General features: G+C 43.9%; 11 protein-coding genes and 1 long non-coding RNA gene across 25 annotated transcripts in view; 4 read left to right on the top strand and 8 right to left on the bottom strand.

Annotated features, from left to right (window-relative positions):
* Positions 1 to 20,530, bottom strand: part of l1cama (L1 cell adhesion molecule, paralog a) — a 79,447-nt gene extending 58,917 nt beyond the window's left edge. For 3 of the 7 annotated variants that reach the window (XM_014135826.2, XM_014135830.2, XM_014135825.2), the window contains exon 1: positions 20,268 to 20,466. The gene's annotated coding sequence lies outside the window, so the exon portion shown is untranslated. Of the gene's footprint in view, positions 1 to 4,194; positions 4,262 to 20,267 lie in introns of all 7 variants that reach the window. The other 4 variants (XM_014135828.2, XM_014135831.2, XM_014135832.2 and 1 more) reach the window with 4 other exon arrangements.
* A 33,789-nt stretch (positions 20,531 to 54,319) lies between these two features.
* huwe1 (HECT, UBA and WWE domain containing E3 ubiquitin protein ligase 1) lies at positions 54,320 to 146,336 on the bottom strand. Its single transcript, XM_045693301.1, has 86 exons — positions 146,313 to 146,336; positions 129,142 to 129,191; positions 128,839 to 128,908; positions 128,526 to 128,624; positions 127,813 to 128,019; positions 127,198 to 127,350; positions 126,818 to 126,880; positions 126,585 to 126,662; positions 126,406 to 126,453; positions 125,978 to 126,146; positions 125,576 to 125,676; positions 125,032 to 125,182; positions 124,676 to 124,803; positions 123,846 to 123,986; positions 123,550 to 123,670; positions 121,004 to 121,111; positions 120,740 to 120,841; positions 116,327 to 116,407; positions 111,428 to 111,534; positions 107,828 to 108,005; positions 107,544 to 107,635; positions 106,798 to 107,000; positions 106,555 to 106,612; positions 106,053 to 106,229; positions 104,947 to 105,192; positions 103,314 to 103,447; positions 103,023 to 103,138; positions 102,521 to 102,709; positions 102,046 to 102,262; positions 101,380 to 101,502; positions 100,842 to 101,079; positions 99,205 to 99,433; positions 95,921 to 96,105; positions 95,484 to 95,540; positions 94,322 to 94,444; positions 94,099 to 94,194; positions 93,438 to 93,707; positions 93,072 to 93,224; positions 92,790 to 92,917; positions 92,453 to 92,534; positions 92,076 to 92,252; positions 91,687 to 91,837; positions 90,309 to 90,570; positions 89,830 to 90,010; positions 89,371 to 89,566; positions 88,914 to 89,081; positions 88,578 to 88,726; positions 82,903 to 82,969; positions 82,405 to 82,628; positions 81,747 to 81,958; positions 79,867 to 80,049; positions 78,873 to 79,039; positions 78,450 to 78,671; positions 77,827 to 77,928; positions 77,530 to 77,657; positions 77,120 to 77,279; positions 76,454 to 76,682; positions 75,940 to 76,118; positions 75,633 to 75,722; positions 75,258 to 75,464; positions 73,802 to 74,152; positions 71,383 to 71,593; positions 70,970 to 71,094; positions 70,484 to 70,707; positions 68,824 to 69,033; positions 68,457 to 68,641; positions 68,078 to 68,355; positions 67,858 to 68,036; positions 67,689 to 67,778; positions 66,811 to 67,519; positions 66,468 to 66,559; positions 66,032 to 66,188; positions 65,207 to 65,342; positions 62,757 to 62,959; positions 62,262 to 62,479; positions 61,287 to 61,389; positions 60,402 to 60,551; positions 59,899 to 60,144; positions 59,491 to 59,608; positions 59,093 to 59,233; positions 58,625 to 58,912; positions 58,219 to 58,324; positions 57,475 to 57,592; positions 56,959 to 57,140; positions 56,108 to 56,298; positions 54,320 to 55,211 (listed from the first exon to the last, which is right to left on the bottom strand). Exons 3-86 carry the CDS (start codon positions 128,881 to 128,883, stop codon positions 55,109 to 55,111), a joined length of 13,764 nt encoding a protein of 4,587 aa, XP_045549257.1. The 5' UTR covers positions 128,884 to 128,908; positions 129,142 to 129,191; positions 146,313 to 146,336; the 3' UTR covers positions 54,320 to 55,108.
* A 4,693-nt stretch (positions 146,337 to 151,029) lies between these two features.
* Positions 151,030 to 172,998, bottom strand: LOC106567021 (histone lysine demethylase PHF8). 2 transcript variants are annotated; one of them, XM_014135797.2, is made up of 21 exons: positions 172,669 to 172,998; positions 171,514 to 171,873; positions 170,515 to 170,600; positions 170,037 to 170,157; positions 169,460 to 169,620; positions 167,313 to 167,454; positions 166,846 to 167,032; positions 166,375 to 166,537; positions 161,043 to 161,130; positions 160,714 to 160,820; positions 160,506 to 160,597; positions 160,221 to 160,310; positions 159,475 to 159,750; positions 159,180 to 159,262; positions 158,897 to 159,072; positions 158,253 to 158,460; positions 157,536 to 157,879; positions 157,047 to 157,142; positions 156,732 to 156,841; positions 155,069 to 155,417; positions 151,030 to 151,522 (listed from the first exon to the last, which is right to left on the bottom strand). In XM_014135797.2, the coding sequence occupies exons 2-21, from the start codon at positions 171,609 to 171,611 to the stop codon at positions 151,434 to 151,436; spliced, it is 3,066 nt and encodes a 1,021-aa protein (XP_013991272.1). In that variant the 5' UTR covers positions 171,612 to 171,873; positions 172,669 to 172,998; the 3' UTR covers positions 151,030 to 151,433. The 2 variants fall into 2 exon arrangements, with proteins under 2 accessions (XP_013991272.1, XP_045549258.1); XM_045693302.1 differs by having other exon boundaries at positions 170,037 to 170,166.
* A 1,396-nt stretch (positions 172,999 to 174,394) lies between these two features.
* wnk3 (WNK lysine deficient protein kinase 3) lies at positions 174,395 to 255,694 on the bottom strand. 2 transcript variants are annotated; one of them, XM_014135796.2, is made up of 25 exons: positions 254,352 to 255,694; positions 237,099 to 238,381; positions 208,471 to 208,643; positions 208,112 to 208,332; positions 207,319 to 207,476; positions 206,858 to 206,946; positions 206,321 to 206,540; positions 205,467 to 205,785; positions 205,094 to 205,212; positions 204,672 to 204,872; positions 200,534 to 204,319; positions 200,047 to 200,090; positions 199,552 to 199,690; positions 199,288 to 199,404; positions 198,946 to 199,047; positions 194,429 to 194,477; positions 190,650 to 190,811; positions 187,964 to 190,257; positions 187,587 to 187,698; positions 180,121 to 180,209; positions 179,525 to 179,868; positions 178,972 to 179,198; positions 178,684 to 178,779; positions 178,429 to 178,604; positions 174,395 to 178,236 (listed from the first exon to the last, which is right to left on the bottom strand). In XM_014135796.2, exons 2-25 carry the CDS (start codon positions 237,849 to 237,851, stop codon positions 177,601 to 177,603), a joined length of 10,626 nt encoding a protein of 3,541 aa, XP_013991271.2. In that variant the 5' UTR covers positions 237,852 to 238,381; positions 254,352 to 255,694; the 3' UTR covers positions 174,395 to 177,600. The 2 variants fall into 2 exon arrangements, with proteins under 2 accessions (XP_013991271.2, XP_013991270.2); XM_014135795.2 differs by having other exon boundaries at positions 187,446 to 187,698.
* A 277-nt stretch (positions 255,695 to 255,971) lies between these two features.
* LOC106567024 (protein FAM3A) lies at positions 255,972 to 262,894 on the bottom strand. 2 transcript variants are annotated; one of them, XM_014135803.2, is made up of 10 exons: positions 262,548 to 262,894; positions 261,747 to 261,801; positions 261,511 to 261,618; positions 260,657 to 260,680; positions 260,346 to 260,469; positions 259,700 to 259,758; positions 259,502 to 259,552; positions 259,162 to 259,246; positions 258,552 to 258,678; positions 255,972 to 257,844 (listed from the first exon to the last, which is right to left on the bottom strand). In XM_014135803.2, exons 2-10 carry the CDS (start codon positions 261,757 to 261,759, stop codon positions 257,746 to 257,748), a joined length of 690 nt encoding a protein of 229 aa, XP_013991278.1. In that variant the 5' UTR covers positions 261,760 to 261,801; positions 262,548 to 262,894; the 3' UTR covers positions 255,972 to 257,745. The 2 variants fall into 2 exon arrangements, with proteins under 2 accessions (XP_013991278.1, XP_013991275.1); XM_014135800.2 differs by lacking the exon at positions 262,548 to 262,894 and adding an exon at positions 262,075 to 262,524.
* Positions 262,895 to 263,435: 541 nt separating this feature from the next.
* Positions 263,436 to 278,771, top strand: LOC106567023 (isocitrate dehydrogenase [NAD] subunit gamma, mitochondrial). 2 transcript variants are annotated; one of them, XM_014135798.2, is made up of 13 exons: positions 263,436 to 263,583; positions 269,595 to 269,639; positions 270,483 to 270,494; positions 270,655 to 270,752; positions 272,465 to 272,574; positions 274,291 to 274,351; positions 274,573 to 274,705; positions 274,850 to 274,983; positions 275,302 to 275,404; positions 275,638 to 275,784; positions 276,036 to 276,130; positions 276,270 to 276,330; positions 277,493 to 278,771. In XM_014135798.2, the coding sequence occupies exons 1-13, from the start codon at positions 263,503 to 263,505 to the stop codon at positions 277,592 to 277,594; spliced, it is 1,182 nt and encodes a 393-aa protein (XP_013991273.1). In that variant the 5' UTR covers positions 263,436 to 263,502; the 3' UTR covers positions 277,595 to 278,771. The 2 variants fall into 2 exon arrangements, with proteins under 2 accessions (XP_013991273.1, XP_013991274.1); XM_014135799.2 differs by lacking the exon at positions 270,483 to 270,494.
* A 633-nt stretch (positions 278,772 to 279,404) lies between these two features.
* On the top strand, positions 279,405 to 283,890 carry LOC106567025 (translocon-associated protein subunit delta). Its single transcript, XM_014135804.2, has 6 exons — positions 279,405 to 279,592; positions 281,454 to 281,572; positions 281,651 to 281,725; positions 281,870 to 281,959; positions 282,547 to 282,612; positions 283,074 to 283,890. Exons 1-6 carry the CDS (start codon positions 279,544 to 279,546, stop codon positions 283,176 to 283,178), a joined length of 504 nt encoding a protein of 167 aa, XP_013991279.1. The 5' UTR covers positions 279,405 to 279,543; the 3' UTR covers positions 283,179 to 283,890.
* A 23,807-nt stretch (positions 283,891 to 307,697) lies between these two features.
* LOC106567019 (vasopressin V2 receptor) lies at positions 307,698 to 363,227 on the bottom strand. Of its 3 annotated transcripts, none has more exons than XM_014135793.2 (8): positions 362,761 to 363,227; positions 361,966 to 362,003; positions 326,868 to 327,256; positions 325,849 to 326,094; positions 323,411 to 323,557; positions 320,751 to 321,528; positions 309,697 to 309,915; positions 307,698 to 308,600 (listed from the first exon to the last, which is right to left on the bottom strand). In XM_014135793.2, the coding sequence occupies exons 3-7, from the start codon at positions 327,252 to 327,254 to the stop codon at positions 309,716 to 309,718; spliced, it is 1,758 nt and encodes a 585-aa protein (XP_013991268.1). In that variant the 5' UTR covers positions 327,255 to 327,256; positions 361,966 to 362,003; positions 362,761 to 363,227; the 3' UTR covers positions 307,698 to 308,600; positions 309,697 to 309,715. The 3 variants fall into 3 exon arrangements, with proteins under 3 accessions (XP_013991268.1, XP_013991267.1, XP_013991269.1); XM_014135792.2 differs by having other exon boundaries at positions 361,966 to 362,006; XM_014135794.2 differs by lacking the exon at positions 361,966 to 362,003.
* Positions 363,228 to 431,282: 68,055 nt separating this feature from the next.
* Positions 431,283 to 456,829, bottom strand: LOC106567018 (SLIT-ROBO Rho GTPase-activating protein 3). Its single transcript, XM_014135790.2, has 22 exons — positions 456,601 to 456,829; positions 450,675 to 450,758; positions 450,076 to 450,247; positions 449,623 to 449,788; positions 448,673 to 448,735; positions 448,375 to 448,479; positions 448,061 to 448,189; positions 445,469 to 445,690; positions 445,220 to 445,321; positions 444,820 to 445,053; positions 444,563 to 444,647; positions 444,119 to 444,146; positions 443,908 to 444,007; positions 443,762 to 443,822; positions 443,567 to 443,644; positions 442,869 to 442,997; positions 442,608 to 442,713; positions 441,684 to 441,911; positions 441,538 to 441,575; positions 441,220 to 441,376; positions 432,340 to 432,388; positions 431,283 to 432,113 (listed from the first exon to the last, which is right to left on the bottom strand). Exons 2-22 carry the CDS (start codon positions 450,733 to 450,735, stop codon positions 431,949 to 431,951), a joined length of 2,478 nt encoding a protein of 825 aa, XP_013991265.1. The 5' UTR covers positions 450,736 to 450,758; positions 456,601 to 456,829; the 3' UTR covers positions 431,283 to 431,948.
* A 4,153-nt stretch (positions 456,830 to 460,982) lies between these two features.
* LOC106567016 (N-alpha-acetyltransferase 10) lies at positions 460,983 to 463,941 on the bottom strand. 2 transcript variants are annotated; one of them, XM_014135789.2, is made up of 8 exons: positions 463,721 to 463,941; positions 463,219 to 463,317; positions 463,019 to 463,077; positions 462,894 to 462,939; positions 462,605 to 462,720; positions 462,283 to 462,327; positions 461,986 to 462,070; positions 460,983 to 461,599 (listed from the first exon to the last, which is right to left on the bottom strand). In XM_014135789.2, the coding sequence occupies exons 1-8, from the start codon at positions 463,739 to 463,741 to the stop codon at positions 461,414 to 461,416; spliced, it is 657 nt and encodes a 218-aa protein (XP_013991264.1). In that variant the 5' UTR covers positions 463,742 to 463,941; the 3' UTR covers positions 460,983 to 461,413. The 2 variants fall into 2 exon arrangements, with proteins under 2 accessions (XP_013991264.1, XP_013991263.1); XM_014135788.2 differs by having other exon boundaries at positions 462,283 to 462,330.
* A 30,463-nt stretch (positions 463,942 to 494,404) lies between these two features.
* On the top strand, positions 494,405 to 495,631 carry LOC106567015 (uncharacterized). Its single transcript, XR_006758458.1, has 2 exons — positions 494,405 to 494,980; positions 495,217 to 495,631. It is a non-coding gene; the product is annotated as an uncharacterized lncRNA (long non-coding RNA).
* A 6,912-nt stretch (positions 495,632 to 502,543) lies between these two features.
* On the top strand, positions 502,544 to 515,591 carry zgc:158263 (ceramide kinase family protein). Its single transcript, XM_014135787.2, has 13 exons — positions 502,544 to 503,057; positions 504,268 to 504,366; positions 505,506 to 505,643; positions 505,992 to 506,120; positions 506,333 to 506,396; positions 506,630 to 506,775; positions 507,043 to 507,117; positions 507,793 to 507,945; positions 510,121 to 510,226; positions 511,096 to 511,199; positions 511,490 to 511,686; positions 511,894 to 512,180; positions 515,112 to 515,591. Exons 1-13 carry the CDS (start codon positions 502,931 to 502,933, stop codon positions 515,230 to 515,232), a joined length of 1,746 nt encoding a protein of 581 aa, XP_013991262.2. The 5' UTR covers positions 502,544 to 502,930; the 3' UTR covers positions 515,233 to 515,591.
* The last annotated feature ends 17,448 nt before the right edge of the window (positions 515,592 to 533,039 follow it).

Genomic DNA, 533,039 nt, shown 5'->3' on the forward strand with positions numbered 1-533,039 from the left:
GACGTTAGATCATGTGGTTTGAGTTATTGTCTGACAGCTGAAGTTGGTTTAAGGGGATTTGCCTGCCATTCAAATGCTTTTCAGAGAGAATAAAAGAGGAGGCAGGTAGTTTGCATGGTGGTGAACTGAACTAGCTAGGCTGCAGGGCTAGGATCAGGATGATGCTGTTAACTGGTTGGTAAGCATGGGAGTGTGTGTTGACTTAAAGGGCTGGTGGAGATCTGTAGCGCACCATCGTATGACTCATTCTGTTTGTTTTAGTGTGTGTGTGAGTATGTGTGCAACTGTCAGTGTTCATTTCTGCACTGTGTACCAATGCAAGGAATCAATACCGCCCTCCCCTTTTCTCACCCCGTCATCACCATGGCAACCCCTTGACTCAAGCCACAGCATGCAGCAATATTTCACCCTTCCCCCGATCCATCCCCCACTCCGAATCTCTCTCCGTTAACTCCCTCTCGTTCGTCTCGCTCTACTTCTTCTTTCTACCTTCATCTCTCATCGCCTCCATCTCCCTCACTCTTCTTCTCCATCTCAGTCTCCTCCCGCTCCTCTCTAATATCTGTCTTCATGTTATCTGGAGTTGAGAGATCTCCTTTTTCTCATGTCTGACATTTTCCCCATCTGCTGTACATCTCCTATTTGCTCTCTGTCGCTCTCTCAGCATAATTTCCCCTCTCACTCACTCCCGCCCTCACTGCAAAGCTCACTCACTCCTTGCTTCAACTCCTACAGCGAGCCACTCCCTCTCTCCTTCTCTACGCCGCTCCAGCCTTCCCACCATCTCTCTCTCTCTCTCTCTCTCTCCCTTCCTCCATCTCTTCTTGTCTGTAGAGCCCGTGGAACAGCATGTGGTATTCCACGGTACATTCCATCTTCATTAAGACCAGAGAACAGCTGATTCAGAGCTTTAATCACAGGTAACATCATATTAACCCCAACCATCCACCCCTATCAAGCTTCTCTCACACCATCCATCCAGGCAATTACAGACAATTCATTTCCACAGCACACAGCAAATTTGTGATCGGAATTTTAACAACCACATGGTTAAATGTAACACTTTCTTTGAAATTATACGTGACCATTTCAAATAGTGTTAAAGTAGAATTTTTCAAAGTGTTGATAAACTAACACCCCCGGAGTGTTGGGTCCCTAACACCGTGGGTGTTGCAAATTCCGACTTAAATGGACACTTTATTAGAGCTGATGCTGTAACACTTTCTCAGTGTTAGGGAATAACATATGTAGTGTTAGTATTTATTAGAGTATAACGTCTTATTTGCATATTTCCCAGGGTGCCTTTCGAGTGAATGTTTGAGTAACCCGTCCATGACTGTGTTTGTAAGTGACAGAGACGAGGGCTGCGTTTCAGACACACCCTCCTCCTCTTACCCTTGGGGGAATCCCCGTGGCCATCTTCGTCGTTGGTCCAAACGATTAGCCAAGCAAGGCAAGTTGGCAATGTGAGACCCTCAACCCTTGTTTTTGACAGAGTTTGCGAGTGTACAATTATGTCCACTCCTGTCAGCTACAACTTTAAACCAACATTAATATGGGGAAGTCAACATACAAGTGTAAGCACAAACTAATGTAAATCATTTCGAAATGGTGCTACTAATTAAGTTTTGTTTGGTTAGCTGTTGGAAAAAAAACTTTCCCTGACACACATTGTAATTTTCGATTTCCCTGATATAGTAGGATGGCTAGCATTCGATGTCTGCGGAGGCGTTGTCTTCTAGCCAAGATATGAAATCCAATCAGAATTGACCGTAGAGCATATAAGGCACACGCAACAGTTCCACGATGACTGAAAACACAACTGTGGTATGAACGAGTGACACATTTCCGGGCAAGAGCGGTACATTTCAAATGAAATCATTCTTCCCTCGCCCCCTTGCCCTGCAAGTGTACACTCGTCAGACGTCATGATACGTCATCAGAAGTGTCCACTTCATTTGAGGGCCGAGGGGAGAGGGTGTGCCTTTTAAGTGTTTGGACCGCAGCCGTGGTTGTTGCATTCATAAACGTTCGGTCCTGAAGCCTTCACCAACTGACTGCCGAAGTGAATGTGTTTGAATTAAAAGCAAAACCTTTATGACCGTGCATTGTACATTTCATGAGGCCTTTAGTTAGGACCTAGTCTTCCCCCAACATTGTGGTCTGAAAATCCTGGCCCGTGGGCCATTATCAGACCTGCAAGTCACAATATGCTGGCTTGTGAAGTAATATTTGCTATTGGAATCCAGCCATAACTTTTTATCACCCCACAATCTGCATCCAGAATGACTGCTTTGGTGAAGAACTCATCAAACAAGACTACCTAAACCATATCAACTGGAACAACCATTTCAGTAACGGGTACAATAATCAATCAATCAAATTTATTTATAAAGCCCTTTTTACATCAGCAGATGTCACAAAGTGCTATACAGAAACTCAGCCTAAAACCCCAAACAGCAAGCAATGCAGATGTAGAAGCACGGATTAGTTTACAATTGAATTGGTTTAGAATTTTTTATTTATCTTGGATCAAATAATCGATGTGCATGCAGAAACATAGATATTAAAACAAACTGTTCTAAAAATCAACCTGCAACAAAGCATGCTGGGAAATATAATAATGAGGACCCTCCCACGGAAATAAACTCAACACAGTTCAGTAACAACACCAGCAAGCGGTGCTGATTCCCCTGTGATTCAAATGACTCTTCATCTACTCACTGCAGGCGGCGTCAATTTCAATCCCACTGGTGTTGACCCCACTGGAATCAACACTCAACACTTTTCACCTCAACACCGAGGTGCTGAGGTTGCTTCGTAGGTGGCCTCATACATGCGTGCGGAAGTGTGTATATCTATGCATGCGCCCGTGTGTGTGTCAACACAACCTCAGCTTCAGCCTATAACTCCCATAATATCTGTTATCGTTCTCGTCATCAACCACAGTAAGTGATGAGCGCCGCAGCAAATTCAATCATTAACAGTAGAGACCGCTGAGGGGAGTCTATTTGAGGCGAAGCAGTCTTGTCCTTTCCACAGTGTTAGACCGAGTCCCAAGTGGCCCCCTATTCCCTTCATAGTGATAATCTCTGGTCAAAAGTAGTGAATAGGGGGCCATTTGGAACGCAGCCTTAGACTGGGCCCCCCAAAGACACTGTGTTATCTTCACACAGCAGCACTGCCTTGGTCCAGGGAGGGCGGCGGGCAAATCCCTGTCCGTGTGTGTTCAAATCCCCCCTCTGTTCACCTCCACCACAACATTAGCTACAGCTCACGTCACTGTTGTTGTGAGGATCAAGGACGTGACATTTCGCTTCACTCACACCTATTTCAATAAAGCCAGTCAGTAGAGCAGCGAGTGAAAGGCGGAAAACGGAATCAACAGACAAAACCTGTTCCACCATGTCCATCTGTCTGCAATTCTAGTTGTCCTGTGTGTGCGCTTGTGTGTGTGTCTTTTTTTACTTTAGACAGACAGTGAAGGGATCTAGAGAGTATCTTTAGCCTGTCCCATGTGTATACAGTGAATAAGCAGAGTAGGGATTTCAGGCTCACTCTTATCATTTTCAGTGTGCGGTGTGTGGCTGCCTGGGCTAGTCTCTCTATCCCTCCTACCCTCGTTGCCTCTCTCTCTCAGAATCACGCCGGACAGAGAGAGAGAGAGGACAGAGAGAGAGAGGACAAAGAGAGAGAGAGCGGACAGAGAGAGAGGACAGAGAGAGAGAGAGGACAGAGAGAGAGGACAGAGAGAGGACAAAGAGAGAGAGAGCGGACAGAGAGAGAGAGGACAGAGAGAGAAAGGACAGAGAGAGAGACGACAGAGAGAGAGGATAGAGAAAGAGACGACAGAGAGAGAGGACAGAGAGAGAGACGACAGAGAGAGGACAGAGAGAGAGGCGACAGAGAGAGAGGCGACAGAGAGAGAGAGAGAGAGAGAGGACATGGAGAGGACAGAGCGAAAGAGGACAGAGTGAGAGAGAGGACCAAGCGAGAGAGAGAGGACAGAGAGAGAGGCGACAGAGAGAGAGGACAGAGAGAGAGGCGACAGAGAGAGGACAGAGAGAGAGGCGACAGAGAGAGACAGAGAGAGAGCGAAAGAGGACAGAGTGAGAGAGAGGACCGAGCGAGAGAGAGAGAGGACAGAGCGAGAGAAGAAAAAGAGAAAGAACGAGAGAAAGAATCGATACTGACCTTTCGCTGAGGCTAGAAGACTAGTTGATGAGCCTGAGATGAGGAGTTCTGCCGACAAGGTCTGACACTGTTCATTCATACACACACACACACACACACACACACACACACACACACACACACACACACACACACACACACACACACACACACACACACACACACACACACAGGGTGAAAGGGCAGATGGGTAGAAAGCGTACACCACCATAAAAGCACTCTGTAATGGCTGCTAACTCAATTGAATATGTCCTGATTAGCTGTAATGTAGCTCTAACCATGTTAACCATGCTGGTTAGGAGGAGTAGAGTACAGGAGAAGGGGTCAGCAAGCACTGCCAGGAGACAGCTAACATGTGTCCAGTCATCACAATGTCAATAACAAGGGGCAGTGGAATAGGGACAGGATTTCTTCCTGATCACGACTAGGGCTAGTTATACCCAATCAGCCAGAGATATTTCCTGTTCAGGTTTATAGTCAAGAAAAAGCTAACAGAAAAACTGTCTCCAGGCATTACGACAATAAAAATTATTGACTACTTTTCCACCACGAAAGGAAAACTCCACCCAGTGGTCATCTTTTTGGTACTTGTTTCATTAGTCCATTGTTGATATAGTCCCAAAATGTATTGCATGTCAGAAATCAAGTTTTGCATCATCTGATGCTGCGTTTTGCATCATACAGGCCAGATGTCTGTATTTTGAAAGTTACATATCTTGAAAACTTGATTGCTGACATGGCAAAATAAACTGGGGCTATATCAACAATGGACTAATGAAACAAATACCAAAAGATCGTTTTTGGATGGAGTTTCCCTTGAAGTGCAGGTCGCCAGATTTTTCACCTAGTCAGCTTGGGATTTGAACTTGCGACCCTTTGGTTACTGGACCAACGCTCTTAACTGCTAGGCTACCTGCCGCTTGTTGTCTAGTGCACCACAGGCTGATAAAGACACCATTCACACTGTCCATAAAGAAAACACACGGTCACACTGTCTCTTAGCGAGGGAGGGAGGGAGGGAGGGAGGGAGGGAGGGAGGGAGGGAGGGAGGACAGACAGACAGACAGACAGACACATGCAAAGAAAAGGGAAATATTGATGTATCATTAGTTGAGTCACTACAGTATGTTGTCTTATCTCCTAGTGCTGTGCTGTGTTTCTGTTGCTCAGTAATTAGTGTCATAGTGTAATTGTGTATACAGCCAGAACGGAAGCAGGTGAGCTGGGTAGCATTAGGAGCTGTGTCTGTGTGTTTAGATGCCAGGTGTGTCTCAGCCTTCTGCTCTGCCTCTCTGTGCTCTGTGACATTTCCATCGCTGCAGGCATCTCTCTCCCTCGACTCCCACCTGTCTGCTTTGTGTTCTCTCTCCCCCTCTTCTTTTCTCTGCATATCCCACCACATCGACTCCCCATCTCTTCCCCCGCTCTCCCTCCCTCTCTGTATCCCACCAGCCACCACATTGTCTCCCCATCTCCAGCCCACGCACTTTCCACTCTCTCTCTCCTCTGTTTTGTCAGGCCCTGAGCGGATCACTTCCTAATAACCCAGTCCACACTGCTAAAAGGTTACTGGGTAATGGAGTTTCCGTTCTTTAGTTCCTCTCCTCCACCCTCCTCTCCCACTCCTTGCCCCACCCCAGCCATGGCTGAGTTAATTAACACAGTGACTCCTCTCCCCCTGTCTTCCCCTCCTCACCCCCACCGCCTGTAAACCCACCCCCAGCCCTGTAGTTAACACTCCTCCCCCTGTCTCCCCTCTCCATAACCCCGGCAGCCCTGTAGCCTGGGGGTCACCCGGTTACTTAACTCTGTAATTACCTCATTAGGCTCGTTAGTATTGGCTGGGGCCTCTGTCTATTCTCTCCTCCTCTGATGGCTTTGTCTACCCCTCCTCTCCCTCATCATCTCCCATCTGCTCCTGAATTTTAGTCTCATTGGCTTCCTCTCCCCTGCCCTCCTCCACTGTCCTCTCCTCTGAAATGAAAACGTTCCCAGACCCCCTACAGTTTCCCCAGTTCCCTGTATCCATGCCTTTCAATGTCTTCCTACAGTTCTTGTTCCCTCCATCTCCTCTCCATCTCCTCTCCTCCCTCTTCTTGCTTTCCTCTCCTCTGCCTTCTTCTCCTCTCCTCTCCTCTCCTCTCCTCTCCTCTCCTCTCCTCTCCTCTCCTCTCCTCTCCTCTCCTCTCCTCTCCTCTCCTCTCCTCTCCTCTCCTCTCACTGCATTCCCTCCAGTATACAGTTAACTTTTCACCTTGCTACAGTTCAGGAGTGAGTGAGTGGACTACAAATCTAGACTCTGTCGCTCCACTTAAGTGAGACGGCATCATCCAGGCATTACCCCAGCTCCTTGCTTCCTCGTAACGTTTGTCAAACAAGAGTTACTTCTTAGCCAAAAGTTTGCACACAAATATGAAGTCCAGTTATCGTTCCTTCCCGCTGCATGATGAAGTTTGATGTTGATATAAACAGACAGTTTAATAGGTGACTACACACACAGCAGTGGTGGCAAGGGTACGGGACACACACACCCACACACAGCTTCATAGGAGGATACACACTGCCTCATTATTTCAGCTTCAGCACTGTTTCTTACTTCTACACGCCCAATTGAACTCGCTCTCATCCTTCAGTCTGAAGGCTCTGCAATGCACACACACACACACACACACACACACACACACACACACACACACACACACACACCCCGCTGACCCCAGGTAGCAGTGCAGCCTGAGGTACTGTATGGTAGCTATCTGACCTCATTCACTCTGGCATTTACTGTACAGTAAATGAAGCAGGAGAAGACGAGAGAGAAGCAATATAAATTATCTCTGTTAGAGTGTATTACATAAATTCAAATGCAGTGCACTTGCCTGGCATGTTATAGACGTAATGCACAGTGCTCAATGTGCTCAGTTGGCATGCTATAATTAACTGGATAATGTATGTCTATATTGCGGTGAACATGGCATGTTGGAGTGTATTACATAAACTGCACTTGGGATGCTCTAGACCTAGGATGGAGTTACACACACACACACTTTTCCAGTGGTTGTAAAGGGAAGTGGAGGTAGGATAGGATAGTTGTTCATAGTTAAGGTGGGTGGTCCGACACGGCCCAGCGTACACCAGCAGCCACTCCCTATAGCATTAGAAATGAACCACCGTAGTACCACGCATGTCGAACTGTAATGGACGCAAAATATATTCAACTGTCTCTGTCTCCGTCTCCAGAATGACAGCTGAAGAGGCTGACTGACTAACTTCCTGCAAGCTTTCCATCTCCACCTCTACTCCACCCTCGCTCTCCATCTCCTCTCCTCTCTCTCTCTCAACTCAAAAGACAGTAGGACAAGCACCAGAATGCACGAGCAGCCTTTCAGTCACAAAACAAAGAAAAACTGTACGACCTGTTGTATCAACAGGAAACGTTTCAACGTCAAATAGAACAGGCATGACTGTTGTCATTCTCTCCCCCTCTGCTCCCCTCTCTTTCGTCTCGTCGTGCGCTACCCCCCCTGTGCGCTACCCCCCCGTGCAGTATTCGGGGGTGGGTGGGATAGATGTAAGAGCGTTTTATCAACATGGAATTTTTAACAGTACTGTCAAATAGAATAGATGCCGAGGTTGCCATTCTCTGTCTCGCTCTCTCTCTCTCTCGCTCTCTCTCTCTTTCATCATTATCTCATATATGTATATATATATCTCCGCCCCCCGTCCCCCTCTGTCTCCTCCTGGGTGGCTGGTATAATGGGACTGGCACAGTAGGTGAGATTAAATTAGCACCCGCGTATAGGGATTATGCACACTATACAACTGATCCCCTCCTCCGCCACCTAATCCAAGCCTAATGAATATATCATGGCTGACATGCACACAGACAGACACTTGGAAGGAACATATTATGGCTCTCACACACACACACTGACAGGAGCAAAGTGGCCCTCTTACCCTCCTCCTGTAGTCATAGGATACAGACAGAGACGCTAGGGTGTACTGTGTGTACTACAATCACAAGACTGGACGTTACGCGCTTATTTATGGAGTTACATTTTCTAATTCAATGAGAATGTGAGCTATATCCATTCCACTTGTTCCTACTTTTAGGTTCAATGGAATGTGAGACGAGAAAGTCTGGCAACGTGAGACTCCAGTAGGTTCAATAAAACAAGAGACGACAAGCTACTTAACTTCAATTGAAATTCATGATGATTCGACACCGTGGCATTCAATGATCCTTTGAACGAGAATCATTTGTGTCAGTCATTTGATAGGTCAGTCATTCAATGCCAAGCAGTCATGTTCCATAAATTACACTGTTCCAATCTCCCAGTGAGCTCCAGACAGCCAAGTCCCCTAACTTGTCTCCCAGAGCCTCAGCACAACCCACAGATCTGGGATCAGTTTTGTATTTTAGATTATAATGAATACGAGGGGGTACCTGATCCTAGAACAGCTCTGCCACTGAAACTTTTACAACCCACTACTGTACAATCAAACACATTCATTGATAAAGCCCTATTTTACATCAGCAAAAGCGTCAGCAAAATGCTTATACACTTCCCTTCTTCACATCACTTGAATCATCGACATGACAATAGGGACATCCTTCATCTCTGCCTGCCTGCCAGCAGCAGTAGTAATATATTCTGGTAGTCAGTATTATGCATAGTACAGTATACTTGTATAGAGTACAAGATGTGTTGGCGTCAGACAGACACAGTGGAGGATTGAGGAGTTGTGTAAATACCAATAGGACGGAAGTCATTTATTACGTACTGGCATGTAGTCATGAGACCCATACACTCACACACACACACACACACACACACTTCTAAAACTTCTTTACTTTGACAATGTGACACACACACACACACACACTCTCTCACATGCTTACACACGCATGCACAAACACAGACACACACTTCCTCTACAGTTAACAGACCTCTTCATCCACCCACAGTGCAGACTGTCCAGGACAGAGGGGCGATTCAGCCTAATTTTAGTCAGAGATGTGCCCATAAAGCCTCTTTGATTGGAGTGGCATGTGGTGAAAGGGATGGGAGGTTGAGGATAGGAAGAGGGGAATTCTTACGATGACTCATAGACAAAGACATAATTTTCTCGGAGTGACAGAGCAAGAGAGAGAGGGATGAAGGGTCAGGGTCTCAGAAAGACAGAGAGAAGGGCAGACGGGGGAAGACAGTTTCTCTTCACTTCTCCCCTCTTTTTATCTTTCTCGTCTCCACTTCTCTTCTTCCATCTCCTCTCTTATCTCTGTGGTTTTCTCTCTCCGTTACGCATTCTGTCTGTTTCTTGTTTTCCTCTTTTTGTTCTGAAACCATTTCCTTTTCTAAGGTTACAGGAACTCTATGTTTATGGGAGATTCCAATTATAATCTTGTTATGGGTTGGTTTGAGCTTGTGTGTGTATGTACAGTGCCTTCCGAAAGCCTTGTCTTTTTCCACAATTTGCTGTGTTTCAACATGAATTTAAAACGGATTAAATTGAGATTGTGTCACTGGCCTACACACACACACACACACACACACACAATAATGTCATAGTGGAATTATGCTTCATCTCTGTGCCTCACACATACAATGATCTGTAGGATCCCACAGTCAAGCAGTGAGCAGTGAAGCACAGAACTGAGGATAGATCAACAACATTGTAGTTACTCCACAATTCTAACCTAATTGACAGAGTGAAAAGAAGAAAGCCTGTACAGAATACAAATATTCAAACACATGCATCCTGTTTGCAATAAGGCACTAAAGTAAAACTTCAAAAAATGTGTTAAAGAAGTGAACTTTATGTCCTGAATACAGTGTTAAGTGTTGTGTTTGGGGCAAATCCAACACAACACATCACTGAGTACCACTCTTCATATTTTCAAGCATTTTGGTGGCTGCATCATGTTCTGGGTATGCTTGTCATCGGCAAGGACTGGGGAGTTTTTTAGATAAAAAATAAATGGAATAGAGCTAAGCACAGGCAAAATCCTAGAGGAAAATCTGGTTCAGTCTGCTTTCCAACAGACACTGGGTGTCACGTCCTGACCATAGAGAGCCCTTGGTTCTCTATGGTGTAGTGGGTCAGGGGGTGACTAGGGGGTGATCTAGTATGTTTATTTCTATGTTGGTGCTAATATGGTTCCCAATTAGAGGCAGCTGTTTATCGTTGCCTCTGATTGGGGATCATATTAAGGTAGTTATTTCCCCACCTGTGTTTTGTGGGATATTGATTGATTGTTAGTGTGTTTGGGCACTACGTCCTCACGGTCTTTGTAAGTTTTGTTATTTTGTTTTGTTAGTTTCACTTAAATAAATATGTGGAACTATACTCACGCCTTGGTCCGATCATTTTCAAGAACGTGACACTGGGAGATAAATTCTCCTTTCAGCAAGACAATAACCTAAAACACAAGTCCAAATATACACTGGGGATGCTTACCAAGATGACATTGAAATGTTCCCGAGTGGCCTAGTTACAGATTTGAATTAAATAGGATTGAAAATTTATGCAAAGACATGAAAATGTCTGTCTAGCAATGAGCAATAACCAACTTACCCTGATTAAGACAGCTTGTTTGTCGAAACGTTGGTTATTAGGTAAAATTATTGCATCTGAGCTCCTAGTGTGCAGCTCTCCATTCATTTTTCAAGTGTTCTACTCCGCTAGCCAGCACCTCTCCTAAACAGGTGTTCTACTCCGCTAGCCAGCACCTCTCATAAACAGGTGTTCTACTCCGCTAGCCAGCACCTCTCCTAAACAGGTGTTCTACTCCGCTAGCCAGCACCTCTCCTAAACAGGTGTTCTACTCCGCTAGCCAGCACCTCTCCTAAACAGGTGTTCTACTCCGCTAGCCAGCACCTCTCCTAAACAGGTGTTCTACTCCGCTAGCCAGCACCTCTCCTAAACAGGTGTTCTACTCCGCTAGCCAGCACCTCGCCTAAACAGGTGTTCTACTCCGCTAGCCAGCACCTCGCCTAAACAGGTGTTCTACTCCGCTAGCCAGCACCTCGCCTAAACAGGTGTTCTACTCCGCTAGCCAGCACCTCGCCTAAACAGGTGTTCTACTCCGCTAGCCAGCACCTCTCCTAAACAGGTGTTCTACTCCGCTAGCCAGCACCTCTCCTAAACAGGTGTTCTACTCCGCTAGCCAGCACCTCTCCTAAACAGGTGTTCTACTCCGCTAGCCAGCACCTCGCCTAAACAGGTGTTCTACTCCGCTAGCCAGCACCTCTCCTAAACAGGTGTTCTACTCCGCTAGCCAGCACCTCTCCTAAACAGGTGTTCTACTCCGCTAGCCAGCACCTCTCATAAACAGGTGTTCTACTCCGCTAGCCAGCACCTCGCCTAAACAGGTGTTCTACTCCGCTAGCCAGCACCTCGCCTAAACAGGTGTTCTACTCCGCTAGCCAGCACCTCTCCTAAACAGGTGTTCTACTCCGCTAGCCAGCACCTCGCCTAAACAGGTGTGCGTTTCTTTCGCCTCTAGATCAATAACCAACTCGACATGGCTTGAAGAATTTAAAAAAGAATGTGCAAATATTGTACAATCCAGTTGTGCAAAGCCCTTAGAGACTTACCCAGAAAGGTTCACAGCTGTAATCACTGCCAAAAGGTGATTCTAACAATGAGATGAGATGTTTCTGTATAACGTTTTCAATACATTTGCAAAATGTCTAAAAACATGTTTTGACTTTGTCATTATGGGGTATTGTGTGGAGATGGGTCAGGAAAACAATCAATGTAATCAATTTTGAATTCAGGCTGTAACACAACAAAACGTGGAATAAGTCGAGGGTATTGAATACTTTCTGAAGGTGCTGTATATGCAATTGTCAATTACAGAAGGAGACTCTGACTTCTAGTATGATCCTAGAAGGGTTGGATAGGAGCCATCTGTCTGGAGTTGGAACGGGTTCTGCAGAATAGGATAGAATCTCTCTGGGTCATGGTTTAGGTACCGTCCAACAGTCTCGTTTCTGTGGGAAGCGAGGAGGTTGTCTTCAACGTCAAAGTTGGGGAGCGGAGTGAGAATAACAGAATGCAGTAGGAAGAACAGAGCCAGACAGTCATCCGGCCCCTCATTTGCTCCATACGCTGTATTTAAAGAAGTGTGTGACTGTTCACTATGCTATTCAGCTGAAGCATCCAGTTGGGTGAATACATCTGGTTTGTGCTTTCTCTGTCTCCGTCTGGGTCTGTAGCTGAGAAGGACCTAACGATATCATTTGGTAGAATAAATACAGGATTCGTGCATTTCCCAGCTTTAATCGAACACGAGGCTCTCTCATTGACACCCACTGTGCTCTGTAAATGACTTGATTGTTTGAGGTAAGGCATACTAGGCATTCATTTCTCTTATGACTTCAATTTAGTAGTCATAACACTTGATGAGGTTCCTGTTGAATGATTAAACAGGTCCATTTCCTGTGTTTTTCAAGGGTTATTACCCTCTTTCACACACACACAAACACACACACACACACACACACGGACACATGCGAGCGAAAGGGGTGCCACTGACAGAGATTTAATAAAGTAATCCACTCAAATGAATTCCATAAAATCTCCATATTTGCCAGCAGTGTTAATCTTGAACCCCATCTCTAAAATCAGTTTTCCAGATGGCACCCTATTCCCAATTTAGTGCACTACTTTTGAGCAAGGTCCTACCCTATGGGCTCTGGTCAAAAGTAGTGCACTAAACAGGGAATAGGGTGCCATTTGGGACCTAGCCTATGGTTCAATTGTATAATTGGGTTCATTTTATTGGCCTTTGTGTCAGCATTTCTGTAATGTCTAATAATAATCTCAAGTAGACATTATTATGATTAAGGCCTGGAGTGGAAGGCTTTGGTTTGGTTGCTACCCGACTATGCATGAATCCAGACATGACATATGAAACCACACTTTGCGCAGAAACGAAGGGAGAAAGATATGGAAGGAGGGAGGTGAGAAAAGCCGGTAAAAAGGGGAATGGATTCCAAATTTGGCAGGTCTCCTCTAGATGTGTAAGGATAGAGAACAGGGTTGGTAAGTGATGACTGGCGTTTGGTGGTGGTGTTGTAGTAGAGGTAGAATTGGCAGTAGAGGTAGTAGTCTTGGCAGTAGAGGTAGTAGTGGCAGTAGAGGTAGTAGTGGTAGTAGTGGTAGTAGTGACAGTAGAGGTAGTAGTAATAGTAGTGGCAGTAGAGGTAGTAATAGTAGAGGCAGTAGTGGTAGTAGTAGTAGTGGCAGTAGTAGTGGTAATAGTAGTAGTGGCAGTAGCTGTAGTAGTGGCAGTAGTAATAGTAGTGGTAGTAATAGTAGTAGTAGTAGTAGCAGAGGTAGTAATAGTAGAGGCAGTAGTGGTAGTAGTAGAGGCAGTAGTGGTAGTATGGGGCAGTAGTGGTAGTAGTAGTAGAGGCAGTAGTGGTAGTAGTAGTAGAGGGGGTAGTGGTAGTAGTAGAGGTAGTAGTGGTAGTGGTAGCAGTAGAGGTAGTAGTAGAGGCAGTAGTGGTAGTAGTAGAGGCAGTAGTGGTAGTAGTGGTAGTGGTAGTAGTAGAGGCAGTAGTGGTAGTAGTAGAGGCAGTAGTGGTAGTAGTAGTGGTAGTAGTAGAGGCAGTAGTGGTAGTAGTAGAGGCAGTAGTGGTAGTAGTAGATAGTGGTAGTAGTAGAGGCAGTAGTGGTAGTGGTAGAGGTAGTAGTGGTAGTAGTAGAGGCAGTAGTGGTAGTAGTAGAGGTGGTAGTAGTAGAGACAGTAGTGGTAGTAGTGGTAGAGGTAGTAGTAGTGCTTCATAGAGTACTTGTCTAAACCCAGACCTACAATCTACGCTGTCTTGTTTCATCACTGGGAACTAAACTGATGTTGACAACAGCCCCAGATCTCTCCCCTTCTTAAAACCACCCATTATCTTTCAAATAACGCTAATCTTTCCTCTCTCTTTTTTGTCCATTATTATATATTCATGCATTATTATTTCCATTTCTCAATAAAGTATCTATAGTGTGCTATTCTATTTCATTATAAAATGCCCCACTTCTCTCTCTCTCTATAGATTCAGGCGTCCTTTTCCCTCCCTTCTCCTCTTCTCTCTCTCCCTCCCTTCCCCTTCCCTCCCTTCTCCTCTTCTCTCTCTCCCTCCCTTCCCCTTCCCTCCCTTCTCCTCTTCTCTCTCTCCCTCCCTTCCCCTTCCCTCCCTTCCCCTTCCCTCCCTTCTCCTCTTCTCTCTCTCCCTCCCTTCCCCTTCCCTCCCTTCTCCTCTTCTCTCTCTCCCTCCCTTCCCTCCCTTCTCCTCTTCTCTCTCTCCCTCCCTTCCCCTTCCTTCTCTTCTTCTCTCTCTCCCTCCCTTCCACCTTCCCTCCCTTCTCTTCTTCTCTCTCTCCCTCCCTTCCCCTTCCCTCCCTTCTCCTCTTCTCTCTCTCCCTCCCTTCCCCTTCCCTCCCTTCTCCTCTTCTCTCTCTCCCTCCCTTCCCCTTCCCTCCCTTCTCCTCTTCTCTCTCTCCCTCCCTTCCCCTTCCCTCCCTTCTCTTCTTCTCTCTCTCCCTCCCTTCCACCTTCCCTCCCTTCTCTTCTTCTCTCTCTCCCTCCCTTCCACCTTCCCTCCCTTCTCCTCTTCTCTCTCTCCCTCCCTTCCCCTTCCCTCCCTTCTCTTCTTCTCTCTCTCCTCCTTCTCCTCTTCTCTCTCCCTCCCTTCCCCTTCCCTCCCTTCTCCTCTTCTCTCCCTTCTCTTCTTCTCTCTCCCTCCCTTCCACCTTCCCTCCCTTCTCCTCTTCTCTCTCTCCCTCCCTTCCCCTTCCCTCCCTTCTCTTCTTCTCTCTCTCCCTCCCTTCTCCTCTTCTCTCTCTCCCTCCCTTCCCCTTCCCTCCCTTCTCCTCTTCTCTCTCTCCCTCCCTTCCCCTTCCCTCCCTTCTCCCTCCCTTCCCCTTCCCTCCCTTCTCCTCTTCTCTCTCTCTCTCCCTCCCTTCCCCTTCCCTCCCTTCTCCTCTTCTCTCTCTCCCTCCCTTCCCCTTCCCTCCCTTCTCCTCTTCTCTCTCTCCCTCCCTTCCCCTTCCCTCCCAGTAGGTTTCGTAATCATGTCCCCTGCCTTTCAATCACTCCTTTCCTGACCCTTCACTCCTTAAATCATAGTAACATATTCTAGACTCCACCCCGACACGTCTGCCTGATCCCCCACTTGACACACACCCTGTCAGTTAGTCTAGCTCCATCTGCAGAATCTAAATCAAACAGGCTTCCTTCATCACACAGACACACACACCACAGGGCAACCAGGGAGAAACCATCACGTCAACCATCAACCCTTACAGCAGCTGCTCTTTAGCTCAGCAGTGTGCTAAAACGACAAACACAGAGGACCAGACTCACTAAGAGTGAACCTGTCTGTGCATAGTTTACACCTGTAAGTCCCAGTGGGGAATACACTAAAAGACTAAGAAAAAAGCTGTACAATTAACAGAGAAGCTAAAATATGAAACAGAAATGACTTCGCCACAAATGGCCCACTTTTCTTCATGGGCCCTGGTCAAAAGTGTTGCACTAAATAGGAATAGGGTAGCATTTGGGATGCAGTCTTTATTTACACCTTACCTTGAGATCTCTTTTCATCTCTTAACCCGTGTTGTATCTTTAATGTTGTATTCCTTTGGAAAACAGCGGGTAAAGACTTTGAGCAGTGGCGACCCGTTATTCAAGGCAGGTGGAGCTGATGTGTCTAGTCGTGTATTTGGGGCAGCTCATGTGTGTAGTTGTGTATTTGGGGCAGCTCATGTGTGTAGTTGTGTATTTGGGGCAGCTGATGTGTGTAGTCGTGTATTTGGGGCAGCTCATGTGTGTAGTCGTGTATTTGGGGCAGCTCATGTGTGTAGTCGTGTATTTGGGGCAGCTCATGTGTGTAGTCGTGTATTTGGGGCAGCTGATGTGTGTAGCCGTGTATTTGGGGCAGCTCATGTGTGTAGCCGTGTATTTGGGGCAGCTGATGTGTGTAGTCGTGTATTTGGGGCAGCTGATGTGTGTAGTCGTGTATTTGGGGCAGCTCATGTGTGTAGTCGTGTATTCGGGGCAGCTGATATGTGTAGCCGTGTATTCGGGGCAGCTGATGTGTGTAGCCGTGTATTTGGGGCAGCTGATGTGTGTAGTCGTGTATTTGGGGCAGCTGATGTGTGTAGTCGTGTATTTGGGGCAGCTGATGTGTGTAGCCGTGTATTTGGGGCAGCTGATGTGTGTAGTCGTGTATTTGGGGCAGCTGATGTGTGTAGTCGTGTATTTGGGGCAGCTGATGTGTGTAGCCGTGTATTTGGGGCAGCTGATGTGTGTAGTCGTGTATTTGGGGCAGCTGATGTGTGTAGTCGTGTATTTGGGGCAGCTCATGTGTGTAGTCGTGTATTTGGGGCAGCTGATGTGTGTAGTCGTGTATTTGGGGCAGCTCATGTGTGTAGTCGTGTATTTGGGGCAGCTCATGTGTGTAGTCGTGTATTTGGGGCAGCTGATGTGTGTAGTCGTGTATTTGGGGCAGCTCATGTGTGTAGTCGTGTATTTGGGGCAGCTCATGTGTGTAGTCGTGTATTTGGGGCAGCTCATGTGTGTAGTCGTGTATTTGGGGCAGCTGATGTGTGTAGTCGTGTATTTGGGGCAGCTGATGTGTGTAGTCGTGTATTTGGGGCAGCTGATGTGTGTAGTCGTGTATTTGGGTCAGCTGATGTGTGTAGTCGTGTATTTGGGGCAGCTCATGTGTGTAGTCGTGTATTTGGGGCAGCTGATGTGTGTAGTCGTGTATTTGGGGCAGCTGATGTGTGTAGTCGTGTATTTGGGTGGCTGCAGTGACTGGCAGTAGGGCCTGAGGCAAAATAACAGGTGCCTTTGGAGCATCTAGCTAGCGCAAAACTGTAGAGCATTTAGCTAGCGTAAAAACACCAGTGTGGAGAATCTAAATTAGCTAGGATAACACTAACGCTGCACAACATTGCACTTCAATAGCTAGCATAAATAACACTGCTCTCCCCAGTGAGCTCTCCTGCTTGGCAGATTGCGAGCACACAGCCCACCTTCCCTAACACAATGACATCTCTCCGGTTTAACGAGAGAAGAGCATGGTTCAGTATCATGAATATGGCCAACACCACTGTCATTACAAAAAAACGGAATAGTGCACAGAAATACATGTAAACAAGGCAATAACGTGAACAAACGATGCTCCCCGGGACTCGCCTCTCTAGTTCTCTAACATATTCATCTATACGTCATTGTGCATATCATCTGTTTTTCTATCCCTCTCTCTATCCCTTTTTTTCCTATTTTTTCCTTGCTGCCATCTTTACAGCCAATCCTCCTTGTGACCTTGTCCCCTTTCTCTCTCCTCCTGTTGATCCCTCCTTCTCGCTCTCTTTTCTCTCTCTTGTCAGACAATCCCTCCCTCCCTCGCTTCATCCATCACCACCTCTCTCTTACCTCTCTCTTTCTCTCGCTCTCCCCCGTTCCTCCCTCCCCCTTACCTCTATGTCTCCCTGCCCTCTCTTAAATCACTCTATCCATCCATCCCTCTGTTAGAACAGCTCAATTAAATCCTGGCTGGCATCAGAGAGAAGGAGATTACATTCTGCTCCGGTATAGCTAGCCCAGGTTAATCATACACTGTACTATACAGCAGTCTGTGTGTGCGTGTGTGTGTGTGTGTGTGTGCGTGCGTGCGTGCGTGCGTGGTTGTTACAGCAGCTAGGTCTAGGAGTGCCAAACTGCCAGCAGTAGCAATACACTGACTATTGCATTAAACAGTTTGATAATACAACCAGTGGCTGCAGGAGCATGGAGTAGTCTCCTGGGCATTTAGCCTCAGAGCACACGCACACACACACACACACACACACACACACACACACACACACACACACACCTCCCTGCCTATATCTTGATCCATATTGTGTGCTGTCCCGATGGTAACAAGTCATTGTCAGCCGCCGAGCAGTGTCCCCAGTACTGTCCTCATCTCATCTGGGACGAGCTGGAGGTTACTGAGGCATGGCGCGAGGGAGGAGAGGGAGGAGGGTGGAGAGAGAGAGAGAGAGGGGAGAACGAAAGAGGGGGAAGAAGGGGAGAGAGAGAGGCGAGATGGAGGGGGAGAGAGGAGGAGAGGGGGAAGAGAGTGAAGGCAGAGAGAGGGAGTGTTTTCTCTCACACGACATGACAGCGCTCACACCCCAGGAGACTTAAGAAGACACAGCATTTAGTATAGACTGCCTGTTATGTGTTCTATGCCGTCTCATCTGCCTAATGGAGATGTGAGAGCTGGTTGCCATGTTTGGCACATCGCCAGATGTTTGCATCCGTTCACGGGCACACCTGTACAGTCTGTTGTATGGGGAGAGATGCCCGACTGCCACACCCATATTTTCCTTTTCAATGTCTCTCTCTCTCTCTCTCTCTCTCCTCTCTCCTTCCCCTCCCTCCCTCTCTGTCCCATCAGACAGTACTGTAGTTAGTTGAAGGTAGCAAAAGGGAAGGATACAGGAGCTCCCCAGAGGAGCTCCACCCCAGATAACATCCTCTTCCCAGAGAAAGAGAGCGAGGGAGAGGAGAGAGAGAGAGAGAGAGAGAGAGAGAGAGAGAGAGAGAGGAGAGAGAGAGAGAGTCTCTGCAGTAAGACAGCCAGGACAGGAGAGCCTGTATTCACAAAGTAGGAGTGCCGATTGATCAGGTCCTTCCTGTCAATATGATATTATTTATGGAAGTGAAAAACGGATCCTAGATCAGGAGAGCTACCCGCCACGGATTAGACCTCCATCCTCCCAACCACTAGCCCGGTCCCAGATCTATTTGTTCTGTGTAGCCAACTCTTATGGTCATTGTCATGCCATGAACTAGACTGGTCCCAGATGTGTTAGTGCTGTATAACTCCCATATGAACACACACAGATCTGGGACCAGCATGCTACCAGACGAGGGAAAATACCATTACAGCACAACGCAATCACAGCCATGCTTAACACCATCAAACCAGTGAGATATAGGAGAGGCTGGGGGAGGGGAGGACAACAGTGGGGGGGATAGTGGGAAAATATGGCCAAAGTAGCAAGGTAGAGAATGATCGAAGCCAAAAACAGCAGGGTTGACTGGAAAATTGCTAAAAATACTAATTCATTAGAATAAATGTGTAGAGGTATGCACTGTCAAAAGTGCAGGACACAAGTGAAAATAACTGCTAAAATGCCTCACATAGCAAATACTGAAACATAGAATTTTGAAGAAATCAAATGTTTACGTTACATATTTTTGAAAATTGCTAAGTGAGCAAAATAACCCACACTCATTTTCAATGTAAAATAATAAAAAACGTGCAATCACTTATTTTGAATTTGTATCGTTTCACACAATCATCCAAATGTAAAATAAAATCTAGATTTACGCAGATTATCGAAGCATCCGACGATAATATGATTTCCTCCAACGAGGCTCCACAGCAGCATTGCATTCCATTTTAATACCTGAGCCAGACCCTGTTGCATGCTACATGCTATCTGAGTGTTGTACCCAGCAAAAGGTACTAATGACATGCAATAATACTCTTTCCCTATAACATCCATTCAAACTATTCAACGAGATGTCTCCTTCTCTACACTTTCATTTTGTCAATTACACATCATAATTTTCCAATTCATTAAAAGTCAACTATAAAAGGAGATACTACAGTACAAAACCTACAACCACTTCTACTTCAGCATTGAGAGAAATTATGATAAGCACATTTGCCCATTTGAACAATAATCTCAACAGAAATCTTGAAATATTAATACTTTGATAGTTTTATCCAATGACATCACCACTAATATTGCCCTCCAGACACTACTAATATAGTCACAACAACACATGACATTACTCTTCCAGAAATCTGACTCAAATTCATCTCTCCACAGCCACCTCAGACAGGCTAGTAAGGCTACCATCTTGTAAAGCTGTGATTGTAATTGCAGATGTGACCAAGGTGTGATGAAGATATCATCCGGCCACCTCTCCTCCACCCAGCCAGTGTTCTAATTAACCCCTCTCTCATCTTGTATTGTTAACGGCTGTGTTCTTCTCTTACCTCCACAGGTTTAAACGATGGCCTCGGGGATGTTGATCCTTCTTTTCCTCTGGCAACTCCTTGTCCTCCCTTTTTTCTTCCTAGTTCTTCCTTTTCTTCTTCTCTATCAAATTGATTGTGCCCTCTCCTCTCTCTGTTCTGATGCTGCAGTGATTCAAAAACACACCCTCTCTCCCTCTCGCTCAGCCGCTCTCCCTGCCTCCCTCGCGCTCATTGGCTGCCTGCTAGAGGTGAGGTGACATCACCCTTCTTCTGCTCTGCCTCTCCCCTCATCCCTCCCTCTTCTTCTCCTGCCTCGCTCTATTCGCTCACTCTTGTTGGATTCTGACCATTCCTTTATTGTCTTCTTCCCCCCATCGTTCCCTCCCTTCCTCTTTCCATTCCCTCGGTGTACCCCTCCTCCTCCCTACATCCATCCTCTCCTCCCTTCTCTTCTCCGCTGCTGGCCTTATGCATGCAGTCTTTCCAGCTGGATTAGTCTTGCCAGGTTCCAGCAGCCTGCCAATCTGCTCTGCTGCCAGATAGCAGCTCTCTCTCCTTTTCCTATATGCAGCCATGCAGATCAGCTCTAGCAGGCATAACAATACACTTATTAGCATAGTGGTTATAGCCTATGGCCCTACCCACTCTGCTCTACATCTCATTCCCTGCTCACGTCTAAAATGGTATACTATTTCCTACAAAGTGCCCTACTTTTGGCCATAACCCATACGGAATAGGGTACCATTTGAGACGCATACTGTGTCTGTAGGATACGCTCCCTAATTGCAGACTGACACACCCATATGGCCCTGGTCAAAAGTAGTGCACTACATAGGGAATTGTGTGCCATTTTGGACGCATCCTGCATCTCTCTCTCTCTCTCTCTCTCTCTCTGTCTCGCTTCTTCACCATGCTCTGTCTAATAGGCCTATACAGGTGCTTTAAAGGGACAGCCAAATTACCCTTTATATTAATAACGTCTAATGGATTCTGGTTTCTGTCGCTACTAAAAAGGCATCTATTGCAAACTCCTGGTTCAGGAGAATCATTCTACAGCGTGTAGGAAGTCTAGCTCAGACAGATCAATATGGATAATGTCTCTCTTATCTCTGCTCATTTCACTGATAAACAGAATACTTCTCTTCTTCCTACTGGACGTATGGCTCTAGATGTAATCAGGAAAGACCCCTCTCTGTCTCTCTTCCTCACCATGCTCTGTCTAATAGCCCTATGCAGGTGCTTTAATGGGACAGCCAAATGACCCTCTTCTGTTGATAAAGCAATCAAAAGGAAACGTAGTCAGTGTCAGACAACGTTGTTGTGTTATGTAACGTAATTCTATGTGTGGAGAAAAATGTGTTGTCTGTGATCTGTGACTGGGAAGTGTGGCTGAGGGGTGGAGCTGGGAAATGCCATAATTTAAAAAAATGTTATCATCATTTATTTATTTATTACCTTTATTTAACTAGGCAAGTCAGTTAAGAACAAATTCTTATTTTCAATGACGGCCTAGGAGCAGAATGTTGATTGGAGGATAATAACTCTGAGAACTGCTGATTGGTGGATAATGAGGAAGTGGCTCAGGAAACCTATCTGTGTTGTGACATGATAACAGACAGGTAGAGGGGTGATAACAGTAATACAACCCCGGTGGAATATGGTACTCAATGTCTTAGGGTGGTCTGGAAGGACTGTACATAACTCATCCTCATTTTCACTGATCCTGAAAACTGTGAAGGGAGAGAGCGTGTTGGCTGTATTCTCTGATAAGGGTCTTTGTGACCAAAATCTAAGTTGATCTAAGTGGGCAAAGACGCATTTCTATAGTTTCTTTCTGCAGCCGTCAGGAGATACCAGTGATACAACACCAGGGGACTAAAGAGTCTGACTCTGATACTCGCTGTGATCTGGAGTCTGGGCTGATCAGGACTGGGCAGAACAAACTGGCTTTCACTGATCCTCGCACTTATCTTTTCTGATGGTCTTGTGAATTGTGTCTGCACCTGAACTTTCTCTGAAGCACTGTCTACTCCCCTCCTTCATTGGTCCTGAAAACTGTGAAGAGAGAGGTGAAGACAGAGAGCAAGAGAGAGAGAGACAGAAAGAGATAATGCCATCCGAGTGCAATATTCACGTAACCACACAGAGATTTGAGGATGCCGATATTGTCCAGTCCCATTGAGCTCCATGTTATTCCACTGTGGCACTGATGCCAGTCCAGTCTGAGTGCCAGGCTTCCCATCTGCCAATAGACCCAGTCCCATAGGAAGTGGCAGACAAAGGAGGAAGCAGACAACGGACACAGCGGCGGAGCATGGCAGAGGTGATTGATTACAGTGAGAACACAGATCATGTACGACAGAATCCCAGAGGTTACACAGCCATATTTAGAGATCTGAGGGGAGGCTGGGATTACGATAGCCTGGAGATACAGTAGGCCTGAGGCAAGACATGAGGATGGGACAAGGGCTAAGGCTGAAACCTTACAGAATAGAATTGTAGAATTATAGAATACAAATGTATTATACGTCAAAATGGTTTCTGTTTTTTATTTCTAAAACCCCGGCAGACAGCTAGCTGCAGAGCAGGGGTGGAATTAAGTTTGTGATAGATTAGGCACTAAGGATATTGAGGGAAATGACCTAGCACTATTTGCTGGCACAAATGTGAAACTTCCGTCAGCAGCGAGAGTTGAGATAAGAGTTTTTTTTTTTGTACAGTTCATTTACACAGACGTTTAATCTGAACATTCTCTGTTAAGACCCTGTTGTAAAAATACACAAATATTTAATAATGGACCGTTAGTAACGTTTAGAGAGGCAACCCAGCGATTCATTCAGAGTGGTTCAAGGAGAATCATTCTACAGCATGTAGGACGTCTAGCTCAGACAGATCAATATGGATAATGTCTCTCTTGTCTCTCTGCTCATTTCACTGATAAACAGAATACTTCTCTTCTTCCTACTGGACGTATGGCTCTAGATGTAATCAGGAAAGACCTTTGAGGTCCATTTCCAGCACAACTCAACCGATAGAGGAGTGAGAAAGCTAATCGAGAAAAACACCAATAGTAATACCTTTTCGTTATCAGATTTTTACTTTGCCTATTATCAAGCTGTGGCCTACTTTCACGGTTCTTATCTACACTGAACAAAAATATTGTAAAGTGTTGATCCCATGTTTCATGAGCTGAAATAAATGTTCCATACACACAAAAACGTATCTCTCAAATGTTGTGCACAAATTTGTTTACATCCCTGTTAGTGAGCATTTGTCCTTTACCAAGATAATTCATCATCCTGACATCCTGATCAAGTAGCTGATTAAACAGCATGATCATTACACATGTGCACCTTGTGCTGGGGAAAATAAAATGCCACTAAAATGTGCAGACTGACACAACACAATGCCACAGATGTCTCAAGTTTTGAGGGAACGTGCAATTGGCGTGCTGACTGCTGGAATGTCCACCAGAGCTGTTGCCAGAGAATTTAATGCTCAGTTCTCTACCATAAGCCACCTCCAACATCGTTTTAGAGAATTTGGCAGTACGTCCAACCAGCCTCACAACCGAAGACCCGCGTAACAATGCCAGCCCAGGACCTTCAAATCCGTTTTTTCACCTGCAGGATCGTCTGAGACCAGCCACTGCAACTGTGGATTTGCACAACCGAAGGATTCCTGCTCAAACTGTCAGAAACCGTCTCATCTGCACTCTCGTCATCCTCACCAGGGTCTTGACCTGACTGCAGTTCGGCGTCGTAACTGACTTCAGTAGGCAATACTCACCTTCAATGGCCACTGCCACGCTGGAGAAATGTGCTCTTCACGGATGAATGCCGGATTCAACTGTACCGGGCAGACAGTGTGTATGGCATCGTGGGGTCGAGCGGTTTGCTGATGTAAACGTTGTGAACAGAGTGCCCCATGGTGGCGGTGGCGTTATGGTATGGGCAGACAAGCTACGGACAATGAATACAATTGCATTTTATCAATGGCAATTTGAATGCACAGCAATACTGTGACGAGATCATGAGGCCCATTGTCGTGCCATTCATCCACAGCAATCACCTCATGTTTCAGCATGATAATGCACGGTCCCATGTCGCAAGAATCCATAGACAATTCCTGGAAGCTGAAAATGTCCCCCTGGATCGACGTGTACGATAGCATGTTCCAGTTCCCGCCAATATCCAGCAACTTCGCACAGCCATTGAAGTGGAATGGGAAAACATTCTACAGGCCACAATCAACAGCCTGATCAACTCTATGTGCAGGAGATATGTCGCTCTGCATGAGGCAAATGGTGGTCACACCAGATACTGACTGGTTTTCTGATCCACGCCCATACCTTTTTTTTTAAAGGTATCTGTGACCAACAGATACACATCTGTATTTCCAGTCATGTGAAATCCTTAGATTAGGGCCTAATGAATTTATTTCAATTGACTGATTTCCTTATATGAATTGTAACCCAGTAAAAAAATGTGAAATTGTTGCATGTTGTGTTTCTATTTGTGTTCAGTGTACATAGTGCCCGTTACTCCACCTGGCTGTCACACAATGCCTCTCATACTATTTTGGTGAGCTAATTGTCTTCTATTTTAATCCATATATCTGATTATCTTCACCTGACCTCATATACCCCTTCTTTCCTACTCTCTTTCTTACCCTCCGTCTCTCTTCCTCCTGTACAGTAAGGATGAGTCAGCTAGCAGAAGAAGGGAAATGTTGATGAAAGAAAGATGAGAAGGGAGGAACGTAGGGAGAGAAGGAAAGAGGGAGTGGGGAAGCAGTATGAATGAACAACTTTCAGTCGAGGGTTGCATGAAAAAGGGACGCGCTGTCAGCAGAAAAGAGAGAGAAAGAGAGCGAATTCCATCAGCTTAAAGAGCAAATGAGACCAACAAAGGTATTGACTAAAACAGAAAGGATACGTGGGCATTGAGAGACAGGAAGAGACAGTAAGAGATAGAGAGGAAGTTTGATCGACAAAGTGATTGAGAAAAGGAGTAGAGGGAGAGAGTATTATGGAAAGTGTGATGGAGGGAGAGTGTGTGTGTGTGTGTGTGTGTGTGTGTGTGTGTGTGTGTGTGTGTGTGTGTGTTTTTAGAGAGAGAGCAAGACAAGCCAAAATCGTAACTTTAGATGTTTGTACTTAACTCAATTCTAACTTGAGATGTTGGTGCTTAACTCATGACATCCGTCGATCATGCACTGAGATCAATCAGAGATTTGTATGAAAAGCAGTTCATCAAGTTAGGATTCCAGCCAGAGAAAATAGAAAGAGTGTAAGAGTGCCATGAGGGAGAAAAGGAGAGAGAGGCAGAGCGAGGGGGAAGAGAGAGAGTGTTATACTGCTTTCACATAGGATTTACAGTATTTTGCCTGCAATTTTTCTTTTTTTTATATATGACACCTTTACAAACAGGCTGGTGGTACTAGTGGTGTTCAGATGTGGGTGGGCGTCTATTTTAATACATCCATTGAAAATATACTCCATAAAAAATAAAAACATTGTTCATTCATTTAGGCAGGTCCTAAGAAACATTATAAGACTAATAAAATATATTTTCAAAAGAATAGAATAGCACATTTCGAGTTTAGTTAGGCCTATGTTAAGGTCTGTGCAGCCATGGCTGCGCCATCCAAATGAAATCAATAGTTTGTTATTGATTTAAACAGACGACACCTATCCATTATCAGTCAACACACATATATATTCTATTGGCTAGTAGGAATACAATGTAATATTACAGAATAAAATAAAACAAATATTTTCCCCACACAACTTTTTTTCCCCACATGGCAATGTGTTGAACAGCTGTCATTTTAAATAAAGTTATATTTTGAAACGGGCCCATGTTTTTTTATTTTTTAATCCACGTTTCATCTCTTTCCAACCCTCACTCTGCTTTGTTAGGAAACAGGCGTGGGGTCTTACCTTCATATTTCACAACCTCTGCAGGCATTTGGAGTTGCCTATCGGCGATTGAGCAAAATAAATAGCCTCACACTTGATTTAGGCTACATTACTGCATGCAAAAATGTTTCTGATCACAAATAGATGAGCTATAGCCTACAGACGGTGGGTGATACAGTGAAACAAAATCACATTGATTGATTAGGCAATTTCACAGGCTTTTTGTCAGGAGTAGGCCTAGGCTACTAAGTGAGTGCAAGTGAAGAGCAAAATAGCCTAATTCACTTGTTAAACTACATAACATTGCAAAATGTTCTAATGGCCTACATGAGCCAACTTGGTAAGATGATTATGGGCAGCACTGACCTCAATTTCCCAGCCTATTTGTAGCCTAACCAATATGGTATCCAAATGGAGATTTGGTGAAAACAAACATCTGATATATATTGATTTATCAAGACCCCATACTTGTTAGGGAGGTGACCGAGAACCCAATGGTCACTCTGACAGAGCTCCAAAGTTCTTCTGTGGAGATGGGAGAACCTTCCAGAAGGACAACCGTCTCTGCAGCACTCCACCAATCAGGCCTTTATGGTAGAGTGGCCAGACGGAAGCCACTCCTCAGTAAAAGGCACATGACAGCCCGCTTGGCGTTTACCAAAAGGCACCTAAAGACTCTCAGACCAGGAGAAACAAGATTCTCTGGTCTGATGAAATCAAGATTGAACTCTTTGGCCTGAATGCCAAGCTTCATGTCTGGAGGAAACCTGGCACCATCCCTACGGTGAAGCATGGTGGAGGCAGCATCGTGCTGTGGGAATGTTTTTCAGTGGCAGGGACTGGGAGACTAGTCAGGATCGAGGGAAAGATGAACGGAGCAAAGTACAGAGAGATCCTTGATGAAAATCTGCTCCAGAGCGCTCAGGACCTCAGACTGGAGCGAAGGTTCACCTTCTAACAGGACAACGACCCTAAGTACACAGCCAAGACAACGCAGGAGGGGCTTGGGGACAAGTCTCTGAATGTCCTTGAGTGGCCCAGCCAGAGCCTGGACTTCAACCCGATCTAACATCTCGAGAGACCTGAAAATAGCTGTGCAGCTATCCAACCTGACAGAGCTTTAGAGGATCCATAGAGAAGAATGGGAGAAACTCCCCAAATACATGTGTGCTAAGCTTGTAGCGACATACCCAAGAAGACTCAAGGCTGTAACTGTTGCCAAAGGTCCTTCAACAAAGTACTGAGTAAAGGGTCTAAATACTTATGTAAATGTGATCGTTTTATTTTTTTATACATTTGCAAGCATTTCTTAAAACCTGTTTTTGCTTTGTCATTATGGGGTATTGTTTGTAGATTGATGAGGGAAAAAACTATTTTAATCGATTTTAGAACAAGGCTGTAACGTAACAAAATGTGTTAAAGGTCAAGGGGTCTGAATAGTTTCCGAATGCAGTGCATGCGTCTAATAAATTGGTCTGCACCGCACCACTCCTAGTGATTCAGGGCTAATCTCTATCGCCATCCAGCTAATTACAAGTGACTGGCTAAACGAAAAGACAAAACCTTTTACCACTGAGATGTTAGAGTCCATTTCCCGGTGCTTGACATAAGAGCTCAGCCAAGATAGCATGAAGTAAAAAGACAGCACCGTTTTCCCACCCGAATCTCCTCATTGCCCCCAGCAAAATTAGCCTACATTTAGGCTATTGTTTATATATTTGTATTACACACTATGTTGAGGTAAAAATCGGAGTATAATGCTGTATGGATGTCAACCCCAATACATGTCCATGCCATAATTACCAATCAGCTGCATTACAGTTAAAAACTCCTTTCCCTACCACCGTCAATTTCTGTATGCTAGCTATGCAACCAGCTTAAAAAAGACTCAATCTGACATCTGCAGTGACCCTACAGCAATCACTGTAATCCGGCCTCTGTAGAACTCAGGACGTGAATTCTTCTTGCACTTCGTGGAGCAGAGCAGAGCTGTTGTGAAGGAAGTTGTGAAGGAAGTGAGTTTGTGTTTATACAGGACCTCCCGTCCCCACCTATCGTCAACCAATCATGTCAATGCAGAGCATTGTTACACAATTTGGGAGGCACACGGCTATCTGGGATGGTTGGGCATGGAGCTCCATTTGGCCTCTGCAAACCTCCGGAGGCTCCGTAATTGCGTCACACCCTCCATATGGAGCCTCCGGACAGCACTGATATCTCTACTCAAGGTATCATAAAGATGTATTTTATTTGGGAACTTGCTCTGATAGACTTTCATCAAAGTTCCCCATTTTTGTTGTCAAGGAAGTGAGTTTGTGTCTATACAGGATGTACCGCCCCAATTTAGCCCTCCGCATTGTTACAAAATTTGGGAGGCACACGGCGATGTGGTACAGAGCTTGATTTGGCCTTCGCAAGCCTCCGCAATTGCATCACATCCTCTGTATGGAGCCTCCGGATCGCATTACCAGATCAAGCATAAATTGCCTTTAACAATGCAGAGGGCTCTGCATAGACATGATTCGTTGTCCGGTGCAGACAAATGTATTGGATGCGTATGACAGCTCCCTGAAGCACCAGATGTATGAATGCTCTGACTTCTGCCGAAGCCACATCACAGTAAATTCTGTACAGCCACATCACAGTAAATTCTGTACAGCCACTGCAGACATCGGATTGACAATGCAGAGCCTTTTAAAGCCATTGATTGCCATGAGGAACAAAATATCTTTTGGCAGAAATAAAAGTTTAGGCTTTGATACCGCCAATACCTTCTAGATATAAAGAAAAGGCTGAAAAAGGTTGGCAGTATGATAAAGTTGGCGGATAAACTTCTTAGTATGAAAGGGATTAAAGAAAGAAAGAAGTCGAGAGAAATAGAGTGTTCGAGAGAGAAACTGAAAGAGACAGTGCTACAGATGTAACACTCTTTCGAGAGTCAGTCAGTTCCAAGAGAGGGTGTATGAACTTAGCTGAGCTGTTTTAGCTGTTGTGTTTCTGCTGCTGTGGCTCAGTGCTCTCTCCATTGATTGGGTTAAGGTCATTATGTGGCTGTAAGGTCGCCCAGCTGTCTCGACCCGGCGTTAATCACTCACTAATCGAAGGGAGATGACTGATTTAGTTCTCTCTTACGACCTGGAGTGCTACCCTGTCTGTCTGTCAGATATGATGTCTACATTCCAAATGGCACCCTAACCCCTACATAGTGCACTACTCTAGGATTAGTGCACAGGGCCAGATAAATAAATTATAGGCCCCCGGGGCTTAGTTTTAAAAAATATATTTAACTCTGAATTCCAGCAGCTAAATCATATAGCTATCTTTTGGTATACACACTGTCAATCAATTTCGCCAATGCCATGGTTGCCACTGCTAGACTGATAGCTGCCTTCAGCAGAGTAAACATGTTTGTTTGCTCGTTCTATCTTTGACTGACGTTAGCTAACGTAAGTTAGCTAACCTTACCAAATAAAGAGTGTCTCAATTTGGTAGCCATCTATTCCCGTCCTTGTCTGGAAAACACTCCGTAACTAAAAATAGAATTGTCGATATACAGTAGGTAACTCACTCTGTCGGTCCCATTCGGTTGATACCTTTACCAACAAAGGCATGTTGCCCTACATCCCTTCCAGAAAAAGTAGAAAACCACAACTCTGTCTTTCCAGGAGACGTGCAGTACCAGCAAATCTTCTGCAAGAGGACCAAACAGTTGGTGGTTAAGAAGCCCTACAGCACTTTCGACAGAGTCTTATACAGCTGGCCGTTCACCGCAGACAGGACAAGCCCATCGGCGTAAGCACAACGAGTCTCAGCTTCCCCAGCCCATCATTGCCAGTGTACTGAAGCCGGATTAAGGAATATGGCTGGGTTTACGCAGGCAGCCCAATTCAGACCCGATTGGTCTTTTGACCAATCAGATCAGTTCTGAAAAAGAGCTGATGTGATTAAGACGAATTAGTGGAAAAAAGATCAGAATTGGGTTGTCTGTATGAACACAGCTAGTTATTAGAATCCGGATGTGCTACATTATGGTTGGAGGGAAAACCTACAGGGCGGTAACTCTCCAGGTACAGGGTTGGAGAGCCCTGATGTAGAACCAGCATAAAATAAATGTGGATCTTTTCTATCAATCTTCTAAATGTTTCTGCCCTCATGGATTCACAATATGTATTTATAAAAGCTGTACATGGCTCTGTGGCATAAAAAAGATGCTAGACATTCAGATATCAAATAATGTTTATTTGTCAACATCTAAAATACAGGAGAATGTACACTATGTAATGCTAACTCAAGAGAACTGGGTATTCAACAATGTTATATGGTAAAAGTAACATTAAAAAATATATATATAGTATGAACAGCATAGTACAGTTCAGTGAATCCGAGTGTGTCTCAGGTGTAGAGACACACAAGTGCTGAGAACTGTAGTTACATACTGTTACACCAGATAATGAGAGTTATCCAAATATTTTAGCAGACATCTCGACTATTTCAAGTCTTATCCCATTGATTGAGACAAGTGGGTGTCCACCCCAAAGTTCTGCGTGTCATGATGACAGAGACCTGTCTCTATCAATGAGAGAGAAGACTTGAAAGACACAATGGTGGCACACCATCTTTATGGAGCAAAAAAAGTATTTATTTTAATAACGGAGCATTTTCTGACATTTTCTGAGACTCCAGTTTCCCCTGAATTGAAGACATCACTAAGGTTGGTCGAAAATTCTCTGTGCTACACCAACCATCCTGTAATTCCCAGTAATGGATACCAGAAAATCTTTAGTTAAATCACATTATCTGGTGTAACAATCTGTAGCTAAGAGAAATGGTGATCAGCAGATGGGAGAGGTGGTCATGATAAAATTGCAATTCCAAAAGAAACATACAGAAAGTTCAGGGAATACTTGTAAAGCTGTGGGAGGAGTGTTGTCATGATCAAAATGTCATTCAGCTCCCCATCTGCTTGAAATCCATTATAATGTCTAATCCCTCGAGGGAGATACAGTTCACAGGATACAGTTCTGCTACAATGACACATGCAGACAACGGAATTCTGTTTCTGTATCTAGAATCCACTCCAGGAAGAAGCCCAGGCACTAAATGTTATTGTCTGGGAGACAAAAAAAACATATATACTCTATTGTACAGTTTGAACAGTTGAACCGTGCCAGCATAACATCAACATTAGGGTAGACTAGTTGGACATGTGCACAGGTACAGAGACTACATTTACAACAATATTTAGCCAAATAGAAAGAAATATGGCATAACCCTCAACCTTTGCACAGCGACCAGACCGTACAAATGAGCCTAGGTACAGTGGGGGGGAAAAGTATTTGATCCCCTGCTGATTTTGTATGTTTGCCCACTTACAAAGAAATGATCAGTCTATAATTTGAACGGTAGGTTTAGTGAGAGACAGAATAACAACAACAACAAAATCCAGAAAACCGCATGTCAAAAATGTTATAAAATGATTTGCATTTTAATGAGGGAAATAAGTATTTGACCCCTCTGCAAAACATGACTTAGTACTTGGTGGCAAAACCCTTGTTGGCAATCAGAGGTCAGACGTTTCTTGCAGTTGGCCACCAGGTTTGCACACATCTCAGGAGGGATTTTGCCCCACTCCTCTTTGCAGATCTTCTCCAAGTCATTAAGGTTTCGAGGCTGACATTTGGCAACTCGAACCTTCAGCTCCCTCCACAGATTTTCTATTGGATTAAGGTCTGGAGACTGGCTAGGCCACTCCAGGACCTTAATGTGCTTCTTCTTGAGCTACTCCTTTGTTGCCTTGGCTGTGTGTTTTGGGTCATTGTCATGTTGGAATACCCATCCACAACCCATTTCAATGCCCTGGCTGAGGGAAGGAGGTTCTCACCCAAGATTTGACAGTACATGGCCCCGTCAAATGATGCGGTATAGTTGTCCTGTCCCCTTAGCAGGAAAACACCCCAATGCATAATGTTTCCACCTCCATGTTTGACGGTGGAGATGGTGTTCTTGGGGTCATAGGCAGCATTCCTCCTCCTCCAAACATGGCGAGTTGAGTTGATGCCAAAGAGCTCCATTTTGGTCTCATCTAACCACAACACTTTCACCAGTTGTCCTCTGAATCATTCAGATGTTCATTGGCAAACTTCTGACGGGCATGTATATGTATTCTTGAGCAGGGGGACCTTGCGGGCGCTGCAGGATTTCAGTCCTTCACGGCGTAGCGTGTTACCAATTGTTTTCTTGGTGACAATGGTCCCAGATGCCTTGAGATCATTGATAAGATCCTCCCGTGTAGTTCTGGGCTGATTCCTCACCTTTCTCATGATCATTGCAACCCCACGAGGTGAGATCTTGCATGGAGCCCCAGGCCGAGGGAGATTGACAGTTCTTTTGTGTTTGTTCCATTTGGGAATAATCGCACCAAATGTTGTCACCTTCTCACCAAGCTGCTTGGCGATGGTCTTGTAGCCCATTCCAGCCTTGTGTAGGTCTACAATCTTGTCCCTGACATCCTTGGAGAGCTCTTTGGTCTTGGCCATGGTGGAGAGTTTGGAATCTGATTGATTGATTGCTTCTGTGGACATGTGTCTTTTTTACAGGTAACAAGCTGCGGTTAGGAGCACTCCCTCTAAGAGTGTGCTCCTAATCTCAGCTCGTTACCTGTATAAAGACACCTGGGAGCCAGAAATCTTTCTGATTGAGAGGGGGTCAAATACTTATTTCCCTCATTAAAATGCAAATCAATTTATAACATTTTTGGCATGCGTTGTTCTGGATATTTTTGTTGTTATTCTGTCTCTCACTGTTCAAATAAACCTACCATTAAAATTATAGACTGATCATTTCTTCTTCAGTGGCCAAACGTACAAAATCAGCAGGGGATCAAATTATTTTTTCCCCCACTGTAGGTAGGCAGACAGCATCTATTTTTGGAGATTTACAATAGTAAATTGTTGTATTATTGTTTCTCCTCACTGTTCGGTAGTAAACTTACAGTGCATTCGGAAAGTATTCAGACCCCTCGACTTTTTCCCCACTTTGTTACGTTACAGCCTTATTCTAAAATTGATTAATAAAAATCCCTAACAATCTACACACCATAAAGCAAAAAAAAGGTTTTTAGAAATGTTTGCAAATTCATAAAAACATAAACAGGAATATCACATTTACATAAGTATTCAGACCCTTTACTCAGCACTTGTTCTTCATTAAACATTTTTAATAACCTATCCACCACCTTCCCTCTTCAAAGGACACTTTTATTTTTTTTACAGCTTTTCTGCTACACATACATACACATTTTAAATGCATGGTACTTTTATATACAGCAATCACATAACAATAAAACTTTACTAAACAAACTCCTTAATCCCACCCCTCAGCCACTCTCAGCCCATCCCACCTATCACCATAGACCACCCTCGTTTGGTTTCCATGTGTCATATATTTTTCAGTTGTGCTGTGATGTTTTACATAGATTTTGAACCTTTTCTAATCATAATAGTATCCACAGATTGTGAGCTAAAGATGAAAACCTTTCCTACAATTATTATATTATTTACTATGGCATTCCAAATCACCCAACACTGCTATTTGTAAGGTTCATTTGAAGTGAATGTTGTAATTGTTTAACCATTCGTGAACCTATGACCAGAAACAAGCTACATAGGGGCAATACCAGAATAAATGATCTAGTGATTCGGTCTCTTCACATCAAAATCTACAGAGCTGAGATTGTTGTATGCCCCATATATATAGCATTCTGATGGTGGCATGAATTTTGTATAATAATTGAAAAAGAAAAATTTGAAGTGTTGAATCAAGTGTAGTTTATTGTACCAGTTCATAAACCATGTGCCATCGAATCGGTACATCGAAAATCTCTTTTTATTTATTTTGCAACCTGTATGGTGCAGCAGACAACATTTTTGTCCTCAAACGATACTGGTATATTTTTCTACTTATGCCAATTCCTTTCAGCCAATTTGTATCTTTAATATATGGCAGACAAACAAATTCCCTACCTTCTCCCTTTTCCACTTACCTCCTCCATTTTTGTGCTAACACTGCAATCAGTTGGTTTTAAGTTTGGATTGAGCAGACATTCCCATATATTTTCAATAGCTGTATATGTGACATAACTCCACCGTTTCTAATCATAATATCATTAATAAATATATTACAATAAAAAATATACATAATTGTTTTATTTGTATTAAATCAGTATATTTTAGTTTAACCATAATAGTAATATTTGTTCTATCTTTTCTGGAGGATAAAGATAAGCCTTTCTTAATAATCTACTGGAGACCATTTTGGGTTTAAGTATAATTTATGTATGAGTGAAGCTTTTCGTGAGAGGTTTAAAGCTTTAATATTGAATAATTTTAGCCCCCCGAACTAATATTTATTATATAAATAGGCACGTTTAATTTTGTCTGGCTTAGCATTCCAAATAAAATGATATTTTTTTGCTCATATGATTTTAAAAAACGAGTCGTCTGGAGTAGGCAGCGCCATTAGTAAGTAAGTAAACTGTGATAGGACCAAAGAGTTAATCAATGTTTTTTTTACCATGAATAGACAAGTATTTACCTCTCTATCGTTGCAGAATCTTACCTATTTTTGCAAACTTTCTATTGAAATTGATTGTGGCAAGATCATTTATATTTTTGGAGATGTGAATACCAAGTATGTCTACTTCACCATCTGTCCATTTTAAACTACAAGGTAGTGTAAACACTGTCTTTTAACGATCCAATACATAATATGGTACACTTGTCATAATTCGTTTATAGTCAAGATGCTAGAAAAGTGATCAAGATCTTCAATGAGACTGTGCAGGGATCCAGATTGTGGACTTAAGAAAAAAAGTCATCAGCATACCTTGACATTTGTTTTTAACCCTGGACTTCTAACCCCTTTATGTTCTTGTTGGATCTAATTTTAATAGCTAGCATTTCAAATGGCCATAATAAATAGATATGGAGAAAAGGAACAGCCTTGTTTCACTCCTCTTAAAAGCTCAATACTTTCCCGAGAAGTAACAATTATTTACTATTTTACATCTGGGGCTGCTGTACATAAGAGATTCAATGAAATGAAAGTAATCCAGGCATTTATATATACATTCTAGTCGTACTTTATCAAAAGCCTTTTCAAAATCTGCTATGAAGACCAGGCCTGGTATCTGTGATGTTTCATAATGTTCAGTACTTTGTTGAAGCACCTTTTGCATCCTCAAGTCTTCTTGGGTATGACTTGGCACACCTGTATCTGGGGAGTTTCTCTCGTTCTTCTCTGCAGATCCTCTCAAGCTCTGTCAGGTTGGATGGGGAGCGTCACTGCACAGCTATTTTCAGGTTTCACCAGAGATGTTCGACCGGGTTCAAGTCTGGGCTCTTGCTGGGCCAATCGAGGACATTCAGAGACTTGTCCCCAAGCCACTCCTGCGTTGTCTTGACTGTGTGCTTGGGGTCGTTGTCCTGATGGAAGGTGAACCTTCACCCCAGTCTGAGGTACTGAGCGCTCTGGAGCAGGTTTTCATCAAGGATCTCTCTGTACTTTGCTCCATTCATCTTTCCCTCAATCCTGACTAGTCTCCCAGTCCCTGTCACTGAAAACCATCCCCAAAGCATGATGCTGCCACCACCATGCTACACCGTAGGGATGGTGTCAGATTTCCTCCAGATGTGACGCTTGGCATTCAGGCCAAAGAGTTCAATGTTGGTTTCATCAGACCAGAGAATCTTGTTTCTCATGGTCTGAAAGTCCTTTAAGTGCCTTTTGGCAAACTCAGCCCAACAATGCCCAACAAGTTCTAGTCTTTCACACTGGAAAAAATGGGTCTGCTTGTATATTTGATACTGAATCCACCTATAGGAACATTGCTGAAAGATGTCCAATGGCTCTATCGAACAAGGACAACCATATTTACACCCAAAAAAACGCAATGTGCGATCAGTATAACATTGAGCCTTCGAAATGCCACAAAGCAGGAATAGGTGTATTTTTTTATCTCCTGGGCAATTATGTGTGAAACACACCTCACTGTCCTAGAAATGCCTCAGACATTATGAAAACAAGCCCAGATCCCCCCAGGGTGAAATTCCCCTTTAACATGACAGGAGACATTAGCTGAATCATTTTTTAATTCCACAATGAACAAAATGAGATGCTACTCTGACAAACAGATCAATTTGGTCCTGAATTCAAACAAACAATAGCCCAGGCCAATGAAGCGACACAGATCGTACAATATTAGGAAGAAATATATTCAGTATTCACTACTGTTCAAAGGTTTGGGGTCACTTAGAAATGTCCTTGTTTTTGAAAGAAAAGCACATTTTTGTCCATTAAAATAACATCAAATTGATCAGAAATACAGTGTAGACATTGTTAATGTTGTAAATGACTATTGTAGCTGGAAACGGCAGGTTTGTAATGGAATATCTACATAGGCGTACAGAGGCCCATTATCAGCAACCATCGCTCCTGTGTTCCAATGGCTCGTTGTGTTAGTTAATCCAAGTTTATCATTTTAAAAAGGCTAATTGATCATTACAAAACCTTTTGCAATTATATTAGCACAGCTGACGTTGTTCTGATTAAAGAAGCAATAAAACTGCCCTTCTTAAGACTAGTTGAGTATCTGGAGCATCAGCATTTGTGGGTTCGATTACAGGCTCAAAATGGCCAGAAACAAAGAACTTTCTTCTGAAACTCATCAATCTATTCTTGTTCTGAGAAATGAAGGCTAATTAATGCGAGAAATTGCCAAGAAACTGAAGATCTCGGACAACGCTGTATACTACTCCCTTCACAGAACAGCGTAAACTGGCTCTAACCAGAACAGAAAGAGGAGTGGGAGGCCGCAGTGCACAACTGAGCAAGAGGACAAGCACATTAGAGTGTCTAGTTTGACAAACAGACGCCTCACCAGCCCTCAAATGGCACCTTCATTAAATAGTACCTGCAAAACAGTCTCAACGTCAACAGTGAAGAAGCGACTCCGGGATGCTGGCCTTCTAGGCAGAGTTCCCCTGTCCAGTGTCTGTTCTTTTGCCCATCTTAATCTTTTCTTTTTATTGGCCAGTCTGAGAAATGGCTTTTTCTTTGCAACTCTGCCTAGAAGGCCAGCATCCCGGAGCTTGGCACACCTGTATTTGGGGAGTTTCTCCTATTCTTCTCTGCAGATCCTCTCAAGCTTTGTCAGGTTGGAGGATGGGGAGCGTCGCTAGACAGCTATTTTCAGGTCTCAAGAGATGTTCGAAGTTTGGGCTCTGGCTGGGCCACTCAAGGACATTCAGAGACTTGTCCCGAAGCCACTCCTCCTTTGTCTTGGCTGTGTGCTTAGGTTCGTTGTCCTGTTGGAAGGTGAACCTTAGCCCCAGTCTGAGGTCCTGAGCACTCTGGAGCAGGTTTTCATCAAGGATTTCTCTGTACTTTGCTCCGTTCATCTTTGCCTCGATCCTGACTAGTCTCCCAGTCCCTGCCGCTGAAAAATATCCCCACAGCATGATGCCGCCCTCACCATGCTACACCGTAGGGATGGTGCCAGGTTTCCTCCAGAAACGCTTGGCATTCAGGCCAAAGATTTCAATGTTGGTTTCATCAGACAAGAGAATCTTGTTTCTCATGGTCTGAGTCCTTTAGGTGCCTTTTGGAAAACTCCTTGTGGCTGTCATGTGTCTTTTACTGAGGAGTAACTTCCGTCTGGCCACTCTACCATGAAGGCCTGATTGGTGGAGTGCTGTAGAGATGGTTGTCCATCTGGAAGTTTCGCCCATCTCCACAGAGGTGCACTGGAGTTCTGTCCGAGTGACCATCGGGTTCTTGGTCACCTCCCTGCTTCCTCTTGAGCCCCCCACAGGCCTGGGCCTAGGGGCTTCAGCCCCCGCATTAATCGGGCCCTGGTAGAGCACTATATTGATATGCAAAGCAGGGAGGTTTTGCATAGAATTTGTCATTGAACTTGGGGCCAATAGGGCAAACTTGGCTTCACAAAAGAGCCGGTTCACAACCCACTGGGCAAAAACTGGTTGAATCAATGTTGTTTCCACGTCATTTCAACAACAAAATTGAATGTGATGACGTTGAATCAATGTGAAAAACTCATTGGATTTGCAAAAAGTAATCAACGTAAAGCAATTTCCTTTTTTTAACCTAACTTTTAACCTAAATCCAATGACAGGGTGATATTTTGTTGTTGATTTCACATTGAATTCGCGTTGACAACTCAACCAAAACTAGACATTAAACTGATGTCTATGCCCAGTAGGAAGGCCTTTAAAAACACAGGAGTTAACTTTTTACAAATGATCTGATGACTAAGAAATTATCTAACCAGTGATTTAGGCAATTTCTTGTCAGAACATATTGGCTTCAAGGGTCTCACTTACTAAGGGTTTGCTGTTGCACCTTTGAACATCTTGCATCTGTTCTTTTGAGACATAAACAAAGTATCTAAAACATGAAACTGTCTTTATTCAGGCACATCTTTCAATATCTCATCTTTCTCTTAATCTATCTCTACTTTTATGTTGAATTCCCTCTGGGAAAATAACAGGTTGGAAAACATATCTTTCAAAGGTTTACCATAGCCATTCAACAACCTTTCATAGCTTTCTGAAGAGCACAGAGAGAATACCTCTAGGGTATAAATGTTCCAAATTCACTGCATAGCATGTGGAATAATGACGGTCCAAAAGTATGAGGGCTGAAATGTGGTGGTTGCCACCTCACTCACCTTCACTAGCTCCTTGGAGAGTGGATATTAGGCTCTCCGTGCCATCCAGTTCCCGGGCCAGGTCCCAGGCTGATGTGGTGTTGAGTCCCAGGATGTGTAGGTTGTCTTCCAGCTGGTCGGACCATCTGGCTCTAGGCCTTCCTTCCTCTTGGGCGTGGTAAGTTAGGGGATGCCTTGAGAGGATGAGGACAGGCTCCAGATGTGGGTTCAATCTGGCCAGGTGACCAAACAGTCAGAGTCAGGTAGCCACCTGACTTCTCTGAAATGCCACAGAGTGCTGGGCCAGGTAGGTGCCAGATGGAAGGAAGGGGAGAGACAGATAGAAAGAGGCTGGGTTGAGAGGGCTAGGTGAATGAGGGAGGGTTAGGTGGTCTAGGGGACTATGGGTACAGTAAAGAGGTGGACAGCAGGGATGATGTCACAGTGAGAAGGCATGGAGACTCAGGGTGCATCCCAAATGGCACCCTATTCCCAATATAGTGTACTACTTTGACCGTGGCCCATAGAGAATAGGGTGTCATTTGGGATGCACTCTCAAACCTGAAAGGTGAAAGACTATTCAGCTTCAGACACATCCTGACCTTTATAGTAGACAGAGTGTCACTACCCTTCTTTGTCAGAAAAGTATGGTCCAACTGTGTTAGCGTGTATTTGTGTGTGTGTGTGTGTACTGTAACCAAAGGTCATCTCATGAAGATCAGCTGAGCCCAGTGAGTCCAGCGATCAAGACATCTACATCTATCTCCTGAGAAGAAAACCCCCCAACAGCATCCCAGTTCATATTGAATCACCGGAGAAGGAATATTTCAAGAACTGAATGTGGAGAGAGACTGGCTCCATCCTGGGTTGTGTTCAGTAGGGCACACAGGATTATTTTATTTTCAAAAACAAACATTTCTTATTGGACATACTGTATATGGATTGCATTCTACCTGGCAGGCTGCTCCTACCAGGTGACGTGGAGAGGATCTGTGTCCACACCACATACTCTCACTACTGGTGTCCCCCAGGGCTTGGTCCTAGGCCCTCTCCTCTTCTTTCTATACACCAAGTCACTTGGCTCTGTCATATCCTCACATGGTCTCTCCTATCATTGCTATGTGGATGACACTCTACTTTTCGCCTTTCCCCTTCTGACACCCAGGTGGCGACACGCATCTCTGCGTGCCTGGCAGATATCACAACTTGGATGTCAGCCCACCACCTCAAGCTCAACAAGCCGGAGCTGCTCTTCCTCCCGGGGAAGGCCAGCCCTTGTCACGCCCTGATGGGTTTCACCTGTCTTTGTGATTGTCTCCACACACCTCCAGGTGTCACCTGTTTTCCTCATTAGTCCCCAGGTACTTATTCCTGTGTTCCCTGTGTTCCCTATGTTTTGTATATCTATGTTTAGGTTCTAGTTGTTCTATTTCTATGTTGTTTTTTGGGATGATCTCCAATTAGAGGCAGCTGGTCCTCGCTGTCTCTAATTGGAGATCATACTTAAGTAGGGTTTTTTTTCCACCTGTGTTTGTGGGTAGTTGTCTTCTGTTTAGTTTATGTACCTGACAGAACTGTACGCTTTCGTTTTCTCTTTGTTATTTTTTCTTTAGTGTTCTGAGTTAAAAATAAATATTCATCATGAGCAATCGACACGCTGCGCTTTGGTCCCCTCTCTACGACAGCCTCTCTACGACAGCCGTTACCCACCACCAAAAGACCAAGCAGCGTGATCAGGAATGGACCTGGGAAGAAATTCTGGACGGGAAAGGACCCAGGAGTCAGGTTGGGGAGTATTGCCGCCCGAGGGAGGAGATTGAGGCAGCAAAAGCAGAGCGGCGTTATTATGAGGCGCTATACCAACCATGAGGCAAGTGCGAGAGACAGCCCGGTGCGGGGGGGCACATGGGGAGATTGGCAGAGTCAGGTTGGAGACCTGAGCCAACTCCTCGTGCTTACCGTGGGGGGCGAGTGCGCCAGTGCGCAGCTACAGCCTGGTGCGCTCGGTGAAAGCTTCCCACAGTTGCTGTGCTAGAGTTGGCATTCATCCAGGAAGGATTGTGCCTGCTCAGCGTTCCTGGTCTCCGGTGCGTCTCTTCGGCCCAGGTTATCCTGCGCCAGCTCTACGCACGGTACCCCCAGTTCGCCAGCACAAACCTGTGCGACCTGTTACAACGCCCCGCGCTTGCCGGGCTACGGGGGTTATCCATCCAGGACGGGTTGTGCCAGCCATAAGCTTCAGACCTCCAGTGCGCCTCCATGGCCCAGTATACCCTGTGCATGCTCTGCGCACCCGGCCTCCAGTGGTGTTCCCTAGTCCAGAACTCTCAGCGACATTTCCCAGTCCGGAGCCTCCAGCGACGTTCCCTAGTCCGGTGAGACCTATTCCAGCTCCACGAAAGAAGCCTCCAGTGATGATCCATGGCGCAGAGCCTCCAGTGACGATCCATGGCGCGGAGCCTCCAGTGACGATCCATGGCGCGGAACCTGAAGCGACGCTCCCCGGCCCGGAACCTCCTGAGGCGCTCCCCGGCCCGGAACCTCCTGAGGCGTCGGCCCGCGGCCCGGAGTCTTCAGTGGCGGCCCGCGGCCCGGAGTCTTCAGCGGCCAGGCATCCACAATCACCCGACCTCAACCCAATTGAGATGAGTTGGACTGCAGAGTGAAGGAAAAGCAGCCAACAAGTACTCAGAATATGTGGGAACTCCTTCAAGACTGTTGGAAAAGCATTCCTCATGAAGCTGGTTGAGAGAATGCCAAGAGTGTGCAAAGCTGTCATCATATCAAAGGGTGGCTACTTTGAAGAATCTAAAATCTAAAATATATTTTGATATGTTTAACACTTTTTTAGTTAATACATGATTCCATATGTGTTATTTCATAATTGTGATGTCTTCACTATTATTCTACAATGTAGAAAATAGTAAAAACAAAAACCCTGGAATGAGTAGGTGTGTCCAACATTTTGACTGGTACAGTATATTTCGAAGCAATAAGGCACAAGGAGGTGTGGTATATGGCCAATATACCACGGCTAAGGGATGTTCTTAGGCACCAAGCATTGCGTGTTATATTGGCCATATATAACAAACCCCCGAGGTGCCTTATTGCTATTATAAACTGGTTACCAACGTAATTAGAGCAGTAAAATCGATGTTTTGTCATACCCGTGGTATACGGTCTGATATACCACGGCTGTCAGCCAAAAAATATATATATATATATTTTGAGGGGACAGCAAATTTACACTGTTTTATACAAGCTGTACACTCACTACTTTACATTGTAGCAAAGTGTCATTTCTTCAGTGTTGTCACATGAAAAGGTATACTCAAATATTGACAAAAATGTGAGGGGTGTACTCACTTTTGTGAGATACTATATATATATAAGGTATACTCAAATATTGACAAAAATGTGAGGGGTGTACTCACTTTTGTGAGATACTATATATATATATATTTTGGGTACTACTTTTGTGAGATACTTATAGTATCTCACAAAAGTGAGTACACCCCTCACATTTTTGTCAATATTTGAGTATACCTTTTCATGTGGCAACACTGAAGAAATGACACTTTGCTACAATGTAAAGTAGTGAGTGTACAGCTTGTATAAAACAGTGTAAATTTGCTGTCCCCTCAAAATAACTCAACACACAGCCATTAATGTCTAAACCGCTGGCAACAAAAGTGAGTACAGCCCTAAGTGAAAATGTCCAAATTGGGCCCAATTAGCCATTTTCCCTCCCCGGTGTCATGTGAGTCGTTAGTGTTACAAGGTCTCAGGTGTGAATGGGGAGCAGGTGTGTTAAATTTGGTGTCATCGCTCTCACACTCCCTCATACTGACTGGTCACTGGAAGTTCAACATGGCACCTCATGGCAAAGAACTCTCTGAGGATCTGAAAAAAAGAATTGTTGCTCTACATAAAGATGGCCTGGGCTATAAGAAGATTGCCAAGACCCTGAAACTGAGCTGCAGCACGGTGGCCAAGACCATACAGCGGTTTAACAGGACAGGTTCCACTCAGAACAGGCCTCGCCATGGTCGACCAAAGAAGTTGAGTGCACGTGCTCAGCGTCATATCCAGAGGTTGTCTTTTGGAAATAGACGTATGAGTGCTGCCAGCATTGCTGCAGAGGTTGAAGGGGTGGGGGTCAGCCTGTCAGTGCTCAGACCATACGCCGCACACTGCATCAAATTGGTCTGCATGGCTGTCGTCCCAGAAGGAAGCCTCTTCTAAAGATGATGCACAAGAAAGCCCGCAAACAGTTTGCTGAAGACAAGCAGACTAAGGACATGGATTACTGGAACCATGTCCTGTGGTCTGATGAGACCAAGATAAACTTATTTGGTTCAGATGGTGTCAAGCGTGTGTGGCGGCAACCAGGTGAGGAGTACAAAGACAAGTGTGTCTTGCCTACAGTCAAGCATGGTGGTGGGACTGTCATGGTTTGGGGCTGCATGAGTGCTGCCGGCACTGGGGAGCTACAGTTCATTGAGAGAACCATGAATACCAACGTACTATGACATACTGAAGCAGAGCATGATCCCCTCCCTTCGGAGACTGGGCCGCAGGGCAGTATTCCAACATGACAATGACCCCAAACACACCTCCAAGACGACCACTGCCTTGCTAAAGAAGCTGAGGGTAAAGGTGATGGACTGGCCAAGCATGTCTCCAGACCTAAACCCTATTGAGCATCTGTGGGGCATCCTCAAACGGAAGGTGGAGGAGTGCAAGGTCTCTAACATCCACCAGCTCCGTGATGTCATCATGGAGGAGTGGAAGAGGACTCCAGTGGCAACCTGTGAAGCTCTGGTGAACTCCATGCCCAAGAGGGTTAAGGCAGTGCTGGAAAATGATGGTGGCCACCCAAAATATTGACACTGGGCCCAATTTGGATATTTTCACTTAGGGGTGTACTCACTTTTGTTGCCAGCGGTTTAGACATTAATGGCTGTGTGTTGTGTTATTTTGAGGGGACAGCAAATTTACACTGTTATACAAGTTGTACACTCACTACTTCACATTGTAGCAAAATGTCATTTCTTCAGTGTTGTCACATGAAAATATATACTCAAATACTTACAAAAATGTGAGGGGTGTACTCACTTTTGTGAAATAGTGTGTGTGTGTGTGTATGTATATATATATACATATAAACCCTTAGATAAGGGCTTGTTTTCCCAGACCTAGATTAAGCCTTGTCTAAAAACTGCAATCAATGGAAAATCTGTCTGGGCCCCTAAATGTTGTATTAATAATTTCATGAGCTGTATTGTCTACTAATCTATAAAAAACTGTCAGAATAGTTTCTCAACTCAGAGCTCCACAGGGATGACGCCATTAACAAATAAGTCTGGAACGTAACCATGAAATCCAAGATCAAGACAATTAATTAGGCAAAAATATGATTAATTAAAGGAGAAAAAGTATACAACTGTCATGACTAGACTCAAGGGTAGTAAATAACGTCCATGTTAACTGGTCTCTGATGTACACAGATCAAATGTTTGAGATAATGACTGAATAATCTATGGTTTTCCTCCTCTAATACCCACGTACTTACTAAATAGTGTCTCGAGTGTCCCCTCCCTTGAGTAGACCCTGTTCCCTACACATGGTTCTAATGACAGGGGGGCCTGGGTAACCCCATAACCAATCAGGGCCCCCCATTAGACATATCAAAGGGACCCCCCTACAACAACAAAAAATATTGACATCAGTACGCCTAAGAGACGTTGGCACCACCAGAATACATGTGGAGTTCAGTCAGCGTGAATGAATAGAAGTCCCAGGCCAATCTGTACCACTCGGTGCCAAAGGAAATGGTTAATCACCGTCATCAATTCCCCAGCAGAAAAATACACTATAGCCCAATCTGCCATTAAGAAAAATATAGCCCAATCTGTCAATTAGGAACATTATACAAATTACAGTAATGAACTCACTCACTCACTCTGTGGCCCCCTTTCATTTAATTCTCAGCTTCCCTGCTTCCCCTGCTTTTATCATTTCTCTGTGAGAGGGCAGTAATATTGTGATTTATGTGGGAGGACAGCAGCAGAACTGTATTAGTCTGAGAGCTGAGAGCATTTTGGCTCAAAACACACAGTTGTCTCTTTATTAATGAGCTGCTCTATAGCAGTCATTTCCTCCCCCTTCATCTGTATTGTTCTAAAACCACCGAGAGAGAGAAGACAGTTGTAGGGGGCTTTACACTCTGTAGTAGCCTATTATTGAAAGAGATATTAAAATGCTTTCAGATTTGTCTATCTTCAGTAATTACTGGATACTGGGCTGTCAATACTTATAAGATAATAATATATTCCAATTCCTCAACCCTTGTTGAAACATGGAAGAACACAGAACACACAATTGTTCGGAATACACAGGATGACTGAGTGACTTGGTTAGAAACCAGGGGTGGGTCAACTCTATTTCAATTCCGGTCAATTCAGAAAGTAAACTACATTCCAATTTGAAAAGCATTTGAGGAATTTAACTGAAATTGACCACAACACTGCTAGAAACCAACCACACTGAAATTGTGAAATCCAATCCTTCCCTCAGTTCAACATCATGAGCTACAGTAGTTCAGGGGTTCCAAAACATTTTCACTCAGGTCAACCCCAATCCAATGATCACCACCTACTGGAAACATTAATATAGTGCAGCTCATGTCAATAGGCAGCCTCCTATTTACCCCAAATCTACGGAAGAGTATTAGGACCAAGTGAAGAGTAAAAATAACTAAAGAGTGATGGGTGGTGGTACTTGGATAATTTGGGATGGGGGGGGGAATAAAGAGAATAAAGTGCCAATATTTCTTGAATAATCTCCAAATGTTATTTCGAGAATAAAAGTAGGACAAAACAAACAAATGGCCATCAATCGAATTGTCTAATAACTCAACAGGCGTCACTGCACAGGCACACACACACGACATTTCTACCTGGGAACTTCAGACTATACGGAGGCATATATACTCTAACGGCCATGGTGAGTTATGAGCACAAACAAACCACTCTCTTGGCACTGTCACCAGACTCAGCCACTGACTGCGAAGAGATCTGGGGTTGAGTCCCTGCCAGTCTGCCCTCCGTATTTGCTACAACGTTCTGCCGCATAATTGCAACTATTAGCGACCTTATCCATGGTGCTTTACGAACAGTAGTATGTCCCCCTTATAGCAACTATCCTAACGACTGTAGTCTAGGTGAGCACACTCAATGAAACGAATCATATTGGAGACCGGAGGCTACGTCTGTGTATCTGTCCCATGTAAAGATGCTCTCTAAATTTGCTATAACACCGCTATTTTGCAGGGCATTATAAACCTATAGCGGCCCACTATATTGAGCAACCTAGGCCAGCCTTTCTTAAAGTATGGTTCGCGACGTGTCAGAGTAAATGTATAATTATTTCATTCATTTCTGGAATTGCACTCTGTTCCGCCGTGACTCTGCTCAGTTTGGCAGCTGCGCGAGCGGGTGGAAGATGCCGCTGTGCTTCACGGTTTACCGAAACTTATTTTCGGCAGTTTTCTCGATGATCACTCCACGACCCACACGCTGCAGTGCTGTCGTTCAGACACTGGATTGTCATCCCTACTTTTTATTTATTTCAGCTTTATTTAACCAGGTAGGCAAGTTGAGAACAAGATCTCATTTACAATTGCGACCTGGTCAAGATAAAGCAAAGCAGTTCGACACATACAACAACACAGAGTTACACATGGAGTAAAACAAACATACAGTGAATTACAGTAGAAAAATAAGTCTATATACAATGTGAGCAAATGAGGTGAGTTAAGGGAGGTAAAGGCAAAAAAGGCCATGGTGGCGAAGTAAATACAATATAGCAAGTAAAACACTGGAATGGTAGATTTGTAGTAGAAGAAAGTGCAAAGTAGAAATAGAATTAACGGGTGCAAAGGAGCAAAATAAATAAATACAGTAGGGGAAGAGGTAGTTGTTTGGGCTAAATTATAGATGGGCTATGTACAGGTGCAGTGATCTGTGAGCTGCTCTGACAGCTGGTGCTTAAAGCTAGTGAGGGAGATAAGTGTTTACAGTTTCAGAGATTTTTGTAGTTCGTTCCAGTCATTGGCAGCAGAGAACTGGAAGGAGAGGCGGCCAAATTAGGAATTGGCTTTGGGGGTGACCAGAGAGATATACCTGCTGGAGCGCGTGCTACAGGTGGGTGCTGCTATGGTGACCAGCGAGCTGAGATATGGCGGGGCTTTACCTAGCAGAGACTTGTAGATGACCTGGAGCCAGTGGGTTTGGCGACGAGTATGAAGCGAGGGCCAGCCAACGAGAGCGTACAGGTCGCAGTGGTGGGTAGTATATGGGGCTTTGGTGACAAAACAGATGGCACTGTGATAGACTGCATCCAGTCGGTAGGATGGTCAGTTTTACGAGGGTATGTTTGGCAGCATGAGTGAAGGATGCTTTGTTGCGAAATAGGAAGCCAATTCTAGATTTAACTTTGGATTGGAGATGTTTGATGTGAGTCTGGAAGGAGAGTTTACAGTCTAACCAGACACCTAGGTATTTGTAGTTGTCCACATATTCTAAGTCAGAACTGTCCAGAGTAGTGATGCTGGACGGGCGGGCAGGTGCAGGCAGCGATCGGTTGAAGAGCATGCATTTAGTTTTACTTGTATTTAAGAGCAATTGGAGGCCACGGAAGGAGAGTTGTATGGCATTGAAGCTCGTCTGGAGGTTAGTTAAAACAGTGTCCAAAGAAGGGCCAGAAGTATACAGAATGTTGTCGTCTGCGTAGAGGTGGATCAGAGACTACTTGCCATCGAACGGACTCAAGTTCTGACTGAGCTCAATTGTCACGAAACACAAATACAGCAATGAGTTTCTCTCCATTGGTTGAATAAACTTTGAGAAATAACGAGGAGTGCCCAAAATCGTTTTTGTGCAGGGAAGTGCTTAGTAGTGAGTCTCTCAAAATGAACAAATTAAAACGACAGGTCCTGACCAAACATCCACGGCATTATGGTAAACCTAGGGAGTTCTTTCAGAACAGGGCAGAATGCTTCAGGAAACAGTGCTTCGACAGTGGAAAAGTCAGTCAGCAAGGCATTTTATAAACAGGTGATGATAAGCAGAAATAAGGGAATACTCTCAGTAGGCGATGTGAGTTTCTCTTTCAAACAATCCCCTTGTACACAGCTAATAGCTAGCTAACGTCAGCCAAAGCAAGCTATCTAGCTACTAAAAGTACAGATGAAGATGGGGCGTGGGAACTGTTGCTGTTAAAATACAAGTAATCATTTTTATTCTGAACTGGGATACACTGATTGACGCAAGATGCTTTTTTTTTTTAGGCAAACACACTCACACAGTTATGGGTTGCTCATCTATAGCAGGAAGCGGTCTCCTGCCTGGCTGAGAAAGCAGTAAGGGGGGTCTGAGCAGGTGTAACAGGGTTGGTTATGTTTCCACTTGCCTCTAAAGAAAGGTGTATTTAATGTTCAAGCATTCTTATTGGTTGGTTTAATTCCGATGACAATAAGTCATGTTGTTATTGGCCCCGCTTGCAAATAGGGGGAGATCGCGAACGTCAGGTCTCCCCAGAATGAAAATGTGATGCAAAGGTTAGGTCAGGTTCTGAATACTGTTTTCTGTTTTACAATGGGTACAAGTTTGCTGTACATTGCTGATTTATACATGTGTGGGTATATGGTACCTGTTAGTGATTGAGGGGCTTTCTGGGATGTGCTTTGGTATATGATTGCTGTATATACGTGTTAGCTAGCATGCACCGATGTAAGGGTCACATAAGCCCCCTGCTAACACAGTTGTTTTCATGCTACAGATTTTACCATCGACAGCCATCAACATCATTAAGCCCTGCACAACTAACGTGCTGTTTCCTATTGAACAACAGATAGTAAATAATGCTCAACTGGGACCACAGGCTGGGGTGATTTATTTGAACAAAACACAATGCAAGGAGAGTACGATTAACATCTGTTACACTGGCAACCCTGAGGTAGCAAAATTACAATCTGATGCCGGTTCAAGACAACTGGGAACTAGGGAAAAAAGCTCTGAAAGAAAAAAATCGTTTTGAACTGTCATCCAACTCGGAATTCCAACTCAGGCCTCTTTCTAGAGCGCCGACTTTCCGACCTGAAGATCATTGAAGTCATGATGTTACCTAATATTTTTCTGAGTTCACAGTTGTCTTGAAAGCGCCATAAATCAGTCGAGTTAACTATCCCTTGCTATTACATATTGTAATGAAACAGGCAGGGAGCAGGTCTCGAACCCTCAACCTTCTAGCCCGAAGTCCAGCGCGCTATCGCCTGTGCCCCAAAAGCATGCTTGAGTGGCAGTGTCGATATTTGCGCTTATAAAGCCAGGGTCCTTACACTACTCCCTCCTTTCAAAGAGCGCGTCCTCGCGCTAGCTTGTGACTCAACGTCTTATAGGAACGCGTTCACTGGCCAAGCACACGCGCGTTCGTGGATGCAAGGTCCGATCACTTCTGACACAAATGCAATGAAACAAGCAGGGAGCAGGTCTCGAACCCTTAACCTTCTAGCCCGAAGTCCAGCGCGCTATTGACTGCATGTTCGAGCGGCAGAGTCGATTTCCGCGCTTATAAACCCAGGGTTGTTACAATATTTTGTCTGACAGACGCTTACATGGTCTGACAGACGCTTACATGACAACCAGAACATTGTATGATGTCAACATACATGGCGCCACACAAATAGCTTAGCATTAGCTTATCATAATCAGTTCAACATTCAAAAAAACATTTTACACACGTGTGCATTGTATCCATTACAATCTATGCAAAAATCTGAATGCATGATTTGTCACCAGTACTTGAAAACGTGAATAAAACAGTAAATACACTGCTCAAAAAAATAAAGGGAACACTTAAACAACACAATGTAACTCCAAGTCAATCACACTTCTGTGAAATCAAACTGTCCACTTAGGAAGCAACATGGATTGACAATAAATTTCACATGCTGTTGTGCAAATGGAATAGACAACAGGTGGAAATTATAGGCAATTAGCAAGACACCCCCAATAAAGGAGTGGTTCTGCAGGTGGGGACCACAGACCACTTCTCAGTTCCTATGCTTCCTGGCTGATGTTTTGGTCACTTTTGAATGCTGGCGGTGCTTTCATTCTAGTGGTAGCATGAGACGGAGTCTACAACCCACACAAGTGGCTCAGGTAGTGCAGCTCATCCAGGATGGCACATCAATGCGAGCTGTGGCAAGAAGGTTTGCTGTGTCTGTCAGCGTAGTGTCCAGAGCATGGAGGCGCTACCAGGAGACAGGCCAGTACATCAGGAGACGTGGACTATATTAATTTGGGACAGGTCAAACAGCATTAAACATTTATGGCAATTTAGCTAGCTTGCTGTTGCTAGCTAATTTGTCCTGGGATATAAACATTGGGTTGTTATTTTACCTGAAATGCGCAAGGTCCTCTACTCTGACAATGAATCCACAGATAAAAGGGTAAACCGAGTTTGTTTCTAGTAATCTCTCCTCCTTCAGGCTTCTTCTTCTTTGGACTTTATATGGAGCTTGGCAACCAATTTTAAGGTGCACTACCAACTGGACTGGAGTATGGACCTCAGTTCATCTTTCAATCACCCACGTGGGTATATGCTCCTGAAAACCAACGAGGAGATGGCACATTGGTGTATGCTCCTAAAAACCAATGAGGAGATGAGAGAGGCGGGACTTGCAGCAGGTCAAGCTCGTTGACGGGAGCGAGCACTGTGGGCGCAATGATTGAATAACATGTATGTGTACACTTATTGTGCAACGCTTGTGATGCAAGCGGTGTGGTCAGCATGTTTTAACCTCATAGTCATTGCATCACTTCAAATCCAAAGTACTGTAGTACAGAGCTAAAACAACAAATGGTCAATGTCCAAATACCTTTAACATGTATTCACTCAGGGATGTGAATACTCCCATCCTTGAAGACATCACTGGTAGATGGATAGTAAAACAAGATTCTACGCAAGGCTACCAACCTGTCAGATCAGTGATTGTTTCTTTATAGCCTATATAACCTATCATCATTGATCTAATAGGCCTATATTTACATTGCCTTCAGAAAGTATTCATACCCTTTGACTTATTTCACATTATGTTCTGTTACAGCCTGAATTCAAAATGGATTAAATAGATTTTTTACACACAATACATATTGACAAACATGAAAATGAAAAGCTTTAATATCTTGAGTCAATAAGTATTCAACCTCTTTATGACAAGCGTAAATAAGTTCAGCTCCCCCGTGTATATAATTGACTTTATTCTAAACAGACTTTATTCTCAATTTTGGTTGTTTATTCTCTAAATATTGCCACTTTAATAAGTACTATACATGAAAAACAAATAATCCAAGTACCACAACTATTTATTCTATTAACTTTGCCCTAATACTCTTCCAGACATACTGTATCTGTATTGTAAATAATAAGAATGTGAAGAAACAAGAAATAAACTACCACAAAACAGTAGACTCAGTACTGTGTGACAAAAAAAAGGCACATTCACTCATCTGCCATAGCGACAATAACATTTAGGCATAAGAAATGTACAGGTAACTGCCAGAATAAAGGAAACAACATAAACTGTCTTAATAGGGCAAAAAAAGAGGAGGAAGGGAAGCACTGATAAGGTACACAATAGTAGGTTTTGGTAGACAGAAGGTGCTCTTTGGTAAAAGGGGTAAATTGGTCATCAAAAAAAGGAGGGCCAAGGCACTCTTCATATAATTCATTAAAATGCATATATTTGTATGTGACGTTTAATGGAAACAAAGTTTAAAAAATCTGACGCATTTCGGCTGCATGGGCTGCTGACACCACCGCAAGACGTCAGAACAGGCCTTGGCATAGATTCTACAAGTGTCTTGAAAATGCTGTCTCAGGCGCCACTCCAGAATCTCCCATAAATTGGGTTGAGATCTGGTGGCTGAGACCCCCCCTTTAAATCCCCTATGCTCCTTTGAGATCCCTCTTTAAAAGTCACGGCGCTCTCTGCTTCGAGCAAAGTTAGCCAAAGTAATAGGCAACTGGACATTTTTAAGCATGCTGGGATGTTAATTGTTTAATTAACTCAGGAACCACACCTGTGTGGAAGTACCTGCTTTCAATATACTTTGTATCCCTTTACTCAAGTGTTTCCTTTAGTTTGGCAGTTACCTCTATAACCGCAATTGTTATCAACATGACACAAAATACATTCTGAAACTGGCAACACAGTGCAATGGAAAAGGTATGTTCCCTCATCTGCCAGCTCGATCCCAGTATGAAGAGACTAAATTATTTTCTACTTTAATTGGTGAAACTAAATCCCCAAGCGGCCACCACACCGTAGCCGATGCCTTGACTTAGTCTAAATCATATGTGGTCCAGTACCCTGTGTGTGTGTTTGTGTGTGGCCAGTACCCCAGTACTAAATTGTGGCTGGCCCAGGAGGATACCAGAACACGGTTGGTGGGTGACTGTAACTAATCTAAAACCCAGGCTTAGTGTGGGGATCAAATCACTGCATGATTGAGTGCCTAATTTCATTCACCATGCATGACAGAGCAAGCTTAGAGCACACAGGCAGACATGTGGACACACACAGGGCCGACTCCAACAAGCCAGCAGAGGATAATGGGCTGTATGGGGGGGGGTTGGGATTCCCTAGAAGCGTACAGAGTACTATGGTAAATTTGCCACGCTAGGCCAGGTAACGGGAGAGAGAGGAAGAAGAGAAATGTGACAACACAACAGTGCCTTGGTGTAGGAAGAGGATGGGGAGGATGGGAGAGGGAGGTGGGGTGAGAGGAATGCCAGGAATTAGCCCAATTCCAATGTTCCCCCTTCTCCCCAAAGTGTGCACTCATACACTCAAGGATTTAGGGGCGAGTGCATTCATTGGATTGGTAAAGACTGAGTATCTGCAATATGTCTCACACCAGTCCAACGCTTTCAATTCCTTGAAGGGGAGTGCTTGAGTGAACAAGTGCACACTTCAGAAAGATGGGGGTGGATGGTGTAATTAGGCTACTCAAGAGATAACTGCTTCAATTTAGCAGGCGGACCATCCGTCCCTATCCTGGCTTGATGTAGTTATTCCTGGCAGACTTGCCACCTGTAGCTAGGTTCACCTCCAGGTCCAGATGGCTAGCGTCTCATTCTGTCGGTCTAGTCTCACACGCCAGACACTTATGGGCTATGTGTTATTTGCCTGTGGACCAGGTTACATTCTGTCGGACCATCAGACCACATGACCAGTCTCTCTCCTCTTCAGTTGTCCTTCTGACCAAGGGCTGACGAGGAAGACGTCACAATCTCATCACTGAGTCGATGGGAAAATCATTAGGAACCAGCTCAAAACCACACTGGAGATTGCATTTGTGGTTGTCCCTGTCAACTCCAAAGGACCGCATGATGAATCCTAGAGTGATGCTGCCAATCAATACCTTTATGGGTGAATGAATTAGAACGATATAACAAAATGCCCCAATCAAAATTCCACTCACTGTCACCCGGTCTGTCAAAGTGAATGGGCTAGACTCTTGGTCCTGTCAGTTCTCTCAGCAGTGAGTGTGGCGCTGAGATGAGGCCCAGACTGCAGATCAGTAGTACTACAGGCATATAGTCACTGTCTGTGTGACATGACCAAGGGTAAAGACAACACAGCTGTGGCTGGAGGACTCTGTCATATCTAGTTGCACCAGCCCGTCTGAACAGGACAGAGCTAGCCTGGTCCCAGACCAGTTTGTGCTTTCTGGGCATCGTCACGGCGTGACAACGCCCAAAGGAGTTGGGAAGACGGCACAAACAGATCTGGAACCAGGCCAGGAAAGGGCTGATGTGAGATGGTGACAGCTCCGGATGAAGTCAGCCCACTGCTGTTCTTCCGCTGCCTGGTCTGTGCTGCTCCACTCTTTCCTTTCCACAGCCAACCTTCCTGCTCCACTAACACACAGCAAAGGCCAGACAGGACTGAGGAGCATGATAAAGATACAACACAAAATATGTTTTTCCTCTTATGCCAAAGAACCAGTTACAAAATGTGTAGATTGCGATTTTCTCTGCTTGTGGAGTGTTGACTTCCGTGGCCTTGTGAGGATGGATCCAACTGGTCCCACACTTCGACACATTCATGATCTTTGGAAAGGTTCACCATCACTGGTTCAATTTGATCTGCCAGGGAAATCTCAAAACACAACTCAAAGGATGGCCAATCTTCAGATAGAGATACTCCACATAATGAAACAATCGTCTCCAATGACACACTAATAGAAGAGTAACTACCTTTAAAATGATGGTATCATTTGTTTTAGATGAAGGCTGAGATTGTTTTACCAATTCTTATATGTAACCTAAGTTAAAAGAGACAAATGGGACTCAATTTTATGCATTTATTCATGTAGTTATTTCACTGATTCAAAGGCTCAAGGCTGGGTCAGCGATTTAATAGCCAAAAATACTCTAGATTTTGTGGTTAATTTCTTTATCATCTGCTTTCTTCACTTGTTCTCTTCATTTCTTTTTTTGGGACCATCCTTCCATAAAAATGCCACAACTTTGAAAAGTGCATTTCTTCAAAACTTCTTTTTCCCCCTCCTCCTTTCCCCATAAAAACATTCCCCCCATCTTCAAGGCTTATGAGGTCACAAATTCGCAAACAAGAAACAACCAACATTTTCCCCCAAAGGTTTTATAACCATCCTGTTCAGACACACAAACAACCTTCTCCTTTTTACACAGCCAGAGAAGAACAAAAAAGATTAAACATAAACTCCCAAACCTTTTGTACAGAGAAATCAAACTAAACAGAGAAAATGTATTTTATATTAGTCCATGTTTTTATCCTCTGAATTCACTCCCTCTCAGGTTTCTGCCATTTTAATGTGGGAGGGGAGGGAGATTCACACATACCAGGTACAGGTCTGTGTCTATTGACATGAGGCTCTGTGTGTAGTAGGTAATATCAGTCAGTCCATCATACCACGCTTCTGGTCGGTCTGTTTTTTTTTATATGGATTAGGAACCAGTTGTATGTCTAGAGGCCATTTTTCCAACAAGTCACCCAGTAATGTCAATGATGGTGCGTCTGTGTGTCATCAGTTTCAATCTTTCAGAGTAGGCAAGATAAATCGTGTGTATATGTTAAGAGTCTCAGTGTGGGTAGGTCTAAGCCAGTCCGAATCCCTCTGAGCATTCCTGAATGGCCAGCAGCAGCATGTGTCTCAATTTCTCGTAGCTCTCGTAGGCTGGGAGGTCCAGCTGGTTAAAGCTATATAGGAGAGAAGGAGAGGTTAGGAAGGAATCAACGTCAACCAACAATAGATTGGATATTTTCATTCAATACATGGGGTGAATCTCCAGTGTCTCACCTCAAAACATCAGGCGGAAGATAACGTAAGAGCACTTCCTTACTTCCCATTTTGAGGAGGACATGAAGCCTAGACTAAGGACTTTTTGATATTGTGTGTGCACTTGTGTTATTTACCAGGTATGAGCTGTGTGGGTGTACATTTCATTACCAGGTATGAGCTGTGTGGGTGTACATTTCTTTACCAGGCGTGAGCTGTGTGGGTGTACATTTCATTACCAGGTATGAGCTGTGTGGGTGTACATTTCTTTACCAGGCGTGAGCTGTGTGGGTGTACATTTCATTACCAGGCGTGAGCTGTGTGGGTGTACATTTCTTTACCAGGCGTGAGCTGTGTGGGTGTACATTTCATTACCAGGCGTGAGCTGTGTGGGTGTACATTTCATTACCAGGCGTGAGCTGTGTGGGTGTACATTTCATTACCAGGTGTGAGCTGTGTGGGTGTACATTTCATTACCAGGCGTGAGCTGTGTGGGTGTACATTTCATTACCAGGTATGAGCTGTGTGGGTGTACATTTCATTACCAGGTATGAGCTGTGTGGGTGTACATTTCATTACCAGGTATGAGCTGTGTGGGTGTACATTTCATTACCAGGTATGAGCTGTGTGGGTGTACATTTCATTACCAGGTATGAGCTGTGTGGGTGTACATTTCATTACCAGGTATGAGCTGTGTGGGTGTACATTTCATTACCAGGTATGAGCTGTGTGGGTGTACATTTCATTACCAGGTATGAGCTGTGTGGGTGTACATTTCATTACCAGGTATGAGCTGTGTGGGTGTACATTTCATTACCAGGTATGAGCTGACGGTAGGCGGTCGGTGGAGCGGTCGTCGCGGTGGATCTGGAACTTCTGTATTCCGTTCATGCCCTCCAGCGCTGCGAAGCCCTGCAGAGGAACCTTGGACGTGCCCGTCACGAACTGCAGGAACTTGGCTCTGTCCGCCTGGTCGAAGGAACGCAGGGCCCGCCAGAACCACTGGATCTGAGGTGAGAAACAGTCAGGGTCACACCTACACTACACAGACCAGTAGCACATAATCAATATTAATGCATAGTGTATAATACAACCAATAGACCCATCTGGTATGTGTGACATCATTGGTGCTGGGTTGTACTCACCAGGCACTAAACTACAGAAAACAGACTGCAAAAGGGAGGGACTACCTGGAACTTGTCCAATAAGATTGCGACCCGTGTCTGTATGCACTTGTATGGAGCTGGACTGGTACTCTGTGTGTGAGAGAGTGTCTGTCTCTACCTGTATGGAGCTGGACTGGTACTTGTGGTACTCGGTGTGTGAGAGAGTGTCTGTCTCTACCTGTATGGAGCTGGACTGGTACTTGTGGTACTCGGTGTGTGAGAGAGTGTCTCTACCTGTATGGAGCTGGACTGGTACTTGTGGTACTCGGTGTGTGAGAGAGAGTGTCTCTACCTGTATGGAGCTGGACTGGTACTCGGTGTGTGAGAGAGTGTCTCTACCTGTATGGAGCTGGACTGGTACTTGTGGTACTCGGTGTGTGAGAGAGAGTGTCTCTACCTGTATGGAGCTGGACTGGTACTCGGTGTGTGAGAGAGTGTCTCTACCTGTATGGAGCTGGACTGGTACTTGTGGTACTCGGTGTGTGAGAGAGAGTGTCTCTACCTGTATGGAGCTGGACTGGTACTTGTGGTACTCGGTGTTGGCCTTGAGGTCGTCTATATCTATAGTGGGCAGGCCAGATATGAGCAGCTCCAGCTCCTGCTCTGTGAAGATGGAGATCAGCCTCTTGGGGATGATCTCGTAGAAACCCTCCAGATAGGCTGACAGCTGCTTACGGATCGCACCTACAGGAGGAAGAGGAAGAGAGGGAGTGACTGTGTAGACTAACACAACTACCATTTCACACAGGTAGTACTTCACTACAAGACTTTCAGCTGTGCAACATTTGACAACGTATGCGCCTATTTTATAAGGCTAACTAATAAATGTATACCATGTATAAAATATGTATATTACTAATTTGGGTGCTTGACTGGATGTTCACAAATGTACTTTTAAATGCTGGGTATCTGTAAAGCACTTTGTGACGACTGCTGATGTAAAAAAAGGGCTTTCTAAAGTACATTAGATTGATAAATGTGTCAGGTGTCTATGTGTTGGTGTTGTCTCGGTTCTCACCAGTCATCTTCATCTGACAGACTAGGTGGACGTACTCCTTCTTGTTCTCCTCGGTGACAATGATGTTGCCTCCGTTAGGCTTCAGGTCCCGCACCTCACACACACCAAACTCCTGGACCTGGAGGGAGAGAGGGGGGGGAGGAAGAGAGGAGAAAGAGGAAGGGAAAGAGAGAGCGAGAGAGGATGGAGAGAGTTCAGCAGAGCCGCCACAGAATTAAATAGAATCTATGAGGGGTTCACTGGCGAGAGCGAAAAGATAAATATAACTTTTTACCGTCATTTTTAGTCATGGCTGGCATCTGTTAGTTATTAAAAATCTGACTTAATTATCTTGAGGCACTCAGTCGCATAATTAGCAGTTTTCTGAGTTGGGTTAAAGGGACAATTCCAGAAGTTCAACTTCACATTCATCATGTCCGGCACTACCCCGACCCAACGTATGTGAAAATTGGCCGTTTCTATGTTTTGTATTGAAAGGTTTTCCCAATGGCATCATCTGGTGTGCATCATGTGACTTCAACCAATTAGTTGGCAATGCCTACTCGTAATTGGTTGAAGTCACATGATGCACACCAGATGATGTCATTGGGAAAACCTTTCAATACAAAACATAGAAACGGCCAATTTTCACATACGTTGGGTCGGGGTAGTGCCGGACATGATGAATGTGAAGTTGAACTTTTTGGAAAATGTCCCTTTAGTATAAAAGAGACGAGAGCGTGCGCACACACACACACGACGTACCTCAGTGCTGAACGTCAGCTCATAGCCCAGAGTGGAGACATCATTCTCCAGCAGGTAGACAAGGCCCTGGAAGAATGGGTAGTCCTCACTCTCCATGTCTGTGTACCTGAGGACAACATAATACCGGCAGCTAAATCAACTACTGAAATACTCCACAAATTAACAAAACATCTCTTGCTACGTACAAGTACATCTCAATGATCTGAACACCGTTTCCCTTAGTGGGACCAAAAAAAAAAAAAAGTGGTATTGAATTGAACAATAGTTCACAGATGAAGGGTTATACTGAGTACATGTCATTGTGTCTGCAGCCGAGAGGTAAGGCGCAGTACCTGCCGTCCTTGCCCAGGAACCGCTTCTAGAAGCTGCTTGTGAAGTAGTGTGTGTGTGTCCACAGCCCCCCTACCTGACACTCTTGCCCAGGATGTGCTTGTAGAAGCTGCGTGTGAAGTAGCACTCCAGCAGTCGGTTGTCGTACACGGCCTTGGCCACCACGCGACCTACGAACTTGAAGTAGCTGAGGTGGTTTGGGTTGCAGTGGGACGAGGGGTTAATGGTGTAGGTGACCCTGTCGCCGGGCGAGGTGCGGAACAGGGCGTACATGGCGTTAAACATCTCCCTGGAGATGATCATGTACCACTCTCTCAGCAGACCTCCGGCATCCTGACCCTCCTCCCCTTCAAACACTATGTACCTGGGAGGTGGGGATGAGGGATGAAAGGAGAAAGAAGGGGGGGAAGGAAATGTAGGTCAGTACACTTGACTGTCATTCTGTCATGTGGAGAAACAGGCAGAGAACAGAGAGAGAGAAAGAGGGACATGAAAAAAATAGACACCACAAGAGACAGAGGAAATAAGAGTCCCCGTTCCTTACAGTCTGTTCTTCATGTCCTCGGGGCTCTTGCGGTGCAGCTCTCTGTAAGAGTCTTCAAACACGTGGTCCCTCCTGACGTGGACAGCCATGTCCTCCTTCCTCAGACCCTCGTCCAGACGCTCCAGCTCCTGACGGAAGTATCTGGAGGGAGGGAGTCAAATTAGTAAAGAAAGAACCTACAATGTTATCATGAGAGACACACGTTCCACCTAAAGGACCAGTGTTTGACCTGGAGCGATCAGGGTTGTGTTCATTAGGGCAAGCAACCATATTAAAAAGTTTTGCAACAGAAGACAAAATTAGAGCTTTTTTATTGGACAAGTGCAGGATGTCCCTCCCGGTTTCATTCTACTGTCTTCCAGTAGGTGCCTAATGAACACTAAAGAAGCCTTCCTTACTTTCGCTTGACGTCAAAGTCGAGGATACGGATGTAGTCGACCAGCACAGCGAAGGGTCCGTCGGCCAGGTGGGTGGTGGACTGACGCAGAATCTGGTTAAGCACGGTGCGGTGAGTCTCTGTAGAGGGAAGGAAGGAGGGAGGGAGACAAAGGGAGAGAGAAAGAAAGGAAACATGTCAGTCGCATTTTAGGTCTTGAATGATCCAGGCTGAATCTCAACATTATGTTCCTTGACTCCTCACGTCCCCTCTCCTCGTCTCCAAGGGGGAAGCTAGGAAATCACTGGAGGAAAATATCAGCTTTCCTTTGACGTTTTGAGAGTCCGGGAAGGAAAGCGGATGCAAGGGAAATACATGAGTCACCCCCTGCTATACCCTCCCATCGCTGCTCTCAAGTCCCAAAACTCACCGGCAAAGCGGAGGAACTTCTGTGTGTCGGGAGGCAGGTTGGAGGAAATGTGCATGGAGGAGGGTTCCCTGGAGAAGAAGGGGTCCAGAGAAGAGGGGGTCGCGGGGGTGAGGGGTGCGGGGGACAGGGGGGGAGGCTCATCTTTGATGTGGGACAATTGGCTCTCCCTGGTGTCCCTGACAGGGGGCTTGCTCTCCCTCTCTGTGGCGTGGACCAGGAAGAAGGCCTCCACCGCCGGCTGAAGAACTGAGGGAGAGAGAGAGGAGGGTGAGTAGACCCAAACTCATCCAATAACACTCATTTTCATTTTAAAAGTCTTATTTTTACAATTTTGTGGCCATTAACAAAACCCTGTTCCAATGTTTCATTGCTTGAGTGTACAATCAATACCACGACTTCTTATACTTTCAGCACATTGGTTCAGGGGGAGGGACATATAGCACCCAGTAAGGTGTAGTAAAACGTAGTGCCACAGTTTGAAGTTTACTACGGTTAAAACATACCCAGAACGGCATGCTGATCATGTGACTCCTCCAGTTCCTTCAGGCACTCCCCGAGCATGTCCCACAGCTCGTCTAACAGAAGCTGCTCGCTTAGCAGGGGGAGGTCTGGGAGACGCTCCTCTGTCTCGGATTGGCCGTTGCCTTCTTCATCTGCATGAGAGAAGGAAATACAAAGCACACGTTAGACGAACTGAACCATGTCAAATTATACCCATACCATGGTATTTACCTTATAGTTCGATTGGCTCTGGCTGCATTCCAGGTCCTATTTTTTAGCAGTTGTGTCGCACATCTCTGACGATGTATGGTTTATCATATGAACATGGGTCCTGAGACTTTAACATCTTCAGGTGTTATGAGATGTGATAATCTGTGCAGTGTGACTGCAACGAAGACGTCCTGGAACGCACCCACTGTGTGTTGTGGTTAATGGCCCAATGCAGCCATTTTATATCGACATTAAGTACCTTACTGTAATACATTTCCATTCAAATGGGCAAAAATTGCTTTTTAGCATAAAAACTTTCTCAAGCAACAACTTCGCTAGGACTGTCTGGGAATGGTCTGAGCGGGAGGGGAAAACTAGCTGTTATTGGCAGAAAGGTCAAGAACTTTTTGTCGTTTGCCAATGAACCAATTTACCGCATGGTGACATCACCATAGAAAGACGAAAGCACCGCCCATGCAAACCTGCCGATCAGAAGATCCGGTGTCGATTTTCAACCAGCAACTATCAGGAAATAACACTGATCAAATGTTTTCACACTTTTACAGTGTTCGTTTCTTCAGCTGTTGTACAATATGATACAAAACACAGGAAAAACTATTTTGACTACACTGAGTCTTTACGTGATTAGTGTTGCGGTAGTTTAACGGCAGTCTTACCCAGGGGTGCAAGGTCCTGCTCCAGAGGGGATGGCTGGTCTACATCCATGGGAGACTCATCCCTCTGGGCTGCCTGGGGCTCTGACACTGACCCTACCTCCGACTGGAGAAGGAATGGTAGGGGGAGGGTAGGATGACAAAAGTAGGTGCAAAGGGGGAATATTTGGGCAGATGGGAAGAGCGAAAGAGAGAGACAGAAATGTGATCAATATAAAAAGGCAGACAGTTTACTGGAAAAATTAGTGTACCATGCTGATTCATGATGACATTCTCATAAACCTGCAGACAGAGAGGGGGTGACTGGGAGGTGAGGTGACCGGGAGGGGGGCTAAAAGCATGAAGCCATGACAGCTAGCCAATACAAACCTCATCACATCATACAGTAGAGAAAGCAGGCAGCACCTCCATTCCAGAGCTGGGTTCAAACACTATTTGAAACCTTCCAAATAATTTCAGCATCTGCTCTAGACTGCCTGGTCATTCCAATACAGAATGCAGTGGATCATTGGCAGCACATATCTCCCATCGCAGTCTGTTTTCTGCTTTCATCATGTCAGCGGTATGGAGGTTGTCAGTGTGAGATTGAAATCAGCCTACCGTACCGCCCGCAAATGCACCGATGGTGTCAGTAGCAGTGTGTCGGTATCCGTGTTTGGAATAAGATCAATATGGGACTGTAATCGATAAATGTGAGCGTATGGTGAGTATGAATGTAAATCAGACCTTGGTTAAAACAGTATTTGCTTTCTTTTAAATACTTTAGCTACACTTGAATGAGCGTGTCTGATAGAATGGAACCAATGCTAAAAGTGCAAAAAAAAACCATCTGGTACTATTTGAACCCAGGTCTAATGAATAAGCATGTAGTCAGTATGCATCATTTAGTCAATAGTGTGGATCAATAGGCATGTAGTCATGTTTGCTCAGAAGCAGCAGTAGTCGGTCAGTGCGTGCGTTGCGGCCCATCATGCTAACCGTTGCAGCGCTCGCCGTGCCAGGGGCAGGGGGGGCAGCGGCGGGGGCATGGGAGGCAGCCACGGAGGATCCGGCGATAGAGGCGGAAGGCGGGGGTGCCTGCTGGAGGCGGCGTGCCCGCTGCCCCTCTCTCACCATCTGGATGATGGCATCAGCCTCGGCTTCAAGCTGACGTACCGCCGCCTGGATACTGCTGGCAGAGCCCAGACTGGTGGAGCCTGGACACACAGGAGAGACCAGTTACATAACACTGACCCAGAGCAGAGAAAATCTAGACTAGAGAAGCTGACATTCTTGATTAAATCAGGAAAATAACAACCTTGCCAGAGAAAGCTGTCAACCAGCCACATCTTTTGCTAGTTTTTTTACTTGCTCCTAATTTTTGAAAATGTTCAGTTCATTTCTAAAATGAACAGACTGATGACTCAGCCATTCCTATGAATGATTTTGCCGTGTGTATGTGGGAGCGTGTGTAGTAGTGTACGGTTGTCCTACCTAGTCGTCCGGTCTGCTTGGCCTTCTTGTTGGCGCGGCGCGTGTCCTCTCGGAGTTGGATGATGACCTGCAGGACCCGCAGGAAGAACTTCTGGGTGGACGTCTTCGAGGTCAGGGAGGACATGCAGGGTAGCTGCAGCTCCCGTCCACCCAGCGTCCGCTTCTGGGCTGCCACGATCACCACGCTTTCCGAGCCGTCGAACCTGCGCCCCCGCCAGCACGCGAGGACGGGCGACAAGGCGAAGTACAGTCATTATACAGAAATGGACCAGTGGTAGAGTACTAGGCAGGCAGGCAACAAGGCAAAAGTTGTGGCTTAAATGATCAGACAGACGGATTGACGAGTAAACGAAACCTTACAATTGCTGCCTTTGCACTTCTTAACCTTTTGAGCATCATGACCATGTAAAACTAAAGATATTCTTTCCGTTTCAAGCCTTGCTTTGTGGTTTTCCTATTTCTCAACACCTTGTGGGTCTCTATTCTCCCACCTGAAAGTGTGTGTCGTATTTAACTGAACCTGAATAGGTCAAGTTCACACTAGGAGAGAACCAGTGATGACTATCCATTAATATGACACTGTAATCTCCAGAGAGCCGTGTCTTTATGAGAGCTAAATGTCAACCTAATCACAAAGCCACCTTCTAAAAAGCTGCTCCAACAGGATACTGTCATTAATACTGTGCATTTAGCCTCAAGATACTGAAATCCTCTACAAGTAATCACTTCACAGTCTTCCTTGTCCTACTATGTAGCTACTTGAGTTAGACACTTAGCTTAATCTGTGTCTAGCAAACTGGGCCTAACTGAAAAGCCTACCTCTGGACTAAAATTTTAAGTGATTTTTAGTCTAGGAATTAGGACAATACCAGTATAGCAATATTTTTTCCAGGGCAAAAATTAAAACACAAAGCAGACCAAACTCTTAGATCATTTAAAAACCTTCTGTATGTAAAATATGGAATATGGAAAATAAATTAATGTGAATCTGGAAGACAATGTTTGTTTCAAACTTTCGAGGCTGTTTACCTTAAGAAGTTCTGTTCCCTTTACACGATACTAACGAGTGTCATGATACTGGTATTACCCCAGCCCTACTAGGAAGGGGCTTAATCTGGGTCCAGAATAACAGCTGGAACTATTTTCCTCCCCAGACACCTGTCTGTCTGTCCCTAAACCCCCTCTCTCTTCACCTGCTAGAGAGCTTTCCCCTAACCCCTAGCTATCCCAGAACTTCTCTCTTCACCTGCTAGAGAGCTTTCCCCTAACCCCTAGCTATCCCAGAACTTCTCTCTTCACCTGCTAGAGAGCTTACCCCTAACCCCTAGCTATCCCAGAACTTCTCTCTTCACCTGCTAGAGAGCTTAACCCTAACCCCTAGCTATCCCAGAACTTCTCTCTTCACCTGCTAGAGAGCTTACCCCTGACTATCCCAGAACTTCTCTCTTCACCTGCTAGAGAGCTTACCCCTGACTATACCAGAACTTCTCTCTTCACCTGCTAGAGAGCTTACCCCTGACTATACCAGAACTTCTCTCTTCACCTGCTAGAGAGCTTACCCCTGACTATACCAGAACTTCTCTCTTCACCTGCTAGAGAGCTTACCCCTGACTATCCCAGAACTTCTCTCTTCACCTGCTAGAGAGCTTACCCCTGACTATCCCAGAACTTCTCTCTTCACCTGCTAGAGAGCTTCCCTACCCCTGACTATACCAGAACTTCTCTCTTCACCTGCTAGAGAGCTTACCCCTGACCCTATCCCAGAACTTCTCTCTTCACCTGCTAGAGAGCTTACCCCTGACTAGCTACCCAGAACTTCTCTCTTCACCTGCTAGAGAGCTTACCCCTGACTAGCTATCCCAGAACTTCTCTCTTCACCTGCTAGAGAGCTTACCCCTGACTATCCCAGAACTTCTCTCTTCACCTGCTAGAGAGCTTCCTACCCCTAACTATCCCAGAACTTCTCTCTTCACCTGCTAGAGAGCTTACCCCTGACTATACCAGAACTTCTCTCTTCACCTGCTAGAGAGCTTACCCCTGACTATACCAGAACTTCTCTCTTCACCTGCTAGAGAGCTTACCCCTGACTATACCAGAACTTCTCTCTTCACCTGTTAGAGAGCTTACCCCTGACCCCTGACTATCCCAGAACTTCTCTCTTCACCTGCTAGAGAGCTTGCCCCTGACCCCTAGCTATCAGAGAATTTCTCTCTTCACCTGCTAGAGAGCTTGCCCCTAACCCCTGACCCCTAGCTATCAGAGAATTTCTCTCTTCACCTGCTAGAGAGCTTGCCCCTAACCCCTGACCCCTAGCTATCAGATAATTTCTCTCTTCACCTGCTAGAGAGCTTGCCCCTGACCCCTAGCTATCAGAGAATTTCTCTCTTCACCTGCTAGAGAGCTTGCCCCTAACCCCTGACCCCTAGCTATCAGAGAATTTCTCTCTTCACCTGCTAGAGAGCTTGCCGGCCTTCAACCTGGCAGAGAGGGAGGTGTCCTCAGCCGGGGCATCAGGTGACTGGGCGTCGGCCCGGGCTCTCCTCTGCTGCTCCAGGTTGTACTCACGCAGCTCAGCCAATAATGTGCCTAGAGAGAGGGGAAGACCACCAGTGGTCACCAACCGGTCGACGACAAAGCCTTGCGTTCCAATTTATTTATTTTTTCGTGCTGTTGACTGTAAGTGCACCTAATTCAGCAGCGCTGGGAAGGCAAAGTATTCCAATTTTGAACCATTTCCTCGACCCCCCCTCCCCCCAAAAAAGCTCATTATTATGCTCACTCAGCTGTGCCTCACAAGTAATACAACAAATGATCTATTACCAGTGGGCTCATATACCTACAATTTTGAAATATAAATTTCAAAATGATCTGGGAATAACAACGTTGGCAGGGAAACTCAAGCATAGCCAATATGCAGTGATAATGTATTGGGCCGATAGCCTACTGCACAAACCTCCTTGCTACAGTACTGTTTTTGATTGGTTAATGCTGCATAGGCATAAAACTAATCAAATTTGTTCACACTTTTACAGTGTTAGTTTCATCAGCTGTTATACAACATGATATAAAACAGATTTTTCACTCTACTGTGCATTTAAGTAAAATCTTAAAGTGACAATGAAACAAACGCACCCATTGGTAGTGTCAGCTATCTTTGAATAAAAACACCTTGAACGTGTATTGTGTAGTCTACTGACGCATCTGTTTGCAGTGTGTATCCCAGGTGTCTAGCCCATGAGGCTAGTAGACAGCACGGTGTGTGTGTGTGTTTGTACCAATCTGTTTGCAGAGTGTGTATCCCAGGTGTCTAGCCCCACTCAGCAGCAGACGGAGCACAGTGTCTCTGGTGGTTCCATCTCCTCTGGACAGCTGGAGCAGGATGTTGGCTGCATCCTCCAGACCCTCCTCTGAACACGAGTGACTGGTCAGCACCTGGGAAGGGGAAGTGTGTTATTTATTAGGTTCCAAACGGAAGAAAACGGACTGAAACCGGGAGGACCTTCCTATGCTCTGGTCAAAAGGAGTGCACTATAGGGGGAACACGGTGCCATTTCAGACGCTGCATTGAATTGACCTTTGTGCCCGGGCACCTGAAAGTGACTTGGTTTAAGTTTCCCTAACTGTTACACCAACACATGCATCTAGCCACGTAGAGAGCGATTAGCTTCCCCAGTTTGGGAACCAGTGTTTGTTTTAGTGGTCATTCAGTACCTCGACAGAGAGCTGTAGTTGTTTCTCAGTGAGTCCAGTGGAGGCCAGCTTGGTGTCACTTTCAACACAGAGAACGGTCGCTCTATGCTTCCCTGTCGGGACAAAACACACGCATCAATATTATCTTCCGCTATGGTGCGTTACCTTGTAGGGCGCACGTAGATAAACATGACCACACCCCTTAGTATTGCTCGATGGGTATTATTTGCTGTGTATTATGTGGAAGCAGCAGCGCTTGTAAGACTAAATTCCCATCTGGGACAATACAGTTGATGTTTTCTCATCCCACTCAAATAGAAAGTGATGTCAGTGTATTGCTTGTGAAGATGCGAGTTGTTCTCACCTGTGGCGCTGGCTCCCGTAGTGGTGGGTATAGACACTATAGCTGTAGAGGTCTGGCCTGTCCCTGAGGACGAGCCCTGCGCTGCAGCCACTACCGAGGCCCCCGACACCACCCCGACGCCTGAGACCACCCCTACAGTGGTCCCCTGAGCAGAGGCGGAGACAGAGCCTGGAGCGGCGACGGCTGCACCGGCAGTGGTCTGCGAAGTCGGGTGTCCGGCAGGGACTTCAGTAGCCTTATTATCGGGCAGGGCGATGGAGATGAGGGAGAGGAGACGCAGGAGCTTCTCGGTTAGCAGGGAGGAGCGTCGTATCACTGGGTGGGAGAGCATATTCATCAGCTGGCCCAGAGGAGAAGCCTCCAGGCTGAACTGAGCCCCGTCTGCCTCCCCTCCCGCCCCCAGGGGAAGAGTCTTCATGGAGGCCTTGCCTTTCCTCGACACATTCATGTTGTCCAGCTTCACCAGCAGGTCCCAGAAGTCGGTAGAGATGCCAAGGGACTGGGGGGTGATGGCCGCGCCACAGGCGCCCCCGCCCACGGAGTTCTGGGCTGAGGAGGGGGTGTTGGAGGAGGTCTGGGTGGATCTAGAGCCTCCTCCTGCTGTTCCGGTGACAATAGAGGCAGCAGCACACAGACGGGAGTCTAGTTCAGAGGTGGAGGAGGAGAGCAGGTCCTTACAGCGCTGCTGGGTGAAGTGACTGGGGAACACCTGGAGATAGGAGAGCCACACATTACATTGACAATTCACAATTTCCCTGACATTTTCAAACAAAAGCTCTGGTCAACTGGCAGTTATCCATCAAACACACCATTCATAAATCAGCAAAGTTTTTCGACCCGTGTTCACCACCCATCCAGAGTACGAAACAGTCTCCTACCTTGGCCAGTTGGATAAGAGTATCCAGTACGTGTCGACAGACCACAGGGGCGGCCTGGGGGTGGATGTGTACGGTCGACCCTCCACCCCCCTGCACAAGTCACCCCCGCCGCACCCCCCTGTACCCCTCCTCCCAGGGTCCCCCCGGGCCCTCCTGACGTCCCCCCCGCAGAGTGCCGGTCGGCATGCTTCCGTCCCGACGCCCGCTGGATCTGGAAAATGTTTGTACGGCATCCTAGCGCCGCGTCCATGGAAACGGACAGCCAAGAGAGCTGGGAGGAGCTACGAGACTCCACCCGGTTGAGAAGCTCCAGAGAGGAGGAAGAAGAGAGGGAGGCTGAAGCGGTTGCTGCGGTCGTAGACCCTTTACTCCTCCGTAACCTCCCTGACCAGCAGCAGTCCTCTTGCCTCTGGCGTCTTCCAGGCGGGTGGTCTCGACACAAACCTCACTCTCGCTGCTGCGCTGCAGGATGGAGAGGAGACTGCGGATGACCCAGCCACGCGTCTGGGAGTGGTAGCACAGGTTGCGGAGCACGCGGTGCAAACGGCTGGTGTTGAGTTTGGGTTCGTCTACGAAGAGGAGGACCAGGAGACAGGACAATGCCTCGTGGTCCAGGAGCAGACGACCACGCAGACGCAGCAGAGAGTCCACACTGGAACTGGACGGTCTGGGGAGAGGACAGAGGAAAGGTTAGATGGGAGCTTGTCATACACTTTAAAAAGACTCATCTCTTACAGACTATCCCCACACCAATCCTCGCCCTCTCACCTGCTCTGGTTGGTCCCTCCTCCCATTTGGAAGGTCCCGCCTCTCTGCACAGCAAGGCGGGTGTACTGTACCCCTCGGTTACCCCCCAGGCGGCTGGTAAACGCAGGCGACCTCAAAATGGCCGACAGGGCCGAGCTGGAACTATGGCCGAACAGCCTCTCGTGCATCAGCTGTCTCTGACGAGCCTGGTGATGTCAAATTGACAAAACATGCAATCATGAAATGACTCCATAATATCCCAGTATATTATGTAGCCGGAACAGAACTTGATCATTTTTCTAATTGTATTTTCTGAAGTTATTCTATGCAAGTTCACTTTTGTTACATGGTGCTAGTGTGTAGTAAAACGTTTGAATCTTACACTCACCTCCTGCTCCCGGCGCAGCGCGGCTGCCTCGGCGGCGATGTCCGGGGGCATGACGGCCAGCACGCTGTCCTCCATGTCTTCTAGGACGGAGCGTCGCAGCTCCGAAGGGAGGGTCTGGATGAAGGTGACGGGGTCCAGGGGAGTGTCGCCCTGCGTGGGCTGCTGGGACAGCTCTCTACGCTGCTGTTCAGCACGTTGTTGGGCCAGGACCTGGGGAGAGGAGACAGATGAGACAGTTCTTTAACTAATGATCCCAATTTAGAAAAAAACGTATTAAGGCTTTAAAGCATTCATTAAGTCTTCCTAAGGCCACAGAGGCTTCAACAGCTTGAGTATAATGGAAATGTTAGGTGTTAGACCAAGATCACTAAATCTTCCCCTCTCTACACTACTCATAAGCATGTACACTACATGGCTAAAAGTATGTGGACATCTCATTGTAAAACCATGGGCATTAATATGGAGTTGGTCCCCCCCCTTTGCTGCTATAACAGCCTCCACTCTTCTGGGAAGGCTTTCCACTAGATGTTGGAACATTGCTGCGGGGACTTGCTTCCATTCAGCCACAATAGCATTAGTGAGGTCGGGCACTGATGTTGGGAGATAAGGCCTGGCTTGCGGTCGGCGTTCCAATTCATCCCAAAGGTGTATGATGTGGTTGAGGTCAGGGCTCTGTGCAGGCCAGGCAAGTTCTTCCACACCGAACTTGACAAACCATTTCTGTATGGACCTTGCTTTGTGCATGGGGGCATTGTCACGCTGAAACAGGAAAGGGCCTTCCCCTAAACGGTTGCCACAAAGTTAGAAGCACAGAATCGTCTAGAATGTCATTATATGCTGTATCATTAAGATTTCCCTTCACTGGAACTAAGAGCCAGAACCATGAAAAACAGCCGCAGACTATTATTCCTCCTCCACCAAACTTTACAGTTGGCACTTTGCATTGGGGCAGGCAGTGGGTCTCCTGGCATACCCAAACCCAGATTAGTCCGTCGGACTGCCAGATGAAGCGTGATTCATCACTCCAGAGAACGTGTTTCCACTGCTCCAGAGTCCAATAGCGGGGAGCTTTACACCACTCCAGCCGTAGCTTGGCATTGCGCATGGTGATCTTAGTCTTATGTGCTCCCGACGAACAGTTATTGTGCTGACGTTGCTTCCAGAGGCAGTTTTGAACTTGGTAGGGAGTGTTGCAACTGAGGACAGACAATTTTACACGTTACGCGCTTCAGCACTCGGCGGTCCCATTCTGTGAGCTTGTGTGGCCTACCACTTCAGAGCTGAGCTGTTGTTGCTGGTAGACGTTTCCACTTCACAATAACAGCACTTACAGTTGACCGGGGCAGCTCTAGCAGGGCAGACAGACGAACTGACTTGTTGGATATGACGGTGCCACGTTGAAAGTCACTGAGCTCTTCAGTACAGGACATTCTACTGCCAATGTTTGTCTATGGAGATTCCATAGCTGTGTGCTCGATTTTATACACCTGTCAGCAACGGATGTGGCTGAAAGACAAATCCACAAATTTGAAGGGTGTCCACATACTTTTGACCATGGAGTGTATTTAAGCTCAATTTTAAGCCCCACATAGATAATTTACAAGACAAGTCATAATACATAAAAGGATGATTATAAGGGTGATGTATTTTCGTTCCTCACCTCCTCCTGTATGGCAGGTGGCAGGGCAGCCAGGAACTCAGGGCTGACCTCTGTGACCCCGGGTCCTCCTCCCAGTACGGGGACAGTGGTGGAGGGGAGGATGGCGGTGGCAGGGGGGCGTGCTGGGGGTCGGATACCCAGCTGGTTCTGGAGCACCTCACGACGGATGTCCTCTGGAAGAGCTGCCAGGAAGGATGGGTCTACACCCTCTGGTAGACTGATGCCTGGAGAGGGGGGGGGGGGGGTGAGTGTAGGGCTCTACATTGCATGACGTAACACAAGGGTGGCCAACTCTCCCTCTGGAGATCTACGGTGTATGCATGCTTTTGCTCTAACAATCGAGGTCCAATTAAGGTCCTGATGAGCAACAGGTGATTAGAAGAACCATGTGTTAGCATCTGGTTGGAAAAAATGTGCTTCTCCAGGAGGAATGCCCACCACTGAGGTAGAGGGGCCAGAGAAACCAGCCAATGAGACTCTTCTTACCTGCCAGTGGGTCCTCATCCTCATTGCTGGTGGATGGGAAGGGCTCTTCCTGGATGGCCTGGGATTGGCTGTCTGCGCTGTCACTCCGGGGCATGGTCTCTCCAGGGGAGGAGACAGAAGTGGAGCTACAGAGGGGCAAAACATGAGCGAGGGGGGCAAAGCATGAGCGAGGGAGACAGAGAGGGCTCATCTTCCCCTCAGAGTCCCTGCCTAGATCACATTAGATCTGAACAGATCACATTGGTATAAGTAATATGTTACAGTAGTAGCTCCCTCTGATAGGTTAGGTATAATTTTGTTCATGTTTGATATACACCTATCCAAATCTTTTACATCTAAAGAAGTGCCTATGGGGTAGGGGCTAGGGTTTGAATTTGGAACGTATCGTTAGTATTGCCCGCCAAGACCCTCACCCTGACTCCGCGTCAGTCTGCCTGGCCGTCAGTCCACCGTCTCCACTCCCTGACAGCTCCTGTGGCAGATGGACAGCCTGGGTGGGGTTGGGGACGGGCTCTTCCTGCGTGGCAGAGGCGGGGCTACTGGTATCCATGGGAGACCCTTCCAGTAGTGACAAGCCCACCGCTGCAGGCTCAGCGGTCTCCACGATGTCTGGACTCAGGGAGGCTTGGCGGAGGGGAGAAGATCGGGGAGAGGAGAAGAACGAGTGAAGGAGTGGGGAGGAAAATATGGGAGAAAAGGGGAGGAGAGAGAAGAAAAATTGTCAGTTAATACACTAAACAACTATGCATAGTCTGACGGCAACAACGTGGTTGCATGAACACATATGCTCCGTTGCAAAATCTACACTAGCACGACACTTTGAAGCAATGATTAGGGCTGTGGCAGTCATGACATTTTGTCAGCCGGTGATTGTCAAGCAAATAACTGCCCGTCTCACTGTAATTGACCATTAATTACCAAACCCATTTACCAATTCCTTGCTTCCACGCATAGCCTACAAGTCACAAATGCAGACCTTTGGAACATCTACATTTTATAAAGTCTAATAATTCCATGTAATATAGCCTACACCGTCACAATAAATCCATGATCTATTTTAGACGGGTCTAAAGAAGCATGATATGAAGAAAATGTAGTCTATTTCAGAAGAACAGAATAGCATACTCTGAGTTGTCCTTATTTTAGGTCCTGATCTGGATATGCCATATGGCTGTGGGCTACACTAGTTCACTTAGCAGACAAGATTTGCTTCGAATTCTGTAGCATTATTTTATAGTATGAAGAACACAACTGAATACAATAGAAAGTATATTTTCTCCAAACGATGAGGAAGTGTGCACATTCAGCAATTCTGTGTTGAGCTGTTAACAAAGAAACAGCTTCTCCTATATGCTTAATTTAGAGTTAATTATGCAACTTTGGTTGTGATACAAACGTTGGGCTATATGTTTTGATTTTTAATACATTGTAAGGCTTCATGATCCGACTAATGATTATTTTTTGAAGAAATGAAAGGCATGAGCTCTGCTTAGTTTTTGGCTAAGACTGCACACACTTCACCAGTCTCATTCACAATTTGACAAGCACTTGAGATAATGCCTCAAATTTCCCGGCGGCATCCCCTTTGTGCGGCCGTAATGCCCCCTAAAAAAAATCCATGCCTTTTGCGGCCAGTGGGCTGAATATAATAATTATAATTCCCTTCTCCCGGCTGCGTGCCCTGAAGCACTGCTCACTCACATGGCTCAATTATCATTAGCCAATGCCCCTCACATGATCCGGTCTTTCTCACAGGCTACAAGTGAAGACAGACATCGTGGACGCAACGGCGTGTGTCCTTATCCAATTCCGAGGTGCATATTGAAGATATTGAAAGAACTCTCCACATTTACTTTTCGTCAGCCAACAAGATGAATACGCCTAACAAACAGCAAAAGCACTAGCCTATGTCAATCTACTATCCCCCATCGTACAAAAGTTGACCTATTCTATTCTGTGAGAAATAAACGTACCAAAAAGTTATACGCTAATATTGTCACCCATCAGACTATTCTTGATTAACCTCTTGTCTTTACATATAAATAATATAAGTGTGAAATTTGAATGGACCATTATTATGCACCCGTCTTGAAACTGGCAGAGGTAAAAAATACATATGCACTTAAAGGGATGGAGGACGCTTTTCCCGTGGTTCATTTTCATGCCAGCCAGGTAGGCTATACTCCTGTTGTAAATATAAACAATGTGCTTAATATTAGGAAAGTTGTGAAATAAATATAGTATGGCTAGCCTGTAGAAAGCTGATGGGATCCTCTTTTTAAAAAGAGGCCATCACTCTTTTTTCTCACACAATTGCATAGCCTATAGAAATGTTGCACAACATGAGCTTGTGGGCTCTCATGAAGTGTTTGATTAGATTTTCCATTTCATTTGCATTGATGTCAGAGTGATTAGAGGGACAATAGAGTGCTGAGTACCAGGCAGTTAGCAAGTTTGGTAGGTTACTAATGACCATCAGCAGCATCAGATCTTGGAGAAGCCTAATTACTGTGACTAACTGGTCACTTGGAATTTGACTGCCGTCATAACTCGTGACCGCCGATGTGGCGGTAATACGGTCACCGCAACAACGCTAGCCATTATGGCTATATTCAAAAGGAGATCGCTTAGTCAACAGCATCACTGCAGATACAGATGTGTGCCCTTACTGCTCATCAGTCACTCTGTGAAAGAGGGTGCATTCGTTTTGCTACCCTGGTGCCCTGGGTGGATGAGACCAACGGAATGGTCTCAAATGTGCAAACTCCACCAACCGGTGCGCTGGGAAAGCTAAAACAAAACACAATTCTTACAGTTTCAAAGTTAGTCTACCTTCCCTGCCTCCATCCACCGCTCCTCCTCTCTCACCAATAGTGGGCACCGGGGACATTTCCATCTGTGACGCCTCCACTTCGCAGGTCGGCCTATCGGATGCCGCCGCAAGGGCTGGAAGACCGGCCCCTGCCAGGGCGGCCAGCGAATTGGCATGCGACTCGGCCAGGAGCAGGTCTGCGATTGGCTGGTGGACCTGCTGGCTGATGGCAGTCTCCAGGGAAACCAGGGCCTGTTCGTGGGGGGCGGGGGTTGTGGGGGTGACCTCTCCTGAGGGGGGAGCGGTGAGGAAACCATCTGAGACCCGAGGGGGGTCCAGACACAACACACCACTGCCCTGGGCCTCACCTTCTGAGCCAGGGGAGACACAGAACAGAGACAAGTTAGACAGAGTTCGGGAGTCCTAGGTTCACTTGACCTCCTTCTGATGGAACAACACACAGAACACGAGGGATGAGTCAAACTAACTCAATAGTGATATGTAGGTTCACCACTTCAGTTACACATAAAGTACAGAGACAGGTCCTACAGGTGTGCTAGAATTGGAATAGATTAAAAAAGGGAAACTGGCTGAGGGAACCAAGGAGAGGTTTGGGGAGCACCGAGTTAGAGGGGTACAATGATATGAATGAGCCAAAGCTGATTTTTTCCTGAGTGAGATTGGTGTGAGTTGGGCAGCACTGAGGAAGGCAGTAAGTTGTATAGTTATCTCCCGTACGGGGCGCACTATCCTGATCCCCAACAACAACACAACTTACTACCTCACCACAGCACAGCCACAGAAGGGTATGGGTTCCACATCCATATAACACACGCACAGAAGCACATTATGTTACATAGCAACATCACCGTGTAGCTCACTTGGTAGAGTAAGGCACTTGCAACACCAGTGTTGTGGGTTCGATTCCTACGGGGGGACCAGTATGAAAATGTATGCACTCACTACTGTAAGTATCTCTGGATAAGAGCGTCTGCTAAATTACTAAAATGGAAATGTAACTACAGTGTCAGTAACATTTTCTCCCCCCAAACTATTAGTTGCAGAGTAAATGTCCAAGCCAAGATGTCAGTCCCATGGTTTCCATGGTAATAGGGTCCTCTGGGTCGTCTTGGCGTTGCCGTGGGAAAGACAGTAGACTGTATAGTTATCTCCCAGATCTGGTGTGATCCTAAAACTATACAAACTACTACCTCACCCCACAGCACGCTACTCTGTGTTCGTCCGTCTGTCTGCTGGCTTCAAGAGGGTCCAGACAGAGGACACTTACTGGGCCAGAGTCCATTCAAACACGCACAGAAAAAAGACAGAAAATGTGAACAGAAAGTTATCTGGAAAGAAAGGATTCACTTTCGCAAAAGGGTTAAAAGTTAGCCTCAATCTGGTAAAAGCACTTGCACTCTTACAAAAAAATGATACTTAGTATAGTGTTGGCATTTAAAAACAAGGTGCCAGTACCAGCAGTGGCCTCTCCAGCCACACCGTTGACCGTCCCCAGTCCCGAGCCCTGTAGACTCTGCTCCCTGGCCTCCTCTCCTCCTGTCCTTCTGTCGTTCTGCTTGGCCTCCTCCTCCTCCGCCAGCTGGCGTCTTTTCTTCTCCCTCCTCTCCTCCAGCTCCTCGTCTCTCAGGGTCTCCAAGTGTTGCAGGATAGGAACCTTCACCACTGGGAAGGAGAGAGATGGGGTTAGAGGGATGGGCTGGGGTGTACAGTGTGTGTGTGCGTGCAGCTATAAGTCTTCATGAGTAACTGTATGAATCAGCAACTGTGAGAATCACAGAAAATCATATTTTCTCAGTAGTCAAACAGCAGACTAGTAAAAGACTGTCGTACCTGCTACACAGTCGTGCATGCTCTCAGCGTCCAGTACTTTACACTCATCAGTCCATCGGGTTAAGGCAGTGGGGATACTGGACAGAGTGCCTGGAAAGATACATATTTGAGATGAATTCAACATAATTCAATGAAAGCTTGGGCTCCCGGCACAGACTAAGCACCTAGGGACAGTTTCCAATAGATTCAGCCTAGTTCTGGACTCCTTCTCCAATGACAGTATTTCTTAGTCCAGAACTAGAGCTAAATTGGGTCTGGTAAAGCGGCCCATATAGTAGACTGGACTGGTGGACAGCGAGTGTCATACCTGCTTGTCCTCCGGTGCTGCTCTGCTCGTGGAAGAAGTCGTCGAGCAGCTCGTCGTCGGAGCGGGCGATGATGTGCACGTCCTCGTTGCCCACCAGGAGACGTGCGCGGCCGCGGGACTGCAGGGGCAGAGAGCTGGACAGCTGCAGGATGTCTGCTGCAGCACTGGGACCTAGCAGTCTGGAGGGGAGGAGAGAGAAGGCACATACACATTTAATACACAGCAGTTGATCGTCTTACAACACTGATACATATTCACACACTTAATCATATTCTCTTCTAACGCACCGACATGAACAAACACTTTCAGAACCTATGACCTTAGAAATGGATACATGAGTACAGCAACTATAATCAATACTTTGTTTTTGAGGTGCGATTGATTTAGCATTTGGGGGACTATTCCATTGGTTCCTTTGTACGTACAAAATCAAAAGCTGCTTAAAATGTTTGACAGAATCTGACCCATGACCTAGGAAAAGTCCCATTAATTAATTGTAGCATCTCCGTCTCACCTCTGCAGGATGAGTGGGGGGTTGGGCTGTCTGTTCCCGGGGTAGTGGACGTGTATCGTGTGGCCTGTGTTGGCGGTGAGCTGACGTAGCGTTCTCTGGCTACGACCCATGCCCTGCGCCAGGCGGTTGTTGGTGCCTGCCCCGCCCAGCGTTAGGGAGCCGTGGTCGGCGTGACGCACCATCAGGGGGTGAGAGCTGGGGATGTTGCCTGGGGAGGGAGGGATGTCAGCTGATGGGAACACGATAAACAGAGAGAACAGTTGCAGACATTAGGGGGACACGTAGTGACACAACCCCGTCATTCTACATACTGCTATATGGCTATTATAATATAGGCTATTGCTACATAGCTATTCGTAAGTCTATGTCTTTAGTGTTAGTTGTTCATTAGGATTTAAAAAAAGAGAAACTACTTTGAGAAATCAGGGCCCGTATTCATAAAGCGTCTTAGAGTAGGGGTGCCAATCCGGGATCAGTTCGGTCTTTTATATTATGAATATATGGACAGGGGGGAGCTGATCCTAAATCAGCACTCCTACCCTTGAGAAGCTTTATAAATATATGGGCCCAGTTCAATAACATAGAAGCTGCCTTCTAAATCTATCCATACATTCAAAACAAAGACTATGAAAAACAAAGTGGAATAAAAACACCAATATGACTCACCGGTGGTGGAGAACATGTTGTCAAACTCTATGATGAGGTCATCGTCGCGGTCAAACCTCTCGAAGCGGATGTGTGGCGCAGCGTTGATGTCTGGGAAATCTTCATCCAGCTCCATCTCCGAACCTTCATCGTCGTCATCCTCATCTCCTTCTTCATCATCCTGAGAAACAGAACATGGCCTATTCAGACTCTCTTTTCTTTCTTTACACTTTGTTATTTTCTCCATTACAAAACTCATTCTAAAGTAAGTAAATGGATACCATTCGAATGTGACCAAGCCGGTTCGAACCCAGGTCTCCTGTATAATAGCCTGCCAAGCCGGAGCCAATGCAAATCCTCACGACTCAGACAAGGTAACTGAACACACACAAAAAAAACACTCCTTCCAGAGTCTTCAAACTCTTCCTCACCTGATCCTCCTCCTCTTCCTCTTCTTCCTCCTCCTCTTCGTCCTGGCTGTCTTCTTCATCGTTGCTGCCACTGGAGTCTTCCTCCTGCGTGTGCTCCTCATCCTCAGGCTCCAGGATGTTCATAGAGTCTACGGTAGAAGACGGAGAGAGGACAGTGAGCGAGACCAAACCACCCAACACACTTGAACCCTTTTCACCCCAATAACCCCATTTAACTAAATAAAACTAATTAAATAGATATTTCATGTATTTTTGGAGAGGATGTTGTGAAAATAAAATATCAGAACCAGCACTTACCTTCTCGGTTGGCCTGTAGAGTAGAAGCCTGACTGATATTGGAGGGTGCCTCATCCATCAACACGTCCTCTTGTGATTCGTCCTCACCACTGCCACGTCCCACTGAGTTAGAGCAAACAACCAATCAGAAACAAGATGATGTATTGCATGTGCCCGCCCCTTTCTTCTACACCATCCCATTTCACTCTGATGAGTCCAGTGGTGTATTCAGACAGGTGAAACCTTAAAGTAACATTTGTTTTCAAGAGTTTATATTCTGTTAGCTCGTACCCAAAAATTGTTATTGACTCCTATACTCATGTGGCCAAAGCGTAAATCCGAGAAAAAAATACTAACAAAACCCAACTCAAACTTCTCTCAAATGATTGCCATTTCCCCCTAGAGGATGATGAGCTGGGCGATCAGTGGTCTATACACATTTATAAAAAATAAAATAAAAAGAATAAATCGGTCATATTTAATAGAAATCTGGAAAGACGTTTACTTTTAGAATGTTGCAGATAGAGATTTAATTGAGGTGAAATGAGACCTCACTTGTGTTCGAGAAAATGCTTTTCTAATTGAACGGTTTGTAACGTTTCACCCTTTTCAACAGTCTCCTGGATTCCAGACTCCCTGCTTACCGATAATAGAGCTGTTGACGGCACCGGTGTCTCTCTCCAACAGCTCGTCTATCAGATCCACCAGCTCGTTCTCCACCTGCATGGCCGTGGTGCTGAGCACCTCCGGCTGTCCAGCGATGACTGCCGTGTCTCCCTCCGTCTCGCCGTCCATCAGGTCACTGTCTGTTCCCTGGGCCCTGTGACTGCCCTCCACCAGAGTCCCCTCAGCCTCACCAGAGTCACCTGCAAAGAAAATGGATTCAGTGAGATGAACAGTAAGCCAAGAACAGTCTAAAATGTGAGTTTCCCATTTCCCCGTGGTTCTGGGGAGCATGTGGGTGTCTGTGTGTAGTAACATATTTGTTACTACATGTGTGTATGTCTACTATGTGTATGTGTTTATGAGTGCAACGTGTGTGTGTGCGCGCGCATCACCTGTGGTACCTTGTGTGTTGCTATTGGAGTCCCTGGTGGCTCCCACAGTGTCGTGCTCAGCCTTGTTCTTGCTGGATCCCCCCTTCCCTCCAAACAGGCTGCTGGGCTGGTTGACGATGCGGGACAGAGTCTCTAAGGGCTTCAGAGCTGCATTCACTGTGTTTGCCATGTTGGGACTGAGATAACAAGTCAATGGTGAGAAAAACATTTGTATTTATTTATTTTACCCCTTTTTTCTTCCCAATTTCGTGGTATCCAATTGGTAGTAGTTACAGTCTTGTCTCATCGCTGCAACTCCTGTACGGACTCAGGAGAGTCGAAGGTCGAGAGCCACGCATCCTCCGAAACACAACCCAACCAAGCCGCACTGCTTCTTGACACAATGCACATCCAACCCGGAATCCAGCCGCACCAATGTGTCAGAGGAAACACCGTACACCTGGTCAGCGTGCACTGCACCCGGCCCGCTCCTGGCCCGCCACAGGAGTCGCTAGTGTGCGATGAGACAAGGATATCCCTGCCGGCCAAACCCTCCCTAACCCGGACGACGCTGGGCCAATTGTGCGCCGCCCCATGGGCCTCCCGGACACAGCCAGCTGTGACTAAGCCTGGACTCAAACCCAGAATCTCTGGTGGCACAGCTAGCACTGCGATGCAGTGCCTTAGACCACTGCGCCACCTGGGAGGCCGAGAAAAACATTCTCAATGGAAGGAAGAGAAGGAGACATTCAGCGATTTGACCACAGGAGTTGAGAAAATATGAAATCTACGCAAATTTAAGCAATGCGACGCCACAATAACCAATTGAGGGGGAGAAGCTCTTAAGCCAGCTTTGGCACCGTGCAAGTCAAGCTACCAGTGAACGTGCTGTTTTGCATGCTGTTTGGAAGAATCACCCACAGGGGGAGATTTCCCTGATGCCTTACTATAAAGTAGTAAGCAATGTGAATCCTCTAAGAGGGTGAGTAAGGGGTTTGAGAGGATCAGTGGTGTGTGTGTGTACCTGGACAGGTCAAGGCTGTGCGGTACTCTAGCCAGGTCGTTGACCAGTCCTTTCTTGAGGAAGAGGCGTATGATGTTATTCATGCCATTGTGCTGCGTCTTGGCTGCTGACGTGCTGTAGAAGCTAGAGGTGGACGGACACGACTCCATGATGGTGCTGATGATGCACATCACCGCCTGGAGCCTGGGGGGAGAGAAAAATTGGGAGTTTTCAGTGAAGCCTAGACACACAGGGACAGATAAAAATGCATAACGAATGCACTATGAATCCGTCCATTAGTCAAATATATTACCAATTTCAACTTTTGACACACATCAAAATGACAAATAACGGATGGTAAATAATAAACTCAGCAAAAAAAGAAAAGTCCCCTTTTCAGGACCCTGTCTTTTAAGGATAATTTGTAAAAATCCAAATAACTTCACAGATCTTCATTGTAAAGGGTTTAAACACCGTTTCCCATGCTTGTTCAATGAACCATAAACAATTAATGAACATGCACCAGTGGAACGGTCGTTAAGACACTAACAGATTACAGACGGTAGGCAGTTAAGGTCACAGTTATGAAAACTTAGGACACTAAAGAGGCCTTTCTACTGACTCTGAAATACACTGAAAGATGCCCAGGGTCCCTGCTCATCTGTGTGAACATGCCTTAGGCATGCTGCAAGGAGGGATGAGGACTGCAGATGTGGCCAGGGCCTAAGACGCCTAAGACAGCACTACAAGGAGACATGACGGACAGATGATTGTCCTTGCAATGGCAGACCACGTGTAACACCACCTGCACAGGATCGGTACATCTGAACATCACACCTGCGGGTCAGGTACAGGATTGCAACAACAACTGACCGAGTTACACCAGGAACGCACAACCCCTACATCAGTGCTCAGACTGTCCGCAATAGGCTGAGAGAGGCTGGACTGAGGGCTTGTAGGCCTGTTGTAAGGCAGGTCCTCACCAGACATCACCGGCAACAACGGAACCTATGGGCACAAACCCACTGTCACTGGACCGGACAAGACTGGCAAAAAGTGCTTTTCACTGACGAGTCGGTGTTTTGTCTCACCAGGGGTGATGGTCGGATTCACGTTTATCGTCGAAGGAATGAGCATTACACCGAGGCCTGTACTCTGGAGAGGGATCGATTTGGAGGTGGAGGGTCCGTCATGGTCTGGGGTGGTGTGTCACAGCATCATCGGACTGAGCTTGTTGTCATTGCAGGTAATCTCAACACTGTGCGTTACAGGGAAGACATTCTCCTCCCTCATGTGGTACCCTTCCTGCAGGCTCATTCTGACATGACCCTCCAGCATGACAACGCCACCAGCCATACTGATCGTTCTGTGCGTGATTTCCTGCACGACAGGAATGTCAGTGTTCTGCCATGGCCAGCGAAGAGCCCGGATCTCAAGCCAATTGAGCACGTCTGGGACCTGTTGGATCGGAGGGTGAGGGCTAGGGCAATTCCCCCCAGAAATGTCCAGAAACTTATACGTGTCTTGGTGGAAGAGTGGGGTAACATCTCACAGCAAGAACTGGCAAATCTGGTGCAGTCCATGAGGAGATACACCGCAGTACTTAATGCAGCTGGTGGCCACACCAGATATTGACTGTTACTTGTGATTTTGACCCCCCCTTTGTTCAGGGACACCTTATTCCATTTCTGTTAGTCACATGTCTGTGGAACTTGTTCAGTTTATGTCTCAGTTGTTGAATCTTATGTTCATACAAATATTTATACATGCTGAAAATAAACGCAGTTGACAGTGAGAGGACGTTTCTTTTTTAGCAGTTTATGAGCCCCATGGAAAAACCATCGGCTTAATTGTTTTTAGACAATTATGAAATCTCTGCCCTGCCCAGCCCACTCTTTCACCTGGCGTGTTTCTCCGTGCCCTCTGCCATGGCCAGCGCCCGGCTGAGTGCGGCCTTCACCTCATTGACCAGGGCCACCTGTGCATCGGTGCCTGTGCCAGCAGCTGCCAGGCTGGCCAGGAAGAGGCGTGCCAGGGCAGGGGTGTCCTTGTCCTCAGAGCTCTGGGTGTGGGGCAACAGGTGGTCCAGCACGAAGGCTAATACACTGCAGTCCTGCAGGGGGAGAGAGACAGAGAGAGCAAGAAGGGAATCAGGACGACAAGTCTTATACTCAACATATTACAAACAGAGCGCAGTACAGTCGTGTAGCAGAGGAAGAGATGGACCCCTGGGTGAGGAGAGGACTGGCGCAATGTATTGTACATACCTCTACAGAAATTAAATACATATACATCTATACAGCACACAGAGAGAGGACTAGAGTCAGGTCAAATAGAAACAACGCAGGATATATTCCAAATCTTCTCTAATGAGGTTGGTGTAGTGGCTATGGCAATACAGGGAGGGGAAGAGAAAAACAGGAGTTTGTCAACATCGTGTTTAAACTCCTCAAATCCTTCGAGCCCTTGAGGCAATTTATGCCAAGTTTATTACAGTAGTAAAACTACATAAATTGTGAAAGCTGGACGTTTTGCCCAGTCCAGGTAGAACCCACCCACCTCCTTGATGAGCTCAGACTGTCCGGCCGTGTAGCAGTAGGATGCTATGAGGGTGGCGATGCCCACGTAGGACCTGACCAGCTCAGCCAGGAGACGTAAGATGGTGGAGGTGGGCATCAGGGGCTTGGAGGCCTTAGCCTTGGCCCCCTTACTCTCCTCTGAGCTGGCTCCCTTCTCCCCCTCCACCTCCTTCTTCTCCTCACGCATCTCCTCTGGAGTAGAGGCTGAGGTGGGGAGAGAGGGTGGGAGATGGGAGGGGAAATGGACGGGGGGAAGAGAGAGAAGAGAGTTAGGATCGTGAAGGGGCAGAGAGGTGTCTAGGAATTTTACAACACTGATGGGGCAATCGTGACAAATCTCGATTTTTGCTCATTCATTTGGTTTAAAAACACTATATTGTATATTAGCATCATACAAATTGACCAAACTAAGGAAAGAAGTGTATTGTAAAAGTACCAGTGGAGGCTGGAGGTGAGGAGGAGGGAGGTAGGGTCTCACCTTCTCCCTGGGGTGTTCCAGACTGAGAGGAGTCAGCTACCGCTCCATCTGCAGAAAACACCTGGGGCTGAGAGACAGGAGAGGGGGAGAAAATATAACCTACAATATATCTAGACCGATACAGCAGCTTTCAAAACATACATAATGTTTTAATTCAAGACACTCGCACTCCTGGGTCGGATTCAAGAAGATAAACGTTTTGAGAAAGAGGTTTCACCTGAACTTGTCCAACAAGAACACAGAGTCCTGCAGCGGACCGGACACCCACCCGTGATTGACCCCCCCCCAAAAAACAATCAGCTGGCGGGTGGAATGAAAACATTATTTCTCGCAGTTCAAAACAATTATACTGCGGGTCAGAAACGTTTTAAATCAAAAAGAATATAACAAGGAGCTTGTTGTGTTGAGTGGAGCAGGGAATTGTCCATTAGTAGGCCCATTTGTGTGGTGCTGAAACACTCCTAATTTGTCAGAGTGCAGAGCTTATGTTGTTATCTTCCACCACATGACAATACGTTGCCAAATTCATTTTCCCTGACTCCATAGCGAACGCGAAATGGCTTCCGTTCCTATTTCTGGGCGTGGGAGATGCACTTGATTCAGCAGCCCTAGTGCTGGGAAGGCCAAGTGTTTGCATTTTGAACCATTTCATGTGTCTGAAGGCAGAACTCATACCCGGCAGGCCCAGAGAGCAAATCAAGTGCGCCTACCGCTGGCCTATCAGAACGCTCAGATCACCGTGTCTGCACAGTTTCCAAGAACCATAGACTAAAAACAAGCCTCGAACACACAGCAAAGTTTATATTGAGAGATTTCAAAACTTTTAAAACCATGACTAGACTCAACAAATACAGCAAAGAGCTGTTGTTTTGATGTGTAGCCTAAGTTTGTGTTTACATTGTTATTCAGCACTGTCAACACTTTGTTCAACAGTTCTATAAGACATGAAATGCACGTTCGCTCCTTCCAGTCACACTACAACCACCACTGCAGCTGCAATCAATGAGTACAGCAAAGTGTTTCAATAAACTTGTGTTGTTATTATTAGCAGCTTGTGTCTTTTTTAATATCGAGGAATATTTCACTTGCTCTGGTCATAGGAGTAACAACATGAATTGGTGCATGAGGCTGAAATAATGCTGCGCGACTTAAGTTTCATTATTAACTGGAAGACTGTGTCCCCTTTTCTCAGCGGAGAGAAGGGGATGGTGAGTCTGGGGAGATGCAGCCTCACCACTGCTCCCTCCCTCCCCTCAGGCTGACCATCAGATGCAGGCAATCACTCCAGTAAAAAAATATTTAAATAAATAAATATATAAATATATACACATACACATACACACATACATATATATATATATACATATATATATATATATATATATATATATATATATATATATATATAAAATATATTCTAACTTAGCTGTGCCTCACTATTAACAATGTGATCATAAATATTTTATATAATTTCTAAATGGTCTGAGAAGAACAACGTTCAACTCAAGCATAGCCAATATGCAGTGATACTGTATTGGGCCTATAGCCTACTGTACAAACCTCCTTGCTACAGAACTGTTTTTATTTAGTTAATGTTGCATAGGCATATGTTTTTGAAATCATGTTTAAAAAAATTAATCTGAGCAGTAGATCTCGGCTTGCATTTTTGACTCAAAGTGATCTGGACTCAGAAAGTGATCTGGACTCAATCAGTTGTGATCACTGATTTAGACCATACACAGGCCATATAAAGTTTGACTAAACTGTCCAGTTAGTCAAAGTTTGAGTTTCCTACTAAATAAATGTAGGCCCCCCGAGTGGCGCAGCGGTCTAAGGCACTGCATCTCAGTGCTAAAAGAGTCACGAAAGATCCTGGTTCGATTCCAGGCTGTATCACAACCGGCCGTGATTGGGAGTCCCATAGGGCGGCACACAATTGGCCCAGCGTAAATAAGAATTTGTTCTAAACTGACTTGCCTAGTTAAATAAAAGAAATACAAATATTTTAGCCTATTCCGAGTCACATGCTGACCAGACCGGACACGTCGCGTGCGCCGCAAAATAAATGTAGAAACCCATGTTATTCAATTATTGCACCCACACTGCTCGCGCGCACGCCAAAGAGTGTCTGCGATGTCAAGGGCTAAAATAGAACTCCTTTCTATTTCTGACACAGATCGCACTGAAAGTACTGCCTCTCCCATCTCATTGGTTTATAGAAGCAGGTACCCACGTGCCATCTCATTGGTTATACCCACGTGGGTGATTGAAAGACGAACTGTTTTGCCGGTCGTCGTGGTAATACTATGAAAGTTTAGATGCCGATCACCATATAAGTTCAAAGATGAAAAGGCCTGGAAGGAGGAGAGATGACTAGAAACAATTCGGTTGGCCGTTTTATGTGTGGATTAATTGGCGGAGTAGAGGACCTTGTGCATTTCGGGTAAAATAACAACTCAATGTTTATATCCCAGGACAAATTAGCTAGCAACAGCAAGTGCAAGCTAACTACCTAAATTGCCATACATGTTTAATGCTTTTCGACCTGTCCCCAAATGAATGACATTGGTTCAGAGTTTGTTTTGATATTTTAACCCGCGTGTCGTGATCGCATTTGGTGAAGGGGGACAAAATACATTTATGCACGATAGCGCACACGCACAGCCGGTTTGGGTTCCTTGTCAGGGAACAATTTATTTAAGTTTAAATAAAACTATTTGATTACCTGAACAATATTGACTAATGGTATTGTATTAGGTGGGCTATAAGCTTTCATTAGGTAAGAAGACGGCTAATTAGAAGGCTCTTCAAAGCGATTTGCGTTGTCAATGTGCCGCATTGTATTGTGAAAATAAGACAGGCCTATCATTCTTAATTCATGGCAAGGTTTCCATTCATCCAGAATGTTAAAGACATGCAATAAAATGTATTCACGATGGGAATAGCATAATAGCCTAACTACTACTCTGGAGTCAAAAACAATTACCGTAATTTCCAGACTACTGAGCGCACCTGAATATAAGCCGCACCCACTGAATTTATTTTTTATTTTGAACATAAATAAGCCGCACGTCTATAAGCCGCAGGTGCCTACCGGTACATTGACACAAATGAACTTTACACAGGCTTTAACGAAACACGGCTTGTAACAAAAATAAAGGCTTTAATGAAACCCGGCTTGTAACAAAAAATAAAAAATTAGCAGTAAGCTCTAGTTGTCTTTATGCACTGAGTCAATTCCTCACGCTGCTGTTTCCAACGTCTTATCATCGACTCATTAAGACCAAGCTTCCGTGCAGCAGCTCTATTTCCTTTTCCAACAGGCAGATCAATCGCCTTCATCTTGAAAGCTGCATCATATGCATTTCTCCGTGTCTTTGCCATGATGAGGGTGACAAAATGACTACCGTAATCCTCGATCCTCGTTTGTTAAGTCAAACGACACTGCTGGTCCTGCTCACGTTGCCCTACCCTATGCTTTGACCTCTTTCTCCCCTCTCTCTCCAGATGAAATCTTGCGACTTGTGATGGCCGGACGCCCAACAACCTGCCCGCTTGACCCTATCCCCTCCTCTCTTCTCCAGACCATTTCCGGAGACCTTCTCCCCTACCTCACCTCGCTCATCAACTCATCCTTGACCGCTGGCTACGTCCCTCCCGTCTTCAAGAGAGCGAGAGTTGCACCCCTTCTCAAAAAACCTACACTCGATCCCTCCGATGTCAACAACTACAGACCAGTATCCCTTCTTTCTTTTCTCTCCAAAACTCTTGAGCGTGCCGTCCTTGGCCAGCTCTCTTGCTATCTCTCTCAGAATGACCTTCTTGATCCACATCAGTCAGGTTTCAAGACTGGCCATTCAACTGAGACCGCTCTTCTCTGTGTCACGGACGCTCTCCGCACTGCTAAAGCTAACTCTCTCTCCTCTGCTCTCATCCTTCTAGACCCATCTGCTGCCTTTGATACTGTGAACCATCAGATCCTCCTCTCCACCCGCTCCGAGTTGGGCATCTCCGGCGCGGCTCACTCTTGGATTGCGTCCTACCTGACAGGTCGCTCCTACCAGGTGGCGTGGCGAGAATCCGTCTCCGCACCACGTGCTCTCACCACTGGTGTCCCCCAGGGCTCAGTTCTAGGCCCTCTCCTATTCTCGCTATACACCAAGTACCTTGGCTCTGTCATATCCTCACATGGCCTCTCCTATCATTGCTACGCAGACGACACACAATTAATCTTCTCCTTTCCCCCTTCTGATAACCACGTGGCGAATCGCATCTCTGCATGTCTGGCAGACATATCAGTGTGGATGACGGATCACCACAAGCTGAACCTCGGCAAGACGGAGCTGCTCTTCCTCCCGGGGAAGGACTGCCCGTTCCATGATCTCGCCATCACGGTTGACAACTCCATTGTGTCCTCCTCCCAGAGTGCTAAGAGCCTTGGCGTGACCCTGGACAACACCCTGTCATTCTCAGCTAACATCAAGGCGGTGACCCGATCCTGTAGGTTCATGCTCTACAACAGTCGCAGAGTACGACCCTGCCTCACACAGGAAGCGGCGCAGGTCCTAATCCAGGCACTTGTCATCTCCCGTCTGGATTACTGCAACTCGCTGCTGGCGGGGCTCCCTGCCTGTGCCATTAAACCCTTATAACTCATCCAGAACGCCGCAGCCCGTCTGGTGTTCAACCTTCCCAAGTTCTCGCACGTCACCCCGCTCCTCCGCACACTCCACTGGCTTCCAGTGGAAGCTCGCATTTGCTACAAGACCATGGTGCTTGCCTACGGAGCTGTGAGGGGAACGGCACCTCCGTACCTTCAGGCTCTGATCAGTCCCTACACCCAAACAAGGGCACTGCGTTCATCCACCTCTGGCCTGCTCGCCTCCCTACCTCTGCGGAAGCACAGTTCCCGCTCAGCCCAGTCAAAACTGTTCGCTGCTCTGGCACCCCAATGGTGGAACAAGCTCCCTCACGATGCCAGGCCAGCAGAGTCAATCAGCACCTTCCGGAGACACCTGAAACCCCACCTCTAAGGAATACCTGGGATAGGATAAAGTAATCCTTCTAACCCCACCCCCCCCCCAAAAAGATATAGATGTACTATTGTAAAGTGGTTGTTCCACTGGATATCATAAGGTGAATGCACCAATTTGTAAGTCGCTCTGGATAAGAGCGTCTGCTAAATGACGTAAATGTAAGTTCGAGAGCGCTCGATTTAATCTAAACAGTAAACAAAAAAGTTGTTTGACCTTAACCCGTTCGGCAATTTCATTGGTCTAATAAAAGCTTCATGCCGCCAAAAAACTGATCACAGAATGTGTTTTTTGGGAGAAAAAAACATTTGAAAGTGAAAAACCCATATATTAGCCACGTCATTGTTTAAGCCGCGAGGTTCAAAGCGTGGGAAAAAAGTTGCGGCTTATAGTCCGGAAATTACGGTAGGTCTAAATAAATTACTTGGCAGGTCATGGATCAGCTCTCGGGAACAATTTTATGCAGGCGGGTCGGGGTGCGGAGAAAAATCTGTCCTGATATCAGACGGTGCGGCCAAAAACCTACCCATATCTTTTGTTTTCCCGATGCAAAACGTTTTTTTTTTGCTACCATGTGCCCTACTGAAACAGGACCATGGCCAGAATGACTCTTACAAACAGCCAGCCAGACATGACACTTACGTTGATATGGAAAGCGGACTGCGAGTCGAAGTCACTTCCCTGTCTGGTGAGTCTGTACTGCTGGTAAACGTCGTCGCCTACATCCTGGAGGATCTGACACAGGTCCTGCCCCCCGGGCACCGCCACCGCACGCTCCTCTGGACGCTCCGCTACAGGGGAGATTTCACACAGTAAGTTAGACTTCACACAGGTGTAGCTACAAGGCAACATTGACGTCAGAGCTTCGTTAACAGATATTCTGTTAAGATCATGTGGCTCCATGACTGAAGAGAAGACAGGATGCGAGGACTCGCAGGAAAGACTAATCGGGATAGAGTGTTTGTGTGAGGGTCTTACCCTCTTCAGGGGCATGGTATGCGGCCAGGGCATTTAGCATGTCATAGATGACCTCTTTGATGGTGTCAGGAATGGGGGGCAGCGGAGACATTTTAAGGGGGGTGGTCTTCACCAGCTGCACCGCGTTGGGCCCCTTGATACGCAGATTCTCAAACTCATCATCTGAGGCTGAGCAGAGGAAGGAAGGGAGAAACACTTCGAGCAACCATGTACACGTTTAATCAGTCACATTGTTACGTTACACTGTAAAATAGGGAACTAGCCGAGAGCTATAGGTGCAAGCGGATAGCTGAATGGCCACAGGTCAGTCCGCGATGTATACAGAAGTGGTTTAATAAAGATTTGGTCACCACACCACGCTGCTTTGCATGGTCCTTCCAGCTAGATAGACCCGTGGCCATTCAACTATCCACTCGTATAAAATATGTTTTTTTCCGATGAGAGTATTTTAACGTACCCGTACCAGCTCCGCGAGGTGCGGGCAGGGCGATGCGGACGCAGCTGTTGGCTGTGTCAGCGAAGCAGTCCGGGTTCCGGCAGGCGGCAGGGCCCAGAACACGCAGAATGTAGTTGATCTCTCTGGAGCCCAGGGAGCCTGATACCACACCTGATGTGGTGCTGCCCGCCCCGCTGGTCACTGCTGACCGTACCACCTAGAGAGGGTAGACAGGTGGCATTGTCACTCAGTGCAAAACCCTAATGGCTATATTGCACTACATTCTAACACTGACTGGGAGTGTCTCAACAGTCTAACATGGGTTCCAATCCATTTCCCTTTAGCTCCACTGCTCAGAAAATACAGGAAATAGTAAAAATAGATGTGCAATGTGTTGGCGCTTTCGCCTGTCCATTTCTAGGAGAGGACTGTTGAGATGCATGCTGGGTAGGTCTCAGCGAGGGCTTTAAAATCCAGTACCTTCTCCATGGTGTGTCGTAGCGTGGCGGGGTCCTCGATGATGTGTCTGAACAGCAGGGTGACGAGGGGCGTGAAGCCGTTGAACCCTGACCCCTGCGTCAGCCCCAGGATCATCCTGGTACTCTTCAGCTCAGCAAACATCATGGCGTAATGGTGGGTCCTCGTCAGGCGCAGGCATAGCCTGAAAGAGAAGACACTTTAGTTGTAGAGGGCTTTTTGTCACACTAACAAAATATTCCAGAAGTACATTTTAGTCATGTAGCAGACGCCCTTATCCAGACAGAGCGGCTCAGTCAGTGTATCCAACTGAGGTTAGGCAGGCAAAAACAAACACATAAGAGTCATTGCAAGTAAACCTTCCTACAAGATAGCCACTGTCAGCTAAACTGTCTAGAGCTTTTCATAACACTCAGACACTTTTAATTAAAAAAAAAAGATTCAAGAAGTAAACAAGAACCATATATAAGTAAAACAGGAACCTTAGTGTGGCGTGGAGGGTGTCTGGGTCCACAGGGACACTGATCATGGAGACACAGGCTCTGATGAGCACTGTGGTCATATCCTCCGTCAGGCCCTGCACCACGATGGCTCCTCCTGTCCCGGTGCGTTCCGATGTGGGGTCCAGGGGGGCTGTGGGAGGGGGGGCGGGGGGAGCAGAGGGACCGGAGGAGGACTCTTTTAGTTGGGGGGTAGCGTTGTCCTCTTTTGGAGCACTCATCTCCACAGCTACTGGGGCAGAGTCTGAAAGAATCAGAGAGGGGGATGTTACTATGGTACACAACTACAGAAACGGTATAACTGGTCTAATGGCATACATACAAACACACACTACTGTTCAAAAGTTTGGGGTCACTTGAAAGAACAACAATTTTTTTGTCCATTAAAAAACATCAAATTGATCAGAAACACAGTGTAGACATTGTTATAAATGACTATTGTATTGTAGGAAACAGCAGATTTTTTATGGATATCTACATAGGCGTACAGAGGCCATTATCAGCAACCATCACTCCTGTGTTCCAATGGCATGTTGTGTTAGCTAATCCAAGTTTATAATTTTAAAAGGCTAATTGATCATTAGAAAACCCTTTGACAATTATGTTAGCACAGCTGAAAACTGTTGTTCTGATTAAAGCAATAAAACTGGCCTTCTTTAGACTAGTTGAGTATCTGGAGCATCAGCATTTGTGGGTTCGATTACAGACTCAAAATGGCCAGAAACAAAGAACTTCCTTCTGAAACTCGTCAGTCTATTCTTGTTCTGAGAAATGAAGGCTATTCCATGTGAGAAATTGCCAAGAAACTGAAGATCTTGTACAACGCTGTGTACCACTCCTTTCGCAGAACAGCGCAAACTGTCTCTAACCAGAATAGAAAGAGTGGGAGGCCCCGGTGCACAACTGAGCAAGAGGACAAGTACATTAGAGTGTCTAGTTTGAGAAACAGACTTCTCACAAGTCCTCAACTGGCAGCTTCATTAAATAGTACCCGCGAAACACCAGTCTCAACGCCAACAGTGAAGAGGCGACTCCGGGATGCTGGCCTTCTAGACAGAGTTGTAAAGAAAAAGCCATATCTCAGACTGGCCAATAAACAGAGTGAGTGCAGTTTGTGGCTATAGCAATGGCTAACAAAAGGGAAAGAACACCTGCACACGTCACCTTTAGCTGAAAATGTGCTTTATTCTACCGTATCTGCTTATAACACACTGGGGTTGTTCATATCACTAAAACAGTGTCTCCCATCTAGAAGGCCATTACATGAGTGTCTGTGTCCCTCCTCCCTCTCATAAACCAGTTTGAGGCTATACTAGAACGATAGCTCCTCCCATGTAGTAGTAGATGGTCCAGTCATCACCTGGGTCTATCTGGGTCTCCTCTGCCTTGCCCCTGTCTCCCTCCTCTCTCTCAGAGTCCGTCATGCTGCCCGTCTTAGCCGGTTTAGGAGCGCGAGGCACTCTCTGGACCGTGAGGGTCACCGGACGACGGTTACCCGTCTCCTCATTCACCTGGAATAGAAACATTAGAAGAAATCTGAGAAAGGAGATGGTTTACCAGACCCAAATTAAACCCATTACTGAACTGAAAAGCACTTTCAATGAATACCCTCCTTTGAGCATGCTTTTAAAGACCAGGATTTCACAAAGTCTGATGATTTAAAAAAAAGATACGTTACACTGTCGTCTCAGTTATTTTGTTTGAGTTGGAGTGGCATGTAAAGAAGAGGCTATGAGGAAGAGTTCCTACCTGGACCATGGTGTTGAACTGTACGGTGTATCGCCTGCGTCCCGCGGTGAATCGGACGCTGCTTTCTCCGGCCCTCCAGGCTGAGTCTATAGTGCTGTTGTTAGAGGCAGAGTAGCTGCACCAGCGGCCGGACCGGTCATCAAACCAACGCCAGTTATTACCATTGGGCTGCAGATACTGGAGAGGGGAGGGAAGGAAGAGAGAGGGAAGGAAGAAGAGGGGAAATTATTTTATTGTCCATGGGAAACAAGAAAATGTGTATTTTCATTGACAGAAGGGTCAGGAAAAGACAAGATATGGCAACACGATGGTAATCATATGCATATTCTATAGTGTAGGTTCATCTTTATGTGGCACCCGGAACACATTATTCTTACCTTGTTCATTTGCGCTCTGCGTTTGGATGAAACAGCCATTTTCTCGTAGAAGTCAATGATCAGCAACACTGGAGTGATCCACCTATAGAGAGTCACAGACAACGTTCAGCCGTATTGAACATCGCAATTTGTCTGGGAGGAGCCAGGCTTATACATTTACTTCACCTAAAGTAATTCTCTCTAGTAAGGCATTGTAAAACGAAAGATTGTTTATGCTGTTATTTCTAGCAGGACAGTATTTTTGAAGGGCAATCCTGCAGGTGTGCCAGCTAGCTAATCTCGAGCGGTCCTCTCGTCAGTTTTCTGTGACAGAGCCAGGGGAGGGGGTGGTACTGACTTGGGTGTCTGGATGTCCTTCTGCTCCTTGGCAGCCTGCAGACAGGGCTGCACCACCTCCAGCAGCTTGATGAGCACGTTGAGGATCCCACTGTTCTCCACCACCCTGGCACACGACAGCTTCAACTCCTTAAGGAAAACAGGACAGCATGGATCAGCATACAGGGCCAGTGAGTGAGTGTGAGTGAAAGGAATTGCTGTGCTTCTCTTTCTCTGCCACTACCTCAAACAAATATTCTGAGCAGTAGGATGTTTTTCTGTGTGTCTGTCTGCTTGTCCGTACCTCAAAGAGCAGTGTGAGCAGCAGGATGCGTGTTGCCAGGTTGGAGGCTTGGGGCAGGGTTGCCATCTGTCTGGTCCACTCGGACACCGTTTTGGTGTCGCTGGTGGTCAGGGGTACTGCTGCCTTGATGAGCACGTCTGCTGCCTCCCACACCTACACATCAGAAACATGACATAGAGAGAGGCTGGTATATTGATACTAAGTGCATAATACCAAAGAAGTCTCTAAACACATTTGACTGCACCTATCCAGTGTATGTGAACACATTTATAAAAAAAATGTGCTCTGGCATATCACACCTAACTACACAGACACACACACACACACACACACACACACACACACACACACCCACATGTTACTCACCTGGTTGACGACCTGTCGTAAGATGAGGTCCCTGTACTCGGCGCCGCTCCTCTTGATGGCTGTCATGAGCAAGTCACAGAGGCGGTAGACTGTGTCTGGCAGCTCATCCAGCAGGTGGAAGCAGCCGGGGAGCATGGAGTCAGTGAAGGCGTGGAGCTCCGTAATGTCCAGGGGCTCGGCCTCCAGGAACCTCTCCAGGCAGCGAGCTTCCTCCTCCTCCGTACGCTCCCTGGCTCTCCTGTCGTCCTCCTCACGACGACGCGCCGCCTCCTGAGAGAGAGGGAAAGATGGAGGTGGGGAACGTGAGCGGATGTGGTGGTGGTCCAGAAACAACCCCTAGGCACAGAACAAATCTGAGAGCACTGTGTAGACAGAAGCAATGTGGCTATTATTCCACTGAGCCCATCAACTGAAAAGACGACAGTGCAAACATAGAAATAGAACTCTAGATCTGTGGCTACAACAATATTGCTTACATCTATCCAATACTTCCAGATGTACACATACCTAGGGTGTAGACTCTACAGCTTGTTTCTGGGCAGGGCCCTGGTTACTCATTTATGAGCCTTCATCTATTCACGTTTGAATTCATTCACCAGTGTGTTCCCTCTGTATGCCTGTGTGCGGGGGTATGTCTAAGTGTGCGTGTGTGGCGGCAAACCTCGGGCGAATCAGAGCGCTGCTCCATGCTGACCTCTTGCCCCAGAGACATGGCGATGGCTCTCATCATCTGGTCTTCTTCTGACATGGTCATGTCCTACAGACAGCGGGACATACAAGTACACTTAATATACACTATGGGAGGGGGGACTGTAATCTGTAATATGAGCGTCGCTCCCTCTGTGTGTGTGTGTGTGTGTGTGTGTGTGTGTGTGCGGTCGTACCCTGACGGCTCCGCTGAGTAGAGGAGGAGGGTGTGTGAGCAGGTACTCTGTGGCCTGCTCCATGGTGCTGGTGTTCACCAGGGCCTCCATGGCATGCTCTCTGGAGAAACCCATGTCCATCAGCTTGATAGAGGAGAGAACAAGCGTTACATAAGGTTAGAGGAGAGAGAGAAAGAGGGGCGAGGGCGAGAGAGGGAGCGAGGGCGAGAGAGGGAGCGAGGGTGAGAGAGGGAGCGAGAGGAGTCACAGGACAGGGTTAGAGCAGAGTTCCTTCTAGGACGTCTTTCCTAGCCACTGTGCTTCTGCCTCTGCATTGCTTGTTCTTGGGGTTTTAGGTAGGGTTTCTGTAGAGCACTTTGTGGCAACTGCTGATGTAAAAATTTTATAAAATACATTTGATTGATAGATGAAGGGAGGAAGAGAGGACAGAGGCACAGAGAGATCAGAGTGACCGGGGAGAATGAAAGAGAGCATATAACAGAGAGCACATAAAATAGATTGGGACAGAGAGAAAGAGAAAAGGAGCGGACAGTGGCAGTGTGATCAGAAATTCTCCCTTATTTTCTTTCATTGTTCCAGAGTGACATCCTTCCAGAATGACCTCCTATCCATCCTCCCTAACTGCTACATAACATGATATCCTACCCTCTACTGAGTTCTTATGCCTCAATGTTTTGAAATTCCATCCATTTGATTTAAAGCAGGGCTCTTCTCACATTTATCCTCCAAAATATGCCTCTGTCCTCACATCTCTCCCTCCCAAGTGGGGCAGCGGTCTAAGACACTGCATCTCAGTGCATAAGGCATCACTAGTCCCTGGTTTGATTCCAGGCTGTATTAAATCCGGCCATGATTGGGAATCCCATAGGGCGGAGCACACTTGGCCCAGCGTCGTCCGGGTTCAGCTGTCATTGTAAATAAGAATTTGTTCTTAAGAGACTTGCCTAGTTAAGTAAAATAAATGTAAAATCCCTCCTTAACCGTGACCCCAATTACAAGCACAAGAGAGCAGTATACATTCTATAAAATGTGCCCTCTCGCAAGTCCGCATCGAAAATAATGTGTAAGTTCAGCACAGTGTAGGAGAAAGCATGCACAGCTCAGGTCAAGTATAAATGGACTTTCAGATTCACACTGGCTGTGGAACCAGCTAGCTGTATACCTGCTGTAGCTGCTGCTGGTTGACGTTTGGCTGCCTCTCCCTGCCTCCTCCCTGACCCTGTCATAATAAGACAAAGTGGAGCAGGCCACGCCAGGGTGAGGGTTCAAGGGGACAATAGGTTGACATCAAAATAGTCCAATTTCATCTTATTACAGCATGACCACCTTATTAGTTAACCAGACAGTGAATGTGCAACTGAGGCTATCAAATTGAGGCTTTCAAATAGTATCTTGCAATGCAAGCAATTAAATCTACCAAAGCTGTCGAATGTCTAATGACAATCTGTCTGATAAAAGCAATCCGCCAAAAATACATTACAATGAAGAAACAGTCCCAAAGTAAATGGAATCCAAAAACGCAAACTGATCAACAGCCACACTCCCCTTGACACCCCCACAACTCCCCTTGGCACCCCCACTTCCCTCCTGTCCCCTTACCTGCTGTAGTGGAACCTGGTTAACCTGTGGTTCTCTCCTGGGAGTAGAGTTACTAGATTCCTCTGCTGCTTCACCTGGTGCAGGTGGTGCTGTACTGCCTCCGGTAGCCGGTCCTGACCCGGAACCTGCTGGCACCTCTGCTGCAGTCACTGCTGCTCCAGGGGCCCCTACAGCTCCACCTCCACCTATTTTAAATGATAGTGTCCTTGGATGTTAATCCTTAATGTGCAATAAACATTGTAAATTGTGTCAAATAATTCAGCTTTTGCTGCTATTAATGTCATAAAAACACCCCAAAATTTTTAGTGATAAGTAGGCATTGGTCTGAAACCAAAAAAAGAAACGAAATTCCAATGAGCACCACAACTTATTCACCCATACAAGGTTTTCCAGCACACAGTAGCTCTACAGTAGCAATTATATCTGCGGGGCAGGTGGGTTTAGGGTCATGAAACAATGTGTGGATGAAGGGTGAGTGGGTGGCAGGCAGGTTGAATAAATAAAATTGAATGTATCATTCTTACGCAATTTATATCTCTAGGATACATTGAGGTTTGTTTTTCATTATTTTTAAGGCGTCAGCATGCTTCCCAGCTGAAACAGTTCTTGAGAGTTTGTGCATATATTATGACGACATTCTGACGTTTGTGTTGGACTACGGTAAGGTTTTTTTGGGCTGTTCGGGCACACTATTTTCTTGAGGCCAGCCGAAGTTTGGAGCTGAAGTTGAAGACCCTTTGTCCGTGATTGGTCAACTGTAGGGATTCTTCAATAAAGTCTTTGTAGTCAATCAACGAGAACTAATTTTCATTAAATTGTTTTCAATGAGAAATACTGCACCAAGTATCTTAGATAAAAAGTGAGTGACTAAGATCACCGCGGGGAAAAAAACTAAATTAATGACAGCTTTCTTGAGTCATCTTAGATCAATTCTGACTATTTTGAGTAAGTGTATATTGGATTACGGTATCTCAAAATGGACAAAGGTTTACTTATTTTTCAAGCGGGTGATCTTTTAAGGGAGTATGCTAGCTCACTCGTTTGGTTTGCCTAGCCGCCAGCCGAACTGAAGCATGCTGACGCCTTTAGGCATTAGTGCGTAAGCCTAAACTTTAGGGCGTGAATTTAGGACTGTAGTCAAGATACATTATAAAACATTTAATCATGAGCCATTTCAAAATGATTTGGCTGCGCTACCCAGGGAGCTGATTTATCTAGAGGATGATTTAAATTACGCTAGAGAATGTTTTACTGATTTGCTCACTGAGGTAATGGACCATCATGCCCCAGTAAGAAAGAGTACAGTTGGGGCTCATCCATCTCCATGGATTGATGAACTGGGTGAGGCATTTTCTCAAAGAAATATGGCAAAAGTCTTAGCAGACAAATCTAAACTAGAAATTGATTAAAATAATTATAGAACACCATGTAATTAGGCAGGCAAATTAAATCGTAAGAAAAAAACATTTACAAAAATGCTTTTATTAATTGTAAAAATGATTCTAAAAAAGGTATGGAATACAGTTAAGGGCTTACTTGGTACATCTATTTCATCATGCCCATCAAGTGTGGAGGTTGACGGGAGAACATTAACAAAACCAGCTGATATTGCCAATCATTTCGCAGATCTTTTTTTTACTAAGAAAATGTATTTACTGAGCGATAATGTAAACACCCATTCTTCCAAACAAGCTATTGTCCAATGGATTGATGATCATAATATGAGCAAAAAAAACCTGCTCTTTTATTCTACAAACGGTGTCAGTGGAGGAGGTGTTAGACCTATTGAAGTCATTACCTGATGGTAAATCTACAGGTTATGATCGTATGGCAAATTTTTCGCTTCACTACGCTGCTCCCCAGAAACACATATTTAATTGGTCACTGGAAAAAGGGACATTTGCAAATGTATGTAAGCATGCTAAAGTGTGCCCAATAACGAAAGACCGCAAAGAACCCATGCATTACTCCTGCCAATAGTCAACCAATTAATCTACTTCCTTCACTCAGGAGGATTATTGCTTGGCTAGAGCTTCCCCGGTCAAGTGTAAGTGCTGTTATTGTGAAGAGGAAACACCTAGGCGCAACAATGGCTCAGCCACGAAATGGCAGGCCACACAAGCTCACAGAACTGCACCGCCGAGTGCTAAAGCGCATACAAATAGTCAGCCCAATAACCTTTAGAGCTTTATAAAATGGGTTTCCATGGCTGAGCAGCCAAAGTGCATAATAACAATTCACCATGCGCAATGCCGAGCGTCGGCTGGAGTGGTGTAATGCTCGTCGTCATTGGACTCTGGAGCTGTGGAAACGCGTTGTCTGGAGTGATGAATCACGCTTCACCATCTGGCAGTCCAACAGACTAATCTGGTGTGGCAGATGCCAGGAAAACACTACCTGCCCCAATGCATAGTGCCAACTGTAAAGTTTGGTGGACGAGGAATAATGGTCTGGGGATTTTTTTCATGGTTCGGGCTAGGGCCCTTAGTTCCAGTGAAGGGAAATCTTAAAGCAACAGCATACAATTCAATTCTAGACGATGCTGTGCTTGCAACTTTGTGGCAACAGTTTGAGGGAAGGCCCTTTCCGGTTTCAGCATGACAATGCCTCCGTGCACAAGGCGATGTCCATAGAGAAATGGGTTTGTTGAAATCGGTAGGGAAGAACTTGATTGGCCTGCACAGAGCCCTGACCTCAACCCCATCGAACACCTTTGGGATTAATTGGAACGTCCACTGCGGCCCAACACCTCACTAATGCTCTTGCGGTTGAATGGAAGCAAGTCCCCGCAGCAATGTTTCAACATCTAGAGGAAAGCCTTCCCAGAAGAGTGGAGGCTGTTATAGCAGCAAAGGGGGTACCAACTCCATATTAATGACCATGATTTTGGAATGAGATGTTCGACAAGCATGTGTCCACATACACTACACAACCAAAAGTATCTTGGTCATGTAGTCTAAATAAAAACTAGTAAATCAAATCTGAAAACTAACAAACTAAACAAAAAATAAAAAAAACATGAATAGAAATAACGACATCTAGAACTTAAGCTAGGTGGGGGCATGTTTTTTTATTATTGAAACCCAGATGCTAATGACCCTGTCAAATATCCGGTATGTGGTTCTCGCTAACGGCTGACCGAATCACGACGAGGAGTGTGTTGAGTACCTCCAGTCAAGTTGATTTGCAATATTTAATCGACAGAAGATTTGAATTGAACATTTGAGCGTCAACAAATCCCTAATAATGTTGCCTTACTGAAAATGAGAAAATTAAAAACGCACACTCACTTCCAGCTCCAGAGCTGGGGCCTACAGGCACCGTGGTGGCCCCTGGGCCCCCCTCCTCCTCTGGCCGGGCCGTGCCCTCCCTCTCCTTGGCCAGCCGCTCCTGGATGACTGGTTCACCACGAAGGATGTGACAGAGTATAGCCAACATGGACTCAGCCATGCGGCCCCCGTACACTTTGAGGGGTTTCCTGTTCCACAGGCTTCGGATGCAGTTGAATGCCGCCTGAACACAGTGAGAGAGTGGGTTAGTATTACATAGATTACCTCAAAACACACTTTTTTGGTTACTACATGATTCCATATATGTTATTTCATAGTTTGTCTTCACTATTATTCTACAATGTAGAAAATTATTTAAAAAATAAAGACAAACCGTTGAATGAGTAGGTGTGTGCATATATATATATATATATAACATACATACATGTATGTAGTGTTATACATACATGTATGTATGTATGTGTTATATGTATGTATTTGTATATATATATATATATATATATACACACACATACATATTATATATATATATATATATATACACATACACATGCATTTGTATGTATATATATACATACATATATATATATATACATACATACATTTGTGTACATATATATATATACATATATATATATATATATATATACATATATATATATACACATATATATATATATATATATATACATATACATATACATATACATATACATATATATATATATATATATATATATATATATATACATGCATACATACATATACACATACATACATATACACATACATGCATATACACATACATGCATATACATATACATACATACATACATACATACATATACATACATATATATATATATAACCTTGTTTTTGAAAGAAAAGCTAATTTTTTTGTGCATTAAAATATCAAATTTATCAGAAATACAGTGATTTTTAATTGAATATCTACATAGATGTACAGAGACCCATTATCAGCAACCATCACTCCTGTGTTCCAATGGCACACTGTATTAGTTAATTCAAGTTTAAAAACGGTTGTGCTGGTTAAAGAAGCAATACAACTGGCCTTCTTTAGACTAGTCAAGTATCTGGAGGATCAGCATTTGTGGGTTTGATTACAGGCTCAAAATGGCCAGAAACAAAGAACTTTCTTCTGAAACAAGTCAAACTCGACTATTCTTGTTCTGAGAAATGAAGGCTATTCCATGCGAGAAATTGCCAAGAAACTCAAGACCTCGTACAACGCTGTGTACTACTCCCTTCACAGAACAGCGCAAACTGGCTCTAACCAGAATGGAAAGAGTGGGAGGCCCCGGTGCACAACTGAGAAGAGGACAAGTACATTAGAGTGTCTAGTTTGAGAAACAGACGCCTCACAAGTCCTCAACTGGCAGCGTCATTAAATAGTACCCGCAAAACACCAGTCTCAGCGTCAACAGTGAAGAGGCGAGTCCGGGATGCTGGCCTTTATGTGTATGTAATTATTTGATTTAACCTTTATTTAACTACGCAAGTCACTTAACACATTTTTATTTACAATGACGGCCCATACAAAATGACCTTGAGCGTAAACATCGCAGATGCCAATCAAACAACCAAGAAACCACATAACACACACACACTACCTTCTGAGTGACGATGAGGAATCGCAGGGCGCTGAATTGGGGGGTGGTGGGGGTAACCCCAGGGACCTTGACGGGCAGGCTGTGGGGTGAGTCCAGCACGGTACTGGGATTCACCATCTTCTCCACCAGCATCAGCCAGGCATCCAGGAACTCCCCTGTCCCGTCTGGAAGCTCAGTGTGCTCCAAGCCCTCAGAGACAGGCACCTTACCACCCATAGTAAGAGCCCAGTTAAATGTCCTGAGGAGAGAGAGGGGAAGGAGAAATGTGTCAGTGCTGCTGGGCAGAGAAACATCATTATTGCCCATAGCTGTCCTGGTCAACTCACATGATCAGGTAAAACAAGGCCATACTCAATGATTGTATTGATAATGCTGACAAAAGTAGTGCCAAATGTCAATACGTATGTACAGTCAGGTAGTCAGCAACAGTAGTAGGGTTAGTTGTAGCTACAGGGCGTCGACAAATTCCATGTGAAGAAGTTCCAACAACGCAAGTCTGTCAGATATTAACAGAGCTAAGCAAGGGTGCTCCACTCACTCGAAGAGCGCGTCATGTCCTCCGGAGCAGAAGAACTTCTGCAGCATGAGGTGGTAGGGATACTTCCTCTCATCGAACAGCATGGGGGACGTGAAGCCCACCGAGCAGATGAAGAATGTCAGCCTGGAGAGACAAGTGATAGTGTTAAAATTGACACCGGGAGCATTAAATCAGCCAATCGATAGATGCAGATGGAATCGTCCTGACAAGTGTAAAGCCTTGTAACCAAACCAACCTCTTGCCCCTCCTACATGTTACATTTTTGTTACCTTTATTTAACTAGGCAAGTCAGTAAAGAACAAATTCTTATTTACAATGACGGCCTACCCCAGCCAAACCCTAACGACACTGGGACAATTGTGCACCGAGCTATGGGACTCCCAAGGACGGCCGGTTGTGATACAGCCTGGAATCGAACCAGGGTCTGTAGTGACGGCTCTAGCACTGAGATGCAGTGCCTTAGACCGCTGCGCCACTCGGGAGCCCCGAGTGATGATCTATGTACACAAGCGAACAACCCTCTGGGCTTATCAGAAGCAAGACAAAATTATTACCAAATCTTATCCACCCTCTGAGAACTATAGAAGAGGTTAGCTTGTATGGGCTGATGGGATGATTTTCTTGGAGATTGGGTGTGACAGGGTAGATCCTGACTGAGTAGCGTACCTGAAGCGAGGGGTGGGGGTGTAGGGTGGGGGCTGCCAGCTGAGGCCCTTGGTAAGCAGCTTGGTGAGGGAGGAGGCGGTGGCCCTGGCGGCGGGGGTGGGCGCAGTGCCAGTGCTGGTGGCGTGGTGAGAGCGGCGCTGGCGGACTGGAGAGCCCACACACAGCTTCACCAGCAAACCAAAGAGTTCAGCCAGAGCCCGGCCCAGGCGAGACGATGCTGGAGGTGAGAGGGGAGAGTTACACACCTGTAGGAAAAATACAGCTAGCGCTCGCAAATATAGAATCAGGAGTCAAAGCGGACGGGTCCCGACCTTCATCAGACAGTTAGACACACTTCTCACTAACGCAGAGATTCTGACCGTACATCTCTCTATTTGGTGGGGATACCATTCTACACTTCAACTATGCCTACTACCCGACTACAAATAAACAAAAATAACTGGAAAATAAAGAGAAAGAACTAGGATTTCCTCACCGGAGAGCAGTGGTTTGATCTGCTTGATGCGTGTGGCCATGGCGGGGGTCAGTTTAGACTTGGTCTTGGGGTCAGCGGTGCCGGCGGTCGGCTCGTCAGTCTCCATGGGGGCTAGCGTGTCCCCGTCCAACCCCATCCCTTCCAGGAGACCCGTGGCAGAGGGGTCCAAAGCAACAGTGTCAGACTCAGCTAGGGAGAGAGAGAGAGAGGGGAGAGGCCTAGTGGTTAGAGCTTGTGGTGGCTGGGCTGGAAGAGAAAGTTTGGCTAAAAGATGCTTCAATTCTTTCTTTGCACGTTGCTCAAACGATGCCCGACCAACATTCCGGAGTTGGCAGTTTTTTTCAGAATGTAAAAAAAAAAATAAAAAGAACTGCCTAAAGCACACTGCCAAACATTGCCCAACAAAATGTCCTTTTGCATTTTTCATGAATGAACATTCATAAATATTTGATAATAACATTTTCTTTTGGTTGTTTTTCCAGTAGGAGGTCGTCTTCATTACCAGCTCTCCTGGATCCTGAGGCGGTGGCTGTGGTTGTGGTGCTGCCAGATGGCTTGTCCTCTTTGGGAACAAGCTTCTGCATGTCAGCCTGGCCAAACTCACAGCCTGGGGGGAGACTGGAGGAGGAGAGGAGAGAAAGAGGTTACTGTGTGCTGCTGGCTGACTGCTGAGGAAGAGAAAGCCAGAGAGAGAGAAAATGGGAGAAACAGAGAGAAACCCAAGGCCAAAACAGATGGATAAAGCAAGAGGGATAAAAGAGCCAGGAGGAGAGAAAGCGTCAGCTTAGTGTACCTGTTGGGTGTGCAGAGGGACAGCAGCACAGTGCTCTCCCAGACCAGAGAGCAGTAGAGCTGGCTCAGCTTATTGAGAACACTCAGACCTAGCTGGGAGCCCCATTGGTTCACACTGATGGCCCTGATCTCACTCTGTACAACAAACAGGGGAAGAGATGGGACTGTTAATGCACCCACCACTATTAAAGCAACTCCATCCCAAAAATGACCTAAAAACCACAGACATGGTTATTTTGAAATCCACAGACAATAAAGATGCAATATGTGGACAGTTGGTTGGTTATATATGGCTGACATCTTCAAACCAATAGAATGAATATACACACACACACACACACACACACACATACAGGTGAAGTCAGAAGTTTACATACACCTTAGCCAAATGCATTTAAACAATTCCTTACATTTAATCCTAGTAAAGATTCCCAGTCTTAGGTCAGTTAGGATCACCACTTTATTTCCAGAATGTGAAATGTCAGAAAAATAGTAGAGAGAATTATTTATTTCAGCTTTAATTTCTTTCATCACATTCCCATTGGGTCAGAAGTTTACACTCAATTAGTATTTGGTAGCATAACCTTGTGAGGATGCTGGAGGAAACGGGTACAAAAGTATCTATATCCACAGTAAAACGAGTCCTATATCGACGTAACCTGAAAGGTCGCTCAGCAAGGAAGAATCCACTGCTCCAAAACTGCACATGGGGACAAAGATTGTACTTTTTGGAGAAATGTCCTCTGGTCTGATGAAACAAAAATAGCCATAATGACCATCGTTATGTTTGGAGGAAAAAGGGGGAAGCTTGCAAGCCGAAGAACACCATCCCAACCATGAAGCACGGGGGTGGCAGCATGATGTTGTGGGGGTGCTTTGCTGCAGGAGGGACTGGTGCACTTCACAAAATAGATGGCTCATGAGGAAAGGAAAATGATGTGGATATATTGAAGCAACATCTCAAGACATCAGTCAGAAGTTAAAGCTTGGTCGCAAATGGGTCTTCCAAATGACCCCAAGCATACTTCCAAAGTTGTGGCAAAATGGCTTAAGGACAACAAAGTCAAGGTATTGGAGTGGCAATCACAAAGCCCTGACCTCAATCCTATAGAAAATTTGTTAGCAGTACTGAAAAAGCGTGTAACAGCAAGGAGGCCTAGAAACCTGACTCAGTTACACCAGCTCTGTCAAGAGGAATGGGCAAAAATTCACCCAACTTACTGTGGGAAGCTTGTGGAAGGCTACCCGAAACGTTTGACCCAAGTCGAACAATTTAAAGGCAATGCTACCAAATACTAATTGAGTGTATGTAAATTTCTGACCCACTGGGAATGTAATGAAAGAAATAATAATATAATAAGAAATAATAATGTACATTCTTAAAATAAAGTGGTGATCCTAACTGACCTAAGACAGGGAATGTTTAGTAGGATTAAAATGTCAGAGGTTGTGAAAAACTGAGTTTAAATGTATTTGGCCAAGGTGTATGTAAACTTCCGACTTCAGCTGTATGTATGCATGCATGCACTTTTTTTGTTGTTTCAAAACATCAACACCTGATTAAAACTATTTGGGGGCTACTGGTGTGGTGTGACAATGAGAAAGCATTGCTGATTGGTTCCCAGGCTTCTTACCTGTCCAACCCTGCAGGTGTGCACAAACATCAGGATATAGGCGTGCGCAGCGGTGAGCGCGTGTAGCAGGGGCGTGGCGCGGGCTGACAGCGTGGCGTCAGTCACGTGACCGGCGGTGGCGAGCTCTCGGAGGAGCACCGAGCCACCGGGGACCTCGATGGGGCGGTGGAGCGGCTCGAGGGCCGACAGGATGCTGTCCAGCTGACACAGCCCTTCCTGGAGCACCTTGGGCTCATGGGACAGGGTCTGGGGACCACGGGACAACACACGGCGCTTCAGTATCAATACAGCACAGTCACAGGGATCAGAGACTGAAGTTGGTTACATTTAATAGGTCTCCCTGGAGTTTAGACACAATACACCAGCACCACACACAGGGGTCAGAGATTAAAGACCAGCACAGGTCTGGGATGCCCCAAGGAGCCTGGAGTGTGTTCACAATAAAGCAGTGTCAAAGGGAACCTAAGGAACATAGGACCTTAATCACAATGAAAGATCAATGTAACATGTAAGTTCATATTCTCTTCTCTTAAGTGTCTATAGTTGTTGAGCTCTGCTTGAGCTCAGTCATTGACCAATTTAATGAAATCATATCCCCACATCTCCCCATGCTCCCAGCCTCACCAGTATGGACTCCCAGACCCTGGCTACAGCCTGGCAGACCTCCTACCCAGTGCCAATTGTTTTTGGTAGAATTTGTATTTATTTTTTTATTTTAAATACTGCCATTTCCAGCATTATCCACTATGTTTACTAGAGGTAAAGAAAATCCTTAGAAATGTTATTTAATTGACACAAGCTGTCTGTAATCGATCAATCAATGTCTGGTTGTTAATTGTACAAAGCCTATTTGGCAGGGAATACTATTTGTAGATCAGTGATTCGACACCTCACTTTGCTCAAGCTGATCCTCTCCAACGGACTCAGAAGTACATTACGGGCAGTTTAATCATTGACGTATGTTGTAGCAAAAGTCGGGGTGTAGCCCTGACCGGGACTCAAACCCGGGTCCAGCAACTACAGGTTAAATTAAAAAAATGTAAAAGACAAAAACCAACTAAAACAACAACCCATGTCATGTCCCCATAACCCGTGTCAGGTCTCACCAGTATGGACTTGCAGACCCCGGCTACAGCCTGACAGGCAGCTGATGTGGGGAAGTCAATGGGAAGGTTGGGCAGACCCAGGATGGAGACCAGGGGCAGGAGACCCTTCTGGTTGACAAACTCCTGACAGTGGTCGTCGGTCGTGTTGTTACTCAGGATGGACTCCACAAACTTCATCTGAGATGGGAAACAAGGGAAGACTCATGGTATGGTGCAGTATATGAACATCTCAAAAAGTGCTTGATTAGACAATAGTAGAAAACAATAGAGTCTACACATACACACACACTGGTATATGCTCACAAAAGTGATTATTTTGTTTCAACCTTAGTACCAATGTGCAGAGTTATTTTGAACACTCACAAGGGAAATAATCTCATAATATTATTTGAGAGACTAGAATTGCGTCATTGACCAGTTTTGTTTAGTGGAAAGGGACTTGATTTAAGTGTGCTTTTTAATTGCAGGTGAAAGAATGGGAAAGAACTTCGACACCACGTACCACATTGAGAATGTAATCCATCAGAGGAATGGGTATCCTCTCTTCGGTGCCAACAACCCTATAGGAAAAACACCATCAGCATTCCAACTCCCCACCGCAAACACATGTAATAAAATGTGAAATGTAAAACATTTATGAATATAGAGGAAAAAAATTAAATATCAGAGGAGCAATAAATCCTGAATTGATCAGGAAAAATCACATCTCTGATTTAGTATGTCATACAGTTCAACTGGCACTGACTGTCTGTTGCTCTCTGGCTCCCCCTGCTGTTGGGTGAAGGTATGGAGCGCCTCCTCCTCCTCCTCGTCTTCGCTGGAGGCCTCCTCGGCGGCGTGGGAAGAGCGTGCCGGGGGCGCGGTCACGGTACCATCAGTCTTCTGGATAGAGGGCTTCTGACAGATGTACTCCGGGGCTCTGCCCAGGTTACAGATCTCCTCCAGTAACTGGGAGAAGAAGACAAGCATGTGTTCATTTACTATACCGTGTAGATCTCTAGGGCCTAATAATGAGTTGTTCCTGGTCAGATCACACTGATCCAGCTAAGTTTACTACGCAGTTAACATGGTCAATCTGAATGATCGGGGTCCTAGGTTTTTTCGTGACCTGAAACAGTTCAACTCTGGGCCCAAGTTAAAAGCTGCAACAAGAGTTAAGTTTTTCCTGATGAAGTCATATGGTGAGGTAAAACTAGTAGTCTAGACATGATCAATGGTAGGGTAGGGCATTTAAGAGTTTCTGTGTCCGAGTAACCACGAAAATCCTTTTGAGAACTTGAGTACCGTGAAATTGGGCTGAAGGCAAAAAAGTGAGCGGTATGCCAACAGTTGTTCCAATTACTGGTTGTTCTGGTCATGAACCCCTTTTCACTGCACTTGACATACAATAAAAATCATAGACTTTGAAAGTTTGTCAGTACTTAAGCTCAAATTGAGTACTCGCACCCATCCCTGATCAATGCTGCTGATCATTTCAGATTGTGAACCCACCTTGATGATGGCAGTAGTGGCGTCAGTCTTCAGAGTGGGTTGGTGTCTCATCAGTTCATCCACAGCACTGCCCAGGTTGGATGCCGTGTCTCCTGTAGAAACACACACATTAGAAGGCTTACATACAGACAGACAATCTCATCTGAATCAACAGTGTAATGTGTCACCACACAACTTGAACACACGCCTGTTTTTTCAACAGTGAATAGTGTTCTTCCTTTAAGTTCACAGAGTCCTCTCACCATACTAGATTCCTATAACACACCCACATCCCCTACACTCACCCAGAGGGTCAGAGCTGCGACGTCGTCTCATGGCAGGCAGGTAGTCAGGTGACAGAAGCACCTTGAAGAGGCGCTCAAAAGGCTGGCATTGGACGAAGGAGTGCAGGCCTCGCGCATTCAGGCACAGGGCACTGAACACGTTAGGGAGAGAACCAAGCACCTCCCGGGTGGCCGGGACCTGCAGAGAGAGAGACTGTGAGAGAGAGAAAAGGGAGAAAGAGAGAGAAAAAGGGGAGGGAGAGAGTGAGAGACAGAGTGGCGAGGGGTAGGGAACAACTAGGAGGAGAGGGACTGGGAAGGAGGGTAGGGGGAGGCGCAGGGAATCAAAACGTAAAGGCAATCAGGAGCGGAGGGGGAGAACAGGAGGAAAGAGTGAGGGAGGAAAGGAGGAGGTGAAACCAATGAGGGAGAATGACCGTTTCATGTAATGCTGTGTGGCAGAGAGGAGGAGATGAGGGAGAGAGGAATGAGTGAAGTTGGAGAGGGAGGGAGGACTATGTGAAGAAAGGTCTATCGCCTTATCCCTCTAGAATGAACGATATGCATCTTCTAGTGATCTATTGATAGGACAGGTGCCTGTCAGTCACAAAGCGAGCTTCGACAGGGAAACACTGCTGGTTTGTCAGTCTGCTGTCTGTCCCGCCTCTCAATACATGTGTTATTTTTGTGCGCTGTGGTTGAATTTCTTTTCACGGAGGAGGGAGAGCATGATGAGTCTCCTGAGTGAATTTACACGCACCATGTAATGCCTTCAGAAACTATTCATAGCCCTTGACTTATTGACTTATTCCACATTTTGTTGTTTTACAGCCTGAATTCCAAATGGATAAAAAAAAAAAAAAAATCCTCTCACCCATTTACACACAACACCACAAAAACAGGTTTAGAAATGTTTGCAAATCTATTGATGAAGATATGTCATTTACATTAAGTATTCACAACTCTGAGTCAACGCGTTAGAATCTCCTTTGGCAGTGATTACAGATGTGAGTCTTTATGGGTAAGTCTATAAGAGCTCCGCTTTGCGTCGTGCCTAAGAACAGCCCTTAGCCGTGGTATATTGGCTATATACCACACCCCCTTGTGCCTTATTAATTAATTAGGTTATCGTCCTGCTGAAAGGTGCATTTGTCTTCCAGTGACTGTTGGAAAGCAGGCGACCAGGTTTTCCTCTAGGTTTTTGCCTGTGCTTAGCTCTATTCTGTTTCTTTTTATATATATATAAAAAAAACTAGTCCTTGCCGATGACAAGCATACCCATAACATGATGCAGCCACCACTATGCTTGAAAACATATAAAGTGGTACTCAGTGACCTGTTGTTTGTGCCCCAAACATAACGCTTTGTATTCAGAACAAAGCACATTTCCCTGTCACATATTTTGCTGTGCTTTGACGCAAACAGGATGTATGTTTTGGAAAAAATGTATTCTGTACAGGCCTCCTACTTTTCATTGTTATTTAGGTTAGTATTGTGGAGTAACTACAATGTTGATCCATCCTCAATTCTCCCATAACAGCCATTAAACTAAATATTTTAAAGTGAACATTGGGCTCATTTCCTTCCACTTGAGCAACTGGAAGGACGTCTGTATCTTTGTAGTGACAGTGTAATTAATAACTGCACCATGCTCAAGGGGATATTCAATGTCTGCTTTAAAAAAAACAAAAATAGATCTGCCAATAAGTGTCCTTCTTTGTAAGGCATTGGAAAACCTTCCTGGTCTTTGTGGTTGAAATGTACTGCTCAACTGAGGGATCTTAAGGATCATTGTACATGTGGGGTACAGAGGCAGTCATTCAGAAAACATGTTCAACACTATTATTGCACACAGAGTGAGTCCATGCAAGTTATTACGTGACTTAGGCACACTTTTACTACAGAACTGATTTAGGCTTAACAAAGGGGTTGAATACTTGACAAGACATTAGCCTTTCATTTTTTATTAATATGCATTTCCTTTTTTTTAACAATTCCATTTCGACATTAAGGGGTATTGTGTGCAAGCCAGTATCACAAAATCTAAACGTAATCAATTTTAAATTCAGTCAAGGGGTGTGAATACTTTCTAAAAAAGGCACTAAGTGTTAACGAGGTGAAATCCACTTATGCCCAATTATTGTTTTGTTGCGCGTTCTTCCTCCCCCTGAAGATGTTGGCATTTTAAAAACATTCTCCTGCAATTCTATATTGTTTCTCGACAGGGAATCCATGTTAGTTGACATAACACAACTTTGAAAGAGTAGACTAGATATAGTTTGCCACAATACATTTAAAGGGTATAGTAGGCAAGTTTTTCTGACTAGATTACTAATCTACCGTCTTCCCTCAAGTCCCACCCAGTGTGATTGACAGATCTGAAACCCTACCAACTCTGACTCTCAAATACCCGTCCCCCTCCCCTGACAATCGCACCCACAACGACTGGTTGACAGTACAAACTGTTAAAGGGAAAGTTCACCCAAATTACAAAATGACATTGGTTTCCTTATTTTATTAGGCAAGTCAGTTAAGAACAAATTCTTATTTACAATGACGGCCTAGGAACAGTGGGTTAACTGCCTTGTTCAGGGGCAGAACGACATATTTTTACCTTGTCAGCTCGGGGATTCCATCTCGCAACCTTTTGGTTACTGGCCCAACGCTCTAACCACTAGGCTACCTGCCGCCCCTTACCTTAAGTGTCCACAGCAGCAGAGCCAATAAAATACATAATTTGAAGAACAAACAATTGTGGCAATTCATATCTTGCAGTAAAACTGTAAATATGATTTGAATCTCTTAAGACCAGTTTAATATTAAAAAAGGTGATCGTACTTAGACAATAGTCCTGATCATATAGGCCTATGCCTACAATACACTGAATTCATACATTTTCAGTCATTTTAATTGCAAAGTCACATCTTCCTACTCAATACCACAACTAATTTTACCAATCTGGGAGGTAAAGTCGTTAAGAGTATTCAATAATTTAGCTGTGTATTTTGGATGGAATCAAGACATTAGAATGTACCAAAGGCCACCAGAATAGAGCTCATTCATGAACCCTCCGGACCGGAATTCCCTGGCTGGCTACTCCATGTACTTACAGACAACACTGAAGACCAGCAAGTGTAGGCACACTGGCTGCACTGCTGTTTATGCATGACCCTGCTCTAAATAAAATGTGACATTTAAACATGTGTAGAAGAAGGGGGGGGTGGACAGGAGGGAGCAGTGACAGGAAGTGAGGGGGGGCGGGATCCGGTGAGCAATCAAAGAGGGAGGAGAAAGAGTGACCCCGCATTCAGACACTAGTGGCAAAAATACGCTCTCCGCAATTATCAACGCGAACCTGCATTGAAGACCATGGAGTGGACGTTCCAATTCCGTTTTTTTTCTGCACTGCTTTATTTTCTACACTCCTGTTGACATGTTCCGCTTTCGTCCAGCCAAGCAGAAAAATGTTGGAGGGACAGTGATCTGTTTAGATTGGTTTAAATTCTTCCAAATACAGGAGGGGGAGAAACATATTGACACCTTCACTTGCAGAAAGAGTATTTGCCACTAGTGTCTGAAAGCGGGGTGAGCCGAGAGGGGAGGGAGTGCTGTGCGACTCACGTCTTTGATGAGCAGGGCATGCAGCATGACATCAGTCAGACCGTTATCCTGCAGGGAGGAGAGCAGAGACGGCTCCTGGAACACAAACACTGTCACCACCTCCGTTGCTGTGGAGGAGAGAGAGGAGACGGAGGGAGAACATTTTTAAATCAGACCAAAAACTGAGACAATTTACACCATTCATTTTCACTTAACAGCAAAATGGCATATGATTTGATGGACTTTGGAGAATTGTCTCTAGTGAAATTAGTAAGCATACTATGCAATCTAATACATCTAAACCAAAGTAGAGGTCGACCAATTATGATTATTGGAGGACCAAAAAAGCAGATACCGATTATTCGGACGATTTAAAAAATAAAAATATGTGTGTAATAATGATAATTACAACAATACTGAATGAACACTTATTTTAACTTAAGACATCAAATCAATTTAGTTTCAAATAAATAATTAAACATGTTCAATTTGGTTTAAATAATTCAAAAACAAAGTGTTGGAGAAGAAAGTACAAGTGCAATATGTGCAATGTAAAAAAGCTAACGTTTAAGTTCCTTGCTCAGAACATGAGAACATATGAAAGCTGGTGGTTCCTTTTAACATGAGTCTTCAATATTCCCAGATAAGATGTTTTAGGTTGTTGGGGATAGGGGGCAGTATTTGCACGGCCGGATAAAAAACGTACCCGATTGAATCTGGTTACTACTCCTGCCCAGTAACTAGAATATGCATATAATATAGTAGATTTGGATAGAGAACACTCTAAAGTTTCTAAAACTGTTTGAATGGTGTCTGTGAGTATAACAGAACTCATATGGCAGTCAAAAACCTGAGACAAATCCTAACAGGAAGTGGAAATCTGATGTGTGGAATCACTTCAAGCCTTTGCCATTGAAACACACAGGGACTTATTAATCATTTAGCACTTCCTAAGGCTTCCACTAGATGTCAACAGTCTTTACAAAGTGGTTTGAGTCTTCTATGGTAGAAACTGACCCAAAGAGAGGCTTGGGAAGTTGGTCACAGGGGGAGGGTCATTACTACTATGACGCGGTCGCCCATGGGAACCCTTTTGTTCCGAAACGTTTAGTAAGACAATGCAATCGTCCGCCTTGAATATTATTGAAGCTCTGGTTGAAAAAGGCCCTAAAGATTTGTGTTATACAACGTTTGACATGTTTGAACGAACGTAAATATATATTTTTTGCACATTCGTGACGACAAGTCCTGCGCGCTTCAGTACATTATGAGTAGCCTTCGGAACACGCTAACAAGAAGGAACTATTGGGACATAAATTATTAACTTTTTCGAACAAAACTACATTTGTTGTGGAGCTGGGATTCCTGGAAGTGCCTTCTGATGAAGATAATCAAAGGTAAGGGAATATTTACAATAGTATATTTGATTTTAGATGGTTCCAAGATGGCGCTAACATGTATCGCCTAGCCTATTTTTCTGAGCATACCACGTCATTTATTGCAAAGTGTGATTTCCCAGTAAAGTTATTTTTAAATCTGGCAATGCATTTGCATTCATGAGATGTTAATCTATAATTCTTTGAATAACAATATTAAATTTTAACAATGTTTTCGAATAGTAATTTTGTAAATTGTAGCGCTGATTCACCGGAAGCATTTGAGGGAAAATATTTTCTGAACGTCATGCGCCGATGTAAAATGCTGTTTTTATATATAAATATGAACTTTATCAAACAAAAAATGCATGTATTGTGTAACATGATGTCCTAGGAGTGTCATCTGATGAAGATTGTCAAAGGTTAGTGCTGCATTTAGCTGTGTTTTGGGTATTTGTGATGCATCTAGTTGCTTTGAAAATGGCAGTGTGATTTCTTTTGGCAGGGTACTCTCCTAACATAATCTAATGTTTTGCTTTTGCTGTAAAGCCTTTTTGAAATTGGACAACGTGGTTCGATTCAGGAGAGGTGTATCTATAAAATGTTGTAAAATAGTCATATGTTTGAGAAATTGAAGTTATAGCATTTATGAGGTTTTGTATTTCGCGCGATGCGATTCCACTGGCTGTTGACTAGGGTGGCCCACGTTCCCAGACAGGTTAACCTCTTACATCTAGACGTTCCGCTAGCGGAACACCTGCTCCAATATCCAATGATAGGCGTGGCGCGAATTACAAATTCCTAAAAAATACAAAAACTTCAATTATTCAAACATATGACTATTTCACAGCATTTTAAAGACAAGACTCTCCTTTATCTAACCACACTGTCCGATTTCAAAAAGGCTTTACAGCGAAAGCAAAACATTAGATTATGTCAGCAGAGTACCAAGCCAGAAATAATCAGACACCCATTTTTCAAGCTAGCATATAATGTCACAAAAACCCAGAAGACAGCTAAATGCAGCACTAACCTTTGATGATCTTCATCAGATGACACACCTAGGACATTATATTATACAATACATGCATGTTTTGTTCAATCAAGTTCATATTTATATCAAAAACCAGCTTTTTACATTAGCATGTGACGTTCAGAACTAGCATACCCCCCGCAAACTTCCGGGGAATTTGCTAACAATTTACTAAATTACTCACGATAAACGTTCACAAAAAGCATAACAATTATTTTAAGAATTATAGATACAGAACTCCTCTATGCACTCGATATGTCCGATTTTAAAATAGCTTTTTGGTGAAAGCACATTTTGCAATATTCTAAGTACATAGCCCAGCCATCACGGGCTAGCTATTTAGACACCCGGCAAGTTTAGCACTCACCAATATCAGATTTACTATTATAAAAGTTTGATTACCTTTTGTTGTCTTCGTCAGAATGCACTCCCAGGACTGCTACTTCAATAACAAATGTTGGATTGGTCCAAAATAATCCATCGTTATATCCGAATAGCGGCGTTTTGTTCGTGCGTCCCAGACACTATCCGAAATGGTAAATCAGGGTCGTGCGCATGGCGCAATTCGTGACAAAAAAAATCGAAATATTCCATTACCGTACTTCGAAGCATGTCAACCGCTGTTTAAAATCCATTTTTATGCCATTTTTCTCGTAAAAAAGCGATAATATTCCGACCGGGAATGTCCATTTAGCTAAACAGAGGAAAGAAAACAAAGCTTTCGGTCGACGCGGGCACGAGCCTGAGTCTCACAGTACTGTAACCAGCCACTACCCAAACGCGCTACTTTTTTTCAGCCAGAGCCTGCAAAGCCACGATTCAGTGTTTTGCCGCCTTCTGAGAGCCTATGGCAGCCGTAGGAAGTGCCACGGGACAGCTAACATCCTCACTCTTCAATAAACAGAGACAAGAAGAACGACACCTTGTCAGACAGGCCACTTCCTGCATGAAATCTTGAGGTTTTTGCCTGCCATATGAGTTCTGTTATACTCACAGACACCATTCAAACAGTTTTAGAAACTTTCGGGTGTTTTCTATCCAAAGCCAATAATTATATGCATATTCTAGTTACTGGGCAGGAGTAGTAACCAGATTAAATCGGGTATGTTTTTATCCAGCCGTGAAAATACTGCCCCCTAGCCATAAATCAAATCAAATTTATTTTTATATAGCCCTTCGTACATCAGCTGATATTCTCAAAGTGCTGTACAGAAACCCAGCCTAAAACCCCAAACAGCAAGCAAAGCATGTGAAAGAAGCACGGTGGCTAGGAAAAACTCCCTAGGAAAAACTCCCTAGAAAGGCCAAAAACCTAGGAAGAAACCTAGAGAGGAACCAGGCTATGAGGGGTGGCCAGTCCTCTTCTGGCTGTGCAGGGTGGATATTATAACAGAACATGGTCAAGATGTTAAAATGTTCATAAATGACCAGCATGGTGAAATAATAATAATAATCATAGCAGGTTAAAGGAATGATATGATAATTTCTCTTATACGATTTGTATTTCATATACCTTTGACTATTGGATGTTGTTATAGGCACTTTATTGCCAGCCTAATATCGGGAGTTGATCGGCTTGAAGTCATAAACAGCGCTGTGCGTAAAGCATTTCTAAGAGCTGCTCGCAAAACGCAGTAAAGTGCTGTTTGAATGAATGCTGCTGCCTACCACCACTCAGTCAGACCGCTCTATCAAATCAGACTTAATAATAAACACACAGAAATACAAGCCTTGGGTCATTAATATGGTCAAATCCAGAAACAAAACGATTATTCTTTCAGTGAAATACGGAACCGTTCTGTATCTAACAGGTGGCAACCATAAGTCCAAATATTGCTGTTACATTGCACAACCTTCAATGTTATGTGATAATTATGTAAAATTCTGGCAAATTAATTACGGTCTTTGTTAGGAAGAAATGGTCTTCACACAGTTTGCAACGAGCCAGGCGGCCCAAACTGATGTTTATAGCCTGACTCTGCTTGCACAGAACGCAAGAGAAGTGACAATTTCCCTGGTTAATATTGCCTGCTAACATGAATTTATTTTAACTTTAAGAAAAGGCATTAATGTTTATGGTTAGGTAAATTTGGGTAGATTTGTGCAACGATTGCGCTTTTTTCACGAATGCGCTTTTGTTAAATTGTCACCCGTTTGGCAAAGTAGGCTGTGATTCGATGATAAATAAACAGGCACCAGATTGATTATATATGAAACGCAGGACAAGCTAGTTAAACTAGTAATATAAACCATGAGTAGTTAACTAGTGATTATGTTAAGATTGATTGTTTTTTATAAGATAAGTTTAATGCTAGCTAGCAACTTACCTTGGCTCCTTGCTGCACTTGCGTAACAGGTGGTCAGCCTGCCATGCAGTCTCCTCGTGGATTGTAATCGGCCATAATCAGCGTCCAAAAATGCCGATTGTTATGACAACTTGAAATCGGCCCTAATTAATCGGCCATCTAAACCGAATATCACTGAAGAATGTTGTGTGAACTGAGTACTCACCCAGTAAGAAGAGAGAAGGTCCATAGTACTCGGCATTACTGATGATGTGCTTGAGTGAGGTAGGCAAGGACCCGTCCATGACTGGGGAATAGAGGCCATACAGAGACAGGACGGTTAGTCAGGCGGTATTCATACATCATGGAATATATACAGTGCCTTCAGAAAGTGTTCACACCAGTTGACTTTTTCCACATTTTGCTGTGTTACAGCCTGAATTTAAAATGAGATTGTGTCATTGACCTACACACAATACCCAATGTCAATGTGGAATTTGGTTTTTAGAAATGATAACAAATTATTTAAAAATGAAAGCTGAAATGTCTCGAGTCAATCCCTTTGTTATGACAAGCCTAATTAAGCTCAAGCGTAAAAAAAATAATCACAAGTTGCATGGACTCATTCTGTGTTCAATAACATGTTTTTTTTTTTATTAACACCCCATCTCTGTACCCCACACACAAAATGATCTTTAAGGTCTCTTAATCGAATAGTGAACTTCAAGCACAAATTCAACCACAAAAACCAGGGAGGTTTTCCAATGCCTTCCAAAGAAGGGCACCGTTGATAGATATGCGAAAAACCAAAAAAAGCAGACACTGAAAATCCCTTTGAGTGTGGTGAAGTTATTAAATAAGGCTTCGGATGTTATATCAATACACGAGTCACGACAAAGATACAGGCATTCTTCCCAACTCGGTTGCTGAAGAGGAAGGAAACCGCTCATGGATTCCACCATGATGCCAATGGTGATTTAAAAAAAATAAATAATAATAAATAAATAAATAAAGTTTAATAGCTGTGATAGTTTTCTCCTAAGGAAGGCTCAACAACCCTGTAGTTACTCCACAATACTAACCTAAAAGATAGTAAATCGGAGGAAACCTGTACAGGAAAAAATATTCCAAAACACGCATCCTGTTCGCAACAAGGCACTGCAAAAAATGTGGCAAAGAAAGAAACTTTTTGTCCTGAAAACAAAGCATTATGTTTGGGGCAAATCAAACAGCACATCACTGAGTACCACTTTATATTTTCAAGCACGGTGGCTGAATCATGTTATGCTTGTCAACGGCAAGAACGAGGAAACTTTTTTGTTTCCTCATCCGTTTTGGGGTGCATCCATGGGCAAGGCCCACCCAATGGGGAGCTAGGCCCAGCCAATCAGAATGAGTTTCTCCCCACAAAGGGGCTTTATTACAGGGAGAAATACTCATTGCTCTGGTGGACATTCCTGCAGTCAGCATGCCAAATGCAGGCTCCTTCAAAACTTGAGGCATCTGTGGCATGGTGTTGTATGACAAAGGTGCACATTTTAGAGTGGCCTTTTATTGTCGAGCACAAGGTGCACCTGTGTACTAACACTGCTGTTGAATCAACTTGTTGATATGCCACACCTGTCAGGTGGATGGATTATATTCTCTAAGGAGTAACGCTCACTAACAGCGATGTAAACAAATTTGTACACAAAATTTCAGCAAAATCAGCTTTGAATGGAACATTTCAGTTCATGAAACCAAAACTTTACATGTTGCGTTTATATTCATTCAGTGTACATCACAACAACAAAAAAGAATAACAGTACATTCTACAACACATTATTACACCACTCTAATCTACAATAAAACATTTGTAATACCACAATATTATAATGTGTATGTGTCTCTTCACAGTCCATGTTGTTCCATAAGGTGTAGTTTCATCTGTTTTTACTGCTTGCATGAGTTACTTGATGTGGAATAGAGTTCTATGCAGTCCTGTGCGTTTCCCCAGAGTCTGTTCTGGAAACGATGAAGAGACCCCCTGGTGGCATGCCTTGTGGGGCATGTATGGTTGTCTGAGCTGTGTGCAAGTCGTTTCAACAGAGAGCTCAGTGCTTCAACACGTCAACACAGTAGTGACGCAGTCAATCTCTCCACTACTTTGAGCCAGGAGAGACTGACAAGCATGTTATTGATGTTAGCACTCAGTGTACAGTTAATGGCCAGCCGTCCTGCTCTGGGCCCACTGTAATTTACCCATGTCCCTCTCTGTGGCACTTGACCATAGGACTGGGCAGTCATCCAGATGCGAGAAACAGGGGCCAATAGGACCATTTTTGCTGATAGCGATGTCAAGAAAGCAGAGCTTTATTACAGACAGACCTCTCCTTATCTTAGCTACCTTTGCATCAATATGTTTTACAATCCAGGGTTACAGCAAGCAGTTTAGGGACCTCAATTTCCACAGTATTCATTACAAGATTTACTTGAGGTTAAGGGTTTAGTGAATGAAGTCTCAAATAAAATGCTTTTCATTTTTGAAATATTTCAGACTAGCTTATTACTTGCAACCCATTCTAAAACTGACTGCAGCTCTTTTTTTAAGCGTCACAGTGATTTCACTTGTTGTAGCTGATGCGTATAATGCTGAATCATTAACAAACATAGACAAAGGCTTTACTCAGCGCCAGGTCATTAGAAGATTGAAAAAGTAAGAGGCCTAGACAGCTGCCGTGGGGAATGCCTGACTACCTGGATTATGTTGGAATACTTCCATTAAAGAACAGCCACTGTTCTGCTAGACAGGCCATTCTCGATCCACGATATAGCAGAAGTCATAACATACATTTTTTTAGCAGCAGATTATGATCAATAATCTCAAATTTAACTGAACAAAACCGCTCCCAACCTAAATTTATTTCAGCCAATTATCCGTCATTTGTGTATGTGACGCACATGTTTAGTGCCCTTCCCTATAAGCATACTGAAAGTCTGTTAATTTGTTTACTGTGAAATAGCCTTGTATCTGGTCAAAGTACATTTTTTCCAAAAGTTTATTAAGAGTTGGCTGAGCTCTTAGAGACTTAACCCAAAAGATTCATAGCTGTAATCATTGCCAAAGGTTTTCAAAAATGTTTTGACTCAGGGGGGCGAATATTTATCTAATCAAAATAGTTTTATTTTTATAAACGTAATTATTTATTTCACTAAAATAAATACATTTTAATCCACTTTCTAAGAGCACTGCATACAGATATGGCCTTCATGGTTATGAATAGTCTTCCACTTCAATTTGTTGAAGCACCATTTCCTACTAATCAGCATTAGAATCCCTTAACCCTTAAGGGGGGCGGGTAGCCTAGCGTTTAAGAGCGTTGAGCCAGTAACCGGTCGCTGGTTCAAATCCCTGAGCTGAAAAATCTGTCAATGTGCCCTTGAGCATGGCACTGAACCCTAATTGCTCCTGTACATTGCTCTGGATAAGAGTGAATGGTAAAAGACTTACAATGATCATATAGTGCCAGTTACCCCAGATAGCTTAAAGTAGCTGGCCACAGTTCCAGAAATATGACCTATAATTGACTACAATATGAATGAAATACATTTCCTTCCAAAAAAAATATATTTAAGGGTGTTAAAGGGATTCTGTTCCCCTGCTAGGCCTGTCAGGAAACAGAATGGTGTGGGCGTATACCAGTCAACAGCTGATTTGCCAGCTCAGCCAATGGGATCCGCATACACTTGGATATTGAAATTAGCTACTAACTCCACTTGGGGCTAGAAGGCCATCTTGGTTTTACCCATGTGGCAGCTTAACCAAGTTAAATAGTGTGGATGGATTAAGGATTTGGAAAAGCATTATGAAACTACTAGAGTACTTTACTATAACAGCAATTAATGCAGACTGATTATTTCACAAACGTGAGTCGTTTGTCACTACTCCTGATATTTTCATTGTTTGTTAGCTTTTGTTGACTGATATAGTCTAGCTAACTAGATTTCTCGACATAGAACTTTAAGATACAAACCACAGGACTTGAAATAGAAGTGACTGGTGAGGTAGTTGTATAGGCTTTGTCCGCTTTGCTAACACCGGCTGCGGATTGATTAGCTTGCTAGGTAGATTCTGTGTAGTGTGCACTCCTGAGCCCATGGGAGATTCTCAACAGATTTTGCCCACTCCTCCGTCCTCGCCACGCCTACTTTTGAAAAAGGTCAAAGGTAAATCGAGGAGAGGAGGCAAGGTGGAAATACGGAAACAAATGCGCTTGTATGAAATGAGACTCCTTGTCCACGAGCGCGTCATCGGGCAAATGGATTTTACAGAAGAGGAAACCCAAAATGTTTAATGTTTTCACTTGTTGTGGCAGACATTTTATAGATAAAATGTTCTCTATTGAGTCTCAAGCAAGGGGGGAGGCCGATGACGTCACTGATTTCCATCAGACCAACTCCTTGAAGTTTGCCGTTGTCAAAAGAACACACTATTTTGCTCAAACCATTCTTTTTTTTTTACCCTTTAGTGTGTACTTCACTGTATTTATACTTGGGATATCGCTTTTCAAAAGTTCAATAATAGCTGCAGGACGTCTAAGTCTAGAGAACCTCCCTTGATCATGCATTTTATAGAGTGTGGTTATTACAGCTCACTCACCGTGGCGGATGCCATCAGAGAAGGCAGGGTCCTGGATGGCTTTCTTTAAAAAGTTTAACATTGACTTCAACAGAGCGGCCCTCTGGGGAATACACTGGACGCCTGCAAGGAGAAAAGCCATGGGAGACGGTCAACATGGGAGACGGTCAACATGGAGTGTGTGTATGCGCGTGTACGTACTTGAGTGTGCGTGCGATAGCCTAAGCTGAGAGAGCGTGTTTGTGCGAGTGTTGCATGCGTGTTCCTCTGCGTGTGTCTGTGTACCTGTACGGGGCGTGCTGGAAGTGCTGCTGAGTCCTCTGGGATCGGTCTCAGGTCTGGAGCCAGAGGAAGTTGAGGGACCAGGGCTGCTCTCCATCCTCTCTTCTGACACTGTTAGGAATACAGTGTTAGCAGCCACAACACAAAGCTAACAGCCATAACACCACAACACATAGCCAACTCTAGACCTATATTAGCAACCATAATGCAGACATGGAAAAAGTGGGTAAATTGAGGCCATTTAACATTTAATTTAGGGAGCTCATTAATATTTGTAGCAACCATAACACTACAACGCCTAGCTAGTTACCAGGTAGTAGCACTGTAGTTTTTACATTTTTGTAGGCTTTATGAATTGTCTTCAAATAGGGAAAAAATGTAGTGCAATGGTCTATAAGCCAAACACTTCATAAAAGGCATCTGGCAGAAGTATTCATCCTAACATTTTTTATTTACCCTTTACTTTTAACAGGGAAGACATTGAGACCTAGGTCTCTTTTACAAAATGTGCCCTGTATACACATACACTGCATTAAATAAAGGTTAAATAAAAAATATATTTAAATAAACTCAGTATTCAGACCTCTTCCCCTTATCCACATTGTTACGTTACAGCCTTATTCAAAAATGGATTAAATAAAACATCGATCTACACACAATACCCCATAATGACAAAGCAATTTGTGTGCACATTTCAAAAAAATAAATATAGAAAGTTTATTTATATAAGTATTCAGACCCTTTGCTATGAGACTCAAAATTGAGCTCAGGTGCATCCTGTTTCCATTGATCATCCTTGAGTTGTTTCTAGAACTTGGAGTCTACCTGTGGTAAATTCAATTGATTGGACATGATTTGGAAAGGCAAACACCCATCTATATAAAAAGGCCCCAGTTGACAGTGCATGTCAGAGAAAAAACCAAGCCATGAGGTCGAAGGAATTGTCTGTAGAGCTCCGAGACAGGAATGTGTCGAGGCACAGGGTACCAAAAAATGTATGCAGCATCAAATGGCCCCAAGAACACAGCGGCCTCCATCACTCTTAAATGGAAGATGTTTGGAACCACAAAGACTCTTCCTAGAGCTGGTCAGGGAGGTGACTAAGAACCCAATGGTCACTGACAGAGCTCCAAAGGTCCTCTGTGGAGATAGGAGAACCTTCCAGAAGGACAACCATCTCTGCAGCACTCCACCAATCAGGCCTTTATGGTAGAGTGGCCAGACGGAAGCCACTCCTCAAAAGACACGACAGCCCGCTTGGAGTTTGCCAAAAGGCAGAGAAAGGAGTATGACCATGAGAAACAAGTGTCACGTCTGGAGGAAACGGTGAAGAATGGTGGCGTCAGCATCATGCTGTGGGGATGTTTTTCAGCGTCAGGGACTGGGAGACTAGTCAGGATCGAGGGAAAGATGAACCGAGCAAAGTACAGAGAGATCCATGATGAAAACCTGCCACAAAGCACTCAGGACCTCAGACTGGGGCAGAGGTTCACCTCCCAACAGGACAACGACCCTAAGCACACAGTCAAGACAACACAGGAGTGGCTTGGGACAAGTCTCTGAATGTCCTTGAGTGGCCCAGCCAGAGCTTGGACTTGAAACCAATCGAACATCTCTGGAGAGACTTGAAAATAGCTGTTCAGCGATGCTCCCCATCCAACCTGACAGAGCTTGAGCGGATGGGAGAAACTCCCCAAAGAGGTGTGCCAACTTTGCAGCATCATACCCAAGAAGACTCGAGGCTGTAATCATTGCCAAAGGTGCCTCAATAAAGTACTGAGTAAAGGGTCTGAATAATTATGTAAATGTGATCTGTTTTTTTTTTGCAAACATTTCTAAAATCCTGTTTTTGCTTTGTCTTTAATGGGGTATTGTGTGTAGATTGATGGGGGGGAAAACAATTTAATCAATTTTAGAATAAGGCTGTAAGTAACAAAATGTAGAAAAAGTCAAGTGGTCTGAATACTTTCCGAATGCACTATATTGTGTTGTGTGACAAAATTGCACATTTTAGAGTGGCCTTTTATTGTCCCCAGCACAAGGTGCACCAGTGTAATGATCATGCTGTTTAATCAGTTTCTTGATATGCCACACCTGTCAGGTGGATGGATTATATTGGCAAAGGAGAAATGTTCCCTAACTGGGGATGTAAACAAATTTGTGCACAATTTGAGAGAAATAAGCTCTTTGTGAGTATGGAACATTAATGGGATCTTTTATTTCAGCTCACGAAACATGGGACCAACACTTTACATGTTGCGTTTATATTTTTGTTCAGTGTAGTCAATGTGAAACATTCTTACGAGAGTTAAAACATGTCATTTTATATAAAACTTATATGGCCGCGTTTTCACAAATGTTATTATATAATCGTCAAGCCCATTCAAAAGATAAGGGGACAGGACGTTGATGTAAAGCGGAAGCGGCAGTTACTTTCACAGGGTTTCATAGCCACGTCGATCCCTTAATATCGTCTGAACAAATCTAGGCCTATGCCCAAAAATACGGAACAGTTTATTGACAACAATAGAAGGAAAAAAAGAGCTTACTGCTTTCTGACTGGCCGTCCATGTCCGTGTCCATGTCCTCAGATTCTACGGTGGAGTTGGGTCTCTGGATCTTTGGCTTGATGACAAAAGGACACTCTTTCCTAGACAGGTCCACCTCATGCTGCAGAGAGAGAGAGAGAATGAGGGCGAGAAAGAGGGTGAGAGGGAAGGAGAAAGAGGGGGAGAGAGCGCAAGGGAGTGAATGAGTACAGGAGTTTGGCACACGTTTGTTTTCAGCAGTGACTTTGAGCCGAGTAGCCAGAATGCCCATCCTTAGTGTGTGTGTGCGACCCTACCTCCAGCCTGCTGATGAAGATGGTAAGGCCAGTATGTGACTGGAAGGCTGCCATGTCCAGATTGGTGATGAGGTCCACCACTCGGACCGCACGCGTCACAAACGTGATCTGGTCCTGCTCATCCCCCAGGAACTTGATCACCTAAGGAAGAAGTAGGCAGTAGATAAGACTGTGTGCATACAAACAGTACGGGCAGATTCCCAGACCCAGATTAAACCTATTCTGGTCTTAGAAAACAATTCAGCTCCTCTACTTCTGCACTAAAAGGCATGCTAAATGTGATCTTAATTGGGGTTCCTATGGGCACATAAGCAGGACGGATATATTTAGGGCTGCTCAGCCTTTTGCAGAGCGAGCCATTCAGAATGCAGGACCAGACATAGATTCTGTGCCGATCAACAGATCTTCAAAATGTTAGACACCTGCACAGAATGTGTGCCCATCAAACATACTTGGTGAAACCAGGCCAGCTCAGCAGAATGATATGTATAGTTTGCTTGGTGAGTAGATGCCAGACTATTTGCATTGCCCCCCCTCTTTTACGCTGCTGCTACTCTGTTATTATCTATGCATAGTCACATTAATAACTCTACCTACATGTGCATATTACTTTGACTAACCGGTGCCCCCGCACATTGACTCTGTACCAGTAGCCCCTGTATACAGCCTCGCTATTGTTATTTTACTGCTGCTGTTTAATTATTTCTTACTTTTTGGGGGGGGCATTTCTCTTAAAATTGCATTGTTGGTTAAGGGCTTGTAAGTAAGAATTTCACTGTAAGGTCTACACCTGTTGTATTCGGCGCATGTGACAAATATATATTTTTTACCTTGAGCAGGGCTTCCATCATCCCACAGGAGACCAGGGCCTCCCCCCCAGCGTCGTAACTAGCCAGGTGGTAGAGGAAGGAGAACAGCGCCGTGGCAAACTGGTGCGGGTACGGCTCCATCAGAGGGTCTGAGGAGGCAAACACAACAACAGGTCACAGAGGGGACTAGCTTCCATCTGAACAGCCAAGAGCAGGGTGAAACTCCCAAACACACATCGCCTAAATTGGCTAAGGATAGAATCCCACCCTACCTATGATCTTAATTCTACATCTCCTCTAGAACTGTATGGACATCTCCCATCAGAACGGTCTAGAAAAAATGAAAATAGACATTCCACAGCATGTCTGTGACTCACCGATCATGGCCTGTATGCAGTTGCGCACCAGTACAGGCAGGAAGCCGTGGTAGGAGGCCGTGCCAGTGCAGTCGATGATGTTGGACAGCTTGGGTGTCCTCTCAAGGTGCACAATGGACGTTAAGGTGCGTAAAGACGCTGCCTTTATGTCCTGTTGAGAGAGACCGGAGGACTCATGAAAAAGACTACTACATATACCACTCAGGGTTCCCACTCAAATCACATTTACTCTTTTATGACTGGGGAAACTCTTTAGGGACGTATACAACGCAGAGACAATAGTGATCGTATTATAATTTCATTCAAAAATAATTTGCCAAAAATGTACTACAACTATCAACATCATATTGTTAATTGTCAACATCACAATCTTGTATAAATTACATAAATACTAAATCAACAACATCAACCATTCATGGTAACGTCGTACACAAGCGACATGATTGCAGTCACAATATCGGGCTCCAACTTCACACCTACTATGGTATTGTGACAGTAGTACAGCAGACACGAGGAGAGAGAGAGACAAAAAGGTGCATCTTACCACAAGCTGTTTGTCTGTAATCTGTAGCACGTCCACCAGCTCCTCTATCAAGCCGTTGTAGAGAATACTGTTGGCAGACTCCTGGAGTGCATTGGAGTACACTGGGGAAAACGAGACCGCCATAACACAATTAAGTTAGCGAAGGTATTTCAAAAGAATCATTGACATGAAATGCATGATGAAAAGTATTGGCTTCATTGATCCGCAGCTACAACACAGACACCAGCAAACATCGGAAAACTGAGACACGAGTACTGACGGGCCAACTTGGCACTGAACAAGGTGGTGGAAACTGTTGAATTATATTGAGCCGGTAACTCAATATCGGGACTGCAGATGAGAATTGGCCATGTAGCTCCAATCTGGTACATTGTACATGATCCGGGTGAAATAAACACTTACCCAGGATAGAGATGGCGTGGAGCCGGGCCTGTACAGCTTGTAGTCTCTTCTTGTGGTTGGAGAAGCCGTGGGCCAGTCTGATGTGCGTGAACAGCAGGGTCTGCTTGTCTTTAGGGATGTTGTACATCACCGTCAGAGACTCCATGATCTCACTGGGACTCTCAGAGATCTGGAAACACCACAGGAAGGTTGGGTGAGCAGGACAAGATAGAAAATCAGAAATCCGAATTTTGGCGGGGTAATAGGTCAGTTTCAATTATATGAATGTACGATAAATGTCAGAAAAGCAGGAACTCATGATCAGGAAGAAACACATTCCTGGTGGACTTAGTCCCAAAACAATTAAAAGGGTACAATAGACTAGTCCTCGCAATCTTTGGTTAAATTCATTAAATGCTCTGAGAAAATAGACAACATTTGTCCCTTACCTTGTCGAGCTGTTCGATGTGAATGTAGTGTAGTGTGTTACTACTGGTCTGTTGCGGGGAGAGAAAGTTCACAAATGGTCAATCAATCCACTCATAATACATAGCCTAACAAGACCAGGGACATACATTAGTTGCACACTAATATTTGTTTTCTGGTAAGGAAAGGTGTCCGTCTTTACCTTCCTCTCCACTTTGACCTCGGGGCCAGGTTCAGCATAGAACTCAAAGTGCAGTGTGGTGGCACTGGGAGGGTACTTCTGCTCAGAGTGATGCCAAGAGAGAGGAGAGGGGTGAGGTTGGGGGTAGGGATCACAAGTCAAAGAAAAATGTAATCACTACAAAGCAAATTAGTCAATTGTGTGAAGACGGCAAGCTTTTATAGATTGTGACAATGACAAAGTATGACGCTCACCGTCATAGCCAGGTCCCTGCAGCACTCTGCCAGGCCGAAGCCATTCTCCTTTCCTCCCCAGCTCTACACAGGGAACGTCAAAAACATCAGAACAGCAACTCATACAACTTTATAGTCTAAATATCAAGGCAGGGCACATACATTGGGGACACTTTCTTCCATATTGTTGGTAGTTGGTTTTTAAATACAACATGGGCTATGGCTTGCAACAGTAAAACTGAAAGCGAACTAGAAAAGGCTAAGGCACTCCTTCAATCCAATTTAAAAAGCCTTAAAACACACATTATGGATGTCGTAGGTAGGCCATTGTCAGAGTACATCAGCCCGTTGGGCTAAAAGAGATCCTAATAAACATGTTTGTTTAATTCTGACACCCATACCTCAGCCAGATGTTGTAGGCGTGCCAGCAGAGGGGTCCTCTTGTCAGAGCCCAGTCTGGTGATGTAGTTGGAGCGTTTACTGAACACGTAGAGGAGGTTCAGCACAGACAGAACAACCTGCATGTCACACGATGCTAACAGGGTGGTCAAGTGCTGAGAGGAAAAGCGAGATCAAGAGCGAAAGAAAGAGCGAGAAAGAGAAAAGGGGGGGAGAGAAACAGAGGGTTAATAAAGTGAGAGAGTGATTGGCTCATTCCATCATGGTTTGTGACAGGTGCATCACCCAGAGGAGAATTTATTCACTTAACCTTTATTTACTTAGGATATATTATTGCAATTAGTCTCCTAGATCATTTTCCAAAGGCACCCAAAGCAACATCTAGAGTAGACCCTCTGGCAACAAACCTGCCAATCTCTAAACCAATAACAGTCAAACTCTTAGGCTGGGAGGCCTACTTTACCCATACAATGGGAGGGGAAACAGTGCGCAGTCAAGGGAGGTAGCCCTAAACTATCTGAACTTGTCAAATAAGAAGTTGTCTACAGTTTACATTCCAGTATGCCCTACTGAACATGACCCTGTCGCTGGTCGTGTTAACTGGAGAGTGGTCCTACCTCTATGGAGCTGTAGAGGTGCCTGGAGAAGCTGTACTCAATGAGCAGGGCTGTGAAGTTGAGCACGGCCAGCAGTAAGGCTTTGAGCTGCCCGTTGTCCGGCCGGTCACAGACCAGCAACCACGACATGTTCTCCACCGTCTGGCCCGCATCACACAGGATCCCATCGAAACGGTCCAGCAGGTCAACCCAGTGGTAAAGCTCACACTGAAGGGGTGGGAAGACGAGAGAGGCCGGTAAGGACTCTAGGGGTCACTTTAGATAGAGGCCACGTTCTGCTGATTGAGCGTTAAACACCAGGGCCACGTTCCGCAGACAAATGTTGTGGAACGCTGCTGATAGAATTGTTATGAATATAGCGGACATGATTCCTTATTTTACGTTAGAGGAAATGTTGTTCTACATCATATATTCACATCGGAAAATCACAATATTGTGCCCTGCTGAGCGCAGCCCAGGTGAATAAGGATATGTCCCCGGTGACCCCAAAATCTGGGTAATGTCAGTTAAATACAGAGATGGAAGGTTTCCCAGACCAGATTAAGCCTGCTCGAGGAATAAAAAAACATTTACATTTATACATTTACCTGATCAGGTAAGGTACTGCCTCTATGATAATGTGATCTAATACAAAGATAATGAACGTCACCCAGAGGACATTAAATAATTTACTAAGTGTCTCTCCCTCCCACAGGTATTTCCCTCCTGCTCACCTTGCCAATATTCCAGGTCTTGATGTGCTGCAGCTCCAGCAGTAGTTGCTCGTCGCTGCATCCCTTGAGCTTCTCTATGAGTGTCCTGCAGTCCGCAGGCTGTGAGAAAGGGAGAGAGAAGGTTGGTAGAGAGAGTGTGAGAGAGAGGGTGGGGATTAGAGAGTGGAATAGGGAGGGGGGGGATAGTGAAGATTGGAGGGTGGTGGGGGAGAGAGAGCGAAAAAGAAAGCGAGAAGGCTGTTCAGGACATGTACAGTGCGGGGTCAAAGAAGAACTACAGACAGTCAGAGCCAACATTATTACGCATACTCACAGCTTCTGTTGGGGTTTTCTTTAACTTGCTTCTGTCGACCTTCATTGTTGCTAGTTTCTATCTGATGCTCCTGTTGGGAACAGTAGGATAGATTAGCATGCAGTCTGTAAGGAAACAATGAATGTGTGTGTATGGAATCTGCTGTGTGACATGTAGCAAGCAGTTAGGCTACATCAAGTACAGTAACAGCAAAATGAGCAGGGACATAGTTTGCATGCTGGATTTTAGACAGAAACGGAACATGTGAAATACAATCAAATATATGCAATGTGTGTTCAAGAGAAATGTAAAAGTCACACTTACAGTAAGTAATTTGGCAATACCCACTTAACATCATGTTTCATTCACAACACCTGAAATGACAAAATAGTCATTAACATTACGTAAACATGGCATCATGGACTCAAAACAATTCTCTCCTTTGTCTGGGAGAGAATAGTTTCAAACACTTGTCAAAATGTGTTAGCTATGGTTAGACAATAAGAAATCATTCCGCCGATGAAAAAAGGTCTCTCGTCCAACACAATTCAAAAAAGAAAGAGACAGGAGGGCCTAGCTAGACAAAATCAATTTGCTCAGTGGTGCAGACTCCAATCGGGTAGCCTATACCCAATTAGGTAACAGTTCAAATACAGCTTTGACAAAGACAGCTAAATGTGGGTTAAAAAGTATAGGCCAAAAAGGTGAGGAGGTGACAGTTACCCAGGCAGATCCAATCAATACAATATTGAGGAAAATGGTACATGTCCACCAATACTTCACTGAGCAACATATCAAACAGGAGTCATTTTCAGACTCTCTAAGGGTGTTGGTCCCTTTCAGCAAATTTCTGTTCACTCAGTATGGTTCACTTAAAGTTTTTGTGCAGTGTGAACACTCCAAAAGGAACGCCGACCCCTCAAAAGAGCACCAGGAGCAAACCTAGACCATCTCGAGAGATGGTCATAGTTCGGTTCGCTTGAAGTCCAGGGTCCGGTTCCCTTTTTAGGGCAATGTGAAGACAAAGCTCCCCAGGTTCACTTGTCATTATTCCCAGACCACATACTAGACTACTGCAACACTATTTCCCTTGCCATATCCCCTCATATTTGTGCCACAAAAGAGAGAAGATGATGTGCAGGTTCGCAGAAAAAAAAAAAAAAACTTTTGGGATATTGATTAGCTATTGTCATGGATGCACAAAAGTTACAAAATGTGTAGAGTTCTTAGTTCAGATTTAATTGATATATGTGATCTATAGGCTAAGAGCTTCAGTTTATTCTAAAAATGCACTCTGGGTTGAGTTTGTTGGAAAAATATCTTGGTTCCTTTCGAAACTTAGCAATGTGAATGCAAAGGACTTGGACCACTAAATAGGTTAAGTGTACTGGCAAAAGAGTTGAGACCCATTCAAAGATACGGGCTGTAATTTAGTTCTTTTTTTTTTTATCTCAAGAGTTCACCTTGAGGACTGAGATCGGCTATTTTAAAGAGGCCTGTGTGAAAACGTTAGTGAACCGTACCAAACCGTTTAGGGTGTTATCAGAGCACAACAAACCCCAGACAATCAGAAAGACTATGGCTGTCTGTTACTCTGTGTGCAATTGACTGGATTTCAGGGGCCTTATTTTGACAACTTTACTGATAATGTAAAATGTATATGTAATAATGCTGATACACTCTTGTTCATCAAAAGAATGTATTAGCTATATTAACATACATTAGAATATAACTACATAGCTGAAAGATTCCAACACAGAACGAGTCAAAAATATGTTCCAGTTTAATGTACTGAACCTGTCAGGGAAAGTGTTTCAAAAGCATGAAAATGTTTCATTTGCTACCATTTCAATGCAATGTCCACCAAGGGTCAGACTCAACGTAACAAAATTAGCTAGCAATCTAGAATCTAGCTTAACGTCAGACAAACATGATTGCTATTCCAAACAAAATTGACGTTAGCAAATAAACATACAAAGTAAAACAGCATCAACCGAATGCTAGTGAGGCAACTGTTAGCTAGCTAACGTTACTGCGGTAAGGAAATAACGTTAACTACCTAGTGTATACTAACGTTAGCAATTTAGTTAGCTGACGTTTGTTGACTAGCGAAAAACCCGGGAGTTCCCTAGCTAACGCGGCTAATGAGAAGAACACAATTTCGCTGACAAGTTAGGTACTTAGATAAACTTTAGTCATACATATGCATTTCATACCCCATCGAAAAAAAACAAGTAAAATCGCGGTAAACCAAAATGTCCGGTTGGGAGGTTCGCTAGCAGCTAGTTAGCCACTTGGCCCAAGTACCTAATGTTAGCCAGCTAGCTGTCCGACAGGGATAACTGGCTAACGTTAGCTAGCTAGTTCAATCAATATTGCTTTTTATGATGTCAAAACAAAAGTCAATGATTAGAGGCAATATAAAACAACAATAGACGTATCTTACGAAGTGCGTGGTAAACGAGCAAACTATACGTTGGCTAGCCTGGTAAAGACAAGTAAGAGATTCAACCACCACTACCGCGAGTATTTTCCCCATTCCTCAAACGGTTGAACACGCTGTTGTCAAATCTAGTGCTCGGCTGCAGGCCTCACCAGAAGCCCTTACTCTCCTCCCCTGCATCCTTACCAATTCGCAAATGTACACATTCCTTAAACACAACACGCTAGCTGGCAACAGTCAGACCCGACCAGCCGCGAATTAATCCGTTTTATTCATAGATTAATGCGAGCATTATATTCTACCATACCTCCTCCAATATGCGTGAGGGTATAAAATGATGCTCGCACTTTACCGCACACGCGCTGGCTAGCCTCTTGGTTAGCTAACCGAAACGTATATCTCGCTGAATCATTCCCCCATACGGGCCTAACGTGACAGAGCGAGTTCGTGGTGTATTTCAGAGTTGGACAAATTTACGTAGCTACCTGTGATAGAATAGGGGCGTTCATTTCTCCCTCCCGCTGAAATATGTTCATATTTCTGTGTTAAACTCGGCTGTATTTTTATTAAATTGGATTGTCACTACAGAAACATTCAGGATTCGAATTCCTGTGTGTAACTCAGTATAAAAATATATTATGGGGTGGATATTATTTTTTTTTAACTGATCCATTTAGATTTTCCAGAGAAAGTTACTGTCATGCACCTTTTATCTAGCTCCTATCAGCAACTGTAAGATCTAAACAACCAAAATGTAAAATTATTATCTTTATCTAGATCCTCCCCCAATTTTTTTTACACAAGTCACCATTCATTCATCCCATCATACATCCACCCTATAACTACTGGTTCTAGGGTAATTAGCTTCTGAATAAGCTGAAGCTACAAAACATCAGCAAGTGAGCAAACATACTTTTGGCATTTTGACAGGAAATACCGTCTGTATGTATACATCTACAATTTAGTCACATTTATTAGATTAATGCAATTAACGTTTTTCACCCTCTTCTATTTACCTATGCAATTGCATCATTAGAACCCATCTGAGAAACCCTGCAGCAAAAAGGATAACCACATTATTTGACAGGAGGATTTCAGAAGACAAACGTTGGTCTCTAGAACAGTGTTCCACATAGACATCAGACAACATTGCTTTTCAATGTCTTTCTGACACCCAAATCAAAAGGATTTTAGTTACAATCCATAGTCAAATCAAACGTGTAAGAATAGGAATGCTCTCAACTGACACACTAATTCTTAGTGTTAAATAAATATTCTAATAATACAATTAACAATTGTCAGAAGAGTTTAATAATACTTGTAAATGGTAGTAGTTCACAATACTACAACTAGTTTGTAAATACCAGAAACTGCTTCGGTTCACTAGCTCCATTTCCTCCTCCTCAGCATAGTTTTGTGTGGTCTCCTAAAACAATCTGAAAGCATAAAAACAAGCACATCTAAAATGGAGGATTGGACAGCTGGGGTCCTGGACATTCCAAACCTATAGATGAACAAAAAACTACTAAGATTGAATGGTAGACCTATTGATTACATGAGGATGAATGGTATGAGAGAACGGTCATAAGTAGCAAATGGAATATTGGGCAGATTGTGAAATGGGATTAATAGAAGTCTAAAGTCTCATGAGGGAAAAAAAAACGGGGCATATTAATAAAACATGGACAATTCAAATGTTACTGAATAGTCCCACAATGTGAACAATACATAATGTTACTTCAAATCCAATGGGCTGATAATTAACTCCTCGTAATAAATTCGCGTGGGCTCGCTGTTCGGCTCATGAAACAAACGACCTCTCGCGCACAGTCAAAGGACCTGCCAATCAAAGTACCGGCAAGTCATGTCCAGAACTAGCAGCTGGTCTCTTTTCACATGGGTGTGGGTTTCTTGGTAAACTTTCATCCGCAATCTCGAGTAACTCAATGTAATTTTCAAAGCAAAGGGAATCTGCCTCTTGCAAATGCCTTTACCCCATACAGCAGAAAATTCAGGAAACATGTAGCTAGCTTTTCACAGAACGCAGGGTGTGTGTGTGTGTGCGCCGGTATGTGTTTCGCGCGTGCACAGCGCACCACAATGCTCTTCCAGTCCGTGGTTAAATTAAAAATGGCGGTTCACACAGCAGAATGTCCGTACTTTATCCTAAAACGACGCGCAATTCAGACCCCTGCTTAGCACTATCAAACACACATCAACACTATCACTAAACTCCTAATTTAAACAATTCATCATGCTTTTGCTCAATGTTAACGCAGATGTGCATAGAGTTGCTTACCGAGATGCGTGTAAATTTCATTTCTCCATCTTGCACTAGCGTCCAGCGAGCTGGGTGGATTTCAATCTCGCGATAACGGCGCTTCCTATGTTAGCCTTCTGGCGAGTCACTCCCCGTGCCCGTCAAATGAAGCTGCTGGAAAATATTATTTGGATATTTTTTTTTATGGACATTTCAATAGGCAAACATTGAATGGGATCAAGCAAGCAGTGACAGAAAAACCTCGTTTTCTTGGCTCTTCCTTCTTTCAATACAAACGCGACAAAATGATCTATAGATGTTCAGTGCATTCCACATAATACTATATGTCATAGCTGATGTAGTATATCAAACTATTGAATAATCTTGAATACCTCCTTGGAATAGAATACATACTTTAACAGTTCATTTATTACCCATCTTGACTCACACACATTGAGGCAGTCACAAAGCAGAACCTTTGAATGCAGAGCAGTTTAGGGATTAAGTGCCTTGCTCAAGGGCACAATGGCAGGGAAGTGTACCTTGGGAGCCTGATATGGGATCAGTTTTGCATTTTAGATAATGAATAAGATATAGACAGGGGGGACCTAAATAAGCAAGCTTTGTGAATATGAGCCCAGCTGCCCTCTGGTTGCTAGCTTGAGACCTGTCTTTAGAAACAATTTCTCAATAATTATGACATGAGTCAGAGAATCATATTGAAACATACAAGATTGAGATTATTCTTTAATTCAGCTTAATATGAAAATTCATTCAAGGCAAAGAATAAACACCTGACATTAAATTCAGTCCATGGAATACAAATGCTATTTAACTCAGGTTTCAAATGTGATTGAGATTTTTGTGATATTTTCCTACTGCTTGTGTAAATGTAAATATCACAATAATAATGAGCACAATATAGATACAAAATAAAACCCTGAGAGAAATTGTGTGACCCACACTATTGCAATATAAACATTGAGTAAATAGCAATGGCTAGTAAGAGATATACTTATAGTTATATAAAAGATGGTACAGGCCTATCCTCTGAAAGTCCTTGGTAAAAATGTTAGATAAGAAAGGAAACAAATGTACAGTGCATTCGGAAAGTATTCTGACCCCTTCCCTTTTTCCACATTTTGTTATGTTACAGCCTTATTCTAACATTGATTAAATGTTTCTCATCAATCTACACACAATACCTCATAATGACAAAGCGAAAACAGGTTTTTTGAAAATTTGCAATGTATTAAAAATAAATAACAGAAATACCTTATTTACATAAGTATTCAGACCCTTTGCCACGAGACTCGAAATTGAGCTCTGGTGCATCCTGTTTCCATTGAACATCCTTGAGATGTTTTTACAACACCGATATAATGGAGCCGGAGGGGATGGCTGCCATTTTTATGGGCTCCTAACCAACTGTGCTATTTTGTTTCTAAATTATTTTGTACATAATGTTGCTGTTACCATCGCTTATGACCGAAAAGAGCTTCTGAACAGCGATTACTCACCTCAAACTGGACAAAGATTTTTTCTTAAATGAGTCTAATGAAGGACACACTGCTTTCGAGTCCAGGCCCAAATCCCCGTCATTAGCATGAAGACAGAATTCATTGGCAGGTAGGTAAACCACCACTACCCTCCATACTATTGGCCAACGTGCAATCATTGGAAAATAAACTGGACGATCTACAATAGACTATCCTACCAACGGGACATTAAAAACTGTAATATCTTATGTTTCACCGAGTCGTTGCTGAATGATGACACATAATATAGAGCTGGCTGGGTTTTCCGTGCATCGGCAGGACAGAGCAGCTACGTCTGGTAAGACGAGGGTGTGTGTCTATTTGTCAATAACTGCTGGTGCGCGATGTCTAATATTAAAGAAGTCTCAAGGTATTGCCTGCCTGAGGTAGAATACCTCATGATAAGCTGTAGACCACACTATTTAACAAGAAAGTTCTCATCTATATTATTCATTTACATTTACATTTAAGTCATTTAGCAGACGCTCTTATCCAGAGCGACTTACAAATTGGTGCATTCACCTTATAATATCCAGTGGAACAACCACTTTACAATAGTGCATCTAAATCTTTTAAGGGGGGGTTAGAAGGATTACTTTATCATATCCGTCTATTTACCACCACAAACCGATGCTGGCACTAAGACCACATTCAACATCCTGTATAAGGCCATAAGCAAACAAGAAAATGCTCATCCAGAAGCGGAGCTCCTAGTGGCCGAGGACTTTAAGGCAGAGAAACGTAAATCCGTTTCAACTAATTTCTACCAGCATGTGCAATCAGAGGGGGGAAAAAAACCTCTAAACCACCTTTCCTCCACACACATCTTCCTACACTGGCTCTAACGCTCATCGGATGTGGCAGGGCTTGCAAACTATTACGGACTACAAAGGGAAACCCAACCGCGAGCTGCCCAGTGACGCGAGCCTACCAGACGAGCTAAATGCCTTTTATGTTCCCTTCGAGGCAAGCAACACTGAAGTATGCATGAGAGCACCAGCTGTTCCGGACAACTGTGTGATCACACTCTCCATAGCCGATGTGAGCAAGGCCTTTAAACAGGTCAATATTCACAAAGCCGCGGGGTCAGACAGATTACAAGGGTAGTGTACTCAAAGCATACACAGACCAACTGGCAAGTGTCTTCACTAACATTTTCAACCTCTCCCTGACTGAGTCTGTAAAACCTGTTTCAAACAGACCACCTTAGGTAACTTGCCTAAATGATTACCACCCCGTAGCACTCACGTCGGTAACCATGAAGTGCCTTGAAAGGCTGGTTATGGCTTACATCAAGACCATCATGCCTGAGCCCTAAACCCACTCCAATTTGCATACCGCCCCAACAGATCCACAGATAACCCAACGCAATCTCAAATCGCACTCCATACTGCCCTTTCCCAACCGGACAAAATTCACACCTATGTGAGAATGCTGTTCATTGACTACAGCTCAGCGTTCAACACCATAGTGCCCACAAAGCTCATCACTAAACTAAGGACCCTGGGATTAGGAAAAGGAGGGCCGAACAGGCCCCCATTAACATTGACAGGGCTGCAGTGGATCGAGTCGAGAGCTGTACACATCACCAAAGACCTATCATGGTCCAAACACACCAAGACAGTCATGAAGAGGGCACGACAACACCTTTTTCCCCTCAGGAGAAAATATTTGGCATATGGTCCCCAGATCCTCAAAGTTCTAAAGCTGCACCATCGAGAGCATCCTGACCGGTTGCATCACCACCTGCTATGGCAACTGCTCAGAATCTGACCGTAAGGTGCTACAGAGGGTAGTGTGTACGGCCCAGTACATCACTGGGGCCAAGCTTCCTGCCATCCAAAACCTATATACCAGGCGGTGTCAGAGGATAGGCCAAAAAAATTTGTCAAAGACTCCAATCAGGCCTCCCGAAGTGGCACAGTGGTCTAAGGCACTGCATCGCAGTGCTAGCTGTGCCACTAGAGATTCTGGGTTCGAGTCCAGGCTTTGTCGCAGCCGGCCGCGATCGGGAGGCCCATGGGCGGCGCACAATTGGCCCAGCGTCGTCCGGGTTAGGGAGGGTTTGGCCGGCAGGGATATCCTTGTCTCATCACGCACTAGCGACTCCTGTGGTGGGCCGGGTGCATGCACGCTGACACGGTCGCCAGGTGTACGGTGTTTCCTCCGACACATTGGTGCAGCTGGCTTCTGGGTTGGATGGGCATTGTGTCAAAAAGCAGTGCAGCTTGGTTGGGTTGTGTTTTAGAGGACGCATGGCTCTCGACCTTCGCCTCTCGAGTCCGTACTGGAGTTGCAGAGATGAGACAAGACTGTAACTTCTATTTTCCAGTCACAACTTGCAGACTTGTTTACGTGCTGCTGTGCGTTTTGTTGCTAACCTTACTTTGCTACCTGACAACTTTAGTTTTTACTTTTTAATTACGTTTATATTTTTAGTTTCTCCCCTCACTCAACTTTTTCACTCCGGACGCTTTATCTGGACATGGTTCATCAGGACCTCCGACAGCCGAAGCTAAGTAGTAACATTAACATGATGCCTTCTAATTGCAGTCGCTGTACTCATAATATACAGGTGAACGATCGCCTTACGGTGAGGATAGCTGTGCTGCAAGACCAGCTTCCGACACAATCGTTAGGCAAGGGTAATTTCAGTGTAGGAAAGGATGAAACAGCGTCTGTGCCACCAGTAAGTACAGATAGTAGTATAAATCCCCTCGCACAGTCCCCGCAGCCGGACAACTTTCTCATGGCTTCTGGAGGGAAATGCTGTAGGAATGCTCAACCGGTGTCGCTCATTCAGCCGACAGAAACTTTCAACCGGTTCTCCCCATTAAGCAGCGAGTCGGAGTCAGAGGCCGAGCCTTCTCTGGTCTCTACACCTCCCGTTACGGGGTCTGAGACGCCGAAGCCTCCCACCATTAGCTCTGACAAATTGAAAACCCTAGTCATTGGTGACTCCATTACCCGCAGTATTACACTTAAAACAAATCATCCAGCAATCATACACTGTTTACCAGGGGGCAGGGCTACCGATGTTAAGGCTAATCTGAAGATGGTGCTGGCTAAAGCTAAAACTGGCGAGTGTAGAGAGTATAGAGATATTGTTATCCACGTCGGCACCAACGATGTTAGGATGAAACAGTCAGAGAGATCACCAAGTGCAACATAGCTTCAGCGTGTAAATCAGCTAGTTTTTAGGGGTGCAACTGCATCTAGGTTATTGCGCAAGGTTTAATTGAGTTCCTCAGTCGGCATCGAGTAATTGTCTCTGGCCCCCTCCCAGTTAGGGGGAGTGATGAGCTCTACAGCATAGTCTCAACTCAATCGCTGGTTGAAAACTGTTTTCTGCTCAATCACTTTTTATAGCTACTGTTTACAGGCCTCCTGGGCCATATACAGCGTTCCTCACTGACTTCCCTGAATTCCTATCGGACCTTGTAGTCATAGCAGATATTCTAATTTTTGGTGACTTTAATATTCACATGGAAAAGTCCACAGACCCACTCCAAAAGGCTTTCGGAGCCATCATCAACTCAGTGGGTTTTGTCCAACATGTCTCCGGACCTACTCACTGCCACAGTCATACTCTGGACCTAGTTTTGTCCCATGGAATAAATGTTGTGGATCTTAATGTTTTTCCTCATAATCCTGGACTATCGGACCACCATTTTATTACATTTGCAATCGCAACAAATAATCTGCTCAGACCCCAACCAAGGAGCATCAAAAGTCGTGCTATAAATTCTCAGACAACCCAAAGATTCCTTGATGCCCTTCCAGACTCCCTCTGCCTACACAAGGACGTCAGAGGACAAAAATCAGTTAACCGCCTAACTAAGGAACTCAATTTAACCTTGCGCAATACCCTAGATGCAGTTGCACCCCTAAAAACATTTGTCATAAGAAACTAGCTCCCTGGTATACAGAAAATACCCGAGCTCTGAAGCAAGCTTCCAGAAAATTGGAACGGAAATGGCGCCACACCAAACTAGAAGTCTTCCGACTAGCTTGGAAAGACAGTACTGTGCAGTATCGAAGAGCCCTCACTGCTGCTCGATCATCCTATTTTTCCAACTTAATTGAGGAAAATAAGAACAATCCGAAATTTCTTTTTCATACTGTCGCAAAGCTGACTAAAAAGCAGCATTCTCCAAGAGAGGATGGCTTTCACTTCAGCAGTGATAAATTCATGAACTTCTTTGAGGAAAAGATCATGATCACTAGAAAGCAAATTATGGACTCCTCTTTAAATCTGCGTATTCCTCCAAAGCTCAGTTGTCCTGAGTCTGCACAACTCTGCCAGGACCTAGGATCAAGGGAGACACTCAAGTGTTTTAGTACTATATCTCTTGACACAATGATGAAAATAATCATGGCCTCTAAACCTTCAAGCTGCATACTGGACCCTATTCCAATTAAACTACTGAAAGAGCTGCTTACTGTGCTTGGCCCTCCTATGTTGAACATAATAAACAACTCTCTATCCATTGGATGTGTACCAAACTCACTAAAAGTGGCAGTAATAAAGCCTCTCTTGAAAAATCGGCCTATATCGAATCTTCCATTCTTCTCAATTTTAGAAAAAGCTGTTGCGCAGCAACTCACTGCCTTCCTAAAGACAAACAATGTATACGAAATGCTTCAGTCTGGTTTTAGACCCCATCATAGCACTGAGAGTGCACTCGTGAAGGTGGTAAATGACTTTTTAATGGCGTCAGACCGAGGCTCTGCATCTGTCCTCGTGCTGCTTTTGATACCATCGATCACCACATTCTTTTGGAGAGATTGGAAACCCAAATTGGTCTTCACGGACAAGTTCTGGCCTGGTTTAGATCTAATCTGTCGGAAAGATATCAGTTTGTCTTTGTGAATGGTTTCTCTGACAAATTAACTGTAAATTTCGGTGTTGCTCAAGGTTCCGTTTTAGGACCACTATTGTTTTCACTATATATTTTACCTCCTGGGGATATCATTCGAAAACATAATGTTAACTTTCACTGCTATGCAGATGACACACAGCTGTACATTTCAATGAAACATGGTGAAGCCCCAAAATTGCCCTCGCTAGAAGCCTGTGTTTCAGACATAAGGAAGTGAATGGCTGCAAACTTTCTACTTTTAAACTCGGACAACACAGATGCTTGTTCTAGGTCCCAAGAAACAAAGAGATCTTCTGTTGAATCTGACAATTAATCTTGATGGTTGTACAGTCGTCTCAAATAAAACTGTGAAGGACCTCGGCGTTACTCTGGATCCTGATCTCTCTTTTGACGAACATATCAAGACTGGTTCAAGGACATCTTTTTTCCATCTACATGACATTGCAAAAATCAGAAACTTTCTGTCCAAAAATGATGCAGAAAAATTAATCCATGGTTTTGTTACTTCTAGGTTAGACTACTGCAATGCTCTACTTTCCAGCTACCCGGATAAAGCACGAAATAAACTTCAGTTAGTGCTAAATACGGCTGCTAGAATCCTGACTAGAACCAAAAAATGTGATTATATTACTCCAGTGCTATCCTCCCTACACTGGCTTCCTGTTAAGGCAAGGGCTGATTTCAAGGTTTTACTGCTAACCTACAAAGCATTACATGGGCTTGCTCCTACCCATCTTTCTGATTTGGTCCTGCCATACATACCTACACAACGGTCACAAGACACAGGCCTCCTAATTGTCCCTAGAATTTCTAAGCAAACAGCTGGAGGCAGGGCTTTCTCCTATAGAGCTCCATTTTTATGGAATGGTCTGCCTACCCATGTGAGAGACGCAGACTCGGTTTCAACCTTTTAAGTCTTTACTTTAGACTCATCTCGTCAGTAGGTCCTATGATTGAATGTAGTCTGGCCCAGGAGTGTGAAGGTGAACGGAAAGGCACTGGAGCAACGAACCGCCCTTGCTGTCTCTGCCTGGCCGGTTCCCCTCTCTCCACTGGGATTCTCTGCCTCTAACCCTATTACAGGGGCTGAGTCACTGGCTTACTGGTGCTCTTCCATGCTGTCCCTAGGAGGGGTGCGTCACTTGAGTGGGTTGAGTGACTGACGTGGTCTTCCTGTCTGGGTTGGCTCCCCCCCTTGGGTTGTGCCGTGGCGGAGATCTTTGTGGGCTATACCTGGCCTTGTCTCAGGATGGTAAGTTGGTGGTTGAAGGTATCCCTCTAGTGGTGTGGGGGCTGTGCTTTGGCAAAGTGGGTGGGGTTATATCCTGCCTGTTTGGCCCTGCCGGGGGTATCATCGGACGGGGCCACAGTGTCTCCTGACCCCTCCTGTCTCAGCGTCCAGTATTTATGCTGCAGTACTTTGTGTCGGGGGGCTAGGGTCAGTCTGTTATATCTGGAGTATTTCTCCGGTCTTATCCAGTGTCCTGTGTGAATTTAAGTAAGCTCTCTCGAATTCTCTCTTTCACTCTCTCGGAGGACCTGAGCCCTAGGACTATGCCTCAGGACTACCTGGCATGATGACTCCTTGTTGTCCCCAGTCCACCTGGCCATTCTGCTGCTCCAGTTTCAACTGTTCTGCCTGTGGCTATGGAACCCTGACCTGTTCACTGTGATTACTATTATTTGACCATGCTGGTCATTTATGAACATTTGAACATCTTGGCCATGTTCTGTTATAATCTCCACCCGGCACAGTCAGAAGAGGACTGGCCACCCATCATAGCCTGGTTGCTCTCTAGGTTTCTTCCTAGGTTTTGGCCTTTCTAGGAAGTTTTTCCTAGCCACCGTGCTTCTACACCTGCATTGCTTGCTGTTTGGGTTTTTAGGCTGGGTTTTTGTACAGCACTTTGATATATCAGCTGATGTAAGAAGGGCTATATAAATACATTTCATTTGATTTAACTACTACCAATTGGATACCATGAAATTGGGGAGAAAAAGGGGTGAAAAAAATATAAAAAATAGACTCCAGTCACCCAAGTCATACTGTTCTCTCTGCTACCGCACAGCAAGCGGTACCGGAGAACCAAGTCTAGGTCTAAAAGGCTCCTTATAAAAGCTTCTACCCCCAAGCCGTAAGACTGCTGAACAATTAATAAATTAATCAAAATGGCCACCCGTATATTTACATTGTTTTTACACTGCTGATACTTGTTTATTATCTATGCATAGTCACTTTACCCCTACCTACATGTATAAATTACCTCAACTAACCTGTACCCTGCATATTGACTCAATACCGGTATCCTCTGTATATAGCCTCATTATTGCTATGTAATTCTTGTTTTTATTATTTTTTACTTTAGTTTATTTAGTAAAATTTTTCTTAACTGTATTTCTTGAACTGCATTGTTGGTTAAGGGCTTGTAAGGTCTACACCTGTTGTATTCGTCGCATGTGACAAATACAATTTGATTTGACAAGTTGGAGTCCACCTGTGGTAAATTCAATAGATTGGACATGATTTGTAAAGGCAGACACCTGTCTATATAAGGCCCCACAGTCGACAGTGCAAAAACCAAGCCATGAGGTTGAAGGAATTGTCCGTAGAGCTCAGAGACAGGATTGTGTCGAGGCACAGATCTGGGGAAGGGTTCCAAAACATTTCTGCAGCATTGAAGGTCCCCAAGAACACAGTGGCCTCCATCATTCGTAAATGGAAGAAGTTTGAAACAACCAAGACTCTTCCTAGAGCTGGCCGCCCAGCCAAACTGAGCAATCGGGGGAGAAGGGCCTTGGTCAGGGAGGTGACCAAGAATCCGATGGTCACTCTGACAGAGCTCCAGAGTTCCTCTGTGGAGATGGGAGAACCTTCCAGAAGGACAACCATCTCTGCAGCACTCCACCAATCAGGCCTTTAAGGTAGAGTTGCAAGCTGAAAGCCACTCCTCCGTGAAAGGCACATGACAGCCTACTTGGAGTTTGCCAAAAGGTATCAAATGACTCTCAGACCATGAGAAACAAGATTCTCTGGTCTGATGAAACCAAGATTGAACTCTTTGGCTGAATGCCAAGGGTCACGTCTGGAGGAAACCTGGCACCATCCCTAAGGTGAAGCATGGTGGTGGCAGCATCATGCTGTGGGAATGTTTTTCAGCGGCAGGGACTGGGAGACTAGTCAGGATTGAGGGAAAGATGAATGAGCAAAGTACAGAGAGAGATCCTTGATGAAAACCTGGTCCAGAGTGCTCAGGAACACAAACTGGGACCAAGGTTCACCTTCCAACAGGAAAATGACCCTAAGCACACAGCCATGACAACGCTGGAATGGGACAAACCTCTGAATATCCTGGAGTGGCCCAGTTAGAGCCCGGACTTGAACCCGATCGTTCATCTCTGGAGAGACCTGAAAATAGCTGTGAAGCGACGCTCCCCATCCTGACAGATCTTGAGGGGATCTGCAGAGAAAAATGGGAGAAACTCCCCAAATACAGTGGTGTGAAGCTTGTAGCGTCATCTCCAAGAAGACTCGAGGCTGTAATCGCTGCCAAAGGTGCTTCAACAAAGTACTGAGTTAAGGGTCTGAATACCTATGTAAATGTATTTTGGGTTTTGTTTATACATTTGATTTTTTTTAGAAAAAATACTTTTTGCTTTGTCATTATAGGGTATTGTGTGTAGACTGATGAGGGGAAAAAAATATTTAATCCATTTTAGAATAAGGCTGTAACGTAACAAAATGTGGAAAAAGTCAAGGGGTCTGAATAGTTTCCGAACGCACTGTATGTCCAAAATAGATGGGGGTGGGGTCTAAGCTAACATATGTAATTGTTTTAATACGGTGAAAACATGGATCATTTGTTTTTTTTGGACACATTTAACCCCCTATTTTTGTTAGCACACAACTACCACCATACTTCCATTCGTTTGTATGAGTTGGCTTCAGACGAGTCCCATGACACCTGTGGGGGTCAGAGAGCAAAATGGAGAACACCATCGTGAGTGTCTCATCTTTCCATAGAGTGGTCATATTAGTTTGTAACACTACTAACATTTTTGTGAGAAGAATCGTTTTCAGGATGTCTCATGGTCTGACAAAAACCTCTGTAGCTCGGCCACCTTCCACCACAGATGCGGCAGGCTGACATATCTCTAGCTTAACCTGATGGATTTTTATTGGGATTTTTTAAAATTGTTACTTAGATTGACGCATAGGTGCATCAATAGACTCTTATGGATTTTAATACAACGCAAAATGTTCCTTGTTATATCATTACGATAATAGCAGTCAGAACCATCTTGAGAACATACAAGTTGTGTTACCCCTGCTCATACGTTGCTGATGCATGCCAGATCATACATAAAATACCTATCCAGGTGTTGTATCAGCTAACCACATGTTACAGCAATCTGGTGCCTGACGGCACAATCGACGATGAGGCACGCAACCATTGGCTGATGCATGCAAAGTCTGAGCAGGGGAACACGACCCCAGTGTTGCGATGGTGTCAACAATGATGTGCATTTCACAATCTGTTCAGTTATGAAGCTGTAATGGTGTAATAAATCAGATGAGTTCAAAAACTATTTGTAATCTTTCAAATACTTTGAGCATTTGCTTTAGCCTGCCTGGAGTCCCAAGTTTGGTGGGTAGGGTTTGCACTATTTTGACTTTTTCTATTGGTTCCATTGCAACAGGCAAGCACAACAATTATTTCAAATAGTATTTGAACCCAGATCTGGTGTAAGAGGTCTACCACAGAGAGAATAGTAATAAAATGAACAATGTAACAGTACAGGCCCAATAAATTAAATAGTTGCACTATTTGGCCCTATACACACTCAAATTGTACAACTAATGTAGAACACAAGTTGTGGAATGTTTTTCTACACAATAATTATTATTACGGAAGCGATGTGTAGACACACTCTGCTGCAACCTTGGCGTTAAATGTGGTAAAGCCTATGGATGGGAGGAAGCACTGTGCTGCCCTGTTTAATGACCTATTGAAGGCTTTAGATTGTATTGAAGCCATTGGACGCAGTTTATCATAGCGCACTACGCTTTAATACGGGCAATGGGTTGAGTACAGATCACTGCATTCTGCATCTGAAAGTAGGCTGACACTTAAATGTCTTGTAGATCGATGCATTGCACTCTTTTTGTTTATAAAGCCCTCCTGTATAAACTTTGGCCGCACCTTACTTTATTGTTAACAAGATACCAGACCCGGTCTCCCGTTGATCTCCACTGAGTTAGGTAGATCTGCTTTTAGGATTTTTTTGCACCTTAAGTGTTGAATGATCTCCAATGCACTTTTAAAATTGGAGGAATTGGTGCGTCTAGGGCATTTCAGAAGGCTGGCTGTTAGAGGATCTTATTACTACAGAATGTGTATATTGATATCTATTGTGCTAAACAGGGCTCACCTGGAAAAGAGACCTTGGTCTCAGCATTAAATCCTTGTCAAAATAAAGGTTAACTAAATAAAACAATGGCTGTGTAAAGACAACAAGTTGTATCACAAGATTATCAGTTGTATCATCAAATGCATTTGTACATCAGTTGTGCAAGCTGAGTGTGTATGGGGCCTTTTTGGTACTGGTGAAAAACTGCTGAGCACACATGAAATTGTTACATTCCACCTAAGAACACTCATGACATCATCGCTCACCAAAAGGGAACTAACAAATGAGCCACACACAAGCACTAATGCGAAACAAGTGGGATTTTAAGAGGGGTTTTCAAAGACACTCATGGGCTGTCCACTGAAAGTTGACTAGCAACACGAAAATGGGTCCTGAAAGACACTCACCATGAGTGCCCACTGAATTCGCCCCATAAAAGGGAAACCAAAATAAAAACCCACACCACCTTATAATATGGAGTTAACCAAAGATAAAAGGCTTTGAATTCACAAACTTAAAGAGGAAGACAAACAGCAATTTTAACATCTCTCCTGCCAACTGGAGCGTTGGCTCTGCCAGCACAGATGAAACTAACAACTGATTTACAGGTGCAACACATCCTGATCAACAAGGATGATTCCAATAAGTGTGCGCCACACCCATACAGAACCAACCTATAAAAAAAGCCTTTAACACCTTCCCCCTTTCGTCAACAAGTATATTCCATGTACTTGTTGGAAAAGTTTGCTCACAACCAACAGAACTCTAATTTCACAACTTAAATGCTCCACTTTCTCCAATATAAACACAGTGTTCACTATCTCTCAACACTCCAATACAGTCATAAATCATCAACAAAACAGCCATTCCTTTAAAAAAAAAATCAAAACGTGCACCAGAACACAAAACTAAGACGGACTGCGCAAATTTTAAAGACAAATCAGAAAACAAGTTGTCCTTACCATGGACATGTCTGATTTCAAGGGGAAACTCCTGCAATGTCCGTAGTAACTTTCCTTGGGATTTTCTTCAGTGGAATAACCTCAGGGAAACAAGTCGCAGCACTCATGGTTAAGAAAAATTGGTTACCACTCTTTGTTTTGGGCAAAGAACCAAGAAACCTGCTGAAAGGTTAGTCAAAAACAGAGGTGCAAAGGTGAACTGGCACTGTTCGGTTTACCCATCACCTGGCAAACGTGACAGGATTTACAGTAAACCACAATATCCTGTTCCAGACCAGAAGAAGTTAACCAAGATATGGTCATACGTTTTGTTTACCCCAAGACGCTATCTCTTGTCGAAGCGTAACTAGAACGACAATTTGAGATACAATGGGCCAATCATCTTGCCCAGAAGTGGCGCTGGAACGCCACTTCCTCAGCAGAACACCATCTCTGTCAACGTAACCCACACAAACTTCATCAAACTCCTCCTCTGGATGCATCTCAGCAAAAATAATGAAGAGGGAAGCATCTTTCCTCTGTTCAGCAATCAGCTGCTTCCTAGACATTGAACTGTTGGGACCCTCTTCTTTCAGCGGTCCTACAAACTCACTCACATTTGGGGTTTTCAAAGGAGCGGTCAACCCAAGAGGTTCACCGAAATCATAACCACACAAACCCTTCATCGATCGAACTTGGTGGGATTGCTGTTATCCTCCAACACTACACTTGCTATGTCTAAGAATATTGCAGAGTATAATAGCACACGCTGAGAAAACTCTAGGGTACTTTTCTGATAACTGGAAGGAGTGCTCCCACAAGAAACGTCTCTCTCTTTTATATTTCTGTTTCAATTTAGGACACAGAGAATATGTCCTTTCTCTCAGCAGTATTGACAAACGGGTTGATATGAAGCAGTTTTCTGCTGATCCTTGTCTGGGGAAAAAGCAAAACCTCGTAGTTGGAGGTGACTTCTCTGGATTACTATTTGTAATTCTGTCTTTCATAATTTACGGAACTGTTGTCTGTATGCCTCTGGGAACAACGCTTAAGCTCGAAGGATAGCAGCTTTTAACAGTATCATAATCTGAATTTCACGGCCATTTTAGGGACGATGCAATCCTCTTAAACTGAGTCAAATATACATCCTACTCCTTTTCAGTGAAAGGCGGTACAGCCGGCGCTTCCGAACGAGCTCAAACTCTGTTTAGGGTGGCCCGACTTGATTCAGAGTACTTCCAAGATCTATCTCTCTTTGGCATGCTGCCAACTCCACTTTTAATCGATTGGCATGCTCGCATTCCTGTTCTTGTCTAGCTGCACGTTCTCATTCCATCTTTTTTAACTAAATGTCCTGCTCAAACTAATTGCTGTTGCTCAAATTTTTCCTTTCCTTCTACCTCTCACAGTTTCACATCTACATGGTATACTAGGACCCTTTTCACCATGTTCCCTCTCCAGGAGGATTTTGTCCTCCACCAAAGCAGTATCGATTAACTAACTACTGCTTTGGAATCGGCAGGTGCCACTTTGATGTCAATGTTTTGCAATGAGCAGATTCGCCTTTGTACATTTATCCAGTATCTCCAAAGTAGGGTTCCCCACAAATGTTCCCAATTCAGTCAAAAATATGTTTTACCCTTTGAGTGTTCATGCAACTTTCCACTGCTTCGGAATGATTTCACCGACTACAAAAAACCTGGGACAAGATCCCGGACGAGCCCCCCCCCTTTTGTTACGTTCCCACGAAAACAAACTCATGTCATATGTCACAAAAAGGGAACTATTAAATTAGCCACACGGAAAAGCACCAAAGCGAACCAGGTGGTGTTTTAGGAGAGGTTCTCAGACACTCATGGGGGGGGGTGTCCATTGACAGTTAACTAGCAACAAGAAACAGGATTCTGAAAGACGCCCACCACGAGTACACAATAAATTCCCCCCAGAAAAAGGCAAACCTAAATAAAAACCCACACCACCTTATAATACGAAGTTAAAAGTAAGCGGCGCTAACCAAAGGGGAGAACACAAGATAAAAGGCTTAACCTAAAAAGGACGACAAAAGTCAGCCAAACACTTCCAACATATCTCCTGCCAACTAGAGCATCGGCTCGGCAGCTCTTAAATATTACCTGTGCCAGCACAGGTGAAACTAACGACTAATTAACGAGGCAACAGGTGCCACACACCCTGACCAACAAGGATGAATCCAATTAGGGCGTGCCACACCCACAGAATCAACCTTGAAATCAAACGAGAAGAAACCCAAAACCTGCAACAAAATGAATAAGAAAAACAAAAGTATATTCTATCTCCTCCAGGCCAATGCTTTTCACGTCTAACATATACACTGACACAAAACTAAATATTATTAATACTAAATGATAAAACAGGAACTTCATTATTCCATTAATAACAATACATGACAAACTAAAAATTACATAATTATTACTGCATACAAATAAAACTTTGAATATTTCAAACATTTTTCCAAATTACATGTATTTTATACAAGGTATGTTAAGCAATAACAACAAAAAGACTTATCCTTTGAACTATATAAAAACAAAATTACAATGATGTACATATCAGAATCATTATCAAATCTCTCGCTTCCCAACTTCAATATCCTTACAGAACACTACAAATCTGTATGTCTATATGTGTAGCACATTCCTTAAATAAAACACATCATTCTACATCTGCGTCCCAAACAGCACCACATTTCCAAAATAGTATGCCACTTTTAACCAGAATGCATTGGGCCCTGTTCAAAAGTAGTGCACTACAGAATAGGGCGCCATTTGGGACACATTCTACAACTGCTGGCTCAAGTCTATACTACTAAAGACTTGAATACGAACCATAGTGGATTTGAAAATGATTAGGAACCAGATTCTTCATATCATGACAGTACTGTTTTGACTGGGTGGCTATATAAATTCCAAAATATACACATCTAAAAACACAGAACTTCATCCAGAAGTGAGTTAAATGTAGCTTGGGTACCAGTATGTGACATGCCACGACAAGGAGTGACACGATGGCACACAGACTGTCACCCAGGCTAAGTTAAATGAATACAATAAAAAACACAAAGTTAAATCTTTCTTGGGGTCATTAGCACACCGATCATTTCTTTTAAAATATCTACATCAATTCTGGTGAAGAGATCCCCTTTCTAAAAGGTTTGGTTGCTATCTACATGGGAAAAATAAACACCTGGGTGGTGAATAAAAGTAATAACCTAAGTTTGTAGAAATAAAAAAGTAAACTAGAGGAGTTGAAAGTGAGGTGAGAACATAGATGTGAACACAACTGTAAAGGAGTGAATGGGAGGCAAGCCTACTAGCACATAATACATATAAAAAGCTATCTAAAAGTAAGTCATCCAAAACAACATGAGTTCATCTCAAAATGATTAAATCGTTTCTAAAAATCCCATTTGGCTGAATTGTCTGGAAAGAAATGTATATTTTATTTACCGATTTAAAACCTTCACCCCTTTTGACTTCAAGCACACCCACTCACCCACAGAGAGACCCATGTCAAGTGAAGAATGGGTCATATCATGGGTTTCATAATAAAATCTAAGAATTGTTTTACTATAAATCAACTACAAATTATTTCAGACATTTTTCATTGTCAATTTGAGGAATACATGTCTCTTGCATGTAGGTTTAATGGGTTAAATGATTAGATCATATAGCAATTAATTGATCCATACATGTTCAATTGATCTGAGCGGTGCATGACCAACTAAATGCTTACATGCTCCTCAATATATACACTACCGTTCAAAAGTTTGGGGTCACTTAGAAATGTCCTTGTTTTTGAAAGAAAAGCACATTTTTTGTTCATTAAAATAACTTCAAATTGATCAGAAATACAGTGTAGACATTGTTAATATTGTAATTGACTATTGTAGCTGGAAACGGCAGATTTTTTATGGAATAGCTACATAGGCGTACAGAGGCCCATTATCAGTTAATCCAAGTTTACTGGTTTAAAAGGCTAATTGATCATTGGAAAACCCTTTTGCAATTATGTTAGCACAGCTGAAAACTGTTGTTCTGATTAAAGAAGCAAGAAAACTAGCCTTCTTTAGACTAGTTGAGTATCTGGAGCATCAGCATTTGTGGGTTCGATTACAGGCTCAGTTGAGGACTTGTGAGGTGTCGGTTTCTCAAACTAGACACTCTAATGTACTTGATCTCTTGCTCAGTTGTGCACCGGGGCCTCCCACTCCTCTTTCTATTCTGGTTAGAGCCAGTTTGCGCTGTTCTGTGAAGGGAGTAGTACACAGCGTTGTATGAGATCTAAAGTTTCTTGGCAATTTCTCGCATAGAATAGCCTTCATTTCTCAGAACAAGAATAGATGAGTTTCAAAAGAAAGTTATTTGTTTCTGGCCATATTGAGCCTGTAATCGAACCCACAAATGCTGATGCTTCTGATCTCAACTAGTCTAAAAAAGGACAGTTTTATTGCTTCTTTAATCAGGACAACATTTTTCAGCTGTGCTAACATAATTGCAAAAGGGTTTTCTAATGATCAATTAGCCCTTTAAACTTGGATTAGCTAACACAATGTACCATTGGAACACAGCAGTGATGGTTGCTGATAGTGGGCCTCTGTATGCCTATGTAGATATTCCATTTAAAAAAATCTGCCGTTTCCAGCTACAATAGTCATTTACAACATTAACAATGTCTACACTGTATTTCTGATCAATTTGATGTTATTTTAATGGACAAAAAATGCTTTTCTTTAAAATACAGGGACATTTCTAAGTGACCCCAAACTTTTGAACGGTAGTGTGTGTATATATATATATATATTCATATCAAAGTATGAATAATACCAAATGTGAAAGCAGAGTACCAAAGTAGAAGGCTGACTATTTCAGCGCTACAAAACAGCTATATAGATTCAATCAATTCTGAATTATTAAGAGGACTGGAAAGGGGTATAGAGTGAGAACATGAGTGGATGACAGGTGCAGGTGAAGATACCAGATGAAAAAAAATTGAATTATAGATTAAAAAATATAAACAGTCTCTCTTAAAGCAGTCATGTCTTTCAGGTCCTCTTTAATTTACATCCATCTGTCCTCCATCCGTCCATATCTCCCGAACCACCTCTCACAGGAGAAGCTTCCCATTGCGGTGTATTTTCAGAATCTTTCCTAGTCTCTGTTTTGCTGTTGCAAGTCCTTTCTTTGGACGTTTCCCTGAGATGGAGGTAGAAAGAAGGAATAAGTCAATGGGTAAGAAAACACTGTCACATTTGTGAATCCTGTTCATTAGACACCAAATGGAGGAAAACAGGCTGAAGCAGGGAAGGATTATCTGGACAGGTAATTTTCATTTTCCGCTCTGAAATGTTTTCTGTTGTGTGCCCTAATGAACACAACTCACAGGGGTTACAGCAACAACAGAAAAATCGATCTCAGATTGCTTTTCTGTGGGGCCAAGTTAACTTTCACTTTCATGCAGTAAAAAAAATAAAATAAAGTAATGACCATCATGCTTTTAGGGAAAGAGGATCATTTGTACATGTACTCTGCAAGTTTTACCAATTACAGTCCTTTTCAATTGGATAAAAACATTTATTATTAAAATAATGAACAAAAATGAATCCATATGAAAGAAATCAGTCACAGTGACGGAGAAAGAATTTTAACCCCTGAGCTCATGTCTATGTGCTGTGAAGTTACCCGTGTGTTTCTACAGCCATGACCGAAATTATTGGCACCCTTAATAAAGACTAAAGATGAGCAAAAAAAATAGGTAAGTGATGACTGTGGAATTTTGGATGATGGTAATTGGTCAGCCAAATGACCGCTGTCACTGTAATAACTGTTTGGGCGGGGGGTGCACATTTTCTCCTCTCCTCCGCATCTGACTGCATGTGCTGCCATAGAAATATAATTAATAGAATAGGCGTCCTCATTCTATGATGGCATAATGGGTTGACTGGCAGCCATAGATGTGGTAAAGGAGTCATTGGAACGCAGAAGTTCCATTTACCAGATTGGAGAACATTCAACAAATCTGATCTAACATAGTGGATATTTGCCAAAGCCTTCATGTTTTATGTACTGTAACAGGCCCACAATGTGCTTACTTCAGTCCAATTTGGATATATTTGCTACATAACATGTAGAAGTGACTACTAAATGCTAACTAACGTTTGTATAAGATGGTTAGCATAACTGTAATGTAGTTGATCGGTAACAATGACATGAACATGTGTTGGGGTTGACATCCATACAAAAAAAAAATACATTCCATTGCATGAGGCACATCAGTTAAACATCATTTGAATGAACATTCACATTACCATAGAAATTATTGCATCACAATACCAGGCAGCCATTGTGAGTGCACGAATTAGTTAACCAGTCAAATTGCCAGGGTTAGATGAAGCAAGCCTATTCTATGTCTGTGCTGCTGCTGCGCTGGATTGTCGTCATTCCGTCAGCTGTGCGTTAGACCCCCCAAAAAATGGTTCATTTATTTTCATGATGTCTGATGTCAACTATATTGTGTATGAAAAAAAGGGAAGATTACACTGAACAAAAATAAACGCAACAATCAACAATTTCAAAGATTTTACTCAGTTACAGTTCATATAAGGAAATCTGTTAATTGTAATAAATTCATTAGGCCCTAATCTATGGATTTCACATGACTGGGAATACAGATATGCATCTGTTGGTCACAGAGATCTTTTCAAAAAGTAGGGGTGTGGATCAGAAAACCAGTCAGTATCTGGTGTGACCACCATTTGCCTCAAGCAGCGCGACACATCTCCTTCGCATAAAGTTGATCAGGCTGTTGATTGTGGCCTGTGGAATGTAGTCCCACTGCTCGAAGTTGCTGGATATTGGCGGGAATTGGAACATGCTGTCGTACACGTCGAACCAGAGCATCCCAAACATGCTCAATGGGTGACATGTATGGTGAGTATGCAGGGCATGGAAGTACTGGGACATTTTCAGCTTCCAGGAATTGTGTTCAGATCTTTGCAAAATGGGACTGTGCATTATCAAGCTGAAACATGAGGTGATGGCGGTGGATGAATGGCATGACAATGGGCCTCAGGATCTCGTCATGATATCTCTGTTCTACCAATCATTGACAGAGCCCTCTGTTCATAACGTTGACATCAGCAAACCGCTCGCCCACACGATGCCATACACGCTGTTTGCCAACTGCCCAGTACAGTTGAAATCGGGATTAATCTGTGATGAGCACACTTCTCCAGCATGTCAGTGGCCATCGAAGGTGAGCATTTGCCCACAAAAGTCGGTTACAATGCCATACTGCAGTCAGGTCAAGATCCTGGTGAGGACGACGAGCACGCAGCCGAGCTTCCCTGAGACAGTTTCTGACAGTTTCTGACAATCTGCAAACCCGCAGTTTCATCAGCTGTCCAGGTGGCTGGCCTCAGACGATCCCGCACGTGAAGAAGCCAGATGTGGAGGTCCTGGGCTGGCGTGGTTACATGTGGTCTGAGGCTGTGAGACCAGTTGGACGTACTGCCAAATTCTCAAAAACGACGTTGGATGCGGCTTATGGCAGAGAAATTAACATTAAATTATCTGGAAACAGCTCTAGTGGACATTCCTGCAGTCAGCATGCCAATTGCACGCGCTCTCAAAACTTGAGACATCTGTGGCATTGTGTTGTGTGACAAAACTGCACATTTTAGAGTGGCCTTTATTGTCCACAGCACAAGGTGCACCTGTGTAATGATCATACTTCTTGATATGCCACACCTGTCTAGTAGATAGTGAACATTTCTCCTTTGCCAAGATAATCTAACAGGGATGTAAACAAACGTCTCCACAAAATGAGGAAAATTATATTTTTGTGTGTATGAAAAATGTCTTTACATGTTGTGTTTTTTGTTGTTGTGTATATTATTATACTTATACAATTGCTCAGAGAAAGAGATTTTAACAAGTAATATGTTCTCTCAAAAAGATAGAGGTCCAAATGATTGGCACCCTTATTTCCAATACTTCAGCACCATCCCCTTTGCGAGGAGAACGGTACTGAGCCTTTTTCTAAAATATTTTATGAGATTGGAGAACATATTTTACTTAACTAGGCAAGTCAGTTAAGAACAAATTCTTATTTTCAATGACGGCCTAGGAACAGTGGGTTAACTGCCTTGTTCAGGGGCAGAACGACAGATTTTTACCTTGTCAGCTCGGGGATTCAATCTTGCAACCTTTCGGTTACTAGTCCAATGCTCTAACCACTAGGCTACCTGCCGCCCCAATTGGGAGGGATCTTAGACCATTCATCTATACAGCAACTTTCCAGATCCTTGATATCCTTTGTCAGTGCTTATGGACTTCCCTCTTCAATTCAAACCACAGGTTTTCAATTGTGTTCAAGTCCAGAGACAGATGGCTATTGCAAAATGTTGATTTTGTGGTCAATTAACCATTTCTTTGTGGATTTTGATGTGTTCTTAGGGTAATTGTCTTGCTGGAAGATCCACTTGTGGCCAGGTTTCATCCTCCTGGCAGAGGCAACCAGGTTTTAGACTGAAATGTCTTGAGCTCATTGGCCACGCACACCAGTGGTTGGTTTGGCGTTGAAAGAAGGATGCGTATACAGAAAATAAGGTCAACGGCATCAAACTTTACCCAGTACCAGGACATTTTGCCCAAAACCTTGTTGCCTCTGCCAGGATGCAGCAAGTTGGCCAAAAGTGGATCTTCCAGCAAGACAATTACCCCAAGCACTTATGTACTTACCTCCACCAGCTCCAGCGCTGCCGGGACTAGCTAGCCCAGCGGGGGAGGCTGCCGAGGGGGAGTAAGTGCTGCTGTTCTGGGGGGAGAGGGAGGGTCGTCTGGAGGTGAGGAACACCCCAGGAGCCATAGCCGCACTCCCTCTGGGGCCCCCAGGGCCCGCCGTGTACTCATGGTCCAGTAGGCTGGCAGAGTAGCACTCCACCCTCTGCTCAGGGCTTAAGTCAGGGGTGGGAGGCTCCGGGGCTAGAGGGGGGGACGGAGGGGACGGCTCGGCCTGAGGAGGTGGCTGTGGTGGGGCAACGGGGCGGGGCTTTTTGGTGTACTTCCTCTTGGTGGGTTTCTGGATCTCCTGGATGAATAAACAATAGAAATATTAGACAGCAGTTGACATTCAATCATATTCCCTAGCTCCTCAGAGGGTAGCATCTCAACATTTGGCTCTCATTTGTCTGTTTTTGGTGATTGTCACATCTTAATTTTTTTATTTAACTAGGCAAGTCAGTTAAGAACAAATTCTTATTTACAATGACGGCCTACACCGGGCCAATTGTGCGTCGCCCTATGGGACTCTCAATCATGGCCGGTTGTGATACAGCCTGGAATCGAACCAGGGTCATTAGTGACGCCTCTAGCACTGAGATGTAGCGCCTTAGACCGCTGCGTCACTCAGGAGCCTTCAAAATGTATTTGAATGGGTGTAAGATTTAGTAAAGGGCACTACCGCTACCTGCCCTACCACTCTCAGAACATAAACTTGTCCCAAACTGTCCCCTAACATACACTATATACAAAAGTATGTGGACACCGCTTCAAATTTGTGGATTTGGTTATTTCAGCCACACCCGATGATGACAGTTGTATAAAATTGAGCACACCGCCATGCAATCTCCATAGACAAACATTGACAGTAGAATGGCCTTACTGAAGAGCTCAGTGACTTTAAACGTGGCACCGCTATAGGATGCCTCCTTTCCAACAAGTCAGTTTGTCAAATTTCTGCCCTGCTAGAGCTGCCGAAGGTCAACTGTAAGTGCTGTTATTGTGAAGTGGAAACGTCTAGGAGCAACAACTGCTCAGCTGCGAAGTGGTAAGCCACACAAGCTCACAGAACGGGACCGCCGAGTGCTGAAGCGCGTAAAAAAATTGTCTGTCCTCGGTTGCAACGTTCACTACAGAGTTCGAAACCTCCTCTGGAAGCAACGTCAGCACAACAAATGTTCGTCGGAGCTTCATGAAATGGGTTTCCATGGCCGAGCAGCTGCACGCAAGCCTAAGATCACCATGCCTAATGCCAAGCGTCGGCTGGAGTGGTGGAAACGCGTTCTTAGGAGTGATGGTTTGTCGCGATCTGGCCTGCACAGAGCCCTGACCTCAACCCCATCGAACACCTTTGGGATGAATTGGAACGCCGACTGCGAGCCAGGCCTCATCTCCCAACATCAGTGCCCGACCTCAATAATGCTCGTGGCTGAATGGAAGCAAGTCCTCGCAGCAAAGTTCCAACATCTAGTGGAAAGCCTTCCCAGAAGAGTGGGGGCTGTTATAGCAGCAAAGGGGGGGACCAACTCCATATTAATGCCCATCGTTTTGGAATGAGATGTTGGACGAGCAAGTGTCCACATACACTACATGACCAAAAGTATTTCCCCTCCTCTCATCTCACCTGTTGTGCCAGTTTGGCAGCAGCTGCAGCAAGGCCAGTCTCTACAGACGCCACTCTGGCCCCCTCCCTCACTGGGCGCTCCTGTTTTGGCAGAGTGGGGGTTACCCGGGCTGAGGGAACATGAAAATATGTTAGCGGAATTAATCAATGATTGGTAACACTTTATTTGGAGAGTCCGCCTACAGATGGTTACTACATGTTCAACAAGTATCAACAAATGTCCTTCGCTGTCGGTTTGGTCATGAAACATGTCCACTGTCTAACATTCAGTGACTAAGTTGACAACCCATTGAAAAGGGGTTGAGTAGTGAGTACCTTTGGGGCTCCAAGGAGTGTCGTCCCAGTTTTTCTTCCTCTTCATCTTGGCCTTGTTGGCATGGTCCTCCTCATCAGACTCTAGGGAGGGATAGACTGAAACACACACAGTTGTTTAGGAGGGTTGAGCAGGCAGGCAGGATAATGACGGTGACATCATTGGATCATTTCGTTTAGTATCCATCATAGTGCCTTGATTAGACCATGACTTAGTTCCCAGGTGAGCCAAACCCAATGTTCGTGCATTTGTTTTAGCTCACCTGGGGAACCAGTTTGGCGGAGGGTGCAAATTTGAGACCATTCCAAAAGTAATGCAGCCAGGGCGAGGGGAGTAGTCTGAGCAGTAGCCAGGCCGGGGGTATGTTCTTGTGCTCCTTCCTCCTATGACTCACCTGGTCAGAAGGAGTGCACTATACAGGGAATAGGCTGCCATTTGGGACGCACACAGCCTATGGGAGAATCTCAATTGAGATTCTTCCTCTGACTCACCATACTCGGCGTCTTTAAAACAGGTGCCCAGAGTTTCCTGCTCGTCTGGGCTGTCCTCGTCGCTAAGGTGACGGGCCGGCCGCTTGACAGGCCGCTTCCCAGGGCGTTGGAACGTTGTCTTCTCTTTGGAGGCTCCCCCCCCTCTGCTCTTATTGGCTCCTGTCACCCACACGGCCCGCCCTCCTTTCTCTTTGACCATGCCCAGGCCCTCAGAAAGCCCTCCGGAGACAGACCGAGGGGAGGAAGAGGAGGAAGAGGAGGAGGAGGAAGAGGATGGAGGGTTGGCCATGGAGAGCATGCCCTGGATGGCATCTCGTGTGCTGGGAGAGGCTGGGGCTTCCTCACTGGAGGGTGGAGAGGGAGGACAAGAGATGAGTGATCACCACACAAACAGCACTAAAATGTAGAGGACATATGTTGCAAAAATGTATATTACGCAAGTTAACCTGTTCTGTTTATGAAGGCAGTGAGTGAAACATTCATCCTCCCAACTTCATTGGCTCCCATTTTGGATACATTTTTCCATTGGCAATCTGATGCCAAGGCAGAACGCAAATACATTTTTCGAATGATTGACTTGAGTTCAAATGGATAAGACAATACGTGGTAGTCTGACTGCTCAGAATATCTGAACACAAGTTGCAGAGGGCTGGTATTGAGAATAAAACAATATGATTGAGGTTTCTGAAATGTCCAGAAGTGTCAGTCAGGCCCTACCTGAGTGCAGAGTCCAGCCCTGCCACCTGTTTGCTGGCTTTCAGCAGGTCCAGGATTCCCCCTGCTCCACCCTTTACGCCATGGACAGTCATGGTCTCCTCCTCATCTGTGGTGTAGTCCTCCTCAATGTCAAAGTCCACCTCTCCTGGTTCTCTGATGCGATGGGGGTCAGAGCATGGCTTGGCCCTCGGCAGCTTCCTTGGAAGACCTGAAGGAAACAGGGTCTTGTTCAGTAGGCAAAAAAAATGGAAGAATACTATTTGAAACTGTGTGAAATGGGGAGGAACTAATTGAAATGCTACATTTGTACGTTTTTCTTAGCAAAAGGTTGTTACAACATGTGCTCTGATGGAAAACGATACAGGCATACATACGAGTTTATAGTTTGTTCCTTGCTCCACCAACGGACCAAACCTGCCCCAGACACCAATGATATAACTGACTGGTAGATTAGGTCACTCTATCCCAAAGTACGCCTAAAAAGTGTTTTTATTGCTTTCTTATCAATTTAGCCTCAAGGCTCAGAAGGCTGAACCGAATGCCCCAACAAGATCAGAAAATGTTTTTTTATTGCTTAGTAATGCTATCACGAAAGAAGTGCTCTCGAAGTATATTTCCATTTGTACTATATCATGTAAACTTACCACTAAGTTTCTTCTTGCTGGACCCCGCAGCCTTGCGTCGTGGAGGAGGTGTCTCGTCAATCTGTAGCTCGTCCTCTGATTCAAAGTCTGACAGGGCAGACCCTCCCATAGCATGGTGCTGGAAGTGAGGTGCACGGCCGGCACTGTTACTGCCGCCCGAACGACCACCCTTCCTCCTGTGGTCGGAAAGAAAGAAACTTCTATGAACGTGTCGATGACACAATGTCAAATGCAAACGGAACGTGATAAGAGATAAAGAGGTCGCCTGACACCCCAGTCTTACCCCTGTATTTTGCCGTTGGTCAGCACCAGCTTCAGTTTGCTCTTGCTCATTTTCCCCTGGAACTCCTCCAAGGGTAGCTCAAACTGGAGATGAAGAGAAATCACAAGCACCCATTAGCATCACAAATCCATGCAAACAAACACTGTACTCAGGTTCAGAGCTGAATAAAACTTTCAACTTTCTTTGTCCCAGAGGGATTTTCCTTTTAGGTAAAAGGACTATTTAATTTACATTTCATTTATTAAATGTATTTGACAGGGACAAGGTACATCAATCACCAATTGAACAGACGTACCTTGTTCTTGTTTTTCTTGTTACCAGATTGGCATTTCTTCAGTGTGTGTTTGGTGTGGATCTCCAGGAGGTCCAGCTCTCCTGCCTCTTTCATTAAGCCCTTTTGGCCCTTCTTTTTGGGGCTGGGGGACACATCCTTGGGTTTGGGGCCTCTCTTCTTCCCCGGGGGGCGGCCAGGGCTCTGGGAGACGGCTAGAGGGGAGGCTTTGGGGAGGGGCGAGGGGAAGCCCTGTGTAGAGGTGAAAGGAGCCGCAGGACGGCCTTGCTGGAAGATGTCCTGGAGTGGCAGAGAGGACAGAGCACTCTCAGTAAGCCAGACTGAAATTAATTCATACGCACTCATATGCCTGATAGGGACTCACTATAGTGGTGACCTGAACTGTACTGGCTCAGATATTATGGTAGATGAACAACTAGGCCAGTCCAGTAGCTTGGATCAGTTTGCCTAAGTGTACTCTTTTGGGCTCCCGAGTGGTGCAGCGGTCTAAGGCACTGCATCTCAGTGCAAGAAGCGTCACTACAGTCCCTGGTTTGAATCCAGGCTGAATCACATCTGGCTGTGATTGGGAGTTCCATAGGGCGGCGCACAATTGGCCCAGCGTCGTCCATGTTTGGCCGAGGTAGGCCGTCGTCGTAAATAAGAATTTGTTCTTAACTGACTTGCCTAGTTAAATAAAAGGTTAAATAAATAAATATAATCAATTTTAAAAAATGAAATAGTGTCTCCACCTCCCCAGGCCAGCTTACCTCCACCAGTCGTATCTCCTTGGCCAGGTCCTTGACCAGCTGCTGAGTCTTAATGGTCTCTGGAATCTCCACCTCGTGGTCAGTCAGCGACTGGCGGGAGGACAAAAAAATAACGGCACCATAAGACACAAAGGACTATAGCGCCCATTACAACTAGCTTCCTGACATCTTGTGCCATTGTTCATAATGTTTACGACTGCCAATGAAGGATGTTATAACGTCTTCAGTGGCTGCTATAAAGGCTTGATGAATGCAGACATAAGGGGGCCTACAGTAAAGAGCTACCTCTTTGCGTGTCCAGGTACGGAAAGCGTTGTTGAGGGCCTTGGCTCCGTGGACCAGGTAGGTAGCAGGGTGTCTGCGGTTCTCTCTCAGACCTGCAATGTAGACCAACATAGAAGTTATCAAGGTTCTTGACAAACATTGCCCAAAGAAATGCAGTTCATTAGAGAGCAGAGGGGGAAAAAGCATGGTTTATCATGAAGCACCTCACCTCTGAATGTGTCAAGCAGGTGCTTGCCAACATACCAGCACACCGTCTCAAAGTTTGGGAAACTGAACAGGTCAGCTGTACTCAACCTCTTCTCTATTTCATACGCTCTGATGGGGAAAGAAGACAGAACACAGGGTGAATGGTTATAAACATTTGATAATTGGAATGTATAGTACAACGGTAATGGAAATGTATTGAGTGAGCCATTTTCAAAATGGCATTGTAGTTATGAACGGTAGAGAAAGGTTGCTATGATCAGTTCAGATAAACTGAGTACTGCAAGTGATGCGACTCACGTTTTAGTAGGAGGCAGGAGTGAAGGGACTTACCGGAGCTGCATGTCAATGTTGAGACTGTGTAGGAAATTCCCTCCGAAAGCCACGCAGTCCACAGGAGTCAGTACAGCATGGATCCATCCTGAGAGAGAGAGACACACAGGTACATTGAAAACCCTCAGGCATATACAGGTAAAAAAAAAAAAATCCTTCCTCATGATGCCATCTATTTTGTGAAGTGAACCAGTCCTTCCTGCAGCAAAGCACCCCCACAACATGCTTCACGGTTGGGATGATGTTCTTCGGCTTGCAAGCTTCCCCTTTTTCCTCCAAACATAACGATGGTCATTATGGCCAAACAGTTATATATTTTTTCAACAGACCAGAGAACATTTCTCCAAAAAGTACAATCTCTGTCCCCATGTGCAGTTGCAAACCGAAGTCAAGCTATATTATGGCGGTTTTGGAGCAGTGGCTTCTTCCTTGATGAGCGGCCTTTCAGGTTGTCGACATAGGACTCGTTTTACTGTGGATATAGATACTTTTGTACCCGTTTCCTCCAGCATCTTCACAAGGTCCTTTGCTGTTGTTCTGGAATTGATTTGCACTTTTCGCACCAAAGTACATTCATCTCTAGGAGACAGAACGCGTCTCCTTCCTGAGCGGTATGACAGCTGTGTGGTCCCATGGTGTTTAAACTTGCATACTATTGTTTGTACAGATGAACGTGGTACCTTCAGGCGTTTGGAAATTGCTCCCAAGGATGAACCAGACTTGTGGAGGTCTACCATTTTTTTTCTTAGGTCTTGCCTAATTTCTTTTGATTTTCCCATGTCAAGCAAAGACGCACCGAGTTTGAAGGTAGGCCTTGAAATACATCCACAGGTACACCTCCAATTGACTCAAATTATGTCAATTAGCCTACCAGAAGCTTCTAAAGCCATGACATCATTTTCTGGAATTTTCCAAGCTGTTTAAAGGCACAGTCAACTTAGTGTATGTAAACTTCTGACCCACTGGAATTGTGATACAGTGAATTATAAGTGAAATGATCTGTTTGTAAACAATTGATGGAAAAATTACTGGTGTCATGCAAAGTAGATGTCCTAACCGACTTGCCAAAACTATAGTTTGTTTAACAAGAAATTTGTGGAGTGGTTGAAAAACGAGTTTTAATGACTCCAACAACAAGTGTATGTAAATGACTCCAACAAGTGTATGTAAACTTCCGACTTCAACTGTACGCTACCAGTTAAAAGTTTGGACATACCTACTCATTCAAGGGTTTTTCTTTATTTTGACTATTTTCTACATTGTAGAATAATAGTGAAGACATCAAAACTATGAAATAACACATATGGAATCATGTAGTAACCAAAAAAACGGATAAACAAATCAAAATATATTTTATATTTCAGATTCTTCAAAGCAGCCACCCTTTCTTTGCCTTGATGACAGCTTTGCACACACTTGGCATTCTCTCAACCAGCTACATGAAGTACTCACCTGGATGCATTTCATTTTAACAGGTGTGCCTTGTTGAAAGTTAATTTGTGGAATTTCTTCCCTTCTTAATGCGTTTGAGCCAATCAGTTGTGTTGTGACAAGGTAAGGTTGGTATACAGAAGATAGCCCTATTTGGTAAAATACCAAGTCCATATTATGGCAAGAACAGCTCAAATAAGCAAAGAGAAATGACAGTCCATCATTACTTATTTATTAAAGGATATCAAAGTGAAACAGTTCTCTAAAGACACAGGAGACAATAATACAAGAAACAACACTTCTGTAGCTTGTCAACTATGTGTCTGTCTATCCCTGTTCTCTCCTCTCTGCACAGGCCATACAAACGCTTCACACCGCGTGGCCGTTGCCACTCTAACCTGGTGGTCCCAGCGCGCACGACCCACGTGGAGTTCCAGGTCTCCGGCAGCCTCTGGAACTGCCGGTCTGCAGCCAACAAGGCTGAGTTCATCTCAGCCTATGCTACCCTCCAGTCCTTAGACTTCCTGGCGCTGACGGAAACATGGATTACCACAGATAACACTGCTACTCCTACTGCTCTCTCTTCGTCTGCCCACGTGTTCTCGCATACCCCTAGAGCATCGAGCCAGCGGGTGGTGGCACTGGAATCCTCATCTCTCCCAAGTGGACATTCTCTCTTTCTCCCCTGACCCATCTGTCTATCTCCTCATTTGAATTCCATGCTGTCACAGTTACCAGCCCTTTCAAGCTTAACATCCTTATCATTTATCGCCCTCCAGGTTCCCTTGGAGAGTTCATCAATGAGCTTGACGCCTTGATAAGTTCCTTTCCTGAGGATGGCTCACCTCTCACAGTTCTGGGTGACTTTAACCTCCCCACGTCTACCTTTGACTCATTCCTCTCTGCCTCCTTCTTTCCACTCCTCTCCTCTTTTGACCTCACCCTCTCACCTTCCCCCCCTACTCACAAGGCAGGCAATACGCTTGACCTCATCTTTACTAGATGCTGTTCTTCCACTAATCTCATTGCAACTCCCCTCCAAATCTCCGACCACTACCTTGTATCCTTTTCCCTCTTGCTCTCATCCAACACTTCTCACTCCGCCCCTACTCGGATGGTATTGCGCCGTCCCAACCTTCGCTCTCTCTCTCCGCTACTCTCTCCTCTTCCATCCTATCATCTCTTCCCTCTGCTCAAACCTTCTCCAACCTATCTCCTGATTCTGCCTCCTCAACCCTCCTCTCCTCCCTTTCTGCATCCTTTGATTTTCTCTGTCCCCTATCCTCCAGGCCGGCTCGGTCCTCCCCTCCTGCTCCGTGGCTCGACGACTCACTACGAGCTCACAGAACAAGGCTCCGGGCAGCCGAGCGGAAATGGAGGAAAACTCGCCTCCCCTGCGGACCTGGCATCCTTTCACTCACTCCTCTCTACATTCTCCTCTTCTGTCTGTGCTGCTAAAGCCACTTTCTACCACTCTAAATTCCAAGCATCTGCCTCTAACCCTAGGAAGCTCTTTGCTACCTTCTCCTCCCTCCTGAATCCTCCTCCCCCTCCCCCCTCCTCCCTCTCTGCGGATGACTTCGTCAACCATTTTGAAAAGAAGGTTGACGATATCCGATCCTCGTTTGCTAAGTCAAACGACACCGCTGGTCCTGCTCACACTGCCCTACCCTGTGCTTTGACCTCTTTCTCCCCTCTCTCTCCAGATGAAATCTCGCGTCTTGTGACGGCCGGCCGCCCAACAACCTGCCCACTTGACCCTATCCCCTCCTCTCTTCTCCAGACCATTTCCGGAGACCTTCTCCCCTTCCTCACCTCGCTCATCAACTCATCCTTGACCGCTGGCTACGTCCCTTCCGTCTTCAAGAGAGCGAGAGTTGCACCCCTTCTGAAAAAACCTACACTCGATCCCTCCGATGTCAACAACTACAGACCAGTATCCCTTCTTTCTTTTCTCTCCAAAAACTCTTGAACGTGCCGTCCTTGGCCAGCTCTCCTGCTCTCTCTCTCAGAATGACCTTCTTGATCCTAATCAGTCAGGTTTCAAGACTGGGCATTCAACTGAGACTGCTCTTCTCTGTGTCACGGAGGCTCTCCGCACTGCTAAAGCTAACTCTCTCTCCTCTGCTCTCATCCTTCTAGACCTATCTGCTGCCTTTGATACTGTGAACCATCAGATCCTCCTCTCCACCCTCTCCGAGTTGGGCATCTCCGGCGCGGCCCACGCTTGGATTGCGTCCTACCTGACAGGTCGCTCCTACCAGGTGGCGTGGCGAGAATCTGTCTCCGCACCATGCGCTCTCACCACTGGTGTCCCCCAGGGCTCTGTTCTAGGCCCTCTCCTATTCTCGCTATACACCAAGTCACTTGGCTCTGTCATATCCTCACATGGTCTCTCCTATCATTGCTATGCAGACAACACACAATTAATCTTCTCCTTTCCCCCTTCTGATAACCAGGCGGCGAATCGCATCTCTGCATGTCTGTCAGACATATCAGTGTGGATGACGGATCACCAGCTCAAGCTGAACCTCGGCAAGACGGAGCTGCTCTTCCTCCCGGGGAAGGACTGCCCCTTCCATGATCTCGCCATCACGGTTGACAACTCCCTTGTGTCCTCCTCCCAGAGTGCTAAGAACCTTGGCGTGATCCTGGACAACACCCTGTCGTTCTCCACTAACATCAAGGCGGTGACCCGATCCTGTAGGTTCATGCTCTACAACATTCGCAGAGTACGACCCTGCCTCACACGGGAAGCGGCGCAGGTCCTAATCCAGGCACTTGTCATCTCCCGTCTGGATTACTGCAACTCGCTGTTGGCTGGGCTCCCTGCCTGTGCCATTAAACCCCTACAACTCATCCAGAACGCCGCAGCCCGTCTGGTGTTCAACCTTCCCAAGTTCTCTCACGTCACCCCGCTCCTCCGCTCTCTCCACTGGCTTCCAGTTGAAGCTCGCATCCGCTACAAGACCATGGTGATTGCCTACGGAGCTGTGAAGGGAACGGCACCTCCATACCTTCAGGCTCTGATCAGGCCCTACACCCAAACAAGGGCACTGCGTTCATCCACCACTGGCCTGCTGGCCCCCCTACCTCTGAGGAAGCACAGTTCCCGCTCAGCCCAGTCAAAACTGTTCGCTGCTCTGGCACCCCAATGGTGGAACAAGCTCCCTCACGACGCCAGGACAGCGGAGTCAATCACCACCTTCCGGAGACACCTGAAACCCCACCTCTTTAAGGAATACCTAGGATAGGATAAAGTAATCCTTCCAGCACACCTCCAGGCTGTGTAAGGGCTATTTGACCAAGGAGAGTGATGGAGTGCTGCATCAGATGACCTGGCCTCCATAACCACCCGACCTCAACCCAATTGAGATGGTTGGGGATGAGTTGGACCACAGAGTGAAGGAAAAGCAGCCAACAAGTGCAGCATATGTGGGAACTCCTTCAAGACTGTTGGAAAAGCATTACTCATGAAGCTGGTTGAGAGAATGCCAAGAGTGTGCAAAACTGTCATCAAGGCAAAGGGTGGCTACTTTGAAGAATCTCAAATATAAAATACATTTTGATTTGTTTAAATGTATTTTGGTTACTACATGACTCCATATGTGTTATTTCATAGTTTTGATGCCTTCACTATTATTCTACAATGTAGAAAATAATAAATATTACGAAAAACTCTTGAATGAGTAGGTGTGACAAACTTTTGACTGGTACTGTATGTAAACTGGCACATAATATATGGAGTTCTGACAAGCTCCACCAGGAATGCACTGTATGTAAAACACATCACCAGAAGCAATAACAGGCCTGTCACAGCACTAGTCCCTGTTTCAGAAGACAAACCATAACATCCGACCACACTTTGTTGAATACCTGGGTAAATGAAGAGGGTGAATACCTGTTGGGATGAAGAGCGTGTTCCCCTGTTTGACAGAGCACTTGTAGCACATGTCCACCTGGTCCCCGAAGAACATCTCGTTCTGATTGGACGAGGAGCTCCAGCGCTCAAACAAGGCAAGGTTGGCCGGCGTGGGGGAGATCAGGTAGAAGATCTTCTCACCCTGAGAGACACACGTAGACATGTATCTAACAGTGCTCATTAATCAACCTCTCCGTTTCCACATCAATGTGAAAGTGGAAGAGTTAAAAGGAGAGAATTTTCATCCGTCAGACAGACACAGCATTACAATGATGAACAAGGTAAAGTCAGGCATGGACATCATACATTCAAATGTTCTATCTCTCTTAAGTCTCCTAGTATATAACGCTCCAATTATGCATGTCAGCACAGCAGGAAGAATGTCTAGTTCCAACAGTCCCTTTACACAATCTGGCCCAAAAGATTTCCCAATAACTGCCCTCTTCTTACCCGTAGTACATGGTACCAGACAGAGGTACCTCCGAAGTCGATGTGGAAGTCTGTGTAGCTGTCCTTGACCCCCATGAGGCAGTACTTCTGGACGTTGGGCCGCTCAAACACGGACTCCTCAGGCCACAGGTTCTCCACCCACGATAGCTTCCTCACTATCTTCGGAGTCTCCACCAAATTTGACAGCCTGTGACAGAAAATTGACATTTTGTGTAATTAATTTTGTGTAATTAAACACCAAATTCAGTCCAAGAATTCTAGCATTTTATACAACTGCAACAGTACTTAAACAACTTTTATCTACAAAAAATATATATTATACAGAGCCATATCTTACTCTGTATGGCTCTGGCAAAATGTAACTTTTGTTCAACCAAATGATGTACTGGTGACAAGGAAGACCCCTAGAGAGCAATACCAACCAATGAGTGGACTGCATTGACACAAGAACAAGCAGTGTGGTGTACCTGGTCTCAGAGAACTCTAGGCTGATGACGTTGAGGACTCGGTCTCTGTTGGGGCTGTTGTAGTACTCCACAAAGTCCCCTAGGCGCATCTTCAGGTCAGCTTGGCGAGACACGTCAATCACATCAATCTCCCTGTCCGGACCTATAGACAACACGCAATCAACAAACAAAACACGTCTTGCCGCTCCCCACACAGAGTGCTTTATTCCTGCACCGTGATCATATACATCTCAACTTCACAGAGGTCTTGTTGTGCAAGATAAGACTGTAGTTTACTCTAGCTTATACAGTGGGGGAAAAAAGTATTTGATCCCCTGCTGATTTTGTACATTTGCCCACTTACAAAGAAATGATCAGTCTATAATTTTAATGGTAGGTTTATATGAACAGTGAGAGACAGAATAACAACAAAAACATCCTGAGAAACACATGTCAAAAATGTTATAAAATGATTTGCATTTTAATGAGGGAAATAAGTATTTAACCCCTCTGCAAAACATGACTTAGTACTTGGTGGCAAAACCCTTGTTGGCAATCACAGAGGTCAGATGTTTCTTGTAGTTGGCCACCAGGTTTGCACACATCTCAGGAGGGATTTTGTCCCACTCCTCTTTGCAGATCTTCTCCAAGTCATTAACGTTTCGAGGCTGACGTTTGGCAGCTCGAACCTTCAGCTCCCTCCACAGATTTTCTATGGGATTAAGGTCTAGAGACTGGCTAGGCCACTCCAGGACCTTAATGGGCTTCTTCTTGAGCCACTCCTTTGTTGCCTTGGCCGTGTGTTTTGGGTCATTGTCATGCTGGAATACCCATCCACGACCCATTTTCAATGCCCTGGCTGAGGGAAGGAGGTTCTCACCCAAGATTTGACGGTACATGGCCCCGTCCATCGTCCCTTTGATGTGGTGAAGTTGTCCTGTCCTCTTAGCAGAAAAACACCCCCAAAGCATAATGTTTCCACCTCCATGTTTGACGGTGGAGATGGTGTTCTTGGGGTCATAGGCAGCATTCCTCCTCCTCCAAACACGGCGAGTTGATGTCAAAGAGCTCCATTTTGGTCTCATCTGACCACAACACTTTCACCAGTTGTCCTCTGAGTCATTCAGATGTTCATTGGCAAACTTCCGATGGGCATGTATATGTATTCTTGAGCAGGGGGACCTTGCGGGCGCTGCAGGATTTCAGTCCTTCACGGCGTAGTGTGTTACCAATTGTTTTCTTGGTGACTATGGTCCCAGCTGCCTTGAGATCATTGACAAGATCCTCCGTGTAGTTCTGGGCTGATTCCTCACCGTTCTCATGATCATTGCAACTCCACGAGGTGAGATCTTGCATGGAGCCCCAGGCCGAGGGATATTGACAGTTCTTTTGTGTTTCTTCCATTTGCGAATAATCGCAACAAATGTTGTCACCTTCTCACCAAGCTGCTTGGCGATGATCTTGTAGCCCATTCCAGCCTTGTGTAAGTCTACAATCTTGTCCCTGACATCCTTGGAGAGCTCTTTGGTCTTGGCCATGGTGGAGAGTTTGGAATCTGATTGATTGATTGCTTCTGTGGACAGGTGTCTTTTTTACAGGTAACAAGCTGCGGTTAGGAGCACTCCCTTTAAGAGTGTGCTCCTAATCTCAGCTCGTTACCTGTATAAAAGACACCTGGGATCCAGAAATCTTTCTGATTTAGAGGGGGTGAAACGCTTATTTCCCTCATTAAAATGCAAATCAATTTATAACATTTCTGACATACGTTTTTCTGGATATTTTTGTTGTTATTCTGTCTCTCACTGTTGAAATAAACCTACCATTAAAATTATAGACTGATCCTTTCTTTGTCAGTGGGCAAACATACAAAATCAGCAGGGGATCAAATACTTTTCCCCCCCACTGTATCTCTTATGGTAATGGCATGTCAAGTTGAGACGTGACTAGTTAAAGAGCAGGTATGACAGAGCCTTGTACTGTATCTAGAGTCGCAGGTTTACATTGACATTTTAATCATTGAATTGAGCAGATGCCCTTATCCAGGGAGACTTACTTCGAGTCAGTGCATTCAACTAAGGTAGGTAAAGGTACCATAGAAGACAACTATTTAATGATGTGGGGAAAACAAGCAAATATTAAAATAACTGCATGTGAAACCAAAATTTTACCGATGTAGTGCTCTACGTCGTTGACTCCGAAGTTCCCCGGGGGTAGGTTCATCCCAAGGCCGTCCCTCCTGAGGACCATGACAGGAACACTGAATGAGCGCTCTTCCAGGAACTCCACTGTCAGCTGGGCCCCCGACGGCTTTAACAATACCTCATCAGCACTGCACATACACAGAGAGATTGGAAAATAGTGAGGGACACAGAGAAATAGAATAACAGTACACTCAATATGGCAGATATGGTATTATGATGCAAAATTCAACTTCTATGGTGAGAACCAGGTCAGAACTGTAAAGTTATAGAAAATTATTAAAGTACCACTCGAAATGATACATTATCTGACAATAAAAAAAAAATGCAGATTCAAAAGCCATATTGTCGATCACTCAGAGAGTTTTGAGACGCTCTACTGTATGGACGCAAGCAAAACACTACGCATGAAATCATTTACATTGTAGCTGTCGGGTTGGGTTCTTTCTCTGCGAGGCGGTCATTTTAGGTGAATGTTCATGCTAAATAAAAGAAAGTGTGGAAGAGAATGAACACGTATAGACATAATGTAATATGGGAGGTTTACCTTGGGAAGGTGCGGCTTCGTAGCTCCCTGACAAACTGTGGACTGCCCGTCTTTACCGGTCGACCAGAAGTGTCTCTTCCTCCAGCATCAGCCTGCTTGGTACCTCCACGCCGCTTCCTCACTGTGGAACATACAGGGGACAACAACAGACTTGCATTACAACCACGCTACTAATACTTGTGCTATTACAACCACACTACTACTGTACTATTACTACAAGGCCTTCATTACTACTACTAGTATTACTAAAGGCAGACCAGGTAACAAAACTGACAGAAGTGAGGAATTGGTATGTGTATTGGCATGTGTATTTCTATAGAGCTTGGTTTCCTAATCCTGTCCTAGAGTATCCCTAGCCATTCAGAATGTATTCAGAACTAGCACACCTGATGCTACAGATTCAAACAGGTCTGAAATATGGGTGAAATATAAAAAGACAGCCTGGAAAGCAAATTCAAAGAGACTGAGAGGCACTTACTGACAGAGGGCCCATGGGTGACCTGACAGTTGGGACAGTGGTACAGGTCAATCTCTGCTGCTTTGTCTTCCTCCACTCCAACACAACTAAACAAACAAACAAACAAACAAACAAAAATGTACTCATAGCCCACTGTATACAGTCAGCAATTATACTGAACAAAAATATAAACACAACATGCACCAATTTCATCGATTGTACTGAGTTACAGTTCATATGAGGAAATCAGGCAATTGAAACATTTATTAGGCCCTAATATATGGATTTCACATGACTGGGAATACTGATATGCATCTGTTGGTCAAAGATACCTTTAAAAAAAAAAATGGGCCTCTGGATCTCGTAATGGTACTTTTGTGCATTCAAATTGCCATCGATAAAATACAATTGTGTCTGTAGCTTATGCCTGCCCATACCATAACCCCACCGCCACCATGGGGCACTCTGTTCACAACGTTGACATCAGCAAACTGCTTGCCCCTACACAACGCCATACACGTGGTCTGCGGTTGTGAGGCCGGTTGGACATACTGCCAAATTCTCTAAAACAACGTTTGAGGTGGCTTATGGTTGATAAATGAACATTCAATTCTCTGACAAAAGGTCTGGTGGACATTCTTGCAGTCTGCATGCCAATTGCACGCTCCCTCATAATTTGAGACATCTGTAGCGTTGTGTGACAAAACTGCACATTTTAGAGTGGCCTTTTATTGTCCCCAGCACTAGGTTCACCTGTGTAATGATCATGCTGTTTAATCAGCTTCTTGATATGCCACACCTGTTAGGTGGATGGACTATCTTGGAGAAGGATAAATGCTCACTAACAGTGATGTAAACAAATTTGTGCACAAAATCTTTGAGAAATAAGCCTTTTGTGCATATGGTACATTTCTGGGATATTTTACTGCAACTCATGAAACATTGGACAAACACTTTACATGCTGTGTTTATATTTTTGTTCAGTGTAGTAACGCTCAATGAAACTGAAATATAACTTACCTTCCATGGAACCAGTCTTGACATATGTCACACTCGATCATAAAGCGTGTGACATCGTAGGGCAGGCGACACAGGCAGTACACTGGAACAGACGCCATACTGGGAGTGTAAACTGACTGACAGTTGGGCTTAAATCTACTCTGTGAATATGGCAGCACGACACTAGTTTGCAATTAGAATTAGTTTACGGTTGCATTGAGCTCTGAAAAAAGATATATAGTTCAAATGGCGTTTGTACTGAAGCAGCACAGGGCAGTGCCAGTAACAGGTTAACTGTGGTGTGTCACTTCACTTGGAATAGGTGCCTAGCCCACTGCTTTCTGTCACACATGATGCATTGTATTCGCCATGATTAGGCACCTGTTGAAATGGGAAAGAAGAGAGCACAAACATATCTGTCAAAAAGTCTGCAGGGATGTGGGTGTTAATTTGAGGATAAGAAAGATAAGCTCCTCTAAGTCGTTTTACTGACCGAAGGTTCTCTCTGTAAGTTGCTATACTTGGCTCGCTAGCAGTGGGTCTGAATAGTAAGTTAGCCCACGATTAGGCAATACAAAAGTTAGCTAGCTAATAATAACACTTCTAAACTGGCTAATACATGTATGGGGAGGGATATGCCTTGCAAAATGTCTGACAGCTCTCGCATATGAATTGGAATCCAGGCAAATAACTGGCTAATTATCTAGTACTAGGGGAGGGAAAGTAACATTAGCCAGTTAGCAGCTTAGCTAGCTAACTATAGTAGCTAGATTTGTAAACACTGCAGCCTGGCTAACAATGGCTTTTCGCAAGTACCTAGACTATGCTAACGTAACTAGCTAACAAACGAAAAGCGCAGGTAATTGAACGTTACCGATTCATAGCAAGCTGGTAATAATGTGTATTAGTTCAACGCTATCTTTTCGTTAGTTGCAATTCAAGACCACACATAGCCAGCTGTTTATTCGCTACAGTAACTTAGTTGTTAGCGCAACATGCTAGCCACCATTGGCTAAGCTTAGCAACTTAAGTTAGCTGGTAACGTTAGCTAAACAGCGGATAAGTCTAGATTTAGCTAATTATATTGCATTTTATATTACTTTATTGTGAAAATAGCATTGAATTACCTATAAGTAAGTTGTACGTTCAGAAAATCGGTCCGAAATAATTTCTTACCGGGATTTAAACTGTCCGATTGCTGCAGAGGCCACCGGCCAAGCATTTGAAATCGGTTGAAATCCTTACGAAAGGCTGAGGATCGATGAGGCCTTATTATGCAGCGCAAAGTATTCAAAAACAGCCCTTACTGCATTGTCTTTTTCCCCCACAAATGATATCCAGGTGTGTAGGTTAAGTCACAAAATGTATATTGCAGGGTTTGAAAAGATTAAAAGACCACTACATGAGCACTGTTACTATAAACAACTCAGAAATACAGACATTTGTGATGGATCAACGCCATTTCAAAGCACTCGCATAGACTGTCTGTAGTTGAAGGAACAATAAAGTTGCGCTACTAAAAACTACAGTAGCGGCACATCAATACTTCAAATGTAGGCCTACACACAAAATGAAACAATATTTACATTACAGTTGAGTAATTATTGTAATAACCAGCTATCGCACTGTAATAACTGCAATAACAACCTGGGTCTGTAATTATACTGAATAAAAATATGAGTGCAACAATTTCAAAGATTTTAGAGTTAACGGTTCATATAAGGAAATCAGTCAATTGAAATGAATTAATTAAGCCCTAATCTATGGATTTCACATGACTGGGAATACACATATGCATCTGTTGGTCACAGATACCTTTAAAAAAAAAGTAGGGGTGTAGATCAGAAAACCAGTCAGTATCTGGTGTGACCACCATTTGCCTCATGCAGCGCAACACATCTATTTCGCATAGAGTTGATCAGGCTGTTGATTGTAGCCTGTGGAATGTTTTCCCACTCCTCTTCAATGGTTGTGTGAAGTTGCTGGATATTGGCGGGAACTGGAACATGCTGTCGTACACGTCGATCCAGAGCATCCCAAACATGCTCAATGGGTGACATGTCTGGTGAGTATGCAGGGTATGGAAGAACTGGGACATTTTCAGCTTCCAGGAATTGTGTAAAGATCGTTGCGACATGGGGCAGTGCATTATCATGCTGAAACATGAGGTGATGGTGGCAGACTAATGGCAAGAAAATGGGCCTCAGGATCTCGTCACGCTATCTCTGTGCATTGCCATTGATAAAATGCAACTGTGTTTGTTATCCGTAGCTTATGCCTGCCCATACCATAACCTCACCACCACCATGGGGTACTGTTCACAACATTGACATCAGCAAACCGCTCGCCCACACAACGCCATACACGTGGTCTGCGGTTGTGAGGCCAGTTGGACGTATTGCCAAATTCTCAAAAAATACAGAGGCAGAGAAATGAACATTCAATTCTCTGGCAACAGCTCTGGTGCACATTCCTGCAGTCAGCATGCCAATTGCATGCTACTTCAAAACTTGAGACATCTGTGACATTGTGTTGTGTGACAAAACTGCACATTTTAGAGTGGCCTTTTGTCCCCAGCACAAGGTGCACCTGTGTAATGATCATGCTGTTTAATCAGCTTCTTGATATGCCAGCCCTTTCAGGTGGATGGATTTTCTTGGCAAATGAGAAATGCTCACTAACAGGGATGTAAACAAATTTGTGCACATTTCAGAGAAATATTTGTGTGTGTATGGAACATTTCTGGGATCTTTTATTTCAGCTCATGAAAGATGGGAGCAACACTTTACATGTTGCGTTTATATTTTTGTTCAGTGTATATCAGTTATTTCAACCATATGACAAGATTGGTGAAATTGAAGACAGGTGTGGATCCAACAGAATAAGCAATAGAACTCCCATGAACAGTTTGATGTTTAACACCATTTATTTTGATTAGTTACAAAAACATAAATAAAATCAACAATTGAATTAGTTACAATATTACAGAGGTTAAATCACCAGAAACATATGTTTTATTTCTAGGTTTTTGTATTTAAATGTCCTTCTAAATCATTGGTTCTCAGTCAGGTGTAATATCAGGACAAGTGTGTGTTAGATGAGCCCAATGGCCTAAAGGTAGTCTAGGCCTACCTCTTGACGGTGTTTCATTGTTTGTCCAGTGAATCAAGTTTCTGTAGAGATAAAAACAAGTTGATACAGTATATCTCTATGATTAGAACCATACTGACAAAACCTCTCACAATTGAAACATGATGTAGCTATTACTCTGTTTCAACACAAAGTCTGAGAGGAATAGAATATATCCTGGGGGGACTCCAACAGAGATAAGAAGCAATGTTTCTAGTGTCAGATAACCTCAGATATATTTTAAAATACTGATCAGAAGAACACGACTTTACATTTTGTACAACCCCATTTCAAAATACAAAAATAATATTTTTTTCCTTTAGATTACATTTTGGTAACACATCAGGGCGAGTTCCACATTTCCTTTTCATGAATATCATCAAAGCTGTGACATATGGTCAACATGTTAGTATTGACTTGACAGCACAGTAACTTCCTCCCCTCTACTAATAATATTAAACTATATTACTGTGAAAATGTGGGTTGTCTCATAAAAATAAAACATAAATACTGAAAACCATTATGTTAAACTATATATTCATATGCAATTGGTAAAGTGTTTAGTTTGTGAACAACTATAAGCACCAACTGTTTTAGCTCCCCAAAAAGAATTTGAATGTTTTGTTTTTCCTCCTTCCACTTTCAGTAGTTTTCAGCTCACTTTTAAGCAGTCTTTCACATATGCTCTCTTTGCTGTGGGAAAAACTCTCTATCATTATACATTTAAATAAAAACAGAAATACTGCATTAACTATAAAACTTATAGTACCAAGTAAGCTTTCAGAAAATGTATTTATCAATGGTCAAATTTGTATGTATAGCTAAATGCAATGATGATTGTACTGTATCTCATTTCCCATGTGCATCCCTGTATCTGTCACTCACTGGAGTAAGTTGAGAAATGGAAGTCAGTAAACCTTTTGCTGTGTTCATGCAGCACTTAACAGATCCTTCTAGTCGAATTTACAAAAGAGTAATTCACACGTAAAATAACTTGTTAAGGACAAAAATGTTCACTAATAATTAAATCCAGAAAAAGTACTCTGTCTTGACAAATAGCCCAGTGAGGCTCTCACAATGCTGTCTAACAACAATTTTTTTTAATTACACTTTTTTAATTGAACCTTTATTTAACTAGGCAAGTCAGTTAAGAACAAATTCTTATTTACAATGACACGCTGGGCCAATTGTGCGCCGCCTTATGGGACTCCCAATCACAGCCGGTTGTGATACAGCCTGGATTCGAACCAGGGTGTCTGTAGTGTCACCTCTAGCACGGAGATGCAGTGCCTTAGACCGCTGCGCCACTCGGGAGCCCTAAAGCCATGTCCCAAATGGTACCCTACTTTACAAGATTAGGGTGCCATTTGGGACGCACCGTATAACTATGGACTTTATGGGTCCGAGCGCCACTCACATAACTGACTTCTTTGACGTCTTGAGGAGGGACAGAACCAATACATGATGGGCTCTATAGGTAAACAATCTGGTACAGTAACAACTAATGTGAGAGTCTGCTTTTATGGAAGTAGTGGGGATTCGATTTGTGATGCAGTGCAGCAATATTACAAAGCTTTTGTCACACAAAAGAAAACAGTCACACACACACACAGTAAAGTATAAATTCTAAAAGGCAATATGAGGACAGCCCATATACAGTTGGTTTCCCCATTCCATAAAATGACTTGGCAGTTTGTTTTCTTATCAGTTTTCCTTGTATGACACCTTTGATATGCAGGGTAGCGATTGGTAGTGAGGAAATTCAACATTTCCCTAAAACAAATTGATTCTAGCTCAAATAAAACAGATTTATTTCTGATCAATAAATTACCTCAGTTTGTTGTTGTGCACAGCAGCAGACGTGAGAAATATAAGCACAAGTGCAAGCAGATTGCAGACAAGTCAAGGTACATTGTAGCCGTAAGGTCATGCAGTCTTAGTGTTTTGATGAGTGTTTATTCAATGAAAGCTCACTGAACATATTCATCAATTAAATCAAAATATCAGCATATATTGATCACAATTTCATCATGTTACTCAACATGTTATTTAAAATCTTCTTTAATCTACTGATTGACACTTTTTATCAATGTAAAAAATTATAATCCACAAAGTACATGCCTTGCCCGTGCACTACACTGTACAACAGTGTGCTTAGTGGCATTGTGGTAGTGATAATAGCCAGGTAGCACCACTATTACCATGCTCTGTGGTGTTACTGTAACATGCTGTTGTTGCACCTACTTTATATCTCATTGGTAGCCTGTTGAAACATTTGTGCTATACTGTAAGAGGTCAGTTAATGCGTAAATGTTTGGTTGGTTGTTAACGTGCTTCTACAAAATGATTTGGTTAAACGCCACCACAGACAAAATCAGGACATCACAGGATGATACAATTTAGATGACAGTTACTAATTGCACTTTTAAAATTCATAGTCCTTTTCGATATAAGTAAGCATTGACAAATAAAAACAACAAAAAATATATGTCAATGCATAATAATGTGAATGTTTTGTGTTCCTTCATGTCTCAGCTTGGGAGGAAGAGTTCTGGGTCAAACTTAGTTGGATTTTAAAAATAACATGGCTGTTACTTGGTGTCAAAACACACAAGGAATATGTACTGAGGAAATCAATGTCAACACAAACACGCACACACACACACACACACACAAATACACACAGTACCTAATTTTGTACATCTCAAACACACCAGTATCATGACCCCCCCCCACAGTTCCATATTGCCCTCTGTCTCTACATACTCTGTCTACATAGACTCAACCATCTCTCACATTCACTTCCCATCTCATCTTTACAAATATAATGGCGTCCATTTTGTCATTGTCAGACGTTACCTCTCATAACATAAACACTCTCAAACTTTCATGGTTTTTGCACATCCATCATCTCCATCTTTTTTTCTACTTCCCTCGTTCCATCCTAATCCAACTCACTCTTCCCCTCTCATTTTCTTTTTACTGCTGTCCCAGAGGAAGAGTGGAGGTTGGGGGCGTGGGGTGAAGTTTGGCACTGGATGGTCGAGCAGCAGCAGAGCAGGAGGAGGAGCAGGAGGAAGAGGAGGAGGAGCAGAAGCACAATGTCCCCCCGGGGCCACCGGGGGCAGATGCAGCAGGAGCAGCGCCAGTGTCTATGGGCTCCACTACCGCATTGTTGCTAGACCCAGGAATCAGACACTCAGGCTGAGCTAGGGCCAACTGAGACGACGGGGACACCTGGGAAGGCAACAGAGGTTTATTCTGATTCGGAGGTGGGGCTACTACACCTAAATGGGGCTGCTGGGGTATCTGTTGTTGCCCTGTCTGTGGCTCTACGGGAGACAGGGACTGAGACAGTAGTGGAGTCTGGATTAGGGGCTGTATCTGTAATGGGTGAGTAGGCTGGGCTTGCTGGAGATGTAAACTTTGCTGCAGCTGAGGGACTGGAGGCATGTGTGTTTGTTGTTGGGGTCCTGGTGGTCCCCCCACCCCGCTCCACTGGCTCAGGCTCCCCCCAGTGGTGTACTGAGCTGGGGTTGGAGCAGTGAGGCTGGAGGGGGCTGGAGAGGCCTGGGGGTTCAGTGGCGCCACAGGGAACCAACCAGGAGGAGCCACCTGGAAGGAAGACATCACTAATGTGACACACAATAACTACATCCAACGGTTTTTGGTAGCTTGCAGTCATACACTGAATTGTACAAAAATGTACAAGCGTGTACACAATACATTGGCAATGGAATACTGTACATGGGCAATAAATACACATGCACTGTATACGTATAGGTCACGTGAGGCCTGGTGCGTTACCTCTGTGGCCTGTGGCCACCCTCCCAACTCCTGCACCTGCTGAATCTGCTTGATCTGATTGAGCGAGGGCTTGGGAGTGGCGGGACCCACTGTCTCCTTCGTCCAATCATCAACCAGTCTGTGCAAGTCATCTGTGAACATGCTCTTTCTGGCACCCTGGGAGGGAGGACTGTGGTCTGAGAAGAGAGAAAGGGAAGATAATCAATCAAACACTACTTATTCAGAGGAAGAGTTAGGTTTCGGTGAAACCATTACCTCTTTTGGTAGTCAGTAGGGTGGTTTGTTCTGGGTTGCAGTATGGCGGCAGTTTTCTCTGTTCTCCCCCTGAGAAACTACTGGACTGTTGTATACCTTCAGCAGAGACAACAGAGTCAGATATCACATATATCACGTTCAGTGGGAGAGAGATGATCGAGAGAGAGGGAGGGAAAGATAAAACGGAGAGCGAGAAGACAGAAAGAGAGAAGACCGAGGGAGAGAGAGAGAAATACACAGATCAAGACTGAAAGACCGAGAGTAGACCCAGAAAGAGAGATTGGTTACCGGGGTGACCAGCGAGTCCATTGTTGTCCATGTGGGAGTGGGGTCTGGGCCGGAGCTTGGCTTTGGCCGGCCTGGGCCTGCGGGGGGAGAGGGCTGGGGACCCTGAGGGGAAGGGTGGGGTGCGGGGCAGGGTTTGCCGGTGGTCTTTGAGGGAGCGCAGCTGTCTGTACAGCTCCTGGAGCTCTCTGTTCTGCTGAGTGTGGAGGGACACCACCTCCTTGATGTGCCTGGGGAAGAGAGGTAAAATACAGGGGGAGGAATGGAGGAGGGAGACGTGAAGAGAATGGGGTTTGGGAGATCATTAATGGCAGAGCGACAGAGTTGAGGAGGAGGGAAGAGTGATATGTTGAGAATGTAGACAGGCAGGGATGGAATGGAGTGGGTGGGTGGGAGAAAGAGTACAAATTGGTCAGTCAATATAGAAGAAACATCAACATGTTGAATAATACTGAAAATAAACCCTGTCCCTTTTTTCTCCACCGTCTCCCAGATGGGTCATTGACTGCACAAAATGAATTCCCAATAAACAAGGTATTCTATTGTTTCATCTCACTTCTCTCTCAGCGTGTGCAGCTCCTTCCTCAGGTCTTCATCCTCCATCTCACTCTCCTCATCATCGCTACTGCCCAGGGGAGAATGACCATGCCCGTGACCATGTCCTCGGGGTGGGTGGCTCAGTGCTGGAGTCCTCTTCCCCTCCTCCCTCTCTCCCTCCTTCCCTCGGGTCCTCCTCCTCTCTCTCTCCAGGTCAGGAGACACAGGGGAGCTGTCCGTCAGTTCTTTCTGGGCCTCCGTCTGGGTCACAGAGAAGCGCCCCACTTTCCTGTGGCTGCTGCCCGTACCGCAGGCTGCCTCCTTGGGGGGAGAGGCCTCAGGGGGCTGGGGCACTGGGGTGACCTGGGGAAAATACAAAGTGGGAGTCATTAAGTTTGTGTGTGTTCCTCCTCCTCCTCCAGCACATTCTGATATTTAACCAGGAATTGATTATCAGGAAGTTCTAGGCACTTAATAGATCTGAAAGAATTGAATAGGCCTGGTAGTAGTAACATCGTGTCCTCTCGTACACTGTGAGGCTATTTTCCCATATTGCTTACAGCTACCTATCTAATCTTTTCAGAACTACACAAGTGTCTAGAGTCTGTTTCGTACCTGAAATCGTCCCTTGAGTGAGTGGAGAGGGTTGGAGGAAGCGCCCTCTCTCTCCTCTCTGACTGCCTGACTGCCACTAGAGTGACAGTCTGGTAAAAAGAGGGGGAATGAAAAACAACAGGGGGGGAGAGAGGAGGACATAGAGAGACAAGGACACGGAGACAGAGACACACATGGGTATAGATACAGACGTGAGGACAAGGTAGATAGACAAACGCACAGAAATAGGCACACACAGAGGGGTATACCGACAAGCACAGGGATAAGACGTGGACATAGACACCACAAACACAGAAAAACAGAGTTAAAGATCATTAAATCCCATGACATCACATTATCAGACAGCAACCCTGTGACTACACAAAAAAGTATTCTATTGTAGACAAGCTTACAGTTCATGGGAATATGTGTGTGACATTACATTGATTTAGAAAACTATAGCATTTTTATAATGTTTTGCTGTCCTTTTCTTACAGTGACAGGAATAAGCATAAAAACGTCATTGTGATAAAGATAACTTAAAAATAACATCTACAGTAAAAACATGCTTAAATAAGCATAACGTTATGGGGTGTGGGGAGGGTTGGTATATACTGTAGGTCAGTAATTAATATTCACATATCAAAGACATGAGATAGAAATGCATTTTAGGGAGGGGTCAGTTAGTTGAATGTATGCATCAGTATACTGTACCCCCCCACCACACACACACACACACACACAGTGTACCTGTACCATATCAGACCCCACACACTAACATCACATGTCAATCTGGATGAATGAATTGATCAACAATGTAGATTAAAAGTGATGTTGTCATTTGTGGTATATGATATCTGGAGGTTTTCTAAACAGAATGTGTGTATATGAATATGTTGCATCATTTGAGATATCAATGTAAAAATGTACAGCTTGGCATGAATGCTGCTGATGTTATGGTATTACACATTATGTATGATAGTACATCACCATATACAGTTGAAGTCGGAAGTTTACATACACCTTAGCCAAATACATTTAAACTCAGATTTTCACAATTCCTGACATTTAATCCTAGTAAAAATTCCCTGTGTTAGGTCAGTTAGGATCACCACTTTATTTTAAGAATGTGAAATGTCAGAATAATGGTAGAGAATGATTTAGTTCAGCTTTATTTCTTTAATCACATTCCCAGTGGGTCACAAGTTTCAATTAGTATTTGGTAGCATTGTCTTTAAATTGTTTAACTTGGGTCAAACGTTTCAGGTAGCCTTCCACAAGCTTCCCACAATAAGTTGGGTGAATTTTGGCCCATTCCTCCTGACAGAGCTGGTGTAACTGAGTCAGGTTTGTAGGCCTCCTTGCTCGCACACGCTTTTTCAGTTCTGCCCACACATTTTCTATAGGATTGAGGTCAGGGCTTTGTGATGGCCACTCCAATACACTGACTTTGTTGTCCTTAAGCCATTTTGCCACAACTTTGGAAGCATGCTTGGGGTCATTGTCCATTTGGAAGACTCATTTGCGACCAAGCTTTAACTTCCTGCCTGATGTCTTGAGTTGTTGCTTCAATATATCCACATAATTTCCCTTCCTCATGAGCCATCTATTTTGTGAAGTGCACCAGTCCCTCCTGTAGCAAAGCACCCCCGCAACATGATGCTGCCACCCCCGTGCTTCACGGTTGGGATGGTGTTCTTCGGTTTGCAAGCCTCCCCCTTTTTCCTCCAAACATAACAATGGTCATTATGGCCAAACAGTTCTATTTTTGTTTCATCAGACCAGAGGACATTTCTCCAATAAGTAGGATCTTTGTCCCCATGTGCAGTTGCAAACCGTAGTCTGGCTATTTTATGGCAGTTTTGGAGCAGTGGTTTCTTCCTTGCTGAGCGGCCTTTCAGGTTATGTCAATATAGGACTCGTTTTACTGTGGATATAGATACTTTTGTACCTGTTTCTTCCAGCATCTTCACAAGATCCTTTGCTGTTGTTCTGGGATTGATTTGCACTTTTCGCACTAAAGTACGTTCATCTCTAGGAGACAGAACGCGTCTCCTTCCTGAGCGGTATGACGACTATGTGGTCCCATGGTGTTTATACTTGAGTACTATTGTTTGTACAGATGACCGTGGTACCTTCAGGCGTTTGTAAATTTCTCCCAAGGATGAACCAGACTTGTGGAGGTCTACAATTGATTTCTTTTGATTTTCCCATGATGTCAAGCAAAGAGGCACTGAGTTTGAAGGTAGGCCTCGAAAAACATCCACAGAGACACCTCCGATTGACTCAAATTATGTCAATTAGCCTAACAGAAGCTTCTAAAGCCATGACATAATTTTCTGGAATTTTACAAGCTGTTTAAAGGCACAGTCAACTTAGTGTATGTAAACTTCTGACCCACTGGAATTGTGATACAGTGAATTGTACAGTTGAAGTCGGAAGTTTACATACACTTAGGTTGGAGTCATTCAAACTCGTTTTTCAACCACTCCACAAATTTCTTGTTAACAAACTATAGTTTTGGCAAGTTGGTTAGGACATCTACTTTGTGCATGACACAAGTAATTTTTCCAACAATTGTTTACAGACAGATTATTTCACTTATAATTTACAGTATCACAATTCCAGTGGGTCTGATTACATACACTAAGTTGACTACCTTTAAACAGCTTGTAAAATTCCAGAAAATGATGTCATGGCTTTAGAATATTTAGTTAGGCTAATTTACAAAATTTGAGTCAATTGGAGGTGTACCTGTAGATGTATTTCAAGGCCTACCTTAAAACTCAGTGCCTCTTGGGACCACGCAGCCGTCATACCGCTCAGGAAGGAGAAGCGTTCTGTCTCCTAGAGATGAATGTACTTTGGTGCGAAAAGTACAACTCAATCCCAGAACAAAAGTAAAGGACCTTGTGAAGATGCTGGAGGAAACAGGTACAAAAGTATCTATATCCATAGTAAAACAAGCCCTAAATCGACATAACCTGAAAGGCAGCTCAGCAAGGAAGAAGCCACTGCTCCAAAACCGCCATAAAAAAGCCAGACTACGGCTTGCATCTGCACATCGGGACAAATATCCTACTTTTTGGAGAAATGTCCTCTGGTCTGATGAAACAAAAATGGAACTGTTTGGCCATAATGACCATCGTTATGTTTGGAGGAAAAAGGGGGAGGCTTGCAAGCCGAAGAACACCATCCCAACCGTGAAGCACGGGGGTGGCAGCATCATGTTGTGGGGGTGCTTTGCTGCAGGAGGGACTGGTGCATTTCACAAAATAGACGGCATCACTAGGAAGGAAAATTCTGTGTATATACTGAAGCAAAATCTCAAGACATCAGTCAGGAAGTTAAAGCTTGGTCGCAAATGGGTCTTCCAAATGGAAAATGACCCCAAGCATACTTCCAAAGTTGTGGCAAAATGGCTTAAAGACAACAAAGTCAAATTATTGGAGTGGCCATCACAAAGCCCTGACCTCAATCCCATAGAAAATCTGTGGGCAGAACTGAAAAAGTGTGTGCGAGCAAGGAGGCTTACAAACCTGACTCAGTTACACCAGCTCTGTCAGGAGGAATGGGCCAAAATTCAACCAACTTATTGTGGGAAGCTTGTGGAAGGCTACCCGAAACGTTTGACCCAAGTTGAACAATTTTAAGGCAATGCTACCAAATACTAATTGACTGTATGTAAACTTCTGACCCACTGGGAATGTGATGAAAGAAATAAAAGGTGAAATAAATAATTCTCTCTACTAATATTCTGACATTTCACATTCTTAAAATAAAGTGGTGATCCTAACTGACCTAAGACAGGGAATTTTTACTAGGATTAAATGTCAGGAATTGTGATAAACTGAGTTTAAATTTATTTGGATAAGGTGTATGTAAACTTCAACTGTAAGTGAAATAATCTGTCTGTAAACAATTGTTGGAAAAATGACTTCTGTCATGCACTAAGTAGATGTCCTAACCGACTTGCCAAAACTATAGTTTGTTAACAAGAAATTTGTGGAGTGGTTTAAAAATGAGTTTTAATGACTCCAACCTAAGTGTATGTAAACTTCCGACTTCAACTGTATACACACATATGTAGAACAAGTGCACATACACTACATGTCCAAAAGTATGTGGACACCTGCTCGTCAAACATGTCATTCCAAACTCATGTGCATTCATATGGAGTTGGTCCCCCCCCTTTGCTGCTATTACAGCCTCCACTCTTCTGGGAAGGCTTTCCACTAGATGTTCGAACACTGCTGCGGGGACTTGCTTCCATTCAGCCACAAGAGCATTAGTGAGGTCGGGCACTGATGTTTGGTGATTAGGCCTTGCTCGCAGTCGTCGTTCCAATTGATCCCAATGGTGTTCGATGGGGTTGAGGTCAGGGTTCTGTGCAGGCCAGTCAAGTTCTTCCACACCGATCTTGAAAAAGCATTTCTGTATGGATCTCGCTTTGTCCACGGGGGCATTTTCATTCTGAAACAGGAAAGGGCCTTCCCCCAAACTGTTGCCACAAAGTTGGAAGCACAGAATCGTCTAGAATGTCATTATATACTGTAGCGTTAAGGTTTCCTTAAAGGCCTCCTGAGTGGCGCAGCGGTCTAAGGCACTGCATCACTAAAAATCCAGGTTCGATCCCGGGCTGTGTCACAACCGGCCGCGACCAGGAGACCGATTAGGCGAAGCACAATTGGCCCAGCATCGACTCCTTGTGACAGCCGGGCGCATGCAGTGTGTCAAGAAGCAGTGCGGCTTGGCGGGCTGGTGTTTCGGAGAACACATGGCTCTCGACCTTCGCCTCTCAAATCAAATCACTACATGGCCCCAAGTCCGTACAGGAGTTGCAGCGATGGGACAACACTGTAACTACCAATTGAATAACACGAAAATGGGGAGAAAAACAGGTAAAAAGTACCCAATTTTGTTTTTTAAATAAACAATAAAAATATTCCCTTAACTGGAACTATGGGGCCTTAATCCAAACCATGAAAAACATCCCCAGACCATTATTCCTCCTCCACCAAACTTTACAGTTGGCACTATGCATTCCGGCAGGTAGCGTTCTCCTGTTATCCGCCAAACTCAGATTCGTCTGTCGGATTGCCAGATGGTGAAGCGTGATTCATCACTCCAGAGAACGCATTTCCACTGGTCCAGAGTCTAATGGAGGCAAGCTTTACACCACTCCAGCCGAAGCTTGGCATGCGCATGGTGATTTTAGGCTGCTCGGGGCATGGAAACTAATTTCATGAAGATCCAGACAGTTCTTGTGCGGACGTTGCTTCCAGAGGAAATTTGGAACTCGGTAGTGACTGCTGCAACCGAGGACAGACAACTGTTACGCGCTACGCTCTTCAGCACTCGGCGGTCCCATTCTGTGAGCTTGTGTGGCTTACCACTTCACAGCTGAGTCGTTGTTGCTCCTAGACGTTTCCACTTCACAATAACAGCACTTACAGTTGACCGGGGCAGCTCCAGCAGGGCAGAAATTTGACAAACTGACTTGTTTGAAAGGTGGCATCCTATGACGGTGCCACATTGAAAGTCACTGAGCTCTTCAGTACGGGCCATTCTACTGCTAATGTTTGTCTATGGAGATTGCATGGCTGTGTGCTCAATTTTATACAACTGTCAGCATCGGGTGTGCCTGAAAAAGCCGAATCCACTCGTTTGGCCATGTAGTGTAAAATTAAAATAAACATAACTAAACTACAGTGAAACACACTAATACATACAAGAATAGCAGTCTGCTAAAACAATATAAGCTTATACTGTAAGCTTAACCTTACAAAAGCCTATGCAGGTAAGAAAGAAACAGTATATATATATATATATATATATATATATATATATATATATATATATATATATATATATACAGTACCAGTCAAAAGTGTGCAAAACTGTCATCAAGGCAAAGGGTGGCTACTTTGAAGAATCTAAAATGTAAAATATATTTTGATTTGTTTAACACTTTTTTGGTTACTACCTTATTCCATATGTGTTATTTCATCGTTTTGATGTCGTCACTATTATTCTACAGTGTAGAAAATAGTAAAAATAAAGTAAAACCCTGGAATGAGTAGGTGTGTCCAAACTTTTGACTGGTAGTGTAGTTACTTCTAAACCCTGTACTGTACAATGTGCACAATGTATAGTAAATTATGACTGTCATCATAATCTAGGATATCACATACAATACATAACATACTGACAAGCAAATGGCTCATGTAGAAAGTATTTTAAGGAATGTATTGCATCTAAATGTACTGCATACATATGCAGTGATTGCCATGGATTGCCATGACATGTGCCACGTGTGATTGTGAGCCCTGAAAGCATGGTATGTAAGTGAGCCCTGAAAGCATGGTAAGTACACGCCCCTACATATTTATTTGGACAGCAAACCTAAAACTTTTAATTTGCCTCTTTACTCCAGCATTTTGTATTTGAGATCAAATGTTTTATGAGGTGACTGTACAGAATGTCACCATGTGAGGGTATTTTCATACAAATAAAAAGGTGACATTCTGTACAGTTGCATCATATAAAACATTTGATCTCAAATGCTGGAGTATAGAGCCAAATTAAAAGTTTGAGCTTCACTGTCCAAATAAATACGTAGGGGAGTGTTTGGGTGTACATTATGTGTGTGTCCTTGAACTGTGGTGTATGTGCGAGTGTGTGGGGTGCTCTTAGCTACTCTGTGCCAGCAGGTGGGGTGGTTGGTGTGGTGAGGGCAGTGTTTGGTGTGTAGGCACTGACTGGGCAGTGGCCTACAGAGCAGACAGTGGGGTGGGGCTGTGGTGGGCATCCTAGCTCGGGGGCTGCAGATCCAGGTGCACCTCCGGAGTTACAGTAGTAAGCTCATCTGCACCACGGACATATCACCCTCCTGATGATGCCCGTCTCTTCCCTCCTTCCTTCCTACACTCTGTACCATTTTCCTCCTCATCCCCCCTTCTCTGGCTCCTCTTCTCTATGCTTCTTTCCACTATTCCAGCCTCATGCCAAGGGTGAGTTATCCCCCATGCAAACAAAAAAAGATTGCCAAAATAAATTTAGTAAAGCCATTCTCCAAAACAAATGAATCCAAACGAGTAGTGTATCATGTAGTGATATCATCGACATGACACTATACAACAAAGACAATAACATTACAATAGATACAATTACAGTTACTAATTACTTGTTAAAGAATAAACAATCAAATAATTGCTGTCAAAGATGATCAGAAATAACACAACTAGGTTACACTAAACATACTGTATCTACCCATTTGTATTTGAGATAAACACCCCCACCAACCAACATCCCATTCACCCTCTCTCGCTCTAAGATCACGCTACCTTGCTGGACTCTGGGCTTCTTGAACAAGCTTGCGGAGTGGCGCAGTTTGTACGCCCAGCTTTTGAATTTGCGAGTCCAGGATTTCTTGCTAACGGGATTTCTGATACTAGGACATGTCAGGTTTAGGCCAAAATATCCACCTCCTGCATTGTGCTGTGGCGGCGATCCAGGGCCCAGGGGGATGGGGTGCAGATTTGGGGGCCACGTAGTGACTTCTCCTGGGGTACTGGTGTCAGAGTGAGGGGGGGCAGCCTGGAGGGGTAGGGGGAGGGGATAGGTAACATAGCGACATGGTAAGAGTGGCTGCCAAAATCGGGGGTAGAGACACTCGGAGAGGAAAAACAAAAGAGATGCTGGAATATCATAAACTTACATAACAAGAACCGTAGCATTGAAAAAGACACTCATAAGAACAAGGCAATCGAAGTAGTGATCTTTACATAAGGTTTCAGGTAAAAGTCAATCAAACACTATTCAATGTTTCAATTCAACACCCAGATATGTGGACCTTACTTACAAAAACGGTGGGTTGTCCAGGGATAGGCGGGGGCCCGGCCGAGTCTCCGTGTGGGGAGGCAAGGAGGGAGGAGGCAAGGGAGGCGGAGGAGAGAGATGGGCCGGGCTGCTGCTCCACCGGGCTTGCTGGTGGAGCCTCCTCCCCCACTCCTCTCCCCCTTTCCAGGTCAGGAGAGGTGGAGGAGGAGCGGGAGGTGGTGGAGGAGGTGGTGGAGGAGGAGGAGTGAGGAGAGGTGTCTGAGGAGGACAACACGGGAGGAGGGAAGGAGGAGGGTTGGAGCGAGTGCGGCTCCGAGGATTCATCCCCTCCTGCCGATGTGGAGGCTGCTGACACTGCGGTGGCCCCTGCGGTAGAAGCCACAGCAGCTCCCCCCGTCACAGCTGCCCCACTACTATACTCCTGATACAACAAGTTCCTTAGCTTTTCATCCAGAGTCTTAATGCGGTTGTCTACAAACTCGATTTTGGGAGGGCCCTCGCTGTCCGACTCAGCCACAGAGGATGGTTGGACTGGGGATGGGGTCAGGGTGAGGGGCGGTAGGGGGGCATCGGAGGTTGTGTTAATGTTGAGGGGCAAAGGGGGCAGAGATACGTCTGAGGAGGGGTGTAGAGGGGCAGAGTGACTGCCTGTATCCTCCGTCACACTGTCCTCCTCTGTAGACCTCTCCCACTCTGACTGTTGTAATGACGGCTGCTTCTGGAGAGGAGGCTGCTGGGGCACCTGCTGCTGCTGAGGGTTAACCTCTTGTTGTTTTTGTTGTTGCTGCTGCTGCTGATGTTGCTGTACTAGTTGTTGTGTCGGTTCTAGAGGGAGTTGTTGAGCTTGCTGTTGTACCAGCGCCATGTTTAGTGGCTGTACTGATTGTTGTTGGACATACTGTTGGTTCACTGACAGCTGCTGTTGCTGTTGCTGTTGCTGCTGCTGCTGTTGCTGCTGTTGTTGCTGCTGCTGTTGTTGTTGCTGCTGCTGCTGCTGTTGTTGTTGTTGCTGCTGCTGCTGTTGCTGCTGCTGCTGTTGTTGTTGTTGCTGCTGTTGCTGCTGTTGCTGGAGCATTTGCTGTTGCTGCTGAATATGCAGTGCTTGTTGCAGAGCTAACTGTTGCTGATGCTGTGGCTGCAAGTCAATCGCTGCCTGTTGTTGTGAAATGACTGGTTGTTGTTGCTGTGGTGGTGGCAACTGGTGTAGCTGTTGCATGTGTAACTGTGCATTGTACTTTGCATTCTGCATTTGGACAGGCATTTGCAGAGTCTGTTGCTGTAGTGCCAGCGGCAACATCTCTGTCTGTGATTGCAGGGACATACACTGTTGTTGTAACGGCTCTGTGTGACTGAGCTGGGGCTGCAAATGTACCTCAGACTGCTGCTGTTGTTGTGGCTGTAGTTGTTGCAGCATCTGCAACTGTTGAATAGATTGTTGCAATGCGTGTTGCTGCTTCTGCTGCTGCAGTTGTATCTGCTCTTGGTACTCTTGCTGTTGTTGCTGTACCTGTTGGAGTTGCACAGTCTTCAGGTGTTGTTGTTGTTGTTCTAGGAGCGGTTGCTGCTGCTGTACCTGTTGCACTGTCTGGAGTTGCTGTTGTAACCGGACCTGAGGCTGAGCCTGGGCTGCCATGCACTGCATCTGAGGCAGAGTTTGTTGCTGCTGCTCCAGACCGGCACGGCTAACAGGAGGAGAGGCCACGGCTGCAGCCACAGCCACTGGAGGTTGGATTGAGCCAGTGGATGAGTGGTCCCCTCCAGACACACACTGTCCTAGGGTGACCACCTTTACTACATCACCCAGGCTTGGTCCTTGGCCCTGGCTCACCATAGAGCCCCCACTAGTAGCTGGGGAGGTCAGAGCTTCAGTTGGAGAGGGGGTGTTAGTGGGTGCGATGGTGGCAGAAGCAGCTACCATGGTAGGGACTGGGAGGTTGGCAGCGGTGGTTGGGATGGTGGATGTTGCTGTGGTGGCACTGGAAGTTTGGTTAATGGAAGCCTGCAGGTCTAGGCCTAGACCAGCCGAGGCAGCGGGGACTGGGTGTGGGACTGAGGCAACAACTGCACTAGCGAGACTAGAAGTCAGGGCAGAAACCCTACTGTCAGAGGCAGCAGAGGCAGTCGTGTCAGGAGCGGGGGCAGCAGGGGCTGGGGGGGCAGACATGGAGGCAGGGGCAGAAACGGTGGAGGCGGAGGTGGAGGCAGGGGGGGAGGAGGCGGTGGCAGGGACACACAGGGTGGACGTGGAGCGGGGAGGAGGAGAGGAGACCATTCCAGCGAAGGAGGAGTCCGATCTCTGGGATCCTCCGCCCCCCTCTAAAGTACGTCGACCAATCAGAGCACACAAGACCAGAGAGAGGAGGGACAGAGGTTTAGTTGGTGTTACTCAACAGACAGAGCCAAACACAGCTAAGCCGAGCCCAGCCGTACTACGCTGGCCTGGTTACGCTTCCACCATAGTTGTTGGAAAAGACAATGCAACAAGAAAATATTAAAACCAGCACATGGGAGAAGGGGTTGTAACATTTTCTGTACAGTGCATAGCCCACCTTTGGAGCAGGACACTAACTGCACAGGACAGTTCAGAAAATATTTCAACCCCTACTGTTTTCGGGGTGGGCTTGGTAGTGGGAAAAGGGTATTGCTGCCCTGTGTTAGAGTACTGCCCAGGTGTGTCTTTCATTAAGCAAATCATACTGTTACTGTACCTCTGTCAGTGTCTGTAGACTGGGGCACCCTGACCTCTCCGGTCGAGAGAGGTGGAGGGGTGGACGCTCCTCCCTGGCTGGACGTGGAGTCTCTGTGTCTGATGGTCTGGTTGATGAAGAACCTCCATCTGCGTACCGGAGACGACTGAGGCGCCCAGTCCACTGGAACATAAAATAATATATAAAAAGTCCCACTTTAAACTAACTATAACTTTCAAGGTTTCTTTAAACACTTTATAAAACCTATATAGATGTTTTGGAAATCATTCAGAATCATTAATAACGCTTTATCACAAGGAGCTGCACAACTGGCAGATAGAGAGAGAAATAATATAGAAAAGGTCCCACTTGAATGAACTATAACTTTACTTTCAAGGCTTAATGAAGCCTTCATAAACACTTTATAACCACATAGATCAGTGGTCACCAACCATTTCTGAGTCAAGATCACTTTAAATCAAAATGCAAGCCGAGATCTACTGCTGAGATTTTGTTTTAAACCTGACTTAAAAAATATAAGCCTATGCAACATTAACCAATCAAAAACAGTACTGTAGCAATGAGGTTTGTACAGTAGGCTATAGGCCCAATACATTATCACTGCATATTGGCTATGCTTGAGTTGCCCTGCCAATGTTGTTATTCCCAGATCATTTTAAAATTATACTTCAAAATTGTAGGTATATGAGCCCACTGGTAACAAACAGATCACTTGTTGTATTACTTGTGAGGCACAGCTGAGTGAGCATAATAAGCTTCTTTTTTTTACTGGAGTGATTGCCTGCATCTGATGGTCAGCCTGAGGAGAGGGAGGGAGCAGTGGTGGGGCTGCATCTCCCCAGACTCACCATCCCCTTCTCTCCGCTGAGAAAAGGGGACACAGTCTTCCAGTTAATAATGAAACTTAAGTCGCGCAGCATTATTTCAGCCTCATGCACCAATTCATGTTGTTACTCCTATGACCAGAGCAAGTGAAATATTCCTCGATATTAAAAAAGACACAAGCTGCTAATAATAACAACACAAGTTTATTGAAACACTTTGCTGTACTCATTGATTGCAGCTGCAGTGTTGGTTGTAGTGTGACTAGAAGGAGCGAACATGCATTTTATGGCTTATAAAACTGTTGAACAAAGTGTTGACAGTGCTGAATAACAACTTAAACATGAACTTACTCATAAAAACAGCAGCTCTTCTCTGTATTCATTGAGTCTCTCTCTAGTCATGCTTTTAAAAGTTTCGAAATCTCACATTATCAACTTTGCTGTGCATTCGAGCCTTCTTTTTACACTGTCGTGAGGAAACTGTGCAGACACGGTGATCTGAGCCATCTGATTGGTCAGTGGTAGGCCTATAGGTGCACTTGATTTGCTCTCTGGGCCTGCCGGGTAGGAGGAGTTCTACCTCAGACACATGAAATAGTTCAAAATGGGAACACTTCGCCTTCCTGATTCAGCGCTAGGGCTGCTGAATCAAGTGCACCTACAGCCAACAGCATGAAACAAATAAAAAAATAGGAACGCAAGGCGTAACGTTGTGTTTTTACAGAAATGTTTGGTGATCGACTAGCAATGGCTTGGAGATCGCCATCATGTTCGACCGGTTAGTGACCACGGACATCATTCATAATGCTTTAATCCTTTTGCCATCCTTTATAAAGGGGTAGCTCACTATTTTACAACAGGATGTTAGATGGTTCCTAACCCTGAAAGTAGTCTATGGGCCTGGAGAAATCATAATCCATGGTTTGTTTTCTTTAAACAGCCATTTCAAACTTCAGCTAACTTTAGCCACCACTAGCTAAAAATGTATGAAAGTGATAGGTGCATGTGACCAAACTCACCTGAAAACATATTTACTTAAAGATGATTTGGCAAAAAAGAAATAAAAACATGTTCACATGCCCCTATCACTACCATAGATGTATTTGCTAAATGTGGCTATACATAGCTGAAGTTTGTAATGGATGTTTAAAGAAAACCAAACCATGGATTACAATATCTCCTTGCCCATGGACTACTTTCCGGCTGAGGAACCATCTAACATCATGTTGTAAAATAGTGAGCTACTCCATTTGGCAAAGCACCAGATGTCATGACCATTTATAGTCCACTAGAAGACGGAGAGAGAGGGTATATAATTTCAATCGAACTGTGTAAAATGTTTGTTGCAATAAAATCAACTACGGAAATGTAAAAATAGACAATTATGCATTTATTTGATCTTATCTATCTATCTGACCTACATAGGGTCATATAGTATAGGAGGACTAGTGGGAAGGAGGGGGGTGAGTCCCAAATTGCACTCTATTCCCTATATAGTGCACTACTATTGACCAGGGCCCAAAGTGCATTCGGAAAGTATTCAGACCGCATCACTTTTTCCACATTTTGTTACGTTACAGCCTTATTCTGAAATTGATTAAACATTTTTTTCCCCCCTCATCAATCTACACACAACCACCTGATAATGAGAAAGCGAAAACAGGTTTTTAGAAATGTTTGCACATTTATAAAAAACAAAACAGAAATATCTTATTTACATAAGTATTCAGATCCTTTACTATGAGAGTCGAACTTGAGCTCAGGTGCATCCTGTTTCCATTGATCATCCTTGAGATGTTTCTACAACTTGATTGGAGTCCACCTGTGGTAAATTCAATTGATTGGACATGATTTGGAATGGCACACACCTGTCTATATAAAGGTCCCACAGTTGACTTTGCATGTCAGAGCAAAAGCCAAGCCATGAGGTCGAAGGAATTGTCCGTAGAGCTCTGAGAAAGGGTTGCGTCGAGGCACAGATCTGGGGAAGGGTACAAAAACATTTCCTGAGCATTGAAGGTCCCCAAGAACACAGTGGCCTCCATCATTCTTAAATGGAAGAAGTTTGGAACCACCAAGACTCATACTAGAACTGGCTGCCAGGCCAAACTGAGCAATCGGGGGAGAAGGTCCTTCGTCTGGGAGGTGAACAAGAACCTGATGGTCACTCTGACAGAGCTCCAGAGTTCCTCTGTGGAGACAGGAATACCTTCCAGAAGGACAACCATCTTCGTAGCACTACACCAATCAGGCCTTTATGGTAGAGTGGCCAGATGGAAGCCACCCCTCAGTAAAAGGCTCATGACAGACCGCTTAGAGTTTGCCAAAAGGCACTTAAAGGACTCTCAGACCAGGAGAAACAAGGTTGAAAGCAAGATTGAGCTCTTTGGCATAAATGTCAAGCGTCACATCTGGAGGAAACCAGGCACCGCTCATCACCTGGCCAATACCATCGCTACGGGGAAGCATGGTGGCGGCAGCATCACGCTGTGGGGATGTTTTTTAAGCACACACCCAAGGCAACACAGGAGTGGCTTCGGGACAAGTCTCTGAATGTCCTTGAGTGGCCCAGCCAAAGCACGTACTTGAACCAGATTGAACCTCTCTGGAGAGACCTGAAAATAGCTGTGCAGACAACCTGACAGAGCTTGAGTGTCATACCCAAGAAGACTTGAGGCTTTAATCACTGCCAAAAGGGCTTCAACAAAGTACTGAGGGAATGCTATGTAAATGCGATATTTCCGGTTTTTTTTTCATTAGCAAAAATGTCTAAACTTGTTTTTGCTTTGTTATTATGTGGTATTGTGTGTAGATTGAGGGGGAAAAAACGATTTAATCAATTTTAGAATAAGGCTGTAACATCACAAAATGTGGAAAATGTCAAGGGGTCTGAAAACTTTCCCAATAGTAGCTGCCATTTTGGACAAAGCCAGGGAGGAGGGAGGAGTAACTCACTTGCTGTGCCTGTTGGAGTGCTCACATGCAGCTGTTCCATAGATCCAGTCTGGACAGGCAACAGGAAAACACAGAACAGACGATGTTAACATACATACAGGCTGAATGACATTGTAATCAATCCAATTAGCTATGGTTGCTCCATTACATTAGCTATGGTAAGGGCCTCTGTATGTTCTCCATACACCATTACATTAGCTCTCTGAAGGTTCAGCGTTCACCATAACATAGGACATGGCTACTGACATATTGTTTCCATAACGGTAAGATAAGATTACCAGACAGACAGTACTTTACATGGACCTGTTTTCAAGGCACCATAATATGGAGATCAGGACATACTTTACCCCTGGCTGTACACTGTTCTGGGTTCAGTGTTTCAAACTGTATGTCTAAAGATTAAGAGTAGAACGGAGCCAAACAGACATTACATAAGTATATCGGAGCTGCGTCCCAAAAAGCATCCTATACGCTTTATATTGTACTACTTTTGACCATGTAGGGCAGGGGTTCTCAAACTTTTGGGGGCCCAGGACCTCTTTTGTGATAGCAAATTCTTCAGGGACCCCCTCATAATCATTAAAACATGTAATTAAATAAAAACCATACAATAAGTTTTACTATCACTTCGGCATGGCTGGACGAACCAAGTCTCAGGCCCAGGGAAGGAACATTTTAAAAGCCAGCCTCTTGGCATCGGAGAGAAAAATGTGCTGTTTTCAAGCTAATTTCCTGCAATTCTACACATTTTGTCATTGGGCAGAGGGATTTTTTGTTGTTGTTGCAGCTGTAGAGCTAATATAATGCCATGAGGCAGAAAGAAAACTTTGCAGTTTTAAATCTTAACCTCTACTATTACAGTGAAAAAATATCATGCTATTGTTTGAGGAGAGCGCACAACAACAAAAGGCTTTTATCACGGTGACAGGTTTGATACATTCACCTCTGAAGGTAAATAATGTACTTACATTCAGTAATCTTGCTCTGATTTGTCATCCTGAGGATCCCAGAGATAAAAGGTAGCATAGTTTTGTTTGATAAAATCCATTTTTATATTCAAATGTAGGAACTGCGTTCTACAGTTTGAACCCCTGCTGTCTCTGGCCCCACAACCACCCTGCCCGGCCATCTAGATGTGTGAAGGTTAGTGTCTTTTCTGTAGGGAAGCTAATTATCCATCATGTATGACATTCCTGGGAGTGTATAAACTTACATTTTTTATTACCATTGCATTTTTGTATGTTCTCTATAGTTATGTACTTAAAAATGTATCAATTGACCAATTCGACTCATTTGGAATAACTCCTGGCAGACTTGATACAAAATATAGTGTAGTAATGTAATGCTTCACTGAATCAGTCTGAAACTTTGCACACACCCAGCTTCAATCTGGTGGCCAAAATCTAAATTGCGCCTAAACTCCTATCTGATTATATGGCCTTTCTCTTGCATTTCAAAGATGATAAATCTGTTAGAAATATTAATTTTTAAAAAGTATGTAATTGATAGATAGATATATATACATACAGTTGAAGTCAGAAGTTTACATACACTTAGGTTGGAGTCATTAAAACTAATCTTTCAACCACTTCACAGATTTCTTGTTATCAAACTATAGTTTTGCAAGTCGGTTAGGACATCTACTTTGTGCATGACACAAGTAATTTTTCCAACAATTGTTTACAGACAGATTATTTCACTGTATCACAATTCCAGTGGGTCAGAAGTTTACATACACTAAGTTGACTGTGCCTTTAAACAGCTTGGAAAATTCTAGAAAATGATGTTATGGCTTTAGAAGCTTCTGATAGGCTAATTGACATCATTTGAGTCAATTGGAGGTGTACCTGTGGATGTATTTCAAGGCCTACCTTCAAACTCAGTGCCTCTTTGCTTGACATCATGGGAAAATCAAAAGAAATCAGCCAAGACCTGAGAAAAATAATTGTAGACCTCCACAAGTCTGGTTCATCCTTGGGAGCAATTTCCAAATGCCTGAAGGTACCATGTTCATCTGTACAAACAATAGTAGGCAAGTATAAACACCATGGGACCACATAGCCGTCATAGTGCTCAGGAAGGAGATGCATTCTGTCTCCTAGAGATGAACGTACTTTGGTGCGAAAAGTGCAAATCAATTCCAGAACAACAGCAAAGGACCTTGTGAAGATTCTGGAGGAAACAGGTACAAAAGTATCTATATCCACAGTAAAACGAGTTCTATATCGACATAACCTGAAAGGCCGCTCAGCAAGGAAGAAGCCACTGCTCCAAAACTGCCATAAAAAAGCCAGACTACGGTTTGCAACTGCACATGGAGACAAAGATAGTACTTATTGGAGAAATGTCCTCTGGTCTGATGAAAAAAAATAGAACTGCTTGGCCATAATGACCATCGTTATGTTTGGAGGAAAAAAAGGGAGGCTTGTAAGCTGAAGAACACCATCCCAACCGTGAAGCACGGGAATGGCAGCATCATGTTGTGGGGGTGCTTTGTTGCAGGAGGGATTGGTGCACTTCACAAAATAGATGGCATCATGAGGGAAGGAAAATGATGTGGATATATTGAAGCAACATCTCAAGACATCAGTCAGGAAGTTAAAGCTTGGTCGCAAATGAGTCTTCCAAATGGACAATGACCCCAAGCATGCTTCCAAAGTTGTGGCAAAATGGCTTAAGGACAACAAAGTCAAGGTATTGGAGTGACCATCACAAAGCCCTGACCTCAATCCCATAGAAAATCTGTGGGCAGAACTGAAAAAGCGTGTGCGAGCAAGGAGGCCTACAAACCTGACTCAGTTACACCAGCTCTGTCAGGAGGAATGGGCCAAAATTCACCAAACTTATTGTGGGAAGCTTGTGGAAGGCTACCTGAAACGTTTGACCCAGGTTTAGACAATTTAAAGGCAATGCTACCAAATACTAATTGAGTGTATATAAATTTCTGTCCCACTGGGAATGTGATGAAAGAAATAAAAGCTGAAAGAAATCATTCTCTCTACTATTATTCTGACATTTCACATTCTTAAAATAAAGTGGTGATCCTAACTGACCTAGGACAGGGAATTTTTACTAGGATTAAATGTCAGGAATTGTGAAAAACTGAGTTTAAATGTATTTAAACTCCCTCCTCCTTCCCACTAGTCCTCCTATACTATAAGTGTATGTAAACTTCCGAATTGAACTGTATGTATGTATGTATGTATGTATGTATGTATGTATGTATGTATGTATGTATGTATGTATGTATTATACACACGCACACTACATGGCCTAAAGTATGTGGACACCCTTTCAAATTAGTGGATATGGCCATTTCAGCCACACCCGTTGCTGACAGGTGTATAAAATCGAGCACACAGTCATGCAATCACCATAGACAAATATTAGCAGTAGAATGGCCCGTACATGGCACCGTCATAGGATGCCACCTATTCTAACAAGTCAGTTCGTCAAATGTCTGCACTGCTAGAGCTGCCCCAGTCAGCTGTAAGTGCTGTTATTGTGAAGTGGAAACGTCTAGGAGAAACAACGGCTCAGCCAAGAAGTGGTAGGCTTGTACTGGACCGCAGAGTGCTGAAGCGCGTAAAAAATCGTCTGTCCTTGGTTGCAACACTCACTACCAAATTCTAAACTGAATCTGGACGCAACGTCAGCACAAGAACTGTTCGTCGGGAGCTTCATGAAATGGGTTTCCATGGCCGATCACCATGCACATGCCAAGCGTCGGCTGGAGTGGTGTAAAGCTCGCCGCCATTGGACTCTGGAGCAGTGGAAACATGTTCTCTGGAGTAACGAATCACGCTTCACCATCTGGCAGTCCGACGGACAAATCTGGGTTTGGCGGATGCCAGGAGAACGCTACCTGCCTCAATGCATAGTGCCAACTGTAAAGTTTGATGGAGGAGGAATAATGGTCTGCACTGTTTTTCATGGTTTGGGCTAGGCCCCTTAGTTCCAGTGAAGGGAAATCTTAACGCTATAGAATATAATGACATTCTAGACGATTCTGTGCTTCCAACTTTGTGGCAAAAGTGCACAAAGCGAGATCCATACAGAAATGGTTTGTCGAGATCAGTGTGGATGAACTTGACTGGCCTGCAAAGAGCCCTGAGCTCAACCTCACTGAACACCTTTGGGATGAATTGGAACGCCAACTGCGAGCCAGTCCTAATCGCCCAACATCAGTGCCCGACCTCACTAATGCTCGTGGCTGAATGGAAGCAAGTCTCCGCAGCAATGTTCCAACATATAGTGGAAAGCCTTCCCAGAATAGTGGAGGCTGTTACAGCAGCAAAGGGAGGGACCAACGCCATCTTAATGCCCATGATTTTGGAATGAGATGTTCGACGAGCATGCTTTTGGTCATGTAGTGTATTTATCTGGACGTGGACCCCCTGCAGTACCTCCACAGCACCCACTTTGAGAACCCAGCAGACCCCACTCTGAGAACCCCTGATGTAGGCAATAGGTATTATGGTGCCATTTGGGACATAACCAATGTTTTCAAACCAGACCTGTTGATGTGCGAGGAGAATTTCCTGAGCTCTCTTGACAATGGACCTCAGCTCTTCCACAAATGTATCTTTCTCTGACTCAAGGACAAAATCCTCCTCCACCTACACAAGACATTACAGATACACAATATATATATTTTTAAAACCAAACTCAATGGACCAAACACAAGCTGCATGGCGAACTGGGTGTTAGTCCAAATGAGAATGCTTGCCGCAAAAACCATCATCCCATCCAATATAGAATAATCATATATTCATATCTAATATATCGAAACAGGTAGAAGTTTGCAGTGCAATAATCCCATGCAATTTCCATGTATAACTGCCTGTTGGTCTAGTCACCATGTAATCTGCGATGTCTTCAGGTGCGTCTCCCTCAGTGTCGAACTTAAAGGTGACCATCTTGTTGCTGTGGGTTTCCAGCTGACACTCCACCATGTTGTCCCCAGAGCCGGACACCTACGGAGTACAGGAAGATAAACCATGTTGTTCTGTTCAATGTCTTGGACATGATAACTTCTTGGACTTGACAACTTCTTGGACATGACAATTTATTGTAAACCTTTTACATCCTGAGAGGGATTCATATTATCAGGGATACTATACCTGGATCATACTCAGTTGAAATGCATGTGATCCTTTTTCTGCCCCCCGATAGGACAATCTCCTCTGAGACTTCACCCTCTCTAGTTTTCCATTGGCTAACAACATCTGTAGATCCCCATCCCCATTGGCTGGAACAGCACTGTGAGAGAGGTGTCAGACAAGCAAGAATCATGCACAACACGTGAACATTGATGGTCAAATAAATAGTACTCCATGTACAGTAGTGGGCATAGCCTTTTCTAACATGGAGGGCTTGACATTCAAAACAAAAAAACTAACGAACAATGACAACCGGTCCCTAGCCCTTCCCCTTGGTCCTAACCTTTGGATGTTTGCAGATCGGAAGGTTCTGGAAAGGTTTAAGTAGTGTAGTGGTATAGCTTCCACCATATCACTTCAAACTTATTGATCTGCAAACATTGACCTGATAGGGCCGGGGGCAAGAGCAAGGAAGTAAATTGGGGCCGACGTTGAGAGTAGTGATGTGACACATACCCTGAAGAGGAGTGTCTCTCTGTGCCAGACTGGTTTGGACTCTCCTGTAGAGCCACATAAATACAGACAGACCAACGCACATACAAATACATACCGACATACAGAAAACAGCAAAAACCCACAAAGAAAAAATACATACCAAACCATTAGTTGACTGATACAAATAAAATTGAACAACTGAAATAGGAAATTGAACAAAAATGGACCTATTTTAATGTAAGTTAAAGGAAAAAACACTGGATCTGGTTGATGTAGTACTGGTTAGTTTAAATCAGAACAAATACCATACTAACGTACTTAGCGTAACTGAGTAAAAGGCCATTTTCTTCAAAACGAAAAGAATGTGTTTTATTGTGATTCAAAAAGGGTGTGGCCCTTGGAATACTCTACTGTATACACCCTTCTAGAACCGGCTGGATATTGGATGAAGATAGTGGTAGTAGTGGAACAGTATACAGTAGTGGTAGAGTGGCGTGCACTTCTGTACCTGAGCAATGCCCAGTAGAGCAGGGTCACAGTCTTGGAGCGAGGTTGAGGTGGGGTGCAGCAGCGAGGGGGCGTTAGAGTCAAGGGGCTGGGCAGCGGCGGCAACAGCCTGGGGAGAGGTCGGGCCCGAGGGGACATCAGCCAGGCCAGACAGGGTTAGTTGGCTCTCTGGTGGGGTGGGCTGGGTCTCTGGGCCAGGGGTAGCAGGATGGAGGGGTGGCAGAAAGGCAGGGTGGGGGTGAGACGATGTATGAGAAGGACTGGGGGGCATCTGTGGAAGATGGAGGGAAGTAGCCTGGGGAGGATTCAGAGGGGGCTGTTGCTCGGTGGTGGAGTCCGCCAATGCGGCCTCAGCGAGCTGGGTCTGGGTGTGGGCATGCGCTTGGGCCAGTGTCTGGGTGTGTGCCTGAGCTTGCATGGCCATCTGGGTGTGTGTGTGGGTGGGTAGCGACTGTGTCAGCTGTGCTTGGTGCTGGGGGGATGGTGGCGGACCTCCTGCTCCTGCTACTACCTGACTGTACAAGGGTAGTGCTCTAGTCTGAGTCCCGAGCTGGGGCACGTTACTGGGGGATGCTGTCTGTGCTGGGTTAACAGTGGGCTGCTGGGGCAACAGATGTGGGGGTATCTGAGGAAGCTGATAAGCCAGTTGACTTGGGTCGGGAATTGAGACTTGCTGAGACTGCAGAGCCTGCTGAATTGAGGGTGGGGTTGTCTGAGCTTGAAGCTGCTCTGGGAGTTTCTGTTGTACGACTTGTGGAACCTGTTGCACCAGCTGTTGCTGTTGGTATTGCTCCATGGGAATGGGTTGAGGCAGCATAGATTTAGACTGGGCCTGAGGTATGTGTTGGTTTAACGGCTGCACCACAGCTGGGCATCCTGTTACTTGCAGTTGCTGCTGTTGTGGCTGTGGGACAGGCTGTACTTGTGGTTGTAGCTGTACCTGCTGGCCTTGGTTATACACTTGCCCAGTCTGTTGTTGTATGTGTTGAGGCAAAGCAGAGACCAAGGTGGTAGGGTCTATGACTGTGGAGGCAGGGGGTGCCATGACAGTTCCAACACCAACAGATCCAGGAGACAGCATCATCTGCTGGTACTGCACCATGGACTGCTGTTGCTCCAACAGTACCTGCTGCTGTTGCTGGGTAACTTGTTGTGTGATGTCCTGATGTTGTTGTTGCAGGACTGGCTGTATGGCTTGCTGTTGGGTGGGCTGAGGTGTAGTGACATACTGCGGTGCCAGTAGTACAGCTGGAGCATGGGGGCGGAGTTGAGGCTGCGCTAGACCTGGGTGCTGAACACTGGGCTGCACTGGAGACTCGTGCTGGGGTTGGGCTTGGATCTGGCTGTGCATGGGGGTTATTGAGACTGGAGGTTGGGGTTGGGCCAGAGCTGGACTCTGCCTCATAGGAGGCATCATCTGAGTCTCAACAACTGCTGGAATCGGATTCAAAGCTTGGGTTGGATGCAGAGGCTGGGGAGTCTGCTGGATGAGTGACTGCACTGGAGCCTGGGTCTGTATTTGAGCTGGGATCTGATGGATAGCCTGTACTAGAGGAGCCTGGGACTGGATAGGGATCGGAGGACTTGGTGCCTGGATCGGGGCCACCACGTGAGGTGGAATCTGGACCTCGATCATCTGGGGCTGGGCTTTGAGTGGAGGCTGGGCCTGGAGTACTGGGACTGGGAAATGGCCCTGGCTCTGAGGGTGAGCTTCATTCTGAGCTTGAATCTGGGCCAGGACTTGGGCATGGGCTTGCACTACAGCCGATGGAGCCTGGCTGGGAATCTGTGGCTGAATGGCTACAGGTTTGGCTCCCTGACCCTGGGCTTGGGCAGCCATCTGAGCTTGGACCTGCATGGCCTGTATAACCTCTGCTGCTGGTAGGGTTGGGGCTACAAGGGGGATCTGAGGCGGAGGTTCAACGACAGAGCTCTGATGGCCCTGCTGTTGTTGCTGGACAACATACGCTTGTTGTTGTTGCTCCAGTAATACAGCTTGTTGTTGTTGCTGCTGCTGTTGTTGTTGTTGTTGCTGTTGTATCAGAGCTACTTGCTGTTGTTCTGTCACTTGCTGCTGCGTTAGGCTAGTGTGACTAGCTGGAAACATAGCAGTGTTTTGCTGTTGTTGTTGTTGTTGCAACAAACACACGTCAATTTGTTGCTGTTGAATCAAAGCTTGCAACTGCTCACATTGTTGCTGAATCAAAGTGGTCTCTTGTTTCTCGCTTTGTTGTAACTGAATATTGGCGGTTTGCTGCTGCGGTTGCCCAGTCTCTTGCTGTTGTTGAATCTGTTGCTGCTGCTGTTGTAGCAAAGCCTGTTGGTGCAGTCTCTCTGCTTGTTGTTGATGTAGCAACGCCTGCTGTTGCCGTTGTTGTTCGATCTGTTGTTGTAACAAAGCTTGCTGCTGCTGTAGCTCCAGCTGCTGTTGCAGTTGTGCCTGTTGTTGCTGTTGCTCCAATTGCTGCTGCTGTAAAACTGCTCGTTGCTGCTGAAGCTGTTGCTGTTGTAGCAGAGCTTGCTGTTGTTCCAACTGTTGCTGTAGCACAGCTTGCTGTGAGTCGATTGGATGACTGACGACCGCATGTTGTTGTAGTTGGGTCGGTGGTTGCAGCACAGCTTGCTGTTGTTGATGCAGTGGTTGCTGCTGTTGTAGATCCATTTCTGGTTGTTGTTGGATCTGGCTCGCTTGGTGAGCCTCCAGTTGTTGTTGCTGCTGTAGGAGCGCTTGCTGCTGCTGTTGCTCGAACTGTTGTTGTTGTAACAGCGCTTGCTGTTGCTCCAGCTGTTGCTGCTGTAGTTGCGCCTGTTGTTGCTGTTGCTTTAAGGCTTGCTGTTGCTGCTGCTCTTGTTGCTGCTGCTGTAACATCGCTTGCTGCTGCTGTTGCTCAAATATTTGCTGTTGTAACAGCGCTTGCTGTTGCTCCAGTTGGTGCTGTTGTAGTCGTGCCTGTTGTTGCTTTTGTAGCAACGCCTGTTGCTGCTGTTGCTCAAGCTGCTGTTGTATGTACACTTGCTGTTGTTGTTCTAGTAACATCGCTTGTTGTTGTTGCTGATGTTCAATCTGGTGCTGCTGGTGTAGTAACAATGTTTGCTGCTGTTGCAGTTGTTGCTGCTGTTGTAGGTCGTTTAGCGGTGGTTGCACATAGGCTTGGGTTTGATCCACTTGCTGTAATGACAATGCCTGTTGTTGTTGCTGCTGTTGGTCCATTGATTGTTGTTGTGGTAGTAAGGCCTGCTGCTGAGGATGCTGTTGCATTTGCTGCTGCTGCTGAACCAAAGCTTGCTGCACATACACTTGCTGCTGAAGCTCAGTAGTTTGCTGCTGTTGGATTGCTATAGTCTGCTGCTGCTGCTCTATATGTTGCTGTATCAGTACCGCCTTCTGGGGAATTACATTGGCCTGTTGTTGTTGGTGTGGTTGTTGCTGCTGAAGCAGGGTGGTTTGTTGAGCCTCCATTTGCTGCTGCTGTGGCTCCATCAGTATCTGTTGTTGTTGACCAATGGTCTGCTGTTGGGTGATCATGAAAGGCTGTGCTTGCTGGGTTAAAGGCTGGGGTGTCATCTGGATGTCAGAGGCCTGCATGATGTTAGGAGTGACATTGGCCTGGGTCTGTTGTGGGAGAGGGACCATGGCCTCCATGCCACCAACCCCCACTAGTGCTGTTGGGTCTCCCACTGAAATGGGAGCTGGAAGAATGTTAAGCTGGGCTTGGGGCGAGACTGGGGGTGCGCAGGACTGGGAAGGGGCCATTGGTGCGATCTGTGATCCATCTGAATGGTATGACTGAGATGGTGTGAAGATAACCATCATGGGGTGACAGGGACATGGTCAGATGGAGTTATGGTGAGAGGGCAGGTAGGGGGAGATTGAGGTAAAGAGAGGAGGTAAGAGTAAGTATTGAATAAAGGGCAGGCATTAATTAAAGGATTGCACACATTCTTTAGAGGATATGAAAGCATTGTCATGATGAAGATTATTAACGTTTTTATTATCGTTAAAGCACATCTGATAAAATAGTTACGTGAATTGATTAAAAGCTATTCGGAATATATCAAGGTTCAAACTTGTTTTGTCCAGTAGAAAAGAGATGTTAGGGAGTTGTTAAGAGAGTCGAACGGGATCGAGAGTCACTCACCTGAGAATACTGCTGTGGTACACCTGGTGAAACTTGCGTTGCCATAGCAACGGGCTGAACGTAAGTCTGCTGACCAACAGGTGCCCCACCACTGCTTTGACCAATGCACATGGCGGAAATCCCACCACTCTGACCAATAGGCACGTTCGGAACTCCTCCGCTCTGACCAATCGGGAGCATTTCGTGGTGGGCCAAAATTACCTAAAAATAGATAACAGACAACACAATTGAGCATGATTGCAAGGTTGGAGATAAGATATCAATCTCTTTGTAAACTAGATTTTCCAAAACAGGAACAACCATAATATGATGTATGTTCCAAATGGCACCCTATTCTCTTCATAGTGCTCTACTTTTGGCCCTGGTCAAAAGTAGTCCACTACATAGGGAATAGGGTGTCCTTTGGGATGCCATATACTCACCGAGGCAGCAGCAGGGAGGCTGGGTTGAGAGAGCACGTATGACTCCCCTTGCTGTGGGTATGCCTGGCTCTGGCCACTGGTATAGGATTCACAGCTGGCTGAGCCAATGCTCTCACCTCCTGGAGTAAATACAAGGGCAAGAGTAAATAGGAGTCTAGACAAACGCTACTTTGGGGATAAGGAAAATAATATAATTATCATTATATCCTATTCTAGGGCTTTCTGCAACCAAATAATATGTTTATCTTAATATTCCACTTCGTTGCTGATATCTAACCCAGCACAGTCAGTAGGGAAACACAGTATACAGTCTTACACCGTAAACAAATCTCTACAAGCCTCTGATTGACGGCATATTGGTCTGCTGTTGTACCTTTGGGCAGGCTCAGAGGATTCCCACTGTGGATCTGCTGCTGTTGCCTCACATGCTGATCCACCTCTGGTAGCTCCTCAACCTCCCCCTGCCCTCCTCCACCTCCCCCTGTCAGCCCAGCCACCCCAGGCCCCAGGGAGGAGAGGTGAGAGCAGGTGGCGGAGGTGAGGGTGGAGTCCCGTCTCTCATCAAAGCCTTGCTGCTGTTGGAGCAGCTGCTGCTGGCGTCTCTCACGGGACTTCTTGATGAGCGTGACACGGTCGCGGATGGATTTACCCACCACCTTAGCATCACTCTCGTGGAAGAAGCCTGACTTCACCTGGATAGAGGAGGAGGGAGAGGGGGTGGTGGGTAGACAGAGAGAGGGTAGACAGAGGAGAGAGAGCGAGAGAGCGAGAGAGAGAGGGTAGGTGGAGAGAGAGAGCGATAGATAGGAGGCAGAGAGAAAAAGAGAGAGAAAAAGTTGAAAGCACGGCGAGGGAATGTAGGTTGGAGGCAACGACTAGCAAGGAAACCTTGATTAATGAGCAGTGGACTCTAATAGATCACACCTTTCCTATAGCCCTCCCACCTTCCCCGTAGTTCCTTCAACAGAGGTCCTAGTTATTCCTGCTCCGTCCTGCACTGCTCTCTCTTCTATCATTTTCACACTAATGTGCTGAGCCGAGCCAACCTTTACTGTACTGTTCTAGCCTGGGGCCATGCCAGAAAGGACAATCTAAAAAGAAAATATCAGAGCCTGCAGGATACAGTCTGGGTCTGCACCAAGGTGTGAATAAGGTATCAGTGTCTCACCATTTCTCTTTCTGCCTCCCTCTCCCTTCCTCCCTATCCGTTTCTCCTCCTAATCTCACCATCTCCGAAGCCACCTCCTCTGCGCTGTCGTTCTCCAGGTCGTAGCTGAACTCGATGGCCTCATTGTCTTTGTGTTTTCCCTTCAGCTTCTTTGGCTCCTCCACCCAGATCCTGAGGGCCAGGCAGTCCTGACAGCCCGTGTCTTCCTCCGCCAGCTCCACACGCACCCCTGTGTCCTCCCCGAAGAACGCATGGGTCAACAGGTCCCGGATGGACAGCCTGCAGACAGAGAGAACACATCAAGCTCGGAACCAATGCCCACTTCTTTCCCAAACAATGTGTGGCTTTTATTGGATAGGACAGTGAAGAACAGATGATAGGAAAGGTAGGAGAAGGGCGAGTCAGAAGGGCAGCGGGCTGGAGCTGAACCCATGCCTACTCTGGTATATGTGCCCAGGGTCAGCGGCACTAACCACTAGACTTTTTTTTTTACAAGCGCTCTGCTGTTTAGCAAGGTTTGCAAAAGGCATTGCAACTCCTCCCACTACTATGAGAGAGAGAGCGGGAAGGGGGTCGAGAGAGGTCAAACCACTTGCCTCTGACTCTTGTCCTGGCGGATGCAGCACCCGATGATCTCTTTGATCTCTGGGTCGTTGACTTTATCGAAGCTGGCTGGTTTTATACCCTGTAGACAGAGATGGGAGAGGGTGAGGTGACAGAACGGACAATGATATAGATTATGGACTACTCCGTCCTACACAGACAGTAATATACTTTAGATGGGACTCCTGTGCTACTTCAGAGAGTTAATCATGACGCAGTAATGAAGAAACCCTGACTACAGTTAATGTACTGTCACATATACAGTATATTTAATAATTTACTGAATCTGAGGGAGGTTGGCGAGAAAATCAAGGGCAAGTCGGGAAAACGACAGACCCGGCCAAAGAGCCAAAGGGATTTTTGTGAAGAACGTTAGACGGAAAGATAATGTAGGGGAAAGTGAACCTATGCCGCAAAAGGGACAAGCCCAAAGGGACGGCGGTCCCAGACTTACGCTGGTGACTTTGCGGTAGATCTGCGCAGCGTTCTGGCACTCTGAGTAGGGGTATTCTGAGGTGGCCATCTCCAACATGCACATCCCAAAGGCGTAGACGTCAACAGACTCATCATAATGTTCCTCGTACATCTCTGGAGCCATGAACTCAGGAGTACCTGGAAGACAGGGCACATTAGTCAATTGAAAAGGTAAAGCCGCACACCTTAAATAGCCAGATGAAGATATTTTGAGACAAAATGTCAGAAATTGGTGAAATAAGCATCAAGATTGCCATCATAGTCATGCTTGGACAGTGATGCTCAAAAGGTGCAACTTGTGTTTATTGAATATCATTTTGTCCTCTAACCTCCTCTGTCAGTAAAGGAGCATCATCAGACGCCCAGGAGTATACATTCTTTAAGGAAGAAGGTTACTCAGGAATCTATAGGGTCCACACTTACTGTAAACACAGACCACAGATCAGCTCTTAACATACACTTCCAGTGGCATTTAGTGCAACAGAGCTTGACCTTTGAGCAAGAATAACCACCGCAGAGACTGTACTCGGCTGATGATGCCTTCTTGGAGACTTGGGTCAGCTCATAAGATATTCACATTGTAGCAGAGTGACCACAGATTGTAAAAGCCATTCCCACAACACAGAGGTCCATTAGCTCAAGGGCCATTATCTCAAGTCTTACTCACAAGAGCTCTGACATACCTATATGACCCATTCAAATACCATTCCCACAACATGACATAAGAAAACGACTGATCGATGGCCACCGGGAAACTGACGGCCGCTAGTTACCTATGACACTTTTGGCGAAGGAGGTCCTCATGAGAGTGGCCAATCCCAGGTCTCCGATCTTGACGGAGCCGGTAGGGCCGGTGATGAAGATGTTGTCACACTTGAGGTCCCTGTGGATGATGGGAGGGGTCCGGGTGTGGAGGAACTGGAGGCCCTTCAGGATCTGACGACACCAGCTCCTCAGGACCTTGGGCTTCATCACCTTGAAACGCTTCAGGTACCTGCAGACAGGACAGGAGAGCACGGTTATAACTATACAGCAATGTGGCATGGTTTCTATGGAACAATCTCTTCGGTGTAACGCTATTTGCGAGCTGAGCAGGGGTGTGTGTGTCTGTGTGTGGGTGTCTTCTACCCACGTTTTGAGGGTTCCCGAGGTCATGAGTTCGGTGACCAGGACGATGCACTTCTTCCCTCGCAGCACTGACTCCCAGGAGTCATAGAAACGGACAATGTTAGGGTGCTGGAGGCCCTTCAGCATCTCTGCCTCCTCCTTAAAACGCTGCTGCTCCGCCTTGGTCAGCTTACGGTCCTGTAGACACACAGGAATACACACAACGCAGGTTAGACAGCCGAGAGAGAGTTCGGTTGTGAGATCAAGTTGCAAAGATCGATACCGGCACTATTGAATGCTCAAGCAGTTAGTTTTATTGGGCAACCCAAAAGGTCTTCATCAGGGAGAACATAGCCACGGCCTAAACAGCGTTCAGTGCTATTCTCCTACTTTTGTACAACAACAACAACAAAAATGAAGGATTTAGAGTGCTTAGGTCTGAATTCAAGAGGCATAGGTTCATACTTTCACCATACACTAAACTGGAAACCTATGACAAAACAACTTTCAGGAGACAATGCATATACTAAACCTGAGACTTATTATGGGGAGCAAGCTTTCAGGAAACAGTACTGTCAACAGAGCCAATACTGGAACATTATACCAATCAGGAAACAGTACTGTCAACAGAGCCAATACTGGAACATTATACCAATCAGGAAACAGTACTGTCAACAACAGAGCCAATACTGGAACATTATACCAATCAGGAAACAGTACTGTCAACAACAGAGCCAATACTGGAACACTATACCAATCAGGAAACAGTACTGTCAACAACAGAGCCAATACTGGAACACTATACCAATCAGGAAACAGTACTGTCAACAACAGAGCCAATACTGGAACATTATACCAATCAGAAAACAGTACTGTCAACAGAGCCAATACTGGAACATTATACCAATCAGGAAACAGTACTGTCAACAACAGAGCCAATACTGGAACACTATACCAATCAGGAAACAGTACTGTCAACAACAGAGCCAATACTGGAACACTAAACCAATCAGGAAACAGTACTGTCAACAGAGCCAATACTGGAACATTATACCAATCAGGAAACAGTACTGTCAACAACAGAGCCAATACTGGAACACTATACCAATCAGGAAACAGTACTGTCAACAACAGAGCCAATACTGGAACACTATACCAATCAGGAAACAGTACTGTCAACAACAGAGCCAATACTGGAACACTATACCAATCAGGAAACAGTACTGTCAACAACAGAGCCAATACTGGAACACTATACCAATCAGGAAACAGTACTGTCAACAACAGAGCCAATACTGGAACACTATACCAATCAGGAAACAGTACTGTCAACAACAGAGCCAATACCGGAACACTATACCAATCAGGAAACAGTACTGGCAACAACAGAGCCAATACTTGAGCCTCACAGCACAGTTGAAAAACAGAAATCAAAACTGGATGGTCTTTGGAGATAGATGGGAGGGGTTAAGGGGAGCTGAAGGATGGGACTAAAATGTAAAATATACCGTGTCCGTAAAATGTATATAGTATGTATTATTTAAAAATATATATAATTATAAAATAAATATATATGGGGGATTGGAAATGACGCAGGCAAGTACATTGATAGAATCCACAATCTATTTGCAATATTAAAGCTGATACACCCCCTAAAAAAATAAACAAATAGTGGAGCAATATAACCGATCAGTCAGCCCTCCTCACTACCAAGCAACCATATTTCATGTAATTAAACACCTACCACCACTAGATGGCGCAATCAGGATATAGTTTCATCTATATGAGTGGAGACAACACCCACCTCAGCCTATAAGACACTTCTGCGGCATCTGCCAGGCTGCCATTGGGCCTAGTATGGCAGATGCTGCAGAAATCCCTGGCTCCGGCAGAGTATCCCACTGGGAATAACACTCACACATGCATGCACACGCACACACAGACGTATGCTGGCGCACACACACACACACACACACACACACACACACACACACACACACACACACACACACACACACACACACACACACACACACACACACACACACACACACACACACAAACCAGGCTACTGACTGGGCCCTCTGGTTACTTACAGTAAGCAATAAAGGCCTGAAGGGGTGTGGTATATGGCCAATATACCACGGCTAAGGGCCGTTCTTATGCACAACGCAACTCTGAGTGTCTGGATACAGCCTTTATCCGTGGTATATTGGCCATATATAACAAACCCCCGAGGTGCCGTATTGCTATTATAAACTGGTGACCAACGTAATTAGAAGAGTAAAACCTGTGGTATACTTTCAGCCAACCAGCATTCAGAGCTCAAACCACCATTATAAAAGGCAAATAAGCAAATAATATACCACTATGAACCGCTGAGTGACTATACATTTATAGCTTAGTAATTTCCCAAATGGCAGCTGTCCTAACAATTGTCATCGTTAAAGGAACAAAGCAAGCATTGTGGTTTTTTCAGTGGTCGTTTTGACCTCTGTTGACCTTGCCACTTGTGGTCTCTTACGCATCATTCAACATCACGCTATAGTCTGAATAGGACAACAACCAAAGGTCATGACCTGAGGCGGGAGACAACAGACGTGACAATTGCAACAAGTGGTGACAAGGCAAGGCCATATTGCAAAACAAACAAAGAAACTACAAAACAAAGATGTACATGAAAACAACTATCATCTCCTCACTAGCACCTGTCAAGTACATGAAAACAACTATCATCTCCTCACTAGCACCTGTCAAGTACATGAAAACAACTATCATCTCCTCACTAGCACCTGTCAATACATGAAAACAACTATCATCTCCTCACTAGCACCTGTCAAGTACATGAAAACAACTATCATCTCCTCACTAGCACCTGTCAAGTACATGAAAACAACTATCATCTCCTCACTAGCACCTGTCAAGTACATGAAAACAACTATCATCTCCTCACTAGCACCTGTCAAGTACATGAAAACAACTATCATCTCCTCACTAGCACCTGTCAAGTACATGAAAACAACTATCATCTCCTCACTAGCACCTGTCAAGTACATGAAAACAACTATCATCTCCTCACTAGCACCTGTCAAGTACATGAAAACAACTATCATCTCCTCACTAGCACCTGTCAAGTACATGAAAACAACTATCATCGCACCGTCAAGTACATGAAAACAACTATCATCTCCTCACTAGCACCTGTCAAGTACATGAAAACAACTATCATCTCCTCACTAGCACCTGTCAAGTACATGAAAACAACTATCATCTCCTCACTAGCACCTGTCAAGTACATGAAAACAACTATCATCTCCTCACTAGCACCTGTCAAGTACATGAAAAGAAACATATTTAAATGGTTAAATGGTCAGTGGGATTCCTGCCATAGCAATAACACAAACACAACACACATCCCTAAAATAGCATTCATAATATGTTGCTTTCCATTTACCTCTTCCATTTACTTAAAGGCTATGTGTTCATGAATTACTGTCTGAAGGGAGAGGGGCTACTTCTGCAGACATTTCATTCTAAATCAGATTTACTTCTGATTTCCATGTAATGCAGTTTCCCTCATTAAATCCCTCCCTTCGTCTCGCCCTCTCGCTTGGTCTCTGCATCGTGAAGTCTAAGATCCATCTCTTCCAACTCAATGTCCTTTTCTGGAAGTGAAAGCCACCTCTCTCCTATTCGCCCCCTCCTCCTCCCTCTTGGCACTGTCATCCCTCTCTCTCCTGTATTCGCTAGCTTGAACTGAGCGTCAACAGCAAGACTGCTGCTTTATTGTCAGAGCTAAAAATAATACCCCGGACTTGGGACTGCCCCTTTGCCTCGACTCCCTGCTGTTTCACTGTCTGAATGGCTTGATGTGTCTGTCTGGGTCTCAGTGGCTGTCTGTGCAGTAGGCCTATGCCTTTCGGTTAGTCTGTGTCCCTGCATTGAACTGTTTAACAACGGTGTCTCTACATCTGTGTAGCTAACTCCCTAACAGTGTCTGATTTTGTGCGTTGGTTTCTGTTGATCACGGGCTAGTCTCACAGTCATCTGTCAGTGTGCATAATCAGAGCATCAGTTTGTGTCACTGCTTGTCGTCTGTGTGTCTCTTGTCTGGCCGTCTAACTCCATATTCTCTGTGCATCCTGCAGCTCTTCCCTGTGTATCTATTGTGTGGTTTCCAGTGTCTGGTCAGGTGATCTGGGGTAAGCAAAGGTCACTGGGGTCAATTATCATCATAATCAGTTCAGTCATGTCACGGTGGCAAAAGACAAACATACATGCACGCACGCACTCACGCACAAAGAAAAAACACACACATCTGCACTCTATAATATGAAAGGCAGGGGAATAGATGCATAGGGGCTGCATAAATAAAACATTAATTATGAAGACTGCTTAACATACAATACTATTAATGCTGACAACGCAAAGGAAATCTCATTGATATATACACTACTGTTCAAAAGTTTGGGGTCACTTAGAAATGTCCTTGTTTTTTGAAAGAAAAGCACATTTTTGTCACCTTAAAATAACATCAAATTGATCAGAAATACAGTATAGACATAGTTAATGTTGTAAATGACTATTGTAGCTGGAAACGGCTGATTTTTTATGGAATATCTACATAGGCGTACAGAGGCCCATTATCAGTAACCATCACTCCTGTGTTCCAATGGCACGTTGTGTTAGCTAATCCAAGTTGATCATTTTAAAAGGCTAATTGATCATTAGAAAACCCTTTTGCAATTATGTTAGCACAGCTGAAAAATGTTATCCTGATTAAAGAAGCAATAAAACTGGACTTCTTTAGACTAGTTGAGTATCCAGCTAATCGTTAGCTGTCTTATCGGCTGCTATCTGAATAGGTCTATCGGCCAATTTTCTTGGGCCACTATAACTATTTCTGCCAATTGGATTGGTCCCCTCTACCACACGGAACCCCACTAATCTACCGACGGAAACGCACGAGGTGCCTAAAAACAGACCATCTTCTGCCAACTTGCTACCCATGGCCCGGCTAGCTGTCTGAATCGCCGTGACCGCAACCGACCTCATTACTCACTGGACCCTTTTGATCACTTGGCTAAGCATGCCTCTCCTTAATGTCAATATGCCTTGTCCATTGCTGTTCTGGTTAGTGTTTATTGGCTTATTTCACTGTAGAGCCTCTAGCCCTGCTCATTATACCTTATCCAACCTCTCAGTTCCACCACCCACACATGCGATGACATCACCTGGTTTCAATGATGTTTCTAGAGACAATATCTCTCTCATCATCACTCAATGCCTAGGTTAACCTCCACTGTATTCACATCCTACCATACCTTTGTCTGTACATTATACCTTGAAGCTATTTTATCGCCCCCAGAAACCTGCTCCTTTTACTCTCTGTTCCGGACGTCCTAGATGACCAATTCTCATAGCTTTTAGCCGTACCCTTATCCTACTCCTCCTCTGTTCCTCTAGTGATGTAGAGGTGAATCCAGGCCCTGCAGTGCCTAGCTCCACTCCTATTCCCCAGGCGCTCTCTTTTGATGACTTCTGTAACCGTAATAGCCTTGGTTTCATGCATGTTAACATTAGAAGCCTCCTCCCTAAGTTTGTTTTATTCCCTGCTTTAGTACACTCTGCCAACCCAGATGTCCTAGCCGTGTCTGAATCCTGGCTTAGGAAGACCACCAAAAACTCTGAAATCTCCATCCCTAACTACAACATTTTCAGACAAGATAGAACGGCCAAAGGGGGCGGTGTTGCAATCTACTGCAGAGATAGCCTGCAGAGTTCTGTCCTACTATCCAGGTCTGTACCCAAACAATTTGAACTTCTACTTTTAAAAATCCACCTCTCTAAAAACAAGTCTCTCACCGTTGCCGCCTGCTATAGACCACCCTCTGCCCCCAGCTGTGCTCTGGACAGCATATGTGAACTGATTGCCCCCCATCTATCTTCAGAGCTCGTGCTGCTAGGTGACCTAAACTGGGACATGCTTAACACCCCAGCCACCCTACAATCTAAGCTTCATGCCCTCAATCTCACACAAATTATCAATGAACCTACTAGGTACCACCCCAAAGCCGTAAACACGAGCACCCTCATAGATATCATCCTAACCAACTTGCCCTCTAAATACACCTCTGCTGTTTTCAACCAAGATCGCAGTGATCACTGCCTCATTGCCTGCATCCGTAATGGATCAGCGGTCAAACTACCTCCACTGATCACTGTCAAACGCTCCCTGAAACACTTCAGCGAGCAGGCCTTTCAAATCGACCTGATTGACCACATCCATTCAGTAGAGGACGCCTGGTTATTTAAAAAAAATGCCTTCCTCACCATCTTAAGTAAGCATGCCCCATTCAAGAAATTTTGAACCAGGAACAGATATAGCCCTTGGTTCTCTCCAGACCTGACTGCCCTTAACCAACACAAAAACATCCTGTGGCGTTCTGCATTAGCATCGAACAGCCCCCGTGATATGCAACTTTTCAGGGAAGTTAGAAACCAATATACACAGGCAGTTAGAAAAGCAAAGGCTAACTTTTTCAAGCAGAAATTTACTTCCTGCAACACAAACTCAAAAAAGTTCTCGGACACTGTAAAGTCCTTGGAGAATAAGAGCACCTCCTCCCAGCTGCCCACTGCACTGAGGATAGGAAACTCTGTCACCACCGATAAATCCACTATAATTGAGAATTTCAATAAGCATTTTTCTACGGCTGGCCATGCTTTCCACCTGGCTACCCCTATCCCGGTCAACAGCACTGCACCCCCCACAGCAACTCGCCCAAGCCTTCCCCATTTCTCCTTCTCCCAAATCCAGTCAGCTGATGTTCTGAAAGAGCTGCAAAATCTAGACCCCTACAAATCAGCCGGGCTAGACAATCTGGACCCTTTCTTTCTAAAATGATCTGCCGAAATTGTTGCAACCCCTATTACTAGCCTGTTCAAGCTCTCTTTCGTGTCGTCTGAGATTCCAAAAGATTGGAAAGCAGCTGCGGTCATCCCCCTCTTCAAAGGGGGGGACACTCTTGACCCAAACTGCTACAGACCTATATCTATCCTACCCCGCCTTTCTAAAGTCTTCGAAAGCCAAGTCAACAAACAGATTACCGACCATTTTGAATCCCATCGCACCTTCTCCGCTATGCAATCTGGTTTCAGAGCTGGTCATGGGTGTACCTCAGCCACGCTCAAGGTTCTAAATGATATCTTAACCTCCATCGATAAGAAACAATACTGTGCAGCCGTATTCATTGACCTGGCCAAGGGTTTCGACTCTGTCAATCACCACATCCTCATCGGCAGCCTCAATAACCTTGGTTTCTCAAATGATTGCCTCGCCTGGTTCACCAACTACTTCTCTGATAGAGTTCAGTGTGTCAAATCGGAGGGCCTGTTGTCCGGGCCTCTGGCAGTCTCTATGGGGGTGCCACAGGGTTCAATTCTTGGGCCAACTCTTTTCTCTGTATACATCAATGATGTCGCTCTTGTTGCTGGTGAGTCTCTGATCCACCTCTACGCAGATGACACCATTCTGTATATTTCTGGCCCTTCTTTGGACACTGTGTTAACAACCCTCCAGACGAGCTTCAATGCCATACAACTCTCCTTCCATGGCCTCCAACTGCTCTTAAATACAATTAAAACTAAATGCATGCTCTTCAACCGATCGCTGCCTGCACCTGCCCGCCCGTCCAGCATCACTACTAGTAGTGATGCTGGACGGTTCTGACTTAGAATATGTGGACAACTACAAATACCTAGGTGTCTGGTTAGACTGTAAACTCTCCTTCCAGACTCACATCAAACATCTCCAATCCAAAGTTAAATCTAGAATTGGCTTCCTATTTCGCAACAAAGCATCCTTCACTCATGCTGCCAAACATACCCTCGTAAAACTGACCATCCTACCGATCCTCGACTTCGGCGACGTCATTTACAAAATAGCCTCCAATACCCTACTCAATAAATTGGATGCAGTCTATCACAGTGCCATCCGTTTTGTCACCAAAGCCCCATATACTACCCACCACTGCGACCTGTACGCTCTCGTTGGCTGGCCCTCGCTTCATACTCGTCGCCAAACCCACTGGCTCCAGGTCATCTACAAGACCCTGCTAGGTAAAGTCCCCCCTTATCTCAGCTCGCTGGTCACCATAGCAGCACCCACCTGTAGCACGTGCTCCAGCAGGTATATCTCTCTGGTCACCCCCAAAGCCAATTCCTCCTTCGGCCGCCTCTCCTTCCAGTTCTCTGCTGCCAATGACTGGAACGAACTACAAAAATCTCTAAAACTGGAGACACTTTTCTCCCTCACTAGCTTTAAGCACCAGCTGTCAGAGCAGCTCACAGATTACTGCACATGTACATAGCCCATCTATAATTTAGCCCAAACAACTACCTCTTCCCCTACTGTATTTATTTATTTATTTTGCTCCTTTGCACCCCATTATTTCTATTTCTACTTTTCACTTTCTTCCACTGAAAATCTACCATTCCAGTGTTTTACTTGCTATATTGTATTTACTTCGCCACCATGGCCTTTTTGCCTTTCCTCCCTTATCTCACCTCATTTGCTCACTTTGTATATAGACTTATTTTTCTACTATATTATTGACTGTAGGTTTGTTTTACTCCATGTGTAACTCTGTGTTGTTGTATGTGTCAAACTGCTTTGGTTTATGTTGGCCAGGTCGCAATTGTAAATGAGAACTTGTTCTCAACTTGCCTACCTGGTTAAATAAAGGTGAAATAAAATAAAATAAAAATAAAATCTGGAGCATCAGCAATTCTGGGTTCGATTACAGGCTCAAAATGGCAAAAAAAACAAAGTACTTTCTTCTGAAACTCGTCAGTCTATTCTTGTTCTGAGAAATGATGGCTATTCCATGCGAGAAATTGCTAAGAAACTGAAGATCTCGTACAACGCTGTGTACTACTCCCGTCACAGAACAGCACAAACTGGCTCTAACCAGAATAGAAAGAGGAGTGGGAGGCCCCGGTGCACAACTAAGCATGAGGACAAGTACATTAAAGTGTCTAGTTTGAGAAACAGACGCCTAACAAGTCCTCAACTGGCAGTTTCCTTAAATAAACTCAGCAACAAAAATAAACGTCCTCTCACTGTCAACTGTGTTTATTTTCAGCAAACTTAACCTGTTATGGCTAGGGGGCAGTATTTTCACGGCTGGATAAAAAACGTACCCGATTTAATCTGGTTACTACTCCTGCCCAGTAACTAGAATATGCATATAATTATTGGCTTTGGATAGAAAACACTCCAAAGTTTCTAAAACTGTTTGAATGGTGTCTGTGAGTATAACAGAACTCAAATGGCAGGTCAAAACCTGAGAGATTCCTTTACAGGAAGTGGCCTGTCTGACCATTTCTTGAACTTCTTTGCCATCTCTATCTTTTACAAAGGATCTCTGCTCTAACGTGACACTTCCTACGTCTTCCATGGGCGCTCAGAGCCCGGGAAAAACCTGAATGTCGTCATCCCAGCCCCAGGCTGAAACACATTATTGCCTTTCTCAAGTGGCCGATCAAGGGACTGTGGGCTTAGGCGCGTGCCCTGGCCGCCCCCGTCTTTGTGATTTTTCCTCTGTTTGCCGAAAAGGAGATACCCGGTCGGAATATTATCGCTTTTTTACGAGATAAATTGCATAAAAATAGATTTTAAACAGCGGTTGACATGCTTCGAAGTACGGTAATGGAATATTTAGACATTTTTGGTCACGAATTGCGCCATGCGCACGACCCTGATTTACCATTTCGGATAGTGTCTGGGACGCACGAACAAAACGCCACTATTCGGATAAACGATGGATTATTTTGGACCAAACCAACATTTGTTATTGAAGTAGCAGTCCTGGGAGTGCATTCTGACGAAGACAACAAAAGGTAATCAAACTTTTATAATAGTAAATCTGATTTTGGTGAAGGCTAAACTTGCCGGGTGTCTAAATAGCTAGCCATGATGGCCGGGCTATCTACTCAGAATATTGCAAAATGTGCTTTCACCAAAAAGCTATTTTAAAATTGGACATATCGAGTGCATAGAGGAGTTCTGTATCTATAATTCTTAAAATAATTGTTATGCTTTTTGTGAACGTTTATCGTGAGTAATTTAGTAAATTGTTAGCAAATTCCCCGGAAGCTAGTTCTGAACGTCACATGCTAATGTAAAAAGCTGGTTTTTGATATAAATATGAACTTGATTGAACAAAACATGCATGTATTGTATAACATAATGTCCTAGGTGTGCCATCTGATGAAGATCATCAAAGGTTAGTGCTGCATTTAGCTGTCTTCTGGGTTTTTGTGACATTATATGCTAGCTTGAAAAATGGGTGTCTGATTATTTCTGGCTTGGTACTCTGCTGACATAATCTAATGTTTTGCTTTCGCTGTAAAGCCTTTTTGAAATCGGACAGTGTGGTTAGATAAAGGAGAGTCTTGTCTTTAAAATGCTGTGAAATAGTCATATGTTTGAAAAATTGAAGTTTTTGTATTTTTGAGGAATTTGTAATTCGCGCCACGCCTATCATTGGATATTGGAGCAGGTGTTCCGCTAGCGGAACGTCTAGATGTAAGAGGTTAACATGTGTAAATATTTGTATGAACATAAGATTCAACAACTGAGACAAAATCTGAACAAGTTCCACAAACATGTGACTAACAGAAATTGAATAATGTGTCCCTGAACAAAGGGGGGGTCAAAATCAAAAGTAACAGTCAATGCAGCTGGTGGCCACACCAGATACTAAGTACTGCAGTGCATCTCCTCCTTATGGACTGCACCAGATTTGCCAATTCTTGCTGTGAGATGTTACCCCACTCTTCCCAAGTTTCCGGACATTTCTGGGGGGGAATGGCCCTAGCCCTCACCCTCCGATCCAACAGGTCCCAGACGTGCTCAATGGGATTGAGATCTGGGCTCTTCGCTGGCCATGGCAGAACACTGACATTCCTGTCGTGCAGGAAATCACGCACAGAACGATCAGTATGGCTGGTGGCACTGTCATGCTGGAGGGTCATGTCAGGATGAGCCTGCAGGAAGGGTACCACATGAGGGAGGAGAATGTCTTCCCTGTAACGCACAGTGTTGAGATTACCTGCAATGACAACAAGCTCAGTCCGATGATGCTGTGACACACCGCCCCAGACCATGACGGACCCTCCACCTCCCAAATCGATCCCGCTCCAGAGTACAGGCCTCGGTGTAACGCTCATTCCTTCGACGATAAACGCGAATCCGACCATCACCCCTGGTGAGACAAAACCGCGACTCGTCAGTGAAGAGCAATTTTTGCCAGTCCTGTCTGGTCCAGTGACGGTGGGTTTGAACGGTAGTGTATATGGTGTGTATATATATTATCATTGACAATAATGGTTTGATAACATTCCAAGATTTGAAAGATACATACACATTACCAGGCAACTCCTTTTTTCTGTATGTACAATTTAGGTCAGCTATGCTGGCATATGGAGTCCCTTGGGAAACCTAACCATCCAATTTATGGGATTTATATAAAAATTATCTGGGCTCCCGAAAAGACTGATCTCTATAATATATAAACAACTTTTGTAAAGCTCATATTCCGAGCTAGCTGTTAAAAAAGTATTGTCTACAGATCTAATTGAATCTGAACAACCCTTTAACTGCAACAGAATATGGAAAAATATTACCTTGGCGTACCGTAATCTGAATTTATTGTAATTTGTTCAGACTGTATTTAACACCAAGGGAATGTTTGACGATGAAATTGGCCCCAACTCCCAACTGTTCACTTTGTCCCCTAAATCAGGTAGGCGCATTCCTTCATATGATGTGCGAAACATGGTTTCCTGGTGGAGAGGGAAGATGTGGGCTGAGGTGGATGGGGACTAAGAGGGAGAATGGGTTGGGGTTATCTTTGTTTGCAAAACTAAACAAAAAGTAGGTCACAATCTCCTCAATATACCTGAGGTGATACAGTTTTTAAGCCCATCAATACGAGTTATATGTGAAACATAATTTTCTGTCAGGCAAGCAGGGATACCTGGGACGGCAGGTAGCCTAGTGGTTAGAGTGTTGGGCTAGTACCTGAATGGTTGCTAGATCAAATCCTCGAGCTGACAAGGTAAACATCTGTCGTTCTGCCCCTGAACAAGGCAGTAAACCCACTGTTCCTAGGCCGTCATTGTAAATATGAATTTGTTCTTAACTGACTTGCCTAGTTAAATAAAGGTAAAATGAAAATTGTAAGTGAATGTGGTCCCTCACTGGTAACGTAGCTGATTTGTTTCCCCTTTACCGACTAGGCAATGCTGTATGTTAGCCTAATGTTTTACCGTCTGTATGTCATGTGGGTGATTTTTGTTTTACTGTCTGACTGCTGTGCTTGACTGTGGCCTGAGTAACGGGCCAGGAACTGGGACTGGAGACGCAGTGCCACAGCACATTGCCAAAACACATTATCAAACAGGCTGTCTTAATGTCATTCTTTTTTTTTTGCCTTTTTATTTAACTAGGTAATTCAGTTAAGAACAAATACTTATTTACAATGACAGCCTACCCTGGCCAAACCCTCCCCTAGCCAAACCCTCCCCTAACCCGGACGACGCTTGGCCAATTGTGAGCCACGCTATGGGACTCTCGATCACGGCCGGTTGTGATACAGCCCGGGATCTAACCCGGGTCTGTGGTGAGGCTTCTAGCACTGCGATGCTGCGCCACTCAGGATCCCAAAGTGTTACAGGCTTGTCAAAGGAGACACCAGAAAAACAGACTACTAAACACTTTACCAATACGTATAACATTACCAAACACATTATCAAACAGAACATCTTTTGTTTACATACACATTTTATACATTTAGCCGCACTGCTTCTTGACACAATGCCCACTTAACCCGGAAGCCAGCCGCACCAGTGTGCCGGAGGAAACATCATACACCTGGCGACCGTGTCAGCGTGCACTGCACCCGGCCCACCACAGGAGTCGCTAGTGCGCGATGGGACAAGGACATCCCTGCCGGCCAAAACGTCCTCTAACCCGGACGACACTGTGCCAATTGTCCCCCGCCCCATGGGTCACCAGGTCGCGGCCGGTTGCGACAGAGCCTGGACTCGAACTCAGAATCTCTAGTGGCACAGCTAGCACTGCAATCCAGTGCCTTAAAGGCTGTCTACACTGACTTGCAAAATAAATGTAGAAAACTATGTTATTCAATTATTGCGCGCGCCAATAAGCATCGGCGTTGCCAAGGGCTAAAATAGAAATCAGTTCTATTTCTGACGCAGATCACGCTGCAAGTCCTGCCTCTCCCATAGTCTCATTGGTTTATAGAAGCAGGTACCCACGTGCCATCTCCTCATTGGTTATACCCACTTGGGTGACTGAAAGATGAACGAGGTCAGTGGCGGTAATTCACCTAATTTATGAAAGTTGCCGATCGCAATATAAAGTCAAGAGAAGAAAAAGCCTGGAAGGAAGAGAGATGACTAGAAATGATTCGGTTGACCGTTTTATGTGTGGATTAATTGGCGGAGTAGAGGACCTTGTGCATTTCAGGTAAAATAACACATTACCGAATACTTTTTATTGGATTTAATAGTCAACAATAGCCATGTCAGACATTCAATCTTATTGACAAATGTTATTGTTCACTGCATCTCAGGGACTCAATGCTACAATACACATTACCAAACACATTGCCACACTGAGAATACAGACCATTATTAGTACACGTACAAACGTTGTGTAATGTATTTATCTCTTGTTTTCCTCTGACAGCTACAGCCAGGGGGTGTTTTGGTTTAGGAGCTCAAAATAGCTGTGTTACAACAACCAGCTAAGTGGTGCAACTACATTCACAGTCTACCTCCCAAATGGCACCCTGTTATCTATATACTCCACTACTTCTGACCAGGGAATAGGGTGCCAATAGGTTGAAGTCATTGATCAACTGCAGAAGTACTGGACTATTTTCTTTCTTTCTGCTTGCATTTTGATGTGTGTATTTTCTGTAATTGATGTAATTCAGGGCTCATCTGTGAAAACGATCTTGGTCTCAGCATGACTGCCTGATAAAATAAATGTTAAATAAATAAAATATTGATGACCCCACTAACAGTAGATAATGGTGTATTTTGTTGTGTAGAAGCAGTAGGTGTTGTATAGATTATTACATGGATGCATTCCAAAATGGCACCCTATTCTCTAAATAGTACACAACTTTTGACCAGAGCCCTATGGGCACTGTGAGCACCCTAATGGGCACTATATAGGGAATAGGGTGCCATTTGAGACCCACACCATATGTAACAAGGATATTCACTCAGAGGGACTGCAGAGAGACACCCACAGCCTGCTGTACACAATAGGCCTCTTTCATAGCTTCTCAGTTCCCTCGCTCTTTCTCTCCATTTTGTTCCTCTGTTTCTCTGTCTTTGTTACTCTGTTGCTCCCTCCTTCATTTGTCTCGTGGTCAACTTGATCTTACAAGTTGGAGTCTGTCTATTTTCCTCCCCCTTTTTTAATTATGTCCTGTTTGTTTCAGGTTTTGTTTTTTACTCTTATTTGACCAGGTAAGTTGACTGAGAACACATTCTCATTTACAGCAACGACCTGGGGAATAGTTACAGGGTAGAGGAGGGGGGGGTGAACGAGCCAATTGGACGCTGGGGATGATTATGTGGTATGAGATAGAAAATGATGGTATGAGGTCCGGAGTGGAAATTTAGCCAGGACACCGGGGTTAACACTCCTACTCTTACGATAAGTGCTATTGGATCCTTAGTGACCACAGAGAGTCAGGACACCCTTTTAACGTCCCATCCGAAAGACGGAACCCTACACTGTGCAATGTCTCAAACGCGTGTTTGTCCTTCACCTACGGTATCACATCATGTACTCCCAGTTTGTTTACTTTGCTGGAGAAAGAAAGTGTGTAAATATTTTCATAGCCTAGTAGTTTTTGTAAACCACATAGTATCGATTTGTCTCATGTGTATCTAGTAGCTGGCCCCCGTACTGTGAAATGTGATTCTGGGTTCTGAGAATACATACACTACCTTTCAAAAGTTTGGGGTCACTTAGAAATGTCCTTGTTTTTGAAAGAAAAACAAAAAAAAAATTGTCCATTTTAAAATAACATAAAATTTATCAGAAATACAGTGTAGACATTGTTAATGTTGTAAATGACTATTGTAGCTGGAAATGGCTGATTTTTTAATTTATTTTTCTGGAATATCTACATAGACGTAAAGAGGCCCATTATCAGCAACCATCACTCCTGTGTTCCAATGGCACGTTGTGTTAGCTAATCCAAGTTGATCATTTTAAAAGGCTAATTGATCATTAGAAAACCCTTTAGCAATTATGTTAGCACAGCTGAAAACTGTTGTTCTGATTAAAGAAGCAATAAAACTGGACTTCTTTAGACTAGTTGAGTATATGGAGCATCAGCATTTGTGGGTTTGATTACAGGCTCAAATTGGCCAGAAACATAACTTTCTTCTGAAACTCGTCAGTCTATTCTTGTTCTGAGAAATGATGGCTATTCCATGCGAGCAATTGACAAGAAACTGAAGATCTCGTATAATGCTGTGTACTACTCCCTTCACAGAACAGCGCAAACTGGCTCTAACCAGAATAGAAAGAGGAGTGGGAGGCCCCGGTGCACAACTGAGCAAGAGGACAAGTACATTAGAGTGTCTAGTTTGAGAAACAAAGGTCTCACAAGTCCTCAACTGGCAGCTTCATTAAATAGTACCCGCAAAACATCAGTCTCAACGATAACAGTGAAGAGGCGACTCCGGGGTTGCAAAGAAAAAGCCATATCTCCGACTGGCCAATAAAAATAAAAGATCAAGATGGGCAAAAGAACACAAACACTGGACAGAGGAACTCTGCCTAGAAGGCCAGCATCGCCTCTTCACTGTTGACGTTGAGACTGGTGTTTTGCGGGTACTATTTAACAAAACACCACTGTACTTTGGTCACCTTCCACCGCAGATGCGGAAGGCCAACAGAGGCGGATGAGCTGAATTGCCCAAGCAAAAAATAAAATGATCACATACATTTCGTCATGTAGTGTGACAGTACACCCGCTCGTCAAACATCTCATTCCAAAATCATGGGCATTAATATGCTGCTATAACAGCCTCTTCTGGAAAGGCTTTCCACTAGGTGTTTGAACATTCCTGCGGAGAATTGCTTCCATTCAGCCACAAGAGCATTAGTGAGGTCGGGCACTGATGTTGGGCGATAAGGCCTGGCTCGCAGTCGGCGTTCCAATTCATCCCAAAGGTGTCCGATGGGGTTGAGGTCAGGGCTCTGTGCAGGCCAGTCAAGTTGCTTTGTGCACGGAGGCATTGTCATTATGAAACAGGAAAGGGCCTTCCCCAAACTGTTGCCACAAAGTTGGAAGCACAGAATCGTCTAGGATGTCATTGTATGCTGTAGTGTTAAGATTTCCCTTCACTGGAACTAAGAGGCCTAGCCCAAACCATGAAAAACATCCCCAGACCATTATTCCTCCTCCACCAAACTTTACAGTTGGCTCTATGCATTGGGGTAGGTAGCGTTCTCCTGGCATTTGGCAAACCCAGATTAGTCCTTTGGACTGCCAGATGGTGAAGCGTGGTGCGGCTGCTAGGCCATGTAAACCCGTTTCATGAAGCTCCAGGCGAACAGTTCTTGTGCTGACGTTGCTTCCAGCGGCAGTTTGGAACTCGGTAGTGAATGTTGCAACCGAGGACAGAGGATTTTTACGGGCTACGCACTTCAGCACACGGCAGGCCCGTTCTGTGAGCTTGTGTAGCCTACCACTTCGCGGCTGAGCCGCTGTTTCTCCTAGACATTTCCATTTTACAATAATGGCACTTACAGTTGATCGAGCCAGCTCTAACAAGGCAAACATTTGAAATAGCCAAATCCACTAATTTGAAGGGGTGTCCACATACTCTATATATACACACAAAAGTATCTCTAGCTTAAACTGATGAATTTTGATGGTGATTCTATTATTATGTTACTTATATTGATGCACGGGTGAGTCGATAGACTTAAGGACTAATGAGAAGGAGAGGCGATTCCCGTCTGAAGAGTTCATGATCAATACTTAATTAACATCTAAAATCACACTCTGGGGTTTCGTTTCCAATTAACCAGCACCAGAAGATATTACGAGAGGACGTTGGATGCATATCAAGTTGATGTTGAGTCTATATGCTAAGCAATGGTGATTCACGAAGGGTGTTAGGCCAAATATAGACATTTAGATATTGCTCTGGTGTTAGCTGTCTGTATAGAGAGAAAATTCTTTACCATAATGATCCTTATATGTGCTGTAACTTCTATGCTTGGAGACATGTATTTTGCCCTCAGAACAGCCTCAATTTGTCTTGGCATGGACTCCACAAGATGTCGAAAGTGTTCCACAGGGATGCTTGGCCTATGTTGACTCCAATGCTTCCCACAGTTGTGTCAAGTTGGCTGGATGTCCTCTGGGTGGTGAACCATTCTTGATGCACACGGGAAGCTGATGAGCGTGAAAACCCCAGCAACGTTGCAGTTCTTGACACAAACCAATGTGCCTGGCACCTACCTCCATACACCGTTCAAAGGCACTTAAATCTTTTGTCTTGCCCATTCACCCTTTGAATGGCACACACACAATCCATGTCTCAATTGTCTCAAGGCTTAAAAATCCTTCTTTAAATCTGTCTCCTCCCCTTCATCTACACTGATTGAAGTGGCTTTAACAAGTGACATCAATAATGGATCATAGCTTTCAGCTGGATTAACCTGGGTCAGTCTATGTCACGGAAAGAGTATGTGGTTCTTAATGTTTTGTACAGTCCGTCTATGGCTGTCCAAGGAACGCTAGTTAACAAAGAGTGTTCTGTACAGGCCAGGGAGAAGACTGTCATTTATGATGATGATCTATGTTGGTGACGTTTACATTTAACCAAAATAACCACAGATCAGTTATTGCAAGTAGACTCCTCCTTTGAAATAGCTGCTCTCAGCATAACCACTGCCAGAAAGAAAATAATAAGCGCAGGCGTGAGTGCAAGAAAAACAAATTGATTTATTATTCTTATTTTATTGTACACTGTCCGCAGTAACCTGAGGGGTATCTTACAAAGCAGTTTTCTGGAGTTAGCTAGGTAACTTTGATCAACTCGGAGTTCAACTCGGGATAACTGGTGGCTCACCTTTTAGCCAGGTACATTCCTATGGCAACGAATCCTTCACAACTAACCTGCTTTGGGGTCAGGCTAACTCACGGCTAACTCCACTTACCCTGAATGAAATGACTGAGGCACGAGTTGAGGAACAATGAAATCAGATTCCCTCCCACTTGCAAAGAACGCATCATCACCACTTTCATTTGAGGAAGACTGATTTAATATTTTATTAATCAAATGTTTTCTTTGTGTTAAAAAAAATTGTCATGTTATGTATCATGCACAGTCACACTTTTGATTGACTTAATACATTATTTTATCGATGGGAGTGAGAAAAATGGTGCTTGTGCATTGATAAGCACACCAGACGGCATTAACAATAAGTAACAAAATAAAGACGGCACTTCTAAAAGCCTGCTGAATTTGCCACTTACTCGCCCATGGATTGATGTTTCAGCATTGTCTCAATAAAGAGTTCCGCGTTTGACTAGCCATGTGCGACATGCGCGAGCAGTTACAAACCTGCTAGGGTTACTGGCAGTCGGACGAGCAATATCCACTGTTGTAGTACGGATGAAGCCTGAGCTGGAATGTGACCCAACGTGAAGCTGGTTAGCTTTAGAAAACCCTGACTAGATCTAGCTTGCTTCGTAGGATACCACTCTGTGTGAACTTGAAATGGTGACAACGCAGCTATGTAGTCACAACAAATCACCACCAACCACTAGTGATGGGGGATAAATATCGATAGAGATACATATCGCAATATTATTATATTGATACTTTGATCAATTTGTAATTTAAAAAGAAAATACACAGCACCAGTTAAAAGTTTGGACACACCTACTCATTCAAGGGTTTTCCTTTATTTTTACTATTTTCTACATTGTAGAATAATAGTGAAGAAATCAAAACTATGAAATAACGCATATGGAACCACGTAGTAACCAAAAAAAAGTGTTCAACAAATCAAAATATTTATATTTGAGATTATTCAAAGTAGCCACAGCTTTGCACACTCTTGGCATTCTCTCAACCAGCTTCGCCTGGAATGCTTTTCCGATTGTCATGAAGGAATTCCCACATGTGCTGAGCACTGGCCGGTTGGAATATTATTGAAGATTTATGATAAAAACATCCTAAAGATTGATTCTATATATCCTTTGACATGTTTCTACGAACTGTAATTGAACTTTTTAGACTTTTCGTCTGAACTTAGTGCTCGCGCATTTTGCATTTGGACTGAACGCGCGAACAAAAGGGAGGTATTTGGACATAAATATGGACTTTATTGAACAAAACAAACATTTATAGTGGAACTGGGATTCCTGTGAGTGCATTCTGATGAAGATCATCAAAGGTTAGTGAATATTTATAATGCTATTTCTGACTTTTGTTGACTCCACAACATGGCGGGTATCTGTATGGCTTGTTTTGGTGCCTGAGCGCTGTACTCAGATTATCGCATGGTGTGCTTTTGCCCGTAAAGCTTTTTTGAAATCTGACACAGCGGTTGCATTAAGGAGAAGTGTATCTTTAATTCTATGTAAAACACTTGTATCTTATATCAACGTTTATGATGAGTATTTCTGTAAATTGATGTGGCTCTCTGCAAAATCACTGGATTTTGGAGGCAAAGTGATTTTTGGATATAAATATGAACTTTATCGAACAAAACATACATGTATTGTGTAACATGAAGTCCTATGAGTGCCATCTGATGAAGATCATCAAAGGTTAGTGATTAATTTTATCTCTATTTCTGCTTTTTGTGACTCCTCTCTTTGGCTGGAAAATGGGTAACATTAGCACAAGGTATGCTTTCGCCGTAAAGCCTTTTTAAAATCGGACAGTGTGGTTGGATTAACAAGAAATGTATCTTTAAAATGGTGTATAATACTTGTATGTTTGAGGAATTTTAATTATGAGATTTCTTTTGTTTGAATTTGGCGCCCTGCACTTTCACTGGATGTTGTCAAATCGATCTCGCTAAAGGGATTTGATCTCTAAGAAGTTTTAAGAAGGAAATAAATTCCACAAATTAACAAGGCACACCTGTTAATTGAAATTAATTCCAGGTGACTACCTCATGAAGCTGGTTGAGAGAATGCAAAGAGTGTGCAAAGCAGTCATTTATTTGTATTTATTTATTTATCTAGACGAGTCAGTTAAGAACAAATTCTTATTTTAAAAATGACGGCCTACCCCGGCCAAACGCTCCCCTAACCCGGACAACACTGGGCCAATTGTGCGCCGCCCTATGGGACTCCCGATCCCAGCCCGGGATTGAACCAGGGTCTGCAGTGACGCCTCTAGCACTGAGATGCAGTGCCTTAGACCGTTGCGCCACTTGATAGCCGTTGTCATCAAGGCAAAGGGTGACTACGTTGAAGAATCTCAAATATATCATATTTTGATTTGTTTAAACACCTTTTTGGTTATGACATGATTCCATGTGTTATTTCATAGTTTTAATGTCTTCACTATTATTCTACAATGTAGAAAATTGTAAAAAAAAGAAGAAGAAAAACCTTTGAATGAGTAGGTGTCCAAACTTTTGACTGGTACTGTATATATATTTTTTCTTGCACTCACACCTGCTCCTTATAACACACGCTCTAAAATTGCAATCAAATCACTATACATAGAATCTTGAGAATGGCAATACATATTGTATTGGTACCTAAGTATCGCAATAATATCGAATTGTGAGGGCCCTGGCAATTCCCAGTCCTACCAACCATACGCCATAACAATCAATGATTCGTATAACATCATGCTTTGCTGTGAGCTCACAGTTCGATGAAAAGGGCCAAATGTCCATCAGGTCATGGTGGACCAGATATGGCCCCCGGGCCACAGTTTGACTATCACTAGCCTAGTTGAACACGTCTGGTCAATCTGGTCAGATCGATTCTAATCTGGACTAATAAATAATTGCAGGCTGGTCTAATCAATTCCATTTGTACTATTTTAGTCATGAATCAATAGTATGGCTTGTACTTTTGCTGGTACATTTCCTATCAACATAAATCTGAAATATACTGGTGTGTAAAAGTTCGACGGTTTTCCATCAGGCTTTAGACTGAGATGTAAAGTTGAAGACAAAGAGCCAGCCACTCCCTCACAACTGGCCTCTTCTTCTTGCAATACTGAAACACTATCAACCTATTCAACTACTGCTCCACTAACAACTATTCAGCAATTTATGTTTTTTTTGTCAAAGATGAACAGAATTGACTGTATGTCTCTTTAGTGTAAACTACCAATGGTATCTTAACCAGTCGACACAATGAAATGGTAGTGCTATGGGATTATCATGATTATGACCTTTGACTCCTACAGCGTAATCCAGTATAATCCAATCGAGGGGCTGAGCTGAGTGAAAACGCATGATACCACATGTAACTAACTGGGTCTCCATACCCTGTTTCTCCCCACTGGACTATAAGGGCCCTTTAAGATCTGCCTTTCCTAAACTTTTCTGTGCTACGAGATTATCATTGTGTGGTTGTTTGACCTTTGATCTTTGGCTTTAATCCAATAATAGAGGGTCTCCTCTTCCCTTCACAGGTTCTGAGCTGAGTAAACAAACACACACACGAAAATACCTGTATTAATTTGTAACTAATGAAGATTAAAGCACACAGAACCAAATCTTGCTTCGCTCAGGTTCCAAATGGAGCCTGAGCCTCAGATGTTTGTTTGACCCCTCCTCTGGAAGGAAACAAACAACTGTGTTTGAGGCGCTTTTGATATATAAGCATTAACCCTGTGTGAGTGTGTGTATGCGTTCATTAGTCAGTATGTTTGTGCGTGTGTGTGTGAGCATTAGTCCCTCTGTCTGTGTCTGGACAGGACATAAATACTAAGGAGAATCCCCAGGGGTCCAGGCTGCCTGCTGTTCTAAGAAGACACTTTAAATCACTCCGACATCCCTAACAATTGTCACATAGCAACCTTTTACTGCGGTAAAGCGGCCCTAAGCAACCTTTCACTGCTGTAAAGCGGACCTCAATGCGGTTCCATCCACTGACTGGTCGGAACCGGTCATTCCTGGACAGGTTACTTCTGCTACACTAGACTCTGTAGGCTAGACTAGCTCCATCCAGCCCTCCCTCTCCTGGCTGGCTGGCTCATTCCAAACGCACGCACGCACGCACGCACGCACGCACGCACGCACGCACGCACGCACACACGCAAAAGATACCAACCAACTGCACACAGACACTCTCTGACACAAATACATTCCCAAAACACACACAGGGTGGATTTGGGCTGAGCTGGATTGGGTTAGGCCGGACTGGGCTCAGTGGGCTGACAGGACTGGAGAGGGTTGGGGTGGGTTTGTGTGGGTTCCTGCCCCAGCCCAGACCGCCCCAGACCAGTTAGTTGTGCTGTCGGTGCAGGATTTTTGTTCCCGCCTGACAGGCACCCACTGTAATTAACTCCCTGGATCACTCTGTATACTCACTCTGACAGACAACGAGACAGACAAAGAGAGGGGGGGAGTGGCATACACACGCACACACACACAATTGCACGCACACAGACACACCGATGAACGATCTTAGCTAATGAATGTGGTAAATTAGAGCTGAAAGCTGAAATGTTAGCCTGGGGGATATATAGAGTTGCCCTTTTAGCAGAGAATTTGTGAGGTGAAGGGAAAGGAAGGAGGAGTGAAATGAGGGAGAGGAAAGAAGAGACGCTGTGACTGAGACAGTGTCCGCACTGTGAACTTCCCTCACCCATTCTCTCTTTCAAGGTGCATTAGCAGAGCTAATCCCTGTTTCTGGAGTGATTCTCTGTGTGGGTGTGAGGACAGGTACTCACTTAGAGTGTGTCTCACGTACAACATGCATAATGTGTGTGTGTTTGCTGCTGTGTATACATGTTATTGTGTCAACTACCTCACAATTATCATCCTCATCAACACCTGTCCTTTACGTAACAGAGTTAACAGGACCAGGGAGCAGCAGGGAGGAAATGCAGGCCATGAGATATAGTGACTGTATTATCTGTGCCAGTGGATCCATCTGTGTGTGTGTGACCAGACGACGATGTGTGTTTGTGCGTGTGTTAGGTTAGTATTAGCCACACGGCCACTCTCTGGGAGTGATGCCATGTTAATCCTCTTTTTGGCTCATCAGTCTCTAACTCCGTCATTCTACCTCTTATTATCCCTCTCTCTCCCATGCTTTCTCCTTCCATACCCTTCTCCATCCCTCCCTCCCACCCATGCTCTCCTTCCATCCCGCTCTCCCTCCCCCCCTCTCTCTCCCTCCCACCCATGGCCTCCTTCCATCCCGCTCTCCCTCTCTCTCAACAGTTTTCAGAAGTTGGAATAGGCCTACAGTGGGATAAAAAAACACTGCTTTCATTACTTGAGATAAGGGTCAAAGCAGAATACATACAATACTAGTGCAGGTTTCCTTCTCTGGTGGTACAATAAACATGACCAGAGGACTTGCTGCGGGGACGTGCTGCGTTCCAATTCATCCCAAAGGTGTCCGATGAGGTTGAGGTCAGGGCTCTGTGCAGGCCAGTCAAGTTCTTCCACACCGATCTCAACAAACCATTTCTGTATGGACCTTGCTTTGTGCACGGGGACATTGTCATGCTGAAACAGGAAAGGGCCTTCCCCAAACTCCATTGAACGCGTTTCCACTTCTCCAGAGTCCAATTGCAGCAAGCTTTACAACACTCCAACCAACACCTGGCATTGCGCATGATGATCTTAGGCTTGTGTGCAGATGCTCGGCAATGGAAACCTATTTCATGAAGCTCCCGACGAACAGTTCTTGTGCTGACGTTGCTTTCAGAGGCAGTTAGGAACTCAGTAGTGAGTGTTGCAACTGAGGACAGATGGTTTTTACCCGCTACGTGCTTCAGCACTCAGCAGTCCCATTTTGTGAGCTTGTGTAGCCTACCATTTCGTGGCTGAGCCGTTGTTGCTCCTAGACATTTCCACTTCACAATAACAGCACTTACAGTTGACTGGGGCAGCTCAAGCAGGGCAGAAATTTGACAAACTGACTTGTTGGAAAGGTGGCATCCTATGATGGTGACACGTTGAAAGTCGCTGAGCTCTTCAGTACGGGTCATTCTACTTCCAATGTTTGTCTATGGAGACTGCATGGCTGTGTGGCCGATTAATTAGGGCCGATTTCAAGTTGTCATAACAATCGGTAATCTGCTTTTTTGGATGTCGATTATTTACCGATTACATTGCAATCCATGAGAAAACTGCGTGGCAGCCACCAGTGCAGCGTCAAAAGGAGCCAAGGTAAGTTGCTAGCATTAAACTTAAAAAAATAAATCAATCAATCTTCACATAATCACTAGTTAACTACACATGGTTGATGATATTACTAGGTTAACTAGCTTGTCCTGCGTTGCATATAATCAATGCGGTGCCTGTTAATTTATCATCGAATCACAGCCTACTTCACCTTTGCCAAACAGGTGATGATTTAACATAAGCGCATTCGCGAAAAAAAGCACATTCGTTGCACAAATGTACCTAACCATAAACATCAATGCCTTTTTTGAAATCAATACACAGAAGTATATTTTTTTTAAACCTGCATATTTAGTTAAAATAAATGCATGTCAGCAGGCAATATCAACTGAGTCATGGTATATGCAACAGTTTGGGCCGCCTGGCTCGTTGCGAACTGTGTTTCTTCCTAACAAAGACCGTAATTAATTTGCCAGAATTTTACATAATTATGACATAACATTGAAGGTTGTGTAATGTAACAGCAATATTTAGACTTAGGGATGACACCCGTTCGAAAAAATACGGAATGGTTCCGTATTTCATTGAAAGAACAAACGTTTTGTTTTCTAAATGATAATTTGACCATATTAATGACCAAAGGCTTGTATTTCTGTGTGTTTATTATAATTAAGTCTATGATTTGATATTTGATAGAGCAGTCTGACTGAGCGGTGGTAGGCAGCAGCAGGCTCATAAGCATTCCTTCAAACAGCACTTTACTGCGTTTGCCAGCAGCTCTTAGCAATGCTTGAAGCACAGCGCTGTTTATGACTTCAAGCCTATCAACTCCCGGTATTAGGCTGGCAATACTAAAGTGCCTATAACAACATCCAATAGTCAAAGGTATATGAAATACAAATGGTATAGAGAGAAATAGTCGACACGTCATAATTCCTATAACTACAACCTAAAACTTCTTCACTGGTAATATTGAAGAACTGGGAATATTGAACCACCAGCTTTCATATGTTCTCATGTTCTGAGCAAGGAACTTAAACGGTAGCTTTTTTTACATGGCGCATATGGCACTTTTACTTTCTTCCAAAACACTGTTTTTGCATTATTTAAACCAAATTGAACGTTTCATTATTTATTTGAGACCAAATAGATTTTATGTATTATATTAAGTTAAAATAAAAGGGTTCATTGTTCATTCAGTATTGTTGTAATTGTCATTATTACATATATAAAAATTGGCTGATTAATCGGTATCGGGTTTTTTGGTCCTCCAATAATCGGTATCGGCGTTGAAAAATCATAAATCGGTCGACCTCTAGTCCACATACCATGTCATGTATATGTGTAGGCTATGCCATATGTATTAGCTAATATGCATATTCAGCTGTCATTTTTAAACCTCCATTCTAGCATACATGACACACACAAAAATATTTCTAACTACATGCTTTGATTTGTGTTCTATGCAAATAATATAATTGAACATTTCTTTAAGCCTGCAGCTAGTTACTTGAAATTAGACAATCATGCCAAAACATGATTCAAAATTGCAGGGGCACAACATTGATTATAGAAGTTGGTGGGACATAATATTATTCAAATATTTTTTTTATAAAAGGACCAGGCGTCCGCATGGTCCTAAAGCACATTTTGTATCACATTCCAATGACCCCCCCCCCCCATCCCCAGGGAAAGTTGCACCCCTGCAAAATTGAATTTGATGAGACACAGCTAATGAAATACTAGCTTTCTGTGCAGGCACGTTGACGTTTACAGTATTAGCTGGCTAGGCTAGTCAACTAACATTTGCTAGCTTTCAATAAATTGGCTAAATGGTCAACGAAGTTACCTCTTCATATGATCAAGACCATTCGTATTGCATGCTGCATAATTCAAGTTCACTCGAAAACAGATATTTATCTTTATTTCAGTCTTTGGGAGCTAATGTTAGTTCCTCTTAACACACAGACAGCAGATCAGAGGCTGTTTACATCTTAGAAGCAGACCATTGGCTGCCTTTATCACGAGGGGTATGTACGGGAGTTCCGATTGGTTCCAAGTTCAGCAGTTTGCAAATTTGTTTTGAGCTAGACAGTGTTGAAATATACTTTTTCTGAAGGTGAATTGAAGGTGCCAACATATTTTACAGCAGAATATTTCATTGTCAATTTTAAATCAGCTCCTAGCTCGACATCGATCGATCAACTTCACTGTCTTCGACGTCAGCCCACCACCTTATGGTAACATACCCAGCTAGCACATATAATATATGTGTATTTCGCCCACGGAGACGGGAGATCTTACTTGTGCCCAACCTTCCTACTGTGTCTCCCCTGCTCATCTATCTTCATGTTTACTTCAAAACTGTGAATGAAGCAACAAAAAAAAAAAAGATTTTAAAAAGCGATGCTCTAAAACAGGGGGACAGAGCTAAAAGGTGCAGGAGAACAATTGAGGTGGTTAGTCCTATAAGCAGTGCTCTAACACAGGGTTAGGGTCAATTCCATTTCAATTCAGGAAGTAAACAAAAAATGACAATTCCAGCCAATTTGCCTCATTGCCTTTTCAATGAAGAAAATGGAAATGGGATTGACCCCACCTACACCCTGGCTCTAAGACACTGTATCCCAAATGACACCCTATCCCCTATGGACCCTGGTCAAAAGTAGTGCCCTACACAGGGAGCCATTTGGGATACACCCTGGGATACATTTGGCAAGCAGACACAGAGATTGGACACGGCTGCTGTTTAGCATTAGCTACAAAAGATTAGCTCCAAAGCCAACACATGACTGACCAGGGTAAACTAGCCTTTTCACACAAAGACACCAAACAAGTCAGCTGCCCGAATCACACAGCTTCTCTTTTGTGTCTGAGAACAGTATATAGTGAGACAAGTTTATTTTCTTGTGTCTCCCGCCAGTTGAGCCCACGCCGTTTTTCGTCGTTGGTTGTTGCTCCCTGTTGCTTGACAGCGTCATTAAATCCCAAGCTGCTCCGCCGTGTAAAGGGTTCAGCCTTGCTCAGGTGAGAGTATAATCCCACTTTTAGCTTGTCACGCCTTCACCCCTTCAGTGCCAATAAACGACAGTTAACAGAGTCTGAGTCCCCTACGGCAATGTTCATTCTCAAGGCTACACTTCCTCTTTCCCTACATAGGCTTACTGGTACACATTCTTTCTATGTTCACCTTATCCTTCATCTCAATCTCAACCTCTTGGTGAGGTTTGTTCTCATTAGGGCCATTGTTCCTCTTTCCCTACCTGTACACACACACACCTACTGTCAGTAAGTTACCGTGACGACAACAACAGGATTTATTTTTACAGTGTAGGGCCCTGTTCAAAAGTAGTGCACTGTGTAGGGAATAGGGTGCCATTTTGGGATGTACCTACTCTACTTAACCATTCTTTATATGTTTCCTGGGTACAGTTGCCTCATTTTTTCTCCCATTGCTTCTGCCATTCAAACCGACCTGAGTGCAATCAAAAAGTTCATATTCTTTCTCTCTTGTATTTCCTTCCCCTCTTCGCACCCCTATCTTTGTCTATGTCTCCAGTGTGCTGCAGTGAGTCTCAAGCTTCATCCCAAATTGCACCCTATTCCCCATTTCATGCACCAGTTTTTACCAGGGCACATAGAGCTCTGCTCAAAAATAGGGCCCTAGTCAAAAGGAGTGGACTATGTAGGGGAAAGGGTGCCATTGGGGATGAACCGGTCTCCAATGTGCTGTAGTGAGTCAGTCTCACAGTCTGAATAGCAAACAGAACACAGGCTGAGATTTTCCCAGGGAGGAGAGAGAAGAGAAGCTCCAGGGAAGACTTCAAATGACTGTTGCATTATGTGAGTCAAGCAACTCTGTGTCAGTGTGTAACTCGATGCAAAACTAATAACTATATATTTTTCCAATAGCCCAGTGAAAACAACACAATATATTGTTACCATTATCATCCCCAGGATGTTTGGCAAGGTGGGGGGATATGTCCTCCCTTGGGAAGCTGGATCATTTTGTCTTTTTAAAACACCTGTAACAGCCATTTTCTGCAATCAAGAACCTATGATACAACTATAGAGATCCTATATATTATTATAATGGTTCTATATGTAATTCTATGGATAGAACTAGAGAATATGGCTTATAAATTGTTCTCACCTGTACTGTAGTTCGCACCAGGCTACTACATACAGTACCATGACCTGCATAGAGTAATGCACAGTATTCTCACCTGTAGTTCGCACCAGGCCACCTCCACCCAGGTCTCAGTGTCCAGGCCTTTGTAAACGGTCTTGAAGGCACCCCTCCCCAGCTCAATGTCAAACTTCAGAAACCTCCCCCCCGGCGAGGTTGCCACGGCCTTCATCTCTGCCTCCTCCTCCTGCTCCCTGTCTCTCTCCTTCCCCGTCTGGGGTGGGGCGGAAGAGGGGGTGTCCTTGGCCCCGGGGTCCTGGGTGGAGCTGAGGTTGGATGGGTCGTTGTTGGCCGTGTCATGTCCCAGGGCTGCAGAGGCGGTGGTAGCGGCCTGGGCGCCACCGAGGGTGATGACTGAGTCCAGGTGGGGGGCGGAGTGGGAGACCACTGGGGGATCCGCTACCACATCGTCCTCCTCACAGATCTCCACACTCTTCCTGAAGAAACGCTTCTCTCTCCTCAGCCTCGGCCCGTGACCCCCTGACCTTGAAGCCGCCGCAGTCGCAGCCGGGGACGAGGGTGTGGAGAGAGACATGGGTCTAACCGCCAGGGGCTCCACTTCCTTACTGTCCCTGGTTTCTCCGGGCCCTCCACCCCTTCCGCCGCCTCCTCCTGTCTCCCCTCCCTCTGCGGTTCTCCTCTCCTGGGTCTGGGAGGAGGGGAAGTCTGAGGGGGTGCTGTGTGTCCTCTCCCTCCTGCTGCCCTCCTGGTCCGTCTCCTCCTCCCGTGCGCCAACAGGTTTCTCCGAAGAGTCCTCCGTCCCTGTGGGTTCCCCAGGGTCCGTCGCCATGGGGATGCGCCGCTGCCTCCTCCCCGTCCTCTCCTCCGACCCTTTGGATCTCCTTCAGTCCCCGTCTCTCCTCTCTTTTTGTGGTCCTCTTCTTACCCACCTTCTAGGTTCTCTGGCTGCTGTTCTTCCAGTGTTGCTGGTGACTACGAGACTGGGCCCTGCCACTAGATTAGACTCCCTCCTCCTCTCTTTAGAGTCTTTACAGAGGTAATGGATAAGCAGCACAGTGCTTCTTTTCTCCACCCAACCGACACTAACTTTCGATCCTTACTTTCCTTCTCTCCATCTCCTAAAGTACATAGCCTTTCCCCTGCACCTTCTGAGGGTACCTCAATAAAGCTTCACCTCTGCCAACTTATATACACACACACACACACACACACACACACACACACACACACACACACACACACACAGGCCGAGGAAAGTCTTTCAAGTCTCTGGGAGAGAGGGAAGCTGGTGTCCCTTTCCTCCTTTTCTGGATAAATCCCTCCTTCAAAGTGTAAAAGGTGAATCTCCTCAGGTAAATTCTGTGAAGAAATCAAACAAATAAAAACGCATTAATATTCAGCAGGCTAGTATAGTGAGACGCGAATAACTTTCCACTGCAAAAGTCATATTCATGCATATTTAAAGCATTAATTTCCAAGAAGAACAACAGTTTGACTTTGACGTTTGAGAATGTTTTAGTTTGATGTTCTGGTCGGAGGGGGGGGGACAGAACAGTTTCAGAGGCACAGAGAGGGAGGGCCTGAGAGGATTCTGAAGAATCAAACATTGATTGGATTTTTTTTATTGGGACGCTATACTCATTTCCACAGTCAATACTGACTGTCAAAGGATGCTTGCTCACAGTGTCTAAAATCATACCAAATCTGATGTTCTTCATTAAAATGGGGAAATGTTCATACAATCCTCGGAGGAAATGGTTCCATCATTTTGAATGTAACCGATTCCTGATAGCACACTTTAAATACTGCCTGGCTAACACCAATTTATGGTGTTATTCCCAGGCATTTCCCCAGTGTCTATTCCACCTCAAGTGTTGATTGCCTTTTTTGCAAGGGACTGGAACAGGGCATTTCTTTGCAATGCATTTTTTTTATTCCTTCAGTTTGTGTTGTATCCAGCCAAACTCGATCTTTTAAATCACAGCCTTTTTGGCGCAGCCAGCCGAAACCGACATAAAGGTCCTCTCGGTTTCAACCATCATAAGCCTGCTGAAGAAATTCTCTAGTAATTGGATACTGGCTAATACTTAATGTTGGACGAAAGAGTCAAAGATGGCATTATTCCCAGTGTTTGTGGGTAAATGATGAAGACCGTGAGGTGATTAATTGAGCTAATTAGATGGCGTAAGCACAGGCCATGCCACAAGTTTCCCAAGTATGGTGAGACTTGAGATGATTATGGCCTACTCTTAGAAAAACAACAAATCAAAAAACCTTGATGACAGCCTAACCTTCGTTAAGGGCTAGAGTAGCATTGCTGATTCAACTAAGGAAAGTATTGCAGTTTCCTACGGCCCAGCACCCGCTATAAAGTGTTGCGCACGACTCCGTAAACTATTTCAACTAAGGAATCCTTCATTGAAGACTATCTTGCCCAGCTTTGCTTTGAGTTTATTAGCTTGTCGTCAATCAGAAGTTTATGAGTGTGTTGAAACTGTAGTTGTGTTTAGTGAAGACCATTAGTCAATACAGTGGTGCTAGAGCCTATTGTGGTGATAAAAAAATAATAATAATAATAATTAAAATGGATGAGGCGGTATTATGGACCACTTCTGCATGATTCATTAATGAGCAGAGGGGGATAAGCTGCATCGCAAATGGCACCCTATTCCCTATACACAACCCTGGTCAAATGAGCTCTGGTCAAATGCAGTGCACTATAAAGGGAATAGGGTGCTACTTCGGATGCAGCCCTAGTCAAATTGAACTGGAGTGAACGCCACAGATCGGCACAATGGGGGTAATATATGTAGAGTACACACATTCATCATAATCATTATCGTCAGCACAGCAACACTGCCCAGGCAGTTAGTAAGGCATGTCATTTGGTGCTTGCCAATATGCTTCATTCATTTATTCCATGACAGTCAGTAGGGCTGGCTAAGTGAATTTGAATCGCCCATCAATGGTGTCCACTTCCACCAGACAGACAGTGAGTGAAACGGGATCTCCACTACTAACACACAACCTTCTATAGAGGGGTAATAGATTACCACACACACACAGAAGGAGGATCTTAATTTGATCTCTTTTATTGCTGAGAATTTTCCTGCAAAGCAAGAAATACAGATTAACTTTGTGATATACATAAATTCACTTAAAACCCACACTAACACGCAGTTATAGTAACAGTATTGCACTTTTCATGAAGCCTACTTTTGGCCAGCTAATAGCCTAACCACCAATCAAGCAACATTATGTACTAAATGTTCAAATGCTGTTGTTGCAGGATTTTATTTTGCTGTGACAATATAGGTCGAATTAAGATTAGGGTTGCACATTTTGGGGAATATTCAGAGGTGGAAACTTTCCACGGGAATATATGGGAATTAACAGGAATATATGGGAATTAATGGAAATATATGCAAATTAATATTAATACCATTTAAATGTAGATGTTTTTTGCATTGGATATATTTACCATATCATATGGAGAAAGAAACATAAACCTTTTACCTTATCATAAGTAGACATAATTGCAAATTATTAAATCCTTCCAATAGAAATAAAAAAACATTTGTTACGAATTGAACTTTAATTAAATGAGGTGACTCTTCACATGGGATGATTTCACTGAACACCAAAAGAAAGGGAATATTGAATGATCCATTGCATCTCCTAAAAACGTTTTCAACAAACATCTGTAAAATGATAGTCTAGAAACTAAGGCTTTGGTCGTCTCCCTGGACCTCCTCAATGTCCACCTCTTGAACATAAGATTCTGAGGCCTCATCTTCATTGTCACTTTCCAACCTTGTTGAGGATGGCTCGTTGTCCGGCTCAAAAAAACTCAAATTTGCCCAGATGGCCACCAGTTTTTAAACCCTTGTATTGGTCAGCCTGTTGCGTGCTTTGGTGTGTGTGTTCCCAAACAAGGACCAGTTGCGCTCTGAGGCGGCTGATGTTGGTGGGATTTGGAGGATGATGGAGGCAACATGGGAAAGAGCCTCAGATCCGCAAAGTCCCTTCCACCAGGTGGCTGATGAGATATGTTGGCACGACTGCCATATCGCATCTCCATCCCAAAGCCCTTGCTTGGAAGTGTACTTCGCCAGACTGCCAAGAACCTTGCCATCATCCAGGCCAACGTGGCGAGACACTGTAGTGATGAGACTATAGGCCTTGTTGATCTCTGCACCAGACAGGATGCTCTTGCCAGCATACTTGGGGTCCAACATGTACGCCGCGGCGTGTATGGACTTCAGGCAGAAGTCTTCCCACTTTGTGATATATTTCAGAACTGCTTTTTCCTCTGCTTGGAGCAACAGTGAAGTGGGCAGGGCAGTATGGATTTCTTCTCTTACATCTGCAAGCAGAGTCTGAACATCAGACAGGATAGCATTCTCTCCCTCAATCCGTGCAATGCCTACTGCTATAGGTTTCAGGAGTTTCAGGCTCCTGACGGGTGTTGCTGGGCAGCTTCAATGTGATGCTCTTATTCAATGTGATGCTCTGGTCCCGTGTGGCTCAGTTGGTAGAGCATGGTTTTTGCAACGCCAGGGTTGTGGGTTCGATTCCCACGGGGGACCACTACGGAGAAAAAAATGTATGAAATGTATGCATTCACTACTGTAAGTCGCTCTGGATAAGAGTGTCTGCTAAATGACTAAAATGTAAATGTAAATGTTATTCTTCTCACTTTTCTTGGTGAGGTCGATTGCTGCCATAACTTGATGACCCTTCACATACCTAACCATTTCCTTGGCTCTCTTGTAGAGTGTATCCATTGTTTTCAGTGCCTTGGTGTCCTTGAGGAGCAGATTCAATGCATGAGCAGCACAGCCAATGGGTGTGATGTGAGGGTTGGACTCCTCCACTTTAGACCAAGCAGCCTTCATGTTTGCAGCATTGTCTGCCACCAGTGCAAATACCTTCTGTGGTCAAAGGTCATTGATGACTGCCTTCAGCTCATCTGCAATGTAGAGACCGGTGCGTCTGTTGTCCCTTGTGTCTGTGCTCTTGTAGAATACTGATTGAGATGTAGTTAATTATTCCTTGCCCACGAACATTCGACCACCCATCAGAGATGATTTCAATACAGTCTGCTTTCTCTATGATTTGCTTGACCTTCACTTGAACTCTGTTGAACTCTGCATCCAGCAAATGAGTAGATAAAGCATGTCTGGTTTGAGGGGTGAATGCTGGGCGAAGAACATTCAGAAATCACGTCCAATACACAGTGCCTATGATCACCAGAGGTGAACCAGTTGCATACACAGCTCGAGCAAGACATTCATCAGCATTTCTCTGACTACGTTGCTCCATTGATTCAAAAACACTTGAGCTTGACCATGAGCTGTTTCTATCGATAAGATGTCTGATTCATCATTTTCACCTTGCAAATGTATACAGCTTTTCCTTTTACATTAGCTGCAGTGAAATGTCTCCACACATCAGATAGTGCCCGTGTCATTTTCCTATAAAGATTAGGAAAAAAATGAGTAAAATAAAAATACAATTCCATGTACAGATAAATAGTTAAGCAGTTCTCATTAGTGTGCAAGATCTTGAGAATCAGCTGTACATGTGATGGAAGAATGCACTGTGCATGCAGAGGGTTGCAATTCCATTGAATTGGGGATAGTTTAACCAAAATATGCCACAAGACCTAGAATTGCCTTATGTGTATCCCACAAAAAAAGGTTCACTGTTATGAGCTAATTTTGTGGATGAATTTAAGAAAAATTCCCCAAATTCCGGAAATGTACCGGAAAGTTTCCGACTCTTTGCAACCCTAATTAAGATCCTACATCTGTACGCACACACACATACAGTACACACATATACAGTACACACACAGTACACACCCACAACCATTTGAACGCTGTAATAATTCCCTCTCTGTCTATGTGTGGGTGTGTGGTTCCCTTGCAGTAAAATCTCTGTCGCTCTCCGCCTGTCTCTAGGTGTCAGGTATTTTCCGACCCCGTCACAGCAGCCAATAACCTGTAAACTCTTCACGTGCCTGTCAACTTGTTTTTGTAGCTACTCTATTACACAGTAATAGCCTAATACATTTATTCAGTACTGTTCATAAAGAAAATTGTCAGGGCAAAAATCTAAACTTTTTACATGATAAAAGGGCAATGTGCTAAGTAAGCCAAGCTATTGATCACTCTTGAGCTCTAAAATGTAGCTGAAATATCCTCAAAGAGAACAATAGGCTTCCAGAATGTACACAATTTAAAACTGAATTGAGCCCAACTCTGACACTAAAGAACCGATCCACTGTTAAATGAAGTTATCAATAACTAAAGAAATGTTCAGGGAAGTGAGGAAGTGAAAAGGTTCAAGATAAATGTAGTAAATGAACGAGTCTGTCCAGGAGAGTGTGTAGGTGTACGTACATGTAGGGAGGTAAGCTCTTCAGGACTCCAGTTAGCCTACACTGATATTCATGTGCAACGGGACACACAGCTACAGATTGGTGCTAAAGACTCTTGTCAACCACCACCCCTGTATAGTGTTACCTAACAGCTAGTTCAGAACAGTCAGTTGTGATGACTTGTTCATTTGAATAGCCTACATATGGCATTGGGAGGCTGTCTATCTTGTTCAGAAAGAAAAGTATTTTAAAAAGGTATCTAAGTAGTCACGTCCACCAGTCAGCTCTCTCTGTAGATGCAATTTGCCAGGGGACGAGGTTACAAACTAAGTAAATAAAAACGTCATTGTAACGTTGTTATAACCCAACATTTAAAATGTCAACGTTTACTCTCCACGGGGGGACTAACAGAAGCTCATTACAACCAGATGTCTCCTTCATACCCTATCACAATTACTCAAAATCCAGTCAAGCATGTCCTCTCTGAGAATCAGAATCTCAGACCCACGATATCAATACCTGTCACTCAAATGACTGATACAATAGTACAAAGGTGGGAGGAGATACTAGACTAAGTGCTAGGGTCATCATGAAGGGAGGAGACCCTAGACTAAGTGCTAGGGACACCATGAAGGGAGGAGACCCTAGACTAACTGCTAGGGACACCATGAAGGGAGGAGACCCTAGACTAACTGCTAGGGACACCATGAAGGGAGGAGACCCTAGACTAAGTGCTAGGGACACCATGAAGGGAGGAGACCCTAGACTAAGTGCTAGGGACACCATGAAGGGAGGAGATACTAGACTAACTGCTAGGGACACCATGAAGGGAGGAGACACTAGATGAACTGCTAGGGACACCATGAAGGGAGGAGACCCTAGACTAACTGCTAGGGACACCATGAAGGGAGGAGACACTAGATGAACTGCTAGGGACACCATGAAGGGAGGAGACCCTAGACTAACTGCTAGGGACACCATGAAGGGAGGAGACCCTAGACTAACTGCTAGGGACACCATGAAGGGAGGAGACACTAGACTAACTGCTAGGGACACCGTGAAGGGAGGAGACCCTAGACTAAGTGCTAGGGACACCATGAAGGGAGGAGACCCTAGACTAACTGCTAGGGACACCATGAAGGGAGGAGACCCTAGACCAACTGCTAGGGACACCATGAAGGGAGGAGACCCTAGACTAACTGCTAGGGACACCGTGAAGGGAGGAGACCCTAGACTAACTGCTAGGGACACCATGAAGGGAGGAGACCCTAGACTAACTGCTAGGGACACCATGAAGGGAGGAGACCCTAGACTAACTGCTAGGGACACCATGAAGGGAGGAGACCCTAGACTAACTGCTAGGGACACAATGAAGGGAGGAGAAACAAGACTAACTGCTAGGGACACCATGAAGGGAGGAGACCCTAGACTAACTGCTAGGGACACCATGAAGGGAGGAGACCCTAGACCAACTGCTAGGGACACCATGAAGGGAGGAGACCCAAGACCAACTGCTAGGGACACCATGAAGGGAGGAGAAACAAGACTAACTGCTAGGGACACCATGAAGGCAGGAGAACGAGAAAGAATTCCAGTTCAGTTACATTCCAGAAGCAGACATAAAGACATGTACTAAGACCTACACAGTACCGTAATAAGCACTACTGCAAGGCAAGAACCTCCATCTGACTAAAGAATTTAACTCCAGTGTGCAGCATGAGGATTGAGACAAAGATGAAAGGTATAGGCCCTTTTTCTATATAGCGCACAAAAGCTATTATGGTTGTGGAAACATGCCATAGGACTACTCTGGGTCTAGTGGCTGTCTAGTCAAGTAAGTATCTACTAGCCTAATGGGAGCAAGACAGTAATATTCTTCCAAACCTCTCAACTGACGTGTTCCCCTCACATTACCGTTCTTACCTGAGCCGTATCGTCCTGGCTCTGATACTTCCTTTTCACATTGTCCTTATTACATTTACATGTATCAATTGACGTGACCACAAACTAGGGAAATGAACCACTGTGGTGAACACCAATGGGGATTCGGGGAAAGACATTTCTATAAGTCTGTGGGATAGACATACCAAGAGTCTTGCTGGCTGGAAAGGTAAGTCCAACATCTGATTGTGGTCTTCGTCTTTATCAATAGATATAAATACGACCATAAACTAGGAAACGGAACCAATGTGATTGTGGTGAACCCCAGACATATTATGCAAGTCTACGGGACTAGTTCTGTTTGTGCTCTCCTGCCAACTTCTATGGTCATTTGCAAGACAGCACAGAACTAGGACCAGGTTAGACAGACATGCCAAGAGACCACAGACAGCGAGGACAAACATATTATAGAAGTGAGTCTATGAATCAGACAGACATGGATAAATAGGTAAGGCCTCAGTGTGAAATGGGCGGCACAGGAGACAAAACAACAGAAAGGGAAGTTCTCCTTTAATCAACAGCTTATTTCCCAGTGAGGCAAGGAGTTCCTATGTAATGACTGCCACATCCACATACCGGACAGAGTTATCACAGTGCATCAAACACATTCACACAGCCCATCCCTCTCTCTCACACACACACACACACACAAATATGCACGTGCACACACAGATGTGTGTAACGTACACTCACGCACACACAAACATGTTCCCTTAAAAAAATATATAGAAAAAAAATAATAATGTCAAAAGGAATTTCCTGACACCAGGCAAATGACCGCCCATGTAGGCAGAAAAAGCACCCTATTCCCTATATAGTGCGCTACTTTTGACCAGAGCCCTGACAAAAACAAGCGTTTGGCATCCTATTCCCTATAAAGTGCAAAGGTTTTGACCAGGTCCCTGGTCAAAATTATTGCACTATATAGGGAATAGTGTGCCTAGGCATCTGGTCAAAAGTAGTGCACTATATAAGGAATAGGTGCCATTTGAGACGTAACTCCTGTGTTTTTGTGTGAAGGCACTTGTTCACAATCACATGTCGATACTGGTCTGAATCCCATCCATTCAGCCTTGCAGTAATGGAGTTACATCAACTAGGCTTACATGTAATGAGATGTGAACATTCAATACATGCTGTATTGTGGCTCCCTGTCCCTCCAGGCGCTTTACGGAGCATATCGGTATGTACACCTGCAGTCGGGCTAATAACAAGGCCTAATAGTTTTTTGAAATGCACAGCAAAAATCACCATGGCACATTCAGTTGGTTATTGCTTCCTTTCATTTAACCCACAACTCCTCTAAAGAAACTGGAACTCAAAGTTTGAACATTTTACAGGCCAATTCAAACATGGGAAACTAAATCACATGATTTAGACTACCACACTCTCAATCACATAGTTAGATATGGAGAATAGATTGAGGGTCCCTCCCGTAGTAACTAAACTGCAAACAAACACTGTGGTACATCGCTCCTGCCCTCTCTCCCTCTTTTCATCCCTCCCTCCCTCTTTCATCCCTCCCTCCCTGCCTCTTTTCATCCCTCCCTTATTGGGCATACACACATTAATCCCCTGGGACTGAACGGCCTCTGTAGATTTAGTCAGGCAGACAAAGGAGGAGCCAGGGGAATGGGGGGTGCATGCCACTGTGTGTGTGTGTGTGTGTGTGTGTGTGTGTGACGCGAAGTTCGCGAACGAGTAGTTCTTTTTGAACGACTCTTTTTACTGACTCGAGAGTCACGATTTGTTTTTTGAGTGACCAGTTAAATTTGAGTCGTTCGTTTTACCTGCTAGTCCTACAGCGGGATTAATTACAAGTACCTCCGACTCAGTGGCTTCAGAGACGTGCTACGACCAACAACCGTCTATCATATGATCACAGGAAAATAGATCATGCAATATGTCAATGAATTGATTATTGAAGGCTATGATGGACACAGCTTTATCGAACCAAAGCATACACAGACTCCGTTTAAAAAACTCCAACTCGAGAACAGATTGTTCGGCGGGGCTGCAGTTCGCAAACAATATCGTGCTTATCACCCCCACAGCAGTCAAGCAATGCATTCCGCCAAAAATCGTTCACAATCTAGTCCGGTTGCGTCCACAACTAGACCTTGTTTCAAATGTATCAAGAAAGAATCTTATTTGTATGCCCAGAAATCAACAGAATGTACATTGATTAAAAGCACACTTTTACAAGTCTCAGTCACAAATGACAGCTTCAATAAGTCCCCTATGGCGAATGACATGTGAACGAGAGGCTTATAGAATCATGACTCTTGAGTTTTCAGTTCAGCAGTAGGGGGTCCTGTGTGCTCTGCGCATTACCGATTAAAATGAATGAAATGCGTCGAAAGAGTTGTTCTTTTGACTGAACGAGTCAAAAAGATCTGAGTCAGCAAAAAGAGCCGAACTTCCCATTACTAGTGCGTGTGTGTGTCCGTGCATGTAATTGAGGGGGGGGCTGTGTGTGTGTGTGAGGCAGACAGATGTTTGGGGGGGGGGTAGTTGGGACATGAGTTTGATGAAAAGTGTGAATAACGGGGGACAGAGAGACAGAGAAAGAGAGAGGAGGAGAGAGAGAGAAACTGCAGACAGGAGGGGGGGGCTGGATGGTTTGAAGGGGTGGGAAAAATGTGTGTGTGTGAAAGAGAACAAGAGCGAGAGAAAGAGAGGGGGGGTGACACAGACAAAAAGGGGGTTGGAGGGGATTTTCCCTGATAAAATATGTACCAGTGTGTGTGAATGAATGCAGTGACTATAGCAACATTTCTGCTTGAACAAAAACAACCACAGTTTGCGCAGGGAGGAGTGGGACAGAGAAAAATACAATTACAAAGACAAATGAGAGAAAGACAGGAATGAGAGAGGTTGGAATGGGCGTAGAGAAAAATGAGTGGAGAGATTGGAAGCCATTAACGTAGAAATATTACCACAGGCTGAGTGACTTGACTGTGTGACTGGGAACATAAGGAGTAGAAGCTCTGCAAGTGTTGCCCTGAGATGATTTGCTCTGTCCAGGGCACAGCAGTCATAGAAATAGAATCACTGCACAAAATCAATGCCGGTCCACCCATCATGGCATCACTGACTTGAATGTAGATGCCGTTCTAGTGGTTGTATTTCTTTGCGTTTGGTGCCCAGATGCCACCGCCACGCTGCCCTATCACTCCTTGCTATTGGTTAGTTCAAACCCTTCTGGGGGCACGGCGGACAGACAGGGATGGATGGGGACACGGGGAGTGAGGAGTGGGGGAAACGGATGGAGGAACCCTCATAAGTTTGCTATTGATTCAAACCCTTCTGGGATGGAGGGGAGACATGCATGGGGCATGGATATGAATGGAGGGGGAAGACAGGGGACGAGGCACGAGTGAGGGCGGGAGGGGACACGGGTGATTATGGGGACGGGGGGGAGACAAGGACAGAGGAATTCTCATAAGCTCATTTAGGGCTCATGACATTTTGTCAGCCAGTGATTGTCAAGCAAATAACTGCCGGTCTCACTGTAAATGACCGTTAATTAGCATAAACACATTTAGAATAGCACATAGCCTACAAGCCACTGATGCAGACCTTTGGAACATCTACATTTTTAAAAGTCTAATAAATCCATGTAATATAGCCTACACCTTCACAATAAATCCATTATTTATTCTAAATTAACATGATAAAGAAAATGTAGTCCATTTCAGAAGAACAGAATAGCACACTCTTAAATTGTCCTAATGTTAGGCCCTGATCTGGCTATGCCATATGGCTGTGGGCTACACTAGTTCATTTAGCAGACAAGATTTGCTTTGAATTCCGTGGAATTATTTTATAGTATGAAAAATAAAATTGAACACAGCTGAATAAAATGGAAAGAATATTTTCTCCAAACGATTTGAAAGGAAGTGCGCACATGCAGCTATTCCGTGTTGAGCGGTTAACAAAGAAACAGGTCCTCTTATATGCTTAATTTAGAGTTATTTATGCCACTTTTGTAGTGATACAAATGTTGGATTATATGTTTTGATGTTTAATACATTAAGGCTGCATGAAGGGACTAATGATGATCTGAAAAAAGTCACAAGCTGCACACACTTCATCAGTCTCTCATTCACAATTTGACAAACACTTGATAATTTCCCGGCGGCATCCCCCTTGTGTGGCTGTAACGCCCCCTAAAAATCCATGCCTTATGCGGCCGTCGTGCCCTTGGGCTGAATATAATAGGCTAATTATAAATTTCCTTCTCCCGGCTGCCGTGTTGCGAAGCACCTCTCACTCACATGGCTCTCTCAGATGTAGCCAATGCCCGTCACATGATCGGGTCCTTCTCACAGGCATTTCAGCTAAGAAATAGGCTACAAGTGAATGAAGACAGACACATCGGGGATGCAACTGCCCGAATCCCTCTTAACGAATTCTGAGGCGCATATTTAAGATGTTAGAACTGTGCAATAAATAAATATCCCAAACATACAGTGGGGCAGTTGTGGGATGCGATAGATCCAAAAATAATACAAACACTCACATCAAAAAACTTTTTAAAAGCAATGAGGCTGATCGTTTAGCTTACATCTTTTTTAATAAACTATTAGGCTATTTTTTCACATTATAAGCCCAGCAATGTGCACATTGTAGGCTATAAGAGCGAATGTTCCAAAATGCAATGAATTAGTGGGAAAAGTGACAGCAAATGTGATTAAGCATGTAATGCATTATTATAAAGGTGCATTTTTATGGTGAAAATTATATTCCTCAAACTTCCCTTAACTGGCATACATAAGCGCTGCTTATATATGCCAGTTAGGCTCTACAAGTTATAAAGCAGATTAATGTGCTTAATTTTAAGAAGTTATTTGTCCACTTTAGTTGTGATACAAACCTTATCAAAACATATAGGCCTATGGGCTAGGATACATGAGGTGTACGACTATGATTTGAAAAAGTATGGGCTGTTTCTTGCATTAATGCACAAGCTGGGCATCATTCACAAGTGATAGGCTATTCTTAATTTAATGTCGTCTTCACATATACTAAATTATATATGTGTGTGATATTAGTTTTGATTTAGAATGCACCATTTTCATGCATCTGTCTCGGGAGAAAGGGGCATGGGGGGAAAAAAACACGTAATCTACAAAGTTAAATAGCGAATGGAGGACTATGCACTTAAATAGAAAATGGGGGACGCTTTTCCCATGATTCATTTTCCTGCCAACTAGGTAGGCTATACTCCTGTTGTAAAGCGAAGCAATGTGCTTAATATTAGGAAAGTTGTGAAATAAATATAGTATGGCTGGCCTATAGAAAGCTCACGCAATTGCATAGTCTATAGAAATGTTGCGCAACATGAGCACTCATTTGCATTCATGTCAGAGTGATTAGAGGGACAATAGAGTGCTGAGTACCAGGAAGTTAGCAAGTTTGGTAGGCTACTAATGACCATCAGCAGCATCAGAGCTTGGAGAAACCTAATTACCGTGGTCACGTGGAATTTGACTGTGGTCATAAATCGTGAGCGCCAGTATGGCGGTAATATGGCCACCGTAACAGCCCTAAGTTCGTTAAAGCATTGCTCATTATCTCCGGCTGATTAATCACGTGAGCACAGAACAAAAACTGACCGGCAGGGAGGTGTGCGTTTTGGAAAGAAACGTTTTAATACAAGAGCCGTTGTTACATTGCACTCTGACAGCAGGCAAAATAAGGCCAGAAACATTCTCTCAGCCTGACGAAGACCTTGGGGTGGAAACGTTGCACAATATAACTGCAGGAGCATTTCTACAGTATCAGGGTATCTTTCATTCATCTGAATTCACATTTCAATCTTTATTTTTTATTTATTTAACTAGGCAAGTCAGTTAAGAACAAATTCTTATTTACAACGACGGCCTACCCCGGCCAAATCCGGACGACGCTGGGCCAATTGTGCGTGGCCCTATGGGAAATCCCAATCACGGCCGGTTGTGATACAGCCTGGAATCGAACCAGGGTCTATAGTGACGCCTCTAGCACTGAGATGCAGTGCCTTAGACCGCTGCGCCACTCGGGAGCTAATCTAAGGAGGACCAATAGGAATATAGTACTTTGATGATGAGATGAAAGCATGTGTTCTATTGGTCAAATCCTAACTTGAAAGGCATGCAGGTAACTGGAACTGTCCTGATATCAATACATGATTAACGTAACAGCTTCATTAATTTCACTGGTTAGACATTGGCCCAGAGGTGGGATGGATACTGAGATGAACAGAGACACTGGTAAATAGCCCACCTGAGACAGTTAGGCTAACTTACAGTATATCAAAGCCCAAAACACTGATCTTCAGCTAACAGGTCTACACTTGAGCAACTTACCATGAAGAGAAACATTTTGTATTTGGATAGAAGCTGAATGAAAATGTGCACTTGTACACAAACGGCAGACTGTCCAACAACCACCACGGTATACACAAATCATCTTTCTTGAGAAGAGAGGATCAAATGGACATAAAACACCTTATCTGACTTTGAAAATATAAAATCATCAAAGTTAAACTTCCTTCCTCTCATAATAAATCGACATCACAGTATCCGACTCTTTGACATGTTGCTCCTGTCCTGCATCTACAGAGAGACTGGGAGTTGGAAATGTGTTTAAAAACTAAAAACTTAACTTTGATTCTTGTATCGAACACAATGATTGTTCTCTACCTATTAGGGAAACCCAGGGCTGAAAAACACAGCAACTACTTTTGTCAAATCCAGGTCAAGCATGTGAGACAGAGGGTAGTGAAGGTATCAAGCGCACAGTGGACCGTTCACTACCAGATCCCTCAGAGAGAGAAAGAGAGCAGAATAATAGATGGTTAGATAATTCTCTGACTCTTTAACTCCCTATCTCCTGTCCTCTCTCCCCTCTTCTCCTTCCCCACTGAACAGTCTATCTAATCCAGGTGAGAGGGCCATAATCAGCAGATGGCTACATGATGAGTCAGGATTACAACATGTTACTAAAGTGGCATAGGCCGACTACTGGAGTGGAGCTCTCACCACAATGGATGGATCAACGGGTTTTAGTGCATTACAACGCATCAAACTCTTATCTACTCAAGCTCCAATCACAATGGATGAATGAGCCCTTTTATTACTATGACTAGGCCCACTACACATGACTGGTGGCTTGCTATTCCTGGAGCTTGTTCCTATCCATGGATGAAAATCAGCCCTTTGTCTTATTACACATCATTACAACTGACCAAGGATAAGCTGATCATGTTTGAACTGAATTGTTTCAGACAAACAAAGAGTACTAAAGTGACTTAAAAGGACACAACTATTGGAGCGCTCTCCCATGCGTGGATGGATGAGCCTGATAGCGTACTGCAGATAGAAATAGAATGATTAGAATGGCCAAAGCCTCTCAGATCATAGCCATTTGATAGGGTACTTATTCTATTTCTATGCTACAGAGAGCATCACCTCTGAAGCAAACGGTTTCATAGGAGTTCATTTTGGTATTGTGACTTAAGAATATGGATGCTGTACTCATTATGGCTTTCAGTGGTTGTGTTCAGGTGTTTAACATGAGGTTGTCAGCATTTATATTAAGAAGGAATGGTCTGATAATGAATTGAGCACATCACTATTATAGACCATGGCAGCATCCAAAATGGCATCCCATTCCTAGTGGACTACATAGAGGGAATAGGGTACCATTTCAGACACAACCCATGTGCTACTACTCCCGGTGGGCTAATCCAATCCAACTCGTAACCTGTGCTTCGACTCCCGTTTATCAAAAAATGAAATACGAATTATATTTTCATTAAATGCATTATATGAAGGTCCACTACCCCAAGTGATTATTATTCATTTTCATCAACCCCCAAAAAGCTGTTTCCTCATCAAATAGTCTACCTAAAGTGAATAACCAAACATAGGTGTCAGGAAAGAATATTGCTCTTCGTTTAAAAAGCAAAAAAAGGACAATAATTTTGCATAGCCAATTTTGACTTACAAATGCACAAGTCATTTACAGCCAATAATGTATATAGACAGTCATTTCTATAGACCGTCTGTCGTATAGGGGCTGGTGTGGCAATCGTCAAGACAATAAACACACTGACTGATTATTGATTGATCATAACCTAGAAAGCAAATGGCAATGTCAGCGTTAGCAGCCGATAGCCGGACATTGTTTACAATAAACACAGCAAGTCCATCCTCAAACGGCCTCTTTCTTGCTTTTCACTGGCTGCTGCAACTGAATGTTTCGAAGCAGTAGCAAGGAAAAAGGCTATGGTCTAAAATAGGCTCCAGCGAGCGAGGGTTTGCTATAATTTATAATGATATCAAAGTTTGAAATCCCCCCCTCCCCAAAAACAACATAAATGGAAACGTTATAATGACAAAATATATTCGTTGTTTAAGCTAACGTATAAATCAATTGGCAAATAATAAATGTTATGCCATTATACTAGGCTATCCCCGCCCGCGCTACTAAAATCTGGCAGAACGTAAACAACGTACCGGTCGCCTTTGAAATAATTTATGAACATTGTAGCCTACCATGTGCCAGGGCCACTAATTTTTAACTCATTTTTGCTATCGTTCTTTTTTTTTTTAACATCCGTTATTAGACAGTGGCAACGATGATGATTATGAACATGGTATTTTGCCTGCTAATGCCTGCAATGCAGTGAAGAAAACGATATGACAACAATAACGTCTAATGTAACTGGCCCCTCTAACAGTACAACTGGCCCCAGCTTGCCCCCCCCAGTTGAAATGGTCTAGAACCACCACTGCCATGTGCTGAATGTAAAATAACAATTTGATCCGATATCACCGTCTGGAAGCATTTTAAACCCCAATCAGATATCACGGTTGTTTGTACAAATGACACATAGTAACAGCTAAAACTACCCCGGTGAATAGAAATATACATTATATTCCAAGCGGTCAAGCAGGGTTGGAAATGTGTTACATTGCAATAGAAATAATGTCGAAAGCAAACTGCACTTACCTAAATGTATCATCTCGTTGACGTCCGTTCGGATGTATTATAGACAAGCTAGCTAAAGCCCTATAATGTATATTCCTGTTATGTAGCTCTATAGCTAACCAAAATATTTCAAAAACGTTGCTCAAGCGACCTTTAAATTGCACTTCATTGCCATTAATTGTTTAAAAACAATATTCCCTCAAAATAGGCAAGATACGAGACGTTTTCAAATGATATCCTTTTAAAGCTTCCCCTTAGTGCTGCCTGTTGGTAAATCCAAACTTGAAAATCCACACTCGAGTCGTCGAGTCTCAGTCTATATGAGAGCAGGCGGTATGTCTACGTGCTGCCATGAAGATGCTTGCCTTTCCGTTGGTTTGATGACATTGTTCTCCGTCAGCCCTTCGTTGTGGCGAGATAATCATGTACAACCTATACGTGCATATACCTTCAGGACGTTCATTTATGTACGTAATAGACGAGATACGAGTCACACGGCCATCTGTGTACAAGGTGGAACTGCATACGCTTGCTGGCTTCTCCTTTCCTCACTAGAATCGGTGGAGGCACTTGCCACAGGCTCGTCCGATGCGCGCACGGCACCGCTACCCACCAGGGCCACAAGAGGGAGGCAAACGCAGCTCGAGTTCAACGGTGGCAGAAGTCCGCGAGTTGTTGTGATTCTGGATGGACAGATAGCTACCAACAAATGCAAGAAATTCCCTTGTGTTGAATCGCAAGTGACCCGTTTCAGCTAGTTTCATTTTGTTGTTGATAGCATGTCTTCTTTTCACTGATTTCACGTCAATGCTAATATGGCAACAACAAAAAAAAATCGCCAGCTATTCAACAAACTATAACGATTTATTTGAGAGACAAGTGCAAATTAATTTAAAACATTGGAGACGAAATATAGTTTACATAGCTCAGCCAACCGTCTTTTGTCCCATAGTCACGCACGCGTTGGTTTTGTTGCTAAACAACCAACCCATCTATTTAAAAGCTCAAGTGCAAAATGAACAAGTATTTTGACGCCCCCTGGTGTATTAATGAAATGTCCGCTGTCGCTGTGCAGTGTCACTGAAGCATGATGCGGCATTATACATGAACAATTTCCCACAGATCTAGGGCTGCTGCATGCATCAAGCGTCTGAGTGCTGATCGACTTAAAAAAAAAAATCATAATTCATAAGATTACATGGACAGGAGGGACCAGGGGCTGTACTGTATGTGTTATGTGTCTAAAGAGTATGAGTGCTGCTCTAGGATCAGTTTTGCCCTACCAGGGGAACCTGATCCTAGATCAGCACTCCTACTCGGCAACACTTGATACATACGGTCTGATCTTTAAAGTTCAGTTGACATGAGCTTATTCAATCTTTCACATTGTCATTACATCAACCCGTAAGGCATGACAGTAATTGCCAAATACATACTTTACATGCACTCATACTTCACAAAAGGATAGCCGATAAAATACACTCAAGGTAGTATTTTCATTTACTGACCCACACCTAACCTGGTCCCAGATCTGTATCTGCTCTTGCCGACTCCATTGCCAAGCCATGACAATCATTGACAAGGATTTGGCATGATAGCACAAACAGACTGGCACTCGGGCTAAACCACACAGCACACAGAGAATATTGAGATCTTTAATAACTTACAAAATAGTTTGTTACAAAAATGAATATTAAGAATTCTACAGTACGCTTGGTTTCATAGCACTTTGTCTATTTCTGGACCAAAACATTATGCTATGCTTGTTTTCAGTGTATTCTAAAAATGCAACAAATGATGTATATTTTACTATCAAATTCAAAGAGGAGGCAACTGAGATAATTATCAAACTTTTTCCACAGGGAAAGAGATTCTGTCTTTGAAAATGCAAATAAAGTTACACAAATAACAAAATAAAGACAAGGCCTGAGACACATGGATAGTGATGTTACCTAACAGTACAATTTCAAAAGATAATGTTTATCTTAGGCACTAATGTCGTCACTATTCCACCTCAAATACACAAAATTACGCAAAGACACTATACATTTGCCAAACAAACAATGATTGCTGCACAGCAAGTTATCTAGAAAAAGGTGGGAATTTTTAGCACTTTAGCCTGGTCCCAGATATGTTTGTGCTCCTAGCAACTCAATTGCACTTGCCCATTGTCAAGCCAAATGTTTGACATGACAATGAATGACAAGGGGTTGGCATTATAGCAGACAGCCACAACTCAATTGAAATTGTTAATTTTCTATATTAAACCTAGGGTACAAAATATGAATGCATTTTAATCTTAATTTAGCACAAAACAGATCTTAGAACAGCCAGCAATAACATATTGCTCATGAACTACTTACTATCTATTATACCTAAATTGTATTGAGGTCAATGTCCATTCAGATAGGCAGTGTTCTCTGGCCTCTTTATTTAAAAAAAAATAAATAAAAGACATTACCTGTTTCAGTTATTCATTTCTATCAAGCATAAAAAAAAAAATAAAAATAATTTAAAAAAAATTGGACCTTTTTCCACTTCTATGCATTTGGTCATCAAACATTTGGTCTCTGAAATATCCCTTTCCTCTATTTGTGGTCACCTGTTAATTCTTTCAGCAAAGTTATTAGGCCTCAAATGATTAAATAAATGCCAAGTTCAGATGTCAAGTGCAAACGGTTGCTTCAACTATCAGTCAAGCTAGCCTATTGAGCTCCAGCATTGTCAGTGAGATTCCAATCAATCAAGGGATGTCCTTTGCAGCATGTGTTACTTGACCAAAAACAAAAAAAGTATTGTAGGAGCCTGTAGAGCCATGATATTGTAACAGAGCCTTATTTGTCCAACTTAACTGTCGTTTTACATTACCAATACCATACTCCTAAGTTTCATCAGGGACAGACTGGCCATGGGGCAGTTGTGACAAACGCCAGATGGGATGGTCCATCTTAAGACCAGTCGGCCTGTTTTAAATTGTTGTTTTTGCACAAAATGATCATTGTTTGGATAATAACGGGGGCCTCAATGGAAGAAAAAAAAAAAGATTTCTGGTCCCAGTCCATCCCAAGTCTCACTAATCAGAATGAACGTGACGAAGCCTGGAAATCGAGGAAGTCAAACTGTCATAGTCCATGCTTCTGCTGCAACAGTTTCTCAAAATAGATACGTGCTGCTAACCATAGAAACATTGGGTCTCAAAAGGTGCTAGTCCTTAGAAACTGTCAGCATTCCAACACTCCAGCCGTCTCCCAAAATGTGCACTTGTCTTGCACACTCCCCATTATTAAAAGCATTGGATCGGTGTGGGGCCTAAGCATTGGCTGGAGGGGTCCCAACCATTGTTAAATCCATGATGATGAGTGTGCACTCATTAGGAGAGCGTGGAGGAAGGGATACATGTACCTTCAGAGAGTGTTTAATTCTCCAAGGGGGCACGGAGGGGGATACAGCCGTCCATTTCGAGAGACTCAGGCCAGCCTTCATACTTGTTACTGCTCTTACTGTTCTTCATACGCTAGGGGAGAGGGAGATAGAGAGTGCATGAACATTGGGCTTTACAGCAGGGGTTCTCAAAGTGGGTCCGTGCAAAGTATATAATTGAGAATTTTTTTGTTTTTAAACATAAATGCACTGTAATGTAGGCTTTAAAACTGCCAAGTTCCCTCTGCCTCGTGGCAAACTGTGTAGAATTGCAGGATATTAGCTTTAAAGCTTAACAACAAAAAAATCTCTGCCCGATGACAAAATGAGAAGAATTGCAGGAAATTAGCTTAAACTGCAAAATCTCTCCGATGCCTTGTAAATTCTCTTCCCCCGGGCCCAAGACTTGGTTCGTCCAGCCATGTACTGCAGACGTCATAGTAAAACTCCTTGTAATCGGTTTTTAAAATCGCAAACAAGTTATGTTCCGATTATGAATTCTGATGTTATGTTCTGATGAATTTGCAAACACAAAAGGGGTCCCCGAACCCACAAAGATTGAGAACCCCTGCTTTACACAGAACAAACACACTGACAGAGCCATAGATATATTACCTATGGACAGAGCTACAAGGAAGAGAACGGTGAGTGTACAGGTGCCTCATGTGTCAGAGGTCATGTCTCCTCATCTCACACGTACACATGTTCAAGCACACCCAATTATAAGTATTCAGGAAGTATGCAGGATCACCGTTTGAGTTGCGTACTGTATACATTTGGCTTAAGGTAAAGATAGTCTACCTGTTCGAAAGGACTCTTGTTCTCGATTCCCTTGGCTCCTACAAACACCCAGCTGTCTCTGAAGGTCAGCTCCTTCACAGCTGTGCTACCCAGCTCCTCAAACAGACGACGTGCCTCGTCATTCAACCTGACAGAGACACATTAGGTTACAGTCAAGTAGGCTATAATGTCCATAACATCCATTAAGAGACAGTTTCCTGGACAAATATTAAGCCTGGTCTTGGAAACTTTCAGTGGAGATTCTCCATTAAGTATGCTTTTTCGTCAGAGTAGTGTTAACCTGTGTCCCTTAGTGTTGTGTTTTTCGTGACAGGCAGAAATGCATTAAAAGTTGTCAGGAAGCAAATGTACATTTTTAGATGTAGTTGTACTGTAATGGTGTACTTCATTGTTAATCTGGTTTTGCTAAGCAACTCGCCCCTCCAGAATTCTGTGTGTGTGTCACAGGGCGTAATAACCACAGTTAAAAGCTTCGCATGTGACTGGAACTCACTTAGCAGTGCCAGTGGGGCAGAAACTACACTATAACAACTCTCTGGGGGGGGGCTTCCGTGTGTGTGTGTGGGGTGGGGGGGAAAGAGTGTGGAGAGAGAATATTCTGGACTCTTACTTTGTGGCAGGATCATCAAAGGAAGCTACAAACACAAGTGTTCCCTCATGTAGGGGCCGGAGATACTTCAACAGGTCAGTAACATCTGAGAATGTAGGACAGAGACGATGTCTTAAAGGGGAACGGTTAAACACCTGGATTTATCAGAACAACATGGGTTGGTTTCCTGCACACAGATTGATTCTAGTTCTGGATTTAACAGCATGTTCAATGGAGATTCTCTACTGATAGTGCTTCTTAGTCCAGGACTAGACTTAATCTCTGTCCGGGAAACCGGCCCCATTTGTACCCCTTATTTCACAGAATAGCACATTAATATTAGCTAGTTTAATCCTCTCACCTCCTGCCCACATATCAAAAGATTTAGTGTCTAAGAGCTCTCCCGATACCCCTGAAGAGCAGAAACATGAAGTAGTGGGGTAAGTAATTAGTACACACATAATTCAACAGTTAATCAAGCATCACTATTCGGAAATCAATTGGAAAATTTAACTTTATCAAGATTTGTAGGAGTATGAGTGAGATTCTAATTTCTTACCATTTACTAAAGCAATGTTTAGTCCTCTGCCAACATTGTTCTTGACACTGCTCACAAGGCTGACGGGGAGAAATAGGAGAGGTTGGGAGGCGAGAAGGGTACAAGAGCACAATTATTTTGTCTGGAGGGGTTAACATACTGTTCAGGGGTCGGTTTCCCCAAAAGTTTTGTAGCATCCTAAACCCACTGTAGGCAATAGACAAAAGATGAGAGATGAGCTTAGAGCTACTAAGCTTTCAGGAAACTCACCACGAACAGAATGAAAGGCAGAAAGAAGGGATGATGCTACAGACGAAACCACCAGATTGATGGACTAGCCTGGTCCCAGATCTGTTGTGTTGTCTTGCCAACTCATATGGTCATTGATCATAGGAGCTGGCAAGACTGCACAAAGATCTGGTACAAGGCTAGAAGGACAGCAAGACAGACAAATAAATAAAATGGCATTTATTATTATTATTAAATACTTGCATTCAGCTCTTCAGGCAAACTTTAAGGCCTGGTTTAAATGAGATTACGGCAGAAAGAGAGATGGGAGAAATAACAAAAACAAAGAGGAGGTAGAGAGAGAGAGATGGATGGAGAGAGAGAGATGGATGGAGAAAATTGGCGAGAGAGAGTGTGATTGATAGACAAAAATTCTCACATCTTATCCTCCAGGCAGATTTTGGGCCCAATGACGTTGGCGGCTCCAGAGACAAGACGGAAGGCCAGATGTTTCTGAGGACATGGAGCCGAGAGACCACACTTGTACCTGCGTGGTTTGGTCTCTGGAAGAGGGCAAGAGAGGAGACATGAATTAGCACAATAGAATGAAAGTGTACCCAGGCAGGGAATATGGTTCTCAACTAAGGGACATAAATTAGCACTGTCCCACTGATATTGAAAGGTTCCAAAATACAACGCTTCAAACTAAGTGATTGCCACTGTAAATAATGGTCTTAACTTGCCACATACCAGCTGTTGGCTCTTCGTTTGTCCCTGTAGAAAAGATAAACAACAGTCAATGAAACAATCAACACTGAATCATAGCTTGAATCAGCAATGTTGTCAATTCTTATAACTGTTGTCGTGGAAATATTGAGTCAAATATTTCTCAGATACCAGAGCTTGTGAATTCAAATAGACTTTATTACAAAAAGTAACAAAACCGAGCAATTCCTGTCCCAATTCTTGCGTGTTAACGCCCACATCTGCTCAGTTTACAAAAAAAAAATACAAAAAAAAAATACATTTATTGCATATATACTTTCCTAATAAGTGCTTTTCTAATAATACTTGATTAGTACAAACATATGTTCTTATTACAGATACATGACTTTTGGTGCCTATATTAATTAAGGTCCACATTTTCTGCTTACGTTCTGTTTTTACATGTCTAGTGATTAACTCCATGTTGACCCAGTCTGTAAACTCCCATGGTTTCTGCTTACATTCTGTTGTGATGTGTCCAATGGTTAACTCTTTGTTTATCCAGCTCTGTCCAGTCACCTGAGCTCAGCCTTTATTCTGCCTACACATGTCTATTAATTAACCCTATGTTTTCTGTCTCAATACTTCTGGCAGAACAGTCTAGATACTGGAGAAGAAAAAAAAAAAAATATATAAAAAAAAATAAAAATCAACCATAGTCATGAATTTTGACCTACACTGTTTGATCAAAGTTCAGTTTAGTTCAATATTATTTCAGCACACAGAACCAAATCTCACATGCACACGGGTCAGCTATGTTTCATCAAGACTGGGTTCAATCCAAAACATGTAGATTATACTACACACATACAGAGAACAGCAATGGGGTTGTCTCTTACCACTGAAGAAGTGTTTGACCAATGAGCTGCTGTCCCCTCCGAGTATGGAGCTGGCTAACACCCATGTGAGGCCCAGTAATAGCAGCACAGCCACAGCTCGCATTGGCCCTGGCACACAAACACAAACCATTACATTAGAGTGATCAACAACAATACATTACATTCATTAGATAGATGGGCACACACACTTTCTCACACATGACACAGACAGTTTTGGTAAGCATACCAGTTCTTACCTGCCAATCTCATTATTGATTTCTTTCAGAAGCAAGGGCAGACAGGCAAATAGTCCTAGGGATAGAAAAACAAACAATGAGACAGAGACGAGACTAATAGTAACGTCAGTAAGCATATGGGCTTTTCACCGGAGAACAATGATGTTTGAAATCTTAAAATTATACATTTTAATCAAATTAAAGTAATCTCTACCAATGAGATGGATTCTATCAGACATGGGTGGTGAAGAGAAGGTGCCCACTGCAAGGAGGGCAAAGTGGCAACACCCACCCACCCACCGTACAATATATATAAACTTTCAGTAAAATTAGTATATCGATTTCCTACCTATTTCCTATAATCGATTGTCCCAGCTGGTAAATCACCAGCTCGTCACCTGGGACTTTTATTTCTTCTAAGGAAACCACAATACTTTCCCCTCGTGAAAATGCACCATTGCTGGGAAGCCACACTTGGAAGCAAAAAAAAAAGTAAGCCAATGAAATATGATTTGGACGACTTAGTTGACCATCTGTAAGGTTTGATTCGTTCCAGTTTTGACAAGTACGCAGGATTTATGTTTATTTCATCAAGCTTGCGATTTTCCGGATACGTTTTGAGCCTTGTATTTTTCGGTGACGTCGGTCACGGGTATGCGCAACATGGGCTCGCTTATCACCCGCGCGTTAATTTTTCTACGCTACATAAAAACACGTTGACGATATGATGGGATATCATCACCCAAATGCATTACATAAACTAATACGAAGCGAGAATGGATTAGAAAAACTCAATAAAAATATGATTTGAAATAGACTTACCCCCTAGTCTAAACCGGTCTAAAAACGGACTTTAGAAGGGAACCATCTCTAACGTAAATTCTGGCAAAATTGGTCGACTTCGTTTTGCATGGCCCGGTGCCCCGGGTAGGCAGAGTTTGGCTAGTTAGATTATTCCGTCAGAGTTTCGAAACACAGAGATGCAATATCGCGAGACTTTCGGGAACGCTTGCTCGACCAAACAAGCTGAACAGGCCGGGTTGGGTTTTCAGAAGTCAATGCGAGAAGAAAAAATGAGTCCTTAATTTTCTCAAAATCGAAAGGCATAACCTCGATTCGAGGTAACGTCTTAAGGTATTACTCCAACCTCCTGAAAGTGACAGACTGACACGTTTTCATTTTTGTCAAAAACAACTTTACATCGAAGGGGTGCCTTTGAATTGAATGATTGCGCATGCGCAGTTCGGTGCCATACGACATTAGGCCCGATGACGTGTTTCTCCATATAGATGCGGTCTCCCCAACCGCCCTTTCACCCACGGGTTTCCATGGCAATTCCATTGTTTTGGTGAAGTTCATTGACCTTTTACCGCATCTATGAGTTTAGCTAGCCAACGTCGCTATGACATCGCCTACAAGCGTTATTTACATTTACATTTAAGTCATTTAGCAGACGCTCTTATCCGAACTGCGCATGAGCAATCATTCAATTCAAAGGCACCCCTTCGATGTAAAGTTGTTTTTGACAAAAATGAAAACGTGTCAGTCTGTCACTTTCAGGAGGTTGGAGTAATACCATGTTCAACTATTTAATTTGTATTGGAGAAGCATTTCCTGCCAATCTTCAGACTGAATTGTCTTTGATTCCATTGGTCCTTAAACGAAAACTCTACACACCCGGTGCATCGGGCCATGTAAAACGAACTCCCCTAATATTCTCTCTGCTGTGTGGGCACGAGCAAATGTGCGTGCACGCTGTCAGTCAGATTGCATCAAGATGGCCGCCTCCAGTGCAGTGCTTTCAATGTCCAAAATCATCAAACCCATTTGGGGTGGACGGTTGGCAACGACGGCAAAAGTAAGACCGTTTTTATGATTCACAGTTATGATGATAAAGGAACTACATAAAACTAGGTTTGAAAGAAATAGTGTTTCTAGACTAAAACACAAGGTCATATCTGGTTAGCGTGCTAGCTTCCTGGGGTGCAGTCAATACTCCAAACAGTTACAAAACTGTTGGGTTTTTTTTTCAACAGAATGTAGCGTTTCTATTGGACAGATTATTCAGGTAGGTCCCGCCCTCTTTGCCGTACCTGGACAATAAAACGAAAGTTAGGTATGTAACCAAGGTTATGTGAGCTATATGGATCACTTCATTATATTGTTATCACTTTGGTGGAGAGATACATCCGAGGTGAGGATTTACTCCCGTGAGGCTGGGGTCCGCCCCTATATATAGACCCCATGGCCGCAACACGTTCTCTACATCATTTTTTGAGGCACCTCTAGCACCGTAGAGGATTGGATTGATCCATATAGCTCACATAACTGTGGTTACATACATACAGATCGAGACGCAGGTGCTGTCAATGTGGAAGGGGGGTCCCGGCACAGTCCCTGGAAGGGGAGGCGACGCCCAGGACGGCTGAACCAACCGCAGAGGGAGGTGCCACATTTACCCGATAGTACCTAGCAAAGGCGCAAGAGGAAACCCAGCTGGCCGCAGCACAGATATCAGAGAGGGGCACTCCTCTCAGTAGAGCTCAGGACACAGCCGCACCTCATGTTGAATGTGCCACCACAGATCCCAGCACTGGCCTGCCAGCCAGGCGGTGTGCTGTCGTAATCGTGTCCACTATCCAGTGAGAGAGTCTCTGCTTTGATAGCCCAGCCCCCAGGACCCTCTCACCATAGCAGACAAAGAGCTGGTCTGTTTTTCTCACTGACCGTGTCCTCTCCACATAGGCAGCCAGTGCCCTCACAGGGCACAGCATGCCGGAGGGAGGCCCAGACTCCCCCGCCACTGCCAGGGGGTCGTAAGCAGACAGGGTAAAAGGGATGTTCACATGCCTGTCTGACAGAATCAGCTTTGCCAAAGCTACCAAGACCAGATCCAGATCCCAGCTTGCCATTGAGCAGGTCCTAGTTGGACGCAGGCGACGAACCCCCTTCATAAACCTGGAGACCAAGGGATGACACCCCACTGGCCTGTCCATCCACCCCACATGGCAGGCAGATATAGCGTGCCAAATACCCTCTCAGTGTAGAGGCTGCCAAGCCCTCATCCAAGCGAGACTGCAGGTATTGGAGGACATACTGCACCCTGCATGACTCGGGCACAACCTCAATACCAGTGCACCAAGAGCAGAACAACTGCCAGCGCAACTGGTATGCCGCGGTTGTAGCCAGTGCCCTTGCGCTCTGCATGGTGTTCATTACACCCTCCTGTAGTCCTAACATGGACCATTGGTGCCGTTCAGTGGCCAAGCCCACAGACTGAGGCAGTGCGGCCTCGGATGCCTCAGAGTTCCCCCGGCTTGAGACAGCAGGTCTGGTCTCATGGGAAGTTGCCAAGGTGTCCCAGACGACAGGGACAGGAGAAGGCTGAACCAGCGTCGTCTGGGCCGGTATGGGGCCACCAGAAGCAGACAATGCTCTGCCATCCTGGTCCTGTCCAGCACAGCCTGGATCAGGGGAAAAGGAGGGAATGCGAAAAGCTCCATCCCTGGCCAATCATAAGCCAGAGCATCCAAGCTCAAAGGCCCTGGTGGCGCCGACATGGAATACCACAGGGGGCAGTGTGCGTTGTCCAGGGAGGCAAACAGGTCCACTTGCACCATCCCGAACTTGTCCCACAGGTGCTGCACCACTTGGGGATGTAGGCTCCAGTCCCAAGGTGGCGGGCCCTCCCTCGAGAGCATATTTGCTGCCACATTCAGGATGCCAGGTATGTGCGCGTAGAGATGCTAGACGTCCCTGAGCCCAGAGAAGGAGCTCCCGTGCCATAAGATGGAGGCGGTGGGACCTCAGTCCACCCTGATGGTTGATGTAAGCCACCACTGTGGTGTTGTCCGTTTTCACCAGGACATGTCTTCCTTTCAGGTGTGGAAGGAAAGACTGCAGGGCCAGCAGTACAGCTTGGCGCTCTAGTGTGTTGATGTGCCTGCCACTCCAAGGGGGTAGCCAACAGCCGTTGGACAACCTGCCCTTGGTTCAACCCCCCCTAGCCAATCTGGGAGGTGTCTGTGCTGACCAGCTCTCGGCAGCACATCCGCAGCATCTCCACCCCACCCGAGAGAAAGGAGAGACAGCGCCACCTCAACAATACCCTGAGGCACTGTGCGGTCACCCGCAGCTGACGGTGGCGCTTCAGGTGCAGCCGGTGGGAGTTGAACCAAGGTTGAAGGGCCGGAGATGGAGCAGGCCCAGGGGAAGCAACAATGAGGCCGCCATCAGCAAGTCCAACGGGCGTTGGCAGGTTAGGGCGGATACCACCTGCACCTGACGAAAGGGGTCGAGGCAAGATGAGATCGGCCTGAACCCTTCTGGTGGGCAGGCGTGCTCTCATGAGGACTGAGTCCAGTTCCATGCCAATGAAGGCAACCCTCTGGGTGGGCGTCAGATGACTCTTCTTGTCGTTTACAGTAATGCCCAGCCCGCCGATGTGGGTCAGGGGCATGTCTTGGTCGGGGCACAAATCAGCCAATCCAGGTAATTGAGGATCAACAACCCTAGGGACGTGAGAGGTACCAGAACAGCATCCATGCACTTTGTGAAAGTGCGAAGTGTCAAGGAGAGGCCGAAGGAAAGAACCATGAATTTGTAAGCCCTCCCATCGAAAGCAAATTGTAGGTACTTTTAATGAGCTGGATGAACAGGAACATGGAAGTATGCCTCCCTCAGGTCCAGCGTCACAAACCACTGGTCCCTGGACACAGCCTGCAACATGCAGGCTGGGGACAGCATGTGGAACCTCAGTACCTTCAAGTACCCATTGAGGTTGCGGAGGTCCAGAATCAGTCTAAACCCTCCTTCTCTTTTTGGGACCACAAAATAAGTGGAGTAGAAACCACCTAGCTGTTCTGTCTTGATCTTGCAGATGGCACCCTTGTCCAGGAGCACCGGAATTGGAATCGGTACCACTTGAGCATTGTGGACAACATTTACATTACATTACATTTTAGTCATTTAGCAGACGCTCTTATCCAGAGCGACTTACAGTAGTGAATGCATACATTTCATAGAATTTCATACATTTATTTTTTTCTGTGCTGGCCCCCCGTGGGAATCGAACCCACAACCCTGGTGTTGCCATCACAATAATAAAGACATGAGCGGAAAAGTTTGGGGCGGAAATGGCTGGGATAAATCCCATAATGCTATGTGAATGAAGTCTTACATCCCTCCAGGGCATTAAAAACAATGATTATTGGATTACTTCTGACATGTTTATTTCCCTGACCATGGTTCATTGCTTGTTAACTATATTTTGGACTTCTACCCAAGTGCGCTACATAATGACTGAATCAAATGTTTCAAAAAATATTAATTTTTAAAACGTAATCTACAAGGGAATGGCATTTGTCATTATGCCATGTCTTAGTTTATCTTAGGTCAGGCTATTGTTCAATGATATTTCAGTCTAAGTCAGGGTTTCAAAAACTATGAATAATTTAACTGCACCATTAGGCTAGCTAAAATGGCCATAACCAACTGGGCAACCAACTGGACAACACCCATGGGGACTCCACACACTCCTCCCACTTTGCCCTTTGAGACTGGGAGAAGTGGCCAGGGAAGGGTGTGTCAGGGGTCCTGCCAGGGCCCACCTCTCCTCTGGCGCCCCGAGCTCCTGGGTCCCCTGTGCACATCCCTATGGCGGTGAGGTTGAGAGGTTGTAGCTCCACCGCACGCTGTGCCCCTCCCTGCTGTCGTCCCTCCAGCACGAGGCGATGGGGCAGGAGAGGGACCCCACCGTAGTTCAGGTGCAGGTGGGTGGCGACCGTCCGTCTGCCTTGGACCCGGGAACTGAGGAGGCGGCATGAACCGTCTCAGGGTCTCCCAGTCCCTACGAACCTTATCGGTCTGCTCCAGAATGTCATTAACCCTTGGGCCAAACGTCAGCCCTGGGGTGATGGGGAGAGTGGCAAATGTGTTCTGGAGAGCAGCTGGCAGACGGGATTAGGCCTGCCAGAGATAGCGCCGGGAGGTAACCACCTGCGCCATGGTCCATCCGTTGGAGTGGGCCACATCCCTCTGGAGCAGGGAAAGCAGGCGAGACAACTCCATCGCAGCACGGCCGCGTTGGAGGCCAAGAGAGCAGAGGGACCCATATGTGGCTTTCAAGTCCCAGCCTCAGTGGCGGGTTCCACCCTTTAATCTCCCAGTCCGGGAGGACCATGGCAGCTATCATGGTGTCCGTGGTCGGGTACTCCCAGAGGCCGAGTGACTCTGTGCCTGCAACACAACTCCGTGGTCCAGTCTCTGCTGTGAGTCGGAAGCGCCCCCAGGCAGAGGCCCAGCTCTCCTGCAAGGCCTCGATGAACTCAGCAGAGATGGGGACAGATGGAGAGTCATCACTGTCCTCCAGTTTGATGTGCAGTGGCAACCCGAGTGAGTAGGCCTCTCGAGCTGCTGGGGGGGCGATGAAGCCCCACTGCCGGCTTCTGATGGCCTGTCAGCCTGGTAGCCCCGCTCACGGTGGTGAACAGTGCCAGTATCGTCCCCCAGTAACAGCCTATCACTGGCCAACAGGGATCAGCTGTCGTCGGCATCGACGCTATCAACCTCCTGACACAGGGAATGCGCCCTCCGTTCAAGGTGGTCCCAGCGGTCCGACTCCTGCACCCGTCCAGGACTGGCAGTAGATTGGCTCTGCCTGCGGTGGCTCCTGCCACGCTTCCTGGGAGGGGTACTGGGCCCAGTAGAGGGACTAACAGCTCGCTGGCGCACCACTCCTGAGGGAGGGAGCTTGTCCGAGCCTGGCCGACCCACTCGCGAATGGCCTCCAATCGCGCCAGGCGCAGGCGTTCTGAGAGCACCACACAAACAGGCATCCAGTAGGGCGCTCCACCGCCCTCTTCGCGTGGCTCAAACCCAGGCAGTGCATACACGAGGTATACGGATCTCTTGTTTTTCGCCAACTGCAATATTACCTAGCTGGTTTAATATCCAAGCAGGAAACAAAAAACAGAATCATATGATGGAGTAACTCCATTTTAAAGAACTCCAAAGTTAATGTCTCAACGTAGTGGAAGCCCACCACGATACTCTTACATTCTGCAGGGGAAAGAACAAGAAAAAAAACCCTGCAGGGTAATTAAAGCGATTCACAACACACGGAACAAGCCAGTCCGCAAGTTGTGTAAAGTAAATACATTCTGTGGCAGCAAGAGCCACCAATATATTAATGGATGCACACGGAGTCATAGTATAACACTAACGAAACACAAGCACGACAAACCACGGGCGGAAGATATAGATCAACAGCACGCAGCGAGTGGCGCTTCCCAGATGAGGGGCTGGCTATGTGGCCAGCTGCTCCAGGCTGCAAACAGCCAGTGAGTATACTTCCAAGCAAGGTATAACACTTACTAGTGACTTACCAAGCGAACTTCAGAAAGTTTGTACCTTAAACCATACGGACGTCCGCCGAGAAAATGAAACGGAACGCGTGTCGCGGCCATGGGGTCTATATATAGGGGCGGACCCCAGCCATGACACAGGTGTACACGGGAATAAATCTGTAAATCCTCACCTCGGATGTATCCCTCCGCCGCGGAGTGATACCAATATATTGGAGTGATCCAATATAGTGAAACATTAAACGCTAGTTTTCGTTGCAAAACATTTGGAGTAATGATTACACCCCTGGTTAGCATCAGTAATGATTACACCCCTGCTGTCTCATCATTTTTGTTTCCAGAATTTGTTCTTAACTGACTTGCCTAGTTAAATAAAGGTAAAATAAATACAAATACATTTATACTGTACTGTTGAATGTGTATCACTACTAGAAAGCCTCACAGGTCCTTAATAACCACATAATCCACAAATTGAGTTAGCTAACGCCCTGTTTTGTTTCCTCAGGTTTTTGGAGCCCCAGTGAGCAGTCGCAGAGAGAAGTCAACAGTAGTGAGTGCCCATCTTGGAATCGGTATCAACTAGATTATCTGTGGTGTTATGAGTAGGCCTAAATCTTGTGAATGTTGTCTGGCCAAGTCTTTCCTCAACTCCACAATGTATATCACATCACTGGAGTTGAGCGGAGACCACTGTTGGCGTACTGAACCTCCGACTTCGAATCGCTGTCAGTCGATACTTGTAAAAATGTACATTCTTAAACTCTTACCGTGTACCTTTTCTTTGTTTGCTGAAATCCACACTTTTTAATAAAACCTTTGTCAAATACAACCAGTGATTGTTTCCTCGCATCGACTGACAGCGACTCAATGTAGTCACCGCAACTCAGCTAGGCCTCTTAACACTTGACATTTTAGCTACACGAGTTGCCTGGTACACTTAATTGTCAGAAATCATACGGGTTGCTGTCAACTATGTCTATTTGAAGCATCATACTAACAAGGTAGTGTAAGTTGTGTGATGTAGCTAGCCTACCCAGGTATTTTACTATGACCAGAACGAGCTTCACACTGCCACTCTGTCAGATGAAAACGTTTCTGAGGGACATTCAGACGGAACTCTAAATACTTCTGCTTGGTATTGATTATTGTTGTGTTGATTTGGTGTGACAAAGCTAGCTAGCTAACTCTGCTAACGAACCCAATTGTCAGCATCCAGCTGAGCCTGTGCAACCTGATCAAGCCCCTTTACAAATTTTTGGGACCACATTGGGGAGAGGGAATCAAGGATGAGCTACCAATCTAAGGGGGGAAGGGCAACTGTTGAATTTCAGGTGCTTTGCTAATCTCTCACTGTATTGTTCCGCTTTTCCGGCTGTGTTTCTACAACTAACAGGGACAAATCATTGTAAGTACCAGATTGCATCCCATCACATCATGTTACAGGCCTCCACATACTCATGTTACACATAACAAACAACACACCTTATTCACACAATTGCCACACAAACGTAGCATGGTAACTCTGGCAGAACAATACACAATGATGACAAATGTGTACATTTCAGCCCCCTCCTGCAAAGTATGGTGGCAGACACACTGTAACTCTCATACCTGGAGATGGTATTGGACCAGAACTTCTCAATCACGTCAGGGAGCTCTTCAGGTCAGTTAAGTGTGTTTTATAACAATCGATAACATGTTTATGAGCAGTTATTCACAGTTTATAAACGGCTTATAAACACAGCCACTAATATGTCCCTGGGAGCTCTGAACATCTGTTAAAAGGAACAAGCCACTCTAAAACTATCCTTTGGTATTTGTTGCATTAGTCCACTGTTGATACAGTTCCACAATGTTATTAAAATATTTAACATTCAAAACGCTCTTTCACTTGTCACATCATGATGATGGGTTTTGATCATCATGACGATGTGACAATTAGCATTTTGAAAGTTGTATATCATGAGTGTATTACCAAAATATAGTTTTTGAGTGGATTATTCCTTTAAGTTTATTATAACTGGTTATAACATTCATGGCTTATAAACACCTATACCAGTTCATTAATTAAACCATTTCTATTTAATATACACTACCGTTCAAAAGTTTGGGGTCACTTGACATTTCCTTGTTTTTGAAAGAAAATCACATTTTTTGTCCATTAAAATAACATCAAATTGACCAGAAATACAGTGTACACATTGTTAATGTTGTAAATGACTATTGTAGCTGGAAACGGCAGATTTTCTTTTTTAATGGAATATCTACATAGGCTTACAGAGGTCCATTATCAGCAACCATCACTCCTGTGTTCCAATGGCACGATGTGTTAGTTAATCCAAGTTTATCATTTTAAAGGCCTATTGATCCTTAGAAAATTGCAAAGGGGTTATGTTAGCACAGCTGAAAACTGTTCTTCTGATTAAAGAAGCAATTAAACTGGACTTCTTTAGACTAGTTGAGTATCTGGAGCATCAGCATTTGTGGGTTCGATTACAGGCTCAAAATGGCCAGAAACAAATAACTGTCTTATGAAACTTGTCAGTCTATTCTAGCTCTGAGAAATTAAGGCTATTCCATGTGAGAAATTGCCAAGAAACTGAAGATCTCGTACAACGCTGTGTACTACCCCCTTCACAGAACAGTGCAAACTGGCTCTAACCAGAATAGAAAGAGGAGTGGGAGGGCCCCGGTGCACAACTGAGCAAGAGGACAAATACATTAGAGTGTCTAGTTTGAGAAACTGACGCCTCACAAGTCCTCAACTGGCAGCTTTGTTAAATAGTACCCGCAAAACACCAGTCTCAACATCAACAGTGAAGAGGTGACTCAGGGATGTTGGCCTTCTAGGTAGATTTGCAAGGAAAAAGCCATATCTCAGACTGGCCAATAAAAATAAAAAAAGATTAAGATGGGCAAAAGAACAGACACTAGACAGAGGATCAATTAGCCTTTCAAAATGCTAAACTTGGATTAGCTAACACAACGTGCCATTGGAACACAGGAGTGATGGTTGCTGATAATGGGCCTCTGTATGCCTATGTAGATATTCCACATAAAATCTGCCGTTTCCAGCTACAATAGTCATTTGCAACATTAACAATGTCTACACTGTATTTCTGATCAATTTGATGTTATTTTATTTATTTTTTTAAATGGACAAGAAATGTGCTTTTCTTTCAAAAACAAGGACATTTCTAAGTGACCCCAAACTTTTGAACGGTAGTATATATTGGATTAAAGCAGTAGTGAGTGGCTACCAAGTTCCTAAAATGTTATTCACAGCTTATAAACACATCGACATATGTCTCATATATACGTAGTGGTACAACCAATGAGTTGAGGTAGAACGACTGAGTCTGTTGTGTTCTGTAGGTTCAGCTGTGTGCCTGTGGACTTTGAGGTAGTGAACGTCTGCTCAGCTACTGAGGATGACATCAACAACGCCATCACTGCCATCCGCCGTAATGGAGTGGCCCTCAAAGGTAGGAGAAACACTGTAATGCTCATAGCACCATGCTCTTGTACTCACATTGTAGGCAGGTTCCAGCTATAGAACCAATTATCCATAACTGCAAATGTGTCACTCACTGCAATGTATGATCAATTATCTGTATTCTATAGAATGCCTATAACCAGGGGCGAAAATCTGATATCAACTTTGGAGGGGACAATTACATTAAATTTTCTCAAGAGCAATTCCTGAGGGGGACACCAAAGGTAGTGCTGTAACACCTAGCCTACATTGTAATATGGTAAATGTATATTGAGGAACCAAAGAAATAAGGTGTTTGCCGTACTCCTAACTACCGGTACCCAAAACTACACAACTAATCACAACAGCAATACCATTGCCTTTAACAAATCTTAGTTCAGTCACCAGTTTAAGTTGAGAGTGGGGGTATCCATGGCATTTTCCAATTATGTTCCTATTTTACAAGTCAAAAAAATTGAGAACCTTTCATAATGTTGCCAAACAAAGACTCAACAAACTTACCTGAGACTCCCTGTCTCTGCCAGTCTGTCCCTGCATATCTAATCCCCAACTCTGCTGTCTGTGTGCCATCTGTTGCCTGCTCTGCCTAATGACATCATTGTGAAACATTTCCATTAGAATGTCATTTCTTTCTTATGAACATTTTATCAACCAGTCTTTGAGATATTAGGCTACTTGGGTTCTTACTATGCGTTTTGGTGTATTGAAAAATACTCTGATGTCCGTCTTTTATTTTTCTGCCATTTTTCTACCTGGCTGGCTGGCTACACACACAGTGTGTAGGTTATTTACAGTAGGAGATGGGCTTCTATCATCTTCAATCATTCTATTTGGGTTTCGATCTAAAAGGTAGCTAGCAAATGTGAAACGGATTAAAATGACGAGTTGACAGCTGTATGAGTTCACCATTTACACAACATGTGCTGCAACCTTTTGTAATTTTAATAGTTTGTTTCATATTGGCTGGCTTCCAACAATAGCAGAATTTGCAAAGCTAGCGAGCACCAATTCAGTTTCAGTGGTGTTTGCTATAATCTTTGCTACCCGGGTTAAATAAAGGTGAAATAAAATAAATAAATAAAAGTTCACTTGCGACAATTTAGCTTTTGCAACGAGACCATTAAATATATTTAAGACAATGGTAGAAGAGAGTGTAGTTCTGTTCAGTTTGGATTTCAGTTTATCGCTAACCTTATCACAGGGACTTTGAAGCACTAACTTACATCATCTGCATGCTGATTCCATCTTTGACGACCCCACATAAATGGAATAGGTACTAGCTAGCTTAATAGTTAATATTTGCGCGCTAGCTCTGCATATTCAGCTAGTGTGTGTGCGCGATTGACTGGATTAACCTCACGTCAGTTACGTGCATTGAGTGCCTTTCAGACAGTAGATACGACCTCTCTGTTACCTAGCAAGCTAAGGAACTGGCAGTGGATCAAACCATTGTGAGGCAAAGGGTGGGGGGGTTGCAATCTTTTGAAACTTAAAAACGCGCTATTAAGTGTCTATAATCAGCACAATTGCTTTCGTTGCGTATTATTAATATTATTTAAATTACATAGTTATCTTTCAGTGATATATTGGGGGGGGGGAAATCATATTTTTCCCAGGATGGGGGGGTCGTGTCCCCCCCGTCCCCCCCGGGATTTCCGCCCCTGCCTATAACACTCACAATGTTTATGCATTTGTTTGTTTGTAGGTAACATTGAAACCCTCCACACCCTGCCTGCTTCCCACAAGTCCAGAAACAACCTCCTCCGGTAAGTAAAGGTTTCTATCCAACGGTTTATTTAAAAAAGACAGAGGACATCTTCCTCGAGTGCTCCGTTTCTGCTCACGGTTTGCCGATCTCTAGCCCAAACGGTCGTCTGTTGCTCTGCGGCTCTCTCTGTCCAGCCCTGTCAGCTTACAATGTCTCCACCCGTCTCTCTGTCCAGCCCTGTCAGCTTACAATGTCTCCACCCGTCTCTCTGTCCCCCAGTACCACTTTGGACCTGTATGCCAACGTCATGCATTGTAAGTCCCTCCCTGGAGTCCAGACTCGTCACAACAACATTGACATCATGATCATCAGGGAGAACACTGAGGGAGAGTACAGCAGTCTGGAGCATGAGGTTACACACACGCACAGACACACACGCGAACGCGCACACGCTCACACACTTTCACTCCCCTCAACTTATCCCTTTTTTTCATTCACTCTCTTTGCTTTATATAACCTGTGTTAGCATCCCTCTCTCCTTCCCTTCCTCCTGTAGAGTGTATCAGGGGTGGTGGAGTGTCTCAAGATCATCACCCGGACTAACTCTCTAAGAATCGCTGAGTATGCCTTTAAATTGGCCCGGGAGAAAGGTCGCAAGAGGGTCACTGCCGTCCACAAGGCCAACATCATGTAAGTCAAGTCAGCCGAGGTGTAGATGTGTATTCCACCCGTTGTCTGTTATGACTCACACTCTGAGCGCTTTGGGGGCTGCGGTCCAATTGTGTCCCCTTCTCCCCAAAGTGTGCACTCGTTCACTCCCCCTCATAAATTGAAATGGGACAGAGTTGTGTAAGAAATATGGTGGTAACTGCACCTGCCCCCTAGCCCACGCGTACACTATTCCAATGCTTTGAAAAGCACGAGGTGGAGTGAACAAGTCAAGTGGACACTTCAAGAAGAAGGGTAGAGAGTCAGAATGCAACCAAGGGGTTCTTTTCCCCTTCACAGGAAGCTGGGAGATGGTCTGTTCCTGCAGTGCTGTAGAGAAGTGGCTGCTGGGTACCCTGACATTGCCTTTGACGCCATGATAGTCGACAACACCACCATGCAGGTATGAAAACCAATGTTATCTTTATTATACAGGCACACCAGAACGTTTTTACCTGGTCCCAGATCTGTTTGTGCTGTCCCGCCAACTCATATGGCCGTTGATATTGCCATGAGTTGGCACTTGGCAAGGCGGTTGAAACAGATCTGGGACCAGGCTAAGAAAGTTTATATCTCTTTTGTCCATATTACTCATGCTCATTTGTGTCATTTACCCATTCCCCTCTTATTCCCTAGCTGGTGTCCAAACCCCAGCAGTTTGATGTGATGGTGATGCCCAACCTGTATGGGAACGTGGTCAGCAACGTGTGTGCTGGCCTGGTGGGAGGGCCAGGGCTGGTGCCAGGGGCTAACTACGGCCGCGACTATGCTGTCTTCGAAACGGTCAGTCCACTGGGCACCTGTAATGTCTGCAACTCTGATAATGTAATACGATGCTCCTACAGTGGTTTATTGAGACGCACCTACAACAGACAACGTCTCGATCCCATCGGGATCTTACTCCAAATAGGGCTTAGCGTTTGTAAATTGAGGAGTGAATGCTGGACTTAAACAGTAGTCAGTTGACTTGGCCATGTATGTCAATGATCTCTCGATATGCTCGCTCTCTTGTCTTTTCTCTATGTGACTTTCAGGCCACCAGGAACACAGGGAAGAGTATTGCTGACAGGAACATTGCTAACCCCACTGCCATGCTACTGGCCAGCTGCATGATGCTGGACCACCTCAAGTAGGTTCACCTTGCATCGTCTAATGAAGGGGCTGTTTCTAAACCATGACGATGTGTATGTGTTATCTGAGCAGCAGTCAACTTGTTGAACAGAACAGATGACATGAAAGTCAACTCATTGTATTTCTTTGTGTCTCAGGCTCTTTGATTATGCCACTATGATCAGAAATGCAGTCCTGACAACCATGAACGAGACTCAGGTAAGTCAGGTTCTCTCACCTCACTGCACAATACACTCACCAGGGGTGTATTCACTAAGAACTCCCGAGTGGCGCAGTAGTCTAAGGCAATGCATCTCAGTGCAAGAGGCGTCACTATAGTCCCTGGTTCGAATCCAGGCTGTATCACATCCGGCGTGATTAGGAGTCCCATAGGGCGGCGCACAATTGGCCCAGCGTCGTCCGGGTTTGGCCGTCATTGTAAATAAGAAATTGTTCTTAACTGACTTGCCTAGTTAAAGGTTAAATGTAAAACCTTTTTTTTTTTAAGAACCCAACCGAACCAAATGAAAGCAAATGGAATGAAATGGGGAGGGACCTAACTGAATTTGTCATTGTAAAATGTTTTCCGTTTGGAGTAAACTGTGTTGCAAAATGTTTTGCAACTGTTTGCTACGATGTAATGAATACACCCCTGCTCAATACTCTCACCTCACTGCACCCATATCACGCTACTCAATACTCTCACCTGACTTAACACACGTCACTGCTCTGTATACACACACACACCTCACTGCCGACTGACCTCCTGAGGGTCTGGCCAGTTATCAATGGATAATTCAGCCGCGGCCTGGTCAGAGCGGATGGGCGGGGGGCCGGAACATAATTCTAATAATTTGTACATTGCAAATTGACCACAACAAAATAAAAATCACTCACTTGGCCTAGCGCAGGGTCGGCAACAGGCTGCCCATGGGCCAAACCTGTCCCGCAGGCAGCCTGTTGCCAACCCTGCTCGAAGCCAACTTGTCCATCCTGTAATCAAATGTATGCTGCTCTATAGAGCCTCTTCATCGTACAAAATGTTACCATTGTACCCACTGATTTATTATCAGTGTAGAATCCCTCTGAGCAGGGTGTGATTGATAGTAATTCTGGGGCCTGGGGAGAGCAACATTACAGAATATTCAGAAATAAATGTATTGTGTAGAGTAGATATGATTGTCGGTCACGGAGAATATGGAATGGTGTTCGGTCTATTTGCTCTATTTATATCTGTTTCATCTATATTGTTTCTTTGAGTAGAATGTGATTTGTGACTAGTTATCTTGCAGTTGCACACAGCTGAGAGGGATATAATGGCGACATTGACAATTGTCTCAAGTATCATTCTGCCTTTGTTAATAATATTCTTCTTCTGCAGTTGCACACAGCTGACATTGGGGGGCAGGGAACCACCTCTGAGGTGGTCCAGGCTATCATGAGGAACATCCAGAGCAAGGGGCCTCTCACCAGCGAGCTCTGAACACACACACGCACTTTGTGGATGTGTCTCGTATGTTTAAAACAGCTGTAATGTACTGTATGTGTGTGCTGAGTGAGTGGGGGTGTGTTTGTGCATGTTTGTTTCTATAGTGATACTCCTCTGTGTTGTTGACGTGTGGGAGCGGTTCAGTCCTGTCTTTACACACACACACACACCTCTTTCAGACTAGCAGAGTGTATTCATCAGTTGTCTTCTCCTTTGTATTCATGTCTGTGTCAATGATTAAGTTTAATTTCACACCATTCTGTCTTTCCATAACCATTCCCTGGCCGGTTCACTCACATTAACCTTTGTGCATAAACAAAGGAAGTAGTAGGCCCAAACTCTACATCAGTAATAGCATGCTGTAGTGAAGAAGTAAAAGCAAGGATCTATCTCTTAGGTTTAACCCCAGGACATGATAGCCACTCTCTGCTAGGTGTATCCTACAACCCAGCACATAATAGCTAGATTGCAACACATTCAGCTCTGCTTGAGACATTGGCTTTGTTTGATTGTATTTAAGCAACCATTCTTGGGTACATGGGTTCACTGTAGTCATTTGTGAGAGTTGAAACGGTTTTAGTATTTTCTCACAGTACAAATGACAAAGAAAGAGTGTAAACAGTTATGTTTCTCACAGTACTGCAATCTTGATAATAAATGTTTTGATGTTCTTCTCACACTCCAGCAGTGCTTAGCCTTGGGTCTCTGTCTTTCTGTTATCATCTTTATCAGATGCTGCTCATCTTTCCCAAAATCAAATCAAATCAAATGATTTACCATTGTCATTTCTGTGTCTTTAGATCAATTCACACTCTTTATTTGACAAGGTTTTTGTTTTACTGTTCTATTGAACTTTTATCTGTTACATATGTTCTATAACAACGGTGTCTTCATTTGAACAACTCAGAACTGTACACTGAAATGCCATTATTATATACTTTGTCAAACATACTGTTTTTCACTTGATCCTTTGAAAAAACTAAACCAGACTTGTGTATCTCTGTGTTGTACTCGAAAGCAACCAATGTGTTTGTACCTCAAATACCTATATACTGTCTCTTATTAACGTACAGTGGTTGAAATCTAGAGTGATCCCAAGGACATTTACCTGCTAAATGAAATTGTGTTTATTTTGGTTTCATGTACTATGTAAAAAGGTTATCTAAGCCTACTTTTGTTGTGTAATACTTTTTCAGGATCCAACACATTGCTTGGTAAATTTCAGTGCAATAGATGCTGCAACAAGGGAACGGTATTGGCATCCAGGCAAATTGAAGGGATATTTCCCAAATGGCACCCTATTCATTATATAGTGCACAATTAGTCAAAAAGTAGTGCACTATATAGAGTGCCATTCGGGACTTACTCAGGCAGTTATTTTGGAAATAGTAAACATACCTGTAGAGACAAAATATGAGTTATGAAAGGTAGGGTGCAAATACTGCTTGTCAGAAGTATGATTTAGGTTACGATTAGGAATGACTGAAATACGTAAAGGAGGGTTAGTCAAACAGGAATTGGATTTTATTTAATCCAACCTGGATGTGATAAACAACTCCCTTTCTCTTTAGAAATACGTTTAGGCTATGTTACCTGGAATTAAATAACCCAGAAATGCGTATCTGATATTGTTACATCCATGTTTGAATGGTACTTTTATATTGAATATACTTTTACCACCATGAAGTATGTTTTAGACTTATTTACTTAAGTGAAACACCGTAAAATATGTAGCTTATTCTAACGGGCCTATAAAATACACTTCCTACAGTCTCAGTGAGAGGTGACGTGTCAACACAGCCACGTTCCCATAGTGCATTGCGCTGATACGGTGCGTTACAGCGCAACGGTCTGAAAGCTGACGTAGACGTGTCTGCAACAACTGCTGAAATAACTAGCTGCGCAAGTCTTTGTCGTGTTAAAGACATTTTGAGAAATCAACCATGATGATCCGAATAGCCGCGTTTCTTGCTCTTGTCTGCTTGTGCACCGGTGAGTAATTTCAGAGAGATTGCAACAGTAACTAACTAGCGTCAAGGAAATCTACAGTGCATTTGGAAAGTATTCAGACCCCTTGACTTTTTCCAAATTGTTACATTACAACCTTATTCTAAAATGGATGAAAAGATTTCCCCCCCCACAATCTACACACAATACTCCACAATGACAGTTTTTAGAAATGTTTGCAAATGTATTAAAAAAAAACTAATATCACATTTACATAAGTATTCAGAACTTTGACTCAGTACTTTTTGGCAGCGGGGAGTTTCTCTCGTTCTTCTCTGCATATCCTCTCATGCTCTGTCAAGTTGGATGGGGAGCGTTGCTGCACAGCTATTTTAAAGTCTCCAGATATGTTCAATCGGGTTCCAGTCTGGGCTCTGGCTGAACCATTCAAGGACATTGAGGCTTGTCCCGAAGCCACTCTTGTGTTGTCTTGGCTGTGTGCTTAGGGTCGTTGTCCTGTTCGAAGGTGAACATTCGCCCCAGTCTGAGGTCCTGAGTGCTCTGGAGCAGGTTTTTGTCAACGATATCTGTACTTTTCTCCGTTCATCTTTCCCTCGATCCTGACTAGTCTCCCTGCTGCTGAAAAACAACCCCAAAGCATGATGGTGCCAGGTTTCCTCCAGATGTGACATTTGGCATTCAGGCCAACGAGTTACGTTTTGGCTTCATCAGACCAGAGAATCTTGTTTCTCGTGCCTTTTGGCAAATTCCAAGCTGGCTGTCATGTCCCTTTTTACTGAGTAGTGGCTTCCTTCTGGCCTCTCTACCATAAAGGCGTGGTTGGTGGAGTGCTGCAGAGATGGTTCTCCCATCTCCACAGAGGAACTCTGGAGCTCTGTCAGAGTAACCATCAGGTTCTTGGTCACCTTCCTGACCAAGGCCCTTCTCCCCCGATTGCTCAGTTTTGCCGGGCGGCCAGCTCTAGATAGTCTTGGTGGTTCCAAATTTCTTCCATTTAAGGATGATGGAGGCCACTGTGTTCTTGGGGACCTTCAATGCTGTAGAAATGTTTTGGTACCATTCCCCAAAGCTATGCCTCGACACAATCCTGTCTCAGAGCTCCACAGACAATTACTTTGACCGCATGGCTTGGTTTTTGCTCTGACATGCACTGTCAACTATGGGACCTTATATAGACAGGTGTGTGCCTTTCCAAATCATGTCCAATCAATTGAATTTACCACAGGTGGACTCCAATCAAGTTATGGAAACAGGATGATCAATGGAAACAGGATGCACCTGAGCTCATTTTCAAGTCTCATAACGAAGGGTCTGAATACTTATATACTTATTTCTGTTTTTATTTGTAATACATTTGCTAACATTTCTAAAAACCTGTTTTTACTTTGTCATTATGGGGTATTGTGTGTAGATTGATGAGGGAAAAAATGTATTTAATCAATTTTAGAATAAGCCTGTAACGTAACAAAATGTGGGAAAAGGCAAGTGGTCTGAGTACTTTCCAAATGCACTGTATTCGCTAGCTAGCTTACTGATAAGAGTATGCTAGTAAACTAGCTATTTATAAGTAATATCTTCATATTTTACCATGTTTGAAACTATAAATCTAGGAAAAAAATTCTAGCTACCGGTATGTATTTGGATAGCTGGATAAGAAGGTGAATGTTAGCTAACAAGGTTGGATAGCTAGGTGGCTAGCTACAGTAGCCATTCTATTCAACCCAATTTTGCAGATTTGATCAATCTGCACCACCAGATAGTTAGCTAGCCAAGTCAATTATTTTGTTATGCACTAGCTAGGCTCTCAGAGTAGAAATGAACAGTACCTTCACATTAAGGTAGCTAGCAAAGACTGCTTGATTTCATTTCTTCCCATGTTGTTTAGGTGAGAGCTGTTCAGACCCAGTGATCACCCCCTCTGCCTACACCACCTCTGATGCCGTCATCTCCTCTGAGTCTGTCTTTATCGTGGAGCTCAGCCTGGCCTGCGCCAATGGAGCCCAGGTACTGTAGTTAGACACGACAGACAGACACACCTCTCTTTTTCTCATCACGCTCTAAATGCGTATCTTTGTTCAACAGAGTGTGGCTCTGTATGCTGACGTCAATGGCAGACAGTTCCCCGTGACCAGAGGCCAGGATGTCGGCAAGTACCAGGTAAGAGATGGTATGATGTGTCTGATGTGGACATACACTATGGATGTCCAATATACCAAGAGTCACTTGAGCCTCTGTGCACATGCTGTGGGTTTATGACTTAGTTTGTCATGTCTTCGCTCTGTCTCTCTCTGTGTTTCTCAGGTGTCCTGGAGCATGCCCCACAAACAGGCCAGCTCCGGTACATACCAGGTCAAATTCTTCGATGAGGAGTCCTATAGCTCTTTGCGCAAGGTAGGTGCTTCATTCCTATTTGTCTAGCTATGAGTGTAACTGCGGACTTTTGTCACGTTCAAGACAACCCTGAAATTTCTGACTTGGAAACTCGTAGAAAGATGAGTTTCCTGCTTTTAAAGTATCAGAATCAATGAATACGAAGCTCTACGCAAAAAAAAAAGTGAGCAAATTCTTACCCAGAGGTTCCTAGTGGTCTTGAATGCGGCATCACTCACACTTGGCAAGATAATCAGCGATCTAGCTACCAGTCATTTTCAATGGAAGGAGGAGACAGCGGCTTAACAGTTGGTTACTAGACAGCAAGAGTTCCACATTTTCCCAAGTTTTGCACATTTCTTTGACGTGACCACCCGATAGCCAATCGTGAGAGCGCAGCTCGATGCTAGCAAGCTTTGACATTGGCTAAAAATAACTGGTTATGCATGCTGTTTGAAAGATACAACCACCAGGGGAGATCTCAATGTCTTGATTGTTGATTATCTCTGCAAGTGTAAGTCCAGAGTAAAATATTTGTGCATACTGTCAGATATGACCTATAGCCTTATGCAATTGTGTGTATTTATATTTGTTTGTTTGTTTTTTAGGCCCAGAGGAACAATGAGGATAGTGACTCCATCCAGCCTCTCTTCTCTGTCAACGTGGATCACAGGGTGAGTCAGCATAGACAGAATAACAAATGAATACTCGATGAAAGACAGTCATGTCTATAGTATACGCATTACGCATAGAAAATGGAGACGTCACAAACGGCAGAAGAGGAAACACTACTGGAGGCACCTTGCCGTTTTTGGAGACAGTGTTGTATTTGGTTGCAAAAGGCAGTGGGCTGCAAACTTACGGGAAATACGTGAATTGTTTTCACAGTTAGCTGAGATGTTTAGCTAGCTAGTAAATGTTAGTTACACAAAGCTCAGACACGTTTTTGCTAGTTCAAGTAGCACAGTTCTGTCAAACACATCAGTCTTCAGAAATGGTGTCTCCAGTTTACATTTATCAATTGTGTTGCACCTTCCATGTGTCTTCACACATGATGGAACACTCGCATTTAGTGTTTTCCATTCTCATCTGAGATTCCTTCCTAACTGGTGCTGCGTTGTCTTGTTGTTTCTAGGGTGCATGGAACGGCCCGTGGGTGGCTACTGAGGTTATGGCTGCTCTCATCGGTATCCTGGTCTACTACCTGGCCTTCAGCGCTAAAAGCACCATCCAGGCATAAAGGACTGCAAGTCCCACAGTTCTCTGCAACTGGAACTCTAAAAGACTGTTGAATTCTGGTGTGATTTTTCTACTAATCCAGAACAACAATTTGCCACCATCCATTTCGAGATGCGGAACTAGTTGTTTTATATTTTTTATTTAAAAAATTTTAAGCAGAAAAAGCTATTGCATTTTGTCAAGTTGTGGTAAAAATTGCACACCTCAATCAAACCCGATGTACCCCACTAACTGAATTGAGCATGGTCATTTTGTGTTCAAAAGCAAACCCAGGTCCTGAAAGTTAAAGGACTGTTTCTATATGCCAACACTGACTTCCTTTCACAGCCTCAGGCTTATTGTTTACCTACCGGTGGACTTGGCCTCTGAGAGACAAGAATATCTGTCCATCATTCTGTGGTCTTTCTTGTGAAGGACCTTCATTGGTACTGATACTACACAGTCTAAAATGACTGGTTCTGTATCTACAAGAGTCTCAGTAGGAGTGCTCTAGCAATACTGATCCTAGATCGGCACTCATACGCTGAGATACTGTGAATACGGACACTGGTGTTTTAAGAGTCTGATGCCACTGTGGACTTGGCAGTTGCTGACTGGCTGTGTCTTACCTACAGTACATGGAACTGTTGCACTGGCTGGCTGAAGAGGCCAAATATTCAAGTATTGGTGATTATTTGTGCTTGGTGGTCAAATGAATAAATGGTTTGCTTTTCTCTTACTGTGTCTCAATTATGCTGCACACATCTACATCTAGGGGCAAAACATTATCCAAGGCCACACTACAATGCACCAAACTAAAATGAGTTACTGCTAAGAGTATGAAGTAGAGCAGGGGTCCCCAACTACATTCACCTGCGGGACAATTTGTTTCTTGAGCAGATGGTCGAGGAGCCTGATCATAACTATATATCATTTTTAATCGCAAGAAGCCCAGAGTTTTCAAAAACCCACATTTCTAAATAAAAGTACTGTATACTAATATAGTATTTGAAAAAAATAAAATCCCACGGTCTGCCTGTTGAAGACCCCTGAAGTAGAGCATGACCTTAGTGGTGAGGATATTGAAGGATGTGTTGCCTGCTACATTACATAGGATACCTGTTAAACTGTATAGGCTTTTATCATAGCTGTGTCCCAAATGGCACTCTATAGGGCTCTGGTCAAATGTATTGCACTGCACTATATACAGGTATCTGCCAAAATAATGGAAACACTTGATTATATGAGAGATACAAATATATACTGAAAGCATGTGCTTTCACACGTGTGGTTCCTGAGTTAATTAATCAATTAACACCCCATCATTCTTAGGGTGTTGAATAAAAATGCTGGGCAGGCCATTAATTTCACTAACATGGCTGTGCCCCCATAGGATGACAATGCCCCCCATCCATAGGTCACTGAATGGTTTGATGAGCATGAAAACAATGTAAACCATGTCTGTCTCAGTCACCAGATCTCAACCCAATTGAACGCGTATGGGAGATTCTGGAGCGGAGCCTGAGAAAGCGTTTTCCATCAACAAAACACCAAAGGATGGAATTTCTTGTGGAAGAACGGTGTTGCATCCGTCCAATAGAGTTCCAGACACTTGTAGAATCTATGCCAAGGTGCATTGAAGCTGTTCTGGCTCGTGGTGCCCCAACGCCCTATTAAAGACACTTTATGTTGGTGTTTCCTTTATTTTGTCAGTTACCTGTAGGTAATAAGGTGTGCCATATATATAGTGTATATACCCCTTGACTCAACACCATCCCTTCAATGTATACCACAAATTCTGGAAAGAAATTCTCATGAATAGTTTTTCCTTAATGATGTCTTCTTTAGCAACCTATTCTTCTCCATACTCAGCATCTCCTCGCACCTTTGTGTGGTATTATGTGGTAAACATATCCATAAATTCCTGCATCATCTAGCCCTCCTATTGCTGTTAACAGGTTCACATGCATGCCTATAAGGAGGAAAACCCTGAAAACCCTGTCTGTGTCCCAAAAGGTATATTATGTCCTGCATAGTGCAATACCTGGTCAAACATAGTACACTAAGAAGAGAAAAGAGTGTTGTTTAGGACACAACCCCTTAATGGAACCAGTGATTATTTTAGTATTGCAGGGGAATGCTCAGGGGAATAACTGTCACACCGTGGTATGCCTTGATAGTGGAGGAGAGAGTATGCTCTACATTTCAAGACTGGCTGAGGAAGGAGTCTGATTTTAAGTGGCTGTTGCAATCTGGATCTCTCTTTCTCTCTCTCTCTCTCTCTCTCTACTGTCAAATCTGGCAGGCTGGTTTGTTCTCAACTGTCTTCTAAGAAAGTCATGTAGTTATTTTAGGTCAACTTTTAAGTGGAGGCTGCTGAGGGGAGGACGTCTCATATGGAGTCAGTGGGAATGGTACCATACACATCAAAGACGGTGGTTTCCATGTTGTTGATACCACTCAATTGATTCCATTCCAGCCATTATTATGAGTCGTCCTCCCCTCAGCAGCCTCCGCTGATTCACTGTAGAGTTGGTCTCATTAAAAGTAGATTTTCATCAGTTATTTGCAGTACTCCCAACTGGACAGCGTGTGGCAGCTGTGTGCTGCATGTCTGTCGTTCACTACCATCATAATTGAACAGTGTTGCTACACACACTCACCAGCTGAAACACCATCATCTCATAGGTTGGTCTGCGGATTACTTGTAGATGAAACCCACATTTTTTACTTTGTGTGTTATCTTTTATGCTACTCAACTTTTTCCTTCATTCATGACACATTGTGAATGATTCATATGCCTCTATGGCAGAGTCTGGTCTCTATACAGTAGCAGTGTCTAGTCTAGGCTTATCTATGGATTTAAAGGAAGCGTTTCTATATAAGTGATTTTTTTGCTGTGAACCAGACAGTGTGACAGTGAGTATTATATTGTATATATACTGTATATATGATTTATCGTATGGGATAGGCCTATTGTTGAAACCTCACTGGTTAATGAGAACACAGTAACTGTAACTCCCTCTGTCTATCCAAGCGAATTATGTAAACTCTGTACTTAGTCCAGGTAATACGATATACAGTACAATCTCCTGTATACCTAAACAATGTACAAAGTACACATGAGCTTTCTCATATCTATCTTTTCTTTAACTGCTTTAACAACACAATAGTTCAGAAACATCCCCTTCTGGAGTAATTCTGAAATAACACTGGGTGTGTGTGTGTGTGTGTGTGTGTGTTTGCGGGCATGCGCATGTGTGCATGTGTGTATGCCTCTGTGCACATGCATGTGTGTGAGACAGTATGCATTAGAGACACTCCCTTATCACCAAGCTTGTTCCTGTGCTATGGTGTGACTAGGAAGGGAAACGTCAAAGCCTTGGACTGATGCATACATACTGACATGGCTAACCCTTCCTTTCTGCCTCCCTGCTCTCTATTTAATGCCCCTCAGCTGCGTTGCTAGGACCTCTTGGACTAACACCATCAACCTATAGTCATTGTCCAGACTGGCACTTCTATTCTCTATTTAGTGCACTACTTTTGACCAGAGCCATATGGGCCCTGGTCAAAAGTAGTGCACTATATAGGGAATAGAAGTGCCTTATATTGTGAATAGGGTTACATTTGGGACTCACACCTTGGACTAATACCACCTATATGTGTCCTCCTCAGTCAGTTGACCTACCTACAGTACTGTATATCAAGAGGTCACTTTAACACGTGAGCAACCCAGTGGGAACAGTTGGTTGAAATAACGTCATTACTGGTTGAAATATGGTCAAAATGATGTCATTACAACCATGGGCGTCTGACTTTGTCTGAAAGTGGGGGTACTAAAGATTAGGAGGGCGGGGGGAGGTACTGGAGGACCTCGCCCAGAAAATGTTTGCGTTTATTAAGTCTACACTTTCTTAACAGGGGGAATCCATATTTATGAACAGAACACAACTATTTTGCTTATGCTTCGACGCAATAAATTATATTGAAAAAGTGTTTTAATGACTAGATTACTAATCTACTCCCTTCCCTGAAAATCCCACCAATAGTGATCGATTGACAGGCCAAACTATTAAGAATGTGGCCAGGATAACGCATGACAATGAGGAAATGAAATCGAAAATGGGAGGAATAATATAGTTTTACTCAATAAGGATTTGAATTTGAGTTTGGACTTGGTAGGTTAAGAAAAAGCATAGTTAAATTGCACATTAAGTTTTCATCTTCTTTTTGTCACAAATAATGCGATCACAATAATGTAGTACATTATATTTTAACAATTGTTTTTCTCAATATGGCAGTGTTCTCTGTTAGAGCATTGAACAAGAACTGTCAACTTGAAAATCCACACTGGAGTTTTGCATTTCAATTTGCTAATTATGTTCACATAAAAATTATATTGCTAACATATTATTAATTAATCAATGTCATTTTCAAATGAGCATTTTTTTGGGCAGCTATATGTACCCATAAATTAAGACCCGAATCTGCAATAGAAAGAATAAAATATAGCTCCAGTAATATGGCTCATATTTCAATGTTTGGGCTAGAGCAGGGATATCCAACTTTTTCATTTCATAAAGGCTACTTTATACTAAAAATTGTTTTTGGAAGCTACTCATATACAGCCTGCATATTTCAGAATCTTGTCTTTTTATGATGAAAGAAAAAAGGGTTTTACATTTGAACTAATCTTGTCATAAATTGTCATTCTGTCTAATTGTGACCTTTTGAACAACAACCACAGTAAGCTACATATTTGACAACAAATCATGAAGAAACTGAATTATCATGCAAAGTATGAGGGATAACAAAAGTGTGATCTCATCAAGTACATTAGTTGACATTCCGCTTTTCCTCTGACATTTACTTTTTGGGCGCCATTGTTTGAAGCGCTGTCGCCATGACCTTTTTTTAAAATTAAGCAGCATACACATTTGATGCAATAGCGTTATAAATTGTGAGATACAAATAGCCTGTGCTTTTTCTTTTGTAAAATAGTAGCATACAGATAAAACTTTGGCTATATTGTAACTGCGAAGTGGCCGTGGTGCACTTGCATATGAGTCTCAGCCAGGACTGTTACTTTTGTAACTTAATGAAAACATTTTAACAATGTGATTTAACTGATTGACGTTGGGAAAATAGGTGGCCAAAAAATACTGAAGGGTGTTAAATGCATGTAAACAGCTTGGGGTGTTACGTATATGCCGGGAGTCAGGTGCAGAAGGTGAGTTTAATAATGATAAATGCAGATAAACAAAACATGAGACGTGTACAGAACGTGAATAAAAACAATACTACCTTATGACTAATGGCTACTGAGGGCTAAATAAAGGGAGAGTAATCAAGGAAATAATGATGCCCAGGTGTGCGTAATGATAGGGAGCAGGCTTGTGGATTCATGGTTGCCAGGGCCGGTGGTTAGTTAAACAGTGAGGTCGAGCGCCGGAGCGACATGGGGAGAAAAACACTTCCACAGATGTAATAATGTAATATTAGGCCTACTGATTATTTCTAACTATCTTGCGAGATACTCATTGACAGCCCGCAAACTACTGGACATGCAGTTTTCTGCTAAGGGGCAACCTTTGGTAGGCTGATGGAGGTCTGCTCAGAATCGGAGTCTGCACTACATCAAAAATAAATCATGTTTTATTGTCACATACAACAGATAGTTGTAGTGAAATGTGTTGTTTTACAGGGTCCGCCGTAGTAGTATGGTGCCCTTGGAGTGAATTAGGTTTAAGTGCCTTGCTCAAGGGCACACCGACAGATTGTTCTCCTTGTCGGCTCGGGTATTTGAACCAGCAACTTTTCGAGTTACTGGTCCAACCCTCTTACCGCTAGGCTACCTGCAAATCTCTTGTGGACAGATTCTTGTGGACAGATAAAGAGGAAATGACAAACTTTCGCGACAGAATTGAACTTCTGCATAACCAAGATTACAGATAAGCCTAATCAGACATGCCCATGCGCGTCAAGGTTCTTACAGGCAAAGTGAAATGATACAATGCATTTGCTCGTGGTGCATGCAAATGATATGTAAACACCATTGGACCAACACCATCAGACATGGAACAACAGATACAAACGTAACAACAGCGCAACACAATAGATTTTGCAGGTGCCTTTTGATTTTACACACCAGTGGTGCAACTATTGCTCTCCAACTGCACTGAACCAAAAGTTGAGAGTGGTCGACAAAACCATTCATCTTGAGGTGACGGGGGTGCTAAATAGCCTACAATCTGTTAATTATTATATAATATTTCAAATGGAGATCTATTTTAATACAGATTAGCTCAAAACATTACTAATCATTGAAAATGACAACTTACCGAATGGATCATGACAATTTTCTAGTAAAAAAGCATACGTTTGCACCCTGTGAAAGTGGGGTTGCAGCTGCTCTGTTTGCTCCATTGCTCAGGCGCCTATGATTATAGCATGTTTACAAGCAGAACTGGTTTGAAATATGGTTGAAATTGTCGTTACAACCTGTTTTGCTCACTGGGAAAGGTTTAGAGTACATCATTTTTGTTTTTGTTTGTTTCTTTGTTATAGTAATGCAGTACTTTCGTGAGGCTAGATGTGTTGATCAATTGATCAATTGGAGTTCTTATTTTTCTTGTTGAAAATTATAGCCTACCTAAACAAATAACGTGTGCTTATAATTTCTTCACATGAGGGATGTCAGCATCCCTTCACTGCGCTGATAGTCGTTGACAATTCAAATCCCATCTCTCGTTCAGTTTTTGAGTGGGTTACTGTACTGTAGCTGGGGTCTGTGTGATGTCAGGCACGTCTATTCCTTTACGGCAATGAGAGGTAATGATAGAGAAACAGAGTGAGAAATAAATGGGAAAAAAACATACAGTACACTCTAGTCTAAAATCCTAGACACTGAGCCAGAGATGGACTAGCGAACAGACCCACGGAGTCAGAGGCTGGCATTTTCTTTTCAATCAGTGGACGGAAGATGTTGATACACGTTTCTTTTTTTCAGACTCATCTTTTATTCTGACTTGGGGATCAACATTGCTTCAGTGCACTTATAATGGTTGAAAAGGAAATGCCAGTTTGCTAGTCCATCTCTGGCTCAGTGTCTAGGATTTGGACTAGAGTGTGGGGTTAGGATTAAGAGTGTGTTAATGGGGTTGTAGTGTACTGTAGTGTACTGTAGCTGTGTGTCTGCTCCATCAGGCAGAGGAAAACTCATTTGTCAGAGGTGTAAAACAGGCTCTGCTCTGGGGGCCTTTGTGCTAACACACACACACACACACACACACACACACACACACACACACACACACACACACACACACACACACACACACACACACACACACACACACACACACACACACACACACACACACACACACACACACACACACACACACACACACACACACACACACACACACACACACACACCACCGGGCTGGGGCTCTGGGCTGCAGACACCAAAGGAGCTTAGCAGGACTCAGCAGAGTGGAAACTGGCATCACGCAAATGATTCTCACATGAAGTAGCTACCGAACCAGACCGGCTGTTTTCTACAGAGAGTCGGACAGACAGGCATGCAGGCAGGCAGGCAGACAGTAACCTTTGTCGAGGCCCTTCAGTTTGGAGGAGGGTTTTGGTTGCTGAAGAGCTAAACATAACAGTTTAACCTGAAAGATAAAATGTTTCTCTATGATATTTACTGCCTTAACACATACAGTATATTTGTTTTAACATGGACCATCTTCAGTTCCAGGCTAGTCTCATAGACAAGACATAACATAGTAAACAAAAATCCGGGACACTCAAATTAGTATGACATGTTATGTTTGGTGTGGTTACATATTACAGAAGATTAGTTAATGTCACGTCCTGGCCAGTATAAGGGTTAATTGTTATTGTAGTTTGGTCAGGACGTGGCAGAGGGTATTTGTTTTATGTGGTTCGGGGTGGTGTTTTGGTAAAAGGGTGTTTGATTTAGTATTTCCGGGTTTTTGGTTTATGGTCTATGTTTTTGTATTTCTATGTGTAGTCTAGTAAGTGTGTTTCTATGTAGAGTTAATTGGGGTGGACTTCCAATAGAAGGCAGCTGTGTGGTGTTGCCTTTGATTGGAAGTCCTATATTAGTTGGGTGTGTTTGTCTGTGTGTTTGTGGGAGATTGTTCTGTGTTTAGCCTTGTGCCTTGCCAGACTGTCTGTTTATTGGTCGTTCTCTTGTTTGTTATTTTTGTACGTTCATTTTGGAAGTTAATAAACGTCAAGATGAGCTTACACATACCTGCTGCGTTTTGGTCCTCCATTACCGACGAAAACCGTGACAGTTAATGTATAAACGAAAGTAGGAAGGTTGGTGGGTAGGCATATAACGTGAATGTCTAGCAACCCGAAGGATGCGCGTTCAAATCTCAACACAGACAACTTTAGAAAATTTGCAACTACTTACTACTTTTTAACTACTTTTCAACTACTTAGCATATTAGCTAATCCTTCCCCTAACCTGAACCCTTTAACCCAACTCCTAACCTTAGCCTTAATCATAACCCTAACCTTAACCTAAGCCTATAACCTCTAACCTAGCTAATGTTAGCCACCTAGGTAGCAATAGCCTTAGTGACCTAGCCACCTAGCTAATGTTAGCCACAACCAATTGGAATTCGTAACATAGGTGCTCTGCTACCGGGGCCGATTGGGTGGGCGTCAGGGGCCACAGGGCCAGGGAGACACTGCATACTGGATGAATAGAGGATTCACTGTTGTTGCTCATCATACATATTGAAAATTCTTAATATATTGTACGAATTTCAATTCGTAACATATCAATAGAATTGGAATTCATAACATATCATACGTAATGGACATCCACAAATGATTACATACCATACCAAATGTAACATATCACACTAATTTGAGTGTCCCTGATTTTCATTTACTATGTTACGTCTACCCCTGAGTCCAGGTTGTCATTTGAGACAGTTTGGAGGAGGGTTTTAGTTGCTAAACATAACAGTTTAATAAATCATAAATTATAATAGAAGAGTTAGAGTGTCAGACATGTCTTTGGATTTGATATACTACAGTGTCACCCCTAGCGGAATACCACACACTGATGTTGTATTGAGAATAATGGATGGTTCTTCTGCTGTAATGCCCAACATTGATCTATGGGAAGTGTTTTACAATATGTCTCTTACAGTATGGGCCCATCCCAAATGGCACCCTATTAGCCGGCTCTGGTCAAAAGTAGTGTACTTTATAGGGGATAGAGTGCCATTTGGGAAGAAACCTATGTCTTTACTGTGTCTTCCCCTTTGTCTTCTTTTGTTCTGTAAAATAAAAGTGGGGTGACATCAACCGGGGTTCCTCAATGTTTTACTTTTCTTCTCTCTCATCTCCTTTTTCCTTCCCGCTCTTTCCCTCTCTTTCTTTCTCAGCTTCCCTCTGTTGTTGTAGGCTATCATTGTAGGCTAGTAAAACGAAATGCATGCTCTTCAACCAATCGCTGCCCGCACCCGCCTGCCCGACAAGCATCACTACTCTGGACAGTTCTGACTTAGAATATGTGGACAACTATAAATACCTAGGTGTGTGGCTAGACTATAAACTCTCCTTCCAGACTCACATTAAGCATCTCCAATCCAAAGTTAAATCTAGAATCGGCTTCTTACTTCGCAACAAAGCCTCCTTCACTCATGCTGCCAAACATACTCTCGTAAAACTGACTATCCTACCGATCCTTGACTTCGACGATGTCATTTACAAAATAGCCTCCACCACTCTACTCAGCAAATTGGATGCAGTCTATCACAGTGCCATCCACTTTGTCATCAAAGCCCCATATACTACCCACCACTGCGACCTGTATGCTCTCGTTGGCTGGTCCTCGCTACATATTCGTCACCAAACCCACTGGCTCCAGGTCATCTATAAGTCTTTGCTAGGTAAAGCTCCACCTTATCCCAACTCACTGGTCACCATAGCAGCACCCACCCGTAGCACGCGCTCCAGCAGGTATATTTCACTGGTCATCCCCGAAGCCAACACCTCATTTGGCTGCCTTTCTTTCCAGTTCTCTGCTGCCAATGACTGGAATGAATTGCAAAAATCACTGAAGTTGCAGACTTATATTTCCCTCACTAACTTTAAGCGTCAGCTGTCAGAGCAGCTTACCGATAGCTGCAGGTTTACACAGCCCATCTGTAAATAGCTCATCCAACTACCTACCTCATCCCCATATTTGTTTATGTTTTTCTGCTCTTTTGCACACCAGTATTTCTACTTGCACATCCTCATCTGCACATATATCACTCCAGTTGTCACGTACTGACCAGTATAAGGGGTTATTGGTTATTGTAGTTTGGTCAGGACGTGGCAGGGGGTATTTGTTTTATGTGGTTCAGGGTTTATTGGGATATGTATTTATGTAAGAGGTGTGTTTGTTTTATGTGTTCCGGGGTTTTTGGGTAATGTTCTTGTTTTGTATTTCTATGGTTTTCTATGTTGTGTATTTCTTTGTTGGCCTGGTATGGCTCTCAATCAGGGACAGCTGTACATCGTTGTTTCTGATTGGGAGTCATACTTAGGTAGTCCTTTTTTCACCTGTGGTTTGTGGAAGTTGTTGTTGCATAGCTGTGTGTTTAGCCTGCAATACTGTTCGTTCGATCGTTTTCTTGTTTTGTTTGTTACGTGTTCAAATAAAGTCACTATGAGCACTCAACCCGCTGCGCCTTGGTCCACTACGTACGGCGACCGTTACAGAACTTCCCACCACCAACGGACCAAGCAGCGGGCCCAGGAGGAGGAAGGATCCTGGGCCAGGGAGAGAAGGGAGTGGAGGACATCTTGGACATGGGAGGAGGTAATGGCAGGGGACAAGACCCTGCCATGGAGACAGGTGAAGACAGCGAGGGAGGAACGGCGAAAGTGGAACGAAGACCGGGACTGTTATATTGGTACACGATTGGCATTTAAGCCTGAGAGGCAGCCCCAAGATTTTTTTTTGGGGGGGGCACACGGGTATTTTGGCTGTGCCAGGGTTAAGCCCCAAGCCAACTCCCCGTGCTTACCGGAGGCAGCATGTTACTGGTCAGGCCCCGTGCTATGCGCACGGCGTCGAGGCTGAGCATTCACAGGCCGGTGTGCGCAGTACCAGCCCCACGCACCAGGCCTCCAGTGCGTCAGCCCAGTCCAACTTGTCCTGTTCCTGCTCCTTGCACTAGCCTTGGAGCCTTGGGGTGCGTGTATCCAGTCTGGTACCTCCACTACCAGCCCCACGCATCAGGCTTTCAGTGCGCAGTCCCCGTCCAGAGCTTCCGACAACAGTACCCCGTCCAGAGCTTCCGACAATAGTGCCCCGTCCAGAGCTTCCGGCAACAGTGCCCCGTCCAGAGTGTCCGGCAATAGTGCCCCGTCCAGAGTGTCCGGCAATAGTGCCCCGTCCAGAGTGTCCGGCAATAGTGCCCCGTCCAGAGTGTCCGGCGACAGTGCCTCGTCCAGAGTGTCCGGCGACAGTGCCCCGTCCAGAGTGTCCGGCGACAGTGCCCCGTCCAGAGTGTCCGGCGACAGTGCCCCGTCCAGAGTGTCCGGCGACAGTGCCCCGTCTAGAGACGGCCCACAGTCCGGAACCGAGTGAGACGGCCCACAGTCCGTAACCGAGTGAGACGGCCGTTACACCAGTGTAAATTGCTAAATTGTAATTACTTCACCACCATTGGCCTATTTATTGCCTTACCTCCTCACTTCATTTGCACACACTGTATACAGATTTTTCTATTGTGTTATTGACTGTACGTTTCTTCATCCCATGTGTAACTCTGTGTTGTTGTTTTTGTTGCACTGCTTTGCTTTATCTTGGCCAGGTCGCAGTTGTAAATGAGAGCTTGTTCTCAACTGGCCTACCTGGTTAAATAAAGGTGAAATAAAAAAATATACATAAAAAAAAAAATTCTGTGTTTGGGTTTCCTTATAATCTTCTTTTCTACTGAAGTCAATTGCCTGATAAGTGCGAACCATCTAAGGGCAGACGTATTTCTCTTTTATATGAAAACATCCATCTATTCCCTCCCAGAAAATCATTATAGAGTTTCTCCCTCTCTCACGCGCAACGGTCAAAGCACCATGACACAGCCATTGTTCGTTTAGATACACATTTCAAAAGACCCAGAAGTACTAACATTCTATTTTTCAGTGTCTGTGAACTGCTATTGTAAAGTGCACGAGATATTTAGCTCAGAACTTTGTTGCCCATAAAACCTGTAAAAAAAAACTTCTAAAGAAAGAAAAGAGCGCTAATAAAAATATATCACTTGTTTTTCTCTCAGGACCACATGTCTGTTTTTACCATGTTGGACAAATCACAGGCTCTTCAATGAGCATGGAAAAGACAAGCCTAAAAACACTCCATAACCATGGCAACAACATGTGGGTGTTAAGTGATAAACTCTCACCCCGATTCTATTGGCCGCTTAACAAAATAACCTCAAGTGGTAATAAAAATAATACAAACACAAACTCCTTTCAAAAATATTCACAGATTAAAAAAAAAAAAAAAGGATTTTGATATCCAACATTATAAAAGAACGTGTGACTATATTTGGAGAATGTCTGAAGTTGCAAACAGTTGTAGTTATAGTCATAAATATAGGCGCTGCAAATGCCTGTGATGTGAGAAGATTTCCTGGAAAGAAACAAACTCCCCAAATAATGTTTGCAGCTGTTCTGACAGACAAGTCTCCAGATACACCTTGACAGTTGTGGAAAAAGTACCCAATTGTCATACTTGAGTAAAAGTACAGATACACTGTACCTTAACAGAAAATGACTCAAGCAAAAGTGAAAGTCACCCAGTAAAATACTACTTGAGTAAAAGTCTAAAATATTTGGTTCTTAATATACTTAAGTATCAAAACTAAATGTAGTTGCTAAAATATACTTAAGTATCAAAAGTAAAAGTATAAATCATTTCAATTCCTTATATTAAGGAAACCAGACCTAACCGTTTTCTTGTTTTTTTATGTATTTATGGATAGCCAGGGGCACACTCCAACACTCAGACATCATTTACAAACTAAGCATGTGTGTTTACTGAGTCCTCCAGGTCAGAGGCAGTAGGGATGACCAGGGATGTTCTCTGTTTAGTAAGTCCTCCAGGTCAGAGGCAGTAGGGATGACCAGGGATGTTCTCTGTTTAGTAAGTCCTCCAGGTCAGAGGCAGTAGGGATGACCAGGGATGTTCTCTGTTTAGTGAGTCCTCCAGGTCAGAGGCAGTAGGGATGACCAGGGATGTTCTCTGTTTAGTAAGTCCTCCAGGTCAGAGGCAGTAGGGATGACCAGGGATGTTCTCTGTTTAGTGAGTCCTCCAGGTCAAGGGCAGTAGGGATGACCAGGGATGTTCTCTTGATAAGTGCATGAATTGGACAATTTTCCTGTCCTGCTAAACATTGAAAATGTAACGAGTACTTTTGGGTCTCAGGGAAAATGTATGGAGTAAAAAGTATATTATTTTCTTTAGTAATATAGTGAAGTAAAAGTAAAAGTACTCAAAACTATAAATAGTAAAGTACAGATACCCCCCAAAAACGATTTTGACTTAATTACTTTACACCACTGCTCCTCGCTAAATAAAAAGTAATCAAGAGAAAGAAAGAAAGAAGCAAAACCTTTGTGTTTGATCAACATAATGGTTTGACCAGATTGTTTGTTTTTACTCTTTGTTACATCAAATGTGTTACAGTGTGAAAGTGTGTGTTACTCAACCGCAGCTTACTTAGCCTTCACACTGTGTGTGTGTGTGTGTGTGTGTGTGTGTGTGTGTGTGTGTGTGTGTGTGTGTGTGTGTGTGTGTGTGGTTGCTCAGGTCTGTGGGCTACACACTGAGGTTGAGTAACATACACAGGCTGAATCTGAAATAGTACCCATTTCCCTATACAGTGCACTACTTTTAAACTATGGTGCCATTTTGGACACAGCAACTGATTGCCCAGTGTTGTGAAGCCTAGCCTAATGTGTTGGAGAGAGGATTCTGGTCTGTCTTTTATAATCGGATTTATTGGCATAGTTTATGAGGGTTATTCCTTCAGCCTTTCATTCAGACTGCCGTCCTCAGAAGTCCTTGGCTGACCCTAATATAATTGATTTGAATGAGGATGAGGAAGTTCACCTAGTATGTCCCTGGTCAGGCCATTCATACAGTCATACTGTCACACAGCTGGTTGTTAATTTCTCTAATACCCTGTCACGCACGCACGCATGCACACACACACAGTCTTGTATAACTAACCTTATGGGGACACACAATTCAGTCCCATTTAAAATCAAATTTTCCCTAACCCCTAACCCTAAACCTAACCCTAGCTCCTAACCCTAGCTCTTAAAACTAACCCTAAACCTAATTATAAGCCTAACACTAATTCTAACCTTAACCCTAAACCCCCTAGAAATAGCATTTTACCTTGTGGGGACCAACAAAATGTTCAACATTTTTGTTAATTTACTATACTTGTGGGGACTTCTGGTCCCCACAAGTATAGTTAATCACGTCCACACACACACACACACACACACACACACACACACACACACACACACACACACACACACACACACACACACACACACACACACACACACACACACACACACACACACACACACACACACACACATTAATACACAGTCACAGTGAGGTGTCCTGGCAGACCTAGGGAGCCGACCCTGCAGTGCCTTCTCTGTAATGAATAAGTGACCTTGACTGGAGACATCAGACAGAGCAAGCTGAGCTCAGCATGAGTCCTCTGTATGGACCAGAACTACCTGGGTTCAAATACTATTTGAAATAATTTCCAATGCCTTCATCTTTGTTTGATTGAGCTTGTCTGGCTTAACGGGCCAACAGAATAGTCCCAAAACTGCAAACCATGTCCATCTGGCACTCTAGGCAGGCCAGAGCAGACGCTTAAAGTATTTAAAAAAATGTTATACTATTTGAACTCAGGCCTGTCCTATGGACACAGATGGAGCTCTGAGCTGAGCCGAGCTCCTGTCGGATTACAAATGACCACGGACCCTGCCCTGGCTATGCTCTATCAATGACCTCTGATAGTACTCAAGATTTATAACAGCCAGTGGTTTTATATTAACTAATGTTTGTGTGTGTCTAGAGAGAACCTTGGCTTGTCCCCCGGCTGGCAAGGAAGTCTGCTATGCATGCTAGATTACCCCAGCGAAGACAAGGAAACAGGCAGGGGAAATGTTTCTAGGACTGATATTGTAATTCTTGTGAGGAACTTGTTTTTCTACACAGGAGTTAGTGTTTTTATTTCCATCCTCTTGTGTATTCGTTGGTTGTGCCACAAGCGGATGCGTTCAGGAAAGTATAATCCACCTTGAAAACATATTTTGCTTGGCTCGTGAATCTGTTAAAAATCAAGAACAAAACTATCTGAACAGAAAAGCTCCCTGGTCCCTTAGAGCTCTCAACAACAACAATAACAATAAACAATGAACATACAACAAAAACAACAACAACAATCCACTTCCTTTTTGTCAATAGAAATGTGTTTGTTTGTTTGTAACTGCCAGAGGACGACACCCTTTACACACTACTGAGCCGAGCCGAGCCATAGTGTCATTCGTAGAGAATATACACTAGTTGTAACGGATGAAAAATATATAAAAGCCAGGCTAGAAAGAGTGCAGGATAGATAAACATCATCTCTGTTCTGGAAGAGATCCCACAGAACTGTAATACTCTTTTCAAACTGGCTTGCATGTTTTATTATAACGTCATCCCTTTACGGTTACAGCAACTATGGTGGATGAAGCGGAACCAGGCGGGAACACTACGGCTCGTGTGAAAAGGGTATAATGTTGAAACCTGAACACAAATCATACAGATGAAGCACTGATCCATCATGACCATCAGCCTACTGTAACTGACCTACTGGATTGATGCATAAAAACGTCTTGTTCATTTAGTTATACTATACCGTCTGGTCACACAATAAAGACATGTATTACACGTTTTCTTAAACACAGTTCACAAGCCACACTGGTCAAAGTCTCATTTCAAATTGGTAGACACCGATATGTGGATTTCATCTCGTTTTTTATACACACATAAAGTTACAACATGTACGTATGTAGCTATCATAGTGATAATGATCTTAAAAAAAAGTTTGTGACAGATTATTGTTGTCATAAGTCTGTCATGCAGTTGAAGGGCCGATGTAGTATATTATTATAAAATAAAATAAAGGACGAGAAAATATAACAAAAACAGACATACATACATCGCTACATACATGAACATTAGGTAGTAACAACGGGAACTTAAATATGTCAATTTCTCGTTTGTTCAGACATAGAATAAATTAGAGATATAAACACATGTGGAACATATAACATGACTTGATGTCTGACATAATATGAATCTGATCCCTGCTTTTTGTGGTTTGTCTTTCTGTCTAGAGGGAAGCCCCTCTACTACAGTAAATACTGTATTATATTGTCCTATGTGTGAGGCTCCTCAACTACAGTAAATAATGTATTATATTGTCCTATGTGTGAGGCCCCTCTACTACAGTAAATACTGTATTATATTGTCCTATGTGTGAGGTCCCTCTACTACAGTAAATGCTGTATTATATTGTATTGTAAGGCCTCTCTACTACCAGATCTGTATTATAAGGCCTCTCTACTACAGTAAATACTGTATTATCCTAGGATGGGGCCCTAGCCTGGTCCCAGATCTGTTTGTGTTGTATTGCCAACTTCTATGGTCAGTTGGTAAGATAGCAGATCTGGGACCAGGCTAGGGAGGCCCCTCTCTCTACTATTTATTATATTGCTGCTATAACCAGTGCTTGACTTGGGCAGAAGCTCACCGGAGCTGAGTACCGGCGCCTCAAATGTTCTACTGCTTGAGCTCCTGTTCCTCATAGAATATTAGCTCAAAAGTATTGTGGAGCTCCTGCACCTGAATATAAAGAGTACAGGCACCCAAAACGAGTATCGGAGCATGTTTCAGTTCAAGTCAAGCACTGGCTATAACAATACAGGCACTTTGTTTGGTTCTGAGTGATTTGGATCTAGCCTGGTCCCAGATCTGTCTGTGCTGCCTTGCCATGACAATAGGCAAAGCAGCAAAAACAGATCTGGGACCAGGCTAATTTGGATCCTGATATCAACTGAATGATAGTTTCACCTTAATAGACAATTGATGGCCTCATTCTATATTTCCAAAACACATCTTAGGCCAACTAAAGCATACTAAATTCAGTATCTAGTGAATATTATCTTATAAATCTCAACTGCATTGTTACTGTACGTTAGATCTGAACATGTGGCTATTCTTTGTTTCCTATGCAGATATTGTAGCATTAACATATTGGTAGATACACTACCTTTCAAATGTTTGGCGTCACTTAAAAATGTCTTGTTTTTTAAAGAAAAGCACATTTTTTGTCCATTAAAATAACATCAAATTGATCAGAAATACAGTGTAGATATTGTTAATGTTGTAAATGACTATTGTAGCTGATTTCTAATGGAATATCTACATAGGCGTACAGAGGCCCATTATCAGTAACCATCACTCCTGTGTTCCAATGGCACACTGTATTAGTTAATCCAAGTTGATCATTTTAAAAGGCTAATTGATCATTAGAAAACCCTTTTGCAATTACGTTAGCACAGCTGAAAACTGTTGTCCTGATTAAAGAAGCAATAAAACTGGCCTTGTTTAGACTAGTTGAGTATCTGGCGCATTTGTGGGTTCGATTACAGGCTCAAAATGACAAAAAAACAAAGTACATTAGTGTCTAGTTTGAGAAAAAGACGCCTCACAAGTCCTCAACTGGCAGCTACATTAAATAGTATCCACAAAACACCAGTCTCAATGTCAACAGTGAAGAGGTGAACACAGGAGGAGTGCTGATAATGTGCCTCTACGCCTATATAGGTATTCCATAAAGAAATCTGCAGTTTCCAGCTACAATAGTCATTTACAACATTAACAATGTCTAAACTGTATTTCTGATCAATTTGATGTTATTTTAATGAATTAAAAAAATGTGCTTTTCTTTCAAAAACAAGGACATTTGTAAGTGACCCCAATCTTTTGAACGGTAGTGTAGTCTTTTTGGTTCTTTATCACTTTACTCAAGTACATCTCTGTTGGAGCCTTTACAATTATAGGAAATACAGGTAATTGTCAAAATAAAGGAAACACTTGTGTAAATGAGGGATACAAAGTATGTTAAAAGCAGGTGGTTCCTAAGTTAATTAAGAAATTAACATCCCACCATGATATATAAAATGACCAGTTGCCCATTATTTGTGTGTGTGTGTGTGTGTGTGTGTGTGTGTGTGTGTGTGTGTGTGTGTGTGTGTGTGTGTGTGTGTGTGTCAGATCACCAGATCTCTATCCACCGTCAACAAAACACCAAATGATGGAAGGAAAGGTGTCAAACACTTGTAGAATCTATGCAAAGGCGGATTGAAGCTGTTTCCGGCGGATAGTGGTGGCCCAACAACCTATTAAGACACTTTATGTTGGTGTTTCCTTTATTTTGGCAGTTACCTGTATATCGGACATAGTATATATTCATCATAATCGCTTACACAATCTGTAAATAATAATGGTCGTACTGTACTGTGCCTCTGTAATACTTTCAATAAATATATTTAAAATCATTGATTTACATGGAATGGTAATTTCCTTCATTGTACAGTCTAAATTAAATTCCTCCTGGTTTTTCTACAATGTGCTGTTACTTGTGCATGGACTTGACACCATACAATATTCAGATGTGGTCATCACTGCATATTAGCAATGCGATATCTCTCTCGTGGGCAGTCTGTGAAGAGTCACGTTTCCATGTGTTTATGAGCTATACTCATAGCATGACATCCATACATGACGGTGGCTGTGGCGGTGGCGGTGGCGTTGCACTTCTAAGAGGTACTTCTAAGAAGTCTCTCTCTCTCTCTCTCTCTCTCTCTCTCTCTCTCTTCTCGCTATGTTGAACATGCTCCCGTGTGTCTAGTATTGTTTATCCAGATAATCTTTTTCATATTTCTCTCCAGATGTGAAATATACTGCTCAAAAAAATAAAGGGAACACTTAAACAACACAATGTAACTCCAAGTCAATCACACTTCTGTGAAATCAAACTGTCCACTTAGGAAGCAACACTGATTGACAATACATTTCACATGCTGTTGTGCAAATGGAATAGACAACAGATGGAAATTATAGGCAATAAGCAAGACACCCCCAATAAAGGAGTGGTTCTGCAGGTGGAGACCACAGACCACTTCTCAGTTCCTATGCTTCCTGGCTGATGTTTTGGTCACTTTTGAATGCTGGCGGTGCTTTCACTCTAGTGGTAGCATGAGACGGAGTCTACAACCCACACAAGTGGCTCAGGTAGTGCAGCTCATCCAGGATGGCACATCAATGCGAAATGTGGCAAGAAGGTTTGCTGTGTCTGTCAGCGTAGTGTCCAGAGCATGGAGGCGCTACCAGGAGACAGGTCAGTACATCAGGAGACGTGGAGGAGGCCGTAGGAGGGCAACAACCCAGCAGCAGGACCGCTACCTCCGCCTTTGTGCAAGGAGGAGCACTGCCAGAGCCCTGCAAAATGACCTCCAGCAGGCCACAAATGTGCATGTGTCTGCTCAAACGGTCAGAAACAGACTCCATGAGGGTGGTATGAGGGCCCGACGTCCACAGGTGGGGGTTGTGCTTACAGCCCAACACCGTGCAGGACGTTTGGCATTTGCCAAAGAACACCAAGATTGGCAAATTCGCCACTGGCGCCCTGTGCTCTTCACAGATGAAAGCAGGTTCACACTGAGCACGTGACAGACATGACAGAGTCTGGAGAAGCCGTGGAGAACGTTCTGCTGCCTGCAACATCCTCCAGCATGACCGGTTTGGCGGTGGGTCAGTCATGGTGTGGGGTGGCATTTCTTTGGGGGGCCGCACAGCCCTCCATATGCTCGCCAGAGGTAGCCTGACTGCCATTAGGTACCGAGATGAGATCCTCAGACCCCTTGTGAGACCATATGCTGGTGCGGTTGGCCCTGGGTTCCTCCTAATGCAAGACAATGCTAGACCTCATGTGGCTGGAGTGTGTCAGCAGTTCCTGCAAGAGGAAGGCATTGATGCTATGGACTGGCCCGCCCGTTCCCCAGACCTGAATCCAATTGAGCACATCTGGGACATCATGTCTCGCTCCATCCACCAACGCCACGTTGCACTACAGACTGTCCAGGAGTTGGCGGATGCTTTAGTCCAGGTCTGGGAGGAGATCCCTCAGGAGACCATCCGCCACCTCATCAGGAGCATGCCGAGGCGTTGTAGGGAGGTCATACAGGCACGTGGAGGCCACACACACTACTGAGCCTCATTTTGACTTGTTTTAAGGACATTACATCAAAGTTGGGTCAGCCTGTAGTGTGGTTTTCCACTTTAATTTTGAGTGTGACTCCATATCCAGACCTCCATGGGTTGATAAATTGGATTTCCATTGATTATTTTTGTGTGATTTTGTTGTCAGCACATTCAACTATGTAAAGAAAAAAGAATTTAATAAGATTATTTCTTTCATTCAGATCTAGGATGTGTTGTTTAAGTGTTCCCTTTATTTTTTTGAGCAGTGTATAATCACATAATTGCGTCCCAGCTTATTGTCGAAGCCTTGGTCTGCTAGATTCATTCACTCCCTCTTCTCTCTCTCTCTCTCTCTCTCTCTCTTCTTGCTGTGTTGAACATGCTCCCGTGTGTCTAGTGTTCTTTATCCAGATTTTTTTTCTTCAGATTTCTCTCCAGATGTGAAATATAATCACATAATTGCGTCCCAGCTTATTGTCGAAGCCTTGGTCTGTTAGATTCATTCACTCCCTCTTCTCTCTCTCGCTCTCTCTCTCTCTCTCTCTCTCTCTCTCTCTCTCTCTCTCTCTCTCTCTCTCTCTCTCTCTCTCTCTCTCTCTCGCTACAGTGAGGGAAAAAAGTATTTGATATACTGCTGATTTTGTACGTTTGCCCACTGACAAAGAAATGATCAGTCTATAATTTTAATGGTAGGTTTATTTGAACAGTGAGAGACAGAATAACAACCAAAAAAATCCAGAAAAACGCATGGCAAAAATGTTATAAATTCATTTGCATTTTAATGAGGGAAATAAGAATTTGACCCCCTCTCAATCAGAAAGATTTCTGGCTCTCAGGTGTCTTTTATACATGTAACGAGCTGAGATTAGGAGCACACTCTTAAAGGGAGTGCTCCTAATCTCAGCTTGTTACCTGTATAAAAGACACCTGTCCACAGAAGCAATCAATCAATCAGATTCCAAACTCTCCACCATGGCCAAGACCAAAGAGCTCTCCAAGGATGTCAGGGAAAAGATTGTAGACCTACACAAGGCTGGAATGGGCTACAAGACCATCACCAAGCAGCTTGGTGAGAAGGTGACAACAGTTGGTGCGATTATTCGCAAATGGAAGAAACACAAAAGAACTGTCAATCTCCCTCGGCCTGGGGCTCCATGCAAGATCTCACCTCGTGGAGTTGCAATGATCATGAGAACGGTGCGGAATCAGCCCAGAACTACACGGGAGGATCTTGTCAATGATCTCAAGGCAGCTGGGACCATAATCACTAAGAAAACAATTGGTAACACACTATGCCGTGAAGGACTGAAATCCTGCAGCGCCCGCAAGGTCCCCCTGCTCAAGAAAGCACATATACATGCCCGTCTGAAGTTTGCCAATGAACATCTGAATGATTCAGAGGACAACTGGGTGAAAGTGTTGTGGTCAGATGAGACCAAAATGGAGCTCTTTGGCATCAACTCAACTCGCCATGTTTGGAGGAGGAGGAATGCTGCCTATGACCCCAAGAACACCATCCCCACCGTCAAACATGGAGGTGGAAACATTATGCTTTGGGGGTGTTTTTCTGCTAAGGGGACAGGACAACTTCACCGCATCAAAGGGACGATGGACGGGGCCATGTACCGTCAAATCTTTGGTAAGAACCTCCTTCCCTCAGCCAGGGCATTGAAAATGGGTCGTGGATGGGTATTCCAGCATGACAATGAGCCAAAACACACGGCCAAGGCAACAAAGGAGTGGCTCAAGAAGAAGCACATAAGGTCCTGGAGTGGCCTAGCCAGTCTCCAGACCTTAATCCCATAGAAAATCTGTGGAGGGAGCTGAACGTTTGAGTTGCCAAACGTCAGCCTCGAAACCTTAATGACTTGGAGAAGATCTGTAAAGAGGAGTGGGGCAAAATCCCTCCTGAGATGTGTGCAAACCTGGTGGCCAACTACAAGAAACCTCTGACCTCTGTGATTGCCAACAAGGGTTTTGCCACCAAGTACTAAGTCATGTTTTGCAGAGGGGTCAAATACTTATTTCCCTCATTAAAATGCAAATCATTTTATAACATTTTTGACGTGCGTTTTTCTGGATTTTTTTGTTGTTATTCTGTCTCTCACTGTTCAAATAAACCTACCATTAAAATTATAGACTGATCATTTCTTTGTCAGTGGGCAAACGTACAAAATCAGCAGGGGATCAAATACTTTTTTCCCTCACTGTATGTTGAACATGCTCCAATGTGTCTAGTATTGTTTATCCAGAGTATTTTTTCAGATTTCTTCCCAGGTCTCCTCTTACTTGTTTGACTCTTTCTCTTTTCACAAGTCACCATCTTTCTTTCTTTCTTTGAAACCAGATATTCCTCTCCCGCTCTCCTGAGTGAAGATGAATTCCACCTCAGGCATGCATTTAGAATACATTTTGATTTGATTTCCTGTAGTTTATCCATAATATTAGCTTTCACTACTTCAACCGCCCCTCCTCCAAGGATTGCTCCCACGCTTGCTCCCACGCTGTCGTCCTCTGTTTATTCTGCTTCCAAAAATGGTCCTCTCCAGTTATTTCTTTCACTCTCACTCTCACTCACTCTCCCTCCCTCTCTGTCTCTCAATTCAATTTAAGGGCTTTATTGGCATGGGAATTGCTCACTCTCTCTCTCTCTCTCTCTCTCTCTCTCTCTCTCACTCCCTCTCCCTCTATTGGGATTCAGACAGTTACTCTAGATCTAAACAAAAGAGTAAAAGTCATCCACTGTTCCTCTACCTTCATATCACCTTTCCTCTCCTCTCTTCAGGCCTCTGATTGGAGTTGGGTTGCAGCCAATAATCAGCATAGGAACTCCCTACAAGAAGAGACAGAAGAGAGACAAGGACACACACACACAAACACGCACACGTGCAGACACACACACATATACACACACACGCACACACACGTACACTCAGCTAGTTAATCAATACAAGTGGTAGGTAGTACAGAGATCCAATGACTTGGTTCTGTGGAATGAGTCCCATTCACCCTCCCACAGCCCCACAGCATCTGTAGCCGCGTCCAAAATGGCACCCTCTTTCCTATGTAGTCCACTATATTTGACCAGGCCCCATAGAGCTTTGGTCAAAAGAAGTGCAATTTGTAGGTAATGCCATTTGGGGCCCAGATTGTTTCTCCATCTACATATTCAATCCACACACTCATGCATACAATGTAGGAGATTATAAAATCATGCATATGTAATTAGAACCATACAGCCAGTACAACGTGTATGTCTAAGATTAACAATGAATTGCACCAGTATCAACTTTTCTCTCTCTCTCTCTCTCTCTCTCTCTCTCTCTCTCTCTCTCTCTCTCTCCCCCCTCTCTCTCTCTCTCTCTCTCTCTCCCTCTCCCCCTCTCTCTCAATTTTATTTGATTTTTTTCAATTCAATTTGCTTTATTGGCATGACGTAACAATGTACATATTGCCAAAGCTTACTTTGGATATTTACAATATGAAAATAATAAGAATCAAAATTGTCAACGGGACAACAGTAACAACAATATCCAAGGGTCAAAATAACCATACATTGAACAATAACAATAAGCATACAGTAGAGGACATGTGCACGTTGATTGGTCTGTCAGACACTGTCCCTCAACATATGGCAGGCAGAAATGTAGTACACTGCCAACCCACAGCTCTCTGCGTCCTCTCCCAACAGGACGGGTAGCCTACTCTCATCAGAGAGGTCTTTGAAACCTTGAATAAGGGTTTCAAATTTGGGGAAATGACACTCTCTAATTGTTTTATATTTTTGACATTTTGTCAGGAAATGCAGCTCCGTCTCAGGTTCTGCTGTTGTGCAGTGGTTGCACAGCCTTTCCTCTACAGGGAGCCAGGTTTTCCTGTGTCTACCCTTCTCAATGGCAAGGCTGTGCTCACTGAGCCTGTACTCTCTCTCGCTCTCCCCCTCTTTCTCTCTCTCTCTCTCTCTCCCCTCCCTCTTCCCCTGTTTCTCTCTCTCTCTTTCTCTCCCTTGCTCTCCTTCTCTCTCTCCCTCTCTCTCTCCCTCTCCCCCGCTTTCTCTCTCTCTCCCTCTCCACCTTTTTTTCTCTCTCTCTCCCTCTCCCCCTTTCTCTCTCTCTCTCTCTCTCGCTCTCTCACTCTCTCTCTCTCACTCTCTCTTTCTCACTCTCTCTTTCTCACTCAGTCTGCTGTCTGGCTGCTTTGTTCTGTAGTTTGAGCCATAGCGTACTGTGAGCTTATGCACTGCTTTGTACATTAGGCATGTAGTCCAGTCAACAAACATTTAATGTACTGCCCATGTCCTCTTGCAGGAGGTGAAGTAATTTGTAGCCTTGAAGGGAATCACCTTCCGACAACTGCACTGTTCTCTTTATATAGAGACAGAGATGTAAAGACAACGTATAATACAGGATGTTTATACTCCATGGTCAGCTTATTCAAAGGAGCATTTGAATATCTTTCTCTGTTTTCGTTCCGTTTCTACAGTACCAACTGAACATCTGATCCTGCTGTTGATATATATATATTTATAGGTACAGTACCTATACAGGTGCTGTAAAGGTCTATATTCCATTACGTAGTGTCGATGTCTTCACTCACATTTGTCCCCCTCAGCTGACTCACGTTTCTCCTCTCGTTCAATAGCAACCTCCTCGGTGTGAGGGAGTAAAAGACAGAGGGGACAGACAGACAGACAGACAGACAGACAGACAGACAGACAGACAGACAGACAGACAGACAGACAGACAGACAGACAGACAGACAGACAGACAGACAGACAGACAGACAGACAGACAGACAGACAGACAGACAGACAGACAGACAGACAGACAGACAGAGACAGACAGACAGACAGGATGTTTCATAGGGGTCCTTCCTTCCTGGCCATAACACAGCTGTCCATGTTTCCATGTTGGGGGAAATGTGTTCGCTGCCTGAAGGTCAGTGCGAGCTGTCCTCTAGTCTTAGGTGCTGGCAGCAGTGGAGGTGGTGGTGTGTGTGTGAGACAGTACAACTTGTCCTTGGTGGAGTGTGTGTGCTCTAAAAAAAATTGAAGAATATTTTTTTTTAAACAAGTAATAAATCAAATCTCAAAAAGATAGGAATCAAAATGATTGAAACCCCTGTTTTTAACAATGCGATTGGAGAACACATTGGGAGGGATCTTAGACCATTCCTCCATACAGAATATTTCCAGATCCTTGATATGCTTAGTCTCCAGCGCGTATGGACTGCATCATCAAAGATCCACTAGCATATTTTACAGTAGGTGTGAGGTACTTTTCTGCGTATACTTCTGTTTTTCAACGCCAAACCCACCACAGGTGTGCGTGGCAGAAGAGCTCTTTTTTCATGTCATCTGACCACAGCACCGGTTCCAATCCAAGTGCCAATGCCATTTATCAAACTCCGGGAGTTTACATGTGTTGGATGGCATGAAAATAAAGCTCTTTGGTCACGCACACCAGTGGTGGGATTTGCGTCGAAAGAAAGATGCATATGTAGAAAAGTATCCTATACCTAATGTAAAAATATGGTGGTGGATCTTTGATGTTGTGGGGATATTTGGCTTCCACTGGTTCTGGGGCCCTTGTTAAGGTCAATGGCATCATGCACTTTATCAAGTACTAGGACATTTAAAAATCCTTAAAGAAATGGTTAATTGACCACCAAATCATCATTCTGCAATGGGCATCCCATCTTAGTCTCCGGACTTGAAAACCTGTGGTTTGAATTGAAGAGGGCAGTCCATATGCGCCACAGATGAAGGATATCAAGGATCTGGAAAGATTCTTTATGGAGGAATGGTCTAAGATCCCTCCCAATGTGTTCTCCAATCTCATCAACAACAACAAAAATGTAATGGCTCAGTGTCGTTATCCTCACAAGGGTCGGGGACTGGAGTATTGAAAACAGGGGTGCCAATAACTTTGATCCCTATCTTTATGAGATTCTTTAAATTACTTGTTTAACAAAATCTCCTTCTCTAAGCAATTGTATTACTATCAATTAATATAATTTTCAACAACAAAAATAGCATATAATATAGCTCAGTATTTGTATTATTTATTTCCTAATTATTTTGTTGCTCATCTTTATCAAAGGTGTCAACAAATATTGACCCAACTGTACGTACGTGTGAGTGTCTGAGTGTGTCAGTAGAGGCTGTCCTTGGTGGTGGAGGTGTGTGTGGTGGTGGAGTCGTCAGGTATGGAGCCCCTGCGCGGGGTTCTTGGTCTGCAGCGTAACAGGGCCTGTAGCTCCCTGGACACAGAGCTGCTGAAGAAGGTGTAGATCCAGGGGTTGGTACACGAGTTCAGACTGGCCAGCAGCATCAGGATGGTGAACGCTACGCCTGCAGAGAGAGAGAGGACACACATACGGTCAGGCAAAGACACACACACAGACGCGATCAGGCAAACGCACACGCAGCCATCAGTCAGCCTGCAGGGCAGTGAGGGACATTACATTGTCAGAGCCAGCAGCTCAGCAGCCGTAGGGTACAACCAGTAAATTACAGCAGAGCTGAATGATCGCAATAGAGTGTGAAGGTCAGAGATATAGATAGGTAAGGGGTCATATAGAATAGACGTTCCTCCTCTTTGCTCAGAGGTTGGGTGATTGTGGAGGCCAGGTCATCTGATGCAGCACTCCATCACTCTCCTTCTTGGTCAAATAGCCCTTACACAGTCAGGAGGTGTGTTTTGGGTCATTGTCTTGTTGAAAACAAAATGATAGTCCCACTAAGCGCAAACCATGCTGGTTAATTGTGCCTTGAATTCTAAATAAATCACTGACAGTGTCACCAGAAAAGCACCCCCACATACCTCCTCCTCCATGCTTCACGGTGGGAACCACACATGTGGAGATCATCCATTCACCTGCTCTGCATCTCACAAAGACACAGCGGTTGGAACCAAAAATCTCAAACTTGCTTTCCCCCGGTCTAATGTCCATTGCTCGTGTTTCTTTGCCCAAGCAAGTCTCTTCTTCTTATTGGTGTCCTTTAGTAGTGGTTTCTTTGTAGCAATTCGACCATGAAGGCCTGATTCACGCAGTCTCCTCTGAACAGTTGATGTTGAGATGTGTCTGTTACTTGAACTCTGTGAAACATTTATTTGGGCTGCAATCTGAGGTGCAGTTAACAATAATGAAGTTATCCTCTGCAGCAGAGGTAACTCTGGGTCTTCCTTTCCTGTGGCGGTCCTCATGAGAGCCAGTTTCATCATAGCGCTTCATGGTTTTTGCGACTGCACTTGAAGAAATGTTCAAAGTTCTTGAAATGTTCTGGATTGACTGACCTTCATGTCTTAAAGTAATAATGAACTGTCGTTTCTCTTTGCTTATTTGAGTTGTTCTTGCCATAATATGGACTTGATCTTTTACTAAATAGGGCTATATTCTGTATACCACACCAACCTTCTCACAACACAACTGATTTGCTCAAACGCATTAAGGAAAGACAGTCCACAAATGAACTTTTAACAAGGCACACCTGTTAATTTAAATGCATTCCAGGTGACTACATCATGAAGCTGGTTGAGAGAATCCCAAGAGTGTGCAAAGCTGCCATCAAGGCAAAGGGTGTGTCGTGTCATTGGGACACCATTAAACTGAAGACATGTTTATCAAATAACTCCCTGTAATTATTATTACGCGATTAAACTGATTAATCGTTTAACTGTAATTAACTAGGAGATCGGGGCAACAAGGAAAATATTCTGATTACAAAGTTATAATTTTCCTAATATAACTTTCCTATATTATAACATTATATATTATATTATAGTATAGGCCGATTATCTTCTGGTTTAAATGGTGTATTTTACCTCGCGTCCAGTCTCATTCCAAACGTCGTAAATTGTTGTATCTGCACGAATCCAGCCTTTATTAAAGTCATCCATACCTCAATTGTCTTAAAATCATTTATTTACTAAACTAAGTAATTCACAGAAAGCATACAAAACAGTAGGTATCGTTACAAAGCAATGGTAGAGGAATGTGCCCTAGTGGGCTAAACAGGCATGGCGGCCTGTTAAACAAAGGGTCATAAAGGGAAGCTGAGGAGGCACACAGAGTTCATTAATATTAACAATTGATATGCTAAACCTTTGCACATGAACACTCACTCATTCGGGAACAATTGCAATCAATATATATTTACGCTCAGTGTGTCGTCGGGATCCTTGTTGGAGAGTCGTTCTGTTGGAGAGTTCTCTCTGTCTCTCTCTCTCTCTCTCGGTTAGAATGGATCTTTCAAAGCGACATTCATTCATGTCGTTATAGAATGGATGTTTCGTTGGTCTTCGCGTTCAATGATATAATTTACTTAGCTGCAGACTAATAATTAATATCAAAGACTTGTTCTTATTCTGTCAGTCTCGATAGTCTAAAAGTTTAACCACGTGGTATAGGTAACTTTCAGTAGAGGAATTGGGTGGTCAAACCTTGGCTCTCTCTTCTGAGGTAAGCTGGTCTGATAGAAAGTAAATCAGGGTGGGGTTTTATACGTGAACATAGAACAGGCTTGTCACATGACGCCTGGTCCTGTCTGTGTCCATGGGGGCGTGCCGATGCTTTGAACAGAAATGCATTCTATCACATTAACATCAGTACATGGCATCTCAACGTATTCCAAATAGCTTTATCCTTATTAATACATTTTATACAACCATTTGGATGCAAGTCCCATAGCTGAGGCTATTATATAAACAGTTTTATGGTAATATGGCTATCTTGTCTCTTCTGAGTGTCACAAAATTGTACCAAGCGGACCAGTTCGTAGCTGGATTCTTCACCAATCTTTTATACCTTCTCCAGAACATAAATGTCGTTTGGTTCCCCAATTCTGTGAGTTGGAAGAATTACCTGTGTCTCTCTCTATGAAACCCCTCTGTGTCTCAACTGGGCCATGTGACAAGAGATTCTCCTCTAGAATTTTACCACCCCTTCACACAGGGCCTGGGTGGGGGGAGGTAGGTTGGGGGATGGTGCAAGGGGGAGGGGGTCAACTGTCCTCCCTGTACTCAAAGAGGGCAACGTCATGACAGGTGGATACTTTGAAGAATCTCAAATATAAAATATATTTTGATTTGTTAAACACTTTTTTGGTTACTACATGACTCCATATGTGTTATTTCATAGTTTTGATGTCTTCACAAATATTCTACAATGTAGAAAATAGTACAAATAAATAAAATCCCTGGAATTAGTAGGTGTGTCCAAACTTTTAACTGGTACCATGTGACCTCACGGGACTAGAATGCACTGCTTACCTCTTTCTCTTTCTCTCTCTTAGCTCTTAGCCTCTTATTCTGCTGGACCACTCAAGCTGGCCCTCTCAAGCTGGACCACTCTAGCTGGATCACCCTAGCTGGACTTTTCTCAAGGAGGGAGAAGAACCTCCATCTTCAGTAGGCCGACCACAGGGCCTGCATGGACCTTAGCCTTTAATGGCAAGAACTGGTGAACTGATCATTTAGGGAAAGTACCTTTTAGGGATTAGTACTTGTATTGAGCGCTGTCAATACAAGGAGCCTTTAAAGAGCTAGTGTAGCCTGAACGGTACACTTAAGCTATCCGCCTTCAAGGAAAGAAGGAGAAGACAATTAGAGCACAGCCTCTGCAACTCAAGCAAGGAGCTAACAGAGAAGAGCAACAAGCTTAAGGACACCAGCTCAGGACTAAAGGAGCAACCTGAAGGAGGAGCCACCCAACTCAAGCAGAATGGACACACCCTGAAGGATCGTCTTCCTTTGTTCTCGTCCATGCGGCCCGAACAATGAAGATGCCACAACAGACTTTGATCACAGACTGAGTATAACATCATTTCAGGTTCACGATCTTGAGGTCTTTACTTCTTGTTTAAAGAACTTGTCACGTCCTGAGCAGCAGAGGTTGTTGTTGTGTAGTTTTGGTCAGGACGTGGCAGAGTATGTCTGTGTATGTGTGTTCTGGGTGTTGTATTTCTATGTGGGTCTGTGTGGCTCCCGATCAGGGACAGCTGGTGATCGTTGTTCCTGATTGGGAGTCATATAATTAGGAGTATGTTTGTCACTTGGGTTTGTGGGTGGTTGTGCTAACACGGCTAGTCTTTTTGTATGTATAGCCTGTTGGCCTGTCTGAAGTCGTTCGTGTTTATTGGTTTTTCGTGTATTCTTTACATTAAAAGATGAGTATCCACATCCCGCTTGCATTTTGGTCTGACTCTGACTTCGAGATATCTTCAGATGAAGGAGAAGATTATGACAGAACTTTGTCTTGTTATTCTGGGAAAGAACTCTGATTGATTCTCACAGAATTCCTAGCTTCAGATTAATCAATTAATTACTATTATTCTAACTGTAGTTTTATGGAACCATAACTAAAATAACTGATAAATTTGGTCTTCTTAGAATACAATTTTTTTCCAATAACTGGACTGATGCCCCGTTTATAATTCAATAGTAATAAGTGTACACGCTACTTTATAATAGTGCTGTTAAAAAGGCCAGCTCTTATTTAGCTGTTTCATCACCCCTAATCTAGTAGTTAAATTGTATTTGCCCAACACCTTATTTTCACCAAAGTGGTACCTATAAATCACCGCACTTGTACAATCACAGTCCGGCGTTCCCCGTGTACCTCCTGCCATCAGATTGAGATTGCGCGGTCTGAAGAGAAGGAAGGACATATTGGACTGTTTTCTATGATTTCTGTTATTGCGTGCATCTAATTGTAAGTACATGTCATTGCTTCTTTAGTTGGCTGTTGCTAAGGCAGTCAAGTTATTTACCATATTTAGAAGATATTTTCCTTTACATCATGCTACTCTTTTAGCCAGCTAGCCAAGTAGGTCTTAGCCAGTCATGCCAGCTAATTTATACTCTGTGTACCACATGCCTCTTTTACGATATTATTTTCACGTTCATATTGTCAGCTTATGTGGGAGAGTTAAAAAGGTTAATCCATCAAACTTCAAATTATTAGAATAGTGCACAAGGCAGAACAGAACAACCAGGTTGGGGGTCAACAGGAATATTCCAAGTTCAGACAGAAGGGGGGGGGGGTCAGATCGCTATGATTGCAAGGAACTTTACCTTTGGTGTCTATTTTTAATTGTTGCGCTACTGGTGCTGCCTGTTGATGTTAGGTAGGCAGCTACAGTAGCTGAATGATGTTAACATCTTCGGGTTTTGTTTCATTAAATGTATTTTATTTCATCTGGTTGCTTGCGTCACCTACTAACACCCTGGTACTACCCGTAGCTCCCGTTCTCCTCAGTCCTACAAAGCACGAACGTGAAATAAATAAAACATCCCAAGGTTAATGCTGTAGATATTGTTATAAGGGAGTGTGAGACTATTGAAACATGTATCTTTGAGAGTTTTATTGTTGTTATTAATATAGTTTACAGAGTGCTAAAAAGTGTTGCTGTTGCTAGCTAGCATGTCTTTCTGTGATGCAGACGGTTAGCTAAGCTGCCGACTGGTGCTGGCATTGCATTATGGGAGATGTAGTTTTGGCTCTCTAAGGTCTGAATGGGATAGAGGCGATTTCACATTGTAGCTTGTTTGTGTTGCAGTGTTTTTGTACATGAGTTGTTGTATTTTGGTACTGTCAACACTGAAAGCACCTAGCAATGTATTGGGGATGTTAGATAGGATATGTGTTTTACCTTTCTTCATGCTCCTGTGTAGAACAACTTGTCAGATGGTGCATTGGAGACTGATGTGCTTCTGTCCTGTCTTTTCATAATACTATTGCAGGTATGGTTCTATTGTCTATGAATTAAGATGATACATTATTTGTACTAAGGACTGGTTATTATTTTATACTATACATTATGGCTTTATCTATGAATATGATTGTGTGAGTCCGAGAAAACACTGAGAGAGAAAGAACAACTTGTCAGATGGTGCGTTGGAGACTGATGTTTTCCTGTCCTGTCTTTTCACAATACTATTGCAGATCGACATAAAAGCCAAAAAGACAGCCGTGGTGTCGCTCTTCATTTCTTGGTTCTCCAGTGGCACAATTATAGCCGTGTTTATGGACAATTACAACCTTTATTTAGCCTCATGCTACCTTGCACCATATATTTAGTCTTATGTATGTAACCTAATTTAGCCTGTGCCTTCTTAGCCTTAGCCTGTGCCTCCTTGTTGTGGTCTCCTGCACATGCGCAGATCTTGGGTAGATTGCAGTCACATTTCAGTTACTTGCTATGTCATTCAATTGATGTATAGTTATCATATGGTTACCAATAATTGGGCTTTTGTCCTGTAAGTGTGTTACTGTAGCCTATGCATTTTGTTTTGCCCCTTACATTATATCTTGGCATAAGCAGTATAGAGATTGTGTATTTATGTGTATTCTAGATACTAGCACGAATACCACCACAGTCTACTGGGCCTGTATATTGTACGTAAGCCTATACTCGTGGTAATTCCTTTCTATTCTGTTCCATAGAAACACTTTTATACACTCTCACTTCCACTGTGAGCACTGTCAATCAAGGAGTATGGTGTGGTGAACCCTTATCTGTAATAAACCTGTTCTGAAGACTTGTTCTTGCTGGACAGACCTGTGGCGGCTGTACCGCATCCACTGGCAGATATAGCTCTCTAGTATATCTCTTAGTATTGTTCAAGTGCACAATATAGGGAATAGGGTGCCATTTGTGACGCAGGCATGGAGAGATCGAGGTCATGGTCCCCTTCCTCCTCTTCAGAGAGTAGTGACTATTTAACAGTACCAGTATTCAGTGTGGAAACAAACTGTTTATGGTTTTCCATTTTAGTTTCTCTCTGGCACTATTAGATGTGCTGTAAATTTCCTTCTGGAACAAAAATCTCTAAACTTTACCTATTTCCTTTGGCCACTTTCTACTTCTAACATGCCGTTTTTATGTAATAAGTAGGACACCAAGCACTGGCCTCCTCCCTCTTTACTATTGCCAGTTTAGGAAGATAAAAGGAGCTGGGGGTTGACTAGAGACTACACAGCTGATAGCAATCGGTGTGTGCATGATGACTTATGTGTGCGTGTTTGCGTGCGTTGGGTGCCTATTCATGTGTGTGTTTAACTCTGTGTGCGAGCTGTTGGCAGATGCTATTGTTGATGAAATGTCAACATCTGTCTGGGGTGTGAGCAACAGGAGATATAAACAGGCTATTTACTGACACTGAGGTGTGTGTGTGTGTGTGTGTGTGTGTGTGTGTGTGTGTGTGTGTGTGTGTGTGTGTGTGTGTGTGTGTGTGTGTGTGTGTGTGTGCATGCCAGTGTGTTCTGCTTCAGATGAGAGAAGAAAAAAGTAATCCACAGTGTTGAATTTGTAAGCAAACACCTGACATAGTGTTAGTTGAGTTGAGTTATGTTATGGTGACCTTAAATAAATTCTAGTTCTAGATCAGTTGTGGCTGGTGGCACTTGAAATCGGAGGAAGGGCTCATAGTAAAGGCTGCAATGGAATCAATGGAATGGTATCAAACGCATCTAACATATGGTTAACATGTGTTTGATACTATTTCATTTATACCATTCCAGACATTATTATGAGACATCCTCTCCTCACCAGCCTTCATTATTCTGGATATGCAGTGTTGGGGAAGCTACTCTGAAAAGATAGTTTACCAAGCTACCAGTTAGGGATGCACGATATATCGGTAAGCATATTGGAATCGGCCGATATTAGGTAAAAATGGCCCGATGTCTAGTTTAACGCCGATGTGCAAAACCGATGTCACAGCTGAAGTGCATACCTACATAACGTAGGTAGATGACGTAATGACGCCACGAAAAATACAGTGCTACACAGAACAAAAGCAGAAAAATACTTAGAGCACACTTCCAACAACTAAACCAGTTCAAGTCGAGCAGTCATTTGAAAGAGTAAGAAAATTTCAGCGAGACAACTCAAAGGCGACATCCATTAATGCCAAGATAATGGAATTCATTGCCCTTGACAATCAACCGTTCTCTGTCATGGATGATGGTGGCTTTCGCCGACTGGTCGAGCACCTCAAGCCCCGGTACACACTACCAAGTAGGCGTTATTTTTCAGATGTTGCCCTACCGGAGTTACATTTGTATTGTTGAAATGCACATCCCTGAGCTACTTGCTATGGGAGTCACTGCTATTAGCTTCACGATTGACTAACATTTGGACCAGCGATGCCAGCCCCATGAGCATGCTGAGTCTGACAGCACAGTGGGTCTACGAGGATTTTGTACTGAGGAAAGCCCTATTGCATGCTCAAGAATGTGCTGGTTGTCATACCGCTGCTGCCATTTCAATGGTATTTGAGAACGTGTTTGAAACTTGGAAACATGAACACACTCCTAGCTCCATTCGAACAACTGACTGGAGAAATAAGCTCATCAACAGTGTCTGCAGCAGACGTGATACCCTCTGTCATGGCATTGAAACGCCTGCTCAACAAAACTGCCCACCCAGAAGCGATTCGGTGGCATTCTCTCTGAGCCTCTTTACTGTGTCGCCACCATTCTCGATGCTAGGTACAAGGGCCGCTACTTCGATGCAGACAAGAAACAGGGTTTACGTGAAATGTTACAGACACAGCTGGACAAGATGGAAACGGACACAGTGACAGTGCGCACCGAGGAAGAGAGGCCACAGACAGACAGAGCTGAAACTTCACTGCTTGACATGTATGATGAAATCCTGGTTGAGACTGAACAAGTGAACAACGAAACAGCACAGCAAGTAAGTGAAAGAAATAGGTTTTGATTATGTTTTACTGGTAATAGGGACATACGTAAATGTCAACAAAAGAACTTTTTGGTCAGTGTGTGTGTGTGTGTGTGTGTTAACCATTTAAATATACTAGAATGCTTAAAAGGCTGTTAAAATTTTAAATATCGGTGATTGGTATCGGGTTTTTTTGAGCAATGAAAATATCGGTATTGGCCAAAAATTTTATATCGGTGCATCCCTACTACCAATTACTTCACACTGTAGCTTAACTTCTTTCACTCAAGCTACCCCTATGAAAAATATAGTTTACTGAACTAAAGTTACTTTGAAAAAGTACTTCGTGAAAAATTATCATATGTAAATCTGAAATGTCATAGACTGTAAATTGCAAGCACAGATCACTTTGGGGTCATATGATGTCAGAAGAACCTACCCCGGCCCTTGTCTCACAAACACCACTCTAGCCCAGCCTCCGTTAATCACACAGACTACTGGTTGGTATCAATGGATGTAGTAGAAATAGACAGATCCAATGGTACAACCCAGAAGTCTGTAGGTGTTTAACAAGGTGTTAGAAGTCCAAAACATGCCAGCATGAAAGTGGGACTGTAGGATTTCAACACAAAAACAATGTTTCAAGTGAGAATTAGGCAGGTCTGATAAAGAAAAAGAAAGAAAATTATAGCCTACTTTACCCATTTTTTTCTTTTTGCAAAAAAATGGTTTGTAGTTCCAGTAGTTAGCTACACCACTACATGGCTAAAAGTAATTAAAGTGCAATTCCATCACCTTTCAACCTCATTTTCATTAATCCAGCACAATACCAGTGTCTACATACGTGAAAACTGTGCATTTTTACATTTTGTAGAAAAAACTATAAAGTTAAAAAGTTCTACTCGATGACATCAATGATTTTCAAATACTATGAGAATTGAGGTGACGCGTGGAGCAAGAAAATACCCTCCTATTGGCCAGAAACTTGTTGAACGTTTTTCTTACTTTTAAGAAATGTGATGTCACAGAGAACCATTTTTTAGGAACTTTCTTCTTATCTTTTTAACTACGGCTCATATAACCGTGCTGTTTTTACATGTGTAGATACTGGTATGGTGCTGGAGATAGTGAATATGAGGTTGAGAAGTGGCGGAATCGACCTTTAACTTCACTAGGGTAGGGGGCACTATTTTCACCTCCGGATGAAAAGCGGGGCCAAAGTAAACTGCCTGCTAGGATATGCATATAATTGGTAGATTTGGATAGAAAACACTCCAAAGTTTCCAAAACTGTTAAAATAATGTCTGTGAGTATAATAGAACTGATATGGCAGGCGAAAATTTGTAAGTCGCTCTGGATAAGAGCGTCTGCTAAATGACTAAAATGTAAATGTAAAATGAAAACCTGAGAGAAATTCATCCAGGAAGTGGGATTTCTTTATGTTTGTAGTTTTCTATTGAATGCCATTACAGTATCCATTGACTTAGGACTCAAATTGCACTTCCTATGGCTTTCACTAGATGTCAGCAGTCTTTAGAAATAGTTTCAGGCTTGTATTCTGAAAAATGAAGGAGTAAGACCACTATGAATGAGTGGACACTGCAGTGTCCCAGAGGTTTTTCATGCGCACGACCAAAAGCACGCCTTTCTTGTTTTCCTTTTATATTGACGAAGCTATTGTCCGGTTGAAATGTTATTGATTATTATGACTAAAAACAACCTGAGGATTGATTATAAACATCGTTTGACATGTTTCTACGAACTTTACTGATACTTTTCTGATTTTTCGTCTGTCTGTTGTGACTGCCTTTGAGCCTGTGGATTACTGAACAAAACGCGCGAACAAAACGGAGGTTTTTGGATATAAAGAGGGACTTTATCGAACAAAACAAACATTTATTGAGTAAATGGGAGTCTTGTGAGTGCAACCATATGAAGGTCCTCAAAGGTAAGTGATTCATTTTATCACTATTTCTGACTTGTGCAACTCCTCTACTTGGCTGGTAACTGTTTGTAATGATTTGTCTGCTGGGCGCTGTTCTCAGATAATCGCATGGTATGCTTTCGCCGTAAAGCCTTTTTGAAATCTGACACCGTGGTTGGATTAACAAGAAGTGAATCTTTAAACCGATGTATAACACTTGTATGTTTTATTACTTTTTATAATGAGTGTTTCTGTTTTTGAATTTGGCACTCTGCAATTTCACTGGATGTTGGCCAGGTGGGACGGTAGCGTTCCACACCCCCTAGAGAGGTTTTAACTACTGAAAACACTACCTAGATTTGAATTCAGTTCAACTACCACTAAGCTACTGTAAAATGTAGTGAAATTACTAGTTGAACTACATGTAGTTCACTACTCCCCAACATTGTGGATATGAAGACAATAACATATTTTTAACCTCAGTGACCCAAATATTTGGACATACAGTGGAGCTCAGTATGCTTTGTGTGCTTAGTAAGTGTGTTTCTGTGTGCGTGCGTCTTCGATCTCTAACCTTGGTCCGGAGGGTTGGGGTCCCAGGCAGCCCACAGCTGAACGATGAAGAAGGGGGACCAGCAGACTGTGTAGACCAACACTATCACCAGAGTCATCCTCACCGTCTTAGACATGGCGTTAGAGATGGAGGGGGGCGTCAGGGCCCGGGGGGGTGGGGGAGGGTACTCCAGCGATGGGCGTGGAGAGGAGACACACCGGGGGGAGGATGGGAGCTCGAAGGATGTGTAGGACTCATGACAGTAGCATCCACCATTGTTAGGAGGCACTGAACCACCACCACAACCACCTGAGGTGACTGGGCCATGGGATCCATGTGAGCACGTGTCACATGATGGGGGAACTACAGCTGTACTGGAGACCCTTTGGTCACTGAGGCCGGGGTTGGAGGGGAGGGTTAGGTTATCTGGGGTGTTGAAGGGGCTTTGCTGTGTTGCTGCTGTGTGGTTGTTGTGACAGCTGCTGTATTGTGGAGAGGGGGACAGGTAGGGATAGCACTCTGAGGGCACAACAGCTGTAGTAGACTGGGGAGAGAGCGGTAAGAGAGGGTTACAGAAAGTGCTGGAGGGGTTGTTGTTCATAGTCTTTAGAAGCTGTTCCCCTCCTGCTCCTCTCCCCCCTCTGCATCCCCCCCTCCCCTGCTCCCTGGTCGCTCTGTCGTCGTCCTTTTTGACTCTGTGGAAGTGGAAGATGACATCGTTGTTCTTCTTGAGCTCTGCTGACACCATCCTCTCTGACTTCAGATAGATGTTGTTGTGAATCTCTCTGAAGATCCGGATCTGGAATGAGAAAGAAATAGATGAATGAGTGAATGATTGAATGGATTAATTAATGAATGTGTCTTAATGAGTCTGAATATGTCTGAAGTATGTAGCTAGATACTAAAAGAGTAAAATACATACAACTAATATAAACGTACAGCTAACTTCCAAAATAGAGGAAACACTTGAGTAAATGAGGGATACAAAGTATATTGAAAGCAGATGCTTCCACACAGATTCCTCAGTTAATTAAGCAGTTAACATCCCATCATGCTTAGGATCATGTATAAAAATGCCCAGTCGTCCATTATTTTGGCTACCATAGCTAGAATAAGAGATCTCAGTGACTTTGAAAGAAGGGTCTCAAAAGTGCATAGTGTTTAAAGGGTTTGTGTATGTGTCTGTCACCAGATCTCAACCCAATTGAACACTTATGGGAGATTCTGGAGCGGTGCCTGAGACAGCATTTTTCACCACCATCAACAAAACACCAAATGATGGGATTAATCTCAGAATGGTGTTGCATCCCTCCAATAGAGTTTCAGACACTTGTAGAATCTATGCTAAGGTGCATTGAAGCTGTTCTGGCGGGTTATGGTGGCCCAACGCCCTAAAGATACTTTATGTTGGTGTTTCCTTTATTTTGGCAGTTACCTGTAGATACTAATAGAACAAATGTACTTAGACATTAAAAGAGTGCACATAGAGAAGTATTTTGGAACCGATTTCTAAACCTAATCATCCCAACACAGACACCAAACACAGACCTTTCTAACTCAATTAAATGTCCTAGATTCTGTTTCCTGAAAAAGCACAAGACCCCAGCAGGTCATGAGAAACTGGGTCTTAGAACAATGTCTTGCCAAACCATGTTAGCAAGGAGGTCACTTGATCAGATCTGGGTTCAAACACGACTTTAAATAATTTAAAATACTTAAGCTGTTTTGACTGAGCTTGCCTAGCATAATGGAACCAATAGAATATTGCCAAAACACCAAACTCGCCCATCGGGGGAACTCCAGGCAGAATAAATCACACACTCTAAGTATTCGAAAGATTTTAAATAGTATTTAAACCCTGCTCTACACTTGTAATTAAACAAAAAATAATTCAATGTCCCTAATCTTTGGCTGGGATCTTGTTCAATTGACTGTTATTCTGGTTCCTCGCTGGGTCCCTCACAGTGGGTAGTGTTCTGACAGGCCAGCCACACAGCAGTAGGTCTACAGTGGGCGGTGTTAATTAGGCCAGGGAAACAGCAAATAGCCGGACCCTGGAAATATCTTTCCTTAAATAGAGCAGCTTGCTCTCTCTCTGAGTCTGACTGGACCAGAGGGAGGTAACCCAGAATGTCTCTATCCCCCACGGGACGCTACACAACACCAGCCAGTACAGCCACCCCATCTACCCCACCAGCTGTCCGGTCTGTCCTTGATCTGATAGAACTGACTCCCTGCAGCTTATTCAACAGTGCCTACCAAAAACCGCTCCATCAAAACACAGCAAATGTTATTCATGCAAAATCAATTTTTTAATTCTGTGTTTTGTATGTTCTCGGGGGTGGCAGGTAGCCAATAGCTTAGAGATATGGAGTGCATCCCAAACTTCACTCTGTTCCCTATATAGCGCACTACTTTTGACCAGAGCCTTAAGGATAATGAAATAGGAAGTGAACTGGTAAACGGAGGGCAGCTGGTCTCTGATCCCAGGCACCCTCCAAGGGCATTGCACCACGGTTAACGCTGTGCCTGTCAATGTGGAAAAAGGATACATTTATATTGTATTTTTGTTCTGTGGTCACACTGTGTTGTGTCCTTGTCGTCGTACCTGACAGACAGTGATCATTAAGCCTGGCAGTGTGTGTGCATGTGTGTGCGTCTGTTTCAGTAGTAGACAGTACCTGGCAGACAGTAATGATTAGTGCTGGCAGTAAGAACACTGCAAGGGTCATCCAGGTGATGTAGGCCTTGAGTCCCCACGGCTCAGCGAAGTGAGCCCAGCACTCAAACTCTCCTGGAGACACCTCTGACTGCGAGAAGATGAACAACTGGGGAGAGGGGATTGTTGGAGGAGGGAGAGTGTGGGGAGTGGAGGGAGGGGAGGAAGGAAGAGTGAGGGGTGAGGGAGTCAAAACCAAACCAAACATCAATTTCCTTCACAACTAACAGAACAGGAGACCACACTGTCCAGGAAACTTCCACTGATCTCATGATACGCCTAAAAATGGACCATCTTAAATGTGACTGCAGGCCCTGGGGTCAGGGCAGGAGTGTCCCATTGAGACTTAATTTCCTGAGCCAGCATGTCATCTAGCTGTCCCTGGTACACACCCCAGGTAGCCTATACTGATCAGCGGGGCCAGTGTCCCTACCTCTATATTGTTCTGAGGGCAGCTCTGCCTCAAGGGCAGAACATATGTAAATGGTTGTGTGAAAGTTCAAGTAAATGGTAAGTGGGCAGAGGCTGTCATGTTAGGGTTGTGTTTGAGGCTAGGGTTAGGGTTGAGCTCGGATGTGGACATGAAGCTAGGGATAGGGTTGTGGTTGAGGGTTAGGGTCAGTGGAGGCTCTTCAGTGGAGGAAGGGGAGGACCATCCTACTCAGTACATTTCTGAAAAATAAAAATGGTGAAACGTTTGAGATAAATCCATAGTAAATATACATCACGTCACCAGATCACTGTTTTGCAATGAAGGTCTACAGTAGCCTCAACAGCACCCTCTAGGGTGGCACCATGGTGTAGCTGGAGGACAGCTATTTTCTGTACTCCTCTGGATACACTGACTTTAATACAAAACCTAGGAGGCCTGTGGTTCTCACCTCCTTCCATAGACTTACACAGTAATTATGACAACTTTTCTTGCAGTATGAAATAACATCTTGTTCATCCAATCAAAGGCTCAAAGAATTAATCTAGTACTGAAGGCATAAGCTACAGCTAGCTAGCACTGCAGTCCATAAAATGTGGTGAGTAGTAGATTCAAAGAGAGAGAAAAACAATAGTTGAACAGTTTTGAACGAGAGAGAGGGAGGGAGAGCGCTAAGCAGGGTTGGTCCTGGTCTGTCCCTGGATGGGAGACCAGATGCTGCTGGAAGTGGTGTTGCAGTAGGAGGCACTCTCCTCTGATCTAAAATAATATCCCATTGCCCAGGGCAGTGATTGGGGACATTGCCCTGTGTAGGGTGCCGTCTTACAGATGGGACGTTGAATGGGTGTCCTGTCACTAAAGATCCCATGGCACTTATCATAAGAGTAGGGGTGTTAACCGCGGTGTCCTGGGCAAATTCCCAATCTGGCCCTCATACCATCATGGCCACCTAATCATCCCCGTCTTCCAATTGGCTCATTCATCCCCCCCTCTTTTCCCCTGTAATTATTTTCCAGGTCATTAATGTAAATGAGAATGTGTTTTGGTAATATAAATCTAGAAATAAAACGTGTCTTAAACAGAGAGGAATGCTATTTACGTTAGCTACGTTATAAATGTTCATTTGTAGGCTAGGTTGTAATGTCATAATGAGTATAGGGTAAATTTGAGTATCATGTAGTCGCCTAAATCCATCAATGTTACATTGAACTGGGTGAATGGAATAGGAATGACAGTCATCCTATATGCTGTAATAGAAATAAAGCCTCGCTAACCAAAATTAAAAATCGTCCTCCTTATTATTAAACAGCACGAAGCGACACTGGTTAGGGTTGAGCTGGGATGTGGACATGAAGCTAGGTTTAGGGTTAGGGTTGAGCTGAGATGTGGACATGAAGCTAGGTTTAGGGTTAGGGTTGAGCTGAGATGTGGACATGAAGCTAGGTTTAGGGTTGAGCTGAGATGTGGACATGAAGCTAGGTTTAGGGTTAGGGTTAAGGTGAGATGTGGACATGAAGCTAGGTTTAGGGTTAGGGTTAAGCTGAGATGTGGACATGAAGTTAGGGTTAGGGTTGAGCTGGGATGTGGACATGAAGCTAGGGTTAGGGTTGAGCTGAGATGTGGACATGAAGCTAGGTTTAGGGTTAGGGTTGAGCTGAGATGTGGACATGAATCTAGGGTTAGGGTTAGGGTTGAGCTGGGATGCGGACATGAAGCTAGAGTTAGGGTTGAGCTGGGATGTGGGTTTAGGGATAGGGTTTAGTTGAGATGTGGACATAAAACTAAGGTTAGGCTAACTGTCCCCTACAGTACCAACCTGTGGTAGGGAGAGCAGCAGGGCCAGGCAGTCGTGATGGAGTTAGAGTTAGAGGTTAAGGCTTAGGTTCAAGCTTAGGCTCGGTGTTCCTACCTGCCTGTGGTACGGGGAGCAGCAGGGCCAGGGGGTCAGAGGTCAGTGATAGTGCTCCTACCTGTGGTATAGAGAGAAGTAAGGCCAGGCCCCAGGCCATCATAATAGGGGTGTTCCAGCGGGACACGGACCCACCACGATAGGCCTGCAGTGGGCAGCAGATGGCATAGTGCCGGTCCACTGTCATGGCTACGATCATATAGGAGGACGCGAACATCCCTACGATCTGCAGGTACTTTACTGAGCGACACAGAAAATCCGGCCCCTGGAACCTTTCTGTGATGTCCCACATCAGCTGGGGAAAAACCTGAGGGGCCGACAGGAAATAAGAGAAAATTTAGCGTGGCTATGTTAGATACTAGCATACTACTTAGAATCCATGAATCAATGCATGCTAGTGTGGACATTGAAACAGAGTAGACTGACAGCCATAGCAATGGAATAATAATATTTATTTAAATGCTGACGCCATTTCCACTGCATTTTGAGAACTGCACCCACCATACAATATTAGGCGAATGTGTGTTAGTCATTTAGGACGGCCATATACAGATGTAGGATCTTAATTTGAGCCAGTTTGCTACAGCAGGAAAATAATCCATCAGCAACAGAAAACGTGAATTATAATGTGGATTATAATGGACATTTTGGTAGGGATTGCTACATTTTTCATTATGTCAAATCAAGCCTAAAATTTCAACGTGAAAATTACTAACTTCAGAAGCCTTTTAAAACTCAAATACACTAGAAGTTTGCAGGAAAATTTGCAGCAACATAATAAATGAAGATCATATATCTGTAACAATGATTTCGAGTTGTATGAATAGTTGACTAATTCATATTGTTAAACAGACTAGAAGGGACAGAATCATTACATTTGAGTCATTTAGCAGACGCTCTTATCCAGAGCAACTTGGTCATGTTAGCTTCACCACACTCTCCATGTCATTGTGATTTAAGTCACTCATAGGTTACTGATGTTGACTACTGTATACATGTGGTGCCTAGCAATCAAAACAGGGCTGGGGTTAATCCCAAGAGAACTGGAGTCGACTCTAATCTCTGAGGTGTCAGTCTCACCTGGAACAGCGCCACCACCAGGTCAGCCAGACACAGGTTGACCATGAACAGATGCATGGGAGCGTTGTGTTTCCTCCTGCGGAGCAGCACCCACAGTACGAAGCCATTCCCTAGGGTAGTGAGGGCCAGCACCAAGCCCAGGACCCCTATCTCCGCCCGGGCCAGACCCAGATTCCTCATCCTGGGCTGGGGTAAGGCATGGGGCGTGGTGGCTGAGGCGTTCTCGGGGATAATCCAGTAATAGGACCCTGTCCCTTCATGAGAACTGTTAAGGGATGTGAAGTTGGAGAAGAGGGAGGAAGTGAGGTTGGTTCTTCCTGTTGTCACGGATGCCAGAGAGGAGTGGCCTGATCCATTCCAACCCATTTCCCCGGAGATGGTTTCCATGCCTGCGTAAAACAAAAACCAAACAACAGAAACCTCATAAAACGAATAATGATAAAATCTCGCCCTGTGTTTGTTTTGGAGGGAGATAGGGCAAAGAGGGCACAGGGCCTGCGGAAATGACCTATAGTCCTATAGTCCAGCCTTGTTCTATACCGGATCATGCAAGTCACAAGCATCCTCTGTTTGTTTGCAATAAACATTGCGGCTAAGATTTGTTAATAAACTGATGGTTTGTTAGGTTTGGTTAATCCAATTTTTATTAAATGATCTTCAATTGCCTTCTAATTTGTTGGACAGACGAGTAGTCTTACTATCCCCCTTCCCTCCCTTCTTACGTCTTAGCACTCTCTGTCCAGACTTCTTGCCAATACTTCGACCATCTTTCTTTGATTTCTTCCAGGGTCTCTCTCTAGACAAACTGGAAGAACACTTTGTTTCATTGATTGGGATCTTCTTCCTGATATGTTTTGTCATGAGGATATAAATAGCTTTTACAGGCCTCATTATGAAACAAACGTGATAATAACAATCGTCCACGATGAAATCACGGAGGGGACGGTTGATTTATCTTAATTCGTTCGTACGCTAGTCACACGCCATATCTCAGACAGCACTGGGACGATTTTGACTAAAGTTAGGTGAATGATGCATCTTGCCATAAAGATCCGGCGTTTACTAAATGAAACGGATTGGCCCAAGGCGGGAGCTATACTAATTAACTGACATTTGTTAGTCACACGCGATATCTCAATTGGTCCAAGGGGGGTGCTGCATTATTCGTGCGGAGACTGTTGTCTTGCTTACCTTCTAGAGTGCTTTTCCTTACAGAAATAATCTCAAAGTGCTTAAAAAAGAAAAACAAACGGCAAATGCAACAACATGATGGTCTTATCATTAGATTGAATGTTTTCAGATTGAGATTATAATGATTGTTCAAACTTAAAATAAATGCTTCAATGTCAACTCTGTGTCTAAATGCAGTGCTCTGAATAGTGAATAGGGTGCCATTTGAGGTGCTGTCAGTATGTATGTAGTTCAGTAAAGCTGTGCTTTTATGTAACAGTTCTACAACCTGTCTGTTGGTCTGTCTAACTAATTCTCCTTCTTTCTGACGTAAGTCCTGTTTTCAATTTGTTTTCTTTCTCATACTTTCCCTGGCTCGATTTGACAGCTTCTCCCTCTATCCCACTCTCCCTGTATCCCTCTCTTTCTCTATCCCTCTCTCCCACCACATTTTAGTCCTTCACCTTTGCTCTTATCTCTCTCTCATCCCTTGTTTATACCATTCTTTCTCTCCCCTCCAATCACACTCTCTTGATCCCATTAAAATCCAGTTTATTTTCTCCCTATTATAAATAAATAGCACAAAAGTAAATAATAACATAATTGATATGAATGAAACTGATAATCAGGGAAATGAAGTCGTGGGATAGGGAGAAGCTTTGACCAAATAAATAGACAGAGGGAGAGAGGAGGAGGAGGAGAGGGGGAGAATAGGGTGAGGGGGTGGTGGGAGAGCGAGAGAGTGGTGAGAGGAAGGAGAGAGCGAGCGAAGGGGAAGCTGAGGGAACTGAAGAATTGAAGAGAGATGAAAGATAAGACAGGAGGAGGAGGAGAGGGTGAACAAAAGGAGAAGAAGAAGAAAGGACAGGAAATGAGGTCATAATGATACTATAATTACTATGGTGACAGCAGGTATGACCTGACGTTATCAGGGGAACGTTAATTAGATGGAATATTTGTAATATACTTGTTACAGTATTTATTTGACCTTTATTTAAAGGTGCAAGTTGTACAATTCTTCATTCAAATAGCAGGCGACTAACTTAAGAACAAAGTCATATTTACCCTGATGGCATTCCAAGGTACAGTACTCACTTTGAGAGTTAGAGGTCAGATTGTTCTGGAAATATATATTTGGAAACTGAATTAATGTAGCTCTGCTCGAATTATATTTTAATTTAGTGTGACTAACAAGAAATTACAAGGTTTGCACTCAGTCGTACCACAGCCACTTAATGTGCAATTTGCTGCCAGTAATAACGTTCACACAGCCTGGTATGTGTGATAATACAGCATGACTTATTCTTCTAAAGTGTTAGCAACTGTGCTGCTCTCTGCCAGAAGAATGTATCTATAGAGAAGACCTGGGTTCCCAAGAAACAAAGAGATCTTCTGTTAAATCTGACAATTAATCTTGATGGTTGTACAGTCGTCTCAAATAAAACTGTGAAGGACCTCGTCGTTACTCTGGACCCTGATCTCTCTTTTGAAGAACATATCAAGACTGTTTCAAGGGCAGCTTTTTTCCATCTACGTAACATTGCAAAAATCAGAAACTTTCTGTCCACAAATGATGCAGAAAAATTAATCCATGCTTTTGTTACTTCTAGGTTGGACTACTGCAATGCTCTACTTTCCGGCTACCCAGATAAAGCACTAAATAAACTTCAGTTAGTGCTAAATACGGCTGCTAGAATCCTGACTAAAAACAAAAAATTTGATCATATTACTCCAGTGTTAGCCTCCCTACACTGGCTTCCTGTTAAGGCAAGGGCTGATTTCAAGGTTTTACTACTAACCTACAAAGCATTACATGGGCTTGCTCCTACCTATCTTTCCGATTTGGTCCTGCCGTGTATATCTACACGTACGCTACGGTCACAAGACGCAGGCCTCCTAATTGTCCCTAGAATTTCTAAGCAAACAGCTGGAGGCAGGGCTTTCTCCCATAGAGCTCAATTTTTATGGAATAGTCTGCCTACCCATGTGAGAGATGCAGACTCGGTCTCAACCTTTAAGTCTTTACTGAAGACTCATCTCTTCAGTGGGTCCTATGATTGAGTGTAGTCTGGCCCAGGAGTGTGAAGGTGAACGGAAAGGCTCTGGAGCAACGAACCGCCCTTGCTGTCTCTGCCTGGCCGGATCCCCTCTCTCCACTGGGATTCTCTGCCTCTAACCCTATTACAGGGGCTGAGTCACTGGCTTATTGATGTCCTTCCATGCCGACCCTAGGAGGGGTTCGTCACTTGAGTGGGTTGAGTCACTGACGTGGTCTTCCTGTCTGGGTTGGCGCCCCCCCTTGGGTTGTGCCGTGGCGGAGATCTTTGTGGGCTATACTCGGCCTTGTCTCAGGATGGTAAGTTGGTGGTTGAAGATATCCCTCTAGTGGTGTGGGGGCTGTGCTTTGGTAAAGTGGGTGGGGTTATATCCTTCCTGTTTGGCCCTGTATCGTCGGATGGGGCCACAGTGTCTCCTGACCCCTCCTGTCTCAGCCTCCAGTATTTATGCTGCACTAGGACCATGCCTCAGGACTACCTGACATGATGACTCCTTGCTGTCCCCAGTTCACCTGGCCGTGCTGCTGCTCCAGTTTCAACTGTTCTGCCTGCGGCTATGGAACCCTGACCTGTTCACCGGACGTGCTACCTGTCCCAGACCTGCTGTTTTCAACTCTCTAGAGACAGCAGGAGCGGTAGAGATACTCTCAATGATTGGCTATGAAAAGCCAACTGACATTTACTCTTGAGGTGCTGACTTGTTACACCCTCGACAACTGTGAATATTATTATTTGACCATGCTGGTCATTTATGAACATTTGAACATCTTGGCCATGTGCTGTTATAATCTCCACCCGGCACAGCCAGAAGAGGACTGGCCACCCCTCATAGCCTGGTTCCTCTCTAGGTTTCTTCCTAGGTTTTGGCCTTTCTAGGGAGTTTTTCCTAGCCACCGTGCTTCTACACCTGCATTGCTTGCTGTTTGGGGTTTTAGGCTGGGTTTCTGTACAGCACTTTGAGATATCAGCTGATGTAAGAAGGGCTATATAAATACATTTGATTTGATTTGAATTACTATTAGAAATATATTTAAAAAATCTTTCAAATATGTTTGCTCTGTAGTGGCTAGAGTGCCAGATGGTGGGGGTTACAGTTTTGGGACTATTCTATTGATCAATTAAATCAGACAAGTTCAAACAAGCACAGAGAAAGTATTTGAAATGATTTCAAGTAGTATTTGAACCCAGTTCCGCTGTACAGGCTTTACAACCCAACACAGCTGCATCGCTCTAACCCTGGCCCATTGTCTGGGTCACTCAGCAGGCAGGTAGGGAGTGATTGAGAGACAAGAAGCAGAGCAGAACCAGAGTTTTTCTCTCTCTCTCTCTGAAGTGTGTGTGTGTGTGTGTGTGTGTGTGTGTGTGTGTGTGTGTGTGTGTGTGTGTGTGTGTGTGTGTGTGTGTGTGTGTGTCCACGGGGTTACCAACCAAACGTCAGGAATCCCAAACATTTCCAATGATGGCGATGAGTTCAATCATACTTTAAAAGAAAGCTGATCATTTGTGCCAGATTAATGCACTTGTTGAATGTCTGCTAGCTTACCTAACCATATCCTCGAGAGTGTAGTTTATCTTTACTGTTTTTCATAACTTCAATTGTGGGATATTGTCACTTTACGTTCATTAGTACAATTTGTAACATTACACATATGTTTTGATTTTGTTCAACGCACCAGTTCTGAGCGACTGGTTTGAAGAGCCTTTGAAGGCAAATACAAATGCACTCGCACAGAAAACTTGTTCACTTGACTGACTATGTAACTACTGCTGACTGAAACATGCTCAGTAAAGTTCGCCAAACTTTATATCTTTGTCTGTCGTAACTACCACACAAAGTATATTGAGACACGGTCGCAGCAGTGGAACTTGGAACTCGGAACTGTTTTTAATTAGATAAATAGATAGGTACTTTATTCATCGCTGAGGGGAATTCTTTCAAAATGATGTGTTCAAGGTTGTAGTCAGAGGCCTCTTCTTTCTCTCTCTCTCTTCTGACTTCTTTCTATTTTTAATCAGGGAATCTCTTGGCCTGCCTTTGAACCCCATTAGTCCCCGTTGTATCTTTAATCTAAAACCTAAGAGGCTTCTTTATACTTATGTTGCCCACTGGGTCTACCCTTCCCTACCTCCTCACCCCTCCCTCTCTCCCCCTGTAATTATAAGTGGCCTTGTGAGCACCCAGAATATTGTATAAAATGTTGCAAGTTCGCTAGCACAAGCTTCATGCCCGACCAAAGTTAATAGTTCATACATTGTTTCAAGTTCGTTGCAGACAGGCCATGTGTAGCCAATGGGATTTATAAGATATTAATTTTATCAGGATATTTTCTACCTGCAGGCTGCAATGTTTTTGTTTGTCGGATTTATGTTGGCTATTTTTACATAGTTGGCAATAGAAGTTACTTTTTAGGTTTGTAACTTTCACATGTCCCGCCCCCACATTCTGATATGACATTTTTGTCCCCCCCCAGTTTTATCATTGGAATGTGATTTTAAAAAAGGCGGCAACAGTGTGCTTTAGGACCATGCAGAGCAATCCGAGTGGTCGGTAGGCTGTTTGGAGTGTTTATCCGACTGGATTTAGGACTGGATTTATGACCGGGTGGACACCACAGAGCAGGCTGACAGGCTGTGTGAAGGCAAAGGTTCTGGAAGACTGGCTGGACCATGGGAGAGTTGAACATAGTGTGTATGTGTTGCGCTCTTTCACTGAGTTGTAAAAGGAAGCAGAACAGAAACTGGCTACTCTTTAGTTGATTGGTAAACTAGTGTTTATTCGCAGTGCTGAGCTAGTATTGTAAATGACATGTAATGTTAGCTAATGTTTCATCACTTCTCGACTGAGGTGAATGAATAGGTTACGCTAGTGAGTAGCTAACACAGCCAGGTAAGCTCCAGCCTCTAGTTGTCTGTCAGACAGCGATATGAGGCGGCTATTATTACTATCTTACAGCAGTTGTTTGTATGGGAATGTTTGTAGCCTTTGTTTTGTCCCATTTCAGAAGTAAATTGGCAAGCTTTCGCCAGTTGATGTACCGTTAGAGAGAGAGCTGGCCAAAAGTTGGCTTACATTAGCTATTATTTTTCCCTTAATCAAACTAGACCTGAATCCAACGATGAAACAATCGGCCAAACGATTGAAGATTGATATTCTGACGTTTTTTTCAGTGCAATGTGAGTTTTATTAGTCAGTATGTCAATGTCACGTTATTGATCTGTCAGTTTCCCTAGCTAATTCCCTACTTTTCACACTGACACAGTAAAAAACAGCTCTAACATTACAGGCTTCATTGTCATGGTGCACAGTAGAAGTTTGTGCGGACCGATTTCTTGCCCGCTCCCGCTGACGCAAACACAAGAACTGGTCCCAAACCCTGTTATTTCAGTCGAATGTGATGCAGCTCACTTGCCAGCCATGGTCCCTGCAATTTTGCGCCCTATAGGCAATATCAAATGGGCAGAAATAATTTAAGAAATAGGTTAAATTACCAGAGATTCTCACATGGCCCTTACATTGTATTACTGGGCTGTATCAGCCAATATGCTAGATGTAGTTAGAAGAGAGCAGAGTTGGAGAGACTTGCACTTTCTCTTGAGCTATTTTTATAGGCTACCTTTTAGGAGAGGGAAGATTTTTAGACAGAGAAATATGGGTGATCAATATCTTGGCCTATTTCTAGGCACTATAGCCTAATCATAGGCCTATTTAGGAAGTACATTTCCTTGGAAAGATAACTGCCCCGTGCTTCACGCCCAACTAGGAGAGGTAGGCTACTGAAATTGAAGCGGTGAATTCTGAGTGTGTGAATAATGCAAAAAAGATGTGCTTTTAATACAATAGTTAGGCTGACGCATACAAAGCAGAAAAAGGACAGTTTCCAAAGAATCTGTGGGACAGCAAAGATATTTTAATCCTGAAGTCGTCTGTCTGACCGCCCGCTCCTGCCTGCAGTGTGAAAAAATGACGACTGCGCCGCAATGATCTCTGTCAGGACCTACAGGTCCCGCAGGCATCCCACGGGAATGGTGCCCTATAGTGTAGTTAGTACACAACACTATACTCATCATGTTTTAGCAGGATCAGATGGTGACAGGGGTCCAGCAGGGTCAGACAGCCAGGGAAGACCAGTCTATGGAGCTCAAGTTAATTTTGCGGTATATTCAGTGAATGATACAAAGTTCCATCTTGAATTGATGGCTAGACCTACAGTAGCTATAGGACAGCAGCTTTAAGCATAAAGCTACAGTCTGGGATCTGGGAATAATGGTCATTTCAATTATTGAACCATTGATTCTATTCTTGGATGATATAATGTATAAATGTACACCAAGATAATTCTTTGTCATACCTCATTTTAGGAGGATCAGATAGATGGTGACAGGGATCTCAGCAGGGTCAGGCAGCCAGGGAAGACCAGTCTGTGACAGAGGTGAGTGTCACGTCCTGACCAGTCAAAAGGGGTTATTTATTGTAGTTTGGTCAGGGCGTGGCAGGGGGTGTTTGTTTTGTGTGTTTCGGGGTTTTTGGTTTATGTTCTAGGTTATCTATTTCTATGTGTTTATCTAGCTTTTCTATTTCTATGTTAGTTTTGTCGATGACCTCCAATTAGAGGCAGCTGGTTGTTGTTGTCTCTAATTGGAGGCCATATTTAGTTGTGTTTGTTTTCACTTGTGTTTGTGGGTGGTTGTTACCGGTATAGTCTGTGCACCTTACTGGACTGTTTTCGTCGTTTGTTTTGTTTAAGTGTTTTTCTTTAATAAATTAAAGAAGATGATCAATATACGCGCTGCATTTTGGTCCACTCCTTACAAAGGCCGGAGACAGAACCACCCACCAAAAGAGGACCAAGCAGCGGAAGAAGGAGCAGCAGGATAAATATTTGGAGTCGTGGACATGGGAGGAAATATTAGATGGAAAGGGACCTTGGAGGCAGGCTGGGGAGTACCGGCGACCGAAGGAGGAATTGGAGGCAGCAAAGTAAGAATGACGGAGGTATGAGGCATTATATCCGCCATTTCAGGAGGTGAGGAGGCAGCCCCCAAATTGTTTTTTTGGGGGGTGGGGGGGGCACACGGGGAGTTGGGGTAAGTCAGGCAATAGACCTGAGCCAACTCCTCGTGCTTATTATGGGGAGCGTTTGGTGTGGAGAGCACCGTGCTATGCAGAAGTGCGCACGGTCTCGCCCATCCGCACGCACAGTCCGGTGCGGTCGATACCAGCCCCCAGCAAGTGCCGTGCTAGAGTGGGCATCCAGCCAGGAAGGAGTATGCTTGCTCAGCATATCTGGCCACCAGTGTGTCTCCTAGGCCCAGGCTACCCTGCGCCTGCTCTACGCACGGCAGCCATCATTCCTCAGCACAGCCCAGTTCGCCCTGTGCCAGCACTCCGCCCGTGCAGGGCTACAGTGACAACTCAGCCAGGACGGGTTGCGCAGGCTGTGCGCTCCAGACCTCCAGTGCGTCTTCTAGACCCAGTGTATCCTGTTCCTGCTCCTCGCACTAGCCCTGTGGTGCGTGTTACTGTTCTGGCATCCCCAAAGCCAGCCCCACGCATCAGGCCTCTAGTGCGCTTGCCCAGTCCAGTACGTCCTGTTCCTGCTCCTCACACTAGCCCTGTGGTGCGGGTTACTAGTCTGGCGCCTCCTAAGCCAGCCCCACGCATCAGGCCTTCAGTGCGCAGTCCCAGTCCAGAGCTTCCGGCGACAGTTCCCCGTCCAGAGCTTCCGGCAACAATTCCCCGTCCAGAGCTTCCGGCGACAGTTCCCCGTCCAGAGCTTCCGGCGACAGTTCCCCGTCCAGAGCTTCCGGCGACAGTTTCCCGTCCAGTGCTTCCGGCGATGTCCTACAGTCCAGAACCGACAGAGACAGCCTACAGTCCGGAACCGACAGAGACGGCGCACAGTCCGGAGCCTGCAGAGACGGCGCACAGTCCGGAGCCTGCAGAGACGGCGCACAGTCCGGAGCCTGCAGAGACGGCGCACAGTCCGGAGCCTGCAGAGACGGCGCACAGTCCGGAGCCTGCAGAGACGGCGCACAGTCCGGAGCCTGCAGAGACGGCCCACAGTCCGGAGCCTGCAGAGACGGCCCACAGTCCGGAGCCTGCAGAGACGGCCCACAGTCCGGAGCCTGCAGAGACGGCCCACAGTCCGGAGCCTGCAGAGACGGCCCACAGTCCGGAGCCTGCAGAGACGGCCCACAGTCCGGAGCCTGCAGAGACGGCCCACAGTCCGGAGCCTGCAGAGACGGCCCACAGTCCGGAGCCTGCAGAGACGGCCCACAGTCCGGAGCCTGCAGAGACGGCCCACAGTCCGGAGCCTGCAGAGACGGCCCACAGTCCGGAGCCTGCAGAGACGGCCCACAGTCCGGAGCCTGCAGAGACGGCCCACAGCCCGAGGTCTCCAGCGACGCTCCTCAGCCGAGGTCTCCAGCGACGCTCCTCAGCCGGAGGTCTCCAGCGACGCTCCTCAGCCGGAGGTCTCCAGCGACGCTCCTCAGCCCGAGGTCTCCAGCGACGCTCCTCAGCCCGAGGTCTCCAGCGACGCTCCTCAGCCCGAGGTCTCCAGCGACGCTCCTCAGCCCGAGGTCTCCAGCGACGCTCCTCAGCCCGAGGTCTCCAGCGACGCTCCTCAGCCCGAGGTCTCCAGCGACGCTCCTCAGCCCGAGGTCTCCAGCGACGCTCCTCAGCCCGAGGTCTCCAGCGACGCTCCTCAGCCCGAGGTCTCCAGCGACGCACCTCAGCCCAGAGCCTTCAACAGTGGCCTACAGCCCTGAGCCTTCAGCGGGGGTGGGCAGGTTAGAATGGGGACTAAGGCCGGAGCCAGAGCCACCTCCGTAGTTGGAGGATTGGGGGGGTGTAGCACGGGAGCCGTCGTTGATGGTGGCCACCCTCCCTTCCCTCCCTTTAAGTTTGGGGTTATTTTTTTGTGGGTTTTTTGTTTTGAGGTGCATTCGGGGTCTGCACCTTTGGGGGGGGGGTACTGTCACGTCCTGACCAGTAAAAGGGGTTATTTGTTATTGTAGTTTGGTCAGGGCGTGGCAGGGGGGTGTTTGTTTTGTGTGTTTCGGGGGTTTTGGTTTATGTTCTAGGTTATCTATTTCTATGTTTTTATCTAGCTTTTCTATTTCTATGTTAGTTTTGTCAATGACCTCCAATTAGAGGCAGCTGGTTGCTGTTGTCTCTAATTGGAGGCCATATTTAGTTGTGTTTGTTTTCACTTGTGTTTGTGGGTGGTTGTTTCCGGTATAGTCTGTGCACCTTACTGGACTGTTTTCATCGTTTGTTTTGTTTAACCTGTCTGGGCTAGGGGGCAGTATTTTCATGGCCGGATAAAAAACGTACCCGATTTAAACTGGTTACTACTCTTGCCCAGAAACGAGAATATGCATATTATTAGTAAAAAAAAAAGAAAGCTGATCATTTGTGCCAGATTAATGCACTTGTTGAATGTCTGCTAGCTTACCTAACCATATCCTCGAGAGTATAGTTTATCTTTACTGTATTTAGATTTGGATAGAAAACACTCTAAAGTTTCTAAAACTGTTTGAAAGGTGTCTGTGAGTATAACAGAACTCGTATGGCAGGCAAAAACCTGAGAAGATTCCAAGTAGGAAGTGGCCTGTCTGCGATTTTGTAGTTCTCCTTTTGCTTGTCTATCGAAACTACAGTATCCGTGGGGTTATGTTGCACTTTCTAAGGCTTCCATTGGCTCTCTAAAACCGCCAGAAAGTGGATTGGGGCGTCTCCTGTCTCTGGGCAAAGTATAGTAACTCAGTTTGTCAGTGGTCTGCCTGAGGACAAAGGGAATGGAAATGCGCGTTCACGAGACCTTGCCATTTTTTTATTTTCCTCTTTGAATGAATACAGTATTGTCCGGTTGGAATATTATCGCTATTTTACTAGAAAAATACCATAAAAATTGATTTTAAACAGCATTTGACATGCTTCTAAGTACGGTAATGGAACATTTTGAATTTTTTGTCTCGAAATGCGCTCGCGCGTTACCCTTTGGATAGTGACCTGAACGCACGAGCAAAACGGGGGTATTTGCACATAACTATGGATTATTTGGAACAAAATCAACATTTGTTGTGGAAGTGGCAGTCCCGGGGAGTGCATTCTGATGAAGAACAGCAAAGGTAATCCAATTTTTCTAATAGTAATTCTGAGTTTAGGTTGCCCCGAACTTGGCGGGTGTCAAATTAGCTAGTCGTGATGGCTGAGCTATGTACTCAGAATATTGCAAAATGTGCTTTCGCCGAAAGCTATTTTAAAATCTGACATAGCGATTGCATAAAGGAGTTCTGTATCTATAATTCTTAAAATAATTGTTATGTATTTTGTCAACGTTTATCATGAGTAATTTAGTAAATTCACCGGACGTTTTCGGTGGGAATACAATTTCTGAACATCACACGCCAATGTAAAAAGCTGTTTTTTGATATAAATATGAACTTGATTGAACAAAACATGCAAGTATTGTATAACATAATGTCCTAGGAGTGTCATCTGATGAAGATCATCAAAGGTTAGTGCTGCATTTAGCTGTGTTTTGGGTTTTTGTGACATATATGCTTGCTTGAAAAATGGCTGTGTGGTTATTTGTGTCTATGTACTCTCCTAACATAATCTAACGTTTTGCTTTCGCTGTAAAGCCTTTTTGAAATCGAACAATGTGGTTAGATTAACGAGAGTCTTATCTTTCAAATGGTGTAAAATAGTCGTATGTTTGAAATATTGAAATTATTGCATTTCTGAGGTATTTGTATTTCGCGCCACGCGATTCCACTGGCTGTTGAATAGAGTGGGACGCTAACGTCCCACCTAGCCCATAGAGGTTAAGTGTTTTTCTTTAATAAATTAAAGAAGATGATCAATATACCCGCTGCATTTCGGTCCACTCCTTACGACGCCCGTGACAGTGAGGTGATTTTTTTGCAGATACAACACTTTATTCACTCTGTCCAGCAAACGTTGGACAAGCCAGATGCTATTTTAAGGCAGTCTGACAAACCTCCAAAGTTGATTTCCAAGCTGTATCAAGGGTTGATAGAGGATTTTACCGATTACATACATGTCAAACAAAAATGTCAGGAAGACCTGGGAGACTCTATTGATGATGATGAATGGATACAGATATGTTAGAATTCCCAGTCATGTTCATATCATCTCAGACATAAATGACTGCAGTTTAAGACCATCCATAGAACGTTCCAAATGTCAGTGTAACGGAATATCATGCACTCAGAAATGTAATTCCTCTGCTGGAGGTGTACAGTACAACACAAAAGGGGACATATTTGCAAATGTTGAGGTCTTGTGAAGGCTGGCTGAATTCTGGCAAAGAGTCAAAGTCAATCGATCAATAATATAATAATACTCTTAGCAAAAACATTTTTTTTTCATATATATTATGTAGAATCTATGAGAATAGAAAGGTTCAGAAATATATGGCACATAGAAATTAATACTGGATGGTATTCAGAGATAGACGGGAGGGGTTGAGTGGAGCTGAAGGATGGGACTAAAAAACAAACAAAGATAACTATTGTAAAATATACTGTAAAATTGAAATAGTGTGTATAAACTGGATGTAGAAGCCTGAGTGTTGTTGTCCGTTAGTTTACTCCAATTAGGGGAGGGATGGTAGGGTTAGGGGAAAATAATAAAGGAAAATATATCAAATATATATATATATATATATATATATTTACCCAAAAATAAATAGGGGATTGGAAATGATGCAGGCAATTTTATTGATGGAAGCAACAATTTATCTGCAATATTAAAGCTGATCTACCCCTACCAATTTTTTTTTTAATCTACTTCTAAAACCAAAGTTGCGCACCTGCATTTGTATCATTTTCATTTAGATTTGAATGTCATTTTGATTAACCACATGACAATGATTTTGAGATATGATGATGTTATTATAAATTAAATTAAGCTGTTTCACGACAAATGTGCATATGAATACCATAACTGCCATGCAGATCTGCAGAAATGGTAAGATAAATTGGCATTCCACATGAGAAAAGGTTGCCGACTCCTCGTGTAGACTATTACCGGCAACTTCAGGAGAGTAATGGCAGAATCTGCGAAAGCCAGCAGGAGCGGGAGGAGGAGAGTAGTTGGGTCAGATGAAGTTTTTTTTCTTCTGGTTATCTAGACCTCTGGTGCCTTCTTTGAGGCATTTGTCTAATTTCATCAAACCGTAAGCTCAATGCATATAGTTGATTTTATTAAAACACATAGGGTGTGTCTATATATGGAAAAATACTCATAAAAACATTTCAACCAATCGATTAGTCGAAAGAAAAGAAGACGTTTAATTTTTTTGGGTCGGGGACAGCCCTAATATAGTTACACATTTGGCAGGAGGTTAGGAAGTGTAGCTCAGTTTCCACCTCATTTTGTGGACAGTGGGCACATATCCTGTTTTGTCATGAGAGCTAGGTTTGCCTATGGCGACCTCTCTCAATTGCAAGGCTATGCTCAGTGAGTCTATACATAGTCAAGGATTTTCTTAATTTTAGGTCAGTCAAAGTGGTCAAATATTCTGCCCTGTGTACTTTCTGTTTACGGCCAGATTCTGTTGAGATAATTCCACTAGAGGGAATTGTAGCCATTTTTATGGGCTCTGGACCAATTGTGATATTTTGTGTTTTTTGCGCTGATCTTAACTTTTTTTTGTACATCATGTTTCCGCCATCATTTCCTATGACCGCAAAGAGATTCTATACATCAGAACAGTAATCACTAAACTCAATTTGGATGAGGATTTCTACTTCAATGAGTGGTGTGGCAGGTAACCTAGTTGTTAGAGCGTTGGACCAGTAACCGAAAGGTTGCTAGATCCAATCTCCGAGCTGACAACGTAAAAATCTGTTGTTCTGCTCCTGAACAAGGCAGTTAACCCACTGTCATTGTAAATAAGAATTTGATCTTAACTGACTTGCCTAGTTAAATAAAGGTTACATTTAAAAAACTAACTGTAATATACTATGTTTCTCTGAGTCGTGGCTGAACAAGAACATAGCACATTTGGGGGGGGGGTGCGGTCTATAATATTAAGGAAGTCTCGAGGTTCTTCTCACCTGAATTAGAATACCTCATATCTATATTTCATCTATACTCACCCAGAGGTGGCACTTCAAGTGGCCAGTGAATTTAATGCAGGAAAACTGAAATCCGTTTTATCTAATTTCTACCAGCATGTCACCTGTGCATCTACAGCCGAAAAAACTCGATATCACCTTTACTCCACACACAGAGGAGCTTACAAAGCTCTCCCTCGCACTCCATATGGCAAATCTGACCATAACTCTATCCTGATTTCTGCTTACAAGCAAACACTCAAACAGGAAGTACCAGTGACGAGCTCAGTATGGAAGTGGTCCGATGAAGCGGATACTAAGTGACAGTATTGTTTCACTAGCACAGACTGGAATATGTTCCGGGATTCATCTGAAGGCATTGAGGAGTTTACCACATCAGTCACCGGCTTCATTAATAAGTGCATCAACGACGTCGTCCCCACAATGACTGTACGCACATATCCCAACCAGAAGCCATGAATTACAGGCAACATCCACACTGAGCTAAAGGCTAGAGCTGCTGCTTTCAAGCAGCGGGACACTAATCTGAACGCTTATAAGAAATCGCGCTATGCCCTCAGACGAATCATCAAACAGGCAAAGCGTCAATACAGGACTAAGATTGAATCCTACTACTCCGGCTCTGACACTTGTCGGATTTGGCAGGGCTTGCAAACTATCACAGATTACAAAGAAAAACCCAGCCACGAGATGTCCGCTGACACGAGCCTACCGGACAAGCTAAATGCCTTCTATGCTCACTTTGAGGCTAGCAACACTGAATCATGCATGAGAGCACCAACTGTTCCGGACGAGTGTGTAATCACACTCTCCATAGCTGATGTAAGACCTTTAAACAGGTTAACATTCACAAGGCCAAATGGATTACCAGGATGCACATTCAGAGCATGCGCTTACCAGCTGGCAAGTGTCTTCACTGACATTTTCAACCTATCCTTGACCCAGTCTGTAATACCTACATGTTTCAAGCAGACTAACCTAGTCCCTGTGCACAAGAACGCCAAGGTAACCTGTCTAAATGTCTATCGTCCCGTAGCACTCACATCTGTAGCACAGGAGGTCGGTGGCACCTTAATTGGGGAGGACAGGCTCGTGGTAATGACTGGAGCGGAATTAGTGGAATGGTACCAAATACATCAAACACATGGTTTCCATTCACTCTGTTCCTGCCATTATAATGAGCCGTCCTGTAGCCATAAAATGCTTTGAAAGGCTGGTAATGGCCTACATCAACACCATCACCCAGACACCCTGGACCCACTCCAATTCGCATACCGCCCAACAGATCCACAGATGACGCAATCTCTACTGCACTCAACACTGCCCTTTCCCACCTGGACAAAATGAGCACATACTTGAGAATGCTGTTCATTAACTACAGCTCAGCGTTCAACACCATAGTGCCCTCCAAGCTCATCACTAAGCTAAGGACCCTGGGACTAAACACCTCCCTCTGCAACTGGATCCTGGTCTTCCTGACAGGCCGCCACCAGGTGGTGAAGGTAGGCAACAACACATCCGCCACACTGACCTTCAACACAGGGGCCTTTCAGGGGTGCATGCGCAGTCCCCTCCTGTACTCCATGTTTACCCACAACTGCGTGGCCCGCATGAATCCAACACCTTCATTACTTTTGCCGACTACACAACGGTGGTAGGCCTCATCACCAATGACGATGAGTCAGCCTATAGGGAGGAGGTCAGAGACCTGGCAATGTGCTGCCAGGACAAAAACCTCTCCCTCAACATCAGCAAGACAAAGGAGCTGATCGTGGACTACAGGAAATGGAGGGCCGAGCACGCCCCCATTCACATCGACAGGGCTCTCATGGAGTGGGTCAAGAGCTTTAAGTTCCTCTGTGTCCACATTACTAAGGACCTATCATGGTCCAAACACACGTGAAGAAGGCGTGAAAATAACTCTTCCCCCTCAGGAGGCTGAAAAGTTCTACAGCTTCACTATTAAGAGCATCTTGGCTGGCCGCATCACCGCCTGGCATGGCAACTGCTTTCCATCTGACCATAAGGCGCTACAGAGGGTAGTGTGTACGGCCCAGTACATCATTGTGGACCACTATACCAGGCGGTGTCAGAGGAAGTCCCTAAGAATTGTCAAAGAATCCAGCCACCCAACCCTTAGACTGTTCTCTCTGCTACCGCACAGCAAGCGGTACCGAAGTGTCAAGTCTGGGACCAAAAGGCTCTTGAACAGTTTCTACCCCCAAGCCATGACTGCTGACCAGTTAATCAATCGCTACCCTTTTTAGTTGCATTGACCCCATTTTTATTTGCACTGACTCTCTTGCACCGGCTCTATGCACACTCACTGGACTCTACCAACACACTCACACATATTACACTGACACACATGCATATTTATGCCACGCACACACACACACGCAGGCACACTTTCACACACGCTGCTGGTACTCTGTTTATTATCTATCCTGATTGTCTTGTCATTTTTACCCCTACCTGCATGCACATTACCTCAATTACTTCAACTACCTCGTACCCCTGCACATTGACTCGGTACTGATACTCCTTGTATACTGTTATACACTGAGTGGACACAACATTAATGCAGGAAAACATCCTAATCAGTCAGGTTTCAAGACTGGGCATTCAACTGAGACTGCTCTTCTCTGTGTCACGGAGGCTCTCCGCACTGCTAAAGCTAACTCTCTCTCCTCTGCTCTCATCCTTCTAGACCTATCTGCTGCCTTTGATACTGTGAACCATCAGATCCTCCTCTCCACCCTCTCCGAGTTGGGCATTTCCGGCGCGGCCCACGCTTGGATTGCGTCCTACCTGACAGGTCGCTCCTACCAGGTGGCGTGGCGAGAATCTGTCTCCGCACCATGCACTCTCACCACTGGTGTCCCCCAGGGCTCTGTTCTAGGCCCTCTCCTATTCTCGCTATACACCAAGTCACTTGGCTCTGTCATATCCTCACATGGTCTCTCCTATCATTGCTATGCAGACGACACACAATTAATCTTCTCCTTTCCCCCTTCTGATAACCAGGCGGCGAATCGCATCTCTGCATGTCTGTCAGACATATCAGTGTGGATGACGGATCACCACCTCAAGCTGAACCTCGGCAAGAAGGACTGCCCGTTCCATGATCTCGCCATCACGGTTGACAACTCCCTTGTGTCCTCCTCCCAGAGTGCTAAGAACCTTGGCGTGATCCTGGACAACACCCTGTCGTTCTCCACTAACATCAAGGCGGTGACCCGATCCTGTAGGTTCATGCTCTACAACATTCGCAGAGTACGACCCTGCCTCACACAGGAAGCGGCGCAGGTCCTAATCCAGGCACTTGTCATCTCCCGTCTGGATTACTGCAACTCGCTGTTGGCTGGGCTCCCTGCCTGTGCCATTAAACCCCTACAACTCATCCAAAACGCCGCAGCCTGTCTGGTGTTCAACCTTCCCAAGTTCTCTCACGTCACCCCGCTCCTCCGCTCTCTCCACTGGCTTCCAGTTGAAGCTCGCATCCGCTACAAGACCATGGTGATTGCCTACGGAGCTGTGAAGGGAACGGCACCTCCATACCTTCAGGCTCTGATCAGGCCCTACACCCAAACAAGGGCACTGCGTTCATCCACCTCTGGCCTGCTGGCCCCCCTACCTCTGAGGAAGCACAGTTCCCGCTCAGCCCAGTCAAAACTGTTCGCTGCTCTGGCACCCCAATGGTGGAACAAGCTCCCTCACGACGCCAGGACAGCGGAGTCAATCACCACCTTCCGGAGACACCTGAAACCCCACCTCTTTAAGGAATACCTAGGATAGGATAAAGTAATCCTTCTAACCCCCCCTTAAAAGATTTAGATGCACTATTGTAAAGTGGTTGTTCCACTGGATATCATAAGGTGAATGCACCAATTTGTAAGTCGCTCTGGATAAGAGCTTCTGCTAAATGACTTAAATGTAAAATGTAAACATTAGGAACTGGTCTTTCCATTACATAGACTAACCAGGTGAATCCAGGTGAAAATATGATCCCTTATTGATGTCACTTGTTAAATCCACTTTAATCCGTGTAGATGAAGGGAAGGAGAACTGTTAAAGAAGGATTTTTAAGCCTTGAGACAATTGAGACATGGTTTGTGTGCCATTTAAAGTGTGAATGGGCAAGACAAAAGATTCAATTGCCTTTGAGCGGGGAATGGTAGTAGGTGCCAGGCAGACCGGTTTGAGTGTGTCAAGAACTGCAATGCTGCTGGGTTTTTCATACTTAACCATTTCCTGTGTGTATAAAGAATGGTCCACCACCCAAAGGATATCCAGCCAACTTAAAACTACTGTGGGAAGCATTGGAGTCAACATGCATCCCTGTGGAATGCTTTCGACACCTTGTGGAATCCATTCCCTGACGAATTGAGGCTGTTCTGAGTGCAAGAAGGGGTACAAAGCAGTATTGGGAAGGTGTTCCTAATGTTTTGTACACTCAGTGTAGTCTCTTTATTGTACCTTTTTCCTTTTTTTCTTATTTTTTTTTACTCTGCATTGTTGGGAAAGGGCTTGTAAGTAAGCATTTCATGGTAAAGTCTACACCTGTTGTATTCGGCGCATTTGACAAATAAAATGTTATTTAATTTTGCTTTGATAGCATTCCAATTTGTTCTGTGTTTTGGTTGATTCTTTTCAGTGTGTCAAATAGTTATAATTTAGCTTTCTCAATATTTGGTTGGGTTTAATTGTGTTGCTGTCCTAGGGCTCTGTGGGGTCTGTTTGTGTTTGTGAACAGAGCCCCAGAGTCAGCTGGCTGTGGGGACTCTTCTCAAGGTTAATCTCTCTGGAGGTGAAGGCTTTGTGGTGGAATGTGTGGGCATCGCATGTGGTGGAATGTGTGGGTTTTGCGTTGTACACAAAGTATATTTTTGCAGAATTCTGCATGCAGTCTCAATTAGCTGTTTGTCCCTTGTCCCATTTTGTGAATTCTTGGTTGGCGAGTGGACCTCAGACCTCACAACCATAGAAGGCAATGGGTTCTATAAATGTTTGAAGTATTTTTAGCTAGATTCTCGTGTCAAGTTTTATGTTCCCTTAATGGCATAGAAGGCCCTTAGATCATTCACAGCCTTGTGGTAGTTACCTGTGGTGTTGATGTTTAGGCCGTGGTAGGTATAATTCTTTGTGTCCTCTAGGGCAATGAAGTCTAGATAGAATTTCTATTTGTTGTCCTGGCAACCATACCTTTTTTGGAACACCATTATTTGATATTTACTGTCAGGGCCCAGGTCTGACAGAATCTGTGTAGAAGATCTAGGTGCTGCTGTAGGCCATCCTTGGTTGGGGACAGAAGCAAACAGTAGACATTTGATTTCCGAGTTCTCTCTCTCTCTCTCTCTCTCGCAATCAGTGCTCACTGTGACCAATAAAACTGATTGAATTAGAGGTGTGAATGTTTAAATGTTTAAATTAAATTGGGATCATAAACATTTAGAAAGAAATCCCTAACTGAAAAACAGAGATTCTTGTGTTGTTCTTTTCTCCGCAAAATTCAAATCAATAACAAAACTACCACTAACTGTTATCACAAAACTACCACTAACTGTTACAGTGATGCTTGTACGAACTCGAACCCAGTCGCAGAGAAACACAGCAAGCAGAGGTAAAGGTAAATTCAGCTCTTTACTTAGTCTTGACAAAAACAAGGCAACAGCACAAGAGTGTACTAAGCAAAACACAAGACCAAAGCACAGATACAAGCAACTGAGGAACCTAAATAGCAAGGCAACCAGGTGAACAGAGAAGGTCATCAAAACCAGGTGAAACCAATAAGTAATAATTAGGGTAACCTGGAAACTAGAACACAAGGCAAGGGCACCCTCCAGCGGTAATCCAAGGGAACAACAATCAAATAAACATAACCTGTGACAGGACCCCCCCCCCAACGGCTTCTGACGTTCTACTAGGGGTAGCAGAGTGGCGACGAACTCCCGATTGAGTCCTGGATCCAGAATGTCCCAAGCAGGAACCAAGGATCGCTCCTCAGGACCGTAACCCTCCCAGTCCATGAGATACTGAGTCCCATGCCGGAACTGGCGACTAGAGAGGATGCGTCGCACAGTGTAGGCTGGCTGTCCCTCTATCATGCGAGGCGGAGGTGGAGGCCGAGTGGCCGGAACCAGAGGACTGAACACCACAGGCTTGAGTCTGGAGATGTGGAAGTTGGGATGAATCCTCATGGACCGGGGAAGACGAAGGCGATAGGCCACTGGATTGATGCGCCGTAGAACTTTGAATGGCCCAACATACCGGGGTGCCAACTTAGATTCCTCGCATAGGGGCAGATCCCTAGTAGACAACCAGACCATCTGGCCTGGACGCAGGAGAGGGTGAGAACGGCGATGACGGTTGGCTGGTCATTGAGCTCGAGCAGAGGACCTCAGGATCGCTGACCGAGCCCTCTTCCAGGTCCGGCGGCAATGAGAGATGAGACGTTCAGCGGATGGAACCGCCACTTCAATCTCCTGATCTGGAAACAGAGGAGGCTGGTACCCGTACAACACCTGGAATGGTGACAGGCCGGTGGAGGAACACTGGACAGTGTTGTGTGCATACTCCACCCAGGGAAGATGCTGTCTCCAAGTGGCGGGGTTGGCAGACACACAGCACTGTAAGGCGGTCTCCAGATCCTTGTTCACCCACTCTGTTTGGCCGTTGGACTGAGGGTGATAGCCCGAAGACAAACTGGCTGATGTCCCCAGAAGGGTACAGAACGCCCTCCAGAATCTGGAGGCAAACTGGGGCCCCCAGTCGGAAACGATGTCCAGAGGAAGTCCGTGAAGGCGGAAAACATGCTGAATGACTAGCTGAGCAGTCTCACGGGCAGATGGAAGCTTAGGCAGCGGAATGAAATGTGCCGTCTTGGAAAAGCGGTCCACAATGACCAGGATGACAGTGTGGCCCTCTGAGGATGGAAGACCCATGATGAAATCCATAGAGAGATGAGACCAGGGTCGAGAAGGTGTTGGCAGCGGATGAAGAAGCCCCAGAGGCTGCTGACGAGGAGTCTTGTTCCCGGGCGCATGTCGAACAGGCAGCCACGAAAGTCTGTGTCCACCTCTGCCAAGGGCCACCAAAACCTCCTCCTCAAAAACTCTAGCGTTTGCTGCCCTCCCGGATGAGGGGTGAGATGCGACGAGTGAGCCCACTGTACCTTGACCGTGCCCCAGGAGGAACAAAAAGTATGTTAGAAGGACAGCCGTCAGGAACTGCCTCCCTACCTTGAGCCTCCTTCACTACAGTCTCTATACCCCAGGACACCGGCACGAGGATGAGCAACTTGGGGATGATGGATCCAAGTGGCCGATCCTCACTGGAGCTGGGGAACTGGCGAGACAGGGCATCCGGCTTCACGTTCTTAGACCCCGGGTGGTAAGATAACATGAATCTGAACCGAGTGAAGAAAAGAGCCCAGCATGCCTGTCGGAGATTGAGGCGTTTATCCTCCTGGATGTAGGCCAGGTTCTTGTGGTCCGTCTAAACCGTAAAAGGATGTTCCGAACCCTCCAACCAGTGACGCCACTCCTCCAAAGCCAGTTTGACTGCAAGCAGCTCCCGATTGCCAACATCATAGTTCCTCTTCGCTGGAGTGAGACGTCTGGAGAAAAAGGCACAGGCGTGAAGCTTTTGGTCTTTAGCTGAGTGCTGAGACAGAACCGCACCCACGCCAACATCAGAGGCATCCACCTCTACCACGAAGGCAAGAGAAGGATCCTCATGAACTAGAATGGGTGCAGAAAAAATAACATTTCTGGTCCTGGAACGCCCTCTCAGCAGCAGAGGTCCCGCTTACATGCCCAGCCTTACATGCCCTTGGTGAGCGCTGTCAATGGCGCAGCCACAGAACTAAAGTCTCTCACAAATCTCCGGTAGAAGTTAGCAAAACCCCAAAAATGCTGGACTTGCTTGACAGTGCTGGGCCACGGCCAGTTGACCACCGCTTCTACCTTTTGGGAGTCCATCCGTACACAGCCTTGAGACACAATGTACCCCAGGAAGGAGATCTGAGGAACGTGAAACTCACACTTTTCACATACAAGTGGTGAGAGAGGAGTGTTTGAAGGACCTGGCAAACATGTTGGACTTGTTCAAGCATGGACCTGGAGAAGATGAGGATGTCATCCAGGTATACAAACACGAACTGGTGAAGGAAGTCGCGCAGCACGTCATTAACCAGGGCCTGGAAAATGGCTGGAGCATTAGTAAGTCCAATTTTTTTTTTATAAACAAGTACCTAACTGTTGCTAGCAGCAGCGTAGGCCCCCAACAACAGACATTAGATAGGAATCTTCACGCGAAAGAAGTGCCAATTACAGAAATGATTGCAGTTGATATACAGCCATTGTCACTGGTAAAGGATGTCGGCTTCAATGCCCTGATGGCATATCTAGAACCAGACTTCAAGATGCCATGTTGAAAAACTGTGATGGTCTGGTTTGTACAATGATTGCTCTGCAAATACAAAGCGCAAGCTCTCAATCACCCATTGGGGCGTTAACAACATATTGTGGGATGTCTATGAACACACATCACTGCAACAAGTCATCACACTGATGAGAAGTGGGACATGAAGTCCCATGTACTGACAATTGAGAACATGGAAGAGAGGGACACAGCAGAGAACCTAAAAATGGCATTAACTACCATCGTTGTTGAGTGGGTGGTAGACAGCAGTAAGGTAGGCTTGAGTAGATGCCATGGTAGCCTTGAGTAGATTCCTTCTGGTAGTCTGCAGTAGATAGAACTGTATTGCCACCTAGTGGTCATACACAGCCCCATAACTGCATTAAGAATTCACATGTCATTTTATTATTTCTTTCTTATTGTTTAAACATTTAAATGATAAAAAAATTTCTGTATATTAAACGTAAAGATTCATTTTTTTGTCACATCCCTAGACTGAATCAGCCTCCAGAGGAAGGTCTCATGATGGATCGACTACACTGGGCCGCGGTAGGAATGTGGTAATGATGTTAACTTTAATCTAGATGCTGAACCAGGAACAGCTCACATTCTGCTCTAGCCGGGGTCATGTTCATCAGGCACCAAACTGAAGAAAATGGAAGGCACTGTCTGGATTTGTCCAATAACAAACACCCATTTGTGGTGGTGGTGATTACTAACTTCAAGACGTGGTTATGATGAGGATGACTTTACGGCTGGTAATTGGTAATTACTTTAAATCAAAATGTATCAAATGTGTGTGTGAGGTCTCCCGGGCTTGTGCTGATAAAGCATCTTCAGTACTCTCCCTTTCTACTCTTCCTCCTCATCCTCCTCCAAAAAAGTCCTCAGTGCTCTCCTCCTTCTAAACCTCGTCCTCAGGCTAAGACAAAGCCGGTGGACGAAACTCCTTCCTAACACGTACTGTTTAGTCATCGCTGTTAGATCTAGTCAATCTGTAAAGTGACACATGTGAAATGGGGTCTCCTCCCAGGCTGATTAAGCATCTTCTGTCCTCTCCTCTCCTCTATTAGTACTGCTTAGTAATCACTGCTAGACATTATCCATTGAGCGAATATCAAGATGTCGCTTTACCGTAGTTTCCCTAAAAAAGTTTTCCCAAAAAATTGGTCCCTGGTTCTCGAGTTCTTCAGAGCACCCTGCGGACATTATAGGATTTCCACCATGTTCCGTGTTCCAGAACTTCCATTCTCATTTACATAATCGAAGGTGCATCCAAAACACACGATAAGCATGATTTGCACACATTCATACACTGATGAATAATGGGATGAAGTGCTACACTGCACGACACACACATGCACACACACACGCTCATTATTTACATCAGTCATTCTTTACATTTAATCTTTGATATATATAGTTATTAGAGTGGTGCGAGTCATACAACCCAATCTCTGCAAACCTCACTGCCAGAAAGCAAGCACTCCCATTCACAATCTTCTCGCAAAGTACAAATTGTTCTGTCATATTTTGCGAGATGCTCTGTGGCCCAGCCAAAGACTCCCTCAGCCTGTAAGTTCCACTCGGCCTTCTGTACCTTAAAGCTTTTACCCTGATTAAAACGAATGGACCAGATCCCTCCCTCCTGCTTTGCTTCTGCAGAGTTAAACGAGTGTGGAACCATCCATTTTCCTGTCCCACTTCACCCCTTCATAGACACCTCTCTGTTCCCCACTCCCCCTTTCTTTCTCTCTCTCTATTTCTTTCTCTCTCTTTCTCCCTGCTCACACGTTTTGGAGTGTCAATCTGTCATATCAGGCTCACTGGAACAAATGTGCTGTGAGACTTGGATCAAAATGCTGCCTGTTCACAAACACACATGCACGCACACACGCAGGTACACACGCATGGAAACACACACACGCACGGAAACGCACGCACGCACGGAAACACACACACTCACGGAAAAACACACACACACACACACACACACACACACACACACACTGGTTGGCAGAGCAAGCAGGCAGCAATGAGAGTCATAGAAGCAATCAGAGAGCAACTAACAGTTGAGCTACACATGGACTCTTGGAAATATTCTCTGCTAAACTTTCACACCTCTCTCTCTGTGTACCCTGCCTGACCATCTCTGTCTCCATCTCTCTCTCTCTTGTTTTTTGTCTGTCTCTGTCTGTCTGTTTCTCTCTCGCTCTCTCCCCCACACACACACACACACACACACACACACACACACACACACACACACTGTTCTCAAAAAGAAAAAAAAATTATCTTCTTGTGCAACCCTCCCTCTATGTTACACAAAACGCAGTAATGCATGAATGACTCAACCGTGTGGGTGAGCACTATGTCTTACGCCATATTGTACTGTGAACCAAGCAGCGTTGAAGTGGAGTGGTCGGCTGTATACTGCTCTGTTCAGCTCGCTCCGTATTGTCAAAGACTTTATTTATATACCAATCAATAACACATTATTCAGCCGAGGCAGGAAGATTCAGCTGCTGACACACTATGGGTGCCCTACACTTCTAGAGCCTTTGATCAGTATTCTGTTCTGGAACACATGGGAGCATAATTAACATTATAGATTGCAGTTGTCCTCTAGCTGCACACTTATACTTCAACTCTCCCACACAAACTAATCAGAACCCCGACTACTCACTTACATTTTGAGTTGTATTACCTTTTCTAACCTTGTCCGGCCGATTTAAAGTTAAAAGAACATTCCGTCCATATTTATCATTATCAATTTGCGGAGGGAGGCATGTCCCAAACATTCTCTATGTAGCCTATACTTTGAAAGTCAAAAGGCTTCTCTTGAACTTCTACACTCTTGGGGGGAAAAAGTACTCTCTGGAACCTTAAAGGTTTCTTCTGGTGTCCCCATAGGAGAACCCTTTGAAGAACCGTTTAGGGTTCCAGGTAGAACTCGTTTGGGTTCCTTCTTGAACCCTTTCCACAGAGGATTCAACATGGAACCCACTAGGGGCATCCTATGGGGACAGCCGAAGAACCCCTATGGAACCCTTTTTTTGATGAGTGTATGAAGTAGCCTGAGGTTCCCCTCTATCTCTGTGTAACCTGAACACTTTGTCCTACCTTGCCAAAACAACCTATTAAAATGTTAATGGTGCCGACCACACCTCATTGACCTGCATTGCAATGACACGCTACTTGACTTTGCAATGAGGGTTCTCGCCTTGAGCCATAGTCAATGAAGGTTGACACTGACAGACTTACAGACATCTCTCTATTTCTACAATACACCATCCAGGCCAGGGGGGCCGAACTCATCTGGCCTTGCAGACAGGGTTGTTGGGTTGGGTTCAAATCCATTTATATTTGAGTCAATTCAGGAAGTAAACTGAAATTCCAATTCCAAATTGTTGTCATAGAGAACCATTGGTGAGAATTGGAATTTCAGTTTACTTCCTGAATTAACGGAATTGAAATGGAATTAACTTCAACCGTGTTCTACTGTTCCTGCTTGCCGAAGAGAGGGTCCAAGTCCTAGTTGAAACCGATAAAGCCTTGTTCACAGCTATATTGACTGTTGTTTTTGTAATATATCATTAACCACTAGGGCTATTATACTGTCACACTGCACGTGCCGGGAAACTGACCCTCTTAAACTTGGTTAAGCTTCTCTAGTGTCCGTGAATTATTTACTCTGAAAATGTTGAACCTAACAAGGTCATGCAAGTTACTTGTTTCTGTTGATGTCAAAAACAACATAAAAAAATGTAAAGTAAATTATATGGGGAGATATTTGCCCAAGTAATATCACTGGCCTACATTAGCCTATGTTTGTTGAGACCTCTGCCTTATATCCATAACTGAACACATAACACAGAACATAGAACACATAAGCAGGGTTTGGAACTGGTTCAGGGAACAGAACCGAAAACCGGAAAATAAGTACATTTGGTAACACTTCCTTTTAATTACATGTGTAATTACACTAAAACAAGTATTGTAGTTAACGTAACGACTCATAGTTACTTCAGTGATAATGCCCTCGAAGCCGGTGTTTAGAGGATGTATTGGCATGGGTGTTGCTCATTGAGGGCCGGCAAACTGTGCCAATATATCCTCTAAACACTGGCTTGGAGGGCATGATCACTTTGCCAACACATTCAAATAATGTTTGACATATTTTTATTAAAAACTTTATTTTGATGTATTTACTCATACTATTCCATCCTTCCAGAAGATATAGTCCCGACACAAATCTAACGTTGCCAGAGACGTGACCCAGTCGTTCATTCTTTTTGTTCTGTATATATGGACGCGACACTGTCTTTTTTTTCTAAATGTTCCATTGCCATACTCGCTGGCAACATTCTTATATCTTGCTTGCTAGCTAGCCAACTACGGCAAACTTACAGTCCCGTCAAAAAGTGCAGCCAGAATAACAGCAAAGTAGCTGCATTTGCATTTGTTTAAGATGTTTTCTAGTGATATTTAATTGGATACATCCATAACAATGAGTTAATGAGGTGCGATTTCGCCTGGCATAGAAAATGTGCACACTCGTCAGGACACTGTTGTTCAGAGGAGCTAGCCAACAACACAGCTAACATAATCACTTCAAACTGAAGTTTCATTTGACCTTTTTTGAATTGGCATTTCTTTGTATATATCCATAAAAATGATGCTAGCTGATTCATGATTTTGACTGGCTGAGAAACGCTACCTGTCTGTCTCGTCCCGACTCCAGACATGGTCATTACTATGGGACAACTGGAGATTGAATTTTAATATTTAAACAATGTTGCAAATGTCAGAGAGACAGACAGCAAGGTTTATACAAATCTCCGCTGTTGAAGTCTAAAAGAATGTGAGATAATGTCTAGATGCTTTTTATAGTGGAGATCAAGTTTATAAATTGCCTGGCTGGGCTGATGAGACAGTGGATTGTGCAGTGAGATTGAACAGAGTAAATAGGCATTTTAACATAGATTTAGCCGGTGGTAACTTGTTGAATAGACACCGGCTGGAATGCGGTTTTAACCAATCAGCATTTAGGATTAGACCCACCCGTTGTATAAAATGTGATAACAACATGTAATTGGTAGTAATTACAGAAGTGTAACAATGAATGCTTGTTACCATGGTTGTTACAAATGGGTAGGCTGTGACAAAGGTTTGGATCCCATGTGGATGCACTGCGTGTCTGAGAGATCATCGCCTATGCTCAATAAACTCTAAATACTAAACCATGAATGTGCACTGTTCAAAATATATCTACAGTCAGCATTGTTGCTAGCACTTGCCCCCAAAATAAAGGGTTAACTTGGTTGAGCTGACGAAAACCGATCTAATACAAGTGTCATCCCAGATAAGGAATAAGACACTATTTCAAAGCACATGTAATGTTTGCCTAAGTACAATGTAATTACTAGTTGTTACACTTCATTTTAACTAGCTAAAACCTGCGTATCTCGAGGGGTACTTACTTGTAACTAATGTGTACCTTTACAGTACATTACCCATTTTGACAACCTGGCCCTCAATTTAAACCTTGTGGATGCGAGATCCAAGTGGGAGAATAAATATACTAGTACACCACAGAGTACATGTAATATCTGCATAAGTACAATGTTATTACTAGGTGTTATACAGGATTTGTCTATTTATAATGAAGTGTATATTGAGGGGTACCTACTTTAATTATAATGTACTGATAGCCAGTGGTGGAAAAAGTACCCAATTGTCATACTTGAGTAAAAAATTCAAGATACCTTAATAGAAAATTACTGAAGTAAACGTAGAAATAATTTCACATTCCTTATATTAAGCAAACCAGATGGCACAATACAAAAAACATTTTTATGGATAGCCTCCAACACTCAAACATAATTTACAAACAAAGCATCTGTTTAGTGATTCCGCCAGGTCAGAGGCAGTAGGGACGACCAGGGATGTTCTCTTGATAAGGGTGTGAATTGGACCATTTCCCTGTCGTGCTAAGCATTCAAAATGTAATGAGTACTTTTGGGAAAATGTATTAAGTAAAAATGACATTATTTTCTTTAGAACTGTAGTGGAGTAAAAGTAAAAGTAATAAAGTAAGGTACAAAAGACCCCACTTAATTAGTACTTTAAAGTATTTTTACTATCAAACTTTTGTATTATTTCAGCCAGTTGTTTTAAAATTGGTGCTCATGAGCCAAAAGGGATCCCGTTTTTTGTGTACTATGTCATCCCTTTTGTATGATATGTTACGTCCTGCAAAACAAACTTTTTTTGTTGTTTTTGTGTTCAATTCGTATGATATCGTTATGCTTAAGATCCTGGCGTCCATCTTTAAGTACTGGTACTTTAGTTTACACCCCTGTTGATATCACAGGGTTTGTGCAAGCTGAAATATGGTGTGTTTGGATGCTATGTTACCGCCCACTGATCCCTCTGCTTTTGTGCCACTGGACTGTGGATCGTCGTCGGAGGCTCCGGACTGCGGGCCGCCGCTGGAGGCTCCGGGCTGCGGGCCGCCGCTGGAGGCTCCGGGCTGCGGGCCGCCGCTGGAGGCTCCGGGCTGCGGGCCGCCGCTGGAGGCTCCGGGCTGCGGGCCGCCGCTGGAGGCTCCGGGCTGCGGGCCGCCGCTGGAGGCTCCGGGCTGCGGAACGCCGCTGGAGGCTCCGGGCTGCGGAACGCCGCTGGAGGTTCCGGACTGGGGAACGTCGCTGGAGGTTCCGGACTGGGGAACGTCGCTGAAGGTTCCGGACTGGGGAACGTCGCTGAAGGTTCCGGACTGGGGAACGTCGCTGAAGGTTCCGGACTGGGGGCCGTCTCTGGAGGTTCCGGAATGTGGGCCGTCTCTGGAGGTTCCGGAATGTGGGCCGTCTCAGGAGGTTCCGGACTGTGGGCCGTCGCTGGAGGTTCCGGACTGTGGGCCGTCGCTGGAGGTTCCGGACTGTGGGCCGTCGCTGGAGGTTCCGGACTGTGGGCCGTCGCTGGAGGTTCCGGACTGTGGGCCGTCGCTGGAGGTTCCGGACCGTGGGCCGTCGCTGCAGGCTCCATGCCGTGGATCATCACTGCAGGCTCCGCGCCATGGATCACCACTGGAGGCTTTGTGCCATGGATCATCCCTACAGGCTCCGGGCCATGGATCTTCCCTACAGGCTTCTTGCCATGGGTTATCACTGGAGGCTCCGGGCCATCGATTATCACTGGAGGCTTCGTGTCATGGATCATCACTGGAGGCTTCGTGCCATGGATCATCACTGGAGGCTTTGGACCATGGATCATCACTGGAGGCTTCTTACGTGGAGCCGGAACAGGTCTCACCGGACTGGGGAATGTTGCTGGAGGCTCTGGACTGGGAACTGTCGCCGGAAGCTCTGGACTGGGAACTGTCGCCGGAGGCCTGATGTGAGGGGCTGGCACAGGTGGTGCCAGACTGCATCCTAAACCAACTCAACAACTCTCCCATATCTATTTTCTCCTGGATTGGCTCTGGTTCCCTCCTCGGCTCCGTCGACTGCTCCATGTGCCCCCCCCAATTTTTTTTTGGGGGGGTTTCTGTGGCCTTCCTTCCTGACTTCGTAGCTGTCCCTCCTTCGCTGCTTCCGCCTGCTTCCCTGGCAGGCTCTTGTCTCCTGCCACTATTCCTTCCAAAGTCCAGGATATACTCCTCCTAATCTCCTCAAACGTCCACTGGTCCATACCACGCTGCTTGGTCATAATGTGTTGGGATCTTCTGTGATGATCGTCGTAAGGAGAAGACCAAGGTGCAGCGTGGTAAGTGTTCATATTTCTATTTTATTTTACTCAGAACACTAAATCAAAATAATGAAAAACGAACGTCACATTCTGCAGGCTTACTGAGCTGTACAAAAACAAGATCCCACGCTGAAGGAGGGAAAAGGGCTGCCTAAGTATGATTCCCAATCAGAGACAACGATAGACAGCTGCCTTTGATTGGAAACCATACTAGGCCAATCAAAGGAAAAAAACAACATAGAAATATAACACATAGAATGCCCACCCCACACCCTGACCTAACAAAATGGAGAAATAAAACATCTCTCTCAGGTCGGGGCGTGACAAAAGTAACATTCTGCAAAGAGCTTATAAAGGGCTCTGGAGTCTGATTCCCAGCCAAGGTCAAGCTTTTGTTTCAAATTCATGGAAGCTTATGAGTGCAATGGCAAAAAAGTTTCACAAACTGTTCACATCCCAAAAATTGTTTAAATTGTTAAATAATTTAACGGTGTCAGTTCAGGTTGGCCTTTGCGCTTCAGCAAACAAAGGAAAGGAGGGGTACTCAACAACAATGACAAAAATCATGATAATGGCTTACCAAGAAAAACTAATTTGAGGTAAAAAGGAGTTGGAGCACATAACAAAAAAAGGCAGAAATTTATGTATTTTTGCTCACTTTAATCCAGTACAGGATGCAAACAGGTGACTGACATTTCGATGTCAAGCTGACATCTTCCTCAGAGTGACCTGACCATTGCACTTACAGGCTCCTATTTATAGCCAAGTGGGCCATTGAGACACAACAATATAAAACAAAATTGTAATAATAATATTGTATGTTTCTAGGTAAAAGGCAATTTATAGCACAACGTTTGTTCTATGGCTACAAAGCACAGGGAGGAAGGTGCTTTGTAAACATAGAGCACGTCCAAATTTCACCAGGAGGAACACTGTGGATTCAAAGGGACTAAACAATGATTTTTCACTGTCTTCGTTTCTATAGTGTTGTTGCCATGAATTTTTGGTTCTCTGTGTCTCCGGATCCACAGACACCCATATTTCATTCGGAAAGTATTCAGACACCTTGACTTTTTCCAAATTTTGTTACAGCCTTATTCTAAAATGGATTAAATAAATACAAAATCTAATCAATCTATGCAGGATACCCCATAATGACAAAGTGAAAACAGATTTTTAGACATTTTTACAAATGTATAACAACGAAATAAATACCTTATTTACATAAGTATTCAGACCCTTTGCTATGAGACTCAAAATTGAGCTCAGGTGCATCCTGTTTCCATTGATCATCTTGAGATTTTTCTAGAACATGATTGGAGTTCACCTGTGGTAAATTCAATTGACTGGACATGATTTGGAAGGGTCTATATAAGGTCCCACAGTTGACAGTGCATGTCAGAGAAAAAACCATGCCATGAGGGCGAAGGTATTGTCTGTAGAGCTCCGAGACAGAATTGTGTCGAGGCACAGATCTGGGGAAGGGTACCAAAACATTTCTGCAGCGTTGAAGGTCCCCAAGAACACAGTGGCCTCCATCATTCTTAAATGGAAGAAGTTTGTAACCACCAAGACACTTCCTAGAGCTGGCCGCCTGGTCAAACTGAGCAATCGGGGGAGAAGGCCTTGGTCTTGGGGGGTGACCAAGATCTGATGGTCTGACAGAGCTCTAGAGTTCCTCTGTGGAGATGGGAGAACCTTCCAGAAGGACAGCAATCTCTGCAGCACTCCACCAATCAGGCCTTCATTGTAGAGTGGCCAGACGGAAACCACTCCTGTAAAAGGCACATGACAGCCCGAAGGGAGTTTGCCAAAAGGCACCTAAAGACTCTCAGACCATGAGAAACAAGATTATTTGGTTTGATGGAACCAAGATTGAACTCTTTGGACTGAATGCCAAGCGTTACGCCTGGAGGAAACCTGGCACCATCCCTATGGTGAAGCATGGTGGTGGCAGTATCATGCTGTGGGGGTGTTTTTCAGCGGCAGGGACTAGGAGACTTGTCAGGATTGAGGCAAAGATGAACGTAGCAAAGTAGAGAGAGATCCTTGATGAAAGCCTGTTTCAGAGCGATCAGGACCCCAGACTGGGGTGAAGGTTCACCTTCCAACAGGACAACGACCCTAAGCACACAGCCAAGATAACGCAGGAGTGACTTCGGGACAAGTCTCTGAATGACCTTGAGTGGCCTATCCAGTCAAACCCGATCGAACATCTCTGGAGAGACCTGAAAATAGCTGTGCAGCAACGCTCCCTATCCAACCTGACAGAGCTTGAGAGGATCTGCAGAGAAGAATGGGAGAAACTCCCCAAATACAGGTGCGCCAAGCTTTTAGCATCATACCCAAGAAGTCTCAAGGCTGTAATTAATGCCAAAGGTGCTTCAACTAAGTTCTGAGTAAAGGGTCTGAATACTTATATAAATGTGATATTTATTTTATATAAATTAGCAACCAAAAATACAAACTATTTTTGCTTTGTCCTTATTGTGTGTAGATTGATGAGAAAAAAAAACAATCGCATCAATTTTAGAATAAGGCTATAACCTAACAAAATGTGGAAAATGTCAAGGGGTCTGAATACTTTCCAAAGGCACTGTATGCACATAATGTGACATATTAAGCAATTTTCGGGGACCACCTTTTGTATACAAAAGTACCGGAGAATCTCTTTAATAATAAACAACCATTCATAAGGATGATCGTCAACATAAATACAATGCACGTGACCAATAGGGCCTGACCATTAGGGCTTGACCTATAGCCTATCATAATGACATCTATAAATTGGTTATAACACTTGACAGCAAAATGGAACCGGAGGACGTGAATTTGTTTTTTTTTTAAACAGGTGAATGTTTACTGGTTTTTCAGGAGGGAATGTGGAAGTCAGATGTGTGGAAGACATTTGGACTTAGTTGTGGAAATTACTGGAGCTCAAGAAAAGGAGGGTATAGGAGGAAGTGCTGAGTGAGTATTGTGTGCCAAACAACTGCTGTTGGATTACAATATTATACTTTTTTCTGACCATTTGGAACAGTGTAAACAAGACAAAATTAATTAGAAGTGTATCAGAGAGTCTGTTATAAGGAGAAAAAATATATATAAATCCTTTATTACAGCAAAGACTTAAAACAGTTACATGCATTCATGAATTGCGGTTTATTGTTTGTACGGAGCTACTTATCCAAAGCTTCGTTTGTTATTTCATTTTAAAACTTAAATGCTTGATTGCATTTCAAAGAATGAATGACTTGTATGCTGTGTGATGACATGAACAAATAAGTGATTGATTGATACAGTAGCCTAAATATTGAAATATAGGTAAATTACGGTATTAAGATTAAACCGGACGCACTCTTAGGACTGCAGCTCGATGGTGGTTATACAAGGCTACTACTGTAAGAAACCTACTAATGATTATGACATTACTTATTATAATGATGATCAAAGTAATAATTGTAATAATAACAATAAGAAGAAGGAGATCAAGAAAAATGAGGGTATAGGAGGGAGAGCTGCGTGCATATTGCGTGTGACAAACAGGTGCTGTTAGATTACAATATCATTTTTTTCTGCCCGTTTAGAACAGTGTAAACACTAAATAAATTATAAATAATATCAGTCAGTCTGTTCTAACGAAAAACAATTGTAAAGCCTTTATCACAGCATTGCAAAGATGAAAAAGAGACGAATTTGCGAAATGGCTTTATCCAACATTTTACGGTTGCGTGAGGCTTGGTGCTCACCGGATTCAGCAGGCTAAACACAAACACGACCATGCAACAGAGGCAGGATCTGTCTTATTTCTGTAGATTATATATGGATGATTTATAAATCCAGGCATGTTTAACAGTTAGGCTATTGATTATAGACCTAATTAAGTTGGGGTTTCCTCTCTACTCAATCTTCTTAGACAATTAAGGCAAGAGCTGTTTCCTCGTCTCCTCACTCCGCTGCCGCCTCCGCTGCATTGTTCTCAACACTAATATGCTGGTTAACTTCGCTATTATGCACATAGCAACATATAGGGAAAGGCACCAATTCAACGGTTCACTGACGATTATGTTTAAGAACTATAGACAGCGCTGGAGGTAGCACATTTGTTATAAAATAATATTATATTTATTAGTGTTGCACCATTATTCTTACATGATATAACCAATTACAATTTCAGTAGCACGTCTTAGGGTGATGGACTGTGCCATCCACATGGCTTCCGTAATGGATTAGTCCACAGACACAGGCACGAATCAGACATGTGACTTGAGCATGATACATTTTTTTTAAATAATTTGCAACTGCTCGACTAAAGAAATCTCGGTCGACAAACAGCCTATTGACCAAACAATCGACCAGTCGACTAAATGGAGTCGGCCTCAGTTTTTGATTTTGTCTGTGTACAATTGATACTTTATGAGTGTATATTTGAATAATGATCTGGGTTCATACAGCTATTAATTAGCATCAAAAGAGTTTTGGTCAGTGTGACAGAATGTAGGCTAGGCACGAACACACCAGAAGAGAAGAACAAACCAAGGTGAGTATAAATCTTCTCTCCCTGTCTCAGTCTCGGCTCTCACCTCTTTGTCAGTGCATAGTCAACCTCTTCATGCGTGTCCTGCTACAGCAGGGGAAGGAAGGAGAGAGAAATGGTTGTAGTCATAACCACAGCCTACAAAAACTTTATGAAAAGTACAGAAAGGTCCACACGCTAAATGCTCTTTATACCACCTTTAATGCAAACGTTTAAAACGTTCTTCATTAGTCAAATATTGTCATTAAAGGTGAAATACGGAGCATATAGCGTGCAGGCCTTTCTGGTCTTCTCAGGAAAGGAGAGAGACTCATTATTTTCCATAAAAATGTATTAGACTGATGATTGTCTGGTCTAAACGCAGTGGCAATTCCCAGGACCAGGAGCTCCCATAAGAATCCTTACATACACAGCTACTGACCTGGGATTGGTCAGTTATACAAAGATTTTTTTATTTATTTCACCTTTATTGAACTAACTGAGATAAGTGTGGCAAGAGTGTTGACATATAGGCTAGGTACATATAGCAGAATTTTGTTGACTTTCTGCATCTGAATGTCTATAGGCTAGCATGTTTATCACAAAGCTTTTAGTATAATCTTGTCTCATTTTGCCTGTCATCATGCTTCACACACGCTCACCGACTATTTATTGTTGTAAACTGCCATGCTCAGACAAACGCACAGCTACTGTAACATCTGAGGATTAAAAAAATATACATATGTTTACACCGGATCGGTGCTGTGAAATGTGTTGTTTTACTTGGTCATAACGTTACAAGGAAAAGTAAAAGATAGCTACAAACGCTCAAGTGAGTTAAAAGGTAAAGTACTGTACTCACTTTTGCTTGTGGTGCTCTTCAGTGATGTTTCACAAAGGTGTCAGAATCCTCACCGAAATTCACATCTTTGGTCCTTCAGTTCAACACTGAAGCCCATGCATTTCCATTGTGTCTGTGTTTGTGTCAGAATCAGAGGATCTGTTTGTCTGTTTACTCTAATGTAGATTAAGAGACCTCTGTTCGAACTGTCTGTCTCAAAGTCTGTGTGATCTAAATGTGTAGAGAGCTTGTTGAGTGTATGAGGCTGAAGTGAAATCAGTGTGAATATTGTATGTCTGTACTGTATTTGCCAGGTTGTGTGGTTGATGGTATGTCGGTGCTGTGTAGTTCACAAGAGTCTTAGAGAGTAATCCATTAGTTCACCATGCGTTTCCGGGCTCTCTCTCTTCTCTGCTATTTCTGAGTGCCTCTACTCACTGACAGGACTGAATTTGAGCTCCGTCTGCTCTTACCATCCCTCCTTCCCCCTCGCCCTCCCTCCCTCTCCTCCCCCTTCCCCTTCCTTTTGGCTCAAACTAGCCTGTCCTCTAGAACGGGAGGAGGAATTAACAGCCAGAGGGAAGGGGAGCCAATGTTATTATACATACCTATGAACTCTCAGAGAGAGCTAGAGAGAGATATATATATATACCGCATTGTAATAGGCTAGATTGACTGTACTGTATGTAGCCTATACTGTTGTTGTTATGGGATGGGGGAAGAGCGAGAGAGAGATAGACAGGAGAAACGTCCAACCATAGGAATAAATGTACTTTACTGTGTAAGGTGTTGTTACGTCGTTGTTATGTGATTACTGAGTCATTGGCATTTACTGTTGTTTTCACGCCATCTCATCCCTTAATTCCTCCTTTGTTAACAACATTGTTACTAGACATATAAAACCTGTGATCTCTTTATGGGGTTTCCTGGAGTGGCCTGTTGGTCATGAATACCACCGTCTATGACTAACTATTGGCTGAGTCAGCTTTGTCAACAACAGCATGTTCACAACCCACCTGGCTGAACACACATGGAGGTAGGTAGGTCATCATCGGGGCCTGTTTTGAATTATGTAAAGTTTTGTGACCCTTGTTAAATGCATTTTAAATACATTTGACTTTACTATACAAGAGAGAGTGAAAGTGAGTGTGTGTTTGAGTGTGATTGTGTGTTTTTTATAAACATACTTTGTTGCGTGCGTTTGTGTGTTTGTGTGTGCACACTGTCTCTGTTTTCATGTCACCGCCACCAGCAAACAAACAAACGAGGGTTTTACCAGGAGTGTTGTCTTTCTCCGTCTGACCATTCCAGAGCAGCAAGGCCCTGAGCCAAAAGATATGGTAAAGAGGTCCATGGAACGCAGACTGTGGGGGATAGAAGGACGCCGGAATCGGATTTGCGCACATTCAACATCTGATCTAACAAAGTGGTCATCGTCAAATCCGTTATGATTGATGTGTTGTAACAGGCCCATAATGTGGTTACTAAAGTCCGATTTTGGATAAATTTGGCTGTTTTCACTGCATAACATTTAGAAGTTGTTATTTTTCAGGTTAAGAAGAAGTGACTGCTAAATGCTAACGCCTGTTCATATAACTGGTTAGCATAGCTAGCATAGAGCAATCACTGGTAGTAGTCAGTCTTTTTAAACTGCAATGCAGTTTGTTGGGTGTCGATGACATGAACATGTATTGGGGTTGACATCCATGCAAGCGATTTTTACCTCATCACAGTATGAAATACACATATAAACACTAGCCTAAATGTAGGCAAATTTTTCATGGCATTACCATTGTTTGGGTCAAGCTTCGTTGACCTCTTCACCGCATCTGTAGAGACTCAGTGTCCCAGAGAGCTATGGAACTAGAACAGTGCCAGATTCTCCTCACATGCCACCTTCACCTTCAAACTATTCCATTGTTCTACCGATGGTTCTCATAACTTAATGCAATATGATTATCCTGTCTCCTTTGGACATTGGCTTTGTCCAAAATGGCACCCAATTCCCTATACAGTGTACTACTTTTGACCAAAGCCTTATGGGCCCTGGTCAAAAGTAGTGCACTAAATAGGAAATAGGGTGCCATTTGGGACGTAACCAATGTGTCACATTACTGCAGTGCAGCATCAATCGCTGATCCACTTCTGATCCATTCAAATTAAACAGCAGCGCGTGAGCAGCGTATGGGAGGCCGAACGAAGGCTTCCGGCCAAAGAACTTAATGAAATTACCTCAGGCAGCCCATAAAAAACAAAGCTATGAGTCTTTAGGTCAAGCACTGGCGTAAATCCCTGAGAGGGGAAGAGGCATCTTGTGATGATAGTTTACGCAGGAGGGAAACATTTGATTAAGCCTGGTCACTCAGACATGGAGGGTGCGAGTAGTCTGGTGTCTAAGAAAACAATAACCCTTTGACAGAAAACCATTGAGACACGATAATAACACTTTGACCCGTGAGACACACGTTTCATTCAACCACACTTGACTAGACAGTTAAGCACTGCATTGGAACACCGCCGCCATTCCAATGTTCCCTAGAAACAAATCAAATCAAATTTATTTTTATATAGCCCTTCGTACATCAGCTGATATTCTCAAAGTGCTGTACAGAAACCCAGCCTAAAACCCCAAACAGCAAGCAAAGCATGTGAAAGAAGCACGGTGACTAGGAAAAACTCCCTAGGAAAAACTCCCTAGAAAGGCCAAAAACCTAGGAAGAAACCTAGAGAGGAACCAGGCTATGAGGGGTGGCCAGTCCTCTTCTGGCTGTGCAGGGTGGATATTATAACAGAACATGGTCAAGATGTTAAAATGTTAAAATGTTCATAAATGACCAGTATGGTCAAATAATAATAATCATAGTAGTTGTCGAGGGTGCAACAAGCACGTCCGGTGAACAGGTCAGGGTTCCATAGCCGCAGGCAGAACAGTTGAAACTGGAGCAGCAGCACGGCCAGGTGGACTGGGGACAGCAAGGAGTCATCATACCAGGTAGTCCTGAGGCATGGTCCTAGGGCTCAGGTCCTCCGAGAGAAAGACAGAAAGAGGGAAAGAGAGAATTAGAGAGAGCATGTTTAAATACACACAGGACACCGGATAAGACAAGAGAAATACTCCAGATGTAACAGACTGACCCTAGCCCCCGACACATAAACTACTGCAGCATAAATACTGGAGGCTGAGACAGGAGGGATCAGAAGACACTGTGGCCCCATCCGATGATACCCCGGACAGGGCCAAACAGGCAGGATATAACCCCACCCACTTTGCCAAAGCACAGCCCCCACACCACTAGAGGGATGTCTCCAACCACCAACTTACCGTCCTAAGACAAGGCCGAGTATAGCCCACAACGATCTCCGCCATGGCACAACCCAAGGGGGGCGCCAACCCAGACAGGAAGACCACGTCAGTGACTCAACCCACTCAAGTGACGCACCCCTCCCATGGACGGCATGGAAGAACACCAGTAGGCCAGTGACTCAGCCCCTGTAAAAGGGTTAGAGGCAGAGAATCCCAGTGGAAAGAGGGGAACCGGCAAGGCAGAGACAGCAAGGGCGGTTCGTTGCTCCAGCCTTTCCGTTCACCTTCACACTCCTGGGCCAGACTATACTTAATCATAGGACCTACTGAAGAGATAAGTCTTCAGTAAAGACTTAAAGGTTGAGACTGAGTCTGCGTCTCTCACATTGGTAGGCAGACCATTCCATAAAAATGGAGCTCTATAGGAGAAAGCCCTACCTCCAGCCGTTTGCTTAGAAATTCTAGTGACAATTAGGAGGCCTGCGTCTTGTGACCGTAGCGTACGTGTAGGTATGTACGGCAGGACCAAATCGGAAAGATAGGTAGGAGCAAGCCCATGTAATGCTTTGTAGGTTAGCAGTAAAACCTTGAAATCAGCCCTTGCCTTAACAGGAAGCCAGTGTAGGGAGGCTAGCACTGGAGTAATATGATCACATTTTTTGGTTCTAGTCAGGATTCTAGCAGCCGTATTTAGCACTAACTGAAGTTTTTTTAGTGCTTTATCCGGGTAGCCGGAAAGTAGAGCATTGCAGTAGTCCAGCCTAGAAGTAACAAAAGCATGGATTAATTTTTCTGCGTCATTTTTGGACAGAACATTTCTGATTTTTGCAATGTTACGTAGATGGAAAAAAGCTGTCCTTGAAACAGTCTTGATATGTTCTTCAAAAGAGAGATCAGGGTCCAGAGTAACGCCGAGGTCCTTCACAGTTTTATTTGAGACGACTGTACAACCATCCAGATTAATTGTCAGATTCAACAGAAGATCTCTTTGTTTCTTGGGACCTAGAACAAGCATCTCTGTTTTGTCCGAGTTTAAAAGTAGAAAGTTTGCAGCCATCCACTTCTTTATGTCTGAAACACAGGCTTCTAGCGAGGGCAATTTTGGGGCTTCACCATGTTTCATTGAAATGTACAGCTGTGTGTCGTCCGCATAGCAGTGAAATTTAACATTATGTTTTCGAATAACATCCCCAAGAGGTAAAATATATAGTGAAAACAATAGTGGTCCTAAAACGGAACCTTGAGGAACACCGAAATTTACAATTGATTTGTCAGAGGACAAACCATTCACAGAGACAAACTGATATCTTTCCGACAGATAAGATCTAAACCAGGCCAGAACTTGTCCATGTAGACCAATTTGGGTTTCCAATCTCTCCAAAAGAATGTGGTGATCGATGGTGTCAAAAGCGGCACTAAGATCTAGGAGCACGAGGACAGATGCAGAGCCTCGGTCTGACGTCATTAAAAGGTAATTTACCACCTTCACAAGTGCAGTCTCAGTGCTATGATGGGGTCTAAAACCAGACTGAAGCGTTTCGTATACATTGTTTGTCTTCAGGAAGGCAGTGAGTTGCTGTGCAACAGCTTTTTCCAAAAAATTTGAGAGGAATGGAAGATTCGATATAGGCCGATAGTTTTTTATAATTTCTGGATCAAGATTCGGCTTTTTCAAGAGAGGCTTTATTACTGCCACTTTTAGTGAGCTTGGTACACATCCGGTGGATAGAGAACCATTTATTATGTTCAACATAGGAGGGCCAAGCACAGGAAGCAGCTCTTTCAGTAGTTTAGTTGGAATAGGGTCCAGTATGCAGCTTGAGGGTTTGGAGGCCATGATTATTTTCATTGCGTCAAGAGATATAGTACTAAAACACTTTAGTATCTCCCTTGATCCTAGGTCCTGGCAGAGTTGTGTAGACTCAGGACAATGGAGCTTTGGAGGAATACCCAGATTTAAAGAGGAGTCTGTAATTTGCTTTCTAATGATCATGATCTTTTCCTCAAAGAAGTTCATAAATTTATTACTGCTGAAGTGAAAGCCATCCTCCATTTGCGAAGGCTGCTTTTTAGTTAGCTTTGCGACAGTATCAAAAAGAAATTTCGGATTGTTCTTATTTTCCTCAATTAAGTTGGAAAAATAGGATGATCGAGCAGCAGTGAGGGCTCTTCGATACTGCACGGTACTGTCTTTCCAAGCTAGTCGGAAGACTTCCAGTTTGGTGTGGCGCCATTTCCGTTCCAATTTTCTGGAAGCTTGCTTCAGAGCTCGTGTATTTTCTGTATACCAGGGAGCTAGTTTCTTATGACAGATGTTTTTAGTTTTTAGGGGTGCAACTGCATCTAGGGTATTGCGCAAGGTTAAATTGAGTTCCTCGGTTAGGTGGTTAACTGATTTTTGTCCTCTGACGTCCTTGGGTAGGCAGAGGCAGTCTGGAAGGGCATCAAGGAATCTTTGGGTTGTCTGAGAATTTATAGCACGACTTTTAAAGCTCCTTGGTTGGGGTCTGAGCAGATTATTTGTTGCAATTGCAAACGTAATAAAATGGTGGTCCGATAGTCCAGGATTATGAGGAAAAACATTTAGATCCACAACATTTATTCCATGGGACAAAACTAGGTCCAGAGTATGACTGTGGCAGTGAGTAGGTCCAGAGACATGTTGGACAAAACCCACTGAGTCGATGATGGCTCCGAAAGCCTTTTGGAGTGGGTCTGTGGACTTTTCCATGTGAATGTTAAAGTCACCAAAAATTAGAATATTATCTGCTATGACTACAAGATCCGATAGGAATTCAGGGAACTCAGTGAGGAACACTGCATATGGCCCAGGAGGCCTGTAAACAGTAGCTATAAAAAGTGAGTGAGTAGGCTGCATAGATTTCATGACTAGAAGCTCAAAAGACGAAAACGTCATATTTTTTTTTTTTGTAAATTGAAATTTGCTATCGTAAATGTTAGCAACACCACCGCCTTTGCCGGATGCACGGGGAGTATGGTCAACCAGGGGGTATGGTGTAACCAGGGGGTGAGGCCTCATTTAACACAGTAAATTCATCAGGCTTAAGCCATGTTTCAGTCAGGCCAATCACATCAAGATTATTATCAGTGATTAGTTCATTGACTATAACTGCCTTGGAAGTGAGGGATCTAACATTAAGTAACCCAATTTTGAGATGTGAGGTATCACAATCTCTTTCAATAATGGCAGGAATGGAGGAGGTCTTTATACTAGTGAGATTGCTAAAGCGAACACCGCCATTTTTAATTTTGCCCAACCTAGATCGAGGCACAGACACGGTCTCAATGGGGAAAGCTGAGCTGACTACGCTGACTGTGCTAGTGGGAGACTCCACTAAGCTGGCAGGCTGGCTAACAGCCTGCTGCCTGGCCTGCACCCTATTTCATTGTGGAGCTAGAGGAGTTAGAGCCCTGTCTATGTTCGTAGATAAGATGAGAGCACCCCTCCAGCTAGGATGGAGTCCGTCACTCCTCAACAGGCCAGGCTTGGTCCTGTTTGTGGGTGTGTCCCAGAAAGAGGGCCAATTATCTACAAATTCTATCTTTTGGGAGGGGCAGAAAACAGTTTTCAACCAGCGATTGAGTTGTGAGACTCTGCTGTAGAGCTCATCACTCCCCCTAACTGGGAGGGGGGCCAGAGACAATTAATCGATGCCGACACATCTTTCTAGCTGATTTACACGCTGAAGCTATGTTGCGCTTGGTGACCTCTGACTGTTTCATCCTAACATCGTTGGTGCCGACGTGGATAACAATATCTCTATACTCTCTACACTCGCCAGTTTTAGCTTTAGCCAGCACCGTCTTTAGATTAGCCTTAACGTCGGTAGCCCTGCCCCCTGGTAAACAGTGTATGATCGCTGGATGATTAGTTTTAAGTCTAATACTGCGGGTAATGGAGTCGCCAATGACTAGGGTTTTCAATTTGTCAGAGCTAATGGTGGGAGCCGTCGGCGTCTCAGACCCCACAACGGGAGGAGTAGAGACCAGAGAAATCTCGGCCTCCGACTCCGACTCGCTTAATGGGGAGAACCGGTTGAAAGTTTCTGTCGGCTGAATAAGCGACACCGGTTGAGCATTCCTACAGCGTTTCCCTCCAGAAGCCATGAGAAAGATGTCCGGCTGCGGGGACCGTGCGAGGGGGTTTATACTAACGTTACTATCTGTACTTACTGGTGGCACAGACGCTGTTTCATCCTTTCCTACACTGAAATTACCCTTGCCTAACGATCGCATCTGAAGCTGGGCTTGCAGCACAGCTATCCTTGCCGTAAGGCGATCGTTCTCCTGTATATTATAAGTACAACGACTGCAATTAGAAGGCATCATGTTAATGTTACTTAGCTTCGGCTGTTTGAAGTCCTGACGAACCATGTCCAGATAAAACCTCCGGGGTGAAAAAGTTGAATGAAAAAAGTTGAGTGAGGGAAAAAGTAAAAATATACGGTAATGAAAAAGTAAAAAACCGTCAGGTAGCAAAGTAAGATCGGCAACAAAACGCACAGCAGCGTAAACAAGTCTGCAAGTTGTGACCGGAAACAGGAAACAGTAGTCTCTCCTATCAAATATATTGTCCATAATAGTAATAACACTTTGACAGAAAACGAGTGAGACACGTTTCATTTAACATTTAACCACGCTTGACTACACAGAGTCACACACATTGAACCACCGCCTCTATCACTCACTGTGCAACAGTCAGCAGTCAGATCTGTGTAGGCTATGCGCATGGAAAGTGAATGCGCATGTCTAACGAAGTTAGGAATGTACTATAAACTCCACAGCTAGCTTGAAATGTTGCGGATGGAGCCTGTCAGTTGTTACCTTTTTGGCGGCTCAACCCGTTGGAACGTTGTCAAGGAGGGCGGTCACGTTTATTACGAAGCAGAGGAACACTGGTTTTAGCCCAGTATGGGGCAGTCGAACAGTGGAGGAAGCTAAGCTGTTAGCAGCACACTGACCCACGTTACACATGTATGCGCTTAACAATTGTCACGCTCTGACCTATGAGAGCTGTTTTTTCTCTGGTTAGTTAGGTCAGGGTGTGATATGGGTGGGCAGTCTATGTTTTTTGTTTCTATGTTTCTATTTCTAGGTTGAGTTTTGGATGATCTCCAATTAGAGGCAGCTGGTTCGTGTTAGCTCTAATTGGAGATCATATTTCAGTTGGGGTTTGTCTATGGGGTTTTGTGGGTAGTTGTTTTCCGTTTTGTTAGTATACCTGACGGAACTGTTGGCTGTCGTTTTGTTGTTTTTTTGTTTTCATTAAAGTAAAGTATGAGCACTCTACACGCTGCGCCTTGGTCCCCTTTATACGACCCTTGTTACAACAATAAACACACCTGGAGACATCGCATCACTTTTGGAGACATGTTATTTTTTTTATCAGCTTTAAAAACATAGTTCTAAGATAATTGTCTCTTTCATGAGATACAGACAGTTGTTTTGCACCATCTCATTTTGTAACTTTTTTTTGTGTAAAAAATGTCTTTATTTCATATTCAATAGGCTTGTTTTTTATATATTTCCCTAGTTTTTGGGATCAAAAGAGTTGATTAACATCAATACAATACATTACATCACAAATGACTGAGAATTGATTTTAAGGAATTCACAAAACAAGAATATCCCATTGTTCACCCCTTCCACATTTCATTTCAATGGTTCTTCTCCCTTTTTAGTTTTGTTCGAACTTGCCTCCCGGTCGTTAGCTTCTATTACAGAATTAAGATAACATTCTATAATGACCGTATACCCTACGGGTAAAAGTTCCACCAAAGACATTCCTTTTACTCAAGAGTCTACGTTTAAACATTGTTAAGTGTCTGTTAGATCTTTCAGGCAGAGTTCTTTTAAAAATGTCTTTCAATTAAAAGCCACATAGATTATGCTTCAGGATGTTAAACTGGTGTGGCCTCATAAAACAAATATAGGGTGACATCTTATGTAGGGCTACGTTTCCCATCTTTTCTTTTTGCATTACCTGTAGATGGTGAGGAGTGACCGGTTGAGGAGTCGTGCTGGCCATCTCAGAAGGGGTGGGCGGCAGGGGGTGATCTCTCATTGTCCTTGTGTCTCCGGCTCCTTCTGGGTCCCCGTTGGAGGACCGTTCACATATATTAACCTCGCTCTCAGGAAGAAAAGAGTCAAATTGTCTTCTTCTTTTGCGCTCTCACTCTCCTCGCTCGATGACTGAATGGTCTCAGATTTCTTGTCTTCGGCCTTCTGCTGTTTGCGTTCCTGTTCTGCTGGTTCTTCACTGGAAGCTGCCTGTCTTAGAAGGAGTGGCCATTTTTATCACATAGGGTGCATTTTTGCTGGTGTTTTTACATTCTCTGGCTTTGTGGTCAAGGAGAGCCAGCACTTGATGGTTGTGCATTCTTTGGCTTGATGGTCAGCAAGGTTACAGATGAAGCAGCTACCTCTCTGGTGTTGAAAACCCTACCACTGTAGATACCCAAAGCGATTGCGTTCGGCACCTTTAACAGCTCTCCTGTACTTCCCCTCTTCACCTTCACCCTGTGCTTTCTCACATTGTACCAGGTCCCATACTTATCGACGGGCTTCACAGCTGGCTGTAGAACAGTGTGATATCTTTTGATGAAGGTTCTTCTCATCGATGTTCATTGAGGATTCCACCTGCCAGTGCTTCCACTTCTCATCCCGTGACTTGGTTGCATAGACTTCCAGGAAGTGGTGCAAAGACGTCTCTGCTTTGAAAACTAGTTCACGTTCCTTCCTATAAGGTAAGGCTATGAAACTATAGATGTCACTGGCATTAATCCAATGAGACTCAAACAAAAGGTTATCCCCAACATATTCTCCACTGGGGGCCTCGTCTTCCCCCACATATCTCAGCCGGGTCCAGTACTTGCCAAAACGTCCAGAGCTGGGAGCCATAATGTTAAGTCTTAGGTTGGCTGATCACTGTGGAAGATAAGGAGGGTGGACCACAGCTTACTGTCGCGTCCTGACATTGTGTGTTTACTAGTTGAGTTCAAGTGAATTAATTGCCAGGGCTGCACTTTAACAAAAGAGTGAATGAGTGTTTGCTAACTAACTGTCAACAACCTATAGCTGGCTAGCTAAGCATCAAACTGAAAGGTGTCTCTGTGATGCTCCATTTTCCAAGCATATAGCAGCTCTTGTTCCAGTTCTAGATCCACCACAACTTTTTACTTGAGTAGGGACCAACCAACATGGAACCCATAGAATTATAATTAACCAGTGGTGTAAAGTACTTAAGCAGAAATACTTAAATGGTTGTTTTGTGTATCTGTACTGTACTTTACTATTTATATTTTACTACTTTTACTCCACTACATTCCTAAAGAAAATAATGTACTTTTTACTCCATACATTTTCCCTGACACCCAAAAGTACTTGTTACATTTTGAATTTTTAGCAGGACAGTAAAATGGTCCAATTTACACACTTATCAGGAGAACATCCCTGGTCATCCATACTGCCTCTGATCTCGCGGACTTACTAAACACAAATGCTTTGTTTGTAAATGATGTCTGCGTGTTGAAGTATGCCCTTGGCTATCCATGAATGAAAAAAAACAATACAATTGTGCCATCTGGTTTGCTTAACCTGTTGGGGATAGGGGGCAGTATTTACACGGCCGGATAAAAAACGTACCCGATTTAATCTGGTTACTACTCCTGCCCAGTAACTAGAATATGCATATAATTATTGGCTTTGGATAGAAAACACCCTAAAGTTTCTAAAACTGTTTGAATGGTGTCTGTGAGTATAACAGAACTCATATGGCAGGCAAAAACCTGAGAAGATTCTGACCAGGAAGTGGCCTGTCTGACAAGTTGTTGTTCATCTTGGCTCTTTTTATTGAAGACTGAGGATCTTTGCTGTAACGTGACACTTCCTACGGCTCCCATAGGCTCTCAGAACCCGGGAAAAAGCTGAATGACGTAATTCAAGGCCCAGGCTGAAACACACTAGCGCATTTGGCAAGTGCTCTATCAGAGGGCCTTTAGACTGAGGCTCGTGCATGAGGGGATAGCATGCTTTTACTTTCTCTCTCGTTGAATGTAAACAGACTTTGCCGGTCAGAATATTATCGCTTTTTTACGAGAAAAGTGGCATAAAAATTGATTTTAAACAGCGGTTAACATGCTTCGAAGTACGGTAATGGAATATTTAGAATTTTTTGGTCAAGAAATGCGCCATGCTCGTAACCCTTATTTACCCTTTCGGATAGTGTCTTGAACGCACGAACAAAACGCCGCTATTTGGATATAACGATGGATTATTTGGGACCAAACCAACATTTGTTATTGAAGTAGAAGTCCTGGGAGTGCATTCTGACAAAGACAGCAAAGGTAATAAAATTTTTCTTATAGTAAATCTGACTTTGGTGAATGCTAAACTTGCTGGGTGTCTAAATAGCTAGCCCTGTGATGCCGGGCTATCTACTGAGAATATTGCAAAATGTGCTTTCACCGAAAAGCTATTTTAAAATCGGACATATTGAGTGCATAGAGGAGTTCTGTATCTATAATTCTTAAAATAATTGTTATGCTTTTTGTGAACGTTTATCGTGAGAAATTTAGTAAATTCACCGGCAGTGTTTGGTGGGAATGCTAGTCACATGCTAGTCACATGCTAATGTAAAAAGCTGGTTTTTGATATAAATATGAACTTGATTGAACAAAACATGCATGTATTGTATAACAATGTCCTAGGGTTGTCATCTGATGAAGATCATCAAAGGTTAGTGCTGCATTTAGCTGTGGTTTGGGTTTATGTGACATTATATGCTAGCTTGAAAAATGGGTGTCTGATTATTTCTGGCTGGGTACTCTGCTGACATAATCTAATGTTTTGCTTTCGTTGTAAAGCCTTTTTGAAATCGGACAGTGTGGTTAGATTAACGAGAGTCTTGTCTTTAAAATGGTGTAAAATAGTCATATGTTTGAAAAATTGAAGTTTTTGCATTTTTGAGGTATTTGAATAACGCGCCACGGGATTACACTGGCTGTTGCAAGCGCAAGCGTCCCACCCAGCCCATAGAGGTTAATAATATAAGGAATTTGAAATGATTTATGCATATGTATATTTGATCAATTACATTGACTTTTCATACTTAAATATATTTAAAACCAAATACTTTTAGACTTTTTCTCAAGTAGTATTTTACTGGGTGACTTTCACTTTTACTTGAGTCATTTTCTATGAAGGTATCTTTACTTTTACTCAAGTATGACAATTGGGTACTTTTTCCACCACTGAGAATTAGTAGAATGGATATCCCCATTCAGGTCAATTATGCCATGATGGGTGGACTGGTGGCCATTTTGAGTGTCCCCATAGTTTTTCTCCTTCTATTTCTATGGTGAAACCCAAGTGCAAACATCACAATGTTCTCAATCAGAACTCTGTGGTTTCTGGCTGGACATTCTCCCACATGTTGAGGCTCATTTCCAGCTCAGCATCGGAGTAGGGTATCGAGGCCAGAAATGAAATGACAGTGGTTTTCCTCTGAGATGGTTAGGCCGCATCCCAAATGGCACCCTATTCCCCAAGTGTGTGTTGGTGGACGATGTAGGGAATAGGGTGCCATTTGGGACATATCCTTTGTCTCTTATGCAAAACCTTTCAGCAGCTACTCTCACAGACCTCCTCCTCGTTCTAATGGCGGTGTTGAAAGCTCTGCAGTACACTCCGTTGCATAATGGTCAACGAATCAATCATGTGGTCAATCCTGGACTGATGGACGTTCCTTAGTTCATTCGTTCCCCGCCCTGGGGGATGTGGAATACATTGAGCCAGACCCAAAGCCAGTCTGTCAGTCTGCTTTTCTGCCTGATGTTCCAAGAAGTTAAGAACTCTTGGCCTTGAGTCCATCAACACACACACACAGAGTCGAGTTCCGTTTGAGTTCTCCAACCAATATGGCTGCCTGGCGAACGGAGCGTTGGTCCATAGAGATGATTACTGTTTTACGAGACACTTTATGTTCTCCACGCGGGCCGAGGGGCGAAAAGTTCATCCAAGCAGATGGGGCAAGAAGTGGGCCACAGGCCTTGAGGAGGGGAGGGATGCCAGGTAGCACACTAACACACACTAGTGATAAGTGGGTTGACACATAATCCGCAGTCTTCGCAGTCATATCGGGGCGGCGTGTTTGGGGTCATGAAATATTATGTGGATGAAGGGCGCGTGGGTGGGTGGTTGAATCATTTTTATTTAGAATGTTTTATTTCACCTTTATTTAACCAGGTAGGCTAGTTGAGAACAAGTTCTCATTTACAACTGCGACCTGGCCAAGATAAAGCAAATCAGTGTGACACAGACAACAACACAGAGTTACACATGGAGTAAACAATAAACAAGCCAATAACACAATAAACAAGTCAATGACACAGTAGAAAAAAAAGAAAGTCTATATACAGTGTGTACAAAAGGCATGAGGAGGGAAGGCAATAAATAGGCCATAGGAGCGAATAATTACAATTTAGCAGATTAACACTGGAGTGATAAATGAGCATATGATGATGTGCATAAAGAGGAAACAATACATAAAAACATCCATAAATGTAAAATTTTTGTGAAATTTATATCTGTTGGCTACATTGAGGTTTTTCTTTCATTCTTTTTAGGCTATCTGGCATTAGTGCGTAAGCCTATAAGGTTTAGGGCCTAACTGTACGCGTGCCAAATGCTTTTGGGAACGGGCAGAAAAAGTTAATGTCGATCCACTGGGGGAAAAAAAGCACAAAGTCAGAGTTGAATTCAATAAAAGAAAAGCTGCGAAATGGAGAATGGAAAATAATGACAAGGGGGGGGCCAGAAACGTAATGTTTGGGAAAGATTTGGTGAGGTGGTAAAAGAGGATGATAGCAGTGTTATGTATGATGATTATTATTTTCATTATTTTCCGTTCTCCATTTCGCAGCTTTACTTTTAGGTTTTACTGCTAACCTACAAAGCATTACATGGGCTTGCTCCTACCTATCTTTCCGATTTGGTCCTACATACCTACACGTACGCTACAGTCACAAGACACTGGAGGCAGGGTTTTCTGCTATAGAGCTCGATTTTTATGGAATGGTCTGCCTATCCATGTGAGAGACGCAGACTCGGCCTCGACCTTTAAGTCTTTATCCTGTTGAGGACAGACAGCGGAACGCCTCACCAATATCCAATGGTAGAGCGTGGCGCGAAATACAAAAAACCTTAAAAATGCTATAACTTCAATTTCTCAAACATATGACTATTTTACACCATTTGAAAGATAAGACTCTCGTTAATCCAAGCACATTGTCCGATTTCAAAAAGGCTTTACAGCGAAAGCAAAACATTAGATTATGTTAGGAGAGTACCCAGCCAAAAATAATCACACAGCCATTTTCAAAGCAAGCATATATGTCACAAAAACCCAAACCACAGCTAAATGCAGCACTAACCTTTGATGATCTTCATCAGATGACACTTAGGACATTATGTAATACAACACATGCATGTTTTGTTCAATCAAGTTCATATTTATATCAAAAAACTGCTTTTTACATTAGCATTCCCACCCAAAACTTCCGGTGAATATACTAAATTACTCATCATAAACGTTGACAAAATACATAACAATTATTTTAAGAATTATAGATACAGAAGTCCTTTATGCAATCGCTATGTCAGATTTTAAAATAGCTTTTCGGCGAAAGCACATTTTGCAATATTCTGAGTACATAGCTCAGCCATCACTGGCTAGCTATTCAGACACCCGCCAACTTCGGGGCTCACTAAACTCAGAATTACTATTAGAAAAATTGTATTACCTTTGCTGTTCTTCATCAGAATGCACTCCCAGGACTGCTACTTCAACAACAAATGTTGTTTTTGTTCCAAATAATCCATAGTTATGTGCAATTACCCCCGTTTTGTTCGTGCGTTCAGGTCACTATCCAAAGGGTAACGCGCGAGCGCATTTCGAGCCAAAAAAAATCAAAATGTTCCATTACCGTACTTAGAAGCATGTCAAACGCTGTTTAAAATCAATTTTTATGCTATTTTTCTCGTAAAATAGCGATAATATTCCAACCGGACAATGTTGTATTCATTCAAAGAGGAAAATAAAAAATGGCAAGGTCTCGTGAATGCGCATCTCCAATCTCTCTGTCACCAGGCAGTCCACTGACAAACTGTGCTCCAGTTATCTGCCCAGAGACAGGAGATGCGTCAATCCGGTTTATGAAGGCTTTAGAGAGCCAATGGAAGCCTTAGAAAGTGTCACGTAACAGCTCAGATACTGTAATTTCGATAGAGATGCAACAGAAGGACTACAAATTGTCAGACAGGCCACTTCCTGCTTGGAATCTTCTCACGTTTTTGCCTGCCATATGAGTTCTGTTTACTCACAGACACCATTCAAACAGTTTTAGAAACTTTCGAGTGTTTTCTATCCAAATCTACTAATTATATGCATATTCTAGTTTCTGGGCAAGAGTAGTAACCAGATTAAATCTGGTACGTTTTTTTCACCCGGCCGTGAAAATACTGCCCCCTATCCACAACAGGTTGTCTGCGCTCTCTAATTCTCTATTTTTTTCTCAATTTTTTTCTCTTTCTTTCTTTCTTTCTTTCTTTCTTTCTTTCTTTCTTTCTTTCTTTCTTTCTTTCTTTCTTTCTTTCTTTCTTTCTTTCTTTCTTTCTTTCTTTCTTTCTTTCTTTCAGAGGACCTGAGCCCTAGGACCATGCCTCAGGACTACCTGGTCTGATGACTCCTTGCTGTCGCCAGTCCCCCTGGTCGTGTTGCTGCTCCAGTTTCAACTGTTCTGCCTGCGGCTATGGAACCCTGACCTGTTCACTGGACGTGCTACCGTGTCCCAGACCTGCTGTTTTCAACTCTCTAGAGACAGCAGGAGCGGTAGAGATACTCTGAGTGATCGGCTATGAAAAGCCAACTGACATTCACTCCTGAGGTATTACACCAAGCCCTCTACAACCACTGTGATTATTATTATTTGACCCTGCTGGTCATCTATGAACATTTGAACATTTTGACCATGTTAAGTTATGATCTCCACCTGGCACAGCCAGAAGAGGACTGGCCACCCCTCATAGCCTGGTTCCTCTCTAGGTTTCTTCCTAGGTTCCGGCCTTTCTAGGGAGTTTTTCCTAGCCACCTTGCTTCTACACCTGCATTGCTTACCGTTTGGGGTTTTAGGCTGGGTTTCTTTACAGCACTTTGTGACATCAGCTAATGTAAGAAGTGCTTTATAAATAAATTCGATTGATTGATTGATTGATTGTGAGGCGCTATACGAATCGCTGTACAAATTCGACAGTCACAGGACGGGGACTTCAAATAGCCCTATGGCACGTCAAGGGAACTGTAGTTTACTGAACAGATGGGTTAATTTGAAAGTGAAATCTGGACACTGACTGTTGTTCTATAACCTCTCACATAGCCTTAATATTAACTCCTGCAGAATTAAGCATTTCTTGTAGTAAAATGATACACTAAATGTAAGTTCTGACTAGGGAACAGAAATAGGATTTCTTTCTTTCAACATCTGTAGAGGTGCTATCTTTATCAGCAAAATAAAAAGCTGATAGTATACTGCTCAAAAAAATAAAGGGAACACTTAAACAACACAATGTAACTCCAAGTCAATCACACTTCTGTGAAATCAAACTGTCCACTTAGGAAGCAACACTGATTGACAATACATTTCACATGCTGTTGTGCAAATGGAATAGACAACAGGTGGAAATTATAGGCAATAAGCAAGACACCCCCAATAAAGGAGTGGTTCTGCAGGTGGAAACCACAGACCACTTCTCAGTTCCTATGCTTCCTGGCTGATGTTTTGGTCACTTTTGAATGCTGGCGGTACTTTCACTCTAGTGGTAGCATGAGACGGAGTCTACAACCCACACAAGTGGCTCAGGTAGTGCAGCTCATCCAGGATGGCACATCAATGCGAGCTGTGGTAAGAAGGTTTGCTGTGTCTGTCAGCGTAGTGTCCAGAGCATGGAGACGCTACCAGGAGACAGGCCAGTACATCAGGAGACGTGGAGGAGGCCGTAGGAGGGCAACAACCCAGCAGGAGGACCGCTACCTCCGCCTTTGTGCAAGGAGGAGCAGGAGGAGCACTGCCAGAGCCCTGCAAAATGACCTCCAGCAGGCCACAAATGTGCATGTGTCTGCTCAAACGGTCAGAAACAGACTCCATGAGGGTGGTATGAGGGCCCGACGTCCACAGGTGTGGGTTGTGCTTACAGCCCAACACCGTACAGGTGGGTCAGTCATGGTGTGGGGTGGCATTTCTTTGGGGGGCCGCACAGCCCTCCATGTGCTCGCCAGAGGTAGCCTGACTGCCATTAGGTACCGAGATGAGATCCTCAGACCCCTTGTGAGACCATATGCTGGTGCGGTTGGCCCTGGGTTCCTCCTAATGCAAGACAATGCTAGACCTCATGTGGCTGGAGTGTGTCAGCAGTTCCTGCAAGAGGAAGGCATTGATGCTATGGACTGGCCCGCCCGTTCCCCAGAGACCTGAATCCAATTGAGCACATCTGGGACATCATGTCTCGCTCCATCCGCCAACGCCACGTTGCACCACAGACTGTCCAGGAGTTGGCGGATGCTTTAGTCCAGGTCTGGGAGGAGAACCCTCAGGAGACCATCCGCCACCTCATCAGGAGCATGCCCAGGCGTTGTAGGGAGGTCATACAGGCACGTGGAGGCCACACACACTACTGAGCCTCATTTTGACTTGTTTTAAGGACATTACATCAAAGTTGGATCAGCCTGTAGTGTGGTTTTCCACTTTAATTTTGAGTGTGACTCCAAATCCAGACCTCCATGGGTTGATAAATTGGATTTCCATTGATTATTTTTGTGTGATTTTGTTGTCAGCACATTCAACTATGTAAAGAAAAAAGTATTTAATAAGATTATTTATTTCATTCAGATCTAGGATGTGTTGTTTAACCTCTTGGGGCTAGGTGGGACGCTAGCGTGCCACCCGTGGTGCACTCCATCAACAGCAGGTGCATTTCAAGAGCGGCAAATTTGAATCCAAATAAATGTCAAAATTCAAATTTTTCAAAAATACAACTATTTTACACCATTTGAAAGATAAACATCTCCTTAATCTAACCACGTTTTACGATTTCAAAAAGGTTTTACGGCGAAAGCATAAATTTAGAGTATGTTAGGACAGTACATTTACAAGAGTTGTGTGTAATGTTTTGTCAAGTCAAAGACAGGGTCACCAAAACCATAAAACCAGCTAAAATGATGCACTAACCTTTTACAATCTCCATCAGATGACACTCCTAGGACATTATGTTAGACAATGCATGCATTTTTAGTTCTATCAAGTTCATATTTATATCCAAAAACAGCGTTTTACTATGGCATTGATGTTGAAGAAATCGTTTCCCTCCAATAACCGGCAGTCAAGTCAGCGTCACAAATTAAATAATTAAAATTAGAAAACATTGGTAAAATATTATATTGTCATTTAAAGAATTATAGATTTACATCTCTTGAACTCAATCAACTTGCCAGATTTAAAAATAACCTTACTGGGAAATCACACTTTGCAATAATCTGAGCACTGCGCCCAGAAAAATACGCGTTGCGATACAGACTAGACGTCATGTTGGGGAGATCTAAAATCGAAAATACTATGTAAATAATCCATTACCTTTGATTCTCTTCATCAGATGTCACTTCCAGGTATCACAGGTCCATAACGAATGTAGTTTTGTTCAAAAAAGCTCATCATTTATGTCCAAAAATCTCCGTCTCGTTAGCACATGATGTAAGCCAGCCGGACTTCTCGTCATGAACGAGGGGAAAAAATATATTTCCGTTCGTTCAAACATGTCAAACGTTGTATAGCATAAATCATTAGGGCCTTTTTAACCAGAACATGAATAATATTCAAGGTGGACGAATGCATACTATTTTATAACGTATTGGAACGAGGGTACCCAACATGAACTCGCGCGCCAGGTGTCTAATGGGACATCATCGTTCCATGGCTCTTGTTCGGTCAGATCTCCCTCCAGAAGACTCAAAACACTTTGTAAAGGCTGGTGACATCTAGTGAAAGCAATAGGAAGTGCCAAAATATTCCTCAGCCCCTGTGTTTTTCAATGGGATAGGTTTAAAGTCAATACAACACATCAGGTATCCACTTCCTGTCAGAAAATGTCTCAGGGTTTTGCCTGCCAAATGAGTTCTGTTATACTCACAGACACCATTCAAACAGTTTTAGAAACTTTAGAGTGTTTTCTATCCATATATAATAAGTATATGCATATTCTAGTTACTGGGTAGGATTAGTAACCAGATTAAATCGGGTACATTTTTTTTATCCAGACGTGCAAATGCTGCCCCCTAGACCCAACAGGTTAAGTGTTCCCTTTATTTTTTTGAGCAGTGTATATCAACCACATACAATATACATCCAAGCTGAACTGAAATATGATCAGAAACATGTCATTTCCACAGTTTTTTATTTCCTTACAAATGATGTCATTTGGAAATGGTTAGAATGGCGTTAGCTATTTACTTTTATTATTTTGAATTGATCAAAATGGGGGTATTTAGAATGCCATATAGGTACAGACCATTGAACTGAACAAGGCTGATGTCAGTAACTTCATTTGGACAAAAATGCAGATAGAACCTTATCATCCCAAGCTCTTGAAATAGCCTACCAAAAGGTTGGAAATTATAAGCAGAAACATATCTTAATTAGTAAAAGAAAATCGCATTTTCTATATTAGTGGGTTAGGGTCAGGTGCGGGCCTCAGATTTTTACTGTATCACATATAGTCTGGCGGTTGCGGATGGGTTATTAGCAATTGTGGGTGGGTACGGGTGAACGAACACCTGACACGCGCACCACTAACACACACACACAGAGGTAGGGAGTGAGATGTATGGAGAAAGGAACAGTACCTGGACCTGAAGGTAGGAGCTGGCAGCAGTATGGAACATCTGAGGAAGCGTTTATCTGTCACGTCTCGTAAATAGCAAAGACATGTGGAATTTGGACATATTGTGCTCGATGGATGTCCTGGGGCCGCGCCTCAATGGATGTTCTGGGGCCCACCTCGATGGATGTCCTGGGGCCTGGCTCGATGGATGTCCTGTGGCCTGCCTCGATTGTTGTATTGGGGCCCTGCCTGGGTGGATGTCCTGGTGCGCCACCTCAATGAATGTCCTGGGGCCCTGCCTGGGTGGATGTCCTTGGGGCCCGCCTCAATGGATGTCCTGGGGCCCGCCTGAGTGGATGTCCTGGGGCCCTGCCTGGCTGCACGTTTATTTTATTACCGTGCAACCGGGGGGGCCCAGGACTGAGTTTGGGAAACCCTGCCCTACTGTACTGCCCAGGGATACAGTGATTTATGGCAGAGTAGCAGATTTATGGCATGCGCCTGTCACAGAGAAATGCAAACGCCAGCTGGTTGGCAGAGCGCCGGGCCATCTCAATGCGCTTGTTGGCGTCCTCCTCCCACTGGAACATCCAACTCCTCCACTGTGTGACCACCGTTGTCCAGGGGAACATTTGGATCACTACCTTCAAATTAACTCTCATCTGACGGACCAGGGCTGTCCCCTTTGTGTGTCCTAAATTGTTTCCACGGAGGTGGATGACTATGATATATCACGGTCACACCTCGCCTTGGCGAGAGAGAATATTTCAGAACCCTTCCGCTGAGAACAGCTCATCCATATTTCACACTCCTGTAGTCATCTAGCCAGCTACATTGTATAACTGCGTAGTAAGCATTTGCGTCAGTATTTGTTTCCTTGCTCTCGCCAATGATCAGTAGGATTATGAGCTGGGATTTTATCAATCAACGCATGACATTGTGAGGGTTCAAAAGCTGTTGCTGTATTATAATATAATGTATGATAATGTTGCATAATCATCCTTCCGGTGTAAAAACCATGGAAATTAAAAACAAAAAAATATGTTTTAAGTGAGAATAGTCATTGGTCTGAAGCCAAAAAAGAAAGGAAAATCACGATCACCACAATACCTATTCCACCCGTGCTCCACCAAGGTTTTCCAGCACACAGCTTTGACCTAATTCATGCTCTTCAGAGGGGTAATGGACTATACATTGTCCTGTTGTCCTGTAAACGGTATGTACACTGAGTATACAAAACATTAACACCTGCTCTTTCCACGACATAGAGTGACCAGGTAAATACAGGTGAAAGCTATGATCCCTTATTGATGTCACTTGTTAAATCTACTTCAATCAGTGTAGATGAAGGGGCGTAGACAGTTTAAATAAGGATTTTGAGATATGAGATATGGACTGTGTATACGTGCAATTCAGAGGGTGAATGGACAAGACAAAAGATTTAAGTGCCTTTGAAAGGGGTATGGTAGTAGGTGCCAGGTGCACCAGTTTGAGTGTGTCAAGAACTGCAATGCTGCTGGGTTTCTCATGTATAATATGGCTGTATGTATTTTTAGATATAGGCCTATTGTAAATGTGTATTTATTGCAAAAGGAAATACAAGGACAAACATAACTTTAAGCTACACATTATTTTGACAGAGATAAAGAACTGTCCATTGATCAGGACAGCAATTGATAAAACAGGACCATGTTTGAAACAGAAGTGGTTCTGAGCTTTTGTCAATATTACACAGGTAAGCTAACAGTGACAGAAATCAGGAATGCAGACAGGCTCTATCTATCTGAGCTGCTGTGTCCAACATGTTGTTATGTTTGGCATCTACTGATATAACATTTTTCTATTACACGTTTTGCTAAGATAAAGGTTTAAGTAAATACAGGAATGCACCACATTACTACAATATGAAATAGATCAATCAAGCCTGATGGTCTTATAAGTATAAAATAAAAGCTTGCATTCATTTCATTTAAAAAAAGCATTAAAAGGTAGCGTAATGGGATAATGTCTTACTGTGGTGTGTGAAGAATCCAAAAGTACAATACCAACATAGCTACTGTGTCAGGCGTGTGCGTACTTGTGCTGAAGTCAGGTGCAGGAGAGCAGAGAATTGTGAACAGGCGCACACTTTATTTCGACAGGAGAGAATATACAGACGGACACAGATGCGTCCAAAAAACCTTCAACCAACAAGGCAAAGTGTAAAAAGCGCAAAAACAGTCACAGTACCCCAATACACACTGAAAGGGGGAGAGGTTAGTGGAGGAGTGGCGGAGCGAGTTCTGCGCCATCTCTGCCCAGGGCAGGAACGTCGCCCACTCCCCCGGCCGGTCCTGGCAATAGGACCAGAGAAACCTGCCCACATCCTGGTTCACTCTTTCCACTTGCCCATTACTCTCTGGGTGGAAACCCGAGGTAAGACTGATCGAGACCCCCAGACGTTCCATGAACGCCCTCCAGACTCTCGAAGTGAACTGGGGACCTCGATCAGACACTATATCCTCAGGCACCCCGTAGTGCCGGAAGACGTGTGTAAACAAGGCCTCCGCAATATGTAGGGCCATAGGGAAACCGGGCAGAGGGAGGAGACGACAGGACTTAGAGAAACGATCCACAACGACCAGGATTGTGGTGTTTCCCTGTGAGGGAGGAAGATTTGTTAGAAAATCCACCGACAGGTGTGACCAAGGCCGTTGTGGAACGGGTAAGGGATGTAGCTTACCTCTGGGCAGGTGTCTAGGAGCCTTACACTGGGCGCACACCAAGCAGGAGGAAACATAAACCCTCACGTCCCGAGCCAAGGTGGGCCACCAGTACTTCCCAGTCAGACTGCGCACCGTCCGACCGATCCCCGGATGACCAGAGGGGGGTGATGTGTGGGCCCAATAGATCAACCGGTCACGGACAGCAGACGGAACGTACTGACGCCCGACGGGACACTGGAGTGGAGCGGGCTCTGTACGCAACGCCTGCTCAATGTCCGCGTCCAGCTCCCACATGACCGGCGCTACCAGGCAGGAGGCCGGGAGAATGGGAGTCTGATCCATGGGCTGCTCCTCTGTGTCATACAGCCGGGACAGTGCATTTGCTTTCACATTCTGGGAACCTGGTCTGTAGGACAGGATAAACACAAAACGAGTAAAGAACATGGCCCACCTTGCCTGATGAGGTTTCAGTCTCCTAGCTGCCCAGATGTACTCCAGGTTGCGGTGGTCAGTCCAGATGAGGAAAGGGTGTTTAGCCCCCTCAAGCCAATGTCTCCACGCCTTCAAAGCCTTAACCACAGCCAACAGCTCCCGGTCCCCCACATCATAGTTCCGCTCCGTTGAGCTGAGCTTCTTCGAGAACAAAGAACAGGGGCGGAGCTTCGGTGGCGTGCCCGAGCGCTGAGAGAGCATGGCTCCGATCCCAGCCTCGGACGCGTCCACCTCCACTATGAATGCCAAAGAGGGATCCAGATGGGCCAGCACGGGAGCCAAGGTAAACATAGCTCTTAGGTGCCCAAAAGCCCTGTCCGCCTCAACCGACCACTGCAGATGTACAGGACCCCCCTTCAGCAGTGAGGTAATGGGAGCAGCCACCTGGCCAAAACCCTGGATAAATCTCCGGTAGTAATTGGCAAACCTTAAAAATCGCTGCACCTCCTTTACCGTGGTGGGAGTCGGGCCAATTACGCACAGCTGCAATGCGGTCACTCTCCATCTCCACCCCTGATGTGGAAATGCGATACCCTAGGAAGGAGACAGCCTGCTGAAAGAACAGGCATTTCTCAGCCTTGACGTACAGGTCATGCTCCAACAGTTGTCCAAGTACCTTGCGCACCAAGGACACATGCTTGGCGCGTGTAGCGGAGTATATCAGAATGTCATCGATATACACCACTACACCCTGCCCGTGCAGGTCCCTGAAAATCTAATCTACGAAGGATTGGAAGACTGATGGAGCATTCATCAACCGTACGGCATGAGGAGGTTAGTGTAGAAGCGTGCCCTGTGCATTGACTCAATCGCCGTGGCGATAAGAGGTAGCGGGTAACTGTACATTACCGTGATTTGATTGAGACCACTATAGTCAATGCATGGGCGCAGACCTCCATCCTTCACAAAAAAGAAACTCGAGGAGGCGGGTGAAATGGAGGACCGAATCTACCCCTGACGCAGGGAATCAGAGACATATGCCTCCATAGCCACCGTCTCCGCCTGCGACGGGATACACGTGACTCCTGGGAAGTGCAGCGTCTACCAGGAGATTTATCGCACAATCCCCTCGTCGATGGGTTGGTAATTGAGTCACCTTCTTTTAACAGAAGGCAAGAGCCAAATCGGCATATTCTGGGAGAATGCGCAAGGTGGAGACCTGGTCTGGACTTTCCACTGTGGTAGCACCAATGGAAATCCCTACACACATCCCCTAGCACTCTCGCGACCACCCCGTGAGAGCCCTCTGTTGCCAGGAAATGGTGGGGTTATGACAAGCCAACCAGGGAAGGCCTAGTACCACGGGAAACGCAGGAGAGTCAATGAGAAAGAGACTGATTCTCTCCTCGTGACCCCCCTGCGTCTCCATGGCCAGGGAGATGGTGGCTTCCCTGATTAGCCCGGACCCTAATGGTCGACTATCCAGAGCGTGAACCGGGAAAGGTCTAACCACAGGAATAATGGGGATCCCTAAACTAAGAGCTAACGCTCTGTCGATAAAATTCCCAGCTGCGCCTGAATCGCCGAGCGTCTAATGCTGGGAATGCGGGGAAAACTCAGGGAAACAAACAGGTACAAACAGGTAGACAACAGAGGGCTCTGGATGAGAGTGGTGCAGACTCACCTGGGGTGACGCCAGAGTGGCCTGCCTGCTGCCTCAACTCCCAGAGGGACCAACCCGGCACCGACCGGCAGTGTGCACTCTGCGGCCACAGATGGTGCACGTGAAGGCCCCTCCTCCAGCCTCCCTACGTGCAGCCCCTCCCAACTCCATGGGCACCGGAGCGGGAGTGCTGGGAGATGGAACCGACAGAGCCCCCTCAGGACGTCCACGGGTGACCAGCAGGTTATCCAACCGGATGGACAGATCCACCAGTTGGTCAAAGGTGATGGTGACATCCCTGCAGGCCAACTCCCGTCGGACGTCCTCACGCAGGCTGCATCGATAGTGGTCGATGAGGGCCCTGTCGTTCCATCCTGCTGCGGCGGCCAAGGGCCGGAACTCCAGTGCGAACTCCTGTGCGCTCCTCGTCCCCTGCCTCAAATTGAAGAGTCGTTCCCCTCAAAGTCCTCGAAGTGGTCCAACGCCGTGTCTTCCTCTCCCCACACGGCGTTTCCCACTCCAGAGCTCTCCCCGAGAGGCATGAGACGAGGGCGGACACTCTCTCCCTTCCTGAGGGAGCTGGGTGAATGGTGGCCAGGTATAGGTCCAGTTGTAAGAGGCACCCTTTGCACTGTGCGGCCGTCCCATCATACTCCCTGGGAAGGGAGAGACGCATCCCACTGGAGCTGGATCCGGACGGGACGGGTAGAGGTAACCTCGGTTGCGCTGACTTCCTGTCTCTCCCAGCGGTCCATGGTCTGGACAACGCGATCCATCATGGCACCGAGATGATGTAGCATTGCCGAGTGTTCCTGGACGCGCTCCTCGACTCCTCTGACCGGGGTACCTGCTCCTGCTGGCTCCATGGTGGGTGTAAGATTCTGTCAGGCGTGTGCGTACTTGTGCTGAAGTCAGGTGCAGGAGAGCAGAGAATTGTGAACAGGCACACACTTTATTTTGGCAGGAGAGAATATACAGACGGACACAGCTGCGTCCAAAAAACCTCCAACCAACAAGGCAAAGTGTAAAAAGCGCAAAAACAGTCACAACCATCAAATGTATACAAACAGACTTTGTGAAATAACACGAGAGAAAACGCACGCAAGTCTAGTGCGTACAAAAACACATATCCCACAAACAATCTTACACAAAATCATGAGGGGGAACAGAAGAATAAATACATGTAGATTGATTGGGGAATGAAAACCAGGTGTGCAGGAAACAAGACAAAACAAATGGATACATGAAAAATGGAGCGGCGATGGCTAGAAAGCCGGTGACGTCGACCGCCGAACGCCGCCCGAACAAGGAGAGGAGCCGACTTCGGTGGAAGTCGTGACATATTGTAGTAGGTCAAATCTGTATGCTGGAAAACCTTGGTAGAGCATGGGTAGAATAAGCATTGTGGTGCTAGTGAATTTCCTTTATTTTTCAGCTTCAGACCAATGCCTATTCTCACTTAAAACATACTTTTTTGTTTTTAATTTACTGTAGCTCATCATTCAACACCATAGTGCCCTCCAAGCTCATCACTAAGCTCAGGACTCTGGGACTGAACACCTCCCTCTGCAACTGGATCCTGGACTTCCTGACGGGCCACCCCCAGGTGGTGAGAGTAGGCAACAAAACATCTGCCATGCTGACCCTGCTTAGTCCCCTCCTGTACTCCCTGTTCACCCACAACACCATCATTAGGTTTGCTGACGGCACAACTGTAGCAGGCCTGATCATCAGTGACGATGAGATAGCCTACAGGGAGGATGTCAGTGAACTTGCAGTGTGGTGCCAGGACAACAACCTCTCCCTCAACGTCAGTTAGATCAAGGAGCTGATCATGGACTACAGGAAATGGAGGGATCGAGCACGCCCCCATCCACATCGTCTGGGCTGCAGTAGAGCGGGTCGAGAGCTTCAAGTTCCTTTGTGTCCAAATCACTAATGACTTCAAATGGGCCACACACACACGCACAGTCGTGAAGAAGGCATGACAACGCCTCTTCCCCCTCAGGAGAATTGAAAAGGTTTGGCATTGGCCCTCAAATCCTCAAAAGGTTATATAGCTGCACCATTGAGAGCATCTTGACTGGCTGCATCACCGCTTTGTATGGCAACAGCACCACCTTCAATTGCATGGTGCTACAGAGGGTGGTATGGACAGCCCAGTACATCACTGTGGCCGAGCTCCCTGCCATCTAGGACCTCAATATCAGGCAGTGTGAAAGGAAGGCCTGGAAAATCGTTAGACTCACAGCATGATGCTGCCACCACCATGCTTGACCGTAGGGATTATGCCAGGTTTCCTCCAGACGTGATGCTTGACGTTCAGGCCAAAGAGTTCAATCTTGGTTTCATCAGACCAGAGAATCTTGTTTCTCATGGTCTGAGAGTCCTTTACGTGCCTTTTGTCAAACTCTAAGCGGGCTGTTATGTGCCTTTTACTGAGGAGTGGCTTCCATCTAGCCTCTCTCCATAAAGGCCTGATTGGTGGAGTGCTGCAGAGATGATTGTCCTTATGGAAGGTTCTCCCATCTCCACAGAGGAACTCTGGAGCTCTGTCAGAGTGACTATTGGGTTCTGGTCACCTCCCAGACCCAAGCCCGTCTCCCCACTTGCTGAGTTTGGCCGGGCGGCCAGCTCTAGGAAGAGTCTTGGTGGTTTCAAACTTCTTCCATTTAAGAATGATGGAGGCCACTGTGTTCTTGGGACATTCAATGCTGCAGAAATGTTTAGTACCCTTCCCCAGGTCTGTGCCTCGACACAATCCTGTCTCGGGGCTCTAACTTCTTGGGGCTATGTGGGACGCTAGCGTGCCACCCGTGGTGCACCCTATCAACAGCAGGTGCATTTCAAGAGCGGCAAATTTGAAACCAAATAAATGTTGTTAATTTTCAAACATACAACTATCTTACACCCTTTGAAAGATAAACATCTCCTTAATCTAACCACGTTGTCCGATTTCAAAAAGGTTTTACGGCGAAAGCATAAAGTTAGATTATGTTAGGAGAGTACATTGACAATAGCTGTGTGTAATGTTTTGTCAATTCAAAGACAGGCGTCACCAAAACCATAAAACCAGCTAAAATGATGCACTAACCTTTAACAATCTCCATCAGATGACACTCCTAGGACATTATGTTAGACAATACATGCATTTTTAGTTCTATCAAGTTCATATTTATATCCAAAAACAGCGGTTTACTATGGCGTTGATGTTCAGGAAATCGTTTCCCTCCAATAACCGGCAGTCAAGTCAGCACCACAAATTAAATAATTAAAATTAGAAAACATTGGTAAAATATTATATTGTCATTTAAAGAATTATAGATTTACATCTCTTGAACGCAATCAACTTGCCAGATTTAAAAATAACCTTACTGGGAAATCACACTTTGCAATAATCTGAGCACTGCGCCCAGAAAAATACGCTTTGCTATACAGACAAACGGCCATGTTGGAGAGATCTAAAATCGAAAATACTATGTAAATAATCCATTACCTTTGATTCTCTTCATCAGATGTCACTTCCAGGAATTCCAGGTCCATAACGAATGTAGTTTTGTTCAAAAAAGCTCATCATTTATGTCCAAAAAGCTCCGTGTTGTTAGCACATGATCTAAGCCAGCCGGACTTCTCGTCATGAACGAGGGGAAAAAATATATTTACGTTCGTTCAAACATGTCAAACGTTGTATAGCATAAATCATTAGTGCCTTTTTTAACCAGAACATGAATAATATTCAAGGTGGACGAATGCATTCTCTTTTATAACGTATTGGAACTAGGGTACCCAACATGAACTCGCGCGCCAGAGTCTAATCGGCCATCACCGTTCCAAGGCTCTTGTTCGGTCAGATCTCACAGTAAAAGACTTAAAACACTTTGTAAAGGCTGGTGACATCTAGTGGAAGCAATAGGAAGTGCCAAAACATTAATCAACCCCTGTGTGTTTCAATGGCATAGGCTTAAATGTAATTCAACACATCAGGTATCCACTTCCTGTCAGAAAATGTCTCAGGGTTTTGCCTGCCAAATGAGTTCTGTTATACTCACAGACACCATTCAAACAGTTTTAGAAACTTTAGGGTGTTTTCTATCCATATATAATAAGTATATGCATATTCTAGTTACTGGGTAGGATTAGTAACCAGATTAAATCGGGTACGTTTTTTTTATCCAGCCGTGAAAATACTGCCCCCTAGCCCCAACAGGCTAAGGACAATTCCTTTGACCTCGTGGCTTGGTTTTTGCTCTGACATGCACTGTCAACTGCGGGACATTATATAGAAAGGTGTGTGCCTTTCCAAATCATGTCCAATCAATTGAATTTACCACAGGTGGACTTCAATCAAGTTGTAGAAACATCTCAAGGATGATCAATGGAAACAAGATGCAGCTGAGCTCAATTTCGAGTCTCATAGCAAAGGGTCTAAATATAGTTATATAAATAAGGTATTTCAGTTTTTTATTTTTAATACATTTGCAAGAATTTCAAAAAAACTGTTTTCACTTTGTCATCATTTGGTATTGTGTGTAGATCGATGAGGATTTGTTTTTATTTCATCCTTTTTAGGCTGTAATGTAACAAAATGTGGAAACAGGGAAGGGGTCTGAATTCTTTCCGAATGCACTGTATATCCTGATGCCTAGTCACCTTACCCCTATACATACCCCACTTCTAAAGCCAAAGTTGCGCCCCTGCATTTCACTGTACTTGTGCATGTGTGTCATAGTCGTGTTTGTAGGTGGCAGGGAAGTCAGGCGCATGAGAAACCAACTTGGTTAAACTGGAGTATTTTAATTAACAAAAAACAAACTCCAAAACCAAAGAACAAAAATAACATGGGTAAAAATAACCCGTCGCACACCGATAAAAAATTACACTCGTACATAACACACAAACAATCACTGACAAGGACATGAGGGGAAACAGAGGGTTAAATACCCAACATGTAATGAATGGGATTGGAACCAGGTGTGTAGGAAGAAAATTCAAAACCAATGGAAAATGAAAAACTGATCAATGATGGCTAGAAGACCGGTGACGTCGACCGCCGGGCACCACCAGAGCAAGGAGGGGCATTGACTTCGGCAGAAGTCGTGACAATGTGACATTAAAATGTGAAACTACTGCAACATGTTAACACCATCTTTTCACATTTGAGGAGAATAATAAATCAAAGTTTATTTGCCATGTGCGCCGAATACAACAGGTGTCTTATACATGACATGATCAAGATAAATCAGACCAACATTAATCAGCTTCTACAATGTGATGGTTGTGGGAGGGGCTGGCTGTGGTGGTTTCACATGTGAAATGCTTACTTACATTTCAACCCCACATGTGAATATAGAAATTCCACATCTGAAAGTGAGATTTTCACAGTTGGAATTTTCTTAAATATGAAACTGCAAATTAGATTTTCACTTTCAAATGCAAGATTACATGTGAAAAACAATCACATGTAAAAAACGACATTTGCAAATGTTAAATTTCACGTGATTGATTTTGAAATGTGAACTTGCAATGTTTTTCACATGGATAACTGCATATCTGATTTTCACATGGAAAAGTTGTTATTAACATGTGAAACCACCAATTTCACATGTGAAACTGCAATTCATGAATTGCAGTGAATATATGGTTTTACGTGTGAAATTCAAGCTCAATTGTTGGAACTTCAATGTCTCCCTCCACAATTTGCTTTTTTTCCACTATTTTTCCACACTTGCAATCCCCCCATCTGTCTCCTTCTGCAACTATTCCATTGTAAACAGGAGGGGAAAGAACAGGAAAAACCAGAGAGACAGTAATTCAAGCATGAAAAATGGATGGAACACAGATGAGCAGAAAATTATAGATATCTTTGTTGTGGAGAGCGAGAGAGAGAGAGAGCGAGAGAGAGAGAGAGAGAGATACTGATACCTGTGCCGTCATTGTAAATCCTATACATTCACATTGTACTGGCTGTATGGTTCTGATTACATATGCATGATTTCATAATCTCCTACATTGTATGCATATGCATACATGTCTTATACATGACATGATCAAGATAAATCAGAGCAACATGAATCAGCTTCTACAATGTGATGGTTGTGGGAGGGGCTGGCTGTGTGTGCTGTGTTTAGTGTGTGATGTAGAGTGTGCTGCATTCAGGAGGGAGTAAATTTACAGTGTGTGGATTGAATTTGCAGATGGGGTAAACAATCTCCCTCAAATGGCATCCTATTCCCTATACAGTTCCTTGCAAAAGTATTCAACCCCCTTGGCGTTTTTCCTATTTTGTTGCATTACAACCTGTAATTTAAATTGATTTTTATTTGGATTTCATGTAATGGACATACACAAAATAGTCCAAATTGGTGAAGTGAAATGAAAAAAATACTTGTTTCAAAAAATTATAAAAAACACAAAACGGAACAGTGGTACATGCATATGTATTCACCCCCTTTGATATGAAGCCCCTAAATTTTGATATGGTGCAACCAATTACCTTCAGAAGTCACATAATTAGTTAAATAAAGTCCACCTGTGTGCAATCTAAGTGTCACATGATCTGTCACATGGTCTCAGTATATATACACCTATTCTGAAATGCCCCAGGGTTTGCAACACCACTAAGCAAGGGGTACCACCAAGCAAGCAGCACCATGAAGACCAAGGAGCTCTCCAAACAAGTCAGGGACAAAGTTGTGGAAAATTACAGATCAGGGTTGCGTTATAAAAAAATATCAGAAACTTTGAACATCCCACGGAGCACCATTAAATCCATTATAAAAAAATGGAAAGAATATGGCACCACAACAAACCCGCCAAGAGAGGGCTGCCCACCAAAACTCACTGACCAGGCAAGACCAAAGATAACCATGAAGGAGCTGCAAAGCTCCACAGCGGAGATTGGAGTATCTGTCCATAGGACCACTTTAAGCCGTAAACAGAGCTGGACTTTACAGAATAGTGGCCAGAAAAAAGCTATTGCTTAAAGAAAGAAAGAAGCAAACACGTTTGGTGTTCGCCAAAAGGCATGTGGGAGACTCCCCAAACATATGGAAGAAGGTACTCTGGTCAGATGAGACTAAAATTTCGCTTGTTGGCCATAAAGGACAGCGCTATGTCTGGCACAAACCCAACACCTCTCATCATCCCGAGAACACCATCCCCACAGTGAAGCATGGTGGTGGCAGCATCATGCTGTGGGGATGTTTTTCATCGGCAGGTACTGGGAAACTGGTCAGAATTGAAGGAATGATGGATGGCGCAAAATACAGGGAAATTCTTGAGGGAAACCTGTTTCAGTCTTCCAGAGATTTGAGACTGGGACGGAGGTTCACCTTCCAGCAGGACAATGACCCTAAGCATACTGCTAAAGCAACACTGGAGTGGTTTAAGGGGAAACATTCAAATGTCTTGGAATGGCCTAGTCGAAGCCCAGACCTCAATCCAATTGAGAATCTGTGGTATGACTTAAAGATTGCTGTACACCAGCGGAACCCATCCAACTTGAAGGAGCTGGAGCAGTTTTGCCTTGAAGAATGGGCAAAAATCCCAGTGGCTAGATGTGCTAAGCTTATAGAGACACACCCCAAGAGACTTGCAGCTGTTATTGCTGCAATAGGTGTCTCTACAAAGTATTGACTTTGGGGGGGGGGGTGAATAGTTATGCATGCTCAAGTTTTCAGTTTGTTTGTTTTATTTCTTGTTTGTTATACAATAAAAAATATTTAGCATCTTCAAAGTGGTAGGCATGTTGTGTAAATGAAATGATACAATCCCCCCAAAAATACACTGCTCAAAAAAATAAAGGGAACACTTAAACAACACAATGTAACTCCAAGTCAATCACACTTCTGTGAAATAAAACTGTCCACTTAGGAAGCAACACTGATTGACAATAACTTTCACATGCTGTTGTGCAAATGGAATGGACAACAGGTGGAAATTATAGGCAATTAGCAAGACACCCCCAATAAAGGAGTGGTTCTGCAGGTGGGGACCACAGACCACTTCTCAGTTCCTATGCTTCCTGGCTGATGTTTTGGTCACTTTTGAATGCTGGCGGTGCTTTCACTCTAGTGGTAGCATGAGACGGCGTCTACAACCCACACAAGTGGCTCAGGTAGTGCAGCTCATCCAGGATGGCACATCAATGCGAGCTGTGGCAAGAAGGTTTGCTGTGTCTGTCAGCGTAGTGTCCAGAGCATGGAGGCGCTACCAGGAGATAGGCCAGTACATCAGGAGACGTGGAGGAGGCCGTAGGAGGGCAACAACCCAGCAGCAGGACCGCTACCTCCGCCTTTGTGCAAGGAGGAGCAGGAGAAGCACTGCCAGAGCCCTGCAAAATGACCTCCAGCAGGCCACAAATGTGCATGTGTCTGCTCAAACGGTCAGAAACAGACTCCATGAGGGTGGTATGAGGGCCCGACGTCCACAGGTGGGGGTTGTGCTTACAGCCCAACACCGTGCAGGACGTTTGGCATTTGCCAGAGAACACCAAGATTGGCAAATTCGCCACTGGCGCCCTGTGCTCTTCACAGATGAAAGCAGGTTCACACTGAGCACATGTGACAGACGTGACAGTCTGGAGACGCCGTGGAGAACGTTCTGCTGCCTGCAACATCCTCCAGCATGACCGGTTTGGCGGTGGGTCAGTCATGGTGTGGGGTGGCATTTCTTTGGGGGGCCGCACAGCCCTCTATGTGCTCGCCAGAGGTAGCCTGACTGCCATTAGGTACCGAGATGAGATCCTCAGACCCCTTGTGAGACCATATGCTGGTGCGGTTGGCCCTGCGTTCCTCCTAATGCAAGACAATGCTAGACCTCATGTGGCTGGAGTGTGTCAGCAGTTCCTGCAAGAGGAAGGCATTGATGCTATGGACTGGCCCGCCCGTTCCCCAGACCTGAATCCAATTGAGCACATCTGGGACATCATGTCTCGCTCCATCCACCAAAGCCACGTTGCACCACAGACTGTCCAGGAGTTGGCGGATGCTTTAGTCCAGGTCTGGGAGGAGATCCCTCAGGAGACCATCCGCCACCTCATCAGGAGCATGCCCAGACGTTGTAGGGAGGTCATACAGGCACGTGGAGGCCACACACACTACTGAGCCTCATTTTGACTTGTTTTAAGGACATTACATCAAAGTTGGATCAGCCTGTAGTGTGGTTTTCCACTTTAATTTTGAGTGTGACTCCAAATCCAGACCTCCATGGGTTGATAAATTGGATTTCCATTGATTATTTTTGTGTGATTTTGTTGTCAGCACATTCAACTATGTAAAGAAAAAAGTATTTAATAAGATTATTTCTTTCATTCAGATCTAGGATGTGTTGTTTAAGTGTTCCCTTTATTTTTTTGAGCAGTATACATTTTAATTCCCGGTTGTAAGGCAACAAAGTAGAAAAAATGCCAAGGGGGGAAATACTTTTGCAACCTACTGTATACTGCACTTATTTTGATCAAAGCTCAGTGGGCCCTGGTCAAAGTAGTTCACTATATAGGAAATAGGATGCCATTTGGGACACAAGATACAGATGCTGTGGGGCTGTGGGAGGGTGAATGGGAGTCATTTCACAGAGCCAAATCTTTGGGTCTCTGTACTACCTACCGCTTGTATTGATGAAACTAGCTGCTTGTGTGTGTGTCTGCACATGTGCGTGTTTGTGTGCGTGTATGTGTCCGCACCTGCATGTGTGTCCTGTCTTCTGTCTCTTCTTATAGGGAGTTCCTATGCTGATTATTGGCTGCAACCAATTACAGGCCCGAAGAGAGGAGAGGAAAGGCGATATGACGGTAGAGGAACAGGGGATGACTTTTACTCCTTTGTTTAGATCTAGAGTAACTGTCTGAATCCCATTACAGCATTAGTAAACCCGGGGGAGAACAGCTGAATAAAAGGCAGAAAGAGAAATCCAGAGAGATGGAGAGCAGGCGAGTGAAAGACAGATGTGGAGATAGATGGATGGCCAGATGGCACGGAAGAGAGACTATACGATAAAGGTGTATCAATCTCACGTCACCATTACAAAAGGATCTAGACACACAAATAGAAGCCCAAAGATCTATATCACATGTCAAACTCTCCACCGAGTGTCTACGGGTTTTCACCGCTCCCTTGTACTCGATTGATGAATTAAGGTCACTAATTAGTCAGCAACTACCCACATCTGGTTGTCTAGGTATTAATTGGAAGGAAAAATCTAAAACCTGCAAACACTAGGCCTTCCATGGAATGAGTTTGACATCCCCTGGTCTATATAATCGAACAGGAAGACTCCAACAATATTGATGGACTGACCAAACTTTCCTCCTGGACATTGGAGCCAATGTAAAGACAATGTAAAAACTGAAAGTATAGACCAGGTTGTAAATAAACCTCTAGAAAGCTCTGAGAGTAAGCCCAAATTATGTTTATAATGATGTACATAAACTAACTGACTATATGTATAATATAGTTCTTCAGAAAGGAAACATCACGTGCATGTTTAAAGATGCGCTATGCAGAAATCGCTCTGCCGTTTCCTGGTTGCTATAATTCTAATAGTTTGCCTAATTTCAGTTTATGTGACAAAACAAGCACGTAGGCTATAGTGTAGAGAATCATTGTGCCATCTAAACCGCTGTGAAATATATTTTCCATAACCAAAAATGTTGTATTTTCAGCTGTTTCAAGCTGGTGTACAAAACCGAAAGTAAAGGACGCAAAAACAAAACTTAAGAACCGGAAGCATTGAAATAGCACACATAGAAAAGATATACCGCTTCTTAGACTTGCTTTCAATGAGAATGACAGATCTATAACACACATTTCTATGTGAATTTAGTCAGGTTGCCCAAAAAGTTACATATTGCAGCTTTAACCATTTATTAGGAAAGATTACAATGCATGGTCTTGGCGTTCGGTCTCTGCTCCTTCAGGGTAGCTCACTGCCAGAGCGAAGCGTCATATTAAAATAACTACAGGCAGTGAGCACGATATGTTATACCAATCCCCTGAAAGGAAGAAACACAGAACCCAGACAGGTGGAGGTTGTGGTGGTGGTGGTGTGATTTCAGAAAACAACAAGCATAGTGAGTAACAGCTAGTTACAGCAAGTTAGCAGCAAGAGACACCAGCACATGCGTGCATGTGACATCTGGCATCAAGCAAGAACTGGTCAGCTTATGTAGACTGCATGTACAGTGCCTTCAGAAAGTATTCATACCCTTTGACTTATTCCCCATTGTTGTGTTACAGTTTGAATTCAAAATTGATTCCATTTTTTTTATCTCACCCATCTACACTCAATGCCCCATAATGCCAAAGTGAAAACATGTTTTTAGACATCTCCCAGTGTCTGGTGTAAAGCAGAGCTCCAGTCTGTTTATTTTTTATCCTGAAAAACTTCCCAGTCCTTAACGATTACAAACATACCCATAACATGATTCAGCCAACACAATGCTTGAAAATATAGAGTGGTTCCCAGTAATGTTATGAAGAAGTAATGGATAAGAAGTTAATGCTTTACCATGTTTTATGCAGTATTACTTTAGTGCCTTGTTGCAAACAGGATGTGGCTCAGTTGGTAGAGCATGGTGTTTGCAACGCCAGCATGGTGTGTGCAACGCCAGGGTTGTGGGTTCAATTCCCACGGGGGGACAGTACAAAAGAAAAAAAAAATGCATGAAATGAAATGTATGTATTCCCTACTGCAAGTTGCTCTGGATAAGAGCGTCTGCTAAATAAATGTAAATGTAATTCTGTTCAGGCATCTTTTCTTTTCACTCTGTCAATTAGGTTAGTATTGTGGAGTAACTACAGTGTTGACTGTTTGAAAGTCACCATTGGCCTCATGGTTAAACCCCTGAGCGGTTTCCTTCTTCTCCGGCAACTGAGTTAGGAAGAACGCCTGTATCTTTGTAGTGACTGGGTGTATTGATACATCAACCAAAATGTAATTAATTAATAACTTCACCATGCTCAAAGGATATTCAATGTCTGCTTTTTTCTTTAATTTTACAAATCTACCAATATTCTTTGCAAACCTCCCTGATCTTTGAGGTTGAATCTATGCTTGAAATTCAATGCTCGACTGAGGGACCTTACAGATCATTGTATCATTGTAGTCATTCAAAAAAGTCCATGCAACTTATTATGTGACCTGTTAAGCAACGTTTTACTCCTCAACTTATTTATGCTTGCCACAAGAAAGGGGTTGAATACTTACGTTTCAGCTTTTCATTTTTTATTAATTTGAAAACATTTCCAAAAGCATAATTCCACTTTGACATTATGGGGTATTGTGTGTAGGCCAGTGACGACAAATCGCTATTTAATCCATTTTAAATTAATTCAGGCTGTAACACAACAAAATGTGGAAAAAGTCAAGGTGTGTGAATAGTTTTAGAAGGCATTGGAAGTAGAATGGGAATCCAAGTGGTGCAATTTCCGCTAACTGGTTCAGCTGATGCCACCACACTCAGGTTTCCCTACTGAACCAGCTTTGCTTTATTTCCTGCCAAAACCAGCACCTGGATCTAGATGCGCTGCTGTTTATTGTTTTGCACTGAATATATACATGTATTTGAATGTGCTTTGTGATTAGCCCTCCTCGAAGGCTATAACCTGGGGTTGATTATCTGACGCGTCATCGTACTGAATGAATGAATGAACAAATTAAATAATTAATGAATTAATGATTGAGCCAAAAAAACAACAACCAAGAAATCAATGAATAGTTTATTTAATGGTTTATGTCAAGTCGACTTTAGCTACACATTCCTTACGTTCTATTATGAGGTTTTGAACAAGCTAATTCATCTTTGCACAGGTTGTATTGCTACATTGGTGAGTGGTATGTTTTGTATCATAAATATGTTCACGTCTGTAGGCTACCAATGTTCCAGACCGATGTTCCATCTGGTGCCAAGGTGTGTGTGTGTACGGTACATGTTCCACATACAGTCCAAATACTTCTAATATCCAGAGTACATGTATATGAGCGCTGACAGAATTCACTTAATTATGATGATGATTATGTTTGTTTATGAGTGGACTCACCAACATTACGACCAGAAATACGACTTTCCCGAAGCGGATCCTATGTTTTGCCTACCACCCAGGACAATGGATCGGATCCCAGCCGGCGACCCAAAACAACGACGCTGTAGAAGAAGGGGCAGACGGAGCGGTCTTCTGGTCAGGCTCCGTAGACGGGCACATCGCGCACCGCTCCCGAGCATACTACTCGCCAATGTCCAGTCTCTTGACAACAAGGTAGACGAAATCCGAGCAAGGGTAGCATTCCAGAGAGACTTCTGAGACTGTAACGTTCTTTGTTTCACGGAAACATGGCTCACTCGAGACACGCTATCTGAGTCGGTACAGCCACCTGGTTTCTTCACGTATCGTGCCGACAGAAACAAGCATCTTTCTGGTAAGAAGAAGGGCGGAGGTGTATGCCTTATGATTAACGAGACGTGGTGTGATCATAACAACATACAGGAACTCAAGTCCTTTTGTTCACCTGACTTAGAATTCCTAACAATCAAATGCCGACCGCATTATCTACCTAGAGAATTCTCTTCGATCATAATCACAGTCGTGTATATCCCCCCCAAGCAGACACATCGACGGCCCTGAAAGAACTTCATTGGACTCTATGTAAACTGGAAACCACATATCCTGAGGCTGCATTTATTGTAGCTGGGGATTTTAACAAGGCTAATCTGAAAACAAGGCTCCACAAATTCTATCAGCATATCGATTGTGCTACCAGGGGTAGAAAAACCCTAGACCACTGTTATTCTAACTTCCGCAATGTATATAAGGCCCTCCCCCCGCCCTCCCTTCGGAAAAGCTGACCACGACTTAATTTTGTTAATCCCAGCCTATAGACAGAAACTAAAACAGGAAGCTCCCGCGCTCAGGTCTGTTCAACGCTGGTCCGACCAATCGGATTCCACGCTTCAAGATTGCTTCGATCACGTGGACTGGGATATGTTCCGCATTGCAGCAAACAACAACATTGACGAATACGCTGATTCGTTGTGCGAGTTCATTAACAAGTGTATCGGTGATGTTGTACCCACAGCGTCTATTAAAACATTCCCCAACCAGAAACCGTGGATTGATGGCAGCATTCACGCAAAACTGAAAGCGCGAACCACTGCTTTTAATCAGGGCAAGATGACCGGAAACATGACTGAATATAAACAGTGTAGCTATTCCCTCCGCAAGGCAATCAAACAAGCTAAGCATCAGTACAAAGACAAAGTGGAGTCGCAATTCAACAGCGCAGACACGAGAGGTATGTGGCAGGGTCTACAGTCAATCGCGGACTACAAAAGAAAATCCAGCCCCGTCGCGGATCACGATGCCTTGCTCCCAGACAGACTAAACAACTTTTTTGCTCGCTTTGAGGACAATACAGTGCCACTGACACGGCCCGCTACCAAGACCTGCGGGCTCTCCTTTACTGTAGCCAACGTGAGTAAAACATTAAACGTGTTAACCCTCGCAAGGCTGCAGGCCCAGACGGCATCCCCGGCCGCGTACTCAGAGCATGCGCAGACCAGCTGGCTGGTGTGTTTACGGACATATTCAATCAATCCTTATCCCAGTCTGCTGTCCCCACATGCTTCAAGAGGGCCACCATTGTTCCTGTTCCCAAGAAAGCTAAGGTAACTGAGCTAAATGACTACCGCCCTGTAGCACTCATTTCCGTCATCATGAAGTGCTTTGAGAGACTAGTCAAGGACCATATCACCTCCACCCTACCTGACACCCTAGACCCACTCCAATTTGCTTACCGCCACAATACGTCCACAGACGACGCAATCGCAATCACACTGCACACTGCCCTAACCCATCTGGACAAGAGGAATACCTCTGTAAGAATGCTGTTCATCGACTACAGCTCAGCATTTAACACCATAGTACCCTCCAAACTCGTCATTAAGCTCGAGACCCCGCCCTGTGCAACTGGGTCCTGGACTTCCTGACGGGCCGCCCCCAGGTGGTGAGGGTAGGTAACAACATCTCCACCCCACTGATCCTCAACACTGGGGTCCCACAAGGGTGCATTCTCAGCCCTCTCCTGTACTCCCTGTTCACCCATGACTGCGTGGCCATGCACGCCTCCAACTCGATGATCAAGTTTGCAGACGACACTACAGTGGTAGGCTTGATTACCAACAACAACGAGACGGTCTACAGGGAGGAGGTGAGGGCCCTCGGAGTGTGGTGTCAGGAAAATAACCTCATACTCATTGTCAACAAAACAAAGGAGATGATCGTGGACTTCAGGAAACAGCAGATGGAGCAGCCCCCTATTTACATTGACGGGACAGTAGTGGAGAGGGTGGAGAGTTTTAAGTTCCTCGGCGTACACATCACGGACAAACTGAAATGGTCCACCCACACAGAGAGTGTGGTGAAGAAGGCGCAGCAGCGCCTCTTCAACCTTAGGAGGCTGAAGGAATTCGGCTTGTCACCAAAAACACTCACAAACTTTTACAGATGCACAATCGAGAGCATCCTGTCGGGTTGTATCACCGACTGGTACGGCAGCTGCTCCGCCCACAACCGTAAGGCTCTCCAGAGGGTAGTGAGGTCTGAACAACTCATCACCGGGTGCAAACTACCTGCCCTCCAGGACACCTACACCACCCGATGTCACAGGAAGGCCAAAAAGATCATCAAGGACAACAACCACCCGAGCCACTGCCTGTTCACCCCGCTATCATCCAGAAGGCGAGGTCAGTACAGGTGCATCAAAGCGGGGACCGAGAGACTGAAAAACAGCTCCTATCTCAAGGCCATCAGACTGTTAAAAGCCATCACTAACATTGAGTGGCTGCTGCCAACATACTGACTCAACTCCACCCACTTTAATAATGGAAAATTGATGTAATCAATTTATCACTAGCCACTTTATATTATATAATGTTTACTTTAAACAATGCCACTTTATATAATGTTCTCATACCCTACATTACTCAACTCATATGTATATACTGTATGCTATACCATCTACTGCATCTTGCCATCTTGGTGTAATGTATCACTAGCCACTTTAAACAATGCCACTTTATATAATGTTTACATACCCTACATTACTCATCTCATATGTATATACTGTACTCTATACCATCTACTGCATCTTGCCTATGCCGTTCGGCCATCAGTCATTTATATATTTTTATGTACATATTCGTATTCATTCCTTTACACTTGTGTGTATAAGGTAGTTGTTGTGAAATTGTTAGGTTATATTACTTGTTAGATATTACTGCATGGTCGGAACTAGAAGCACAAGCATTTCGCTACACTTGCATTAACACCTGCTAACCATGTGTATGTGTAACGGCCGTCAAAAGGAGTAGACCAAGGCGCAGCGTGTCGAGTGCTCTTCATAAACTTTAATCGAACACTTTAAACAAAACAAGAAAACGACAGCCAAACAGTTCTGTCAGGTATAACAAACACTAAACAGAAAGTAACCACCCACAAAACACAATGAGAAAACCCCTACATAAATATGGTCTCTAATCAGAGGCAATGAGATTCAGCTGCCTCCAATTAGAGACCAACCCCAAACAATTCCAACATAGAAACAGAAAAACTAGATATTTAAACATAGAAATAGAATAACATAGATCAACCCAAAAAACCCAAAACACACAAAACAAACACCCCGTGCCACGCCCTGACCAAACTATAATGACAAATAACCCCTTTTACTGCTCAGGACGTGACAGTATGTGACAAATAAATTTGATTTGATTTGGAGGTGGGTAATGTGGCTGTGGTTGAATGAGAGTGTTGTCAGTGGGAGCCCTGAGCGGAACAGGAAGAGACAAGGAAAGAGGGAGAGGGAGAGAAAGGGAGTGGGGTGAATAGGGCTCTGTTAGGGAGGGGAGAGGGAGACAAGAGAAGGACTCTTGTGGTATTTTTACACGTCAGTGTGGTTCCAAGACTGAGTGATAATGTGTGTGCGCTTGTGCCTGTGCGTGTCTGTCCATCCGTCTGTCTGACAGTGTCTCTGTCTGTGTGCCTCTGTGTCTGCATCTGTGTGAGTCTGCGTGTGTTTACATCTTGAATTACTGGGCTCTCTGGTGTATAATTTATTCCAAACTGTTACGCCTAATGTTCTAAATGTCACCCGATGATTGATTATGTCTTAATTCTCAGTTCATAATTCAACGGACGTCCTTAGAAATGTCTGGCCTATGACAACAAGCCGAGGTGCGTTTAAAGGCCCAGTCCTGCGTTTTCCACTATTTTGACTTACTATGGGACAAAGTTACAGGTAACAGCCAAAATAATGTAAATGAGGGATAGAAAGTATATTGAAAGCAGGTGCTTCCGCAAAGGTGTGGTTCCTGAGTTAATTAAGCAATTAGCGTCCCATCATGCTTAGGGTCATGTAAAAAATGCTGGGCAGGCCATTCTTTTGGACATTATTTTGGCTACCGTGGCTATGCCCCCATAGGATGACAACGCCCCCATCCAAAGGGCACGAGTGGTCACTGAATGGTTTGATGAGCATGAAAACAATGTAAACCATATACCATGGCTGCCTTACTCACCAGATCTCAATCCATTTGAACACTTATGGGAGTTTCTGGAGCAATGCCTAAGACAGCGTTTTCCACCACCATCAACAAAATACCAAATGATTGAAGAATGGTGTCGCATCCCTCCAAGAGTTGTAGAATCTATGCCATGGTGTATTGAAGCTGTTCTGGCCGTGGTGCCCCAACGCCCTACTAAGACACTTTATGTTGGTGTTTCCTTTTTTTGGCAGTTACCTGTACATACTAACACTCTCCCACAGACAGTGTAAATCTAAGCTGCATTTGGCTCATTAGTGCTGGTTTTGGATAGAGAGACTATGGGCGCATCCCAAATGGCACCCTATTCATTATTTAGTGCACTACTAGTAACTACAGAGCCCTATTGGCCCTGGATAAAAGTAGCGCACTGAATACGTAATATGGTGCCATTTAAGACACAAACAACAGGGTTAGCCAACAAGGGGTGTCGTCATAATAGAGAAAGGCCAACTTGATGAACTTTCAGGAAATTAAACGTAATTACAGAACAGACATTACTCTGCAATTACCCTATCTTAGAGAAATCAATGTGATTTTCAAACATTACATTTACCATGCTTTCATAGCACTGCCATCATGCAAAGAAAGCATAGGCTACATACATATACCATAACCCGATAATCCGTTTTGCTATAAAGATTTTTTATCAGTAAATAGCCCATCTCAGGCAAACACATACTGGCTTTGAAGTGAGGTTAAAAAATGTGGGAACAATTTATGTTGTTGAGCAGATTTGAAAGTTTCCTGTGTCTAAGGCCTTGGAAGAGCTGTTTCTCATTATTCAACAGAAGAGAGGAAAAGGGAAGGAGAGGGTCGGAGGGAGAGAAGGAGGGAGGAGAGGAGGGATGAAAGGAAGGAGAGGAGTGAAGGAGGAAGGGAAGGAGGGAGGCTAATGGAAAGAAACCAAGGTGCTACACAGAGCATCAAAAACACTGAATGGGCAGTGAGCTGTTTTGTTTGTTTTTTATCTGGAAAATGTAGTGGTTACAGTATGTAGCGATACAAGGTTAAATGGAAGAGAGATGGGGGAGATATATAAGGAAGGGGAGAGAGAGAGTGGGAGGGAGAGAGAGCATGCAGCACACTGGTCATCCCCAAAGCCAACACCTGCTTTGGCCGCCTTTCCTTCCAGTTCTCTGCTGCCAGTGACTGGAACGAATTGCAAAAATTGCTGAAGCTGGAGACTTACATTTCCCTCACTAACTTTAAACATCAGCTATCTGAGCAGCTAACCGATGGCTGCAGCTGTACGTAGTCCATCTGTAAATAGCCCACCCAATCTACCTACCTCATCCCCATATTGTTTTTATTTACTTTGCTGCTCTTTTGCACACCAGTATCACTACTTACACACCATCATCTGCTCATCATCATCTGCTCATCTATCACTCGTGTTAATCTGCTAAATTGTAATTACTTTGCTACTATGGCCTATTTATTGCCTTACCTCCGCATGCCATTTGCACACACTGTATATAGACTTTCCTTTTTTTTCTATTGTCAAATCAAATCAAATTTTATTTGTCACATACACATGGTTATCAGATGTTAATGCGAGTGTAGCGAAATGCTTGTGCTTCTAGTTCCGACAATGCAGTAATATCCAACGAGTAATCTAACCTAACAATTTCACAAGAATTACCTTATACACACAAGTGTAAAGGAATGAATAAGAATATGTCCATAAAAAATAAAAAATTCATGAATGAGTGGTGATGGTATAGAACGGCATAGGCAAGATGCAGTGGATGGTATAGAGTACAGTATATACATATGAGATGAGTAATGTAGGTAATGTAAACATATAAAAGTGGCATTGTTTAAAGTGGCTAGTGATACATTACATCAAGATGACAAGATGTGGCTAGAGATGAGTCAGTATGTTGGCAGCAGCCACTCAATGTTAGTGATGGCTGTTTAACAGTCTGATGGCCTTGAGATAGAAGCTGTTTTTCAGTCTCTCGGTCCCTGCTTTGATGCACCTGTACTGACCTCGCCTTCTGGATGATAGTGGGATGAACAGGCAGTGGCTCGGGTGGTTGATGTCCTTGATGATCTTTTTGGCCTTCCTGTGACATCGGGTGGTGTAGGTGTCCTGGAGGGCAGGTAGTTAGCCCCTGGTGATGCGTTGTGCAGACCTCACTACCCTCTGGAGAGCCTTACGGTTATGGGCGGAGCAGTTGCCGTACCAGGCGGTGATACAACCCGACAGGATGCTCTCGATTGTGCATCTGTAAAAGTTAGTGAGTGCGGTTGCGCCTTCTTCACCACGCTGTCTGTGTGGTTGGACCATTTCAGTTTGTCCGTGATGTGTACGCCGAGGAACTTAAAACTTTCTACCCTCGCCACTACTGTCCCATCGATGTGGATAGGGGGGTGCTCCCTTTGCTGTTTCCTGAAGTCCACGATCATCTCCTTTGTTTTGTTGACGTTGAGTGTGAGGTTATTTTCCTGACACCACACTCCGAGGGCCCTCACCTCCTCCCTGTAGGCCGTCTGGTCGTTGTTGGTAATCAAGCCTACCACTGCAGTGTTGTCTGCAAACTTGATGATTGAGTTGGAGGCGTGCATGGCCATGCAGTCGTGGGTGAACAGGGAGTACAGGAGAGGGCTGAGAACGCACCCTTGTGGGACCCCAGTGTTGAGGATCAGCGGGGTGGAGATGTTGTTACCTACACTCACCACCTGGGGGCGGCCCGTCAGGAAGTCCAGGACCCAGTTGCACAGGGCGGGGTCGAGACCCAGGGTCTCGAGCTTGATGACGAGTTTGGAGGGTACTATGGTGTTAAATGCTGAGCTGTAGTCGATGAACAGCATTCTGACATAGGTATTCCTCTTGTCCAGATGGGTTAGGGCAGTGTGCAGTGTGATTGCGATTGCGTCGTCTGTGGACCTATTGGGGCGGTAAGCAAATTGGAGTAGGTCTAGGGTGTCAGGTAGGGTGGAGGTGATATGGTCCTTGACTAGTCTCTCAAAGCACTTCATGATGATGGAAGTGAGTGCTACGGGGCGGTAGTCATTTAGCTCAGTTACCTTAGTTTCTTGGGAACAGGAACAATGGTGGCCCTCTTGAAGCATATGGGGACAGCACCTGGGATAAGGATTGATTGAATATGTCCGTAAACACACCAGTCAGCTGGTCTGCGCATGCTCTGAGGACGCGGCTGGGGATGCTGTCTGGGCCTGCAGCCTTGCGTGGGTTGAATGTTTTGCTCACGTCGGCTGCAGTGAAGGACAGCCTGCAGGTTTTGGTAGCGGGCCGTGTCAGTGGCACTGTATTGTCCTCAAAGCGAGCAAAGAAGTTGTTTAGTCTGTCTGTGACCAAGACATCCTGGTCCGCGACGGGGCTGATATTCCTTTTATAGTCCGTGATTGACTGTAGACCCTGCCACATACCTCTCGTGTCTGCACCGTTGAATTGCGACTCTACTTTGTCTCTATACTGACGCTTAGCTTGTTTGATTGCCTTATGGAGGGAATAGCTACACTGTTTGTATTTGGTCATGTTTCCCGTCACCTTGCCCTGATTAAAAGCAGTGGTTCGCGCTTTCAGTTTTGCGCAAATGCTGCCATCAATCCGCGGTTTCTGGTTTGGGATTGTTTTAATAGACGCTGTGGGTACGACATCGCCGATGCACTTGCTAATAAACCCGCTCACCGACTCAGCGTATTCGTCAATGTTGTTGTTCGCCGCAATGCGGAACATATCCCAGTCCACGTGATCGAAGCAATCTTGAAGCGTGGAATCCGATTGGTCGGACCAGCGTTGAACAGACCTGAGCACGGAAGCTTCCTGTTTTAGTTTCTGTCTATAGCCTGGAAGCAATAAAATGGAGTCGTAGTCAGCTTTTCCGAAAGTAGGGTGGGGGAGGGCCTTATATGCGTCATGGAAGTTAGAATAGCAATGATCTAGGGTTTTGCCAGCCCTGGTAGCACAATCAATATGCTGATAGAATTTAGGGAGCCTTGTTTTCAGATTTGCCTTGTTAAAATCCCCAGCTACAATAAATGCAGCCTCAGGATATGTGGTTTCCAGTTTACATAGAGTCAAATGAAGTTCGTTCAGGGCCATTGATGTGTCTGCTTGGGGGGGATATATGCGGCTGTGATTATAATCGAAGAGAATTCTCTAGCTAGATAATGCGGTCGGCATTTGATTGTTAGGAATTCTAAGTCAGGTGAACAGAAAGACTTGAATTCCTGTATGTTGTTATGATCACACCACGTCTCGTTAATCATAAGGCATACACCCCCGCCCTTCTTCTTACCAGAAAGATGCTTGTTTCTGTCGGCGCAATGCGTGAAGAAACCAGCTGGCTGTACTGACTCCGATAGCGTATCTCGAGTGAGCCATGTTTCCGTGAAACAAAGAACGTTACAGTCTCAGAAGTCTCTCTGGAAGGCTACCCTTGCACGGATTTCATCGACCTTGTTGTCAAGAGACTGGACATTGGTGAGTAGTATGCTTGGGAGCGGTGCGCGATGTGCCCGTCTACGGAGCCTGACCAGAAGACCGCTCCGTCTGCCCCTTCTACAGCGTCGTTGTTTTGGGTCGCCGGCTGGGATCCGATCCATTGTCCTGGGTGGTGGGCAAAACAGAGAATCCGCTTCGGGAAAGTCGTATTCCTGGTCGTAATGTTGGTTAGTTGACATTGCTCTTATACCCAATAGTTCCTCCCGACTGTATGTAATAAAACCTAAGATTACCTGGGGTAACAATGTAAGAAATAACACATGAAAAAACTAAATACTGTATAGTTTCCTAGGAACGCGAAGCGAGGCGGCCATCTCTGTCGGTGCCGGAAGTAGCGGGACTGTGTTATTGACTGTATGTTTGTTTTACTCCATGTGTAACTCTGTGTTGTTGTTTCTGTCGCACTGCTTTGCTTTATCTTGGCCAGGTCGCAGTTGTAAATGAGAACTTGTTCTCAACTTGCCTACCTGGTTAAATAAAGCTGAAATAAAAATATTTTTAAAAACCAGAGGAAGAGAAATAGAGGTAGCAGCAGAGAGATAGGGAGGGGGAGAGAGAAGGAGGGAGCAAGAGGGGGAGGAGAGATAGAGAGAAACAGTAAAAGAGAGAGGCAGTGAATGAGGGAGAGGGAGTGCGATTCTGTTCATCTCACATTACAGTCAATGAAACATTAAGTGTGTCAGTCAGCATAGTTTAGTGTGTGTTAGTGTTGCGATCAGTTTAGCCTGTTACTGAATAATGAATATGATTACATGGACAGGGGTGACTTGATATACTAGATCAGCACTACTACTCTGACACTCACTCTGGGCCCTGGGTTCAAATAGTATTTGTTTTCCTTTCAAATATGTCAAGCGTGTGATTGCTCGGAGTGCCAGATGAGATGGGCGGGTTTTGCACTTTTGGGACTATTCCATTGGTTCCATCGCACCAGCCAAGCTCAATCAAGCACAGCACAAAACATTTGGGAGAAAACCAATCCTATTTGAAACCAGGTCTGTACACAACAGAACAATATTAATCCACCCTGTGTCACTGATCCCTCTTGCCATTGACGTCTCTCTCTCTCTCTCTCTCTCTCTCTCTCTCTCTCTCTCTCTCTATCTCATTCAGATCTACTTTCAGAAAACAGCAGCGCGATGCCAATCTGAGGAGGGAGGGATGTGTACAGTATCTGTAAATGAATGTGTTTATGATGACTTTCCCATAAACCCTCAGTGAAATATGACCCCCCTAGTTCCCAGGCCATGGTGTTTGTATGTGTGTGTGCTCACACATGCTTATGTGTATGCGCACGTGTGAGCATGTTTGATCCCAAGAAAGAGAGGACCAACTGGGGTTATAGAGTTCAGATCCTGTTCTGTCCTGGCTGTGGTGGAAAAAGTAGCCAATTGTCATACTTGAGTAAAAGTAAAGATACCTTAATAGAAAAGATCTGGGGAAGGGTTCCAAAACATTTCTGCAGCATTGAAGGTCCCCAAGAACACAGTGGCCTCCATTATTCTTAAATGGAAGCAGTTTGGAACCACCAAGACTCTTCCTAAAGCTGGCCCCCCGGCCAAACTGAGCAATCGGGGGAGAAGGGCCTTGATCAGGGAGGTGACCAAGAACCCGATGGTCACTCGGCCAGAGCTCTTGGAGATGGGAGACATTTCCAGAAGGACAACCATCTCTGCAGCTCTCCACCAATCAGGCCTTTATGGTAGTAGCCAGATGGAAACCAAGCCTCAGTAAAAGGCACATGACAGTCCGCTTGGAGTTTGCCAAAAGGCACCTAAAGACTCTCAGACCTTGAGAAACAAGATTCTCTGGTCTGATGAAACCAAGATTAAACTGTTTGGCCTGAATGCCAAGTGTCACGTCTGGATCTGGCACCATCCCTATGGTGAAGCATGGTGGTGGCAGCATCATGCTGTGGGGATGTTTTTTCAGCGGCAGGGACTGGGAGACTAGGCAAAGATGAAGAGAGCAAAGTACAGAGAAATCCTTGATGAAAAACTGCTCCAGAGCGCACAGGACCTCAGACTGGGGTGAAGGTTCACCTTCCTATAGGACAACGACCCTAAGCACACAGTCAAGACAACGCAGGAGTGGCTTCGGGACAAGTCTCTGAATATCATTGAGTGGCCCAGGCAGATCCCGGACTTGAACCCGATCGAACATCTCTGGAGAGACCTGAAAATAGCTGTGCAGCCCCGCTCCCTATCCAACCTGACAGAGCTTGAGAAGATCTGCAGAGAGGAATGGGAGAAACTCCCCAAATACAGGTGTGCCAAGCTTGTAGCGTCATACCCAAGAAGAGGCTGTAATCGCTGCCAAAGGTGATTCAACAAAATACTGAGTAAAGGGTCTGAATCCTTTTAATTGTGATAAATGGGCTAACGTTTCTAAAAACCTGTTTTTACTTTGTCACTATGGGGTATTGTGTGTAGATTGATGAGGGGGAAAAAACTATTTAATCAATTAGAATAAGGCTGTAATGTAACAAAATGTGGAAAAAGTCAAGGGGTCTGAATACTTTCCGAATGCACTGTATATCCTGATGCCTAGTCACCTTTCCCCTATACATACCCCACTTCTAAAGCCAAAATTGTGCCCCTGCATTTCACTGTACTTGTGCATGTGACATTATAACGTGAAACTACTGCAACATGTTAACACCATCTTTTCACATGTGAGGAGAATAATAAATCAAAGTGTATTTGTCATGTGCGCCGAATGGAACAGGTGTAGGCCTTACAGTGAAATTTCAACCCCACATGTGAATATGGAAATTCCACATCTGAAAGTGAGATTTTCAGAGTTGGAGTTTTCTTAAATATGAAACTGCAAATTAGATTTTCACTTTCAAATGCAAGATTACATGTGAAAAACAATCACATTTAAAAAACTACATTTGCAAATGTTAAATTTCACGTGATTGATTTTGAAATTGGACGTCTTTCAAAACCGGCCAGTAGGGGCAACAGTGAGCACTATTACATCAAGTATGCCTGGGATTTGCTAGGGTGTGGTGGATGGGTGTAATCCCATGACTCTGGATCAGAAGTTTGAGTGTCAATCCCAGTCACGGACACTGTTTTTTGGGGGGGGGTTTTCCCTATCCCAAACACCTACCTTAACCATTCGGAATGTGTGCCTGAACTTACACCTTAACTTCAAAATTTGATGTTTGGAGAAATGGAATGATACGGAGCAAAAATACTTTGAAATTTGATGTTTGGAGAACGTGGGTGAACGTCTAATTCTGCAGTGAGACTGTGAGAGCTTGTTGAAATATGTGGGTTCGTGACCTTGGATTAGCTGTTCTCTCTGTGTGGATCTAAAGAGCAGAGCAGTGGAACTATAATAGAAATAGAACTACGAGAAATGACAAAGCCATCATGGCATATTGACTTGAACGGAGATGTCCATTCTAGTAAATATTTTTTTATGGGAACTACTGCTGTGTGTCTGACAGTTGTAAAGTAGTTATTCTGTCTGTCTGAATGGCCCAAGATACAGACTGTCTGGAGGACTGGGCTGTTCTAAATATAAATGTGGTTGTTATTATTATTGATTATTGATGGTTACTTATGCACATTGAGCATGGGAAATGCACTCTACAAATGAAATATTATTATTATTAGATAGACAGACAGACAGACAGACAGACAGACAGACAGACAGACAGACAGACAGACAGACAGACAGACAGACAGACCTGATAGATATATCTGTTGTTTCAGACGTGAGACAACTTGCTCACTAAACAGCACACACAATAACAAGATTGGTATTGCTATACTGTAGGGCTAATCTGCGACTGGAAGGATGTCCGCAGTCATGCAGTATAGTAAACAGTCTATTAGTGAGAACATTATGTCATGCTAAGGCAAGCATGTAAGCAGTTAGCGTTCAAATGCTGTAATGCTGCAGTCATGTAACAAGAGAGTTCAGATAGGCATGTAAGATGTAAGGCTGACTTAACACAAGTCAAGATAGAATGTCAGTCACTGTGGTATCTGGACAGTTCCAGACTGAAGAACCAGAGGTTAGGAAACCTGCAAAGTGATGACGCAGTGGTAGGCCTAATTACCAACAACAACGATACAGCCTATAGGGAGGAGGCGAGGGCCCTGGCGGAGTGGTGCCACGAAAATAACCTCTCCCTCAACGTCAACAAAATGAAGGTGCTGATCGTGGACTTCAGGAGACAGCAGAGGGTGCATGCCCCTATCCACATCGATGGGGCCACAGTGGAGAATGTGAAAAGCTTCAAGTTCCTTGGTGTTAAACATCACTGACAATCTAAAATGGTCCACTAACACAGACAGTGTGGTGAAGAAGGCGCAACAGTACCTCTTTGACCTGAGGAGGCTGAAGAAATGTGGCTTGGCTCCTAAGACGCTCACAAACTTTTACAGATGCACCATTGAGAGCATCCTGTCGGACTGCATCACCTTCTGGTACGGCAACTGCACCGCCTGCAACCGCAGGGCTCTCCAGAGGGTGGTGCAGTCTGCCCAACGCATCACCGAGGGCACACTGCCTGCCCTCCAGGACATCTACAGCACCCGGTGTCACAGGAAGGCCTAGAAGAGGACCTCAGCCACCCGAGTCATGGCCTGTTCACCCCGCTATCATCCAGAAGACAAGGTTAGTACAGGTGCTTCAAAGCTGGGACAGAGAGACTGAACAACAGCTTATATCTCAAGGCCATCAGACTGTTAAATAGCCATCATTAGCCGACCTCAACCCAGTACCCTGCCCTGAACTTAGTCACTGTCACTAGCTGGCTAACACCCAACCCTGCACCTGGCTTACTCAACCCTGCACCTTAGAGTGCTGCCCTATGTGTATAGACATGGAACACTGGTCACTTTAATAATGTTTACTGTTTTACCCATTTCATATGTATATACTGTATTCTAGTCAATGCCATGCTATTCAACTATTGCTGTACATATACTATTCTGTCCTACATATTCTTCCGATATACTATCCACATACTGTCCATGATGTCTATACATCACATATATATATATATATATTTATACTCCGGACATTATTCATCCTAATATTTCTATATTTCTTAAATCCATTCTTTTACTTTTAGATTTGTGTGTATTGTTGTGTATTGTTGGATATTACTGCACTGGAGCTAGGAACACAAGCATTTCGCTATGCCCACAATAACATCTCTGTCCTGTGTGGCTCAGTTGGTAGAGCATGGTGTTTGCATTGCCAGGGTTGTGGGTTCGATTCCCACGGGGGACCAGTATGGAGAAAAAAATGTATGAAATGTATATATTCACTACTGTAAGTCGCTCTGGATAAGAGTGTCTGCTAAGTTACTAAAATGTAAATCTCTAAATATGTGTATGTGACCAATAAAATTTAATTTGACATTAGCTTTCATGAGGCATCCCAGCTGCTGTGTGTGTGTAAGCAGGCTAGTATTAAATGCTTTGCCTAAATAATAGAGACAGGGGAAAAATGAGGGGAAGGGGATGAAATTAGACTGTGGGTCTTTGTGTTTTCAAAGCCCTTGTCTTTTGCTACGGCTCATTTAGTGGTTTAGTTGAACAGGGATTAAGCCAAATCTAATAAGCATAAAAGTACAAAATCCCCATCAAAATATGTCTGTTTAAACTAGAGGTTTCTTCGTTTTTGCATGAGCTGTGTCTCAATTCTGCAACAAGCTCTCACAGTCCCACTGCAGAATTAGATGTTTATCCACGTTCCTCCAAACATCAAGTTATTCCAAACGTCAAATGTTGAAGTGATTGTGACACCCTTAGCTAACTTCTCCTGCTCAGTATTGTTCCGTTTCTCCAAACATCAAATATCAAAGTTGCTCCAAATGTAAAATTTAGAAGGTTAAGGGTTAAGTTTTGGGATAGGGTTAAAACAAAACAAAATGAAACAAATGTCCAACGCTGTGATCGAACACTTAACCTTCTTATCCAGAGCAATCACTGTTACCCCTAGTGGCCGGTTTTAAAGGAATTTCCGAAGTCCTCATGACATGGATAGACGTCCAGTTTCGAAGTCACTCTTGAGCGATCTGCCTGGTCAACCCACACATTCACTGATGTCGGCCTTCTGCATCTGTTGTGGAAGGCGGCAGAGCTACAGAGGTGTTTGTCAGACTACTGTCTCCTTGACTCTTGAGAGTTAACACCTCCGTCAAATATCATGAAAGGTTCAAGAACTGTTCTAGAACTGTGAAATAAAGTTCCAGAAGTTTATTCAAATATATTTTCAGTGCCCACTGTTCTAGAACTGTTAAAGGAGTGGTTCACTTTATTTTTTAACCAAATCAAAAACATTTATGTAAAGGGCATGTTAAAGAAGTGTGCAGACACTATTTTTGCGATTTCACTTCATTTTGAGAAACTTATTCACCATCAATAGACTTCATCATTGCACGTTCGGCAGTATGTGGGCCAAGGAGAAGCATGAACAAAGGCTCAGAAAACACCCCAAATAAGTCCTTTTAGAAACAGCAAAGCTCTCAGTATAGTGATGCAGGACTTTAGATATTGTTACACATGAAATTGTGTAATTCTGAACTTTATCTGCAAGGTTATATTCCATTTTGTTGGACTCAAGCAATAAAATGACAAACAAACTAAATATGTAGGCTATACCAGCCTATAGGTAAGTAAATGGTGGAGTCTTTCCTGTCTTCTCTCTTTCTGGCGGTGGTGGGAATGATGAATAACTGTAGGCAGCAGCAGTAGAGGTCTTCACGGAACCACCTGTACCCGAATACCTGAGACCTGATCCGGAATTGTAAATAATGTCATGGGTCTGAGTAGGATCTGATATGATTGTCATGGGTCTCAGGTATGTGTCATTTTAAATGACTTGTCCAGAAGGACCCATATAGATCTGAACACGACTGCTGCAGTAGAGAGAGAGAGGCATTTTTAATAATTTATGCTGCTGCTCTTTGCTTGTTGTTGTTGGCCAATCGTCATCAAAGCAGCAATTGGCTACAGTCATAGAGTGAATCAAGAGTTATGGGATATCTAATCAATGGAAGATGGAATTAAAAGTTAAACGAGAAAGATAGGCTACAGCAACCAAGAGCCAGCAGGTAGGGTGCTACTTTATATTCTGAACGGAGTTGTTGTTGTTGTTTGTAACTGTTTAGGACGAAAAAGCGCATGCAGCCTCAATCAGCCGCTGAACTAGCTTTTCCCAGTTTGATGCAGTCAAGACAGGTACTATGTAATCCTATCGGATGATAAATAACCTACTGTAGCTATGGCAGGTATTAGTCTACTATAGCATGAGTCGGCTTGGTGGGTTGCTCTCTTATCTCTCCCTCCTTCCTCCCTGTTCCGTGTCACTCGCTCACACTCACAGTAGCCTACACACACAGCACGGCCCCTGCTAGAGCGTCACCTCTCTATACCTCCTCTCACTCACGCTTTATCAGTTCTGATTAGTGAAGTGGCTTAAAAATGGATTTTTCTGCTCACAACACTGACATTGATGAGCTTAAATTTCACTGTGTGCCAGGCACATAGATGCAATAGGCATGTAATGTAATGTATCTAATGACTATGCTATGACTGTGTAATATCAGTGAGGCTGGATGTACTACCTGTCTGCTTAACAAGCTTCTGAAAGACAAGGCCAGATACACAGACAGATGTACAGGAGCATGCCTCAATATACTTTAATATATCAACTTCACAGCCATGTCCCAGGCTCCCAGCTGCTCCATTAGTCATTGGTTCCATCATCTACTAGTGGAAAAACACCTGGGATTTTGGGAGACAACAACACCAAGAAAATAAAATGAATTATAACTCCTCTCACCAGGTTCCACCACAGCCCAAACCAAAATGGCAAGACTTCAGTTGAAATGCTCCTTACAAAGAGAGTGACTGCTTATGGGGTATTGTGTGTTAAATTCAGGCTGTAACACAACAAAATGTGGAAAAAGTAAAGGGCTGTGAATACTTTCTGAAGGCACTGTATGTACCTATTTTAATATTTTCTACTTACTTTGCTTTCAGGCCCATGGGGAAGGGGTGCGGGTGGAAAAACACCCTAGTTGCTAGGGGGGTGGGAGGGGTGGAAAAACACGGTTTCCTGGTGGGTGGTTGGAGGGCGATGTTTTGGATGGGTGGGGTTGGGGGAATGGGGTGGAGGCTCACTTCTTTTTTTCTCTCATTACATACTAGATGTATTGTTACTTTTGGATCTGTGATGCGAGCTAGCTATTAAATGATATGAATTTGTGTATAGTGCATGTAGCCCCCACAAGAAAAATGAATTTAAAAAAAAGTGGCCTGACTTGGCCTGGTTTGTCTAGGTGCTCGGTCAGAGCAGGTATGCACTAAAGTAAGACAGATAGCCACTCACTAGCGTACACTCTGTACTAAATACTCACAAGTGTACTGACCTGACCTGGCCCCTTTTAGTGCTGGGTCACAGTAGGTATGTACTGTAGTAAGACAGATAGCCTCAACATCAGGTATGTACTGTAGTAAGACTGATAGGTAAGATGGATAGCCTTCACAGCAGGCAATGTTAATATAATAAGTGTTCTGAATCATCTTAGCACCAGATCACAGCAGGTGTGGACCAGGACTCCCCTTTTTAAGTGACTCTCTACTACAATTACTACTGTACCCTGCTATTCATTTAACCATGTACTGGCCTGGCTTGGCCTGGTCCTCTTTGGTGCTGGGTCACAGCAAGTATGTGCTGTAGTAAGACAGATAGCCTGTCACAAGAAAGCTTTTTTTGTTACCATACTTGATAGTGTGCATTTGGAAAGTATTCAGACCTCATTCTAAAATTGATTTTAATATTTTTTCCCCTCATCAATCTACACACAATACCCAACAATGACAAAGCGAAATCCAATTTCTAGATTTTTTTCAAATGTATAAAAAATAGGCCCACAGTCCAATTTTAGAATAAGGCTGTAACATAACAAAATGTGTAAAATATCAAGGGGTCTGAATACTTTCAGAATGTACTTGTTATGTCCTGACCAGTATAAGGGGTTATTTGTTATTGTAGTTTTTGTTCTTTAGTTTATTTGTATGTATTGCATAGTTTCACAGTTCAATAAAATATGTGGAACGATAATCACGCTGCACTTTGGTCCGCTTCATCCTACGACAACCGTGACAACAGCCTTATTCTAAAATGTATTAAAAAAATTAAATTCTCATCCATCTACACCCAATACCCCATAATGAAAAGCAAAAACATTTTTGGGGCATGGCTTGTTTTTTGCTCGGACATGCACTGTCAACTGTGGGACCTTATATAAACAGGTGTGTGCCTTTCCAAATCAAGTTGTAGAAACATCTCAAGATGATCAATGGAAACAGGATGCACCTGAGCTCAATTTCAATTCTCATAGCAAAGGGTATGAATAATTATGTAAATAAGGTATTTCTCTTTTTTATTCTAATTTATCAAAAAATCATTATGGGGTATTGTGTGTAGATTGATGAGGAAAACAATTAATTTAATCAATTTTAGAATAAGGCTGTAACTCAACAAAATGTGGAAAAAGTCGAGGGGTCTGAATACTTTCCGAATGCACTGTATATTAGAGAGATGCTATGAAGATTCTCTTACTGAGATAAAAACTTTAAGCTGTAGTCATAGCAAGAGGAGAAAAATTATCAAAGCTGTGTTTTCTGGTAGATTTACTGAAAAATCTGTTTTCTTCAAAAGCACTTGAGAAACGGTGCACCTGGAGAGAATGAGGGAGGGAGGAGGGAGGGCAGACATGCAAGAGAGAGAGAAAGACAGAGAGTCCCAGGAGGATAGTATGAGAGCGGAAAATATCCAAAAGAAGAGGGGAATGTGATGTGAGGGGAATGGTCTGTGTGGCAGACAGCTACCATGGGAAGAAAGATAGGAGGAGAGGAAGAAAGTAGGAGAGGTGGAAATATGTCTAGATTCAGGACTTGGTTGAGAAGAATTGTTGAAAATCTGATCTATAAATGTCCAACCTCTCATTTCAGGAGGATTAGAAGGATTGCATGGGCCTTTTAATGTAACAATATTTTCTTCCCTAATAGCAGTCTAGACAAGCCCCTGACAATGCGAGGAGGCTGAGGTAGGCTACTCACAAGACCGGGATGAGACCTCACATACGGAGAAGGTAGCAGACCTGGGTTCAAATACTATTCAAAATCTTTATAATTACTTTAACGTTTGCTTTAGCCTGCCTTGAGTGCCAGGTGGGCGGGGTTTGCAGTTTGAACTTTTCTATTGGTTCCATTGCATCAGGCTATAGGCCTATATTCAATCAGATCAAGCGTTAACCGGCAATAGCCGACACCCGCATAGCTGATGTGTCATAGGTGTAACTTTGAGCTGTCAAATCGGTGAGCAGCTGCTCTTGATCATTGTCACAAAGCCACACCCGTCCCACTTGCATTAGAAGTTCAGAATGAGAAAGTGTAGGCTATATAGAAATAGTTACGCTCAAATAGAAAATCATTAAACAAAATAACGATGATTACTGTCATCCTAATCGAGGTGTAGATTACGTTTCACATTCCGGTGTTTGAATTTATCAACAAGGCTGCATGGGATTTCTCTTAATGGACTCCATGCAGCCAATGGCAATGTCGGGTTTAGGTATAATGACAGGAGACGCTTGTGGATTTGACAGCTCTAACACAGTTCCACCTCCGAACCGCCAAAACAACTGCTATGTGGATGTCGGCTAAAGCAGATCTGATTCAATAGAGCCCTTCGTTCAAGCAAGCCCAGTTAAAGTATATGAAATGATTTCACATAGCATTCGAACTTGGGTCTGCACGAGGTAGTAGATGGGAGACAAGATCATTTATCACAAGACATTTCATCAACGTCCCCAAGGAATGTGGTCTGTTGTTTTAGTAACACCTGGCAGTAAAAGAGTAAAATAAATAAAAAAAAGCTGGGGGTTTGACTGAATAAGTGGGGGACTGATGGGAGGCGCGGAGCTGGCACCATGCCATGGGGTAATTATGTTGGGATGGAAGCCACGATGACATCACAGTCATGTTATGTAGGTCATCTCTGTGTGCATTTCTTGATGTAATGCAGCTTTGGCATTTTCCCCTGAATCAAGCCAAGAACCCAGGAGGTAGAACACTTGTGAGGGATGGAGGAGGAGGAAGAAGGAGGAATCGTTTGAAAGAAGGCACAATGGGTCCAAATAGAACAAGCATCCCATCAATATCTAATCAATCACCCCCATGCTTCCTTTCGCCCCCCCTCTCTCCCTCCTTCACTTTCTCTATTTCTCTCTGTCTCACTCTCCCTCCTTCACTTTCTCTTTTTCTCTCTCTGTCTCTCTCTCTCCCTCCTTCTCTTTCTCTCTCTTATTCTCTCTCTCCCCCTCTCTCTACCCTTCTCTTTCTTTTTAGTCTGTCTATACATCCTGCTAATGATCACTGAAGTTTAACCCCTGATGATTAGCAGCTGCATTTCTCCGTGGTCCGCAGAGGTCTATCCCTTCTAAAAGAAAACAACTCTACCAATTTGACATTAAACCAAACAGAAATAGCACGTAGTTAGTCTAATGCCGCTCTCCCACCGGCTCGCAACCCTCGTAACCGGCCCAGCCAGGAGGCTTTCAGCCAGACATAAAAGCCCAGAGAGAGCTGACTGGGGAACGAGGGGGTGGCCCACTCACCCTATGGACGTGATCCAATAACGCCCCAGCTGGTCCAAGCCACCTCCCCAGCTAGCCTCATCTGTTCCCCTAAAAGAACAACGATCACCTAAGTCCTCTGACAGCTCTGGTTACCAGTGTCGGGGCACAAGAGGCCAGAGAGCACAGCCCAGTGTAGGATATACACATGTGGGATACATTTCCCTGTGTGAGTGCGTGTGTGTGTGGGTAGGGGTGTGCGTGTGTGTGTGTGTCATCACAACACTGACATGATGATATCAAATTACACTGTGTGTGGCACATAGATGCAATTGGCATGTAATGTATAGTATGTAGCTAATTACCAAGTTATGACTGTGTGTAATATCAGTGAGGGAATATATAGGATCTCTATAGGGGGAAACCCCCGCTTGACCCTCTTGCTCCTGTCCCATAGGGGCTTCCATGGAGGTCAGGAGATAAGAGATCTATCTACAGCCAGTGGAAAGAGTCTCCCTAGGTGGTTAGCCCTAGTGGTATTCCTGCTGACACACACACACACACACACACACACACACACACACACACACACACACACACACACACACACACACACACACAGTAGAGAACAAACCCAGAACCCCCCCCGATGACAACAGCAACAGATAAAGAATCAAACTTCAGTCAGCTGTTTCCTAATCCCATTACTGTACAGTTGATCTGGAGTGGAACAGTAGTAAAAAGTGATATATACGGCTCAAAAAAATAAAGGGAACACTTAAACAACACATCCTAGATCTGAATGAAAGAAATAATCTTATTAAATACTTTTTTCTTTACATAGTTGAATGTGCTGACAACAAAATCACACAAAAATAATCATTGGAAATCCAATTTATCAACCCATGGAGGTCTGGATTTGGAGTCGCACTCAAAATTAAAGTGGAAAACCACACTACAGGCTGATCCAACTTTGATGTAATGTCCTTAAAACAAGTCAGAATGAGGCTCAGTAGTGTGTGTGGCCTCCACGTGCCTGTATGACCTCCCTACAACGCCTGGGCATGCTCCTGATGAGGTGGCGGATGGTCTCCTGAGGGATCTCCTCCCAGACCTGGACTAAAGCATCCGCCAAATCCTGGACAGTCTGTGGTGCAACGTGGCGTTGGTGGATGGAGTGAGACATGATGTCCCAGATGTGCTCAATTGGATTCAGGTCTGGGGAACGGGCGGGCCAGTCCATAGCATCAATTCCTTCCTCTTGCAAGAACTGCTGACACACTCCAGCCACATGAGGTCTAGCATTGTCTTGCATTAGGAGGAACCCAGGGCCAACCACACCAGCATATGGTCTCACAAGGGGTCTGAGGATCTCATCTCGGTACCTAATGGCAGTCAGGCTACCTCTGGCGAGCACATGGAGGGCTGTGCGGCCCCCCAAAGAAATGCCACCCCACACCATGACTGACCCACCGCCAAACCGGTCATGCTGGAGGATGTTGCAGGCAGCAGAACGTTCTCCACGGCGTCTCCAGACTCTGTCACGTCTGTCACATGTGCTCAGTGTGAACCTGCTTTCATCTGTGAAGAGCACAGTGCGCCAGTGGCGAATTTGCCAATCTTGGTGTTCTCTGGCAAATGCCAAACATCCTGCACGGTGTTGGGCTGTAAGCACAACCCCCACCTGTGGACGTCAGGCCCTCATACCACCCTCATGGAGTCTGTTTCTGACCGTTGGAGCAGACACATGCACATTTGTGGCCTGCTGGAGGTCATTTTGCAGGGCTCTGGCAGTGCTTCTCCTGCTCCTCCTTGCACAAAGGCGGAGGTAGCGGTCCTGCTGCTGGGTTGTTGCCCTCCTACGGCCTCCTCCACGTTTCCTGATGTACTGGCCTGTCTCCTGGTAGCGCCTCCATGCTCTGGACACTACGCTGACAGACACAGCAAACCTTCTTGCCACAGCTCGCATTGATGTGCCATCCTGGATGAGCTGCACTACCTGAGCCACTTGTGTGGGTTGTAGACGCCGTCTCATGCTACCACTAGAGTGAAAGCACCGCCAGCATTCAAAAGTGACCAAAACATCAGCCAGGAAGCATAGGAACTGAGAAGTGGTCTGTGGTCCCCACCTGCAGAACCACTCCTTTATTGGGGGTGTCTTGCTAATTGCCTATAATTTCCACCTGTTGTCTATTCCATTTGCACAACAGCAAGTGAAATTTATTGTCAATCAGTGTTGCTTCCTAAGTGGACAGTTTGATTTCACAGAAGTGTGATTGACTTGGAGTTACATTGTGTTGTTTAAGTGTTCCCTTTATTTTTTGAGCAGTGTATATATATATATGCCACTTAACAGACACTTTTCATAAGCAACTTACAGTACAGCAAGTACATAATTCATTTGACGGCATTGCAGAAAGGTTATCCTGCAATAGTGTGATCAAATTAAAATCCTACATCTGTCGGGCCAAAAAGAAAAACTGTACTGCAGCAGACACTAGTAGTTAAGTGATGGAGGGAATAGCTGACACCTGACGTATTGTAATGTACCTAAGCCATGTGGCTCTGAACAGGCCTACTAACAGAGCAGCAGATGACTGGAGCCAGCTGTGGTGGGCAAAGGCCTGATCAGACAGCCCGATTTATTACTATCACCTGGAGAGCAGCGCTGAGCCGAGTTCTTTGAGTAACGAGAGAAGATCAAAATTAGAACGAAGGCACACACACACACACACACACACACACACACACACACACACACACACACGAAGGGAAAAACTGGAACGTAATCACACACAGCCATGTGCACAAACAAACTCACACATTCACGCACAGTAATTTATGGCCTGAATATAAATGAAATGACCTGTACGAACTTGGATTACGATAGATAAACAGAGGGAGAAATGAGGAGATATAGCCGGAGGGAGTCACAAGAGAGCAAGAGTTATGTCAACTAACATCATGTTGAATATAATTTCCATATCTCACTGTTAGGGTCAACCTCTAAAACCATGGAAGAAAGGAGTCGGTTTTCAAATACAAGAGGATGACAGAGACAGGAGAGAGATGTGAGGAGAGAGGACTGAGAGAGACAAGATATAAATTTGCCACAAGAGCGGGAGAGGACAACGAAGGGTATTTGGGCCTCTGGTCAGACCAAGGAGATGGCCAGAAAGAGATGAGTAAATTGAGAGAGCAACAGAGGAGAGAGAGAAAGGAAAGTGACAGGAGAGAGCGATGGAAGGCAGAGAGAGAGATAACGAGAGAGAGCGACAGAGGGGAGGGAAAGAGTAGGGAAGTCTGTCTGTAATCAATAAAATGGCTGAAATGAAATCCACACTAACCTGCTTGATTTGTTTCCCAGGAAACTCGAGTGGCTCTGCTGATGGGGTTATGGGCTCGATCCCTGTTGGTCTATTGGATGATAACACATGGTGAGAGCTCTCAACCTTTCCATCAGCTGTCTGCTCTCTTTTAAAGCTCTTTCTCTCTACAGATCATCAAGTATGAGTTCCCACCACATCAATCACATGCTAGCTCCGGCTCAACCACAGGGACATTGGGGGGGGGGATTTATGGGGTAGAGAGAGGAAGACATTGGGGAGAGAGGGTGGTTTAGGGGAAAGAGATGGGAATGAGGGAGGAGAAAGAGGGTAAGAGTGCGGGAGCACAAACCAGCATTAAGAGAGAGGGAGGTATGGGGCTATAGGAAGGTATGGGGAGAGAGAAGAAGGTATGAGGAGAGCGGGTGGTATATGGGGAAAGAGGGAGTGGGAGTGAGGGAGGAGAAATCAGCATTAGGGGACAGGGAGGTATGACTGGATCCATAGGGGAGAGCGGTGGAGGAGTTATTGGGGAGAGAGAGGAGAGAAATGGATGAGGTATGGGGTAGAGGTTGAGAAGGTATGGGGAGATAGAGGGGAGAGGTGGAGAAGGTATGGGGGAGATAGAGGGGAGAGGTTGAGGAGGTATGGGGGGATAGAGGGGAGAGGTTGAGAAGGTATGGGGGATAGAGGCAAGAGGTTGAGGAGGTATAGGGGAGAAGTGGAGAAGGTATGGGGGAGATAGAGGGGAGAGGTTGAGGAGGTATGGGGAGATAGAGGGGAGAGGTTGAGGAGGTATGGGGGAGATAGAGGGGAGAGGTTGAGAAAGTAGGAGGAGATAGAGGGTAGAGGTTGAGAAGGTATGGGGAGATAGAGGGGAGAGGTGGAGAAGGTATGGGGGAGATAGAGGGGAGAGGTTGAGGAGGTATGGGGGATAGAGGGGAGAGGTTGAGGAGGTATGGGGGAGATAGAGGGGAGAGGTTGAGAAAGTAGGAGGAGATCGAGGGGAGAGGTTGAGGAGGTATGGGGGAGATAGAGGGGAGAGGTTGAGAAGGTATGGGGAGATAGAGGGGAGAGGTTGAGAAGGTATGGGGGAGATCGAGGGGAGAGGTTGAGGAGGTATGGGGGAGATAGAGGAGAGAGGTTGAGAAGTATGCGGAGATAGAGGGGAGAGGTTGAGAAGTATGCGGAGATAGAGGGGAGAGGTTGAGAAGGTATGGGGAGATAGAGGGGAAAGGTTGAGAAGGTATGGGGGAGATAGAGGGGAGAGGTGGAGTTTTAGGGGGGAACAGGGGATAGAGCTCAGCGCAGGGAGCACTGCCCAGCATTAGGGAAAACAACGTGGGAGGTATGGTGGAGAGAGAGCGATGGAAGAGGGGGGAATGGGGGAAGGACCGCAGGGAGCATGATGCAGTGATTAAGAGCTTGAGGGAGAACATGGGGAATGTGTTGGGGTGAACAGTCAGAGGGGGGTGAGGGAGATAGGGAGATAGAGGGGAGAGGTCTAGAATATATGGGGGAGATAGAGGGGAGAGGTTGAGAAGGTATGGGGAGATAGAGGGGAGAGGTTGAGGAGGTATGGGGAGATAGAGGGGAGAGGTTGAGGAGGTATAGGGGAGAAGTGGAGAAGGTATGGGGGAGATAGAGGGGAGAGGTTGAGGAGGTATGGGGAGATAGAGGGGAGAGGTTGAGAAGGTATGGGGAGATAGAGGGGAGAGGTTGAGGAGGTATAGGGGAGAAGTGGAGAAGGTATGGGGGAGATAGAGGGGAGAGGTTGAGGAGGTATGGGGGAGATAGAGGGGAGAGGTTGAGAAGGTATGGGGAGATAGAGGGGAGAGGTTGAGGAGGTATGGGGGATAGAGGGGAGAGGTTGAGAAGGTATGGGGGAGATAGAGGGGAGAGGTGGAGAAGTATGGGGAGATAGAGGGGAGAGGTTGAGAAGGTATGGGGAGATAGAGGGGAGAGGTTGAGAAGGTATGGGGGAGATAGAGGGGAGAGGTTGAGAAGGTATGGGGGAGATAGAGGGGAGAGGTTGAGAAGGTATGGGGGAGATAGAGGAGAGAGGTGGAGTTTTAGGGGGGGGATCAGGGGATAGAGCTCAGCGCAGGGAGCACTGCCCAGCATTAGGGAAAACAACGTGGGAGGTATGGTGGAGAGAGAGCGATGGAGGAGAGAGGGGGAAGAGGGGGGAATGGGGGAAGGACTGCAGGGAGCATGATGCAGTGATTAAGAGCTTGAGGGAGAACATGGGGAATGTGTTGGGGTGAACAGTCAGAGGGGGGTGAGAGAGAGTATTGAGCAGAGACATCAATCTAAAACGAAGGAGCAAGAGAGAGAGAGAGAGAGTATTGAGTACACACACACACACACACACACACACACACACAAACACACACACACACAAAGGAAATTGATTGGGGTAAGTTTGAGCAAAATGGCCTGGAGAGGATGTACTCACAACATCAATCATAAATGACAAACGAAAGAAACGCAAAAGAGTGTATAAGCCAACTTCAGGTCTTTGCGGACCAAATAAGTGATGGAGATGGCGATAGAGCCAAAATACACTGGAGGGTAATTCCCGACCCACTTCACACACCATATATCACTCATCCAGTCCTTCAGTCGCTCCCCAGCGCAGCGCTCCCTATGTACCTTACATTAAATCTTCTTACATGAAATCGCTCCGTAAACACATTTCTTTATTCAATATGCAGATGAATAAATCGCAGGGAACAACTTTCCCACAGAATCCAAACAGTTGGGGAATTGGCCAACAGTGGATAGGGGTCAGGGGTCTCTGTCCGTTCTGACTGCATGGGACAGAAGGACCAAAGGGGCGGAGTGAAAGGGATTGTTTAGGCAGTACGTCTGGCCCCGTTGTACACCTGATGTACACCATGTTTCAAACAATGGTTGTGATACAACTGAGAGTTTGTCTGTGCAAAAATGATTACCCAACCATTACGCAGTGTCTTGGCGAAGCTTTTGTGATTATTTTTGTGCAGAAAAACTCGCTGTTGTATCCCAACCGTTGTGTCGAATGTGTTGTACACCAGTTGTGCAATCTGAGTGTGTATGGAGCCATGATGAATTGAACAGGGGTCTCTGTCCTCTCGGACTGCAGGGCACGAAAGAACCACAGGGGCGGAGTGACTGTGATGGCTGGGACAGTACCTCTGTGTACATTGTACCGGAGGTCACAATGATTTCATTTCATTTATAACAGTTATTTGACAGGGACAAAGGCACATTGATCAACATCACTGTAAATGTGCTGGATGTAGCGAGCCTGATCATTTTAATCTGGAATCCCTGATGCAGTGTGTGATGTCCAATACTTGTTTCCCAATCCCAATTTGACCCCTAGACCCTACACTCTATGCCCTTGGGTCCACCCGTAGACCCCTATGCCTTAGGGTCGTCCCCTAAACCTTACGTCCTATATCCTTGTGGAGATCTGAGAGGATTGGATAGTTTTAACTAAGGGCTCGATTCAATCCGATCCGCTTTAGCCAACATTCGCATAGCGGTTGTTTTGAAGGTATGGGGAGGTGGAACTGCGTTAGAGCTGTCAAATCCACAAGTTGTTCCCGGCATTATACCTAAAGCGGACTTTGGCATTGGCTGCACAAGGTCCCATTATGAGAGATCCTATGAACACTGGAATGTGAGATGTAATCTACACCTAGATTAGGTTGATAGTAATTCTCATTATTTTGTTTAATGATTTTTCAATTTGAGCAATTATTTCGATATAGCTTACACTTTCTTGTTCTGAACTTCTAACCCGAGGGGTTCGTGACAATGAGCAGGGACATCATGCATCCTGAAAATCTGAGGGGGCACAAAGTATGTGAGGATGGCTGGGGGGGGGGGTTTCCGGAGTAAGAAAATGTAGCATCTTTCACCAGAACCAGATTTTTCCTGCGATCTAGAGCCATCAACATTATGATTATTCTATGTAAAAAAAAAAAAAGTATGTCTATTTTTCGGTATAATGAGCTGTCTGTATCCTCCTGACTGGTGGTTCTTTAAAAAAAAATATAATAATAATAATAATGTGTGTGTTCAGCTAGATAGTGTTCTGCAGGTTTGCCACATGCCTTGTCTTGACGAAGACTTCCTGCAACATTTCACACTTTCTCTGCTGCTCAAAGTGTTTCACACCTGTGCCCTTTCCTAATCCCAAACGCAGATAATTACAGTGTAAGAGTCACAGTGATTACATCATGTAATTTCTCCTTGTCAAACAGCTAATAATGGGATGCATATGTTGTTGGAGCACGGTGTACTGAAGACAGTGCAGGACATTTCAAGAACGGGACAGACTACAGCTGACTTTTCTGTCCAGCTTCCCATTGACAGCATGACTAGCCCAAACCTAAAAACTGAATCTTCCCTAACCCAAACCCTAACCTAATTTTAACCAATTCAGAAATGAAATATCAGTTGCCCATCAGCCACATCCCATTAGTTTTCCCCATCCAGAACATCCAGTACTCCTACAACATAGGACACAAACGTACTGCATCCTCTCTGTGAGTTGGTGTTGCCATCTAGTGAGCAAATGTTTAACTGCAAATATCTTCTCAGTATCCAGTACGATGTGAAGTACAGACCTACAGTAACATGGGAACATAAACATTTATTCAAACAATCATCAGATCCAGAAAGCTTTATAAAAATAGCAATACAACATTTAAAAGTTTGTCGTTATCAGTAGCTCAATGACTCCATCACAGACAGGAGATCTTGCTGGTACAGGTTAAAATGGACATTTCATCTGATAAAGGGGATAGAACATATGTCTTATAGGATCTCTATGATAAAGACCATATGGCCTTTGAATGTTCATAATTATAGGCCTACCCAAACATGAACCGTGAACTGACAAAATCAGATAGGGAGCACTTGTCTTGGTGTTGGCATTGCACACATTGGGCATAGAGGGCCTCCATAGGCCCATAACCACAAGAGCATAGAATACAAACAACACTGATAATAGTGCACATTCCAAGTCATTGTGGGTAAAATAAGTTATGATATAGCAACTCAATCTGCCATTGACTGTGTAGCATTGGCATACAGTGAAAGTCACTGGGGTCACTGGAGTGTGTCACTGGGGTCACTGGGGTTCAAACAAACAAAGCCTGGTCCCAGATACAGATCTGGGATCAGGCTAACCAAAAAAGGCTTCACAGTAGGAATCAAAACCCGTCTGTCCACTTGCAATAGCAAGAATCCCCTTAACCTGTTAGGGCTAGGGGGCAGTATTTGCACGGCTGGATAAAAAAATGTACCCGATTTAATCTGGTTACTAATCCTACCCAGTAACCAGAATATGCATATACTTATTATATATGGATAGAAAACACCCTAAAGTTTCTAAAACTGTTTGAATGGTGTCTGTGAGTATAACAGAACTCATTTGGCAGGCAAAACCCTGAGACATTTTCTGACAGGAAGTGGATACCTGATGTGTTGTATTACCTTTAAACCTATGCCATTGAAAAACACTGGGGCTGAGGAATATTTTGGCACTTCCTATTGCTTCCACTAGATGTCACCAGCCTTTACAAAGTGTTTTGAGTCTTCTGGAGGGAGATCTGACCGAACAAGAGCCATGGAACGATGATGGCGCATTAGACACCTGGCGCGAGTTCATGTTGGGTACCCTCGTTCCAATACGTTATAAAAGAGAATGCATTCGTCCACCTTGAATATTATTCATGTTCTGGTTAAAAAAGGCCCTAATGATTTATGCTATACAACGTTTGACATGTTTGAACGAACGTAAATATATTTTTTCCCCCTCGTTCATGAAGTGAAGTCCGGCGGGCTTAGATCATGTGCTAACAAGACGGAGATTTTTGGACATAAATGATGAGCTTTTTTGAACAAAACTACATTCGTTATGGACCTGTGATACCTGGAAGTGACATCTGATGAAGAGAATCAAAGGTAATGGATTATTTACATAGTATTTTCGATTTTAGATCTCCCCAACATGGCGGCTAGTCTGTATCGCAACGCGTATTTTTCTGGGCGCAGTGCTCAGATTATTGCAAAGTGTGATTTCCCAGTAAGGTTATTTTTAAATCTGGCAAGTTGATTGCGTTCAAGAGATGTAAATCTATAATTCTTTAAATGACAATATAATATTTTACCAATGTTTTCTAATTTTAATTATTTAATTTGTGGTGCTGACTTGAATGCCGGTTATTGGAGGGAAACGATTTCCTGAACATCAACGCCACAGTAAAACGCTGTTTTTGGATATAAATATGAACTTGATAGAACTAAAAATGCATGCATTGTCTAACACAATGTCCTAGGAGTGTCATCTGTTGGAGATTGTAAAAGGTTAGTGCATAATTTTAGCTGATTTTATGGTTTTGGTGACGCCTGTCTTTGAATTGGCACAACATTACACACAACTCTTGTAAATGTACTGTCCTAACATACTCTAAATTTATGCTTTCGCCGTAAAACCTTTTTGAAATCGTAAAACGTGGTTAGATTAAGGAGATGTTTATCTTTCAAAGGGTGTAAAATAGTTGTATTTTTGAAAAATTTGAATTTTGACATTTATTTGGATTCAAATTTGCCGCTCTTGAAATGCACCTGCTGTTGATGGAGTGCACCACGGGTGGGACGCTTGCGTCCCACCTAGCCCATAGAGGTTAATGATTACAATCCAATGCTTTTCAAATCCATGGTGGGGAGTGTGCAAGTGCACACTTTGGGAAAAGTGTGGAGAATGGGGACACAGCCCTACAGTGAAAATCAGAGTGGGGGTCATTGGGGTGTGTTGTATCAAACACACTAACAAAAGTCTTCACAGTAGGAGTCAAACCCTTTTGTCTGTGACTGTCCATTCACAGGCTTCACAATGAAGGCTGCTGTCTGAGCAGACTCATACACTACAGTGAACTGACTGCGGTTCATGTAACCCAGCCATCTGTAATCCCACTGTCAAAGGCTGCTGTCGCAACCTGTCATCCTACACGGTGTCATCTCGTCTCTCGTCTCTTTCGTCTCTCTCCTTCCTTTCCTTCCCTCTCATTCATGTATTCATCCATCTAGCCATTAATTCATTCTGGTCCCCTCTCTCTTTTTACCAGTCCAGTTGGTCAGATCTAAACAGGTCTTTCCCTTCTGCGCCCAACCCCTCCTTTCTTTTGCTCTGGAGGAGGTTGGGAAGAGCGGGATGAGGTGACCGAGGGGGTGGAGGAGGATGGAGGAGGGAATGATTGTCGAGCGATAAGCTCCTTGAAGACAGAGCTCATCTGGTGGCAGACCTCCTGTGAGATGAAAAGAGGGAATACGGGAGGAGAGAGGAGGGGGAAGAATAGAGGACAGAGATGTTTTTCTTCACTGGACCGGAGTGGACTCCCTCTAGCGTGGTCGCATACCTCTTATTATGCACGCTTAGTGAGTTCAAAAATGACAACAGTAATTGCAACAGCTGCTGCCGGTAATTACAGAAATAAAATATTAAATATGAGCTTAATGAAAAACATGTCAGACCTTGTCAACCTGAACTGTTATATCTTCACTGGATGACAGGTCCTGGGCTCTGTGAAAAACAGAGAAAGAGAGAGAGGGGAGAGAGAGAGAGAGAATTTCAGTTCCCCTGCTTTAGCTTATTTAGGTCACTACAATTTATGACAATGAGTGCTAAAACAATACAACAATAACAAGTCAATATACCCTGTGAATATCAGAGTAAATGGTACATATTACTACCGAAGTTATGGCTACAGCAGTGGATGCTCCTAAGAGGAGGAAGGGGAGGACCATCCTCCTCAGTGAATTTCATAAAAATAAAACATTTAAACAGTTATCCTTTTTAGATAAAACTATACTAAATATAATCACATATATAGTCACCAAATAATTGATTAAAACACACTATTTTGCAATGAAGGTCTACAGTAGCCTCAACAGCACTCTGTAGGGTAGCACCACGGTGTAGCCGGAGGACAGCTAGCTTCCGTCCTCCTCTGTGTACATTGACTTCAATACAAAACCTAGGAGGCATGGTTCGCACCCCCTGCCATAGACTTACACAGTAATTATGATGACAACTTCCGAAGGACATCCTCTAACCGATCAGAGCTCTTGCACATGAACTTAAACGTTGTCCACCCAATCAAAGGATCAGAGAATAAATCTAGTACAGAAAGCATAAGCTACAGCTAGCTAGAGCTGCAGTGCATAAAATGTGGTGAGTAGTTGAGTCAAAGAGAGAGAAAGACAATAGTTGAACAGTTAACAAATTCATTTCTTCCTAAATGAAGGAAAAGCGAGAGCGAAAGAGAGATTTTGTGAATTTTTTTCACTTTCAGTTTCACTTACTTAGCAAATGCAGCTAGATAGTTTCGCCTACTCAAACACCCTGCTCAAACAGAGGATGCTATGAAAGCTAGCTGGCTATGACTATCCAACACAACACTGTCTCTTTGAAGTCAAGGTTTTCCTAATTTATTGCCTCTGGGGCCCCCGTTGTAAGTGCTAAATTGCTTACTGACTGTACACTGTAACGTTACTGCATGATTGTAGTGAGTTTATTTGTCACGTCCTGACCATAGTAAGATGTTATTTTCTATGGTAGAGTAGGTCAGGGCGTGACAGGGGTGTTGTGTTTTTCTATGTTTTCTATATCTATATTTAGTTCTAGTTCTCCATCTCTATGTTGTTTTTTGGGGGGATGATCTCCAATTAGAGGCAGCTGGTCCTCGTCTCTAATTGGAGATCATACTTAAGTAGGGTTTTTTTCCACCTGTGTTTGTGGGTAGTTGTCTTCTGTCTAGTTTCTGTACCTGACCGAACTGTGCGCTTTCGTTTTTCTCTTAGTTATTTTTCCTTTAGTGTTTTGAGTTATAATAAAGATTCATCATGAGCAATCAACACGCTGCGCCTCGGTCCCCTCTTTACGACAGCCGTAACATTATTAACGCGTTAGTTCTATTATCTATGTTGACTATGATGTTACTTTAGCTAACATGGTGACAATGATGTAGGCTGTGTGTAGCAGTTATGATATAGTTTGGCTTGGAAAGCTTTTATCGCCTGGTCACATACAGCTGATGTGCTGTGCATTGAAGTCCACAAGCGAAGGGAAAAGGTGAGAGGTGGAGATCACATAGATGCGAGAAGGAATACAATCTGGCTGCTATGAAAGTGAACTGGATTTTCATTCTGCTGATTCTGTTGAAAAACAATTCTTAAACGGAAGCAAACGGGACAAAATTAGGATAGACATACCTGAATTTGTCCAATAGAAACTCTCGTTTATAACTGTTGGATTAATGATTACACCCTATATCATCTAGACGCAGGCAAGAGTGTGCAAGGCGGTATTGAATGTGTCACTGTCTGTCACCTCAAATTTCTCTCGACCTGTGTGCAACTACGTTGTAAACTTCATTCATAGGCTAGGTTTTAGCAACCTCATGAATGGTATAGGGAAAATTTGAGTATCATGTAGTAGAGGTCGACCGATTAATTGGAATGGCCGATTAATTAGGGCCGATAAAATTTTTTAAAAAGTAAGACCTTTATTAACTAGGCAAGTCAGTTAAGAACACATTCTTATTTTCAATGACGGCCTAGGAATGGTGGGTTAACTGCCTTCAGGGGCAGAACGACAGATTTTTACCTTGTCAGCTCAGGGATTCAATCTTGCAACCTTACGGTTAACTAGTCCAACACTCCACAAGGAGCCTGCCTGTTACGCGAACGCAGTAAGAAGCCAAGGTAAGTTGCTAGCTAGCATTAAACTTATCTTATAAAAACAATCAATCAATCATAATCACTAGTTAACTACACATGGTTGATGATATTACTAGTTTATCTAGTCTGTCCTGCGTTGCATATAATCGCTTAGGTACACGTTGCTCCAACCATAAACATCAATGCTTTTCTTAAAATCAATACACAAGTATATATTTTTAAACCTGCATATTTAGTTAATATTGCCTGCTAACATGAATTTCTTTAACTAGGGAAAATGTGTCACTTCTCTTGCAAACAGAGTCAGGGTATATGCAGCAGTTTGGGCCGCCTGGCTCGTTGCGAACTGTGAAGACTATTTCTTCCTAACAAAGACAGTCGACTTGACCAAACGGGGGATGATTTATTAACAAAAGCGCATTTGTGAAAAAAGCACAATCGTTGCACGACTGTACCTAACCATAAACATCAATGCCTTTCTTAAAATCAATACACCGAAGTATATACTTTTAAACCTGCATATTTAGCTAAAAGAAATCCAGGTTAGCAGGCAATATAACCAGGTGAAATTGTGTTATTTTGCGTTCATTGCACGCAGTCAGGGTATATGCAACACTTTGGGCCACCTTGCATTGTTGCGAACTAATTTGCCAGAATTGTACGTAATTATGACATAACATTGAAGGTTGTGCAATGTAACAGGAATAACGTTTTGTTTTTGAGATAATAGTTTCCGGATTCTACCATATTAATGACCTAAGGCTCCTATTTCTGTGTGTTATTATGTTATAATTAAGTCTATGACTTGATAGAGCAGTCGGACTGAGCGATGGTAGGCAGCAGCAGGCTCGTAAGCATTCATTCAAACAGCCCTTCGCAATGCATTGCACTGTTTATGACTTCAAGCCTGTCAACTCCCAAGATTAGGCTGGTGTAACCGATGTGAAATGGCTAGCTAGTTAGCGGGTGCGCGCTAATAGCGTTTCAAACGTCACTCGCTCTGAGACTTGGAGTAGTTGTTCCCCTTGCTCTACATGGGTAACGCTGCTTTGAGGGTGGCTGTTGTCGATGTGTTCCTAGTTTGAGCCCAGGTAGGAGCGAGGAGAGGGACAGAAGCTATACTGTTACACTGGCAATACTAAAGTGCCTATAAGAACATCCAATAGTCAAAGGTATATGAAATACAAATCGTATAGAGAGAAATAGTCCTATAATAACTACAACCTAAACCATCTTACCTGGGAATATTGAAGACTCATGTTAAAAGAAACCACCAGCTTTCATATATTCTCATGTTCTGAGCAAGGAACTTAAACGTTAGCTTTTTTACATGGCACATATTGCACTTTTACTTTCTTCTCCAACACTTTAAATAATGCAAAAACAAACCAAATTGAACATGTTTCATTATTTATTTGAGGCTAAATTGATTTTATTGATGCATTATATTAAGTTAAAATAAGTGTTCATTCAGTATTGTTGTAATTGTCATTATTACAAATAAATACATTTAAAAAAAGCGGCTTTTTTTGGTCCTCCAATAATCGGTATTGGTATCGGCATCGGCGTTGGAAAATCATAATCGGTCGACATCTATCATGTAGTAGCCTAAACGTATCACTGTTACATTGAACTGAGTGAATGGAATTTGAATAACAGCCATCCAATATGCTGTAATAGAAAAAAGGCCATGCTCATGAAAAAAATGGCACTGACCGCCACTGGACTACAATGTGGTTTAAAGTCTCAGTGGTACAGGTACCACAGTGTCAGGGGAAATATCTTTGATGGTACTTGTGGTGTTATTTGCATATTGCATCCTGATTGGCCATATACTGTGGGAATGTAGGGGTTCATGAGGAAAGCATATCTCTCTCTCATGTGGCTCGTAATGTGAAGCAATGTGAAGTTAGCAATAAATGTGCCTTCATAAAGATGCACCGTTAGTAATTATTTTACTCACGTACAGACAAGTTTGATTACACGACATGGTGTTAGAAGTGGACTAGAACGAGTTACTAACAGAGTTTAGCTTACAGTACCTGGTTGAAAACTTTTGGGAAGAGAATCGAGGAGGCTAATCAGCATGGAAGACATTGCGGGAGAATCTTCACAAATCTATCGAGGAGAACCAGGTAAACACTCTCATGTACTGTATGAGAGAGGACGTTTTGAAGGGTCTAAACCTAAACGAACTCGAGGAAAAACAGTATGGACAAATAAGAGACAGATTTCATGCATTCTTTATTGTGAAAAAGAATGTGATCTATGAGCGAGATCACTTTAACATGTGGAGACCGGGGGAAAATGAAACAGTGGATTATTTTGTCACAGCCTTATATGCCCTAGCTGTCACGTCCTGGCCAGTATAAGGGTTAATTGTCATTGTAGTTTGGTCAGGACGTGGCAGAGGGTATTTGGTTTATGTGGTTCGGGGTGGTATGTTTGTTGTAGGGGATTTGATTTATGTATTCCGGGGTTTTTTGGGCACTGTTCCTTGTTTATTTATTTCTATGTTGATCTAGCTGGTTGTATGTCTATGTTTGGTTAATTGGGGTTGGGACTCTCAATTGAAGGCAGGTGTTGTCTATTTGCCTTTGATTGAGAGTCCCATATAGTAGGGTGTGTTTGTCTTTTGTGGGAGATTGTTTGTGAGCACTGCTTGTTGAGCCTGCCACACTGTTGTTAGTTGTGAGTATCATTTATTGTTTTGTTTTTTCTATGGATGCTTTACTCTTTTTGTGAATTAAAAGAATGAGTATCCATATACCCGCTGCATTTTGGTCTTCCCTGCAACACCACGACATAATTCGTGACACTAGCAGAATATTGCAATGATGGACTAGACATGATGAACTAATTAAAGACAGGCTAGTCATTGCGTCTGTCAGAACGTATGCAGCTAGATAAAGATCTCACACTAGAGAGAGCCATTGAGATGGCAAGGCAAACTGAAGAAGTGAAAAAGCATCACAGTTGCCTGCGAGGTGACACAGTAACAACAAAAGAGGCATGCTCAGTGGATAGAGTTATGCAGAAAGGCAGCCAGTGGACACAGAAATTCCAGCGTGAGAAAGCTAGCCATGAAAATGCTAATGACAAAAAGTCAGTGTCAAAACTGTGGCAAAACCCCTGCACATCCAAGAGCACAGTGTGCAGCTAATAAAGTAGTGTGTCACTCCTGTGGGAAAAAAATGGCATTACCAACGTGTGTGTATGTGATCAAGAGCCCTAAACGAGGTTCAAGAAGATAGCATTTTCCCAGGAACAATAAAAGCAGGAGGTGACCAATGGACGATTGACATTCAAGTGATGAACAGAAAAGTGAAATTCAAAATAGACACTTGTGCCGGTGTGACTGTTATCCCATACAATGTGTTCAATCACATTTGACGGGAACCAGCAAGCCAGCTCTGCAAAAACCAACGAAACCTCTGCTAGGACCAGGAAGAGCGCCGCTGGACATGATCAGCGTCACAAGTCTGGTTCTAAGAAAGGGAGAAAAGGAGACACTGGATGACATGTATGTCATCAGAGATCTACACAGCTTTACTAGGCAGACCAGCGATCACAAAGCTTGAGCTAGTTGCTTGACTCCACAACATTGATTTACACACTGAAAGAAAGCTATCCAAAGCTGTGCAGCGGTCTTGGCACACTACAATAACCAAATACCATCAAGCTGAAACCCGGCTGCCAAAATTCAAGAATGAGCTAGATCGCAGGAAAGGTTTTCACCAGAGTGGAGGAGCCCACGGACTGGTGCGCCGGCACGGTGGTTGTCCCAAAGAAGAAGAGAGACGTGCGGATATGTGTTGATTTCACCAGTCTCAATGAGTCAGTGTGTAGAGAAAAATACATACTTCCCACTGTCGAGCAGAACTTTGGCTCACTAGCCGGGGCGAAGATCTTCCATAAGCTCGAACCGAACATGGGATTCTGGCAGACGCCGCTAGCCGAGGAGTCAGTTAAGCTAACAACCTTCATCACACCTTTCGGACGTTACTATTTCAACGGTCTGCCTTTTGGCATCGCTTCAGCACCTGAAAACTTCCAGAACAGAATGGTGACAGTGGTCACTGAAGGCCAGGAAGGTTTGGTCTGTCACATGGATGATCTGTTGGTCTGGGGCCAAACTCAGGAAGCGCATGATGCAAGACTTCATGCTTCATTGCAGAAGATGGAAAAAGCCGGCTTAACTCTGAACATGGGCAAATGTGACCAGGCAAAGGAGGAAGTGAAGTTCCTGGGCCACATTATCTCGGACAAAGGAGTACAGCCCGACCCAACAAAGACAGAGGCTGTCAAGAAGTGTGGAGCCATCCAACATCAGCAAGCTACAGAGTTTTCTAGGATTTGTGAACCAACTGTGAAAGTTCATCCCTCTGTTAGCAAAAAAGGACAAAACTTTCAGAGACCTACTCTCAAAGAAAAAACACTTGTACTGGGGGAGCCTTCAAAGAGCTGAAGGAGGAGCTGACATCCACACCCTTGCTAGCCCTGTACGACCCAAACAAAGAGATCAAGGTGTCAGCCGATGCGTCTTCCTACGGACTAGGAGGAGTGAGTGCTGCTGCAGAAGAAGAGCGAGGAATGGAGACCCGTTGCCTACGCTTCCTGGTCTCTCACAACGACCGAGCAGAGATACGCTCAAGTGGAAAAATAAGCTCTGGGGCTGACATGGGCATGTGAAAGTTTCAGAGACTTTTTGATCGGTCGACACTTTCAGCTGGAAACTGATCACAAACCGCTCCTGAGCTTTCTGGGGAACCAACCCTTGGACACCCTTCCTCCACCAATCCAACGCTGCAGGATGAGATTTATGAGATATTCCTACAAGATTGCTCATGTCAGTGGAAAGAGTCTGTGGACTGCAGATACGCAGTCACGTGCGCCAGTCAAAGCCAAAGCTACTGCTGCAGAAAAGGAGCACATGGAGAGCACAAATACATATGTGGATGCCATCATGGAACAGCTTCCAGCGAGTGTTTCCTACATGGACAATCTGAGAGAACCGACAGTGTAGTGTATGCTTAAACATCATGACAATGTGTCAGGAAGGATGGTCTGAGTTCAGCGGATGCGAAGGACCGCTGAAACTGTACTGGGCAGAATGCGCTTTTCTCACAGTGCACGACTGTCTTGTGTTTAAAGGAACAAGACTTGTCATTCCATCAGCCTTACAAAATGATGTCCTCACTAAGCTGCACAAGGTTCATCAAGGTGTGGTCAAGTGCAAAGAACGCACACAACAGGCTCTATGGTGGCCTGGACTCAGCCAGCAAATGAACGGACTTGTGCTTAAATGCAGGACATGCATCAAAGAGTGCACAAACCACACAGAACCACTCATACCGTCACATCTTCCAGAGAGACCCTGGCAAAGACTGGGAGCAGACTTGTTCACTCTGAAAAGCACCACCTACCTGCTAGTGGTGGACTACTTCTCAAGGTATGCGGAAATCGCAAACCTGTCACTAACAAATTCTGCGGATGTCGTAGTTCATCTGAAGTCCATCTTTGCCCGCCATGGGGTACCTGAGGTCCTGCTTACGGACAATGGGCCTCAGTTCCCCGGAAGACCCCTTTCCAACTTCGCTGCAGAGTATGGATTTTGCCATGCCACCAGCAGTCCAGCAGCAGAACGCTCAGACGGTGAAGAACCTTCTCAAGAAAGCAGCTGACCCTTACCTTGCTTTGCTGGCCTATCAGTCAACTCCACTACAGAATGGCAATTGCTGATGGGACAAAAGCTTCAAACCACAGTGCCAACACTCCCATCACTGCTAGACCCATCACTCCCAAACACAGCTGCGGTCAGCTCAAAGGAAAAAGGAGAGAATGATTTCGGTACAGCAAGGTTTCAACAAGAGTCACAGAGTCAGCGACCTCAGCAGACTCTCACCTGGAACACAGCAGTGGATGACTGACTCAAAAGTCCCAGGAACAGTGCTGAGGGAACATGCAGCACCACGATCTTACATGGTGGAAGTTCCCCACGGGTATGTCCGCAGGAACAGACATCACCTCATCCCTATGGATGGACCTGAGGACAACAACGCTACGCAGGAGAAGATTCAAGTGTCTTCACCACTCCGACACACTCCATTGTACCTTCTACACCCAGAATAAGGTCTGGGTGAGCAATAGTTAAACCTCAAAGACTGGATTTATAAGCCAGAGCAACAAGAACAAAAGACTGAGCTCAAAGTTAAACAAATAAATAAGACAAAACAGCTGTCAAGTTGCTACAGTTCTAATTTACCTGTGGGGTAGATTTGTGTTTAAATAAATTAGACATTTTGGGTTAAAGTTTACAGAAAATATTTTACGTTCATGACTATGTAGAAACGTTCTAGAATAACTAGGCAGGAACAGACCTACTGACGTAAGAGCAAAATAAATCCTTGAGTTCTATTGAGACAAAGGAAGTCTAAGCTTTGTTCTCTGAAAAGGGAAGATGTGGTGTTCTGAATATTGCATCCTGATTGGGCATATGTTAATGAGGGCCTGTGGGAATGTAGTGGTTCATGAGGAAAGCATCTTTCGCTCTCATGTGGCTTGTAATGTGAAGCAACTTGACGTTAGCAATAAATGTGCCTTTATGAAGGTACACCGTCAGTAGCTATTTTACTCACATACAGACAAGTTTGATTACACGACAGTACTTACTCTTTGCGTGTGTAGCGGGGGGAGCGGGGCCTGCCATGTAGAGCCATGGGGATCTGTATGGTGAACTTTTCTCCAAGGGACACACTCCCTCCTGCTGGGGATTGTCTGGAACTGCTGCTACTGTTGGATCGAGATCGCTCTCCCTTTGACTCTGACTCTGGATCACAAAGAGTTCTAATTGTTTTTGGACTGGGACAATGCACATCAATCAAGATTTCTGTGAATGTTTCTCATAAAGCATAGATGGAAAAACAATATCCCTGTGTCAAATGACTGATTCTCAAACACACATGAAGTTAGCAGCCGGCCCCTTCTCACCTTTACTGAGGATTTCTGAATCCCCTTCTCCCTCCTCACTGCAAAATAAACACAGACGATCAACATCAAGTGTATGTGCCTGAGTATGTGCTTGCGTGTGTGTTTTGTCTAGGTCACTGTCCATTTATCTATGTGTTTTCTGTCACCAGTCGTCTTGCTCCAGCGTCATGCATTTCTCATACACCGGTCCCTGTAGCTCGGTCGGGCTGGGGAAGATGCTCTCATGCTGCAAAATGATGCCCTTCACCAGAGAGTTGATCTGAGGCTGCAGAGTAACAACATCCTCATCCTGTAACCCTCTCACCAGACTGGGGCCGAAGCACACGGCTAAGTTATAGGGCTGCATCATGTTCTCATCGCTGTACTGGGATACACTGGGGGAAGAGGGGGGGCGATAGAAGGGGGAGCAAGGGGAGAGAGGAAGGGAGGTAGAGCGAGAGAGTGGGTGGGAAAAAGAGAGAAAGAGAAAGCGACAGAGAGAGAGGGGGAGTGAGGGGAGGGAGAGAGTGAGTGAGAAAGAGAGGTAGGGAGGGAAAGAGAGAAGAAGAGGGGGAAGGAGAGAGAAAGAGAGAGGGAGAGAGAGAGAAAGAGAGAAGAGGGCAAGAAGAATAAGAATAACAGAATAAGTTCAAGCTCTTAGTGCTGAACCAAATGGCTCCCTGACCCTTTGAAGAACCCTTTTTGGTTCCAGGTAGAATCCTTTTGGGTTCCATGAAAAATCCTTTCCACAGAGGGTTCTACCTGGAACCAAAAAGGGTTATCCTATGGGGACAGCCGAAGAACCCTTTTGGAACCCTTTTTTTGTAAGTGTAGTGCACCACTTTTGACCAGAGCCTATATAGGGAATAAGGTGTCATTTAGGACGCAACCTAAGTGTGTTTTAGAAAAGAGCTATCTAATCAAATGGCTGCTTCTCTCTTCTTTGAACAGAGGGTTTTCTTTGCAATACTGACATTTGCAAGGGCTTTGTGGTAAGTGTATGGTTAGTTCCTCTTGACAATGACAGTAAAAAATCCCAAATAAGTGTTTGTTCCTGGACAACGCTTTAGAAATAGAACAAAGATACTTACTGATGGAGGAATGCAAAGAGGTATCTCATGACGATGATGACAGGTGGAGGATAGGAGGATATGACTGATTTGAGTTTAGCTGCTCTCTCTGTCTCGTTATCAATCTCTGGAAGGGTTGGGTGCAACAAGGAGAAAGATTAAGGAAAAAGCATATGAAAAGCTACCCAATGCAGACATACACACACTCACACAACCCCCACTCCCCAACCACCCACCCACCCTCACACATACATACACCCAACCCCCCACGCACACACTTACCTGCGTACTCCAGGAGCTGAGTGGTGCTGTCCTGAGGAAAGAGAGGTTTCTCCAGGGTTCTGAAGTAAAGCTTCAGTACTCCTGCTACTAAGTCCATGTCACACATGCTGTCTGCCAGGGGGTCCTCTCCTACAGGGAACACCAAGGGCACATTGCCCACCATTATTAAGGATCAATACTACAGCACTGGACTACGGCTTCCATAGACACCAGACCTAGGTTAAAATAATATTAACTTTCTATCTAAATACTCTGACTGTTCAATTGAGCCTGCCTGAGCTTGCAGTTTTGGGAATATACCATTGGTTACATTGCGTCATGCCAGCTTAATCCAGTAAAGACAAATGATCTGAAACAGATACTTTGAACCCAGGTCTGTACAAGATGCAGCTAGAGCAGCAGGCAAGGAGCAGGTTGATGCTTACTGGGATGAATATTGTCCTGGAGGCAGCACTGAGCGGTTTCTGCCAGATGGGCTAGCCGCAAAGTCAAAATTGGCTATATCGTATAAAAACAAACAATTAAGGTTAGGGTCAGACATAAGGTTAGCAGTGTGGTTAAGATTAGGGTTCGGTTTCAAATCTGATTGTATTACTTTGTGGCTAGGCCACCTAGTGACTACCCTGCAGAGCTGCCTCCCGGACAAGATTCATTCCAATAAATGCCAACCTGCAGACAGGGACAGCAGACAGGCCTACCTCTCTCAAACGCATCTCTCAGACTGTTGACCTCGGCCTGAGACCCTGGTACTCTGAAGATACCCTCATGGTGGAGACCTACAGTTTAGGATTGATTGACAGACATGAAGGCCTTCATAGATACACGCTACAGTCCATTAGCTGTTTGTAATATACAGTATCAATATGCACCAAACATGCACAATAATGGCTCACCATTGAGGTTGATGAAGCGAATGCAGCTTTCCACAACCACTGGGATCTCTTGGCCCGATGCCTGACAAAATTGTGAGAAGTTTATTGAAATCAGGATACTAAGGAGGAGAAGGAAATGTAGACAGACAGCAACAGTAGGCTGGCACCTGTATGAACGAGAGCATGTCTCCAGTGAAGAGTTTGTGAGTGAACTGGATGCTAGGTTGACCCTTCACCCTCACACGAACAGACTTCCTGGAGATTTCTCTACAGTGGGGAGAAGACACACTAGTCAGTTGACTATAAGACAGTGCCCTAAACTGTTATGTTACTCTTATGAGGCAGTTATAAAGGCCTTACAGAGGAATGTAACTCTACCTGGGTTGATGACCATTGGTTGCTTCAGCTAGGGAGGGAAGAAAAAGAAACAATTTGGATAGCTGTAACAGCTGTATTATAGGAAATGAAGAGCCAAAATGACACTTGGGCAATTAAGGAACAACAATGAGTGTACTGTATATGAGGTTATAGTACAAAGTCATGCCGAACTGTTGTGTTTGTATTCGAGAGCTTGGAACTATAAGGTTCTATCTGACAAAATAGGATTCTGCCTTTAATGTTCCGGACCCTCATTGGGTTTAAATGGTGTCAGCCATTTTTGTTCTTGTATTCTTTTGAACATAAATTGGGGCATTTAGAGTACTGTATAAGTAGAGACCATTGAACAGAACAAGGCTATGTCAATAACTACATTTGGACAAAAATGCAGATAGAAACTTATCGTCCCAAGCTCTCATATTGTAGAAGTGGTTAGTGCTGTACCTTTCTCTACAGCCACTTTAAGCAGATCATGTTTAGCCTGTAGTTTGGATACCAAAGAGCTTTTACAGAGATACTCCTTCACTTTCTGAGAGAAGAATCAAACACAATTCAAAAAAGTCATCGTCATTGTCGTTGTCATCATCATCATCATCACCTCCACCGTCATTTCCATTTTCATCATTACTGTAACCCCCACTATTATAGTGCACTACTTTTGGCCTGACCCTTATGTGTACGTTAGTTTAATAATGACTCACAGTACAGTAGAGGATCTCAGTCTCCTGCAGGTTGGCTCTGCGTCTGGCCAGACTAGGTCTGCTACTGCTGCTGGCCAGGCTTTCATTGCTTCCCCCCTGACCTTGGCTCTGAGACAGGGACTGAAGATAGACCTGGGAGCCCTGGGTCTGGCTGCTGGAGGGTGGAGGATCTAAGTCATCATCACTGATACCTTCCAGCAGGGTAACGCGGGCCGCCCGTAGAGTCTTATCTGCCTAGGAGGGAGAAAGTGTGTAGTGAATATATTGGAATCTATCTTATCCACTACAAGGTCGATTTTAAGCTTTTGAGGGAGTCATGGCCCGGTTACTGTAAAGCATTTTGTGTCAACAGTTGATAAAGGCTTTATACATTTGATTGATTGGGTGTACTGGACTTTACCTCCTCCGTTTCCTGGGTGAACCCGGTGAGTTTAGATTGTAGTTGTTGGAACCTGGTCACCATCTCACCCCTAATCTCCTGCTCTGCACTCACCTCAAACACCTGAGAGGAACAGGGACAGGGAAGAATCAGGGGATATCAGACAGGTGGGAGCAAAGACGTGACGTCGAGGTACACAGCCCACACACTCTCACATTCTCAAACATAGTCACAGAAAATGAAAGCACCCCCACAACCCATACACCCTACCTGGTCTCCGTCGTGTGGCTGATAGTGGAAGCGGAGGGGCAGACAGAAGGTGTTGGTGTGTGTCTGTAGCAGGTTGTCTCTGTCCTGACTCTGGTCCAGTTCAGACACAGCACTTTGGAGCTGCTGCAGCCCTACACTCAGGTTCTGCTGACCCCAGGACCGGCTGGACAGGTAGGCGCACAGCACACGGGACAGAGACAGGTGGTAGCCCACATCTGAACACTGAGAGAGACACAGAGAGATGACACTGGGATAAGATGATGTGTTTATGTCGTAGGCAGGGTTGGGGTCAAATCCATTTCAATACAATCAATTCAGGAAGCAAACTGAAAAATGTGAATTGGAATACGTCATGCAGGTCTTTTGAATGGACTTCAAGATTATTTCAAGAAATCCGTGAAAATGCGGTCAAATAAGGTACACTACCGGTCAAAATTTTGAGAACACCTACGCAGTCAAGGGTTTTTCTTTATTTATACTATTTTCTACATTCTAGAATAATAGCGCCGACATCAAAACTATGAAATGACACAAATGAAATCATGTAGAAACCAAAAAAGCGTTAAACATATCAAAATATATTTTATATTTGACATTCTTCAAATAGCCACCCTTTGCCTTGATGACAGCTTTGCACACTCTTGGCATTCTCTTGTCCAGCTTCACCTGGAATGCAGTCTTGAAGGAGTTCCTACATATGCTGAGCACTTGTTGGCTACTTTTCCTTCACTTCGTGGTCCGAATCATCCCATACCATCTCAATTTGGTTGAGGTCGGGGGATTGTGGAGGCCAGGTCATCTGATGCAGCACTCCATCACTCTCCTTCTTTGTAAAATAGCCCTTACACAGCCTGGAGGTGTGTTGGGTCATTGTCCTGTTGAAAAACAAATGATAGTCCCACTAAGCCCAAACCAGATGGGATGGCGTATCGCTGCAGAAGGCTGTGGTAGCCATGCTGGTTAAGTGTGTCTTCAATTCTAAATAAATCACTGACAGGGTCACCAGCAAAGCACCCACACACCATCACACCTCCTCCTCCATGCTTCACGGTGGGAAATACACATGCGATCATCTGTTCACCGACACCACGTCTCACAAAGACACGGCAATTGGAACCAAAAATCTCCACTAGTCTAATGTCCATAGCTTGAGTTTCTTGGACCAAGCAAGTCTCTTCTTATTATTGGTGTCCTTTAGTAGTGGTTTCTTTGCATCAATTCGACCATGAAGGCCTGATTCACACAGTCTCCTCTGAACAGTTGATGTTGAGATGTGTCTGCTACTTGAACTCTGTGAAGCATTTATTTGGGCAGTAATTTTGGAGGCTGGTAACTCTAATGAACTTATCCTGCAGCAGAGGTAACTCTGGGTCTTCCATTCCTGTGGCGGTCCTCATGAGAGCCAGTTTCATCATAGCCCTTGATGGTTTCTGCGACTGCACTTGAAGAAACGTTCAAAGTTCTTGAAATGTTCTGTATTGACTGACCTTCATGTCTTAAAGTCAAGATGGACTGTCATTTCTCTTTGCATATTTGAGCTGTTCTTGCCATAATATGGACGTGGTCTTTTATCAAATAGGGCTATCTTCTGGATACCCCCCTACCTTGTCACAACACAACTGACTGGCTCAAACGCATTAAGAAGGAAAGAAATTCCACAAATTAACTTTTAATAAGGAACACCTGTTAATTGAAATGCATTCCAGGTGACTACCTCATGAAGCTGATTGAGAGAATGCCAAGAGTGTGCAAAACTGTCATCAAGGAAAAGGGGGACATTTTTGAAGAATCTCAAATATAAAATATATTTTGTTTAACACTTTTTTGGTTACTACATGATTCCATATGTGTTATTTCATAGTTTTGTTGTCTTTACTATTATTCTACAATGTATAAAATATTAAAAATAAAGAAAAACCCTTGAATGAGTAGGTGTTCTAAAACGTTGACCGGTAGCGTAAATCTAAAATTATATTTGTGTTTGTGGATAAATTTACTTCTGCCAGACATCTTTTATGACATTTTTGTGCTGAAGAGCATTGCGTTACATTTTTGCCCATGAAAGGCTATTCAAAAAGCATACAAAAGTTCAAAACTACTTGCCGCGTCACTTTCATGGCATATTTCAGTTTACTTCCTGAATTTAATTGAATTAAATGGACTTGACCCCAACCCTGCTTGTAGATAACATGTTGGATGCACATTGTATTGTAAAGTATCGTAGTAAACCTTGGCTTGTGTGAGCCAGAACGGCTCATAGAAGCAGGAGCCTATCTCTTGTTTCTGTAGTGTGGTGTACAAGTCCACCCCTTGGACAGGACGCTAGTCTATCGCAGGGCCTTACCCTTAATCTATCAACTTAATGCTTAGTGCCAGGCAGAGACGCCTCGGATCCCATTTTTACAATCTTTGATATGACTCGGCCGTGGATCGAACTTCCATCTTTCCAATATCAGGGCAGACACTCTTACCACAAGGCCGCTGAGTTTGCATCATTGCATTGCAGTCATTGTGTATTATGGCTGGTACTTTTCAGTATAATCCAGTGTCTTCCCTATTGGCGCCAGACAGCATCTGTGAAGCACCACTCACATCTATGAGTGAGGAGATGTCCTGGAGATAGTACTTGTTCATGGAAGCGTTGGCTGCAGCTAGGTTGAGGAGGTAGTCGTTTCGAGCCTTGGTGCACTTCAGCTGAATCTCCTGCACTTTACACTGTCTCTGGAAACACACATCGAAATGAGCCATTACACACACACACACACACACACACACACACACACACACACACACACACACACACACACACACACACACACACACACACACACACACACACACACACACACACACACACACACACACACACACTAATTTTGAAAAAAGGAATGTGAACTGTTATTTACTTTCTCTATCTTCTTAGAAGTGCCTTGTTTCTGTTTCTCTGCTTCCTTCAGCTTTCCCTCTGCAGACACATAATCTGAATGGTACTGGTAGTAGGTCTTCCATGCCTGCAAGCCAGGAGAAACACACAAACATTGAAGCACACGCGCACACACACACACACACAGAGAACATTCATCAACACGTCATATCATGCAAATACCAAGACAACTACTTTACATATCACCATGTTCTATTTTAGAAAATATGACATACTTTGTTTCTTAACTGGTGTCTGTTTCCCACACATGTTGGACTTACTGTCTGTAGCTCTGTGGTGACTTTCAGTAGACCATCCTGTAACTGGCTACAGACATCTTTACTCTGGAAATAAAGAAATCAACCAATAAATGTGTTAGATGACTAGAGAATCAAACAGAGGCCGAGGCAAAGATAGAGACAGATTAGAGATGGAGAGAGAGAGAGAGATTAGAGATGGAGATAAAGACAAATTAGAGATAAAGACAGATTAGAGATGGAGATAATGTCATGTCCTGACCAGTAAAGGGGTCTATTTGTTATTGTAGTTTGGTCAGGACATGGCAGAGGGTATTTGTTTTCATGGTTTTGTGTATGTGTTTAGATAGAGGGATATTTTGTGTAGAGTGTTTCTGGGGTTTATTGGTGTAAGTGTCGATGTAGAGGGGGTAGTTGATTTAGGTGGTTCGGTGTGTGTGTGTGTATTGTAAAGGGGTATTTGATTTATGTGTTCCGGGGTGTTGGGTATGTTCTTGTGTTTGTATTTCTAAGGGGCTGTTCTAGTTTTGTATTTATGTGTTGGCCTGGTATGACTCTCAATCAGGAACAGCTGTACATCGTTGTTGCTGATTGAGAGTCATACTTAGGGAGCCTGTTTTCACCTGTCACTTGGTGGGAGGTTATTTCCGTGTTTAGCGTTATGCCTTACAGGACTGTCTATCGTCGTTGTGTTTTTGTATACGTGTTTTGTTTTGGTTTCCCTTCTTTGTCCCAATAAAAGAAGATGAGGGTACATATACCCGCTGCGTTTTGGTCTCAACCTTACGACACCCATGACAGATAAAGATTAGAGATGGAAATAGAGACAGATTAGAGATAGAGACAGATTAGAGATTGAGAAATGTACAGATTAGACATAGGAATATGACTCCCCAGGACTCCCTGGAAAATAGTGCAAATGTTACTGAGCGGACTATCCTGGCTGAATGAATCAAATGAAGATGGAGCAGTACCCTCTTGGCCAGGCGCTGTGTGATGTCCAGACAGTGAGTAAGGGGCTCGGTTAGGGTGGTCCTACATATTTCACTCAGACCACTGTGGTCTCTGCTCTCCTGTCTGGTCTGAGACAAGAGCACCAGCCAACACTGGGCCACTGACTGGCCATTACAGGGCTCCTTCCTGAAAGATAGAGGCACAGGGAACGGGCCATGGTTTAAACATAGACATGGTTTAACCATAGAGTTACAAGAATGGAAAATACTAGAATGGAAAATTAAAAAACACTGGTTCTTAGTTCTGGAATAGGCTTAATCTGTGTCTGGGAAACATGTAATTTGTAGAGTGGATTCAGAGACACAAAGACCATCTCAACTCTAGCCTGATCCCAGATCTGTTTGTGACGTCTTGCCAACTCAATGACCATAGGACTAACAGACATAGCACGAACAGAGCTTGGAGCAATTTACCTTTTGATTTTGGAGGTGAACCTCTCGGACAATTTGTCAAGCGAGCGTGCATACTCCCCTTCTATCTCACTGCGTCTACGCAGGTAGTCTGTCAGGTCCTGAAGCTGCTGAGATTTCTGCTCTAATTGCAGGTCCAACACCTTCAACTGGTCCAACAACTGACAACGCACCTCTTGGGGTGGGAGCAGGAGAGTGGGGGGCAGGTAGGTGAGAGAGAGAGAGAGAGAGAGAGAGAGAGAGAGAGAGAGAGAGAGAGAGAGAGAGAGAGAGAGAGGGTTGAGAGGTTGAGAGTGATATACAGAGGGATGCCTCCATTTTGTTTACTGATTTTGAATAGTGAATGAGTTCTACACTTCCACTTCCTGTACATGTAGACCTTCAACCAAATGCTGAAGGTGACGGTTGTGTTGTACCATTGAGTCCAATGTGTTTACAGTCAATAAGCATTTAATATGGACTCAGTCTGTGACTAGACAGACATGCATGGAACTAGAACTATGTTGTACCAACCGGAGGGCGGTGAGAAGAGAAACATTAAAGATGAGCAGTACAGTAGAGTAACGTTAGAGGGTAAAAACAGTAACAAGGATTTCCCTTACCTTTGATTTGTGTGTCATAGTCTAGAACACCCACTTTTCTCAGCTTCACATTTGACGTCATTGTTGCTCTGACAAGGTGAAACCCTGTTGCAAAGAGATGTCAATAATTCCACAAGGTTTTCTGCAATAGTTCAACCTGAAACGTGACAACCAACCTGCTACCTAGTTCCTGGCAAAAACCCTCACTGTACCCATACTTCTTAGAGAGTATATGTATGTGTGCAGCTAATGACCCTACATCCGGGACAAAGTCCACTTGATTATTGACCTAACTCTTGAAAACCTTTCGGTCTATGCTTGTAGTGTACACTACCCTGCTGCGTCTTGATACAATCTGTTCCAAACACTTTGTAACAACGCTCTGTGACACTCTTTGTTTACAATGCAGACTGACAGACTCCACAGTATCCACGTATTAGAGATAGACTGACTGAGACAGACTGACTGAAATAGAGTGACTGTAAACAGTATTCTCTTACTGTGACACATCTCCTAGTTCAAGCCAGCCTGCCTCTGAAGCAATAGCTGCGTAAAAAGCCAGTTGGCATGTAATGCACCGCTCTGCTCACGCTGCTGCATAACTGTAGTATGCTGTGCAAAAAATAGCAGCAGAAACATTTCAGCTGCTCTATAAATAGTACTTTGCCACCGCCACATGGTACACAGCACTGTCACTGAGGGGATGTTTGTTTTACAAGCTACGGGTGGTTTCACTAATAGATTTAGTAATAACTGTAACCAATGTTCCCTCTAATTATTTTCGGCACTGAGCAAATTTCAGGTCTGCTGAGCGCAAACTTGAACGGTGTGAAAATTCTATGCGTGCGTTTACTGTGAACACTGAGGATGTAGCCACTTTAAGTTACAGTTTTAACAGTGGCCTTGTAGGCTATTGTGGCTATTTGATCATAATGTAGGCCTACCAAAGTGGCCTACCATCAAAAACAATGGAGAAAATGCATGCAGTTTACAGTAGCAGCAAATGTGTGGTGTTCAATAGCTTACATTCCATGAGACATTTGAGAAGAAAAAACAGACAGGGCTTGACATTAACCTCTTTATCCACTTGTCTGTCAGACAAAGAGGTGACTGAAAATGTTGTTGTGTTGTTTGATGCAAGAAACTACATTACAAAATAAAACAAATTATTATTCCCATAACATTATTACAGAGGATCAGACACATCGTGCTACTGTACCCTCTGCCTAATGGCTACTTAGCTTATTCAAGTCTGTCTCAAAATACAAAAAAAAAAGCTCTTTATCTGACTCGCTTTTCAAAGATGTCTAGTAATTTACACATTTGTGCTCTTGTAGGAAGCAATCACTCCCCTATTGCTGACTACAAGTGATCTATAACTGGGCTAATAACTCACTAACAAGTAAAGGATATTAACAAAATGTGCACACGCGGCTATATGCAGCTCTCACTTTGATCTCAAAACAAGCGCATCTACTCACGACTGATCATGCTGTAAACACAGTCCAGTTCAATGTACAGTGCATTCGGAAAATGTTCAGACCCCTTGACTTTTTCTACATTTTGTTACGTTACAACCTTATTCTAAAATTGATTAAATAATGTTTTCCCCTCTGTACTTTGCTCCGTTCATCTTTGTTTCGATCCTGACTAGTCTCCCAGTCCCTGTGCTGAAATCATCCCCACAGCATGATGCTGCCACGACCATGCTTCACCATAGGGATGGTTGAGGTTTTCTCCAGACGTGACGCTTGGCATTCAGGCCAAAGAGTTCAATCTTGGTTTCATCAAACCAGAGAATCTTGTTTCTCGTGGTCTGAGTGTATTAATGTGCCTTTTGGTAAACTCCAAGCGGGCTGTAATGTTCCTTTTACTGAGGAATGGCTTCCGTCTGGCCAATCTACCATAAAGGCCTGATTGGTGGAGTGCTGCAGTCCTTCTGGAAGTTTCTCCCATCTACACAGAGGAACTCTAGAGCTCTGTCAGAGTGACAATCGGGTTACTGGTCACCTCCCTGTCCAAGGCCCTTCTCCCCCAATTGCTCAGTTTGGCCGGAGGGCCAGGTCTAGGAAGAGTCTTGGTGGTTCTAAACTTCTTCCATTTAAGAATGATGGAGGCCACTGTGTTCTTGGGGACATTCAATGTTGCAGAAATGTTTTGGTACGCTTCCCCAGATCTGTGCCTCGACACAAAGTTAAAGGGTCTGAATACTTTCTGAAGGCCCTGTACATGGCCGCACCGGTCTATAGGCTGAGTAGTGTGTGTCAATGTAATAGAATCCTTCTCGGATGTGTTCTGCCTACAACAAAATCTCTTGCATAGTTCGTTTTGTTTCGGTATGTTGAGTTGAAAGTGGCTAATATTGCGTTGATTCGATCACAATTCCCACAGTAAAGAAAACGTTGCTAGTGTTAACAGAGAACACTTGAGAACAGTGGTCACCAACCTTTTCTGAGTCAAGATCACTTTAAATCAAAATGCAAGCCGAGATCTACTGCTGAGATTTTGTTTTATACCTGACTTAAAAAATGTAAGCCTATGCACATTAACCAATCAAAAACAGTACTGTAGCAATGAGGTTTGTGAAGTAAGCTATAGGCCCAATGCATTATCACCGCATATTGGCTTTGCTTGAATTGCCCTGCCAATTGCTGTTCGGGCCATTTAAAAAAAAAAAAAAAATCAACTTTTGAGGTAGACTATATGATCACAACGGTAATAGTGTGATCATATAGTGAGCATACATTTAAATAATCTGCTTTCTATTTTTATTGGGCTAATGGTGCCTGAATCAGAGGGTCAGTCTCAGCTGATGGAGAGAGCAGCAGACTGAGGGTTCGCCTCTCATCATTCCCCCGCTCTCCCTTTCCTTCACTGACACTGACCAAAAAGGGACACGGTCTTCCAGCTGATGACGAAACTCGAGTCACACAGCATTATTTCTGCCTTACGCACAAATTCATGTAGTTACTACTACGAACAGAGAAAGTTAACAACTACAACGCAAGCATATTGATTCGCTTCCCTACTCATTCATTACTGCTGCAGTGCTTGTTGCAGTGCTGATTGGAAATAGGAAGAACGTGCATTTTATGGCTTATAAAAGTGTTGAATACAAAGTGTTGACAGTGCTGAGTAAGAACTTAAACATGAACTCACTCATAAAAACAGCAGCTCTTCGCTGTGTTGACAGTCTCTCTCTAGTCGTGGTTTTAAACGTTTTGACATCTCACAGCATCAACTTTGCTGTATCTTTCTTTTATGCCTGCTACGTTACTGCAGACAAGGTCATCTGAGCCATCCTTCGGTCAGAGGAAGTCTTTTAGTGCTCTTGATTTGCTTTCTGGGCCCGCCGGGAAGGCAGTTTGTACCTTCAGACACATGACATGGTTCAAAATGGAACTACGTAATGTTTTTTACAGAAATGTTTGCCGATCGACTAAGAATGCCCTAGAGATCGACTTTCGATCGCGATCGACCGGTTGGTGACCGCTGCTCAAGAAAGTTGAGTGAAGTTCCATCTCCTGATTCTCTCTGTGGGCTGATATTTCTGCGTGGCAGTCCCCGTGGGGAGCTGCGCGGCAGTCTCGGGGCTACTGCCGCGAACAGACAGACAAGACACAGCACACACAATCCTTCAGTTCTAGTTGACATGATTTGCAGGTTATATCAGTTTACAAACTATTAACTACAGTTACTGGTTTATGACAACATCATTTCATGACAGTCAGCCCAAGCCAGCCAATGTTGCTTTTCTGTTCAATAGCATAGGACTGGTGTTGTTGGCATAATAGTGATCTGATGATCCAACATAATTTTCCCTTCTTCCTCTTTACGTTGGATCCAGAGTCATTAACTTGTCCAGTGGATGAGAGAAAAGAGAAGTCTTTATGGATTCGTGTTGTTTGTTATTCCTTATGTTAGGTACTGTTAAAGGCCTGAGAGGTGGATCAATTAACTACACTTCAACCGCCATTTATGAAGTTAGTATTATTGGTAGACTAACAGTGAAATGTTTACTGAGGAGCCCTTCCCAACAATGCAGAGAAAAAAAAAGAGAAATAGAAAAATAATAACATGGGGAATGCAGTTACCTTTAGGGGAATGATTGATTGAGAGCTTAACCAGTCAGAACATGATCACTGCCTGGACTTATGGTTATAAACTGCACTTGAATTACCCTTCATGAAGTTAGTAGTTCAAATTATTGGCATCTGTCCTGCCACTCTATTTCTCTGTTGTCGGTCTGTCACATAGAGACACCTCTAGTGATCTTTAGAAAGGGGAAGACAGGGGTGGTGTTTCCTGTGCTAGGGGCAGGCACACACACACACACACACACACACACACACACACACACACACACACACACACACACTGAGGAGCAAATGAGGACTCACTTGGCCTTCCCTAACTAGTCACTTGACTTCTCTCTCTCCGTCTGTCACATCACTCTATCACTCTTCACTGGCGACTAACTTCCTCTTCTCTTTTCAAAAAAGCATTCTCTTAACTTACAATTCACTTCTACATGTCACGCAGCTGTTTTACAGTCTTCCCAATCTCACTCCCTTTCATTTCTTTCAAACAAAACTACTTTTGCCTGTGATTTCTTCAGTCCATCTAGATAGGCATGCCTATAGGTTAATCTATGTATGAGCCTGTAGGTTACCTATAGGTCTATTGCATCTCCATTTGGAATTTGTAACACACTTCATCTATCTTAATAAAATGCATTTTAGAAAGCAGATGTTGTACATGCAGAATGTTGTTTTTACAGCTTTGTCACCCTTTCCTTTCTCCTCTCTCCATTCCTCCACTATGTGATCATCATTGAATCCCCCAACAGGAATTGGAGTTTATTGCCATCATCATCAGGACATAGGCAGGGTACCAATTCTTAACTGACATTCACTGGTCAGTTTTAACTGGAAGACTCTTTTGTAGTTGCTGTATCTGATCAAATTTGATATGATCTAAGGCTCACGCTTCGAACACACCGACAGCCTCTTTGCGCAAAATGTTACGCTGCATCATCTGGATATGTACGCAACAGAAGTTCAACATTCACCTTCTGATACCATTTCTGTCAAGCCGTCTACGCACACAGTTTGACGCATACGATCGATAAATCAAATGTACGCACCACACCGAACACACTGCAACTGCCTCTGCAACGCAATGCTGCAAGGCAAACGCAGCGTTTCATTGGAAATGAATGTCATAGTGTAACGCCCTGGCCATAGGGAGGGGTTTTTGTTCTTTATTTTGGTTAGGCCAGGGTGTTACATCGGGTGGGCGTTCTATGTTCTTTTTTCTAGGTTGGTTTGTTTCGTTGATTTTGGCCGTGTGGCTTCCAATCAGGCACAGCTGTAGTTTGTTGTTGCTGATTGGGAGTCACACATAAGTAGCCTGTTTTTCCTTAGGGTTTTTGTGGGTGATTGCTTCTGTGTAGTGTTTTCTATTTTTGTTCATGTAGGACCAGACAGGACTGTTTGCTGTCGTTTCTGTCGAGTATTTTGTTTATAGTGGATCATTTGATTAAATCTTTAAAATGAATACACATCCTCCGCTGCATCTTGGTTTTCTTACGACGACAGCCCTTACACATAGTTACATTGGTATAGCTACAATGTCATAGTAACAATGTCATAGTTACAATGGTATAGTTACAATGTCATAGTTACAATGTCATAGTTAAAATGTCATAGTTACAATGGTATAGTTACATGTATTGCCATATGTACTAATTAGGTGTTTCCCAGTTTATGGTCCAACCACAACCACACCTAAAGGTCACAGTGGGGTGAGATACAAATTGAGAAATACAGTATTCATAACTATCAAACAGCAAATAAACCACATTCACAGGAAGTAGAGAAAAAGTAACCTCACAAAATGGGAAATAAATGGTCTAGTTATTCTGTCATGAAAATGTGATTCTTACCTGACTGAAATTAGTTTTAATACTCTTCTTTCCACAGTGAGTAACATTTATCTCCAAACGATAACTTCTCTCTTCCTCCTCCTTACGTTAAATACATAAACCTGGGTGCTCTCTCTCTCTGTCACAGACACACACACACACTGTTCTGTTGCCCCCTAAACACACTCTCTGAGACATCCTGTGACAGCTTGTGAAAGAGTTGTGAAGAGTGAACTTCTAATTCAAGCCACACCCCATCCTCCTCATCATCCCCCTCTTCTCCCCTCCCTCCTCATCCATCCACTTTCCCCTATGAGTTCATGTGTATAGAAGTAACACACATAGGCTGAGTAAGAGTAAGCGCTGTCGTCTATAATTACCGTATTAAGTCTTACCACCGATCTCTTACTCTGAGTTACTAATATACTTGATGAGAGCATTGCACTTAATTGTGTAACACGTCCTAAAATGGTGGTGCCAAATCCACCCACCATGTCATGACAAAACACATTCATATCATCTCGCTGAACGAGCATGTTCTCCACATATAACATGATATAATCCTGATATTGTACATGACTAGAGAGCAGTAGTTTGTTTACTCTTATAGCTAATATTGTTTACCAGAAACAATGGTGCAGAGTGAAGTGACAGTGTTGTCATGCCTTTGCAAGGTGTGAAGATACCAAATAATGCGTGAAAACAGAACTGTATGCTTGTGGTTAAGAGAAGGGAAGAGTTTTAATGTATGTCTAAAACATATTGCTGTACAAGCAGAGAACTGTCAAACACTCTTCTTTCTCACTTCTAACTTCCTGTGTATTTCCTTCCCTCCCTTCCAACTAAGACACATTAAATAGCTGACTGTTAACTGAAAGTGGCTTCTAACTGATCTATATTTTGTTTTGGCTGTAGTTTTCGGTATTAATGTTATATGGTATAAATGTTGACGCATTGCTAAGTTTATTTCTTCCCCTTTCTCAACAAGTCTATCCTTCTTTAGAGTTTAATTCTAAAACTGTAAGCTACGCAACATTAAACCACATTTTCCTTTTGTGCACAATTGTCACGATCCTCTTCGTCAGAAGATATGTTGAAATCGGTGTCGGAAAAAGTGGACCAATATGCAGCGGATTGCGTGCTCATCATAATTTATTATAATGTGAACACCACGAACAAAAACAATGACCGACAGGAACAGTATAGCAGGCTACACACGTATAGCAGTGCTAAAACAACTACCCACAAACAACAAGACCAAACACACCTTAATATATAGGACTCCCAATCAAAGGCAACTAGAAAACACCTGCCTTCAATTGAGAGTCCATACCCCAATTAACTAACATAGAAACAGAACAGATAGAAAACCCATAGAAACACAAACATAGAAAAGAAACCCAAAACCCCGGAATACATAAACTAACTACCCTCTGCCACATCCTGACCAAACTACAATAACAAATAATCCTCTATACTGGTCAGGACGTGACAACAATTCCATTAATGAAACTTCTCAAAATGCGTTTTATTTCCATGAAAGAGAGTAGAGAGTCTTGTACTTCTTCCAGTTTTCTGAGAGAATGTACAGTACCAGTCAAATGTTTGGACACACCTACTCATTCCATGGTTTTTCTTTATTTTGAGTATTTCTCCATTGTAAAATAACAGTGAAGACATCAAAACTATAAAATAACACATATGTAATGATGTAGTAACCAAAAGAGTGTTAAACAAATCAAAATGTGTTTTATATTGGCCAGAGTTTCTCTCAACCAGCTTCATGAGGTAGTCACCTGGAATGCATTTCAATGAACAGGTGTGCCTTGATAAAAGTTAATTTGTGGAATTTCTTTCCTTCTTAATACATTTGAGCCAATCAGTTGTGTGTGACAAGGTAGGGGTGCTATACAGAAGATAACCTTAAGATAAAGCAGCCAACAAGTGCTCAGCATATGTGGGTACTCATTCAAGACTGTTGGAAAGCATTCCAGGTGAAGCTGTTTGAGAGAATGCCAAGAGTGTCCAAAGATGTCATCAAGGCAAAGGGTGGCTACTTTGAAGAATCTCAAATATAAAATATATTTTGATTTGTTTAACACCTTTTTGGTTACTTCATGATTCCATATGTGTTATTTCATAGTTTTGATGTCTTCACTATTATTCTACTTTGTAGAAAACCCTTGAATGAATAGGTGTATCCAAACGTTTGACTGGTACTGTATCTGTAGTTTAAATGTATCTCAGGACATCCTGTTGAAGACGTCGTGTTGGTGTACTTCAACACCTTGTAGAATGTGTGAGAGATGGTACCACAAGGCAGGCTAAATACAACAGTGTGAGGGTGATAGATGCTTCGGGTATGTGTTACCTTGGTATCAGTTCAGTCTGTGATGTTAATTCTTCTAATGATGATAATGATGTTACCATGGCATCAGTCCAGTCCTGGAGGTCAATTCTTCTAATGATGTTACTTACCATGGTATCCATCAGTCTGTGCTGTCAACTGTAATGAAGACAGGAACAGACTTACTGGCTCAGGGGCTCATTTAGAAGGGAGCAACATTAATGAAAATTCAGATAGAAATGTGTACAACAGAAATGACTGTCAGATAGAATAATGAATTGTAAGCTCTATATATTACATTTCCATCTGCAACATTTAAAACAGCACTAGTGTGAATCAGGGTTTCCGTTAAGGAAATGTGGCCCTGGACAACAGATTTTAATTTAGCCTACTGGCCATTTGAGAAATTTGCCGGACCCATATGCATATCCCATTAGGGCGTCCACCCGCGGTGCTCAGAATGACAGAAATCACATTTAGATTATGGTAATGCATCTTAACAGAACATGCAACTCCTGTAAGGAAGCAGACCGTTTTCAAACCTTTGCCAAAATGCAATTTGCGGGAAAACACCATTCTAAAAAGTGCATCTGATAACGCGCTTCCATATGCGACGGAGATGAAAATCTCTGTTCGAAATTTAGGAAGAGGGGGAATCTAAAGATGACACAACGAGAATGGATTGCTAATATGACTAGGACTGTGCATTTGGCTTCTGGAAAACGAAAGAAAGTTGATATGAAAAAACAATAGAACAGGAGAGAAGTGGCATAGCTGTGGGTCCAATAGGGAAGTTAATGGAAATACATTTTCCCCAATTATATAATCACTCCTATCATTCTTCTTATTTATGTCAGTGTGTGTGCAAGTAGAAAATACATGTTGATTCACCCTAGGTCTACTTCTAGAGAAATGCCAATGCCGTCCTCCTCTCTTTCATCTTGATGAAACAAACGGTCTGCTACGGGTGGCAACAATGTCATACTCTGTTTGACCAGACAGCATCAATCTGGTGGGCTACACACACAGAGACAGAGGGGTGCTGTTTTGCTCGCTCGGATGCTTTATCAGGTGAGAAGCATTCAGCCTCTTACGAATTGAAAGAAAATTATGAAGCAGAGTTTTTTTCTTGGTCAATTCTTTGGGCAAGTCTGGCTTCCCTTGGCATGCATGAATACAAATGTTGAGACAAGAAGGGGAGGAGTGTGTGGCGAAGACATAGGAGTCTCTCTCCAGAAGGGCTTAGCTGTCTCCCAATTCTTGCACATTCATTGTTTAATTGTGTGTATTGTTTACCCTTTTATTTTATATCAATTCTCCATTACATATGTCACCAGTAGTAAGTGTACCATTAATCATTTGGTGACATACAGTACCTTTCTGTTAATGCATGTATTAATTAGTAATTTACTGTTCTCATTCTCAGAGTGGAAACGTTGTTTGCAGAGGTCACAACCTGCTATATATGTGAGAAACAAGTTTTGGTTTATTTCATAACTATCATTTACAATATTTGTCAATTTGTTTCATATCTTTTGTTTGGAGTGATCCATGTAACCCATGTGAGTAATGAGTGTCTGTTTTTTTAATCATTTTAATTCATGACAATGATTGAGAAACCAAAACATTATTGAAATGAAACTTTTCTATGAACATGTGCATATGAAAATCATAAATGGTACAAGGATAAATTGTAAGCGTCCCCAAACGTAAAACTCGTGTTGCCTATGCAGTCTATAGAATAATTGCCTCCACATTTACGTGGTCATATTTTGCCTATAGGCTACTTTGAAGCAAGGGAAGAAATGCCTCATAACATGAAATATTCAGGTTTCAAACAATTACGTATGTTTTCAAAATGCATACTGCCTAATTTAGTCAGCTAACTGAAACCCTGGTCTGAATATGCCCCTAGTCTTATTACTAGTTGTAGTCTCAGTACTGTAAGCTATGTATGCATTCTATTCACAATAGTACCACCTAGTGGCCATTCTTGGAATTTCAACCTTAAATAGTTACAATTTCAAATCTAGAAAAAAAATGCCACTACATAAAGTATTACTTGAAACTTTTATTTTCAGCATTTTGAAGACTACTTCACAGATCTCATTAAGTCACACCCAAAAACTGACGTTTTTTTCAAAATGTGTTGATTTCATGGGTGAGTGGGGAGTTGAAAACAGTAGTGACAGCATCAAGCCCAAAACAACCTTTATAGAACCAGTTGTGAATTTGAGCTCAACATCAACTTTTCATTCCAGTTGCAAAAGCATTTCTTTCAATCACATTGTATCACTAATGTCGAGAGAGAGAGAGATTCTATTTTAGTTTTTAAAAAAAATCGATTTTACTTTACGCTGTAAAAGTAACAGAAGTGAATGGAGAAGCTGACTGCCACTGGGTATAATTGTTCCCTTTCTGTGAGATAAAAAGTGTAGTAAGTAACTTTGATGGCGAATTTAAAAATGGCTACTAAAGATGGCTGAGTCATTGTGAATCGGAGGATGAATCTTTGACGTCTGTGCTCTCTGTGGCCTCGCTAACTTCACTGAGGTCTTTGTTCTCTCCTCCGCTGTCCCCCTCTCCCTCTTTCTCCTGGTCACCAGGTGTGGTCGTAGCGGTAGGTGTCTCCTGACCCAGTGCCTTCATTCCTGACTTCCTCAACTGTGGGACCCATAGACAGAAACAACAGACAAAACGGTCAAAACTCAGTTGACAAAATGGAAAGGTTGACCTTAACCCTCAGGTAAAGAGAGTGTCTTATGACTGCGTTACGATTCTCTGCCCTTCATCCAGAAGTGTGCACTTGTTCACTCCAGTTCATGCATTTAATAGCAAGCACGGCGGGAGGGAGTTTGCACCATACTGCCCACACCAGTCTATTACTTTTAAATCCATGAGTGAGAATAGAATGTAGGACGCACCCTTTGGGAAAAGCGTAAAGAATCGGATCAAAGCGACTGTATGCAAAACACTGGGCGAGTCGAAGGTGGCTGGATCACGCCCATAAAAGCCATGCTGCTGGATAAAGGGAAAGAGTTTAAAAAAAAAATATTCACCTCATCAGCCATGTGGGCTAGGTCTCTCTTCATGGCATAGGCATCCTCCCCATCTGCATAGTACTTGGGCTCTATTTCGCTAATCCTATGAAAGAGAAAGGAAATGATCAGTGAGTGAGAATAGGACCAACAACATTATACATGTACATTGTATCACCGCAAACAATACCTCGTTAAATAAGGGCAAAAATAAATAAATTTGGGAATATGACCCACAGTTCCTGAATAAACATCTATATTCACATATGCATTTGCTTTAAGAGGGTTTGTTTTCACAAGGATAGTAGGAGATCTTACTGGAATTTCAGTGTGTTTGAGTACAGGTGCAAGGCCGCTCGGTTACTGCAGTAGGAGAAAATGAGATGGATGCAATTCAAGTTATTTGTGAACAAACAAATACCATTCAATATACCATTTAAGAATGATCTGAAATGAACAATGTCTCTCTGTATTTAAATTATCTTCTGGCTACACTTCTAGAGAACAGAAGGGTGATAGGTATTCAGCATTCCATTACAACAACTAATGTGGAAATTCTCATCTAAGAGTCATATAAAAATGACTCGAAATAGAACCATCTCATTGAAGTTCAACACAGACACCCAGCACACTGCACTACCTTTTCCGGACATGAAGTGAGACATATTTGGCGTTGAAGTTTTCAATCATAGCTCGACTGGCTTGGTCCATCAGCTTCTGAGCTAGTCCCAAACGTCTGTGAGAGCGCTTGACAGCCTGAGCGACAGAGACAATCCAAACAGGTGTTAATAATCCTTCCTGTTACTCAACCGCAACTAAACAACCGGACAAGTGCTGCAGATGATAGAGCGCGCGCCCCCCCCCTCTTCTGCCTCTCCCATATTGATTCAATTAAGTACTACAATGAACAATACAGAACCAAGACTCACCAGGGATGTGATGTGACCATGGGGGACATCATCTGGATCCTCCTCCCTGCATACCACAGAAAGAGTGAGGGCTTGATAGAGACCGACAAACAATGGCATGAGATCTGTAGTTCAGGTATACTCACATCTTGGCTAAAACATATCCCACTATTTTGCCATTCTCATCCTCTGCGATGTAGGAGAGCTGAAAGATGAACAAAGAGGTGGTGATATTAGCGATAGATACACTGAGTTACACAGACATCTAGTAACAACTAGGCCTAAATCGAACAAAGACTTGTGTCAAGTGGTGACAGATGTCTGCTGAAGAGGAAGCCATGTTAACCTGCGGCCAGGACAGTCCGTGGTAGAAGTAGTATTTCATCTGGTAGTTCTCTGGGAGACACAGCAGGTTGCAGTGCTGCATGTTCATAAGGTCCTCCGGCTGAGGAAAAAGAACAAGGAATGGCACGTCAATGGTATGGATACTGACTGAACAATTACATTAACGTTAGTTAGCTAGTACACTTCAGAAAAGGGACACGAAGAGATGTCATGTCTGGAATGGGGACACTGAGTCAGTCAAAATAGCACTATTGACTATAGTAAGCTAACGTTAACTACACTTCAAGTGGCACTTCTCTTGTTTACTTTGTTGCTAGTTACCATATAAGCAATGTATTTAAATAGTCGCTAGCTAAATAGGCTAGTAGGCTCACAGTTTGACTTGACAAGCAAACGTGGAGCTATCAGAAACCCTTGGATTGTTATTATTAGCGATGGGTGGCTATCTAGCTAAGATGGTAAACTAGCACAGTGTTGCATGGTCGACAGTGCTTCTCACTTACCCTTGCGTTGCGAATATTCATGTTTTCTTCGACCGTCACACGTTCAGATGATGAAAAATATAAATAATGGAAGCAAAGTGTTCAAGCTATTAACTCCTAACGTTGTCTTAGATTCTGTTTCAGGAGTGTTAGTCAGCTAGTTAAGCCGAAGAGGAGGCATGCGCTTAACCGGAAGTGGATGAAAGGTAAGTCCCGCCTCTAGGGTCATGGCCAGAAGGAATCCAGCTTCATCTTCGATGGGGTTTATCGGCGGTTGGCATCTAACATTATGGTGCATTATCGCCACCTACTGTACTGGAGTGTGAGCCAGATACAAGGAGAAACTACATCCTACCTGCCAGCTCATTTTTACGCTTAAAAATAAAATATTTGGGACAATATCTAATGACGTTCTACTCAATATACTCTTTAAACTAATTCCCTGTATGCCCTTCTCCCTCATATCAGTTCTCAGCCTCTCTCTTTCCCTATGATACTGCCCACACTGTAGCAATACATGCTCCACGGTCTCTGTTTCCTGGCAATAATCTCACTTTTCTGTTGGATGCTTTCCTATCACATTTAAGCACTTATTTAACCGGCTGTGTCCCACCCTTAATCTTGTGAAAATAGCCTCCCCTCTTCTGTCCCTTCCTGCCGTTCTCCCCTCCCCGACTTGCCTCTGTACTTTAAATAAATTAGTATTAATATTTCTATTCCACTGCTCCTGCCACCTCTGCACCATCACTGTCCATATCAGGCTTTTTGCCTCTGCATTGCTCATTGAAACTACAACATACCCACTACTAAGTGCTTGTTTAGCCAGTACATCAACTGCCTCATTCCCCTCCACCCCCACATGGCTGTGTCCCAAGTAAATCTTATCTATATACCCATCAGTTTAATCCTGCCATGGGTTTGTAGCACCTCACATAGCAGGTCTTGTTTGCTACGTGAGCTAAAGGACTGGAGACTCATCAACACTGCACATGAATCAGAGCAAATAACTACTCTTTCTGGCTTGACTTCCTCTACCCACTGCAAGGCCAACAGTATGGCCATCAGCTCTGCCGTATATGCAGCCAGATGATCTGTAATACGTTTCCTGACTTCCTCCACCCACTGCAAGGCCAACAGTATGGCCATCAGCTCTGCCGTATATGCAGCCAGATGATCTGTTATACGTTTCCTGACTTCCACCCCACATTCCTGCACTACAAATGCTGACCCATTATGTCCTGTCCTTGGATCTTTTGAACCATCTGTGTAAATGGCAACAAAATCCTGATACACAGTATCCAGACGTCTATTAAACAAATCAGATGGATCAACACCCTCCCTATCTTTCTGTAGTCTCTCCAACACTTCTAGATCAACTACTAGAGGCAGGAGTAGCCATGGTGGATTGACAGGAATAGCTACCGTAGGACAAAACTCCCTTCCTGTCACACCCTGATTTGTTTCACCTGTCCTGTGCTTGTCTCCACCCCCCTCCAGGTGTCGCCCATTTTCCTCATTATCCCCCGTGCATTTATACCTGTGTTTTCTGTTTGTCTGTTGCCAGTTTGTCTTATCTTGCCAAGCCTACCAGTGGTTTTCCTGTACACCTGGTTTCCAGGTTTTTGTCTGTTTGTCCCATGTGACACTGCCCTGGATTACTGCCTGACCCTGCCTGCTGTTCTGTACCTTTTGGACTCTGTTCTGGATTACTGATCTCTGCTTGACCTGTTGCTTGCCTGCCCCCTGTTGTTGTAATAAACTCTTGTTACTTCGAACTGTCTGCACCTGGTCTTATCCTGAGGTCTGATACTTCCATACAGTCCCATCTCCTTCACCTGGCACCTCATGTCCCAGTAGGTTGACCCAATAATTAATTGCCAGCTGCTGTCTCCTAATCTGCAATGGCATATCCCCCATCTCCACCTGTAGTGCAGCCACTGGGGATGTCCGAAACGCCCCACTACATATTCTGAGTCCTTGTCCCTGTATGACATCTAGCCTTTCCAATGAGGTCCGGGCTGCCGAACCATACACTACACTGCCATAGTCTATTACATAAATTATGATCAATGCAACATACATGGTCCTGAATGAGGAACGCCCAGCCCCCCACTCCTTCCCCGTCAGACAGCGCATCACATTTAGCACCTTTTACACTTTCCCACCACTCTCTCAATGTGTTCTGCCAAGGTCAGTGTAGTCAAAGTATACCCAAAGGAACCTAAAGACCCCCACCCTGTCCTTTTCCCATATAACTTCAAGGATACCTCATCTCCCACCTTTCTCCTGGTAAAGAACACAGAGTTTTCTCTACAGAGAACCGGAATCCCAACATTAATGCCAACTGCTCTACCTCATCAATTGCTTCCTGTACCTTCCTGACTATGTATGGCACATTTCTCCCCCTCTTTCATAAGGCCCCATCATCTGCAAATAATGACTTCCCAATATCTGGCTGTACCAGAGAGTAAACATCATTGATCATGATAGAGAACAGAGGACTAATCACACTCCCTTGTGGTATACCGTTATCCACCAGGTAGCTGCCTGAAAAGGTATGTGAACCCTTTGGAATTACCTGGATTTTTGCAAGAATGTGTCATAATTTGATCTGATCTTCGTCTAAGTCACAACAATAGACAAACATAGTGTGCTTAAACTAATAACACAAAAAAGTATTGTATTTTTGTATTTTTCTTGTCTATATTGAATACATAATTTAAACATTCACAGTGTAGGTTGGAAAAAGTATGTGAACCCCAAGGTTAATGACTTCTCCAAAAGCTAATTGGAGTCATGAATCAGCTGAACTGGAGTTCAATCAATGATTGGAGATGTTGGTTAGAGCTGCCTTGCACTATAAAAAGCACTCACAAATTTGTGAGTTTGCTAGTCACAAGAAGCATTGCCTAATGTGAACCATGCCTCGAACAAAAGAGATCTCAGAAGACCTATGATTAAGAATTGTTGACTTGCATAAAGATGGAAAGGGTTACAAAAGTATCTCTAAAAGTGTTGATGTACATCAGTCCACAGTAAGACAAATTGTCTATAAATGGAGAAAGTTTAAGACTTAGAGAAATCTCTGGAACATGCTAACATCTGTGTTGATGAGTTTACGATACGTAAAACACTAGACAAGAATGGTGTTCATGGGAGGACACCACGGAAGAAGCCACATTGCTGCACGTCTGAAGTTTGCAAAAGTGCACCTGGATGTTCCATAGCGCTATTGGTAAAATATTCCGTGGACAGATGAAACTACAGTTGAGTTGTTTGGAAGGAACACACAACACTATGTGAGGAGAAAAAAAGCCACAGCACACCAACATCAAAACCTCATCCCAACTGTAAAGTATGGTGGAGGGAGCATCATGGTTTGGGGCTGCCTCAGGGCAAGCTGCCTCAGGGCCTGGACAGCTTGCTATCATCGACGGAAAAATTAATTCTCAAGTTTATCAAGACATTTTGCAGGAGAATGTTAGGCTATCTGTCCGCCAATTGAAGCTCAACAGAAGTTGGGTGATGCAACAGGACAATGACCCAAAACAGAAGTAAATCAACAACAGAATGGCTTCAACAGAAGAAAATATGCATTCTGGAGTGTCCCAGGCAGAGTTCTGACCTCAACCCGATTGAGATGCTGTGGCATGACCTCAAGAGAGCAGTTCACACCAGACATCCCAAGAATATTGCTGAAATGAAACAGTTTTGTAAAGAGGAATGGTCCAAAATTCCTCCAGACCGTTGTGCAGGTCTGATCCACAACTATTGAAAACGTTTGGTTGAGGTTATTGCTGCCAAAGGAGGGTCAACCGGTTATTAAATCCAAGGGTTCACATACTTTTCCCACCCTGCACTGTGAATGTTTACACGGTGTGTTCAATAAAGACATGAAAACGTATGATTGTTTGTGTGTTATTAGTTTAAGCAGACTGTGTTTGTCTATTGTTGTGACCTCGATGATCAGATCAAATCTTATGACCAATTTATGCAGAAATCCAGGTATTTCCAAAGGATTCACATACTTTTTCTTGCCACTGTACCTCCCCACCCTCACCTGGATAGACCTTCCAAACCAGAAATCCTTTATCCAGTGTACGTTCTTCCTCCTACCCCCATAATATCAAACTTGATCAACAACCCCTCCTTCCACATCATATCATACACCTTCTCCACATAAAAAAGACAGCTACAAGTCTCCTTGTTCACCTGAGCCTTCCTGACCTCTGCTTCTAAGCAGAGCACTGGGTCCATAGTTCCCCTACCTTTCCTGAACCCACTTTGATGTAGCGATACTAGCCCTCTGCTCTCCAGGAAGTAAGTTATCCTCTCCGTAATCATACGTTCCATAATCTTACATATATGTGATGTTAAAGCTATTGGCCGATAGCTTGTTGTCCTCGTTGGGTCCTTTACTGGCTTCTGGATTGGTACCACTACTGCCTCCTTCCAACTGCCTGGTAGTTTCCCCTCCTCACACACTGTTGTACAACACCAATACCTTATCCAGTGCCTCATCACTAAGATGGGCCAACATAACATAACACACCTCATCTTTCCAAGGTGAAGTTAACCCAGCCTTACCTATTTCCCTTTTCACCTCTGCCATGGTAAATGGTGTATTCAATGCATCATTTACTTCCTCCCTCCTATCCAGCTCTCCAGGATAATCCTCTCTCGTTCTCCTTCTCCCCCTCTGCCCCTCCGCTGACAAATTTGCCCAAGCTATGCACTTGGACAAATGCTTAGGCCATCATCTCTGCCTTCTCCTCATCTGTTACTACCACTTCCTTCCCACTCGTCAACACTGGATAATCCCACTCCCTTCTGACCCCACCCATCCTCTTAATCATCCCCCATACTTCTCCTACAGGTGTCGCCCTTCAATGTTGTCAAAGACCCGATGCCAACTTTGACCTCTTTGCCTGACGAATAGTTCTCCTCACCAGGGCCTGTTTATACCGAATCAGATGTTGGAAGTTACGCGTCCTTGTCAGTACTCTAAATGCTGTGTTCCTACTCCTCACCATTGCCCCACACACATCCGTCCACCATGGGACTGCTTCCCTCCTCCCTGAACTCTTAGGTATAGTCTCAGTAGCTGCCCCCACCAACGCTGTTTTCACCCAGTTATTCATACTATCCACATCCTCTCTCATATCAACCCAAGCCATCACCTGCTCACTCAGATCCTGAAACCGATCCCACTTTGCCCTTCCAAACACCCACCTGCCTCCTTGACCCATTGACACCTCCTCCTCCCTCTGGCCTACTGTGCATACTATGGGGTAATGATCACTCCCTACTGTCGACTCCTCCCATACCTCCCACTCATAGATTCCTGCCATCGCACTAGATACCAGAGTGAGTTCCGAGGCAGACTCTTTCCCTGTGGCTACATCAATCCTGGTCCCTTGGCCATCATTCAGGCACACCATATCTTTCATTACTATCAGATTGTCCATCACTTGGCCAATACCATGCATTTGTTTCCCCCCCAGAGCATATTGTGGGCATTGAAATCTCCACATCACATTACCGTACTTCTATCCTGGCCCTCCACCCTCTCCAGCACTTCCAGGTCCAATATCTGACAGGGATTATAGTAGTTCACTACCACTAGAATCCCTCCTCTCAACCACACCTCCACATATTCCTGTTCAATACCTTTGCCTAGCATCCTATAGGGAAGTTCTTGTATTATGAAGGTAGCACCCCACCTCCCCACATATTCCTGTATGATAAACTCCACAGTCGGTTTGAGTCCTGTTTCCTACACACAAATCACTTCAGCCTTAGCTGGCATATCTACAATGAACTGCTTGAATTCCTGCCCATTAGCCAACAGGCTTCGAACAGTCCATTGTAGTACTACCATCATAACTAAGATCCAGTAATACATGACTCCACCCTCGGCTGATTGAGGTAATCTCAAACCTCTTCCCATGTCAACCCTGTCATATTCAGATGTCTCCCAGCAGCTTTCACTATTAGCTGAATCCTCTCCGTTTCAGACTCTACTTTAGCAGTGCTATTGATAGCTCCTGCTATGAACGTCACCAGCTTTCTCTTATCAATGTATACCATATCGCCGCCCACCTGCCCCGCAATCTCCCGGTCTAGATGCTCCTACACATCTCTCCCTTGAACCTCTATCTACCTGGACCAGCCTCACTGCCTCAGCATATGACACCCTTCTCTCCACTCTTACTTGTTGCACCTCCACTGCCTGCTTCATTGCCTCACACCCACTATATGCCACACTATGAGCACCCCCACAGCTGCAGCACTTTGGTTGTACACCATCCCCACATTTCCCATACTCATGCTCCCCTCCACATCTTGCACACCTCTTTTTCTGTTTACAGGCTGTTGCCACATGTCAAAACCTCTGGCAGTTATAACATCTTAAAGGCGTTGGTACATAAATCCTCACATAATAACTCATATATCCTATGGTTACTTTATTTGTCAGTACCCGGTCCTTGAAGTGTAACAGAATAGACGGGCTATCTACCCTAACTCCACCCCTTGTTGCTTGCAATCTTTGAACATCCACTAGAACACCTCCTCTCAAATTGTTGCTTACCTCTTTACTGCTGACACTCACAGGCCCTCCTGTTATCACCCCTTTAATCCACTGCTTCCCTGCTTTTTTAAAATGTATTTTATTTCACCTTTATTTAATCAGGTAGGCTAGCTGAGAACAAGTTCTCATTTACAACTGCGACCTGGCCAAGATAAAGCAAAGCAGTTTGACACATACAACAACACAGAGTTACACATGGAATAAACAAACATACAGTCAATAATACAGTACAGAAAAAAGTCTATATACAGTGTGTGCAAATGAGGTAAGATAAGGGAGGTAAGACAATAAATAGGCCATAGTGGCGAGGTAATTACGATATAGCTATTAAACACTGGAGTGATAGATGTGCAGAAGATGAATGTGCAAGTAGAGATACCGGGGTGCAAAGGAGCAAAATAAATAAATAAATACAGTATGGGGATGAGGTAGTTGGATGGGCTACTTGCAGATGGGCTATGTACAGGTGCAATGATCTGTGAGCTGCTCTAACAGCTGGTGCTTGAAATTAGTGATGGAGATATGAGCCTGCAGCTTCAGTGATTTTTGCAGTTCGTTCCAGTCATTGGCAGCAGAGAACTGGAAGGAAAGGCGACCTAAGCAGGAATTGGCTTTGTGACCAGTGAAATATACCTGCTGGAGTGCGTTCTGCAGGTGGGTGCTGCTATGGTGACCAGTGAACTGAGATAAGGCAGTGCTTTACTTAGCAAAGACTTGTAGATGACCTGGAGCCAGTGGGTTTGGCGACGAGCCAGTGGGTTTGGCGACGACGTTGGCCAGCCAACGAGAGCGTACAGGTCGCAGTGGTGTGTAGTGTATGGGGCTTTGGTGACAAAACGGATGGCACTGTGATAGACTGCATCCAATTTGTTGAGTAGATTGTTAGAGGCTATTTTGTAAATGACATCGCCGAAGTCGAGGATCGGTAGGATAGTCACTTTTACGAGGGTATGTTTGGCAGCATGAGTGAAGGATGCTTTGTTGCGAAATAGGAAGTAAATTCTAGATTTCATTTTGGATTGGAGATGCTTAATGTGGGTCTGGAAGGAGAGTTTACAGTCTAACCAGACACCTAGGTATTTGTAGTTATCCACATATTCTAAGTCAGAACCGTCCAGAGTAGTGATGCTGGACAGGCGGGCAGGTGCGGGCAGCGATCGGTTGAAGAGCATGCATTTAGTTTTACTTGCATTTAACCCTGTGGCACCCCCATATAGACTGCCAGAGAGGTCCGGACAACAAGCCCTCCGATTTGACACACTGAACTCTATCAGAGAAGTAGTTGGTGAACCAGGCGAGGCAATCATTTGAGAAACCAAGGCTGTTGAGTCTGCCGATAAGAATGTGATGATTGACAGAGTCGAAAGCCTTGGCCAGGTCGATGAATACGGCTGCACAGTATTGTCTCTTATCGATGGCAGTTATGATATCGTTTAGGACCTTGAGCGTGGCTGAGGTACACCCATGACCAGCTCGGAAACCAGATTGCATAGCGGAGAAGGTACGGTGGAATTTGAAATGGTCGGTGATCTGTTTGCTAACTTGGCTTTCAAAGACTTTAGAAAGGCAGGGTAGGATAGATATAGGTCTGTAGCAGTTTGGGTCTAGAGTGCCTCCCCCTTCGAAGAGGAGGATGACCACGGCAGCTTTCCAATCTTTGGGGATCTCAGACGATACGAAATAGAGGTTGAACAGGCTAGTAATAGAGGTTGCAACAATTTTGGCAGATCATTTTAGAAAGAGAGGGTCCAGACTGTCTAGCCCAGCTGATTTGTAGGGGGTCCAGATTTTGCAGCTCTTTCAGAACATCAGCTATCTGGATTTGGGTGAAGGAGAAATGGGGGATGCTTGGGCGAGTTGCTGTGGCGGGTGCAGGGCAGTTGACCGGGGTAGGGGGAGCCAGGTGGAAAGCATGGCCAGCCATAGAAAAATGCTTATTGAAATTCTCAATTATCGTGGATTTAACGGTGGTGACAGTGTTTCCTGGCCTCAGTGCAGTGGGCAGCTGGGAGGAGGTGCTCTTATTCTCCATAGACTTTACAGTGTCCCAGAACTTTTTTGAGTTTGTGCTACTGGATGCAAATTTCTGTTTGAAAAAGCTAGCCTTTGCTTTCCTAACTGCCTGTGTATATTGGTTCCTAACTTCCCTGAAAAGTTCAAATCAAATCAAATTTATTTTTATATAGCCCTTCGTACATCAGCTGATATTCTCAAAGTGCTGTACAGAAACCCAGCCTAAAACCCCAAACAGCAAGCAAAGCATGTGAAAGAAGCACGGTGGCTAGGAAAAACTCCCTAGGAAAAACTCCCTAGAAAGGCCAAAAACCTAGGAAGAAACCTAGAGAGGAACCAGGCTATGAGGGGTGGCCAGTCCTCTTCTGGCTGTGCAGGGTGGATATTATAACAGAACATGGTCAAAATGTTAAAATGTTAAAATGTTCATAAATGACCAGCATGGTCAAATAATAATAATCATAGTAGTTGTCGAGGGTGCAACAAGCACGTCCGGTGAACAGGTCAGGGTTCCATAGCCGCAGGCAGAACAGTTGAAACTGGAGCAGCAGCACGGCCAGGTGGACTGGGGACAGCAAGGAGTCATCATACCAGGTAGTCCTGAGGCATGGTCCTAGGGCTCAGGTCCTCCGAGAGAAAGACAGAAAGAGAGAAAGAGAGAATTAGAGAGAGCATATTTAAATTCACACAGGACACCGGATAAGACAAGAGAAATACTCCAGATGTAACAGACTGACCCTAGCCCCCGACACATAAACTACTGCAGCATAAATACTGGAGGCTGAGACAGGAGGGATCAGAAGACACTGTGGCCCCATCCGATGATACCCCGGACAGGGCCAAACAGGCAGGATATAACCCCACCCACTTTGCCAAAGCACAGCCCCCACACCACTAGAGGGATGTCTCCAACCACCAACTTACCGTCCTAAGACAAGGCCGAGTATAGCCCACAACGATCTCCGCCATGGCACAACCCAAGGGGGGGCGCCAACCCAGACAGGAAGACCACGTCAGTGACTCAACCCACTCAAGTGACGCACCCCTCCCATGGACGGCATGGAAGAACACCAGTAGGCCAGTGACTCAGCCCCTGTAAAAGGGTTAGAGGCAGAGAATCCCAGTGGAAAGAGGGGAACCGGCAAGGCAGAGACAGCAAGGGCGGTTCGTTGCTCCAGCCTTTCCGTTCACCTTCACACTCCTGGGCCAGACTATACTTAATCATAGGACCTACTGAAGAGATAAGTCTTCAGTAAAGACTTAAAGGTTGAGACTGAGTCTGCTTCTCTCACATTGGTAGGCAGACCATTCCATAAAAATTGAGCTCTATAGGAGAAAGCCCTACCTCCAGCCGTTTGCTTAGAAATTCTAGGGACAATTAGGAGGCCTGCGTCTTGTGACCGTAGCGTACGTGTAGGTATGTACGGCAGGACCAAATCGGAAAGATAGGTAGGAGCAAGCCCATGTAATGCTTTGTAGGTTAGCAGTAAAACCTTGAAATCAGCCCTTGCCTTAACAGGAAGCCAGTGTAGGGAGGCTAGCACTGGAGTAATATGATCACATTTTTTGGTTCTAGTCAGGATTCTAGCAGCCGTATTTAGCACTAACTGAAGTTTATTTAGTGCTTTATCCGGGTAGCCGGAAAGTAGAGCATTGCAGTAGTCCAGCCTAGAAGTAACAAAAGCATGGATTAATTTTTCTGCGTCATTTTTGGACAGAAAATGTCTGATTTTTGCAATGTTACGTAGATGGAAAAAAGCTGTCCTTGAAACAGTCTTGATATGTTCTTCAAAAGAGATCAGGGTCCAGAGTAACGCCGAGGTCCTTCACAGTTTTATTTGAGACGACTGTACAACCATCCAGATTAATTGTCAGATTCAACAGAAGATCTCTTTGTTTCTTGGGACCTAGAACAAGCATCTCTGTTTTGTCCGAGTTTAAAAGTAGAAAGTTTGCAGCCATCCACTTCTTTATGTCTGAAACACAGGCTTCTAGCGAGGGCAATTTTGGGGCTTCACCATGTTTCATTGAAATGTACAGCTGTGTGTCGTCCGCATAGCAGTGAAATTTAACATTATGTTTTCGAATGACATCCCCAAGAGGTAAAATATATAGTGAAAACAATAGTGGTCCTAAAACGGAACCTTGAGGAACACCGAAATTTACAATTGATTTGTCAGAGGACAAACCATTCACAGAGACAAACTGATATCTTTCCGACAGATAAGATCTAAACCAGGCCAGAACTTGTCCATGTAGACCAATTTGGGTTTCCAATCTCTCCAAAAGAATGTGGTGATCGATGGTATCAAAAGCGGCACTAAGATCTAGGAGCACGAGGACAGATGCAGAGCCTCGGTCTGACGTCATTAAAAGGTAATTTACCACCTTCACAAGTGCAGTCTCAGTGCTATGATGGGGTCTAAAACCAGACTGAAGCGTTTCGTATACATTGTTTGTCTTCAGGAAGGCAGTGAGTTGCTGTGCAACAGCTTTTTCTAAAATTTTTGAGAGGAATGGAAGATTCGATATAGGCCGATAGTTTTTTATAATTTCTGGATCAAGATTCGGCTTTTTCAAGAGAGGCTTTATTACTGCCACTTTTAGTGAGCTTGGTACACATCCGGTGGATAGAGAGCCGTTTATTATGTTCAACATAGGAGGGCCAAGCACAGAAAGCAGCTCTTTCAGTAGTTTAGTTGGAATAGGGTCCAGTATGCAGCTTGAGGGTTTGGAGGCCATGATTATTTTCATCATTGCGTCAAGAGATATAGTACTAAAACACTTTAGTATCTCCCTTGATCCTAGGTCCTGGCAGAGTTGTGCAGACTCAGGACAATGGAGCTTTGGAGGAATACCCAGATTTAAAGAGGAGTCTGTAATTTGCTTTCTAATGATCATGATCTTTTCCTCAAAGAAGTTCATAAATGTATTACTGCTGAAGTGAAAGCCATCCTCCATTTGCGAAGGCTGCTTTTTAGTTAGCTTTGCGACAGTATCAAAAAGAAATTTCGGATTGTTCTTATTTTCCTCAATTAAGTTGGAAAAATAGGATGATCGAGCAGCAGTAAGGGCTCTTCGATACTGCACGGTACTGTCTTTCCAAGCTAGTCGGAAGACTTCCAGTTTGGTGTGGCGCCATTTCCGTTCCAATTTTCTGGAAGCTTGCTTCAGAGCTCGTGTATTTTCTGTATACCAGGGAGCTAGTTTCTTATGACAGATGTTTTTAGTTTTTAGGGGTGCAACTGCATCTAGGGTATTGCGCAAGGTTAAATTGAGTTCCTCGGTTAGGTGGTTAACTGATTTTTGTCCTCTGACGTCCTTGGGTAGGCAGAGGCAGTCTGGAAGGGCATCAAGGAATCTTTGGGTTGTCTGAGAATTTATAGCACGACTTTTAATGCTCCTTGGTTGGGGTCTGAGCAGATTATTTGTTGCAATTGCAAACGCAATAAAATGGTGGTCCGATAGTCCAGGATTATGAGGAAAAACATTTAGATCCACAACATTTATTCCATGGGACAAAACTAGGTCCAGAGTATGACTGTGGCAGTGAGTAGGTCCAGAGACATGTTGGACAAAACCCACTGAGTCGATGATGGCTCCGAAAGCCTTTTGGAGTGGGTCTGTGGACTTTTCCATGTGAATGTTAAAGTCACCAAAAATTACAATATTATCTGCTATGACTACAAGATCCGATAGGAATTCAGGGAACTCAGTGAGGAACACTGCATATGGCCCAGGAGGCCTATAAACAGTAGCTATAAAAAGTGAGTGAGTAGGCTGCATAGATTTCATGACTAGAAGCTCAAAAGACGAAAACGTCATTGTTTTTTTTTTTTGTAAATTGAAATTTGCTATCATAAATGTTAGCAACACCTCCGCCTTTGCCGGATGCACGGGGGGTATGGTCACTAATGTAACCAGGGGGTGAGGCCTCATTTAACACAGTAAATTCATCAGGCTTAAGCCATGTTTCAGTCAGGCCAATCACATCAAGATTATTATCAGTGATTAGTTCATTGACTATAACTGCCTTGGAAGTGAGGGATCTAACATTAAGTAACCCAATTTTGAGATGTGAGGTATCACAATCTCTTTCAATAATGGCAGGAATGGAGGAGGTCTTTATACTAGTGAGATTGCTAAAGCGAACACCACCATTTTTAATTTTGCCCAACCTAGATCGAGGCACAGACACGGTCTCAATGGGGAAAGTTCTTATTTAAGATGGTGAGGAAGGCACTTTTAAAGAATAACCAGGCATCCTCTACTGACGGGATGAGGTCAATATCCTTCCAGGATACCCGGGCCAGGTCGATTAGAAAGGCCTGCTCGCTGAAGTGTTTTAGGGAGCGTTTAACAGTGATGAGGGGTGGTTGTTTGACCACAGCCCCATAGTGGATGCAGGCAATGAGGCAGTGATCGCTGAGATCTTGGTTGAAGACAGCAGAGGTGTACTTGGAGGGCAAGTTGGTTAGGATGATATCTATGAGTGTGCCCGTGTTTACAGATTTGGGGTTGTACCTGGTAGGTTCATTGATAGTTTGTGTGAGGTTGAGGACATCAAGCTTAGATTGTAGGATGGCCGGGTTGTTAAGCATGTCCCAGTTTAGGTCTCCTAGCAGCACGAGCTCTGTAGATGGGGGCAATCAATTCACATATGGTGTGCAGGGCACAGCTGGGGGCAGAGGGTGGCCTATAGCAAGTGGCAACGGTGAGAGACTTGTTTCTGGAAAGGTGGATTTTTAGAAGTAGAAGCTCGAATTGTTTGGGCACAGACCTGGATAGTGAGCCAGCAGAGTTCTGTCAATCTCTGCAGTAGATTGCCACTCCGCCCCCTTTGGCAGTTCTATCTTGTCGGAAAATGTCATAGTTAGGGATGGACATTTCAGGGCTTGATCAGTCCAGCTGCTCCACACCACCTTACACTTCCCTATTTGCTTCACTCTGAGAGCTTTTTCCCTCTGCGCCATGTCCTTACAGAACACCAACAAGCTCCCATCTCTTAACACTTTAGCATTGGCAACTACCCCAATCAACTCTTATCACAGCACTCAACCTTAACGGACTCATTGCCCCAACTGCTCCTTCCTCCCTAAACTTCAGAATCACTTTATGCTCCTCCTCACCTCCATGCTCTTTTCACGGATGAAATCACTGACCAGAGCCAGATTACATCAGCTGGAAGGAGTGGGATGGAAGATGGCGGAAACTGAGGTTTTGTTTGAAACTGCTAATGTGTCGAGGGAAGCTAACAGTACAGAAAGTGAGAATGAGTGGGTTACAGTGGCGAAGAAAAAGGGAAACGAGAAGTAAAGATATGTTGGAAAATAGGAAACCTGTCATTTGTGCTCCCTCTCCGGCCTCTAGATCACCAGACTGCTGGTTATGGTGCCAGGTGACTGTCACCATTGTTACACACATCTGCGCATAATGACACTCACCTGGACTCCATCACCTCCTTGATTACCTGCCCTATATATGTCACTCCCTTTGGTTCCTTCCCCAGGCGTCATTGTTTCTGTTTCATGTCTGTGCATTTTTCTTGTTTTGTATTATGTTTTCATTTATTTATTAAATGATTCACTCCCTGAACTTGCTTCCCGACTCCCAGCGCACATGTTACAAAACACCTAGACTCGTTTTTGTTCGGAGTCAGGGTTTTGGATCAATGATACTTGGGAAATCCATTTAACGTCTCCAGGAAAATCTGGAAAGTGTTGGAAGAAAGTGTGGAGTCACAAGAAGTGGTTTTAAAAAATAATAATTGTGTCTGCAGAGCAGAAGAAGCTTGTGTTAAGGCTCAAAAAGATAACAGAGTGGAATGTTTCCTGCATGGATTTTCGTAGCAGGGCGCCTATCAAGGGGGTTATTTCTCGGGTGGCGCAAGAAAAAGGCAGAGGATATAACTGAAGACATCGATGGAGTGGTTGGTTCACGTCCATTGACCTGTAGGGTGGACAGAGAAAAGAAGTTCACTCCATCCATGCTACAGTTATTGGATGGAGAGTCTCTCCCTTCTCATATAAATTTAAGATTCATAAGATACCCTGTAAGAGATTTTGCACACAAGTCAATCAAATTTATTTATAAATCCCTTCTTACATCAGCTGATGTCATAAAGCGCTGTACAGAAACCCAGCCTAAAACCCCAAACAGTAAGAAAAGCAGGTGTAGAAGCACGGTGGCTAGGAAAAACTCCCTAGAAAGGCCAGAACCTAGGAAGAAACCTAGAGGGGAACCAGGCTATGAGGGGTGGCCAGCCCTCTTCAGGCTGTGCCGGGTGGAGATTACAACAGAACATGGCCAATATGTTCAAATGTTCATAGATGACCTGCAGGGTCAAATAATAATAACAGTGGTTGTCGAGGGTGCAACAGGTCAGCACCTCAGGATTAAATGTCAGTTGGCTTTTCATAGCCGGTCATTCAGAGTATCTCTAGAGTTGAAAACAGCTGGTCTGGGACAGGTCGCATGTCCGGTGAACAGGTCAGGGTTCCATAGCCGCAGGCAGAACAGTTGAAACTGGAGCAGCAGCACAACCAGATGGACTGGGGACAGCAAGGAGTCATCAGGCCAGGTAGTCCTTAGGCATGGTCCTAGGGCTCAGGTCCCCCGAGTGAGAGAAAGAAAGAAAGAAAGAAAGAAAGAAAGAGAGAGAGAGAGAAAAGAGGGAGAGAATTAGAAAAAGCATATTTAAATTCACACATGACACCGGATAAGACAGGAGAAGTACTCCAGATATAACAGACTGACCCTAGCCCCCGGACACAAACAATTGCAGCATAAATACTGGAGGCTGAGACAGGAGGGGTCGGGAGATACTGTGACCCCGTCCGACAATACCCCCGGACAATGCCAAACAGGAAGGATATAACCCCACCCACTTTGCCAAAGCACAGCCCCCACACCACTAGAGGGATATCTTCAACAACCAACTTACCATCCTGAGACAAGGCCGAGTATAGCCCATGAAGATCTCCACCATGGCACAACCCAAGCGGGGGCGCCAACCTGGACAGGAAGATCACGTCAGTGACTCAACCCACTCAAGTGACACACCCCTCCTAGGGACGGCATGGTAGAGCACCAGTAAGCCAGTGACTCAGCCCCTGTAAAAGGGTTAGAGGCAGAGAATACCAGTGGAGAGAGGGGAACCGGCCAGTCAGAGGCAGCAAGGGCGGTTCGTTGCTCCAGTGCCATTCCGTTCACCTTTACACTCCTGGGCCAGACTACACTCAATCATAGGACCTACTGAGGAGATGAGTCTTCAGTGAAGACTTAAAGGTCGAGACTGAGTCTGTGTCTCTCACATGGATAGGCAGACCATTCCATAAAAATTGTGCTCTATAGGAGAAAGCCCTGCCTCCAGCTGTTTGCTTAGAAATTCTAGGGACAGTAAGGAGGTCTGCGTCTTGTGACCGTAGCGTACGTGTAGGTATGTATGGCAGGACCAAATCGGAAAGATAGGTAGGTGCAAGCCCATGTAATGCTCTGCAGATTAGCAGTAAAACCTTGAATCAGCCCTTGCCTTAACAGGAAGCCAGTGTAGAGAGGCTAGCACTGGAGTAATATGATCACATTTTTGGGTTCTAGTCAAGATTCTAGCAGCCATGTTTAGCACTAACTGAAGTTTACTTAGTGCTTTATCCGGGTAGCCGGAAAGTAGAGCATTGCAGTAGTCTAACCTAGAAGTGACAAAAGCATGGATTCATTTTTCTGCATAATTTTTAGACAGAAAGTTTCTGATTTTTGCAATGTTACGTAGATGGGAAAAAAGCTGTCCTTGAAACAGTCTTGATATGTTCGTCAAAAGAGAGATCAGGGTCCAGAGTAACGCTGAGGTCCTTCAGTTTTATTTGAGATGACTGTACAACCATCAAGATTAATTGCCCGATTCAACAGAAGATCTCTTTGTTTCTTGGGACCTAGAACAAGCATCTCTGTTTTGTCCGAGTTTAAAAATAGACAATTTATGTCTGAAATACAGACTTGCAGGGAGGGCAATTTTGGGGCTTCACCGAAATGTACAGCTGTGTGTCATCCGCATAGCAGTGAAAGTTAACATTATGTTTCCGAATGACATCACCAAGAGGCAAAATATATAGTGAAAACAATAGTGGTCCTAAAATGGAGCCTTGATGAATACCGAAATCTACAGTCGATTTGTCAGAGGACAAACCATCCACAGAGACAAACTGATATCTTTCCGACAGATAAGATCTAAACCAGGCCAGAACTTGTCCGTGTAGACCAATTTGGGTTTCCAATCTCTCCAAAAGAATGTGGTGATCGATGGTATCAAAAGTAACACTAAGGTCTAGGAGCACGAGGACAGATGCAGAGACTCGGTCTGACTTCATTAAAAGGTCATTTACCACGTTCACAAGTGCAGTCTCAGTGCTACGATGGGGTCTAAAACCAGACTGAAGCGTTTCTTATACATTGTTTGTCTTCAGGAAGGCATTGAGTTGCTGCACAACAGCAACAAAAAATTGAGAGGAATGGGAGATTCGATATTGGCCGATAGTTTTTTATATTGTCTGGGTCAAGGATTGGCTTTTTCAAGTGAGGCTTTATTACTGCCACTTTTAGTGAGTTTGGTACACATCCGGTGGATAGAGACGTTTATTATGTTCAACATACGAGGGCCAACCACAGGAAGCAGCTCTTTCAGTAGTTTAGTTGGAATAGCGTACAGTATACAGCTTAAAGTTTGAGGCCATGGTTATTGTCATCAATGTGTCAAGAGATATAGTACTAAAACACTTTAGTGTCTCCCTTGATCCTCGGTCCTGGCAGAGTTGTGCAGATTCAGGAAAACTGAGCTTTGGAGGAATACACGGATTTAAAGAGGAGTCCGTAATTTGCTTTCTAATGATCAAGATCTTTTCCTCAAAGAATATCATGAATGTATCCCTGCTGAAGTGAAAGCCATTCTCTCTTGTGAAATGCTGCTTTTAAGTTAGCTTTGCGACAGAATCAAAAATACATTTAGGATTGTTCTTATTTTCCCCAATTAAGTTGGAAAAATAGGATGATCGAGCAGCAGTGAGGGCTCTTCGATACTGCACGGTACTGTCTTTCCAAGCTAGTTGGAAGACTTCCAGTTTGGTGTAGCGCCATTTCCGTTCTAATTTTCTGGAAGCTTGCTTCAGAGCTCGGGGATTTTCTGTATACCAGGGAGCTAGTTTCTTATGACAAATGTTTTTGTTTAACTAGGATATTGCGCAAAGTTAAATTGAGTTCCTCAGTTAGGTGATTAACTGATTTTTGTACTCTTACGTCCTTGGGTAGGTGGAGGGAGTCTGGAAGGGCATCTAGGAATCTTTGGATTGTCCGAGAATTTATAGCACAACTTTTGATGATCGTTGGTTGGGGTCTGAGTAGATTATTTGATGCGATTGCAAATGTAATAAAATGATGGTCCGATAGTCCAGGATTATAAGGAAAAACATTAAGATCCACAACATTTATTCCACGGGACAAAACTAGGTCCAGAGTATGACTGTGGCAGTGAATAGGTCCGGAGACATGTTGGACAAAACCCACAGTCGATGATGGCTCCGAAAGCCTTTTGGAGGGAGTCTGTGGACTTTTCCATGTGATATTAAAGTCACCAAAAATGTGAATATTATCTGCCATGACTACAAGGTCCGATAGGAATTCAGGGAACTCAGTGAGGAACGCTGTATATGGCCCAGGAGTCCTGTAAACAGTAGCTATAAAAAGTGATTGAGTAGGCTGCATAAATTTCATGACTAGAAGCTCAAAAGACGAAAATGTTATTTTTTTTTGGTTAAATTGAAATTTGCTATCGTAAATGCTTCGGAGTCTCAGACCCCGTAATGGGAGGAGCAGAGACCAGAGAAGGCTCGGCCTCTGACTCCGACTCGCTGCTTACCTCTTACATCTAGACGTTCCGCTAGCGGAACACCTGCTCCAATATCCAATGATGGGCGTGGCGCGAAATACAAACTCCTATAAAATCCGAAAACTTCCATTTTTCAAACATATGACTATTTTACACCATTTTAAAGACAAGACTCTCCTTTATCTAACCACACTGTCCGATTTCAAAAAGGCTTTACAACGAAAGCAAAACATTAGATTATGTCAGCAGAGTACCCAGCCAGAAATAAATCAGACACCCATTTTTCAAGCTAGCATATAATGTCACAAAAAACAAAACCACAGCTAAATGCAGCACTAACCTTTGATGATCTTCATCAGATGACAACCCTAGGACATTATGTTATACAATGCATGCATGTTTTGTTCAATCAAGTTCATATTTATATCAAAAAACAGCTTTTCTACATTAGCATGTGACGTTCAGAACTAGCATACCCCCCGCAAACTTCCGGTGAATTTACTAAATTACTCACGATAAACGTTCACAAAAAACATAAATTATTTTAAGAATTATAGATACAGAACTTCTTTATGCAATCGCCATGTCCGATTTTAAAATAGCTTTTCGGTGAAAGCACATTTGGCAATATTCTGACTAGATAGCCCAGCCATCACGGGCTAGCCTATTTAGACACCCACCAAGTTTAGCCTTCACCAAAGTCAGATTTACTATAAGAAAAATGTTATTACCTTCGCTGTCTTCGTCAGAATGCACTCCCAGGACTTCTACTTCAATAACAAATGTTGGTTTGGTCCCAAATAATCCATAGTTATATCCAAATAGCGGCGTTTTGTTAGTGTGTTCAAGACACTATCCGAATCGTAAAGAAGGGTTACGAGCACGACGCATTTCGTGACCAAAAATGTCTAAATATTCCATTACCGTACTTCGAAGCATGTCAACCGCTGTTTAAAATCAATTTTTATGCTATTTTTCTCGTAAAAAAGCGATAATATTCCGATCGGGAGTCGCTGAATCCGTTCAAAGACGAAGAATAAAAACATGGGGTCGTCTCGTGCACGAGCCTGAGTTCCATTGTCCGCTGATAGACCACTTAGCAAATGCGCTAATGCTTTTCAGCCAGGGCCTGAGATTACGTCATTCAGCTTTTTCCCGGGTTCTGAGAGCCTATGGGAGCCGTAGGAAGTGTCACGTCATGCCAGAGATCCCCTGTTTTGGTTAGAGATGATCACGAAGGACAAGATATGGTCAGAGAGGTTAATGGGGAGAACCGGTTGAAAGTTTTTGTCTGCTGAATGAGCGACACCGGTTGAGCATTCCTACAGCGTTTCCCTCCAGAAGCCATGAGAAAGTTGTCCGGCTGCGGGGACCGTGCGAGGGGATTTATACTACTATCTGTACTCACTGGTGGCACAGGCGCTGTTTCATACTTTCCTACACTTAAATTACCCTTGCCTAACGATTGCGTCTGAAGCTGGGCTTGCAGCACAGCTATCCTCGCCATAAGGCGATCGTTCTCCTGTATATTATGAGCACAACGACTGCAATTAGAAGGCATCATGTTAATGTTACTACTTAGCTTCGGCTGATGGAGGTCCTGACGAACCACGTCCAAATAAAGCGTCCGGGGTGAAAAAAATTGAATGAAAAAAGTCGAGCGAGGGAAAAAAATTAAATATAAATGGTAATTAAAAAGTAAAAACCGTAAAGTTGGCATGTAGCAAAGTAAGGTTAGCAACAAACCGCACAGCAGCACGTAAATACGTCTAGAAGTTGTGACCCTTCAGTGTCATAAATGTAAAGGATTTTGTAATATGTCAAGTGTGTGTTGAAAGGAAGAGAAGGAGGTGGAGGTGTGGAGGTGAACATGCCCCTGAATTCTTGGAGTGCCCTGTTAGGGTGAAGGAGAATGAGGTGGGACCGTGTCTCCAGGGGCGAAAATCTGATATCAACTTTGGAGGGGACAATTACATGAAATTTTCTCAAGAGCAATTCCTGAGGGGGACACCAAAAGTAGTGCTGTAACACATAGCCTACATTGTAATATGGTAAATGTATATTGAGGAACCAAAGAAATAAGGTGTTTGCCGTACCAAAACTACACAACTAATCACAACAGCAATACCATTGCCTTTAACAAATCTTAGTTCAGTCACCAGTTTAAGTTGAGAGTGGGGGTATCCATGGCATTTTCCAATTATGTTCCTATTTTACAAGTCAAAAAAATTGAGAACCTTTCATAATGTTGCCAAACAAAGACTCAACAAACTTACCTGAGACTCCCTGTCTCTGCCAGTCTGTCCCTGCATATCTGTCCCCAACTCTGCTGTCTGTGTGCCATCTGTTGCCTGCTCTGCCTAATGACATCATTGTGAAACATTTCCATTAGAATTTCATTTCTTTCTTATGAACATTTTATCAACTAGTCTTTGAGATATTAGGCTACTAGGGTTCTTACTATGCGTTTTGGTGTATTGAAAAAATACTCTGATGTCCGTCTTTATTTTTCTGCCATTTTTCTACCTGGCTGGCTGGCTACACACTGTAGGTTATTTACAGTAGGAGATGGGCTTCTATCATCTTCAATCATTCTATTTGGGCTTCGATCTAAAAGGTAGCTAGCAAATGTGAAACGGATTAAAATGACAAGAGTTGACAGCTGTATGAGTTCACCATTTACACAACATATGCTGCAACCTTTTGTAATTTTAATAGTTTGTTTCATATTGGCTGGCTTCCAACAATAGCTGAATTTGCAAAGCTAGCGAGCACCAATTCAGTTTCAGTGGTGTTTGCTATAATCTTTGCTACCCGGGTTAAATAAATAAAGGTGAAATAAAATAAATAAATAAAAGTTCACTTGCGACAATTTAGCTTTTGCAACGAGACCATTAAATATATTTAAGACAATGGTAGAAGAGAGTGTAGTTCTGTTCAGTTTGGATTTCAGTTTATCGCTAACCTTATCACAGGGACTTTGAAGCACTAACTTACATCATCTGCATGCTGATTCCATCTTTGACGACGCCACATAAATGGAATAGGTACTAGCTAGCTTAATAGTTAATATTTGCGCGCTAGCTCTGCATATTCAGCTAGTGTGTGTGCGCGATTGACTGGATTAACCTCACGTCAGTTACGTGCATTGAGTGCCTTTCAGACAGTAGATACGACCTCTCTGTTACCTAGCAAGCTAAGGAACTGGCAGTGGATCAAACCATTGTGAGGCAAAGGGTGGGGGGGTTGCAATCTTTTGAAACTTAAAAATGCGCTATTAAGTGTCTATAATCAGCACAATTGCTTTCGTTGCGTATTATTAATATTATTTAAATTACATAGTTATGTTTCAGTGATCATATTTTTCCCAGGATGGGGGGGGGGTCGTGTCCCCCCGTCCCCCCCAGGATTTCCGCCCCTGCGTGTCTCCTATCTGGAGGCGGTGAGAAAATTGGAAGGAATGAGTGGCGGGGAGCCACCACGACCAGTGAAGGTTTCTCATCAATTGAGGGATAGTGAAATGCTACATGTTAAAAAGGTGGACTGTGCATTATTTATTGCAATGACCAAAAACTGTACAGCACAAGCGGAGAAGAAGTCTAAGAGAAATTGGAATCTTTGTGAATGCCGCTGAACCTTTTTTGGGTCTTGGCGGAGGCGGTGAAAGAAATCCTGTCAGTGAATGTACCCCCATCACAGGACCCTGAGCCTGTGTAGGGATGTCTTTTGGAGTGGACTGTGAATGAATGTTTTATTTTGTTAGTTGATGTGCTTTATTTTCTATCGTCGTTTTCCCCCCTTTCACACTTTTTTTTGTTTCCTACTCAGCTGGTGGCGGTAATGCACCATTTACATTGGATGCCAACCGCCATTAAAACCCATCGAAGAAGAATGCTCCCCTCGCGTTTTATCTTGCCCTTCCTCGGCACTTTCCACCTCCGAACTTCTGCTAGCGTTGGAAACTGTTGCTATCTTCAAACGTCCTTTTCTGCCTCCATAGACCTCTCGCTCCCCTTCAAACCCCTACTCTCCCGCTTTATTTTTCTTACTCCCTCCTTTATTTGTACCACGATGTTCCATAATTGCTTCACTTTTTTTCCTCAATCACTATCCCCTACCATCTCTGACCCAGTCTCAGCCCAGCCGTGCCGAAACGCCGCCACACAAAGTAAAGTTTGATTGTTTATCAAAGATTGATTGCTAGCAACAGCTTCCACCCTCTCCCTCAAGCTCAGACGCGAAGCCTGCACTGCGCCAACCGAGCAGGAATCCAGCTTTTGTCAAATTAACATTAAAAGTAGAAACATTTTGCATTTTAGCTAACCCTAACGCTTTTTCTAACCTTAAACTGATTATCCTAACCTACTACGTTAATAATCCTAACCTGCTATGAAAAGTAAAGTCTGACGTTAATTTGACAAGAATAGGATTCCTCCTAGCCATGTGGGATTGGAGTAGCTACAGCTGGAATAATAATGATAATACTAATTTGGGGTATGCTTGTATTTTTCCTGTTACGCAAAAGTGTGTACTGGAAATTTGTTTTGCATATCCCACTTCCCCATTGTACAGAGCCCCTACGGCAATTAGGGTTAAGTACAGCGCCACTGGAACAATTAAGCAATAAGGCACGAGGGGGTGTGGTATATGGCCAATATACCATGGCTAAGGGATGTTCTTATGCACAACGCATTGCGGAGTGCCTGGACACAGCCCTTAGCCGTGGTACTGTATGTTGGCCATATACCACAAATCCCCAAGGTGCCTTACCAACGTAATTAGAGCAGTAAAAATACATGTTTTGTCATACCCGTGGTATACAGTCTGATATACCATGGCTGTTGGCCAAACAGCACTCGAACCAACCAGTTTATAATTTGGGTTAAGTGTCTTGCTCATGGACACAGTGACCCTTTTTTTCTACCTTGTTGGCTCAGGTATTAAGTACCACAGTATGAGTCATAACTCATTAAACCTAGCGGTAAAACCCAGAAATGGTTCCAATAATTTTTCCATCATTCATTTTTCCATAGGGGATTTTAGAACTACTTCTTAAGGTCTGTGTTGTGTAGTCTTACCCTGGCTTGGCGTGCAAATCTCTCTCGGACTATCACGTTGCAGGTAAGACCAAAATGCAGACGGTGTTGAAGTAACAATGTTTATTACAGCAACAGGGGCAGGCAAACGACAGGTCAAGGCAGGCAGAGGTTGAAAATCCAGAGATAGTGGGGCAAAGGTACAGGACGGCAGGCAGGCTCAGGCAGAGGTCGGAAATCCAGAGTAGGGGCAAAGGTAGGGGCAGGCAGAGAGGTCAGGCAGGCAGAGAGGTCAAAACCAGGAGGTTGAGAAAAAGAGATGAAAAGCAGGAGCTGAGACAAACCGCTGGTTGACTTGACAAACAAGACGATCTGGCAACAGACAAACATAGAACACAGGTATAAGTACCCAGGGGAAGATGGGCAACACCTGGAGGGGGGTGGAGACAAGCACAGGGACAGGTGAAATAGATCAGGGCGTTACACGGACGAGGTAACTTTTATCAATATATTCACCTGTAATTACCCCACAAAAATGACATGCAAATTAGCTACTCATGTGGCTGTGATACTCGCAAGCTTTGACATAATCACTCAAGGCAGAGGGTGGGAAAAATCTCCACATTTCTCCATGCAAACTCTCATCGACAAGTAGCAAGTAGATATTATAGCCTTTTTAATTTATCGTGTAAATAATTGATATCTTTTATTTCTTGTGTATTCTTGTTTAGCATTTTTCAAATTATCTAGCTAGTTACCTTAGCATTTTTTTTATTATTAGATTTTTTTTAAATTACACTGGCCTTTGTCACTAACAAGCTAACTTCAGGTCTCGCCATCGATCAGAAGCAAGGATGGTTCTGTGCTATGTACCGATTTGTAATCAGTATTCCGATAAGCACACATGCATTTGATCATTTTCTGGCCTCTGTAAGTGACAGGCGTCGCTGGAGCTGTGTGATAAGATAAACCCTTTGCTAGTTGCTAACAAGCTATTTTGGTTAGGCCAAAGATCTGTGGTTAGCTAGATGCTTTTAAAAATTAGCTAGATAACCACCAACAGTATTTTTACATTTTAGTCATTTAGCAGACGCTCTTATCCAGAGCGACTTACAGTAGTGAATGCATACATTTCTTCTTTTTTCCCCGTACTGGTCCCCCGTGGGAATCAAACCCACAACCCTGGTGTTGCAAACACCATGCTCTACCAACTGAGCCACACGGGAACAGTAGTTACATGTACAATGCATGCTACCTTTCTTACAAGTAAAGGAAAACCACCATAGGCTAGCATAATGACTTGTGACCTTTGTGACCTAGCCAGCTAGTTAACGTTAGCTCACCGTTTGTAGTCATACTTTTTCACGTGGTGACATGCTAGCTAACATTAGCCTACCAGGGCAGGGATATAGCTACCTAAATTTCACCTGGGGGGCTAGCTGGTTAGGCACCTTGTTTGGCTAGTTGGCTACATTAGTTAACGGTAGCTAGCTAACATTGCACCGTATCTCACAGTGGTGTAGTCAGACTTTCCCGACAGGCGATAATTGACATCCACGTCTTCGGCGCCCGGGGAACAGTGGGTTAACTGCCTTGCTCAGGGGCGGAACGAGAGATTTTTACCTTATCAGTTCGAGGATTCGATTCAGCAACCTGACTTGTGGGCTCAATGTTTTCCCATACAAAACAAGGTTTTGTTTCACGAGTGCATCTGTTGCACATGACTAATCAAATGACCTGTGAAGTTAGTTATACATGTCAGCAGGGATGGAAATGAAGCTATCCCAAGGCTAGTACTTTTCAGACTGGGCTAGTAGACAATGTGCCAAACTAGCCTGACACAGCAGTGAAATTTTGCCTTTACAAACATTGCATGCCACAGATTTAGGACCTGAATGTTCCCTGGGCTAGTAGAAATAGTTGTCTGCTGTGCACAAAATCCTTATGCTCCATCCCTGCATGTCAGTCCCTTTCAAACGATCCCCCTATCGGTGTTGGTTCTCAGTGACCTGAAGTCTGACCGTTTTTACTTTCCTCTTGAGAATTAGAATCAGAAGTACAATCGTATAGCTAATTTCAATACTTCACCTCTTTGGGCAAATAGTACCTTAGACTGTCCTGATCATCTAGTTGAGCATTCCAGATAATTCCTCCATCCCAGCAGAAATGTCCCATTCACAGCTGTGGAGGACCCTCATAGGAGGAAGGAGAGGACCATCCTTAGTGAAGTTCATACAAATTGAAATTGTGGAAAATTAAAAAAGTGATCCTTCTCAGATAAAACTATACTAAATATATTCACGTCACCAAATAATTGAAAACATACTGTTTTGCAATGAAGGTCTACAGTAGCCTCAACAGCACTCTCTATGGTGGCACCATGGTGTAGCTGGAGGACAGATAGTTTCCGTTGTCCTCTGGGTACATTGACTCTGGGTTCAAAACCTAGGAGGCTCATGGTTCTCACCCCCTTCTGGAGGATGTCTATCAGAGCTCTTGCAGCATGAACTGACATGTTGTCCACCCAATCAAAGGATCAGAGAATGAATCTAGTACTGAAAGCATAAGATACAGTGCAGCTAGTTAACACTGCAGAGGATCAAATGTGGTGAGTAGTAGACTCAGAGAGAGAAAGACAATAGATTAACAGTTTTGAACAAATTTATTTATTTAAAAATGAAGAAGCAAGAGAGAGAGCTAGCTATTTTCTTTCCAGATAAAGATGTTGATACGGCATTGAAAAATACCCACCACTGACCAAATGTCTCTTTGTTTTCCAGTCCAACAGGAGTGCATCCCTCAGGCCATCTGGTGCATGGACATCCTGTGCCAGTGTGATCTGAGCGCGAGCGTCCAGTTGTGGAGACTACAGCACATCGAGCCTGTGGACGGACAGGTCAGTAACTCATCAAATATGATACAATATTGTGTAAAACATTGAATTTGTAGATGCATCGAAATGTTTACTTTATGTCCCGTTTTCTCTATGTTTTAGACATGAGGCGTGACATGCGGAACGTCAGGCTCACCCCACGAGAAGCAGTGCATGATCAACGCCACTATCAGCAAGGAGATCTGCTGGAAGTGATGTACTCTCTCTCTCTCTCTTTTACTCTGGGGGTAAGACGTCATTTAAACATCACAGATATAAATTCCCACTGTGCCCATGATAAAATACATTGTGAATTGTGTTGTACTACTGAATGAAACTGTGACCAGCCTTTGTGATTGAACTTATGTTAACTACACTTGAAGTCGGAAGTTTACATACACTTAGGTTGGAGTCATTAAAACTTGTTTTTCAACCACTCCACAAATTTCTTGTTAACAAACTATATTTTTTGGCAAGCCAGTTAGGACATCTACTTTGTGCATGACACAAGTCATTTTTCCAACAATTATTTACAGACAGATTATTTCACTGTATCACAATTCCAGTGGGTCAGAAGTTTACATACACTAAGTTGACTGTGCCTTTAAACAGCTTGGAAAATTCCAGAAAATTCTGTAATGGCTTTAGAAGCTTCTGATATGCTAATTGACATAATTTGAGTCAATTGGAGGTATACCTGTGGATGTATTTCAAGGCCTACCTTCAAACTCAGTGCCTCTTTGCTTGACATCATGGGGAAATCAAAAGAAATCAGCCAAGACCTCTGAAAAAAAACATAGACCTCCACAAGTCTGGTTCATCGTTGGAAGGAATTTCCAAATGCCTGAAGGTACCACGTTCATCTGTAAAAACAATAGTACGCAAGTATAAACACCATGGGACCACGTCATACCGCTCAGGAAGGAGACGCATTCTGTCTCCTAGAGATGAACGTACTTTGGTGCGAAATGTGCAAATCAATCCCAGAACAACAGCAAAGGACCTTGTGAAGATGCTGGAGGAAACGGGTATAAAAGTATCTATATCCACAGTAAAACGAGTCCTATATCGACATAACCTGAAAGGCCGCTCAGCAAGGAAGAAGCCACTGCACGAAAACCGCCATAAAAAAGCCAGACTACGGTTTGCAACTGCACATGGGGACAAAGATCGTACTTTTTGGAGAAATGTCCTCTGGTCTGATGAAACAAAATTAGAACTGTTTGGCCATAATGACCATCGTTATGTTTGGAGGAAAAAGGGGGAGGCTTGCAAGCCAAAGAACACCATCCCAACCGTGAAGCACGGGGGTGGCAGCATCATGTTGTGGGGGTGCTTTGCTGCAGGTGTCACGTTCTGACCAGTAAAGGGGTTGTTTGTTATTATAGTTTGGTCAGGGCGTGGCAAGGGGTGTTTGTTTAGTGGTTTTCGGGGTTTTTTGGGCAATGTTCTATGTTAGTCTATTTCTATGCTTAGTTTATTGGGTTGACCTTCAATTGGAGGCAGCTGTTCCTCGTTGCCTCTAATTGAAGGTCCTATTTAATAGGGGTGTTTGTTCATTGGGATTTGTGGGTAGTTGTTTCTCCGTATAGTCATTTGTCCTTACGGGACTGTTTTTCGTCGTTGTTTTTGTTCAAGTGTTTTGTTTCGTTTCTTTAATCAATAAGAAGATGAGCATACACATTCCTGCTGCGTTTTGGTCCACTCCATACGACGAACGTGACAGAACTACCCACCAACAACGGACCAAGCAGCGGAGGAAGGAGCAGCAGAGGAGCTCTTTGGATTCATGGACATGGGAGGAGATATTGGACGGAAAGGGATCCTACACATGGGAGGAGATCCAGGCTGGAAGGGATCGCCTCCCATGGGAACAGGTGGAGGAAGCCAGGAGAGCGGAGGCAGCAGGAGATTGGAGAGAACGCTATGTTGGAACACGGCTGGCAAGGAAACCCGAGAGGCACCCCCAATAAATCTTTTGGGTGGGGGCACACGGGGAGTGTGGCTGAGTTAGGCAATAGACCTGAGCCAACTCCCCATGCTTATTATGGGGAGCGTTTGGCGGGGAGAAGAGCGCCGGTCTATGCGGAAGTGCGCACGATCTCGCCCATGCGCACGCACAGTCCGGTGCGAGCGATACCAGTAAGTGCCGTGCTAGAGTGGGCATCCAGCCAGGTAGGAGTATGCCTGCGCAGGACATCTGGCCACCAGTGCGTCTCCTAGGCCCAGGCTACCCTGCGCCTGCTCTACGCACGGAAGCCATCAGGCCTCTGCACAGCCCAGTTCGCCCTGTGCCAGCACTCCGCCCGTGCAGGGCTACTGTGACTACCCAGCTAGGACGGGTGGTGCAGGCTGTGCGCTCCAGACCTCCAGTGCTTGTTCATGGCCCGGTGTATCCAGTTCCTGCTCCTCGTACTAGCCTTAAGGTGCGTGTCCCTAGTCTGGCGCCTTCAAAGCCAGCACCATGCACCAGGCCTCCAGTGCATCAGCCCAGTCCAGTACGTCCTGTTCCTGCTCCTCGCACTAGCCTTGAGGTGCGTGTCTCCAGTCTGGTACCTCCAGTACCAGCCCCAAGCACTAGGCCTCCAGTGCGTCAGCCAAGTCCAGTTCGACCTGCTCCTGCTCCTCGCACTAGCCCTGTGGTGCGTGTAAAGAGTCTGGTGTGTCCAAAGCCAGCCCCACGCACCAGGCCTTTAGTGCGCAGTCCCCGTCTAGAGCTTCCGGCGACAGTGCCCCGTCTAGACCTTCCGGCGACAGTGCCCCGTCCAGTGCTTCCGGCGACGGCCCACAGCCCGGAACCGACAGAGACGGCCCACAGTCCGGAACCGGCGCAGCCAGAGTCGCCCTCCAGTCCGGAAACGGCGCAGCCAGCGTCGCCCTCCAGTCCGGAACCGGCGCAGCCAGCGTCGCCCTCCAGTCCGGAACCGGCGCAGCCAGAGTCGCCCTCCAGTCCGGAACCGGCGCAGCCAGAGTCGCCCTCCAGTCCGGAGCTCCCAGAGTCGCCTTCCAGCCCGAGGTCTCCAGCGACGCGCGTCAACCCGAGGTCTCCAGCGACGCGCCTCAGCCCGAGGTCTCCAGCGATGCGCCTTAGCCCTGAGCCTTCAGCGGGGGTGGACAGGTTAGGTTGGGGACTAAGGCCGGAGCCTGAGCCACCTCCGTAGTTGGAGGATTGGGGAGGGGGGGTGTAGCACAAGAACTGTCGGTGACGATGGCCAACCCTCCCTTCCCTCCCTTTAGTTTGGGATGATTTTGTTTTGGGCTTTATTTTTGTGTTTTTAGTTTGAGGTGCATCCGGGGTCTGCACCTTTGGACTACTGTCGTCCTGACCAGTAAAAGGGGTTGTTTGTTATTATAGTTTGGTCAGGGCGTGGCAGGTGGTGTTTGTTTAGTGGTTTTCGGGTAATTTGGGCAATGTTCTATGTTAGTGTATTTCTATGTCTGTGTCTATTTATTCTATTTCTATGCTTAGTTTATTGGGTTGACCTTCAATTGGAGGCAGCTGTTCCTCGTTGCCTCTAATTGAAGGTCCTATTTAATAGGGGTGTTTGTTCATTGGGATTTGTGGGTAGTTGTTTCTCCGTATAGTCATTTGTCCTTACGGGACTGTTTTTCGTCATTGTTTTTGTTCAAGTGTTTTGTTTAGTTTCTTTAATAAATAAGAAGATGAGCATACACATTCCCGCTGCATTTTGGTCCATTCCATACGACGAACGTGACAGCAGGAGGGACTGGTGCACTTCACAAAATAGATGGCATCATGAGGAAAGGAAAATGATGTGGATATATTGAAGCAACATCTCAAGACATCAGTCATGAAGTTAAAGCTTGGTCGCAAATGAGTCTTCCAAATAAACAATGACCCCAAGCATACTTCCAAAGTTATGGCAAAATGGCTTAAGGACAACAAAGTCAATCTATTGGAGTGGCCATCACAAAGCCCTGACCTCAATCCCATAGAAAATGTGTGGGCAGAACTGAAAAAGCGTGTGCGAGCAAGGAGGCCTACAAACCTGACTCAGTTACACCAGCTCTGTCAGGAGGAATGGGCCAAAATCCACACATTTTATTGTGGGAAGCTTGTGGAAGGCTACCCGAAACGTTTGACTCAAGTGAAACAATTTAAAGGCAATGCTACCAAATACTAATTGAGTGTATGTAAACTTGTGTATGTAAACTGACCCACTGGGAATGTGATGAAAGAAATAAAAGCTGAAATAAATCATTCTCTCTACTATTATTCTGACATTTCACATTTTTTAAATAAAGTGGTGATCCTAACTGACCTAAGACAGGGAATTTTTACTTGGATTAAATGTCAGGAATTGTGAAAAACTGAGTTTAAATGTATTTGGATAAGGTGTGTGTAAACTTCCAACTTCACCAGTACATTACTTTAGATGGCTGTTTTGAGCAAAACGTAAATATAATATAACCTATTCTAGAAGCCTATTGTGTGTGTATGATCTTTATTCATCGTTCACTTGTTTTTCAACAATGTCAGGTACAGGCAGGGATGACTGGGGCCTCAGCAAGTAAACCACAGGGGGTATAAGAAATCATTTGAACTTCACACATATAAATTCCCACTGTGCCCATGATAAAGTTAACAAAATGACTTTAGTTGGCTGCTTTGCGCAAAAGTTGTATGTAATATAAACTATCCTGGGAGCCTAGTGTGTATGTATAAACTATGTGGAATATTTTTGGGAACATTGGCTTCCCTGAAAACAGATATGGTTCCTCTTGTCAGTACGAGTCTGTCAGATGTCATCACACTGGATCGGGATGGTGATGGAGGCTTGGTGGTCCACACAACGAAGTAGCAGGTGTCCCTTCCAATGATGTGGAGCTGACCTTGGACCTGGTGCCAGTAAGGATGGTCTTCACAGAGGCGGTAAGACACTCCCTCCTTGATAGAAATCCTTTGACTTCACTGCCTCTTCAATGGGAAGGTCCCTTGCATCACAGGGACACTTGACCTCCACCACTGCTGTGGTGGCCACCAGACCATCCGGTGAGGCACCAAGGATCTCGGACCCCGTGACCCAAAGCCCTGACTCCTGCACATCCTTCCCTGTAGCCGCTTTAAATGCCTTGATGCCCTCCTATTCTTTGTGTCCCACGTTACAGACAACACCCCATCCAACGACTGTGATATGAGGACCCTTTTTAGCAGCGACGGAGTAAAGCGCATGGCCCAAACCACTGATCCATAATTGCTGGCCATCAACCTCCCTCTCCTCATTATGGTTCACTGTCCAACTGTTGCCTGCCATATAGCCTCCTGCTGCTTCCTCCACTCGCATTCTACATCCGTACGGCCGATATTGTGAACCTCCAAAATAGGCTGCATGACTACATTGATGAGCTCCACGGAGGCGTTCACATGTGGTAGAGAGAATCCCCTGGTCACCTATAGAGACCTGCCGAGAGGAAGGATGTTAAGTGTCACATGACTTTCATTGCATGACTTTGAACACCTTGAAATGCATTTGTTGTAAGAAATGCTCTATATAAATAAAGTTGGATTTGATTGATGACATTACAGCTGTAGAATATTTAATAAACTTTCATTTTCACACGAGGACAAGTGCAGTTTTTCCATAAACTTTTAATTAATAACTTGACATATCAATCATATAGTGGGAAGGATCCTATAGATCAAGACTGTGAATGCATGTACCATTCAGAATAAATAAATATTCTGACTTTGAAGATTTGTCTCTGGTCATGAAACTATACTGAACAAAAATATAAACGCAACATGTGAAGTGTTGGTTTCATGAGCTGAAACAAAAGATCCCAGAAATGTTCCATATACACAAAAAGCTTATTTCTCAAAAAAAATTGCACAAATGTGTTTACTTTCCTGTTAGTGATAATTTCTCCTTTGCCAAGATAATCAATCCACCTGACAGGTGTGGCATATCAAGAAGCTGATTAAACATGATCATTACACAGGTGCACCTTGTGCTGGGGACAATAAAAGGCCACTCACTCTAAAATGTGCAGTTTTGTCACAAAATGCAACAGATTTCTCAAGTTTTGAGGGAGCGTGCAATTGGCATGTTGACTGCAGGAATGTCCACCTGAGCTATTGCCAGAGAATCGTATGTTCATTTCTCTACCATAAGCCGCCTCCAACGTCATTTTAGATAATTGACCACGTGTAACCACGCCAGCCCAGGACCTTCACATCCGGCATCTTCACCTGCAGGATATTCTGAGACCAGCCACCCGGACAGCTGATGAAACAGGAGTATTTATGTCTGTAATAAAAGCCATTTTGTGGGGAAAAACTCATTCTGATTAGCTGGGCCTTGCTCTCAAGTGGGTGGGCCTGCCCAGTCATGTGAAATCCATAGATTAGGGCCTAATTAATTAATTTCAAAGTACTGATTTCCTGATATTGTCACGTCCTGACCATAGTAAGCTGTCATTTTCTATGGTAGAGTAGGTCAGGGCGTGACGGGGGGTTTTCCAGTTGAGTTTTTCTATGTTGTTATGTTCTAGTTTTGTATTTCTATGTTGGGTTGTTCTAGTTTTGTATTTCTATGTTGGGCTTTGTTTGGGATGATCTCCAATTAGAGGCAGCTGGTCATCGTTGTCTCTAATTGGAGGTCATATTTAAGTTGGTGTTTGTCCCACCTGGGTTTGTGGGAGATTGTCTTGCAGTAGTGTATGTTTCACCGCTGTGTCACGTTTTTTTTGTTATTCAAGTTTATTTATATGTATCGCATAGTTTCACAGTGTAAATAAAATGTGGAACGACACACACGCTGCACTTTGGTCCACTCCTCCTTTCGACAACTGTGACAGATATAAACTGTAACTCAGTAAAATCTGTGAAATTGTTCCATTTATATTTTGGTTCATTATACAATACTGGCTGGATGTCTAAACAAAGTCAATTCTGAATGTCAATAGATTTTTTTTACAACATCCTAAAACAGTTATCACTCATCTATCTGGTATCCAGGGTAATCTGGTTAATGATTATATAATTGATTTAGTGTCTCTTTCCTTGTAGAATGTTGACAGCTGTATAGAACACATTGTAATGCTAAGATGCTCAAACTTAGCTTAATAGCTACACTCACCCACACAGGATAAACTTTATCCCTCATGCTGGCCCTGACCAAACCAGCAAGTTTCCCCTCACTATAGCTGCTCTTCTCCACATGGCCAAACTTGTAGTGGTCTTCTCCCCTTTTAATGCTCTTATGCTCATCCATGAAAAAAAAATGTCATAAGGTCTGAAATAGATACCAAAGTCGACATACTGTACAAACAATTACCTAGGCTAAGTAATACAAAATAAAAATGTATCTACCGCTCTGCTAACTAGCTAGCTAAAGTGTAGTCATTGGCTAGCTAAGACAGAGAAAGGGGACAGAAGATGTTCAACACTTAATTCAGTTAATTTCAATACAGCACATGGATTCATCATGGATTGGGCACTGGTCTCTGATCGCAGTGGCGAAAGAACGGTAGATGACATGCAGAGCTTCCTGCAGGATTTGTAGTCTTGCTGAGGTCTTCTCTGTTGCTAATTAGCATTTTACATTTTTGGGAGAAAATAAAGGGAAATATATTGATAAAACTCAGTTATCAAAACGTCATGCCAAGTTAAGACTACACCAAACACATACTTAAGTTGAAGTGTTTGTAAAATTCACGATGTGAAAAATTAATGGTGGAAAGACGATTGGAACCGTTTCCGTGTTTGACCGCTAGGTTTTATGGGTATTATGAGGTGTCCACTGTAGGGCTCTATTCAAACCAGCAACCTTGAAAGCATCAATATTTCGCACAGCCACAAAGTTATAATTATGGCAAAACCCGCATATTTCTACAATTTCTCTTCTTAAAGGTCGACTTTGGGCAGAAACTAAAAAATAACGACTTAAAACTCTTTAACTGATCAACACACCATCATACCAGGTCATGTAAACAAATAAGATATTTGTTTACAGAAGTGCCATTTCTTACTGATCTCTACAGCCAAAAAACGAATCCTATGAAATGACGTCAACACATACCGGAGGAGTTACTGGGTAGCAAAAGTGTGTACATTAGCTAATGAAATAGCGGTGTGCATGACCAGAATGACACATGAATGAACCACCAAAAGCACACCCCATTTCTGTTTGAAAATGTAGAAAGGGGCAGAGTTGGACTGTCTTTTTTTCATTACCAAAGTCAACCTTTAAAATCAGATTTTAAACCTAACCTTAACCATAACCTTAACCACATTGCTAACCTTATCCCTAACCCTAAATTAAGACCAAAAAGCACATTTTTGTCATAGCCAACTTTGACTTTGTGGCTGTGGTAACGCGTGACAACCGGTTCTCAAACTCCAAACCACAGAGTTTCTAAACCCAAACCTCGGCCTGGTCGGCTTGTTCTGTTACACAAGTGTTCCCAGAAATATCTGGGTTTTGCGCCTCTGTTTATGTTCGAGTAGATCACTTTTGACTTTTGGGGTATCTGTACTTTACATTACTATTTATTTTTTGACAACTTTTACTCCACTAAATTGCTAAAGAAAATATTATACTTTTTACTCCATACATTTTCTTTGACAACCCAAAGTACTCGTTACATTTTGAATGCTTAGCAGGACAGGGAAATTGTGAAATTGACGCACTTATCAAGAGAACACGTGGTCATCCCTACTGCCTATGGTCTGGCGGACTCACTAAACACAAATGCATCGTTTGTAAATAATGTCTGAGTGTTGGAGTGTGCCCCTGGCTATCGGTATATTTTAAAAACAAGAAAATGGTGCCGTCTGCTTTGCTTAATATAAGGAATTTGAAATAATTTATACTTTTACTTCTACTTTTGATACTTAAGTATATCTGAGCAATTACATTTACTTTTGATACTTAAGTATATTTAAAACCAAATAGTTTTAGAGTTTTACTAAAGTATTATTTTACTAGGCGACTTTCACTTTTACTTGAGTAACTTTCTATTAGGGTATCTATACTTTTATTCATGTATGATAGCTGCATACGTTTCCCACCATTGCATCCAATCATTAGGGTGTTTTTGTTTGACCAACACGAATGTGACCAAAGACCAGTGGCGACCCGTCATTCAGTTTTGAGCCACACATTTTTAGCTACCTGCTTTCCATGTTTATTTTGCCATTAATACATGTCACATATCAGTTTGCAAACAATGTAAAAAAAAAAAGAAAATCATCATTGACTTAAAAAGCCACATACTGTACAAACATGGTCTATTTTTGCTTTCAGTGCTTTCTGTGGTGGTGGGAAAGCCAGCAGAATATATGGAGCATTGGGGTTGGTAATGTTCTCTAGTTGTGCCATGATTAGCTCAATGTGCTGTCACTCGTGGGGACAGTACGTCACCGCCAAGTCTAAGGGTAGACCTAAAAGAATTAAAGAATCTTGGGTGCTGCAATAGAGTTACATTAGAAGTGCCCATCCAAGAAAGCTCAAGGTCATTGGCCACAGATAAAATGACGTAAAATCACATTATATCTACAGTAGCCTTGATTGGACTGATCATACTGATCAACATCATACTTTCAAAATCTTAGCTAGCAAGCTAGCAGTCATCATCATGAATCAACTTTGCAATCTACTGGCAAATCCTTTTTAATCATTGCCATATGAAGAGAAATAATAAAGACAAATTATAGATCAAACGTATCGGTGCTCATCGGCAATTGGACATACACATTACACAACAAGTTGGAAATCGCAAATTCAACATTGAGTGGTTTGGAAGGAATCAGTGACAGTGGCTAACTGCAAGCATTGCAAAGCAATCACTAGCCTGCTATTCAGTGCAGTGGCTGTGTGGTCCCAAATCTGGTATTAAGTGTCTCTTTTCCAAGTTTAAAATGATAAATATTCAACATTGACCATGCTGTCATTGAAGCATGATTTGTGCCGAGCTCAAAACAACTGTTAACTCGCAACTGCGAAAACTTGACTTCAGTGAGTTCAAGACAACTGGGAATTCCAGAAAAAATGAGCTCCGACTGGGAAATACGTTTTGAACGGTCATCCAACTCGGAATTGTGAGGAACTCAGCCCTCTTTCTAGAGCTACGACCTGAAGATCAATGTCGTCATCATGATTCAAAGTTTTTTTCTTCCCCAGAGTTCCCAGTTGTGTTGAAAGCATCATAAATCCAGAGAAAGCCAGACTTTGATGACAAAATTTGCCCATGAAGGACCGCTATGCCACCTTCCTGTTCAAGTGAGCACAGCACAACAAGGTGAGTCCAAAAATGTCTTGTATGCTGCTGCATAAATGCCAAGGAGATATGTATACTGTAGATAAGAAAGCAATAGTAAGTGTATATTGTGTAGTAAGCTGTTAGTACCCCATGTGCCTCACCCTAATAATTTGGTATATTTACCCCTCTTAATTTTGCCTACTGTTCTGACTTGGTGGTGCACATGTAGCTTATAACCTGTTTTAGAGAAATGTAATCATCAAATTTTGTAAGAGCTTTCATTGTCTGCTTATATGCTCCCTTTATTTATCCTATGGTTCTGACTTGGTGTACAGGGAGAACACTGTAAGAATGGCCCATGTTCTGAATTATGTTGCTGTACATTTCAAACGTGCTAAACATATAGTTATATTGACTACATCCGCCCTAGCTCGCACATTTGTCTTAATCAAAATTATGGATGATCTATTATAACTAACGAAATTACAGTTAACGAAAATGTACGCTTAATCCAGTATAAACTAATGTATAGAATTTATAATGCAAGAGACAAAAGTCACAAATTCTCCAGCACAAAGGCAGAGTCATGTCTTAAGTGTAAAACTAATAATGACTCAATAGTCCATGCTTTCTGGAAATGCTATATGATATAAATATATTCATCTGAACCCTCATTCTATACAGTCCTTTCCTAAGACTCACTTACTCATAGGTGTTGCAGCGCCTGGTGCATATGGTAGCAACTGTCGCCACACACTACTTGAGAACTGAATAAGAACAGTAAGAGGAACTACAGAATTCACATTTCCATGGTAGTCTGTGGTAGTACAAGAGTACAGACGGTCAAATATAATGGCATCAGGGCCGACTCCAGGCATAAGAAACATAACCGGCCCCAACCCCCAATTTTTTGTTTTGTTATTATTATTATCATTTTGGAGGGAACTCCGTCAGGGTCTCAATTTACCATTGAGAGTTTGAATAGTAGAATACACCAGGTGCAAGTTGGAAATTTGGTTGTGCATCAGCAGTTTTAATCTTGTTTTGTCAGTCACTGATAGTCACTCAATCAGCTAAGAAGTTAACAATATTTAGATTGGTAAATTAGTCTAGCCTGTTATCTAAACTTGTAGTAATCATGGCCAAATACTGACCCTCCAGGGGCCCCCCATTGATTTTGTTAGTCACTCTCGCTCAGATAGCATGGCATAAGTCATGGCAAAATGGGTAGAATTGCAGGACATTTGCTTTAAGCCGGCGCAAATGTCTCTCTGTCCCATTGCAAAATGAGTAAAATTGCATGAAATTTGTTATAACATTGCTAAATGTTCTCTCCGTCCAATGGCAAAATGTGTAGAATTGCAGAAAATGTACTTTAAAACAAACATTTTTCTCTCCGTTGTCAAGAGGGGGTGCACTAAAGGCTAGAGCAGGCCGTGATTGGTACCGTGGCCCTTTTCTAATGGAGTGCAATGGAGCCAAATGTTCTGTTTTCTCATATCAAAACTGGTTGAATTGCTCTTTTTACCCTGTAGGCACCTACAACATTCCACAGGTGAGAAAAATGACACAGTAAACAAGAGAAAGTACAAACAAATGAATGATACTTTTTGGGGAGGGATAAAGAAAATATGCATATTCCTGCCAGTGATGTGTTTCCACCAACAACAAAAAATCTGTGTGTGATGAAGTAATACACACAAAATGTAATTTTTAGCTTAAGTTTTCATATACCGTGGTTAATGTAATGGAAATATAGCTATTGAAAGTAACAGGGAAAACTGTGTTACCTGGCGCAAGCAGGATGAGCTACCATAAATCAAGTGCAAATCAAAATCAAAACTCTCCGCAATCTATGCACAATGCTCATTCAAAAATGTTGCTAGCATTGGCACTAATCATTGCAATACCAAAGTATTATGTTGATTATAACATGTAAATAGGCTTATTAAGTCAACATCATAGGCAACTTCTCAATTCAATGTGCATTCAAGTTCAGACAGTTTAGGCAATAAAGACTAGACCTGGCTTTAGAAAGAAAATAGGCTATTAATTCATACAGAGCATTTAAAAGTGTCTAAAAAGTCAAAGGAATCCAATATTTTGACATGACAATTCATTAACCTGCAGCGCAGGTTTCAACATCCAATCAGAGAGCAGCATGCAAATGTTGCAGACAGGTGAGAGATGGAGGGAGGGATAGAAGGAAAACAACATATTTTTTAGAACAGCAGCCTACCTGTCACTGACAAACATGTTACTGTAAAGGGAGGGACTTTACAGATACTGAAAAGTTTTGCTGGCGGGTCTAGTTCCCTATCTTATTGGTCTTATCAGAGCGTTATGGTATCTGAACAACACTTAAGATGTAGGCCATCATTGTAAATAAGAATTTGTTCTTCACTGACTTGCCTAGTTCAGTAGAGGTTACATTTAAATAAAAAAATATAACGAGACATTGTTCTCAGAATGGAGCTGTTATCTTGGGAGTTCATCAATTGCATGGAATTATTGGAGTAATGTGTAGAATACGTTGTTTTACCCTTGCCGACATTCTTCTGCGATAGTGAGATAGACAGGATTGTAGTTTTCTCTATATGTTTATAGAGATACATGTAGTATGGACGTAGATCCAGTACGGTTGGAGTCCAGTCTATGGGTCGGTAAGAAACGTTACCGGGCAGCACTTACTGGCTGGCACCTCAACTGGACTGAGCTTGATAAGAAGAACCGCGATAAGAAGACCGGTGAGTGCCTTTTATCAATCACTTTCATCATGCACGGCATCTATGTGACTCGCTCACTTTTTTAAATGCGCATATTTCATTATATACATTTATTTAAAATAAAATTGTATATAGGCTAGGCTTATATAAGATTTATATAGGATTTCATCTTAAATTGCCTGGTAATAAATGCATAACAATCTCTATCACTCTGAGATTAAAGGAAATAAAAGGAACACTTGAGTAGCCTCATATGGTATGATTCCATCACACCAGCGTTACCAGTGCTTGTAAGTAGAGCGAATGTGTTCTATGCGCTACTAACAGAAAGTCACCAAACCTGTCTTGGAGACAACAGGCAAGTGGAAACTGATGTAGACAGGCTACATGTTAGTGGTAAAATGTAAATACTTATTTAAACCAAAAAATGTAATTAAATCCATTTTGTATGTAAGTTAGTAGGTTAGTAAGTAGTGCGTGTTTTTACCCACATTTTTGCATACAAAAATTGTATAAACAGACATTATTAGTCACTGTACTTCACTCATGAAGAATGTTCCTTTTCCAGTAAAGGTGAATAACAAGTTATACAGCACCAACACGAAACACAACTTACAGGCAAAACAAAGAAAACACATGCACATGCACGCACACGCACAGTACACACACACAAATCAAGTCACATGAGCCTTATTAGCTTAAAGCTTTTTGGGCGACCTGACCAAATTCACATAAAAATATGAGCTATAGATCTGGCATTTTTATTGAAAGCAAGTCTAAGAAGTATGTTCTATGTGCGATATTTCTGTGCTTCCCATTCTTAAAGGTGCATTATGCAGAAATTGCTCTGCCATTTCCTGGTTGCTAATATACTGATAGTTTGCCTAATTTCAGTTCATTGTACCATCTAAACCGTTGTGAAATATATTTTCAATAAGCACGTGAATTTGGTAGGGTCGCTCAAAAAGTTACCTAGTGCAGTATGGTTTGTTTTTTGCTCTTTTACTTTCGGTTTTGTACACCAGCTTCAAACAGCCGAAAATACAATATTTTTGGTTATGGAAAAGTCATTTCACAGCGGGTTAGATGGTACAATGATTCTCTACACAATTACTGCTTGTTTTGTCACAAATTAAAATTAGGCGAACCAGGCGATTTCTGCATATTGCACCTTTAAAGGCAAAATATCATAATGGTGTCTGTCTGTCTGTCTGTCTGTCTGTGATCACAGTTTCAGTACCAGTATCTGAGGTTATTGGTGTGGAGGAGGGGCGTGTGCAGGTTCTACCCCAGAGGTCAGTAGCTGAAGACACAGACAGAGAATTCACAGGTGAGTTATGTTATTACCCCAGGTCAGAGACATGAGCGGGGCCAATATTAAACACAATCCAATATCCAACTAAAACAAGTTCTTTGTGGGGGGAAAAGTCAGTGAAATGTGCATATAAAGAGTCAACGGGATAATCAGTAACAACAATAATCAAGGGTAAAAATAAACAGACAATGGACAATAACAATAATATTTGCATAGAGGACATGTGCAGGTTGGTCTGTCAGACACTGTCCCTCATTTTATGGCAGGCAGCAATGTAGGGCGCTGCCAATGCACAGCTCTCTGCGTCCTCCCCCAACAGGACAGGTAACCTATTCTCATCAGAGAGGTCTTTGAAACCTTGAATAAAGCTTTCACATTTGGGGAAATGACACTAATTGTTTTGTCAGGAAATGCAGCTCCGTCTCAGGTTCTACTGTGGTGCAGTGGTTGCACAGCCTTTCTTCTACAGGGAGACATGTTTTCCTGTGTCTATCCTTCTCAATGGCAAGGTTATGCTCACTGAGCCTGTACTTTGTCAAGGTTTTTCTAAAGGTTCTGATCAGTAACCACGGTCAAATGGTTTGCCATGGTGTACTGTCGATTTAGGGCCAGATAGCACTGCATTTTGCTTTGTGCTTGTGTCTCCCAATCGGTAAGGTACTTTTATTTTGACTGTGTTGTAATTTGGTTTATTCTGATTGATCTCTCTCGCTCTCTTCTCGCTGACTCTCTCAATTCAAAGGGCTTTATTGGCATGGGACACATACTGTACGTTTACATTGCCAAAGCAAGTGAAATAGATAATAAGCAAAAGTTAAATAAACAATCAGAAATGAACAGTAAACATTACAACCCACAAAATATTATGGCTATGTACAGTGTTGTAACAATGTGCAAATTGTTAAAGTAAAGAAGGGAAAATAAACATAAATATGGGTTTTATTTGCTCTTCACTGGTTGCCCCTTTCTTGTGGCAACAGGTCACAAATCTTGCTGCTGTGATGTCACACTGTGTTATTTCACCTAATAGACATGGGAGTTTATCAAAATTGGATTTGTTTTTAAATTCATTGTGGGTCTGTGTAATCTGAGGAAAATCTCTCTCTCTCTTTCTCCCCCTCTCTCCCCTCCTGACTGTGTGTCCTGTTCTGCAGTGTTCTATGTGAAACGCAGCAGCAGTGGTAGTTCCTATGGATTGTTATGGCGCCTGGGCAGGACCCAGTTCTGCTGTCCCAGTAGGGACCTCAGAGACCAGTGGATGACCCAGCTGAGGATTGCCCTCAAAACACACAGTAAGGATAACTTCACTTGTCCTGAGATAAGACACCAATTCAATTAAATGTAACAATTCAACTGTATTTACTCCCTTAGGTTCAAAGGCAATGCAAGATCATGTCCTCCAGTATTGACATTGTAGTAGGATGTCCCTTGTGGGCATTTGTACTTATCCACTACATATAATACACTATACAGCCTGACTTTATGGCTCATAAACACAGGCATACTTTTATTTACACATGCTTATGTAGTGTGAATGTCTGCCTTCTGTCGTTTCTCATGTTTCCTCCTCTCTGCCTCTACTTTTCCTTTAATTTGCTGTCTTTCTACCGATCTGTCCATCCTCTCATCTCCTCTCCCAGGTCCCTCTCGTCCTCACAGGTTGTTGGTGTTCATCAACCCGTTTGGAGGAAAGAAACAAGGCAGGCAGATCTATCACTCTCGAGTGGCCCCACTGTTTGAGCTGGCAGGTATCAGCTCTCATGTTGTAGGTGAGACCCATGTGAGACAATAGTAATGCCGAAAATCCTGTGACTTACTTAAACTGATATAACTGGTAGTTAAGTGTGTTTTGTGTTTTGTCTACAGAAGGCGCATTGAAAGTGCATTGTGTGTTGATATTGGCATGATTATGCTCATACTAACATGGTCTATTGCTGTATTTCTATTAGTAAAACTTTTTTTGTTTGTTTTTGTCATTTAGTGACAGAACGGGCCAACCAGGCGAGAGACCACATTCTGAAGAAAGATCTGACTGGTTTCGATGGGTATGTCAGACATTACAATGTTGTCATGTAAACAGTAACACTATGGCAACCAGTCAGACCCACACAAAACAATCTGTTAATAATATTAAACTAGGGGTATGTCCCAAAAGTCTACTATTTGGTGGGCTCTGGTCAAAAGTAGTGCACTGTGTAAGCAATAGGAGGCCATTTCGCACATACCTGGGATTGGATTTAATCACATCACTGACTGTTTATGTTTGTCTCTACCTTAGTGTGGTGTGTGTGGGCGGGGACGGAATTTTCAGTGAGCTGCTGCACGGTGTGATTGGCCGAACACAGCAGGAGGCAGGGTTATCGGAGCATGACCCCTCCCTAACGCTACAGTCATGTGATCTTCACATTGGCATCATTCCTGCAGGTGAGATAGACATTATTGATTAAATATTAAAGGCATTTGGTTGATATAAACATTTCTGACTCAATTTCTTGCATCTCTCCTCACATCTTCTCCACCTCCTTCTCAAAATTTCAGAAGGAAGTGTATGTTCTCTTCGTGTTCTTCTGAAGTTTTGAGGAGGTGGCGAGGAGGGAGGACACAAGGAATCGTGAAAGACTTAAGATTCACCCTGACTATAGAGTTGTGTCTGATATGAGACTAATATGAGTCTGTGCATTCTCTCCTCAGGCTCTACAGACTGTGTGTGTTTCGCCACTGTGGGAGTCAACGACCCAGTGACCTCTGCTCTGCACATTATCATTGGTGAGATATGATCATAAATGAACACATTTATTAAAACATAATAACACATTTTAGATGACATTGTAGTTGACTTTGTTATACAGTATAATCTATAGCTCTGGTGTTGCTTAAACTCATTTTAGCCAACTAAACAGAATTGCTTTACTGGAGCCATATGCAACCACTTTGGCAGTCATAAGCAGCAGCATCATTTTACAAAGGCAGAGTTGTGATGTTCATGCCAATATTCAAAATCATGATCTAAACCAGGGGTGTCAAACATAAGGCTCGCTGGCTGGATTCGGCCCACGAGGGGGTCCAAACCAGCCCGCGGTCGTTTGAGTAAAACATATTTTTAAATGAAATATTTTTTAGGGGAGGGGAAACAAACTCAATATCCTTTAAAATGACTAAAACCAAATCGAATCTGTGCAGAAATTATAATTGACCTTACAGTTTGACTGTCCAGCTCTCTAATAATATCTGAAAGGAAAGCTAGAGAGTCAGGGAATATAGAAAACTCTCAAAATTATGGATAGAGGACTAGTTTTATTTGATTGACTCTGAGGAAATATAACGCATTTTCAGTGCGGGCCTCTGGACCTCGTTGAAGAACGAATGCGTCCCCCGGGGCAAAATTAGTTTGACGCCCCTCTGAACCCTCCTTGTCCTTCACCTTCCCACAAACCATTGCAGGAGACTCTCAGCCTCTGGATGTGTGTTCTGTCCACCATCGCTCGTCTCTGGTGCGTTACTCTGTGTCTCTGGTGGGGTACGGGTTCTATGGTGACGTGCTGGCTGAGAGCGAGAGACACCGCTGGATGGGGCCTCTCAGATATGACTACTCAGGTACATATGTAATGGAAAATGAAAGCAATAATACCCGAGAAGGTTTGCATTCATGTGATTATTGGCACAATGTGATGCGGTCACTATGTATGAGGCGAAGCTGAGTAGTCTAATATTGCAGACATATCATAGATGGTGCCTCACAGACAGGACTACTAAGTTAAACTGTATATGGAGTGTGACTCAAGTATATGGAATGGAACCTAAAGCAGAGACATGTCATTATATTGAATTGTTACTGCAATACTTCTTAAAGGGATTGGTAATTCGGGATTTATTTGAATTGGCTCACGAAACTGCTTCTAACGTCCTTCATACTGGACACAGAGACATTAAAATAGAATCCATGAGTTCATCTGACTCTGGGGAAGTAGATAAAGGGACCCATTGCCAAAATCCCTAAGTATCCCTTTAAACACTGTCTGCTAGACCAAGGTGGAGGTCAGAGGATAATAACTCTCTTACCCGACCACAACCTACAAACTAATTACACCTTAAATCAATGTTCAGTCAGAAAGAAATATCTCACATCACCTGTGTCCCACATAAACCTGAAATGTCTTTATATGTATCACTACTATCAAGCGCTAAGAAGTAAGTCATGTCTATTATGTCAAGCTGTATCAAGACATAATATTCAAATATATACAGTACCAGTCAAAAGTTAACACACCTACTCATTCCAGGGTTTTTCTTTATTTTGACTATTTTCTACATTGTAGAATAATAATGAAGAAATCAAAACTATGAAATAACCAAAAAGTGTTAAACAAATCAAAACGTATTTTATATTTTAGATTCTTCAAAGTAGCCACCCTTTGCCTTGATGACAGCTTTGCACCCTCTTGGCATTCTCTCAACCAGCTTCATGAGGAATGCTTTTCCAACAGTCTTGAAGGAGTTCCCACATATGCTGAGCACTTGTTGGCTGCTTTTCCTTCACTCTGCGGTATAACTCATCCCAAACCATCTCAATTGGGTGAGGTCAGGTGATTGTGGAGGCCAGGTCATCTGATGCAGCACTCCCTCACTCTCCTTCTTGATCAAATAACCTTTACACAGCCTGGAGGTGCGTTGGGTCATTGTTATGTTGAAAAACAAATGATAGTCCCACTAAGCGCACACCAGATGGGATGGCATATCGCTGCAAAATGCTGTGGTATCCATGCTGGTTAAATGTGCCTTGAAATTGAAATAAACCATCACACCTCCTCCTCCATGCTTCACCGTAGGAACCACACATGCAGAGATCATCTATTCACCTACTCTACATCTCACAAAGACATGGCAACAAAAAATCTCAAATTTGGACTCATCAGACCAAAGGACAGATTTCCACAGGTCTAATATCCATTGCTCATGTTTCTTGGTCCAAGCAAGTCTCTTCTTATTATTGGTGTCCTTTAGTAGTGGTTTCTGTGCAGCAATTTGACCATGAAGGCCTGATTCCCGCAGTCTCCTCTGAACACTTGATGTTTTGTTTGTTACTTGAACTCTGTGATGCATTTATTGGGGCTGCAATCTGAGGTGCAGTTAACTCTAATGAACTTATCCTCTGCAGCAGAGGTAACTCTGGGTCTTCCTTTCCTGTGGCGGTCCTCATGAGAGCCAGTTTCATCATAGCGCTTGATGGTTTTTGCAACTGCACAAATTTTCCACATTGACTGACCTTCATGTCTTAAAGTAACAATGGACTGTCATTTCTCTTTGCTTATTTGAGCTATTCTTGCCATAATATGTACTTTTACCAAATAGGGCTATCTTCTGTATACCACCCCTACCTTGTCACAACACAACTGATTGGCTCAAACGCATTAAGAAGGAAAGAAATTCCACAAATGACCTTTTAACAAGGCACACCTGTTAATTGAAATGCATTCCAGGTGACTAACTCATGAAGCTGGTTGAGAGAATGCCAAGAGTGTATATTTTGATTTGTTTAACACTTTTTGGGTTACTACATGATTCTATATGTTTTACTTCACTATTAGTCAAAAATGTAAAAAATAGTAAAAAAAGAAGGAAAAATCATGGAATGAGTAGGTGTGTCCATATATGTTACATAATAATTATTAGAGAAAATCCATCCTCTCTCCCTCTGTGTGTTTAGGTCTCCATGTGTTTACAGTATGAGTTCGAGACATATGATGGCTGCTAACCCCACTCTTCCCCCAGGTGCTATGGTGTACCTAAGTAACAGGAGCTATGCAGGAGTAATTCAGTACCTACCAGCAGACTCCCAGCTCTCCAGCCCCAGGGACAATACACGCTGCCTCTCTGGGTAACAACTATCTATACTTCTTAGAGAATAAAGACACTCACTGCCTGGTACAAAGATCCAAAACAACAAACTGGTAGTTACAGCAGATGAGGCTGATCAAGGGACGAAGGAAAGGATGGTCCTCTTTACCTGTTAAAGATGTAGCACATGCTCCTCTGATTGAGAGAGTGCGTTCTTGACCGCATATTGATAAGCTTAGCATTAACGACTCGCTGATGGTAACAGAGGGGGTTCTGATATCGCTACCCATCTCAAATATACGGTCCTGAAAGAAAATAATTGCCCTCGATTTCATGGTACCTCAACCATCCCAGTCCAGTGGAGAGAAACTGTTCTGGGAGCTAGGTTACATCATCAGAAGGCAAAAGTGACACAGCCACAATTCCCTCAGTTACAGTCACTTCCACCTGCAACAGAGACCCAGGTGTTGGGTGTACATCTGTACCTTAAGGAGGGTAGTTCCCATGCCAACATAGAGCAAGCTGATCCGGAAGAAAGGAGAGACAGCACCTCCTTGGGAGAGGATAGAGATGCTGGTGTCTGTGAAAGAAGAGTGTAGCCTACCTCTGTGAAAGACTATACCCAATGTCTTTTGTCTGAAATAACTGCACCACAGTCGGTGAGCGAGTGTAAGGGACTGTGAGATGCTACAGTACAGGACGCTGGTGTCTTTGACAGACTGTACCTATCTTTTGTATGTGATGGATAGCTACCCCCAAGGGTCTACGAGGGACTGCGAGTTGATGATACACACATGAATGGAATGTATGGCTGTCAGGAACATGTGCTGTTGTTACATCACTGAGTATATTACACTATACCTATGTCACATGTAAAACAAGTAATAGTTGGTCATCTCTGTGTTCCAGGTGCAGTGTGTGTTCTAAAGGCACAGAGAGACTGTTCCCCCACTCTCCAGGTGCTAGTTCCCTCTACAGCTCCCACTTCAGTCAATTCAGCAGCGACACTGAGGGTAAGGCCCTTACAAACTGTCTATAAAAAGTCTACACAGACGACTCTAAAAGTCTACACACAGTGTACACCCAGTCTACACACATCCGATGTAATGCATGGAGGTGGTTCAATGAACCACACTGTGGTGGTGAGTACCTTTGCCTGAGACCGGAAGTCTTATGTTAGCTCTCAGAGTTAATGCCTAGGCTTTAGCTTAGTGGGCTAACAGTCTTGTGGCATGTAGGAGAGCAGGGTTCAAACCCTGGTGTGTCACAGAACTTCCTCTGCTCTCTCTGCCCCGTGCTGCAGGTGAGTGGGTGAGTGTGGAGGGCCGGTTCAGGGCTGTGTCCCTCACCTGTATGTCCAGCTCCTGTCCTCGCAGTCCCCTGGGCCTGTCCCCCTCCGCACACCTGGCCGATGGGACAGGTGACCTGATCATCGTACGGGACACACACCCCTTAGGGTTCCTCACCTTCCTACACAGACACACCAGCACACAGGACCAGGTGAAGACCACCTCAACAAGGCCACAAGAAATGTAGCCAGACTAAAAATCCAAACCCTGCAGCCATGATTGCTAGCTAAATTTCTATCGTACGTGGACTGGCTTGCCAGGCTTCAAGTACTGCACAGCAGTATGGAAATATCAGTTATCTGAGACAGAAATATTTCAATAGATGCATAAATTATCTTTCCTATCTGCTGTATTTTAGTTTGACTTGCCGTTCGTGGACGTCCACCGAGTGAAGGCAGTACGCTTTTCTCTCCCTACCGGAGAAGAGGAGGACAAGGATGAAGAGAGGGAGAGAGTGAATGATGGAGGGATGATGGAGGAAGGAAAGAGACCAAGCCGAAGTGGTTCCCACAAGCACCTGGTAGAAAGAGGAGAGGAGCGAGGGCAGAAAGACTTCCTGTGTGGTTTGTGCTGCAGTAAGGCTCCTACAGTGTCCGTGTGGAACTGTGACGGAGAGATACTGCCTCACACTGAGATCTCCTGCAGGTAAGGGATGACTCATCAGATCATGTAAATCACTACTTATTGGCTTACCTGACATTAAAGATTCAGTGTACATTTAGTAGGTCTGCTTTAGGCATTATCTGGAGACTCTGCTACCCCTTTAACCCTCTTGACTCAAAGTCTAGCTCAAACTCTTCAGACTAGACAGACAATTACGTGAAAGTAACTATTTTGGCATCCTCTCATGTCTGACAAACACTGGGGCTGACAATAGCCTATCTACCGCATATGTGAACGACCGATAAAGGAGTTTTCAGTGGACTGTGAAGTCTCTAGAGGAAACACACAGGGTTTTATAAAATGTGATCTATTATATTAACAAGATGGTAGACTGACCGCTCTAAAAATGGAAATGAATGTCCACAAAGGCAAAAAGCAGGCAGGAGGAGGCCAGATCAGGTGGGAACATTCTAGCCAATGAGAGGGCAGATACACGTGTGAACAACAGGTACAACTCCAGTATAAAATTGTTTTTCTAAAAGTTGGGAGAATGTCATATCAGTAGACTTGTAACAAACAAAGCATTATAAAACTTCTACTCAATAAAATAAGCCTAACCTATCAAAATAGTAATTCACTTTTATCTTGACCAAATTCGACAGTCTCTCATTGGCCTAAAACTCGGAGTTGACCCCTTGCTTAAAATCAAATCAAATTTGACTTGGCTCTTGCTTCATAAACAACAGGTGTAGACTAAACAGTGAAAGGCTTATTTACAGGCCCTCTCTAACAATGCATAGAAAGAAAATAGAGAAATAATAGAAAAGTAATAACACGTAATAATAAATACACGAGTAACGATAAATTGGCTATATACACGGGGTACTAGTACCGAGTTGACGTGCAAGGGTACGATGTAACTTGAGGTAGATATGTACATAAAATTAGAAATAAAGCGACTAGGCAATGTAATGGGCCATACACATTACCCTCTGTAGTGCCTTGCAGTCGGATTCCAAGCAGTTGCCATACCAAGCGGTGATGCAGCCAGTCAAGATGCTCTCAATGGTGCAGCTGTAGAACTTTGAGGATCTGAGGGCCCATGCAGAATCTGGTCAGCCTCCTGAGGTTGTAGAGGAGTTGTCGTGCCCTCTTCACGACTGTGTTGGCGTGTGTGGACCGTGATAGATCCTAAGTGATGTGGACACCGAGGAACTTAAATCTCTCGACCCACTCCACCATCAGCTCCTTTGTCTTGCTGACGTTGAGGGAGAGGTTGTTGTTCTCTGACCTCCTCCCTATAGGCGGTGTCATCGTCGTCAGTGATAAGGCCTACCCCATTGTGTTGTCAGCAAACTTAATGATGGTACTCCCTGTTAACCCACCCAGTTATGGTTGAACAGGGTGTACAGGAGGGGACTAAGCACGCACCTCTGAGGGGCCCCCATGTTAATGGTCAGGGTGGCGGATGTATTGTTGCCTACCCTCACCACCTGAGGGCGGCCCATCTGGAAGTCCAGGATCCAGTTGCAGAGGGAGGTGTTCAGTCCCGGGATCCTTAGCATATGATGAGCTTAGAGGGCACTATAGTATTGAACGCTGAGTTGTAGTCAATGAACAGCATTCTCACACAGGTGTTCCTCTTGTCCAGGTGGGAGAGGGCAGTGTGGAATGCAATAGAGATTGCATCATCTGTGGATCTGTTGGGGCGGTATGCGAATTGGAGTGGGTCGAGGGTGTCTGGGATGATGGTGTGGATGTCAGCCATGACCAGCCTTTCAAAGCATTTCATGGCTACAGATGTGAGTGCTGCAGGGCAAAAGTCATTTAGACAGGTTATCTTGGCATTCCTGGGCACAGGGACAATGGCGGTCTGCTTCAAACATGTAGTTATTACAGACTGGGTCAGGGAGAGGTTGAAAATGTCAGTGAAGACACTTGCCAGCTGGTCAGTTCTTGCTCTGAGTACGCGTCCTGATAATCCATCTGGCCCTGCAGCCCTGTGAATGTTAACCTGTTTAAAGGTCTTACTCACATCAGCTACGGAGAGCGTGATCACACAGTCCTCCGGAACAGCTGGTGCTTTCAAGGAGCGAGACACTAATCTGGACGCTTCTAAGAAATCCTGTTATGACCTCTGATGAGCCAATAAAACTGGCAAAGCATCAATACAGGACTAAAATCGAATCCTACAACGCAGTGTTGCTTGCCTCGAAGCGACAGAAGGCATTTAGCTTGTCTGGTAGGTTCACATCACTGGGCAGCTCGCGGCTGGGTTTCCCTTTGTAATCCGTGATAGACTGCGTTGTAGGATTCGATTTTAGTCCTGTATTGATGCTTTGCCAGTTTTATTGGCTCATCAGAGGTCATAGCAGGATTTCTTAGAAGCGTCCAGATTAGTGTCTCGCTCCTTGAAAGCAGCAGCTCTAGGGAAGGGATATACCTAGTCAGTTGCACAACTGAATGCATTAAACCGAAATGTGTCTTCCATATTTAACCCAACCCCACTAGCCTTTAGCTCAGTGCGGATGTTGCCAATCCATGACTTCTGGTTGGGCTATGTATGTATAGTCACTATGGGGACTATGTTGTTGATGCACTTATTAATTCCGGTGACTGATGTGGTAAACTCCTTAATGCCATCGGATGAATCCAGGAACATATTCCAGAATCGCCTCTCCCCTTCTAGTTTTATGTAATAAAACATTATTACGTCAGGACACTATTGAGGGCACTACTGAGCTGAGCAGAGTTGTATTGCTCTGGCCTGGTAATACATACACCATAGTAGCTGAAATCGTGCTGGAAAGGACTTTGTGAAAAAAAAGAATTTGAGCCAGCACAGTATTGTTAGGATCAGCACGATAGTTTGAAGTGTCAATGCCACGTTTTCCAACTCTGACCCTGTCCTCATTTTTCTTGTTGTCCCGTTCCTTCCTTCCCTCCCTCTCGCCCTCCCTCCCTCCCTCCCAGGGTTCATGGTCAGCTGGTGCGTCTGTATGCCCGGGGCATTGAGGACGGATCAGCCAGGCCCACCAGGAAGTGCCAAGACGGACACAGGAACTGCAAAGGGAGATGTGTCCTCAACAACTGAGGAAGGCTGTGTTAGGGTCCGTTCACACTACTTGCAGAGAAAAACACTATGCCAGAGATGACGACATTAATGATTGGAATCAATGATTTTGCCGGGTACGACCAATGAAATGGCTTCCTTTCTGTTTCCAGTGTGAATATTTCAATACCTAAGTCTTAAGATGGAGGTTTGAATTTGAAGGCAGTTCAAGGAATACATTTTTCTACATAAAATGACTTGATGCCAGTAGCCTATGACATCTTCTATGACATTCTGTAAATGTGTTATGTTCACTTGAGCAGTTTTTTGCAGTTATGAAAATGTTGTACACACAACAATTGAAAGCCTAATAAATGTACTCAACTTTTTATTACGCAGAATGTTGAGCTTCCACAATTGTTTATTGTTTATGGTAGAACTGACATCCCTCTGGCTTAACAATGACATTTACCTGAGGCATTTGTGGCTTTGTATGTATACAATAGGACAAACCTGTTTTTCTTGAACCTTAAGATCATCTCCTTGAAGAACAGTGTTGATAGAAGCAGGGCAGATGAACCAGCAAACAAACATTACATTCAATGCAGCTTGATGAATCAGCTATTGTCATTGTTAAGGCAGTAACATACATTTGGGGTATTTCAGTCCTTCTCCTTCCTCTGGCGCTTCCAGCCCCAGAAGTCAGTCAGTCAGTCTGTCTGTTTATCGGTGAAATGACTGGAGCAGTATTATTTGTGTGTGTTGTGTGTGGGCTGTAGAGTGAAGGAATACTCAGAGCTGGGCCATATACCTGTAGAGAGAGGAACAGAAAATAGTGTCAGCCATCAGCCAATCACAGCGGAGCAACTTACACCTAGACCAAGCCTGGACTGAGTGATAGGAATGTAGGAACAGTAGATGGAAATATAATTAGTCAGGTTTCTAGTTTAGAAAAGAGAGTTTGCAAATTTGGATGGTGTTATCTGATTATATCCCAATATGATTTAATTTTGGTTAAAGACAACTAAGTGATTTTCAACGGCGGGATTTGAGTAGACAGTGGAGAACTTTTTACCTTGCTGGGTCATGGTTTGTACTCTTCCCACTGGGCACAGACGTCAGTTCAACGTCTAGTTTTGATTTAAATTTCGTTGAGTTGTCAACTAATGTGGATTCAACATGAAATCAACTAAACATTTCACAATACCATAGGATTTAGGTAAAAAGTTAGGTTAAAAAAACGTTACTTTGATGACTTTTTGCAAACCCAATTGGTTTTCCACATTGATTCAACGTCATCACGTACATGTTTTGTTGTTGACATTAAATGGAAACAATGTTAATTCAACCAGTTGTTCCCCAGTGGGTTATCTCCTCTGCTCAGGCTCTCCACTGTGTTTTGGGACACAGCCTCACAGGCATTAACTCTTGTCTGGTGTTCGGGTCTGTGGGACCCATTTTCAATGTTTACCAAAAGAAAAATGATACAATGAATTATTTTTTCAACCTGAGACTCATTGGCCTTGGCGCATGTAAAAGAACACAATTTCATTGAGTACACACTGTGCACCCCCTACACATTTATATTACATATGTGGTGTCCGTGTCCATTGTAGGGGAAAACAAGAAAAAAATTCAACAAAAAGGTTTACTGTGTGCCTTCACTCTTGTCTTCCTCCTCCCTGGGCCTGCTGTTTCAACATAGCACCAAGCACCAAGAACCTGTCTGTCTGCCTGTCTCCTGCTTTTCTCGCACTCTTTACCCTTTGTAATGTGTGAAACTACAAAATGTCTTGCGGGAACCTGCACAATGTTATTACAATACATTATTTTGATACGTTGTAAAAAAAAAATCTGTATTTTCCCACACTCTACACCAGCCAGATGCAAATTGGGCAAGGGACACAACAAATAAATAGCTTTGCATGTGTGGCTCCTTACCACAATCAATAAGTATGGCAAAAGTAATCTCTGCTCAGAGGGCCTTAGAAATAATTTTGTCAGAGAGAGAAGCTAATGTGGAACGAGTGTCTTGCAATTTGGAAGATTAAGAATTTTCAGAATATGAGTATCATGTCTCTTACAGTGAGTTGGAAGAAGAGGATGAGATTGACCCTCAGCCAGCCCCAGGACCAGCCCGTCAGCAGCCAGCTCATCAGCAGCCTGCAGGAGGAGAAATATTGATGTAAAAAAATTGTGAAATTGAATGGTCTTCTTGCCCAAGGAATGAGCCACCCCGCATGGCTGCCAATGTGATAAGGATGCAACCAGGGCCGACACGGATGGCGGTTCAGTTCTTTTGAACTGTTCATCGCAGACACCATCCAGAAAATCATTCTGGACTGCACTAATTTGGAGGGAAGGTGTGTTTTTGGAGAGAGATGGAAGGAGATGGACCAAACTCATTTTCTTATCCTTGCTGGTGTTTTCAGATTCAATGGGGACTCCACAGAATCCCTGTGGGATTCACCAGAGAACTTTTTGCATCCCACAGGGATTCCCCATTGGATCTGAAAACTGGCAAAGAACTTTTCTGTGCTACAATGTCTCTGGAAAACATACACATTATTTCCAGGATTATCTGCTTCGATAACCGAAACACCAGATCAGCTCGGCGGCAGAGAGACAAGCTAGCTGCAATCAGGTCAGTGTGGGACAAGTGGTTGGACCGCCTTCCCCTGTTTTACAACCCTGGGCGCAGCTTATGCCATTTAGGGACCGCTGCCCCTTCAGGCAGTACATACCGTCTAAACCCGCAAAATATGGAATCAAGATCTAGGCTGCTCCCACTTCAGTTGTTTAATACACAGAACAAGCCTACCAATTCTTTTAAGTTTGTATTCAATGCCGACACGTCTCAAGTGTCCTAAGTGCCAAAGAAAGGCAAAAATGTGGTACTCATGAGTATGATCGGTCTCATTCTGCTAGTGATGGCTATTTAACAGAATTTAACAGACTGATGCTCTGTAGATAGACGCTGTTTTTCAGTCTACCGATCCCAGCTTTGATGCACCTGTACTGTCTCCGCCTTCTAGATGGAAGCGGGGTGAACAGGACATGACTCGGGTGGCTGAGGTCCTTGATAATCTTCTTGGACTTCCTGTGACACCGGGTGCTTTAGATGTCCTGGATGGCTAGCAGTGTGCCACCAGTGATGCGTTTGGATGACCGCAACACCCTCTGGAGAGCCCTGCGGTTGCGGACGGCGCAATTGCTGCATCAGGTGGTAATACAACCCGACAGGATGCTCTCAATGGTGCATCTGTAGAAGTTTGTGAGGGTCTTAGGGACCCAGGAGAATTCCTTCAGCCTCCTGATTTTTTTATTTATTAGGAACCCCTTTAGCGACAGTTAGTCTTACTGGACCCCGACACATAACGAAAAAGACATTACAGACAAAAAATACTTTACAGTTTACATACTTTTAAAAACGTTAACATGTAGTGTGTGTGTGCATCGATCAATTACACACACATGTCAATACATACACACAACAAGTAGGTCACATGGGGGAGAGGCGTTGCTTTATTTGTTTTTTGAAACCAGGTTTGCTGTTCACTTGCACTATATGAGATGTAAGGGAGTTCCATGCACTCATGGCTCTCTAGAATACTGTTCATTTAGTCACATAATTTCTCAATTTGCCGTAAGTCAGCCAGTCAGATGTGCAGCCAGACATATTAGCCACTCCTTTTGCCCTATCTCCTTCAGCCATACATTTCCTCATCAATCCATGGAGCCTTAACAGATCTAACAGTCAGTTTTTTTAACAGGTACATGTTTATCAATAACTGGAAGAAGCAATTTCATAAATGTATCAAGTGCAGCTTCTGGGTGTTCCTTAATAAACACATCAGACAAACAAATATTTTTTAACGTCATCAACATAAGACTCACAGCAAAATGTTTTGTATGATCTCTTACACATTATTTTTGGCCCAGCATTTGGAACTTTGGCTTTCCTGGATATAGCAACCATTTTGTGATCACTGCATCCAATGGGTACGGATACAGCTTTAGAACAAAGTACTACAGTATTAGTAAAAATGTGATCAATACATGTGGATGATCTTGTTCCCTTAGTGTTGGTAAACACCTTGGTAGATTGATTAATAAACTGAACCAGATTACAGGCACTGGTTACAATGAGAAGCTTCCTCTTGAGTGGACAGTTTGGTGAAAACAAGTCAATATTCAGGTCCCCAAGAAAGTAGACCTCTCTGTTTACATCACATACACTATCAAGCATTTCACACATTATTTAGATACTGACTGTTAACACTCGGTGGCCTATAGCAACACATCAAAAGAAAATGCTTTAGATGTGCCAGGTGAACGTGCAACCACAACACTTCAATAACACTTGACATTAGATCTTGTCTAAGCATTACAGGGATATGACTCTGAATATACACAACGACACCTCCCCCATAAGCATTTCTGTTGTATCATCAAATGAATTATCTAGTGAGTCTCAGAAAATTCTAATATATTACTGTTATCTGATGTTAGCAAGTTATTGATTTCATGAACCTTTTTTCTAAGGCTACATATATTAATATGGCCTATTTTTCAGTCCTTTCCTGGGTAGCTTCTCAGATATAGACAATATTGAAAAGAGCAAACAAAGCAAGATAAAAAATATATACATTCAGCAGTCCAGTTGGTGTGTGTAAGTTTGTGTGTGCTGCAGGGTTGAAGCTATGAACCCATAAGCTTGGCTCATCCCTTCCAGGCTTTTGGAAGGGAGGGTAGACAATGAGCCCGTCATAGCGGATGTAAACAACGTACCCACACGCTCTGGCAGCTTTCATGGCTGGAATGAGTTATATCCTCTTATGGCACACAGCTTCTGGATAGTCTTTGTTGAGAAACGTGTACCTCAATCTTCCTGTGGTCCATCTTCAGTTTCTCCAAGATCATTTCCCTCACTTTGTCCTCAGACTCCGTCCAGGTCTCATAAGGAGATTCTGCAATTCCGTTCACAACAATGTTGTACCGCCTTCATTGTCCCTCGAGATAATCCGATTTCTCTGTAATTGTTAACATGAATTCACATAAAGAACGGATGTCCTCTCTCAATGACTTACATATTGCTGTCATCTTGCCATTCTCATGTTTAAATTGTGCCACTGGCCTGAGACGATTGAAGTTCAATATGTAGCCTAGATGTAGCCTAGTAAGCTCACGTTAACTAGCTAGCTAGCTGGTTCATTGTTGCCCATGTGAAGAAATTAGGCTAGCAAGCATTTTAACTAGTAACCTATGATGACAAAAACTAAAAGCGTACTGTATGATAGACCTTTTTGCCAAAACGAAAGAGAGGAGGATGGCATTGGCGTTCAACTAGTCTACAAGTAGGGTGAGTCAACTTATTTTTTTTAACTTGCGAGCACACACACACACACACACACACACACACACACACACACACACACACACACACACACACACACACACACACACACACACACACACACACACACACACACACACACACACACACACACACACACACACACTGCCCTCCCTGCAAGCCTGTGTCAGACATAAGGAAGTGGATGGCGGCAAATGTTTTACTTTTAAACTCGGACAAAACAGAGATGCTAGTTCTAGGTCCCAAGAAACAAAGAGATCTTCTGTTGGATCTGACAATTAATCTTGATGGTTGTACAGTCGTCTCAAATAAAACTGTGAAGGACCTCGGCGTTACTCTGGACCTGATCTCTCTTTTGATGAACATATCAAGACTATTTCAAGGACAGCTTTTTTCCATCTTCGTAACATTGCAAAAATCTGAAACTGTCCAACAATTATGCAGAAAAGTGAATCCATGCTTTTGTCACTTATAGACTAGACTACTGCAATGCTCTACTTTCTGGCTACCCGGATAAAGCACTAAATAAACTTCAGTTAGTGCTAAACACGGCTGCTAGAATCTTGACTAGAACCAAAAAATGCTAGCCTCTCTACACTGGTTTCCTATTAAGGCTAGGGCTGATTTCAAGGTTTTACTGCTAACCTACAAAGCATTACATGGGCTTGCTCCTACCTATCTTTCCGATAGGACCTGAGCCCTAGGACCATGCCGCAGGACTACCTGGCCTGATGACTCCTTGCTGTCCCCAGTCCACCATTTATTTTGCGACTGTGTGACTTGTCTTTTTGTTGTCACAGCCTTATTATATATCACGGTGGCGTATGAATGAATGGGTTACAGAGCAAACAACGCAATTATCAAAACAAGTTTTAATATCGCTTTTTACTGGCTTGGCTTCCCCAGTGATTTTACCCACGCACCACTACTGCAGGGCAGGGTTCATACCTGGTGTTGAAAGCTGAACTGTAGCTGATGAACAGCATTCTTACACATGCTTTCTTCTTGTCCTGGTGGGATAGAGCACAGGGCCAGTGCCAGAACAAATCAGTTGGATGGGCCTTTGATATCAATAGGCGATTAGGGGGCGCGTTTTTTCATGGGATGTCGTATGTATGCACATACGTTTTTTTTAAAGACCATAGTCTTTAAGTTTAGGGAAGCTTACAATTTATCCTACCATTTCTACCAATCTGTGTGACAGTTATGATTATTTTTATACGCTCATTTTCGTGGAACAGTTTCATTTCAATAATAACGTTTTAGTTTCTCAAAAGCATTGTCACGTGGTTAATCATAAAAATCTGAAGTAAAATGATAAAAATCTTTGCTAAATTAAGGCGAGAACACAAGCGTCTGCCATATGGACACATTAATCAATTGGTGGCTAAAGAATGGAGCGCAAAAAACTCAGAGATAGCCTATAGGCCAATGCAACAGAAAGCTTATAACTTCCATCGTCAGCTAAGTAAAATACATAGGCCTAAATCCGGCAAATAAAGACAGTAGAAAATATCCTGATGAAACATTAATCTCTCTACTCCGCCTCCCTTTGACTTGACCTATTGCTAGTGAATCATCAACTGGGTCGGCCAGAAGCTGATTGCCATAGATAAAATGCAATTGTGTTCATTGTCCATAGCTTATGCCTGCCCATACCATAACCCCACCATGGGGCACTCAGTTCATACGGTTGATATCAGAAAACCGCTCGCCCACACAACGCCATACACATGGTCTGAAGTTGTGAAACTGCACATTTTAGTGTGGCCTTTTATTGTCCCAAGCACAAGGTGCACCTGTGTAATGATCATGCTATTTAATCAGTTTCTTGAAATGCCACACCTGTCAGGTGGATGGATTATCTTGTGAAAGGAGAAATGCTCACCAACAGGGATGTAACCAAATTTGTGCACAAAAGTTGAGAGAAATATGTTTTTGTGCATATGAAAACTTTCTGGGATCTTTTATCTTAGCTCATGAAACATGGGACCAACACGTTACATGTTGCATTTATATTTCAGTTCAGTGTATATACATAACAGAAATGAATGTAACCAAATGGCGGGGTTAACAGTACATTTACTAGGCCTACTGGTGACATATGAGCTGAGTGCATGCATTCTGGAGAGAGAGTTGCAAAAAAATTTATTATACTGAAGACACATTATCTTCTCACATATTTTAGATGCTTTACACTGACAGCCACATCTCAATCAGAATGTTGACCTATTTTGAGTCACACAAAATCGTGTTCTCTACTCCCACAATTAATCCAAAGATAAAAGTGGAAACCTAATTAGTTTCAAGTAATCTCTCCTCCTTCAGTCGTCTTCTTCTTCGATGGGTTTTAACGGCGGTTGGCATCCAATGTTAACGGTGCATTACCGCCACCAGCCAGACGGGGTATAGAATAAGAAACGAAAAAAAACATTGCGGGAAAAAGAGAAAACGACGTCATACAAAATAAAACATGTCAACTAAGAAAATCCATCCCACTTCTTCTATCACAGTCCACTCCAACATACATCCGTACACCGGCTCAGGGGCCTGTGATGGTGGTACATTCACCGACAGGATTTCTTGGACGGCCTCGGCCGTGAAATCACGAAGCCCCAAAAAAGGTTCAGCGGCATTCACAATGATTCCAATGATCTTAGACTTCTTCTCCGCTTGTGCTGTACATTTTATGACCATTGCAATAAATAATGCACAGTCCACCTTTTTAACATGTAGCATTTCACTATCCTTCGGTTGATGGGAAACCTTCACTGGTCGTGGTGGCTCTGCAACCATTGTTTCATCCCTGCCACTCGTTCCTTCCAATCTTCTCACTGCCTGCAGATAGGAGACACGCTGGACTCTCCTTACCCTTGCCACCTCATTCTCCTTCACCCTAACAGGGAATGTTCATCTCCACAGTTGCAGAATTTCCCTTCATCTAGAATACAATATTCTGCCCTTTGGCACACACTTGACACATGGCCAAATCTTTAACATTTATGACACTGAAAGGTCTTGTGCACAGAAGCTCTTACGGGGTATCTCATGAATCCCAACTTTATATGAGAAGAGATTAGAATTAGATTGACTCATCAAAGAACAGTAGCATGGATGAAGTGAATTTATTTTCTCCATCCACCATACGTACACCAACCACTCCTTTGATGTCTTCAGTTACATCTTTTGCCTTTCTTTCTTGGGCCACCCCAGAAATAACCCCATGATAGGTGCCCTGCTATGAAAATCTATACAGGAAACATTCCACTCCAATATCTTTTCGAGACTTAAAACATGCAAATTCTGCTCCGCAGACACAAAAAATCTAAATGAAGACCACTTCTTGTGATTCTCACCGACTCCACACTTTCCTCCAACGCATTGGGCTTATTCTGGACAGACTTTGGTGAGAGTGAGCCCTCTCGCTTCTCCTCTTCCTCTCTGCTGAAACTCTCTCACCGGAGAAAGCATCCCAGTGAGCAAAACAGTGCCCCTCTGTCTTACTATGTATCTGATGCTGTCTGGACAGAAATAGTATGACATGCCATACTCTTTCGGTCCAGACAGCATCAGATACATGGTCTACACATACTGAGACAGTGGGGCGCTGTTTCGCTCACTCGAATGCTTTATCTGAGATTGATCAGTCTTTCTGTTGGTGCGGGTTCTCGATCAAATATTTAGTCCAGTTACCTTCACTTTTTTAAGTACAGGAACAATGGTGGACATCATGAACCAAGTGGGGACAACAGACTGGGATAGGGATAGATTGAATATGTCCACAAACACACCTTGCGAGCCTTAACATGCTTAAATGTCTTACTCATGTCGGCCACAGAGAGGCGGTGGCCACGTCGGCGGCTCTGTGTTTTCCTTGAAACGGGTGAAGAAGGTGTTTAACTTGTCCTGGAGCGAGGCGTCGTTGTCCGCGATGTGGCTGGCTTTCCCTTTATAGTCCGTGGTTGTCTGGAGTCCCTGCCACATACAGAGGACAGGATCCAAAAACAACTGTTCCTGTGTGGCTGAGTTGGTAAGAACATAGCACCAATACTTGACTTGAGCAGGAACTCACCAGAGCTGAGTACCAGAATCTCAAATGTTCTACTACTTGAGCTCCTTCATTTGCACATCCTGCTCAAAAGTATTGTGGAGCTCCTGCACCTAAATATAAACAGTACGAGTACCGGCACTCAAAATGAATACTGGCACCTACATTGCCTTCAGAAAGTATTCACACCACTTAACTTTTTCAACATGTTGTTGTGTTACAGCCTGAATTTACACAAAATACCACATAATGTCAAAGTGGATTTTTTTTTTTTTTACAAATTATTAAAAGCTAAAAGTATTCAACCTTTTTGTTATGGCAAGCCTAAATAAGTCCAGGAGTAAGAATGTGCTTAACATAATAAGTTGCATGGACTCACTGTGTGCAAAAATAGTAGTTAACATGATTTTTTAATGACTACCCCATCTCTGTACCACACACACAATTATCTGTAAGGTCCATCAGTTGAGACCAGGGAGGTTTTCCAATGCCATGCAAAGGGCACCTATTCGTAGATGGGTAAAAATAAAAAAAGATATAGATGTACTATTGTAAAGTGGTTGTTCCACTGGATATCTTAAGGTGAATGCACCAATTTGTAAGTCGCTCTGGATAAGAGCGTCTGCTAAATGACGTATATGTAAAATGTTATCAATTATGCTTTGGATGGTGTATCAATACACCCAGTCACTACAAAGATGCAGACTACCTTCTTAACTCAGTTGACGGAGAGGAAGGAAACCGCTCAGGGATTTCACCATGAGGCCAATGGTGACTTTAAAACATTTACAGAGTTTAATGGCTGTGATAGGAGAAAACCAAGGATGGATAAATAACATTGTAGTTACTCCACAATACTAACCAAGAGTGAAAAGAAGGAAGTCTGTACAGAATATTTTCAAGCATGGTGGTGGCTGCATCATGTTATCGTTATTTTTGTCATCGGCAAGGAATTATTAAGGATACAATTAAATGGAATAGAGCTAAGCACAGGCAAAATCCTAGTGGCAAACCTGGTTTAGTCTGCTTTCCAACAGACACTGGGAGACAAATTCACCTTTCAGCAGGACAATAACCTAAAACACAAGGCTAAATATACACTGGAACTGCTTACCAAAATGTCATTGAATGTTCTTGAGTGCCCTAGTTACAGTTTTGACTGTCGCTGTCGCTGTCTAGCAATGATCAACAACCAACTTGACAGAGCTTGAAGAATTTTTAAGAAAATAATTGGCAAATGTTGTTGTTATCCAGGTTAGAGGTCGACCGATTATGATTTTTCAACGCCGATACCGATTATTGGAGGACCCAAAAAAAAACATATTCCGTATCGGCTTTTTTTGGTCCTCCAATATATATATACACATATACACATATATATTTCTAATAATGACAATTACAACAATACTGAATGAACAATTAACATTTTTATTTTAACTTAATATACTGCTCAAAAAAATAAAGGGAACACTTAAACAACACAATGTAACTCCAAGTCAATCACACTTCTGTGAAATCAAACTGCCCACTTAGGAAGCAACACTGATTGACAATACATTTCACATGCTGTTGTGGAAATGGAATAGACAACAGGTGGAAATTATAGGCAATTAGCAAGACACCCCCAATAAAGGAGTGGTTCTGCAGGTGGTAACCACAGACCACTTCTCAGTTCCTATGCTTCCTGGCTGATGTTTTGGTCACTTTTGAATGCTGGCGGTGCTTTCACTCTAGTGGTAGCATGAGATGGAGTCTACAACCCACACCAGTGGCTCAGGTAGTGCAGCTCATCCAGGATGGCACATCAATGCGAGCTGTGGCAAGAAGGTTTGCTGTGTCTGTCAGCGTAGTGTCCAGAGCATGGAGGCGCTACCAGGAGACAGGCCAGTACATCAGGAGATGTGGAGGAGGCCGTAGGAGGGCAACAACCCAGCAGCAGGACCACTACCTCCGCCTTGGTGCAAGGAGGAGCACTGCCAGAGCCCTGCAAAATGACCTCCAGCAGGCCACAAATGTGCATGTGTCTGCTCAAACGGTCAGAAACAGACTCCATGAGGGTGGTATGAGGGCCCGACGTCCACAGGTGGGGGTTGTGCTTACAGCCCAACACGGTGCAGGACGTTTGGCATTTGCCAGAGAACACCAAGATTGGCAAATTCGCCACTGGCGCCCTGTGCTCTTCACAGATGAAAGCAGGTTCACACTGAGCACATGTGACAGACGTGAGCAGTGTATAATACATAAATAAAATCTATTTAGTCTGAAATAAATAATGAAACATGCTCAATTTGGTTTAAATAATGCAAAAACACAGTGCTGGAGAGGAAAGGAAAAGTGCAATATGTGCCATGTAAAAAAGCTAACGTTTAAGTTCCTTGCTCAGAATTTATGAATGCTGGTGGCTCAATATTCCCAGTTAAGAAGTTTTAGGTTGTAGTTATTATAGGAATTATGATGCGTCGACTATTTCTCTCTATACCATTTGTATTTCATATACCTTTGACTATTGGATGTTCTAATAGCCACTTTAGTATTGCCAGCCTAATCTCAGGATTTGATAGGCTTGAAGTCATAAACAGAGCTGTTACTCAAGCATTGCTAAGAGCTGCTGGCAAACGCAGTAAAGTTTGAATGAATGCTTACGGGCCTGCTGCTGCCTACCACCGCTCAGTCAGACTACTCTATCAAATATCAAATCATAGACTTAATTATAATATAATAAACACAGAAATACGAGCCTTTGGTCATTAATATGGTCAAATACGTAAACTATCATTTCGAAAACAAAACGTTTATTCTTTCTGAGAAATACGGAACCGTTCTGTATTTTATCGAACGGGTGGAAACCCTAAATCTAAATATTGCTGTTACATTGCACAATCTTCAATGTTATGTCATAATTATGTAAAATTCTGAAAAATTAGTTTGCAACGAGCCAGGCAGCCCAAACTGTTGCATATACCCTGACTCTGCATGCAATGAACGCAAGAGAAGTGACGATTTCTCTAGTTAATATTGCCTGCTAACATTCATTTCTTTTAACTAAATATGCAGGTTTAAAAAATATACTTCTGTGTATTGATTTTAAGAAAGGCATTGATGTTCATGGTTAGGTACATTCACGCAACGATTGTGATTTTTTCGCGAATGCGCTTTTGTTAAATCATCCCCCGTTTGGCGGGGGATGATTTAGTAGGCTGTGATTCGATGATAAATTAACAGGCACCGCATTGATTATATGCAACGCAGGACAAGCTAGTTAACCTAGTAATATCATCAACCATGTGTAGTTAACTAGTGATTATGTGAAGATTGATTGTTTTTTATAAGATAAGTTTAATGCTAGCCAGCAACTTTCCTTGGCTCCTTGCTGCACTCGCGTAACAGGTGGTCAGCCTGCCATGCAGTTTCCTCGTGGAATGCAATGTAATCGGCCACAATTGGCGTCCAAAAATGACGATTACCGATTGATATGACAACTTGAAATTGGCCCTAATTAATCGGCCATGCCGATAAATCGGTCGGCCTTTAATCCAGATATGCAAAGCTCTCAGAGACTTGCCCAAAAACACTCACAGTTGTAATCGCTGCCAAAGGTGATTCTAACATGCATTGACTCAGGAGGTTGAATACTTATCTAATCAAAAATATGATGGTTTTATTTTTCATTAATAAAAAAAAATCTTTGAATTTTTCTTCCACTTTAACGTTAGAGTTTTGTGTCGATCATTGACAAAAAAGGAAAATGTAATCGATTTAATCACACTTTGTAACATAACAAAATGTGTAAAAAAATCAAGGGGTGTGAATACTTTCTTAAGGCACTGTATTTCAGTCACAGTCAAGCATTGTATAGCACTTGCAACACTAAGGTCCTTTCAATTCCCACAGGATTACATACACATATGTAATTAAAATGTATCTACTCACTGTATTGTAAGTTGCTTTGGACAAAAGCTTCTGCTTCATTGTGATGAATGCTGCACAGTACTTTATGAACAAGGAGGAAATCAAATCAATAAATGTACTGTCTCATGGGAACAGACTCTGTATCTAAGGTTTTGCATGATGTCTAGTCTGTAGCTACGGACCATGTGTTTCTGCACCATAGTCTGTGCATGCGGAACATGAGGTTTTACACCATGTCTGTACCTGAGGAGCGTGAGGTTCTATCACAATCTCCATACATTACTACCATGAGATCAGAGTGCAAATCATACTGTGACACTTTACTATGAGCCTAATAGTAAAGACATCCCAGCTGGTACATAACTTTCTGATAACCTTATATTTCTTAGAAGTTGGTGAGAGCGTGGTTGTCCTGTGGTTATTTTGCATACAACCTTCCCACAAAGTTCTGTGAATAGTGCAGGATACCCAGCTAACACATAATGTTCTGAGAACCATATGTTTCTTAGGTGGGAATTTCAGTACTTCAGCTTAGCGTTTCCTACAGGTTTCCTCGTGGTTCCATTTAAAGTCATGTTCTCAAATTGTTCCGAGAGCGTTAAGAAACAACATTCTTCTGTAGGAATTTTCCATTGTGTTTTTTGCAAACATATTTTAGAGAATTGTCCAACCCATCGGGTATCTCTCTACACCCCCATATGCCATGTCTTGAAATATGCTGACAGACGGATTAAAAGTAAGTTGATATTGTTATACTTCTAACAGCCAACTTTCTAGCTCCGCCCACAACTTCCAGACTTTACAGTATTCCCAGAAAACATGGATTATTGAGTCATTATTAGTTTTACACTTAAGACATGACTCTGCCATTGTGTAGAATTTGTGAATTTTGTGTCTCGTATAACACATTCTTTATAGCCTAAACTGTATTAAGAGTACATTTTAGTTTACTTTCATGTTGTTAGTTGTGCTCCAAATTTCCCTCCATCTTCCATCTATATTTTTTTCCTAAGAGATTGTCAGTTGGTTATACTCTCTGCAAGGTTTTGTGTATCTTCCCTATCATATGAACATCCTTTTCTGACTCAAATAAGATTCCCCCAAGGTTAGTCTGATGTCCAAAATATGTCAAATCGAAATGTTGTGAAATGTAACTTTTAAGTTACATGTATTTGAAACATCTACATTGGTCATGACTTTTTAAATTCTGTCATGGAAATAAATGTATTTCCTGTTACCAAATCATTTACAGTTTCTATGCTTTTAATTTTCCATGTGGAGCAATTTATTGGTGAATTTTGAAAAGCTATCCAAGGATTGTTCCATAAGGTTGTGTTTTTAGGAAGTGATATTGGTTCTTGTAGAATACGTTTAATTTTCTTCCTTATTGTTATAGTCTTAATTATAAAGTTGTTAATGTTCTTAACTTCATCCTTCGAAAATAGACATGTAAAAAGTTTGAGGATGAGCATGCACATCTTCAATATGTACCCATTGTTCCTCTTTAGTGCATTTAACTATATGTTGCAAGTAAAAGTCTTGGAATTGTATAAAATTGCTACCCAAGCCTGGAAGGTTAAAACCACCCGCAGACTTAGGAAGATATAAAACTTTTCATTTTATTCTATGAATTGTATTTGGCCATATAAAGTCTGTTATGAACGAGCGAACTCTTTTTAAAGAAAGTCTTTGGTGGGGCAATTGGTATTACTGAAATTAAATACAAAAACTTTGGCAGCCATGCCATTCTAGAGGTTTATTCCACCTGTACGATTTATGGAACATTATTCAATTTAATTACATATGCTTTCATTTTGTTGAGAAGTTAGGATACTTAAGTATTTAATATTTTTTTTTGTGGTCCACTTAAAGAATTGCTGTTGATCGCGAGTTATTTTTTATTTTTTTCCAGTTGCCGTTATTACATTTTTTTCCACATACATTTTATTTCCTGAGATTTTTGAGTATTCAGAATATTTTTTGTTTAGCAAAGGGGGCATTGAGCTTTCAATATTGGTCAGGTATGGAGATCATCTGCAAATAAGTTTAGTTTATATTCATGTTTACAAATACTGACACCAGTTACATTTGGGTCCTGTCTAATTCTTGCTGCAAGCGGTTCAATAGCCAGTGCAAACAGGAGGGGGAAAGGGGACATCCCTGTCTTGTGCCCCTTTCTAAAGCAATTTCCTCAGATAATGTATTATTTGTATATATTTTTGCTTTAGGACATTTATACAACATTTTCTAAAATGTATTATTTCAGATGGAAAGTTGAAAGCTCCCAAAGTTTTGAATAGAAAAGGCCATTCAAAATGGTCAAAAGCAGCTATTATTAATAAATCTACAGTACCAGTCAAAAGTTTGTACACGCCTACACATTCAAGGGTTTTTCTTTCTTTTTTTTTACAATTTTCTACATTGTAGAATAACAGTGAAGACATCAAAACTATGAAATAACACATATGGAATCATGTAGTAACCAAAAGAGTGTAAAAAAATTGAAATGTATTTTATATTGGGCAGGGTTTCTCTCAACCAGTTTCATGAGTTAGTCGCCTGGAATGCATTTCAATTAACAGATGTGCCTTCTTAAAAGTTAATTTGTGGAATTTCTTTCCTTTTTAATGTGTTTGAGCCAATCAGTTGTGTTGTGACAAGGTAGGGTGGTATACAGAAGATAACCCTATTTGGTAAATGTCAGAGTCCATATTATGGCAAGAACAGCTCAAATAAGCAAAGTGAAATGACAGTCCATCATTACTTTAAGACATGAAGGTCAGTCAATCCATAAAATGTAATGAGCTTTGAAAGTTTCTTCAAATGCAGTCGCAAACACCATCAAGCGCTATTATGAAACTGGCTCTCATGAGCTCTCACCACAGGAAAGGAAGACCCAGAGTTACCTCTCCTGCAGAGGATAAGTTCATTAGAGTTACCAGCCTCAGAATTGCAGCCCAAATAACGCTTCACAGAGTTCAAGTAACAGACACATCTCAACATCAACTGTTCAGAGGAGACTGTGTGAATCAGGCCTTCATGGTCAATTTGATGCAAAGAAAACAGTACACCAATAAGAAGAGGAGATTCACTTGGGCCTAGAAACACGGGCATTGGACATTGGACTGGTGGAAATCTGTCCTTCAAACCAATTCAGATGGTTTGGGATGAGTTGGACCGCAGAGTGAAAGAAAAGCAGCCAACAGGTGCTCAGCACATGTGGGAACTCGTTCAAGATTGTTGGAAAAGCATTCCAAGTCAAGCTGGTTGAGAGAATGGCAAGAGTGTGCAAAGCTGTTATCAAGGCAAAGGGTGGCTACTTTGAAGAATCTCAAATATAAATATATATTTTAATTTGTTTAACACTTTTCTGGTCACTACATGATTCCTTATGTGTTATTTCATAGTTTTGATGTCTTCACTATCATTCTACAATGTAGAAAATAGTAAAAATAAAGAAAAACCATTGAATGAGTAGCAGTGTCTAAACCTTTGACTGGTACTGCGTGTCTTGTTTTGTTCTTCCATTTATTTGTGAGGGTCTATTTTTATAAAAACAATTTGATTGATATGCATCAAGTCTGGTAAGACTTCTGCCATTATATTGCTTATAAGCATTGTTATTATTTTGTCGCAAGTTATTACATTTATGGGTCTATAATAAGCAGGGGACTCTTCAGATTTTCCTGGTTTTAATATAATTTAAATATCTGTTTGACACATGGAACTAGAAAGTACTGAATTGAGTGACATGTATTGTCATTTCTGTAAATAGGGGGGCTATTTTGTCCAAAAATGTTGAATAGAATTCTATGGGAAAGCTATCCATTCCTGGTGCTTTTGTCCGTGCTAAGTTTTAATTGTATCTAATATTTATTCTTGGGTGATCTCTGTTTTTAGTGATTCTTTTTTGACTGCTGATAATTGCTTCAGTTGTTCAGTCTAAGAAGGCTGTAGGATCTGTCCAACTGTTGTTTAATTCTATTTATATACACTGCCATTCAAAAGTTTGGGGTCTCTTAGAAATGGCCTTCTTTTTTAAAGAAAAGCAATTTTTTTGTCCATTAAAATAATATCAAATTGATCAGAAATACAGTGTTGTTAATACATTGTTAATGTTGTTCGCAGCCTGTATCGCAGCAGGCCGCGACTTGGAGACCCAACAGGCGGCGCACTATTGGCCCAGCGTCGTCTGGGTTAGGGGAGGGTTTGGCCGGCTGGGATGTTCTTGTCCCATCGCGCTCAAGCGACTCGTTGCGTCCGGGCGTATGCACACTGACTACGGTCGCCAGCCGTACGGTGTTTCCTCTAACACATTGGTGTGGCTGGCTTCTAGGTTAAGCATGTGTGTCAAGAAGCAGTGCGGCTTGGCGGGGTCGTGTTTCGGAGTACGCATTGCTCTCGACCTTCGCCTCTTCTGAGTCTGTACGGGAGTTGCAGCGATGGAACAAGACTGCAACTGCCAATTGGATATCATGAAATTGGGGAGAAAAAAGGGGTAAAACTTTTTCCCCC

Source organism: Salmo salar, chromosome ssa13 (genome assembly GCF_905237065.1).
Source record: "Salmo salar chromosome ssa13, Ssal_v3.1, whole genome shotgun sequence".
NCBI lineage: Eukaryota > Metazoa > Chordata > Actinopteri > Salmoniformes > Salmonidae > Salmo > Salmo salar.

Excerpts from the sequence above, each read along its gene's own strand:
- huwe1 (XM_045693301.1), bottom strand. The coding sequence starts at position 128,883 with ATGAAGGTCGACAGAAGCAAGTTAAAGAAAACCCCAACAGAAGCT. Across the intron at positions 126,881-127,197 it reads GCCTACAACATCTGGCTGAG|AGCTGGGGAGGAAAGGAGAA; the intron begins GTATGGGTGTCA and ends TTCCCTGTGTAG. Across the intron at positions 55,212-56,107 it reads CTACCGTCAGCTCATACCTG|CTTTAACCAGCTGGACCTCC; the intron begins GTAATGAAATGT and ends TCTCCTATATAG.
- LOC106567021 (XM_045693302.1), bottom strand. The coding sequence starts at position 171,611 with ATGGCGTCTGTTCCAGTGTACTGCCTGTGTCGCCTGCCCTACGATGTC. Across the intron at positions 167,033-167,312 it reads CTAGAGTTCTCTGAGACCAG|GCTGTCAAATTTGGTGGAGA; the intron begins GTACACCACACT and ends TTTCTGTCACAG. Across the intron at positions 151,523-155,068 it reads CAGCGCTGGAGCTGGTGGAG|GGAAACGTCCAAAGAAAGGA; the intron begins GTAAGTACATAA and ends CCTCCATCTCAG.
- wnk3 (XM_014135795.2), bottom strand. The coding sequence starts at position 237,851 with ATGGCGACGGACCCTGGGGAACCCACAGGGACGGAGGACTCTTCGGAG. Across the intron at positions 206,541-206,857 it reads CGCCAGGACAAGAGTCAGAG|GCTGTCCATCCGGGACCTGT; the intron begins GCAAGTGGTTTG and ends CTCTGTCTGCAG. Across the intron at positions 204,320-204,671 it reads TACCACAGCAGTATTCTCAG|TCATACCATTCAGATGGATC; the intron begins GTGAGTGACTCT and ends ACACCATCTCAG.
- LOC106567024 (XM_014135803.2), bottom strand. Across the intron at positions 260,681-261,510 it reads GGTCAAACACTTCTTCAGTG|GGACAAACGAAGAGCCAACA; the intron begins GTAAGAGACAAC and ends TCTTTTCTACAG. Across the intron at positions 259,553-259,699 it reads AAACATTGCTTTAGTAAATG|GGGTATCGGGAGAGCTCTTA; the intron begins GTAAGAAATTAG and ends TCTGCTCTTCAG.
- LOC106567023 (XM_014135798.2), top strand. The coding sequence starts at position 263,503 with ATGGCCGCCTCCAGTGCAGTGCTTTCAATGTCCAAAATCATCAAACCC. Across the intron at positions 263,584-269,594 it reads GGTTGGCAACGACGGCAAAA|GTTTTTGGAGCCCCAGTGAG; the intron begins GTAAGACCGTTT and ends TTGTTTCCTCAG. Across the intron at positions 276,131-276,269 it reads ATGATGCTGGACCACCTCAA|GCTCTTTGATTATGCCACTA; the intron begins GTAGGTTCACCT and ends TTTGTGTCTCAG.
- LOC106567025 (XM_014135804.2), top strand. The coding sequence starts at position 279,544 with ATGATGATCCGAATAGCCGCGTTTCTTGCTCTTGTCTGCTTGTGCACC. Across the intron at positions 279,593-281,453 it reads TCTTGTCTGCTTGTGCACCG|GTGAGAGCTGTTCAGACCCA; the intron begins GTGAGTAATTTC and ends CATGTTGTTTAG. Across the intron at positions 281,573-281,650 it reads CCTGCGCCAATGGAGCCCAG|AGTGTGGCTCTGTATGCTGA; the intron begins GTACTGTAGTTA and ends TTTGTTCAACAG.
- LOC106567019 (XM_014135794.2), bottom strand. The coding sequence starts at position 327,254 with ATGGAAACCATCTCCGGGGAAATGGGTTGGAATGGATCAGGCCACTCC. Across the intron at positions 323,558-325,848 it reads TACTTCTCTCTATACCACAG|TTGTTCATCTTCTCGCAGTC; the intron begins GTAGGAGCACTA and ends CCCTCTCCCCAG. Across the intron at positions 321,529-323,410 it reads TAATCATTACTGTCTGCCAG|ATCCGGATCTTCAGAGAGAT; the intron begins GTACTGTCTACT and ends TTCTCATTCCAG.
- LOC106567018 (XM_014135790.2), bottom strand. The coding sequence starts at position 450,735 with ATGACGTCAAATGTGAAGCTGAGAAAAGTGGGTGTTCTAGACTATGAC. Across the intron at positions 443,645-443,761 it reads TCGCTTCATCAACCTCAATG|GTCTCCACCATGAGGGTATC; the intron begins GTGAGCCATTAT and ends CCTAAACTGTAG. Across the intron at positions 441,377-441,537 it reads TTCAGAAATCCTCAGTAAAG|AGTCAGAGTCAAAGGGAGAG; the intron begins GTGAGAAGGGGC and ends TTTGTGATCCAG.
- LOC106567016 (XM_014135788.2), bottom strand. The coding sequence starts at position 463,741 with ATGAATATTCGCAACGCAAGG. Across the intron at positions 462,721-462,893 it reads ATGGTCACATCACATCCCTG|GCTGTCAAGCGCTCTCACAG; the intron begins GTGAGTCTTGGT and ends TCTGTCGCTCAG. Across the intron at positions 462,071-462,282 it reads TCAAACACACTGAAATTCCA|GATTAGCGAAATAGAGCCCA; the intron begins GTAAGATCTCCT and ends TCTCTTTCATAG.
- zgc:158263 (XM_014135787.2), top strand. The coding sequence starts at position 502,931 with ATGGACGTAGATCCAGTACGGTTGGAGTCCAGTCTATGGGTCGGTAAG. Across the intron at positions 503,058-504,267 it reads GAACCGCGATAAGAAGACCG|TTTCAGTACCAGTATCTGAG; the intron begins GTGAGTGCCTTT and ends CTGTGATCACAG. Across the intron at positions 504,367-505,505 it reads CACAGACAGAGAATTCACAG|TGTTCTATGTGAAACGCAGC; the intron begins GTGAGTTATGTT and ends CCTGTTCTGCAG.